The 576,716-nt window shown below is 40.5% G+C and overlaps 1 protein-coding gene, 2 long non-coding RNA genes and 1 pseudogene across 6 annotated transcripts; 2 read left to right on the plus strand and 2 right to left on the minus strand.

Moving 5' to 3' along the window:
• Positions 1-17,176: 17,176 nt before the first annotated feature.
• LOC132691837 (uncharacterized) lies at positions 17,177-185,404 on the minus strand. Of its 3 annotated transcripts, XR_013555069.2 has the most exons (5): positions 184,868-185,404; positions 182,926-183,053; positions 108,884-109,022; positions 52,705-52,819; positions 50,080-50,161 (listed from the first exon to the last, which is right to left on the minus strand). It is a non-coding gene; the product is annotated as an uncharacterized LOC132691837 (long non-coding RNA). The 3 variants fall into 3 exon arrangements; XR_013555070.2 differs by lacking the exons at positions 50,080-50,161; positions 52,705-52,819 and adding an exon at positions 17,177-18,470; XR_013555068.2 differs by lacking the exon at positions 50,080-50,161 and having other exon boundaries at positions 52,115-52,819.
• KCNU1 (potassium calcium-activated channel subfamily U member 1) lies at positions 173,996-322,504 on the plus strand. 2 transcript variants are annotated; one of them, XM_078445558.2, is made up of 27 exons: positions 173,996-174,194; positions 177,082-177,201; positions 194,990-195,051; positions 196,137-196,227; positions 198,021-198,132; positions 199,119-199,194; positions 200,390-200,465; positions 206,509-206,679; positions 207,794-207,885; positions 209,737-209,847; positions 212,201-212,306; positions 213,395-213,477; positions 214,803-214,872; positions 217,934-218,086; positions 222,644-222,756; positions 223,110-223,178; positions 226,708-226,797; positions 226,932-227,029; positions 251,477-251,591; positions 295,777-295,873; positions 299,342-299,566; positions 300,936-301,122; positions 305,702-305,773; positions 308,442-308,581; positions 317,296-317,487; positions 319,270-319,403; positions 321,885-322,504. In XM_078445558.2, the coding sequence occupies exons 1-27, from the start codon at positions 174,048-174,050 to the stop codon at positions 322,294-322,296; spliced, it is 3,414 nt and encodes a 1,137-aa protein (XP_078301684.2). In that variant the 5' UTR covers positions 173,996-174,047; the 3' UTR covers positions 322,297-322,504. The 2 variants fall into 2 exon arrangements, with proteins under 2 accessions (XP_078301684.2, XP_078301683.2); XM_078445557.2 differs by lacking the exons at positions 173,996-174,194; positions 177,082-177,201; positions 321,885-322,504 and adding an exon at positions 193,974-194,696 and having other exon boundaries at positions 319,270-321,820.
• A 5,580-nt stretch (positions 322,505-328,084) lies between these two features.
• On the plus strand, positions 328,085-340,280 carry LOC132692935 (exocyst complex component 3 pseudogene; annotated as a pseudogene).
• Positions 340,281-421,403: 81,123 nt separating this feature from the next.
• Positions 421,404-422,885, minus strand: LOC132693211 (uncharacterized). Its single transcript, XR_009616654.3, has 2 exons — positions 422,758-422,885; positions 421,404-421,632 (listed from the first exon to the last, which is right to left on the minus strand). It is a non-coding gene; the product is annotated as an uncharacterized LOC132693211 (long non-coding RNA).
• Between the last annotated feature and the right edge of the window lie 153,831 nt (positions 422,886-576,716).

The raw sequence follows: 576,716 nt of genomic DNA on the forward strand, positions 1-576,716 counted from the left end.
TTTTAACTGTGAAGAAACTCACATCCCTACAACTCATCTCATAATGGATTATGTGGTCCATGTTTCCTTCTTTTGTTTTTAATTTTTATTTGTTTTTATTTTGTTTTTAATGTTTATTTTTGAAAGACAGAGACAGAGTGAGAGCAGGGGAGAGGCAGAGAGGAGAGGGAGACACAGAATCCAAAGCAGGCTCCAGGCTCTAAGCAGTCAGCACAGAGCCTGACACAGGGCTCAAACTCACAAATCGTGAGATCATGACCTCAGCCGAAGTCAGACACTTAACCCACCGAGTTACCCAGGTGCCCCTCTGTTTCCTTCTTACATTTAGGGTAAGTGGAGTTGATTCCATACATACTTCAGTCTTCTATAACAGGAAGATGTGGGCGTCAGGGAGAATGTAAAAGACACTGGCACCATTGGTAAGATAGAGTCACTCATAGTTAAAGTGGTGATTTATGTAATATAAGCCAAGCTGTGGTAATAGTTATTGGATTTCTTAGCGCTAAAATATGAGTTTTTGGTGATTTCTCCCCAGAAGCAAGGTTAAACATATGTTTAAGAATCTTTTGCTGATATAAAGCTAGACTGTACTCAGTTGGCTAACAAAAAAGAGGAAGAAGAAGGAGGAGAACAGGGGAGGAAGAGAGGGATGATATGAAGAAGAAAATGAAGAGGAAGAAAGGCTTGCTTCCTTGAGGTGTGCTTACTCTTCAGGAAGTGCTATGGTGATTTAGTTATCTGCTACAATTCTAGCACATGGAGACACTGAATAGGACTTGGAAGATCCTACTTCCCCACGCCTGGGTCCAGAACCCATCCTTCATTATCTGAAACTTGAAAAAGGTGGGCAGAGGAGACCTTCCATGAACACCAAACTGAGGCCTCTGATGCCTGACTTTGAAGGCGCTGGCAATGACAGGGAGCCTCTTCCTGGTGTAGGAAGAAGTGGACACTGGACCATGGAATTAGAAAGCAAGGCTTTGAAATATCTCATTTCTATGCACACCAAAGAGACAAGCAAGGCAGGGAGAGAGCCATATTGTCTTAGAATGGGTTATCCACCAGCAGGGGAAAGGCAAGCAGTAGCATGAAAGTGATTTATGAAGAAGTGTTTCTAGGAAAAGTGGGTAGGGGAATGGAGGAGGGAGGCCAAGAGGAGAAGGAGGCAAAACAAGCAAGAAATATCCACCACAGTCTCACACTGAGCATAGCTCAATTTTGTGAGTCCTGGGGACATAGGTCATACTTCAGAATTGTCCTGATCAGGCCCCTGAGAGCTGAAGAAGTTACAGGGTCATTGATGACAGGCTACCTCATGGGAATAGGCACTGGGGCTCCATAGATGTGCTTGTGGGTTTTGACATCCTAGGGGAGCTCTGCAACAAAAAGACACAGATGCCTGCTACATTTGGGGGGGTGAAAGAAAGGGGCTTTCACCCAAAAAACATAAAGGGGCTTTGAGGGGTTACAGTCAAGAGCCTGGAGTGCCTCTGTTGGACATGCCCACACAGGATGCCCTTTCCCCAGAGTCTAAGGCAGGAAGGCCTCCTTTCTTTTTTGTTGGTTGAGTAACATGTTAAAGTCTGTGCTTTCAACCCCATGTCACTCTGTGAAAAATGATCCGTTTCCTAAGTTAAAAAACCAGGTATGTTTTCATTTCTTCTGAAAAACTTAATAGACGTAGGGAGAAGGCCAGGACTTTATCAGAGAAGGACCTGGAAAGGGTCCTTGGACTATGAGGTGAGGTCACCACTGTTTTCTGTGACTGCAGAGGGGCAGCTGTTGAGAGGCAATGCTGGCATCCAAGTCATTAAGCCTAAATGTCTTGTTTCTGTGCATACCCCATCAGTTAGCAAGGGACATCCTCTCACAGGACACAAAAGTCGATGCATCTGGTTGTAATGAAATGCATTCCTGAGACCAGATTTATATATCTTCCAGGCAGGGCTTTGTGTTTTTGTTTTTGTTTTTCTCTGTCCATACTGTTCCTCTTCTTTATTGTATCTTCTGTTTATTCCCCCACCCCGGCCCCCACCCGCCAAGTGTGGTGATACTGTCCCAAGCAGTAGTGTCTTTAATCAGGTTGGAAGGGCTGAAGGAAAAATAGGTAAGAATAATACCAAAATCAGGGATCTTTGTTCAGTAAATGTCTTTTTGCTCCTTAAAGCAGCCTCTCGTCTTGTGTCACCTGCACCTGAGAATTGAAACCTCAGTGGCTCAGCAGCCACTGAAAAGAGCAGGGAATGGCAGTTGGCATCACCAAGCTGGGAGCAGGTACCCATGAATCTGGTCCTACAGCATCAGGAGTATCTTGTACACTCTAACATTAGTAACAAGAGTACCAAGTCCACAGATTTGCAGAAGCTCTGAGCCTTTTGATGATTCTTCCATAAGATTCCATTTCTGATGTGAAATTCGTAGTAGATACCCTCAGGCAACTATGACAGAAAAGCCAGGAATCGTCTTATTGACACTAAAACCAAACAGTTTGGGTTACTTTATTTCAGTAACCAACAATCTTCAAATGAGGGAGAGAGTAGCATCCTCTATTGGAGGATAACACATGGTTGTTTCACAGTGTCTTACCCAGTGGTTATCCTGATGTGAAGAGCATATCATGGCTAGCAATGGCATTGACAGATCCCTAGGCCCTTCTGATCCAGTACAGTATCTGATTGTCACCAATCGATAAGGGCTTTTCAGACCCAGAAATAAAGCTTCTTTTTATTTATTTATTATTTTTTTTAACGTTTACTTATTTTTGAGACAGAGAGACAGAGCATGAACAGGGGAAGGTCAGAGAGAGGGAGACACAGAATCTGAAACAGGCTCCAGGCTCTGAGCTGTCAGCACAAAGCCCGACGCGGGGCTCGAACTCACGGACCGTGAGATCATGACCTGAGCTGAAGTTGGCCACTTAACCAACTGAGCCACCCAGGCGCCCCTAAAGCTTCTTAAAATCAACTTGTTGAAGTTCTTGTGCCCATCTTTGCGCATGAATACAAGTAGTTTCTAGTCATCATGGTAGGTGACTGAGATATATTTAAAGAACATTTTACCCGCACATAATTCACCTGAGTAACATTGAGCTTCTCCTTTTGATGAGACAGCTCTTCCCCTATTTTGATCTTGATGAGCTAGAACAGCTCTCAATATAGTGTTGAGCTAATTAAAAATATAGTGAATATAAATGAGCCCAATTATTTCCAGTTTCTGAGGCAGTAAAACATGAGGACACACAGAGGCCTTTAAAGAAGTGATAGTTTAGATGCAAAGGTACCTTATGGTTTTGTTATTCATTTTGGACCGAAATTCAGGAAAAGCAATGTAAAAGAGAGTTGACGGAGGACAATTATCATTACCTTGAGAGATGGTTAGAAGTTATAAATAACTAAAGAAATGATCGTTGTGTTGATTAATTTATTAGTCAGAGAAGCAATATTTTAATATAAATCTAGAAGAAGCTACCCTTTCAGTTAGAAGAAGCTTTAGCTTATTTGGAATTGAAGAAATTTTATTTCAAAAAAATCCCATTTTAAGAATACCATTCCTGGAGAAATAAAAATATACATCCAACAACAGACTTGCATATAAATATCCATAGCAGCTTTATTCAAAATGGCCCCACAATGTAAATAATCTAAATGCCCATCAACAGGTGAATGGATACATTGGCTATAACCATAAAATAGAATACTACTCAGCAATACAAAACAAATAAACTGATACAGCCAAGAGTACAAATGAATCTCAAAACAGTTCTGCTGTGCAACAGACACCAGACACAAAAGACTTCTGACTATATTAATCCAGATACAGTAAAACCTTGCTCTGCGAGTGTTCCACCAGATGAGCAAGCATTTCTAATAAATTTTAACTTGATAAATGAGCGACATCTTGCAATACAAGTAGTATGTGATGCTGAACGTCAGTCACATGATCAAAACTGAGCCAATGGTTCTTGAAATTCGCTTTGAGATACAAGTGATTTGGATTACAAACATGGATTCGGATTACAAGCATGGATTACAAGCATGCTTTTGGAACGAATTATGCTGCCACACCAAGGTTGTACTGTACCTGGTGTTCTAAAGAAGGGTGATCAAACCTAGAGAGACAGAAGCCCAGCAGAAGTTACTTAGAACCAAGTTAGTAGGGAGAATTACTGCAAAAGGGCATAAGGAAGCCCTAGGCAGGATGGAAATGTTCCACATCTTGATTGGGGCAGTGGCTACACAGCATATACTTTTATTGAAACTCATCAAACCACGCATTTAAAATGGTTCCATCTTTTCTTCTGTTTTGTAGTCAGACACATTATCCACTGTGCCATGAATAATGGCACAAAATTGGTCCGTTTTTTAAATATGTAAATTATACTTCAATAAAATTGATTTACAAAATCCTGAGCCCAACATAGGCAATCAGAAAGACACATCCATATTACAGTACTCTTGAATGAGGGTATGCCATGAGGAGTTTCCTCTGGGCAGATCACGCAGAATGTAAATAAGAACTTTTACTACTTAGTGTTAACATCAGACTGAATATTTCACGACCAATTTTCAGCTAGTTTATCATTTATAGACACTCTTCATTTAATATGTTCAATATGCCTTTATACAAATATCTATTTAGATACCAAATTTAAAATCTTTAACTTTAGCTCCTCTATATATTAACCTAGTCAGAGAATGGCTTTACCACATTGAACTTGCCATCTTAATTGGAGCTTCACAGAGCAAATCTGTTGTAAGGTTAACCCTTGAACAAAGGGTGCCAATCCCCTGCCCAGCTGAAAATCTGCATGTAACTTCTGACTTCCCTAAATCTAACTACTATAACCTACTGTTGACCAGAAGCCTTACCGACAACACAGTTGATTAACCCATATTTTGTATATGTATTATATACTGTATTCTTACAATAAAGTAAACTAAAGAAAAGAAAATGCTATCGAGAACATCATAAGGAAAAGAAAATACATTTACAGTACTATACTGTATTTATTGAAAAAAAAATCTGTGTACGAGCAGACCTGTGCAGTTCAAACTTGTATTTTTCAAGGATTAATTGCAAATAGACAAGGATATTTCATCAGAGAGATGACATTTAAATTTTTACTCAGTGCAAGTACAGGAAACAATCCCAGATGATTTGCAGCATTGTCTAAAGTTCACAAAAACCAGTCTTTAAAAAGACAGTCATGATTATAATTCACTTAAATATGTATGTGTCTGTTCTCATAACTTTAAACAGTGTGTAGAAATAATGATTATCTTTCTGACCCCAAAACACCCTTGGAAATTTAGGAAGTACAAAATAAAATGGCTTTTCATAAAATATAAATTTAACAGTTGTATTCCAATCTTATAGAAACATTAAATTGTTTTGTACCTTGCTGTGATAAAATTTGAGATTATATTACTAAATTTTAAACCAAAATTATCGCACCCATCTAATTTATCAAGGGATTGACCTTGATTAATAGGCATATTAGATAAACTAGTACCTTATAATAATTCATCATTTATTTACCATGTGCCAAAAGGGTATCAGAAGGTTTTATTAGTGCATTTTTATAACTTTTTGTTGAGAGCTATATTCATTTGCATTTCTTTGTTTCTTATCTAGTAATCTGCCATTGCCAGCACAGCTTGACTTTTTCTGAGCTGGTGGAGAAGTTTTTCTTAAAAGGCCTGTGCACTTAAGGCATTAAAAGTTCAATTTCTTCCTTCTCTCCTTTAAATTTAAAATATTCTAATTTGTTCATCTCCTCCAGAGTTAGACAAAGTCATGTCAGAGCTATGCTTACAAAATATTGCAAACTACATGTCTAAAGAGTCTTATCAAAGTCTTGGACAAACTGGGAAATTTTGGGTGTATTCTTTCTCTATGGGAAACAAGCCCTTTTGCCTGGGTTTGAGCCCCAGCTAGGAATATCTGGAGACCAAGGATTTTGGAGTTTATCCTCAGAAGGTATGACTTATGACTTATTTATTTATAACAATTTTTTAAAGTTTATTATTTATTTTGAGAGAGAGTGTGAGTGGGAGAGGAGCAGAGAGAGGGGGAGGGGGAGAGATTGAGAATCCCAAGCAGTCTCCATGAGCCAGTGCAGAGTGCCACGTGGGGATCAAACCCGCAAACCGCGAGATCATGATCTGGGCTAAAACCAAGAGTGGGACGCTTAACCAACTGAACCACCTTGGTGCTCCTCATGACACTTTGACAGGAAAAAGCCAGATTATACAGATGACCTGCAACTTCTCAGGAAATCCGATGTGCATTAATGAGAGCTCTGTGGGCACCAGATAGGCCATCTCAAGTTCATGTGCATCTACACTCCATCCCTGTTTCAGGTTCATCCACATAATTAATAGATAAGCCATGCCAGGTGCTCTGCTTTGCAAGCCATGCCATACTCTTTCAGTTTTTTGTTTTTTTAATATTTGCATATGCTTTCTCCCCTTTAATGGTAAATCTGTGTCTTGGGTAGCCACATACTGTAGAAATAAGACAGATTTCCATGATCAACAAATGTCCAAGCATGTCTCCCAAAATAGTCTGACTACAGATGGAAAGGGGCTAAAATTATAAACAGACCATTTATTATCACTCTCTTCCATCTGTAAAGAAGCTTTTCTGTTAGAGACACACAGAAGACTGAGGGCATTACTCAAAAAGCAAATACAATGGGGACTGTATGCAAGCGACCCCTCCAGGGAAGACAGACAAGCAACTTGAGGATTCTTTCTATGCTGCCCTACTCCATCTCCTCCCCAGGGAGAGGATCAATGGTATAACGTTTGACACTGGGCAATTTTCTCAACCACAAAGTTGAGGCTGGGCTCTTAAGAGTTGCTCCTTGGATCTATTGTGAGAAATGGGAAGGCGTGAGTCAGGGGAAATTTTATGAAATCCTACAGACGTACAACACAGTATCAATCCACTAGCTCTTAACACTGGTGCAGAGAAACCAGACGGTCATTAATTAGTGACAGCAATAATTCACGTCAGTCACGAACCAGAAATAGACCAGACAACCACACAGTTATGAATCAGAAATAATCGAGAAACAGTCTCAGCAAGCTTCTGCCATTTACTGTACATGGCAACTCATTCTGGGAGCCAAGAAGGGTGGGACCAACAAAGACACCTGTGAAATACATTTACTGAGCACTGCACGTTGGCCACTCCGGTAGCTAAAAGTCCTCACGTATAGAAGACTGTTAACACCGATCAAAACCAAAATCCTATCACTAAGTTTTGGTCACTGAGTAAGGTCCCCCCACTCCCACCCCATAATAAAGAAAAACACAAGGCAGTGCCCTTGCCTTCACAACAACCAGGTTCCCAGAATAAAGACAAAGCTGCATCTATTGTTGAGATCATCTTAATAAATAGAAAAATAGGATCTTTCCATTGCTCATGGCACATCTAGGACAGGGCTGTTAGGATGTAGTGCCATTCTGGCTCCAATATAACCAAGCATGATACGTTAGAGATATTTGTGATTGCTATTATCCTATGGGTTTCTATGACTATTGACCCATCGCAGAATGCAAGATCTTCAGAAACAGAAATCTCTTCCAGCCGTGTTATGGCACAGGCTTTTTGTCAACAGGGCTAGTTAGGCTGTTAAAGACAGTATGTCAGTTTCACTTTGTCGTGATTGTTTTGTTCTAGTAGTTTTGTTACACTGCTATCATTTACACTGCATTTAGGATGCTCCTAAAACTAGTAATAAAAAAAGTTATGTCTATAAATTTTCTCACCAATCAAGGAAACTGTTTATTTCCTTTCCAAGAAGGGAACAGGAAAAAAAGAATACTTCTTCCTTTTTGCTTCTCCCCTCTCTGTGATCCTCCTCAATGTGCTCTTGAACAGGAGGGTGTGCTGACAGGTGGGGCAGGTTGGTATGTTCTCCCACAATTCGTGATAACTATCCTGAGTTATATGGGTTATTTATTTTGTGTTTTTTTTTTTTTTTTTTTTTTTTTTTTTTTTTTTTTTATTTTTAGGTTTAAAACCTCCTGGTTCCTGGGCGATCTGTGCTAAAAGGGTTAATAGGCAGGGAAGGGAAAGCTAACACGGGACAGGCCATAAATGGCTACAGCTGTGTATAATTAACTGTAATACGGCAGAGTAAATGACTTTTATTGGCAACCATGTCGTAACTTCATTAAAAGTCATATTTACAGCCCTCTCATATGAAATGAGTCCTCCTGTATTCTGGAATTTAATGAGCGTTCATTTTTACCTTGTTCAATTATCTTCCAACCCTTCCATGTGCCACCTCCGCATCCCCCCCCCTCCGGCCCCAACTCTTCCTCCCCCTAGTGTAGGAAGTATGAAGCCAAAATACGATAGGAATCTAATTAGCACCTGGCAGAGGGCCCCTTTTCTAGGGAGTAACTCCCAAACCACAATCAAACTATTTCTCCTTGTTTTCAGTTACAAATAGGTAGCTTCCTTATACAAAAACATTAAATAACAATCATAAAAACATCCATTTGATTTGATGGAAAGCTTTTGAAGGTGAGGTCTCTAAAAAAGCGGTCATGTCTAAAGCAATCAGGAACAAAGTCCAAATCTGCACAGTGGATCGTGATTACAGAGAAGAAAAGGGATGCTAACAATTGGTTTTGGAACAAAACTTTGTTATCTGAAAGTACCTATCCTACTTTTTTTTTTCCTCCTTGAGTGGTGTATCTAATTAAATGTCTCTTTCTCCCCTACTGTCCCCTACTTTCCTTCTCTTCTCTCTACTCTTTTTATCTTCTTCACTCAAGTCCCAAAGGAAATATCTTGCCTGACCCATCAAGTGATCTAAAAACTCAATCTCATGATCTCAGGCTCAGCTTTTATTCTATTTCAAATGTCTCCTTGGAGTCTACAGATGTGTAGGGAAATTTTGAGGGTGGAAATATAATATCAAAAGTGGATTTTCTTTGTCGAAGTTCCAGTTGATACTCTCTGTGGTTCAAAGTGAGAATATAGGATCCCTATAAAGGGAGATTTTTATTTCTTATTTCTTTTTCCAGCTTTATTGAGTATAATTGACACTAACACTGTGCAAATTTAAGGTGTACAACATGGTGATTTGATACATTTATAAACTGAAAAATGATCACCATCAGAATATCAGCTACACATCTCTATCTTACCACATAGTTACTATCTCTTTTGTGCTGAGGACATTTAAGAACTTCTCTCCTAGCAACATTTAAAGGTATGATGCAGTAAGATTAGTTATAATCACCATGCTGTGCATTAGATCCCCAAACTTGTTAATCTTATAGCTGGGAGTCTGCACCTTTTGACCAACAGCTCCCCATTTTCTTCACAACCCAAACCCATGGTAACCACCATTCTACTCTCTGTTCCTCAGAGTTTGTCTTTTTTAGATCCCACACATAAGTGATATCATACACTGTATGACTTTCTCCATCTGACTTATTTCATTTAGCCTAATGTCCTCAAGGTCCATTCACGTTTTCCCAAATGCCAGAAATTCCTTCATTCTCGGGGCTGAAAAATATTCCATTGTCACTATGCTATCTATATATGGATATAAAGGACATCTTCTTTATCCATTCATGCCTTGATGGACACTTGAGCTATTTCGGTATCTTGGCTATCGTGAACAATGGGCAGATCTATATTTTAATCTTACGACTTACTAGCTACGTGACATTGGAAAATTTAGCTCAAACTTTCGGAAGATCATCTTCTGATAAATAGGATTAATTGCCATCATTTTAATGGGGTTATTAGTATTAAATTAAACAAAGTGTCTTAAAGAGAAGGCATTCAATCAGTATTTTCTCTACCCTTTCTTCCTCTGCCACCTCCCATTCCTTCCTTTCTCTCAAGGAGTTTATAATTTCCCTACACTCTCTCTTAGTTAAGTTAGATTGTGTGGCATTAATGTTTTGGGTTCTAGATTAACCGAGGGCTACTCCTGACAAAGGATGTATCTTGATCAACAAACCAGAATCTGCAAAATAGGTGTGTCTACCATAAAAGAATGTTATGAAAGGTAATGACACCAACCTCAGTTGGGAAGGCAGTGAGAAAAATGATAGCCATGGCCAGCACTGGACATGGGGTCACCTCACCTCGCAAGACCCCCGGTGGCCTTAACAGTCGGAGCAGGGGTGATGGAGAGAGGGAGTAGGGCCGAGGAACCATTCAAACACAGCCAGCATTTCCATTTGTGAACGTGAAATGCCCTTGGAAGCTGGCATCCTTTTAAACATAATGCCACCCTACCAGGGGAGACTTTCTGCTGCCAAGCATTCGTCTTTAGCAAATTCTGCAGCACACTTGTGCTGCTTTCCTCAGTCCTGCTGCTATATCTGATTTTAGGCTGACCCTATATAATTAGCACTTTGGGCCGGCAGTGTTGTTTAGGAACACTGTTTCCATCATTCATTGGGGGATTTAATAAAGCTTAGAAATACAGTGAGCAGGAGCACCATCTAATGCAATGTTTTCCTTTCTTCTTTCTTTTCCTTTCTTTCTTTTTTTTTTTTTAACTGAGGATCAAGACTCCTTATTGGGTTATAAAATCTTTTAGCTGGGCTGCAACCTGCATTTAAACATTTTTAAAGAATAGAACGGAGCAGCATAATATAGAAAATAAAGTATAATAGTGAGGGCAAGTGTAGGTTCATGAAATTTTATATCTATATATATATGTATGTATATATATAAATTATTATATATATATAAATTATATATGTAAACATAGTAGTAGAACATTTATATATATTATATATAAATATATATATTATATATTATATATTTATATATTGTGTGTATATATATATATATATATATATATATATATATACACACACACAGTGTGGGTATAATGCTGTAAAATATGGGCCAAAGCTGGACAATCACCAATAGAATAGTTAACCCCCAGACTGAACCAGCACCAGTCTTGGGTCAAGTTGCCCCATCCTGCCATGTTATTGCTTCATTGCCACCTGCTCTTCAAAGTGCTATTTATCTTCATTTTCCTCATCAACAAAATGAGCTCAGCAGCACAAGAGGAGAAATAAAATTTCAGGAAAGGAAACACAACAGGGGGAGGGGAGTCTATTCTAAAAGAAACAAGGAAATATATGTCTCATTGTTTCTCATCGGGGCTCCCACAGTTAATCAGCTCCAATCGCTTTCCATATAAAATAGCAATCATTTGACTTCTCAAATCCAAAAAAACCTCAAATACAAAAATTTGCATTTAGATGCAATGACCTCTAGTGTGTCCCTAACAAGATAATTAAGCACAAGCATGCAGGGTGGCATTTAATTGCTCTTTGCCAAGTGTTCCTGGACAATTCATTCCAAATGTTTTGAAATGAGGGGCCTCTGGAGAGGTCTACAGTGAATGTCACTAGATATATTCTGGTTCAATATCTAGTTCAAGTAAGGGGACCAGAAGTGGGCAATGCTGAGGAAAGGGGAAGATGTTAGGGAGAGTCCCAGGTGCCTTCTGGGAGGGATTATTACTTTGTTGGTTCCTCGCCCAGACATATGACTGGTTAAAATGATGCGCTCTTTCTGGTGTCTCTGATCTGCTCTCCAGCTTCTATTGTCCCCTATTCCAGAGGCTGAATTTTAGGTGTGAGGCAATTATATATGGTGTGCTCACTCTATTTATAAACAGACTCCTAGGGTGCTTGGGTGGCTCAGTCGGTTAAGCGTCCGACTTCGGCTCCGGTCATGACCATTCTTGGGTTTGAGCCCTGCGTCAGGCTCTATGCTAACAGCTGGAGCCTGGAACCTGCTTTGGATTCTGTGTCTCCCTCTCTCTCTGCCCCTCCCCTGCTCATGCTCTGTCTCTCTCTCTCTGTCAAAAATAAATAAACATTAAAATTTGTTTTTAATTTAAAAAATTAAAAAATAAAAACAGACTCCTGGAAAAGGAGGAGATCAGTAGGTGATGGCAGATTCCTACCGAACACTAGATTTTCGTATCTCCAATCTGCCACACGGTTGAAGCAGGCAAATAGAGCTCACGCAAAAACCATAGGATGCCCTTGCACATGTCCAAACAGATGGCTTGCCGGCAGAGGCATCTGTTCTAATTTCGGGCAGGGCAGTGGGGTGGGGGGCAAAGAGAATGCCCTCTAGATCCCGGACAGTTCCTGGAGACCTCTGTGTCTTTCCACTGGGAAGAGGTTACCTCCTTCAAACTTATGTGGGTCTCTTCTCTTCTTGACTTACTGACTTATTGGAAAAGGGAGAAAAATGTAGATAGAAAGTTTCTTTTTTTTTCCTTTTTTTTTTTCAGATAGGTAAAGAGAATAGGAAAAACACCACAGAGGAATCAAAGGGAGGAAGGAAGGAGAAAAAAGCAAGATCCAAAAATAGAAGCCCAGTTTAAATTGTGCCTGCTGCTCTCTTCTTTCTGCTCTGCGATATGACCGTTTTTTTTGTTCACAACTTTTTGAAAATTCCAGAGAGCAGCCAAATATTTGGATGTGAGAAGCACCGTAATTAACAAACGCATGACCGCTGCTACAGCCTACCAACGTGTCTTTTCTTCTCTTGTCAAAGAACAGAGAGAAATAATAAAATGGGAAGAAATCTCTCTGCTTCTCAAGCGGGCTCAACACAGTCCTGAGGCTATGTGTGGCCGAATTCCCTGCACCATCTCTCCCCCTTGGCTTTACGCTATGAAAACATTGTTAGTTCATCGGGCTTGCTCTTTCTGGACATTCCCGAAACCTCTAACTGAAGTTGACAGATGTCTGTTTCTCATAACCGAGACGGCTGCCTCTACCGCACTGACTACATTTTAACAAGTTATCTGAAAATACGAGTGCGTTGTCACTGTTGATGGAGGGAAGCTGAGTCAGGCCAGTAAAAGAAGCTTTTACTTACACGTGACATACGCTGGCCAGTAGCGGTTAAGTGTGTGGCCGGAGCGCTTGGTTAGCATCCCAGCTCTGCCGAGGAAGGCTGTGTGATTTTGTGCAAATGCCTCTCCACTAGCTTCATTTTTGACCCTGAACAGAAGAGAAAACAGTTGTACCTCTCTCACACGGCTGTTGGGAGGATGGAATGAGTTCATTCCTATAGCATATGCAGGGCAGCACAGGGCATATTTGTGAGAGCAAGCTTTGTACAACGAGGAGGAAGAGGAAGAGGAAGCAAGCAAAAGCTTTACCCCAAAGACACAGAGACAGTACACATTACAACATACAGGGGCCTTTGGACTCCACACTATTCATTTGCAAACACAATTTTCCTTGGAAAATTTCTTGGAGCCAAGAACCGGGAAGAACAATGTGATCATTAATTTTATGTGAGAACTCAGCTCAGCCACGGTGTCTGGTTTTTGGTCAAACTCCTGTCTCAATGTTGCTGTGAAGGTGTTTTTTAGATGTGATTAACATGCACATCAGCCAACTTTGAGGAAAGTAGATTACCCTCCATCATGTGGATGGGCCTCATCCAATCAGTTGAAGGTTTCAGGAGAAAAGACTAAAGTCCTCTGACAGAGAAGGAATTCTGCCACCAGACTGCCTTTGGGTTTGAGCAGCAACATCAGCTCTTTTCTGGGTCTCCAGCCTGCTGCCTGCCTGTGACTTTCAGAATTACAGCCCCTACAATTGCATGAGCTAGGTAACGAGTCTGCTGTGCTCACAGATTGCCAGAACGAAAGGAACCATACTGTTGGACCCACACCTGAAGAACCTCATCTGCACCTGGACCCATTTTGGATAATCAGATCCTGCACTTTGAGTCACTGCTACAATCAGATGAGACTTTGGGTATCTTGTTAGAGGGAGTAAGTTTGTTTTTCATGTGGCTGAATATATATCATTTATAGTCAGAGTGTTGGTTTGGACTGTGTTTTTAAAAGGCAACAAATTCTTTGATGCTCTTGCAGTTGGAATTGGGCATCTATTTCCTCTCTACTGGGGTCTTGTCAGGCTTGTGGCTGCTTGGACCACTAGAGTTAGGTGGGAGTGATACCATGTGACTGCCAAGACTAGGCCACAGGAGGGAATACCATTCTTGGAAAATGCACACCTGTCACCCTAAACTGCTACAGAATAAGTGCAACCACCCTGAGGTCACATGCTGGGAGAAAGCTAGGCTCCGTAGAGAGGCCACACTTCAGTTTGCCCGCTTGGCCCTCAGGACATCCTGGCCAATGTTATCAGGTGTGTGAATAAGGAAGCTTTCCTACGATTCCAGCCACAGAGTCATCTCCAGCCATCAAATATTCCCAGCCAAGTTCCTACGGGCTGCGGGACAGAGATAAGCAATTGACGATGTTGAACATTATTGGAGCCCAGAAAGCAGTGATGTTCGAGAAATCCTCCCACCCTTGGTATGCCAGGAAACACCCAGCCACAAAGGACCACTCTGCCCTCACGTTATCCAAGATAAGACCCTCTCGATCCTTCCTCACGACTCCTGTTAGACTCATGGATGACTGCTCCATATACTGCCTCTATAAAATCCCAGACCCCTTTCTTTTCTTTGTGAAAGCCCTCATTAATGAGCGTTTTTCCCCACTGCAAAAGCCTGAAAAAAATCCTATCTTTAGTTCAGGTGCATTTTGTCTTCAACCATCCTCACCGAGTGCTTTCCAAACACTTGACCCACACGATCTGTGAGCATAGCAATATTATTTTCAGTCTTGAAGTATTTTTTTTTCTGCAACAATAATAACCAGAATAGAACTTAGAATCATCTCTGTGCTTCAGAGTTAAAAATTTCACCAGGTTAATGTGGAAGTTAGTCTTTACTTATATTCTCACATGTACTTAGGAATGTTTTTAACCTGCAGAATCATGATTTTATTCAATGTTGGAAAAATTCTATCATATTTTAAATTATTGCTTCTGTTTGATTTGTCTTCTTTATCAGAAACACCAATTATATCTATGTTACATCGTTATTCTTTGTCTTCCATATATATCATTAGGATCCCACTTTTCAAAATGTTTATTTATTTAAAATGTTTGTTTACTTATTTATTTAAAAATTTTTGTTTTAGTTTATTTATTTTTTGAGAGACAGAGCAAGAAGAGGAGGGGCAGAAAGAGAGGGAGGGCAAGAATCTCAAGCAGGCTCTGCACTGTCAGTGCAGAGCCTGATGTGGGGCTCACGAACCATGAGATCATGACCTGAGTCAAAATCAAGAGTCGACACTTAATCAAGTGAGCCACCCAGGTGCCCCTAAAATGTTTATTTATTTTTGAGAGAAGAGTATGTTCATGAGCATGTGAAGGGGAAGGAGCAGAGAGAGAGGGAGACAGAGAATCCCAAACAGTTTCTGCACCCTCAGCACACTGCCTGACCTGGGGCTCGAACTTCCTAACTGTGACATCATGATCTGAGCTGAAATCCAGAGTCAGACCTTTAACTGACTAAGCCACCCATGCATACCTAGGATTCTGGTTTTTAAAAAAAAAATGTTAATGTTTAGTTATTTTTGAGGGGGGGAGAGACAGAGAGAGAGGGAGACAGAATCTGAAGCAATCTCCAGGCTCTCAGCTGTCAGCACAGAGTCTGACATGGGGCTTGAACTCATGAACCGTGAGATCATGACCTGAGCTGAAGTAGGATGCTTAACCGACTGAGCCACCCAGGCGCCCCCCCAGGATTACGTTTTTATCTCTTTTCTTTTCTAATAAATTCTGAAATATTTGCAAGTTTGCCCTCCATCACAGCGATTTAATTTGTTTTAATTTCTGATTCAATCATGTTCTTTAATGCTTCAGTGCTGACATTAAATTTGTGATTATAGCTTTAGATTCTTTTAAATTCTCTTTTTATTTTACTTTTTAAAAAAACTGTGTGCTTCTGAGCAAGCCTCAAATATTAATCTTTTGGGGTTTGTATTTTATCTGTAATTTCTTAATATATATAGCCCATATTTCTTTGAAATTTTTGAGTACAACGTGATATATTTTAAAATTTATTTTCTGCAGTGTCTTTAGAAAACATACCTATATATTCTTTATCTACAGTTTGAGCGCTTTGTTTTCCATTTTGTATGTTGCAGGTTTTTTACTGATTCCATCCTTTTATTTTTTTTTCTAATTTCCTAATCACTAAACAAGAAAACATATATCCATCCCTGGAGTGTTTTCCTCACTGTCTCTCTGGTTGCTGTTAGACTTCTCTCCTCTAATTGAGAGCTCTAGATTTCAAAGATTCATGCATGCCCTAACCAGGTGTTTTATTGTCTCTTCTTTAAAGTAAATTTGCTGACATAAGGCTGGATCATCTAATCTCAATATATAATATTTCCGTGTAATCCTGAGTTCAATCTTTTTTCTTCAGATTGTTTTTGCCCTTTAAAAAATATTGGCAGAGGGCGTAAATAACAGACTATAATTCACAGCATGCGTGCTTCTGGGGCATTCCCTAGTTCTGTCCTTTCTGTGGAAAGGACAATCTCCTCCCCAGTTTACATGTTGCTTGCGATTGTAATTTTCATGAGAAAATTTTCTACTCTAATGGCTTCACGAAAGGATCCTTAAGCCTGACTCTGTGAAATGCAGGCCTTTTTCATTCACTCATAGCTTGGTGGTTGACTCTGTTGGATGAGCTGATCCTTTTACACATTTATGTTCATATTTCACAACATTGATGTATGGTGTGCCTGTTCCTCGATAACACTGAAGTGTCTGTCTTTCATTGTATTATTTAGTAATGTGAGGGTTCCTGACATTAAATATGCAAAGTAGCTTGAGAGCCTTTAAATAGGGGCAAAGTAAAAATTGCTGATTATTTATTATTGCTATAAGGGAAGCCATTTAGGATTACTCTCCTGCTGCCCTCTGATTAATGCCCATCTCGGCAGCATTTTCCCCGTGCTTTTGTAAAGGTTAAGCTACTTCCCTGAAGTAAATCGACCTTCAGTCGATGTAGCCCTAAATAGGAGCACAGAATTCTGCACCACTTGGTCCCATGTGAGGGATAATGTTTACTTGATCTCCTCCCAACAAAATTGTTCCATTTTTACTTCCATTCCTCTATAGCCACAACCATTTGCAGCTTGAGTGTTCTTAAGCTGGTGTTTATGTGCTTACACAGAGAGCAATAAGGACCAAAAAAAAAAAAAAAAAGACAAAGAGATTGAACTCTACAAGTTTTATTTTTGATTCCAAACCAATGTCATGTTATCTCATGCCTTGCTTTTCAAAATGCGGTCCGTAAGCCAGTAGCACCTGCATTAGCTTCAAGCTTGTTAGAAATGCTTAATCTTGGACCCATCCAGAACTTCTGAATCAGAATCTGCATTTCTTTTAATATTTTTTTAATGTTTACTTATTTTTGAGAGACATAGGGAGATAGAGTGCGAATGGAGGAGGGGCAGAGAGAGAGGGAGACACAGAATCCGAAGCAGGCTCCAGGCTCTGAGCTGTCAGCACAGAGCCCGATGCGGGGCTTGAACTCACAAGCGGTGAGATCATGACCTGAGCCGAAGTTCAACGCTTAACTGACTGAGTCACCCAGGAGTCCCCAGAATCTTCATTTTCAATACAATCCCCAGGTGATTTATGTGAGCTTTGAGGTGTGAGGAACACTGTTTCTTTTCTTTCCTGCCTGACAAGTCCCAGAGAGGAACTCTGAATTCTCTGAACTGCCTCCGTTCTGTTGTCCACACATGATGGTGGGCTGGGTAGGTAGGTGTTCATTCTCACAAACATCTTTTTTTTTTAATTTATTTATTTTTAGAGAGAGAGAAAGTGTGTGTGTGGGTACAAGTGAGTGGGGAAGAGACAGAGAGAGAGGGTGAGTGAGACAATCCCAAGCAGGCTCCAGGCTCTTGGTGCAGAGCCCAATGCAGGGCTCGATCTCACAAACCACAAGATCATGACGTGAAGTGAAATCAAGAGTCCAAAGCTTAAACAAAGCTTAAGTCCAAAGCTTAAACTGAGCCACCCAGGCGCCACACCCCCAGCCATCTTTTCATCCTTGCTTTTATAAAAATTCTAGTTAATTATTGGCTATTACCAGAGAAACAGTCATTAGCTTCTGGGCCTCATTGACCAGGCTGCATTAGTGGCAATAAGCTTACATTCTGGAGAGAGGATCAGACAGGTCCAATAAGAAATTTAACATGCAATCGGTGCCTTTAATACTAAGTAGCTGGAAGTTTTGTTTCATCAACCCAGTAAAAACAGATAGAGCTCCCTGCTAAATTCTCTCAAAGTAAGGAGATTTCTCACCAGGTTTACTTGTTGGAGAAATACAATCCAGAACTTCAGACTATTCTGGTAGAGGAGGCAACTTCTCCGAACTCTAACTCAGATTTATTTCAGGGTAAATAGCAAGGCAAGTGAGTGTTTCCTGTACGTTTGTCTCAAGGAAGGATTGTCAGGGGGTTTTACTGCATTGGTTGAAGTGGGAAGCCTGTGAAGTTTCTCATTGGATTTTACTTCCTGAGAAGACATCAGGTCAGGTTACTTAATGGTCTGTGTTAAACAAAAAAAAAGAATAAAGGGAGTCACAAATTTGTAAAACAGATTTATGAAACACTACTTTTTTCTTATTAAAACATAACAATAATAGGACCTGGCATATTTCACTAACAGAATTTAACACAGATTGGATTTATTTTAAATCTGGTCACCCTCAATTTTTTAAAAATGTACCTATTATGTTATCTGACACGTATCCACCTCAAATCTTCATTCATTCATCAAGGCATTCAATTATTGTCTCTGTGCGCCAGACACGGTTTTAGAAGCTGTTTTCTTTCTTCTTTTCTCTGACTCTCTATTCTATTTTCCGTTCTTCATGCTCATTCACCCAAGGCCATTGGGTGAAAACCAATCCTTCCAAACTGATTTCACTCTATTGCCTCCCTCACTTAAGTCTGCCCTCAGCTGTCTGTTGCCAAGGAATGTGAAAGTCAGTGGAATAACAAGGTTTTCGCATTTTGGCTGACTTTTCACACGGTCCTTGGAAAGGAAAAGCCCCATGCTTTCTTTCTACTTAAGTCAGCTTTGTTTCCTGCCCCTGGCTAAACTCCACACTGAGTGATTTCAACTGCTAGAGGTTAATTTTCCTGTAATAGCCTCATTGTGATGGAGGGTTTTGGAAATTACAAAAATTAGATGCGCCACTAATTGGCCTGTCTGGTCTTGGAGCAGCTCCCTGGGTTATAACACAGTCAGAAGAGGCTGTATAGCAAGGCCAGATTTGATTCCCAAACCAACACTTACCAAGACAGTTAGATGTGAGGAATGAAAATTATTCCAAACAGAGCCACATTAAGTGTGTTATTCTCTTTCTTTTAATTGGAGGCAAAAGGTACTAGAGAGATTCATTCCATTCACTAGGACTTGGGGCAGTGTGTCAACAAATATTCCTGGACACCTGCTTTGCCCACTTGTGAGCTGAGCCAGCTCACAAGAGAAGGACACACTGCTCCCTAATCTTAAGGTGTTTAGCTTAGAGAGGGGAAACTATCAAATCACGTAGCCAAGTCGTGAGCTTTCAAATTTGCTCCAACAACAATTTAGATGTACAAAGAAAACGATCTTGATATTTTCTCTAATTCATTTGATTTTTCTTGTCACAAACCCTATCCCCCTGGGGAGTGGAGGCAAGTAAACCTCAGCCAGATAATAATAGTGCAATTGATTCTGACCGAAAATGTTTCCCCTTCAGAACCTTTGTTTTATGCAAAGTGCTCTTCCCCAACATAGCTGGCTGGCATAGGAGTGGTTTTGGATGATTCATTCAGTGTCTTCAGGCAACTGCTCATTCTTTAGACCTTACTCCCACCTCACTACTGCAAAATGGTATGTGGATGTGGGAGGCAGTTTAGTGCATTTTTATGGAGGTTTGGGAGGAGTCCTCTGATCCATTTGCTCTATTCTAGATCATCCAGCCCTGGATCCCCATGTGGGGTGGCCAGGTGGCTTCTGGTCTAGTCCCTCACTAGACCTCACCCCAGGAAGGGCAAATGGTTTTATCTGGCCTTCTGAGGGAGCAGGTGTTATTACCACCAGCCTCTGTCTTGAAGTCTTAGCCCTCCACTGTCTCTTTTCATGAACCAAGCTTTTTCCAGGCCACCTTTGCTCTCGACTTGGTTCATGGTCTGCTACATAGGAGCCCATCTATTAATATAAACTGAATGCCAGCCCTTCAGCTTGCTGCAAAATCCAATTTGGATATCAGAAGTTCAACTGAAACCCTTTCTCTTCGTTTGGCAGAATGGTAAGCAACACCGCTGAATTTGGATTTCTGAGCCATCACTTACTAGATTTGTGACCTTGGGTAAGTTCTGTAGGCTCTCTGTGCCTCAGTTTCTTCACCAGTAGAACTAATAATAGTACTATCTGCATCGTAGGGTTGTTGTGCAGAGGACAGGAGTTTGCACATGAAAGTCCTTAGAACAGTGACTGACACATAGTAAGCCATATACAAATGTTGACTATTATTATCTGAATTTCTCTTGGAACACTCCTAATGTATGTTTCTGGAAAGAAAGAAGGAAACTGTTGTGCGTTGGAAGGACAGGGAGTTGATGGGGAAGTCAGTTGATCAGGAAGTATAAGAAAATCGCTTAAATATATTTTCAAACTATCATCTCCTTATGATTTATATGAAAGATAAGGAAAAACAGTATATAATTAAGTACTAAAGTTTATTCTGTGTATTGTAGGCACGGCCAGTATTCAGATACATTAGAGATGAGACGAATTTTAGTCGTGTATTCAGGGAGTTTTTATGGAGGTCCAGCATGAGAATGATTTGGGTGAAAAGATGGGGATGCAGAGCCTGAAAAGTTTAAATGGAAGGATCTTTAGGCAACATGTGAAACCAGGTGGGCTTTGTTATTGTCTTCGGTGACTTCCTGATTTCATTCCTTGGGAATGATTTCACAAGAATAAGAGGGAATGAACTAACAATGTCTCCTCTCAGGGCAGTACGATTAGGTTGAGTCTGCATAAACTTGAGTATGTGGCAACTGACAGGCTAACTGGAATGTTGATTAAGAGCTACCAGTGATATTTCTTCTGTAATCTGATTCCGTGAAGATGAGGTTTATTCCAAGACCTTTCTTCTTCCATTTTAAAAGAAATAGGGGGACTGGCGTGCTCAGAGCAACTCCAAAACTCACCAGTCTGTGAAGGGAAAGGTTTTCTTTTTCCTTTGTTCTGTTACCTCATCTTTATCTTTCTCCCAGCCCAGATGCTGACCTTGAAGACGCTTTATGTTACCCTTGAGTTTCCCTCAGGCTTCTCTTTGCCTTACAATGGACTCAAGTCCAGAATGAATCTTAAGTGATTTGCTAAGAAGAAACGACTTACAGGAAGAATATTGTGCAGCCCCTTCCTGACCTTAAATCCTCTTAAACCGCCAAGAACAGGACTGTGGTGCATTGAGTCTAGGGCTAAACATTACTCTTGGCAAATAAAAAAATAACAACAACAACAACAAAACATGAGTGAATATCCTTTCTAAAATTAACCGAGGCCTCCTGACACTTGCTGTGGCTTCTTTTATTTGTGTTTGGAGGATGCCAAAGGAAAGGTAATTGAGGAGTGGGTTATAATTTAATCACCCAGCACAATCCTTTCTTCTATTTATAGCCATGTGAAAAATGTGAGCAAGCCCTTCAGTGATTCTGCTTTCATTATGGGAAAGCCCAAAAATCAGGAGCCCAACTTTCTACCTAGAGCTCCAACAATTCCACTGGGCTGTAGTGCATTAAGCTTGATAGTCTGTGTTTGGGTGCAAATGAGTGTTACTATCTATATGCTTGCCTTCCTGAGAATCTCTCTAAAAATCTTATTTTTAGGAGGAGAAAGAAATCCATGGAGTAACGAAGTCTATCAGCAGGAATTCTAATCTCATTTTAGAATTCTTTAGAATCTGTCATTGAAAAGGCAGACTCACCAAAATTCCATCAAGGGGGCTTGCCAAAATCCCAGCAAGTGTCCTGAGAACTGCCAGAGGAACACTAGTTATTAGACAGATTTTAATTTGTGCAAATCCATTAACAAAAATCTCTAATTAAAAAAAAAAATCAATAGATGCCTGTGACATTAACCAGCAAAATCTAATAGAGGACCATTAAAATTTTTTTCTATTCAATTAACTTGAACACAACATGATGGACTCAACAGATACTTTAATTAGATGCATATGAAAAGAAATTTTGCAAAATTAAACAGACTCTCTATTTGCAACTGATATGAGGAGAACTGCAGTAAAAGATTTGCTCAAATCCCTAATGACTGGTAATTTCCTTGAGAGGGACATGAATTCTTAGACAACATCCTTACAAATCAATCCTTCCCCAAGAGGCTGTCCTTTGTCAAGAAGTAGAGCACTGTGCTGCCTGTTTCTTTTTCTGTTCTTTTTTTCTGGGTGAGATATTCATGTGGAAAGCACAAAAGGTACGCTTCTGGGGACTGTTTACCAGAATCACTATTCCATGCTCCTCACAGTAAAAAAATAGCCCCAAATATATGGCCCTAATTTACAGGGTAAACACGTGTCCAAGATTGTCCTAGACTGTCTCAATTTATGCCTGTTGCCTTGGCATAGTTATTAATAGCACTCTTTTTTGCTCTAAATAGTGTCTTGGTTTGGGCTATAAATTATACAGTCATCCTACTAATCCATCAACCATCCCCACTATCTATTTCACACTACTAAGGTACCCTTCTCAACTCTTGTCAGAAATACAGGATTTCCCTGCTCAAAGCGGTTGAAATTTTGGAAGTTAAGAAGTACTCATTGTTGTCTACACAAGAGGCAAGCAAGCACATTCATCACCCCCCTCCATTAGTTGTCTTCTTTTTCCACCCCGCCTCCCACCCCCAACTTTACCCTCAACTATTTTACATTTAGGATTAGTGTTAACATCTTGTGAGATGAACTTGACATAATTCCCACCATAGCAGTTTTCAAATCCTAGATGATTCTATTCTTTTTAACTTCAAGCATTATCTTCCTCACCTAAACTAATTGATATATTACACATACGGTAAAACATTGGATTGTGAGTAACTTGCTCTGAGAGTATTCCACAAGATGAGCAAACATTTCTAATAATATTTAACTTGATAAATGAGCGATGTCTTGAAACACGAGTAGTATTTAACGCTGAAGGTCACACGACAACAACTGAGCCAATGGTTCTTCTCTCTCTCTTTCTTACTGCAGGATTGTGAGCGATAGTATTCCAGGCTCAGATGCTGTGTCTCAGCTATGGTGTTTGGCAGAAATCACTGATTTTTCAGAACATTGGAGGGTGCCCACAACTGGCACTAGTGTATTTTTTCTGACTTCAAAGCATCTGTGGACAATCCTTTGCTTTTCCATACAAGAGTAAGTTTACGAGTGCTTTTGCTTCATTCTAGGACAGGCTGCCTGCGATAGAGAGCTTTTCCTCTGCTACCTTATGGCCAGTTACATTAAATACAGACAAGAGTCTATTAATACTGTACTGTAGTCAACATCTGTTAGTGATAGTGAAAGTCATCTTACACAATAACCCTCCTCTCTCTTGTCTCCTTTCAAACCAGCCACGAAGGTTTTCAAAAGTAAGTGCAGGTTAATTTGTTTATTTTTCTTTATATTTAGTATTTTATTTATTATTTTGTATTATATTAAAGTATTGTAATCATTTTCCTATGAATATTTTGGGGTTGTGGAATGAATTCTCTGAGTTTCCATTATTTCTTATGAGGAAATTCGCTTTGATATACAAATGTTTTGGATTATAAGCATGTTTCCAGAACGAATTAGGCTCGCAAACCAAGGTTTTATTGTCCTTGGAATGGAAAGCTATACACAAAATGTTGGATTGTCCTTCTGTTAGCCAGTCTTCTCACTGACTCCCAATGATGCTTGCTTCCTGATGTTCACACTCTTGCGTGGGCTTGTACCAGGATTGGTTTTTGTGACCAGTAAATGATAGTTTGTGATTCTAAGATTAGCTAATAAAATTTTGCTATTTCCATTTTGTATGTCCTATTGCTGACCTTGTCTGTCTCTCAGATTACTTGCTTTGAGGACGACATGTTGTGAGCTATGTTATAAACAGCCATATCAAGAGGCCCACATGGCAAGGAGCTGAAATGTCTCATCAGCCACAGCAAGGAAGCAATACCTACCAACAGCCACATGAGCAAGCTGGGTCCAGTTGGGCCCTAAGATGACTGCAGTTTGGGTCAACAGTTTAACTGAAACTTAGTAAGAAACCCCCAAGATCGGACCTCCTAGATTCCTAACCCTCAGACACTGGGTGAGATAACAAATATCTATTGTTAAAAAGTGCCAAGTTTCAAGAGAATTTGTTATGTAGCAATAGCTAACGGATTCAGCGAAAACCCCTGCCTCCTGGGGAGATGGCATCAGGCAAGGTTAATACGGTGCCCAGAAAAGACAGTACTGGACTTGGGAACTAAAGGAGATTACATGGGCATAACCCATCCATCTGATAATTCAACAAATATTTCTTGATCACTTACAATGTGCCGGGTACTGTACTAGACCCTGCACCAGGTACTAAGGGCATGGGAATGTGCCAACGCTGTAGGAATGAGTACTTGCTTTCATGAGGTTTAGAGTCTAGTAAAATCTGAGGAAAAAAAAAAAACAACACAGAACAATTGCTAATCAGTTTCTGAATACATGACTGTCTGAAAGGACAAGTACGTGAAAGTGGATATAGGGCCAATAAGTGTCAAATGTACTGTGAACATTAAAACTCTTACTGCTACTATTTGATTTATACATGGCAAGTATATACCACTCAAAAATCAAATGGTTCACTTGGACAACAGATAAGAAAATTGGACCCTTGTTCATATATTTGGGAATTGATTTTCCCCAGTTTGGAGAGTAACCACAATAAAACTGCGATGTTTATTGCTAAGAAAACTTTCTAATAGAAGGATGTGTTTTAGTTAAATAGCGAACACACGATGATAAATTTACCTAGTATTAATTTACATGTGGGCTTCACTAAGAAGCAGAGTGAAAAGCAGGCAGTAAGGGAAACTAGCCCTGAAATTTGGGTATAGCTTTTTAATTTGATCTTTAAAAATAAGAGCCATGGCTATTTAATCTTAAACTCCAGGATCACCACTGGCTTCTCTAATGGTTTGAAAGAAGCAATTTACTGCCTCATATTTCTATTAATGCACATTTGAGGGAGATAATAATACTTAGATAGCTGTACAAGGAAGATTTCAAAAATAAATCTCAGTGTGGGATGCAACTTATGCCAGAGAGTTATCACCTCTCAGGAGGTAAGAGAGAAGAAGGATTTGCCTTTGCCTTTCCTGTGCTGTGTCATCAGGGCTGTGAGGAAATTCTTGGCTGTGATTGTGTGATCCGCATTCAGTGAGTCTCGGTTCTCCCTCTTTTCAGAGGCAGGTTGATTTTCTTGTGCGACAGGGCAGGACGTCCACCTGCGGTACCATGGATGTCTTTGCTCTGCACACTAATGACGAATCAGTGCCGACAAATCCAGAGTAATCACCATCCTTTTCATCTTCCCCGCTCTCCCCAAAGCTTCAACTAATAATAATAACCATTCTAAAGCTTTCTCATGGGAAACTCGGGCTTGACTGGAAGGGAAATCAATTGTTCTTAGGACAGCTATTATTGTAAGAATTAATCACCGCTATTTGCAATTACTGTACCGTACAATTATCACTAATATTTATGCCGCTTTGACTGCTGCTAGGGACCGCGTTGCCTTTGCCGGTATTAGTTCAGAACAGAGAGGCAGAGCGGAAAAATAAATGAAACCAAAGGCTGGCGATGACAGGTTGAAAGGATCCGATTCTCCCACTGTCAGGCCAGGATGTATTAAAGCTACTGCCTGCTCAAGTCACAACAGCAACCCACTCAGGGTTGCAAGTTTTCCTTTGAAAGAGAAGAAAGGAACTCAAATGGGTTTGAGAGGATACAAATTAGAATCATTCTCAGCCTTAAAAATCTATTTTCTGAGCCTTCATAATTCAGTTCTTCTGAAGCATATGATTCGTTGTCACAGAAAAAAAAAATTCTGAAATGAGCATCTTGCAATGCACCCATTGGACGCTTCGTGGTGACTCACCCTGTCTGTGCCAGTGAGAAACTTTTGGTTCAGCATGGAGGGGAATGTTTAAGATTTTAGGCATCTGGTTTCACTAAGCAATAAACAGATGACAAGCCTTTGTTTTCCTCATCTGTTTGTCCAACATCCATTTATAATTGAAAGATATTTCAAAATTGTTATGTTCTTATATTTTAAATAACTTCAGACTTGGAAAAAAAAAATTGACAAAACTGTATTAAAATATCTGTACCATCTTCACCCAGATTCTCCCAAATCACAGGGTATTATCCAAATTAGGAAATTCACATTGAAACAGTAGGATTATCTAATCTACAAAGCCGCAAATTTCATCAATGTTTCCATTAATGTCCTTTTTCCCCAATCCAGGATCAGATCCAGGATCCAAATTGTACGCAGTCTACCTAGTAATCTGGAACTAGCCTCATTGTTTTTTGGTTTTTTTTTCAAAGTAGTGTCTGATTATTTGTAAAATGTCTCTCAATTTGGGTTTCCTTGAGGTTGTTCTCAAGATTAAATTCAAGTTACACATTTTGGGGGCAGAAGTAGCACAGAAATGAAGTTGCATCCTTCATAGTGCATCCTATCAGAAGGCACGTGATATTATCAGTGAAGCCTTTTTTTTTTTTTTAATTAAGCTTTTCTTTTGAGATAAGTGTAGATTCACGTTGCAGTTGAAAAAAAAATAATACAGATAATCTCCATATACACTTTACTAGTTCATGCCCATGTTAACAGCTTCGAAAACCGTAGCTCAATATCACGACTAGGATATTGACGTTGACGGACAAGAAATAGAACATTTCCATCAACACGAGGATACCTCTTTTTGCCCTTTTGTAGTCACACACACTTCCTTCCTCCCTTATCCTCTTAATCTATGGCAGCCACTACTACGTTCTCTATTTTTATAACTTTGCCATTTCAAGAATGTTTTGTAAATGGTGTCATATATTATATAACCTTCGGGGACTGGCTTTCTTCCATTCAGTGTAGTTCTCTGAAGACTCGGCCAGGTTGTTGCACATGTCAATAGTTTGTTTCTTTTTACTGCTGAGTAGTACGTCCCAGCGTGGATGTACCGCAGTGTAACTATTCAATCGCAGTGTAACTATTCAATCGTTGAAGGACATTTAGGTTACTTCAGTTTGGGGCTATTAAGAATAAAGCTGCCATAAACATTTCTGTACAGGTTTTCATGTGACCATAAGTTTTCTGCGACGAATGCCCACAAGTGCAGTTGCTGGGTGATGTGGTAGTCAGATATTTAGTTGTTTTTTAAGAAACTGCCAAACTGTTTCCCAAAGTGGCCGTACCACTTTATATTTTGAACTTCCTTGTATGAGTGATCTAATTTTCCACATATTTACTAGCATTTGGTATTGTCACTATTTTTATTTTAACCATTCTGATAGGTGTAGGGATAACTGACTGTGGTTTTAATTTGCAGTTTGCTCGTGGCTAGTAGGGTCTAGTAACTTTTCTTATGCTTATTTGCCGTGAGTATATCCTCTTTGATGAAATGTGTGTTCATGTCTTTTGCCCATTTTCTAATAAGATTGTTTTGCAGTTATGTTTTGAAAGTTCTTTACATAGTCTAGATATTAGTCTGTTGCTGGTTATGTGGCATGCAAATGTGTTATCCCAGAACCTAATCTGTATTTGCATCCTCTTAACCGGATCTTCTACAGAGAAAAAAGGTTTTAATTTTGATGAAACTCCATTTATCCATTTTTTTCCTTTTACAGATCACGTTTTTTCTGTCAAATCTAAGACTTCTCTGCTCAGCCTTAGATCTTGAAGATTTTCTCATATTTTTTCCCAAAAGTTAAAACTTTTTTATTTTTTATTTTAAAACTGTTTTATTTTTTCACTCAAGTCCATAATCTATTTTGGGTTAATTTTTGTTTCAGGTGTAAGACTTAGATGAGGGTCATTCTTTTTTTGGAGGGTGGGAGTGCAGGAATGCCCACTTGCTTCCCTACCAGTTTGGCAAAGCTATTTTCATTTCTTTGAATTGCCTTTGCATCTTTGTTTAAAATTAAGCTAGGCGGTTTCCTTCAGGGCTGTTTCTGAGTTCTCTGCTTCATACCATTATTGTATGTGTCTCTCCTTTTTTTTTTCTTTTTAAGTTTATCTATTTTCTGAGAGAGAGAAAGAGTGAGCGGGGGCACACACACTGCGAATCGGTGTGGGGGGTGGGGGGCAGATAGAGGAGGGCCAGAGGATCCAAAGCAGGCTCTGTGCTCACGGCAGAGGGCCAGATGTGAGACCGGAAGTCAGGAACTGTGAGACCAGGACCCCAGCCAAAGTCGAATGCTTAACCAACTGAGCCACCCAGACACCCCCGTGTCTCTCCTTTTACCAGCACCCGAAGGCCTGATTCCTGTGGCTATATACACTGAGACTAAATCCTCCCTTTATTCCTTTTCAAGTTATTTCTTTCTATGCTGGTTCCTTAAACCTTCCATGCAAATTTCAGAATAATCTTATTTATAATATCTACTAAGTATCTTGCTGGTGTTTTGATAGGAACTATGGTAAACTTGTACATCAATCTAGGGAGAACTGACATCTTTACTAAATTGAGCCTTCTAATCCATGAACACAAGATGCCTCTCCATACTTAGATCTTTATTCCTTCCATGAGAGCACTTTGGTAGTTTCCAGCATGCAAGTTCTGTAGTCAATTTGTGAAATTCTCACTTATTTCATTTGCTTTTTGAGTTTACAAAAGGTACTATGGCTTTTGTTTTTTTTAATATTTATTTTTTTTTTTTTTGAGAAAGAGAGAGAGAGAGAGAGAGAGAGAGGGGCAGGGAGAGAGGGAGACACAGATCTGAAGCAGGCTCCAGGCTCTGAGCTCCGAGCTGTCAGCACAGAGCCCAAGGTGGCGCTTGAACTCTTGAACCGCAAGATCATGACCTGAGCAGAAGGTGGACACTTAACTAACTAAGCCACCCAAGCGCCCCAACAAATGGCAGTATGTTTTGAATTTCAATGCTCATGTCTTCATTACCGGCATGCAGACATACAACCCATGGAATAAACGTGCAAATGTATTTTGATATTGCTCAAGGTGTGTCTTCAGGAGAAACTCCTTAGAAGCAGGCTTATTGGGCCAAAAGGTGGGTGAACAGAGTTATGCTAAATGTGGCCAAATTCCTCCCCTGTAGGATAGCACTGGTTTATATTTTGCATTTCCACGATAGTGTATGAGAGGGGCTTATTCCCGAAAGCCCCACTAACAGAATACATTGCCAGCCTTGAAAAGGTTTTGCCAATCTGACAGATGATGAACTGCATTTCGGGATAGTTTTGATTTTGTGTTTCTATAATTATGAGTGAGGTGGTACATATATTTGTATACTTAAGGGCCATTGTTTAATATTATTGAGAATAGTCTGATCCTGTATTTTTTCATTTTTATATGAAGATTTTGGTCCCTTTTCTCTCAATTTTAAGGATTTTACATATTGTTAGGGTATCAGTGTATTTTGTGTGTTACAAATGCCTTCTCCTGATTTCCCAGTGGTCTTTTCACTTTGTGGTGCTTTTATTTATTTATTTATTTATTTATTTATTTAGAGCACGTGCATGAATGGGGGAGGGGCAGAAAGAGAAGGAGAGAGAGAATCCCAAGCGGGGCTTGATCCCATGAATCATGAGATCATGACTTGCCGAAATCAAGAGTCAGATGCTTAACCAATTGAACCACCCAGGCGCCCAGATTTTTTTTAAACATGCTTTTTAATCATATCATCAAATTTATAATATTTTCTTTGATTATCTTTGAATTTTAAGTCCTATTTAAAAAGCCTTTCCCCACACTGAGGTGAAAGAGTAATTTATCCATGTTTTCCTTCAGTACTTGATGGTCTTATTTTTCACACTGAGATCTCTGATCCTTTTAGTTTATTTTTGTGAACGGTATGAGGTACGGACCCAGTTTTATCTTTTTCCCAGTGGCTGCCCAGTGGTTTTATATTAAAAAGTGTATTGTTTTGCCAGTAATTTGAGATGCCAAGCCTGTCATATACCAAATTTCCACATGTACCAACATCTATTTGGGGACATTAAATCCACTGGTCTTCATACTCCAGTATCATACTATCAAACATCCATTTGCCAATACTCTGTGTCTCACTTCCTTGCTGAAGAATGTAAGCCCGTGGCCTACCTTCTGAAATATGGTAGGTTGCTGGGAAGGACATGGGTCCGTGGGTCTGTCCTATCGCACTTCCACTGGCTCGTGACTTTGTCTTCTTCACTTTCAAAGACACGGTTTCTAACAGTTATGAATTAGGATGACAACATATATTTCAGATGCTTTTAAGGATTAACTAAAGCAATGTATGTGAGACTTCACTGTTAACTCTTATTGTTATTAATATGCACAGTGCAGCATATATGATGGTATTTAAGAGGCCAGGTCCTGTAGTTAGGCAGAGATGGGGTCCATTCTCCTCCTGAGCATATGACTTTAAGCAAGGTAACTTAACCTTTCCGAGTCTTACATTTCACATTCTGAAATGCAGATAATAATTATAACCATATGATGAGGTTATAAGGATTTGTTCGGATACTATATGTAGAGCACTTAACAGTGTCTGACATACAGTTTTTATTTGATTAATATTAGAGATTTGCCTTTATTGATCTACAGATATTGCTAGCAACTTTTGAAGTTAGAGAATATTCCATTTCCAGAGATTCAAAGGGGTTTGCAGACGTTATTCTGTGTACACTTCACATTCAAGGAAGCATACGTTTCAGTGAAATTCAACATAGTTGGTAATCAGTTTCATGTAAAAATATGTAAATAAAGAATTTGCCTTCTAAGATGGCCTTAAAGAATTGCTTGCTTAGCACCCTGTAGACACACTGCCAGTCTCTGTTGCCCTGGCCATGTGTATTTTGTGGCATTCTCGCCTGGTCTAGAACACATATCAGATAGCTAGACTCAATTGTGGTAGCAAGCCTTCCACAGACAGCATTCCCCGGGGGAGATGCCACATGCCTTTCCTTTCAAAGATCTTTCTACTTTGGGTCAGTGTCCATTTCACATTTTGGATCACATAGCCAGGCCCTGAACTTTCTAGAGGCAAATTTATAGAAGTTCTTCATTATAGATGATTCATGCTTTCTACCACGTTCATATTGCTCTTTTCTGCAGAGGGTTAATTTTAAGGGAAATAAAACAAGCCCAAATGTTTCTATTTATTAATGAGCTTTTCAGCTCAATGTAAACCTTGTTATTATTGATTGCCCCTCAAAGACATTAATTTTTCATAGGCTTAATTCTGTATGGAGACTTCTCAATTATAGTATCTCTCCTTCTTTACATACTTGAGAGTTCTGACAGATTAAACATGTGTTTCCTGTCACTCCTTCATCTCTCCTAACCTTGTTTCCCCAGCCTTCTGCTTTGGCTAACCATAGGCAGTATTTGGGCATCTTTCCTCTTGACCCCATGAAACTTATCCTTTATTAATACCTCTTGGCATCCAACAACTTCAAGGTAATAGGAGAACAGGGATGGCATTAATAATTTAGAATTGAATAACTAACCAGAACAGAACAGGCCACTTTCCTTCACCTGCTCACCCTCTCTTGGCAGCATGGGGGAACTGTCTGTGCCAAGCAAAATGGGGCAAGGGAACTGACTGGAAAGGCAGAGATGGATCAACAAATCAGAGCAAGAAGGTCAGTTGGGTTTTCTGATCTCTGCTTTCTATGTTTCAGCCCCCGCCCCTCCCCCAAATGAAAGAATTCTTCCTAAAGCTATACATGAATAACAAGGGATCATAAAGATTATCTAGCTTTGTGCTTTCTTATTCAAATGACAAAACTGAGATTCGGAGAGATAAAGTAATTGATCCTAGGTCACACAGGGACCTAATGAATGGTTCAGGGCCCTTTCTAGCACAAAATAGAGTCGTTTTGGAAAGGCAATTTAAAGGAGGCATCAGATGTCCTGAAACTAAGATTTTCACGTGAGTTTATCCTAGTAGAATTTTCAAGTTTGACACTTAATCATACCAGAGAAAAGAAAATGTGTGAAGCCATTTATAAACATTTCTGCAAGATTCTCATTAACACTGTGATGGTTTTCTTCTGAACTCCTAGGCATGTATGACACATTTAACCTGCCTCCTGGATTTGCAGGATCCCTCAAGCTCACATTGTATTTCAACTTGTCCCCTTGTGCACTTGATTAATGACATACATCCATACCAATCTGCTGGGCGTTTTCATATATGAATTTAAACAATTAACTTACAATTTATTCTCAGAAGAATCTACCCAACTAGAATTAAGTCCATTGCTAATAGGAACTATAAGTTTTAAATCTTTCTAGCCCCATAGCACCTAGTTTATTGTTCATGCCTTAATAAATGCTCCATAAGTACATGTTAATCCATTGAGGAGTGGTCATTTTCATGAGTGTTTATGACTAGTCCACTTCTCACCCTGAATTACAGTGGATTTAGAAAAACAACTCTCTTGTGTGAGCAATTTTAAGTTCTGGAAACAAACGAACCCCTTCGTGCCCAAGGATCCTCCCGGGAAACCTTGCATCCCCTCCAGTATTAATTAATTATTTCCCGGTTTTAAAAAAATTCTTTCAGGTTTACACTTAGGCCTTTCAATCTCAAGGCACTTACAAACTTGTGTGTACAGTTGTAACTGTTATTTTAATACATTACTGAAAATGTTCATATCCTATTAGAGAAGGCAGCCAATGCAAGAAGAAAGTTGTGGAACAGGTTCATTCCGAGTGATGATCTGTGTTCTGATACTGTAGAAAATCCTATAATGCATTAAAATGTTTCCAATAAGGCCTAATGAATACATTACAGTGAAAAATAATTCAATCTGTCCCAATGATTGATTTGAATCACAAGATACAGACTGGCAGCTGAGTCACTTTTTTCTGTCTCCCAAATATTTTCCATGCAATGAAGATTAATCCCTTCTATTCTGTTGAAGAAATAATAGAGTCATAAAACATAACAGAACAAGAGGAAGTTGACAAAGTGTATGTTTGATTAATTGCCTTAATAGATTATAGGTGCTGACTGAAGTGTTTCTTATTTCTCAATACCCAATTTTCTATCTTGGAAGAAGTAATGCAAAATATATGTATTTACCAACCCCCAACTCTATGAACAAAAACTGAAACACAAAATGCATGTGCCAGAAGTACTCAAAGTGTGAAAAAGTCTACTATCTATTTAGAGTTTTAAGGTTATGACAGGCTGATTGGGTTGCCTTGGCAGCCAGGACAGGAGGACAGTTGATCAGAAGGCCTTTGGACTCTCTCTTCTCAAGTGATGTCTGGCTTCTCTCTGGCAAAATAGCAGGTTCAAATTTCTCAGAGCAAACACAAGAATCATCATCAGTGGTACCTGCCCCTGAATTTTCTTAGCCCTGGTCTCAACCCAGATGGGCTTTGTCATGGGACCCTGTGAGGTTCTCATGGGTAAGAAGATGGGACACACTCAAGAATTGGCTGCTAGCTGCATTCATTTGGTGGGGGCAATACCATTTAAAGTTATGACTTTCAGAACCTTTTCTCTTCTGTTCATGTTACAATCCTAAACTATGTGACTTTTCCTCTCTACCTGAAATTCATTCTTCTATTCATTTACATTTCTCATTTGTCTACCATGTGATAGGCCTTGTAATAGAACAATTAACATGAGATGCATGATAGTTGTTTCAGAGAATTTATAGCTTATTTACAGAAACAGACATTTAAATGTGTCATTTCAATAAACTGTGATGAGTATTATGATAGTGGGTACATAGGCGCTATGGGAACATATATCAGCGATGAGTGGACCTAACCTTCTCTAGAAGGTTAAGGAATATAGATCATTTGTAGATGGAGAAGTTTAAGCTAAAATATAAAAATTTAGAAGGAGCTAGCAAGGCAAAATGGTATCATTGGATGGTGGGTGGATGGTGTGGGAGCTGTCCTCTACTTTCTTCCTTATTCAAAAAACCTAATGTTGAAAGTTCCCATTTTAGTAATTCTGGAGTAGCTGGTATGAAACAAACCCTCCCACAGAGAGCAGTTGTAAGCTCTGGATAAAATATAAAAAAGCAGCTATTTAAAGTCACCTAGGAGAAGTAAGAAGATTCACTCCCGAACGAAGGAAATCTCACTGGGTAAGGTCCATGATGTTACAGATTTTCCCCTGAGGGCGCACATTGCTGGACAGTTAGATATCAAAAAGAACACATTGGTCTTTTTGGCTAGAGGTGGCTGAAAATCAAAGGGGAACAAAATCTCTCATGTATTCCCATGAGCCACAGAGAAGTTGCCCAATTCTGTTTATAAGAACTCCTTGAAAACTGGAGTGACCCTTGAACTGCACATGTGCAGGGAAGATGACAAGATGCCCAGAAGAAAGCAACAGATTTTCCAGGTGAAAAATATGAGCAAGAGATTTCAGCTGCTGAACGACACAGGAGATAAAAAGTTTGGAATCTGAGTCATATCAATTTAAGAAGTCTCCAAGAGATCTGTTCTGGTTGTAAATTTAAGCTTTTAGAGCCCTGGTTACTCTGAAGTTTAAGTCTGGAGCCTGGACTTTGCCTTCTCTGCCCTGGCTTTGGAGGAGAGAAGATATTTTTTTTTTGTATGTTACCAACCAGGCGCCCTAGCTTTCACCCTTAGTTTTCAATTGGCTATTGATTGCCCTCAGCTTTTTATTAGCTTTTTCCAGAGCTCAACTTACCCACCTGGTTCTATTGTCATTGTTTCATATTTCTCAAATTCTTGATAAATTATACCAGTTTTTACAGGGACTCTCTATGATCCCTGACCACCACCAAGGGGATCCTCCTTGCTACCTGGCGGCAAGTGACCCTGCTCAAAAATGTCATCTCATCGGCTGCTGTCCCTGACCACCCAGTAACAACTACCTCCATTGAGAAGTATATTCTCAGACAGCTTTAGCATGCAGGATGTTTGCAGATGCCCCTGTGATCACACTTACAAAAGAAAGGGACCAGAAGCTGGATTTGATAGAAGTTGAATATAATGCTTTAGCCAACCAGAAACTTTGAAACTGAAAAGGCTCTTCAGAATTGTTCCCCGCTAGGACAAGATGACCAGGTCTTTAAACACTATATGCAATACCATAGACAGTATATAGACCATGCCACGAAAGTCTGTAATTTGTATATTGCGGCTCCCTGCAGCCTAGGCAACTCCCAAAGGAGCTGACAGCTAAAGGCTGTCTGCTAACAGCACTCACAGAGGTGGAGTCAACAGGTGCCTTGACCAAAATGGATTTGGGGTGGTTTATCATAGTGTTCAACACAATCTATATCCATCTCCTTGGCCCCTGAAGTGATAAACTTAATGGTAAAAGCTGACATTCTAAAAATAGCAAGATGGAAATTTATATATATATATGTGTGTGTGTGTGTGTGTGTACACATATATGTGTATATATATATATATACACACACATGTATGTATATATACACATATATGTGTACACACACACACACACATATATATATATATATATATATATATATATATATATATATATATATATATATAAAGGCTGGTTCTTTGAACCCTAGAAACATCAGCTTAGGAAATCTTATTAGGATATTATACATCTCATCATCATGGCCATTGTTAGCTGGCTTTTTTGTTACTGGAAACTGAAAACAATTTAACAAATCAGGGAGAGAGAGAGAAGGGCAGGTATCAGGCTGAAGGCAGAGGAAGCATCTTGTGAAATAGCCAAGACTGTGAGGGAACACACATCTTTTGAAGAACTGACACAAGTCTAGTATGGGTGAAGTATATAGTGTGAGGATAGACAGAAAATAAATAAAGCCGAGGAAGTAAGTAGGGGTGAAAATCATGGATGCCTCTCAAACTTCACTGTGGAGTTAATTTTATCCCAAGGGCAAAGGAAAGCAATAGTGAGGTTTTAAGCCGGAGAGTGATATATAATAAGGTTGCGCTTTTGAAAGATCTCTCCAGCTCCACTAAGGAGTTTAGGTTGGAGAGGCCAAAGCAAGACACAGGGAGACATTTTAGGATGTGATTTCTCTAATCCTGGTGAAAGGGAGCTTGGAACATAGTGGTAGCAGTGTGGATGGAAAAGAAGTGGGCGGAACAAGACCATTTAAAGGTTGGAACCAATTACACTTGGTGACCAATTTGTTAAGGAAAACGTTGCAATTGGGATGATTTCTTTGATCCTGGCTTGGGCACACCTTCAGTTGTAGCCCAACAGACAGGTATAGGCATTGGGCTCCAGAGCCAGACAATGTGTTCCCTTCCCCATACGTACTTCTTTGCTGGGTGCCTTTTACCAATTTTCACCATTCTGTAGTTTTCACATCTGTCAAATGTGGTTAAGTGTCAACCTTAGAAGCTTGTGTGCAGAGTAAATGAATTCATAGAGGTAAAATACTTGTCCATAGTAGCTTCCCAATAAATAGTAGGCATTATTATTGGGGATCCCACTCTGGTTTCCCTATTCCTGCTTCTTGTTTGCTTTTTAAACCTTGCCAGTTTTGGTGTTTTCAGATCCCAATGCAATAACCCATTCTGTCACTTGTTTCTTTCATGATGACTTATTTTGGCATTCCTGATGCCCTGGACAGCCCCATTAGCTCCCTCACACCATGCCAGTGGGAGAGAAAATGTTATTGTAGGAAAAGAACTTCCTGATGGAAGCTGTTTTGATTTAAACTTGTGTTTATTGGGGCACCTGGGTGGCTCAGTCGGTTGAGTGTCCAACTTCAGCTCAGGTCATGCTCTCACAGTTTGTGGGTTCAAGCCCTATATCTGGCTCTGTGCTGACAGTGAGAAGCCTGGAGCCTGCTTTGGATTCTGTTCAAGCCCCTCCTCTGCTTGTTCTCTCTCTCTCTCTCTCTCTCTCTCTTTCTCAAAAATAAGTAAACATTAACCATTAAATGTCCCTTTCACTTTTTTGCTCTAACTAAAACTGACTTGCTCCACAACACCGTTTAACCTGCAGCATCTCAGGTGTACATTGCTTTTTTTCCCCCATAAGAGACATAACTTGAAGCCTAGGATTGGGGTAGGATTCCCCCCGTGTTTTCCATAGATGCTTCCAAACTACATTTCCTACTCTCTCCTTCAAAACTCATTATTGTATGTGTCATCAGAATTTGCCATTACTATTCTTTTCACTTTCATTGCCTGATCTCCTAGTGACTCCCCTTCCTTAATTTATAATTTCAACATATTGTTCACTGTCTCCTTATCAATGATACTTTCAGTATTAATTCTCAGAGACTTTAAAATATATGTAGATGGTCTCATGGTTCTGGACCCCACTAGTGTTAAATTCTATCCTACCCTTATATGTAAAATACCCACTCCTATAACAATCATCAGTGACTACATTCCACTAAAATCTTTGCTTAAAAGATAATCATGGGAAGGGGGGCGCCTGGGTGGTGCCCAAACAGTCGGATGAGTGTCTAACTCATGATTTCGGTTCAGGTCATGATCTCACGGTTTGTGAGTTTGAGCCCTGCATTGGGCTCTGCACTGACAGTGCAAAGCTCATGTGGGATTCTCTCTCTCTCCCTCTTTTTCTGCCCCGCCTCCACTTGTGCTCTCTATCTCTTTCACAATAAATAAATAAACTTAAAAAAAAATAAAGTTTAAAAAAATAAATAAAAATTAATCGTGTCCTATCCTTCAATTCACTTCCACTAGTCCTCCCACGCCAACAACTTTATGCTCTTGATGAGGTCTTCTGTCTATTGACCTTTCCCCATTTTAACTTTCCGATACTTTATCTTCTTCCTTTCTTCCTAACCCAGTCTAGAATTCACAGTCAGGAAAGCCCCTAACTCTCTAATCCTTCCTCCTGACACATTCTATTTCTCTCCACTCTACTTACTTCATAGCACTTCAACCTCATTTAAATCCAAACATGTGCTTCCTTCATATTTGCATATGGCCCACTGAATGCTGCCCAAGGGAAAAACAAAATGACAGACCATGATGACAGGACTTACTTCAAGTTTCTGACTACAGTTCTGAAACATCACTAACATTGCCTGCTCTCCTAGTTAGACTAATTGTCCACAGTCTCAGATGACTATTTTGTAGTATTCTCCCAAATCTCCCCCTCCCCCTCTATTACTTCACCATGGACTTGACAGAGAAATTAGAGTAGCTGAGAGTTATCTCATCTTTTCACCATTTCCACCAGAAACTATTTCAATGAAAGAAGTGCATGTACTAATATTTTAGACAACCAACTTCAATTGAGCTTTGGTTTCTATCCCCATCATGTCCTATAAAGGGCTTAATTTCGGGAACCACCCTCTTCTCCCCCATATCAATTTCTCCCTCTTTATTGGACTCCCAAATTCCCAAGTCTAACCTGACTACATCTCTACACAGTGCATAAAGAACCCAGTTGTTCAGGCCAAAAGTCTGGATTTCTTTCCTTTTACCATCCTTCATATCTAATTCATCAGCAAGTCCCAAGCCCCCAGGGTAGATTTCAAAATAGTCTGAATATGACTTTATTGCACCATTTCAATGACATGGTCTCAATGACCCTACTGTCTGTTGTCAGATCTTCCTGTCTCTTTTTTGCCTCACACAGTACATTTGCCACAATATGCTCAGGATAATCTTAATAACTTACTTTAAGTAAACTTAAGAATAACTTTGGTCATAGCCTCTGTGCTGACAGCTCAGAGCCTGGAGCCTGCTTCAGATTCTGTGTCTCCCTCTCTCTCTGCTCCTCCCCACTCATGCTCTATCTCTCAAAAATGAATAAATGTTAAAAAATTTTTAAAAAAAGGATAGCTTTGATTGTATCTCTTCACTACTACTAACCCTCCAATAGCTTCTGATTATAAAAAAAACAACAACAAGTAGCACAGAGCCGATGCGGGGCTTGAACCCACAAACTATGAGATCATGATCTGAGCTGAAGTCAGAAGGTTACCCGACTGAGCCACCCAGGCGCCCCTAAACCAATCTTTTTAGTATGGTCCATGAATCCATCCTTGTCCAGGTCTCTAATCCCATCTGTCTCCACTACCCCTTCACTAGTTAGTTAATTGCACTGACCTTCTTTTTGTTCCTCTAGTACACCATTCCAAGGTCTTTGCATTTGTGTTTTCCTTTGCTCATTATTCAGATTTCACATCTAATGTCACCTTGGTTAGAGGCCTCTCCCAGCCAACCTGGCTAAAACTACTCCCCGGCATCTATGCTGTACCTAATTATTATTGTTCCATTCTGTTGTTCATATGATTTCTTGGTTCTCAACATTCTTTTATTTGTATTTTCTCCCACCCCATCATAAGCAGAGCAGATACCTACATACATTTCTTAAGGCAGATTCTCTTTCTCTCTCTCTCTTCTTCACTGTTGAATCACTAACACCAAAATAATAGTTGAAATTATTACAATATTGAAATTATTACAATATTACAAGCAATAGTTGATCACACATTGCTTGTGATCGATAAACATTTGTTGAGTGACTGAATGATGACTGACTGATATTGAAGCCCCACTATTAAAAACCTGTACTATTCAGACCTTGGGTTCATAGTTGAGAAATTAGGAAGAGGGATTAATCTAAATTTGTTCTTTTGATAGAGGAAAAAAACAACTCTCCATATTTAAGAAGAGACAAAGAGAGTGAACAAGCTCCACAGAGGAAATACAAGATAGATGGAAGTCACAGAGATACAGAACAGAAACATTTGAGATTTTCCTGTAAATGTCGTTCTACCCAGCTTTTTTACTAACATTGTAAGAACTTTCTCACATAATTAAAGTTCTCTGTAAACATAATAGTCAATTGTTGAATAATATTCCATTTTCTATGGAAGGACCAAAATTACTTTAACCATTCTATTGTTTATCAACATTAACTTTTTCAAAAAAGGATTTCTTCTTTTATAGATAAACATGATTCTGCATTAGTCTTTCTGAACATTTCTGATTATTTCTTTAGCATGAACTCTTAGAAGGGGAAAAAGTACTTAAAAGGGATAAATATTTTTAATGTTACCAACATTTATTACTAAATAGCTTCCTAAGATGTTTGTGTAATTTATATTCAAATAGTCTATAACAGCAACCATTTCACAGTACCCACCAACATTAATAATATTTATTTTATTCTTTGTTCTTTTATAGGCAAAAAGGTTAATCTCAATATTTTCATTTGCATTTCTGTGATTACTAGAAAGTCATAAATATTTTAGGTATTTGCATTATTTCTTTTGCATTATGTACATTTGTATATTACACTTTCTCTTTTTGGTCTTAGTGATGTCCTCATCAATTTGCATGAAGTTTTTATGCAATAGGTTTTATATAATGGTTATAAATACATAACCATTTATCTGTTCTGTTTGTTTCAAATATCTATCGTATCTACAGGTTTTAAAATGTGTTACCTACTGTCAGCAACATTATAGGATCTAAAGGCAACAGTTAAATGTAAGGTAAAATAGAGAAGTACCTTCTTTCATCGAATACCTTGTACTAAAAATTGGCCCAGCACCTGGGTGGCTCAGTCAGTTGAGCATCCGGCTCTTGGTTTTTGGCTCAGGTTATGATTTCACAGTTTGTGAGATCGAGCCCCAAGTTGGGTTCTGAGCTGACAGTGCAGAGCCTGCTTGGGATTTTCTCTCTCTCTCTCTCTCTGCCCCTTCCCCACTCACACTCTCACACAGTCTCTCTCTCTCAAATAAATAAATAAACTTTAAAAAAAAATGGCCCAGGTTAAAGCAAACTAAGGTAGGAAAACTAAAGCAAAGTGAATTAAAGATTTGCCTGAATGGAGTTCAAGTGGGGCATAAAGGATTCAGGATTTTACAGGATCAAGAGGAAGTAACATTCAGTAAAGCCAGCTGCCCAGACTGAGTGTGCCAATTTTCCTAAAAAAGCAAGGTCAGTCATGGCTGAGAGACCAGGCAGAGAGTGTAAAGCAGCAATTTATCTTTTATGAATTAAGGATTAGATCATCTTTGATATTTTCAACACTTTCTTTTCAACCTGGAGCCTTTAACCTCACACATCTCTCCTCTGAAGCCATAAATATTAAGGATATCCAAAAAGATTTTTTTTTTCTAATATATGGAGAGAAGTTAGGGGAAAAGGGCAGATGCTAAAGGGAACAGAATTGAATTCCAAGGCTCTTGTGAAGCTGGGGCATTAAGAAAATATCCCCTTGAAAAGCATTTTGGTTGTAGGGAGAAAAGAGAGACAGATGTAAAGACAAAGTTAGCACTGAAACACTGCAAGAGTCAATCCAACACAGACGTGATTAGGTCTTAGCTTCCCCGGTGGGCAGACTAAATATGTTACTGGGAAAGGAAAGTCTTTAGAACCCCAACACCTGGGATGAGGAGAATCTATATTATCGTTACAAAAGCAGGCTTCTTTGGCACATGTGCAGCTTGTGATCTAGGCCAGCTGTGTGCCCCGAGAATTGGCACAGGCACAGGGACTTGTCTAGCGGGGACACCACATTTCCCAACCTGAGTTAAACACCTTGAAATGGCACCAACTGAGAATGCCATTAACGCCATTACCATGCCACTAAACTGTTTGCCCTTAATTTGATCTGAAATTTATCACATTTAACCTATTAAATCGTTTCCTGAAATATATTGCCACAGCAGGGTCTTTCTTTTCCCAAGCTCACTCGCACCTCAGAGCCAATTGTCATTCAGCAAAGGGAAGAAAAATACAGGCTTCCTTATCTGCAGTTTCTTATTTATTCAGATTTCCCTCAGGCTCTTCAACGTTACCTGAAAGAAGCTGCCTTGCTCTTAGTAATTCTGTTCTTCTAATATCATGGAAATTGGCTTTAGGATGCAGCCTATGAAAAGGCAAAAAGGAAACCCTGCTTTGGTTATCCCAAAGTTAAAGCAGCTCATGAAAAGGGAAGGTTTTTTATTTACATGAACATTTTTCTCTTCTCAAAGTCTATTTTTAAAAAGATCTGAAATCTTAGAGTTATTGCCATCCCGCTCCCCACATCCTTCCTCCTCCTGCTTGGCTTGTTCCTATCTCAGCCATCTCAGTGCCCACACTACGCATTTCAGCATCACAACAGGACTTGCAATGGACACTGGAGGCATCTGAAAATCATTCATTCACCCACTCATTTATTATCTTCCTCAACAAACTAATTAGAATCTTTGTTGTAAACCAGATGCTCGGAAAGTACAAAGGCTCATGCATTCATTCATGCTGTTCTAGGGAATGAAACCCACATAATTTTTCTTGTTTTATTTTTTGGAATTTTATATATTTTATAGGAATTTGTCAACTTCATCAGGATTTCAATTCATTCATTACTTACGATAATTCATAGCGTATTTAAAAATCTATATAGTTATGTCCTCCTTTAAAATGTTTATTCTGGGGGCGCCTGGGTGGCTCAGTCCATTAAGCATCCGACTTCAGCTCAGGTCATGATCTCACGATCTGTGAGTTGGGTCTGTGCTGATAGCTCAGAGCCCGGAGCCTGCTTCGGATTCTGTGTCTCCCTCTCTCTCTGCCCCTCCTCTGCTCGCACTCTGTCTCTGTGTCTCTCAAAAATAAATAACGTTAAAAATAATAAATAAAAAAAATGTTTATTCTGTAGCTACTTTGACCTTGTCATTCTCCATTGTGTTTGTGTTTATTTGCACTATTCTCTCTCTCTCTCCCTCTGGATGTTTTGTGGGGGGGGGGGGGGGGGAGATCACTCCTCACAAAAGTGTTTTAATAATCCTTTCCAGTTGGATTCAGTTTTCCATTTGTTAATTTCTTTACTATTCATTATTAGCTAAATTTCACTGAATCTTCTTTTATCTCTTGTTTTCTTGTTTCTTCTTGCCTCTTTGGGTTTGATTGCTTTCCCCTAACTTCCTGAATTGAGTACTCAGTTCATTTACCTTCACTTTTCTTCTTTCTGGGTAAATGTATTTATGGCTCTGGTTTCTCATTAAGCACTGCTTTAGATCTGTCTCACAAATTTGCCTTTTATTATCATTTATTATCAATGCTTCTTAATTTTCTCTATTATTTTCTTTTTATAAGTTTATTTATTTTGAGAAAGAGAGAGAGAGAGAGAGGGGCAGAGTGAGAGAGAATCTCAAGCAGGCTCCATGCTGTCAGCACAGAGCCCAGTGCGGGGCTCGATCTCTCAAACTGTGAGATTATGATTTGAGCTGAAATCAAGAGTGGGATACTTAACTGACTCAGCCACCCAGATGCCCCTTTAATATTTCCTTTTGAATCCAGAAGTCATTTAGCCATTATTCAGTTTCTGAGCATAGTGGATTTTACAAGAACAATACTTTCATATTATATTGATTCTTTGAAATTTATTGAGATTATCTTTGTGTCCTAATACAGGACAAATTTTTTTTTATTTAGTCAATGTTTGTGTGTGCTTAAAAAATACTGTTTCTCTTCACTGAGTGTAGACTATCATTAATATTTTTTAGTGTTCAAAATCTGCTTTTTCTGCCTCTTTAATCTGCTAATTTCTAAAAGAGGTGTTAAAATTCCCAGTAACTGCTACGTCTTTCTCTCAACATTCCTGCCAGTCGATGCTTGATACACTTAGAGACTACGTTGTTAGATGCATATATGTATATACAGCTGTTTTTTTATACTTTGAGTGAGTAAATAATGTTTTTGGACATGATGCTGCTTTTGCCTTAAATACTAATTAATCAGATCCTTTGACTATAAGCCCACATTTCTTTTGGTTCAATTTTGTTTAAGATGCCATTTCATATTCTTTCATTTTTAACCATTCTCTCCTTGAGTATGTGTCTGGTCAGCAGATTTTGTATTGTGTTGTTTTTAATTAAATCTCAGAGTCTGTTTTTTAATTGGTCGAATCCATTTACAATTACTCTATTTCTATAGCAGACTTTTGTTCTATAATATTTTTTTCTTATTTTCCACTAACTCTTCCTTTTTTTTCCATCATTTAATTTTTTCTTGGGTCAAATAAATAACAAATCCAGACTTAAGTAAGGACAGTCTATTTGAGAAGATTATTGCAATAAGGGGAGAACAATTACAGGAGGGAGAATTCTCAGATCATAAGATCTAGAGGTATCTTAAAGATTGGGTAGACAGGAATTTCTTTTGTAGCGGGAGTAAACAAGGCTACAAAGAATCAGGTATAAAGGAGTGGGCTAACAGTTGAGGAGGAAATGACTTTTCTTCAGGTCAGAAGAATCTTGAAAGGGGTGAGTAAGGAGGAGCCACAGGGCAATGCTGGATCAGGTTGAGGGTGAGTCAAAATTCAGGATCTGAGGGAAAGAGAGGTGGGAGTAAAACTTGGTCAAGTTATCAAGTATTTTACCCATATGGATCAGTGGTTACAAACAGTTTAATTAATCATCTCTGGGGACAGGGGGGTGGTGGGGGAAGGAATTTGGAGAGTGTGTTTTTGGCTTTGTCATAGGTAAAAAAAGCAGAGAATCTATTGTTTTATCTAAGAAAGGGTAGTTCTTTGCAATAAGGTTTCACTGGAACACAACAAAAGAGTGGGAGGATTTCTAAACCATCCCTATCTTCCTGGAGTATAAGTCTCATGTACCTGCTTTCAATTGAATATATCATTTTCTTTTGGAGATTGTGTTATATGGTGTCAGACATTTCCTTAATATATATTATTTTGTTAATTGAGCAAAATTTCACAATATTTGTATTTTGCCTCTTACAGGGTATTTTATCATACTCTCATGTTTCTTCTCAAAAGGTGTCTTTATAAACACTAGCATAAATAATTTTGTATGTCTTTCCCTATCATTAATATTATAGAATCTAAGATCACATGGCTAATTTCTTCTGTGTTCTTTTAGTGTCAATGTTTATCAAATGTAGTTCTAAATCAAAATATAGTCCATAATTATCCCTGTGGCTATCTCTTCTATACTAAAAAGTATAATTTTTGGCAAACAAAATAGAAATAAAAAGAAATCATGTGCTTCATAATTCTCCTTCAGGACAATATCTCTCTGTCTTTCATATATGAAGTGTTCAATAAATCTTTGTTTAATGAATAAACACAAAGAGTATGCCAAGTGGATATCCAGGTAGTTATATTTATCAAATATAACTACAATCTGATGGAGTTTTATGATATATACTTTAAAATTTTGTATTTCTTCTATCTTGATTTTATGTAAATGTAAATTTACATAAATTTATGTAATGTAAAAATATTCATACAATTATACACACACATGCACATACCTATACACATTTTTTTCATCCACCCAATGTTTCCTAATTTACTGTGTCACAAGGTTCATGGAATCCAGTATATTATACACTCACATAAACACATGTATATTTTTACACATAAGATATTTTTCCTTGGGTTACATCTGAATCTTTTTTTATTCAGTCATTCAATCATTCTTTTAACTAATATTTGTTTATTTCTTCCTATGTGCAAGGTGCGAGGATGGGAATACGGTTATAATTATATATTAGATGGTCAGAGAAGCTTTACTAAGGAGACATGAGTGAAGGCATATATGAAGATGAAAGCTCAAACCATCCATATAGCTGGGGGTAACAGTGTTTCATACAGAGAAGACAAAAGAGGCAAAAACCCTCCCAAAAGCTTGCCTGGCAGGCCAGTATATTGACCAATGATGATTTGGGGGAGAAATATCATTATAACAATGCACATTTGCATGCATCGACTATAATAATTCCTTTCTGATATCTATAACCAAGAGGTCATGGATCTTGAGACATGTTGAGAATGCCAATAAAAATACTATCCATATAGCAGAAAACCAGAAACAACTCAGTAGTCCCTGAAAGATAGATAAATTCTGCTATATTTACATGATGGAATGTTATATAGCAGTGAAAATGATTTAACTGTCTACATGGATAAATTTAGAAACACAACCGAATTTTAAAAAGTTCCTTAGAAGACTAGGTATGACATGGTTTTCTTTTTCTTTTTCTTTTTCTTTTTAATTTTTATTTGTTTTTGGTAGAGAGAGAGAGCACAAGTGGGTGGGGTGGGCAGAGAGAGGGAGAGAGAGGATCCCAAACAGGTTCTGTGTTGGGAGCAGAGAGCCCAAGGTGGGGCTTGAACTCACAAACCATGAGATCATGACCCGGGCCGAAGTCCAATGCTTAACTGACTGAGTCACCTAGGTGCCTGACACTTGTTTTCATATATTCAAAAACAGGCAGCACCCTCTATTAGGTTAAAAAGGTCAGGGAAATGAAAGGCAAGGAAATAATAAACACAAAATTTAACATTTGATCACCTCTGTTGGAGAAGGTAGGAGGCTGGGCTAGGAGTAGAGCACCAGTCAATGCTATGTTTGCTATGTACAGTGTTTTAATTCCTAATTTATTTTCTGTGTTTTGGCATGGTCACGTTTTAAAAGACAACAAAGAAGTAAATTGAAAAGAAGAAAGATACAGACACTTTCATATATTGTCGTTAGGTCTATGAATAGTTGAAGTCCATTTGGACAGGTCTATACCTGTCAAAATTTAAGGTGCTCATACCTTTTTACCCAACAAATACGTATGTGGGAATTCATGAGAAAAAGTCTGTATATGCGTGTATACATGATACATGATACATGATACATGATACATACATACATATGCAGTACATGAATACAAAGATGAGGGCACACTGATATTTATGCAGCATTATTTGTAACAACAAGACAATGGAAATAACCTAATTATCCATCAAAAAAGAAAAGGTTAACTGTATTATAACATATATTTCCTATGGGATGCTTTGCAATTGTTAAAAATATATTTCATATATATGCATAGAATTGCATAGAAAAGGAACTAGAAGATGAAGAACATAAGCCATCGATCTTATGTACCTCTGTGGTGGGAATTGGAAGGGAAGAAGGAAAAATTTAATTTGTCCTATATACTTGGTATAACAAAAAAACTCTGTTCTTATATTGATAGGGTGATTCTTAGAGCATTCTTTTCCTTGCCAAGAATATATCCATCAGTATATTAATTATTATTTGAAGAAAACACTTTTTAAACTGATTTGTATCCAAAATTATTCAGTTCCCCTTAATATCATATCTTCCTTGAAGTCATAATATTTAAATTGAAAAAGACATTAAAATCACACAGTTTATCAAGATCCATGATTCCTCTGAAAGACTCCTTAAAGGCAATGCTGTATTTTCTCTATCTTCATTTGGATAAGGTGATTCTGATGGGTTTACCCAGCACTGCCCAACCTTTCAGCATCTCTCTCCCGTTCTCTCTCTCTCTCTCTAAAGGCTTATTTATTTATTTTTGAGAGGGGGGAAGAAAGACAGGGAGAGAAAGAGAATCTCAAGCAGTTTCCTCACCGTCAGAGTGGAGCCTGCTGCAGGGCTCGAACTCCCGAAACCAGGAGATCATGACCTCAGTCAAAATCAAGAGCTGGATGCTTAACCGACTGAACCACCAGGAACCCCTTAGCAATCTTAACTTCCTCACTAGTTTCCTGGTATCCACACTGAAGCCAGAATCATCTGTCTACAAGAGCAATTCAAAGAGCATCCCTTCCCTACTAATAAACCAATGTATGTCATATAGAGACTTCCAGATTTATCTTCAAACTTCCTTTGCCTACCTGGATAACCATTACCACTGTCTCCTGTCATTATTTGCTGCACCGAATTATCTTTCTGTTCCTCAGATACGCCCTTCTTCTTGGTCTTTGTACATGCTTTGGCTGTTCTCCCTTCTATTTCCATCATGATATGATTAAAACCATTTGGGTTGTTGGATACATTGTAACTGAATTGAAACTCCATGTCTGTCAATTATTGGCCATAAGATCTCTCAAAAACTACTCAATATAACTGACCTTTAATTTCTTTATTTGTGAAATGAAAATAAAACTACCTAATTGGATGTCTGACAAGATCAAATCAATTAATGGATGTAAATCATTTGTTATTATGGCTATCCTAATGAGTATTCAATCAATATTTGTTTAATCAATTCAGATCACAGCAAGCAATTCCAGGTGTTTACTTCATCAGCATCTACCTATTTGCTGTTATTCCAAGCAATTCCATCTACCAATCAGTAACATACTATGTTATTCTTGTGTACTGTTGAGCTTTCCAAGCACATGACTTACACCAACATTATACATATATATTTTGTATCCTGTAATAGTTTCTAGGAGAGTGTTAGTAAGTAAGTAATTAACATCTAAGTAAGTGTTTATATAATGTCCCCTTTGTACAATGCTCACTGCATCCTATTTCCAAGCCATCATTCTTTAAAATCTTCGGTCTGGATAGCACTTCAGATAAACCATATTGTCCATTCTAATACATCCATGGATATCATAAAACTACTTTTTAACTTGCACTATTTTATTAAATGTCCACCTTGTAGAGAAGAAGGGAGACTAATTCTAATAAAATTTTACTCTGAGACATGTATCTTGGTGAGCAGTCATTAAAAAAACCACCACCACCACCACCACCACCAACAACAACAACAACAAAAACACCATTTCCCAAGTATTGGCTAACCAATTTCACACTGTTACCACACACAGCCATTTATCCATTCTGCAAGTAATTGCTGGCCCTGGGAATAGAGTGGTTGACAAGATAACCTTGATTACTAGGCCTCTCCAGATTCATAGCCTGGCATCGAAAATACACGTTGAACAATAATTACAATGAAGTACAGTCTGTGTTAGAAGAAAGTGTGTCTCAGGTCAATGGGAACACAGAGCAGGGGCATCCACCTAAAAGCATTTGGGAATTTAAGTCCCGATAGCCATTTCCCAAGAAGCTCCTCCAGAAAACCTGTTTATTGCAGTTAAGCTGTTCCAAATCCGGAAAAGAAAAGATGATTTTTTAAAAATCCCTTAATCGCTTGAAACACCATCTCTACCATTGAGTTCTTCCCTAGAGCTCCTGGTAATTATAGCACATATTCTCCCTCAACCTCCAATGAAAAAATCCTTTTGTGGACCATCACTGACTTATTGTTAGGCCGGGATTTTTTTTTTTTCTTTTAACAAATCAACCCAAACAAAAGACCTGCTACAGCTCAAATACTGGATAAGGAACATTTTGCCTGGTCCAAGCTGTTGTCAGTGGAGAGCCAAATCCATACCAAAAGAACAGGCAGTAGCACCACTGTGATACAAGTGATTAAAGCAGAGATGATAGTCATTGTTTAGAGACACTAGGGAATGGATTTATCTACAGAGGGGGAAGTTGAAAGAATGAGCGGTCCCTAATGTTCACAATCTCACAGTCTTGCAAATTCAGATACAAGATTATGTGTGTGTGTGTGTGTGTGTGTGTGTGTGTGTGTGTGTGTTTGAGAATCCAAAGGAGCAAAAGATTGTTAATTTAGGGGTAACAGAGAAAGCTTTATGGAAAAGGCAGTATTTGAATTATATTTAGAAGTACACGAGAAATGTCAGTGATGTCAGAAAGGAAGGTACAGAACGTGTTTAGATCTTCTAGGTCCATTATAGCTGGAACAGAGACTAATGAGGGCTTTTAACTGACATAAACCTCTGAAAAGAAACCCAACTACAAAGCCACCCATATAAGGGACAAGACCTTATGATTCTAATGCAGTGTTTATTCAAAACAATCTGACTCCCATTCCATACTTTACCTTCCAAAGAATATTCCTTTGGTTTGGAACTAAAAAATATTTATTTTGGAAGTAAAAAATACTTCTATGTTGAAATGACTTCTTAGTCAGATTGAAGAGTTGAAATCTATCCCTAAATTCATTCCCTACATGTGAACAGGTGTATTCCTCATATATGTGTCATTATGTGTTTTCATTCATCACTGGAGAAGACCTGATATACTATTATCCACAGTCCCTTTAGCAGCTTGGATGGAGCAGAACCAATGTGGCATATGACCAGAAGGGACAGATGTCCCTCATCTAAACCTACCTGTCAGTAACATTGTTGACATGGTTCTGGGTATAGTGCTGAGTTCAAGAGGACATCACAGATTTTTGCTCTTATTTCTTTCCTGGAAGCAGATACCAACCATAGCTTCTAGTTATTACTGGTATGTTCCCAATAATGTGTGCAGGCTTGCCTGGAAAACATTTTGTAAGTAGGGATATATTTCCTAGAGTAACTAAGATCTGTAGCGTTGTTTTACCAAACTTGAACCACTCTGGATAAAAGAGACTTCTGAAAATTTAAAGAGCCAAATTATCCGTGTACAAACACATGCTATCTTAACTCAATAATGCTTTAATAGCATATCCTAGAACAACTATGAAAAAAATGTTTAATTCTTTCACAACCTATTTGTAAATGCAAACCCAATGGTGGAACCCAGAGCGTAATTATCCTGCAGTATTGAAATCATCTGTAAGACACTGCAGAGTAATCCAGAGATTTGGACTCCTCCAAAAGGCAAATACAGCTTTGCTTTGGAATGAATGATAACTATAACCCATTTTAATTCACTCAAAATGTTTACTGAAGCACTATCAATAAGAATGCACTGAGAATACAGTGGCAAAAAGAGGCAGCAGAAATGTTTCTGTCCTCGTGAAACTTACATTCCAGTGGGAAGCTATTAGTAGCAAATGAAACAGGCCAATGAAGTGTAGACCAGATGATGATGAAAACTATGGAGAAACAGCAAAGAATGAGGATGGGAATGCAGAGGCAGTAGGGCTGGGTGGGGAGATGGCAATTGCCATTTCATGCAGGGCTGTCAGGCCAGGTGTTAATGATTAAATGACATGTGAGCAAAAAGCTGAAGGAACTGAGCGATGAGGCCAAATCATTGTCTATAGGGAGAGCATCACTGGCACAGGGGACAGAACAATCAAATCTTTCAAGGTGAGAACATGGTTGGCATGTTCAAGAAACATCAAGGAGAATACGGTGGCCAAAATTAGAATGAAAGGGGGGGATATTTGAAGGGGGTGAGCTGAGTGGTGACCCATTGTACAAATGTGGCTTTTACTCTGAGTGAGAAGGGGGAAAGCACAGAGGTCAGAGTAAAGGAGGGGTGTAATTTGAAAGGCCAACTCTGCTTACTGTGTTAAGAATAGACTATGGGTGAGGGTCAGCTCTTAAGAAGGGCAGAAGCAGGGAGACCAGTAAGATAGCTATTGCAATAGTCCAAGTGATAGATGATGGAACTAGGGAGGAAATAGTAAGAACTGGCCAGATTCAAATGTATATATTTTGATGACAAGGATTCACTGTAGACTGCATGTGATTTGTGATAAAAGAGAGGAGTCAAAAGATGGTTCTGTCTTAAGAATGGAGTTGCCGTTAGTGGAAATAAAGACTGGGGGAAGAGTATCTTTGGAGAAGGGGAAATCACAAACTTTGCTTTGAGACACGTCAAGTATGAGGTGCCTGTTAAACATCAAAATATATGCATTGGTAGCTAGGAGGAAAGAAATATTAAAGTTAAAAATCAAGTTCACGGCCAGAGATGGAACTTTGCACATTAGCAAAGGGAAGGCATTTAGTGCTCTGAGACAAGATAAGTCATCAGAAGAATGGTAGAGGAAAAGAAGAGAAGTGTGTCAGGGAGGAAAGGAAGAACTCACCAAGTTGAGGAAGAAGCCCCAAAGTACTTATGATTATGATATTAACTGTGCAATCATATAGTCTTTCTGTTTTAAGAACACATTGGTTATTTGCAGTTTGTTGTGTCCTGTGACTTTATGGATTGCACTTTTATGTAGACACTACTGATGTCAGTGACTCTGGCTGATTCAATACAGATCCTTAAGCACCTACTGTACACAATGTTTTCTTTTCTTTTCTTTTTTTCACCAAAGCATTCCTCCACTGGAACACAAAGTGGATTTTTTTCTAGGGCTTTTGGACAATGATAAGATAACGAATATAGGCAAAGTTTAATTCTCACAGCAAGTTCTTTAAATTTTTTTTTTACATTTATTTATTTCTGAGAGACAGAGAGAGACAGAGCACAAGTGGGGGAGGGGCAGAGAGAGAAGGAGACACAGAATCTGAAGCAGGCTCCAGGCTCCGAGCTGACAGCATAGAGCCCGGTGCGGGGCTCGAACTTACAAACTGTGAGGTGATGACGTGAGCCTAAGTTGGACGCTTAACCGACTGAGCTACCCAGGCGCCCCTCATAGCAAGTTCTTAAATGGCTCAATCTTTGCACTAGGTCAATGTGCAGTAGTTTGTAGACAAAAGTGACCACATCTCAAAAGGTGTAGCATGAAGGCCCAAATGATGGGATAAGGAGGAAGGCATGGATGAGTTAGTGAGGTGAAAAACCAAGATCCTGCCTCTCCAGTTCTTCAGCAATATGCTGTAGCAGGCTGATTTTTCTCTAGACTCTAGAAATGCTAATTCAATAAATTTACTTTTATTCATTATTGTAATTATAAATTCATGGCTGTAATTTTAAAGTCATCTTTTTTTCTACCCTCTGCTCCAGTGACATCTGAGTGCTATTGATTGTAAATGTCAAATTAAATTTCTAGGCATATTTTCCTTGTGTTGGGATCAATATATAACTTGAAGAGCTCTTTTGATGGGACATTGAAAGTTATTTCTCACCCATGTGACATTTTGGCTGTTTTCCCCCTGAATATTTCAGTTAGATATTGGCAGCTTTCACTTCCTGGATGTTCCAGGGAAATATGGTCTTGCTTTGTAGACCTGAATTTCCAAACTAGAGAGAGAGAGAGAGAGAGAGAGAGAGAGAGAGGTGAGATCTTGAATCATATGCATATTAATTTAACTTTGAATAAACCCAATACAAGAAAATCCAAATTTACAGAAGCTCATTAAGGTGTCCCTAACTCTGCTAATTATTTATTGATTTTTTACAAAAGTATTTGTAGTTTTTCAATTTTTAATAATTCAGTATAGGATTCCTTCAATAATTTAAAAATGTTTTACTTATAGCTTTTAAAGGATTCAAATTTTGCATGCAGAAAAGTCTTTTCAAGGAATCATAGTTTAAGAAATTTACAAAAATTGATTTGCTTAACCCATTACTTTCAAATTTCATATTCCATTTCAAATTTACTTTCACTTTTTCATTCATTCATTTACTCATTCAACCTGTAAATTGTACAACTATTATATAAAACAGTATGTAGGTTCTCAAAAAATTAAAAAATAGAACTACTATGTGATTCAACAATCCTGCTTCTGGATAAATACCCAAAGGAAAGGAAATCACTATCATGGAGAGATACCTGCACTCCCATGTTTATTGTAACATTATTCACATTAGCCAATATATGAAAACAACCTAAGTATCCATTGATAAATGAGTTAAACCCTGACATTTGAGACAACATGGATGAACCTGGAGGACCTTATGCGAAGTGAAATAAGCCTGAAACAGAAAGACTGATATTGCATCTCATTTATAGATGTGGAATTAAACAAAGTTGAATTCATAGCAACGGAGAGTAGAATAGTGGTTACCCATGGCTGGCATGTGGAGAAAAAGGGAAGATTAAAAAAGAAAAAAGAAAGAAAGTAGAATGGTGGTTGCTAGGGACTGGGGAAGGAGGTATTATTGGGGATTATTGTTTCATGGGTGCAGCGTTCAGTTTTCCAAAATGAAAAGATTTCTGGAGATGGATGGTGGAGTTGGTAGCAAAAACAACACGAATTTCCTTAGTACCACGGAACTACACACCTAAAGTGGTTAAGACAGTAAGTTATATGTTATGTGTATTTACCACAACAGAAAACAGTAATTTACCCATTAATTTAGCACAATAAAATTAATAGTTTGCATAACTATTACTGAGCATCTAAGACTTGAGTCAGGCAGACATGGGACTTGGGTCTATAGGAGAGAGCACCTCCCATCCCACCCCATCAGTAGGGCCAAAAGAGACTTTGGAGACAGTATTGTCTATGGTGGGCCTACACATGGTCTTCTGAATGCTATCTGATGTAGACTCTTCATTCACTTTCTCTATGAAATCCCCAATACAGTCAGAATTTCTTCCTTGGATGTTTGAGTGAATTTCTTTGGGGAAAACAAAAAAGGTGATAAGTTCTTTGTCCAAGGTTGGCATGCGCTAGAAACAGAGGCAGCCCGCACTTACACAGAAGCTGGAATAGCAGAGACAACTCACACTTTGGTTGTCCTCTATTAAAACACTCCTCACATGAGAGGGTGAATTATTATCCAAATCTATTCTGCTCCTGAATGGGAAGGTGTACTGTTTTACTTGTGGCTGCAGGTGACTGGCATGGTGTCTGGCCCTCACCCTTATCCCATAGGTAATTAATGAATCCTCCACAGACAGAATGATTGATTGTTGAATATTTCTGTACCCACCCCTCCCCCCCGCCCCCCCCACCAAGAAGTAGTAGGCATTCCTCGAGTTACAGCTGGTGCTGACATGAGACAGAATTGTGAGGAGGGCTCAGGCCCACATAAGCAGGCAACTTAGGCACTGAGGCTAAGTGAGGGGACCTGGCTCCTTCCACAGGAATTCTGGGGACCATTGCGTATGCTTACTCTGAGACTCAGGCAGAGATGAGCAACAAACCCAGAGGCTGATGAACTAAGATGATGGCAGCTACTGAGGATGGTAACTGGTATTTTTTGAAGTGGGAGGCGGGGAGAAGGAAGACAGTGCTTTTATTATGACATGGCTCCTCATCTTCTCTTCCCACCCACCATAATCTTCTCCTTTATCTCCTTTCACAGCACTTTGCGTTTGCTCCTCCAAATGCGTCACTGGACATGGGAGATATATTTGAGCCTATGCTTGTCAAAAATCAATGTGGAGGAAAAAATGGATTCTAATAATGGGCACTGGCTTATGTTCTCATAAAAAAATACAGATACAAATATAATGTTTAGTATGCTTTTCTTGAAAATGGGACATTACAGTTTTTAAAGATGTCGAATAATTTTAAACTAAATTCTCACAGCAGCCTCTTGAGGTAGAAAAAGGCAGAATAGTGCAACAAAAAGGAAACACATTTGAATTCAAAAGGGGCCCAAGGTATGTCCTAACTGATCACATGCCAATTGTAGGGCCTGAGGCCCTACACATCTGAATGTTTTTAAACCTCATTTTCATCATCTATAAAATGGAGATTAAAGTGATCTTTTCCTGGTAGAGTAAGAATTAAGTAAGAAATCTCTAAAACCCATAAAAATGTTTACTATATATCCATTAAAAAATATTTATGGGACATCTGTTGTGTGCCAAGCAGTGTTCTTAGCCCTAAGATACAATAGTGAATAATAAAACAAAAATCTTTGTGTTTGCTAGTTTTTTTATATTCTTGTATGTGTATAGGTAAATAAGCAAAATGTGTAGTATATAGTATGTAAGATGTGTAAGTACAATGGAGAAAAATAAAGCAAAGAATGCAGAGAAAGAAGGCTGAGGAAAGAGAGAGCTGTGATTTTAAATTGGGTGAAGGGCAGAGGACCTCGGAGAATGAACAGCTGGGACATGAGCCTGCCAGAAAAAGGAAAGGGAACAGCCAGAACAAAATCCTGGTAGGGAGAATTCGTGAGGCATATTTGAAATAGCAAGAAAGTGCATGAGTTTGGAATGGAGGAAGTGAGGGAGAGTGTAGGTGGAGATGTGTGTAGTACAACCAACATGGGACCTGACCTTGCAGGGCTTATGTGCAATTATCAGACCTTTAGCTTTATCTCTGGGAGGGGCGTATATTGGAGTAAAAGAGTCGAATGATGGGACATGTGGATTCATTCACGTTTCTTCATTTTGCTGGTTAAAGAACAGAGCTCCAGGGATGTTGAGAAATCTCTAAAGATTATGTATTTCATTCAACCTGGGATTAAAACCAAAACTTTCCAACCTTTCATTGAGAGGAAAGGAACAAGGTAAGATCCATTCATTGCATTCAAGTAGGTATTATAATGTTTCTGCAACCAAGATACTTCAGAATGGATATGTCAATGTCATGTTGGAGCCCACCTATGAGAATTATACTCTATTCTAGTGTGAAGAAAACAGCCCAAGGAGTTGCCTCTGTCCTCGATGAGTTCCTCTGAACTGGCAATCTAGCTGGCATGCCTCTGAAGCTGGCAATCTAGCCACTTACAGCACCTTACTTTCCTGCTCAATTCTGTATTATGGAAAGGGCAAGCTATTTCTCAGTACTTAAGGCCTACTTTCAAATAGTGGTAACTATAGTTTCTAACACTCTGCAAGGAAGGCATTTCTAAAGCAGCTACCAAAAATACATATTCATTTAGTTATTGAGAACGTAAAAGCAATGCCTTCCTTCTACCTGTGGGGAAAATCATTTTTCCAGCTGCAATTTGTTCATAAAAGAGCAATATTTGTGCCAAGGACTCAAGTGAAACAAATGCCCTTCTTGATGGGAAGTGTCCACACTAATTCGGAGCTGTAAAATAGGAATTTTAAATTCACCTTTCCGTGATTTGGCATTTGCAACTTCTACATAATTTAACTCATGTTGAGCTACATGAAAGGACTCAATGGATAGTGCTACATGGTAAAATACCAGACTGATGCTCAGAAATTTCCACTGTACCTTTCAAAGGCACTTATTTCTGGAGTGTGCTGTTAGGCAACCTATCATCGTTCTTTCTTCAAAATGTCACCCTTGTTCTGTCAGAGGCTCCTGTCTGCGTGTCTGACTAGCTTTGTAAATGTCTGACAGGAAATTGTCAGAAAAAGCTATAAAGGGAGATGCTTTTTGTCTCTAAGTGGAGAAGATGGTGATTTTGGGACAGGACAGATCAGCTGAACAAATGCTAGGTGAGTTCACCAGCTCTTTTGAAAGGGTATAAAGATAATGTCAGAGGGTTAAGCAATTTCCCAGTCCAACTACCTTCATGTAATTCTCTCAACACTACCTTCATCAAGTGACTCTAGATAAGCTTTCTAGAGCTTCTTGTGATTCTGACAGCTTGTTATCTCCTCAAGTGGTCAGGACTTCCCAATACTATAACTTCTACACAAATATTCATGAAAAATAAGAAACAGACCCCATGAATGATGCAGATTCCCAGAAAAAATACACTCGAATCTTTAATATGGAAAATGATCACATGGAATTTATTTTATAACCTTCAAGAAGGATCCAAGTTGGCAAATCCAATAGTATAGATGGAAGGTATCAAAAGCCCCTTCATGTTCTCAGTGTCTTTCTTCTCATTAACTCATGTGGAACATCTGAGCACTACTGTAGGGTCACAGCAGCATAGAATCTCACTCTGGGAGCAAGCGAGCGGGCCTGACCTCATTGTTCTAAGCGTCTGACACCTATATCTCCCTGCCGAGTGGTTACACATTCCACACAGAGCACAGTAGAGAAGTTCAACTCACACTGAAAAAAAAAAAAAGTTTCTTCACATTAATAAGAAACGATGCTTCAGGAAGGAACAAAAGGACTTCTGATTTTTAGTTCCAAATGTAAGAAGCTTGGAAATTACCACTCCATACTAACAAATAAGAAGTTGAATAGACCCAGAAACCAACAACTCTCCTTGATCCATCAGAAAAGGCGGGACACAAGGCAAACCACTGCCCCCAGATTGGAGAGACAGACAGGTGAATACAGGGAATCATAGCTTATTGGAGCAGAGATTCACTAGTTAAGCCACTGTGGGAACCAGTGCCAGGGTAGAAAAACCTGAACTGTAATTATAGAATTGCTGGAAGCTCATTGTGAACGCTGAGTGTCAACAACTGCAAAGGACCCAGTCATGGGGATGAGAGGGGTGGGGCTCACAGTATTGGGAGATTTACTTCCATACAGTGGATATCAGAGAAAAATTCCTTTAGGCTTCCTACATAGGGAAGAGGGAAAGAAACCATTTTGATATATGCCAGAGTGTTCTGTTTTTCTTAACAAGGTCCAACTTCAGGGAAACAAGTGACCAGAGCCAAACTGTGTTTTCAGAGCCTGAATGACCTGAAAAGGGAAATGATCAACACCAGGCTGCTCTAGCCTTCTATTTAGGAGAAAGGAAATACCCAAATTCAACTGACTCCAGCCATACTGTCCTACCAAAGGGAGGAAAAAACAACAAACAAAACAAAACAAAACAAACCTGAGAAACATTTGTGAAGTTCACAGTTCAGAGGCATAGACTCACTAAAAGATTGAGACCTAATCATAAGACTACAGAATGCTTCCTCTCCCCTGTACCTCAGTACCACATTACTAAAGGCCTACTTATCACATTTCCTTTTATCCACTACATCACATCCAGTGATCTAGGAAAATTATAAAGCATATAAAAAGGCAAAAACACAACTGGATGAGACAGAACAAGCATGAGAACCAAACATGGGAGTGATGTTGAAATTATCAGACTAGGAACTTGAAATAGCTATGATTAATATGCTAATGTATTAACAGATAATGGAGACAGCATACAAGAACAGATGTGTAATGCAAGTAGAGAGATCATAATAAAAAATCCTAAACATAAATGCTAGGGGTAGAAAAATGCCATAACAAAAATGAAGAATGCCTTTGATGGACTTATTGTTAAATTGCACAGAACTGAGGAAATAATTTCTAAGCTAGAGGATATATCAACAGAATCCTCAAAAACCAAAAAGCAAAGAGAACAAAGATTGATAGAACAGAACAGAACATTCAAGGACTGTGTGACACCTAAAAAAATCTAGCATATACATAAATGTAATATCAGAAGAAGAAGAAAGGAAGGAAGGAAGGAAGGAAGGAAGGAAGGAAGGAAGGAAAGAAGGAAGGAAGAGAAAGAAAAAAAGAAAGATAATATTTGAAAGTGTTTACTGATAATTACTCTAAATTAATGTCAGATACCAAACCACAGATCTAGGAAGCTCAGAGAACACCAAGTAGAATAAATGTCAAAAACCTATACATATCATTTTCAAAGTATAGAAAGTTAAAGCTAAAGAAAAAAAAAATCCTTAAAGAAGCCAGGGGGGAAAATATCTCTTACCTATAGAGGAATAAAAATAAGAATTAGTTCAAATCCTCCTTTGAAACCACACTAGCATGAAAAGAGTAGAGTGAAATATTTAAAATATTGAGAGGAAAAAACTCATCAAACTAGAATTCTGTATCCTGTGAAATTATTCTTTAAAAGTGAGGTATAAATAATGACTTCTCAGACAAACAAAATTTGAGAGAATTTGTTGCCAGTAGACCTGCCTTACAAACAATGGTAAGAGATGTTCTTTAAAGAGAGAGAAAATAATATAGGTCAGAAACCCAGATTTACATAAAGAAGGGAAAAGTATTGAAGAAGGCATTAGTAAAGATACAATAAAAATTTTCATGTTTCTTATTCTTAATTGATCTAAAGATAACAGTTTGTTCAAAATAATAATAGAAACAATGTATTCAATTGGGTATGCTTATGCATATATCATATATATGTGTGTGTATATATATACACACACACACACACACACACACACACACACACGTATGTAACCTTATGTATACTCATATACAAGTTAAATGAATGATAGCAGCAAGGATAGGAGGAAGGAGTAAAGATTATTTTTTATTATAAGATACACAATCCATGAAGTGGCATAGTGTTACTTGAAGGTGGACTCAGATTAGGTGTTTAAGTGTATATTGCATACTTTAGGGCAACCACTATTAACAGTTACAAAAAAAAGGAAGTGTAACCAATATGCTAAGAAAGGAGAGAAAATGCAATCATACCAAATGTTCAATTAAAAGGAAAAAAGTGGAAGACAAAATAGGAATAAAGGGCAACAAATAGAACAGAGTAACAAATTTGATAGATAATAATCCAGCTATAACAATAATCACCTTGAATGTCAATAGTTCTAAATGCACAAACTAAAAGACAGAGATTTTCATATTGGATCAACAAATTTGACTCAACTATATGTTGTTTATAGGAAACCCACTTTAAATATAAAGACATGGATTAAAAGTACATGGATAGATTCAGTTCGTTGGGCATCTGACTCTTGATCACAGCTCAGATCTTAATCTCAGGATCGTGAGTCAAGCCCTGATACAGAAATATATACCATGATAACACCAATCAAAAGAAAGCAGGAGGAGTTATATTAATTTCAGACAGGGCAGATGTAAAGGTAAGGGAAGTTATCAGGGATAAAGAAGGGCATTACATAAAGATAAAGGGGTCAGTTCTTACAGAGACATAACAATTCTTAACATATATGGCCCTAACAATAGAATATCAAACTACACAAAGCAAAAGTTGATGAACTGAAAGGAGATGAACCCATTATCAGAGTTGGAGACTACAGCACCCCTTTCACAGAAATAGATTCAGCAGGCAGAAAATCAGTAAGGAAATAGTTGAATTCAACAATATTAGTAATCAGTGGGATATTACTGACATCTATAGTCTACTTCATCCAACAACAGCAGAATCACATTTTTCTTAAGCCATATGAAACATTCACCAAGCTATATCATAGTCTGGGGCATAAAAGGCATCTTAATAAATTTAAAAGAATATAAATAATACAATGTCTGCTCTCAGACTACAATCAAATTAAACTAAAAATCACTATCAGAAAGACAGGTAGAAAATCTCAAAACAAGTGGATATTAAACAACACACTTCTAAATAACACATGGGTCAAACAAGAAATCTTAAGAGAAATTTAAAAATATTTTGAACCAAATGAAAATTAAAAAACAACTCATCTGCTACAAAAGTAGTGTTTAGAGGGAAATTTATAGCACTAAATGTATATATTAGAAAAGAAAACAAGATTTGGTTGTTTCCAACATAGGACACTAGATTAAAAAAAATTAAATCCAAAGTAAGCAGAAGAAAATAAATAAATAATTAGAGCAGAAATCAATGAAATTGAAAGCAGCAAATCAATAAAGAAAACCAATGAAGCCAAAAGCTGGTCTTTGAAATAATCAATAAAACTGTTACACCAATAGCCAGGCTAAATATGACAAAAAGGGAAAGGATAAAAATTACTAATGTCAGAAATGAAAGAGAGAACATCACTACAGATTCCATAGACATTAAAGATAAAAAGAAATATGAACAACTGCGTGTCCCCAAATTGAAACATAAATGAAACGTAAAAATTCCTTGAAAGACACAACCTGCTAAAAGTCACACAAGGAAAAATAAACAACGCTAATAGACCTATGGCTATTAAAGACATTGAATCAGTAATTTCTTCCAAACTACAAAGCACCAGACCTTGTGGATTCACTGGTGATTTCTATCAAACATTTAAGGGAGAAATTATACCACAATCTTTCAGAGGATAGAAGCAAAGGGAATATTATCTAACTCATTATATAAGGCCACCACTACTCTAATACTAATACCAGGCAAAGACATTACAAGGAAAGAAGACTACATGCTAATATCTCTCATGAACATGGATGCAAATCTCCTCAATAAAACAATAGCAAAGTCCAAAAGCGTAGAAAAATTATATACCACAATCAGGTGGGATTTATTCTAGGTACACAAGGCTGGTTCAACATTCAATAATCAGTTAATGCAATCCGTCAAATCAGCAGAAAAGTCACATCATTGTATCAGTAGATGCAGAGAAAAACATTTGGCAAAATCCAACACCCATTCATGATAAAAACTCTCAGCAAACAGGGAACAAAGGGGAACTACCTCAACTCAAAAAAAAAAAAATCTATAAAAAAACCTATAGCTAACATGATACTTAATGGTGAGAAATTTGAAAATTTCCCACTAAAGTCAAATACAAGACAAGGATTTCCCTCTCCCTAGTCCTTTTCAACAAAACTGTGGAAGCAATAAAAAGGTCAGTGGTTGCCAAGGCAGGAATGGGAGAAGGGGAGAGATGAAAAGGCAGAACATAGAGGATTTTTAAATAGTCTGTATAACATTATAATGATAGGTATATGTCATTATACTTGTCCAAACTCATAGAATGTACAACACTAGGAGTGAACCCTCATACAAACTATGGGCTCTGGATGATTATGATGTGTCAATGTAGGTTCACTCTTTGTAAAAAATGTACCATTCTGATGAATGATGTTGATAATGGAGGAAGTTATGCATGTGTTGAGATAGGGCGTATTGAGGAATCTGTACATCCCTTTAAGTTTTGTAAATATGAAACTTCTTTAAAAAAACAAAGTCTTAAAAAAAGAGAGAGGAGCACCTGGGTGGCTCAGATGGTTAAACCTCTGACTTCAGCTCTGGTCATGATCTTTCAGTCTGTGAGTTTGAGCCCCATGTTGGGATCTGAGCCTGAAGCCTGCTTAAGATTCTGTGTCTTCTTCTCTCTCTGTCCTTCCCTGACTCGTGCTCTGTCTCTCTGTCTCTCAAAAATGAACACATGTTAAAAAAAATTTTTTTTAAAAAGAGAGAGAATAGAAGCCTCTCCTTTCCTGTATTAGACAAATTGTAAGATGTTCCTTATGATTCCTGCCCCTGGTGTACATGCCTTGTATATCTCCCTCTCCTTGAGTGTCGGCAGAATATGTGAATGTGACAGGATTTTGATCCTGTGATTATGTCACCCTACATGACAGAACGAATTTTGAATATGTAATTAAAAATACAAATCGGGGTGCCTGGGTGGCTCAGTCATTGAGTATCTGACTCTTGATTTTGGCTCAGGTCATGATCTTGCAGTTCTTGGGATTGAGCCCCAGGTCAGGCTCCGTGCTGACTGTGTGGATCCTGCTTGGCATTCTCCCTCTCTCTCTCTCTGCCCCTCCCTTGCTCACATTCTCTGTCTCTCTATCAAAATAAATTTATATATATATATATATATTATATATATATATATATATATATATATCAGTTGACTTTGAATTAATGAAATGGAAATTATCTGGGTGAGCCTGACCCAAGCACATGACCCTTTTAAACCTGTGTCTAAAAGTCAGAATGAAATAGTCAGGGATTTGAAGCAAAGAGACATTCTCTGCTGACTTCATAGGAGAAAATGACTATGTTATGGAGAGGGCAACATGGCAGAGAACAGTGGGCAGCCTCTGGGAGCAGACAGCAACCCCCACTTTATAATCAGCAAATCCCTGGGACCTCAGTCCTATAACCACACAAAAAAATAATAATTCTACCAACAACCTAAATAAGTTTGGAAGAGAGCTCTAAGTGTAAGATGAGATCCCCGCCCCAGCTGACACCTTGATTTCACCTATGTGAGATGCTGAATCCAGCTAAGCCACACCTGGACTTCTGACTTACAGAAACCGAGACAATAAATGTTGTTTTAAGTCACGAATTTTGTGGTAATTTGTTATACAGCAATAGAAAACTAATACAGTTTTTCCTCCACATTGGAAGAGCAGTTAGTTCATGGACGTGGCCTCCACATTGCACAGCTAAAGGTACATAGTCTATTATACTGAACTAGTAGCTATTTGTGAAGTCATTATGCCTCCTGTAGGGGAAGAGTATGAGCACAAATGCTTGTTTTGTGAAGGCATAAGGAAGATGTAGATAGGACCCCTGATAATGAAAGGGAGGGGCACACGTGGCTCAAGTTTTTACACATTGGGGCCCCATTCCCAGATTGAGCTCACATGTATGCTCTGCCCAAAACATGACATGGGTGAGTGAACCAGGAGAGTAAACACTGCAAAAGGTACAATTAGTGTGCTCAAGAGGTGTACAGGATCAGAGAGTTAACCTCACAGGGACCTCCGGTTTTAGGACTTGACCAGTCATATTGACCAAGACGTTACTCATTCATCAGGCAGTCTTCATGTGAATGGCATCAATGTTCTGCCTGAGGGATACGATGTCAGTCCACCCTTCCGAGTGCCAGGTGTTGTTCTAGTCACTAGAACCAAGCTAAAATACAAGTAAATCAACAATTAAATAACATTACTCACTTTCAGCCTAAAATTTCTTGTGCTTCCTTTACCAATAAAGAGAACCTTCTTGAGTTGAATAAAACATCTGTCTCCATAACGGGGCACCCGGGTGGCTCAGTCAGTTAACTGCCCAAGTCTTGATTTCGACTAGGGTCATAATCTCACAGTTTGTGAGATCAAGCCTCATGTCGGACTCTGTGCTGATTACATGGGGCCTGCTTGGGATTCTCTCACTCTTTCTTTTCCCCTCTCCCCCTCTCAATAAATAAATAAACTTAAAAAAAAATCTGTCTCCATGAGCCTTTTATTCATCACTATTGAATATTGCTTTGCAGGCCCTCATCAACTGGATTTCCCTCTGATGAGGCTGTTAGTCCTTCATATGATCCTAGAACTGCACCACCCATGGTTGAATGTGCTATTGTAGTTGCCCTCAGTCAATGCAGGGAAATGCCCTCATGCGAGAGAAAGCCCTGAGAGAGAGACCAGGTACTTCATTTGGAAGGCATAGGACATGAAACACAAAGTAGCTGAGTTTCCATCCAGCAACTTTCATTAGTTGGGACTCCAACTGAAAACTGGATTCAGACTAGCAGGTGATGAACTATGTTAGGCAGTGAGAGTATTTTAGTTTGGTTCAGCCCAGAAATAGAGCCTGAAACAAGGATGCTGGTGCTGGTGTATTATTTTGGAGGTGATTCCATGAAGCTCAGGGGAAAAAAATGGGGAAGGTAACACAAGGTAATGGGATAAAGCCAACCAAGTGTTCTGTGGGAAACTGGGACTCAGTTCTGCAGGTATCCTCAGAAACCACATGGCGCATGTCTCAGAATTATATCTCCAGAAGACATGGAGGTAGGAGCCTTTATCTGCCATAGTTATTCATTCCTCATGTGTGGATGGTTGTCCCTAAGGGCATTAACCTGTGTGCCATTAAGCATGTTCCCATAATTCCAGAGAATACATGAGAAGAGTGGCCAGGTACTCCAGTTGGAAAGCCATTGTGTGCTGGGAACTGTTTCTCTCAGCTGCCAGTGACCACATATGGGAAGATATGGGCTAGAGGATCAACAGTGGCTGCTCCAGGTGGTAAAACAGGTATGTGAAGCCCAGACTTCACCTCTGCCATGCTGTGAGACTCTGGCAACATTTCTGAATTACTTTGAGTATTAATCTCTCAAACTCTATGATTCTGTGTATTCTGTACACCTTTTCTGTTTAAATTTTAAAAGAAGTGTTTAATAAGCTAATGCACATAGTGGACAACCCTAAACAGAGATCATTTAAACAAGCCAAAAGCATATGTGCTTTAAAATTTCTTAAAGCTTATATAAAACTAGAGTGGGGAGGGCAGGAAAGAGTTAAATTGAGAACTCCCAGCCTGCTACAGAAAGATTAGAGTGATCCTTTAAATTATTGTTTTATTTAGATATTTATTGTTATCTAAGGAAGATTCTAACACTCAACTTGAAAGGTTTTCTTTTGGACATAATTCAGGGAAATGTATAAAATCCTTGTAAGGGAGATGAAGTCATTCCTGGGTCTCATCAAATAATTGTGACTGGCATCTTTGCAGAACACAAGGTGAAGAGAGTAAGACTTGCCAAATTCCCACATTTTCATGGATCTAACAGTTAATTAAAACAGACTTAGCTACAGATTTAGAGACACAGTCAGTGAAGACTCCCTAACATAAATGACTAAATGTTGAAAAGTAGATGATTGTTTGAAATGCCCATATTAGCCTAGATAAAGTGCATGACTAAACGTGTCATAAGACTCCTAATTCTTCATATGAACCTGCTTTCTTAAGGGTCTCCTAACGAGGCAGAGATGCCCAGGAAGAAGCCTGAATCTTCTCAGTGAGTGGTTTCCTTTCCAGAAGGGACTGTCACGGCTTTAGGTGACCTGCCCAATTGCTCACTCCCTTGCTCCTCGGCCGAGTGACCACTGCACCATCAGACCCTGTCCAGCCCACACAAGGACCGCTCTAAGTGAAGCAGCACATGTGTGATCTGCAGGAGGTTCGGGGAGAAGTAAAGGGTGAGCAGCTATGAGTCACTGACCACAAGTGTCATCAAGGAATTGTAGTTCTTGACCAGTAACTTGTAGCACTTCCTTTGGAACTGGCCTTGAAGGGATACATGCAGGAGTGACTTGACATGCCCCAGCCAGATGCCTCCCTGCAAGTGGCATATTGGATCCTGGTAAGTTTGAAGAGGTCATTGTGAGAAAATGAAACAATGGAGGATACACAAAAATGGCAGCAATCTAGGCAGGAGGATGATGACCAAAAAATGAGAGTCCTGAAGAACAATTTCCCTACCCTCACCTTGTTCGGTGATGGAAGAAGGCAGGAGTTAACACCAGAAGACATTTTGTATTTAAATTACTGTTTTTAAATTACACATGGTTTATTCTATGCTTTAAATTCTGACATTATGAACCACTTTTATTACCTTTTTCAAGTGCCAAATTGAAAGACCTTATTCAGGTAGGGCTAAGAAGAACTTGGAAAATCTTGAATCTAAACTGACATAGAAGTCAAGATTCCAATGCCCAGGAAATATAGGCCGGATCAGTGTTGCCCCTAGAGCCCTGCTAGAGCATAGACATTCTGTGGGGGGCAGTCACATGGCAGACCCAGCCATTGTGACACTACAAACCAGTCAAGTATGTATGTAGTTAAGTAACTTCAGCCTTTGTGTACATCCAGGGCATCCCTCCCTGACTGGCCACTCATTCTCATTTTCCTTACCTTATTATCCTTCCCCATCTTCATGACCTCCCAATGTTGGAATATTATGGATACAGCCTTGAGATATCTTCTATTCTCTTTCTACACCACTAAGTAGGAGATGTTAGTCACCTAGTCAGTAAGATGTTTCCTAATTAGCCAATTTAAATTGATCCTCCCCAGCTCACATCCCCTTACTCTATTCCCTCATAGTATGTCTTACCATTTGACACACTATTGGGTCATTTCTGTTTGGCTTTTGCCTATTTATCTCTGCCCATTAGAATGTAAGTTGTATGAGAGCAGAGACTATTTTTGTTTACTGCTTTACCTTCCACTCTTGGAATATTTAAATAGATATTCAACAAATATTTGTTACATGAATGAATGAATGAATGAATGAATAATATAAGCTTGATGATTATAAAAGCATATCCTGGAAAACATACTCTAACTCAAAATCTTTGCGGTCTCAACCATCATTCCCTTTCAAGACTATCTTTTAGGTGGTGGTGCTCTGAGTATATTTTCTATCTCAGCTGGACACTGAGGTATAATTACTATCAAAAGTTTCTTTTGGTTTGATATATTGATTGGTATTCTGTTAAGTGCAAAAACTCTGCCCTATATTCACAACAGCTTCTTTAAGACTTCCAATATCCATTCCCAAGTCATGGCTTTCAAACGAGCAGAAGCTGGGGGCCAAGGATTTTACTAGGGGTGGAAGGTAGGGAAAGAAAAACAGAGGCCCTTTTCCTGGAATTACTGGTGTTCCTTCTGGTACAGGCTCATTTGGCTGACCTCAAGGGCACAGTGCAAAGCCAAATTTAAATTGCTTTTAGAAGGGCTAGCACTTCTTATTTCTGCCTTATACTCTAGCCGCTACCACTTTTAGTTTTATGCATTTTAATTAGCACTCTTTTTTTTTTTTTGCTTGTTTTATTCATGCATTTGTTTACTTACTTACTTTCTTCATATATTTTACTGGAACTTAAAAATGGTTCACGTAGAGGGAAAAATTTAAAAGCTAACAAATAGAAATTTTCTTTTTTTTAAATTTTTTTTAACGTTTTTATTTATTTTTGAGACAGAGAGAGACAGAGCATGAGCAGGGGAGGGGCAGAGAGAGAGGGAGACACAGAATCGGAAGCAGGCTCCAGGCTCTGAGCCATCAGCCCAGAGCCCTACGCGGGGCTCGAACTCAAGGACCATGAGATCGTGACCTGAGCCGAAGTTGGATGCTCAACCGACTGAGCCACCCAGGCGCCCCAAGAAAATTTCAAGTCAAATGGGCCCTCTGACATAAAAGATTGGTTTGATTTGGTTTGGTGCACTCAAGCCACCCTAATCACTATTAGGGGCTCTAGATCTCATCAATATGCCTACCTTGGTCAAGAGAAACTTTTATCATGTATCTTTTTTTTTTAATTTTTCTAGGGTGTGGGACCTAAAAAGGGCATGAATAAACTTTGTGCAACATTCTCCTTTCATGAATATGGCAGAATATAGTTTTTCACTGCACATCCCAATATTGATATCCACACATTGATTCAACAAATATGATTGAGCATTTGCAGTGTGTTCAACACTGTGATTAAGTGTTGGAGGTACAAAGGGAAATATGACCTTGGATGGGAAGAGCTCACACTGTATTGAAGGCTATTGCACTGCAGCATTTATTATATTATATTCAACCTAGTTGATGTCAAAATGTTATGGTTCCAGAGTCAGAGTGATATTGGGATCAACTACAGAGAGGAGGTAATATTTGAGCAAGATTTTATCAAGTAGGATTTCATTTAATAAGGGAAGTTTGCCTTTGTCTGTCTGCATCACTGTGTTGGAGAAGAGTGGGGGAAAAGAGTGGTCCTGGGGAGGACATCCCAGGCCAAAGAAGACCATGTGAAAAGAGAGAACATTTGGAGTGAGGACTGAAATTCCATCAAGATGCCAGAGCACAAGATAGGAGAAAAGGGTTAGCTGAGATTCAAAGCAATGCCTGTATTTCTGCATATCAGCAAGACGATTTGAATTCAAGAGTGTGGTGTGACTTTCCTGATAGTCAGAAGTAATTTGGGCCTCAACTTTCACCTAGCTCCTCTGAGATCTCTGAAAAAACTCAGGAACGACATGTAAATGTGGTGTTTCCAATTAAGTATAAACGGCACTGTCACGGCTATCAAGGAATGGGACTCACATCAGACTCTAATTATTAAGCAGGCATTGCTCTGTTACATATGGCCAAAGATGTGTCCTTTTCTTAGTACCCTCCACCCTCACCATTGGATATGTAATGGGAGAAACAGAAGCATAGAATTTTCCCTCTCTGTGTTGCCAATGCTTCAATACACCAGTAGAACAAAACAGATGAATCCATCTAAATCTATAGTTTTCCTTTCTACTTGTCCAAGAAAAGTGATTGTTTCTAGAAATTGACACTAGATCTGACATACACAAAATAAGATCTTCCTTGTACTATTATGTATGAATACAGTTGTAATCCTCTGGGTTAGTTTGGAAAGCTAAGTCAAATATTACAAGGGACCTTTAGATTGGGAACGGAGTCAGAAATGAGTACAACACAAACATATTAAAGTGAGGCAATTAAACGCAAACAAACACTATGGCACTTTCCTCCTAAGGAAATATAATTAGATTGCCAAGTAGATTGCTTTTGGATTATTTGGATTAAGTGTTGCATTCTTGAAAGCTTAGTGACTTCCTGGCATTTCATTTCCTTGGAAACCACAAGTTTCCACTGTTATAGGTTATGCACATTCTTTCATGTGCTTCAGGCATTTTCTACTGTGCTTTTGTTTCTAAGGCTGGAAATCATGGCATTCAAAAGGAGGACATCAACAAGGAGAGTGAGGATTAAGGTCAAAATGTTCTGGCTGATTTGGAAAGCTTCAGCAAACGGCATCATTATGGCAACCTCAAAATACACACAGGGAGCCCCACAGATCAAGCAGCACGAATAGTCATTCTTGCTTATAAAGTGACTTTGTGTGCTTAATAAGCTTTACAACCACACTAAACAGCCCTGCAATAGTTAACTCAAGACCTTTCTTTTGCTCTCATTTCTGCCGACTTTCTAGCCCAGGAGACCTTGAGAAATAACCTTTATTTACCATGTTGTTAGCTTCATACTGAGTTGAAAGTCACTTCCCAGGAGGAAACACTCCTGAGATTTTACCTGGGTCTTATTAATAAAGTTTTCCATTCGCAGAAAGAAACTCAGGCATCTAAATAAGGAACCATGCTGCATATACAATAAGAGATGAAAAGGAGAAGTTCAGGGAGATGCCAGTGGCAGACTTTTATTAGGAAAGAAAAAAAAGCGGCCATTGACTTCCTCACTGAACTAGCCAGACACACCAGCCTTGGGGCCTCAATTACAGTATGAGCTTGATCGAGTCAAGGATCACCTGTCAAATAATGGCCATACGGCTATAAACTGGGTGCAGACATTCTGACCTAACTGTTCTGATTTAAGCTGGAAGTGTTCTTTTAAAATTCTGAGTCTTCCTGGATTGATTTTTGTAGCTGGCCCGCCTGGGAGAGAAAACAGGCTCTCTTCTTAACAGAGAGTTGGTCCTTAGCAAAATTATGACATGGGGAAGTACAGCTTGCATTCTGTTTTCATTTCTCTCATAAGTTGGCCACCAGGCACAGGTATCCTTAGCTCTTTTTGAAAGGGCCAGGGAGGTCTGTCCAACCCAGACAGAGCCCTGAGATTTAAACTGGCTGGCTCACAATCCTGAGCCTCCAACACTAACTTCTGGTTCTGCATTCTGTTTCTTCAGGACTGTGTTCATTAAATGAACTTAATTGGTTTAATGGAATCACATTAATCGCTTTTAATGTGAATGTGTAAAATCTGGTGGCATACTGGCAGTTTTAGAAGATGTTTTCTGAAGCTTGCCTTAATGCTAACATGGAGTTTTCAGAATTGTGGCAAAACAATTTCATGGGGGAGATACGTGGAGTAAGAGGGCTTTGTTTTATTGCCTACCTCTAAGCACCAGAATGGTGAGTTGGAAGACGTCTGAGGATGGTACAGAACTATAGTCAAGAGAACAGACTCAAGCCAGGCTTTATGCCAGGGGTCAGCAAACTACCACTGCAAATAGACAGCTAGCAAGTATTTGAGGCTTTGCAGGCCATACGGTCTCTGTTGCAACTACCCAGCTCTGCTGCTGTAGTGGGAAAGCACCAGAGATAATACATAATAAGTGGAAGTGCCTGCATTCCAAGAAAATGATTTTTACAAAAATAGGAAGTGGTCCAAATTTGGCCCACAGCCTCTGCTTTCTACTAATCCAAGGAAGACACCAATCACCCATATGCCCCAGGTGAGAGATTTAACATCCAGACAACTTGGGAGAAAATAATAAAATCATTCCTTTTGCAAGAACAGACTCATGTGTGTGCATGTATATATATATATATATATATATATATATACACACATGTATATACACATATACATGTGTATATGCATATTTATACATGCATATATGGGACTGATAAAACTTTATTTACAAGACTCTTTAAATTACAATACTTTCTTCTGTGGTAGATGTACGCTGTCTTCTAGACCTATATGTTTCCCAGAATCTTTGTCTGTTTTTAGATTAGCATGGGTCACAAGTCACATTCTGCATGAATTTAGAAGGCACCCTTGATGCAACTACTTTTTTATACTCTCCGTGTTGGTGCAGCCCACACATGCTGCTGACAGGCCGGTTCACCTTACAGTGAGGCAGTGGCTGAGCCCTGAGCTCCTCTAGGTCCTGCCAGACAGCCTCCTTCAATGTCTCCAGATCCTGGCCAGGTTTACATGAAGCTCTGTGGAGAGGGACATCAGCTTCTTTCCGAGCAGTTCATCCACATCCGTGAAGTTGGTGGCCCGGTGGTGATGAGGGGAAGATGCAGGTTCCAGTTTGTCCTCATGGGTCACAGCTCACCTTCTGAACTCCTGTTCACTCTGTTTTCCCTGCTTTCCATCCATCTCTGTTTCCCAACTATCGGCCCTACAGAGGTCAGGCCCAGCCACAGAATTAGAGGTACCTGCTTCACGTGGACTCTTTATTAGCTCTCAGAATTGCACAAGGCCAAGCTTTTGTCATTCATCCCCTATTCTACATCAGGCAGAGTGATTCTGCTTTTCTGATGAGACCCTAAGTGATATATCATCCCAATCCTAGAAATTTCCTACCAAGAGAAAGGAAAGCCAAAAATTAATAGTGTTGTGTTTCAAAATCTCATAGTAATAGTGATACTCATTTCTCCTTTCTTCTCATGAAGGTCACACTATTCCATTCAACCCTGAGATTCTGTAAATGCTGTGTTCTATAATGATGCTGACCTGTTTGTTCACAGGAAACGGACTCTGATTTATGTCCTTCTCCTCCAGGACCAATGATACACATTAGTGAGGTGACTGGTAGAGGACCAGTGTAGCAGTTTCTTGCCCCAAAACTGAGCAAAGCCATCTGGCCCTTAAAGGAACTGAACCCACATCATTGACCTCAATTAGCAACATACTTTAACCAACTGCAGAAATAAAAGCTGTAATTAATCCAATTGTCCTCTCTCTGGTTATTCCCAATTGGAGTATTCTATCCATATTTACATCCTGAAACCCAAAAGTTCATGCTTCTGGGAAAACGACATTGGAAGGCATGATATCACAGCATCATCTTTATTACAACTTGAAGAATTGCCGGACATCATACTTTTAACTCTCTCATCATAGCCCTATCCCCAAACCCACACCAAGTTACATATGAAAAGGACTTCCAGAGAAGTGAAGTCACACACCTATTTAGTTAATGGGAATTCATTCACCTCTCATCCTGCACCCCACCCCCACCCCTACACTATGCTCCTGCTTGGCTCCTAAGAAAAGGAAAACTTCAGTTACATTTTGCTCATGTTCAATTAGTTAAGTTGTTGGTTTAGTTATAATTTTCAGTATAAAATATATTCAAGTCCCATTCCTCTGAGTCATTGGACCAGTTACATTGTGCTATATACTTTCTGCTGTACTTCAACTTTGACAACATTCAGAAGACAGAGGGAACTATCTTATTGTAAGTAATAATCCTTTCAAGTACCTAATTGTTTCTGCTGGTTACTGCAGTTTTTCTCTCTGACTCAGGGCATTGACTTTAGATGACTTTCAACAAGTATCCCACACATATGCTTCTTGATGGATCAGCTCATTTGTGTTTGTTTCCACTACCCTATAGACCAGCTCAGATGAAAACTAAACCTTAATGGATAAAGGTCATGGGAGAAAGATTGTTTGTTGTTCCTAAAGTTTCTTCTTCCATTTTAGCTCATGTAATCCTATATGTCTCTATTAAAACCAGCAGTGCTTTTAGTTGAGAACCAGTGGGAGACCCATTTATAGATGTAGACAAATGAGGACCAGTCTACAGAGTGTGTGCAATGATGGGGGTGATGTGTTAACTGCTGGGACTTCAGAAATGGATTTGTCACTGTGTGTGGCAGCCTAAAAATGTTCAGAAAAAAAGTCTGAACAGAGAAACTTATACTCAGCCAACGACAAAACAATATTTTAATAAGCAAGAATTAGGGAACTATAGTTTCATGCAACCTTATGGTGAAACCTGTCAAAGACTGACTTTTGTCCACTAAGACATGGATGCAGAGACGTCCTCTATTTTTACAGCTGTTTAAATTGGATTTTCTACTAGTTCTAATTGAACACATTTTATTTTATTATCTTTTTTGTACTTTATTTATTTCGAGAGAGAAAGAGTGTGAGTGGGGTAGGGGCAGAGTCTGCACTGTCAGCACAGAGCCTGATGAGGGCTGGAATTCACACACCATGAGATCATGACCTGAGCCCAGATCAAGAGTTGGACGCCCAACCAACTGCACCACCCAGGTGCCCCTCATTGAATACATTTTAATGATATGCTCCACAAGACTGAATACTTTAGGGTAATTGAGGAGCCACATTGTTTTCTTTTTCTCCATATCCAGAGGTACTGTAAACATTCCCAGTAGAATAGCATAACCTAAACGACAGAAGCATATGGGCTTACTTTAATTCACCTCCATTCTTCCTTAATGGACTCTGGAGCTTGGTTTTGACGAATAACATCTAATCTTATTTCTCTCCTAAGTATAACTAGCGAGATACCGTTTCACATATTTGAATATCTCTTCCAAAAGCCAAGGAAACTTTCTTACAAGAAACTGTAAGAAAGGTTTATCTCTAAATTATACTAGACTTTTATAAACTTAGACTTTTGCATATTCACATCAATATATGTTCAACATACAATCAGAATTTTTTTTAATGTTTATTTATTTTAGAGAGAATGAGAGAGGCAGAGTGTGAGCGGGGAAGGGGCAAAGAGAGAGAGGGAGACACAGAATCTGAAGCAAACTCCAGGCTCTAAGCTGTCAGCACAGACCCCAGTGTGGGGCGTGAACTCATGAACCATGAGATCATGACCTGAACCGAAGTTGGACATTTAACCAACTAAGCCACCCAGGCGCCCCTTCAGTCAGAAGTTTACTCTGCCATCCCCTATTTTACACCAAAGAAGTAAATGACTGCCCAGTTTATGAAGTAGTAAGAGGAAGATGTAGACTCCTGAATTCAAGCTTAACATAATTTCTATTATACCATATGGCCAAATTGCCAATAAAAATGTACTAAAGTGCCATCAAAAGATTAGTATGGATTCCAAGCCCGTGAAGTGTTGACACCCTGACCAACATAGTTCATCTTCCCTTGCAAGTGGTCCAGACAACAATATGTGTGAGAAATCTCCACTCTAACCTGTAAAAACAAAAGCCAGGGTGTGTACAAATGAACAACCAACATCCATATAGATATTGTTTAATGGACAAGAACAAATAGCCTGTGTTCTCATTAAAGAGCTTTTTGTGATGGCTCCAGAGTATGCTCGTAAATGTAATTTACTCTCTGGCTGTCAAGGCCTCCTGACTAATTGCTCCCTGGTCCCTTGATTGTTTTGAATAAGCAGTGTTGACTGGCTTAAAATATCAGGTGACTCAATTGAGTAGCAATATAGAATGCATGTTTTTCACAACAGTCTTATAAATCTGGATAGTACATCATTTCCATCAAAAAAACAAAATGGCACAGAGATGTGTCAGAAATAAACCCTTGCTGCCAGCCATGAGGAAAAAATAAGAGAAATCCTAAAATTCACACCCAGAATAAGCAGATGTTATATTCCCCAGATTTTGTGATTTCATTATGAATAAACCTTTCCATGATCTGTCAGATCATGTACCTCGTGAATGTCCTTGCCATACAGCATACCGTGGAGAGAGGATGATTAAGTTGGAGCCCGAGTTCCACCAAAGTGACATAGGATAAGCTACTCAGCCTCATTGTATGCTCAACTTATTTGTACAATGGTATTAATAATAGTTTCTACATCAGGTAGTTGTTTTATTTCTGAACAAGCGGTCATTCAGCCTATCCACAATCAGCTGTCAACACGGCGTCAGGCATACTGGTTTGCTGAGGTCACATAAAACATGGTCTCCATCTTGTAATGAAATGGAGGACAGGATAAAAAGATAAGGTAAGCACAGTAACAGAGGTACAGGCCAACTTCTTCAGAGACTAGCGGAAAAGTCACATTTGATCAAAGAGAATTGGAAATCTCTTCATAAAGAGGGAATGATTTGAGGTAAGACTTCCAAGATGGGTAAAATATTGGAGGTGTAGCAATACGGAAGTGGGGCTTAGGCACATTTTTTTGGCTGCATTGCAAAGTCTAGTTTGGTTGAAATAAAAGAGAGGAATAGTGAGAGATAACAATACAAAATCTAGGCTAAGATTACATTGAATTACCACTGTGAGGAATGTTGTCTTAATTCCGTAAGCAATGTAACGTGCAACTTAATGCGAGGTAGTCATGTGGTTGCAAGCTGGCTTTGAAAATACTAACTTAACCATGCTGGCACACGTATGAATTGGAAAGAAGAAACTGGTGGTAACAATAGGGAACTGCAGGGAATATTATTGTACTAATCTCCTGAAGACCACAGGGCAAAGTGCCTGCCCTCATGGAGCTTACATTTTAGTGGAGAAGACATGTAAAATTTAAATAAGCAAATGAATTAACAGTTAAACTGTCAGGTCATGACAAATGAGGCAAGGTAAGAAGACAGACTGTCATGAGAGTTATAGATAGTGATGGCAATGGACAAATACTGTGAAGAGGTGAGTTCTTAACAAAGACTAAAGTGAAAGCCTTTCAGGCAAAACACAGTTGCATTGTTGGAAGAACAAGGCAGCCAGCATGACTCAATGGAGTGGGCTGCACAGGAAGAAGTGGGAGATGATGAGGGAGAGGAAAGAGAAGCTTATGTCCTGTGAGGTTTTCAGGCCATGTGCAAATGTAATGAATGAAATAGACCCTAAGTGTGAGGTAGAGCATCACTGTAGGAAAGTATCACCAAAGCACTAATAGGGATTGTATGCAAACTGGTTTCAGGAAACTAAGTCTGGCCTTAATACTGAGCATAGGTTTGAGGAGGTAACACTGAATGAAAAGAGATCAACTGGTAGTATCTCAGGAGGAAGAGAATGAGAGCCGGGGTGCCGGTGCCTACCTGCAAAGGTACAGATGGATATGTCACTGAAAAGTCACTCTTTTTTCCACTGAAATTAGTAATTGACTTGCTTGAAGTAAAGAATCACAGTTACAAAGTGTTAGAGTTGAAAAGGTCTCTGAAATTTATACCGTCCAATGTATTCATTTTACAGAGAGACAAATTGTGGCTGAAATTAAGAAGGCATTTTTATTAAAAATACACAGTACTTTTACTTATCCCTTTTAATAAGAAAATCTTGGTGAAGTAAATGATTTTCTAGGATAATGTAACTTAAATATGGACTGAAGATCAAATATAGAAATATAAATGAAACAGTAAGAGGTAAAAATGTATGCCAAGTAATTACCTTCAAGAAAAGTTGCTAAATCCAAATGGTTTTATGGGTAATTACATCAAATTATTTTTTAAAAGATTTTATATGGGGGGACCTGGGTGGCTCAGTTGGTTAAGCGTCCCACTTCAGCTCAGGTCATGATCTTCTGGGTTTGTGAGTTCGAGTCCCATGTCAGGCTCTGCATTGACAGTGTGGAGTCTGCTTGGGCTTCTCTCTTTCTCCCTCTCTCTCTGCCCCTCCCTCGCCCATGCTCTCTCTGTCTATCAAAATACATAAATAAACTTAAACAAAAAATAAAACATTAAAAAAAAAAAAGAACATCTCAAAACCAAATAAGATTTACCCTAGTCATGTAAAAATAGTTCAACAACACGTATTCATTTAATTCAAAACAGTATTAAATCAGGCTTATAAAAACATGACATCATACAATAGACACCTATAAGATACTTGATAAAAGCAACACTATTTTGTACAATTTTTTAATTTTTTAACTTAATATAAACAGCATCCCCCCCAAAAAAAGATAGGAGTAAAAATTTACTTTTTTAACAGGATAAATATTATGTATCTCAAGCACTATCATGTAGCTCATGTTAACAGAAATATTTTTCATCTTTTATAATAACCTAGGAATAAGACAGGCACATTGACGATCATTATTGCTAATATGCTTTTTTCTTGAAGTTTTAACCCATATGATAATATAAGGACTAAGATGAACTTCAGGTATTAGATTCCAATCATTTATTATTGTAATGAAACAAAGTAATAATATAATAATAATAAACATGAAAAGCCAACATAATCTACTGAAAAACCATTAGAAACATCCAGAATTTAGTAAATCAGAATCCAGTAGGTATGCAAAAAAAAAAAAAAAAAAAAAAAAAGCAAACACACACACACACAACCTATTTCTTACATACCTACAAAGCCAATTAGAAAATATGGGGAAACAGGACACCTGGGTGGCTCAGTCAGTTAAGTGTCCAACTCTAGATTTCAGCTCAGGTCATGATCTCGTGGTTCATAAGTTCAAGCCCTACATTGGGCTCCTCACCGGCAGTATGGAGCCTGTTTGGGATTCTCTCTCTCTTTCTCTCTGTCCCTCCCCAGCTCACTCTCTCTCTCTCCTCTCTCTCTCTCTCTCTCTTTAAGAGTAAATAAACTTTAAAAAACAGCATTTAAAAAAAAAAAAGAAAAGATGGGGAAATGACCCTAGTCATAAAATTGACATAAGTTAGCAAATATGTTATAATAAATCTAGGAATAATTATAATAATTGTTCCCACTTATTTAATAGCTATTACTATATCAGGCAGTATGATAATTACCTTTACATATATTATCTCATTTAATACTCAATATTCTCTTGTGAGGTAGCCACTATTATTAATCCTGTTAAGAAAATTTATACTTCAGAAAAATTTAAGTGACTTCCTTAATAAGTAAACGTACAGAAGCTGAAGATAACTTTTTTTTAAAATTTTTTTAACGTTTATTTATTTTTGAGACAGAGAGAGACAGAGCATGAATGGGGGAGGGTCACAGAGAGGGAGACACAGAATCTGAAATAGGCTCCAGGCTCTGAGCTGTCAGCACAGAGCCTGATGCGGGGCTCGAACTCACGGGCCGCGAGATCATGACCTGAGCTGAAGTCGGCCGCTCAACCGACTGGGCCACCCAGGCGCCCCTGAAGACAACTTTAAAATGTTACTGAGTGGCCTAAAAGAAAGCCTGAATATATTGAGTGATATGTTATATCTCTGGATGGGAAGATTCAATTATCATACCATATCAGTTTTCCCAATATACATGTATATGTGTTAAATTCTAAAGTTTATTAAAAAATATAAGAAGGCATACCTCCAAACGTCTGCAGAAGGGAAAAATGAAGGTGCCTGAGGAGAAGTGTCAATCATGCATATTTGGATGTGTAATGTAAGTTACCGAAAGCTGCAAGACCGGATGGAATGGCTTAGGAAAATATTTACCATACATATTTATGTGAAAAAGCCAGATGCAGTATTTTCACTGAGGCACCATTTCTTGAGGTGACTCTGCAGCACAGCCTCATTCTCAACCTGTCTCTTCTGAGAGCTTCCACCCTGCTTCAAAGAGACCATGCCTTCCTACGGTATTTTTCCATCTCTTGGATTAAATAATTTCTGTAGGTGGGGTGCCCCAGAGTCTTAAAGTATTGTGAAATTTCCTGACTCAAAGTATTTTCCATAATCTTCATTGCAGGGGTATGTGTGTGCGTGTCCTGGATGTCCATTCAAGACTGAGGAGAGCCCTCTGTAGGCTACGCATTTGCCAGCCAGCCTCACGGAGAGACCAGTCTTGGTCCTTGTGTGACCATCTACTCTCTGGTCCCATGACTGGGCTGCATTTCCCAGACTACCCTGTTAGGTGTGGCCATGTGATGAAGTTGGAGCGAGTGAAATGTGAGAAGTAATGTCTGTTATCCGAGGCCTGGCCCATCAAAGGCTCCCTGCTCTTTCCATCTGCAATGGCTTGATATAAACACACGTGGAAGCCACTTACTCAAGACAGAAGGAGTCTGGGGTCCTAAATCTCTGCCTAGAAAGGAATTGCCCATGACTAGGAACACCTGAGTTGGACTTGAGGCCCATGAGAAATAACCTTCTATTGCCTTAAATCATTGAGGTTTGAGGGTTACCTCAAAGAGCTGGTAGTATTGCCCTGATACAGCTCTGTAATAATACAACATGATAAAGATTATACCTTCTCATACCAGAGCACCAATTTGCTACAGTAGCAGACTGAAAAATTCCCCCAGTTTAGATCATATATGAAGGTCAAAGAACATCCTACTCAGCATGTTCACCAGCACAGATTGCTAGAGAATTGATTCCTAACTCCTAGTGATCAGGTTACTAATGTTCGTAAGGACCACATCAGCTAGTTTCTACTTTGGTTTCTGAAGGATAGAGAGGGGATCCCGGGCTGCCTGGGTGACTCAGTCGGTTAAGTGTCCAACTCTTGATTTCGGCTCAGGTCATGATCTCACCGTTCGTAGGATCGAGCCTTGAGTCGGGTTCTGTGCTGAGAGCATGGAGCCTGCTTGAGTTGAGATTCTCTCTCTCTCTCTCTCTCTCTCTCTCTCTCTCTCTGCCCCTCCCCCACTCATGTTGTCTCTTAAAAAAAAAGAGGGGGGATCCCAATCTCCTTTAATGAGAGAGCAAGGATATTTGATAGCTGAACAAAAAGGATATAAAGGATATAGAACAAAAAGGATATAAAAAGAACATAACACCTGCAGGCTGGGTTCAAAGTGGTCCCAGGACCTCCTGCATGCACTTCCTATGCCCCTGCTACTAAGTCTCTTTGGGCCCAGATCTTTCTGTTTCTCACTGATTGCAGGCCAAGCTTCTTTTGGCATGGCCATGTGCACGGCTTGTTCCCAAATGAGGATATTTCGGTCATGACATTTTCAAGGTTTTTATGTTATAAAGTGTTTTTATGTGCATGGCATTGTAGTAAGTGTTTTGCATATATTACCATATTCAATACTCAAAACTAGTCTGTAATACAGTCCCGCTATTATATCTATCTTACAACTGAGGATAAGTTAAATTTACTGGTGGTCAGCTTCTCAACTGGGGAGAAAAAGAACAGAGTTAGGGAAAAAGGAAAAAAGGAAAAGTAGCATTTTCTTGGTTGGGCTAGAAAACATCCCAGTAAAAAAAAAAGCAGGGAAGATACTGAAGGGAAGGAAAGTTTTAACATTGATAAAGAAGGCCCACCTTATATCAGACTATGGGTTGCTTTATATCATCATTGTTACTGATTTTTAACTTTTTTTTAAAAATTTATTTATTTTTGAGACAGAGACAGAGCCTGAATGGGGGAGGGGCAGAGAGAGAGGGAGACACAGAATCGGAAGTAGGCTCCAGGCTCTGAGCCATCAGCCCAGAGCCTGATGCGGGGCTCAGACTCATGGACCAAGAGATCGTGACCTGAGCTGAAGTCGGACGCTTAACCCACTGAGCCACTCAGGCGCCCAGTGATTTTTAATCTTTAATGTGGTTTCATGGCCCACCTTCCTGATTATTAGGAATCCACTGACAGGAGAAAAGTCCTTTGTGTACCAAAATGAAAAGCCAACTTTTCTCAACCAATCAAAAAGCCTACAATTCATTTTATACCATGCGAATAATAGATGGGCATATTGAACACAGCAGCTGGCAAGTGTGTCCTCAGATGCGAGTGGAATTCACTCTTCAGGTACACAGCAGGACCCAAATTAAAGCGTCGGGCTACTAGCTTATATCTTGTGACCACAGATGCTCTCCACGCACAGAGGGATTGAGATGAGCCACCTTTCCCTAGCTTCATCTCTCTTTGACGTGCAGAAGAGATGAAATATAGGAGCACTACAGTCCCCAGTCTGCACCAGGGCTCCTCCCTGTCTCCACCCCATCCCACAGTTTACTTGTTGAAATTATACCTCTGCAGACCCAGTACTTCACCACCAGCCCCCCATACTTCCGGTCTTTTTCACTTTCTGGACTATATACTGGGTTAGCCTCCATATTTTCTGTTGTTGCAGACCTTGGGCTTCTGTTCAGAGTAGAGGAGAAACAAGGTACTTCATTAAAGTTCTTTAGGAAAGAAAGTTTGTTCTCCTTCAAATGTGTGTCAATATTTGCCACCAATCATCACCTCTTTTTGTCACCACAGACCTTCCAAACACCAGGAAATTATTACATACTACTATTACAGTATGTGTGTGTTAACTATATCTTTTTTTCCTCTCCTCTCCAAATTTTTATAAGAATTTCAAGGGAGTTGAGAACTGCAAAATCACCATCTCAAATAAGAAACATAATTATTTTGAAAGAGGACTTAAAATGTGTGATATTTTTCAACACAAATTGTTATTAGAGAATTTTAGACCCTTATCATAGTCCTTATTCTATGTTCTTGCCCCTTGATCTGAAGCCCTTAAATCCTACTTAAATAGGGAAATGATTCAGTATTGCTTAAAAACACACTTCTCTTGGCCCAAATAACCTGGCCTCCTATTAAAAGCTCTGTGAAAAACTCTAGACACTTGGGTCCTAATGGATAACTTCACATGAAATGACGGGGAGAATTCTCCTGAAAGACTCAGAAGCTCCCATTCAGGGATGGGGTGAATCAAGGTTAATTTACATTTCTGAACCTATTCTCTGCATTGTTGTAGGCTGACACAGTTGAGTTTCTAAGAGACAACCAAAATAATATAGTAAGGCACAACTGTAATGCTATTAAAAGCCAGGAATAGCCATGATTAATTACCACCAAAGCTGAAGGGAAAAAGGGAGGACTCCAGGACTCATTTAAATTATATCTATCATTGGGTTTAGAATAAATAAAATCCTTCCAAACCTGGTAAGAAAGAAAGATTGATAGAGTATAAATGGTGTTTGCTATTTAGAAAATTGATACAAGCTCTTAATCTGGAGAACATCTGAGATGTACTTGAGTCATTTGCCTTTGTTTTGTTTTATTTTAAAAAAGCAAACAAAACTGATTCTGTTCATGTGTTTTTGGCACATGCTATGCCAGAATAGATGGCAAAGGCTGTGAGCAACTTACGTGGTACACATGCACTGGACCTGTCTTTGATGATCATCAAAATCCCATAGAGACAGACTTGCATATAGTGTATGGGGTGAAAGACAGAATTGTGTAATTATGCAGTGCATTTGAGCAACGGACATAACCAGAGCAGACAGCTCCAACCCCAACTGAACACTTCAGCTTGAATGATCCATTCACCTATCTGGCACCTTGGATTAAGCAGGTGTTGCAAACTCATCTCTTATCATGAGATGGTAGAAACGACCCAAGAGATCAACTCTGAGTTTATTAGGGAAACGATCACATATATTTGTGGCAGCTTTTATTTCTCTAAAGTGAATTGAATCAAAGTGAGAGCCAGAGTATCCACAGATCTACACAGTCCAGCTATACGTACTACAGGCTGTCCCATGGGCTGCCCCACATGCCTCCCACTGAAGCCTTTTGACCTTGGGCTCAGGGAAGAATAACATCAATGAGCACCACTGCAGCAGTAGCTAATGACTGATGAAAGCTTTCTATTTATCACACGTGGTATTTTCATGTGTTATGTTATTTGACTTTCTGAGTTGTCAAAATGAACCCCCAAGGTCCCACAGCTAAGAATGGGTAGTTGAATTCAGTCTTAACTGACTTTAGGCAAGATTGCTGGGAGAAAAATAAATCTTTATTTTATAGAGCTATCTATAATATGGTAGTCACCAACAGTTCCTTAATCCAAAGTACAACATAAAAAGAAACAGAATTGATATTATTTATGACCAACCAATGGTTGGTCACTATCTCTCTCATCTGAGGCACCTCAAAATAAAGTTCATCATTAATGCATCCTCCCTCTTCCCAAGCCTTTCACCAAAAACTGAAATTCTCAATCAGTAGTTGCTAAGGAACTATCTTTAGGGTTTCACAATCTAGAATGAAATCATTCAGATAATCAATGAAATGAACATGAATACTTTTAGCATCATGGCTATGCATCAAGCATTATTTCATGGGGGAAGGTTCTTACACAGGACATTCAGGATGAGAGATATTTCTAAGGTGAAACAGGTGTGTATGCAGAGTAGAATAACATTTTACATACAGTTTGGTTTCTAAAGTCATCTCAGAAAACAAAAATCAAATACTCTGAAAATTACCTGCAAAAATTTCCTAGGAAAATGACATATTGGAAACTACTCCATCTCACACCAGCATTGGCTGAGACAGCTCTGTCTTCATTTGGGCACAGAGGAAAGGGCTTGCTCTGTGTGGGAATGTGTTGTCTAACAAGGGTACACCCTCTAAATACTAGAATGCCACTCAGTGTGGCTAAACAGTGCTTTTCCTGCTCCTAACCCTGAGGCAAATGCTTACTGGGTGGGTTATTTTAGGTCACTACTTAAAGTCTCCTATCTCCTCCTTGCTTTCTTCCACTCACACCCCTTGGCTTTCTATCTCCTCCCACCAAGTATATTTAATTGAATTCGTTAAAGTTAAAAGTGCATATGACAACCTGATTAAAAATGGGCCGAAGACCTTACCAGACACTTCACTAAAGAAGATATATGCGCGGCAAATGAAGATATGAGAAGATGTTCCATATCATATGCCATTAGGGAAATGAAAATTAAAACAATGAGATACCACTACACATCTGTGAGAGGGACTGAAATCCAAAACCCTGACACTGAATGCTGCTGAGAATATAGAGCCCAAGGAAGTCTCATTCATTGCTGGTGAGAATGTAAGATGATACAGCCATTTTGGAAGACAGTTTGGCAGTTTCTCACAAAACTAAACATACTCTTCCCACATGATCCAGCAGTTGCCACTCCATGGTATTTACCCAAAGGAGTTGAAAACTTCTGCCCATTTAAAAGGCTGCATGTGGATGTTCATAGCAGATTTATTCATAATTGCCAAAACTTATAAGCAACCAAGAGATGATCTTCAGTAGGTGAATGGATAAAGAAACTGTGGTACCTCCAGACAGTGGCACATCATTCGGCATGAGAAAGAAATGCACCATCAAGTCATGAAAAGACATGGAGGAACCTTAAATGTTTATTCCTACATGACAGAAGCCAATCTGTAAGGTCACATATTGTATGATTACAACCATATGACATTCTGGAAAAGGAAAAACTATGGAGACAGTAAATCAATCACTGTTTTGGGGGAGGGAAAGATGAATAGGTGGAGTACGGAACAATGACACTACTCTGTATTACACTACAATTATGGACACATGTTATCACACATTTATCCAAACCCACAGAATGTACACCAAGGGTGAACCCTAATGTAAATTATGGACTTGGGATGATAATAATGTATCAATGTAGGCTTATCATTTTTAATAAATGAACCACTCTAGCGAGGAATGTCAGCGATGGGAGAGGTTATGGATTATGCATAAGTGGGGACAAGGGGCATATAGGAGAAACCTCTGTATCTTCCTCTCAATTTTCCTGTGAACCTAAAACTTATCTTAAAAACTAAAAGTTATTTTTAAAAAGTACATATAAAGTAAGCTCACTTTACTTTGTTGACTCCTACCTATACAAGCATGAAACTAGCTGGTGAGTGCACTACAGCCTTGTTTTGATAAATGATAAGATTATATTGAAAAGGCTAGAAAATGGTCCTCTGCTGTGCCTCCTACAGTCTTTTTTAAATTAGAAAATAGCTTTACCATCTTACCATTTGTGCTGGAATTATTTAGAAATAATAATGATGATGAAGATATGATGAAAAATAATAAAGAGAAAAAGGAGGAGGAGGAGAGGGAGAAGGAAGGGTAAGGACAGAGGAAGAAGCAGAGGAGGAAGAGGGACAGGGAAAAGGGAAAGAGGAGCTAATATTCTAATATTTATGGAACCTTGATCACATGCCAGGCACTATGCTAATTGTTTTACTTGGATTGCTGGAGATCCTACGACAACCATATGAAGTTGGAACAGTTTCCATCACTTTCAATTTAAAAATAAGAACAGTGATGCTTAGTAACTTGCCTGAGCTAGTAAGTGATAGAGCCAGTATTCAAACCCAGACAGTCTGGCACTAAAGCCTGGGCTCTGAACAATCATCACAGCGTGTGTCTTAGTCACTTCCAATTTTATCCTCCCGAGTCTATCCTCACTCCTCTCACCACCTTAATTTATGTCAGTCATTAAATCGTGAACATTCTCCCTCCCAAAAACTCAGCTCCTCCTGCACATTCCCAATAGCACTGCTAGACTCAGCCTCTCACATGAGTTTTAACAATTGATACCTACCTACCTGGCTTCTTTCCTATTTCTAGTCTTCATCTCTGCAAACTATTCTTCCTAGTGCTGACAGAGTGATACTAGTAACCAGCCAATCCCTCTTTATTGTTCCCTGTATTAAACCAGCTCAGTCTCCATCACTGCAGAGATACAGTCAGGTTCTTTAATGTGGCCTATAGAATCTACTGTGATCTTGCTTCAGTCTACACTTTTAATCTCATCCTCTTCCAAATCCTCACACCTACTCCTCGCTTGGTTATATCAAATGACTCTTTTTGCTCCCTTAAGTCATTGTTTAGCCAGTTCCTTCTGCTTAGAGTATCTTCCCATCACCTGTGTTCAGCTCCTTCCCTTCCTAGAAAACTCTTACTCATATTTTAGATCTCAACTTGAATGGTCACCTCTATTGTGATGTTGTTCCTGGCTCTACTAGGTGAGGCAGACACTTCCTTTTCTATTCTCTTATAGCTGCTATGCCTTCCTCTGTGATAGAACTTAACCTCTTGTGTGATTATTGTCTGAGTGGAGGCCTATGAGCTCCAAAGAGCAGTCACTATGTAACATTCAGGGCCCCCTGCATCCCAGTCCCCACCTGTATTTGTAACCTTATCTTCACCACACATAACTGATGTGCCTGCTATATTATACTAACTCACATCCCCCATATGCCTCATGATTTATTGCTTCTGTGTGGTTAATTGGTTAAGCCATCCCTTCTATCTGGATAGATTCCCCCAAATCCTCACCTACCAACACAATGTTTATATTTTTGGGTGCAGCCCAAATATCACCACCTCCTCAAGATTTTCTCTACCCAGAAGTAGTCTCTTTTCTTTGGAACTGCCATAAAGCTCTCTGAACTTTGGCCTCATCTCTCTGGCCTTTTGTAATTTTCTACTTTGTATCAAGCTCCTCTGTGTCCATGTCTCAGTTCCCAGTTCTAAATCAGTCCCTTGAGTCTTTTATTAGAAATCATGTCTTAGTCATATTAGTTTAAAATTCATAGCCAATCTACTTCTCCTTATTTTCCTCCTGTCCTCAAGCCCAGCCAGGTATAATGAATGATTGAATACATATTAGTGACTAGCCATGTTGGTCATGCCATTCTCATCCTCATATTCCCCTTTTGCAAAGAAAGGATTAATGGCAGCAATGGTGGGCTAAGAAATGGTTAATATTAGAAAAGGAACTGAAGGGTGCCTTTTGGTGTATGCTTCTGGGTCTGGTTTACACCAACACTTAGTTCTGTCTGTTCTCAGTGTATGGAACTGAGAGTTGATAAAACCTTCACTGAAGAATAACAATGATCATAGCTAACATATGCTGTGTTTACTATGGTCTGTGCTGAGCATCTTGGATGAATTTGCTGATTCTTCATAGCAATCCAATAAAGTAATACCATTGCTAATTTCACACCTGAGAAAATCCAATTGTAGAGAGGTTATGCAACATATCTAAGATCACAGATCTGGGAGTAAAATCTATGTCTAACTCAAAGCTCAACCTCTTAACCAGCATACTCCTCTCTTTAGAAGCTTTTATGTCAGATATCAGAACCTAGCTACCTTACCGTAGTAGAAGAATGAGAGTGGTAATGTTCCTTTCTGTAGAGATTTATTTAAAACAAAGTTTCTTGGGGAATCTGGGTGGTTCAGTCGGTTGAGCTGCCAGTTTAGCTCAGGTCATGATCTCATGGTTCATGAGTTCGAGCCCCATGTCAGGCTCTGTGCTGCCAGCTCGGAGCCTGGAGCCTGCTTCAGATTCTGTGTCTCCCTTTCTCACTCTGCCCCCCTCCTCTTCTCAGGCTCTGTGTCTCTGCTTTTCAAAAATAAATAACGATTAAAAAATTTTAAAAAAAGTTTCTCAACCTTAGCACTATTGAGATTTTGGGCTGCATTAGTCTTTGTTGTGGGGGTCTGTCTTGTGTATATCAGAATATTTAGCAGTACTGTATTCTAGTCTCTATCCATTATGTGTCCACAACTTCTGTACCTTTCTCACACCCCCAGTTTTGGCAACCAAGAATGTTTCCAGATGTTATCAAACCACCCCTGGTGAGAATCATTTGATTTAAAGGAAAAGAATGGCCCCTTCCCCTTATTAGGATAGTATATCCCAATCACAATTTAGGAAAAATGCTAAATAAATGATATTGCAAGAGAAGGAATTTCAACTAGAACAATTAGTCTCAGCTGAGTGGCCATTAGGGGAGAATTTCCTGAGGTGTTTTTTTTAACATTCATTAACTGTCCATGCGAAGTGTATCAGAACCTTGGACAGCGGTTAGGGCAGCTGAGGCATAATTCTTTCAAGAGATAACTGAGGACCAGAGGCATGCCTAGGACATTTAGTCCACGTGGAGCCAATTTCCAACATTTCTACCCGAATGAAATCCAGTTAAAATGGTCATTGAAAGTATTCTTTCAGAGGAATAGCAAGAAAGAAACCCTTTGAAAGGAAATATGTGGAAAAGGAGAGAGGCCACCTCAAATTTGCCGTGGTAACAGGACCAGGTGTTTTCATGTATTGCTCAAGTGTGAATTCTAGTTTTTTAACAATTAGTGGTGGGGCGCTCCCTTCCAAACTCCCATCTGCCACCACTACAAGGAATGAAGGCATACCTCTCAGCCTTGGATAATTCTGCTACTGTACCCAATAAAATATTACAGGTCAGTAAAGCCTGAACAAAGGGTGAATTAACTGGATTAACTGAGGGACTTTGCACTTTTAAAAGGGACAAAAGCTGAAAAGCTAAGGAATTTCTTAAAGTTCTAATGTTAGAATCACAGCAGTGACTTTGGAATTCTTAGCTTGGAGTTGGATGTATTGAGGGCATTCTTCTTATCAGCACCTCAGATTTTACCTTGCAGCCATCACCCTAGTCTTCCTGCTCACCAGATGAGATTCCATAATTATAATGTAACTCCGAAGCTGACTTGATCAACAATACAAGGATACCATGAAAAGTACTATTTCTATGGCTCATTGTGAAGACTATATATAAGGAAAGGAATGAGGTATTCTCCTCATGTTAAGGACTTGGTCACATTTTTGAAGAATGTTGATTTTGAAACTTACTGTTGTAATGGGAATATTGGAAATGATATGGAAAAATCCTAGCTTCTCCCCTTACCAGCTTTGTGACTTGAGACATGTCACTCAATTTCTTTGAACCTCGGTTTTCTCCTCTATAAGATGAAGCTAATAATACCCATATTAAAGAGTTGCTGAAGGGCAATGTGATTTATTTTCTCCTTTTTTTTTCCTTTTGGGCTTTTCTGTGCTTACCAGGAAGTGTATAAACTGTTTAAGGATATTGCATATGATATTATTCCAGTACAAGGTGGTTTCTCTCCCTTTCTATTTATTCATGGCTGCATTCATTCACCCAGTACGTTGATTTTCTCAACAGCTACAGGCAGAAAGAAACCCTGAATACTCAGTCCTAGTCACTTTGTACAGCTCTTTCATGCATTCTGTGTTGTCCAAATATCTTATTTTCTATTATTTATGCTGCTGTCATTTCTATAAGACCCCACATAGGTTATACTTTGTCAAAACAGGGACACCTTTCAGATTTCATCTGCTGGCATGTTTTGGCATCCTCTGAGAAGCTGAGAAGCAATGTGCTGAGCTGTCCACAGAGGGCTGGGCAGTTCCCTCATCTTCATCATTCCATTCTCTGCCCTTGTCTCCCAAGGTTCCAGAAAGTAACAGTAAGGATAGATAGAACTGCCCAGAAAAATATGGTAAGAAAAGGAATTGCTTACCAAGATGATATTTTTGAGACCAAAGCACCATTTAAATGGTGTTTGGCTGAATTCAAACTTCACTAGCGTCTCTGTTATCTTAAAAATCTGTCATTTTGTTCTGTCCTAGGACATGTGCTGGCAACAAATGGTATTTCTCAGTAACTATTCAAGAGAAGGCTGTGGGAAAAAACTCCAGAACAAGGAGGCCAACAGTATCTTTCAATCCATATAATCTGTGAATTAGGGGTGATTTTAAACATGAGTTCCTTGGATCCATAGAATTCTTTAGGAATGCCTATGTGGGGCCACCTCAGAAAACCATGTAAAGAACCTCAGTTTGGGGCTCCTAGCCTTCCATACTTCCTTAAATCAGAGTAGCTCAGTGTTCATCTATTATAATTATTCATGAGATTTTTAAGAAAACAGCTTTATTGCTAAAAAGATATGAAACACATTTGAAGTGGTGACTTTGGAGCTTTGTGTGGAAGCCTCCAATCCCTCCCTAGACTGGATTTATTTGTGGTTCTTGAAAATCAGTGACTTAAATAGTTAGAAAAATGCAAATTATGTTTAGGGGAAAGAATGAAAGTGGTTAGAACCTGGAGGTTCCCTCAACTAGAAAATTTATGAAAACCAATTGCTTTCTGTATTTTTTTTCACAACACAGCTCAGAAACATGGTATTCCTCACTATCATCACTTCTCCCCTTCTCATTCGCAACTTAATCCAGTCTTACTTGACTTCCATCTTCATTGCACTACTAAAATCAAAGTCCACCTTATCATTAAATGAAACAAACATTTTAGTTCTTATCTCACTTGATATCTCATGGCAGCATTGGATATTGATGACCACTTCCCTCTTCTTGAAACCATGCTGATCCATTAGACTTCATGGTCCCAAATAGACCATGTGGCTGTCCTTCTGCCTCTTATCCATCTCCCTTAGGTATTCCTTCTTCTCTCATCCTGTCAATTCTGTCCTGGGTTCTCTTGCATCAGTATTCTGTCTTCTTTGCAGGAACTCATTCACTGCCATGATTTTAATTACACCCAATTGCTAATGACTCTAAAATATTTCTTCCAACCCTGAGCCATAGACCCACACATCTTCATTTTTATTTCTCACAGACACCTCAATTTCAAAGTGGCCAAAGTCTATTTCATCATCTTCCTTATAACCTAACCCTACATTTTTAGCAGAGTCCTCACTACCACCACCTGCATAGTTGCCTAAGCCAGAATCCTGAGCATCATTCTTGACTCCAGAATCCTCAACTGCCATTTCTCTCTCCTCCTCTCTCATGTTGAATTAATCATGGGGGCACCATTTTGGTTCCTAAGCATTTCTCATAGCTTTCTGCTTTCCTTCTTCTGCACCTCCAGTTCTTAGTATAGCCCACTCTCATCTGAATGGCAGCAATGACTTCCCAGTTGGTCTCCCAGCAGCCATTTGTGCCTTCTTTAATCCAGTCTCCATATTTTAGGAAAACCGATCTTTCTAAAACACAAAGTTAATTACACCTATGCTTTACCACCCTTTAATTGTTCCTCACTTTTCTTTGGTAAACTCAACCACTTTACATGGCTTATAAGAGAGTGTATAAGATTAATCCTTCTTAGCTTTAAAGCCTCATCCCTCAGTATTCTGTTGAATTCTGAATTTATACATTCTCCTTGTCCTATGGCCTTTTGATGTTTTACTCTAGGCTTTAGCTGGAATGGACTTCTCCTAGTTCTTTACTTATCTACTTTAACTACTTTAATATCTCATTGTACATGTTCCTGCAGGAAATGTTAACTAATTCCCCGAGCCTTGGTGAATTTCCCACTCATGTGTTTCCACAGCCATTCTTCCTTTCTGTATACGAGCATTTATCCCATTGCATTGCCCTTGTCTGTTTACCTTTTTTATCCCCCACCTAGACTGTAAGTTAGAAGAAGACAGAAATCTGTTATATCCCTAGCACTTAGCATTGTGCTTGACATTCAATAAATAATCCCCAATGAATGAACAAATGAATGGGCCCTAGAGAACAAAGAAGAATGTGTCTTAGTAATCTTAAGATAGGTGACATTTGAGGTATATAAAAAGAAGGAACTAAAAATAGGCAAACAGTGGGGAATTTGGTTCCAGCATAAAAGGGATCATTTAATATCATTTGAAGTATGAGCCTTGTAAATCATGTAAGACAAGATATGCAAAATTTAAAGAGTCTGGAATTGACCACATAAATGTGAAACCAGGCTACATTTTTTAACTGGACATCGGGGACTGATATGGAAGAAAAAAAATGTTAGAAAGGGAAAACTTAAAAGTAACGAAGACTCCCAAACATAAGCTCTAAGCCTTGAGTGGGGACAGTGCTCAATCAATAAATACTACACAAATACCTTAGACAAGTAAGGGCTATTCTAGGTCCTCAGCATTCAGAAATAGGCGAGCCATATTTCTTGATTCAATGAGTTCAAAACATTGAGAGAGAACCACAAACAATAACAACAATACAGCTAGGAATGAAGAAAATACTGGGGCTGCATACAAAAGGGGCCATGAACTCTATTTGCAGGGAGACTTCCAGATTACAAGTGTACTAAGCCATGAAGGACAGTTGTAAGCCATGAAGGACTAGGATTTAAACTGACAACGAAGAGAGGTAAGGGAACATTAGGAAATTCTGGGTGGGCAAAGCAGCAATCACAAGACAAGAATCGAGGGAAATCATGGCATGTTTAGGAATGGCAAACATACCCATGAAAATTGTCATAAAGTTCATGGACAGTGGTGGGAGATGATGAAGCTGAACAGCCAGTAAACCCAGACCTTGACTACCCATGCTAAGGTGACTAAAGGCATTGAGAAAACACCAACTTTTTAAAGGAAATTAGTAACAAGTCAGTTGTAACTTTTAGAAAATCCCTTTAACTGACTGGAAAGTAGACAGACTAGATGAGACAGTGCTTAGAGAAGGGCTAACGCCATAATCCAGATGTCCTTGGGTGACTTCAATCATAACTGGCTGACTCAAGGAAATGACAGAGTCTGTGTGGTGGGGTAGGAGGTGGCTGTGTGTGTAACAGGGGGATATGTGGAAAGATAGGAACTGAGATGCGATCTGCACTTTTCCAAATCCTGGTTTTTGTCATGAGTAGAGCCTTAGCAATCTTATTCTTCTGCACAGTTTGAAAAGGTCAAATTCCTGAATTAATTCCATGAGGTGAAGGGCAACTCTAAGAGATGATAATGAAGCATATTACAGGAAATTAAACAAGGTATTTCTTCATCTTTAAAATGACTTTGTGCTACCTAAGTAAATCCATCTGCCAGATTTCATCTTGTCTCTTTAGAGAACTTCCTAGATGCTAAGGCAGTATCTTTCCTCAACATATCATATATGAAATATTAAAATCCCAGGTAAATACAGAATGCCAAATCAATGCATTTGTTAAAACATCAATACAACAAGAACAGCTGGTTTGTTCCCTTCCCTGAAAAAAAGAAAAGTCTTCCTGAATGTTCCTGGCAGATCTGTCATCTCTTCTTCAAGCCAAGTGACAAGTGAGTTATACAATGGGGCTTCAAAGGGTTCTAACCATATTGCACAGCAGATGCTCTGAAACTATTATTCAGAGAGTCTGCCCAGGCCCCCTATTGCCCTCTGATTCCCTTGAAGCAATTTATGACCTACTCTCTCTTTGCATCAGTTACATTATGACTACATTAATCTAAAAGACGCATTAACCTCACCTCTACTTCAATTTCCCTGAATCCTCACCCCCCAATACACACACATACTTCACATTGTACCACCCATATATACACATTAGGCTTCCTTTATGGATTGGCTAAAGCAGGATTCTTTCAGAAATATATTAGTACCAAAATGACCCGTTTGATATATGCTGAACTTTTACCTAATTCACTAGTTCTGGTCCTTTCTGCTTTTGTTCCACCGTAAATCCTCCAACAGCTCTCATTCTGGAGGATAATGATCTTTCTTCTCATTTCCAGTTAATCTTATTTCTCAATCAATCTCACCTTAAAATTAACCCAGGTTATCACTTCATATGATGTTTGCCCTATGTGAAATTTCTATAGACTGTCCTTAGATCCACATTTTGGAGGTACTCAATAGTGTTCATTATAGTGCTACTTTCAGTGAAATCCTATCTTTGACATATTGAGACTACAAAATACTTTGCATTTATAGATCTTGCTGAATTCATGCCTATTACGTACACAGCAGCAAATCATGAAAATTAGAGTTGGGAAAGTCTTATTAGGACTGAAAGTCCATCCCCAGAGGCTATGTGAGAATGCTACTTACAATTCAACATTTATTAAGCTCCAAAATGCACTAGGTCCTTTACAGAGCAAAGAGCTGGACAGAGTCAGAGTCTAAGTTATTTACAATAACACACCATCACTGTGTCCATTTTTCTCTTTAAAGGACTCCAGAAATGACGCTTCTAATGTTTTCCACAAACGATGCTATGGCCTGATAGATTTTTCTGATGAGAAGTCTTCCTGGTATCTAGCCTATGTATTCATGTGAAGAGGAGTTTAATTCACCTTCCACCACTAATAATCAGAAGCAAAATAAACCTAAATAATATGAACACTGGGAGTAACTTCTTCCAGTGTTTCACTGAATTTCCTTTCTTATCTTCAAGCAGGAGAGAAGAAAACCAATTCTCAGTAAACGGTGCCTACAGATTTTATAAAAACTGAATAATTAAATAATGTCTCTATGTTCTTTCTCTTCTCCTTTAGCTTTCTCCCACTTTTGATAAAAATACATCCATACAGGAGCACGTGAGTGGCTCAGTTAGTTAAGCATTTGACTCTTGGTTTCAGCTCAGGTCATGATCTCATGGTTCATGAGTTCGAGCCCCACATTGGGCTCCGCACTGACAGTATGGAACATGTTTGGGATTCTCTCTCTCCCTTCTCTCTCTACCCCTACCCTACTTGTGCTCTCATGCTCTCGCTCTCTCTCTCTCTCTCTCTCTCTCTCTCAAAATAAATAAACTTTAAAAAATACATCTGTACATATACCTATCACTTAACACAATATCTTGACCACTGCTTGGTACATGGGAAGCATTCAATGAAACTTTTATTAAGTGGATGCATAATAAGAAAAATTTTTTTCAGTAACATGCAATTGTGGTATGCTTGACTCATCTTTGTATTGTTAGGCTAAAAGTGCTAGGGAAAAATATACTAGGAGTTTCAAGATTCACCATGCTTTTGAAAATCTGCCGGTGCAAATTACACAGCTCCTTAGTGTACCTCTAAAATATACAGATTCACACATGGGATTCTACTCCTGAAATCATTATTCCACTATATTCTAATTAACTGGGATGTAAATTTAAATAAGTAAATAAGTAAATAAATAAATAAACAAACAAATTCACAAATCAGAGTGTAAGTCAACTAACATTCATGCCAGGAATTTTGATTACCATTCAAAAGTTATTTTGACTAAAATAAACCAATGTCTACTAAGTGAGAAGTTTTAAAATAAAATAAAATCAGGACACTAGAGTAGTGGGAGCTATCAAGTGAACTAATCTTGGCTCTCTTTTTTTCACTGAGTTGATTGACCTGAGATGGTATAGATCTCAGATGCAGACTATTACTTAAATAAACACACAGCTGCTATAGAAACTATATAGCCAGTTGATGAACTGAATATATTACTACATCTTAGCACTATTTAGTACCAGGATCTATGTGTTCAATGCAAATTCCTCAGGCTGCAATTTATAACCCATTCTCTCACCTTGGCTCTGGAAAGACAGTGATAATTATATTTAACTCTAGAATGTTTCTTAAATCTCATGATATTTACCATATATTAAGTGAGACATTGATCTTCAATTTTCCTGCTAACGGGAAGATGACACTGTGCAGTATTTCCTTTTCCAAATGCTCTCCATGTATCACACCCTTTCTCCTATCTGCCTTACTTCATCCCCATCCCCAACCAAGCAAGGTACACATGGAGATATATCATTAACTTATTTGCCTAAAAATTGAAAAACAAACAAACAACTATTAGTCATAAGGGAAACGTGATATTCTGAAATCTATAGCCACTGGAGGTGAATAAACAAAGTGTGAAAATATTTGCAATAAAAAGTGCAAAGATCTTCATTATTTAGATTAAACAGTAAGAAATGGAAATAAACCTTAGCTGCATTCGAAGGCCGGCTTAGGTAGATAGCTATGGAAGAAACCTATAATAGCTCTGGTGTGCTGGTCAGAAACATGTGGTCTCAGATCTCCTATGAACTAACCATGCAAACTTCAGAAACAATGCACATGCCTTTTCTTGGTTTTAGTTCACTTACTTGTAAAATAAAAAGAAGGACCTAGATTATTCCCAGGTATTTTGCCGCTAACAAATTGCATGTTTTTTAAAAAATTTTTATTCCTTTTTAAAAGTTTTTTAATATTTATTTTTAAGAGAGAGACAGACAGAGAGCAAGCTGGGAAGGGGCAGAGAGAGAAGGAGACACAGAATCCAAAGCAGGCTCCAGGCTCTGAGCTGTCAGCACAGGGCCCAATGCAGGGCTTGAACCTACGAACCGTGAGGTCATGACCTGAGCCAAAGTTGGCCACTTAACCAACTGAGCCACCCAGGCATCCCTTTAATTTTTATTCTTTAAAAAATGTTCTACAGCTCTTGATATAATATAGAGGATATGATTTGACTCTTGGTTTCATAACTATGTACAATAAAAATTTAATATGACATTAAATATCCATATGAGGAATGGCATTCTTAATGAGCATTTGCAGTTAATCTTTGTCACTTTGTCACATCCCTGCCACGAAGGCATCACTACCTTCACTTTACAGATGAGGAAACAGAAGCTAAAAAAAATATAAAGAATTTACTTTGTCACATGGTGTAGTAAAGAGTGGAGCTGGAGTCAGAACCCAGGTCTAACTACAAAGCCCGAGTTCTTTACATCATACCAGAATGAATCTTCAGCAATGAGTTAGAGTTTTAGTTTATAACTAAAGTATTAGTTACTTACTAACTGGTAGTTATAAATTTATAACATTTATAATTTTCAATGTTTTATTCCAGAAGCCAATGAAACATAATAGTGGTACTTAATATATTTGAGCCTTTTCACTATACCAAACACTGCTCCAAGCAATGTATGTGGGTTATGTCATTTAAATTTAGTTGAATCCTGGGGTGCCTGGGTGGCTCAGTCGGTTAAGTTTCCAACTTCAGCTCACATCACGCTCTCCCAGTTGGTGAGTTCAAGCCCCACATTGGACTCTACTCTGACAGCTCAGAGCCTGGAGCCTGCTTGATTCTTTCTCTCTCTCTCTTTCTCTCTCTCTCTCTCTCTGCCCCTCCCTGCTCATGCTCTCTCTCTCTCTCTCTCTCTCTCTCAAGAATAAACATTAAAATTTTTTTCAAGTAAAAATAAATAAATAAATAAATAAATAAATAAATAAATAAATAAATTTAGTGCTATCCTAAGGGGGAACAGAGAAGTGGGCAAAGAGGTCAAATCCCATAGCAAGTGAGTATGAGTTCACATCTGAATACCTGTCCCAGGTTTGAGAGCTTGCCCCCCTCAAACTGAAGTTCTTTCTTAAGCAAATGGAGGAAGTGTTTACAAAGCTGAGTCACTGCAATTGTTACCTGAAGGAAAAACATTTACTGGTGTTGGTCTCATTATCAGTCCTATTTCCAGGCATATCCGAAAATAGAGTATTTGTTCAAATCACTGTTTTCTCATACTTCAAGTGCTCAAAAGCATTTTCAGGAACCATTGGTTACTGCTGCTCATCCCCCTGCTTGGCCACCTGTTGTAACTCCAGTCCTCATCTGTAATCTGTCCCCATTCCATATTTAACCTGTGAGGGGTATCTGATCCCTTTAAGATTTGTATAGATCTTGCAACAGTGAAGACTTCATTATTTTCAACAGCTGAGTATTTAATAAGTGACACATAAATTAGATATGTGTCAATATGTACTTCAATGTATGTTAACGTACACAAACCAAGAAGTAAGTGTATGGATAAAAAAGCAGAGACCCTTTTGGTTTTCTTTTCAAGTGCATCTGAACTAGATTTTCAATTTTTCACATGTCAAATTGTTGTAAAGTTTGGCATAGCAGAAAAATTGAATGTTTGGGAAAGACCAGTTTGCTTTTTAAGGAAAAGAGTCACTCCAAACCCTGCTGACATGTTACTCTTTGGTAAGACTTGCATTTATACTAAATATGCCTAACGTATCATCTTCAGTGGGTGGAATTCACAGTCTCCCGTGACCTGGAAACACTAAGTCGTTCATTTCCTCAGGAGAGTATGCATCTGGCTGTGACATGCTGAATAAATCCATCATATTTCTATCAGAAAGTAGTATTCCAATTTAGATTGCTTAACCCAAACAATCATATTGTGCCCACAGATAAAAACTGACATGAAAGAAAACAACTAACTATTGACTGAATTTAACAAAGGTTCCCTTTTACCATCTTCAAACAACGAGTTCGTTACATGGGCCCACTTTCCCAAGTCAGTCTGTATATGCCAAGAGGGTTGGGAAGTCCAAGAAGATTGTCACCTTACACAGTGAAGAGAACAAGTGGCACTTACCCCAATTTTACATCCTCCATTTAATAAATATTGGCAACTAATTTTGATTTTTCATCCTCCAAAATGGTGAGAATCTGGGAATATCTCAACAGCTCTGCAGAATGTGCTCCTTCTGTTTGGAATGCTCTTCCCCCAGGTATCTGCACAGCTCACTCCCTTTTATCCTTCAGACCTTTGCATAAACTTCATTTTATCTGTGAGGCTTACTCTAATTAGTTCATTTTAACCTACCACTGCAGTCCCTATCACTTTCTCAACTTCTGCTTCTCAATAGCACTATTATATTTGATTTTCTACACATCTTTTCTGTTTTTTAGTGTCTCCTCACACTAAAATGTAAATTCCAGAAGGGCAGAGAGTTTGTTTAGCTCACTGCTGTATCTGCAGTGCCTAGAAGAGTGCCTGGCTCATAGCAGGTGCTCAATAAATATTTATTTCTTTGATGAATAAGGGAATGATATCCCCCAAATATAGGTTTGCAACACTTCTGGTAGATCCTATAATGTCCCAGTTTTATATATAAATAGAGCTTCTCGGGGCACCTGGGTGACTCAGTTGGTTAAGCATCCAACTCAGGTCGTGATCTCATGTCCGTGAGAGAGCCGCACATCAGGCTCTGTGCTGAGCATGGAGCCTGCTTGGGATTCTCTCTCTCTCTCTCTCTCTCTCTCTCTCTCTCTCTCTCTCTGCTCCTCCTCTGCTTGTGCTCTCTCTTTCTCTCTCTCAAAAATACAGAAACATTATAAATAAATAAATAAATAAATAAACAAATAAATAAATAAATAAAATAGAGCTCCTTATCAGGGATACAGTCTACTAAAAGGCTTATTTTCTTTTCAAAACAATTAGAAAAATGTTGGTTGGAACATCCAGCATCTTTTTTTCAAAGACCTCAAAAGTCCAGGAACCTCATAAGTTGCAGTGATTTGTGTCCTAATCTTGATCTATCGCTGTCTCAGCAGGGTGACCTTGTCCAAATCACTTAGAATCTTGGAACCTCAGTTGTACAGGAATGAAAATTAAAGAACACAAAGTTAATGGTGATTGGTTTTGTTCCATATTCTCAAATCCCATGATTCTTAGGGTATATTCTTTCTTCATTTAATATTTCATGTGTATAGAGCATATACTTGTTAATTAAAAATCCAGACTAGGGGCGCCTGGGTGGCTCAGTCGGTTGAGCGTCCGACTTCAGCTCAGGTCACGATCTCGCGGTCCGGGATTTCGAGCCCCGCATCGGGCTCTGGGCTGATGGCTCGGAGCCTGGAGCCTACTTCCGATTCTGTGTCTCCCTCTCTCTCTGCCTCTCCCCCGTTCATGCTCTGTCTCTCTCTGTCTCAAAAATAAATAAACGTAAAAAAAAAATTTTTTTTTAAATCCAGACAAAATAGAACACTTGCTCAAAAGATATAGAAAATAAGGAATCAGGAAGATCTGTTATCTGGGCTTTCACATAAAAGTTTTTATATGGAATTTATGTGAAAGTTATTTAAAAAGTCAAATGTTTTAGCTCCTTTGTCATTACCTCTGCCATTGACAGCTCTGAATTTGTGAATTACACCCTACATAAGCACAGTTCCAAGTTTCTTTTCTTACCCAGATTACAAAGCCACTGAATTGTCTTTTCATCTTGGATGCTCCATTGAACATACTATACAATTTTTCAACACCATAATTTGATCTGAGAACATCTGCAAAAAATCTGGAATGCATTTTTCCCCTTCTCAGCACTTGACTTCAAGCCTCACATGTCAGACATTCTTCCACAGTTTCTGTGACATATTATTGGGCAAACCATCAGCAATACTTATATTTTGGAGAGTGCCAGTATGAACAGGAAATGAGCCAGGTTAACATCATCATTAACAGAATCTTAACTACCTGTTCAACCTATGGATAAATCTGTTCTTTTAGAAATAATAATCTTGTGGCATTTTCCTCACTGTTATTCTTCATTTGAAATGGTTTCTTAAGTACAATCAAGATTATTTCATTCACATATTTATTTTCTCAAATAATTGAAACTTCCAGGAAAGAACTGCAAGGCATTCCCTGGGGTCACTGTCTTAAAAGGTAAGGAAGTTCAACTAAACATTCACATTTTACCTCAATCATGCACACACAATAGCTAATGTTTCCTTTCTCTTATTGTATTCCTTCACTCTAGGCCTTATTCCCTCCTTTCCACAAAAATTCACCCGGAAATGCCACCACTTCCTTTGATTTCCCCTCCCTATTTTCCCCCTTCCTTTTATATTTGCCTTTGATCACTCCTTTATTTTCATCTTATTTTCTTGTGGATTTCTAGCTACCTGCTCCTTTTCTCTGCTCTTCCTATGTATCTTGGAAGATTTTATTTATTTTTGGTTCTGACAGATTAGGTGTGTTAAACAGCTGAAATTTACTTTCTCATGATTCTGGAGGCTGGAAATTCAAGATCAAGGTGTCTGTAGGGTTTCTTTGGGGGCCTCTCTCCTGGGCTTGAAGATGGCTGTCTTTCTCTGTCTCTTCACATGGTCTTCCTTCTGTGTGTGTCTGTGTCCTGATCTTTTATTCTTATAAGGATACCAGTTATATTGGACCAGGACTTATCCATGTGACCTCATTTTACCTTAATCACTATGTTCAAAGTCCTATCTTCAAATACGGTCACATGTCTTGGGTGTTAGGGGCTAGGATTTCAACATATGAATTTGAGGGAACACATCTCAGCCCATAACTGGTTCCTTCCTTCTCTTTTCTCTTTGATTATTCACCTACTATTTTTCTATGCTTTCCTATTTCATTTTTATGATTTATTTATTTACTCTGGTCTCTATTCATTAGACCGATCCCTTTTTCATGCCGCAGGGACAATCTTATCCCCACTGCTCTCCAGAGACACTCACCCCCAAGAATCCCAGCAACAAAAAAAACACTCTGGCTTTTTGTCTTGAGACCAAAGAAAGGAGTTTGAAGATAACATGTGGAAGCGGTCACATATGGCTCCTCCACTCCGAACCAGATGCTGGGAGATATCATTCAGCCAACATACTGCCACAGAGAGAAACGAGAAGGGGACAAAAAGGCCAAGCTGCCAGATTTCAAACTTTATATTTGTTTCTATGAAGGGTTAGAAGTATATTGTCAATTTTTTTTTCCTTTTAAACTTGCTGCTGACTCATCACACTTAATAACTGAGCAGAAATATATCAGTTGTTCTTTCACTTTCATCATCCTTAAAGAAGGAAAAGTAACTAATCTTATCATTATCCGCTCAAACACTACTCAGTGACTGTGCAGCCACAGAACTCCAGAGAAGCTCTCTGGAGGTATTCTTACTCAGAGGTGTGGTGGGAGCAACTTGCATTCCTGACTAGCCTTCTCCACTGTAGGAGTCTTAACTCCATTCTTTTGCTCCAAGTGTTTGTTGAATTGGAGCCTTTATTCTTTTCCCCAGTCTAGCATGTATAGGAGAGATGCTCCTGCCCTGGAGACATACCGTGCTGTGTTCAATCTGTTCTGAGTTTCCCAACAGGCAGAAAAAGCATATGCTTAGGGCACTCTGCAAGGCAGGATCATCAAAAAGATGTTTGAAAGAGTTTTATATTTAATAATGATATCTCTCCAGAAAAGCATTAAATGGGCCATCTTTGAGGGAAAAAATTCAATCTTAATGGACTTATATATTTGTATTTTACATCTTGGTATTAGTATTTCATAATTTTTAATTACATATCTCAGAAGAATGGGCACAAGATAAGATTCTTGGTACTATTCTTTCTAATTGTCTTAGTCCGACTCATTTTATATTTAAAGTACAATTAGAAATTAGAAGTTATTTATTGTAAGAAGTGTGAATATAACTAGCATTTTAACTACTCTTGAATAGAGTTAGTTTTCAAAAGGTATTAAGTTTAAGGCATTGAAAAAAGGCATGATTCAGAATATTCACTGGCTCTGGTCTTGCAGCATTTTTATTTCATTGTGGATCATCCATGTATTTTTCAAACTCCCTTAAGTTCTTATTTATTGATGTGTCTCTAAGTATTTAGTTCATGAGAACTGATCCAAAAAGAATTGCAAGGGTGCCTCATTGAGGATTAAAGCCACAGAGTGACAGCTCAATCCTTGGCCTACCTCCATCTGGAAGCTTCGGTTCCATGTAGACACCAGCACGTATCCTCTCCCCATTAGAGAGAATTTAAAGAAGTCTAGGTTAAGAGTGGAAAAAAAAAACATCCAATTAGCCTGTTTGCCCTCCTTGGTCTCAAGGTCCAGTAACTGAGTCACAGTACTGGTAAACTGCCAATCTCCCAGTCCCTCTGGGATCGTAGCCTTCCTCCAACTCATACCAAAGGACTTACTTTCAACAACTACACCACAATGTCTCTTCACAACAGAAGCTCATTCAACTTAAAGACAACACTGGGGAGGACTTATGGCAAACGTTAGCCCCATTTTTTGAGGTATCATCTACCAGTTTTTCAAGTGAGAAAATTAGTTCAGTGACTTGCTCCAAATCCCATCTGATTTGGCATATATTGTCATTATCTTAGCTCTACCCTTTCTCCCAAACAACACCCTCTTCCCTGCTTCCTGTTTCCTGCTTTCCACAAAAAATTTGACATCCAATTAAAGCAGTACATTTCAAATGAGATTTAGATACCCAGGAACTGTTTAAGAGCAAAAAGTAGAAAAAAAAAAAAAAAAGACACAAAGTATCTTGTTTAGACATTACAGCAGTTCATGCCCCTGTACTCCAATATAGACTCTATGCATCCTTCTGGATAAGAGTGACCTCTTGCCCCACTCTTGCCCTTATCATATCACTTACAAAAGGCCAAGGTTGAGAGTCAAATACTGACTCTTGTCTATGCAAATTGAACATGTCTTTTGTTCAACAATTTACAGTACGGTTTTCATGTTGAGAGCCACAAAGCTCAGAAAGTAAACACTAGAAAAATTTAAGAATCGGCATTGCATTTACTGGGATGCTGCTTTTGGTTTATCTAAATATTTTCCACTCAAATGAACTTTAAATGACTTGTATATAGTGTATGTCCTCATCTCTACAAGAACCACTTGAATAATGCTGTAATTAATATGCACCATCACACAAATAGGCCCTGTGAATATAAATACACTCTCCACACAGCGTACCTACATTTGTACTTATTCTCTAAAATAAACAGCAATTGATGCAACTGGAGTGATGTGTACAATCTGCAGCAGAGTACTGAGCATGCAGAATGTACTAAAAAAAATGCATTTGTGATGGAGCCAATATTAAGCGCACAGCAACATGACTGATGGGAGTTCTCTGTAGTAAAAGTCCACAGAGTGGGAAACATCTTGCTGTGTTATTATACAGGGCAACGTGTGAAAGCTAATATATAACAGTTGTAGAAGGAAATGATTTGAATGAGTCTCTATTCAAACCTCCAGAGGGCCATAACTGATTTTCAGTTTTAGTTTTAGTTTTAAATCAGAGCAAAGCAATAACAATTTAAATAATCTTTTAAGGCACGGGCTTCTTTTTGCTGCTGGATATGTCACTTTCTGGGGAAAGAGCTAAATGGTCAGAGTACCAGCATGCTGTCTTTCTTAGCAGAAAAGGAGGAAGAAGGAGGATTTATGAGTGGCCTTGGAGTCCAGTTTTCTGTAGGATGACACCTTTGGCAAATGAAGAGGGGGACTCATGCCTATCCTCACAGTGTGGTGGGGAATAGTGATAGGGAAACTGAGGCAATGTCCTCAAATATCTTCATTTTTGGGAAGTGCAATTGGAGATCCAGAAAAGCAGTGTGACTTACTTACGATCACACAAGTACCTTAATGGCAAAGCCAGGCCCTTAACCAAACCTCTGAATCCCCTGCCTCTGCATGCTTGGTATTTGGAGATGAGGCAGGAATTGAAGATTGTCAACTTAGTGTCAATTTATGAAGCTATAAAAGAATTCATATCTGAAAAATCTTTTTTTTTTCTCATACAGACACACCGACCTCCAGAACATGAGGCTGAAAGTGAGCACTGATATCCAAGAGGCGAGCCAATTACCATTAAGAAATCTGTTCTTTCTATGTGCTCCAAGAGCTGTTCGCACCCAGCTGCACAACCTCACAGGGCTTTAGTCAATGGTTACAGGTCACTCGTCTGCCACGGTGCTCTGGAAAGTCATAAGGCAGGGCAGAATTTCTGGGTCAGAAAGGATCTGAGAGGCCATCTATTCTAATGTCCCACAATTTCCAGAAATCTTCCCTGTCACGTTACTAATACTAGATGATGGTTCAGCCTTTGTTCTAGAACTCCCAGTGGCAGAAGCTTGCTATATTCTGAGGCCGTGTGACCCATCCCATTGTGCTATTTATCTGGAAATTGGTGACCAGGACTACAAAGTATGGTTGTATAAGCATTTTGAGATGTGTACAGCAATGTCCTGGTGAGCAAAACAGTAGCAATGCCAATCTAGTAGCCTTCTGTTCTAAAGTAATTGCAACTACCCGGATGGAGGAGGATTCTTTGTACAAAAACATCTGTCTCCCAAGCTGGGTGTCAGTGAAGCTGTCAGTGACTGGGAGGAGGAAGGGAGAAGGAAGTCCAACATTTTCCAGTTTACACAATCACTAGTGGTGGTCTTAGTGGCAATATGTATAATGCTTCTAGACATGAGGGGAGAACTGACAAGAAAAGGCCGTAAGAGAAGTGTGCTGATGTGGATACTGAAGCCCGGAAGTGATTTCTCCAGTGCGGTAAGAAGATAAACCAACTGTTCAGTCTTGTGCCACCAGTGAGCTTCTGCGCTCAACAAAAGTCAAAGTCTCCGGGACCTTTTAAAGATGAAGGGAAGCGGTACTTGGGGTCTTTGACTGCACAACCTCAAGGGTGAAAGTGAAGATTGTGCTGCTAAAAGTCCACTATCCTGAAAGTTCTCCTAATGTCAGACCAGTTCCTTGAGCATCCAGATCCAACCTAACTTTCAGGCTTCATTTCCTGCCATTTTGATATCTCCCTTAACTTAGTCACCACTCTTCACCAAAGTGACACCGTCTACATTCCAGCCACACTGTGCTCTTTGCCATTGCACAAACACCTGACTCTTTGGCCTACTATCCCTCCATGCTAAGCTCTTTCCTCTGATTTGTCTAGCCTCTCCCTGGAATTGCCTTGGCATGTTTCCATCCATAATCCTGGATCCAGCTCAGTAGTTATCCCCTTTGAGAACATGTCTTCCCCAAGCTGTTTCCATAACTCTTGGGTCTCAAAGATGGGTACTGTTTCTTATTTAATTTCAAATATCTCTGGGCCTTTGATATTTAGAGTGGAGAAATGAATATCTTGTTATATCCATTTCCAAATCAGGGCCATCTGAAACAGGCTTTCACTGGACTTTGCTTTTATGTGGCTATAACTTTCCTACACTATCTTCCACTAGTTTTATTCTCAAATTCTGGAGATTCCAAACCTGTGCATTCTTTAGATGTTTAGTTTCCTTATTGAAAATAGAAATGATGATGTAAATATCTCATCGGTTTAGAGGATTAAATGAGATAATGTATGTACAATGCTTAGCAAAGTGCCTGGTATATTAGCAGGGGCTCAATTATTATTGGTTTATATTCCATTCCCATGGTGCATCTACTTTTGGATCAGACTAAAGGAGGATTTACTAAATCGTAATGACTAACCTTCTAAAGCTAAGTTAGAAAACCACTGGCATTAACTAAAAAGAAAATAGATGTAAAATCTTAGAAGAACACGAGCTTTGCTTTAAATTGTGACCCACGTCTATCATAGCGGATGATTGTTCTATTGACGTTTTGGGGAACTCACTTTCAGGTCGAAACTTTCTGAATCCCACAAATGTTTTTCAAAGACTCAGGACTGTTAATTCGAACTAGAAATGAGATAATAGTGTGTGACTAAATACTTGCCTTACTCTTGGTCCATCTCCTTTTATGGCTTCTTGCATAAGTTAAGTCCCTGCATTATGGAGGAATCTCCCTAATGCATAGTCTAAATATTTCATATGGGATTTAAAATCTATAATCATTGCTCTGAGTTTAGTTGACATTGGAATCAGACTATCTCCCTCTTCCACATAAAATTCACTTTATTATAATTTTAGGTCATAGGTCATGATTTAAGCTTTTCCTTCATGAGACTAACTCATCTCTATTCCTTGCAGCCCCCAGCTGCATCATGTCTTTTAAATCCACTTGCTTTCATTTAAAATCACTCTAAAGCATATCAGAATGGGGCCCTGAATGTGTTTTTCTAGTTAATGAAAACCAGTATCACTGCCACATCCGTATATCTCAAAGAACACGTTTAATCTCATCCTGATCTGTCACAATTATTTGTCAGGCTGAGAGCTATTGATTATGAATGGTAATTACTTGCTTAAGGAATCCCTCTCCAGGTTCTGAATTTCAAATCACAGCACCTTTGGGCTTGCTGCAGAGGCTGTTCCTTGGACAGAGGAAAGAGGAGGTAACTGAAGTGGCGAGCCTTTCCTCTGGAGGCTGCTGAAGAGATTGATGAAATCACAGATAGTCTTTAACCAAATACCAAGCCTACCTGACAGAAACCACACAGCAATTCAAAGGGTCCAGGAGTAAGAGCAATGCATTTTAAACATACTCCCAGCCGTTGGTCTGTCAGTAACAAATTAGACTTGTCACTTTCTCCAAGCAGATTTAGTAAGGACGTTACCAATGTTAATGATCTGTGCTTGCCACTAGAGGAAGAAGCTGGAAGCAGAGTTTGGTAGCGCCAGGGGAAACCTTTCATTTTCCTTCCATTCTTTTCCTCTGGCTGCACGGAAGCAAGACAAGGGCCGCTTTTCCATAGTCGTCCTTCTCTCAAGTTTGGGAAGTGTCAGATGATATGAGAATTTCCTTTATATTCTACTCAACAGACAGGCCAACACTTACCCACTGTTTACTCCTATGTGTGAGTTCAATTTAGGACTGTCAGGGGAACGAACCTCCAAGAGGAGTGTGTGTGTGTAAATGGAGGGCTTGTTGTACAGGATGCGGGCTTTCTTAGGTTGTCCCTGGGGAGGTAATGTTTTAAGAACAGTGTGTTTAAAACAGGATCCAAACTCCCCTGGACCCGGCTTTACTGAATCCCATTTTCTAGAGGGAAGAACTTGAAACTAAAGTGCAAACAGGAGCCCAATGCTGTAATGATGAACTACCCACATGGAACATGTTCACCGTTAGAAAGAAAACTCCTTTCATTTATCCCCAATAATTAAGGATTTTTTCCTTTAATGCATAGACGCAATGCCAGTGATAAGTCCCCTTTACTTTCTTCAAGTGTATTTTTCAAAACTTATTCAGAAAAGCAAACAATAGTGAAAATGGGATGTCTCTCCAACCCAATTGTGGCCATTTACTTAGTAGTAGATATGTAGTAGATAATGGAAATCAATCCATCTAAAACTACCAAGTTCCAGTAATTATTTCAGGGACCTAAAGTTCAAAATTGAAAAAAAAAAAAAAAAGAAGAAAAAAAAACCTTAATGGTGATGGCTCAGGTTGAAACTGGTTGAAAATTAATTTCATCCAACACCCATAGAGGTTATTAGATATAAGACAGACTAAAATGTTGCATTACATTAAAGGAAAAAATGGGTTTCAGAGAAGACTGTAAGTCTGGCTATATTAAAAGTGGACGATTTATAAATCAAAGTCTCCTGAGTTTGTCAATAGTTTTGCATTTACTTTTGAGATCAAGCAACAGGTCACGTGACTCACAGGCCTAGGCCCAGAGACCCACAAATGAGTTAATAAAAACCATCATTAAGGGTGATTCAGGAGGGAAATGTATTTCATGTTCTTGATATTCTAAGATCTTTTTTTTTTTTTTTTCTTATGGCTGTGGGGGGAAAAAAGATCAATGACAGAGAGCATGGATCAAAGAGACAGACTTTGCTGTGTTCGTTTTCCTATAGACTTGACTGAGTCAGGTTTGCTTTCAAGCTGAGTTTGCAGCGGCTGGGTAACAGGAAAAACGCCCCAAAGAGAGGAAGCAAAACCGCAAAAGTCCAAACAGGCAGCTTGAAGGAAGGCTTTCAGAAACAGCTCTGGTTTACTCCCACCTCCCCCACCCCTTCTGTATTCCAAGCCAGCACCTGCCCCAGCACCAAAGCAGCAATCAAGCCGTGTGTGCGCTTCTTACCATAAGCTAACACCTTTCTTTGCCTTGATTCCTGGGCTTTGAAGTCTTTTACTGCACACGAACATACATCAGGTTGAATTTCTACAGGGCAAACTTCAGGTTTGTTTTTTTTTTTCCTGAGATTTTTCTCTTTTTTTCCCCTCTCTTGTCTTCTTGTTGCTTTTTTTATATACATTTCTTCAGCATGTACTTCACCCTCAATCCTATTTTCCTTTTTAGAGCTGTCGTCCCTGACTAGCCATTCTTAGTCAAGAGATGACTAAGTTCTGGGAGGCATCTCCCACTGGGAACTCTGCCTCCGTGCAAGCAGGTTTGAATTGCAGGTTGGCTGCATTTTTGATAAGTCTTGAACATAATGTACTATCAACCAGGGATGGAGGAAGCCAGTGGCATTTGGTCTGAGCCACTCAAGGAACATATTTTTCAGACATATTGGATTTTGCAAAGTCTGCATTGGATTTTGCCCCACAGGTGTACTACTTATTTATTCCTTTAATTTCCAGGCCTTTGTGGATTTAAGAGGGCCTGAATCCATAGGAGCAAATTACAATGAAGACTTTTACAGCTCTGCTTAAAACCCAAGATGCAAAGAAAATCTAAATGGATGTCAATTCTGAACTTAGCGACAAATGGTCTATTTCCAACATGCTGTACAACTGTGCTCAAAATCCAGGAGTAAGAAAAGGATAAAAATGAAGTAACACATACCAGTATATGTATTTGCCAGGTTTTGCCGTAGTAGCAGCAAACTCAGTATCTCGGTGGATAATAACACAAACATCTACTGCTTACTCACAGGTCTGTGAATTGGGTGTGGCTCTACTGGGCTCAGCTGGGCTTGGCTCCAGGCTACTATTTGTCTTGAAGTCTGCTCTGCTGGTCATATCCTGGGAACTTCAAGGAGAACTCAGGGAATAGCCACTATTTGGGATGTGCTGGTGACAGAAGACAGAAATTCAAGACAATGAGCAGAAACATAGAATTCCTCTTAAATGCTTCACTTGGAGCAGGTATAATATCACCCTGCTTGTATTTCATTGTCCCAAACAGGTCACATGATCAAGCCCAATGTCAATGGGACATAGGAAATATAGTATAATAATAATAAATAAATATTTGGTCTTTGTTCCTGGTTCCTGGCATAGATTTCCTCAAACTCTCAGAATCTACTATCTTTTATATGCTAATTGGATGACTCATGAGGAAGGGGAGCCCTACGTAGCTTCAAGATGGGTGATGGTCACATGAAAAGCCAACAATGAGAATGCAGAGTAGAACTTTTAGCCCTGTCCCCATGAGGGTAGAGGGACTTGCGACTGAATTCAATCACCAACATCCAGTAATTTAATCATGTGTTCCTATATGATGAAACCTCCACAAAAACTCCTATGATGGGGTTTAGAAAGCTTCTGGGTTGAAGAATGCATTGATGTGCAGTGAGGCACGAAGTTCTGTGTCTCCCCACTCCCACTTTGCCCAATGCCTCTCTTCCAGTTGGCTGTTTCTGAATTGTATCCTTATAAGAAACCAGCAACATAACTGAAGCACCTTCCTGAGTTCTATGACTCATTTTAGCAAACTATTAAAACTTGGGGTTGGGGGTGTTCAACCCCTGAGTTGGTACTCAGCAGGAAGAAGTGCGGGTAGCTTGGGGACCCCATTTTCAGCTGACATCTGAAATGGAGACAGTTTTGAAGGACAGAGCCTTTAACCTGTGGGCTCTACACTATTGATGGGTGGGTATTGTCAGAATTGAATTGTTGGCTACCCAGTCAGTGTTGAAGAATTGGAGACTTGGAATGGCATATTTGGTGTCAGAAAACACCACACAGAAGGATATTTTAATCACAGGGAAACAAGGCTGAGTACTTATGAGCAAATAATATAGTCCACCACAAGGTACTTTGGAACAGATTTAAATACATTACAAATACTTAGCACTATTGAAGGTCCTCAAATCCCAATTTCCCAGTCTACTCCCCACCTAAATGCAGCAAACAGTATCATCTCCATATTTCATAAAAACATCAACATCATTCAGCATTAGCCAGAGGAGATCCTTTGTTTCCCAGTGAACATTTCATATAACTTGAAATGATAAAAAATAAGAATTACGGGGACATGGTCTGGATCCCCAGGTAGGTTTCAAATACTTGAAGGAAAATATTCTATCACTATGCTATCACTATACTCCCTGTACTGACCTACACAAAATCTGACACATACACAGTGCCAGGTATGTTTTGCTCATTCATAACCTATAGTTCTTGGTGGAAGAACTTTTACTCTTATGTGTGGAGTTATAAAGGCATTTACTTAAGAGTGTTTAAAAGACTCTCCCCAAGAATGTCATATATTTGTTTTCTCAAACTCTATACAGATCCCTGGCTTGTCTTCAACTTAATTTACAGAGTCAAAAAAGAAAGACAAAAAAGGTAAAAAAATAAAGCTAGCATAGTCCTGGGTGCTTATCTTTCCTTAGTGCCTTTGATACTCATGACAGCTCTATAAGGGGGATATTACCACCCTTGTGTTCAGCCCTAGTTTTCCAGATGAGAAAACTGAGACTCAGAGACAAATGTACACAACTAGCATGTAGTAGAACCAACACTTGACCTTAGTTCTATGTAACAAAAGCTTTTCCTTCTACTCAATATTTTTCTATAGCAAAAGTCCCAGGCTCAACCTTGTTGAAGGAAAGACTAAGTAAGAAATGTTGTCATATATATTATGAAATCAATAAAATGTTACCTGAATTTGGAAAAGAAAGGGGGCAAAGTAAGACTATATTAACCTGGATAAAGGAGACTGATGGTAGAGATCTCGAACATAAGTTATTTTTTTATAACTAGGGTTTGTTTGTTCATTTCCCAGACCCCTCTATGTGTTTTATGCTCCACAAGTATACAATAAACAACCCCTTACAAGTGGGCAGAAGACCTGAAGAGACAATTCACCAAATAAGCACATGGAAACATACCCAATATCACTACTCATTAAGAAAATGCCAATTAAAACTATAGTGAGATATTATAACATACCCAACAAAATGGCTAAACTAAAAAAAAGAAAAAGAAAAAAGATTCAGACAATAACAAGTATTGAGAACAATGTAGAGTAACTGGAACTCTCATATACTGATACAAAATAAAATTCTATACCAAATCCCACAACCACTTCATAAAACAGTTTGGTGGTGTTCTAACGGTAAATAAACCATATGATCCAACTATTTGGCTACTAGATATTTTACCAAGAAAAATAAAAATATATGTGTACAAAAATACTTATACACAAATGTTCATAGCAGCCTGATTTGTAACAATCAAAAACTGGAAATGACCCAAAGATCCACGAAAAGACACATGCATAAATAAAGTGTGGTATATCCATACAATGGAGTACTACTCAGTGATAAAAATGATCTGTGGATACCCACAACAACATGGATGAATCTCAAGATATTTATGCTAAGTGAAATAAGCCAGACCATCTAAAAAATTATATAATTCATGTGAAATTCTAGAAAATGCAAACTGATTTATAGTGACAGAATGTAGATCAGTGGTTGGACAAGGATGGGAAGTAGGAGACATAAGAAGGAAGAATTAGAGCATGAGAAAACTTTTGGAGGTGATCAAAAAAATTTTTTAATTTTGATTGTGATGATGTGCTCATGGAGATATACATGTGTCATAACTTATTAAATTATAACTTTGTGGTATGTGCAATTTACTGTATGCCAATTATATCACAATAGAGCTTATTTTTTTAAAAAGTGCATCATATTGTAAAGGCATGTTGTAAAGAATAAATGATTTCAGACATGAAATCTCAGAACAGCATCTGACACATTGCAAGCACTCAATACACACTAAGATCTTACTATTATTGTTATCTATTAGGGATGCTACAGAATCATTGCTGGCATGAAGTATAATCTGAAAAGATCTACTTTCTACTTCCTGTGGCAATTGCCTTCGTATGTCACTGCTCAATCACAACAGAGTGGACAAAAATCTAGAGCAAAGATTTAAAACTAACTCTGACCAATGAACATTTTCTCATGTCTACATTTCACAATGTGAGAAGTATATTAGGAAAATAGAATCTGTTCTGTGTGAAGTCAAATTGTTACTACCAAGGAAGGCTCTTGATAAACTTTAATGAGACACAATAGTTTAGCATTACTGAGCTCAGAAGTTTAAATTCTCTCCCAACCATCTTCCCTTTCCACCTACCTTGAATTCTGAGTGAGATTCAAAAGTTCCTGAATGTTCTATTCTTTCTTAGGGAACTGAAAGTGAAGTTAGCCCAGCTCTAAGGTTTATCAGAATCCACATGTTTTAGTAATTGTTTCAATTTCCTAGGTATTATACAAGAGAAAAACTATCTTCTCTTCACTCCTTTACTTGTACACCATGGTGCTCTATTATCATTGCTAGGTGGTTCACCTTCATGGCGTACGGATGGCTGCTGAGACCCAGAGATCCTATAAAAGGAGGCCTCAGAAATATAACAATTTCAAGTTTCTCTTTAGGTTGGAGCCATGGTAAAAAAGGATGTGTGCTATGAGTACTGGGGACCGGCCAAGAAAGTCACAAGCAAAGTAGCCGCAGGCTGCGTCTTGGGTGGGAATGTACAAGTGACTGCATTTGAGAGTTAGGTCCTCACTGAATGATTTTTAAAAAAACAAGCAAACAAAGAAAAAACCCAAAAAAGAAAACAAAACAAAAACCTGGAAGAAAGTAAAACTCTACAAAGATTAGGCTTGAAGAATATATTGGTGCTATCAATATTTCTAAGCTTCTTAAATACACTACCTTGATAACTTTCATCTTCACTATTTAATAACAACATCATTGCTCTCAACTTTGTCCCAGCTACCTTATACATACTCTATCCATTTTATTGGTTAATAGGAGAGGGAAATAACATGAAATTCATGTCATCTTTGTCTTCTTCAAGTATGAATTTTACCACTTTTGCCACTTTTTTAAAGCAATGCTCTGTGTGGAAGTTTAAAGAAGGTTGAACTCAGGTTAGATCAAATGTGATCCTTGCCTTCATATCTCAGAATAAACAAATTGCAACTTCATTGAAGACAGGGAAACTATCTATCTCACCAATCCTATTCCCAGTACCTGGAACGTAGTGACCAATAGACCACACTGTTCTTAAAAGAGAAAACTTTTAAGAGACACAGATGAGTGATTTTTCCAAAGAACAAAAAGCTAGTAAGTCATAGAGCTTACTATTTTTATGTCAACATTTTACTGAAATTTAATAAGCATACAGAAATGCCCATGTGTCATAAGTACATAGCTATATAAATTATCACAAATCAAATACCTCTATGTAACTACCACCCAGATCAAAAAATAGAAAATTTTGTGCACCCCAGAATCCTTCCTCATGTTCCATCTCAGTTAAGTTCTTTTCCATAAATTAAGTACTATTCTAAGATCTAATATCATAGATTGGTTTAGCTTGCTTTTGAACTTCATTAAAATGGAATGATACAGCATGTTCTTTTTTTGTGACTGGCTTGGTCCACTCAACATGATGTTTGTGAAATTCATGCGTGTTGTCCATGTAATAGCTTGTTCACTCTGCTTGTTGTATTATATTATAAATATGCCACCATTTATTTATCGTTTTACTACTGATAGATGTTTAGGTTTTTTGCAGTTTGAATGTATTACAGATCATGCTACTATGAATACTCATAAATGTGTGTGTATCTACTGGGTATATACCTAGGTACGAACATGCTAGGTCCTGTGGTATGCATACAGTCAGCTTTAGGAGACGTTGCCAAACAGGTTCCTAAAATGATTGCCATACACCCCCACTGGCAGTATATGAGGGTTCTAGTTGTTCCACATTCTTGAAAACACTTGATAATTGCATTTTAGCAATTAGGGTGAGTGTGCTATGGTACTTCATTGTAGTTTTAATCTGCATTCCATGATGGCTAATGAAATTGAACACCTGTAGATATATTTATTCACCATATGGATTACCCTTTTGTGAACTTCCTCTTCAAGAGTGATGTCCATTTTTTCTCCAGTGAATTTGTTTTCTTATTGCTTTGCCAGGGATTTTTGTATATTCTGTATGTGAATTTTTTGATGGAATTCTGTACTGTGAATATCTCTCCCCACTCTGTGGCTTGCCTTTTTATTTTCAAATATATATTTGATAAATAAAAGTTCTTAATTTTAATAAGTTTCCTTTTAAAAATCAATTCTTTTACAATAAGTACTTTTTCTGTTTTATTTAAGAAGTTGTTGCCTACTCTAAGATCACGAAATCATCCTCCTGTTTTCCTCAAAAGGATTAATCATTTTATCTTTCACATTCAGATGCACAATTCATCTAAAATTGATTTTTGTGTATAGTGTGGAGTAGGGGTTAAGATGCATTTTCTCCATATGAAAATCCAATTAACCTTATACCATTTACTGAAAAAAAAAAAACCACCCTACTTTTCTACCATTTCTTTGCAGTGACAATTTTTTTTAATAAATCAAGTGTGTATGTATGTATAGGTCTCTTTTTGGACTCTTTAATTTATTCCAACATCTTGATGTCTTTCCTCACACTAATAATATAGTATTTTAATTATGTAGCTTCATGCTAAGTCTTAATATCTATTGGAGAAAGTCCTCTACCTTTTGTCTTTTAAAGTTTGTCTTGTCTCTTCTTAGACTTAGACTTGTGAAAATAAATTCTAGAATCAAATTCTCAGCTTCCAAAACAAAACAAAACAAAAATCCTTCTGGGATTTTGACTAAGACAGCTCTGAATTTAAATAATTAATTTGTCGGGAATTGACATTTTGAAATACTGAGTCTTCTAATTCATGGATATAATAATTCTTTCCATTAATTTGGGTCTTTTATAATTTATCTCAGCAAGTAGCATTCAGCATAGAATTTGTGTCTATATTTTACCAGATTTATTCCTAGATAATTGATATTATTTATACCACTACATGCAGTATTTTTAAATAAATCTCAAAGAAGATTTATTTTAGATGATTTATCGAATACAATTGATTTTGTATGTTGACCTTGAACCCTCATTAAATTATTACTTCTTTTTTGTTGTAATGAGCACCGGGTGTTGTATGGAAGTGTTGAATCACTATGTCATACACCTGAAAATAATATTGCATTGTATGTTAACTAACTGGAATTTAATAAAAATTAAAAAAAAATTATTACTTCTTTTAGTTTTCTATAGATTTATCTGTTTATCCTACTCACACACTAAGACCTTGTATGAATAATACCAATTTAATTAATCTTTCCAGATCCTTATGATTTCATCTTGTTTTCTGACCTTTGTGCATTGTTTAAGATTTTATTAAATATTGAATATAAGTGGGAATAGTATAAATCCTTATCTCATTCTCACTTTTAGTTGTTAGTAAGACATTGTTAAGTACATTATTGTTGGCTATTTTTTGATAAACACTGATCTTATAAGATTAAGAATGTTTGTTTCTATCACCAATTTCTTTTTATTATGAATGGCTATTATCAAATACTTCTTTTTATATCTCTTGAAATGAGTACATTATTTTTGTCTTTGTTGTATTTATGTAGTAAACTCTATTGAATGACATTTTTAATGTTAAATCAAACATGCAATCATAAAATAATTCCAATTAGTTTGTGTTATAAGAAAACATTCCTAGATATAGTTAAATACAGTTGGATAATATTTTATTTGAGATTTTGCATCTATGCTCATGATTTGCTATCTATAATTTTTTTTCTGTATTGCTCTTGGTACAATATTTTTGTACCAATATTTTGGTAATAAAATTATCCAGGTTTCATATGAACATTTCCTTTTTATTCAATTCTCTAAAAGAGTCAGTGAGAGTTTGGTGTTTTTTAAGCATTCTGTCCACTTCATCTAAATTTTTTAAATTGTCAGCATTACATTCTTAAAAGGATATTTTTTATTAAGTATTTAATTTTAATTCCAGTACAGTTAATATACAGTATCTTATTATTTTTTTAATATCTGTAGGTTCTGTCGTGATATCCCTCTTTCCAGTCCTGGTATTGGTAATATGTGCTTTTTCTCTTTCTTCTTGATCTGCCTTGCTCAGGCTTTAGTAATTCTATTAGTCTTTTTTTTTTTTTAAGATTTTTATTTTTAAGTAATCTCTACACCCAAAGTTGGGCTCAAACCCACAACCTGAGACCAAGAGTTGCACGCTCCACCAACTGAGCCAGCTTGGCACCCCACTATTAGTTTTTTTAAGAACCAACATTTTGTTTGCTGATTTTTGTCTTTTGTATATTTGTTTTCAATTTCACTCATTTCTACGTTTACTTTGATTCTTTCATTTTTTCTACTTCCTTTGGATTTATTACACTGTCCTTTTCCTAACATCTTGATTTTGATTCTCAGGTAATTGATTTTTAGTCTTTCTTTTACAAGATATATTTCCCACGAATTATGCTCTAAAAGTAATTTTCATACCTCAAGTATTAGTATGTTGTATTTTCCTTGTCACCCACACAGCAGAATTTAAATTTAAATCCAGAATCTTTTATTCTCACTTAGAATTCTTTAAAAAAGTATAAAGTATACTATTCTTTATTTCTTTGTCACCTATAAATAAGCAGTATTCAAACTTTTACATGAAAATATTCAGATACAAAAGTGAATAAAATCGCCATTTTCAGTTTGCATATTTTGTGCCAATAAATGGTCAAGCTTTTTCTTTTTTTATTTAGGTTTTTGTATTTAATATTCACAACAACCTTGGGAGGTATGCATTATTATCTCCTCTCTACAAATGAAGAGACATGCACAAAAATTGTTGAAGGGACTATGTCTATCCCACTTACATACAGTAGAAGCAGAATTTGAAAATAAACAGCATAGGGGCACCTGGGTGGCTCAGTAGGTTAAGCATCTGACTCTTGGTTTCGGCTCAAGTCATGATCTCATGGTGTCATGAGTTCGAGCCTCACATAGGGCTCCATGCTGCCAGTGTGGAGCCTGCTTGGGATTCTCTCTCTCTCTCTCTCTCTCTCTCTCTCCTTTTCACTCCCCCCCTCCCCAATTTGTGCTATCTCTCTCTCTCTCTCAAAGTAAATAAATAAGAAAAGAAAAGAAAAGAAAAGAAAAGAAAAGAAAAGAAAAGAAAGGAAAAGAAAAGAAAAAAGAAAAACAGGATAAATTTCTCTAGCTCTAAAGTCTGTGTTCTTTTCCTTTCATTCTCTCCCACTCCATGCTGCTTCTATCCATATGCATGTGTTGGAGGGACAGAATCTAAGAATCACAGAATGAGCAATGTGTCTTAGACCCTTACACTTTTCAGATAAGAAAACTAGATTCCAGAGATGCTGTGTGGCTCATCAAAAGCCATTCTGCTAGTAAATGGTTGAGCCAGAACCAAATCTAAGGTGTCCTATTTCTAAAACGCTTCCCAGTCCACCTGCCAGGAACACGCAGTAGTGCTACACTGTCAACAGTGCATACGTAACTACTCAGTTCACCTGGTTGCAAACCTTAAGAAGAAGTTATTTTGTCAGTATTACTATAAAAGAGTACAGAACACGGATATTATTCCCCATTAGTCCCTCAACAATATTTTAATACCTTCTACAAAAGTTTTCTTGCCTCTTATTGGTAGTCACTGAGGGGAGTTAATATGGAGAGTAAAGAATGAGAATTCCAAAGTTGTCAGCAAGGGCATTTCCAGGAAGTGCCAGAAACTGTAATTTAGGTTTAAACTTGACTTCAGGGAACAGAGTTCGGGTATGTGGATTCTATCAGGCTTGACTGATAAAACTCCACTTGTCAGTGTTTTCCATCTTTTGGCCTCTGGAACTTTTAGCAGCTTCCACCCCTGCCCACTGGGGATTCTATGAAGGGTACCCAAACCTTTCATATGGGGTCCCTGTGGACTGTCACAGGAAAGAGCAGATTGTAGCTGCATGATTTAACCTCTCTTCACTCTCCATACTCCTTGCCAGAGAGAATCTCTGTCACATCAGCCTTAGGCAGAGATGAGGCCAGTAAGAGAAACTATAAACTGTAAAACTCTATTCTGAGAAAACACATCATCCAATGAATGCCTTGTAGCTTTTGCCGAGAGACAATAAATGTTACTGCTCTACCGTAAGGAGAAATGAGAAATCCCATTCCCAAGGGAGAGAAAATACATCTCCACGTATGACAAGTAGTTAACATTATGGATAGCATCTGCCTGTACTCTTATCATGATGTAAATTTGTTTTCTATTCACTGGCTTGAATAGTAACAATAATATTGAAATATGAATGAAGCACCAGATACAAATTTTATTACAATTTCCATGGTAATCTGATTGGGGGTGGGGGGAAGTTTAGGAGTGAAAAAAAGCAGATAACAGTTAGTCAACTCTAGTATTTATAACCTATATTGTAAAGCCAATCTGTTTATTAATAATGAGCCAAATGCTTCTTGGAATGAATGATTTTTTTAAAGCTTTCCCAACATCATATAATCGAGGTTTACATAAAGTCCCTGAAGTGGTTTGAACTCACATGTTGACAAGATTGTTTATCATCCCTTTTGGATGAATCATAAAATGAAATTTTGGCTACAGGCTCATAAAACTATCTTATGCCCTTTTTTTCCCCCTAGAAGTAGACATACTGGTTGCGAGGTTCTGGATAAATCTACTTCAGATTTATCCTTGATATTAAGCTGCTCAGAGACAGGACTCATATTTCTTATGAATTCAGGATAGTACATAAGTCTAGGTGTGTTTGAAGGTGTGCATTGACAATACTGAATTGGGGTCTTTTAAGACATATGGGATGATAATGGAACTCCTACTTAAAGTAACTCTAGCATTTCAAGTGGACATAGGAAATTTTGTTAATTATCTTTTCATTCTTTATATCCATGGTTTCCTCGGGCTTATGGCCTGACTTTTAGAGAGCTGCTCAGTTTTACTGTAGGGCTAACTGCTTTTCAGAAATGAAGATATCTGTTTACTCACTGCTAAATTAGATGCTTATGAATCCTTACTTGAGAAAGGAAAGCATTAGACATGTGGCAGAAGCCTTAGAAGTGAGGTTACTGGATGAAAGCACATGAACATTTGCGTGTCGTGGTGAGGGATAAAATCAAATGTGGTATTTGATTCAATTATGGTGTGGTTAATAACAAAAACCATAATTTTAAGTAATATTCTTTCTAATATAACAAGTTAAACATAGGTGCTGGGAGGGCTACAAAAAATTAACAAAGTGAGAAAGTCAATGCATGTGCTGGAAAAATATATGTTTAAGTCTTGGCATTAAAAAGATCAGTTGTGAGGAAACGTGAGTGATGGTGGCATTGTGCTGCATGGAAAATAGGTAGAGATAAGGCTGTAACTCAGGTAAGGACAAAAAGAGTTGAGAGAGAGAGAGAGCGCAGATGTGCAAGCAAGCCAGCAAATGAGAGGTCTGACATCCTGTATTTATTACACTGTCTTGTAACCATCACCTCCAACACTATTTACCCCAATCTTCAACAAAAGATCACAAAACTTGAAAGAAGGTTTTTTTTAATGTTTATTTATTTACTTTGAGAGAGAGAGCAAGCAGGGGAGGAGCAGAGAGAGAGGGAGATTGAGAGTGAATCCTAAGCAAGCTCCATGCTGAGCTTGACACAGGGCTCGATCTCAAGAACCGTGAGATCATGACCTGAGCCGACATCAAGAGTCAGACGTTTAACTGATTTGAGCCACCCAGGCCACCCTGAAAGAAGTTTTGTTTTTGTTTTTTTTTTCTTTAATAAGATCATATAATTAACTGGGTTTTGTATTCAAGGAGTTGCCAAATTTTGTAAAGACTAAAGGCTAAAATCGTAGAACTCAAGAGCAGTGAGAAAGAAAGAGAAACAGAGACAGAGAGTGAGAGAGAGAGAAATAGAGAGACAGAAAACTGGGAAAAGCACAGAAATAATAAGTGGTCTTTAAAAGATGGTCAGTCCTGCTTTGGGAATTTGGGCCCAGTGTCACGGATCTTTGAGTGGTGGCAGGGCAGGGAGCAGCTAAACGTTTGGACCACAGTACAACAAAATTGTACAATTGTGTATGTGTATAAATATAGATATATGTGAATATATACACACACACGAGTGTATATATATATATACATATATACATATGAAGGTATTTACATATATATAAACTATATATTTATGTGAACATCTATGCGAAAAAATTATTTTTTGTGTGTGAAGGAATTATATTAAAGATTGATAATGGTTGTCTCTCTGGGGATGATGTTATATGAGATTTTCATTTCTATCTTTATCTATTTTTTTTATTTTTCCAAATTTTCTACAATTAATTTTATTTTAATACATACATTAACTATAACTTTTCTAATGAAGTCTGAAGTTACTAAGCATGTCTAGCTAACCTCTGTAAAGGAAAGAACATGAGCACGCTTTAATGACCTTTAAATCAAATAACACTCCCACTTGCATCATCCTAGTTGTTTAGAGATTCTATTGGTAATTTCTTTTTTTTTTTTAATTTTATTTAAATCCAAGTTATTTAACATATAGTTTAATACTGGTTTCAGGAGTAGAATTTAGTGGTTCATCACTTACATATGACACCCAGTGTTCATCCCAACAAATGCCCTCTTTAAAGCCCATCACCCATGTAACTCATTTCCCCATCCACCTCCCCTCCAGCAACCCTCAGTTTGTTCTGGGTATTTAAGAGTCTCTTATGGTTTGCCTCTCTCTCTGTTTTTATCTTATTTTTCCTTCCCTTCCCTTGTGTTCATCTGTTTTGTTTCTTAAATTCCACATGAGTGAAATCCTATGATACTTATCTTTCTCTAACTGACTTATTTTGCTTAGCATAATACACTCTAGTTCCATCCACGTTGTTGCAAATGGCAAGATTTCATTCTTTTTGATCAGAGTAATATTCCATTATATATATTCCAGAGTATATTCCTATATATATATATATATATATATATATATATATATATATATTTCTCACATCTTCTTTATCCATTTGATGTGATATATTGGTACTTTCTAATAAAAGTAACAATTTTTACTATTTAACTGCATTAGATTCAATTTTATTTAATGCCTCTGTTACTGTTATTTCTTGCATCTTGCTTTTTTCCTCAGCATTCACTTTTCCTCATGCATTATTTTTAAAACATCTTTCAGTAAATTATGAATGGTTAACTTTCTTAACCTTCGTCTATCTGCAAGTGTCTTTATATTCTCCCCTATTTTTTAATGATAGGTTAGGTGGGTATAGAATTCCATGTTGCCAAGTATATTCCCTTCAAGCTAGAAAGACATTATTTCATTGTCTTCTGCCATTATTACTGCTGAGAAATCTATGGTCAGTCTACTTTTTTGTTTCTAGATAGAAATCTGTCATTTCTGGGGTGCCTGGGTGGCATCTGACTCTTGATTTCTGCTCAGGTCACGATCTTGTGATTCTTGGGTTTGAGGCCAACTTGGGATTCTCTTTTCCCTCTCTCTCTGTCCCTCCCTTGCTCACTCTCTGTCTCTGTCTCTGTCTCTCTCTGTCTCAAAAATAAACTTAAAAAATAGTTTTAAAAATCTGCCATTTTCAGTATCAATTTATTTTCATTTCCACATTAAAAAAAATCAGATATATCACACATACTGAAAAGTGTTTTGTTTGTATACTGTTTAAGGAATAATTGCAAGGTGAAAACTATATCACTACTGTCTGGGGCGTGACTGGGCCATGCCATAAAATATCACCACCATCCTGGAAGCTTATGGTGTGCTCCTTCTCAACCACATCTCTTCTCTTTTCTCTAGATGTAACCAATATCTTTACATTTAGGATGGTCATGCACTGATTGTTTTTTAATTAAGATCAGTTTTATCCCTTACATGTACCTCTACACAATATAGCATGGTTTTTCCTGCTTACAAAAAATATGATTAAATGCTCCAAAACAGATGAAGACCCCTTCCATCTCCACTAAGGAGAGAGCCAATTTCCTCTCTTTTCATTCAGTTTTCTGGTAGCTTTTTAAAATGTCCTCTTTCTTGGTGGTGTGCAGTTTCACTGCAATGTACCTGCATATTATTTTTATTTATCCTTCTTATCATATAGAGTACAATTTCAATCTGAAACTCAAGTCGTATTTTAATATGGAAAGCCCTTACCCATTATGTCTTTGAACACGGTTTCTTGGAAAGCCCTTCCATCCTCAATATTAAAATCATCTTATATACATGTTGGTGTCTCAAAATCTATCAATGCCTCTTAATTACACACTCATATTTAAAAAAAAATCTCTGTCTCTGTGCTGTTCTTTGTAATTTAGTACTTAGTAGTGCCTTTCAATTCATTAGTTTTATACCTGTGCTCAGCTTAGAGTTTAAATATTTTTAAAACAATATTTATTTCAGTTATTACATTTCTTATTTCCAAGATTTCTAATGTTTTAAAAAATATCTTCTATCAGTTCTTGTTTCTGTATTTTTCTTTTTCTATTAATAGTTCCTGTACATTTATCTCCTTGATTATATGAACATTTTATGGAAGTTTTCAGAAAGTTTTATTAATTTAATCTCATGTAGAGAAAATTTAAGGAAGAGAATTTCTCCTTTTTTCTCTTCACTAACACCCACTCTCTAGTTGCCGTATTTGTTTGTACTCAGTCTCCACCAGACTCCCGGGTCAGAACGGAGTCTGATATTGGTGATCTGAAGATAGTACAGATCTACCTACTGAGCCCTACCTACTGAGATGAGTGTGTTGGTTCAGATTTGGTCTCAAACCTACATCCATGTCCCTTCATCCCTTCCCTAGAAATACAGCCCCACAGAAGCCACAGATTCCAGCAACTGCCAGCACTGGCAGTTTTCAGCTTCCTTTCACAAAGCAGTCGGGGAAAAGGGATACCACACCCCAGGCCTGGTTTCAGCTTATAACTTCATATTTTACCTATCACTCTTAAGTGGTTGGATCCACAGAGAAACTTATTTCTGAAAATCATGTGTTACTTTTACACCAAATAATAATATAATAATAGTATGAATTTGTTTTAAACACAACTGAATGTGAGATGCATTGGCCACTGTAGTGAAAGTTAATTTTAGGATAATCTAAGTACAGAAAGGTGATTTGATCTTAGGAGATAGACGACAATTTCAGAGTGGAGGTGTCCACAATGAAAACTGATTCCAATCTCTTCATTTTAAATATATATATTTTTAATTTATAATGTTTATTTATCTTTCAGAGAGAGAGACAGAGAATGAGTGGAGATGGGGGAGAGAGAGAGGGAGACACAGAATCTGAAGCAGGCTCCAGGTTCTGAGCTGTCAGCACAGAGCCCAACTCAGGGCTTAAACTCAACTGCAAGATCATGACCTGAGCTGAAGTTGGATGCTTAACCAACTGAGCCATCCAGGCACCCTGTCCAATCTCTTCATTTTAGAAAAGTAGAACTGAGACCCAGATAGGCTGTGTGTTGCTCCTCTAACATTTAGATCCCAAGCATGTAGGAAAGATGGGCAGGGTGATTTCATTCTTGCACCAAGGCAAAGTTTGAGGATAAGTTTTTAAGACGAGATGTTTTCCCCCTCAGAAATCCTATCCCGGGGCCAGGTGAACTTGTCTACATTAGGGAAGGCAGAAACAAAGAAATCAAATTGTTTCTAACCTACACAGTGACTCAAACAGCAAGGCTGAAGGAGCGAGGTCAATCAATACGTGTGTTATTGCATTTAGTCCTGGCTCGAACACTACCACAGACAAGCCTTCATTCTGATTTCTGCTCCTTGTAACTGCAAAAGTCTGCCCAGGTACCTTGTGCTGAATTCTTATTGGTAATAGTCTTCCCCCCTACTGGAAAGTGTCAGTATTCTGTGTATGAACAAGGCTATTCAGGTCTATAAATTGATTTCCAGGAGCCAAGTGAGAACACTCTTAAAGTGACAAAGTCAAATTAACTTAAAACACACACATTGAGAGAGTAAAGCAATGGGGCGGTGGGGGTGGGGAAACACATGAAGATCTTGCTAAATCCTCTGAGTTCCTGATCCACTTCCCTATAGAAAAAGCCACTGACAGTAACAGTAAACCTTCCAAAAGCACATATCACTTAATAAATTTAGATTTCCTTCCCCTTCCACTGCAGTAACAAAATGTAATATTAAAATCCTAATAATGCTTTCTGGTTCCCACATACCTTACATAACTTAATTCTCAATAAGACGATGGGAATTAGTTGTTGTAATGGATCTGGTGGTCTCCACTCAAATCTCCCTGCCAGGACTTATAACCCATCCAGCTGCTGCTGAGGGAATGTTAGCTCTGACTGCTCTTACCTGCCTTCCTCTAAAGGAATTGCCTTTGGCCTCAGGAACTGCCACACCTACGACTTCTGCCTCCTTCCAGGATGAGGACTACGGCCACCTCCAAAGAGCATTCATGTTATTAATCTGATAAATGTGTTCTTTGCCCTCTCTATCAGAAAAGAAGTTCCCAAGGAGTTCTTGCTCACCTGGGACTGGACAACAGAATGCATTCACAGGGGCACCTGGGTGGCTCAGTCGGTTGAATGTCTGACTTCAGTTCAGGTTATGATCTCAGGGTTCCTGAATTCAAGCCCCCAATCTGCCTTGCTGCTGTCAGCATAGAGCCTGCTTTGGATCCTCTGTCCCCCTCTCTCTCTGCCCCTCCCCAGCTCATGCTGTCTCCAAAATGAATAAACATTTATTTTTAAAAAATGCATTTACAGTCACATCTGCTATCTCTTCCACCCTCCAAGTGGTCCTGGACCATCTGGCCTTTTAACAAAATATTACATTGGTCCCTCCTATTTATAAAACACTAATGATCAAAGTGAACAAAAAATGGCAATTACATTGGAGACCTTGCTAAGTATGTGCTTGGTTGGAAGGAAGACAGACTCTGAGCACTCTCAAGCCCCACCATATTACTAACGTTATGAGGGGGTTGGTAGTCTGCGTGTGCTCAGATATCCTCTCCAAAGTAAAAGAGACACTGCATCTGGCACCTCCCATCACTAAGAAGTTAAAACTTTTTGTCTCTTGTAGTGCAGAAGTTTTTAATTTTTAAGTCCAATTTATCAATCTTGCAATTTTTTTCATGCATGGATTATCTATTGGGTGGCTTATTTAAAAGTCATCACCAAATCCAGATAGTCTAGATAGTCTCCAATGTTGTCTTTTAAAAAATTTTTTAAAACATTTATTTATTTTTGAAAGACAGAGAGAGACTAAGCATGAGCAGGGGAGGGGCAGAGAGAGAGAGAGGCACAGAATCCGAAGCAGGCTCCAGGCTCTGAGCTGTCAGCACAGAGCCCGATGAGGGGCTTGAACCCACGAACCGTGTGATCGTGACCTGAGCTGAAGTCGGACACTTAACTGACTGAGTCACCTAGGTGCCCCTCCAATGTTTTCTTTAAGAAGTTTTATAGGTTTTCATTTTCATTTTAGGCCCATGATCCATCTTGGGTTAATTCTGTGACAGTTGTAAATGTCTGGGTTTAGTTTCTTTTTTTGACAATGGTTCCATATCACTTGTTGAAAAGACTATTCTTTCTCCATTGAATTGCTGCTGTTCCTTTTTCAAGCATCACTTGATTACATTTTGTGGTCCTACTTGTAAGCTCTGTATTCTGTTCCATTGTTCAATGTATCTGCTCTTTTGCCAATACCATGGCGTCTTGATTACGGTAGCTTGACAATAAATCTTGAAATTGAAAAGTATGAGTGAGTCCTCCAACTTTGTTCTGCTGCTTCAATATTATATTGGCTATTCCTGCTGGTTTGCTTTCCATATAAATTTTAGAGACAGCTTGTTACTATCTACAAAATAATTTGCTGAGATTTTGATTGGAATTGGGTTGAACTTATAGATCATGTTGGGAAGGATTGATATCTTAAGTCTTCTAGTTCATTAACATGGAATATCTCTGCATGTGTTTAAAGCTTTTTTGATTTCTCTCACCAGAGTTTGTAGTTTCTCGCATACAAATTCTGTATAGGTTTTGTGAGGTTTATCTTGTTTCATTTTTCGAGTACTTCAATAAATGACATGTGTTTAATTTTAAATCCAAGGTGTTTATTGCTGGTGTATAGAAAAGCAATTGACCTTTGAATATTAATCTTGTATCCAGCAAAATTGTTATATTCAGTTATTAGTTTCAGGAGTTTTTTTGGTCAGTACTTTGGGATTTTCTACATAGACGATCATGTCATTTGTGAACAGACATTTTACTTCTAAAACTCTCCAGTGTCTATAACTTTTATTTCCTTTTCTGTCTTATTGCATTAAATAGGACTTCCAGATTGAATTATAAAAGGAGTTATAAGAGGAGACATCCTTGTCTTATTCCTGATCTTGGAGGGAAAGCTTCAAGTTTCTCAGCATTAAGTATGTTGTTAGCTGTAGGGTTTTTGTAGATGTTCTTTATCAAGTTGAGGAAATTCCCCTCTATTCCTAATGCTGAGAATTTTTAACACAAATGGGTGTTGAATTTTGCCAAATGCTTTTTCAATATCTATTGATATATCATGTGGTTTCTCTTCTTTTTCTTGTTCATGTGATGGATTATGTTACCTGATTTTTGAATGTTATACCAGCTTGGCATAACTGGATAAATCCCACTTGGTGTAGTGTATAGTTCGTTTTACACATTGTCAGATTTGTATTGCTAATATTTTGTTGAGCATTTTTGCATCTGTGCTCATGAGATATATTGGCCTGCAGTTTTCTTTTATTGCCTTTGAAACCTGGTTTTGGTATCAGGGTAATGCTGGCCTTACAGAATGAGTTAGAAGGTGTTCCCTCTGTTTCTATCCTCTGAAAGAGATTGTAAAGAATTGGTATAATTTCTTCCTTAAATGTTTGGTAGAATTTGCCAGTAAACTCATTTGGCTCTGTTGCTTTCTGCTTTGGAAGGTTATTAATTATTGATTCAATTTTGTTAAATTTAATAGGTGTAGGCCTATTCAGATTATCTATTTCTTGTGTGGGAGTTGGCAGATTGTGTCTGTTAAGGAATTGACCCATTTCAACTTAGTTTTCATATTTGTGGGCATTTAGTTATCCATAGTATTCCTTAACTATATTTTAAATATCTATGAGATCTGGTGTAGTGCTCATTTTTTTCATTTCTGATAGTAGTAATTTCTGTCTGTCTTTTTTTCTTTTTTTTTTTATTGGATCCACACCCAATGTGGGGGCTTAAACTCATGACCCTGAGATCAAGAGTTGCATGCTCTACTGACTAAGCCAGCCAGCTACCCCATCCTTTTTTTATGTAGTTAGCCTGGCTATAGGCATGTCAATTTCATAGATCTTTACAAAGGACCAGCTTTTGGTTTTGTCGATTTTTTCCTATTGATTTCCTGTTTTCAATTTCATTGATTTCTGCTTTCTCATTATTTCTTTCCTACTACTTACTTTGGATTCATATTAGTTTTTTTTGGTAATGTCCTCAGGTAGAAATTTAAGTTATTGATTTTAGATCTCTCTTTTCTAATATATGTATTCAATGACACAAATTTCCTTCTAAGGACTGCTTTTGCTGCATACCAAAAATTTTGAATAATTGTGCTCCATCTTCTTTAGTTCAAAATGTTTTGGAATTTCTCTTTAAATTTCCTTTTACTTCTGTGCTTTTTAGAAGTGTGTTGTTAAATTACTACATATTTTGGGGGATTTTCCACTTACTTTTAAACTGAGTATATTTAAAGTGGGTTTCTTGTGGATAACATACAGCTAGTTCTTTTTTTTTTTCGCATTCTGAAAATCTCTTTTACTTGATTCATTTAGACCATTCATATATAAATTGATTACTGATATAATTGTATTAATATCTTTCACAGTTGTAACTTTTCTATTTGTTACACTTGTTGTTTTCTTTTTCCTTATTTTTTTTTTCCTTCTCTGGTTTTAACTGAGCATTTTATGTTCTCTTAGCATATCAATTATAGTTCTTTTAAAAAAAATATTTAGTGGTTTCTCTTGCATTTGCAATATATATTTACAAATGAACCATGTTCACTTCCAAAAACATTATACGGCATCACGTGGTGCAAGTACCCAATAACGAAGTACTGTTAATTCTTCCCTCTCACCAGTTACTATATTGCTGTCATTTATTTCACTATCCATATGCTATAATCACTCAATAAATTGCTATTATTTTAGACAAAGTTGTCTTTTAGAGCAATTAAAATAGGAAAAATAAAAGATGTGTTTTACCTTCACTTAAGCCTTCCCTGATGCTCCTACTTTCTTTATATGAATTCAAGTTTCTGACCTATGTTATTTCTCTTCTACTGGAATTTCTTGTAACATTTCTTTCAGGACCAATCTGCTGGTCATGAATTCTTCGGTTTTTATTTGTGTGAATAAGTCTTTATTTCTCCTTCACATTCAAGAGTCATCTTGCTGAATATAAAATTCTAGATTTATGGCTTTCGTCTTTTAGCACTTGAAATATTTCACTTCACTCTCCTCACTTGCATGGTTTCAGACCAGAAGTTTGCTATGATTCTTATGTTGGTTCTTCAATAGATAAGGTTATTTTTTCTCTGACTTCTTTGATTATTTTTTTGTTTATTTTCTCATTGAATATCATATGCCTAGGTGTCATCTGGCTAGGCTGCTCTTTATCCTTGGTATAAGGTGTTCTCCTAGCTTTTGGGCTCTGTGGTTTGATATTTGTCATTAGCTCTGAAAATTCTATTATTATTTGAAGTATTTCTTCTGTCCCATTCTCACTTTCTTCTTGTATTCCAATAATGTGGAAGTTATATCTTTGATTTTTCCCAGCTCTTGGATGTTTTTTCTTTTTTTCATTTCTTTTCTCTTTGCAATACAGTTTGCTAAGTTTCTTTCGGCATAATCAGGCTCATTGATTCTCTTCTTGAATGTGTCTAGTTTACTGAGGTGCCCATCAAAGTCACTCTTCATTTCTGTTACTGTAGTTTTGATTTGCAGCATTTCCTTCAGATTTTTCTTAAGAGTTTCCCATTATCCATTTACATTATCCATCTATCTTTGCATGTTGTCTATTTTTTCCATTAGACCCTTTAACATACTATGATAGGTATTTTAAATTCCCTGTTTGATAATTTCAAAATATTAATCATATCTGAGTCTGGTTCTGATGCTTGTTTTCCCTCTTCACATTGTATGTTTGCCTTTCTTTTAGCATGCCTTTTAATTTTTGTTGAAAGCCTGATATGATGTATCAGATAATAGGAACTGAGGAACATGGGCCTTTTGTGTAGTGTTTTATGTTCATTTGGCCTGGTGGTCTCTGTTTCACATTTGCTATAGTTGTCCTTTCCAGAGGCTTCAGATTCCTCTAGTGACCTTGCTTTTGGTATAGTGGTAAATTGTGAACGAGGAAAATTGTTCTATAATCTATGGTTAAGTCTCAGTCTTTTAATGAGCCTGTGTCCCTGATCTGTGACCTTTACAAATGTTTCTTTCTATCTTCCCCCCCCCCCCCCCTCAATTCTGCCTATCTTATGTGAGACAGGAAGCCTAGAAAGGACTATAGTTGGATAGATTCCCTTCTTCCAGGTGACATAAGTCTCAGGTAGTATGTTAGAAGGTGGAAGAGGGACAGTAAAGCACCCTCCAGAAGAAGGCATTTTGAGACTGAAAAAAAAAATGAAGCAAGCCCATCCATACCATTTGCACAGTTTTATTCAGGGTAACTTACTAACAAGGGAGATCAGGTGGGCAGGCGAACCAGGGGTAAGCACCTATTCTCTGCCTCATTCTCTGCTAACTCTGGACCTTAATCTCCAACTTTTATAAAACAAGGGGCATGGTGGTGAGGTCACAGGGTAGTTATCTAAAGTGGGACCTTCTGTGAGCCAGTCATCTCTACTAGTTACTGAAAGAGGGCCTTCTGTGCATCACTTTAGGGCAGATCAGATCAAGCCTTCCTGCATTCTGGTCAGGGCATACATTAACCTCCACAGGGCCTGGAACTCACAGCCCTGAAAGAGATCATTGCACAGACATGAACAAGAATGCAGGGCCCAAGATGGAATGCGTGTGGTCATCCCTCCTGCAGTAGTTTTTATCCTAGAAAGTAGGCCTTTGGGAAAATAGCCAGAATATGTTTCAAAATGGGAACTTTTCTGCTCCCTCTACCAGAGCTATGAAAGTCTTTATTGGTTCTTCAGTGTGTGAATCTGCTGGGCGTCTGGAAGGCAAAACTTACTAAAATGTGGTGGTTCCCATAACACTGTGGCCTCCAGCAGCTTCTAATTTTCATGCTAGCCCATATTCAGCCTCCACCAATCTGTCCAAATTACCATTAAGCACTTTATTGCTCAAGTGACCACTATCCTACATGAGAAGGTTTTGACTGACTCTCTGGATTTTCCTGTGTCTCCAAATTTTGGTGTGGAGTTTCATCCTGAGACCTCAGCTCTGCCATAGGTTAAAACAAAAAAAAGTCATTAGTTTCAAGTTTGTTTAGTTTGTTGTTGTTGTTGTTGTTGTTGTTGTGAGGTTAGGAGTGATGACTTCTAGTTCCTTTTTTTAAGTTTATTTATTTTGAAAGAGACAGAGACAATGTGAGGGCGGGAGGGGCACAGAGAGAGGGAGAGAGAGAATCCTAAGCAGGCTCTGTGCTGCCAGCGGATGCAGGGCTCACGAAACTGTGAGATCATGACCAGAGCCGAAACCAAGAGGTGGACGCTTAACCAACTGAACCACCCAGGCACCCCGACTTCTAGCTCTTTATATGTCAGAGCTGAAACTAGAAGTCTCCCAGTCTCTTTTAAAAGTTAATGTCATACAAAAAAGAGGGAAGGACGCCTGTTCTAAAGGAAGAGATCATCAACATAAATACTATCAAATAAAATTTGTGTTATTTTATTGGATCCTTGTTTAGACAATATGTTTTTTTAATACCACACACTTTGGGTACAAATGGGAACATTTTAATATGAGCTTGATGCTAGATGCTATTTTGGTGCTCTACTGGTACTGTTAATTGTTATTTCAGAAACTATGCTTATTGTTTAAATGCATTTTGAAGAATTTAGGGAAAATGTCATGATACCTGCAATTGACTGTTAAAAACCTAGAACCAAATGAAATATAGCAAAATGTTAGCAAATGATTCAGTCTAGGTGATGGGCATAAGGATGCTCATAACATTATACTGCCCACTTTTCTAGATGATGAAGTTTTTTCATTCTAAAACTTTAAAATAAATTTAAAATGTAATAAAATGAATAAAATTTAAAGATAAATGTAAGATAAATATACCTTGCCATGTTAGTGAGTATAAAATTGTACATATGAGAGAACAAATAAAGTACAATGCAAGGCACATAGAAGGTGCTCAGCAAGTGCTATATAATATTATCCCCTGACTGGGATTTTCTATTCTAAAATAAGGATTTATTTGCTCATGTAGAATAAATAATTTGGTTTTGGAAATTTGTTTCACTTCACCTAACACTCATCTTTTTAGAGTAATGAAGGGTAAATCAATGGTGATTGTCAAACAAACCCTATTAGTATGAATGTAGCATATGTTGGTGCTATTGTAGCCTAATGATAAACGACCAATAAATGAGGTAGACACGTACAATACCATTCCAGATGTGAATTTCCTGACGTTTGGTAGGCATCCATTAGGTGACTAATGCTTACTGAAGGATTGGCAGGTCAGGACATTTCTTGAGTTCCTGTGCTTCTCAGAATGTTCCAGCCGGGGCACCTGGGTGGCTCAGTCGGTAAAGCGGCCGACGTCAGCTCAGGTCATGATCTCGCGGTCTGTGAGTTCGAGACCCGCGTTGGGCTCTGTGCTGACAGCTCAGAGCCTGGAGCCTGTTTCAGGTTCTGTGTCTCCCTCTCTCTCTGACCCTCCCCTGTTCATGCTTTGTCTCTGTCTCAAAAATAAATTAAAAAAAATAAAAAATAAAAAAAAAAAGAATGTTCCAGCCTACAAAGATATGCATTCACGAGGTGAACATGCACTTAACATATGAACAATTTACAAACATGAAGTTGTGTGTCTTGTTACCACCCCATTAGGATATTTGACAATTTGATATTCTATAAGCTACAAATTGCTTTTGAAATCAGTGGGAACCTAGGAACCATCTGGCAGAACTCTTCATTTCAAAGATGAGGAAACTAAAGCTCAAGGAAATCAGAAAGACTGCCCAGATTAGAAAAAACAAGACTTTCAGTTTTCAGCTCTATGTCCTGATATACACAACACATTTACAGAGGATGCCTTAAAAAAAAACATAAAAAAAAAAAACAAACAAAAAAAAAAACCAAAAAACCACAACTCTGGATGGGACTTCAACATACTTGGAAATTATTTTGTATTGTATTTTCAAGTGATTTTGGTCCCATCAAATATACATTTATTAATTGTTTACCATGTGACAAGCAATCAGAATATTAAGAAAAATGAACCATATTTCTTACTTCCAACAAGCTCACAATATAAGTGTGTAAATTAAATGAACAATAGTAAACAAGTCAACTGAGAACTCTGGAAACACAAATAGAGAGGAATGGATTATGCCAGAGTTGGCCATGTGAAGACAGTAGATGCTATAAAACAAATGGGTTTGATCTGGGTCACAAGGACAAGAAGTATGTGTTCATTGGATGAAGTAGGAGAGTCAAGGGACAACATGAGCAATGGCACAAAAATACAAAAGTGCTTGGAACCTTTAGAGAAAGTTAAAGCATGTGGTGCATTTTTGTGTGTGCAGCAGGAAAGTGGGATATCAGGAGATGACTTTACCAGCAATGGTCCTCAACTATGGCTGTGTATTAGAATTCCCACACAACTTTCAAAAAAAAATACTCATATCCAGGCTCCACTTCCAGACCAAATTATACCTGGAAATCTCAGGGTGGTTGCAGCATGGGCATTTTAAGAGTTCTCTCAGTGGTTTTTGTGTACAAGGTTGAATACCAGTGTATTTGGATCATATTTATCTGATCCAAGATCAGATCCTGAATATTTAATGAGTATTTATTTCTGAGCAGGTAGCCTTACTTTAAGACTTACTTTAAGACAGAAAACTTTATCTGATGACTCAAGAATCTAGCTTTTGCCAAAAGCTATTGTAGTTGTTAAAACACTTCCTAATTCTCTGTAGGAAAGTGAACATCAGGGGGCACCTAGGTGGCTTAGTCAGTTAAGCGTCCGCCTCTTGATTTTGGCTCAGGTCATGATCTCACAGTTGGTCGGGCTACTGCAGAGCCTGCTTGGGTTTCTCTCTCTCTCCCCCTCTCTCTGCCCTTCCCCACTCACATGCATTCTCATTCTCAAAATAAGTAAAGGTTTAAAAAAAAATAAGGGAAAAAAATAAAGTGAACGTCAGAATCAGGATAAGAAATTACTTAAAATTTAAACACACACACACTATTTCCCCAAATCTAGCTCCTACTCAAATATCTAATGACAACAGTAATAAAGAAAGCTCAATGTAGACCATTCTCAACTTCCCTGGATTTACCAAGTCTTCATACACAATCCTAATTTAGAAGTTCTCCAGCTTGCTTTAATTTGATCATTTCAATTTTTATTCATTTAAAAAATATTTATTGCATATCAATTTGTGCCAGGCACTGAGGCAAGTTCTGAAGACACAGCTGTGAATAAGCCAACCCATTTCTGCGCTCACAGAGCTCACAGAGGACTTCATTCTTTCAGTTCACTTCAGCACTTAATTTCATCCTCTAATTCTCAAGCAATACAAATAACTCACAAAAATGTGGGATTTGATTAAAATATGTAATTCTTTTACATCCCCCTTCCTATTTCCCCTCTTCCTTTCATCTTCTTGATTAATCTCTTAGAAAATGCCACTGTCACTAGGTGTCTATCCCTGTGCAAAAATCTCCAATAGATCCCCATGGCTTACTGTGGTGAGTTTGTGGTTGTTTTTTAATTTCCTCTTCCATCCCACCCCTTTTTGAGGATTGTTGTTGTGTCAGCTCTTGCTATTGAGATGAGTAGGGCACATTTCCAAGAACTATTAGGATAGATAATAAAATACAGTTTCCTTACACAAACTGCAGCCATGCCTGACCACACAGCCATTCAGCTTTATCAACCCCTGATACAGGAACATTAGTGCACTCAATGTTGTGTACAGAGTTTCTACATCACTGCCTCAAGTCTCTTTCTTCACCCTGCTCTCCCACCTAACAGGTCCCAGTGTTTTTGGCTTCTGCCATTCTCCATCAATTAAATTTTTTTTATTGAAATATTGCTCACATTATTTTCATCTTTATTTACCTCAACTAATCCATAGCTTCTTGAGGAATCAGGTCTGTATTTCATAAAAATGTGTGCATTATTGGTGCACTCAGTCAGTTAAGCATTTGACTCTTGGTTTTGGCTCAGGTCATGATCTTGTGATTTAGGGATTCAAGCCCCACGTTAGACTCTGCACTGGCAGCATAGAGCCTGCTTGGGATTCAATCGCTCTCCCTCTCTCTCTACCCCTCCTGCTGTCTCTCATGCTGTCTCTGTCTCTCTCAAAATAAATAAATAAAACTTAAAAAAAAAATGTTTACATTATTCAGGGCACCTGTAAGTTGTGGGCAGCATAGGATGAATGCAAGAGCTTTGGGTTTGGAATCTAACAGACCTTGAGTCAAATCCGGTTTAGAATCTGACAGATTTACAACTCTATGTCTACTAACTTTCCACTAAGGGAACATACCGCAGTGAAGAAATTCATGAGTTGTTTACCAGTTAGAAAAAGAAATCAAGGGCTTTTAAATGGTAGAAAAAAGGTATTAATAGAGGCTATGCTACTTAATCATTGAAGACTAGCATTATGTTAGAACAGAATGAATCCATGTGTCTGGCTCAATTAGTTGAAATAAGTCCTGTTGTGCATGGGTAAAAACAGTGTCTTCAGTTAGGTCCGATAGGGTCTAGAGTACTAAGATCATTCAGATTTCGTGTCTTCTATTTGCTTCAGCTGTTTAGAGTGATTTATGAAACATGATAGCGAATTTTGATATCTACTAGGAAAGTGCCACTTTAAGTGGAGAAGAAGAAGAAGCCAAGCTTACTGACACCTTGAACTTGGGAATCTAGCCTCCAGAACTGTGAGAAAATAAAGTTTTGTCATTTAAGCCACTCAGTTTGTGGTGGCTTTGTTATGGCGGCCAAACTAATACAGAATTTGGTACTGTGAAGTAGGGTACTGCTGCTGTAACAAGTGGTGGAAGTGGCTTGGAACTGAGTGATTAGGGTAGAGGCTGGAAGGGTTAGAAGAGCACGTTAGAAAAAGCTTAGACTGCCTTGAAAAGGCTGTTGGTAGAAATGTAAACATTAAAGGTACTTCTGGTAAGAAATAAGGAACATCTTACTGGAAACCAGAGGAAAGGTGATCCTTATTACAAAGTGGCAAAGAATTTGGCTTATTTGTGTCTTAATGTTTTGTGGAAAGCACAACTTGTAAGTGATGAATTTGTATATTTAGCTGAGGAGATTTCTAAGCAAAGTGTTGAAGGCATGACCTGGTTTCTCCTTGCGGTTTGTAGTAAGATACAAGAGAAAGGAGATAATTTTTTAAATTTTTTAAATGTTTATTTATTTTTGAGAGAGAGAGTGTGAATGGGGGTCAGGCAGAGAGAGAGGGAGACACAGAATCCAAAGCAGACTCCAGTCTCTGAGCTGTCCACACAGAACTCTACGCAGGGCTTGAACTCACAAATGTGAGATCATGACCTGACCCGAAGTTGGATGCTTAACCAAAGGAGCAACCCTAGAAGATAGATTTAGAGCCTAGAGCCCCTAGAAGATAAATCTCAAAGCTAAAAGGAACCAGAACTTGAGATTTAGAAAATTATCAGCCTAATCATTATGGTTTTAATTTGCATTTCCCTAGTGGACAATGATGTTGAATGTCTTTTCATGTGTTTATTTTTCATCAGTTTATCCTCTTAACTGAAATGAAATGTCTATTCATGTCCTTTGCCATGTTCTAATTGGATTTTGTTTGCTGTTTTCTTGTATTTTTTGTTTTATTGTTGCATTTTAAGAGTTATTATCTTAAATATTTGTTCTTTGTTAGACATATGGCTTACACATATTTTCATCTACTTGAAGGATCTTTCAAGAAGAAAATGAGTTTAATTTTGATGAAGTCCAATTTAATTTCTCCTTTTATGGATCATCGAGTCTATGGATCTTCAAGTCACTTTGTGTCAAGTTTATTTTTTCCTAGCCTTAAATCCTAAAGATTTTTCTCGTATACTTTCTTTTCTGAAAGTTTTATATTTTTCTGTTTTCTTTTTAGTCCATGATCCATTTTGAGTTAATGTTTGCATGAAGTGTCAGACTTTGGTTGAATTTCATTCCTGTGCCTATGGATGTCCACTTACTGCAATATTATTTGTATTAAATGGTTATCTTTTCTCCATTAAATCACCTTTGCCCCTTTGTGAAAAATCAGTTAGTCATATTTGGGGCTATTTCTTGGTTCACTTTGTGTTCTATTGATCCATGTGTTGGTCCCTATGCCAATCACATACTGACTGGATTAGTGTGACTATCTAATAAGTCTTAAAATCAGGTAGACTGAATCCTTTGACTTTACTCTTCATTTGAAAGCTTATTTTAGCTACACTCAAGTTATTTTGCATTTCCATACACAATTTAGAATAGTCTTACCTAAACATACAAAAATTTTTTCTGAGATTTTGGTAATAGTTGTATTAAACCTGCATATCGATTTAAAGAAGCTTGACATCTTTACTATGCTGAGTCTTCCAACACATAACACAGTATGTCTCTTTCTTTATTTAGATATTCTTTAATTTCTTTCATTAGCATTATGTAGTTTTCAGGATACAAGTCTCATACATGGTTTGCTAGAATTATACTAAAGTATTTAGTTGTTTAAGTGACTATAAATGGTATTTCATTTTTAATTCCAGTATCCATGTGTTTGCTACCAGTATATAGAAACACTATTTTTTATGCTTATCTTGTATCCTGCAATCTTCCTCAACTTAACCATGTGTAGATATCTTGTTATCTACACATAAAAGGCAGTTTATTTCTTCCTTTCTAATCTCTTGGTTTTTACTTCCTCTTCTTGCTTTATTATACTGGCTAGGACCTCCAATACCATATTTAATAAGAGTGGATATCCTTGGCTTGTTCCTGATCTTAGGGGGATCCTGTATCCCTGGAATAAATCCCACTTGGTCACAGGTATAATTCCTATTATAAACTGCTGGTATCTATTTGTTAATATTCAGTTAAAGATTTTGCTGTTTGTATTTATGACATATGTCGCTCTGTAGTTTTTATTTTTTTGTACTTGGGATCTGGTTTCTTCTGGTCAGATTAATCCTAGTTTCATAAAATAAAATGAGAAGTGTTTCTTTCTCTTCTATTTTCTGGAAATGGTTCTTTAATAGTTTGCCACAATTCTCCAATGAAACCATCTAGCCTAGAGGATATTTGGGGTGGAAGGGGTTGGGGGATTATTAAATAGTGAATTCAATGTGTTAATAGTTATAGGGCTATTAAAATTATCTGTTTCGTATTTGTAAGTTGTGGTAGTTTATGTTTTCTGAGGAATTAGTCCTTTTCATCTAATTTGTTAAATTCATGCATGTAAAATTATTTCTAATAGTTCTTTATTATCATTTGAATGTCTGCAAGTTCTCTAATGACATCCTGTTTCATTCTTGACATTAGAAATTTGTTTTGCTAGAATTTTGTCACTTTTATGAATATTTTCAAAGAGCCAGTTCTTTGTTTCATTGGTTTTATCTATTGCTCCTCTGTTTCAGTTCCATTTATTTTTGCTCTTATCACTATTATTTCTTTCCTTCTACTTGTTTTGGTTTATTTTGATTTTCATTTTCTAGATTCTTCAAGTGAATGCATAGATTATTGATTTGAGACTTCTCTTCTTTTCTAAAGCATTCATTTAATGCTATCACTCCCCTTCTCTGCACTGCTTTTGCTGTGTCACACATTTTTAATACGCATTTTCATTTTCATGCAGTTCACCATGTTTTGATTAATCTTCAGACTTGTATTCAGCCCATAGATTATTTAGAAGTGTGTTGTTTAGTTTCCAAATGTTTATAGATTTTTCTGTTATCTTTTTGTTATTGATTTCTACTTTAATTCAATTGTTAGAAAACACTCAATCTGAGGGTTTTTTTTCCTTTAACTTTGATGAGGTTGGATTTATGTTCCAAATATGGTTTATTTTCTATGACAGTGGATTACATCCCCTTCATTCATGGTATTGAGTTCTATATGTATGATGATTTTCTGTCTAATTGTTCTATTAATTATTGAGAGAAGGAGGTTGATTTCTTCAAATATATTTGTGGTTTTTATCCATGCTTGAAGTTCTATCAGCTTTTTAAAAATATACCTTATTTTTTAGAGCGGCTTTAGATTCACAGCAAAATTGAGTAAAAGTACAGAGATTTCCCATCTATCCCCTGTACACACAACATGTACAGCTTCCCCCATTAGCAACATTGTCCACCACAGCAGTGCATTTTTTATAGTCAATGAAACTGCATTTTATAGTCAATGATACTGCATTGACATATTATAGCCCAAAGTCCATAGTTTACATATAATTACATATAACATCAAACATTTTTAGTTGTACTTAGAAGAAATAGAGAAAAATATGTCTAATTTATCTTCCCAGAGTGGAAATCCCATGTAATATTTTTAGAACATAAAAATTCATGCAAAAATCCATGGAAACAAAATATAAAAAAAAATTTTAATGTATTTATTTATTTTGAGACAGATTGGGGGAGGTGCAGAAAGAGTGGGAGACAGAGTGAACCTTAAGCAGACTCCTCACTGTCAGTACAGAGCCCCAATGTGGGCTCAAACTCACAAACCGTGAGGGCATGACCTGAGGCAAAATCAAGAGTTGCCACTTAACCAAAGAGTCACCTCAAAACTTATAAATAAAGACAAGACTAGTATTACAGTATTCTTCTTATCTCAGGCTCCAATGTAGCCCCATTACAGCACTGTTATTGATCCTATCTATATTTAAAAACTTAGAATTTACTTTCATATAACAAAGAAAACAACAACCAGTGGCTTAAATCAGAAAAAAATTAACTTCTTTCTTGAATAGAGGAAGTCTTGAATCAGCAGCTCTAGGCTGGAAAAGAGCTACATGGCACTATTAGAAATTTGGACTCCTCCCTGTTTATTACAACATTTTCAGCTTATGGCTCCCTTTTCAAGGTCATCTTGCAGTTATGCATAACTGTGTTGAGGAAGAAGGAGGAAGAAAAGCACAGACAGACAGAAAGGCACAGAATTTTCCTGGTAAAGATTCACCCCTTTGCATTTCTAACTGGCAAAGAATGTTGAGAATATAGTCTTTTATTCTACATTGCAATGTGCTCAGCTAAAAGTCAAGGTTCTCTATCTAATGAAGAAGGCACCAGATGTTAGGGGAAGGATTAGCAATCTCTACCATACATTCAAGATCTTATTAGATCCCAAAGTCTGAAGGAGGCTGACCCAATCCCTATTTATTTCCTGATTCCATAAATATTAGAATAGCAATAATAATAAATAGCAATAATTTTCTTAGGAGGAAAACTGCAAAGTCAAATGCACCAAGTATACGTGCAAAAATTCTACGGTACTTGCATATTGAGAACTGTTGGAAAATACCAGCACTAACCAACAGATCCTTCCTTCCCACCCTCTTCATAAGGCTGACTTGGAAGTTCTCACTTATCATCCTGATCAATATGAATGGGTGATATTTTAGATCTAATTCACTGATACAAAGGGCATAGGCTTTATTTTCCCCCATGTCAGTCCCATCGCTCTGGATATCTAAGAGGGAAGTTCTCAACGGCAGTCAGGATACTATAGTTGATATCAATATATTTGCATTTCCTGAGCTTAAAGTCCCTCAGTTCTCACAGCTGACAGCTGTATAGAGGTGACTATAAAGTTTTCCAGGGAAGTTCATCAGTCCTGGAGCAGCATAGCTATTTGAAGAAGAGCCACATATTGTAAGAATTTTGAACAAGACCAATAGTTTTGTTCTGTTTTGTTTTTTGCGTCACCCAAAACAGTGCAATATCAGTATGGGAGCTCCAAGGGCTGAAAAGCAGCCACATTAAATTGTTAAATGAAAACTCATAAAGCCATAAATGTACAATAGAGGATTTTTTTGTTTCAAAGCCAGAAATAAATAAATAAATAAAACCACATTAAAACTATAAAGCACACATGGAGTAAAACATATCATTTTAGTTTTCCTTACATATATATATGTACACACACACAAATATATATACACATATATATATATATATACACACACACACAAATATACATATATATACATACATATATATACATATATGTGTATAATTTATAGATTTCATGTAACAAAGCTTCACTAAAGATAAATCAGAAAATATTTTAGTATACTTCAATTTGTGAGAGCAAGGGCAGAAAAAAAAAAAAGGAAATAAGAGTGGAAGAGACCCTGTCAATTGGAAAACACTATCCAGCTGTTAGGAATAGCATCCTGGTGTCTCCATAATGTAAGTGCTAAGCATGTGCTACTATCTCTCAGAGAGATGAAGATATTTCCCTGACATTGTACATTTGAAATGTGTGAGAGTGGGGGCTCAAACAGATCTAAACATTCTAACTGCAGAAAAACATGCTGCTGCCCATGTATGAGGACATAGAAGGCATGAAGAGAAGGAAAGCAAAAGCCACAACTTTTGCTGGTCAGTGCTAGAGACCAGCAGACAGTCAGATGTGAGGGCAGCTTAAGGGCCCCAAGTATTCATAAATCACTGATGTCAAGCTCTGCTATCCAGTAAGGATCTCAAACTTTCTTTCACCTCCTATCACTTTTTTTTTTTTTTTGGAAATGTGACATTCCTGTGTACTTACTATTCATAATTCTTCAATTCTGTTCTATGCTTAAGCTGCATTAAATACCCACAGTGGTGAATTAGGAGAAAATTGTCCACAGGATTAAACAAAAATGGCCATATCTATTTAACCTAAAGAGAAAATTAAATGAAGTTAAGGTCTCTTTCCTCTTCAAGGCTGATGCTTTCTCACCCTAATTTATGGGGAAGAAGGAAAAACCCATTCTGCACCCAACTCCACCCATAAAATGACTTACACCATACAGACATTGGAGGGGCCAATAATTGGCCAATTTGCCTTTGGAGAGTTTCCAACTCTCCCTCTCAGACCTGCTCACTTGTATTTACTAAGTGCTCTCAGTGTGTCAGTCACTTGTTCCAGGACACTCCTGAAATGGTATTGCATGCCCCTCCACTCTAATTTTCCCTTTATCTCTGTTTTATAATTCCCAAAATAGTTTTGTAATTCTTTAGCAACTCGTTAGTATTGAATATTCTTATGAGAGATGTCATATTTAACAAGAGAACCTGGGAAAGAAAATCTCTTAATCCAAAGTTAACACCTGCTGGTAAACAAAATATTGTGGAGAAAATAGGTAGACATGTAGGGACTTCCAGCCACTCCCCAGGGACTTCTGCCAAGATGAACCTACTTCCAAGGGCAAAATCAGGAGACACCTCACTATCAACAGCTTGCTGACAGTCCTTACAACTTGAAAGAAACACATGGAACATGGTCATAGTCTTTATTCTGAAGCTCTACTGGATTATCTGGATAATCCAAAGACCAAGGGACTAAAGATGAAAAAGGAGGTAATTTTCCAATGGGAAGAAGTGTCAACAGCTACAATCCTAGCCTCCTGGACTCCAGGAGATCTCTTTTGTGTTCCACATTGCCATTCAAGATGGCATAAGTAGTAAGAGAATTTATGTGGCATATCAGAAGCTTGAAGTAAAGTATAAAATGCAAAGTAAGGGCACCTGGGTGGCTCAGTCGGTTGAGTGTCCAAATGCAGATTTCAGCTCAGGTCATGATATCACAGTTCATGGGTTCGAGCACCTTGTTGGGCTCTGACAGTATAGAGCCTGCTTGGGATTCTCTCTCTCTTCTCTCTCTCTCTCTCTCTCTGCCACTTGCCACCCTTTCTCAAAATACATAAATAAACATTTTTCAAAAATAAATAAATAAACATTTTTCAAAAATAAATAAACTAGTAAAGCAAGTCTAAATTTTTCATGGAACTAGAAAAGACCCTGAATAGCCAAAGTAATATTGAAAAAGAAAAGCAAAGCTGAAGGCATCACAATTCTGGACTTTAAGCTGTAATTAAAAGGCTATAATCATCAAGACAGTATGGTACTGGAGCAAAATCAGACACATAGATCAATGGGACAGAATAGAGAACCCAGAATGGGACCCACAAATGTATGGCCAACTAATCTTCAACAAAGCAGGAGTATCCAATGGAGAAAAGACAATCACTTCAGCAAATGGTACTGGGAAAACTGGACAGTGACATGCTGAAGAATGAAATTGGAACATTTTATTATACCATACACAAAAATAAATTCAAAATGGATGAAATACCTAAATGTGTGACAGGAAACCATTAAAATTCTACAGAAGAAAATAGGTAGCAACCTCTTTGACCTTGGTCAGAGCAACTTCTTACTAGACATGTCTCAGGAGGCAAGAGAAACAAAAACAAAAATGAACAATTGGGACCTTATCAAGATAAATAGTTTCTGCACAGCAAAGGAAAACAATCAACAAAACTAAAAGGCAACAAACAGAATGGAAGAAGATATTTGCAAATGATATATCAGATAAAGGGTTAGTATCCAAAATGTATAAAGAACTTATCAAACTCAACACCCAAAAAACAAATAATCCAGTGAAGAAATGGGCAAAAGACATGAATAGACACTTTTCCAAAGAAGACATCCAGATGACCAACAGACACATGAAAAAATGCTCAACATCACTCATCATCAGGAAAAAGCAAATAAAATCCACAATGAGATACCACCTCACTTGTAAGAATGGCTAAAATTAATTCAGGAAACAATAGATGCTGGCAAGGATGTGGAGAAAGGGGAACACTTTTGCACTGTTGGTGGGAACACAAACTGGTGCAGCCACTCTGGAAAACAGTATGGAGGTTCCTCAAAAAGTTAAAAATAGAAGTACTCTATGAGCCAGCAATTGCACTACTAGGTATTTATCCAAAGGATACAAAAATGCTAATTTTAAGGGACACATGCACCCCAGTGTTTATAGCAGCACTATCAACAATAGCAAAGTATGGAAAGAGCCCAAATGTCTGTCGACTGATGAATGGATTAAGATGTGATATATGTAAACAACAGAATACTACTTGGTGCTCAAAAAGAATGCAATGTTACCATTTGCAACAACGTGGATGGAGGTGGAGTGTATTATGCTAAGCAAAATAAGTCAGTCAGAGAAAGACAAATATGATTTCACTTATAGGTGGAATTTAAGAAACACAGCAGATGAACAGCAGGGAAGGGAAGGAAAAATGAGATAAAACAGAGGGAGACAAACCATAAGAGACTCTTAAATACAAAGAACAACCGGAGGGTTGCTAGAAGGGAGGTAGGTGGGTGGGCTATATGGGTGATGGGCATTAAGGAGGGCACTAAGTTTTATATGTAAGTGATGAACCACTAGGTTCTACTCCTGAAACTAATACTATGCTGTATGTAAAGTAACTTGAATTTTAAAAAATAAATTTAAAAATAAATAAATAAATAAATAAATAGCAAAGCAATATATTCAGTTACAACACTGTAAGTAATCCAATTGAAGAAACAGTTCTTTCCTTTGTTTGCATTTACTCTCTAAGATGCCATCAGATATCTGTGACATGGTCATAAGATTTGGAACCAAGGAGATTAATTCACTAAAAGGGGGGAAAGGTATTTATCTTCAGAAATGTTAATAAAAATAGGTTGAAATGTTGAGTACCATTCTTTCAAATAAACTAACATTATAAATCTCTTTCAATGTGTCTTATCCTCTTTAAAATAATTCACCGGGAAAGAATGAGATCTCCTCATGCTTTGAATGGGTTTAATTCTCCTCATTTGTCTCCTGACTCTCAGCTGCAAAACAAAAGATATTAAAGACCAAGGTAGGAAGTGACGTTCTTACATAAAATGGTATTTTTGGTTTATTCAAAATGTTGCCCAATCTAGAAGACATCATAATCCCAGAACAGTTGCCAAATTAGGAAACAGTTCTGGGTTGTCCTGTCATTTGATATTTTCTCAACTTCTCTATTTTCCAGCCTTAGAATTCATTTGGGTTTTCATCAAATTTGAAGAATTATCAAGAAGGCAGGATTAAGAAACCTAGTGTAGGTAGATTGTCTGTTCCTCAGAATATGGGCAACCCCTACTAAAAGTTGATTCTCATAACTTTTTGGTGGGGAGGGGGTTGGGGGGAGACCAAATTGAATAATTTCTTTATTAAAAAAAAGTACTCAAGACTTTGAGATTGTACTGTCTCTGGCTGAATTATAAAGGCTTTTATAATGCAATGTCCTTTAATGTTGACAACATTAACAATTATTTTTACATCTTACTTAAATTTCCTGAATTTTTTTCTAACTTTATCAGATATAATTGCATGTAACTTTGTGTAAGCTTGAGGTGTAAAATGTGATTATTTGATACATGTATATATTACTAAATGTTTACCACAATAAGGTTATGTAACACATCCTTCACCTTGCATAATTACCATTTTCTTTTTGTTGTTATGGTGAAAACATTAAAGCTCTACTCTCAGGACAACATTAAAATACAGCACAGGGTTAGCTGCAGTTACCATGATGTACCTTAGATTCTGGGAACTTACTCATCCTATAAGTGAAAGTTCATACCCTTTGACCAACATCTCACCATTTCCTCTGTCCCCAGCCCCTGGCAACCACCATTCTACTATTGGTTTCTATGAGCTCGATATTATTAAATTCCACACATGAGATTATACAGCTGATATTAAGAGTTAGGAACCCCCATGCATAGCCAAAACAAACTCTTAGCTAAAAATACATATATTTGCACAGAAAAAGAGAATATTTACTAAAAGATATTCATTCGTCACTTAAAGTTTAAAGCATTAAATATAAAAAAAACTAAAATTCATGTTCCCTAAAATATGAAATAGATTTTAAAAAGCCAAAAATCCTACTGTATTGAATCATATAAGTCAGTGGAATAATCCAAAAGCAATTACTTTCTCAAATTAGAAACACTACTTTAGCAACATGGCCTCTGATTCAATATTTGGTGGGGATTCATGCCTATATGCATGAGTGCTGCTGAGCCAGTATGATCCAAGCACTTTAAAAACCTCTTATATTTTCAGATGTAGGCTGGCTGTGTGGACTCAAGTAGGAGCCATGAGAATTGCTCTGACAATTAGAAGTAGAAGAACAGAGAAAGTTTGATAAACTAAAGCGCAGAAAATTTTTATGATTCAAAATGATGACATATTTTAAGGTAGAAATCAATCATGTAGATTTCATTTCTAGATTTCTAAGAATAGATGCAGAAGAGGATGCCAGGTGTGGATGGAGGCCCCCTTCTTTCCACGGATTACCAAGCAAAGCAGCTTATTGAAAAGCAGCGGCCAACACAGAGACAGAGAAGAATAGTGTCCTATGGTTCACAAATATGTGTTCAGCAATAGGCACTCTAAGCTAACAAAAAAATGGCTGAAGATTTCTGGAGAAATCTCAGAATACTTCATGGCAAAACTAAGTCTGTGAAGGTTAATAAGAGATGTCACAAAAGAATCAAAAGCGAAGAATCTAGAATTCTGAAAATGCATCAACAGCCAAAGTCACTAAGATGTTATTGACTTCAGTGACTGAAAGGGAATTGACATTTGGGGAGCATCTCTGATGCAAGACAAGATACAAGATGCTTTAAACATTGTTTCTTTTAATTTTAATGGCCCTGTGAAGTAGGTATTATTAACCTTCGAGGCCACAAAGTTTATTAATAAGTTATAAAGTCAGGATTCAAATCCAAGCCAGTGAGATTCCAAATCCTAAGCATTCTCACTGCATTGCTCTACTTATGTGGAAAAAGCAGCACGCACTTGAAAGCTGGTAAAATTAAGTTAGGTAAATTACAGATGCATCCATGCTTTCATACATAATCCTGCTCATATAATTTACTTTACACACCTACTTGCAGAAGTCCAAAATATCATTCACAAAGTTATTTAGTATTGCATTATTTGTAATAGTAAATGTCTGGAAAAACACAAAATGTCTTCTGTTAAGGGAGTGATTGAATAAGACATGATGTATTTCTATGTGGAATTAGTATGCAGTAACATAAAAAGAATGCCAAAGACAATGAGAAAGAATGAAATATGGCCCTTTGTAGCAACATGGATGGAACTGGAGAGTGTTATGCTAAGTGAAATAAGCCATACAGAGAAAGACAGATACCATATGGTTTCACTCTTACGTGGATCCTGAGAAACTTAACAGAAACCCATGGGGGAGGGGAAGGAAAAAAAAAAAAAAGAGGTTAGAGTGGAAGAGAACCAAAGCATAAGAGACTCTTAAAAACTGAGAACAAACTGGGGGTTGATGGGGGGTGGGAGGGAGGGGAGGGTGGGTGATGGGTATTGAGGAGGGCACCTTTTGGGATGAGCACTGGGTGTTGTATGGAAACCAATTTGACAATAAACTTCATATATTGAAAAAAAAATAAAAATAAAAATAATAAAAATAAAAAATAAATAAAAGGCACAAAAAGAAAGAATGCCAAAGATAACTATATTGCTTACATGGGAAAATCTCTAGAAAAAACACCATTAATTAAAAATTAATTAATACAAATAAATATATTAATACATTAATTAATATAAATTAATATTAATTAATTATATACAGAGCACTGTATATAGCATGCTAACATTTGTGTGAGGAAGGAGAGGAAGTAATAATACACATATATACTATATTATTTATATGTAAATATAAATATATACACTTACAAAGATATTCATCAGAAGAAACAGTCAAAAACTAAAAAAAGAAATGGTTATATAGAAGTGGTAAAGGGATATGGGGCTCAGGGACAAAAATAGAAACTAAATTTATTCGATCTCGTAATTTACTTTTTAACTGTAAATCTGGGTGCTCAATATCACTAATCATTAGGAAACTGCAAATCAAAACCACAATGAGATATCACCTCATAACGGTTAGGATGGCTATTATTACATAAAATGACAATAGCTGGCAAAGATGCAGAGAGACTGGAATCCTTGAACACTGTTGATCAGAATGCAAAATAGTTCAACCTCTAAGAAAAACATGGAGGTTCCTCAAAAAATTATAAATGGAACTACCGTCTGATCTACCAATCCTACCTCCAACTATATAAGCAAAATAATTGAAATCAGGATTTCAAAAAGATATTGGCACTCTCATGTTCATTGCAGTATTATTCACAATAGTCAAGATATGGAAACAATTTAAGTGTCTATGGACAGATGAATAAAGAAAATGGAATATATGCATACAATAGAATATTCAACCTTCAAAAAGAAGTCAATCCTACTATATGCAACAACATGGATAAAGCCTGAAGACATTATGTGAAGTAAAATTAGCCAGATACAGATGGAAAAACACTGCATGATTTTACTTATATAATGTATCTAAAATAGAAACACAAAGGAAAATGGTGATTGCCAGGGGGTGGGGGGAGGTAAAATTGGAAGTTGTTATTCAATGGATATAAGATTTCAGTATACAAGATGAATAAATTGTAGAGATCTGCTTTATAAGAGTGTGCCTATAATTAACAATATGGCATTGTACACTTAAAAATTGGTTGAGAAGGCAGATCTCATGTTAAGTGCTCTTGCCACAATTAAAAAAAAACCCTGATAATCCTATTTTAAAAAATAAGTACAATAACAACCTTAAACTTTGTTCTGTAGTTTAATTTCAGTGTTAATATTTATTATTTTGATACTTGTGAACATTGTATTACACTACAAATAAATAATTATTTCAACATTATATGCGTGATTTCAATGTATGGAAAAAGAGACACAATCATACAAAGTTCATAAATAAGTAAATTTTCTGCTGTGTTGAAGAAAATTATGTAAACTCATGATTTTTAGAAAAATAGTGTATCCTTGAAAGGATATGCCATACAGCAAAAGCAACACTAAGAGGGAAATTTATAGCTTATATTTAAAAAGAACATGGGTTATAAATGAAGAATTTAACTTAAAGAACTAGAAAAAGAAGAAAAAACTAAGCTCAAAGCTTGCAGAAGGAAGAACGTAATTAAAGTGGAGATTAATAAAATAGAGAATTGAAAAATAGAGAAAAACAATGAAAACAAGATCCTTATTTTTTCAAAAAGATAACAAAATTAACCATCTTTAGCTGAATTCACTAAAAAGACTAGAGTAAATAAAATCAGAAATTAAAGTAGCTTACATTATTACTGACTTACAGAAATAAAAAGGTTTATAACCTAAAAGCAAATGTACAAATTCCTGTACACACACAATCTACTAAGACTGAATCATCAAGAAATGGGAAATCTGAACAGACCAGTAAGGAACAAAAATATTGAATCAAAACCTCCCAAAAAAGAAAAGTTCAGGACCAGATGGCTTCACTGGTGAATTCTACCAAACACTTAAAGAAGAATTGACACAACCTCAAACTCTTCTAAAAAATTGAAAGGGAGGTAACACTTCCTAATTCTTACTATGAGGTCCGCATTATCTGGATTTAAAAGCCAAAGACACTACAAGAAAAGAAAACTACATACTAATATTATCTATGAGTATGAATCCAAACATCTTCAAAAAAAATACTAGCAACCCAAATGCAACAGCATGTTAAAATGGTATACCATTGACCAATAGGGATTTATACCTGGAATGCATAGTTGGTTCAACATACACAAATCAATGTAAAATGCCACATTAACAGAAAAAAAAATCCCATATGATTATCTCACTTGATGCAGAAAAAGCATTTAAGAAATTCAACAACTTTTCATGATAAAAACTTTCAACAAATGAGAAATTGAAGGAAACTACCCTAATGGAATACAAGTCTTATATGAAAAACCGATAGCTAACATCATACTCAATGGTGAAAGTCTGCAATTTTTCCAAGACTGGAAATAAGACAAAAAAAAAAAAAAAAAAAAAAAAGCCTACTTCTACTAAATGTAGACCTGGAAGCCCTAGCCAGAGAAATTAGTCAAGAAAAGTAAAGAAAAGGCATCCAAATTGGGAAGGAAGAAATAAAATCATTTCAGTTCACAGATGCCATTATCTTACATGTAGGAAACATTAAGATTAAAACAAACACACACAGGGGCGCCTGGGTGGCTCAGTCGGTTGGGCGTCCGACTTCAGCTCAGGTCACGATCTCGCGGTCCACGAGTTCGAGCCCCGCGTCGGGCTCTGGGCTGATGGCTCAGAGCCTGGAGCCTGCTTCTGATTCTGTGTCTCCCTCTCTCTCTGCCCCTCCCCGTTCATGCTCTGTCTCTCTCTGTCTCAAAAAAAAAAAAAAAAAAAAAAAAAAAACGTTAAAAAAAAAAAAAAAAAAAAAAAAAAAACAAAAAACAAACACACACAAAACCAAACAACTGTTAGAACTAATAAACTAGCTCAGCAAAGTTGCAGGATACAAAATCAACATGCAAAAATCAACTGCATTTCTACATACTAAAAATGAACAATCTGAAAAGAAAAAACATTTTCAAGGGTATCCAAAATAATTGAAAACAGTGACTCAAACATGTAGTTATATATCCATGTTCATAGCAGCATTATGCACAACATCCAAAAGCTGAAAGCAATCCAAACATATGTTAAAGGATGAATAGATAAACAAAATATGGCATATACATGTGTATATATGTATATATTGTAGTATATATACATATATATTATATATAATACAGTACATATTATATATGGTATATATAATGGAATATTATTCAACCCTAAAAAGGAAGAAACTCTGGCACATTCTACAACATGGATGAGTCTAGATGACATTATACTAAGTGAAATAAACCCAGTCACAGAAGGATAAATATTGTAATTTCACATTTATGAGGTTTCTAGAGTAGCCAAATTCTAGGAGCATGGTTGCCAGGGGCTTGGGGAAAGGGGAAAGGGAGAGTTAGTGTTTAGTGGTAGGGAGTTTCTGTTTGGGAAGATGAAAACAAGTTCTAGTGATGGATGGTGGTGACGGCTGCATAACAACGTGAATGTACTTAATGCCACTTAACTGTATGCTTTAAAATGGTTAAAATAATCAATTTTATGTTATGTATATTTTACCACAATTTAACAAAATAGCTCATTGGTGATGCTGAGTACTTCATGTTGCATCATATTTGGAGTCACAAAATGACTAGTTGTTTCATTATTCATAATGATGATAATCAGATTTCTCCATTTTTCCCCTTACAGTTGGGAAATAATCCATGTGGTAGTATTTCTAACACCATCAACATTTAATATATGATGCATATATCTAGATATGTGTGCTCATGTGTATGCATGCATGTATATATATGATACAAATATAGCAAAATGTTTCCAATTGTTTGATTCAGGTGGTGGGCATATGGGGGAGTAACTGTACTGTTTTTCCCACTTTCATATATTTAAAATTGTTGGAATTAAATGCTGAAAATGCAAGAGGTTATCTAAATTGTATTAAACAATTAAAGAGGGCTTTGATAATCTCCACTACCAATAGCTTTCCATCCACGTTTTCCTAGTATACATGGATTTGACTGTTACAAGCTGGTAATGCTTGTACCTGTAATCTGTGATGAAGGTGATGTTTTTCTTCCCACTAGATTATAAGCAACTTGAATATAGCAACAGAATTTTTTGTTCTTTTTGTCACTCCCTTATAGTACCTATGCATACACATGACTCATGAAAATTGCAGGAGGGAGGTGACAGATTACAAAATATGCCACAGTTCTCTACTCTGTCCTTTATCCATCCCCCTTTGCAATGTGACTTTACAGGACTTCCCAGCGAGAGGCAGAACCTATCCCCTAATCCTTTGTATCTTTGCTGTACTTGCTTTGATCATAGAATGTGGTAGAAATGAAGGTGTACCAGTCCTGAGCCTACTACTCAAGAGGTCTTGCATACTTCATTGTCTTTCAGAACCCTTTCGACTGCCATGGAAACTGACATAGGCTAGCCTGCTGTGTATTAAAAGATACTTGCTCTACTGTCCTTAATATCTCAGCTAATAGACAGCCTTAGAAGGAAAGCCTTCTGGCTGACCAGAAGCTGACCACAGCTGCATTACTGAACCAAGCTGGGAGCAGAATTGCCAACCCACAGAACTGCAAGTTAGTGTTTGTAGTTTTAAGTCACTCTGTTTGAGATGGTGTTTTACATAGAGAAAGATAACTAATGCAAGGGACAAAGGGGAGAGATTTAGGAAAAGAAGAGGAAGAAGTGGTCAGGAAGGGAAAAACAAAAGGGCCTGAGCACATGAATAAGATTTTTCATGGAAGTCCTGAATGCTGTATTTTTTAATCAGGGCTGCTGTTGCACTGGTAGCATTCTGCAAAGTCACAAAAGTTATGTTGCATTTCTTCTATTTTATTAACCTTCAGATTTGAAATATCCACACAGATAAAAGAGGTAATTATATTTCAGGAGAAATGTCTTCACTTGCTATTAGTTCATATGCACAGAAGCAGCATCGATCTTCCAGCAACGGTAGCTACTTAGTCTTTTCTAGCACTTTTCTCTTTGATTAAGCCCATACCAGAACAGCGTGGCTTTCTTGTGCCTATTAGAATACTGGTGCTTTACTTTTTTAAGGCTGTTGACAATATCAACTGAGGTAATTTTTTTTTCAGAGAGATAATAATCAGGTTCCTGAAGCCACATGGATTCTGGACTCCAATCTGAAGCTCCTAATTTCTTCCTCTACCCTCACCATATACTTCCTCTGAGCATGTGTGTGTGTGTGTGTGTGTGTGTGTGTGTGTGTGTGTATTAGGAAATTAATGATGAACATTTTCCAGTGAAAAATACTGACAAAGACCAGAAAAAAAAACTTATCAGTGTCAAAACTTAGAAAAGAGATATTTATGTAACCCGCCATTGGAATGTGTTGATACTGTGCAAGAGCCTCAAAGAATATCTATGGACAGAGATTAAGAAAAAAGTAGAAGAGGTAAAATAAAAGAGATATCAAACCCAAGGATCACTAAATTGCTTGCCCCTCTGCTAAGCATTTTGAAAAACTTGAAGAAGGCTGGGAATGAAGAGGATGTGCAGGGCAGAGATGCTTATGTTATAAGAGAAAAGACTGGAGAGAAACAGAAGAAAAGTGGGATAGAGACATCTGGCCTGATTTTGCTTCTGACCTCATTTTGGCTTCAGCCACCTTTCTCTTAGATATTGATTTTTGCATTCAGTGGACTGTTCTGATAGATCAAAATAAAATTATTAATGCCAACAAATTTAATTATACTTATCAGTATTCCCCTGACCCATCAAGCAGCCAAGCTTGGGTAGTCAGTGAATGCACTTCCGTGGCCTTCCCCACCCCTCCTTCACTCCAAGGTAAAAAGGGCTGGAGGAGACCAATAGTTCTCAACACACATATACAGGAGAATTTCTCTAGATATTTTCATAAACAAGGTAGACATCTTTGAGGGTGGGGTCTGATAACCTGGATTCAGAAAACTCCCCCAGTTAATTTTCCTATGGCCATCCAGATTTTAGTTCATGACCAGATTTTTGGAAACTGCTGGACAAGATGAAATTAAAGTCAAGATTCTATGATAATTGTATTTGTAGAGCTTTTGGTAGAGTAAGTTAATTTCTGTAGAATTCATTAGGGCACTTCCATAAATATACCATTTGAATGAGGCCCCAAAGCAGAGAACACAAATACCAATACCTACAGAATGAAGTGAGCAAGTGGAAAGTGTAAAAAACTGGAGAAGAGTGCCCTCTCTAAAAGTCATAGCATATTACTGCCATTTAGGAAGGAGGGTGTAGTATGACTTTTCAAATACATCCAGAAATCCAGACATTTAAAAGTGAAATTTCCTGATTTTAAAGTGTTAACTCATTTTTTAAAACTTAAAAAAAATCCTTGGGCCCAACTGTATGTTTCTCTGGTCTTGAATATGACTGTCCTATAAGCTACCTTGAAGTATCTGCAGATGCTATGTTGCTTCTGTAAAATCCCATTCGGTCATAAACATTTGGAAGTATTCTAAGTGGCAAAAGACTTTAAGCACAACAAGGAAATTGCCCTAGACTGAATAGTGATAAATCTTTCTTTACCAAATATAATTTTTCACCTTGGTAAACATTAGTGTATTATGACCTCATCCTAAAGACAGCCTGATAGGGGGCTCAGCAACACCCCTCTCCCCACACATAGACCTAAACATGCACATACTTTTCCCTTTGAGAGTCTATTTGTATGACTTAAATACATGGGAGTTTGCTTCTCGCTGGAGGAGGGCACATTATACAGGGATACTGGGTGTAATAAGGTAATGGAGCAGTGACTACCACTCTCGGTGTCTCCTGAACCACAGTGTTTCAGCTCTTGCAGAGAATGGAATTAAAACCGTGGGATGAAACAATTCTTTGAGAGACCTTGGTGAGACTCTGAACCCAAAGAGTGCCCAAGTGAGAAAGTTTTTAACACAGAACCAGGGTGTGAGGTGAATTCTCTTTATTTCTCTTTATTTCTCTTCAGATTATCACATGGTTCCACTACCTGGAAGACTCAGAGAAAGTACAGCTTCATTTGGCACCTCTAAGATGTTGCAGCCCTTAGTGGGTTGGGGTCAGGGATTCAGCACCTTATGGAGAGCAGCAGTAGCAGTGACAAATGTCCTACTTTGAGTCACCTGGCAGCAGCTACCACCTATAAAGAGACCAGAGTCGATATAAGACAACTCATTCCTGCAGACCAGTGAAACCAGCCAGGAAACAACCAGAAAATTGAAACGATATACCTGCCACCATGGCCATCTGTTGCCCTATTGAATGCATTATTCACCCTAATGACATCTACTAGACTGAACTAAGCCAATATACCCATTCAGAGTCGATAGGTTCTTTTTGGTGAAAACTGGTTGCCTCCAGGAATTAGTGTTGACCGGACACAGTTACTCCCTCTTGCAGTGTCATTATTAGATATTATGGTTTTTTTTTCTAAAAAGCAAGCACCATACCTAATTCTGCCACAAGTACCAACATTTATTAGCAAGCAAAATCAAAACATGCACGTAACCAATCTTGCAAATTTGAAGTCCTCACTCCCCTTCTTTCCACTCTGCCTCTGTAGGTATGCCCCATGCATGAAAGGTTCGTCCTGCCATAGCAAATATTTGGATAGTGAAACCAGCTACATGTCTGGCTTGATTAGAGCAAAGAGTTGTCTATAAAGTGGGGAATTCAGAAATAAGTAGAGTTCTAGACTTAGGGAACTGCTGAAAAAATATTAGCCTGCTGGGATTGTCAGACTATTAATCATGCAATGGTAGATTTTTCTGTACAAATCTTTCTGTTTGACATATATTGACACTATTCATTTCTCCAGTGACATAATTTAATATTATTTATGTTAATTAAGAAAGTCTCTGATGCCAAACCAGACTATGATATGTGAAGCACTTTCTATAGTCCCCTCTGAAGACAGCGTGAATTGTGGAATAAGGTTTCACATTCTAACCAATCACCTGTGAAATATTCTGAAGTGTAAATTGCTGAGTAGCACACTTCACCTTATGTGACCACCCCTGAAGTATAGATTAATGTTAATTTAGACATGCATATACACCTCACCCTTCAAACTGAAGCACTTCAAATAAAATTTTAGAGTACTGTTTTTAGCCAAGTAATTCACTTTTCAGTAAACTCACTTTACAGTGAAAGAAACCAAGGCCATGTTACTATCCAATCCATCATCTAGGAGTGGCTAGCTCTGTAAAACTGCAGAATGGCTCAGTAAGATGCAATGTTCACCGATGCTATATAAAACAGACACAATGTTAACTAGGAGAAAACACCAAACAAGACAGGGGTGTTGTACATAGATTTGGTATTCACTCTATACCAGCAACCAACAATGGAGCTCTTCTTCCTGAGGGTACAGGTATGGGATTCAAGAGGTCAGAGTGAAAAGATCCTTTCTTAGTTTTGCACACATGACCCTCTCACAAAATTTCATCTTGAGAAGCAGCAAACCTATCCCCCCTTGATAATCAACATCAATTTCCTTGACCAATATTCCAATATCACAAACCTCCCTTCTTCCTGTTTAATCAGTTCCTGGAGAACCCCAAGATATCCAGGTGCATATTATAGCTTCAGATTTAATAGAACCACTGTTTAGCTGTTTAGTGGAAGCACTATTCTCCTGCAATACTAAAATCTTCAAACCGTGGGAGCCCAGGGTCTATCTTGGTACTGGACAACAGAAAGAGTGATATATAGCAGTAACAACACTTTTTTTCCTGACCATTATTTGAGCCTCCTTTCAATATTTGGGGAATTACTCACATTATGATCAAAGAGAGGCAGAGCCTACCACCCGTTTATAGAAGCTCAAGTATTTCCTTTTCAAGATCCTTTTGTAATTAGCACATGGGCATATGATCAAATAGCGAATAACAAGCATTCATTCTCGAACTTGAATACAGAACTGGTAGAGCAAAAAAGTAAGATCAGAGGAAATTTCTCTGAAAGTAGATGTGGGTGCATCCAGTTTCCAAAAGCACCAGCATCTGGAGTGCCAGCAATAGAGTTCATTCAAAGGCCAGGATCACTATGGCACCTGGAGTTCACATTAGTTTCCTACTACCATATAACAAATTACCACCATCTTTTTAGTTTATTTTCATGCAATTTTGTAGGTCAGAAGTGTGGGTGGTTGACTGATTTCTCCACTCTGAGGGTCATAAGGAAGGAATTGAGGTGGTGGCCCACTTGTGCTGTTATCTGGAGGCTCTGGGGAGAGTCTGGAATGGCTCTGCCACAGCACCCTGTTGATTTTGTATGTATCCACACAGGCCATGCCAGCAAAGGCTTAAACCACAGCTTATCTGAGCCTTGGCAGAATGCCTCCTAGAATAGACGAGGGTAGGAAGATTATAGGAAGCATCTCTAAGGCCATTTCCCACTGGACCTATCTCCCCTGAGAGGCGTTCATAACACAGTTGCTCAGCATCTTCCAGATTATGATGCGGTATGGGACTTTCTTTCCTTCCACCTTCTCCCCTCAAAAACAGAGTTGTAGGATATAAAACTGCTTATCTATACCCTAAAATTTGCTCCTCAGCAATGAGATATTCCACAATTCACATTATAGTCATCTGCTCCCTTTTGCTTAGACATTGTCTTTTTTGGTGTGTGGAAAAAAACACCATGGGAGAACAGATCCTTTGGCTAATCTTCCTTTTGCTGTTTATGCAGGTAATAAACTGCTATCCAAAAGAGGCTCACTGTATCTTTACCAGTTAAAACAGACTGGTCTTAATCTTGACCTTGCCTTGTCTTGGGTGTGCTTGAGGATCCACTTCCAAACTCATTCAGGTTGTTAGCTGAGTTCCTTGTAGTAGTAGGTTGAACTCCCCATGTTTTGGCTAGCTGTCATCAGCAACCTCTCTCAGCTCCTTAAGCTCACTTGTACCCATCATCATGTTGCTGCCTCCATCTTCAAACCAACAACGGTGCAGAGTCCCACTCATGGTTCAAATCTCCCTGACTTCTCCCCTGCCACTCTCTTCTGCATCCAGTCAAAAAAAAAAAAAAAAAGTTATTTTAGGATTCACATGAGGAAACTGGATCCACCTGGATAAAAATAGTAGACCATATCTTAGGGTCTAACACCTTAAATACATCAGCAAAGCCCCTCCTGCTATGTAGAGCAACATATTCACAGGCTCTGGGGGTTAGGATGTAGACATTCTAATGGCTCCATTTTGCCTGCCACAATTGGCAATAATGTCGGTATCCCAACAGATTAGATGTGTGGCACTGTTCTGACTCTTACTTTGGCTATGTGGTCCACAAGCTCCGTTATCCAGCACTCTCAGCTACTCAAGCTACTGTGAGGTCCTTATGTGTAAAGATACACATGATTTCCAGCACTGTTGACAAGTACTGCATGAAATTTCTTAGGGCCTAAAATTCTTTTACAAATAATCACAGCTTATAGACAGGCTTACAAATATCTTTCTTCATAACTCTTTAGCAGAAAAGATAGCTTTTACCTCCGTCTCCTTGTTGAGACAGCTCCATCTACGACTTGTGGCATCAATGTCTATAACTCTATGAACTATTTCCTATATTCCTGCATGCCCATTATAATAGAAAGCAATTGACAAAATATGTACCCAAAGACCAGTACTTTGCTTCTCATTCCCAATGAGAAACTCCCAGCCTGCTTGCCCTCCCCCAGTCCTATCCCCAGTCAAGACTATAAGATAAATATCATCCGTAGCTGCAGAGAAGAGTCTCTCCATATCATTTAGTTAATTTATTGGAAGTATGCTGGAACTAGTTGTTCCTCTTCCTCCCGGGGATCCTCAGAGGTAATCCCACGATTAATCCCAGGTAATCCCTGCTTACTTAAGGACCACCTCTACCATACTCTTGTCATTTTACTGCTACCTCCACATCCATTCCCCATACCTTCCTGCCCCTGCAAAGCCTCTACTCTGCAACTTCAATCCCCTCATTTAGGAACAGTAAATCCTCCGACTCTTCATGACTTTGCCTTTACGGAAAACTGACTCTCTGCAAAGAACTCCATTTTCTCTTTGGAGGCCTCTTGTCTCCCTCTTTCATTCCCACACCCTGCAGGGCCAGGAAGCAGTATGAGTGTTCTCCTCACTCGCACCATTGCTCCTTCCTCTTGCGATAGCCCAGCTCCTCGCATGCTTTGGCCATCAGGATATCCCAGAGGTGCCACTCTCCTTATTGCTGTCATCTACCCTCTCTCATTCCCATTCTGGAAGCCTCTACTCACATTCCACCTTCTTAGTAGAGCTTCCTATGACTGCCACATCAGAAGTCACCCTCCCTCCTCCCCATTTCTTCTCTAACTCCTCATCTTGCTCATTTCCTTCATAGAACTTGCATTGTGAGATGTTTTATTAATTTGTCATTCTATTCATTTAGTGCACGTTCCTCTTGCTAAAATAAGGGAGAGTCCTTGTCTATTTCACAGGTATATCCTCAGTACCTAGAATAGTATCTAACACTTCAAGTAAAAATGCCTATCTGAAATTGGGTTAAATAGCTATACATGTACCTCATAGTTATATGAAGTTCTACCTTCATATTTTACCTAAATAGCCAATTTTTCAGATACTATTCATGGAATAACAGGCTTCCTGTTCCCTAACATGCAGTGTTTTTTTCTATTATATATTATATATTTACCTAAGTTCTATTTCATGATTTCCACTCTGTCACTTGGATGTATACATATGCCTGTTTTGCCAATCTATTTTTAATCACTGTAATTTTATAAACGTTGTAATAACGGGATAGGGCAAATTATTAGTTTTCCCCTTTTAAACTCTTCATAGGAAGTCTTTTCCAGGTGAACGTTAGAGTTCAGACTATTAGGGTACTTTTGATGTTAAATAAAAGTGGAAAAAATCATTTTAAAAAACCCTAAATTTGATTACATAAAAATATAAATTTCTATACATGGGAAAACATCAGAAACAAATGTTGGAGAAGTATTTAAACAATATGTAGCAGTATTTGTGTAGGAGTCAGGCAGATGCTATGATCCTCATAACCTTGGGTCATACTATTCCCCTGGAGCCCTCTAGCCCCTACCTGCTGGCAGGCTGCCCAACTGCCACGGAATGCTTAGGAGAGGGAATAGATGTTCAAATCAGTCTCTTACTTGGAAGGATCTGGGAATTGGTCTGAAAGGGAGAACAGGAAGCTTGACGGCATTCAAATGACTGGTAAACTGGACAGAAAGCAGAGCATTAAGGAGTATGTGGGAAAGAAAGTGCCAGAACCTAAAGATCAGTGAGAAAACTGGGTCCAAGAAAAGTGTGAAGCTGGCCTACTCACTGCCTGCCATAGAAATACCTCCACTCTTGGATCACCGATGCTGTCTGAGGAGGAAAGGCCCAGCCTGTGATATAATTGACAAACTCAACTACTATCTAGTATGGGAAACCTTTTCCGAAGAGCTGGTTAAAAAACATAGAGAAACCTACCTGCTTGCCAACGAGAGAGAAGAACCTCCGTGTTGGTTAGGGAATGTGGGGAACAGCAGTGGGCTCTTTGTCAAGTACTCTGAGACATAAGGAGTAACCACCATGGAAACATACAAATGTCTGATCTTTATGTTAGTTCCTCCTCTTCCCCATCCAAGTCCCTAAAAAATAATGTGGCAAGAGAAGCCCCAGAAGTGCTTCATCAAGAAGGGTGAAGCTCTGAACATTAAGATTTATAGAATGGCAGAAATTTGCAATTGCTGGTAGGTGAGGCCAGGACATCTATGAGTTACAAAGGAAAGAGTGGAAAGGTTAATACTGTCTTTAATATAAAAGATATTCTTAACACTGAAGCAAAGAAAGGACTGCCTTTCCAATGGGGAAAAAAATGTCAATGGATAGCCACAGATAATTTCCTAGTGAATGGAGGAAACTGGAGTATGTCACCCCAACACATGCTTCTTTGACACAAAAATTTTAAGCTGAAGGCAATTAAGAAACAGTAAATGCAGAAAAAGCTCCCCTTTTCTAGTTAAAGGCAGGATATAAATTCTTCTTTCACTGGAGATAAACTCTTATCGGCCCAGAGAGGGCACCAGAGGAGTCTGCAAATAAACCTTAGTTAAACTAACCTTTATTTTCCAGTTACTTCTTCACCATATACTACCTATAGCACAAAACCCTTTGTCTTGTCAATTCTTCACATGTTTATTGTTTATAAAGCTTCCTGTTCTGGTCACTTCTTTGGGTCTTCATTTTTTGTATTGTGAAAGTTCCATGCACATGTAAAAATTCAATAAAATTTGTATGGTTTTCTCCTGTTCATCTGTCTCCACCAGTGTCATTTCCATACCCAGCTAGGGACACAAAGAGGGTGGAGAAAACCTTTTTTCTGCCCTACCTGAAGCATTATGACTTATGAGTGCACATGTACAAATACTCAATTTAAAAATGAAAGAAGAAGGGGCGCCCAGGTGGCTCAGTCGGTTGAGTGTCCGACTTCAGCTCAGGTCATGATCTCACAGTTCATGAGTTCGAGCCCCACATCAGGCTCTGTGCTGACAGCTTGGAGCCTGGAGCCTGCTTCAGATTCTGTGTCTCCCTCTCTCTGCCCCTCCCCTGCTCATGTTCTGTCTCTGTTTCTCAATAATAAATAAACGTTAATTTTTTTTTAAATGAAAGAAGAAATAAAAATTAAAATGATAAAAAAACACTAAACATTTGAAACATGTTCAACATGACAGTGTGGGTGAAAGAGAGAAGACCCAGGAAATCTAGCAGGAGTGAAACAATACAAGCTGTCCAAGAAGAGATTTGACGATTAATATCCAGCACTTAAAAATGCTCATATTCTTTGACATAGTCATTTCACTTTTAGGACTCAATCTAAGAAAATCACTAGAGAGGGAAGAAATATTTACAAAGACACTTACTGCAGCACTTTTATAATAAAAACATTGAAAACCTAAACAGAGAATGACGAAATAATTAAGATAATATAATATGTATTACACAGCCATTGAAACAATGTTTTAAAGTAATTTTAGGGACGTGACAATATTTAATGTCTAATGTACAATAGAAGGAGAAAATAGGATGCAAAATTGTATAGTATGATTACCCACAAGCCATAAAATCACTGAACTGTACCTCAGACATCACCCAGGCCCCAGCAATCATTTTATGGATGAAGAAATTAAGGTTCAAAGAAGAAAGTAAGGATGAGAGAGGATAAATGACTTCCCCCAAAGTCAGAGAGGGAGTTCAGAGCAGACAGGGACCGGAAGTTCTACCCCACTCCTCATTCATAGTTCACGGAATTTGTTCCCATCAAGTTCTTGACTCGAAGTTTTAGGGATTTCTAACCTCCACCATCATTGCCACACCTCTCTCTCATTGGCATTTCCCTTATCAGCCAGTTATGACTCAAAATCAGGCTGCCTTATCTCTAAATCCATATCTGACTGGAAAAAAGTGAATCCTTTTTTAGCCACTTTGCATTGTCTCTTCTCTAAATTATTCCGTTCTTATCTGTACCATATCATTAACGCTTTAGGAAATATGCATTCCTGAGGGAAATGCCCCAAAGCCATCTCAAATTCACAAGTTTGAAAATACTGCTATTACATAGCATTTCCTCCATAAAATGCCATAAAGTATAACTTAAAATTTTAAGTGACCCCCTTAGACAATTAATGATTCCATAAATTCAGTACTAAAGTATTTTATATAGCTATTAAAATAAATTCTGGTGGAAGCAATTGCCGAAGTAGTTTCACAGATTTGCTTACTCTTGTTTCTCCGAAGAGTACATCACAGTTCTGAGTTGAACTCACCATTTGACTCCTTAATATTATTTTCCGGCTGAGAAACATAAACTGTGGAGTCACTTAACTCTCACCCCAACCCTAGTTGTTGACTTTCTTTCAAGGTCATTTTTCAAAATATATGAATGTGGGGTTTCAGTTTAGTTTAGGTTTGTTTGTTTGTTTGTTTGTTTTTAATTCAATCACAGGCAGTAGTAAATAGATGGTGCTACGTAGAGAAATGAGTTAGTCAAGATTTAGATACTGGGAAGCCCGCTAAGTTCATCCACTAAGAGACTCGCCATCTTAGCCCATTCTAGAACATTAAGTTCAAATTTACGAGCGCTGTTAAGTTACTAATTACTACTACATGTTCCTAAATAATTGAAATTTAAAATGTTCTCCTTGAATGCCAAGAATCTACTCTATTTCTGTTTTCTTATGGGTTTTGATTCCCAGTAAGACACTTTATAGTCTATTTTTACTATCTTATGCCTAGCTTATTCCCCTTCCAATTAGTGTAGATAGATATTTTGCTTCTCTTCACCCCATTTCCAGCATAAAACAGTTGCTCTGACTTGCCCACTTGGCTGTGTGACATGAGCTCTGCAAACGAAGCTGGCTCAGATTGTTAATGGGACAAGAAAGGAAAGTCTAAAATCCATGTTCTTGGGACCCATGTTCTTAGATCTTACACAAACAAACCTTCGCTTTCCCACATTATCCCAAAGGGGATGCTTTTCTCTATATTATAAGAGATTAAAATACACCGTGATCTATCAAGTCTTCTCACCAATGAAAACAGAATGAGAAGCATGTCATTTAACATCATGAATGAAAGGGGGTAAATTTCATCTTTAATGTATACTGGAGGCATCAAGTCCCATGGTCCCTTGCAATAAAGTTCAGATGAACACTCTAATCGTCATGTTCTTCCTTCCTTCTGCAGGAAATACCAGTTCACCTCAGAACTATTCGACAGGCATGTCAAAACATAGTCTGGCTTTGTCATGCTGAAGACTGTGAAAGTGTCTACCTTGTGGTCCAGTGAGCCAGAAACCTAGACTGCTTACAGGTGACACCAAGCTGGGATGTGTCCATTGCTACTCATATACTTGGGGATTTGAACAAGTTAATTACTTTGATTTGAGTTTACTCTTTAATATTTTTCTGGTATAAATTTGCTTTGGTTAAAGGAATATTTTAAAGGTTGTTTTCAATGATTATAATAAAATTCAGAAACTGTAACTCTTCAAGTCTAGTAAATAAACTTCCACTTTATTTACCGATAAATACTATGCAGGCTTTACCACTGTTCCCATGTGGTAACCAAGTCCTCCCAATTTTACCTCTTAAATATACATCCGTCCATTCTTCTCTGACTGTACCAGCATTATTGAATATCACACTGCCATATTCTCTGACATGGACTTTGATGATCATTTTCTTTTTTCTTATATTTTTAAATATTTATTTATTTTGAGAGAGAGAGAGAGTATTCAGGGGAGGAGCAGAGAGAGAGAGAATCCTAAGCAGGTGGCACATTGTAAGCACAGACCCCGAGGAGGGGGTTAATCTCAAAAACCATGAGATCATGACCTGAGCCAAAACCAAGAGTCAGATGCTTAACTGAAATGAGTCACCCAGGCGCCCCTGATGATCATTTTCTATTCAGGTCCCCCATCAATTTCTTCAGAGTCTCTCACTGGTTTTTTGTATGTTTTCCTCCCCTGTACACCTATCTCCTCCACTAAACTCATGTTTTAAAATACGGACAGATTTTACCAGATGCTATGGAGGAAGCAAAAGAAGATATACAAATTTCAGCTGATTTTTTTTGATTTATCAAGATAAAATCAATATAGAAGAGGTTAATCCTTACTGCCAACCAATCAAGGAATTTGCACGTTAAAAACATATGTATGGAAGGGTTAATCTTATTCCAGCCACCGACACCAAACACTGGATGGCAAATGATGTATTATAGGTTCTAACTCCTTCCTGATGCATCTTGGAGCTATGGGGCTATTTCCCTGTTCTGCTCACATTCTCTGGAGTTGAGACCTTCCAGATGACCTGTGCCCACCTTCCACACTCCACTCCTTCCTGTCTTCTAGAGGACGGCAGCATCTTCAAACACCACAACCTCCTAATCCGACTTCTTAGGAGAACTTTCCTCTGTGTTGGCTGCAAAATGCTAATTAGGTGTGGTGACTGGCCTCGTCTCTCCAGTGTGCCCTGTCTTCTCTTCTCTCCATTCCCAGCTCCATTCTTTCCTCCTTAGTCTGAAGGTCTTCCCTTAGATACAATGTAATTTCCAAATTAGAGTGTTGGAGGTGATGGGGTAGTTACACAAGGCCATAAAAGATCCTTCATTAGCATCAAGTCCCCTTTGTAAGGAACCTTGAGGGCCTGAAGGAGGAAGGAGGTTTAACCTTTCTGCAGGGAAGAGCCTCAGATGCTGAAGATTTCACCGCCCAACAGAAAGGTGGCAGCTTGCAACAAACCAGTCTGCAGAGCAGTGTTGCTTAACGGTGATGTAGACGAGGAAAAGAATTTTCCACACTCCTGGGGTCTCTGGCTGGGTATGACAATTAAACTGATAAACACAGATGAACAAGAGAAAAGCATACACAATAAAAATTGAATTTTTTACATGTACAGGGGAGCCCTCACAAGAGAATGAAGGCCCAAAGAAGTGACCAGAGCAGGAATCTTTTATACCTTTTGAACAATGAAAAATACATGTGTGGAGAATTGACAAGATGAAGGAGTTTGGGCTAGAGGTAATAAACAGTGAACTACATGGTGAATTCCCTGTCTCTGGTGATAAGAATATCTTCTTTCCTCCAGATATGGGAAGATAGCTTTCACATAGGAGTTTTATGACCTGTTGCAGGGGAGAGAAGGGCAAGGGGCATGGGAGGTCAGAGTGACCTTCTTGCTTCTGTCATTTAAAAAAAAATTCCTAACAGTATTTAATATTTTGAGACAGCATGCCCTGAACCCCATCAGTGAGAACACAGATTCTGGAGTCTACTAGACTGCAGACTGGGCTTTGAATCAAAATCACCACTTGTTAGCTCAGAAAACTTGGACAAATTGCTGGATTTCTCTGGACCTCAAGTTTTTAATCTCTGCAGTTGTGATGATTTCGTAAGACAATCTACACAAAATGTTTAATAGGGAACCGTATGCTCAGTAAATGACAGCTATTATTATTGAGTGTTCAAAGTGCTATCCCACTGGAGGCTTAATACTTTAATTTACAAACTGCTTTCTTCATAGCAATCTTCACCCTCATGCAATCTATGAGGCAGACAGGGTAGATATATTATCTCCCAGGAGACTGGTGGATGTTTCTGTTTCTGTTTTTGTTTTTTTTTTTTTTTTTCCCCAGATGCAGTAAGTATCAAAATCAAGACTCAAAGCCATCCCTTGAGGGTCCAGGGCACTTGCCCCTGGCCACAAAAGACCTCTTGATTCTCCAGGGGAGGAGACACCATCTACAGAGGCCATGATTCCCTTGTGAATAATGTTTCTAAATAATGTGTAGTAGTGTGTTTCGGTTTTTTTAATTCCAGCTACTTGATTCAGCCAGGCAGTATTACAGCTAAGAAGTCCAGCTATTATGTGCTGTCGGTTTAATGATTCTAGAAGCAGGTGATTTCTATTAGAAGGCTAGTGATAGGGGCTCCTGGGTGGCTCAGTTGGTTGAGCGACTGACTTCAGCTCAGGTCATGATCTTGCAGTTTGTGAGTTTGAGCTCCGTGTTGGGCTCTGTGCTGATGGCTCAGAGCCTGGAGCCTGCCTCGGATTCTGTGTCTCCCTGTCTCTGCCTCTTCCCTGCTCATGCTCTGTCTCTGTCTCTCAAAAATGAATAAATGTAAAAAAAAAAAAAAAAAAAAAAAAAAAGATTAGAAGGCTAGTGATAGACTGACCATTAGGTAGAAATGCATGTTTTTCAAACTAGGAACTCTCAGCAAATAGGGAAGCAGAGCAGGCTTATCCCCAACACCATACCCAATAGGAAGGCTAGTGATGTGATGATCTGATGATCTGGTGTTGCCTGGCCAGGCTAGGGTACTAAACTCTGCACACCTCCACTACCTACTGTTGCCTTGTTCCAGAAGTAAGACACATATGGAATAGTAGGATGAGGGAGACTGACAACCAGTGTGTGACAGGGTCAGAAAGAAGAGTCTAGAAATCAAAAGGGCTCCCAGAAGCTAATTTTTCTGCTACAGAGGGGATCAGGAGGAACCCAAAAAGCCAAGTAAGAGGGTCCATCTTTCCTACAGAACCACTGCCTTTCTGGAAGAAATGAGTTCAATTGTTCCTATCTTTCTGTGCTTTGTTCTGCATCATAAAATTAAACGGGAAACATTTTTAAGATTCTCTTGCCAATTTCTTGATTTCTGTGGTGAACTCTGCCTCTGATTGAGATCATTCTTGTAAGGTGGTCTTTGCTACAAAAAAGCTCATGCTAAAGAAGATATTTTGAGTGGAGAAGTAATACCATTTATTATTTTTGTTCTTTTCCCAAACTGACTAATCCACGGATGATGCTTCAGGGCAAGGATTAACTTTTGCAAACACAAGTTACAGTTTTCCTGACATACAAAATCCAGGGAGTAAAGGCATCCTGAGTAACCTTTCCCAAACCATTAAGATTTATGTGCACAGTCCTAACTTCACTCCCTCCAACTTCACTGAGGTGAGCCAAGGTATTTGCAAACAAAGGACAGCCACAGGCTCTCCTTGATCTTGATGTTATCCAGGACTCCCTCCTTCCTCTTACTGTGAGCAGGAACTGCACAGGTGTAATTTTCCAAGGGTTTATTTGGATGTATCCCAGGGCTAAGAAGCCTAACTTTCCCTTTAAAACAAAAACAAAAACAAAAACAAAAACACTCTTCAGGGTAAAAGTTAGTTAATGTTGCTCCCTAGTGGCAAGATTTCCAAGGAGCAATCTTTGGTGAATAACTGCACTGACACTTGCAAGGCAAGGACCTGGCCCTTGACACCACTGATTACAGGCAAGTGTAAACGTAGAGAGGAGTGCTCTTACTCTCTCAACGATGGCTATTCCATGGAGTTTGACTTTCTCAACTAGCAAATAAATTCTTGCAGCCAAATTGCTACGCTTGCTCCTTTCACTATCTCTCTTGGCCAGAAAGGATTTGATCCTTATCTCTTTTATAGCACTTTTAGTTTTCACACCATCAGTTCAGTGCCTGTTAGAAGTGAGATTAAAAGATATTTTTAAATATTCAAGAGCTCCAAAGATTTTACCAAACAAGCTCACCACCAGTCTTTGATGACTACTCAACATCATAGGCTTATCATTTTTCTCCAAAATCCTATGTCTTTGCATGGGTTAAGGCAGCTCTATTTTCACAAACTAAAGAATAAATTCCTCTGCCCTGGTCTTAGTTTCCTCGTTTTTAAAAATAAATGAGGAGGACTTAGGGATAAACTGATTTAATGTTCAGTAATTCTTGTGCCTCAGTGCTCATCTACATAGTTTTTGCATATTATATTCCAAAGGGCCTTTACTTCAAGGACATCTTGAGAAAAGAAAGTAAATGTATTAACGCAACAGTTACTTTCACTCTCTATATCAAGGGCATTGCTTATGGAGGCAGTTTTTAGATAAATGCAATTAAAATCACAATACTGATGAAGAAAGTCAGAAATACCAATAAAGAGAGCAACATTATTCTTTCAGGGGAGAAATAATAGAGCTAGTGAATATGCAAAGTTGTGTCCTAGAAGATGGTAACCAGTTTCAGAGGACTTCATTTGCCTCGTGTATGTACCTTGTACCATTCGTTGGGATTTTCCTTAAAACATGTAGATTAAAATAAATTTGTCTTTACAAAGTAGTTTTGTATCTATAGAGTTTTAGTTTCTCTCCTGAGAATAACTGGAAAAATGCTGGGCTCTCCTCAAACCAAAGATGGAGCAGGAGGTCAGTCTGTTCTTTCGTCTCCTGCCAAAGCTTGCAAGGAGACAGTGGGGTTTGGAGATGAGTGTCTGGGCAAATGTGTCAATTCAATGGGAGCCGATTCAGAAGAGACAGCTTTCATCTCCTGTGCCCTTGGTGACAACTCCGTTTTTCAACCTAATCTTCAAGTTGGGTAAGACTGCCCAGAGACTCAAAGAAACACACATTTCTTTGAAACTATCATTTTGGAAACACACTCACCTGGCAACCAGCTGCCAGGACAATGCTTGATGACTCTCCTTAATCTTTTCAATGTTAGACTAATAATTCCAAATGGGAGCAGTAGAGAAGATGGGCAAAGGGATGACCTAGTGACCTCTGCATTGAATCCCTGGCCAGAATTGCTGGTTCGAGCTGCCAACGGTGAGCCTCCGCTTGTGTGTCTCTCACACCACTTTGCCTGGTGGGCATTAAGCATTCTGATGAAATCGCCAGCTTCATGTTCAGCTGGCCTGATTGCTGGAGAGACTGCATTATTCATTCTCACGGAAAGATTTTTTTAGTATTCTCGAGGATCCATAGAGATTATATTTTAAAAAATACAAAAACTCCAGAGTTACCAACAGTTTAATTTATCCCTTCTATTCTTTCCAAAGGGGCAGAGTAAGAAAGAGCCTGAACAGAAAATGGGTTTTTGGTGAGACTGTTTGGAAGCCCTGTATTTTATATGATTGGGTGTTCCTCTCTTCGTTCTCAAGTTTCTGTTTTTGTTTTCTCCTTTTTATTTCTCTTCCAGAAGGGTACTCCATTCTTCTTAAAAACAAAAACAAAAACAAAAACAAAAACAAAAAACAAAAAACCAAAAACAAACAAAACCTGGCTGCCTGCTAATTCCCTGTGAAATACTTCCATCTACTGGCCAAATGGAGAAGGCTCACGTCTTAAATTTTGGTTGTTAATACTTGTACCAGGATTGAAGACCACCCTCCAAACATTTTGTGCAGTAATTAGGAACCACAAATGAGAAAATTAAAAAGATTGAGGAAATTCTCCACTTTGCACTTAGAAATCCTCTAATATATTTGATATACATATGGGCTCACGTATGCAGTTTGCAAACACCAAGAATGAGGCATAACTGCAGTACCACAGAAAGCAAATTAGTGAGAAAAGGAATGGGAGGTTGGACAGGGAGAAGAAGAGCGGGTGTCTCTGGCAAACCAGTTAGCATATTTCTAGTCAGATCACACGGGGAAAGAGGCTCGGGGTGCAAAGATGGAATCAGAGACTGTGACCAACATAACCATATTCCCTCTACGGAGAAAAATAATTCTGTGAGACCTGAGAAGAAATCAAATTGAGTGAGTTCCAAGTTAATTTATCAGAGAGGACACCCCCTCAGTAAAAAGCCACTCAGAAATTCTTCCTTTTTGTTCATTTTTTTTAAAGACTCCATCTAGAGGATGCGGTTAGACACTTGGTATGTGGAAAAGAGTTTACAATCTAGTCGAGTCATAATCTAGGATTATAGAATCAAAAATTCATGTTTTGAAGCTGGTAACAATCTCGAATACCAGTAGTAGCCCCCTTGTTACACTAATGAGAAAATTAAGATGGGGAAGCATAAGAAGTTTGTCCAAAGGCTTAGGCTTTCAGTAGTAACCAACAAATCTGATGAAAAGAGAAAAACATAACTCAAGGTTTCTGTATGGATTTTCACTACGATTACATTGTTTATAATATCAGCCTCTCCAGAGCTGATAGTTTCTAAATACAAACCCACAGACTCACCAAAATAATGTAGATATTAGATTGAGTAAAAGTGCCTACCACAGTGGAACGTCTTGCTGTGGTCTGTCCACTTAGAATAAATAGGGGACAACAGAGTGAGTTAAAAAGAACAGTGAATTTTTTAAAGCGCGAGTCATGGATCTGAATCATATTCCCTTAAAAATAAGCCTTTTCTAAAAGTAGTTCATTGACTATCCCTCCTATTGCATGACACTTGAGGAGAGTTAAACCAAAAGTAAAAATGAAAACTTAAGAAGGTGAAAGGTAAAGAATCAGTGACTAAAAAGCTTCATGTAAACACCTTGAGAGACTGAGGCTATAATCTGTAAGTAACATTCCCCAAGCTATAGATACATTAAATGGACAAGAAGATGTTTACCCTAGAAACCTGATATATTTTCACTAGCATGTGAGTGTTCTGTGGAACTGAAACCATCTTCATCCCTGACTTGAGACTATGTTCTGCCATTGAGGCACCACCTGAGCCTAGTACTTCTTAACCACTATGTTTGACAGACAGGGAGGATGTTCATTGGGGTAGGAAATGAATCTCTGCTTGTAGAGACAGAAGGTATACAATTCACTGCGATGGGTGGATTTAGGCCCTTAAAAGATAACATTATAATATGATTATTACTTTGACAAGCATTACACACACACACACACACACACACACACACACACACTCATGAGTCTTGCTACTTACTTAAAAAATGAAGTTCTTACTGACGTTTGTCAAATCTGGCACATTTCTTGAAAGGTAAATTTTTTAATGTTTAATGTTTTTATTCAATCCCATTATAAATTTACAATTTTTCCAGAATATTTGAGTGCCCAGAGGTAAATTACAGAGAAGTATACAAAGTGAAGCTGTTTTTCTAATCAAATCACTGCTACGTTATAAAATTGATCTGAATGGGAAAAAAAAAAAAAAGTTCTTCAGTCATGTAGTCTTCATTTCTTAGACGGAGTTTCAAAGGCACAGCATGAATGGTCCCAAGAACAACCCAGAAGTACCAGCTGGAAATGCAAGGTAGCTTTGGAAAGTCCTCGCTCTCGTCTCCCACAGGCACGTGAGCACATGTTACCTCCTGGACCGGACGGACGCCCGCCAGCTTGTCTCCAGAAGCCAACACATCTCGCCTGCAGCAGAGTGTTCTCTGTAAGCCAGGGTGACCCCCTTATAACTGGGATTCAGTCACTTACCTTCCTTCTCTGAAACCCTTCAAATATTTCCTCTTGTTTTTGGGGTGTTTGTTTGTCTGTTTGTGTTTTCTAATCCTAAACTGGAACACAAGACAAGGCCTTGCATGATCTGGTTCCTTTCAAAGGCAGCTGGCCTTCTCTGGGGTCATTACTCTCCATCCAACCACCGCCTTCAGGATGCCGTCCTCCTTCCCACCCTGGCCCACGATGGTGCTGTGAGCACTGACGGGAGGGCCAGTGCTTGCTGCCAGCCTCTCCTGCCCCCCAGGGGATCGGGCTGAAGTAGCATGCATGTCACGCTTCAGACCTCAGTTTCACGCACAACGTGCTCACGGCAGCTCCTGGCCTCTCACCTAGATTAGGATCTTCTTTCCACCCCTTGTTTTTGTCCCCCACTTTTTCCAGTTGCTAATTATAAACATGTTCCTCAAGTTAATTGTAAACGCTTTGAGGGGATGAACTAGGTTTGTTTTGTTGACCATTGTGCTTTGACTGTGCTCAGCACATAGTACACACTCAACACACACACACACACACACACACACACACACACACACACGACAAACATTCTGGCTGACAGAGATAGCCAACATAGCAGTTATTTTTTTCGTTAAACTATCAAGTGCAAGGAGACTCCTTTCTCAGCTGTTATAAAAGGTAAAGTGGTTTCAAAGTTGTCCGTGTCTCTAGTTCTGAACGCTTAATTGCTACCAAGCTACAAATGGCAGCTTTTCCTTCATCGCACACTTCTACCACAATAACTCGGTAACTCAGAAAAGTTATCAAATTTGAACCTGTTACAAAGATATTAATGCTTTGAATGCCACTTGATCTAAATCATATGCCCTTTCCGCTACACATACACATACTATACCACTCGACACACATACACTGCTCACACAAGCACACACGTCACCATGCGCACAAACACACACATACACACACTCAGGGCGCACGTCCACACCCCCCGCACACCGTGTACCGTGCGTACATAAACGCACTGCAGGTGGCACACTGCCTTCATGAAACTAGTTTGTAATGAGAGGTGGGAAATATGCAGTAGAGAAATAACTTGGGTTAAGGTCCATGTAGAGTCAGCATTTCCTCCACTTAAATATTTTTAAGGATCTAGGATTTTACTCATTCAATCACCAGATGTTTATTAAGATCAAGTGACTTGCCAGGCATGTGGCATGTGCATTACTTGACACAATCTACTCAGTAATGAATAAATCAAGTATGATTCCTAAGATTGTGGAGTTTACTCTTAGGAGGGAAGACAGAAAATAAACCAGGTGACAGGAAAATACTGTAACTGTAAGAAGCGCTATGAGGGAAAGGGCCGTAAAGAATACTGACCGGCCCTCCTTTCTGTAGGATGGTCAGGAGAGTGTGATGAGACATTTACATGGAGACCTGTAAAGAGCAGCTGCTGGAGACACGGGTGTGTATTTTACGCAGAGGGAGCAGTGTGTTGGAAAGACCTGGAGAAAGAAAAGGCTCTGCACATTCTTGTAGCCAAGATGAGGCCGTGTGGACAGAGCACTCCGCAGATGAGAAAGTGCAAGTGTAGGGTGCGGGGGGACCAACTATCCCAATCTACCCAGGACCGAGGGTGCTCTCAGGGTGTTAGAATCTCAATACCGAAGCTGGGATAGTCCCAGGGAAACCAGATGACCCAGACACCCCAAGTTCAAGATAAATTTGGACAGACTGACTTTGAAACCATCTTCATATTTCTTGACTCCGCTGTGGAAACTAATATTACCATCACCATAACATAAAATTAGAGGGCCAAACTAGCTGGCTGTTTCATTGATATTGAATCTTTTTATTCTCACAGGACAATTTCTGGGAAAAGGGAAAAGATGTCTAGATAGCATCTTGGAAAGAACTGGTAATACTTTGACAACATTAAATAGAGAAAGTTAAGAAAATTTCATTGATGATGATAGCTTAACCCCTACTTAAGATGAATCAGACTAAGTAAATGAGCTCTAACTTGGAAACTGTGATCTTATTTTCCAAATACCTACAGGCGCCTGCACCCATGTGTGCATGTGATATAAACACATAATTTTTCCTTCCTTCCTTCCTCTCCTTCTTCCCTTCCTTCCTTCCTCTTTTCTTTATAATTAGTGCCATTCAGAAAAGAAACTGAAATAGTTAATGGTTATCCTTGCTTGTTTTGTGTTTTATGCCTTTCAAAATACGATAATACGACCTTGTTGAATCCCCATAGTAACTCCATCAAGTATGTTATTATGTTACTTTCAACATAAGACTGTGAAAAGTAAAGTGACTTGTTAGGCATCACACAGCAACTGAATTCAGGGCTCCCAACTCTTAGACCAGAGTCCTTCCTAATATTTCCCTAATGCTAGCTTCATGACTAGATTTTGTGAAAATTATAGCTCAGCCTAGAATAAGGAACTAGAACTGTGGCAGCAGTTCTAGGAAATGTTATAATTCTCTTCTAGAAATAGTCTTCCACACAGAGCAGAAGCGTGGCGAGCTCCAAAGGACAATAACATTTCTCCTGGGTCTCATCACCTTGTGTCATGCCATCTTCACAATAACTGGAGGTGGGGGGGACTAGGCCCCCCATCAGGCTGACATTTTGCCTGTCACTTGTGTGCACTGAAAGGCATGACATTTCCTACACCTTTGAAAACATCATAAAAAATAAAGGAAATAGTTCTCATTCTGAACTTTACCTCTGCTGGACCAAAGTGTTTGCTGACAGGGCAGGGATAAAAGCAAGAAAGGGGAGGGTTCCCTAAAGAAGAGATAAGGGGAACATTCCTGGGCTCAAATATTTAACAACTGACCAATGCTTGTACTGGTAAAATCACCTTCTACAATACCTGCACTATCGTGCCTTTCTTATTGACGAGCTAAACACAAGTCTTGAAGTATTCTCTCATCTGTCTGTCCAAGATCACTGAGAATGTGGCATCTGCTCCAGTGAAGAATCAATTCACTGACACACAGATTGCTGGATGCCATTTCACTCTAAGTTATTCTGAAGGTGTCTGCAACAAACCAAATATATAGCCCGTTGACCATAGCCATGAAGGCTATAATTTCCTCTAGGTCAGAGAGAAAGTCCGTAACAGAATCAGACCTAGAATTCTGGTCTTCTGAAGACCCATGTTGTGGACCCTGGTCTTCTCCTTCTGTTCATTCATTTGCATCCTCTGAGTCAGCACTGTGGTGGTTAGCTGACCCTTATTCCTGGGATCACTCATTGTTATTACCCCTGGCATTAGGACTCAGTAATACACTAAACTCTAACTTCTGGAATCATTACCATGTGATCGTGACATCACAGAAGCCCAACAGTTCCGTCTGCTGATTTTTCAAACCAAGCTGCAGAGTGGTAGAGTGGGGAAGACCTGAGAAAATGGCCTGCTCCATTGAGATCCAAGCAGCATTTATTCTCTCCTCCTTTGTGACCTTCTTCGTTGGACTCCTCATCTTATTCATATTCAGGCTAATCTGGAGGACCATTAAAAAATGGCAAAACATCAAGGGAACAGGAATTATCTTGGTCAGTTTCCTTATTTGGGATCGCACTGTAAGAAGATCTAGACAGGTCTGGCAAGTGATTGTGTTTAGAAAACAATTTAAGCTTCACTCAGCTTTCATGAGCTAGCAGGGCCAGCTCTAATTTGGTGCTGATCCTCCACTGGGGTGGAAAACAGGACAGCAGGTCACCATTCCAAAACCTGCAGGTACAGAGCTACGCCTCTCCTCCCACCACTCAGAGAAGCAAATGCTTTGAATGGCTGACGATGAATGGTAGCTCTGGAAACAGAGGTCGCTATTCTGAAAAAATGTCCACAAACAGTATGTCTATGTCACTATTCTGAATTTCAAAATGATGGTTGCGCTTGGTACTATGTATGAGGGAGGCAAAAATGAACATCAAGTCAAGCTTACTTTCACAAATCGTGCATTGTAGGATACAGATGCACTGACACAGGTAAACTGCCTTTCATAAACCATGTTAACCCAATACACTGAGTTCATACAGAAACCCATGCATACATGCACATGCCATACAGTCACAAATGCAGACACTTTTCACAAGCAAACAAGCTTTGCAAGGGTGGGTGGTGGTGAGCAACAGCTGGCAAATGACCATAATGAGAATAATGGTATCGTACCCAGATAAGACTTTGCTTAAGAGCTTGAAATAAAACTCTCCAATGCTAGATAATGGCTGTTCTATTACCAGCGGTCAAAGGCAAAGGGCTTTATTATGCCCTGTGTGATTTGTTTCCAATTTTTTCCCCAAACTTTGTTTTTCTGATATTGTAATTTCCATAATAGAACACATTTCACTTGTGCATTGTAATTGATACTGAAGAGTTGCTTAGAATATTTCTCTAAACGGCAGAGGCACCTCGGTGGCTCGGTCGTCCAACTGAGCATCCAACTTCAGCTCAGGTCATGATCTCACAGTTTGTGGGTTAGAGCCCTGCATTGGGCTCTGTGCTCACAGCTCACAGCCTGGAGTCTGCTTCAGATTCTGTGTCTCTCTCTATCTCTCAAAAATAAATAAACATTAAAAAAATTTCTCTTCATTGTAAACGTTGACATAAAATAACATTATTTGTAATAACTTGGTAACTTTCTAAGGTCATTGGCAATATCATAAAATGGAATTCAGGTTTCTTCATTTAAGATGTACCAATACTGAAGTCCAGACATTTTGTTGTTAAACAAGTTCCTTCTAATATTAATTATTTGTTCGTGCTTGCTTCGGCAGCACATATACTAATATTAATTATTTGTAAAGACTTTAAGCAGTGGCATAAAAAGTATGGAAAGAATTCTCAGGTGTACTTACTTCTTAACAAGACTGATAGAGTACACAAATGAGTAATGAGTGTGGTGAATCTGCCTTCCACCTTTTTTCTTTTCTCCCAATGCACAAATGAATTGGTAGATTCGTTAAATCTCCTTAGGCTTCTGCTCCAGGAAATATATCTTCTTCCCCTATTATATTTATTTTTGTGTGGTTACAAAATATGAGAACCCATTTGTCCTAAATATTTGCTGTATATTTCACTTCTTTTGGATGTAATTCATGTCTACCCTTCAGTCCAGAGGCGTCTTTTAATTTCTAATAGGAAGCAAATACAACAAAATGTAAAGAAGTAGGGTCCAAAGCAGCCAAAATACTATACTTTTATGGTTTTGAATCCTGAGGAGAGAATTTGATACAAGTTGAGTGACTTCTCAGCAACTTGTTATATTTAATTGAGAGTTTTTCTCTAAGCCTTTGGGAAAATGGCCTAATGCAAAAAATGTCACAACTGTCAAAGTTATCTTAAAAGTTATTTGGAGTCATAGTTTTCTCCTTAAATGTGCATTTTTAAAAGGCTTACTACATTCATAAATATGATTTTATTATATCTTAGGGTCAATTTGTTTTCCCACAGAAGGCTCTAATTTCATAACGAAATTCAAAGGAGTGTTCCATATTAATGTTATATTGAATACTTTTTTGAAAAAAAAATCAATTCTCAGACAACATCTCAGGAATGCACATGAGTCATACATATTAGAGGGCAAATCATTGATCAAGATATGGATTCTATCAAATAGTTATTTAATGAGACTTCTCTTCCTACCACTCAGAAATTATGAGTAGAAAAATTAAGCCATTTCAAAATCCTGGCTCCATATACAATGAGTTTTTCCAAAAGTCAGAGGGTCAGCATGGTGTGATCAATCCTAGCTCACTTCTATCTTTCTTGGTGGTAGCTTATCAACAGATATGGGGACCAGTTCAGACTCCGGCCTCTCCTCATCCCCTGCTTATGTTTCCTTATCAATAGATAGTGGATTTAATCACACTTACTTTGTCTACCTCATAGGGTTACTATCAATTTTAAATATAATAATTAAGGCATTTTATAAACATGAGGAAGGATTATATCAGCAGGATGTGATACCAGATAAGGAACTAAAAGCAACATAAAATTGCTGAAACTTTCCTTCTTTCTCAAAACAAAAATTAGGTACTTAAGTAATCACTAAAAATCAATTTATGATCTTTTTGTCTTTGTCCGCGTATCTTGATAGAAAAGGGTAAGACACGTCCCCACAGCATGAAGAAGCATGCTACTCTCAATCCTGACCACTACGATAATGTCAGCTTGAAGGGTCTAGGACTGAGTGTATGTGAGGAAGGCATGGTGAGGACTTCAGAATTCATCATTAAAAAGCGGTGCAAAAGATGAATCAAATGCAAACCCAGTAAAATTCATTTCATGAGATGCTGAACAAGCAACTTCAGCGTTCTCTGGGTTGGACAAGGTGGAACGATTTCCAGCTTATATCACAGCAGGAGGCTCCAACATACATAAAACAGATTACTTTCTCTGAGATTCAGCTCACTCTCAATTCTTTCCTCTTGTGTGTAGGAACTACTCTTGACAAAAAGCACCGGTAATAAACATTTGAAAAGTCTCCACTTTCATGGAATATTTCGGAATCGTATAGAAATGTTGCTTTCAGCACAGACCTTTGTGGGGCAAGTGCTGGTAAGTACATTTTCATGGTTAGCTTGCTAATGTACTTTAGCCATGAACATAATTGTCAGTATATATAATTCTATCGCCCAGGTAAGCATTTGGTGTTCCCTGGTGGCTTTATCTAAAATATCACTGCCTCCCCACAGCCATCTCCCTTTGTCTACCTTCTCTTCCATTAGTCTTTTAATCTGAATATAATTACTTGGCATTGTATTTCCTATTGATCATCAGGGGATATGCTAGAAGAGAAGCTTTATTAGCACAAAGGTTGCGTTCAGTTTGTTGCCTCGAATGTAGATGAATGTCTGGCATAAATATGATGTTTGGTGGGTCATCTGGCTTGAAATGTGTAACTGTTAGCCCCTCCTTTGATTGTAATAGCTTTTTTCTTCCTTATACAAACTAGTCTTTTTGCCTCATTATGATGGTATTTAGTGTTTTACTACCTGTCTTAACCTAGGTAATTCATACATGTTAAAACTTAATTCAGACATAATCTCATAGGGAAAATCTTACTTTATCTCCATAATAGGCTAAGAGTCCATCTCTAACCTTCTATATATTCATTGCACACTGCTATTAAAATTACCTGTACATATGCCTGTCTCTTCTAGTGTACTGTGAGCTCCTTGAGAGAACAGACTATGCCACGGAAATGCTTATATTCCATTGTCTGGAAACAGAAGACGCCCTATAAATGAATGAATTGATCTGAAATATTAGAAAATAGAATCTATAGTGTGAGGGTATGCTGCCATCAGATGGTGGTATGGTGGAGTAGATGTGAGCTAGAGATTATCCTCTGTTTTTTTTGTAATTGGTGAAAACAGTGCTCTTTTCTAGTTAATGTTCATTCAGATAGAATTATTTTTAAAATTTATTAGGAAGTACATAATTCTGATAAAATCTACAGGGAATGTGGAATCATCTGAACATTCCTTTTTCTTTCTTCTAGTTTTGCTCCCTTTTCTGAAATCCCTATCAGTATGACCTGTTAGAGAAGGATTCTTTCTGATTATATCAGTGATTTCTTAGCTAGGATCTCTTCAAATGCTCAAATCATGTGTGACATATGAGGATAATATTGGGAATAACATATTAAAGGTCTCTGGGGTGAGGGAGAAGAGAACCTATACCATCCACCATATACGCATTGCATATGGGGAATGGGTGAGTAAGGAATGATCGATCATTGATTACGTACCAATAAAAATTACTTCTTAAAATAATGGAAAAAAATTTTTTTCAATTTGTTATAGCTGATGACTAAGTAGTTGGAACAACAGAAGTAAAGGTTAGAGAAAGGTTAGATTAGAATAAACACTCTAGGCATTGATTATTGAAAGGCATAATAGAGACCCTCAGTAGGGGTGCCAAGCAAGTATTCTATGAAAGGCTAAGAAGAGAACAAAAGAGCCTGTAGATTTCCTTTCCATCCTTCCATTCTTCCTTTCTTTGTAATTCTCTTACTTACTTCTTTCAATAGATATTGTTTGCCAACTACACACAAGGCTGACATTCTAGATATGGTGAAAACACAGACAAGAGTTTTGCACTCCTGGGACTTAAATTCCGGTGGGGAATAGAGATGACAAATATGTGCATAAACAAATAAGATAAAATTAATATGGTGATGAATGGTATTGGGATTATGACTGATGTGTTTGAGAGTCTTGGTGGAAATGGAGTTATTAGATCGTATCAGATACAGTGATCAGAAAAGAAATCTCTTAAAAGGTTTTGAGAAATTCTCTGAGACATGAAGAATCAAAATATAAAGCAATTAAAGAGTGGAAGAAACAAGGTTATCGACAGAACGGTTTATGGAAATAAAAAGTTCAGCTTACTGCAAATACCACAGTGGGACGTGCATGCTAGAGGTCACGGAAGGCAGAGGAGAATGAGGTCAGAGAGGAGACAGGAGAACCAAGCAATGCTTTGTACTTCATAGTAAGGAACTAGGCTATTCAAATGGAATGATTTTACTCTAATGCAAAGGGAAGTCATTGAGGGTTTTTTGAGCATGTGGTTAACATGGTCTAATTATGTTTTAAAAATTCAAGAGGCACTAAAGTTTAAAAATAAAGGAATTATCAAAGGTATACCAGTCAAGTGACAATAGAAATCAGGAGTACATTTTAATATCAGATAAGTTTGAATTCAAAGCAAGAAAACAATAAATGAAGCCAAGTAACCTGTCTTAGTCTCCTATGATCACTATGAGAAAGTACCACACACTCAGTGGCTTAAACATCAGAAATTTTTGTCTCAAAATTCTGGTGGAGAAGTCTCAGGTCAAGGGTTGTTTGCATCTGAGGTTGTAAGAGAGAAGTGGCTCTATGCCTCACTCCTCGCTCTGCTGGTTGGTTAGCAATCCTTGGTGTTCCTTGGCTCATACATGCACCCACACCTTTGACCTTGTTTTCACATGGCATTCACATAATGTTTCCTCTATTCATGGCTGTGTCTAAATTTCCCTTTTCTAAGGACACCAGTCACAGTGATTGAGACTCCATCCTCATAACCTTATCTTATCTTGAATACATCTGCAAAGACCCCATTTCCAAACAAGGTCACTTTAGGCGGGACTGAGGGTTAGGACTTCAACATATCCTTTGTGGGGGCTGGGGGGGACACAATTCAACACACAACCTTCATAATGATAAATTAACAACCCTCAACCAAGATAGAACATCATGAATATCACCACACCAAAAATATGACTTTAAGATAATAAATAAATAAAAATTACAAGAAATAAAAAAGAAATATTAAAAACACATTGGTAGTAGGAGCTTTTAGTTCACCTTCCTCATATCAGGACTTCATAAATTGAAAAGAAATAATGTTAAAAAACAAAATTCAACCAAGTAAACTTGAAGATGTAGTTGATTTTATTAACCAATTCATGAATTGAGCAGCATCCCATGTAACAAGCAGAGGGATGCTCCGAGGAGTTGTACAAAATGGAAGATCTTCATAGGAAGGAGAGTGGGGCAAGGAAGTTATTAGTAAAAGAAAAGAAAAATTGTTTCAGGCAAGATCACCTTCCCTTAGGGGTTAGAGCAGGGGGTCTTATCATGCAGATTACCTCGCTAGTGCTGGTCAGGAAATTCCAGACTGGTTTAATATTCCATTCCCTGGAATGGCTAAAACTGCTACTGGGTTAGGTATTAACTCTTTACGGGTCTTAACATAAGTGACTCCATTTTGCACCTGTTTGTTTTTAACAATAATAAGCATAAAGAAGACCAAAGTAACTTAATTAATAACAGAAAGCTGATTGAAATGATTAAACTCCTTATGCTGAAAACAGAAATTAAACTTACAAGTGTCTATGAACTATTTATAAATATTCAGCATATTATCAGGCCACAAAAAAAAGCCAGAATTTTGAAACTTACAAAGTACAGACAGCCAACATTAACTGAATACAGCACAATAAATAAATAAGAAAATAACAACCCAGAAAAAAAGAAAGAAAAATGAAGATCTTACAGCTAATAATTGTTACATTTCCCTCTCTCAAAAGACGCTTAACTCTGAAAAGTCAAAATAACACTTGTGGTATATTTAGATCATAAAAATAATGAAAACACCACATACCCCTTGCACCTAGAGTATAAGATGGGAGTGGTTCTGAGTTAAATGCCTAACAATAAAAACTTGATAAATAAAAATAATTAAAATCAATGAATCATCAATCTCAACAAGTTAGAGAAAGAAAACACATTAAATCTACACAGAATAAATATAAAGAGTCAGAAATTAACGAGTTATAAAACAGCTGATTATTTGAAACAAACAATAAAAACGAGAAATCAATAGCTAGCCTCACCAAGGAGAAAAGGGGGGGGGGGGGGGAAGCACAAATATATAAGAAATAAGACATTAAGTGAGGAATAAGTACATTGATAAGAAGGAAACTGAACGCTATGTAGGCAATTAAATTTGAAAACTGGATGATTCCTTAGGACAATATAAATTACCAAAACTTATCACAAAAGAAAGAAACGTAAACATCAAATATCTGGAAGAAACACAGATGCTGTCAAAGACCTGCATCACCATCACCACCACCACCACCCTTCTTCCCTCCATCTATGGGAGACCTAGATGATCTTAAGGTCTAGTCAACCAGATCTTCAAGGATGGATATCCCTAATGCAAATTAAGCAGTTCCAGGACACAGAAAAGAAAGAAAGAAAACATTCAATTTTCTTTTTCAATGAAGGCACAGTGTCTGTATCAAAACCCCTAAAGATAACAAGTAGAAAAAAAAATCTACAGATTAATGTCCTTGATATTTAGAGGGAGGATACTTGGCCAACCACCCAGTGGAAGAACAAGAGGAAGGAGGAGGAAAAAGAGCAGAAGGTGAAAAAAAAAAAAAGAGGAAAAGAAAGGAAAAGAAAAAGAAGAAAAATGAGGAGAAAAATTCCAATAGTCAAAAGGAGAAAATATAGTATCTTCAAAACAGGACACCTTCTAGAAATCCCTCTGTAGATTAAAACATGGCAAAGTATTGATCAACACTGCAGCATCAAAGGGCTTGTTGTTTTAGTCATCACAAAGTTTTTATGTTTTTACAACTATCTTTTCTTCTGCATTAAGTTTTTTTTTAATTTTTTAATGTTTATTCATTTTTGAGAGAGAGAGAGAGACAAAGCGTGAGCTGAGAGGGGCAGAGAGAGAGGGAGACACAAAATCCCAAGCAGGCTCCGGGTTCTGAGCTGTCAGCACAGAGCCTGACGCAGGGCTCAAACTCACAGACTGTGAAATCATGACCTGAGCCGAGTCAGACGCCCAACCCATTGAGCCACCCAGGAATCCCTCTGTTAAGTTTTAAATATAGTCCTATCCCTAAACAAGCTGTTCCTTTTTGAGTGGAAGTGGGCAGGGGGGTTGTGGCTAATTGTGTAATTGACTGCTTCTTTGTTGCTTAGATGGCTAGAACAGATTAGAACTAAAAATGTGGCTTATCTTTAATAAGTGTGTCTATTTTTGACATCATTCTAGGCACCATTTTATGTGCACATTCTGTTATCCTGTTTTCCCTTGCTTCTATTTTTTCAGGCAATCTAGCACTTTATGTTTCTTTGTATTGTCTTAACTCCTTCCCAAAAATGTGTAATCTTTTCTGTGAATATGTAATCCCTTCTGTAAATGTGTAAATAAGCCCTTAACTAGATCAATAGTTGTCAATCTTAGTATACAGATGAGCAAAGTATATAAATGAGCAAAGAAAGCATCACCGTTTGTTTGGAAATGAGAAAAAAATATTTAAAAAATGATGCTGGAAAAACTGACTAAAAACTTATTTCCCTGGGTTTTGCTCATTTTCATAATGCAGTAATAGTTCTAGGGGAAAAGAAACATAAAAATACTAGATCTGTTTCTTCATACATTGTATCCATTGTTTATGTTACAAAAATAAAGTTTAAAAATCTTTCCCACCACCTTGAGATGAGTTGTTTCTTTATGTTTTATTTTGCATTTCATTATTTCATATTTTATATTTAATATACCGTCAAGCATCAGACACCTATTTTGTATGAGACTATAGTTTAGAGATCTTTATCATATGAATAGAGAAAAGACTGACAGGAAGTACCACACAATATTCACACTGATTATTTGTGCATGGTTACATTGTTTGCCTTTTTATGCACATGGCACATTATTCAAAAAATACCAAAGGATGCAGAAGTGAAAACTTAATTTCTTCCTTACCCCTATCTCCATCCACTGCTACGGGCTTCTTCCTTCAAACTTGAAGATTCTCAGTAACATTGTCAGATATATTTTCTTTGGGTGTTTCAGTGACTTAAAACAACTTTTCTCCTCCATAAGTTGTATCTCTAAAATTTAAATTTTGAAATAAAAGAAGCTGTTATTCTTGTGGCAAGTCCTTTGTGAAGACTAGTAAAATGAATAGAAGCCAGCTAAGGCAAAATGAGATGTGAATTCAGGTGTGTTGATCTCTTGTGTCTTTAAATTGGAATACAGCCTGAGCAAGTGGGATAGGAGTTTCCAACAGACTTCTAAAGGGCCAGCTTTGTTCTAGATCAATTCTCCCAATTCTCTTCTTTGGGTGCTAGTTCCTAAAATGGATTTACTTTAGGACTTCTCACAACAGTTCTCCTCTCCATCACTCTTTTAAAAGCCATTTTGCAAAACAGAAGTATTACCATTACCTCTTTTTGATAAATGAAGAATCTGATGCATAGAGAAATAAAAGGTAAAAATTATAAAATGGGAATGAGAAATACTATCTATGGGTAATTTCAATGAATAATTGTGTTAATATATGAGAATGAACTAACATATAATAATTACAAGACTCACTAGTTAATAATATACATGTATGCCTAGCGTATAATACATATATAGGTGGAACTATTAATATTTTTATAAACAATACTCAACACTTGTCTCTATAAACAAAAAAATGATTAAAATTGAGGTTGAACCCTTTCTCATTTTAGCAACAAGTAATACCTTTAATTAATTGAAAAAAAATCTACCTCATTTGGATAAACTTTCCATGCAGTATTTACCATAATTTGTAGTATAGTTACATTGTTTTCCTCAGGTGTGTCTAAACAATATAATTCAATGTGGAAGACAGTAAAAAACACATTTAGAGAAAGGTGTCAGAAAATTTAGATGCCCTTTTAGTTTCTTGCACCTATCTTGAGATTACAAACCTGTTCTAGGTGTTAAGCAGTAATTACTGAATCAATATAATATACATCATAAAGCATGATAATCCTAAACCCAGGTTTTTGCCAGTTGTCCTGGTGTACCTGCTTATAGGATCACTTTCATTCTTAAAAGTCTGCATACTTGGTATGATAAAAAATACAGTCTCTTTAGTTTTAAATGAAAAGTTTTGTGGTTTTTTTTTGAAGCCAGAGGTCATTTTCCAAGGAAAAGGAGCCAGTAGAAGGAATGAAAGTTTGAAGGTCTTCTTGACTGCTGTAAGGACCAAAGTCCACTTCTGGTTAGAAAGAACACTTTTCTTTTCTCTCTGTCCCTAATCCACACCATTCCTCTCCCATGACGGGCCATGTTCCTCTCCTTTGGTTTTATTTAGCTTTGCTGGGGACTTTTATATTTCATACACATTTGCATATATAATTAATATCTTTTTTATCCTTCTTAATTTCAATATCCCATTTTTCCCATTTGTTTAATTTCATTACCCCCCCCCCCCCCAGTCAGTTTTAATAAATGAGGATACTACCTAACAGGGTACCCTACCTGTTCAGGGTGAGAATTTTTTAATAAACCTTTTCTGCTCCCAAATCTGCGTCTTTTCCTATCAGCCAAAAGTCCACCTGAAGCTCAGGGAAGAGTTGACTGGATGGACTCTGAGTTTATTGGGAGAAATCCCCTCAACGACATGTTTCTCTTTTGCGAGACTTGAGTCAGGGAGAGCAAGTTCAAGCCCCAAAAGAAGGCTTAAGGAGCAATCAACACGCTGCTGCGCCTTGTGAACCTTGCCTTTAAAAGGAACATCCTCAAGCTGCAGGTTATTTCTCCACGTGGCAGAGGGCCCTGGGCTCTTCCTGGGGCCTCTACCCGCCCTCTACCAGCAGCGGTTTCAGGCCAGGGTGTGCCGCTGGCCTCCACCATCCCAGGTTGCTCATGCTTCCTTCTAATCACCTGCCTTGGTTGTGGAGAGCCGCCAGCAGCTGGCGCGACAGCTTCTCAGGCCCCCTTCCTCCGCTGAAGCTGCTTCTCCCAGCACGCCAGAACAGGAAGACGGGCCGCACTTGGGTCAGCTGCCCGCGCAGGGACCAGGTAGAAAAGGCCACCCTTGAGGATGGGGACCGCCCCCACAGGCTTGGGGATTTCCAGGATCTGGTGGAAGGCGGCCTAGGAGTTATGTTCAATGGTCAGCTGTCCCTCTGCAGAAGCAGCGCGGCACAGCTCAATCTGCTCTCTTTGCACAGCTCCATCGTTAGGGTTCTGGCCAGTACTTGTTTCCTCGTGTTCGTCAGTTTACTGGTCACTGGGTCTCCCAGCACAGAGTTTATTTTCGCTGTTGGGCCACTTTGATGAGCTGAGTCTTCCTGCGCTGGACTCATACCTCCTCCTCAGTCAGCTTTGCCTAAGGTTTGCGATAATATTCCCCGTCCATCAGGGAAGCCCGGTATTTGAAACCACTATGTCTGCGCGCACCTTCCGGAGCCCAGCCTGGAAGCTGCAGGACGGCACTGCGCATGCAGGCCCGGGATCCCACCGCGCTTGCGCAGCCTGCCACGCAGCACGCACGCGCTCTGGGCCGGCCCAGTCTTCTCCGGTTTTTTCGGTGGTATTTGTTTCACAAAAAATTTTCCGATGAGTTCTTTCTTAGCCATGTCTCATAGATTTTAGCAAGTAGCATTATGATTTTTATGAATGCCTAATTTGTCGTAAGTTGTTTGAAATTTTAATTTTGATTTCTTGTTTGAGTCATCATCCATTTAGAGGAATGCTGTATGTATAAGCTTTTATTTCCTCGGGATAGAGTGGCTATCTTTTCCACTTTGGTAAAATTTATGGTCCAAGAATACTACTGCCTTTATGATTTCTGGCTTATGAAATTTATGGGGAAATGCACTGTCGCCTAGTGCATGTTCAATTTTTATTACTACTTAATGGACTTTTGAAAGAATATGTATTATGTTTGATATAGAAGCACTATTAATTGTGTTATATGTGTTTTCCATACCCCTTAATTATTGCTGACTGAAAGGGACATGCCAAACATTTTTATTTATGATTTTGTAGTTTTATTGAATATCTTGTAGTTCTATCGAATATATTCATCTTGCATTTCTAACCCATTTTAAATTATATATTTTACATAATATCAATTAGTGCATAACATTATCTTTTAAGTCTTTGCTTTATTGTGCCTTTTATCTATATGAAATATTCATGGTTCTCACATTTAGTGTTTTGGGTTTTGTTTTGTTTTGTTTTTGGCTTGAATATTTTTGAATACTTTGCCTTCATTTTATTCATACTTGATTGGGATGTCTTTGCCCAGCTATCTGTCAGTCTTTTTCTCTAATTTCCTGTTAACTGTGTCTCTATAAATAACATGGAGCTGGATTTTTGTTCTCTTATTGATTTAAGAATCCATTTATTTGTTGATTTATCAGAGGAATTTAATTATTCTCCTTTATGGTAATTTGTTTTATTGGTCTTCATAATACTTAGAGATTGAATTTGCTACATAATAGAATATCTAAATATCAGTGGATTAAAAAAAACAAATGGTAGATAAGTTAGCAAAGAAAAGGAAAATGGGTGTTAGGCAGGTAAGAGCTCTGTCCCAGCCTTGGTTTCTTATCTTACTAGAGAGGCCAGAGATACCTCATGACTGAATTTTGAGAGACCTGGACTCAGACACTTGCTCCTCCACTTCCTATTGTGTAATCCTGGGCAAATTAATTTTTCTAAATTAGATTTCAGTCATACAATATGAATAACCTCCTTTAAAGTATTGTAGGGAGACGTATATGATAATAAATATAAACCATTCAGGGTATACTAAGCATTGACCATTGGCTGACATTTTTGTTTATTACATATTTTGTATAATTCCTTTTTTAATAGGATATCACGGACACACTAGGTTAAACCAAGTTCAGAACAGACTTCCCATTCTATATTTCCTCTGTGTATCTCCACATGTTTTTTATTTATATGAAATTTATTGTCAAATTGGTTTCCATACAACACCCAGTGCTCATCCCAACAGGTGCCCTCCTCAATGCCCATCACCCACTTTACCCTCCCTCCCACCCTCCATCAACCCTCAGTTTATTTTCAGTTTTTAAGATTCTCTTATGGTTTGCTCCTTCCCTCTCTGTAACTTTTTTTCCCCCTTCCCCTCCCCCATGGTCTTCTGTTAAGTTTCTCAGGATCCACATAAGAGTGAAAACATATGGTATCTGTCTTTCTCTGTATGGCTTATTTCACTTAGCATCACACTCTCCAGTTCCATCCATGTTGCTACAAAAGGCCATATTTCATTCTTTCTCATTGCCAAGTAGTATTCCATTGTGTTTATAAACCACAACTTCTTTATCCATTCATCAGTTGATGGACATTTAGGCTCTTTCCATAATTTGTCTCAACATGTTTTATGTCTGTATCCTCCATGTGCAGGAGATCTTTGTTTTTTTCCACCATACCACCTGTCCTTCCTTCCAGAAATTGTGAATGAATCGGAACATTCAGTTCCAGATTGCTGTTGTGGCTTTTTGTTTGCTTGTTTTTAGCACTATACGTCTGGTAAGATTTTTTTTTTAATATTTGCTTTAGAGCTAAAAATTAACTTTACCAGTTTCATTAGGTACTTTTTTTTTTAATGTAACATGTTTTATCTTTCTGAATGTTTTCTTTTTCTTGAGTGTTTCCCATTTTCATTTGCAAGGGAAAGTGTGGGTAGTATACTTTCATACCTTGAATGTCACACAGAAATAGTTTTTTCCTTGCTCTCGCGAGTGAACACCAGTTTTCTTGGGTGTAGGATTTTTGGCTTTCAGTCCTTTTTCCTAAAATTTCTATAAATGCTATTCCAGTATCTTCTAGCACTTAAGGCTGCCTGCTAGATACAAAGCTCAGGTCTCTCAGCTCCAAATCTACCCCGTGCCCTCTGCTTTGTGATGTGAGGCCAGGCCTCGGTTATTACATGTGTCCTTTGTCAGCTTGCTTGTGCTCATAGTTGAGCTCTGCCAACAAGGGTGTGAGAGGAGACAGAAAGCCTAGGGATGGATGTTTTGCATCTGTTTTTTCTCAGCCTCACTCAGGCAATAGCTTTTCACTCTGGTAGCAGTCCGTGGTTCTGGTTTCCAGTTTTTCCAACACTGCCAAAATCAGGCTCACATCATCTCCTCCTCAGAGGTGCCACCACCAGCCAGGCCAGCTAGGACCCCTCCTCCAAGGTCTGCAACTCAATTCCAAAGGGCACCTCTTTTAAGATCTAATGTTGATAATGCTGACCTCTTTTTCCTTTTTTGTTGGTAACTTTTTCAGTTAAGTTCTGTATTTTGAGATCATTGGCGAATCACATGCAGTTGAAAGAAATAAGATAGAGAGAGCCCAGTTACCCTTTACCCAATTTCCCCCAATGGTTGTATCTCACAAAACTACAGTGTAATGACAGCCAGGATATTGACATTGAGATAGGCAAGCTACAAAACATTTCCATAACAAAGATCCCTCATGTTTTTGGTTTTGTTTTTTGTTTTGTTTTGTTTAGTTTTGTTTTTACAGCCAGATCCACTTCCTTCCCATCTTAACACTCTTCAACCATGGCAACCAACAGTCTGTCTTATATTTGTTACTTTTGTGATTTTTTTTGTGTGAGTTGATTCATCCTTTTATTTTTTATTTTTATTTTATTTAAATTCAAGTCAGTTAGCACACAGTGATACAGTATAGTCTTGGCTTCAGGAATAGAACCCAGTGATTCATCTCTTATATATGATACCCAGTGCTCATCCCCAAAAGTGCCTTCCTTAATGCACATCACTCATTTAACCCCTTTTTGTTGATCTCCCAGACAACCCTCAGGGTGCAGCTTCTTTCAGTTACTACCTCCCTATAACTCCCATATTGTCCTTCTACCTTTCCCATCCTCCGGTGCTGTTTATTAGATTTTTAGAATCCCACTAGGAACACTAATTGTAATTTGACCAAGTTTAATTACATGTTCTGTATTAGTGTTTTCATAGGAGGTCATTTCATCTCTTTCCTCTGCTTGATTCTCCTATTTTCTTACATTTCCCACATAACTGGCATTTTCTATTGTCTGCTAATACTCATTCATGAAGATTTAGAGATTCAGTGTCCCTCGTTTACTGTGTTGGCTGTTACTTGTGTTCTCTAGGTACACAAAACTATCTACCAAGTAAATTGGCGGTTTTAAGCCCCACTGTGGAAATCAGTCTCAATTTACTGTGAGTTTTCCCACATAGACAAACATGGGAGATCATGCTGTGGCCAGCAATTCTGCAAACAAGGCTTTCTCTGGAACAGGTCTCACATTTTTCTCTGACTGCTTTCCCGGATGCTTCTGGAAAAAAAATAGTGTTGCCGCTGCTAGCCAAGAGATTCCCCAGCAGTGATGGTGTGGCTTCAGAGTCTCCTCCAGGCCTCTCTGGCTTTGTGGTTTCATCTTTAGTCTGTGGGCTCAAGTGGAGGGCTTTCTACCCCACAAACAACCAATGCTTCCAGATTTTGCCCCTCCAACCCAAGAAAAATTTACACATCCCCTCGGAAATCCCTCCTAATATCTGTCTGACTCGGTGAACAGTGTTCACAAGATGTTAGCTCCCAGTGCCTACTTTTGGTTGGGTATACATTTTCCTGTTTGTTATATATTATTTCTGGATAATATTTTTTAGGTTTGTGGCATGAGGTTGGTATTTTTCTTAGTTTCAATGAAACTAACATTTTCTCTTTTGGGGTGGGAGGGGGGTTAATTTCTGCAGTTTAGAGGATTGTAAACATACGGCCTGCCGTCATCTTTCTGGAAGCTTTGCAATATATGATTTATACTTGAAAAATCACTAAAGAGATTTAGTGAAAGAGAAAAAAATCATGCGTAAAGACAAGAAAAAGATTTCGTGGAAGCTATTAATCATTATCAGTACCTAATATCCACTCCCAACATCTTTCCTGAGCCTCAGAATACATTTCTAACTGCTGTTAAACCCACAGACTTAGTAATATCTCCATCAACACCTAATGTAAATGTTAAAATGGAGCTTATAGTCAATGGTGAGACCCCAAGGAAATAGATGCCAGTAACTCCCAGGTATTAAATAAGCTGCAATATTGTCACTTACAAAGCTGTTGGAAGAAAACCATCTGAAGCTCTTGGCTCTTACCCAATGACATGTAAATTATGGTAAGTTAGTTCTTTATATGTTTTGGATACTAACCCTTTATCAGATATGTCATCTGCAGATATTTTCGCCCGTTATGCAGGTTGCCTTTTAGTTTTGTTGATTGTGTCCTTCACTGTGCAGAAACTTTATTTTCATGAATTCTTAATAGTTTATTTTTGCTTTTGTTTTCCTTGTTTCAGGAGACATACATGGTAAGAAGTTGCTATGGTTGATGTCAAAGAGTTACTACCTGTGTTCTGTGCTAGGATTTTGATGGTTTCAAGTCTCACATTTAGGTCTTTAATCCATTTTTAATTTATTTTTGTATATGATGAAAGAAAGGGTTCTAGTTTCATTCCTTGGCATGTTGCCGTCCAGTTTTCCCAACATCATTTGTTGAAGAGACTCTTTTTCCGTTGGATATTTTTTCCTGCTTTGTAAGAGGTTAATTGGCCACACAGTTGTGGGTTCATTGCTGGGTTTTCTGTTCTGTTCCATTGATCTCTGTGTGTACTTTTGTGTCCGTACCATACTGTTTTGATCACTACAACTTTGTAATATAACTTGAAGTCTGGAATTGTGATGTATCCAGCTTTGCTTTTCTTTTCCAAGGTTTCTTTGGTTATTTGGGGGTCTTTTTTGGTTCCACACAAATTTGAGGATTGTTCATTTCTGCGAAAAATGCTGTTGCTCTTTTGATAGGGATTCCATTAAATGTGTAGATTTCTTTGGGTAGTATAGACATTTTAATAATATTTATTCTTCCAATCCATGAGCATGGAATATTTTTCCATTTCTTTGTGTTGTCTTTAATTTCTTTCATTAGTGTTTTATAGTTTTACTCAGTACAGGTCTTTCACCTCTGGTTAGGTTTATGCTTAGGTATTTTATTGTTTTGGGTGAAATTGAAATTATTATTGGTTCATTAATTTCTCTTTCTGCTGTTTCACTATTGGTGTATAGAAATGCAATAGATTTTTGTATGTTGATTTTGAATTCTGTGATTTCACTGAATTCATGTATGTATCAGTTTTGGCAGATTTTTGGTGGCATCTTTTGGGTTTTCTATATAGAATATCATGTTATCTATAAATAGTGAAAGTTTGACTTCTTTCTTGCCTATTTGGATGCCTTTTATTTCTTTTTGTTGTCTGATTGCTAGGACTTCCAGTACTATTTTAAATAACAGTGGTGAGAGTAGACATCTCTGTCTTATTCCTGACTGTAGAAGAAAAGCTTTCAGTTTTTCCCACTAAGGATGTTATTAACTGTGGGTTTTTCATATTTGGCCTTTATTGTGTTGAGGTATATTCCCTCTAAACCTAATTTGTTGAGGGTTGAATGGATGTTGTACTTTTTCAGATGCTTTTTCTGCATCTATTGAAATGATCATATGGTTCTTATCCCTTCTTTTATTAATGTGGTGAATCATGTTGATTGATTTGTAAATGTTGAACCACCCTTGCAACCCTGGAATAAATCCCTCTTGTTTTTAAATTTTTTTTACTGTTTATTTATTTTTGAGAGACAGAGAGAGATAGACCACAAGCTGGGGAGGGGCAGAGAGAGAGGGAGACACAGAATCCCAAGCAGGCTCCAGGCTCTGAGCTGTCACAGAGCCGGACGTGGGGCTTGAATTCATGAACCGTGAGATCGTGACCTGAGCTGGAGTCAGATGCTTAACCGACTGAGTCACCCAGGTGCCCCTGGAATAAATATCCTTTGATCATGGTAAATGATTTAAGGAATTTATAAAACTCAACACCTAAAAAGCAAATAATCCAATTAAAATGTGTAGAAGACATGAATAGACGTTTTTCCAAAGAAGACATCCAGATGACCGAGAGACACATTAAAAGATGCTCAACATCACTCATGATCAGGGAAATACAAATCAAAACTATAAAGAAATATCACCTCACACCTGTCAGAATGGCCAAAATCAACAACACAGGAAACAACAGGTGTTCGCAAGGGTGTGGAGAAAGGGGAACCCTCCTGCACTGTTGGTGGGAGTACAAACTGGAGCAGCCACTCTGGAAAACAATATGGAGTTTCCTCAGAAAGTTGAAAATAGAACTACCATATGATTTAGCAATTGCGCTACTAGGTATTTACCCAAAGAATACTAATTCAGAGGGATATATGCAACCTGATGTTTATAGCAGCATTATCTACGATAGTCAAATTATGGAAACAGCCCAAGTGCCCATTGACTGATGAATGGATAAAGAAGGTGTATTGTATATATATACAATGGAATACTTGTCAGCCATAAAAAAGACTGAAATCTTGCCATTTGAAACAACGTGGATGGAGCTAGAGGGTATTATGTTAAGCATAATCAGTCGGAGAAAGACACTGTGTGAATTCACTCGTGGAATTTAAGAAACAAAATAGATGAGCAAAGGAAAAAGGGAGTCAGACCAAAAAACAAAAAAATTTTTTAATAAAGTGTATTTATTTATCTTGAGAGAGCGCAAGAGAGTGAGCACAAATGGGGAGAGGGGCAAAGAGAGAGAAGAGAGGGAAACCCAATCAGGCTCCACACTGTCAGCATAGAGCCCAACACAGGGCTTAAGCTCACAAACTTTTGAGATCATGACCTGAGCCCAAATCAAGAGTCAGATGTTTAATCTATTGAGTCACCCAGGTGCCCCACAAACTTTTAACTATAGAGAACAAACTGATGTTTACCAGAGGGAGATAGGTAGGGACATGGGTAAAATAGGTGACGGGGATTAAGGAGGACACTTGTGATGAGCACCAGGTGATGTATGGAAGTGTTGAATCAAGATATTGTGCACTTGAAAACAATATAAAAACTTTAAAAAGTTAGGGTAAGTTGGAAATAGCAGAGGATTTTTGGAACAAGTTCTGTTGTAGCAGAGGTATGGGAGTGCTTCCCTCTCACATCAAGCCTAAGGAAAGGCTTAAGAGGAACCACTCAGAATTTTCAGTTTGCATCTCTGGGAACTCTGAGGACACAGAGGACTGACATCTGGTTCGTTTGTGGAGAGGCGCTGTTGTTGGGCTAGCTGCTCTATGGAGAAGTTGTCACACTGAAGATAGTTTGTCCTTTTACTATTTGTTGGGACAAAGAATGCTTGAGCTGTTCCACCTGCCAGATAGGGGTCACATGTGAGAGTCTTCTCTTGCCTGCTCAACTAGGCATCTGGAGGGGTAGGGGTTCCAGCAAAATAAAGGCATGTGAGATGTACTGAGAAAAGAATTGTGAGCAACCAGTTCAAGAACATGCTTCCACCCAATTTAAGGGAATCGCAAAGGGGACCCTTAGTGATTAAGTATTATCCAGACTGCAACCCTTTCTGCCCTTTCCCTTTGCATTTCTGATCCCCTTTATTTTCTTTAACTTTATTTTCTTAGCATGTAACTTCTAACATACCATGTAAGTTACAGATTAGTCATCTTTTTTTTTTTTAAATGTTTATTTCTGAGACAGAGACAGAGCATTAGTGGGGGAGGGGCAGAGAGAGGGAGACACAGAATCAGAAGCAGGCTCCAGGCTCCGAGCTGTCAGCACAGGGCCCGACATGGGGCTTGAACTCACAGACCACAAGATCATGACCTGAGCCGAAGTCGGAAGCTCAACCGACTGAGCCACCCAGGCGCCCCGTAGTCATCTTTGTATTTTCTAGATGCTAAGATCCAAAAAGGCAGGGATCTTTGTACATGTTGTTCACTGATAGTTCCCAATCACCAGAATGATATTTGGGTCATGATAGGTACTAAAAATATATATATATATATTTGCCTAATTTGAATATGAATTGAATTGGTATCTCCAAAGAGCAATGGAATAGCCCATGCAAGTAAATATTAAACACCTCCCCTTCCCAGACCCCCAGGGTGAGAGCATAGTGATCTAACAGCAGTCAAGTCCAGCGTTTCCTTCTCTGATCTCCCTTGTCTGTTCATTCTCTAACCTTGACCTACAATTCTGGAGAGGCTGGAGGTGGCTTAGTCAGTGTGCAACTAGAAACAAAAACTCAAAAAGGGTTAATAGGGAGGAGACTGACCTTTTTCCCAGTACAGGTAACCTGCCCAAGGAACACCTGAGCTGGAAGGGAGTAAAGCTTTAATTGTAACTAAAATTCAGTTTTACTATTAGTATTACTAATAATATACTGGACTGAACATAAAAAAAAAAGAATGGCTGGAAAACTGTAAATGACTGGAGGAATGTTTAGTTACCTAAAGTTGACCTGAAAAGTCATGGAGGCTGCAAAAGGTTTCATCCAAATGCCTTGAGGGTTTGGAATGGGAAAACTTCTGATAACATTCCACCAGCTCTGCTTCTTCCATAAACCAGGCACATTCGCATGTTAAACCCACTCATATTCTTTTCCTCATTTACAGCACATTCCCTCCTGTCAAAATCCTGACCATCCTTTTACATGGACATGTTGGGACTGTTTCTTCTCCAGTATCACAGACATTTCAAGTCCACAGTTTATGTCCAATAGCCCTCATTTCCAGCATGTAATAAAGTGCCTGACACATTTAAAGCACTTAATAAATGTTTGATGAGTGAAGAAATGAATAAACGATGGGACTTCTTGAGATCAGAAAGCTTTATGAGCGGTAGGAGGGACAAACTTTATTCTAAAGTATATAGGAATGAAAATTACATAAGTAAAATGAGTGAGTGTGTGTCATTTATTGAAGACCTAGTAAAGGTCCAATCAGTTTCTCTTGAGTGAAAGAATGAATGAATTAATTCATGCATGCATGCATGCTAACATAAATGAATGTGTGAAAAATGGCTGCATATATAGGCAAGGTTAAAAGAGTAAACACAATTTTGTTGGTTTATTTATTCATCTATATATCAATACAATTATTTGGTCCTTGTTTTTTTTTTTTTTTTTTTCCAGATGATCCTTGTATTTGTACTAAGCATTGGGTCTCTCATAATCTATTTCATCAACTCTTCTGAGTGAGTAAAATCCCCAGTCATCCTTGTCTTCTGTGTCATTAGGTTGCCAGCTAATTTGGAATTTTTTGCCGGGAATAATGTTTAATATGCTTTCAGGCATACACACATATAAACTCATTAAAAAAAGGGTGAGTATTCCCCCCATGAAGCACTAAATCTAGTTTCACCAGAAAATGCATGAGTTTCCCCTGTATCCTGTCATTGTGCATTGCTACGGGCTGTGGTGCTGTATACACATCTATTTTAGAGTCTCTGAGACTAGAAGCCTCCAGCTGTGGTCTCCACCCTTGGACCACTCCTGAGGGTGTTCTGTGTCTTTGGAATCCTTAAGTGTTGAAACAGAATCTTTATAGTTGTTTCAGGGTTTGTCATAGGTTTCAAACAACTTTGGATGGGTTTGAAGATGGAACATGCTAGATCTCACCTGGGATAAAGGAGCAAGTTATTGTCTGCTCTTCTCTGAAGCCATTCTCATCTTCTATACCCAAGTTAGAATGGTTTCTTGGACACAGCCTAATCTAATCTGAGCTCCACGCTGATCAGCTGGGAATTACACTGGATTTCTAGCTGAAGTAAAATTGGTATTATGGGGCCACAGAAGTCAGGCAATTTTGGAAATGCTAGGGAAACTAGTAGTCTTTGCTTTGTGAACTCCTTACCTTTTAGGAAATTTTCTTTACATTTGGGTTCATATCAGTCCATTTGACTTAGTGTAGGTCTGTATGAGAAGGGCACAGATGTCAAAATGTCCTGGCTGGGCAGATAGTTTTGCAAACCAAGAGGAGCCACATAATCTCTGTGCATCTGAATCCTCATCGATAAAACAGAAATAGAACCAATAAACTCTATGAAAGGACGAACAGGTAATTGTCCTGTTATTTTCAGCTCCACATGCAGTCCTGTGGTTTTGTTTGTGCATACCTTTCCTCCCAAGGGAAAAGTAATTTCCTTAAAATGTGAACGTAAGTGTCTTGCATTAACCATTCATGGTGAATAAATAGAACATTGCCTACTCTTTATTTGGTCTTCTATAGTAAAACTTTTAAAATGTACATCTGTATAAATGGTTCTTATTTCTTTTCCAGCCCTGTTGGAAGCTGTTCTTCATACCAAGACAAAACCATCCCTATTGATTTGACTTTCAATGTGTTCTTTAGTTTCTATTTTGGGTTGAGAGTAAGTATCTATGGAAAGTGGGAGGAAACAAATGAACACAACAGGTGCAACGTAAAGAGGTCTTTATGTGCCTTAGTTGTACAATCTGCCTCTGTTTTCAGGCTCTACAGCTAGAGGGTGTGTGCCCTAACCTGTCCAATGTATAAAGAGACATGAAAACTCTCCCTTGCACTTAACACTGTATCTAGGCCAAAAATTCTGGTGCAAATGAAAATGATTCCTTTGGATACCCTGTCACACTGTCCTCCTTATTGGCTTCCCAACCTACCACTGAGAAAGCTTTACTAATAATCACAAGCTAGGAAACCTGAGGAACAGCCTCTGAAATGTCATTTGCTCAACCGATTCCACTGATGGGACATGTGCCATATAATTGTATAAAATACTTTAATACCTTTGTTTCATTTTTGTTACACTCATCTATTAAATAGTACTATCATTCCATAGGCATTTATTGAGGATCCATCATAGGTCTAGATTTCAATGTATTTATCCATCACATGTTTACGAGAGACTATATATATATATGTGTGTGTGTGTGTATATATGTGTGTGTATGTATATATATACACACACACATATATCTGTATTTTTATGACCTTCCTTCAAAACTTAACTCTGACCACACTGACCATCAAAATCTTTTTATAGTAATTTATCCCTCTATATATGCTTGCTTTCTTAATCCAAATAGGGAAGCTCATAGACACAGGTCTTGGCCAGCCAAACTTCTAGAAAGTTGTACTTTTTCCATTAAGGGCCATTTTAAATCATGTATCTTTGTTCACAAGTAGGAGGCTTTAGAGGCATCTGGGTGGCTCAGTTGGTTAAGCATCTGACTTCAGCTCACGTCATGATCTTGCTGTTCATGAGTTCAAACCCTGCATCAGGCTCTGTGCTGACAGCTTTGGAGCCTGGAGCCTGCTTCAGATTCAGTGTCTCCCTCTCTCTCTGCCCATCCCCCACTCACACTCTGTCTCTGTCTCTCAAAAATGAATACATGTTAAAAAAAATTTTAGGAGCGCCTGGGTGGCTCAGTCGGTTAAGCGGCCGACTTCGGCTCAGGTCATGATCTCGCGGTCAGTGAGTTCAAGCCCCGCGTCAGGCTCTGTGCTGACAGCTCAGAGCCTGGAGCCTGTTTCAGATTCTGTGTCTCCCTCTCTCCGACCCTCCCCCATTCATGCTTTCTCTGTCTCAAAAATAAATAAACGTTAAAAAATTTTTTTTAAAAGAGGCATTATATAATTAGAAAGCTCTAAGAGCATCAGTAGGTTCAAAGTGTTTATTCTGATGTGTAAGTGTTAAGATCTGGTGAGTAAAATGGGTTCATGTTCATTTACTGAACACCCATTAAAGGAAGTTCTTTGTAAAAAAAAAAAAATTAGAGTTTATTTATTTATTTTGAGAGAGAGGGAGAGAGACTGAGAAGGAGAGGGGCAGAAAGAGGGAGAGTGAGAATCCCAGGCAGGCTCCATGCTGTCAGCTCAGAGCCAGATGCGGGCTATGAGATCATGACCTAAGCCGAAACCCAAGAGTCCTGCTTAACCGACTGAGCCACCCAGGTGCCCCTGAAGGTACAGTCTTTATGTAAATACATATTTATCTACATGTCTATACTAATATATATTCAAGTATATAGCTATCTGAGTACATATGCGTGTGTATGTATAGGTATGTAATAGATTGAGATCAAAGCGTCCGTTGAGTGAGATGAGTTAATAAAGCCACTGGTATGTTCATTTTTAAATTCTCGAGGGTAACAGAATATGGAGTCTTTTGTTTCCATTTCATAGTTTGTGGCAGCGGATGACAAGATCAAGTTTTGGTTGGAGATGAATTCAATTGTAGACATCTTTACCATTCCACCAACCTTTATTTCTTATTATTTGAAGAGTAACTGGCTAGGTAAGTGCATTGTGGGAATCAGGTGTAGTCTCTCAAAAATAAATAAATAAATTTAAGTCTTCCACTTTCACTCATAAGTATCCTTCATTTCCATTTTTTAAATGGCCTAAATGCCATTTAAAACCATTTTTCACCATGATTATATGATTTTGTAATATATTTTTAAAACCTGTTTTTTTTTTAAACCTCAGTACCTGGTAACATACCTGATGCACAGTAGGTGACACTGGTTATTTATTGTTTGTGGACTGATTCATCCACTGTCTGAGAGGCAAGGTCCAAACCCCCCGTCCCCCTGAGGCACCTATATGCTAGAATCCCACGTGGACTGGAAGAGATGAAAAGTCTCCACTGGTCTCTCAAAGCAATAAATCATCATATCCAGACAGGCTGTGACATGTTATATATCTATCTAACTGCTTACTTTGTCTTTATGGGCAGTGCATGGACATTAAGTGGCTTCTATCAGTTTTTATGGAATTTTATATTATTATTTATTACCTATCAAATATTCCTTGCTGTTGGAATTATCAAACTACGTAAAGTAAAATATCATGGGAAAGCTGAGGAACAGACCATAGAGATTCTATAATCAGGAGTTTAAGTGGTTAATAACTAATTTACTGTCTGTTCTAAAGAGGAATTCTATAGGGTGAAATGTGAGTAGTGCTTATTATATGCGAGGCCTGCTCCCACATGCTTTCTATGATTAGTTCAACAGCCCTATGGGCTAGGTACTTTTAATTCCCATTTTGTAGATGAGGAACTAGAGACATGAAGGGAATTGCTTTAGATTACAACAGCTGTTAAGTGTTAGGGCCAGGATCTGAACTAGAGCTCATGCCCTTAAACCCGTGGCCTTACATTGTATGTGAGCATCTCAGAGATAGAAAGAAGGTAAGTGGTCCCGATTGTGTTACAACCCTGACTACTTCCGGAAGTGACCCTCTTCTTTTGGCAGATTTGTCCTTTTGATTGCTTTGTAGGTTTAAGGTTCTTAAGAGCTTTGCGGCTGCTAGAGCTCCCTCAAATCTTGCAAATTCTCCAAGCCATCAGAACCAGGTAAATGCTAGCCCTGCCGTAAGTCCTGCTTGCTTGCTGATTTGGATTAGGAAATTAAAAATGTAAACTGAACCTTCAGTTCCTTTCCCATCGGAATTTCAGTGTAAACCCCATGAAATCCCTTAGCTCCTAAGATATTATTCATCCCCTTACTCCTGTTGTATTAATATCACATGCTGACTAGGAAGTTGACAATCATTTGAGTCTGTTTTGTAGAGCTACATTGTGTAAGTCCATTTAGACTTTAATTCTGCCTCCTCCCCCCCCCAAAAATTAAAATGAAAGCAATCCAAAGGTTTTGGTTCTATATACTTGCTATCATGAATCACGTCTCTTCTATCTAGGAATGTGAGACAGTTTTTCTGATCGTGAGGCACCCAGTAGCAGCAATGAAATCGCTTACAAAAATAGAGCTGCCTAAATGTCTCAAAAAAAAAATTGCAAACTACCTTTGAGCAGCAATACTTCTAAAGTGTTATTCAGTTTGATTTAATGTTACCCACTGAAAATCTTCATGCTTCTATGTTCTCCCCAGAAACATCAAATTTTATAGGCCAGGTGATTTCGCTGCTAGGCGTTCGTGCATCATGGAGCAGTTGGGATTAGAAAGGGCTGTTCTTGTGTAACAGGTAACCCTACCTGAAAACCACAGAGATTTCAGCTAAACTCTAGAACTTTACTTAGGACATAGGAGCTTGTCCAATCCTTTTCACTGAAAGAGCCTGGTATGAGTTTAGCGAGACATTTCTGTGATCTACTCAAAATTCCATTTTGCAGACCCATTCTCTGGATTCCCAGGACACTGCACTTTGTACTGTTACTTTAGACAATGTGGCAATCTATTAAATTTAGTTTAAGATGATACATATATATTTGTAAAAGCAATATAATATCAGGCTGGTGGATAGCATAGCAAAGTGTAAAATTTTTTGAACAAGCGTGTGTGACTGGGTATGTTCAGAACTGGGCATCTCAGACTCTAATGTGCATATGAATCAAACAGAGGATCCCTACAACAATGCAGATCTGTAGATCAGGGGTGGGGGCTGGGATCCTGCATTTCTAATAATGCTCCCAGGTAAGCGCACCATTGCTTCTGGCCCATGAACCACACTTAGAATAGTCGGATTTTAGAGGACTTGTGTTGTTCTGGAATCTGTCTGAACCCAAAAACTTTTTGTCTTTCTTCCTCTAGCAGTTCAGTGAAGTTTTCCAAACTGTTATCAATAGTCCTCAGTACCTGGTTCACTGCTGCAGGATTCATTCATCTGGTAAGCATTTTCTCAAACTCTCAAGTGTTTCTGGTCAGCATGAACATCTTTCCTTTAAAAAATGCAGGCAGACCTTCTGAACTCCTGTCTCTTTCACTGTAACCAGTGTGCAGTTTATCTTTTTACCTCCCCTTTCTTGGTCTTCTGCACTCCCATATTCTCCACAAATACGTGTTTCCTGCACTCAAGGTATCTATGTTCCTTCCTTCAACATTCAAAACTTGCTCTTAACAAAGGATCTAATAAGCTTACACTTCAAAATTATAAGCAGTAGGTGAACCTTATTGTTGTATCTTCATAGGAGTCTCAGCATTTAAAAAAAAAAGTCAAAGAAATGAAAGCAGTGAGAACTGTCACACTTATGAACTAGGAGAGCTGTGAGAGACAAATTGCTAGGTTACAAAGGGGAGCTTTAGGGCTTTCTCAGTTCTCCCGAAATCCATCTGCATATATAGCTGCCTCCTTTGCCTGTAGGAAAGGCTCATTTTTTTTTAAAGTTTTTAAAAATTTATTTATTTTTGAGAGAGAGAGAGAGAGAGACAGCTTGAGTGGGGGAGGGGCAGAGAGAGAAACAGAATCCCAAGTAGGCTCCAGGCTCTGAGCCATCAGCACAGAGCCTGATGCGGGCCTAGAACTCATGAGCTGTGAGATCATGACCTGAGCTGAAGTCGGATGCTTAACCGACTGAGCCACACAGTCATCCCAGGTGCCCTGAGGCTCCTTCTTATCTCACATAATCAGAGTTATAATAAATGGATTTCAACAATAAGGAACAAACTCTTGGACTTCATTGCTTGAGGACAGTTGAGGAGCAGTCATTGAAAATGCAGAAATTGAAATAGGATGTTGAAAGCAAAGGTCTTTGAGAAAAGGAAACAAAACAAAAAGCACAGCAGGAGTCTTTTTCACTTGAGTCCTCTCAAAATTAATTAAAGCATTAATGGCAAAACGGAAAAAGAATTTTAAAGTTACCATCTTCAGCTGATCAAGAAAAATGCCAAACACCAAATGTAAACCATGATCCGAGCCTTCAAAAAATCTGAAACCAGCCACATCCCTCCTCCATCCTCAAGCAGGAGAGAAATTTCCTTGAAAGAAGATCACAGTAGTACAAGTGGATCCCTGGCTCTAGAGGGTTGCACCTAGGTGCATGGGCCCGCCATGGGAGCAGCAATCATCAGTGTCTTTTTGGAGACCTGCTGGCCATCACAGAATGGTAGGCAAGAGTGCTCAAGGAGAAACTTTTTTGTCATCAATAGCAGTTCCCCATGAAGGGCTCTTAGGCTGAATGTGGCCTATAGACCTATTTTGTCTGACCTAATTATGTTTGTATTTTCTGTTCTAATTTTTTATTGCTTTCTAACTTTTACAGAGAGTTCACATAAAATCCCAGATTTCTGGATTCTTTGGGAAAATACAAAGTTTCTCAATCCAGTCTCTCAAGGCCACTACCAGTCCTAGTTGTAGACTTGATGCTCTCTGTTAACAGCATGTGCTCTTGAGTTGGACACAGCCAGGCTCACTTGAATCAAAGTCTGTTGCTTAACCCTTCTAAGCATGTGAACCTTGCTAGTCACCAAGGTGAGGAGACCTCCAGCAAGGATATATGCAGAGAAAGAAGAAGCAACCAGATGGCTTGTGACTTAAGGGGATCCACTGTGAGTCACCCCAATGTCTGGAATGTTGATAGCCTAGAAGAGCTATATCCCAGAGCGTAGAAAATGGCAGATTTGCTTGGGAGGATATTTGAAATGACAAACCAAAATAAAAACTATAATTGTCCCAACTCACCAGCTGCACATATAACTACTGGCCTTCACCTAAAAGTTGATACCCTCAGGGCACCTGGGTGGCTTACTCGGTTAAGCGTCCGACTTCGGCTTAGGTCATGATCTCATGGTTTGTGAGTTTGAGCCCCGCGTCGGGCTCTGTGCTGACAGCTCAGAGCCTGGAGCCTGCTTCAGATTCTGTGTCTCCCTCTCCCTCTACCCCTCCCCCACTCACACTCGGTCTCTCACTCCTCCAAAAATAAATAAACATTAAAGAAAAATTTTTTAAATTTGATACCCTCAAAAGGTGAGTGTTAACCAGAAGTAATCAAGAATTCTGCCAAAAATAACAAGGGGGTATAGTGGAGAAAATAGAGAAAAGAGAGAAAAGAAGAAAAGAGAGACATCAGCATAACAACAGTTACTTAATATAACACTTAAAAGAACAATAATTACAAGATAATTTGTCCAAGGAAACGGAGAAGAAAAAAAAATCCATATTTGAGAAAAAATGCAAATAAAAGGGTTTAAAAACTAAAAATACTAATTCAAACAAAATATATAAGGTTTTAAATAAAAGACTATTAAACAGTAGCAGGAGTTGGAAAACAGGCTGAATGATATCAGAGAAAAAGAAGAATGATATCAGAGGAAAAAGTATTACAGAGCTGAAAATGACATTAGAGGAAACCAAAATGTAATCAAAGGGGACACAAACATGCTCAGGAACATAGTGGACAGGATTGCAGCAATGTGACATGGAAAAGAACAAAGGCATTCCAGCAACGTCAACTGAACATACTCTAAAATTAGTGTTCCTAGAGCAAAGGACAAGACAGGTGACACCAGAAGAAGTCACCAAAATAAAGTCTTGAATCTGTGGGTTAAAAAAAAATTAATGTTTATTTTTGAGAGAGACAGAGACAGAGCATGAGTGGGGGAGGAACAGAGAGAGGGAGACAGAGCCCCCGAAGCAGGCTCCAGACTCCGAGCCCACAGCCGGACGCAGGGCTCAAACTCACAAACTGTGAGATATGACCTGAACTGAAATTGGATGCTTAACCAACAGAGCCACCCAGGCACCCCTTAAATCTGTGGGTTAAAGGGTATATCATGTCCCAGTGTTGCAGGATTCTTTAGCTCAATACCCAGGGAAACTTGTCTTGCCACTTCGAAGAATGAAGAGGAGAACACAGAATAAAATGAGCAGCAGGCAAAAGTTTTTATTAAAAAGTAAGAATAGTGGAAGCAAGGATTGTACAAAAGCTCTCTTTGAAGATAAGGGGCACATGAAAGTGAATGCCCCAGATGATAGGCAAGGGACTTTATTTTATAGGGTTTTGGCCCATTCCTTTTTCTTTGTTCCCTTTGTTTCTTTTTAGGTTCTTTTTTTTTTTATTGGTCTGATAACTATAAATGCAGACTTGTTTATTCCTGAGGGGAACCTGGGGCAGGAGTAGGTGGTGCTTGTTACATTTGTAAGGAAAACTTTGTGTCTGAGAGAGGTTTCCTCATGGTCAGGCCCCAGGAGAGATTTTTCCGAGGTAGTTTTTCTCATGGGTAGATGTTCCTAGCATTCTTTTCAAATATGTGGTTTGCTCGCTCCCAGGGACCTTCAAGCCCTAGCCTCTCCCTTTCTGCCTACTGAATCCTATCTTTCCCTATCATACCAGGAAAAATGACACAAATTATTTATTCCAACCATATTATGGAGCAGTTTACTGATTTTCAAGGATAAGGAGAGAATCCAAGCAGAACCAAGCAAAGTCTATAAAACGGGGAGAAATGAAACTCGCCTCCAACTTGTCAATGTCCATCGTTACCAGAAGGTGATAGAGTAGGGTCTGCAAAGTTGGTGTGAAAGTATAAGCTATCCTGTCATTTTAAATATTCAAGAGAAAATAGCACCCAGGAGTCCCTTTTAAAAGCATATCTCGAGGGGCGCCTGGGTGGCTCAGTTGATCAAGTGTCTGACTCTTGGTTTCAGCTCAGGCCATGATCTTGCAGTTCGTGTGATTGAGCCCCACGTTGGGCTCTGCGCTGGCAATGTGGAGCCTGCTTGGGATTCTCGCTCTCTACCCCCCTCTGCCCCTCTCCTGCTTGTATGTGCATGTGCTCTCTCTCAAAATAAAAATAAATAAACTTAAAAAATAAGTACCTTGATGGTAAAATCCAGCCATATAGGAGATGAATCAAAACTAGGAACTCAGGAATGAGGAAACCATGATATAAAGTAATGGTGGGGATTATTGAATGAATTAAAAACAGCGCTAAGGCATAGCCAAAGGCGTTATGGCTACAGACTAGGGCACACATGTACCATGTAAAGATAACATAACTTGTGTGAGTGATGGCAAGGTAAGAGGAGAGGGGGGATCCCCCTAGCGTCCTCCATAGCATTTCTTATCTGAAGTTGAACGATGTCAAGCTTGAAACATAAAATTTCAGTTCTGAAATATGAAGTTAAAAATAGATGATAACTCAGTATCTTAACATTGGTCCAAAATCCTTTACCTTAACTTTATCTTATCTCCCATCTGGGTCTCTGCTCACATGGTTTTGGAGGAAGAGCAGAGTGGACAAGGGAGCCAGCAGCAGGCCACCAACTCTTGGAGAGGGCTGGGAGGGAGGGAGGGAAGAGGTTTGAAACACTAAATACCCCCAAAGAGAGTGAGCTGAACCTTAAAAATGTTACTTAATTTATTGTGAGGGAGAATTCCAGGTTGCAATAAACTTAGTTTTAGTTTATACAACAGGTTGTACCAAGATACGATCTAATCCCTGTGCTATGATGCTGTTAACAGACACTATGGGGTTTCAGCTTAAAACTGTCTCAGGCAACTCTTTTAATCCTGAGGGAATATATATGACATAATCTGTGTGTTTTAAACTGGTTTTCTTAGAATGTACTAGTCTCAGACAACAGTGAAGACTCCAGAAGTTAGTGGAAGGAGATTAGTAGACTTTGCAACAAAACCCTCTGCCAGCTTTGGGAGTTAAGTGTACATGTATGATCCCTTTCTTATTTTGGAATAGGGTATTATAAGGAGTCCATACTCTTAACCTACTCCTCAAATTTAAGAAAAGGTCACTTTTAAAAAGTGGTCAAATACCTGAGCGAACTATGTTATTTCTAATTTCTATTTCAATTCTTTTTCTTTTTTTTTTTCAGAATTTTTTTTAACATTTATTTATTTTTGAGAAGAGAGAGACACAGCATGAGCAGGGGAGGAGAGAGAAAGAGGGAGGCACAGAATCTGAAACAGGCTCCAGGCTCTGAGCTGTCAGCACAGAGCCCGACATGGGGCTCGGACTCCCGGACTGTGAGGTCATGACCTGAGCCAAAGTCGGATGCTCAACCAACTGAGCCACCCAGGCGCCCCTCTATTTCAGTTCTTAACAACAAAACAAAAAAACCTACTTTTCCAGGCATCTCTAACATCTTAACATTTTTGCTCTAAATAGAAATGGAAAACATCCAAGAAATATGTAAGATATTTGGGAAAAAATGTCAAAAAATGGAAAAAGAAAGGAAAGTTGTATACATTATATAATTGTCATTTATAACATATAATAATATATGACATATCATATATTTATAAGTTTATATATACCACAAATACATAGTGCCATTGCCTAAGTTACTCATTTTAATATAAAAGGGTAATCTAATGAGTTTAATTTTCTTAAAATGTGAAGACTTAGGGAGAAATCAGAGGAAATATTCTTCAGAGTTTTTTTTTAATCATGGAAAAAAAATTTATTTTTTTTTGGCAGGGAGTGGCGGTGGGGAATAATGTGGAAAATTTGTTTGCTTTTTCTTAGACACTAGCCTTCATTCTCTTAAGCACATTGAAGTGAAGTGCTCATGTAAGTGCTTCCTTTTCAATAATAACCCTGAGCTACTGGTAAATAAGAATAAATAATAATTGCTCGATTTCAGAACCTGGCTTATCTGAGTCTCATGGCTCTAGAATGCAATGACTTGCCCAAATGAAAGGAAAGAGATACAGGCAGCCAGTACCCCTGGGGAGCTCTCCAAATGTGGGCCCAAGCTACATCCTCCCTCAGAGTTCAGCAGTAATCACAGTGAAGAAAACAAGACTTCACGATCTCTACACACACTTTGCAAACCCTTTAACACAGGCTAGGAATCATTAATACTTCATTTGGATTGAATTAAGTGAAACTAAGCCAATGTTTTTCCTATTCTTTATAAACATTCCGTTGGATTCCATTCAGAGACCTTTCCTGAATCTCCTCTTTTTGAACAGGTGGAAAATTCTGGTGATCCCTGGCTCAAAGGTAGAAATTCACAGAACATATCATATTTTGAATCTATTTACCTGGTCATGGCAACAACGTCAACTGTTGGCTTTGGAGATGTGGTAGCCAAGACATCCCTAGGACGGACCTTCATCATGTTTTTCACCCTGGGGAGTTTGGTGAAGAATATTTTTAATATCTTTGAATATAGCTACATTAACCCAACACATGTAGTTAATGGTGATAAATAAAGCAATACAGGTTTGAGAGTGAATGTTGCATTATTCAGAGCAAGTGTGAAATGATAATGGAAAGATACTTAGATCCCATGTTTTCCAAACTGCATCCTCTGGAGCACGTGCTTCAATTGCATGATTGCCAAAGATGAGGATGGCAGACAAAGGAGAGCAGACTTTATTTATGAGTCTGCATTGAATTGAGCAATCCTATATTCCTTTACCTCTTGCCCATCAGACTGAAGTCTTTCTTCCAATGAGGAAGGGCATTTGAGATTTGATTTGAATGAGCCAAATGAGTAACTCTCTCTGAACTAGCATTCTACTTCAGATATGTGAACATCTGTGCTTGGTTCAAGAGTGTATCATGGACAAAGGAAACCTCTTTTAGTTACTTTAACTTCAGCTCCTTAAAAACTGGTAACAGAGTTCTCCCCTCCACCTTTCTGATATTCCCCTGTCCATATTATTACATCCCCTCATTTCAGTCATTTCCTCTAAACCTCTCTCTGTCCCACATGTTTTATTTTTTTTCTAAGCCTCACATAGTATCACGTCAGAAGAGTCAGAAGTGCAGTTAGTTGTGACTAGAGGACAAAAGGGACAGGAAGTGTGCCTTACCACTTGTCTTTGCTTTCATAATTTGGAATGCTGCAAAGCATTTTATTTGATTTAAACCAAATCCAAAGGTCAAGGAAGAAAAACGGCCTGCCTTTTGAAATACAGTTCACAGATAAGAGAAAGTCTTATGCACCTTCTTTCTCTTTTATAATCTCAGAATTTTAGAATGTCCTTGAAAACAATGAGATCTGGGGGTGCCCGGGTGGCTCAGTCCATTAAGCATCCAACTTCAGCTCAGGTCATGACCTCACACAGTTCATGGGTTCGAGCCCCTCATTGGGCTCTATGCTGACAGCTCAGAGCCTGGAGCCTGCTTCAGATTCTGTGACTCCCTCTCTCCCTGCCCTGCTCGTGCACGCTCGCTCTCTCTCTCTCTCTCTCAAAAACAAACATTAAAAAAAATGAAATCTAAGATTTTATTTGCTGATCATTTTAGATCCTATTTGCGAACTATGTCCCTGAAATGGTGGAAATTTTTGCTAACAAGAGGAAATACACCAGTCCCTATGAGGTGGTCAAAGGGAAGAAGTAAGTAGCTTTCAAGCATAATTTCTGCAGTTTGAGAAATTCTACTAGTCACATATCTCTTTAAAAATGCCTGTTGCTTGGCCTAAAGTGAATATATTGGCAAGGTCCTTCATTTACTGAAGAGGGTTGTGCTAAAATAAATACCATAAGAAGATATTTGGTACTTGATAAAAACAACTATGTAGGGGGCGCCTGGGTGGCTCAGTCAGTTAAGCGTCCAACTTCAGCTCAGGTCACGATCTCACGGTCCGTGAGTTGGAGCCCCGCGTCGGGCTCTGGGCTGATGGCTCAGAGCCTGGAGCCTGCTTCCAATTCTGTGTCTCCCTCTCTCTCTGCCCCTCCCCCGATCATGCTCTCTTTCTGTCTCAAAAATAAATAAATGTTAAAAAAAATTAAAAAAAAAAAACAACTATGTAGATGCTGGTAAGAGCAGTAAAACAACTAAAATGACAGATAATATTATCATTCCCTATCAAATATTAAGTGTGGCAATATTTCTGCATCCCTCATCACTGTGCTTTTAACATCTATTACTGTTCTGTTCATTTTAATCATGTGGTTAACTTACGGCTAATTTCACATAATGGATCAAATTACAGCCGCAGTTCAAATTTAAAATAATTACTTCGACTCTGTGGTCTCAGCCAAAATTCCACTAACACCATATGGGGGCTCATTCACAGGCAGAGGTTTGCTGGAGTGAAGAGAAATTTCCACGTCTTCTACAACACTTCATAGATCACCTGTTTTGTCCATGTCACAGCCACCTGTTCTGGGAGGAAAATGGAGTTGAAGTTGTTTTTTATCATATTTCTCTGTGATGTGTTATTTCAGTATCCACTATGGTTTTCACATCCGAGAAGGAGGGAATGGATTGGAGATCTTAAATTGGAAGCAACTCTTTTTTAGTCTCTATTTGCTGTAGAGGAAAGAGATCCAGTGGAGATAAACTCCCTTGGAGTGGTCTCTTAGCACAATTGGATGAAAACCAAGATTGACTTAGGAGTCTGAAGAGGAAAGTAAAAAAAAATAAAAATAAAATAATAACAACAACAATAAAATGAGTGAAAAATAAATATTGAAAACATGGAAATGAACTAGATAAACCAAAGTCTTACGCAGTTCATCACAAGAAGGCAATGCGGGACACATGCCAAATTAGCCCAAAAGGTCTGGAAATCTTAAGGTTAGGTTAGGCTACATGTATGCTTTTAGTTTCCTTAAATGAGTAATGGAGGGAAAAATAGCTTATTTAAGTGCATTACCTAAGGAAGTTGATAGCTATTTTTCACAATAAAAGTTGAGATTTTTACACCTGTCCTTGAAGACTCTCCATTGGACTCACTTTTTAGTAGCTACTAGATAATTTTCAGTGCGGAAGATAAACCAAAATAATCCAGAATGTACTGCCACCTCTGCCATAGTATTGACTATGAGAAAATCAGTGAAGTATTTTGAGCCTCTTTTGTTCCTTTGAAAAAGACTAGATCAGCTAATCAGGAGTCAAGTGAAAGAAATCAAGTGAAGTAACACATGTGCAAGTCCATTATAAGTTATAATAACTATGAAAAATGTCACAATTACAATAGTTATTATTGTATTCCTGAAAACCTACGTGTTATTCAAATGTTTGGATTCATACCCAACATGGAATGAACTAGGGACCATAGAAATCTGATGTTTCTTTTCTCTATTGGAGATGCAGTCTTCAATGTTTCTATTTTAAAAATCTGGGTAATTCAAATACCAGATTGATTTAAAGCTAAATTTAAGCTAAATTTAGCTCTGCATCTTGACAGGAAGATACTTCTGTTTCTCAGATGATCCACCTCACATATTCTTGCCCCCTAGGTTCATCGTGGTCTGCGGGAACATTACGGTTGACAGTGTGACAGCTTTCCTACGGAATTTTCTCCGCCATAAGTCAGGGCAGATCAACATTGAGATTGTTTTTCTGGGAGAGTAAGTTTATCTGTACCATTCACGGGCTCTAAATTAATCCTTGAAATATGTGTGCATTTTTTTAATGGAAAAAAATTACCCTCGCAATATTCATAGGAAAATTAGGAAATAATAATAAGCAAAAGGAGAAGAAAAGGCAATCTTACGACCAGAGTTAACCTCAGAGAATATTTTGGAATATATCTTGCCTGGTGTTTATCTGTATATATACTAACGTTGTTAAAGAGATTTCCTATCATTTACTCTTATGTGACTGTGATTTTGTGCACAAGTCTGGCATTCTTTCTAATTGCTATTCTGTTAATTCTCAGAATTGGAAATGTGAGTTCAAATAGATGCAGAAAGGATTGTTTTTAATGATGTTTTTATTCTATGAAACTTACATTTCCACAAGTAGAGTCCAAGTCAACTATTTTGTGAACCCCCTAGAAAATGCATACTTAATATGAAAAGGTTTTTAAGTAGGCAAAATGATTTCTTATCGTTTTATTTTACAATTTTGGTTCCCAGTGAGATTGAACAATTTTTGTATGTTTTGACCATTTGATTTTCCTTTTTTGATGAATGAAGAAATTTGTCTTCATTTCTCATATCTGCTTTTCTATGAGGATGGTTATCTGCTGTTTTACTGACTTCTCAGCGGTCTTAATATATTTTGATATTAGCCTTTTTGTGTCATTTGTTGTAAATATTTTTCTCTCTTTGCCTGTGTGTGTGCACGCAGAAGCATTTGATTTACATGTACTATAACCCATCGACTCTTTCATTGTGGCATCTGGCTTTTCTGACACTCTTTGGCCTCTCTGTTCTAGAATTAAGCAAGTATTTCTCTAGCGTTTCTATGTTTCCATATTGAAATATTTTGTATTTAAGCTCCCTGGAATTCATTTTGTGTAAAGTGTAAGGAACTAACTTCTTTATTTTGTTCAAATGGTTTATCAGTTATCCACACACCACCAAATAAGTCAGGCAGATTGGAAAGGGCATTTTGATCTTGTACAGGATCATATACAGGATCACTTCCGCCACTTCCGCCTTCACACATTTTATAGTTCAGCGCTTTGTACCTTGTACATTGTGGCATGTCCAGTCCAATACAACTTTGGGCTCCCCTGTATGAGATGACCAACCAGCATTTTGAACTCCTTCATGCTGCTACATTGAGGGACAGCCAACAGTTCTATTTCAGTGTAATTGCCTGCCTGTCTTTTCAGTAATTTGTATGTTACTTGAATCCTTATTTTAAAAAATAGTCAAAAACCGGGCTAAAATTAGTGATAAGGGGCTAATAATTATAATCCAGTTGAGACAAAAAGGAAATCATTAGATGTATTTACTGTTGTATGGACTAATGTAGGTTATTATAGGTACTTGTCAAGAGAACGAATGAAATTTTTTAAAATTTATTTTAATGTTTATTTCTTTTTGGGAGAGAGAGAGACACCAAGAACGAGTGGGGGTGGGGCAGAGAGAGAGAGAGACAGAGTCTGAAGCAGGCTCCATGCTCTGAGCTGTCAGCACAGAGCCCGACGTGGGGCTCGAACCCGCCAACCAAGACATCATGACCTGAGCCGAAGGTGGATGCTCAACTGACTGAGCCACCCAGGTGCCCCTAAAACAGAAATGTGAGATTTTTTTAAATGGTGCAAAATGTTGGAAGCACTCATCTAGAATTTTTCCCATTACCTATAATTTTTGATGACTCTGCAATTCATATCCTCCACCAGACATTCTCTGTGGCTCCATATTCACACAACTAAATTGCTTACTGAATATCTCCATCCCAGAGCTTCAAAGGCCCCTCAGACGTAACATTTTAAAAAACAAACTCATGATCTTATATCTCTCTCTCCAGCTAACAAGGCAAATACATAAAAGAAGGAAAGAACACGGCACTTTCTGTCTCAGCAAATTGGACCTTATCAGTGCAGTTCCTAAAAACAGAAAGCAAGGCATTGTTTTTGCTGCTCCTCTCCCTTAAGCCTTACGTATACTTGCATCAATATCATCAATTTTGTCTCCTAAAGAAATACTAATTGTGTCTCTGCCACTCCATATCCTATTCAGTTAATATTTTGTATCTCCTTAAGTTCTGGAAAGACCACGTTATTGATTTGTGCCTTTTTCTCAGAAACTCTTCTCCTGCTGTTATATGACTGGTTTGTTCTTATTCTTCAGCACTCAGAAATAAGGCCAGATGTTAGTATCACCTAACCACATGGATTAGTAATAGAGGATGGATGTTTTCCTACAGGGGATTCGAAGTTCTGTTAAAGCCACTAAATAAATACCATGAACTCTAAACCAAAGTCAGTCATCATTTTACATCTTTGGTACTATATTCTTTGCCCAGGGTTCCTCCTTCCTTGGAATTAGAAACATTATTTAAGTGCTACATGGCCTATACGACTTTTGTTTCTGGATCGGCACTTAAGTGGGAGGATCTGAGGCGAGTTGCGGTAAGAACTAGTTGTTTTTCTTCTGATTATCCTAAGCTGCAACAATTAAGATGATAGGATGTATTTCTCTTTCAAAAGTATCAGTCCACATGCTTAAATTGGTGGAAATAAGACTTCCTCAACTTTAAAAACTGATCATAAAGGAAATGTAGCTATTGAATCTCCAAATCCTCCTTGATAAATGTCAAGTAGACAGCACTGTTTACCTACACTTAACATTTATTTGTTTCACTAAATCCTCTACTTATCTAGAGCAGTTTTATTTTAGCAGTCTAAGAAATCTGAAAAAGTTATGGATGGCAAAAGTGTGTTTAATCTTATCATTGAATAGAATCCTTACCAGACACAGATTTCCCAACTTTTTCTAAACACACTGATCCACTTTCTGATAAGAGAAACAGAAAGGAAAATAGCAGAAATCCCATTAAGGATGGATGAAAAATAATGAGCAAAGGCCAACAGTCTAGACAGCTTTCATTTAAGATCAAAGCAGGTTTCCTCCCATGTTTTAGATTTCATAGAATCACATAAACCAAGGGCTGTAGTTTTTTTTAAATCAGAGATCTCTAGAGTTAACATAAAGAATTGAAATAGAAAATGACAGACTCAGAATAATCTTCCTCTTTCCCGCAACTCACTATTGTAAGTGCCACTTCAATAATTTTCTATACCCTTAAGATTCAGAATCCACAAATACTGAATGACTGATTACTTTGGGTCAAGCATACTTCCAGTTCTTCCATTCTTTGCTGTCCTGAGAGGCAAATCAATGTATAGAAAGTTGCTTAAAAACTTCGTTTTGGATAATAGGAAAAATATAACTATGTACTTTGCCTGTTTTAAAGCAGTCTTGCATCTGTGTTGGAGACCCTATGCCCAGGTCTGTCCCCTACAGCACTTCCAGCCAATACAGCATCTACAGGACTCTGATCCTGCTGTAAGGACATCCTTATCACCACCCCTTCCCAAGGGTGTTCTCTCTCTTATGGAAAATTTTATGATAAAACCACAGGGAAACCCAGAGGGGGAACACTAGAGCATTTCCTATGTAATTAACAAGATGGCTACTGTCTAATCTTGAAGAATAGGTGGAATCTGCAGAAGCATGCCTGATTATAGCCAACCCTTTGTGCAGTGATTCGCATGCTGAAGACACTTCCAACATTATGAGGTAAGAAGCTGGCACTGTTTTATATGCTTCAAGATGATTTTATTTCTACCTCTTTTAAAATAAAGCCCAGTGGCCCAGTGCATGGGACCAAATAGGAGAAGATGTCATCTATTACAGCACTAGGTTCATTATATTCCAGGTTTCTGCCTATTTTTTCTTTCTTTCTTTTTTTTTTTTTTTTGCTTTTTTTTGCTCCCCAAAGCTGTGTGGATGCAAAAATAGAGTATCCTGAGTATCTTTGTGCTTTTCCATATACTTTCCTAAAGTTTCATATGGGTAAAAGTTATTTAAAATTTTTTTCTTACGTTTATCTTTTGAGAGACATAGAGAGATAGAGCACAAGTTGGGGAGGGGCAGAGAGAGAGGGAGACACAGAATCTGAAGTAGGTTCCAGGCTCCAAGCTGTCAGCACAGAGCCCAACACAGGGCTCGATCTCACAAACTGTGAGATCATGACCTGAGCTGAAGTCGGACGCTTAACCGACTGAGCCACCCAGGCACCCCAGGTAATAGGTATTTAAATTTAAAAAGCAAGCATACCAATAACTGATAGCTGTTCAGATAACACCATTAATAAATAACATCTTTAAACTTCCAAAAATAAAGATGCCATTTTCTGATTGGTGAATCCTATTAGTAGACTTTATTTATTGGAGTTTTTCTCCAGTAGTTCTGGTGAAATATTGTGTATCATTTGCTATAATGTGCTTGTGATTGTTGGCAAATATCTTCCAGATGACTAGAATTGGTATCACTGTCTTTAACTATGAGCTGTCTGTGAGCGGGAACTTGACTTGTGGTGATAGTTTCAAGCTATCATGGTGATGGCAATGGCATTGTGCCCAACCATATGAACTTATGGTCCCCAGAGCATAATAAACATACATAGCTAAAGGTGATTCTACAAACAGCAAGAGACAGTTGAGAACATATACTGTGCATAATACAGTATATATGAGTTGGACCTCAGTCTCTTAATATGTATAATGAGAACGTTGGGTAAGACAGTCTATGAGCTACTTCAAGCTATAGACAGAAATGCGATCACTGTTTTTTTTTTCTGTAATTAATGTATTTGAAGGCTAAAATACGTGAAACTGCTGATTTTCTCCTCAAGAACTGGTTTCAGAACACCACAGTCTCCTAGTACCAAGAGCCGACCCTTCCATAGATTACATTTACTAAGTCACTAAAACAATATCATCCTTTACTGTGTATGCAATTAAACAGAACATTATTAGAAGACAGCATAATCGTGCATTTTATATGTTGTTTTATTATTGCATACCGTACATCACTGATGAGCATATTTGTTGTTTATGTAGGGTTCTCTCCATCAAAAACTATAACCCTAATACCAGAGTCATCATACAGATACTTCAATCCCATAACAAGGTATGGTAACCATCTAGCCTACCTATCATCCCCTTTTAGTCTATGGAGTTGAATAACTTCCTTTGTCTAAATAATAAAACTTATTAATTTCTCACAGGTCTATACTCAAAGATTTTTTGCCAATTACAGGTGAAATATGGAGGTTCATTAAGATTTTTAATCACTTAAAAATGCAAATTCATAAAGAGGTATACTTTCATACTTTAGCAGCTGCTACCTGAGGGTCTAACTACTAATCCACCTAAATCTAGATGCTGATATCATTTCCTTTGGGACACTGACCTACCTCTCTTGGCACATCTATGACTACTTGGAGCCACTAAAAATGCAGTACCCTGATTAGACAATCACAGAGGTTTGAGAGACAACCAAAAGCTAGGACAGGGTTGAGCAAAAAGGTTCAACTCCTACACAAGGCCATTTCTTCAAAACTGAGAGAGGTGGCTATTTTACCTAGTGCAGAATTTCAAGGGGAATGAAGAAACAGAGGAATATATTCTAAATGAAAGAGTAAGATAAGACCTCAGAAAAAGACCTTGACGAAACAGAGGTGAATGACAGAGTTCAAAACAGTCATCAAGATGCTCACTAAGCTATGGGGAAGAATGGATGAAGAAAATGAGAACTTCAACAGAGATGGAGTATATAAGAAAGTAACCAAATAGAAATCACAAGCTGAGGGATTTAGTAACTGAACCAAAAAAAATACAATAGAGGGGTTCAGCAGCAAACTAGATGAATCAGAAGAATCAGCAAACAGGAAGACAGGGTAGTGGAACTCACCTAATCAGAGGAGCAGAAAGAAAAAAGAATGAAAATGAGTGGGGACAGCTTATGGGACAATATCCATTGGGTCAATGTTTGCATTATAGGCATCCCAGAAGGAGAAAAACAAAGAAAGGGGCAGAAAACTTATTTGAAGAAGCAGTCACTGAAAACTTCCCTAATCTGGAGAAGGAAACAGACATCTATATCTAGGAAGCCCAGATAATTTTAAATAAGATGAACCTAAAGAGATCCACACAAAAACTCATTATAATTAAAGTGTCAAAAGTTAAAGACAAGGAGAGAATCTTAAAGTTGGCAAGAGAAAAACAACTTGTAATGTCTAAGGGAACCACTGTAAGACTAGCAACAGATTTTTCAGCAGAAACTTCACAGACCAGAAGGGAATGGCCTGATAGATTGAAAGTATTGAAAGAAAAAAAAAGCCCTGCCAATCCAGAATAGTCTACCTGGCAATGTTGTCATGCAGAGAGTTTTTCACACAAGCAAAAGCTACAGGAGTTCATCATCACTAGGACAGTTTTATAAGAAATGATAAAAAAAACTTCTTCAAGCTGAAAGGAAAGGGCATCAATTAGTAACAGAAAAAGATAAGAAAGTATGAATCTCAATGGCAAAAGAAAATGTATAGTAAAATTCAGAATAATCTAATGTTGTAAATGTGGACTAATCACTTATGAATCTCATATGAAGGTTAAAAGACGAAAGTAGTAAAAATAACTGCAGTACTTAGTAAGGGATACACTAAGGGATCCCTTAGTAAGGGATATACCAAATGCTATAAATTGTGATATCAGAAACAAAATGGGGTGGGGGGGGGGGATAAAAATGTGGTTTTAGAATGTGATCAAACTTAAGTTGTTAGGACTTAAAATAGATTGTTATAAAAATGAGTTATGTGGCCTACTATGAAGTAGCCACAAAGGAAAAATATATGTAGATACACAACAAATAAAAAGAAAGGAATCTAAGACCTACAGAAAATCATCAAATCACAAAGGAAGAGAGCAAAAGAGGAAGAAAGGAACAGAGCATTGACAAAACTGCCAGAAAACAATTAACAATGACAATAGGTGCATACCTATCAATAATTACTTTAAATATAGATGGGCTAAATTCTCCATTTATAAATGATTTAAATTTTTTTTTAATGTTTATTTATTTTTGAGACAGAGAGAAACAAAGCATGAATGGGGGAGGGTCAGAGAGAGAGGGAGACACAGAATCCGAAGCAGGCTCCAGGCTCTGAGCTGTCAGCACAGAGCCTGACACAGGGCTCGAACTCACGGACTGTGAGATCATGACCTGAGCCAAAGTTGGACACTCAACCAACTGAGCTACCCAAGCGCCCCTCATTTATAATTATATATATAATTAATATATATAATTATTATATATTATATGTATTATATATAATTATTATATATATTAATTATATATAATAAAATATATAGTTTATATAATGGAATTTTGTTTAGCCATAAAAATGAAGGAAATTTTGCGCTTGCTACAGTATGGATGGGCCTTGAGGGAATTATGCTAAGTGAAAATAAGTCAGAGAAAGACATACCATATGATTTCATTTATATGTAAAACTTTAAAAATTAAAAAAAAAAAAAAAGCAACCCCCCCCCCCCCAAAAATCCATACAGATAGAACAGATTGGTGATTGTCAGAGGTAGGGATGGGGGTGGTGTTGAGGGTGGGCAAAATGGATGAAGGGGATAAAAAAGAACAAACTTCTGTTTATAAAACAAATAAGTCATGGGAATATAATGTACAGCATGGTGACTATAGTTAATAATACTCTATTGTAGATTTGAAAGTTATTAACAGTAGGTCTTAAAAGTTCTGATCACAAGAAAAAAATAATTGTAACTATTGGGGTGGTAGGTGGTAACTAGAATTATTGTGGTGGTCATTTCACAACGCACACATTGAATCATCTTGTACACCTGAAGCTAACACAATGTTATATGTCAGTTATATCTCAACGAAAACAAGGACAAAAATAAAAGTTGTAGGTTCAGGGTAGTATAAGAGGTCTAAGTCATTTGACCTGATTTCGCAACTCTCACTATTTCTATTTTAAAAAGTGGGAGCAGTAGACCACTAATAATTTTTAAAAGCTGAATTTGTTCTGATACCTTCTACTGACACAGGCACAACAAATTTTTTCAAGTAAAACAAATGCAAGAAAGCACATTCATTCTGAAAAAACTTTCTTGAATTGTATTTACTCATAATGTTTGACCTACTTTCTACTATGAAACAGGTTTTTCTGCCAAAGATTCCCAGCTGGAACTGGACTACTGGAGACAACATCATCTGCTTTGCCGAATTGAAGCTTGGATTCATGGCCCAAGGCTGTCTGGTGCCAGGTTTATGCACCTTTCTAACGACTCTATTTATTGAACAGAACAAAAAGGTAACCTTGTAAATTGTTGAATCTTGGCTTTTTTCCCATGTCCTCACATGGTTAGGATCAGAAATAGGAAAAAAAAAAATTGAAGAAGGCAAGAAAGCCCCAAGGAATCAGATTTGACTTCCATTTGAACGGCAAAGTATTGAGAGATCTAGACTGCAGTCCCAGACATTACACTGACCTTGAAGAAGTTATTTATCTTATTCTTGTCTAAGAATATTTATCTGCAAAATAGAAATAATATCTTTGCTTCCTACCTGCAGTCCAAGATGCTGGGAATATAAATGTAGAAGTACTTGGAGTTACTGAACATAGAAATATAAATAAGGGCACCTGGGCAGCTTGGGTGGTTAAGTATCTGACTCTTGATTTTGACTCAGATCATGATCTCACAGTTGGTGAGATTAAGCTCCATGTAGGGCTCTGCACTCATAACATGGGGCTTGGGATTTTGTCTCTCCCTCTCTCTATGCCCCTCTCATGCTCTCTCTCTCTCTCTCTCTCTGAAAATAAATAAACTTTAAAAAAAGGAATATAAATAAAGACTATATTATTAATGGAAAATCATCTATTTAAATATAAAGTAACTATGTAATAATTGATATAATAATAAATAATTATATTCATTGAACAAATAATAATACAAATAATAATTACAATCTAATTTTTCAGGTTATTTTGGGGACATTCCATGCAGTAATAATAATAGTCACCACTATGAATGCCTCCTATGTTACTGATTTTAAATACATTATATTTCTCCTTGATAATATTTTAAGATAGCATCCCAGTAATAGGTCAGTGAAGCTAACCTGATTTTATAGGAAGTTAGTGAGTAGCAGAGGTAGAATTGTCTGACCTAATTAATGTCTTACCACTATGCTTGATGCCTGTGGCTGTTAGGTATCTACTCACAATCTCCCACATCAGGTCCTTTGATACCTTTGAGTCAAAATAAGTGAAGGGACTATTAGGGTGCTATAGTACCAAGTATGGCCTTTGAAATGTCACTCCCATGAAATATTCCAAGAAAGGCTCTAACCCTCAGCTGGGCCTGGTATCCCATTGTCCAGAGGCTCTTCAGAGAGTCTGAGAGTGACATTTCCTCTTCATTTAATTATGAGTCCACACATGACTTCTTTTATACTCAGTTTCCCTCTTGGCCTTTTTTTTTTTTTTTTTTTTTTGCATTTTATTTCCTTTTGTAATAAATTCAAAAAACTTTTTGCATCTTTTCTGTTTTCATCCCTGGTACGATATAAAAACAAATAAACACCATGAAAGATGCTCTGGCCATCAGAACACTAACTGAAAAACAAAGGTTTCTTCTGTAATTCCTTCTGTGAATGTGAGGAGATATCATATATAGATAAATAGAAATGACCATCAGGCAGCAGGAAATGAGCCCTGGTGCTACTACAGTGAACCTGCATTAGCCTTATCTTAGTGGTCACTGTGTAAGGCTTCGAAAATCACTCGTGAGGAAATTGTCTCTGCCTGTGTTGTGTCCTTACAAAGTGCAAGATAACCACGATATCTGTTGTAATGACTCTGATACTAATCTCCAGGGCTAGAGAAAGTAAATGGAATGAGAACCCTCTATGAAGACTTCATCTCTTTCATGGAAATAGAGGAGGAAAAAATGCAAACCAACACTGTATTATGTTGTTCTTCTTGATGTGTAATCTGCATTTGTAACCTCCTCACTGAACATGGCCTGTCAACATTCATCATAAGAGGGCTTTTGGGATATAGGAATTGAGAGAGATTATTTGGAAGTGATGTCTAAAACCTACTTTCAGAAATCTTAAACTGGGCCCCAGATTTTGTAATTCTATACTCTGCTCTGGTTTATAGATTCCATAATAAACTGTTAAGTTAGGTTTAACAGCCAGGACTCCAGTGTCTTGTGTTCCATTTTTGTTGCATTGGACACTTACTTTCTCTGTCAGTTTCTGCATCAATAAAATGAGAGTTATGAAGGAAACAATCAACAAAACTAAAAAGCAGTCTATGGAATGGGAGAAGATACTTGCAAACAACATATCTGGTAAAGGGTTAGTATCCAAAATCTATAAATCTATAAAGAACTTATCAAACTCAATACCCAGAAAACAAATAATCTGGTTAAGAAATAGGCAGAAGAAATGAATAGATGTTTTCCCAAAGAAGACACCCAGATGGCTAACAGACCTATGAAAAGATGCTCAGCATCACTCATCATCAGGGAAATCCAAATCAAAACCATGATGAGATACCGCCTCACACCTGTCAGAATGGCTAAAATTAACAACTCAGGAAACAACAGATGTGGATGAGGATGTGAAGAAAGGGAAACCCTCTTATATGGTTGGTGGGAATGGAAACGGATGCAGTCACACTTGAAATTAATATGGAGGTTCCTCATAGAGCTAAAAACAGAACTACCCTATCACCCAGCAATTGCACTACCAGGTATACAGAAAGGATACAAAAATACAGATTCTAGGAGGTCAATACACCCGATGTTTATAACAGCCTTGTCAACAATAACCCAACTACAGAAAGAGACCAAGTGCCCACTGACTGATGAATGGATAAAGAAGATGTGGTGTATATTTACAATGGAATATTACTCAGCCATCAAAAAATTGAAATCTTGCCATTTGCAGTGACATGGATGGAGCTAGAGTGTATTATGCTAAGCAAAATAAGTCAGTTAGAGAAAGACAAATACCATTTGTCTTACCATTTCACTCATGTGAAATTTAGTAAACAACACAGATGAACATTTGGGGAGGGGAAAAAAAGAGAATGGGAGGAAAACCAGAAGAGACTTTTAATGATAGAGAACAAACTGAGGGTTGCTACAGGGGAGTTTTAGTGTGTGGGGGGAGTTAAATGAATGATGGGGATTGAGGAGGCACTTGTGATAAGAATGGGGTGTTATATGTAAGTGATGAACCACTGAATTCTCCTGAAACCATATATGACACTATATGTTAACTACCTAGAATTTAAATAAAAATTTGGAAAAAAAATAAAATAAAACCAAAAACTTTCTTTAGGCTTGAAAAATAAAGTAAAATAAAATAAGCTATTAATCTCATAATCTGATTTTTGTAAGTATTATGTTAATATCTGTAAAACTTCTGAGTACTCAGATTAAAAGACCTTGGATCAAGGGTATGTGTTTCACCTGTATTAATTATATGGTGAGAAATTATAGTCCAAAGAGCATTTCCAGTTGCTTCAAGGCACAGAGCGTTGCCTTAGGCTTAAATTTAAATTAGATCTACTCCAACTTACATACTTGAGCTCCCTGACTCCACTATCTAAATCCAAAATCCATCTTCTTGTTTCCCTTTCTGAACTTTAAAAAATGAGCACAGGAAGTCTTCTCCATCTTTATCATTTTTTTACCATTTTTCAAAAACTGAAACATTTGGCTTAGAAGTGCCAAGCCAGTTTTTTCAGTAATTGGAACTTAAATAGGGACCACCCAGTGAGAGGAGCCCTTCTCAATAGAAGAATTTAAGAGAGTGGAAAAAGGCAGGAGATTCAGCTGAATCTTGGAAAGGGAGTTGCAGGGGAGAGTGCCTGCCTGGACTGCCTGATAAAATTAGTCCTTTTTTGTAAGGCAGATTGTGTGTGTGTGTGTGTGTGTGTGTGTGTGTGTGTGTGTGTGTGTGTTTTATTTGTTTTGAAACTGCAAGATGGCCATCTGAGGAGTATTTTTGAACTGGCCTTAACTGTCCACAGCCACACTGTTTCAGAGCTTCCAGAACTTCCAGACATTGACCTGGGACTCTGGGGTATAAAGGGGCCTGTCCTGCCATGTCAGGGCAGTGTGCTGGAGATTCTTATGGCAGCAGATGGGGAGAATGATGGGGATGTACATAGAGCACAACAAAATTCCAAGTTCTTACACAAATACCAGGGATGAGTTACCCAGCAGCCCTCACCCTTCACAGGCTGTATTTAGCCTTTTTGAGAGATACCCTTCTCCCTTCCCATCTCCCTCTTCTCTAGAAACCTATTGCTGCCCTCAATTTTTATATTCCCATTTCCATTGATCAGGATGGCCACTTAAATTCATTTGAAGCTATGAAGACTTCTGATGCTGGGCAGAACCCATGCATATTTTTTTCTTTGTGGTATATGGCTAGTCAGTAGAAAACTAATATGTTAAAAAAAACAATCTTGAATAGCCATATCCATGGAGAGACAATTTAGATACCATATTATCCTTCTTATCTTACTGTTACTGACTCAAAAACTAGTCTATCTTGCTGAAATTATTAGAAAAATTCCAGTTTTCAACAAGGAGTCTTGAATGCCATCTGGGAAGAAATCAAGTCATGATGCTTTTACTTCATTCTGAACTCTCTAGTGTAAATAGTAAAGATGTATGTTAGAGTTTAAGTTCTTCCTTTCTTCAGTTAACCCCAGGACAAATCTCTTTTTTATGACTTAAGCACAACGAGCGCTGGTTTGCTGCCTAGCAGGATATACAACTTGAATTATAATATCCCATATTGCATGGCATTGTGCTTCATGTCACATGATTGTGTATTCCAGGTTTTTCCTAAACAGCCCTGGCAAAAACATTTCTTGAATGGCCTGAAGAACAAAATCCTGACTCAACGTCTCTCTGATGACTTTGCTGGAATGAGTTTTCCTGAAGTTTCCCAGTAAGTTAATAGAAATAACTTTCCTCATTCTTCTTGAAGTGACATTCTTTTGACAGTGCTCATTCGGGGCTCACTGTAGGCCAGGCTCCATGGTAGATGTTGAAGATGTGGGAATGAACATGCCTGAGTCTCTATAACCTAGAACTTTGCAGTCTGTGTGGGACAGTTTTGTGTCTGTCACAGTCATCATGTGGGCTGGGACTTACTTTAGAATGGATTCCACATTTGGGAGGGTCTTCCTCTGCTGAGGTACTAGTGTTTTCCCAGACACAGAGCACAAAGTGTTGGTCATGTTCTTGTGAATTAGCACCCTGCCACCCTCTTTCCTCACAATTACATGTCTTCCTTCCTAGGCTCTGCTTTGTGAAGATGGGACTCATGCTGATAGCCATCGAACACAAATCCTTGTTTCATGGTTGCTGGTACCAATGAGACTTTGAATCTCTTCAGTTTTTTTTTTTAAAGGAGAATCTTTATGATTAAGACTTTTACAAAAATACAGCCATAACTAAGGTTTTGCCATTTGTTGAGAGCCAGCCTGTTGGGCACCCAGTCTGCTGTGGTGCACTTAGTACTGTCTCTAGTGACTGGGGTTAGAATCTAATGATTGGGGTTAGAATGGTTATCCTGGTGGGTAAGCAGGTACTTTGCCTTTGTTGTTATGGCCCTCCCCAAGTTCTCATGAGCAGGAGAGAGAAGTGGTCTCCTTCTCATATGTGTTCCTTTTAATGTATTACCAGATCTTCTAAGTCTTGACCATCAAATAATACTAAGAGTTAAAATTATTTATGACAGAAGATGCTCCCACAAATTGTAGCCTTAGAAAGTGAGCTACAAAATATGGCAAAATAAGAATTTGGCCTACTGAACAAAGTATGCTATTGGTAGGGTGGATAAAAGAAAGAAGTAACATTATTAGATCAATGGAATTTCTTGAAAACCCATAATGGATAATATGAGAGGTAAGATAGTTTATCATGTAATGAAAAAGAAAATCCAGAACAAACAGAGAATCAGCTACAATGATACAGAGATAAAAGATACTAAAAAATAAGAAAAACTAGAGGATTAAGTGGGATGAGGAACAAGAAAGAATATTATATTGGCTTGTGTGTGTGTGTTTTTAGTGGAAAACTAAGTTGAATTAAATTGGAATCAACAGAATAAATTCTGATCCTGATTATGATTTGCTGGCCCCATGGCACTGGAGAAGTGTCCATCTTCTGTAAAATGAGGAAGTCATTCCAGCTCTAAAACTGTCATTACCAGGAGCCTTAGAATTACAGGGAAATATTAACAGTTCAATAAGTTTGAATGATAGCAGATGGACTACAGAGGGCTAATTTTTTATGAAACGTTGAAAAGAAAAATTGAAGTATAGAGGATTCAGAATGTAACTGTGCTAAAGAAGTGAGTAGGGTACTGTACGAAGGAAGTCACTAAAGAGAGAATAACAAATAGTATTGTCTGGCTGTCTATATTCTAATTAACAATCCTGCTATACTCAAGAAAGTCTCGAAATCTAATCCTTGGACAAATGGCTCTTCTTCCGGAAATAGGTCATGGTAAAAAAAGATGGGAGTCTTAGAACCATAACCCAGGCAGTTTGGGTTTGAGACTAGCTCAGAACCTGATCAAGTTTGAACGTTTTTGGCCTTCAACAATCTGGACTATGTAGTAGAATTATTTGCAAAACTTTCAAAGCATATAGATTCCAAAATCCCACTTCTTAACTCTATAAAATTAAAATCTCCAAGGGTGGAGCCAGAGAATTTTTAAAGTTCCTGATACAGTCACTTTATTCACTGGGATTTGGAAACTGCTGGACCAAATGGTCTTTGAGACCCTTTCGAACTTTAACATCCTCGATTTTGTTAAACTTTATTATTAGGATGGCTATGGGACAGACCAGAAACATGACCATTTATTATGTAGCTAATGTCCACATATATTCAAATGTCCTGGTGCTGTTTACTACCCAGCATGCAACTACCCTCATGAAAGAGGAACCTGCTCCAACTTAAATTTAATTTTGTTTTCTCACCGAAGAGTCAGGTGAATCAAAAGGATTAAATCCTGATATGGATAATAGCTGTCTTTACACCTTTACTAGTTTATGACCAACAGTGCTGTTGGCACTTTACTTACATAAACTCTTGAATCTTTACAACAATGGGTAGAATTCTTAGTCCCATTTTATAGAAGAGGAAGATGAGGCCCCGAAAAGTTAAATAATTTTCCCAAACTCACACCAGTCCCAAGTGGCAGAGCCAGAATCTGAACTCAGCCTGGCTCTGGGGACAGTGCTTCTGCTCACTATGCTGTGCTAACTCCACCACAGCCACAAAAGGAAGGAAAATAGGGTATCTCAATGGCTGGGGTTTTAGACTAGTATATAGGAAAAACTGGTGGGGGGGGGGGGAACCTATCTTTTCTCATCTTTTATTTTGTCTTCTCATTGATACACTTGAATAGACTTTAAAACTTGGAAAAGCCCTCGATAATCATCAGGATTTGTCTGAGAGGATAATTTGTCATCTGCTAAGAGATAGAGCTGGATCTGGCCCCAGTCAGATAATGTTCTAAGTTTGTTCCAGTAAGGAACATTCTCTGAGAGAGCAACTGGCCATGATTCATGGAGGGGGTATGGGAAAAGTTTGGAAAAATCTTCAACGGGAGTTCACCTCTTCTTTCAAATGTCACCACAGATATTATCATGACAGTATCTTCATAACTAATTATTTAATATGAGTTCAGAAGATGCCCCTTTAAAAATAGGAGATAAGAAGATACAACTAAGTTTATGCTTGCTGGCTGGTGAACATCAACCAGGGTTATTGGGGTAGGGGCACAAATCCATGTTCTTTTCCTTTCAAAGTTAAAATGGTTTGTTCTGCTCATTAATATCAGTCAGTGCATTTTTGAAAATGCCATCCAGTATCTCAGGTAACAAACCACCTCAATACAGCTATTCAGCATCTTTCTACTCTTGGCATAGGGTGGAAGAGGTTTTGTGGTGAAACCCCTTTTATTTTTGTAAGGCTCTTACATTTGCACGTTACTTTGGAGTGCCCTAACAACAGAATAAGCTTTCCAAAATTAAGACTTGACTTCTTTCCAATGTTAATATAAAAGGTTTGTGTTTTAAAGGTGGGAAGAAGTACTTTCATTGTGCACAAATGAAGTGATCAGAGTTTCAGGGTTATAAGACCTCACCGTGCTGGAGGTCTGAATTAAAGGAAATAAAAACGGGATATCTCAACAAATGGGGAGAAGTGTGAGGAATTCAAATAGTCATAATGTAGTACTGCATCAAGGAGTATCATGGATAAAATTTGTAAGATGTCATTTTCAAACACACAAACCATAAGAAAATAGAAAATCAAAGCATTCATGTAGCGGTAGAAGCTATTCAGGTGGTTCCTGCTCTCAAAAATCTTGCAATCAAGATAGAAAAAAAAGTGAAGTCAAAAGAAATACATAAGTTCAAAAATTACATAGGCAAACAAAAGGAGCCTTTGAATCCAGCTGGTTAACTAGACATCATTTACTTTTACAGGGCGAGTAGCCTAAGGATAAACACCACTAGCATGACCGTAAGACTTTCAACTGTGTGGCCGTGGCATTGGATAGCCTAAATTAGCAAGGCTTCATGCATCTTAGTTGGTTTGCCCATTTCAGATTCAGGACGCAGTCCAGCTCAGCTGGACTCAGCTCAGCTGCGTGCAACTCAGCAATCGCGTTGTGACGTGGCTCCCTTCTGGATATTTAGCAGCAATCAAAGAAATATAGTCAAATTCACTTTTTCTACTGTGTTTGGCTGTAGTTGCGGATGGGGTCCTATTAACTCTATAGCTTAGAGAATCCATTGGTTATGACAGAATGAAACACCAATTATTGCCACGGAAATTAAAGGGGGGAAATTACTGTGTTTTTATTTTCTGTTTCCAGTGGTCTGATGCTAAATCCATCTGCAGAAGTTAAACTGCGTAAGAACACATTAGGGTTCTTTATTGCTGAGTCTTCAAAGGAAGTCATAAGGTAATTTTTTTGTTACTTTAGGGGAGAAAGTCCTAAGGCAAATGCAACTTAACGGCAGACAGACTGAGCCAGTGCCACGCTTCCTTAGTGTTAAGCCTCACATAAGTCATTCTTCATTTACTTTCATTGTCCAGAGCCGCCTTTTACTGTGCCAAATGTCACGGTGATGTCTTCATTCCTGAGCTAATTGGAAAATGTAACTGCAAAACCAAGATCCAGCGACACTTCCCAGGTAACTGCACTTTATATCTGGTTGCCCTCAGCCCAGCTTCCAGGGGCATGGCCAAGGAAAGAGGAGAGGTTCCCCCCTCTTAAAAGATAATGCCCACTTGAATTTGGCCAAGAAGGGGCAGATATTTCCCCACTGGGCATACAAGACCTGAGAATCAGTCTTTTAGAGCTGGAAGAAATCTTACTAGTTATCTAGTTAGACTCCTTCACACACAGGCAAGTGAGTACCAAGAGATTCAGTAGCGTGCAAAGTCCCAGAGCTAACTGGAGGTGCTTCCCGACTTCAGTCTCAAAGTTCATTCAGCCTGTATCCGACTGCTTGGTTGGCCATAGGCCACCTCATGGCCACTCTTATAAAAATTATTGCCTTACATTTACTTGACAAAGAACATTGTATAAATTTAAGGTGTGCAACATATTGAGTTGATATATTTATATTGCAAAATGATTGCCATCGTAGCTTTAACACCTCTACTGTGCTACATTATTATCATTTCTTCCTTGGGAACAATACCATCCCTTGAGTATTCTGTTTCCTTAATGGATAATAGGGGGGTTAAAATTTACTCATTTTGACACAGTGATGAAGAAATGTAACTTTTTATTCTGTCTCTACATGAACCCAATAGCTTACCAACAACCTTTCCCACTTAATAGCAGGAAAAGAGAAATGAATCTCAAGCATTCATGGTAACTTCCTCCCTTGTGGCTTAAAACTTAGTCTCTTCCAGGTACAGTAAAATTCTATGAGTAAAATCCTTAGTGTTTCAGCAATTAAACTTAATTCAAAATTTGAATTTCCTATCAGGACTTTTCTTATCTCTAAGATTATCTTCCCCTTCTCCCCAGTATTCTATTTAAATGCAGGAGTAAATTTGCTTAACATCCTGGTTGTTCTTGTAGTGGATAGCAAGATACCCTTTCATACAAGTCCTTACCGGTTCCTGAGGTGCCTCATTCCCTTGATAAGTGTCAGCTTCTGTGACCTCTGCATCAATAACCAGTGTCAGCTCCTCCTGGCTTTGGGTCACCTTCTGTCATTTGTTACTAAAATCTATCATCCCTACTATAGCCTCAGGTCTTGAGGTCTGAAGCATCCCTTTTCCTGTATCCCTAGGCTTTTCATTCCATATGTTATTTTGATCCCTCAGCTGTTTGGGATTTTTCAGTCTCCTGGTATACATATGTCTGTCAGGAGGTGGGAGCCCTTTCAGGCCTTCTCTCTGCTTAAACACACGTGCTGGCTCGTCTCCTCCTCAGTAACCACCTTGCACTGTTCCTAAACCCTCCTCCAAGGACACAACACCAATGAAAATGAAACATATGAACACCATATGAAACACCATATGAAAATGGAAACACATTTCTCATTTTCCCCTTTGCACACCACAAAACTATCATGTTTCCCTTGTCTAGCCCCTGCTCACCAACCTGAGACACAAGCTCTGTGTGTTGGGGATGGGAGGGAAGGGACTGGGTCCCATCTGAGAGATCCGGTCTCTTATCATTTTTTATAATAGCTTTATTGAGATATAATTTAAATACCATCAAGCAAATACTTTTAAAGTGTACAACGATTCAGTGGTTCTTAGTACGTAAGCAGATTTGTGCAACTATCAATACAAATTTAGAACATTTTCTGTACCTCTCAAAGAAACTCCACACCCAATAGCAGTTACTCATCCCATCTGCCCACACTCCTCACAGGCTCTAGTCTACTTTCTGTGTCTTAGGTTTACCTGTTTGGGCCATTTCATGAAAAGGGAATCAGACAGCATGTGGCCTTGTGTGTTGGGCACCTTTCACTTAGCCATGCTGTGGCATGTGTAAGTACCTCATTTCTCTTTATGGCTGAACAGTATCACATTGGATGGGTATATTTCATTTTGTTCATTCATTCATCTGTAGCTGGGCATTTGAATTGTTTCTACCTTTTGGATATTGCAGATAATGTTGCTATGAATATTGGTGCACAGATACCTGTTTGAGTTCCTGCTTGCAATTTTTTGAGTATATATCCATGAGTAGGATTGCTAAATCAAATATTAATTCTGTGTTTCATTTTGTGAAGAACCCCCATATTGTTTTCCATAGTGGCTACATCATTTCACATTTGCACAAGCAGGACACAAGAACTCCAATTTCTCCACATCCTTTTTTTAAAAATGATTTTCCCTTTAAAAAAAAAAAAAGGATAGCCATCCTAATGGGTTTAAATTGGTATCTTATTGTGGTTTTAACTTGAATTTTCCTAATGGCTAATGAGGTCGAGCATCTTTTTATGAGGATCTTACTGGCCATTTGTATATCTTTGAAAAAATGTCTATTCAAATCCTTTAACCATTTTTATATAAGGGTATTATCTTCCTAATATTGAGATGTATATGATCTTTGTATATTCTAAATACATGAAATGTATATTCTGCCAGTATTTTCACCAATTTTGTGGTTTGTCTTTTTATTTCATCATATAATTCCTACATTTTGATGAAGTCCAATGAAGTAGTTTTTCTTCTGTTGCTTGTGTTTTTGTGGAATATCTAACCTGAGGTCATAAAGATTTACTCTGATATTTTCTTCTAAGAATTTTGTATTTTTAGCTCTTATATGTAGGGTGGTGATCTCTTTTGAGTTGATTTTTGTGTTTGATGTAAGAAAAAGATCCAACTTCATTTTTTTCACTGTGGATATTCAGTTGGCCCAGCACCATTTTCTCAAAACATTTCCACATTGAACTGTTTTGGGTACCCTTGTCAAAAAACAATGGATTGCAAAAGTGTGAGTTTATTTCTGGGTCTCAATTTTATTTCATTGCTCTGTACATTTAGCTCTACAATGACTTGACTACTGTAGTTTTATATTAAGTTTTAAAATTGAGAAATATGAGTCTTCCAAGTCTGTTATTTTTTTTCAGTATTGTTTTGATTATTCTGGGTCCCTGTATTTCTTTATGAAAATTCAGATAAACATTTCAATTCCTACAAAGAAGCCACCTGGGATTTTGACTGACATTGTGTTGAATATGTAGGTCAATTTTGGAAATATTGCTATCTTAATAGTAACTCTTTGACTCATGAACATGTGATGTCTTTGTATCTACTTGTATCTTTAATTTCCTTCAACAATTTTCTATAATTTTCAGATAACAGGTTTTAGACTACTTTTGTTCAATTGATTCCTAAGTGTTTTATTCTTTTTAGTGCTATTATAAATGAAATTGTTTTCTTGATTTTGTTTGCAGATGATTCATTGTTACTGTATAGAAATACAATTGAATTTTGTGTATTGATCTTATATTCTGCAACCTTGCTGAACTTGTTTTTTTAGCTGTAATACTTTTTTTGATGGCCTTTTCTTTCTTTTTCTTGCCTAATTGTCCTGGAATAATCTCCAGGACAATGTTGAATAGAAGTAATAAGAGCTTATATCCCTGTTTTGTTCCTGACCTTAGGGAGAAAGCATTAAGTATGATGTTAACTGTAAGTTTTTCATAGATGCTCATTATCTGGCTGAGGATATTCTTTTCTATACCTAAATTCCTCAGGGTTTTTTTGTTTGTTTGTTTGTTTCTTTTCTTGATTTATAGTGGTTTTGATCTTTGTCAAATGCTTTTTCCTTTTGGAGATAAACTTGTGGTTTTTGTCTTTTATTCTGCTGGTAGAATATATTACATTAATTGATTTTATATATTAAGCCAACGTCCTAATTGGTCATACTGTAAAACCCTTTCCATATCTGCTGGATTTGATTTGCTAGCATTTTGTTGAGGAATTTTACATCTGTATTCAATACAGATGTTGGATGGTAGTTTTCCTTTCTTTGGGGGAGTGATGTCTTTGTCTGATTTTGGTGTCATTGTAAATTTGGCCCCAAAGAATATGTTGGGAAGCATTCCTTTTCTTTGATATTTTGGAGGCATTTGTGAAGGATTAGTGTGAATTCTTTTTTAAACATTTCATGCAATTTTACCAGTAAAGCCTAACTTCATTTTTTTATTATTAGTTCAATCTCTTTACTTACAGATCTATTCAGATTTTCTGTTTCTTCTTGAGACAGTTTTGATGGTTTTGTCCTTCTAGGAATTCATTCATTTAATCAGTTATCAAATTTGTTGACAGGCAAAGTATTGTATACATATATATTCCCTTATAATCCTTTTCATGTTTGTCATGTCAGTAGTAACATCACCCCATTAATTGATGATTTTTGTTATTTGAGTATTTCTTCATTTTTGAGGCCAGTCTTGCCAAAAATGCTTGTCAATTTTGTTTGGGTTTTTTAATTTATTTTTTCTACTATTTTTCTTTTATTTAAATGATGTATAATTGTTATTATTTACTTCTTTCAACTTGATGTGGGTTAATTTTCTTTTCTCAATGTCTTAACATGAAAGGTTAGATTACTACATTGATTTTCGATCTTTTTTTCTTTTTTAATAAGTAAAGGAATTAACATCAATAAAATTCTCTCTAAGCACTCTTCAGGGACATGTTGTATTTGTGATGTTTTGTGTTTTCATTTTCATTCATCTAAAAGTATTTTATAATTTCACTTGTGATTTTTTGGGAGGGAGGACCCACTGGTTATTTAGGCATGTGTTGTTTTTATTTTCACATATTTGTGAATTTCTATAATTACTTTATTACTGATTTTTCATTTCATTTCATTGTAGTTTAAGAGAATACTTTGTATGATTTAAATCTTTTTAAATTTTTTGATACTTATTTTATGGACTAGTATATGGTCTATCCTGAACAATATTCAATGTATACTTGGAAAGGCCATGTATTTTTCTGTTGTTGGGTGGAATGTTCCATAGATATTTGTCAGGTCTAGTTGATTTATAGAATTTTTAAAGTTTTCCATTTCCTTGCTAATAGAACAATTGATAGTTGTCCTATCTATTATTGAAAGTGGGCTATTAGTGTTCCAGTTATTGTTGTTGAATTGTCTATTTCCCCATTTAAATATGTTAGATTTTGCATCATGTATTTTGGATTTCTATGGTTATGTGCCTCTGAATCTGTTATATCTTCATGGTAGATTAACCATTTTATCATTATAAAATGTCTTTGTTTTTAGTAATATTTTTGAATTACTATTTTTGTATTATGTATTAAGTTCTATTTTGTGTGAAATTAGTATAACCACTCTAGCCCTCTTTTGATTACCATTGTCATAAAATATATTTTTTCATCCTTTTTCTCTCAATCTGTTAATGTCTTTGAATCTGAAGTATATATCTTGCATGCAGCATAGAGTTGATCATGTCTTTTTTTTTTTTTTCCATTTGCCAGTCCCTCCTTCTTTATTGCAGAGTTTAATCCTTTCACATTTAATGCAGTTACTGATAAGTTAGTATTTACATCTGACATTTTATGTTTTTTCATGTTATATCTTTTTTCTTTTTTTAATACTTTCTTTAAAATTTACATTTTAATTGGTTAACATACAGTGCAATATTGGTTTCAGGAGTAGAATTCAGTGATTCATCACCTACGTACAACACTCAGTGCTCATCACAAGTGCCCTCCTTAGTACCCATCACCCATCTAGCTCATCTCCTACCTACTTCCCTCCATCAACCCACAGTTTGTTCTCTATCATTAAGAATCTCTTGTGGTTTGTTTCCCTGACTTCTTTCCCTCCCTTCCCATATGTTCATCTGTTTTGTTTACTAAATTTCGCAAAGGAGTGAAGTAATATGGTATTTGTCTTTCTCTGACTGATTTGCTTCACTTAGCATAATACACTAGCTCCATCCATGTCATTGCAAATGGCAAGATTTCATTATTTTTGATGGATGAGTGATATTACCATTGTATGAATATGTGTGTGTGTGTGTGTGTGTGTGTGTGTGTGTGTGTGTGTGTACACTCCAGTTTTGTACACCCATTAGCGGACATTTGGGTTCTCTGCATAGTTTGGCCATTTTTGATACTGCTACTATAACATTGGAGTGCGTGTACTCCTTCAAATCTGTATTTTTGGGACCTCTGGGTAATATATGGTAGTGAAATTGCTGCAATGTAGGGTAGTTCCATTTTTAAATTTTTGAGCAATCTCCATACTGTTCTCCAGAGTGGCTGCACCAGTTTGCATTCCCAGCAACAGTGCAAGCAGGTTTCCTTTTCTCTGCATCCTCATCAAAACCTGTTGTTTCCTGTGTTGTTAATTTTAGCCACTATTACAGGTATGAGGTGATATCTCAATGTGGCTTTGATTTGGATTTCCCTGATGATGAATTATGTTGAGCATCTTTTCATATGTCTGTTAGCCATGTGAATATCTTCTTTGGAAAAGTGTCCGTTTGTATCTTCCACCCATTTCTTAAGTGGGTTATTTGTTTTGGGGTGTTGAATTTGATAAATTACTTACAGATTTTGAATCCCAACCCTTTGTTAGATATGTTGTTTACAAATATCTTTTCCCATTCTGTAGGCTGCCTTTTAGTTTTGTTCATTGTTTCCCTCACTGTGTAGAAGCTTATTAACTTGATGAAGTCCCAGTAGTTCACGTTTGCTTTTGTTTCCCTTACCTTCAGCAACATGTCTAGTAAGAAGTTGGTCTGGCTGAGGTCAAAGAGGTTGCTGCCTGTGTTCTCCTGTAGGATTTTGATGGCTTGCTGTCTCACATTTAAGTCTTTTATCCATTTTGAATTTATTTTTGTGTATGGTGTAAGAAAGTGGTCTAGTTTCATTCTTCTGCATGTTGCCATCTAGTTTTCACAACACTGTTTCTTAAAGAGACTGTCTTTTTTACATTGAATGTTCTTTCCTACTTTGTCAAAGATTAGTTGACCATATAGTTGTGGATCCATTTCTGGGTTTTCTATTCTGTTCCATTATACTATTTGTCTGTTTTGTGCCAGTACCATACAGTCTTGATGACTACAGCTTTGTAATGTAGCTTGAAATCCAGAACCGTGATGCCTCCAGTTTTGTTTTTCTTTTTCAGGATTGCTTTGGCTATTCAGGGTCTTTTGTGGTTACATACAAACTAGGATTGTTTGTTCTAGCTCTGAAAAAAAATGCTGGTGTTACTGTGATAGGGATTGCTTTAAATGTGGAGATTGATTTTGGTTGTATAGACATTTTAACAATGCTGTTTTTCCAATCCATGAGCATGGGATGCTTTTCCATTTCTTTGTGTCCTCTTCAATTTCTTTCATAAGTGTTCTATAGTTTCCAGAGTATAGATCTTTTACCTCTTTAGTTAGGTTTCTTTCTAGGTATCTTACTATTTTTGGTGCAATTGCAAATGTAAATGATTCCTTGATTTCTTTTTTTGCTGCTTCACTATTGGTGTATAGACATGCAACAGATTCCTGAATTGATTTCATATCCTGTGACTTTGCTGAATTCATGTATTATTTCTAGCAGTTTTTTTGCTGAAGTCTTTCAGGTTTTCTACATAGTATATTAATGTCATCTGCAAATAGTAAAAGTTTGACTTCTTCCTTTCCTATTTGGATGCCATTTATTTCTTTTTGTTGTCTTATGGCTGAGGCTGACTTCCAGTGCTAGTGCTAGGTTAAATAGTAAGGTTAGGTGACATCCTTGTCTTATTCCTGACTGTAGGGGAAAGGCTCTCAGTTTTTCCCCGTAGAGGACAATATTAGTTTTGGGTCTTTCGTATGTGGCCTGTTGAGGTATGTTCCATCTGTTCCCACTTTGTTGAGGGTTTTTATCAAGAATGGATGCTATATTATGTCAAATGCTTTTTCTGCATCTATTGAAATGATCATATGGTTCTTATCCTTTCTTTTGTTAATGTGGTTCATCACTTTGACTGTTTATGGATATTGAACCAGCCCTTCAACCTAGGAATAAACCTCACTTGATCACAGTGAATAACTCTTGTAATGTACTGTTGATTTTGATTTGCTAGTATCTTATTGAGAATTTTTGTATCCATTATCATCAGGGATGATGGCCTCTAATTCACCTTTTTAGTGTAGTCTTTGTCTGGTTTTGGAACCAAGGTAATGTTGGCTTTGTAGAATGACTTTGGAAGTTTTCCTTCTATTTCTATATTTCAGAGCAGTTTGAGAAGAATAGGCATTAATTTTTCTTTTTGTTCAAATTTTCTATTTCTTCCTGTTTCAGTTTTAGTAGTTTGTGAATTTCTAGGAATTTGTCCATTTCTTCCAGATTGCCCAGTTTGTTTACATATAATTTTTTGTAGTATTCTCTTATAATTGTTTATATTTCTGTGGTGTTGGTTGTGACCTCTCTTTCAGTCATGATTTTATGTATTTGGGTCTTTTTTCTTTTTGATAAATCTGGCTAGGGAATTATCAATTTTGCTTATTCTTTCAAAGAAGCTACTCTAAGTTTTGTTGATCTGTTCTACTGGTTTTCGGTTTGTTTCTGTATCGTTTATTTCTGCACTAACCTTATTATTCCCTTCTTCTGTTGGCTTTAGGCTTTATTTGCTTTCTTGCAATAAGCCTGGATTGCAATATACTTCCCTCTTAGGACTACTTTTTCTTCATCTCAAAAGTTTTGGACTGTTATGTTTTCATTTTCATTGACTTGCATGTATTTTTTTTTAATTTCTTCTTTAATTTCCTGGTTGACCCATTTATTCTTCAGTAGTATATTCTTTAACTTCCATGTATATGAGGGATTTCCAAATTTTTTCTTGTGGTTGACTTCAAGTTTTGATCTGAAAATATGCATGGTATGATCTTGATATTTTTGTACCTGTTCCGGCCTGATTTGTGACCCAGTATGTGATGTATTCTGGGGAATGTTCCACGTGTGCTTGAAAAGAATGTATATTCTGCTTCTCTGAAATGTTCTAAATATATCTGTTAAGTCCATCTGGTCCAGTGTATCATTCAAAGCCATTGTTTCCTTGTTGATTTTCTGCTTAGGTAATCTGTCCATTGTTGTAAGTGGTGTGTTAAAGTCCCTTATTATTTTTGTACTATTATCAATGAGTTTCTTTATGCTTAATTTATCTATTTATATAATCCAGCTTTCTTAAGAAATCCAGCTTTCTTTTGATGTCCATTAGTATGATAGATGGTTCTCCATCCCCTCACTTTCAAGCTGCAGGTGTCTTTAGGTCTAAAATTAGTCTCTGGTAGGCAGCATTATAAATGGATCTTGCTTTTTTGTCCATTCTGATACTCTACGTGTTTTGATTAAAACATTTAGTCCATTTACATTCAGAGTAATGATTGACCAGTATGAATTTAACACTATTGTGTTAAATGTAGAGTTGGTATTTCTGATGATGCTGTCTGGTCCTTTCTAGCCTTTGTTGCTTTTGGTCTTTTTTTTCCTCCACTCAAAGGGTCCCCCTTAAAATTTCTTATAGGACTGATTTAGTGGTCACAAACTCATTTAATGTTTATCTGGGAAACTCTTTATCTCTTCTTCTATTCTGAATGACAGCCTTGCTGGATAGAGTATTCTTGGCTGCTAGAGTATTCTTTTCCCATTCAGCACGTTGAATATATCTTGCTAGTCTTTTCTGGTCCTCCAAGTTTCTATGAACAGATCTTCTGTGTACCTAATCTGTCTTCCCTTAAAGGTTAAGGACTTTTTTTCCCTTGCTTCTTTCAGGACTCTTTCCTTGTCTGTGTATTTTGTGAATTTGAGTATGATATGTCTTGGTGATGGCTGGCTTTTATTGAATTAATGGGAGTTCTCTGTGCTTCTTGGAGTTTGATGTCTGTGTCCTTCCCCAGATTAGGGAACTTTTCAGCTATAATTTGCTCACATAATCCTTCTACCCCTTTTTCTCTCTCTTCATCTTCTGGGAGTCATATGATAAGAATGTTATTATGCCTTAAGGTGTTGCTGAGTTCCCTAAATCTACCTTAATGATCTCTGACCTTTGTTTCCTTCATCTTTTCAGCCTCATTATTTTATAATTTTGTCTTCTGTATCCTTAATTCACTCCTCTGCCTCATCCATCCTCATTTTAATGGTCTCTATTTGGGTTTGCATCTCAGTTATAGCATTTTAAATTTTGGCCTGACTAGATTTTATTTCTTTTATCTCTGAAGAAAGGGATTCTCTGGTATCTTCTATGCCCTTTTCAAGCCCAGATAATATCCTTATAATCACTGTTTTAAATTCTAGTTCAGACATTTTACTTACACCTACTTTGATGAAGTCCCTGGCCATCATTTCTTCCTGTTCTTTCTTTTGAGGTGAATTCCTCCATCTTGTCATTTTGGAGGAAGAAACAACAACAACAACAACAATAACAATAATTGAATGAAGTAAAAATTTAAAAATTAAAAAAAAACAAATAAAGGAAACTAGATCCTAAGTGTGTTTTGGTCTACTTGTTAAGAGAAGCTTGATAGAACAAAAAGAAAAGATAAAAGAATAGGAAAAAAAAAATTTTAAATAATAAAATTTTAAAAAGTAACATAAAAGATTTTGCTCTTTCTGTATCCAAAAAAAAAAAAAAAAGAAAAATAACAACAAAAGCAAAACAGAAGCAACAACAACAAAAACCAACAAACATATGAACCATCAAACAAACAAAACCCAAATAAAACTAGATCCTATTTCCCCTAAAGCTGAAACTTTGCAGCAGTCTATGATCAGAAGACTAAGCTCATGAAAGGGATTTGTGTTGGTCTTCTGGGGGAGTGACCTTCTGTTCCTAGTCTCAGGTAGACTTGCCCTAGAGGAGATGTGCCTGGCAGGCACAGGGAGCAAGGTTTCGTGTAATGGCTCCATTCTCCACTTGGTGGCACTGTTCAGTTCACTGAGGTCGATCAGTGTTGGTGGGCTACTGGTGAAAATGTCTTCGCCCAATTCTCTAGTCTCTGGAGTGGGAAGTTCACGCCCTCACAGCCAAGAGGTCAATTACACCCCTCCTGTGTCTCCCATTTCCATCAGCTCTGTGCCTTCTTCCAGTCTGTGTCTGAGCTGTCGGCCTACCAGGGGGCACTTCCCTTCAGAGTTTTTTCTTAGGTGTGGCTGTGGTTCAAACCCAACACTTCAGAGACCCCCCTCCTCCACCCCCAACAGTTCAGTCCTGGAGTGATCCTCTGGGGAAGGTTTTCACATATGGTGGCTGGTACCAGTTTGTCCTAGGAAATCCATGTAAGGGCAGGGGCTCAGAGTTTATGGTAAATCACAATGCACTGCCATCAGCAGGGCATACTCTCCTCAGCTGGCATCTTTGTTTCTGTATGGGTGAAAACGGCAGCTTAATGGAGCTAGGTCTTTTGCTCATGGAAAGGCATATCACCTCTACCAAATACACTTCAAGCAGGGGAAGTTTTTCTCCTTGTGTGATCCAAGGGATCCTCAGATTGTACTGCCCACTCCCAGGGCTCTGCCCTGCTTCCTTAAGGAAGCACCACCAGGAGATGAGCTTGGAAACTTCAGACTCTGTGCTCTGCCATTCATAAAAATCTGGTGGTATTGAAATCCTCTTGTTTTCCCCCCATCAGTGGTTTTGGGGTACAGTTTTCTTGTGCAATCTCCTGTGCATGTTTTCACTCTTTTTCTCTAGCTACTTTCAGGGGGTGTGCTTTCTTGTGCAAACCCAATGCTCTGCTTTCTCTCCCCCTCTGTCTTTCTCCTTTCCACAAAAAGGGCTTCCTCCCCTCTGTGGCACTGTGGTTCTTCTCTCCCGCAGTTCACCTCTCCACACCACAAACCTGCTGCTTTCCCTCCCTTGAATTATGCAGATTGTTCTGTTAATCCTCATATCGATTTCCTAGGTGTTGAAAATGATTTGACATTCATCTAGCTGTCTTCAAGGAGGAGACAAGTCCTGGGTCCTCTTACTACTCTGCCATCTTAACTCCTCCTTTCTCATACCTGTTTTGTTTCTTAAGTCATTTACTACTTCCTTCTATTGTGTTAGATATTTTCTAGTCCACCATTTTAATTCTCTTGCCATTTATTTACATATATATTTCTTTTTCATTATTTTCTTGGTAGTTGGCCTGGGGTTTGCTGTTAACATAACAATGTATAGTAATCCTGTTTGGATTAATGCCAAATTAATTTCTGTAGTATACAAAAACTATGTTTTTATATGTAATTCTATTTCTTCCCTTTAGGTTATCATTACAAATTATATCTTTATATATGTGTACCCATCAGCATAGCCTAGCAGTTGTTGCTTTGTATATTCATCTTTTGTTTAGGTTTATTTATTTTTGAGAGAGAGAAAGAGAGAGATCACAAGTGGGGGCAGAGAGAGAGAGGGAGACACAATCCTAAGCAGGCTCCAGGCTCTGAGCTGTCATAACAGAGCCAGACATGGGGCTTGAACTCACAAACTGAGAGATCATGACCTGAGCTGAAGTCGTATGCTTAACTGACTGAGCCACCCAGGTGTCCCTGTATATTCATCTTTTAAATCAGAAATAAAAGCGGTTACAAACAAACAAAAACCCCTCTGTTTTATTTTATATTACTTATGTAAATATACCTTTACCAGTGCTCTTCATTTCTTCATGAAGATTTGAATTACTGCCTGGTGTGCCTTTTATTTCAAATCCAAGGACTCTTATTAATATTTCATATAGGGCTTGTCTAGAAGCAATGAACTCTCTAAGTTTTTGTTAGTCTTAAAATATCTTAATTTATCTTTCATTTGTGAAGGATAATTTTATCAGATATAGAATTGTTTCTTGTTTTTTGTTTTGCTTTTTTTTTTCATTCAGGACTTCAAATATGTCATCCTACTGCTTTCTGGCCTCCATTGTTTCTCATGGGAAATTAGCTGTCAATATTATTGAGAATCCTCTGTACATGATGAGTCACTTCTTGCCTCTTTGAAGATTCTCTCCATTTCTTTGGGTTTCAATAGTTTATGAGGTGTCTAGGTGTAGATCTTTTGGAATTTATACTGCATAGAATTTTGTGAGCTGCTTAGTTGTGTAGACTAATGTTTTACATGTAATTTGAGAAGTTTTTGAACATGATTTATTTAAGAATTCTTTCCACCCTTTCTCTCCTCTGCATCTGCACCTCCCATTAGGTAGGTGTTAGTACATTTATATGACATCTCAGAGGCTCTCTTAGGCTCTATTTTTCTTTATTTTCCTTTTCTTCTGTCACTCAGACTGGGTAATCTCCCTTGACCTATATTTGAGTTGCCTGATTCTTTCTTCAGCATGCTCAAACTTGATCTCAAATTACACTGTCTTTTCTTTATTTCAGTTATACTTTTCAACTCCAGGATTTCTATTTTTTAATAACTCTTAAATTTTTATTGATATTCTCTGTTTTATGTTGTTATGTATTTCTTTAGCTGTAATTTTTATTTCTTTAGCTGTAATTTCCCTTAATTCTCTGAACATACATAAAATAGCTTTTGATAGATTTAAAGTTGTTGACTAATAAATGCAAGTCCTGGATTCCCCAGGGACAGTATCTATTGATAGCCTTTCATCCTGTATGTAGATAGTACTTTGCTGTTTCTTTCCATGTCTCATAACTTTTATCAAAAAGTAGACATTGAAAATACTATAATGTGGTAATTATGGAAATCCGATTTCACCCACCTCCTTCCCCAGTGTTTTTTGTTGTTACTGCTTATTATAGTTGTCATTGTTTGTTCAGTGACTTTTATGAACTAATCCTATAATGTCTGCATCTTTATCATTTGTGGCCACTGAATTCTCTACTGTGTTAGTTGAACAACCATGTAAAATTGGACAGAGAGCTTGTTTAATACCTGCAACCAATAAGTCTCCCAGTATTTGTCAAGGCATTCCATGTTTTTGCTGAGGCATGCCCTCAATATTCAGCTAGGCAGTTGACAGCTCTGCTTCAGCTTTCGCCTCCTGCTTACACAGAACATCAAGTCAGTTATAGGTGAGTGCCTAGGGCCTTCTCAGCATGTATACTTCTGTACACAGTCCTGAAGTCCTGAGCATGTGTGTTGTTGTTTACATTACTATTCCAGAGTTTTTCAAAGTCCGTATGGACAACTCAGTCCTCAGTTTCCCCTTTAAACTTCTTGTAGTCTGTTGTTTGCCCTATCTTTTATCCATTGCCTTAAGCAGCTGTGATATTAAAATGTGTCATACAGCTCACTGAGTAGAGGATTTTAGAACTAGGTAAGTTTAAATAAGGTTGAAAATATAAGCCATTCAAGTAGGATCATCCAGGGAACCACCACACAGGTCTAATAAGGACTCTTCTTTGGAAATAAGGCTTTGAAAGAAATGCGGTTCTACTCTGCTCCCTCTGGCACCAGGAATATGGGACATTACTTTTTAAGGACACTGATTAGCTAGAGAGTTGGGGATGGGACTAATATAAGTTAAAACACCACAAATATTTCTAGTTTTACTGAGATTTATTTTTCTTGATTGAATGGTTTTTGGGTCACTGCTGGTTAGTTTTCAGAATTCTGAAAAAAATTTATCCTGACCATTTTTGTCAGTTTATTTTTTGTTTTTATGGAGAGGCAAACTTTCCAAAGTCTTTACCATTTGGGGCCGGGGGTGTCTCATTTTCATTTTTGAAAGATAGTTTTACTGGGTATAAAATTTTTGGTTGACCGTTTATTTCAACACGGTGAATATGTCATCCCACTTCCTTTTAGCCTTCATTCTTTCTGATGAGAAGTCATCTGTTAATCCCATTGGATTTCATTTGTAAATCAAGTTTTGTTTATTCCTTGCTGCTTTCAAGAGTTTCTTCTTATATTTGACTTTCAGCATTGTTACTGTGATATGTTTGTGTCTGGATATCTTTGTTTATCATATTTGGAATTCATTGATATCTTCAGATGTATAATGTAATAGACTAAGTAATGGCCACCAAAGATATCCATACCCTAATCCCTGGAAACTGTGAGTGTGATTTTCATATGGCAAAAGAAACTGCAGAAATTTGCAGATTATATTAAGGATCTTGAGATGGGCAGATTAGCCTGCATTATCTATGTGTAGTCTAATTATAATTATAAGGGTGCCTATGGAAGGGAGGCAGAAGAAGGAGATTTAACTACATACACAAGAGAAAAGGGCTTGTGGTAAAAACAGATGTAAGCTGATTCAGAGAGAGAAATTGTTGTGCCACTGTCTTTGAAGCTGGAGGAAGGGGCCACAAGGCAAGGAATACAGAGAGCCTCAAGAAACTGGAAAAGGCAAGGAAATGGATTCTCCCCTAGAATTTCTGAAAGGAATTTAATGCCTTGATTTTAGTCCAGGGAAAATTACTTCAGATTCTAAACTCCAGAACTGTAAGAGAATAAAGGAATGCTTTTTTAAGCCACCAAATTTGTGGCAATTTGTTACAGCATTCATGGGAAAATAATACTGGCATACCCCTTTTTATTGTGCTTCACTTTAGTGCACTTTGCAGGTTTTGCATTTTTCACAAATTGAAGTTTTGTGGCAACCCTGCATCCAGCAAGTGTGTTGGCACTATTTTTTCCAACAACATTTGCTCACTTCATGTTTTTGTGTGACATTTTGGTAATTCCTGCAATATTGCAAACTTTATTGTGTATGTATATATATATATTTTTTATTATTTTATGTATATAAATATATATATATATATATATATATATATATATATATATATAGTGATCTGTGATCAGTGATATTTGATGTTACTATTGTAATTGTTTTGGGGTGCCATGGACCGTGCCCATTTAACACATATAACTTAATTGATACTGTGCGTGTTCTGATTGCTCCACTGATGAGTACTCCATTCCTTCTCCTTTGGCCTCCTTATTCCCTGACACACAATATTGAAATTGAGCAAGTTAATAACCCTATAATAGCTTCTATATGTTCAAGTGAAAGGACAAGTCAGTTGATGCAGGAAAGTTCATTGTTTTATTTTAAGAAATTGCCACAGACACCCCAGCCTTCAGCAGCCACCACTCTGATCAGTCAACAACCATCAGCGTCAAAGCAAAACGCTTCACCAGCAAAAACGTTGTGACTCATTGTAAGCTCCAATGATGTTTAGCATTATTTAGCAATAAAGTATTTTTTTAATTAAAGTATGTACATTGTTTAGACATAATACTATTGCACACTTAGACTATTGTTTAGCATAGACATAACTTATACGTGCACTAGGAAAACAAAAAATTCATCTGACATGCTTTATTGTGATATCTGTTTATCACAGTAGTCTGGAACCAAACCCACAATACATCTGAGGTGTGCCCATACTTGTAGGTTAGTATTTTTCATCAAATTTGGGAAGATTTTATTCATTATTTATTTGAGTCTTTTTTTCTGCTTCTTCATCTCTCTCTCCTCCCTCTTATTGGTCCTGTCTTTACATGTATATGTTACATATAATGTGAATCCACATTTTTCTGGAACTGTTTATTTTTCTTCATTATTCTCTCTCTCTGCCTGTCTCAATCTATCTGTCTCCCTCTCTCTCCCTCTTGCTTTTACTCTTTTGGAAAGCAGTCTCTATCAATCTGTCGTTTTATTTGCTAATTTTTTTCTTCTGGCAGTTGAAATCTATTGTTGGGCCCTGTGTTCATTTCCATTCGCTACTGTAACCAATTACCACAATTTAGTGGCTTAGTTATAAATTAACATTTGTCATATGTTATGGGGTCTGGCAGCATGGCTGTGTTTCTTTATGGAAGTTCTAAGGAAGAATGAATGGCCTTGCTTACTCAGGTTGGAGAGGCTGCCAGCACTCCTGGGCTCATGGCCCCCTTCTGTCTTCAAAGCCAGCAATGTCTGGTCAGGTCTTTCTCATGTCGCATCGCTCAGATTCTGCTTCCATCATTACCATTACCTTTTTTGACTCTGAATCTTCTGCCTCCCTGTTCCATATTTAAGGAACTTCTGTGGTTACAATGGACCCACCTGGATAATCCAGGAAAATCTTTCAAGGTGAGCTGATTGGCACCTTTAATTCCATTTGCAACCTTGAATCCCTCTTGCCATATTGAGCATATTCACAGGTTCTGGGGATTAGGACATGGACATCTTTGAGGGAAGGTGTATTTTGTGCCTATCATAAGCTCCTTGATGTATCTCCTAGGCCTGTCATACCGAAGTCTGAAGCTGAGGTATCATCAGGGACACACTCCCTCCGAAAGCTCTCAGGGAGAATCATCCTTGCCTCTCCCAGCTTCTAGAGGCTGCTGGTGACCCCTTGCCTGTGGTAGCATCACTCCAGTTGGACTCCATGTTCACATGGCCCTTTTTCCTGTGTCTCTCTTCCATGTCCGTGTGTTCTCTTCTTGTTTTAAGGACACCAGTTTTGGACTTAGAACTCACCCAAAATCCAGGACGATTTCACTTTGAGATTCTTAACTAATTACATCTGCAAAGATTTAAGGTCACTATAGCAGGCAGCTTGGATGGCCATAACAAAATACCACAGACTGAGTGGCGTAAACAGTAGGAATTTATTTTCTCACAGTTCTGGAGGCTGGAGGTCCAAGATCAAGGTGCTAGCCAGCTCAGTTCCTGGAGAGATGTCTCTTCCTGACAGGTAGCTGGCCACCTTCTCACTGTGTCCTCACATGGCAGAGAGTGAGCTCTGGTCTCTCTTCCTCTTTTTATAAGGATACTAATCCTATCGTATCAGGGCCCTCATTTAGCGTAATTACTTCCGTAAAGTCTCCATCTCCACATATACTCACAATGGGAGTTAGGGCTTCAACATGTGATTTGGGAAGGACACAATTCAGTCCACTGCAGTCACATTCTGAGCTTCCCAGTGGACATGAATTTGAGGGGACACTATTCAGTCCATTAACCCTTCTAGTGAATAATTAACTTCAATTAGCGTACTTGTCAACTATAGAATTGCCATTGTTTCCTTTTTGTAAAAAATTGTTTATTGTTATTGTCTCTTTGAAGAGACATTGTCATCATGCTTTCCTTCTTGAATCATCATTTTTTAAAGTTCTTTGAACATATTTATAACAGCTGCTCTGAAGAGTTTGTCTACTGAGTCTGACATCTGTGTATGTGTGTGTGTGTGTGTGTGTGTGTGCATGTGTGCACGCACGTTTGTTTTAATAATGTTCACTACTTACGTTGTTTCACTGAGGAACAGATCTGTGGAGCTGCTCATGTTACCATTCCATGTGCAGAACTAAAGGCTCCATCTTAACCTTGGCTTTATTTTCTCTGAATCTTTCAATTTCCGCATGAAAATCTAACACCATTTTGGGCATAAAAAGAAGCTATTCCTATGTGATTTCCTGAAATCCCTGTTGTCTGTAGGGTTGCCACTGAATGCTTAAGTCTGAAGATTGCTAATTAAATAGACTTCAAAGCCCTATTTTGGATTCAGAAGCTAAACACTGACTCTTACTGTGTCCTATAAACGATGAATCTTTCCAGAGGCAAGGGATGAGGCTGAATAAATAGGAGAAATAATCCTGTTAAAGAAAGGAGTGAAGAAAGAGAAAAAAACAATATGTTTAAAGCATCCTTTCACTACACATGTCTTTAGAATATATGAAAATCTAGCAGGGTTTCATGTAGTAGATGTGTTCCTGTAAACACAGTGTACAAACTTTTGCAAGCACAGTGTATACACTCCTGTGCACACACTTCTGTCAGTCATTTTGCAAAACAAAACTGTTTTATAAAAATTAGTAATCACCACTCTATTTAGCCAGCTTTTATGTGTGGTTTTATTATATATATTTTTTTTTTAATTTTTTTTTTAACATTTATTTATTTTTTTGAGACAGAGAGAGACAGAGCATGAACGGGGGAGGGTCAGAGAGAGGGCGACACAGAATCCGAAACAGGCCCCAGGCTCCGAGCTGTCAGCACAGAGCCCGACGCGGGGCTCGAACTCACGGACCGCGAGATTGTGACCTGAGCCGAAGTCGGCCGCTTAACCGACTGAGCCACCCAGGCGCCCCTATTATATATTTTTTAAAACAGGAAGTTGCTCTAGTATAAAGAGGGAAAGATTTTTGCCTAAATAGAAAGGCTTGGCGATCATATTTGTAGATATGCCAAATTTTACCCACTTCTGTAACATGCATTTAATAGTATCTAGGGAGTAAATTAGTAAGACTTATACTCTAATGTTTGAGCTTTTCTGTAGTTATCACAATTCTCAGAATATTTGATTTTTCTCATAATAGGATCATTTCTTCTTCTTGCCCAGCACTAATCCTCAGTCACCACTCCTGCCATGCCTATTCCCTGTGTCCAGGAGAACTTTATCAAATTATCTGGTACACAGATGCTCGAATAGTAGGCAGCTGTTCTTGACTTTGTTTGCCAGACGATGGCAGCAGAGTACCAGGAAATGCTCATGGATCTGGAGGCTAGGGAGTAGGCTTGTGTGGGGAATTTGAATCCAGAGAGAGCTCTCAAGGAAATGTGCAGAAGAGGACATCACCGTAGAAGGGGGCTCTTTGGCCTCATAGAAAAGTCATGATAGTATGTGGAGATTCTCCCAGCGAATTAACCTTCAAAAAGGGCTTAGGAATTTAGCAGTAGATGACAAAATAGAAAAATTTTCTGACTTTGGATTAGTACAAATTTCAGGTTGAATATTTCATGTTTCAGAGCCAGATGAAGAGTATCCCCAGTCCACTCTTTTCTAATAACTATCTCTTTCTTGAGCTAATTGAGTTTTCTCAGTCCCACCAATTTCTTCCTCCTACTATGCTAATTGAGAGTTCAGAAGACCTGAATGCCAACGACCACTGATTAGCTGTGATTTAGGGAAGACGTGCTACCTTTTGGAGTCTCTGTGTTATTTCCAAGCCAGGCGGTTCTTGTCATCCCTGTGGCCATTTTCAATTCTGATGTTCCATGATTTATAATCCCTCTTTCCTTTGATCATTTCCGCTTTTTTTTTAAATTTTTTTTTAACGTTTATTTATTTTTGAGACAGAGAGAGACAGAGCATGAATGGGGGAGGGGCAGAGAGAGAGGAAGACACAGAATCGGAAGCAGGCTCCAGGCTCTGAGCCATCAGCCCAGAGCCCGACGCGGGGCTCGAACTCATGGACCGTGAGATCATGACCTGAGCTGAAGTCGGACGCTTAACCGACTGAGCCACCCAGGCGCCCCCACTTCCGCTTTTTAAAACTGGAACCACACCAGAGATTCTCCACTTAAATTCATAAGCTTAACGTTTTAGAGAGGCAGCCCAGTGTGAAGAACATGGATTCTGCATTGGCCACCTCTTAGCTGTGTGACTTTAAGCAAATTATTTAAGCTCTCATTGTGCTTCAGATTACTATAAAATGCTGATGACAATATTACATCTCTCAGAAGACTAAATGAGAATATTAACACATAAAGCATATACAAATGGAGTATATTAACATAAAAAGCATTAAGACCAGTACCTGGAAAATAGTAAGTATATGTATGTTAATTATCATATTACCCGTGGGAATATAAACTCAAAAAGAATCTGATTATTTCTTTTCTCATCAATGAAATGCAGATGAAATAAGAATTAGCAGAGAAGTCCTAGCAGATTATACTTACTTTAACCCATTCCCTGATGTTTTGGGGTTCAGAGCAGGAAGACCAGTAGGGCTAGCCTTCAGATCAGGAGGACTTGTCTTTCTGTTTTTCTGCTTACTATAGTTAGGTAAATTATTGGGCAGGAACTTCTCCAGCCCTAACTATACAGTTCACTGCCTGCTATTTTACCACTGAAACCTCTGAAGCCTCCAGTCTTAGAGTAGGTGTCCTCTACCAGGGTAAGGAGGAGCTTTCACAGATCTTTGTTTGCAGTGGGGTGGAGGAAATGAGCAGTATGAAAATGGCCCTGAGGAAAGTTGTTTCCAGATTTCCCTAATCTCTACTGCAGAGCACTGTTTTAGAGTCCTCATTAAAGTGTTAATTTTTGCAGTGGAGTCACACCTAAAGAAGAAGGGAATCACTAAATGGAGATTGGAGAGAGGATGTGAAAGAAGTCAGGGACAGGAAGCAATGATATGAAATGGTTTGGATCCATGGTCCAAACTTGAATGTACCCTACTTCACAGTTCTCTTTAGATTTGGCCCTGGGTCACTTTTTTCATAAACATCCAAGACTAAATGACCTTGTTAAGACAGGAGTCACCCCAGACAGTGTTTCCAAGGGAGGAGAATTGCAAACCCAGAAGGTTGAGATAGAAATCCCCTAATGAATCTATCAGCTGGTCTCCCTGGCTTGGCTTACCTAGCGATTCTGAAATCCGGTCAAAGCTCTCCTCCTGCACCAGTGGCCTTAGGTAGGCAAGAGAATAAAAGGGGTTCTTAGGTGACTCTTCTTCTCTAAAGCAGGGTCAGGGACCACATGCCCACTGAATTTCAGTAAAAAGGAAAGCAACTTGATAATAAGCCTAGCAAGGTCATGTACAAATATCTTGTATTCCTATATTTGTGACAGTTGTTATTCTAATACTGTAGTTGAAAGTGGGGCTCTGTTTCTCCAGCCTTTGGTGTCTATCTCCACCTCAGCTGTGTCCCTCTTTATTTCTTATCCCAGTGATTACCATAGCTTCTGGGCTGGTTTCCCTGGATCTAGCCTCTTTTTATGCCAATCTATGCCATCTTTCATGGCTATAATAATTTTCTTGGAAAAAACTTCTGATCATGAATGGATATATAAAGAAAAAAATAAACAGATGGATGAATGCTATCCCTCCTTTTGCAAGACTAAGGCATTGGCATGTTCTGTTGTCCTGCTTCTTCTTTATCTCCTAAGAGTAGTGGTTCCTATCCAGCATACATGATACCACTCTTTAGGCGTGTCACAATGGTGGCCAAATATTAAATTTTGTAAATAATTGCAACAATTTAGCTTTTTAGGAAATTGTGGCAGATACATAATTATCCAAATAATATAGGAATTATTTTTGCTTATTTGGGTGATGATAAGATTTCTTGGATGAGATAGAAAGGGTTAGAGTTACTGCTATCCATATATGAGGTATGTCTTCACATGCAGTCCTATCATGTAAACCAAAAAAGAAAATGTTTGCCCGTGGCTTTCAAGGGTATCACTTCTTGAAGAAGAGAGAAATGTAATCAAAATGTTGGCCTTTTACAGGGACTTTTTTTTTAAAATAATTTACATATATTAGATACCATGTCCTTTTTTGAGGTCTGATGCTTTATCCACAAACCTTCTCTGGAATATCTGTAGGGAGGTCATAGGAGATCATGAAGGGACATTAACAGTCTAGCTAGAGTGTTAAGGCAAAAATCCATTCCGTTCTTTTCTTGCCTAAAATATGAAAAAATTCTTGCACATTGTCATCTGTAGATAGATAAAAATATATATTAAAATGATCAGACTGCCTTAGAATGTAATCAGAGAAACTTCAGTTGCTTATCAACTGCCTTGAGATAGAGGACTTTGGCTTCCGATTTCTATGGTATTCTTTGCTTTTTCCTCAGTCGTTTGAAGCAGCATAGAAACTGGGGGCAGGGGCAATAATAGATGTTGCACATTCTTACCTGCCCTGTCTGCAACCTGGTAGAGAGAACACTTCTAGACATTTTGTGATGGTCATTAGGATTACGGAATTCGAGTTGGAAGGGACCAGGACCAGGAGAGGTCACGTGTGCCAGTTAACCTTTCACTTTCAGGCAGGCAGCCCAAGGCCAGAGGTGTCGCCAGCCACCATACAGGCTTCTCTTTCAGACCCCCACATGCACATACTTCCAGAACTGGGAAAGTTTCCAAAATTATACAGATATTTAATGTGTTTTCAGAAGAGATTTTGTTAAAAATAACGCAAGGGAAGATTCAAAGTTTTAGCAAAAATTTCAAGGGGTTCATACATAGCACTTACCTCACCCACTTATCCCCTCCCACCGTTTTTTAATACCTGGCAAATGTTGGCTGCCAAGTTAGGCTTTGAGAAAGCAGAGACTTCCTGAATGTTCCAGCATTTCTAAGCCAGTTTGGGCATGTTGCCTTTTGCATTCCATAGTTCAGCTTCTATCACCTGTACTCAGTGGGTAGCCTTTAAAGATTGACAGTTGACACACCAATCCTCACTCAGAATTTTCGTCAGATGTTCTGTCCCTGAGCCATTCCCCCCAGGGCAAAAGGTAACCAGGAAATAAGGAAACACCAGTGAACCTGAAAACCCCCATCAACCCACCCTAGGTAAGTGAAGGCATCTGGGGATTACAGGTAGGGAGCAGTCTCATTTTAAACTTGACTCTTAGAACACCTGTGTGATGCAGTTACTGCTGATTGAAGCTGACAAATCCCATATCCAAAGGCGGTGTCTCTTCTTCCAGAAGTGTGTTTTCACTCAATTGATATTTTCCATGGATTAGAATGGGTCAGAAAGAATTACATCAAAAGAAGAGGGATACCAAGATGTTTTTGTGGCTCTTTCTGTCGGCCATTGTCCCAAACCAGGTGATATGTGGGTTTAAAGGTTTGCTCTAATTGAACTCCTCATTTTGAGTAGTCTGAGTACGCAGATAATTCTTAAATTGACACAGGAGAAAAAGGTTGTGTTTCTTTTCTCCACTTGGGTAAGCAAGGAGGAAGAGTAACAGTGATAACTACTCTTTGACTTTGTCCATCTCCTTGATAACTTCTTCTCAGACAGTTCCCAATCTCTGATCACCCAGCAGTCTGGTTCAGGCAAGCAGATAATGCAGGGTCCTTGAAGAGTGAAAGAGAAGCATGTAACTTCCAGGCATCCTTTAGAATGATATTTCTTATCACAATACTAAGTGCCAATTCTGATTGACCAATAATGATGTCCTAGCCCAGTGTGTTGAAAGAATTCCTAAGTCGAATCTGGGTTCTGGAATAAAAATGGCATCACTGGAGAAGTAATGGTCCATATGTCAGTTTTTTTTTTCCATCTCAGAGCAGCTGCAAATAGCTCATTTCATTATTAAATTTCAAGCTTTCTTGCATTTATCTTCACAGTCACCCTTTGAAGTCCCAGTATCCTTCCCATTTTGCAGGTGAGAAAGTGATTTCCCTTTGTATTATTTCCAGATTGGAAATTCACAAATATTTTGAGCCCTCGCCCATGCAAGATCAAGATTCTTCAAAAGCTGAAATTAATCATAAAGGAATCCTTCCTTGAAGGAAAAGTAAAGCAAAGGAGGCAGTATCTGAGGAGAATAAATTATAGCCTGTGCAGTATCTGCAGAAGGGAAAAGGGACTTGCATAGTGATCCTTTCTTGGAGTCCCATAGTGGCTGTAGACCCTGTCTGTAACAGGAAGCTCCCTGGGATGCTACACTTGGGTGAGCTAGAGTGATGTCTTAGAAAGGTAGAGCAGCAACTCAATAGGTGCTTATTTTAGGCATCCATATGGTATTGAAATCCTCACAATCATTTTCTACCCACTCTCTAACCATGCAGAAGGAAATTGAAGAGATTTCTATAATCCATCCTCTTAGAATTAGTCTGTGGCTAAGGATCTCTACCCTCTCCCTAGTCGGGGGCCCACTGTCTCAGGCAGTAGCAGTGGTTCAAAAATGCCTTGCAGAAAGACAGACTGGCTCATTAAGATTGCTGCGCTCTTGCAGGGACAACACTTCTGGTAAAGAGATGCAGCATGAGGGAATTCTCTGATTCTACACAGAGTGATGATTTGCCATTCGGACAGGCAAACCTGATGAGCAACGTGAGCTTCGCCACCAGGTAAGAGCCTCAGAGAACCGATTCCCTCTCGTTTTCCGAAGATCCTTGGGCAATACCAATGTGATGTAAACCAGAATATTGGTTTTATCAGCCCTGATAGTGGCCAGTGGAATTGTTCCCCACCTACATGAATTCATCTCTGCTTCTCCCAATATCATTAAGCTAAACAAATATACCTCCTTGCAACATCGCTCAGAGAAATTTATACTTGTGACAACCAAAGGTCATTGCCCAGTGTTCTCTCAGATCAGGTACCCTAGACAGGTGGACTGGGGTGAAATTTCAATTATTCCCAATTTCTAGTATTAATCCATCCCCTATTTCCAACAAACTGATGATGAGGTTGCTTTTGTTTTTGGATCGGCAAAATAGGGTCAAGAAATTCTTTCTCCCCCTCTCTTTTTCCCTGCAGTTCTTTAGTGCATTAAAATCTTGATTAACAAGAATGCAGGGTTGGCAGTGGAGGGTGATCTGTTCAGTTGATTTTAAATAGAGGGTTGATGGAGCACCTGGGTGGCTCAGTCAGTTAAGCGTCCAACTTTAGTTCAGGTCATGATCTCGCAGTCTGTGAGTTTAGGCCCAATGTTGGGCTCTGTGCTGGCAGCTCAGAGCCGGGAGCTTGCTGCGGATTCTGTGTCTCCCTCTCTTTCTGCCCCTCCCCTGCTTGCACTCTGTCTCTCTCCCTGTCTTATAAAGAAATAAATTTTTTTAAATAGAAGGTTAATCTAAAAGTTCTTGCTTCAAAGTTCATTGTGAATAGTTTTGTAATATGTTGGCAACATTTCAATTTAGTACCTATACTATACTAGGAAAAATTTTTAATGATTGAGAATTGTGATTATCTGCAGGTAGATACTGTATTAACAGTAGAGTGTGGTCAATATGTACTGGCATTACATAATGTGGGTGTGGGGTAGGGTTAGGGTTAAGTTCAAAGGCTGTCTAGTTATCTCAGTTTTGCTATATTAAATGAGTATGATAGTCATAAACACTTCGTGTTTTGTAACAATTGAATGAGATTAGTTATTTAAAGCTCTTTGATTCTTGGCTGACAGCAAGTACTCATCAGATATTCCTTATTGTGATTATCAAGTGCTATACCTGGGAAGGTGCACAAAATTGGGCTGCATATGTAGTAAGTGTATAACCTATCAAGGATGTAGATTTTTAAATAAAATCCTTGATCTTGTTATTTTAAATAACTCACCTCCTTTTTTTATATATATATATTTTTAATGTTTATTTATTTTTGAGACAGAGAGATACAGAGCATGAACGGGGGAGGGTCAGAGAGAGAGGGAGACACAGAATCTGAAGCAGGCTCCAGGCTCTGAGCTGTCAGCACAGAGCCCGATGCGGGGCTCCAACTCACAGACCCTGAGATCATGACCTGAGCCGAAGTTGGACGCTTAACCGACTGAGCCACCCAGGTGCCCCACTCACCTCCTTCTTTTAATATATGAAGAACCGTGCTTCTGTTTAACTGGGGATTCTGGAGAGCTGGGTCTGGTTAACAGAGGTTTTCACCCTACCACTCCCACAGGTGAGGCAGGTGTCACCGTCTGAGCCACCAAAGGTGCCACCTCTTCGTGTGCGCATTTTCCACATTTTCCAAGAGGAATATAACAGGCCTAGGAATTATAGCTTCTGCCCTTCCTTGCCTTCTATTTCAGTATTTTAGGAAACTGAGATAATCTGTGGGAAAGGATTAAGAACTTTGTGTGGAGGAAAGTGCTATGGAATTTCGGGAATTCACACTCTTAATGACAACAAAACAGCTATTCACTATAATTGAGGTTTTCAGGTTTCTTTTTTAAATGGTTGGTAAATAGGGATTTATTAAGTGCCTCTATGTGCTAAGTAGGCACTCTGCTTGATGTGTTTGGAGATACAGAAATGATGTTTCAACCCCCATGCAATCTAGTTGGGTAAACAAGTTGAATTTATGTAACATAAATCAGAGTTCAAATAAAGCAGTACTCCTTGAAGTGCTACATAGATAATTCGGGCAGGAGGGCAAAGGAAGAAGAGGTCAGTGAGGAGTGGATGGATTGTTCCAGAAAGTTTCCTGTGGCAGGTGGGATTTGGAAAAGTAGGAGAGAATGGGCATCTCAACTTGTGTGAAGGTCATGACATGGGCAAGGCATGGGGGAAACCCGGAGCCTTCCATGTGCCAGCTAGCCTGACCAGAGGTGAGAATGTGTGCTAGCATGTTGTATGAAAGAACATCTCAAATTTCTCAAGAATACTTTCTTGGCTATTGGTGTTGTGCATCTGTGTATTTGTGTATACGTGATGATTATGGTTTTTTTAATGTTTATTTATTTTTGAGAGAGAGAGGGAAACAGAGTACGAGGGCACAGAGAGAGGGAGACACAGAATCCAAAGCAGGCTCTAGGCTCTGAGCTGTCAGCACAGATCCCAACGTGGGGCTCAAACTCACGAATCAAAAGATCATGACCTGAGCCGAAGTCAGTCGCTTAACCAACTGAGCCACCCAGGCACCCCATGTTCTGTTTATGTTAATGCGCAATTGTTACAAAAACATAATTCACATTTAAAAACTGCTTTTGAGACTTTAAAGACAACATTGAGGATAACACATGAAGTGCTTCAGCCATGCTTATGTGCTTATTTATCCTTTTCCACATCTTCTGTGATAATAGAGGATTGGCAAGTAATGGGTACAAAAAGCCATAGAAAATCCTTAAATGTAAATGTAGGCATTCAGTTTCACAGACTTTTCCTCATTATTCTTTAGTCAGTTACAAAAAAATCACTTATTGGTATGTTTTCCATTGTCTTAAATACCTGCACTGTCTATGGTAAATAAGGAAGTTGTTCAAAGCAGACGTCTAAAAGGAGAATTGGTCTAGATGGCATGGTCCATTCATAGATTGGGCCTTTCAGCCCTATATCTGGCCAGGAAATCCCTGAATATGCTTTAAAAGCTCCTAAAGAAGGTCAGAGATCATGAAAGTTAGCCAGCCAGATCATCTCTTAAAGATGATCCTTAATTCATCTGCACCTCTTAATTGAAAAGCAAGATATGTTCACATGAGCTACATATTTTAATTTTTTTTTAACGTTTATTTATTTTTGAGACAGAGAGAGACAGAGCATGAACGGGGGAGGGTCAGAGAGAGGGAGACACAGAATCTGAAACAGGCTCCAGGCTCCGAGCTGTCAGCACAGAGCCTGACGCGGGGCTCGAACCCACGGACCGCGAGATCATGACCTGAGCCGAAGTGGACTGCCCAACCAACTGAGCCACCCAGGCGCCCCGAGCTACATATTTTAAAAAAAATAATCAGAGTCCTGCTGGTTAGACAGTGATATATACTTCTATATACGTAAGTGCCATTTGTGGGTACATTTCTGTGATATTTCATCAATGGAGTTGGTTAGCTCAGTTGATTTAAGTACAGTGTTAATAGGATCAATGACAGATCCTGCTCCCACTTAGTACTATAAAATAGGGTGTGTTTTTGTTTTGTTTTAGTTTTTTCTTTTTCTTCTTTTTTTTTTTTTTTTTTTTTTTTCAGGGCAAAGATAACTCCAGCTATTAAATTGATAAACATACTTTCTGTGTAACAACAAGTAGTAAAATAAATTTGATGGCTTAATAGAGTTAAGTAGTTATGATTGGGGGAAAAATGTAAAATGTGTGGTGTGTGCTATTTGTGATCCATTTTTGATGTGTTAATAGTATTACATTCACATACCCCAAACAGCATAACATTATTGATAGTTTTGCTGACAATGGCTTGGTGCTTTTAAAGATGTAATCTTCAGCCCACCGGTGGGTTTTCCAGTAAGTTGAGAAACTACCATCTTCTATTCTTAGTACTGAAGCAGTACAGACAGCCCTAACTTATACAAAAGTTATAGTCCAATATTTCATTGTGTCCCTGGGGTCTTTCTCTTCCCATAGAATAAGCAATGTTATAAATAGCAGTTAGGTTCTCAGATGAGCACACAAAAGTCTATTTAATAGATGGTAGTTAAATGTGTATTTGTTGAGTAAGTAAACAAACACTACCTCTATTCACTTCTGTTCTGTGTCGTTAAATCAAGGGATTCATGTAACATGAGAGAGTGAAGATGAATATTTCCTCTTTCTTTCCATGGTGATCCAGTGAGACTTACGCAAAAGTTTATGATAAATAAAAATACATTTCAACTGCTCCTGGATCCCCTTTGCCCTCACTTCCAATTTCTTTATTGGCTACCCTATTTTGGGTGAGCTTGAGAGAGTTCTACCCATTTTACTGTTCCATAGTTATTTACTGAGTTATTTACTCTACCTCTCCTATCAAAATTCACTTCTTCAGTAAAACTGATTTGATGAGGTATTACAAAGAGAAGATTCAGATACAATTATTTCATATCATGTTGTGACTGACCAGTAACACAATAACCACACTAAGTCATTCAGTATTTTTAAAAATAGGTGTTTATAAACTCAAGTACATATTGACAGATACCTAATGAAATGAACAAGAAGAAGCAGAAATTTCTAGGCAGTTTATGATAGACCTGGGTCAGGATAAGAAACCATTTCCTATAAAAAAGATTTGTTTTCTTCGGGTATATTAGCCCTTCCCTAGAAATCCTCCCTCTGGGTCTGCTTTAATTCAACTGCTACAGACTATATTGAAATCTAGATATTGAACTTTCCTGTATAATTTCCCTTCCCACTATATCTTTGTGAAACTTGTGACTAAGATCATATGTAAATATGGTATCAACTTCATCTTCATACTCTCCATGTGCTTTTAGAGGACTGGAGACCATGCATGTCATTTTTTCTCTCTTTCTTAATATCCAACCCAGTCTTATCTCTTTAAAGGTCAAGCGTGTCACAGATATCGGTCATGAGCATTGTCCATATATCAGGCATGAACCCTGGATCACCATCCTCTTTAGCTTTTATGCTCAGTTTCCTCATCTGCAAAATAGAGATACTATTAGGACCTAAATAATTGGGATAAAACATGCTGAGTTCTTACGGAGAGCCTAAATTGAGCAAGTGTAAAATGGGTCATGTTGTTGTTCTGCTCCCCCATCCTCCTCTGCCACTATTTCCCTGACTCTTAGGTTTTCATGCTTTGCAACCAATTCCTTTCACATTCAGGGAGAGAGGGTGTGAAGTTCCAGACCTTCCACAATTTCATTCACTGTGTACCACCCACCATCCATAGCCCATCAGCTCAACAGAGTGTATCATCAGGATTTTCAGTGAAGACCTGTACTATGGGAACTTCCTCTGGTACAGTCACTTTACCGTGTCCATATCTGCCCATACCTCACTGTTCCCCCTCTGGAACACTTTTTTCCGTGGCAATTCCAGCTCTCTCTTTGGCCGTTTCTCAGCTCCTTCAAGAATAGTTGATTTCATGGCAGTCTTTAGTTTCTGAGCAAATTACAGAGCATCCAGAAGGACTGCCATTATATCATCTGCCAGGCCAGAAGCTTGTTAGTATCAGAGGCACATCATCCATACGGACATAGGGAAATCCATTTAACTGGGAGAAATTGTTTATCTTCGGCACACTCACTCCCAGCCCTTGTATAAATTATTCTCAGGGATGACTCCTGAGACATTTGCCCATCTGATCACTCACTTCCAGATACTATGCACCCTCACCCTACCCTCCGACACAGAATTAGGCAAGGAAGCTGGATCCTTCCTTCCGTTTTATTCTCAGTTCTACACACCTAATTGAATTCTGTGCCCCGGATTCTCCAGGCAAGAGAAGCACCATCCTGTAGCCTCAGTGATGACTGAACTCCTACCGAGGACCAGTTTTCAGGGTCTTTCCAGAGTCAGAATATTGGATATAAATCACCACACATGGTTCTTCTGTCTCCACATCCTGAGATTTCTATAGAAACTAAGCATATAAGATTGTCTGAACAGGAACTTTTTTTTTTTAAGTGATAGGATATCTTTCTTTCTTTCTTTCTTTCTTTCTTTCTTTCTTTCTTTCTTTCGAGAAAGAGAGAGCACACAAGTGGGGAAGGGGCAGAGAGAGAGAGAGAGAGAGAGAGAGAGAGAGAATCTCAAGCAGGCTCTGCTCCACCAGTGCCAAGCCAGATACGGGGCTTGAACTCACAAACTGTGAGATCATAACCTGAGCTGAAGTTGGAAGCCTAGCCGACTAAGCCACCCAGGCGCCCGGAGTGGGTACTTTTCTTTCTTCATTCCATATTAAGCTTTTGAAATGACTTTCCCTCTAGATAATCAGAGACTTCTTTATTTGAATAAAATGGAGTCCATAACTAGTAAATCAAAAGTGTTCTTTGATTATTTCATTCCTATATGCATATTGAGTTTGCCTTTACTATAGGATTTCAAATCATGTTCTAGAAATCCACATGTGCTTAATACTGTATAAGCCAGCATTTGATCTACCTTTCTCTGAGTCCAGATAGCACTTACGTTTGCATTCTTGGAGATTCTAGAACCTCTGAAGTTGCCTTCCTCATTGCAACTGATGGCATTTGAGTATGTCGGAACCCCTAGCAGGGGCGTGTGTCAGTCGTGAATACAATACGTATCTTCATCGAGTCTCAGTAGAAAATACAAGGAAAATGGTAATACAAATGCATCATGCATGATTAGGGGTATAGATAGGTATGGGGATAGGGATAAAGATAGACATACACCTACACAGGTAGAAATGATATTTTTAAGCACAATGGGCCTGAATTCCAAAGATAAATGAAAGAGTTAGGGTGCTAGTAAATAGAAGAATAAGAATTTGGAAAGAACTTCTAGTTCTTACCTTGTACCTATAGCCAAAAATTGGATTTCTGAGAATCAAAGTGCTACAACTCTAGCAAAAATACTATAAAAGTGTATATATATATATATATATATATATATATATATATATATATATGTAAGTATATGTATATGTATATATGTGTGTATATATATGCATATATACATGTGTATATATATGTACATATATGTATGTGTATGTATATATATATATATGAGTAATTCATTAGGTATTCATTAAATAAATGAACTATTCAGATTATCAAACAATATTTTGTTGCTATTATTTAAAAATAGGGTTGCGTGGGTGGCTCAGTCAGTTAAGCATACACCTCTTGATTTCAGCTCAGGTCATGATCTCTCGGTTTGTGAAACTGAGCCCTGTGTTGGGCTCTGCACTGACAGCACATAACCTGCTTGGGGTTCTCACCCTCTCTCTCTCTGCCCCTCCCCTGCTCATTCTCTCTCTCTTTCTGTCTCTCAAAATAAATAAACATTGTAAAAATGTCAGCGGAATACCATGGAAAATTCAGCATATTCCTTCCATTATTCCTGTCTTCTTTGCCCTATATGACTAGCTTAGGAGGCTGTAATAAAGGAGGGACAAAGGCCTTTTTTCAACCTTTCTGTTACCTGTAGACAGGTCTTAAGAAAAATGAAGTCAAATTCTTCTAGGACTTGAGGGTATGGAACTTTCCATCAATGTAGCTGGGTAGGAAGATAAGGAAGCAGCTTTGTTAATATGCAAATAAAAATTACAGTGGACAGCTGATCATTTATGGAGTGTATATATTTATTTGCATTAAGTAGTTTTTACATGTTTTCATTCTTGTCATTTATAATCTCTTAAAAGACAGAGATGAGACCTTGTTTGTTTAAGGGCGTATATAAAAGACCAACCCAACAACACAAGGTGAAGATTATGGGAAGCTTAGTTTTCTGTATAAAACTCTATTCAAAGACTAGAGACGTGACTTACATAGTTTCTAGGAAAAATTGTCACAGACTTTTTAAAAAAATTTTTAATGTTTATTTTTGAGAAAGAGAGAACATGAGTGGGGAAGGGGCAGAGAGAGAGGGAGACACAGAATCCAAAGCAGGCTCCAGGCTCTGAGCTGTCAGCACAGAGCCCATCATGGGGTTTGAACCCACAAATCACTAGATCACGACCTGAGCCGAAGTCAGACGCTCAATGACTGAGCCACCCAGGCTCCCTGGTTACAGACTTTTTATTCAGGATTCTTTGCTCTCTGCTTGACACTCACCACCATCCTTTTCTGGGATTTGTATTTCCCAGGTACTTACTATCCCCATCAACATCTGCTATTTGAACCAAACATCACTTTCAAAAAAATATTAGCCCTTCCAGAGGTAGATTTTTTTTTTCCATCAGGGATCAGGGATTTCAGCTAAGAAAATCTCCCTAACTAGGGAATTTCAGGCATCAACCAGAAGGGGACATATGTTTTTAGGTGACCTTCAATAAGGGCCTTTCAGGTATATCTAAAATCACGCATCAAAGCCTATTGTGTGCTATGGCATTTTAGTTTTTAGGTTGCAGCAGGAGTGATAAAGCAGGAGTCCACCAGACCCGTGGGTAAGGTGGGCATGCCAGAAGTGGACTGTCAAGAATGAGACTTCAGCTCTGTGATTTCCTACGCTCTGTGATCATGAGCAAGGCACTTACTGAACTGTGGCTCAGACCCCTCTTCTGTCAAACAGGTGGCACCGACCTCACAGAGCTGATGAGAAGACTAAGTGTAAGATTCTTGGCCAGGTTCCTAGGCAAGAGTAAAACACTCAATAAATGTTAGCAATTATCAGGACACAGGAGACATGACTGTCCCACAGAATAATTGAACCCACATACTGGAGACTCACCTCAAAGCAGCTTTCTGCTAAAAACTTATTAGCATTCTTCATTTGTGTTACCACCAGTTGTATGAGTAGGAAAGACAGAGGAGTTAGAGATAAATGTCATTTCAATTTAAATCTGAGGGGTGATAAAGCTGCTGCAGAACTCACCTTTAGTAACAGAGGAAGCCCCAGTCCCTGTCTCCCCATGAAGCAATATGGTCTTTGCCTAGGTGGAACAATTACTTTTTTTAACCCTTTCCCCAAAGACCTAAGACTATAAGAGTTCCAGCCTATGTTAGTCCCGTGCTGGGCTCCTAAAGACCACGGTGGCTTAGACAGTGAAAGTCAAGGGCGGGGCCATGATTGTCCTCAACTCCGCAAGTGTCAAAGATGTTTACCTAACACATCGTTGACTTTAATGCAGTTATTTATAACTTTTCACCCAAACTTGCCAACAACAGTTTCATTTTGAGTCTGTAACAGTCCCCAAATAATTGGAAAATCTTTCTTGTCAAGAGAGGATTGAAAAAAGGCATCTTTACCAAACTCCTCCTCTCCCTACACTGAGACCCACTTCCCTTTCCCTCCCCGCATCCTGTTCTGTTCAGCTAATTGACAACTATGGCAAAGCAAACACGAGGCAGGCAAAACTTCAGGGTTGCTGGGTAGCCGTAGGCCTCAGCAGCTGTCTTCAGCACATGCGCAGCTCTCAGGACAATAAAATACTGTTCATTGCTTCTACCCCACAACCAATTAGGTCAGCTGTAAATATTGGAATTGCTTGGTAAACATGCTGGAAGATTGTGCTGACTTGTTAATATAAGTGAAAATGTAATTAGATTTATAACACTTTTTTTCTAAACCATAATTTACAACAACAACAGAAGAAAAAAAAATTCCCTTGCAACCTGCTGAAATGCCATTATTAAAATGCATATGAAAAGTCAATTATGCCAGAGGGAGGTATTTAAGAGAAGTGAGTTTCCATACCCTGGGATTACACCGTGGGGATTGCATATTTCTTATTTATTTTTTTTCCCTGAGATCTTTGCTGCTGCCAAGTGAAAAGGAACAGATATTTTACTTATTTCACTCTGAAATATCGCTGCAGATAATGCTAAAACGTAAACTAAATAACTTGGCTCCTTGAAAACCCACTCCGTTCTCAAAGCCCCGAGAAAAGCCGAGTAGCCACCATTCTTGTTTTTATTTATAAGCCCATCTGTCTTTAAGCAATAGTCGTATTGCTTAAAACATGTGGAAATCACATACTTTTTTTCCCCCTAAATGTTATTCTGTTTTATGTTCTAAATGAATAGATTATTATACATACTTCTGTGGAGAACCCTTTAGTAAAGACAAGAAACAACCCCTTATGTTTATTGTAAAACCCAGAGTTTCCTCCACTCCCAGGATCATGTTGGGAACACAGCTCCGCCCTCAGACGAGATGGCATAGGGTGCTAGGCTGGCCCTTGACAGGCTGGGCGGCTGGGCCTTCTCTGCCTCAGGAGCCTCTGTCCATCAGGCAAGGCTTAGCCCTCGCCTGGAGGCTGTTTTCAACCCATACAGGCTGCTGCCTCTCTGCTTTCTGGTTTCCTCATAATGAAGTGTAGGTATTATTTTATCTCATCTGTGTTTAAGGTACCAGTGGGGAAAAGCTGGTTAAAAAAAATCATAAAGCAATTTATAAGTATGAGAGAAGCTGCCATTTTCAGTCTCAAACTTCCAGTAAAATGTTCAGTTTAGATAATGGAAGAAATTTTTAATACATATTTTTTAGAATTGCTTGTGCCTACATTGTGGATAAACTACTCTTTGGGGGAAGATTCTGGGGTTGGCTATATGAGAATCAATCAATAAAGTAAATCACATATGTCTGTGCATATATATATACATATGATTTACTTTATACATTTATACTTCATACACACCTATGTATACATACATTACATGTGTACATATTTACAGGAAGATCTAGAGAAGCCAGAAATGGGGAGTGGCAGATGTTACAGACTTTGATTTAGGGTAGCATCTCAAACCATAGGTATGTCTTAGTAACTGAGAACAATGTAGATGGTCTAACAACATAAAAATGTTCACGGTCTTTATTGATTGATTGATATGATTATTATGTTTAAGACTTTTATATTTGCATTTACCACAGGTAAGAACACATTAATATTTCCAGTGTTTAAAATAATATTTCATGAAAAGCATTTTCATACTGATTAGCTAGATTTGCTGCCAGTGAAATAGTCTGTGATATTTTACAGTCAGCCAAGCCTAGTGCCTGGCTTTCCACTGTTTGTAGGGTAGGTCCAAATATTCTTGGGCCTTTCTAAATTAAATGTCCCTGATTTCAGTTTTTGCTCACCATGTAGGTATTGAGCTGCCAGGACGGTGGGTGATATGTTTCCTTTTTTTCTCACTTTGTTTCTGTTTTAATCCTTGAGAAATCCATTTTGTGGATCAACACCAGAAACCAGTTTTAAGATACTTAGAGATGGCTCAGAGGGAGAAGATAACTGGGAAGGATTTGTAGAGTCAGGTCAAGTATCTGCTTGGCCTATGAGTTCAGTCTTCCAGGAACAACTCTCAGCACCCACACCCCACCCCAAGCCATTGATTTTCATCTGCATCCCTTAAGCTCACCCAGGAACAAACTCTGAGGTAGGGAAAAAAAAAATCAATGAACCCAATGGCAAAAGTTTCTGACCTCTTTATATGGATTCTAGCTGTCTTTTTTTTTTTTAAACAGTTAATTTATAGGAGGGAAAGGTGAACATATTATTCAACAAAACAGGCAAAAACCATCTTAGGTGAGTTTACATTCATCTGTTTTTCAAAGTCACGGGCCTATGTCAGGTGGCTCTAAATCTTAAAGGTTATTTGGGACCAGGAGGAAGAGCACATGAGAAACGTTTTTACAATCCACATAAGTAGATTATCTCTGTCATCCCTGATTATATTCCTCCTTCCAGAGGGACTTTCATAGCCTACCTGCCCACTTGGAACATTTCCCTTGTTAGGACACTAGAAGTAAAGGAACACCTTTCCTAACCCATCAGTCTCTCACTCTTTAGCCAGATATTCTCAGGTCCACCTCCAGATCTGGGCATCTGTCACCAGCTCTTTTTCCTTCTTGTACTCGCCCTTTACTCTTCCTCATCTTACTGTTTTAACCACTGGATCTCATCGTAATGTTTTTCTAAGCCTGGAAATAACAGAAGATGAGAGAAGAGATAAAAACAGTGATTCCCAGGAGTGTGGCTGTATGTATGTGGGCACAGAATGAAATTTTCAGGGGATGGGAGGCTCTTCAAACTGTATCCCAACCCGTGACTCTCATACCACCCCTGGCTGGCTTGTTTTCACTCTGAGAATCACAGTGTACAAGGCAAGACATCATTGACGGGAGCACTGAAGTTGAAAAGAAGTAATAAGAATTGGAGAAGGAGTAAAAGTAACAATTCTGGAACCAATTTCACTGTACCAAATGGGCAAACAATTCTAAAATTAATACTTTCCCCAAGTGCCTGATTTATAACCTGCGTCTATTCACTGCACTCAGGAACACACTCTAAGGTAGGCAAAAACAAAGGCAAAACAAACAGTAAAACCAACAGTAAACCGATCTAGATCTATCAGTAGCCAACGTCTGGGCTGGCAACCCTGGTGAGAGGTAAGAGGAACAGGTCAGGAAGTTGGGAGATAGGTTTCTGTCCTGGAGTCAATCATTTGTCTCATTTTCTGTTTAACTCCTAAAAATATTTTAAGTCTCTCCACCCTTTCCATCTCCAATCCTCATCCCAGCCCAAGCCACCATCTTCTTTCCCTGGACCACTGGTGAAAATGTTGGTTCACCCTGTCTCCTTCCATTTCCCTTGTCCTTCCTCATCCATTCCTCTATTGCACTTAGAATGAGGTATCAAACATGAAAATTTTGCAGTACTGTTTCCTTTCAGTGGTTTGTCAATACCTTTAGGAATGAGATCAGAATCCTTAATAATACCCTTCATCCTAAGGTCCCTGCCTCTCAGAAAACTCCTTTGGGCTCAAACAGTATTATATTTTCCCACTTCTCCAAATATGCACCATTCTCCTTTTCCTGCTGTGGACCTGTGCATATTCCTAGAATGTGATTCCCTTCTCATATTTGTCTGATAAAATCTCACTCTGTTCTAAGGGCACTCCAAAACTCAAGTCAAAATACTCTGGATTACCAAGCTACAAAGGGCTTTGTATTTGATTCATATCCAATAAAAATGTGGCTTCCCATTACAAGGAATGAAGTCCTTTCAAACCAAAGTGTGTCTCTCATGTGGTCTTTTATAAAGCTGAATCAGTGAAAAATAAACATTGTAATTAGTGTCCAATCACTTGCAAATAACAGAAATTATTTTAAACTAAAGAAAGACAAAAAGAATACCTAATAAGGAATCACAGAACAGCAAAACTATAAGGGAGAAAGCACTGCATGTTTTCCATTGAGACTGGAGCCAATAAGTTGGAACCTGTGTGCCCTGCGCCAGTGCTGTCCAGCTGCACCCCCAATGGGTAGTGGGCTTCATTCTCTGCACAGAAGCCTTCTGTATCCCTGTTCTGCAGAATCTGGCTACTCCTGTCCTCAAGCCGCATCCCAGTTCTGATATTATAAACTAGGTCACAAGATTCCCAGTATCCCAGTTTCTGATGATAGGAAGAGAGGGTGTGATTTGCTCAGCTCAAATTAGGTTTCCTGACTTGCCCAATCATGTCCAGGAAGTAGAGTCATCAGGAACAAACATGGCCACTTGTGGGGGATGAGGCAGTTCTCAAAGAAGTAGGGAAGTGCAGATAATGGGATCTACTCCCATTATCTACTCCATATAAACATAGGAACCATAATCATCGTAAGTAAACACATTTAACCAATATCATGTCAATAGACGATCTATAATAGACATAGATATAGATATAAATATGTATAATTCCGTGCCCCTACAGGGTACACGGTGTCATGGTGAACACTTGTGATGCCCATTAAACAATAAAAAAAAAAAAAATCTATCCCCAAGGAGCATATGTGTGATATGCAAGGGAAAAGGATGTATCAGTCCATTGTAGAATGGATCAAATAAATGGATACACTTTGTATTTCCATCTACTATTTGGTGAGTGCTTTTGAGGTGCATTATACTTTTATGGACTCATTAATTAGCAGAAGTTATTGCGCTAGAGATCAGAAAATGAGTGAAATTAATAAGGAAGGCTTCCTGCAGGAAGCAGATCTTGAGCTGCATTTGAAATGCCAAATGCTTTAACAGCTGGCGTACTGTGATCTGCATGAATAACAAATAATTAATGCAAAACGAAGCAAACCTGATTGAAGGAAAACACAGGTTGGCTTTCCCCTCATGTGAAATTTACCTGGCAACTAGTGAACCATCGGGACTTTGCTCAAGTCACTTTCTCAAGTATTCTGGACGGCCTGCCTAGAATGGGTCCTGCAAAGATCGGTTTATGGCTTGGATATTTGTTACATTTTAATAAGGCTTGGAAACTTAGATGTTATCCACTGCAGCTGCCAATCAAGTACCTGCGTAAAAAGCAAGACAAACATAACAATAAATGCTAAGCACTCCAGTGTTCAGCAACTCTGGCAGGATGCACGGCAGGCTTTATGAATGTGTGAGAGTGAATATACAGAAGCTTGGGGAAAAGGTCATTGGTATTTTTGGAGCAATAAATCAAGTATGGAAAGATTTGCATGTTGGCTGTATAACATACAGGACTGGATTAGAGGGAGAGAATACTTTGAAGTAATATTTCTCTGCTGACTTGTTTTATTAGCTTCCTTTAAACATGTTACATTATTGCTTATAGAATTTCATTTACTCGGATTGGCAGCTTGATAAATACGTCTATTGGCGATGATTTGGATTGCTCTGGGCATTAATATTATTAAAACCTGTCACAAGGAAATGTCTGAAAGATGACTTACTGTAAAGATTACAGCATGAAATAAATCATCCAGTGGTATTTGTTACCATTTATGGCCTCTTGGAGCTGAGTCAATCCCTTTTTATGTTGCATTATTTTTCAAGTTTTTATAGCCTTACATTATATATTGCTGTCAGAAATGAACAGATGGGGTGTCGAACATGAGCTTTCTGAATAATTCCCACCCTCCAGTTATTTGTATGAAGGACAAGTGCAAAACTGTGCGTTCTCGAGCAAAAAGGGGAGAGAAAGAGGTGGAGAAGCTGCTGTTGAGGAAAAGGGATCCCTTTTGTCAGATTGTGCAGGCCAATTCCACCAGCTGGTTGGAATCCCTGACTGGCAGTCACCCTGTTTGGGTTTCAAGCAAGAGATGAGGTGGCCGTATTTGGCTCCAGCAAGCCAACAAATGCCATTTTCAAATGCATTTTCTCAGAGTGCCTCTCGCTGAGACACTTCCATGTTTGGAGGTGAATGTGTCATACTCTTACCCTAAAAAGCTGAGAAACTTGAAACACACACACAAACACACAGAACAAGAAGACGCATTGGAAGGATTTACTGTTCTTTGAGCGAGTGACAAATATGCGAGCATCCTGTGGGGTGCACAAAGGATTCAAAGGATTCCGTGCAGTCTGAATTGTTCAGCAGGGCCCTTGGAACTCATATAAAAGAGATGAAAGTCTCCCCAAGGGGGTTTTCGGCCGCTGATGGAGGATGCAGGAACAGAGGTCTCGAAGGCCTTGGACACCGTGAGGCAAGGTGTGCCCTTGGGAGTTTTTAGCTGTCCCTCTCTGATGGGACCAGGCAGCTGCCTAATTGTCACATGAGCCCCTCTGCAGAGTCCTGAGGCCTTGCCACCCTTGGAGACAAGAGAAAAAAACAACCCGCTAAAAAGCCAAGCAGTGGGGGGAAGTACGTGTTAATTTTTCTCACTTCCCTACTTACCACCACATCAGTTCTGTCAAGTACCGGCATGTTGTAGAGGAGCATGTAATAGACACGGAGTCCAGGTGTTGGGAATCCAAGTTGTTGCTTAACGTCTTAGCTTAAGACACTCACAGCTTAACTGTGAGTGAGTCGCCTAATTTCTCATCATCATAAAAAGTGGATGAGAATATTTTTACTATTTACCTCATGGTGTTGCTGTGAAGTCAAATCATACAACACACACCCACCCCCCCCCCACACACACACACAATTGATTGGCTCCAACACCTGTCAGCAAGACCCTTACCTTCTCTCTGATAAAGCTCTACATTTTCCTGAGTTTGTCAGTCATGCTCACTCATCTCTCCATCCCCAGATCCCTTAATGTCAGATCTCCCTCCATTCTCTCTTAAAATTTACAGTAGGTGACTTGTAGACACCTAATGTGAGCTTCGGCAGCCCCTTCCCCAAGACCAGACCCATTCTCTCATGTGGTACCACTGGCCCTCTTGTCCCCCATCTCTTCCTCTTTGTCACCTTCCCAAGGACCTTCCACCTTTGCTTATTTGTCACATTTGTGTGAAGATGCCATCTGGATACATCCGTGTCATTGTTGCCATTTGCCTTGCGTACCCAAAACCACCAGGGGCTGAGGGAGGAACTGCTTCAGGTCAAAGTTCACAGCTTTGCTGCCTTTCACTTGAGATCTCAGAAAGTTTTCTGCCCCTAACCCAAGGAGAGAGTACCAAAGGGTAAATTTCAAATAGCTACTGAGTTTATAAAGGCAGTCAGTTATGCAGAGTTGAATTTATGTACTCCTGTTAGAAATGAGCCTCTCTCCTTCCCTCCCACTACCCCTCTCTCTTCCTCACCCACAGTCTCTATTTTCCCCTTTGTCTCCACAAAGGAACATTTGCATAAGCCCCATCCCCAGTCCAGCTGATTGGCAATGCTGAAGGCCCTACAATCTAACTGATATGTAAATGTGTAACTCTTGAATCTTAGATCTGTCTCTGAAGTGTGCTTTTCTTTTTTTCTTCTTTTTTCATCTCCCACCTTCCCTTCTTTCCTTTTCCTATTCCTCCCTTCTTTTCTTTTTCTTTTACCTTTTAAATTTTATTTACTTTTGCTTTCCCAGACATGTGTCGATTGAATCATCAAAGTTCTCAGGCTCTTCTGAGTAAGCATCTTGATATCTCTGTTTCTATATAGTAATAGACTGTCTCAGATGAGACTATGATTCACCAAACTAAACCACCAGTAGATGACCTTTTACATACTCTGGAAACTTAGTATGGACCTGCCTTCAGTGTTCTTTCACCCAGTCCCGTGATGAGAAAACTGATGCTCACCAATTTCCCCATCAGTCTGTGTCCTCCCGCACTTTAGAGAAAAGAAGCATGACACTAAGCTCAAACCTGACTCTCTTGTTCACTGGCAACCACACGATGTCTCTAGGCTAAGTCCCCTGTCTGCAAATTAGAAAGGAGGTAGACATGGTCATCTAAAGGTCCTTTAAGCTTTAAGTTATCACTTGCTCCTGGTCCAGCTCCCATATCTTGAAACATCCTCATAGTAACTGATTTCTCCTTGTGGTATTTTGCCTTTTGTAGAGAGAAAGGATTCCCCTGATGATACTTATTAAATCTCTTTCTTTGACCAACTCCAAGATAATACCTCATGCAGAGTTTACAAATCCTTCTTTGTTTTGGCTCCCATTTTAAAAAGTTCTTATAAATCCACTAAAACTATTAAATATTAAGCCATTTTCTAAACTATTTCAAAGATTGTGTGTGTGTGTGTGTGTGTGTGTGTGTGTGTGTGTGTATTGTGTTGTATTGGATGTGGGGTCAGGAACAGAGACAGTATGACCCAGAGTGACCTGACATAATAAAGTTTCATAGTAATGTCTAATTACTGCTACTCACCTCTTTATTATTAATTCCACAATTCCGGCACATAAAATAACTTAATCATTTTCAGAATTTGCATGACTAATGGAGTGAGTTCTGATAGAATAAGGATAAGTTTCATAATTAGGTTTTGCCTGGAACTTGTGCAAACCAGTCTATTTATAATTTGGTCAGCTCCTGATTTTTAATGAGGGCACTGAGAGTGACTGAAGCCTCTGGCAGCATTCACTTCATATTTTAATTACCCACAGTAATTCTGACAATTACACACATGTCATAAATCACACCATAATGACCCATGAAGAAAGTATATTTAATTACTGAAGAGGGAGTTCTCAGATTAAACAGGTAGATGGGATGTGCTAAGATATGAACCATATTTGAAAACTGAGCTGGTTCTGTGACCTGGAAGAACCAGCCTCTGAAACTTGCATTATGGAGAAGAAGGAAAGCCATTGCCAAATTTCCAGTTTTAGCTCCAACATGTAAAGAGCTTGGAAGTCATCACTCCTGTCCTTACAACAGGAAAACTAAAACTATTCAAACTGAAAATTAAAGACTTTTCTTCACCCATCCGAGAGCTGAGGTTTACAGGACAAACCATCACCCTGAAATCTGGAGAGTCACGGCAGAGATACACCTACCTGGGGAGAGACCCAATGGACCCAGACACTGGTGTGAGCTTAAATGGTAATTTTGATGAATTGACAGATGTTGAGTGTGGATTAGGTGAAGAGTGAGAAACTCCTGGGGGCTGCACATTTATAGGAACATCCACACTTTTGGGGGTTTTACCTTCAGGAACTCTACCAAATTCTCACAGTAAAGAGCCAGAAAAAAACACTTCCACAACTCCGACAGCAGAAAGGGAAGAGTAACTGTAGTGAAATACACCCCCGGGGTTCACCATAACACAGGCTTACTCCCTAGGGGAAAAGGTTTTACCAGTGCCTGCCTCAGGTCAGGGAATGGCATTTCTCCCACTTGAGCCCTGCATAGCCTTCTTTCTCACGTGTGGGGAGCAGGGTGGAGCTAAGATACACTTGTGAAGATCACAGGACTACTAAAAACAGATTTAATCACAAAATTATGTAATCTTCCCCTCTCCTGTACATTACTACCACACCAACAGGTCTCAGCTATAATGACAGTGGATTATAGTTGAAAATGTTGCAAAGGGCAGACTATGCAAGAAACAGGTCTTAGAGAAACCCAAAGACAGATGAGACAAAAGCAAGGACGCTAGAGAGGAATTTGAAGCCTCTGGGAACTTCAGCCACAGAGAGTATTAAACATAGTGCAACTGCTAGCCAGATTAACATAAAGCCTCACACTCACATCTATTTACTTTAGTTGTTACTACTTAATACATCATATCCCATTATAAAAACAAAGCAAAACAAAAAGCATGCTAAACGGCAAGAAATAACACTATTTAAAGAGACAAAGCAAGAATTAGAACAAAACTCAGATGTAATTATCAGACAGGAGATTTAAAATGAGTATGATTATGGGGCTCAGTCAGCTAAGCATCGGACTTTTGACATTGGCGCGGGTCATGATCTCACAAGCCATGACATCGAGCCCTGCATTGGGCTCTGTGCTGATAGCAAAGAGCCTGCTTGCAATTCTCTCTCTCTTCCTCTCTCTCTGCCCACCCCCCTTCAAAATAAATAAGTAAACATTAAAAAAAAAATAAAATGAGTATGATTAGGAGTGTCTGAGTGGCTCAGTTAGTTAAGCGTCCAACTCTTGATTTTGGCTTAGGTCATGATCTCAGAATCTGTGAGTTCCAGCTCAGTTGCTAGCATGGAGCCTGCTTGGGATTCTCTGTCTCCCCCTCTCTCTCTCTGCCCCGCCTCCACTCACTCTCTCTCTCTCAAAATAAATAAATAAACTTAAAAAAAAACTAAACAAAAATAAATACAATGAGTATGATTAATATGTTAAGGGCTCTAATGAAAAGAGTAAGCAACATAGAAGAACAAATGAGTAATATAAGCAGAGGGATGGAAATTCTAAGAATCAAAAGGAAATGCTAGAAATTAAAAACACTATAACAGAAATTTTGAAAAAGATGCCTTGATGGGCTCACTAGTAGACTGGGCAAAGCAGAAGAGAGAATGAGTGAGCTTAAAGATATGTCATCAGAAATTTCCCCAAGTGATATGTAAGAAAAAGGAAAGAAGAATGAAGAATCAGAGAAATACTGAAGAAATATGACACAATTTGAAATTGTGTAGCACATCCATTTTTGAATAAAAAGGGAGAAGGGAGCAGAAGAAATATTTGAAGTAATACTGGCTGAGAAATTTCCAAAATTAATGACACCAAATCACAGATCCAGAAAGTTCAGAGAACACCAAATATGATAAATATGAAAATATCTACAATTATGCATATCATACTCAAACCGCTAAAAAACAAAAACGAAAACAAAGTGAAACTTGTGAAGGAAAGCAGAGGGGAAAAAACAGACTATTTGTGGAGGAACAAGGATAAGAATTACAGTGGTCTTTTTGTCAGAAACTATGGTAAGAAAGAGAGTGAAGTGAAATATTTAAAGTATTGGTAGGGAAAAGCCCATCAACCTAAAATTTTATATGCAGTGAAATTTTCCTTCAGAAGTAAAGAGAAAAATACTTTTTTGGATGGACAGAAACATAGGGAATTCATCACCAGAAGGCCTGCCTTCTAAGAAGAATCAAAAGAAGGTAAGAAAGTAAGAAGGTCTTTTCAGGAAGAAGGAAAATGATATAGGTCAGAAACTCAGATCTACATTAAAGAGCATTAGAGAAGGAATGAATGAAGGTAAAATAAAATACTTCATTTTTGTTTTCAGTTTCTCGTTTAAAGTACTGATAGTAAAATTGTATCAGTGTTAATGGCGTATACATACATGAAATGAATAAAAGCAATGTCATAAGAGAGGGGATGGAAGAATCAGGAATACTCTGTCATAAGCTACCAGCACAAAGCATTATAGTGTTATCTGAAGATGGGCTTAGATTAGTCAACAATGTATATTGCAAATTTAAAGGCAATTTAAAATTTTTTTTAATTTGTTTTGTCTCTCAAAACAGATGAACGTAAGGGAAGGGAAACAAAAATACTATAAAAACAGGGAGGGGGAAAAAACAGAAAAGACTCATAAATACGGAGAACAAACTGAGAGTGGCTGGAGGGGTTGTGGGAGGGAGGATGGGCTAAATGGGTAAGGGGCATTAAGGAATCTACTCCTGAAATCATTGTTTCACTATATGCTAACTAATTAGAATGTAAATTTTAAAAAATAAAAATAAATAAAAAATAAATTAAAAAAAAACTTTAATTAAAAAAAAAGAAGTACAAGCAATATCCTAAAGGAGGAGTTAACATGAATTAATATAAAATGCCCAGTTGAAACCAGAGAAGACAGAAAAAAAAAGGTATGAGAGAAGAATAAATGCAACAAATAGCAACAATTACAAACATGGTAGATAATCCAACTATATCAGTGATCACTTTAAATTTTAATTTTTAAAACTTTTCTAAATTAAGTTTATTTGTTTTGAGAGAGGGAGAGAGAGGGTGAGCAGTTGAGGGGCAGAGAGAGAATCCCAAGCAGGCTCTGCACGGTCAGCACGGAGCTGGATGAGGGGCTCGAATTCAAGAACTGTGGGATCATGACCTGAGCGGAAAACAAGAGTTGGATGCCTAACCAGGCACCCCTCGGTTATCACTTTTAATAAGAATGGTATAAATAAAACAAGTAAAAGACATATCTCAGTGTGAATAAGGAAACAGAACCTAAATGTATGCTAACTATAAGAAACTCAGTTTAAATATAAATATTTGGACCAGTTAAAAATGAAAAGATGGAGAAAGATAACCCATGCTAATACTAATGAAAAAGAAAGCTTGAATTTTATCAAAGAAGATTCAGAACAAGGAGAATGGATAAAGAGGGACATTACTTAATGATAAAGAGGTCAATCCTTCAAGAAGATATAATGATCCTAAATGTGTATGTACCTAAAAACAGATCATCAGAATACATGGAATAAAAAATTGATAGAACTGAAAGAGGAAATAAACAAATCCACTCTTAAAGTTGGAGATTTAATGACCCCTTTTTCAGTAATTGATCAAGTTAGCAGAAAATCAGTAAGAATATAGTTGCTCTAAACAGGATTATCAATCAACTTGATCTAATTGACATTTGTAGGATACTTCAACAATAGCAATATGCACATTCTTAAGTATACAAAATAAACTACATTCTTCAGGGCCATCCAACATTCTGGGCCAATACATTAAGAAATTTAAAGGAATCATAATCATACAAAATCTGTTTTCAGAACTCAATGGAATTAAATTGGAAATCAACTACAGAAAGAGCTAGAAACCGCCCCCCCCCCATATGTGGAAATAAACAAATTTTAAATAACATATAGGTCAAAGAATAAGTCTAAAGGAAATGTTAAAATGTTTTCAAGAAAAATGAAAATACAAATTCTCAAAATTAGTGACATGAAAAAAGGCAGTGCCTAAAGGGAATTTTATGACACTGAATGAATTATGTTTAGAAAAGAGAGAACTAAAGTTAATAATCTAAGCTTCTACCTTAAAAAAATTAACTAAACAGAAGAAAAGTAATAATGAAATTAGAGGATAGGTCAATTAAAATTAAAACAAAAAACCAAAATGGAATCAACAAAACCCAAAGGTAGTTCTTTGAAAATACCAGTACAATTTATAAACTTCTAGCCAGACTAAATGAAAAGGGGGCATTAACTACTGATTCCATGAACATTAAAAGGATAATTTAGAAATTCTATTAAATCTCTGCAGAGAATTTGATTTAGATGATATGGAACAATTCCTTGAAAGACACAAAGTACTAGGGCATCTGGGTGGCTCAGTAGGTTGTGTCTGACTTTGGCTTAGGTCATGATCTCATGGTTCTTGAGTTCAAGCCCTGCACTGGATTCTGTGCTGACAACTCAGAGCCCCGAGCCTGCTTCAGATTCTGTCTCCCTCTCTCTTTGCTCCTCCCCTGCTCATACTCTGCACTTCTCTCTCTCTCTGTCTCTCTCAAAAATAAATAAGCATTATTTTTTTTTTTAAAAGAAGGATACAAAGTACCCAAACTCACACAAAACTCTTTGAATAGACCTATCTGTATAAATAAATATAGCCGATGATTAATAGCCCCCAGAAGTTTTTACTGGTGAATTCTACCAAGCATTTAAGTAATGATAATAATTCTCCACAATCTCTTTCACAAAATAGAAATAAACTGTATACTTCCTAACTCAGGACCAACATTATCCTAACCAGATATAGATATTATAAGAAAGGAAAACTATAGGCCAGTATCTCATAGGAACATGTGCAAAAATCCACAACAAAATAAAGGCAATTGAAATGTAATAATATGTAAAAAGAATTTTTATTATGACCATTTAGGATTTATTCCAAATGTAAGGCTGGTTGAACATTGAAAAATCAATCAATGTAATTGTCTATATAGCAGACCAAAGAAGAAAAATCATATAATCATTTCAATCAATGCATAAAAAGCATTTGGCCCAATAATAACATTCACTCATGATTGAAAAGGAAAAACTCCGCAAACTAGGTGAAGAGAGGCTAGCTTCCTCCACTTGATAAAGAATATCTATGAAAAGCATATGGATAACATCGTATTTAATGACCAGAAACTGGATGCTTTCCCCTTAAGGTCATATACAAGGCAAGGATATACCCTCTTATCATTCCTACTTACCAACATACTGGATGTTCTAGCAAGTGAAATAAGGCAAAAAAAGGGAAAATAAAAGTTACACAAATTGAAAAGAAAGAAGTAAAATTATCTTTCTTCTCAGATGACTATCTCTGTAAAAATCCCAGAGATTCTACAAAAATATACTTGCAACTATTATGTGAGTATAGCAAAGTCTTATAAGACTAATATACAAAAACCAATTGTTTTCTCATATCCAAGCCACAAACAACTGGAATTTGAAATTTTAAAAATACGATTTACAATAGCATCAAAAGAAAATTACATATCTCACAACATATGTATAGGATCTACATACAAAAAAATAAAACTCTGATGAAAGAAATTGAAGAAGAGCTAAATAATGCAGAATGATTCCATATTCATAAATTGGAACACTCGGTATTCTTAAGATGTCAGTTCCTTCCAATTTGATCTATAGCTGCAACACAATTCCAATCAAAATTCCAGTGAGCTGTTTTGTAGATATTTACAAAATGATTCTAAAATTCATTTGGAAAGGAAAAGGTCTGCAATAACCAACACAGTATTGAAGAAGAACAAGGTTGGAGGACTCATGCTTCCCAATTGCAAGGCTTACTAGACAGCTACATTAACCAAGACATCATGGTACTGGTAAAAGAATATACATGTTAATCAATATAACACATAAACTCAAAAATAGGTCCACACAAATGTGATAAATTGATGTTTGATAAAGGAGCAAAGGCAATTAAATGGAAAAAGGATGGTGTTCTCAACAAGTGGAAATGGAACCATTCAATGTCCACATGCAAAAACCAAAACCAAACAAACCTAGATGTACACGTAAATTATACCTTTAACAAAAATTGGATCAAAATGTATATCTAAATGTAAAATGCAAAACTATATATCTTCTAGAAGAAAACATAAGAGAATGGCTAGGGGGAGTCGGGTTTGTAGATGAGTTTTTAGATAAAACACCAAAAGTACAATCTAGGAAAGGAAATAGTATAAGGTCAATAAATTGGAATTGATTAAACTCAAAAGCTTCTGTTCTTTGAAAGACACTGTTAAGAAAATGAAAAGATAAGCCACAGGAAATATTTGCAAGCCACGTATTTTGTATAGGACTTGTGTCCAAAATAAACAAAAAAACTCAATAAGAAAAACAACCTAATTAAAAATGGGCAAATAGCTCAAAAGTCACCTCAATAAAAAAAAAGGATATACAGCTGGAAAATAAACATATGAAAAGATGCTCAAGTCATTTGTCATTATAGAATAAAACATTGATGAGATACCATCATATAACTTTTCATTTGACTAAAATTCAACAAAACCAACAAAACCAATTCCTCCAACTGTGTAACAACAGGAACTCTCATTCATTGTTTTGGTAATGTAAAATGGCAGTCACTTGGGAAGAGAGCTTGGAGATTTCTTACAAAACTAAACATAGTCTTACCATACAATCCACTAATTGTGCTCTTAAGTATTTACCCAACTTCTTTGAAAATGTATATACACATGAAAACCTGCATGTGAATGTTATAGCCACTTATTCATAAACATCAAAAAGTACAAGCAATGAAGATACCTTTTAATAGGGGAATGGATAACAAACTATGCTGTTCAAAGAATGGAATTTTATTCCATAATTAAAAAATATAAACTATCAAGACACAGAAAGACAACAAAGAATCTTAAATGATTATTGCTAAGAAAAAGAAGTCAGTCTGAAAAGGCTACATATCTTATGATTCAAATTATATGAAATTCTGGAAAAGGCAAAACTGTGATAGTAAAACCAAAAGCCATTACCTACCCATTTAACTCAGGCTACATGGTTGCCTATAAACAAGATAAAATTTGTTTAAAACAAAATACGTTTTGAAACATAGCATGGTATTTCTTCTCTCATGAAATCATTATGCTGCAGAAACGCTTTTTTTTTTTTCAAAGAATTTCCAATACTTTTGCCTTTGTGAATGCTGATATCAGTGTTTAAGTGGGAGAAACTGGCAATATTTGCTTGCTTTCAAGGCCTCTCATAGGTTGGTATTCTTATCATATTGGTTATTTGCCATTCAATGGAGTCTGTTTTTCAGTTTGATCGGCTTTAATTCGGCCTTCTAGGAAAGGATGTATGCCAACCAAATGGTCATATGTTACTTTACAATACTCAAGGTACATAAATACTCAAGTTGGCATGGCCAGTCTATCTCTCCTTATTCACAGAACAACAGTGGGATCTTGATCAAGTTACCTAGCTTCCTAAAATTCCTCATTTGAAAATAAGGTTATTGCAGGATTAGCAATAATCAACGTGAATCGCCTAGCACAGTGCCTTCCAAATAGTGCTTACTCAATATGTGGTACCTATTATAAAACAGAGTATAATCTGAAATTTGTTTGAAAAACGTGAAATTTTAGCAGAATGAGTTAGTTGAATGATTCTTAGGCTAATCACAGCCGGTTGCATCTACATGTCAGGACCAGAGCTTCCTTTCCAACCTATTGCCAAATGAGTTTGAGCCCAAGAGGGAAGGAAACATTTCCTATGGGAAGAGTTTAGATAAGTGATTGGCTCCAGCTGCTCTTCATTTCCTAGGCTAAAGGGACTTTATTTAGAGAATATTTCTTTAGAAATGGTATTTATTAAATCCATTTACTAAATTATAATCTTATTCAACCTGCTATCTTGAACATTTTCCCCTGGAATCTGGGGGTATTAGATAATCTCTTGGGTTTTTTTTTTCCTCTAATACATCCAATGGTATTCATCATGTGTGTATTTTATTACTTTAAATTTTACCTGTTAGTTTATGGTTTGGTGAGGGTGCCCATCTCACTGTAATCACCATGTACCTACAAATAGATTGGAATTTCCCTAACATCATGGAAAGTGAAAGCTATAAGGAAGTTGAATTCTATTTTGAGTTTAAATTCCTTAGTTGTAGGAGAGATGCTGGACTTATAACTCTTGAACCAATAAAATGTGGCAACACAACTGGCCAAGTTTGGAGATACAGTCAATGCCTGTCATCATTCAGTCTCTAAACACTAAGTCAACAAATATTTACTGGAAATTTAATAGATGCCCCCAGTAATTTTAATGTGGAAGACACTATGCTGAGTGCCTGGACACACATGTGATCTCTGTTCTCATGGAACTCAATCGAACATGTAAGGCCTTGGAGTGGAAATTTGAACAGTGTTTCATCTTCTATAAATGTCAACATTATATGAGATATTCATCACAAGATTTTCCAACCTCCATGAGTCAGAAGTCTCAGAATGAATCATTCTGGATAACTTTGCCTAGAAATTACTTATCATTTAATAACTTTACATGGAAATAACCCTAGAAACATAGGATTTGTGATTTTTTATGGAATTCCTGATTCTTTGTGGAAGAATGTGTTGACTATAACTGAACTTTTTCTAGGCTATTCAATTATCATTATGACTGTAGTCATCATATGTATTATGGCACACAGTACAGTTACAGTTTATTGAATTGGCGGAGAATTTGGCCCTCTAAGAAAATAAATAGAATACTATAGTAGTACTATAATACACTTAAAAATTAATGAAGAGTACAAAATAAATAAAATACTTTTTCCTTCTTGTGGCTACTTTGTATTTTTATTGAAACCGTTATTGAGATATAATTCACATACTTTAATCTCCACCCTTTAAACTGTATAACTCAGTGGTTTTAGTCACAGAGTTGTCAACTATCATAAATATCTAAATTCAGAACAGGTTCATCATTCTCAAGGGAAACTTCATAACCATTAGCAGTCACTTCCCATATACCCCTTATACCCTCTGGTAATCACTAATCTACTTTCTACTTTTCTGGATTTTCCTATTATAAATATTTCATAAAAATTGAATGATACAATATATGGCCTTTTGTATCTGGCTTCTTTTACTTAGCATAATGTTTTCAAGGTTTTTAGCATGTCAATCCTTCATTCTTTTTAGCACTGAATAATATTCCAATGTATCAGCCCACTATATTTTGTTTATCTATTTATCCATTGATAAATATTTGGGCTGTTTATTTCCTTGGCTCTTATGAGTAGCTGCAATGAACATTTGTGTCTAAGTTTTATATAAACACATATTTTCAATTCTGTTGGATATAGACTTAAAAGTATAGGATATAGCAATGCCTGAGAGTTTCAGTTTCTCTAACATTTGTTATTACGTGTCTTTCTTATTATAGCCATTCTAGTGGGTGTAAAGTATCTCATTGTTTTGATTTGAATATCTTGATGGCTAATGATTTTGAGCATCTTTTCATCTGCTTAGTGGTCATTTGCATGTTTTCTTTGTAGAAATGGTTATTCAAGCCTTTTTATCCATTTTTTGCCCAGATTGTCCTTTTGTTGTTGAATTGTAAAAGTTACTTATATGTTCCTGCTAAAGTTCCTTGTCAGATATATTATTTGCGTATATTTTCTCACATTTCATGAGTTGTCTTTTCACTTTCTTCACGGACTCCTTTGAACCACAAAGATTTCCAATTTAATGACATCCAACTTGTCTGTATTTTCTTTTATTGCCTGTGCTCTTTGGTATTATGTCTAAGAAACTATTGCCTAATCCAAGGCTTTGAAGATTTACACCTGTGTTCTTCTAAGAGTTTAAGCTTTTAGCTTTTACATTTAAGTCTTTGATCCAGTTTGAGTTAATTTTTGTATAAGGTATAAGAGAAGGACCTGGCTTTATTCTTCTACATGTGGATATCCATTTGTACCAGTAGTATTTATTGAGAATACTATTCTTTTCCCCCATTGAATTATGCTTGTTCTCTTTTTGAAAATGAATTGGCCACTAATGAAAGGGTTCATATCTGTATTATTAATTCTATTCCATTGATCTATATGTCTGTCCTTATGCCACTAACATAATGTCTTGATTAATATAATTTGCAGTGAGTTGTGAAATCAGGAAGTGTGATTCCCTTTGTTTTTTGTCTAGATTGCTTTGGTTATTCTAAGTTCCTCAATTTCCGTATGAATTTTAGTACCAGCTTGTCAAGTTATCCTAAAAAAAAATACAGCTAGATTTTTTTTAAGTTTTCTTTTTTATTTTATTTTATTTTATTTTATTTGAGAGAGAGAGAGAGAGAGAGAGAGCTCACACAACCAGGAGAGGGGCAGAGGGAGAGTGAGAGAAAGAATCTTAAGCAGGCTCCATGCCCAGAGCCCAATACAGGGCTTGATCTCACAACCAAGAGATCATGACCTGAGCCAAAATTAAGAGTCAGATGCTTAACTGACTGAGCCACCTAGCCACCCCTACACCTAGAATTTTGACACAAACTGAGTTAAAACTTCAGATCAATTTGAAGAGAATTGCCGTTTTTTGTTTTTTGTTTTTTAATTTTTTTTTTTAACGTTTATTTATTTTTGAGACAGAGACAGAGCATGAACGGGGGAGGGTCAGAGAGAGAGGGAGACACAGAATCTGAAACAGGCTCCAGGCTCTGAGTGGTCACACAGAGCCCGACGCGGGGCTCGAACTCACAGACTGTGAGATCGTGACCTGATCTGAAGTCGGCCGCTTAACCGACTGAGCCACCCAGGCGCCCCAAGAGAATTGCCGTTTTAATAATACTTAGTCTTTCAATCCATGAGCATGAGATGTCTTTCTATTTCTTTAGATCTTCTTTAATATCTTTCAACAAAATTTTTCAGTGTTCATTGTACAAATCCTGGATGTCTTTTATTAAATTTATTCCTGAATATTTAAATTTTTTGATGCTGTTGTAAATGGAATTGTTTTCTTAATTTATTATCAGATTGTTGATTGCTAGTGTATAGAAATACAATGTATCTTTGTTTATTGATATGTATCCTGAAAACTTGCTGAAGTTGGTAGTTTTAATAGATTTTTGTGTGTGTATTCCTTAGGATTTTACATATAAATGTAAGATTGTGTCATATGCAGATAGAGTTACTTTTACTTCTGTTTCTCTTATCTAGATGTCTTTCCTTTCTTCCTTCTTTTTCTTTTTCTTTTCTTTCCTTTTCTTTCTTTCTTTCTTTTCTTTCTCTTTCTTTCTTTCTTTCTTTCTCCCTTTCTTCCTTCCTTTCTTTCTCCCTTTCTTCCTTCCTTTCTTTCTCTCTTTCTCTCTTTCTCTCTTTCTTTCTTTCTCTCTTTCTTTCTTTCCCTGATTGCCCTACCTAGAACCTCCAGTACAATGTTGAAAAGAAACAGTGGGGTTTGTTGGGGCACCTGGGTAGCTCAGTCGGTTGAGAATCTGGCTTCGGCTCAGGTCATGATCTCACAGTTTGTGAGTGTGAGCCCTGCTGTGCTGACAGCTCAGAGCCTGAAGCCTCCTTCTGATTCTGTGTCTCCCTCTCTCTCTGCCCTCCCCCTCTCGCATTCTGTCTCTTTCTCTCAAAAATAAATAAATGTTTAAAAAATTAAAAAAAAAAAAAGAAACGGTGGGAGTTGGCAACTTTTGTCTTGTGCCAATCATACTGTTGTTGTTTTCTTTTTTCCTGGCATTCAAGATTCTTTCTTTGTCTTTGGTCTTCAAAGTTTGATTATAATGTAGCTATTATCCTACTTGGAGTATGATGAGATTTTTAGACATATAGTTTAAGGTTTTCATTTAATTTGGGAAGTGTTTGGTCATTATTCATTCAAATATTCTCTTTGCCCCTTTCTCTCCACTCTTTCTGAGGTTCTCATGTGTAAGTTGTTTTCTAGTTTTCTGAATCTCTGTTCATATTTCTTCATTTCCCCCCTATTCTTTATATTAAATAGTCTCCATTGACCTATATTCAAGTTTGTTGATTTATTTGTACCAGTTCAAATCTCTTGTTGAGCCCCTCTAGTATAAATATTTCCCTCCCCCCAAAAACAAATAATCCAATTAAAAATGGGCAGAAGACACAAACAGACATTTCTCCAAAGAAGACATACAGATGTCTAACAGACACACAAAAGGATGCTATACATTACTCATCATCATCAGGGAGATGCAAATCAAAACCATAATGAGATACTACTTCATACCTGTGAGATTGGTGAAAATCAAAAACATGAGGAACAACAAATGTTGGTGAAGATATGGGAAAAAAAGGAACCTTCATGCACTGGTGGTGGAAATGCAAACTGGTATAGCCACTGTGGAAAACAGTATGGAGTTTCCTCAAAAATGAAAAATAGAACTACCATTTGATCCAGTAATTACACAATGGGATATTTACCCAAAAACTATGAAAACACTAATTGAAGGGGAAATATGCACCCCTATGTTTATTGCAGAATTATTTATAATAGCTAAACTATGGAAGCAGCTCAAGTGTCTATCAATGGATGAGTAGATGAAGAAGATATGGTATATACACAATGGAATGTTACTCAGCCATAAAAAAGAATGAAATCTTTCCATTTGCAAGGACATAGATAGATCTGAAAGGTGTAACGCTAAGTGAAATAATCAGAGAAAGACAAGTACCATACAATTTCATTCATATGTGGAACTTAACAAACAAAACAAACGAAAAAGGGAAAAAAAGAGATAAACCAAAAAACAAACTTAACTATAGAGAACCAACTAGTGGTTACCAGAGGGGAAGTAGGTGCGGGAATGGGTTAAATAGGTGATGGGGATTGAGAGTACACTTACCATGATGAGCACTGAGTAACATATAGAATTGTTGAATCACTATGTTGTATACCTAAAACTACTATAACACTGTATGCTAACTATACTGGAATTAAAATTAAAAAAAAAACTTAAAAATATATTTTCAGTTATTATACTTTTCAACTCCAGAATTTCCATTTGGTTCTTATTTTCTATCTCTTTATTGATATTCTGTATTTGGTGAACATTGTTCTCATAATTTTCTTTAGTTCTTTAGACATGGTTTCCTCATTTTTTAAATTGTATTTATGATAGCTGTTTTAAAATCCTTGCGTAGTAAGTCCTGGGTCTTGGGCTTCCGCAGGGACAGTTTCTATTGACTGCTTTTTTGCTACTTTTTTTGCTATGTATGGGCCATACGTCATTGATATTGGTGTCTCATAATATCTTGTTAAAAACCACATGTTCTTAATAATAGAAAGCAGCAACTCTAGAAATTATTTCCCCCCTCACCCTAGAGTTTGCTGTTGTTCATGTTCCTGTTGTTTGTCACAAAACTTTTCTGAAATAATTTTTTAAAGTCTGTATTCTCTGTGGTATGTTGACACTGAAGACTTTACACACTCACTTTCTGGTTAGCTAATGATTGCACTGAGATTCCCTTAAATGCCTCGAACCAATAAATCTCTCCACCTTTGCCAAGGGGCTCTGTGTGCAGTTGGGGAGTGCCTTCAACACCCTAGCAGTTTACATCTCTGTGTAGACTCTCCAGGGCAGCCACAAATAAGAGATCAGGGATGTCTCAAGTCTCTTGGGCATCATGTGCACAGTCCTGTACATGCATGTGCTTCCTTTTAGATTCCTAGAATGAATAAATCAAAGCTTGTCGAGCTCCCATGGACTCCCCCTTCTCCACTTTTGCCATTTAAGGAATTTTTGGCTCTCCTTTTGTTTGTTACACTGTTATCTCTTCTTCAATATCTGCAATTTAAAGCAACTGCTACTCCCCAGTTTTGGAAAATTCTTCAGGAGTACTAGCTATTCCCACTGAGGAAAATCCGAATCAGGTCATATGAAGGCAGACCTTTATTTGTGGGTGGGTATCTCCAGGAAGCTTCCATAAAACTCAATGACATTTTATATGGGACTTTTGGGGAACCCAAGATCTGTCCTTCCCCCTCCAGTGGCTGCTAGACTGCTGATTTTGTGGATACTGAGATTGTGAGGCTGTTGGATTCTAAAGCTACGTCAGAGCTGGGAAGAGGGTAATGAGATTAAGGCAAGTTAAATGCACAAATTCACTGGGTTTTTTGTTTGTTTTGTTTGTGTTTTGTTTTGTTTTTTTGTTTGTTTGTTTTTTACCAAGACTCTGCCATTTTCCTTTAACTAAACACTCCTTAATTACTTGAAGCCTCTGGTTAATTTTCAGAATTCTGAAAAAAGTTGACTTTGGAAGTTTCTGTCCATATCTCTTGCTTTTATGAAAGAATAGATTTTTGGAGGTCCTTACAGCCATTCTAGAAGTACTTCACCATGGCTACTTTTTCTAGTTTTTCATCTTCATATTAAAATTGCCATGATCCTTTAAACTGATATAAACCATCTCTTTGCAGAAACTACTCTCTTCAACAATAATTTATCATTTCTAATCTACAAATTAAAAAACCCAAACATTTTAGAATTATAGATAAGCATGCACAAATTTAACATTAACAAACGCCATAGGGACTTTGTGATATCCTTGATCTGTGCAAAAGTTATTTTTAAATGATGCCAGGATGTGTTCTAGCTCAGGGGTCAGAAAATTATGGCCTGAGGGCCAAATCCAGCCTACCACTTATTTTAGTATGGCTTGAAATGGCAGGACAGTGTGTTTAATTTTCAGTGACAGTATAGCTGTGCTAAAAGAATGCAATATATGTTGATATTATCAGATTAGGTACTTATTACAGTATTCCTTATTACAGCAAAGCACTGGTTTAAAAAATTAGAAAATTTAAAAAGACTGTTTAATCACAGTAAATTTGCACCCAAAGTTTGTTTATGAGTAGCTTATTTGGTAACCAAGCAAGAGAAGTCATTTATTGATGGTAAGTCAATTAAATTGTTTTTGCAACAGCCAGCAAGGGTGTCCAGAGAAAATATAATGGTGTAATACTATTAGCCCTTCAGCAGAAACAGTTGCTTGAAGAGTTTACATTGGGAGCAATAACAATAGTTAATTAAAAAATAAGCCAAAAGATTTTGAGTGGTTTCCTTTGGCTCTTTGTGAGTCAACAAATGTTACTGATACTGTCCAGTTGTTCGTTATTAAGGGAGCCAATGCTGAATTTGAAGTAACTGAAAAATTAGCCTCTGTGAATAGTCTGCATGGCACAACTACCTGTGAAAATATCTTCAAAAAAGTTGAGAAAACACTAAGCCAGTACAATCTGAAGTGGAACCCACTAAGATGTATTACAACTGATAATGGTAAAAAATACGTGTAGAACAGAAAAAGAAAATCCTACTTAGAAAAATTTACAAAGCTTGTGAGTGCAAGGTGTGTAAACACTGTGGTTATTCATTATAATACCCATAGCAGGTGTTTTATGGGAAATACATGAATTTATCATATTTGTTTGGCCAAGAGTGTCAATGGTGAATTTCATTTGCTCTCATGGACACTATTATTAGTGCTGTGAATTTTTCTCAGAAATATAAACTCAGTATTTGATTTGCCCTACCACAAAGCAGTTCAAGAGCTTAGCATTGAAAAGATTTAATGTGATTTTTTGAGCTGTGGGTCAAAACAAATTTTTCTGGAGAACTGCCCTCAAGCACTATCATAGAACATTAAGTGGCTTCAAGACTTAGCATTCACTGTAGATTTTATAATGTTTCTTAATGAAACCAGCATCAAATTAAAAGACAAAACAAAGCTTATATGCAAAACTTATTCTGTCTAAAGTCTTTACAATTATCATTCTTTGAATCACAAATAATCCCATACTTCTTTCTATACTTTCCATCATGTCAGAAGTTACAAGAAGTGAGATCATTATCTCCACACACATTTGGAGTGGGCATATTTTCTGATCTCAGTTCCAGGAATGTTTTTTTGGTTTTGGTTTTGGTTTTGTGTTTTGTGTTGTTTGTTTGTTTGTTGTTGTTGTTGTTGTTGTTTTACCTTGATGCAAGTGCAAAGGAAATTTCTACGTTTTTAAGTTTATTTAACTATGCAGTTGAGGCATCGCCACCTAAACTTCCATTGTAAGTGATTGATCTGCCATATAATGACCTGCCAAAAGACAAATATTGAAAGAAGAGTTTAATATAATTCTGTAAATGCCTTCTAAGTGATGCATATGCTCAATTAGAATCATATGCTCATGGGGTACGATCAGTATTTGGTAGTACCTATCTGTGTAAACAGACATTTTCAAAGATTATATATGTTAAACCTTATTAGGGTCAGCATTAACATAAGAACATTTGCAATTAATTTTGATGACAGAGAACACTAACTATGAATGTCAATTAAGGAAGATCCCTTTAAAAATTTCTTTGTTTTGATTAGTAGATCCGTAATACAAAACTGTATTTAGTAGTAGTAGTAGTAGTAGCAATAGTAGTAGTATATTTTGAATACTATCAATGAGAGATTGTGAAAATTTAATTTCTCTCTTATATAGCTACCTGCAAAATACCACTTTTGCTTCTTGGCCTGCGATATTTCACATACTATCTCCCCAGCCACTTCACAGAAAAAAATTTGTCAATCCTTTTCTAGATAGATAGTTGACCAGTATTTTATTAGATGTCTGGAAATAATAGGTAAAGATTAATTTTAGGATAATTTCACAAAGGCAATAATTCTCATCCCAAACTTTTACTAAAAGTTTTGAAGTTAAAAGGGTATTGAAGAGCTTGGAAAAGTAGAGAGGCAAATAAGGAGTACCCACATAAAGAGCAATTTGACTCTACAATTATATAATCTCAATTTTCCACTGAAACAAACAAAATAATATGATGATGATGAAAATTTAAGAGATTATTTTGTTTCAGTAGAGTCAAATTGCTCTTTATGTGGGTACTCCTTATTTGCCTCTCTACTTTTCCAAGCTCTTCAATACCCTTTTAACTTCAAAACTTTTAGTAAAAGTTTGGGATGAGAATTATTGCCTTTGTGAAATTATCCTAAAATTAATCTTTACCTATTATTTCCAGACATCTAATTGAGGAGAGCACCTTTTAGGATGAGCACTGGGTGTTGTATGGAAACCAATTTGACAATAAACTTCATATATTGAAAATAATAATAATAATGATGATGATAATTTAAAAGATTAAAGAATCAAAGAGTAGAATAAAATAACCATTAAGACACCCGAAACCTGGTGTGGTTACTGTTAGACTTTTCCCAGCATCCTGAGTGAGAGAGAATAGGCTCCTTTCACATGCTCTAATGATTGAGATGGGGAGAAGATTTCACAGAGCATATAATTTCTTTTTTCTTTCACAGAGTGATGAGAGCTCAGATATAACTTGGAACCTATTTCCATGGAGATTTTGAGGTGGAGGAGAAAGAGATGATAGGAAGGCAGTTGCATTCTTTCAAAATAGTCAAGAAACTACTCATCAGGAAGGCAGATATCATTTACATTTATATTAACTGTCTATGTAATTGTATACAGATGCCAATTTATTCTAATGTATAAAAGCCAGAGTTTCTTAGCTGAAGCCTTTGACAGTGCACTATTTGGGGTCTTCCACTTGGTCTGCATGGGCAGCAAAGAGGGATAGGCATGCACTTCTGCCTGTTGGGTGACTAGTGTTGGACCATCGGGTGTTCTTGTCCCTAGTGTGAGATAGGGCAAGAAAGATACAAGGCAAAACTCACTTACCAACATGCACAGGTTCCATGGCACGGGGGACATTTAGGTGAGACATACAAAGGAATTTTATTGCCAAAATGTGTATATATGTGCGTATGTTTGGTGGTGATTTTTAAATTACAGCAAAGTTTCCAGAAAGTTTATAGGATCATTCTCTCCTCTCCTCTCCTCTCCTCTCCTCTCCTGTCTTCTCTTCTCTTCTCTTCTCTTCTCTTCTCTTCTCTTCTCTCTCTCTCTCTCCCCCTCCCCCCTTCTTCCCTCCCTCCTTCTCTCCCTCCTCTAAAAGGCTGGAACTAAGTAAAGAATATTGCAAAGTTCCTTCTGGAGCTTAAGCAGTAGAGGTAAGAGGTGGAGCATCCAGATGGTTTCTTGATGCAACAGGCCTTGGCTTCAGGAAATCCAGATGTGAATGTTACCTTTATAGTCACATATAAGAAAAGTTAAGGACTTGATGTGCTGCAGAAACTTAATTTCAAATTAGAGGTGAACAGAACAAGAGGAACATTCTACTTCTTTCCTCCTTCGTTCTCATTCATCTTTAACTTAAAGAGCTAAAACATAGGGAACCTCTAAGGAGAGTGCTTGTGACCCTCCTGCCTTGTTAAGGCCATATCACTCTGCAGATCCCCTTCTATGTCCCCCATGTGAGGGAATAAAAAAACCTGACTCTACCTTTCATCCCTAATAACAGCCCCGCTTTAATCACTTCTTCTTGTTAAAGAACACTAACCACAGCCCCACAGCCTTTTCCCTCTCCCACCCCCCAGAGGCTCCTACTTCTAACTTTTCACCTTTAATCAAGGCACACCACTTAAAAAAAATAGCCTTCATGTAGTCCATTGAGCAGAAGGAGGGCCCCATGTCATGAGTGATCCCAAGTGGCCTCCACCGCCATTATCTCCATTGCTTCTTGACAGGTCACTGGTGCTAAGTAAAATGTTACAACACTCAGGATGCCTTTATTCAACAGCCTTCCCTCCAGTGATGGCTTCCAGATGGGAGGAAATTTTAAAAGCCTGTGACCCTCAACACATCATTAGGTCCTTTCAGTGTTTCCAAAAACCTGTAGTCCCCAGCACACTAATAATCTCTCCTTGTTGACATTCAGCAACAAGAATGTCAGAGAAACTAAGGAATGTAGATAAGGAGACTTCACAAATAACTTCCTATTTAAAAAAGAAAATCCAGTAGCATTCATGTAACCTGCAATTATTTTTGTTTCCTCTGCACAGCTTGTATCTTTCAATGTGATAGCCCTCCCTCACCTCACACACACACACACACACACACCAGTAATATTTTGATGGATGCTATTTTTTCCTGTCCTAATTTCTTCAGTGGCGGGGGGAGGCTGTTATTATTATTGATAATTGCCCAGACCAAGCTTCTCACCCAATGCATGAGGAAATAATTTTTGTCATGCTAATCTCTGACCCAGGCTCAATCCCATAAAACCTCAGAAACTATAAATACAATGAAAAATTTGCTAGTTTGCAGATATTTCAAATTCCTACTTCCTACCTCCATATCCCACCAAAAAGGCAAAAGTCTTTTGCCTGAAATTCTCATTTGCTTCAATAATGTGTGTCAGGATCAAAAGTATCAGTAACTGACTTGATCTTTCCGTTGCTAGTCCACAGAGCAGAGAAGATTGTATCCCAAACTCTGGAAAATAGTTTTCATTTAGGTCAACCTCTGTGTTTAGAATGTCACTTGATATTTAGAAGGTGTTGGGGGGATAGAAAAGAGCACCCTAAAAGTATAGCCTCATGCTGAAAAGATGGGCTGTGGAGACTGTTCTCCTGAGATGTGAGGTTTGCTCTGAGCCCCAGGCTCCTCTACCCGCAGCACAAACTCCAGCCTTTATTAAAGGTACCTACTGCTTTGGGTCATGCCTCATTTGTGCTCAAATTGTAGGAAATCCCAAATGCAATATCCATAAAATATAAAGGGATTTAAATGAGGGTCTGTCTGGGGAGTGGGTGAGGAAGAGGGAAACTGTCTTTTTTTATCTTTCTCCTTGATCATCTGTCTGGTAACAATTTAAATTCTGAGGTGCCTACATGTATATTTTCACAGAAAATGCTCTGCAGAAAGCTGTCAGTTTATACCCATCAGAAATAAAGCAAAGCTTAACAGAGAGATGCTCAAGTGAAAGCTCAGATGTGGGTTTATCTACTAGAAGCACCATCTTATTATTGTCTTCACCTGGTCTGGGACCACTCTGACTTGTGTCTAATTTCTAAGCAAGATGGTGGGAAAAAACCGGCTTTGTGGAGATTTTAAATTGTAAACATTGAAATCAGAGGCCATAGATTTGATAGACTCCATCTGTAAAGCAGCATTTAAAGGCAAACTGAACACTCTATTCACAGCTGATTTGGTTTACATTAGAACACAGTCTACAGATTATGTAGACTGAAATAAGATTACACTGAATACAATGATGCCCTGAATTTTATCATGTCTCCTTTTTAAAATGCCATTCACAGATTTTTTTAAAACAAATCATACCTACAATCTTTACTATTAAAGTTTATAATACCACCATGATTTCTTATGCAAAGAATCAAGAGACAGGAACCAGAGGCAGGAAGTTGGAAGATAGAATTCACTGGAACCTACTTGTCTTAAAACATATGGGGCTCTGACCACCCAACTGTCTTTCCTTCCACTGAACATCAACCAAATCCGCCTACAAGCAAAGAGGCAGGTTTTCTGGGCATAGTGTTTCAAGTGTTTTATTCTCCCTTCCCTTTTCCTCCCTCCCTGGGAGCTTTTTCCCATTCTGGTAGTGGAGGGTCCAGTTTTAGTGCTGAAAGTCTCCTGTACTGGGAACCTCCAGTTCTGAACACACAGCAGCAGCCACTCCCGTCCTTTCCTAGGGTTTTCCACAAGGCAGAAGAGGGCATGATGATTTAGAGATAACCACCAGCCTGCTGCCAACATATGGATTATCCCCTGAGATTTCATGGCAGGTTTTCTTGCATTCTGCCTTGTGGTAACAGAGTCTCAGCAAGGATATCTGGTCAAGCTGGTCATTAAGGTGCAGAACCAGGTGCACACTTTGCCTTTCTCATGAAAAAGGAAGTGATCACCGAGGCCTTTCTAACAAGGACAGGGCTTGTGCTCTCCTCCTTCCTGAGATTCTTACCTGGTTTCTTGGTCCCAAAAGTGTCTGAGAACTCACGGGAACCCTCTCCATTTGCTCATCTATAGGTTCCTAGGGGAATGGATTGTAAAAAAATAACCCATGTTTTTAAACCTTAAGTTTCCCTCAAGGTAAAAAACAATGCCTTATTATGAATAAGTGGCAACAAGGTGAAACCCAGAAAAATGAAATCATAACATGGCCATAAAGGGTCATATTTGAAAATTTGACTATACACCTGTGTAGTATGTGTAAATGTGTGCAAGACAGAGAGAGAAAGAGACAGGAACAGGATAGAGTGGGAAGCACTGGTTATATAACTTGGCCCTCACATTCCCAAATTTTAGGTGATTGTCCTTTTCCTAGAACATGAAAGGTGGTAGTCAGAATTGACAAGCAATTAGTATTTTCAGATTAAGTGTAAACTGAATCACCTTGTCACTATACACGAAGTCATCAGAGAGAAGACAGCTGTAGCCTTCAAGATACAAAGTCCTTAGTAGTACCAAAGGGATCCTGGGACAGAAGATATTCCCTCCATTTTTGGTGGGAACTTGATCACTACCTTCAAGGTACAGTTTCAGTAGAGTTTTCCAAAGACTGAACCAAGAAGGACACTGAAACTCTTGGGCACACTGACACATTCCTCCCCACTCCTTCCCAACGCTCAGCCAAGGGGCTTGTCCTTTCTATGCTAAGCCTTTAAAACTTGTTACTTTAATTTAACTCAAGTCTTGAGCAAAAAATACATTGTTCTGCAACCAGGCCAGAAAACTCTCCTAAGAATTTACAAGCCACCTATGGAGTTTTAAAAGGGCTTCAGATAGAATGGTTACATGCCAGGGTTTCCTAACACATCCAAAAATGTGGCCTGCAAAAGAGTGAGAGAGAAAAAAGAAATGTTGGTGCCTTTTAAACTTTATAATAGATACCAATGAACAGTGGAGGATATCATCCACTAGTAGATCATCTTCAAGAACAATCTAAGTCAAGTCTGTAACTTTGAGGAAATAATGACAGCAGACTTAGAGTCTTGGAAACTGTATTTCCTGACCTGACACTGACGCCTACCCCACCTTAACAGAGGATTTCCTACATGGCTTGATCTCTCTCTTCCATCAGATGTCACCATTGGAAACTGAAGGCACATGGTCCTTCGCTTCTATTTTCCTTTAAGTGATAGGATTCATGTAGGATAAGTTGCTATGCACATGGAAGAATAAAAATACTCTTCGGAATGGTTCCAGGGAGCAGAGAGGAAAGAGCCTGCCTTCCTTAGCTGGGACGTGTTCACGCTTGTACTCAAAAGATAATTGGCTTCGTGCATATGAAAGCAGCTCCGAGGAAGGCAGTCATCAGCAAGGAAAGCTAGAGCCTTCATCCCCATGCTCTCTGGACATCCACCAGTGGACTGGCTACAAAAGCTGTTCTCACCCAACACACTAGACCTGTCAGCCTCTGAATATGGAAATCAGAGACCTGACTCTGAGAGGAATTCAGAATTTGATGCTTCCTGGATGCTCCCAGGTGGAAGTGTCCTACTTTGCTTGCACAAAGAGAAGCCCATCTTGTGACCAGTGAACTACCCTGCCTTCATCCTAAACATGTCCGCTGAGGGCCCTCTCAGGGAACTCCTACCATATTTCTTGCCAGTTTCTCCTATACAGAAAGGTCCTTCACCCTGGAAACTTCTACCTCTGGTTAGGGTGTGGCTTTTCCTTTTTGCCCTGAATGACCAGGATGGTGTTCTGTGGCACCTCTTGCCTCCAATAGCATCAGCCTTTATGTTCTAATCTTCATTTCCTAGTTATAAGACTGCTAGTGCTGCACATTCCCATAGGTGATTTATTATTCTCTTTAGGAAGGTATATTTCTGCAAGGATCATGTCATTTGCAAGGCATACGACAGAAGGGAGCTTTAGTTAAGAGATGGTGAAATAAGTTGCATCAGGTTTTGCTTGGCAAGGACACCAGATGGATGCCTTTATGATGAAGTGGGGCTCCTCCAGCCTTTTCTTTTATGCAGGTCTCCAACAGGTGTTTCCTCTAAGGCATATCTGTTTTCCATAACATCAGAATGAAGAAAGATGTTGTCTGTGACAGCTTGTGTACATAGATCATGCTTTTATTATGATAGAAAAGTGTACAGCGATTGATTTGGTATCCCGAGTCAAGCTAAAATGTGCTGGGGAGATTATTCTCCTTTTGCCTAAAAGACCAGGAGTCCTCGTTATGGCGATGGAGGAAGGGGCAGGAAGAGGGAGAAGGAGGGGAAAAGTGAAAAGGCTGAAGAAAGTGACCAGAAGGAAAACAGTAGCAGTTTTTGCACACTTGAATGAAGAGAGCGGAGAGCAGGAAGACACCTCCCTGAAGGTAACCTGGGTATATTATATCAGTATCTGAGGGATGGTGTCTAGGAATCTATCTACACGTGGAGAGAAAAGTAGGTTGTATGAATGAGTGCCATAGCCAGTTCTCCAGATCCTGATAAAAATCAAAAACAGACTCATCTTAGGTATGAACCCTGGTGAGTTTCTTTAACAAGCCTGGCATAAAGCCATCACCACGGTTCTATCTAGTACCATTAAGAGAGCCTGTATGGCTCTTAGAATTAGGAGTTAGAGCTCACGAGTTATGGAATTTGTACACAAATTCTAAGAGCCGTATTTAAACCACCAAAAGCCATGTTAATTTGAAAGAACAAGATAACCCATTTTGGTTAAACTGACCTTGAGGCTTGCGTTGCAACATTCTCTGGCTAGGTAAATGACTAGAATCCACCAGGTTTATAGGGAGTCTTAAATGGTGACGAAGATAAAGGATTGCACCTCAGTCTTGGCCAATCTCACTGGCAATAAGCTCTTAATTTCCAAACCCTTCTCCCATGGCAGCTTCTCTGTCTGGGTCTTCTGACACTTCTAAGCTGACAATCTTAAGTTTAAGTAAGTTCCTTTGTCTGAAAAATTATGACTTAAGATAGCAATTTAGAAACTGACTTGGTTAAAGACATCAAAATTGCTTGATAATTATCTTACAGTCTGAGCCTTTGGGCCAGGTGTTGAATAACAAGCTGTATTAATTCACAGAAAGAAAAAAAAACCTTCACTTGCAGCACAGAGTGCAATATGTTGTATTTCTCCCAGGATGTTTGATAAAATCTCACAGGAGAGTACTCTCATAATGTACTCATTACTGGGGCCGAACCTATCATGTGACATTGTACAGTATGTCCCAAAAGGTGTTTCAAGAGATAGTGACAGGAATTTTTAAATTGGTAAATGAATATATCAAATAAGTAAATGGTAAACGTGTGTGTGGTCTAACAAGTGTGTGAAACACTGGATTATATAAACTTTCAAGGATTTCTTTTTTGCGAGACTTTTCTGAACCTTTCATACGCTAAGGCACAGTGTGAATCTCAAAGAGAGGGCATCTTTCTCAAAGGTTATTTGACTGCAGAAAGCATTTCCTCAGGACTTCTCCAGTTACTACAATTCCGTGCAACATGTCTTTTAGAAAAGGCATTTCTGTCAGAAGAAGATGCATTTATGCTATGGTAACAACCACGAAATCTTAGTGGCTTAGCACCACAAAGGTGTATTTCTTTTTCCCGTGACACATCCAACACAGGTCAGTGAGGCTAGGGCCCTCTGCTCCACTTGGGTGTTCATATTGTCAGGCTGGCTGGTCATCACTTAAGCAGGTTACGAGAGAGCCTGAAGAATCACACAGGAGTGTGTCACTACCTGAGCCATCACTTCTCACATTTCATTGGTCAGAACTGGTCATGTGACTCCACAGCTGCCCATATACTAAGGAAGGAAAGGGAAATTGGGTATTCTGAGCACCAGTAATGTCAACCTTAGCAGTATATTGAAACACCAGCTTTACTGTTTGTTAGCACTTTGACTTTTATCCATAAAACAAGGAGTGGTCTTTAAAGTGTCTGGCAGAGACTACAATGATCATTAAGTATTTCAGTTACTCCCTATGCTCTGTTAAAGCTAGCAGGAGCCATCTGACTAGGTTTGGCCACTGGAATGTAAGCAAAAATGATGGCTTGTCACTTTGGGCCAATGAAATTAAAAGCCCGGTCTTGGGGTGCCTGCGTAGGTCAGTGGGTTAAGCGTCCAACTTTGGCTCAGGTGAGCCATCTCATGGCTTGTGAGTTCAAGCCCTGAATCGGGCTCTGTGCTGACAGCCCAGAGCCTGAAGCCTGCTTCAGATTCTGTGTCTGCCTCTCTCTCTCTGCCCCTCCCTGGCACATGCCCTGTCTCTCTCTCCTTCCAAAATAAATAAAACGTTAAAAAAATTTTTTAAAGCCCAGTCTTGATTCTCCAGTTCTTTTCCCTTGCCTTAACAACTGAGAAGGATGTGAGTTCCAGGTGTGTGAACCTAAGATGGTATAGCCTCTGTGCCCTTAAAGGTTGGGATGGCTGCATGGACTACAGGCACCTGCTTGCCTGAGGAAAATACATGGTGTGAGTGAGAACCCGGGTTATGTTCAGCCCCTGGAATTTTGAGGTTATTTCTGCAGACTAAGCCTTGATTCTCCTGACTCAGATAGTCTCTTTCAACTCCGAACTTTCTGTGCTTCCAGAAGGGTTTCCTCTCTTCTCTACTGAGCAAATATTCATTCCTTTGGATGCGAGGAGATTTTTCCAAAGATCATCTAACGCTTTCAGTGGTTGAGCATATCCATGACAAGCATTGTGCCCAACTCCAGTGTGGGGTGATCACGTGGAGGGCTTTGCCAAGACTTAAACCAAGATTAGAGCAGAGTTTAGTCAAATGCAGGCCAGGGATGGAAGCTGTAAAGAATGCAAAACACATGGAGTAAGTGAGGATGTTTCAACAGGGCCTCATATTCAACAGGGCCTCATACACAAAGATATAGAAAAGAGAGGGGAGGAAAACAGGCCAAGGAAAGAGACAGCATTCATGACTCAATCTCACAGCCTTTTAAATTCTATATTCAGGTGCCCAAAACACCTCCCATGATTTCTTCATCACTGCAGTAGCAAAATTAAGAGCAAAAATAACTACCTTTAAGGCAGTATAATGTAAGGTAAAAGGAGAGACTGATAGGTCTGTTAAATACACACACACAACAGGCTTAGTATGTCTTCAGCTGTGATACACTCATTGGTGTCCTTCAGACATGAATCTTTATTCGGGACTCTCACAGACTGAAGGTCACTTTCCTTGTGTTGTTTGCACTTTGAGTGCAAGGTTCTAATGAGTCTGACATCTTGGCTTTGTTACATTAGTGCCCCAAACGTTCTCAGCTAACTCTCCATTCTCCCTACTTAGGACTTTTCTGTATGAACCAGAACCGGGTTGTGACCAGCTTGATGAGAGCGGCATGTTTCACTGGTGCAGAGCAATTGCTTTGGACAGAGTGATTCTGGTAGGTGATCTTGCACCAAATCTCAAATAAAATAAAGCTAGTCATCTAGGGAAAGTAAGTCCTTACACTAGTTATAAGCGCCTGCCATTTCTCTTTGTACACTGTGAATTTCAAAGGAAGGACACATTCCTCTCCACCCATATGAATGGTATGCAGGGTAACAGATGTAGCATTTGACAAAGACGATGTGGGTAATATGCTGGGATTTGAAGCAATCAGATCAGATTGTTCAACTACTTTTTCCCTCCTTTCAGGGTTTAGCTGAGTCAGTTATTTAGAATAATGTTCTCCTGACACTTTGCTGTTTTGCTAGTAAATCTAATTAATTTCAGTGCACCAGGGAAACCATTTACAAGAACTCTGAAGCCTTTCTTTTTTAAAAAGTAAATAAACATTATCCTAATTATTGGTTTTAAAGTTTGGATTTTCTATAGTGGTTTTTCTTAAAGCCGGCTGTACTTAAGCGTAATACATTAGGCAAGAGTGTATCTCCCAGATGCATAACCTGGATGAATCCTAATAGATATTAGAATCCTGTCCCTGCCTCTGTTTTCTCAAGGAAATGAACTAACTCAATTTACTGAAATGCCAGCAACTAAGATGTAAAAAGTCTGTATCCTAATCCAGGCTCTGACACCTGCTTTCTGGATCCTCATCTATTCTCATTTTCCAGAGTTAGCATAATCTCAGTGGTTTACTTGCAAGCAGTTGTTGGTAAATATAACTGATAAAAGTGATTATATGTTGTATGAACCCTATATCATTTTTTCAACTATGACTAATTGATAATTATATCTTTTTCTTGCTTTCCAAAAGTAGTTCAGTTCACTTTTCTTCTGTTAGACACACACACACACACAGAGAGAGAGAGAGAGAGAGAGAGAGAGAGAGAGCTCTTGTGGCTTGGTACCAGTGTCCTGACAGAATATGTTCCAATTTTTGTAAAAGCCTGATCAGTCATTTGATCAGAAGCACAAAATTGTCAGAACTGTCATATCAACTAGAACACTATTAGGATTGCGGCTGAAATTCACCATTTCAGCAATGATGTCTTATTCTAAACTAAGCAAAATAAACTCCGTTGAGTAGGAAGATAAACATGTTTTCAGTGGGAGGGAAATCATTAGAAAGGTTGAGAAGTTGGTTGCAGATGGAGGTATCCAAGAGACCAAGAAATAGAAATGGCAGATGTTTTATCATACCTATTTCTTAAGCACAGAGACAGGTTGCCATGATAGATAGCTCCTTTCTGACGCTTGATGTAGAATATAGTTCAGAACACCAACTAAGTCTTTTGATAAGTTTAAAAGGGCTTCTAGTTTAAGAAATTCTAAGGTTTGAAACTTGTGACCATAGAGGAGAAATGTCCATACTGCAGAATTCAAGGGGTCTTCGAATTTGGTTTGGTTTGTGGAAGGGTCAAGTGGAAGTGGTTGGCTTAAGTTACTTTGAACAAATAGTGCACCCTCCACTTCCTCCCAAAGCTGCCATCTTTCTCAATTGGGAGACAGTTTTGTGCCACAGTTTGTTGGAGAAATTGCCTCTGTAGCTGTGCCCATTAATGCACTCTGCCATGCATCTTGTTTCTAATTGTTTAGTTCTACTCAGAAGAGCGATAGTTGGACTTCAGGCATATTACATTAAATACCGTTAGAGGCTTCATTATTCAAGTTACAACTAATCGGATTAGCGAGAGACAATTATTTAATAGATTTGGTTAAGATTCACATCACTCTCTAGGAAGGCTCTCCAGACAAGTAGCTTTATTTCCCCTCACAGGGCAATTCCCTCTGAAAAGAGAGTATATCCTCATATATGCTAATTTGACAAACTAATTGTGGAGATGTCAGATGTTACTTATTTATCTGGTTAGATTTTATCAGCCCGTGTTTCACAGAAGCTTGTCATTTAACCCAGCTAAGGACGGACGTGAGGGAGGATGATGTATCCATTTGAAGTATTCTGAGTCTTCATGAGCAGACGAATGTAGAACACACTCATACATGAAATGCTTTTAAATGCATTTAACTTGTTCTCTACCACCTTCCAAGAGTCCTCCTTTGAAACTCTAGGAATTCGATAAGATTCAGAGTTGATTAATAGGTATTGAACAACAGCTAATTAGTTGAGCATTACATTTTCAATATGGTATTTAATTTCTACAACAGAATTCACTCTTATTATTTTTTTTTTAAATTTTTTTTTTCAACGTTTTTTATTTATTTTTGGGACAGAGAGAGACAGAGCATGAACGGGGGAGGGGCAGAGAGAGAGGGAGACACAGAATCGGAAACAGGCTCCAGGCTCCGAGCCATCAGCCCAGAGCCTGACGCGGGGCTCGAACTCACAGACCGCGAGATCGTGACCTGGCTGAAGTCGGACGCTCAACCGACTGCGCCACCCAGGCGCCCCTCACTCTTATTTTTAAACCATTGAAACTTACAGAAATTGAGGGTGACAGGGTGAAACTAGTTTGTTCGTAGTCATACAAAAGAATACAGAATCAGGTCTTCCTCCAGATCCACTGCTCCTTCCAGCCCATCCCAGTGTCACTAGAGAGGACCTTGACTCATTCCCTGGAAGAAATCAGACAAAGGCTCAACATGAGTTTCCTACAGGAATATCATCTCTCTCTTTTTTTTAAAGTGACATTTATCATTCTTAAAAGTCTCTGTGAATGTGGGAGAAACCTAACCTAAATATTTTTCATGTACATTATTATTTTCAACTTAGAGATATTAAAGAAACGTTAACAACTGGTGCTGTTGATGATAGTGTGGGACATGTATAAATGCTTGATCTCAGATGGAATTTTTGTGACCTTTTTATTTCTTTTGTGCACTTTGCATAGGAATTTCTTCAACTTTGCAAAGCATCTGTTGAATCAGTTTGGTGTATTAGGTGGAACCATATAAAATGACCAATATTCAACCATTTTTGGCCCGTGAAAAGGCAATTTCACATGTTCCAAACTAATGGATATTTTCGTATATACAAAAATCCACTGAAAACTGAAGAATTTTGTACAACCTGACGTGATCTTCAGGGCTCACTAGAAAACATAAATTTAGCAAAGGAACTTGTAATGTTTTAGCTTTCCATCGAATCTCACTATAGCACATACAAGGCCAAAAACATGTAATGACAATAAAAGATGTGTTCCCCATTTGGTTCTATGATGTCACACCTCAAGGAATGACACTTATTTGAGTTTTAATTGATGTACTCCAGGCTAATAAAAGACTTTAAACAGTGGAGTCAGAAGGAACTCCACAAAAAGATAAAAAGTAGAATTGCCCCAAGGCAGATAAATTCCATTTTTATGAGCAATTTGCAGAATTACATTATCCTTGTGGAAGTACTCCTGTGGATGTACCTAGAAGTATTGGTATGAGGGGAAGGAGCCCTCTTTGAGAGACTCTCAGCTTGTTTCTAAAACTGACCAGACTCTGGCCTGCTTATGCTTAGAAACGAATGGACAAGTCAAAACATGAGTTTCGGAACCATGTGGTAGCATGTGTCTTTGGAGATGCCCACTCCACGCTGATGGGGCTTCGGAATTTTGTAATACCCTTGAGAGCTAGCAGCTATACCCGGCAGGAGCTGAAGGACATTGTATTCATCGGATCTTTGGATTACCTGAAGAGAGAATGGGTGTTTCTCCGGAATTTTCCCCAGATATACATTCTTCCTGTAAGTGTCACATAGAGTGAATATTTGTATTCACTAATGGTACTAGCATTAATAATAACAAAATAATAGCTTGTAGTTATATAGTGCTTACTGCTATCAAAAACTATTCTAAGCATCTTACGTAAAGTAACTCATTTAATCCTCAAAGTAATCCTATGGGGTAGATTGTGAAAGTGTTGAACTTTGGGCACAGAGAGAGTAAGTAAGCTGTCCAAGTTTACACCACTGGTAAGTAGCAGAACTAAGACCTAAATCTAGACATTTTGGCTCCTGGGTTTATGCTCAGGATCCACTGCATGTTATGTTTTATGTTTATTATTATGTTTTATGGTTTTTATATAACAGTTTCTCTGCATTTCTGAATCTGATTCTGACTTAATAGCTAAAGCTAATAGCTAAGCCTTTGTGTTCCAACTTTCTCGTCTTTTCTGGAGACACATCTAATCTGGAACACAATGCCACACAGTCCTTGATAGATGTATGAAAAGGAAGAATTCGGTTTACATTTATGAGAAATGGATCGGTTCTGCATATATGACATTGTGGTTGTAATTGTATTTGCTCTGAACCTTTATAGGTCTGTATGCCATTGTATCCCTCTCTTTCCCTGGATTAAAAAAAAAATATGGCAGTGTGAAATGCACCAAAGCATGTAATATTTTTCATGAAATGATGCTGGCAACGTGTAATATTTTTCAAATTTCAAAAATGGTTCCGTCAAGGAACAAATTTCATTTCCCTTTAAAAAAGGCACCACAAAGTTCTCTGCACTGCACCCTTTTATTAGGCCAGAGAAAGGAAGACAGGAAGAGAACCGGAAATCTCCAGATCCAGCTAGTGTTAGGAATTACCAGTATTCTAGTCTAAGCTTCCTGAGGGCGGGATCAGATCTATCCCTGTGTCTCCACCAAATTGGGAAAGAAGTAACCACCACTATGCTAGTTAACCCAGAGAGTAACAGGAAAGGTCAGCTACAAACAAAATTGTGGGGATGCAAAATTTGCCTTTAGATCCATAACTTCTCCTTTCTCTGAATGTTTCCTGTTATCCCTACTGTTATCCCTAATTTGCTTCTCCCACTTGAGTCATCTGAATGGATGTGGGCTCTTCTGTCTCCACCCTCCTTTGGCTCATCCAGACTTGCTCTCAAGAAAGGGCCTGTGAAATTTAGTCACACTAAGATATTAATGATCAATGAAGCTAAATGTGTTCAAATATCAGGTAGCTGAGTCTTGAAACCAAGTCAATGGAGGCTAGAGAGGCTTTGGCTGAAAAATTGGCATCACCCACAAAGAGCCATTACCCTGAGCCATGATATAAATTCCCTCCATCTGAGAAGTCCCTCCTCTACTGGGTTTTCTCTCATTAGGGATCTGCACTCTTTCCTGAAGACCTCCGCGCAGCCAACATAGAGGAATGTTCCATGTGCGCTGTTCTATCCTCCTCATCCAAGGCTTTGAGCAGCCCAGCTTTGGTAGACACAGAGACCATCATGGCTACCCTCAACATCGGATCACTGCGGGTTAGCTGCGCTCCCAATATGCCTGAAGAACCATGTAAGAACAACTCCCTGACAGGAGGAGGCTAGAGAGAATGGAACAAGGAAAGAGAATTAACTCCTCTCTGAAGTATTTTGATAATGGGGAGGAGGAGACATTGGGCCAGATAGCCTTGAAGTTCCCTTCCAACTCTGAGAATTCTATAATGGAAGTAGCAGACAGTTCAGTCCTTGGGGATCCTAAGTCAAATGAAAACTATGTCTGTATTCTAAATGGAATGCATGTAACACTATTTTCCAATTTTAAAAAAAATCACTGAATTTTAGTGCTGTTTTTGTTGCTGTTATTAAATATTAGTTAAGATAGAAATTGGCATATTATTATAATTAATAACATTTAGTAGTAGTAGCAGTAGTAGTATCAATCCTCATTGGATCTTAGAGTTGTTTCCATACTCTTCCTAGTTTCATGTTTGAGAGAATGAAGTATAACTCTCTCTTACTCTTTGAAGATGCTTTTAATATATGAATTGTACAAGATTATCTCTAAGGTCCCTTTCAACTTCTACAGACTAAAAATGTTGTATTGCAGCTTCAGATTGGAAAGAGATGGTGAGAAGCAGGATCTGTTCAGGATGGGGATCAAGTCTCTTCCTCCTTTGTATTCCTCTTAGTTCCTAGTACAACTATGGTCACTTAGATGCTTACCACATACACACTGAATTGCAACAAATAAGCCAGTAAGATGGACTCTTGAGCCCTTATATTATTTGACTGTACCCAAGTGTTCAAGGTAAATTCCCACTAAATATTGTGGTTTTCCTTCTCCTCCCAAATGGGAAAAGGCTTACTATTAATTTGTTTCCAAAACTGAGTACTAGACACTCAACCTAATATGAAAGTACTATTTCTGAAGAATTTTCTGTATCTAAAACAGATTTTCAACTCAACAAATAAAAGTAAATCATGGTTGGGGTTCCCTGAATCTAGCCATTTCCCTTGGGAATGTTGATCCTCTGTATCAGGATCAGGAACTTAGTCCTTTAGCCACATAGCTGTTGACCACTTTGCATGGAACTTGGAACAGTCAGACATCAACGGCATTGCAAGGCTTTCATGATTATTGTTTTGGATAAAAATGTTCATGAATCAAATTAGGAAACCAAAAGAACTCTCTCTGACTCCTAGGTGCTGTTGCTAGGTGAGAACATAAAAGGGTCTTGGGACAGAGGAATAAATGAGCAATCTAGCCTAATCTCTGGTAGGTGAACTGAGCCAGCTACCTGAGACACCCTCACTAAGCAATGAAAGCCCACTCAGCACCCAGAGTTTCAGGGTGTTTTGCAAAGCAGCCTAATAACAAAGCACTTTATGAATATCAAAGTGCCATGGAAATCCAGACTGAGGCTGTATGAACCATATCTCTGCTGAGCAAATCAAAAAATGCTGTTGTGCTCTGCACATAAAACCTTAGCTTAGCAATTAGGCTCACTCAGATTTACACACGATTTGTGTGTGATATATGTGTGAGTGGTGTGTGTGTGTGTACCCACCATGCTTATAACTTTCTATAATTGGACAAAGAAGAAGTATTCACTTTAAAGGCAAAGTCATCAGTATACAAATGAAAATGCCCACTTAAGCCTGGGATAAACTGACATTGGCCATTGAGTTAATCATCTCGGTGACTTGTCCTTCCTATCATTACTTTCACTTCATCTCACATCTTATATAGGCTAGAAAGAGAGAAACCTATGGATTTAATTCCACTTTCCTTTATTTCTAGTGATTTTTATCCCTTTGCTTATTCATTAATTCAACAAAACAATATTGATTTGGTATGATGTGCCATGTACTCTGTTACAGGCTAGAAGGATGCCCTCAAAGGAGAAAGATTAATTGGTAGAAGGAGGTAAAAGAGAGAAGGAAAAAGTTTTGGAAAGGAGGCAGAGAAAATGAAGACATATCAAAGTATTTCAATTGTTATGAAGTATGAGTACATGCTTTCCCCAAAGATAAAAGGAAAGGTTTAGAGAAAAATGTATTGTGGGAGCCTTGCAAGGTTTCTTTTAGGGATATCATCATACCCAACTGTGTGACCAGGAAATGGAGACCTAGACAGGCTCTACTGCGCCACCTAACGAAGGTCATTGAGTCTGCTTATCTGCTGGCTATAACATCAGTAAAGTCACGTTATGAGCACCCAAGAATAGTAAAGGATCATTACTCAGATTTTTCATCAATTACTCTGGCATTATAGAAATCTACTCGGAGTTTATATAGAGAAATTCTGAAGCCTTGAAGAAGCCTGTTTGGCTCTCTTAACCATTCTTCCCATTTCATGTGAATACCATTCTTGTACCATCACTAAGAGATAGAGATGAGAATATACACTTCCAAGAACTGACAGTATAAAGGACTATGAAATTCTGCCAGGAGTCAGAAAACATCTTGCATGCTGAGCACCAACATAAGACTAGCCAATGGGCAGTTTGCTCTCCTTTCCTCTAGGACAGGGGTTATCAACCAGGGGCAGTTCCCCTCTCCCCTGCCACCCTTCCACCCAGAGGTCATCCGACAATGCCTAGAGACAGTTTTGGTTGTCCCAACTTGATGGGATACTATTGGCATCTAGTGAGTAGAGGTCAGAGATGCTGGTAGACATCCTATAATGCACAGGGCAGCCCCGCATGATTTAAAATAATAATAACAACAAAACCTTTTTGGCCCCAAATGTCAATAGTACCAATCAGAAACCTTGCCCTAGCATATCTGGTGAGATTCTTGTGGGATAAGCAGACTTTTCCACATCTTCGCAGTCATGATAAACTTATATGTGAAGGCCATCTAAGACTACCAAGGCTATTCCATACAGTGATTCACCAAGGGATGTTGGGAGTTGGGGACAGCAGAGTGAGGACTTTCTTAAGGATCAGTAAGAACGCCAGGCCTCCTGGACATTTCTGTGGGAAACTTTAGGTTTTCCAGTGACGTTCTAATTATTGCCCTGTCACATCACAGGGAGAGCAGGTTGGCAAACCTAGGTATTGAACTAAATAATCTGTGGCATAATCTAAACATATAATGGTAATTAAGTCTGACAACTTAATATGCTACTGAAATTTAAATGTACAGTAGTAATCTACAATTAAGCAATCTTTTATAATAGCACCCTGCCAGATTGGAAGATTTCAGGTATAATACTATGTACTATTACATAGCAAAAATATTGACAATTAGTGAAATATATCCAGGCTATGATCTGACACATACTCAAATTAACCATTGCTCTACAAGACAAGAGGGAGTTAAGGCAGAAATTCAGTTGCTGTCCTTCAGCTGGTGTCCAAATCAGTTATTTCAACTGATAAGCATGTGTATGCACCTAGTAAGAACATTTGAGATCGAAGCCTCTGACTATATATACTTAATTCACAGATTTGATAGGACTGTGGTAAAATCCTGATTGCTCTATAGTTTCCACTGCTCACAGCAGCCAGAGGGATCTTTTATAAATATTTAACATATAATGTCAGTTCCCTACTTTACACCCTATAATGGTGACCCATGACAATTATAGGAAAATCACACAGGGTTTTGGAGGCCAATTGGGAGTTTGAATTTTCTCCTACTTCATCTTATTTATACTGACTCTTTCCTGCTTTGTATCCCTTATCCCATTCCCTCTGCCCATTCCCCTTCCATATCCCTCAGGACTCCATTCAAACATCCAAGAGACCTCTCTTCAAACCCTATCAAAGCATCACTTCTGATGAGATCATTGTGCGTGTGTTTCTTTTTTAAGTGGACCCCAGCTTCCCATCTCTCTCTTCCCTTTTCATCCTTTACATTTTTTTAGTGTGGCTCGGAGACCGAAACCCTGGTGTTCATCTGGGTTTTGAACCTTCCTGTTGTTCCCTGCAAGGTAGCACTGTGTTTCAGGCTGGTGCCATGCATTGCTGTGTTTTGGAGTCGAGGCCCACAGAGGAAGTGAGTCGAGGCTCACCTCCTAACACAGGAGGGAAATCTGTCTGTAAACTGAAAGCAAAGCTCAGAGGCCCCAAGTCACATCCTGCCCATCTTTAAGGAAGTCCCAAGGGATTTAGGATTGAGTCAAGCCAACCAGAGATGGGAGGCAGCCAGTTCTGCTAAAGAAGAAAGAAAACATGAGCATTGCCTCATGGGCACCCGGGTACCCAGAGAATATCACAAAGAAGCCAAGAGCACTAGGAGCCAGAAACTAGTGGTAGTATCTCCAGAAGCACTGGTGGGGAAGCACCACCATTTATTCATGGTTCCCTAAAAGTTCTGCAAGCAAATGGTTGTGGATTGAAGCACAGCCTGTCTGAGCCATTACCCAGCACTACCACTCCATGCAGAATAATCATATTTTACTTTGTCATCAATAAGCAACGACTAGGAGAGCTTCACTTTTTTGTAGTTCATTTGAAATGCCATTTAAAACACACACCACTTCTCAAAAGGAAATGCTGAGGAGGCCCCAATTTTCTTTCCCTTAACTTTGTTAAGATAAAGCATCAAGTAACATGGCATGCATTTACATCCTTGCCAAGTCTTAAAAGCCACTTTGTTTGCATTTATCAATCTCTTTTCTTTGTTGTGTGTGTTCACAAAAGGGACTTCAGAGTGTTTCACCAGATTTCCTGAGAAACTAAAATTCCGAAGAATCCCCATCCTCACTGAACTGAGTAAGTTGTGTTTCAAGGATAAAATTCAAGGGAGAAATCTTTGTGATCTAAGAATCCACAGTCAAAGGACAGAAGAATCAGAATGGGGCCCAGACAAACATTAAGTGTTTGGACATTACATTGGGCTTTTACACAGCTGGTGACATCATCAAGCAGAGCCTGTTGTATCTGGGTGTCAGGGTGCAGGAATAGCATCTGCCTTCTCCTTCTGTTCAGTGACCAGGAGGAGATCAGCCACTGGCTCAGTCTGTTTGGAGGAAATCTTTTGTGGGAGGGACCGTGGATTTGAAGACTTCTAGGAAGGATCTCCCAATACTCACTTACCTACCCATCATGGGACTTTAAATCAGGCATCTTCCTTTCCTGTAGTGACACCGGGGCCAGGATACCAGGGTGATGCAAATGAGGCACTTGGGGTACAGATTTTAAGGATGTGTCCACTCCTGGGGTTCTTAAATTTTGTGTCCCAGGTACCTCCCTTGGGTCATCTGAATCCTGGCTCTGAGTGATGCTCTTCTAAAATGAAAATACTTCATGCAGAAACACCAGAATAAGCTGTTATCTCTCACCAACACCATATGTAAAATGCACATACATGAGACGTTCCTGGATGTGAGGAGCTCTGAGGGTGGGAAGAGTAGGGAAGGCAGCGAAGGTACCTGTGCATTTGGGGATACGTTTTTAAGACAACAGGGGACACACTGGGATTTAATAATAGCAATAATTGATGATGAAAGGGGAAGATACGAAAGAGGGGCATGGTGTCTTTAGCACAGATTAGAACCTGAAGCTGTCAACTGCAGTTTTTACTTATATTTTATTTTTCTACCCTTTTGAACCATCTTTAACCCAAGGCGTAGATACACTAAGGACATTGATTAGAAGACTGTGATGTAAGTTGGAGTGGTTAGGAGAGGACCAGCAAGGTTTTCCCTGGCCCCAAAGTACATCTGGTCACCATCCAGGGACTTACAGCTTTGTTGAACTAAAGACTTTCTGGCATCAGGTAGCCCTTGTCAAATTAGTATAACAAATCACCTGTCAGCTCCCTCAGTTTTTTGTTCTTTGGCTGGCTGGAAAAGGTCAAAATGACATGAGAGCTGCAGGCCTGACTGTCAGCACTTTGGTACAGAATGTCCAGTGGCATACAGGAAAATGGCTAAGAAAGCAGAGGCCAGTAGTTTAAGAAGACACAGCGAGATTTGGACAAGGGCTCCTGGAGTATGTGTGTGTGTCGAGGGTTAGAATGCAAGGAGAAAAAAGTGTATGTGCATAAGAAAGGTGGGTAGATATTAGTCAGACATTGCTCATCTTTTATAAAACCATGGAGTGATTTGAAGAATTAAGGAATAATCCAGTCTTAGTTAGGAATGTATTCTGCATTGTATGCCCAGGAAGTTTGGTTTGATCTGTAATCTGACTGTCAAGAACTGTGAAGGATGTAAGTAAGACCTTATGTTACTTGCAAACCATTAAGTTGACCTGCCTCAGTTTCATGGATACTGGAAGAAGACACAAGACCCCTGGGACAGAGATAAAGAACAGTTTGTTACTCAAAGCAGTGGCAATAGCCAGAGTACCATCAATTTTGTGCTGCTTGCCCAAAGCCTCATTCCCACAGGGTGACATGACAAGGGCCAAATAATACCTGTACGAACAATGGATTGCTTTGTAGGAGAGAAACCATGGGCTTTGGGAACCAGAATCTTTTATAACAGGCAGTAAGCTTGATTCCCTTTGCTCTGGTGGGAGATATTATCTCTGTCATCCAAAGCTATTTGGTCTTCAAACATTTTTGAAACAATAATCTTGGAACAACGGCAATCAGGGCTTCTGTTTGTACTCCCAACAATGACCAGTTGCATTTCCTTCAGAGGCTTCCTACAAGGATCTGAGTTGCAGCTGGGGCAAGTATAGACATGCTAGTAGATAATTTGGCCACTTCTACAGGGGCCCCAGTTAGGAGGATTCTCTAAGCCCTATTACTCAAAGTATAGTCCATGAATCAGCAGCTGGAAACTAGAAGCTTGTTGGACACCTAGAATCCCGTTCTTACCCCCAGACTTAGTGAATCATAATCTGTGTTATAACAAGATCCCCAGGTGATTCATACACACATTAAATTTTGAGTGTTACTGCTTTAGCTTATCCTGGACCCAGATAACTCTAAAGACCCAAGTGAATACCAAGGTATCTATGATGTAGTGTTATGAAAAATGCCTTTAATTGGGGTGATCATATGTTCCCATTTATGCCTGTTGTCCCAGTGCAGTTATTGAGAGTGCCCCTTTTTACTTCCAAAAGTGTCCTGCTTTGAAAGGTAAATTATATAAAGGTGACATTGGAGGCATTTGTTTGGAGGAACTGGGTCAAGGATATACCCTTGATGATGAAGGTACCCAAGACGGATACATGTCTTTAGGGGAGGAAGATGCTTGGAAAGAAAAAAAAAATTTATATCTATATCTATATCTATATCTATATCTATATCTATATCTATATCTAATCTAGATTAGATATACTAAAGTAAGGGCAGATCCCACATTGGCCCCAGAGTAGACATCAGATCCTTTGATCAGTGGTCACCCCTTGGCCTGCTTTGTATGGCAGTCTCATATTCTTAAGCTTGTCTGCCTGCCTTTCTTTTTTTTCCTTCTTTGCTTTGCAGAAAATCCTTCCAATATCCACTATATTGAACAGCTGAGTGGACTGGATGAATCATTCTCAGGAACAAACCTGCATCTCAGCACATCCTTTTCCACTGGCACCGTCTTTTCTGGCAGCTTCTTGGATTCCCTCCTGGCCACAGTAAGTGCAGCTGAGCTGAACCTGTGAACCAAGCCCCTTGCAGAGGGTAGAAAGGATGGTTAGGGCTTAGAGAAATGATGAGAATTCCTCACAATTCTGAGTTCTCTTGGAATTTCACAAAAAATCTTGTTCAGATACATTATTTCATCTTTTTTCACAACTACCTGGCAACAGGAGCCAAATGTTCACATTTTCAAAATTACAAATGTCTTCTGGCCCTTAGAACGAGATCACTTGGTACCAGGAAGAATGAGCACCTAAAGAGGAGGGTACCTACCTTTGAGCTTCAAGTGCATCTTGGCAGACCAAGCTGTGGTGTCAGAACTTATGAGAGACTCCTTTCTCCTCTTTCTAAAATATCTTCAACAGCTTATGCAGGACTCAGCCATAAAGGGACAGGGGGACTAGGAAAAAAAGCTTTGGCCTTTGGCGATATGAGTTTTGTTCAGAGCTATGTTGACTCTCCCTCCATGTCACCCCTCTCCTGGGGTGCTTTGTTTTGTTTTGTTTTGTTAATGTTTGTTTATTTTTGAGAGAGAGACAGTGGGAGAGGGGCAGGAAGAGAGAGGGAGAGAGAGAATCCCAAGCAGCCCCATGCTGCCAGTGCAGAGCCCGATGCAGGGCTCAGACCCACAAACCGTGAGAACAGGACGTGAGGAGAAATCAGGAGTTGGATGTTTAAAGGACTGAGCCACCCGGGTGCCCCCTGGGCGCCTGACTATGTGGTTGGTCTTCAGCTCTCAATACTTCTTTAGCTTCTGAGCATGTCCCTTGCCTCCACTCCAGCATTTCCATAAGTAGAATTAAATGCACTGTGAGAAAACCTACTCTATGAAGGGCACACTGTTCTAGGTGCCAGGGGTACAACAGTGATGAAACAGACAGAAGTCTGTGTGCCCACGTAGAGCTTAGGGTAGTGGAGGAGATTAACGTAAACATGATAGTTGCGCCTGGGTGGCTCAGTCACTTAAGTGTCCAACTCTTGGTTTCGGCTCAGGTCGTGATCTCACGGTTCATGAGTTTCAGCCCCACATCGAGCTCTGTGTTGACAGTGCAGAGCCTGCTTGGGATTCTGTCTCTCTCCCTCTCTCTCTGCTCCTCCGCCACTTGTGCTCTCTCAAAATAAGTAAATAAAACTTAAAACAAAACAAAACCAAACACGAACCTGAAAAATAAGGGCCATATGTGACATGTCAGATATGAGGGCTAAGGCAATGTGAGATAAGAAATGTGAGGGTTAGGAAAGGAGTTGCAAGTCTCAATGGCGCGGCCAGAGAAGGAAGGCAGCACTGAAGTCGAGGCATGCAAGGCCAGCTCTGGGGAAGAAGGGAGTTGGTGTCATTCTGATCTTGGGAGAAGAAACACTGCAGGCAGAGAGGAGAAGGGAAAAGGCAGTGAGGTGCAAGTGCTCTTATGTTCAGGGAGTTGGACTAAAACACAAAATCTGTACGTCACCCTTTGTGAACAACTGCAAGAACCCCTCCACAGGAAACCTGGCTGCCTCACAGACTCCTCCCCAGAGTTTCCAAGGGAAGGGCTGCAGAGCAGCTGAATACCAGTGTATAGACGGACAGGGCTCTGGAGCCAGTTTGATAGGCTTGCAGCCTTCTGTAATTCCGTGTGGAAAGGGCATCATTCCTGAATTGTACAGGTGCCTCAAAGGCACAGATTGCATTTTTTAGGGGAGTGTGGCTGGGCCATAGGCACTGCCCTCATGGCAGCAGGGGATTATGTTGCCTTGGCCTCTGCTTCCCTAAGCCTTGTGGGGAGGGGGTGTCATAAATCCCATCCGGTTCTCAGAGAGAGAAAACGATGTCGGTGATAGCTTAACATTAAACAAGTTGATAGACTATGAATTTCCCAAAGGGTTAGGCAGCATTCAGCCTTGACTGAGCCAGGAGCCCAGTCAGGTGACCTTGCTGGGAAGATGGCTCTGTCAGAGAAAGGGTTTTATCACTGTCTGTCATTGATATGTCAGTTCCCTTGCCGGTAATTAATGACTTGAAGTGTCAGGCAGGAGGTGACTTTGGATGAACTGGACCGTCTGCAGGATACATTTTCAATGGGGTTAAGGTCCCAGGTCTCTTCAGAGATCCCTAGATGACAGGCACCTTTGTGCCTTAAATTCAACTGGAGCCTTAATTAAACTCCACTGGCCCACAGCAGCAGGAACAAAGTCACAGACTCTGCTTAGAACTGGTGGGAAGAATGGGATAGGCAGAGAAGGGCTAAGAGAATAGAAATAAAAACAAATGAACATACAATGTAAGCCAGCATAGGAAACACAAACTTGGTCATGAGAGCCAGCAGCTGGGCCTCTTACCACTTACCACAGGACCTGTGACCTCACTGAGAAGTACCACCTCCTCCCAGGCTACCTTCAGGTGTTGCACCATTGGGCTTCTCAGTGGGAAAGGACAAGTTCATCCTCCTGGAAAAGGAAATAAGCTATGTAAGAACTCAGGAGTCTTTTCTGAGGCCCTACAGTGAAGTCTGTGGAAGAGAGAAAAAGCCACACAACTGAGTCACATGAGGTCACAAGCCACACTGGACCCTCACTTTGTCTGCAAGGACAGGGGTGTCTGAGTGGCTCAGTTGGTTAAGCATCCCACTTCGGCTCAGGACATGATGTCACAGTTCGTGGGTTCAAGCCCTGCGTCGGGCTCTGTGCTGACAGCTCAGAGCCTGGAGCCTGCTTCAGATTCTCTGTCTCCCTCTCTCTCTGTCCCTCCCCTGCTTGCACTCTGTCTCTCTTTCTCTCTCTCAAAACTAAATAAAAATTAAAAAATAAAATTAAAAAGACTAGCACTTGGTCAACAGAACATAGGGTGAGCATAGCAATGGAGCTTTTATGTCAAAGGGGCTGGCTTGGATCTTGACCCTCTGCGTATCTACCTAGTGACCTTCCGCCCCAGCTCTTGAATCCTTAATGATGTACAACACAACAAAATGAACACACTTTAATACTATTTAGAGCTCCAACCCCAAATCTCTGGCCACGAGAAGCTGAACTAGACCTTTGAAAATAATCAGGTAACTGCCCACCCTTGTTTCCTTTGCCCTGACGTCTGGTGCTGCTGGGTCCACCTGGCTTTCTAAGGGTGGGGGTGACTTCCCATTGTCTAGCCACATAGAAAGAAAGAGGCCACAGGTCAGACCTGAGCCTCCAATTCTATCGTCTCCACTCTTCTGAGTACCATTTGATGTTGGCTGGCCTCCTGACCTGACCCTTGGTCTTGCGGAAATGAGAGCAGTGGCCTCTGAATATGTTCGTCACCACTCTGCTTTATTCTCCATTCTTATCAGAGCATCTTCTTACTCAGAGGCTGGGGAGAAAGGCAAAGATCTTGGTCTCCCCTTAAAGTTAGGATGGCAGTTGCAAGCTCCGTCCGTGGTTATCACTCCCTGTAAGCCATCCCCATGGCAGGCGCCACTAATGGTCAGTTTCTTTGCCTGCACATCACACCTGCGGCTCTTTCTCAGCACAGACCTCATGGCAACTTCTTCGAATAAGTTCTGTTGTTAGGGTAATATTAGGAATCAGGGCAATAACTGTGATAGGAATAATAATAACATCTCTGAAGCACTTACTTTGGGTCAAGGTCTTTGCTAAGCGCATTACCTGCAATACCATGTTTAATTCTTCTTTCAACCCAATTAGGAGAATATAATTATGAGCCTCATTTTACAGATAAAGAGTCTGAGGCTTAGAGGGATACATAAAGTGCCAAAGTCACAGCACTTACAGATGACAAGCTGGTTTTCAAACCCTACTTTCTGTGATTCCAGAGTCAGACCTTGCTGTCAAAGTCCTGTCCTTCCAGAAATCTTTGTGATTATGAGTAGCCTTCCAGTGCATTGACTTTCAAGTTTTGCCAAAAGGGATCTGCCTTCCAGCGTGCTCAGGAGCTGCTGAGCATATAAGCAGCGGGGGGGTCCCCCTGGGCACACTCACCCCATCAGGGCACCCCCACACACCTGTACCCCTCCCCCCAGTCAGAACAACTCAGCTTTCATCTGCACTGTGTGTGATGCTCTGCCGCCAATTTGATTCGAAGGAGGATTTCTGTTGTTAAGAAGATCTGGAAGGTCACTCCTAGAAGTTAGAATATGGGACCCATAGAGAGAGGCATGAAACGGAAGGAACAGAATCCCATCTGCTGTTCTGAGACAAGATATCCAGTTTCCGGTCCTGAGTCCTGTGTGAGGGACAGGGGTCCACCACCCCACCCCATTTAGCATGTGCCTTTTGCCTCATAATGCCCCTTCCCAAGAAACACCTTCCAAGCGGTTCTTTGGACCTGCCGCCCAGCTCAGGGCACCAAGAGATCTGTTTCCTGCTGCTGCATGGTCAGAGGTCACAAGTCAGAGCTTGTTCCCCTGATGCCCATACTACCCAGAAGGGCAAAGGGGAAAACAGATGCATTCAGAACAGATTCCCCTCAGGACACGCCGCACCCATGTCTGAAACAAGATTAGATCACCAGTCTGGACTTCTCCACCTTTTCCTCTGCCCTCCCTTAATAAACACAAAGGAATGAAGGTGTGGGTCCCAAGGATGGAACAAAGCCTGAATAACGTGCTGTGAAGTCGTCACTGCTTAAACTGAAGTTTTGTTTTGGATTTCATGTCCTTTTTCATTCTATCCCCTGATACACCGGTGATTTTTTTCTTTCCAATGTAAAATAATAGTGTTTCCTTCCAAATCGGACACAGCTGACACTACGGCTTCAAGTAGCCTCTGGTATACTACTGTAAACTGCCCCAGATGGGAAAACAGTCCGGTGAAACATAATTCATATTCACATTTAATCCTCTCTCAGCTCAATACTGTAAAAAAAATAACGAATGTGGAGGGGCACCTGGGTAGCTCAGTCAGTTGAGTGTCCGACTTTTGGTTTCTGCTCAGGTCATGACCTCACAGTTCATGAGTTCAAGCCCCACATCAGGCTCTGCGCTGACAGTGCGGAAGCCTGCTTGGGATTGTCTCTCTCCCTCTCTCTCTCTCTCTGCCCCTCACCCCTGCACGTGCACACTCATGCTCTTTCTCTCTCTTTCTCCCCGCCCCCCTCAAAATAAATAAATAAACTTTAAAAAAATATATGGAGAGACACTCAGATCCATAAGCAGGACTCCTGTATGGCTTTATAACAATTGGACTTCAGAACTGGACATGAACGTAGGCAGCAATTTCCTTACTTGTAAGAAAATTGTGGCTCACAGAAGGTATGTGACTCCCTTAAGGTCCCTCTGCTGGTTACTCGCAGTTTTCCTACCATGTAGCCTCATTTTCAATTAGAAATATTTGATAAGAATGGTTGGTCTTAAAGCCTTTGGAGATGGATTTTCAGAATAAAAAGCAGCAAGTATCTAGGGTGTTACTATCTATGTTATTAAGAAATGTTGTAGGTTATGAGAGAGACCTCAAGCTTCATTGTAGCTAAAAGTGAAAACACTTTGTGCCTCAACATTTTCTAACGCTGGAAGTCCAAATTCTACTAAATCTGATTATATCAGAAGCACTATCCAAGTTTAAAATATGTGAAGCACATTTCAACTTTCATATTTTCTTGAGAAAGAAAAAAAAGAAAGGAAGAAGGAAGAGTGGGAGTGAGGGGGGTGGGGAAGAGGCCAATAGGAGAGAACCCAGGATAATAAGAATACTAGATGAGCTCTCAGAATAAGGGTGACATGTAAATCCCATTATTTTCCCCAACATAGAATTGCAATCCTTTTGAAGTCAAAACTGAAGAAATGACATATTCAACAGCTAAGCCTCTCTCTGTTAAATATGCAAAGCACATGTTTCCCGAGAGCCCTTGACACCAGAACAGCCCTAGAATTTAGACCTTTGCTTTCATCAGTGGAGAATTATTCTAACAGCATTATGTTTGATCAGTGTACACTACGGCCAGTTGTTCTTAAACGGATTGTGGCTCAACCTGGATTTACGTCCCCTGTTCACCCCTGGATTTCCGTGAGCCAATTCTGGAAGCTCCCTTCTAGGTGGTAGCAACATGGAACAAAGAAGAAATGTAAGGAGAAGACCGTCAGTCAGGGGATCCCCTCAGTCAGGACATTTGAAGTCATCTTTTAGTCTGAAAACTACTTTAGAACTTATTTTCCTTTTATTCTCTCTTAAATCATATAGCTTGTATTATTTCCTTGGCCCTCTTGTCCCAATGACCTCTACGTTTTGCTAGAAATATTTGTTTATTTGTTAAAAATCAACAGCCAATTGCAGTCAATATTCGTACAGCTTTGAACACCTGCTTTGTTCAATGCACCCCCGAGAACATGAATGTTAAGGAGACAAAGTCCGTCCTCGGAAAGAGCACATCATTTAAGTAAATGTTGCCCAGAGTGATCTGAGCACCAACCAGTGGCAGAACCACTAGAGGTGGCCTTTAAATTTCTGATTCCCACTCCTGTCCATAAATTCTGATCCAGTAAATCTTGGATTCCAGAAACCCACACTCATGAATATCCTTCCAGGTGATCCAGATACATGAGAACCAATGTTGAAGAGAACAGAACTTAATGTGTGCAGTAGATCTATTTCATCCCACAAACAATATTCAAAGGTGGTATTATCATGTCAACTGTAAAGGTTTTGAAACTGGTTTCTGAGAAGGAGCACATGAATTTTCCAAAAGTATTCAGCTAGAACATACCAGTCCAAGATTCAAAGTCAAGTATGTTTCAGAAAAACTACCAACCTTATAATACAGAAAGATGAAATGAAGCAAAAGCCAGTGGCTGTGGGATCACAAAGAAAGGAAAACTTCATTCTGATGAAGAGATCCCCAAGTTGAGCGATCAGATGTTCTAAAGCAAAGGCATGAAGGAGTAAATATGTAGCTTCAACAACAGATAGACTATTGAGCACTGGAGGGCACCATTCACAGAGGAGATGAGCTTGGTTTTACAGCAAGGGTTATGACACTGAAAGTTTTAGGAGGTGGATGGCATGATTTGATTTGTGTTCAAGAGAATTTCTCTGGAAACAGTTCGAACAAGGATTCCAAGTGAGAAGAAAAACAAGACGGGAAGACAGGTAAACAGGTTGCTATCATAATTCAGTCTGCAGAAGATGAGTCCTTGAATCTGAGAGTAGAGAAAGTGAATGGCAACATTTCTAAGACAGTAACAATTGAGTTCATTACTATTATTTTTTTTAAGTTCTTATTTGCTTATTTGGGGGTGGGGGTCAGGAGGGGCAGAGAAGAAAGAGAATCCCAAGCAAGTAAGATCATGACCTGAGCTAAAATCACAAGTCGGATGCTTTAACCAACTGAGCCACCGGGTGCCCCATTGTTTTTAATAAAAAAAATTACTAGCTTTTCTATAGGTACTATGTAAACCTTTGAATTATCATGTCTACTGGAGTAAAAGCCTAATTTCGATAAAACAAAAAGCATAACACTTAAAACTCTATGTATTCAGATTTGAGAAAATCTGATGGGTAATGTATTCCAGTGCTCTTTACGTGTATGCCAATGGCCAGTTTACACTGAATATGGTAGGAATCCTTTGGAAAAGAAGTTTAAGAAAATAGCTAGGGCCAGGGGCTCCCTGGGTGGCTCAGTCAGTTAAGCGTTTGCGAAACTCTTGGTTTCGGCTCAGGTCATGATCTCACGGTTCGTGAGTTCGAGCCCTGCATCGGGCTCTGTGCTGTGTCAGCATGGAACCTGCTTGGAAGTCTCTCTGCCTCTTTCTCTGTCCCTACCCCACGTGTGCTCTCCCTCTCTCTGTCTCTGTCTCTCTCTCTCTCTCTCCCCCAAAATAGGTAAACTTAAAAACAAATTAAAAATAATAAAATAGCTAGAGTTATTCGGACTCCAGGTGGTTTCAAAATAAGCAGTTGTCCCACATGTCTTCCTTTGGTTTTATTTTGATGCCAGAGATTCCAAAAATTCCATCCATTTATTCAACCCTTACAATTTTGTGTTCTAGCTCCACACAAGAACTGTGGGAGATCTAAATATCAGTAAGGCCCAAGGCAATACCTGTCCTCAAGTGGGTCACAATCAAAAGGAATATAAGTAGATTCACATCCAGAAGATTCAATTATAGATGACAGTAATCATGTCAGTAGTCCCTAGGGAGGAATCTATGGAAGTCTCATTAAATACATAGTTTTAAATGTCTGTTGATGATTATTAGGGTATCTGTGGCCTGACATACTCCTCTGCTATTTTTGGAAGACATCCTTGGTGTCAGTATCATTTCCCATTTTGTTCTTCTGCTACAGTGTAAGCCCTGAGGGAGCAAGAACTGGGTCACTCTGCACCTGGCCTAACCCAGTGCCCTACCTGAACTGCCAGTTTTTAGTTGATTTTAATAATGGTAATGAGGGACACCTGGGTGACTCAGTCCGTTAAGCGTCCAACTTCGGCTCAGGTCATGATCTCGCGGTTCATGACTTTGAGCCCCGAGTCGGGCTCTGTGCCGACAGCTCGGAGCCTAGAGCCTGTTTCGGATTCTGTGTCTCCCTCTCTCTCTGCCCCTCCCCCACTCATGCTCTGTCTTTCCCTCTCTCAAAAATAAGATAAAAAATAAAAATAAAAATAATGATAATGAGAGACCCTGTTTTGTGTCATTTGATCCATTTCAAACAGTGATACCCCCCCTAAATTTCCAAGGCTATACACGTCCACAGTTTCTATGCTGGTTCTTCTGACTTTGCACGTGGCTTTGTCATTGCTTTCCAGGCCTTCTACAATTATCACGTCCTGGAATTACTTCAGATGCTGGTGACAGGAGGGATAAGTTCCCAGCTGGAACAATTTTTGGATAAGAGTTTCTGTGGGCTGATCCACAGCTGCACTTCGGTTGTGTCTGGAAGAGCGCGGTGTAAGCTGGGGCTTCTGTCCTTAAACCAAACCATTCTGTCCAACATTGAAGTGAGTCTACTCCTACCTTAATAAAGGTTCCCCCTTCCTTACCATTCTGGGTTTCTGAAAATGACTCAGGCTATTTGGGTTCCTAGATAGCCTATAGCATAAAAATAATAATGAGCAATAATACAACCTTATACTCATACTTTATAATTTGCAGTGCATTTTCATGTGCTATCTTTATTTTTTACAACAATTGCAAAAGGTATATAAGGCAGTCGTTTTCATGCCCATCTTCCAGATAAAAAATCCAAGTCTGCAGGAAGCATCTGAGAGGTCTAATAACTTTGTACCTTAGCAAGGGTATTAATAATAACTCTAATAGTTAATATTTACTGAACATTTTCTCTGTGCCTGTCTGCTTTGTTTTTCTTGTTATTGTTGTTTATTTAATCTGTCCAAGGATTTACATGGTAGGTATTAATAACAATACCTACCTTGCATTGAACAGATCAAGAAGCTGAGACCCAGAGAAACAAGGACTTACCTGAGATCACATTTTGTCCCACTGGAAAAGCAGGGTTCCCTCCAAGGCAGTCTGACCCAGGGTCTGCCCACTCTTCCTATGTCTGAGCTGATAAAGAAATCTGATCATGCCAGCTGAAATCAGGCAGAAGGATTCTGTGTTTGAGTCTAAGACTCTGATTGGGCTAAGTAGTGGGAAATGCTTGAATTTTCCTAGCCCACTGAGCTGGTGAGCAGTAGATTATGGCAAGGGGAAAAGCTAATGAAGGAAGATTCCAGGGAGGCATCTGGGTATTTGTTGATCAGATTGGGGTCTAGCCTGGGAATGAGTAATCAACTTATCAGTGCCTTTTGGTTTAGCTTTAACTGACATTACATTGAGCTCCCCACCAGTTAGCAGGGGCAGGAATTTATAAGGAAATATTTTTCGTTTTTTCAGAGGACATCAGTAGAAAGAGAAACCCCTTCACAAGAAGCAATTTCTTCTAGGTGTCTATACTTGATATGTCTTAATAGATACTGCCAAAAAGGGAAAGCCCATGCTCTGTACATCTGAATTCCAGGTGCAAACAACATTGCCAAGTTCCCTTAGCATAGTCTGGTCCTTGGCATTTCTGTGGTCTTGGGTTCCTCACCTGGGAATGACTTACGAGTGACTATCAGCCCAGGATAACTGCCGCCAGCAACTGCCTGTTACTATCAGAGCTGACAGTGGACTGGTCAACACTCCTGTCCTTCCTTTCTCCACTTATATCTTGTCCTCATTTTGTTCTTTACCCCATAGCATCACATAATGAAACGAACTGTTCTCAAGTGACTTCACTGAATCCCCTTGCTGTTACTTTGACCATGTTGTCTCATGATGCCCTTGTTGGGTATAGCCTGAGAACAGTGTCAGGAGGAAGGCTCGGGACTGTGTGCTATTTGGGGAGTAGGATAAGAAAAACACCCTCTTGAGGTCACTTTACATCCCAACCCATTATATAGCTTGAAAACTGAATTTCCCAACCTGTTACTCATTGTTACTTCTTACTGGTTACCAAAACAGCGGTAGTAATAAAAACTAGCATAGCAACATGCTCCACCACACCCACGAGGGGCTCTGGAAGGCCACAGTGATAAAAACAATCACTGGGATTAGAGGCTCAAAACTATTCATAAACCTAATTTCCTACTTGACAATGCCACCATAAAAGATATTAGGAAATGGCTTTTGGGTCTTCCAAACTTTTACTGCAAAGAAAGATAATAACTTTCCAGTAAGTGCTTGTTATTGCTTAATTAAAGTGCCAACAGACACATGTTTTTCTCTTTTCTCCCCAGCCAAGAAAGACATTTGGGCAAGTGTTCTGTGGCTCATTAGATAATTTTGGAATCCTGTGCCTTGGCTTATACCGCATGATAGATGAAGAGGAGAACAACCCGGAAGAAAAAAGGGGAGTATGCTACCTTGGAAAGTGGTACCCATCTATCCAAGCATAGGAGCCAAAGCTACTTTATTTTATGTGAAAGAAAAGTCCAGAGCTGAGGGTCCATGCTTACAAAGAAGGGTCCAGGGGGAGTAGAGAGTGATGTAGGAATAAGGAAGCATGGGTCTGAATAACATGAATGAACTGATGATTGGGATACAATTACTACTGACTATGTAAGGAGAATGGTGTCTGTGTCCCTAGTGACAGCTAAAATGTAGACCCAGATTTTAAATCAGGGTTCTTTTGTAACTTACCCCTCATCCATCTCTATGCAACTTTTTAAAGCTAAAAGCCACTGGAAAGATTTACTTGTTTTCTGCTGGGCTCTTTGGGTAAATGTTTATGGACTGCCTCATTTCTAGCCCATTTGGCTTGGTATGTGTAAATTGTGGGAGTGTTATGTTCATATTTCAGTTAAAACTAAGATCCACTTGATAGCAGCATAGGAGAACATAAAGGAAATGTATGTGGAAGGCAGAAGGGGAAAAGAGAGGGTACAGTCTACCGACAATTCAATAATGTAGGTCCAAACTAAGATTCTCACAGTGGGAATGGACAGGATTCAGTCCATTTTAATTTCTCCAAGGAGAAATTAAAAACAATAGAGTGGAAGAAGATAGAACCTTGCTCTCGTTCATAGGGAGAAAGAAACCAACTTCCTCAAAGTGGAGTAGTCTTGAATGGAAAGAAAACTTTCTGCTCATCAGAGAAAGGAAGGAAAAGAATGGGTGCCAAGGCAAACATTGCCATACCATGTGCTTAAACGAATTTGTATGTAACACCAGGATCTCTCAGTGAAGCATAGCCATGGCCGTTGCTGAGAGAAAAGATGGAGGAAGTATTACAGGGAGTTGGAAAAGAGGTAAAAGTGTAGGTTAGCTACTGAGAGTAATAGAAGAACTTGGTTGTAGGTTTGTAGAAGCAATACCCAACTCGAAAATGAAAGGACAAAGGATTGAAAGTCCTGATGACGTTAAACAGTGGATGTACTTAGAGTGCAAGAATGAACGGGGACAGAATGATGGGAAGTGACAGCCAGAGAGTGATTTCTGGAAGCATGATATTTGAGAGGTGGGACATGTCAAGAAATGATGACTTCCAGTATGTGCTCAGGAAAGTGGTTTGGAGATAAGATTCTTGGGTAGTGGAAAGGCGCCTAGCTCTTGGAGTTGTAAGCCACATAAACATTGCAGGCACATGAAATGATAGTGGTCCTAGAGCTTGAAAGAAAAAGTATCCCAAGTGCAAGAGACCTATATAAACATGGAGGTCTATAGATGATACTGATGAATCAAGAGGGATGGTGATCTGGCTATAGAGTATTCATCACAAAGATGGTGGGGAGCAGTGATGTTCTGGAAGCAGCACTGGGAAGCATGAATGATGCTGGTTTCTCTCTTTCTCTGCCTGAACTCCATGCCCTTGCTCCAATACTTCTGGAAAACCCATGGAACATGGTAATAGGGAAAATGTGCAGCCCCTCTTTGAGAGGACATTCTGGAAGGAAATATTTCTGTTTCAAAGGGAATATGTGGCTATAGTAGATCTTATTTAAACTATTATAGATATCACAGGGAACTCAGTCGGAAAGGTAAAAAGGGGAAGATTGTTCAGTGAAAGGAGGTCAGAGGTGCACTGAGATGGGCGTTGAGGAAATACGAGGTGACTATTTGGGGCAGTGGTGAGGAAATACAGGATGAAAGACATGAAAAGTTATTCTGCCTTATTCTGCCTCAGTATTCTGACATGAATGCTCGTGTAGTAATTCATTTAACTCACATTTATTGAGGATTTGCTATGTAGCTGCTACTGTGCTAAGGCATCCTGCTGCCCTGTAAACAGGACCAGGCTGTGGGTGTTCTTTAAGACTCACTGACATTCACTATTTGCTTACTAGTCAAAATTTCCAATAAAACTGGTTTATTTTTTTTTTTTCCATTGGCCACACTACATTCTGTGTGAAAGATGGTGGTGTAAGTATTAGGGTAGGCCTAAGCCAGAATAGAAATAGCTGGAATGTATGTAATCTGCTTTTGATAAAGCTTGGCCAAGTGCTCACTATTGTGCCAACTGAGTTCATTAGTGTAGTGGATATTAAAAACAGGGAAACTTGGAGTCCAAAAGTCAATTAGAGATCAATCAGTCCACACCTCCATCCTATCCCTCTCCCATTAAAGAGGTGAAAAAAGCAAGGCCCAAAGAAGGGAGATGCCATGCCTAACAAAGGTCCGAGACACTTGGTTTCAGAGGCAGAAGTGAATGTTAGTCTCCTGATTCCTAGTCTGAGGCTTCAGTTATACTGTGCCAGGGGTATTCACTATTACTCAGAAACCAATGAGGCAAAGCAGAACAAAAACATTTCCTCCTCTGGCCCAGCAGAAAGACTTCCTTGTTTTGGCCATCACCCGTAGCCATGCCATCCTGGCTGCAGAGAGGCTCAGGAGTCATCTTTGGCTTTTCTTACAGGTTTGTGATTACCCGGCCACCCAATAACTTTAAGCTACTGCCCTCGGATCTTGTGTTTTGTGCCATCCCTTATGGCACTTCTTGTTACAAAATGGATGGTACTTCATCTCAGAGTCCGTATGAAATAATAAACATGGTGCCACTGGCATCAGAGACAGTTACAGAAATAAATGATTCTCCTATGGTTGACCCAGTTAACCAGACTACAAAACCACCTTTGACTACATCACTTCATCATTTGCAGCCAAAAACCATTTCCATTAGTGGTTCTAAGCAAACCGTCGTAGCTCACAGCAGTAAAATGCCACCCCAGCCACATTTAGGTGAAACTGAAACCGTGAAAGAAAATGAGAAAGGAAAAATGAAGGAAACCACAGAGGAGAATGCCCCTGCCTCTTCAAAATCAAACTAGGCCTGTTGATATTCTCCACAAGCCTTTAGCTTGCTACTTGTAAAGCATCTCCAGAGATGGTGACTTTGGACAGGAAAATAAAAATGGAAAGATGCCTTTTTTGTGCCCATTGCTTCGTGGTTGATGAGCAAGCCCACACGGGGGAGAGGCAAAAGTCTGATCCAATCCCACTGGGTCTGGAGTGATAAATAAAGAAATACATGACGAATGCTGTGTAAGAAAATTTCCTTTCTCTGTGTCCCTCGAACAGAAAATATGTTAGAATGAGCTGTGTTAAAGAGGCCCTTCAGGACTTGGGTTCCTCCAGTCAGGGGATAAAAAGTGAGCAAGATAAAAACAATGACGACCTAGACACAGGAGACAAGAAATAAAAGAGCCCTCAAATGAAGAATCTTACATTCTTTTTCCTCAAGCAGGCCAATAGCAAACCAGTATATTTTCTCCTTCTCTTTATTCCTCATGCTTTTTCTTTCTTCATCTCTGTCCATAGGAGGTGAGAAAAATCAGATGGGGAGACACCAGTTTGAATCAGAAACCAGTTTGTGTGTAACTAGGACCTAGGTATATGCCTGGCACAGGAATGAATATTAGCATATCCTGAGATAGGGTGCCAAGGTGAAATCACGCAGATAGAAATACATGACCTTCCACATTCTCTAATCTGAGAATAAAGACATCATTGCATAAAAAGCATACAAAACTTCCCCATGTTCCAAAATGAACCATTTACTCCCAATTGGTGGTCTCGTAACGATGACCTTTGTATGTAACACCTTCTTGTGTTCCAGATACAACACAGGTAAAAGAGAAGAGGAAAGAAAATAATAAACTGTATTTCTGATATATTATTTTAAATGATGTTTGTGATATCCTTGACATTCTTAACCCCTTTGCTAATTTGGTATTAGTACCTCCACTTTACAAAGGAAGCAGCTATGGCACAAGTAGGGTTGCTAGATCAAAGAAAAGATACCCAGTTAAATTTGAACTTTCAGATAACAAGTAAATTTTTAGTATGAGTGCATCCAAATTATTATACTTTGCTAGCAAGTGATCAAATCACCATTTGAACCTAATTGACTTGACTCCAGCACTTGCAGACATTCTGCATCCAAGCACACAAATCAAAGAAATGAAACAAACCAAAAAGAAAGAACATTCATCCACAGGAAATAAAATTTTATATTAGTTAAACTTAGTTTGTAATAAAATTAACTCAGTCTATGTGGGGGAAAAAAGGAGTAATTGTAAGGAAAGTTGTCAGAGACCAAGGAGATTCTTTTTCTTTTCTTTTCTTTTCTTTTCTTTTCTTTTCTTTTCTTTTCTTTTCTTTTCTTTTTTCTTTTCTTTTCTTTTCTTTTTTCTTGTTTAAGCTTACCTGAGTCATCTTTACCTTCACTTTTTACAGACTGGCTTTTTTTGTTGCCTTTCATTACACGTGGCAAAGTATATTTTCTTGCAATTCCACATTTATAGATAAGAGTTGTAGGTGCATCAGAGATTTAACTGGCCTGTCTCTGTCTCTCAAATCCTAATTTCTGAAAGACAGTATGTAGTGGGTTCAGCTTTGGCCACTCAACCACAGCTATCAATGGCTGAGCAGCAGGGCATCTCCAATGAAGGACTTTTCTCAGGGATGAAAGGGAAAATGGTTCATGGTCTGGGAAGACACTGCACCAAACATCTACTGCAAAGGCAGGATCATTCCTTCTCCCCATTCTCTGCGGGATCTTTTACACATAGATTTGGTAGGAAAAAATATTGCTGAGAAAGAAAAGTATAGATTAGTGCTTTCATATTTAAAATCCACAAATCTGCTCTACACATTATCAACCAATCTGTTCAGCATCTGAATCTCACTTCTCCAGAGTCAAAGCTGATCCCACAAATGAGCTCGTTTCCAACACAGCAGAGAATTTAGAATGAGAAACTCTTTATTTTTTAGTATTTTAGGGGAACAATTACCAGAAATATGGCTAAATAAACATTGAGGTATATGCACTACAGCCAACATTTGAGTGTTGTTACTGCCAGTCTTGATAAATAAAATTGTCAGAATACCCCTAGACTCCTGTGCAAAGTGATTCCATAGCTCTAGAGCAAAACCTTTTACTTATAAATGGCAACATTTATTTAATACAAATCATGACACTAGATCCTCTAGCAATATAGTAGATTCTTAATTGATAATGATTATTCAGACCTTTATTTCACTGAAGTATGGTTGACACACAATATTACAATACAGGTGTATATCATAGTAGTTCAACAACTCTAAATACTATACTATGCTCACCCACAAATGTGGCTTCCATGTGTCACCACACAACACTACCACAATACCGTTGTCTATATTCCCTATGCTGTACCTCTTATCCTCATGACTTACTCATTTTATAACTGGAAGCCTGTACCTTCCACTCACTTTCACCCCTTTTTCCTCCCTCTCCCTTATGGCAACCACCAATTTGTTCTCTGTATTTATGGGTTGTTTCTACTTGGTTCATTTGTTTTGTTTTTTCAGATTCCAATATAAGTGAAATCATACAGTATTTGTCTTTGACTTATTTTCACTTAGCATAATACTCTCTAGGTCCATCCGTCTTGTCACAAATGGCAAGATCTCATTCTTTTTTTTGTGGCTGAGTAATATTCCAGTGTGTGTGTGCATGTGTGTGTGTGTGTGTGTGTGTGTGTGTGCATGTTTGTACACATATATAACATACCTTCTTTATTCATTCATCTATTGATGGTCACCTAGGTTGTTTTCACATCTTGGCTATTTAAAAAGTGCTGCAATAAATATAAGGGTACATATACCTTTTTGAATTAGTGTTATGGTTTTCTTTGGGTAAATATCCAGTAGTGGAATTACTGGATGATAGAGTATTTCTATTTTTAATGTGTTGAGGAACCTCTATACTATTTTCCATAGTGGCTTCACTGATTTCCATTCCTACCAACAGTGGAAGAGGGTTCCTTTTTCTCCACATCTTTACTAACACTTGTTACTTCTTTTTCAAAATAATAATTCTCACTGGTGTGAGGAGATATCTCATTGTGGTTTTTATTTGCATTTCCTTGATGATTACTGATGTTGAGCATCTTTTTGTGTGTCGGCCATCTGTATGTTTTTGTGAAAATGCCTATTCAGGTCCTCTGCCCAGTTTTTAGTTGGATTATTTTGGGTTTGGGGGGGATGAGCTGCGTAGCTTGTATATTTTGAATATTAGCCCTTTTTATCAGATATGTCATTTGCAAATATTCTATGCAGTAGGTTGCCTTTTTGTTTTGTTGATGATTTCCTTCACTGTGCCTAAAATTTTTATTTTGATGTAGTCTTAATAGTTTACTTTTGTTTTTGTTTTCCTTGCCTGAGGAGACATATCTAGAAAGATGTTATGACCAGTATCAAAGAAATTGCCTGTGTTTTCTTCTAGGAGCTTTATGGTTTCATGTCTCACATTTGGTCTTTAGTTCATTTTGAATTTATTTTTGTGTATGGTAAAATAAAGTGTTTCAGTTTCATTCTTTTGCATGTAGGTGTCCAGTTTTCCCACCATCATTTATTGAAGGGACTTTTTGCCCCATAAATGAGAAGCTCTTTACCAATTCTAAAAAATTGTAAAAATGATGTGTTGTCATTATATTTTATCATAGATTGACCACATAAGTGTGGGTTTATTTCTGGGCTCTCTATTTTGTTCCTTTGATCCATTTGTCTATTTTTTGCCAGTACCATGCTGTTTTGATATTGTAGCTTTGTAGTATATGTTGAAATCTGGGATGGTGATACCTTCAGTTTTGTTCTTCTTTCTCAAGATTGCTTTGGCTATTCAGGGTCTTTTGTGGTTCCATACAAATTTTAGTGTTTGTTCTACTTCTGTGAAAAAATGCTATTGGTACTTTGATAGGGATTGCATTAAATCTGGAGATTACTTTGGGTAGTACAGACATTTTAACAATATTAATTCTTGGGGCGCCTGGGTGGCTCAGTCGGTTAAGCATCCAACTTCAGCCCGGGTCATGATCTCACAGTGAGTTCGAGCCCCGCCTCGGGCTCTGTGCTGACAGCTCAGAGCCTGGAGCCTGCTTCGGATTCTGTGTATCCCTCTCTTTCTGCCCCTCCCCTACTCATGGTCTGTCTCTCTCTGTCTCAGAAATAAATAAACATTAAAAAAAATTTTTTAATAAAATAAAAAAAGACAGTATTAATTCTTTCAATCCATGAGCATGGACTATCTTTCCATTTGTATCATCTTCACTTTATTTAGTCAATCTTTTCTAGTGTCTAGAATATAGGTCTTTCACTTCCTTAATGATTATTCAATTATTACTTATAGAAGAACTGATACAAAGACAAGAGAAAATATGCAAGGAACTTAATAGTTCATAAACAATATGTATGTAGGCCAGTAGTTGCTAAGATTTTTTGAAGCTTTGACTCTTTTGAAAATTGAATGAAAGGTACAGGCTTCTTCCTCAGAAAATTAATATGTGTGTATATTCCACAAAATTCATCATATAAGTGGGAGGGAGGTCATGGATCACCCTATAGCCTATTAATCCATTGTCTTTCTAAATCCCTGATCTGGGCCTTCTATAACCACTGGAGTGGTGACCAGAAAGAAAATAGGGCAGGGGAGTCAGGAGACAGGAATACTTGTTTCAGGTATCTAATTAAACACTTATGATCTTGGACAAGTGCTTAAACTTTTCTCAGCTACTTTCCCAGCTCATTTTATTTTTTTATAAAAGCAGAAAGTTAAACTACAGGATGCTGAACATTACTTCCATACTCTTTCATTGAACACATATATCCATTCACTGTCTACTGTGTATCAGGTACTGTGCTAGATGCTGAGGATAGAGCAAGACAAAGTTGCTTTCCCCATGGAGCATACACTCTATTTAGAGGCAGAAAATAAATAAGTAAATGGGCAAGATAACTATGTATTGTGTCAAATACTGGGAAGGAACTAAGCATATTGATGTGATTGAGAATATGATGATCCAGGACCACTGAAAGGTGGGAAGAATCCTGTGGAAACACTGTTTTAGGAGAGAGAACTTGGCATGTACAAGAAAAGAAAGCAAGCCAGTATGGTTACAGGATAAGGAACGAGCCACAGGAAGAGTTACATGATATGATACTGGGAGAATGGGTGGGACCTGATTAAGAAAGATTCTTAGACCATGAAAAACAGATTACATCTTATTCTAACATGTTATTCTATCAATGAGAAGCTCTTTAACAATTTTAAAACACTGTAAAAATGATGTGTCATCATTTATATTTTGAAAGCTCACTCTGGGCACTTATGGTTTCAACAGTATGACTAACTGAATTCAAGTGGATTTTCTTCCTGCTACAAATTCTCAGAAATGCTAGGTAAATTACAACACAAGAATTTTTAAACATATAGCAGTTTTTAAAGGAAGTAAAAGCGGGGCACCTGGGTGGCTCAGTCAGTTAAGTGGCCGGCTTCGGCTCAGGTCATGATCTCACGGCTTGTGAATTCGATCCCAGTGACGGCTTGTGAGTTTGAGCCCAGTGTCGGGCTCTGTACTGACAGCTCAGAACCTGGAGAATGCTTCAGATTCTGTGTCTCCCTCTCTCTCTGCGCCCCACCACCCACCCACGCTCCTTCTCTCAAAAATAAACAAACATTAAAAAAGTTTTTTTTTTTTAAGAAGTAGAAGCTTCCAGCCAGAAGCAAGAAGGAGGTCATAGTCAGAAAGAGTGTCTGTGAGAGATAGAAGACTCATCCATAGGACTATTTCGTCAATGGCTGTGACTGTAATGCCACGTGGAGCCAGGAAATACAGACAAGAACTGAGACCTAAGGTAACCATCACCAGGGAAAGCTCAGCTTATCTGTGTAAGAGGCCATCAACAGGCTCCTCATACTGACCCAAGAAAGGAACAAGAAAATTTATCTCTGCTTAGGGATGTTGGTGCGAAAAACACCTATCATGAGAAATGGAAGCCCCAAGCTCACATTATATGTAAATGTAGTATCCCCATTTATATGCCATGTGGCAGGAATTTAAAACTGAGAAAGGAATGGGAAAAAGAATCTGATTCCAGGCAAGCAACTTCTTGAGATAACTGGTAGAAAGAAATGAATAATGCTTTGCAGGAAAGAATTTTAAAACTCCATTGGTGTTTGGGGGGGGGGGGGGGGGAGGTGGTCATGAATTCAAAACTTTCTAAAAACTGACAATATGCCCACAATAAAAAATTAGAAATAAAATGAGAAATTATCCTCATAAATCAGAATCAGCAGACAAATCAAACAAGAGAGTTAGCATGACCCCAGACTTTGGATATTAGAACAATCTGAAAAAGGCCATACACTTAAAATGATGAAAAAGGTTAAAAAGATATAATTATAAATCATGATGAAAGAAAAGGATACTATGGGGAAAAAATGAGCAGGCAGGGTTGAAAAAGAATCAGAACTTCTAGACATGTTGATTACATTAAAATTCAGTATGTGACTTAAGCAATGTTACATATAGATAAATCTGAATCATTTGCATAAAATGTAAAATAAAGATATAACAAATGGAAAATATGAAAGAGAAGTTAGGGAACATGGAGGAGAGAATGAGAAAGGCTAATATATAAAGAACTCAATTTCCAGACAGGGAGATAATGGGGAAGATGCAAAAAAAAAAAAAAGTCACAAAATTTTTAGAATTGATACAATACAAGAATCCTGAGATATCAGAAGTCCAGTGAGTCATGAGCAAGAAGTCTATATGTAAAATGAGTCTACATATAGACATAGCTATACTTAGACAGAAAAGCAGATTCCCTATAAAGGGATTTCCCTTGAGAAATTGAAGGGGGAAAAAAAAAGGTTATGGACCAGTAACATCAAAATGCTGAGAAAAAAAATAGCAAAAGTGAATTTATAACCTTATACACATATGCGTATAGATAAATACACATAGTGTAATAGATAAAAATTACCTAAAAATTCATGACATAACTTGCTCAATTTAGCAAATTAAACAAATAACAGTAAACTAATAAAAATCTAAAGAGATTTCACATCATCTTTGGCACTTCCCAGTGGACTTGTCTGGAACAGGAAAGCAGAACACCAGTTCACAGTCTGCTAATTTCATCTTGAGAAACAGCAAAAAATGCCCTCTATCAAGTGGACTGTTAGCCTTAAAGAAATACCAGAGCGACATTTGCACAGAACTGAGGAGTAGGGCAGTTAGGTTTAAGATGACGCTGGAGGAGAATATGCAAAGATCTCTCTAAGATTTGCTCTCCAAAATGTGGTCCCCAAACCAGCAACACCTACATTACCCGAAAGTAGGCTCTGTCCCAGACCTCCTGGATCAGAGTCTGCATTTTAATAAGATCCATAAGTGACCCATACATTACAGTTTGGATTAATATATATGTATATGTACTATGTAATATATGTCTGTAATATATGTTACATACCCACACATACACACATATACATGTATATATACACACACACATAGATTACATGTATTTTATATGTGTACATAATAGTATATCTAATATATATTAAATATCCTCATATTCACATACGTACAATTCACATACAAACATACATATGCAGACATATGTAACTATACCCACATCCACATATTTCTGGAAGATAAAAAGATTGGAGATTTGGTTTTAATGAAAGCTGCCTCCTTCAACATTTAGCTCTTTGGCATATTAGCTTCTATTTAAGACCCATAGTACATTCCAAACACCTACAATGAACTATAAAATCCTCAAGCTGAGTACCTTCAAACTGTAAAGGAGTCAATGGAGGTTGGAGTTCAGTGAAGTTGGTGCATAGTTTCCTGGAGGGACAGTAGCCTACAGCTCAAAGCCATGAGTTGTTTCTTGCAGGCCAAGAGACAAAAGAGCCCAACCTCTGTAAGTAATCCTCAGTTTCTCGATTGGCATGCTTAGAGAGACATGGAAAGTGAGGAGGAGGAGGGGGGACAGTAAGAAGAAGGAGGCTTCCAGGGATGGGAGGGAGAAAGAGAAAAGGCCCCTAATGCTAATTAGGTTTGAAAGAATACAGGATGAGTCTAGCCACTGCGTGCTGAGAAGAAAGCTACCTGAGCAGCTGATGGTAAGTTCAGACTAAACTAACTACAAGTCCCCTGGGGACGTCACAAGGTAAACCTGATCGTCTCTGTCATTTACAATCATTATCAGGCAGGCTGCTTCTGTAATTTTACTGGGGAGCCAATTAACAGATCCCTGCAGCTAGGGGGAAATGTCCCAGCCCTCCTCTTGTTTTTGAAAAGGAAAAAAAGCAGCTTTTGTGTGGCTGTCTCCTGACTGTTTCTTGTAAAAGCAGGAGAGAGGGCAACTTCAGACAAAGCAGTGACTCCTCAGGTCAGGTGGATGGTTGAAGTCAGCCTGTTCTCTGCCTTAATTTACTCTTTTCTGTAGCAACCTAAATCAGCCTCCAGATAGCCCAGCGAGCCTTGTTTCTTTCTTTCTGAGGTATGGAAATGCTGTCCATCTTTCACTCTTTCTTGCCTTCAAGAAAATATCTTAGCAGCATTTCATCTTTCAGGAAAGCAGGGAAAGGCTGGCTAATGGTACTGAGAAGAAGGCAGTAAAGAAAGGCCATTCTTATCTTCAATTTATTATTCAACCCCATCTTTCCCCTGATACATCCTTTTTCTTGTCCTCTTGTCACAGGCAGTCTTTTTTAACTAGCTGTCTACATTCGCTACTTTATTTCCACATCTCTGTTTCCCTACTTAAGCCACCCCAACCTAGCTGTCATCTCCATTATTTACTAAAAATACTCTTTCAAGATCACTAATTACACGTAAGTCACTCAATATAGAGAATTAGAACAGTTAATCACACTTTTCTCCCTCCATCCTGAAACTGTCTTCCCTTGACTTTCGTGTAAGACAATCTTCTAATTTTCCTTTTGCTTTTTTGAATATGCATTCTCATGGTACCTCCAGCTTGCCTTTTATACAACATAATTAGGTATTAGCATTACTCAAAGCTTGATTATGGACCTCCTTCTTTTTTTACTCGCGGGAATCACTAAGCAATCCAGATAATTAAAGAAAATTGGAGAGCATATACTGATCAGTATACTGATCTACTGAAAAAAAAAAAAATTTCCAGATTATTTTTTCAGAGAAATTGAGAATTCTGCTGGGGAGGGGAAAATTGGCATTCAAGGCCTGGCAAGAGGATGGGCCTAGAAAAACAACCTTTGCTTTCAGCTGACGTTCTTGAAAGGTCCTACTTTGGGATTACTTCAAACTAGAAATAGAATAGTTCTCATAAAGCCTGAAGTCAGATTCAGTGCCTCTCCTTCCCTGATTACATCAAGGTGATCAATCCCTATTGTAACTACCTGTAAGTAAAAAATAAATAAACCCTCTCTGCTGGAAGTTAGTATTATTCAGAGTTTCTACACAGTATCTAGCACTCTATAAAAATGATTATAGTCAGTCTTATCTCTGCCTTAATTTATGCTTTTTTCTAGCAACCCAAATTAGCCTCCAGATAGGCTCCCGAGCCTTGCTTCCTTCTAGTTGCTGAAATATGGCAACACTGATAGTCTCTTTTATTCCTTTTCTACCTTCAAGAAATAAATAATAATCTAAATTATTACCATGAATGACAATACAGAGACTCAAATGACCAAAAACCCAAAGGAAAGAAACAGGTAATGGAGACAAAATACAGATGATCTAGATAGAATAGAGAAGACATACTTTAAAGTAACTGTGATGAATATGTCCAAGAAATTGGGTGACACTTAGATGGGGTCCAAGAAAATGGGTGATGCTTCTTCCTCGCTGGGGGCAGTGAGGATGGGTAACTCTAGTGTGACAGGTACAGGGATTTCACCTGGTTTATAACCACCAATGAGACAGATCAGGAAGCTATTGAAGCAGTCCAAAGGGATGCTGGGATGCTTCAGTGCCCAGAACCAGCTGGACAAAGTGGAGCAAGATAGCAGAAAAGAGGCCCAGAAAAAGGCCTCCACAGAGGCCAGATGGAAGGACACTATCTATTTGTGGTTGGATGGGGTGCTGTACAGGCCTGAACCAGCTCCACAAGGCATGGAACGATGTCAAACACATCCAGAAGTCCTTTGCCAATGTCAGCAAAGACTGAAGACAGAGCCTCAGTGCCACTCAAGGACATGAAGTATTCAGAGACCCTCAAGAACATCTCAGGCCCCCAGATTGTGAGGGAGACCCATGATCTCATTGAACAAGGGGCTTTTCTTCAAGCCTCCCAGAAGCTGATCGACCTGGAGTGCTCACTCTCAAGAACGGTTGACATTCAAGCAGTCCCACATGGACAGTGGGAACATGCACAACATGACCTTCACCCATGGCTACTTTGGGAGCATGCAGGGGCTCTCAGATGAGCTGGTCAGGCAGATGTTGATGGTGCTGCAGAATTTGCTGGTCATCATCTCCTGTGACCCCACTTGCTAGTCTCAGTCGTCAGGATTATCAAAAGGAAGAAAAATTGACCAATGTGTATCTGACCAAAAAAGGCAAACTAGCTTTATATCTCCCTAGGGGCCCAAGAATTGCAAGGAGAAATTGGAAACTTGGATGGAAACTTGACTGCTAGAATTGAGGACACACAGGAAGACCCCAGGGAGTCCAAAAAGATGTGGTTCATCTGCCATCTGGAAATCATAAGGAAGTATGTCCTGGATGACCCATCATTGCCACAAACCTAATGGTTGAGTGTTTCCCTCCCCAGTGTGAGATTTTCGGAAGCCATCTGAACATGTACAACCAGACCCTGAGAACATGGATGCAGGAGCTCAAGTCAGAAGACCTAGAAGCAAATGAGAGCAAGAGCCTTGTTGACATGGGTCTCAAATACCTACACAAGCACAGAGGTGATGGAGAATATGGAGCTGGCCCCGAAGTAGATGTCAATGCCCTGGAACCTTTACTTTCTCCAAACGTGGTCTCTGAGCTGCTCCACAGGTACATGTCAACTCTCACTTCAGACATTATTACCTGGCTGCAAAAAGCACTAGAAACAAACAAGAAGACTACATAAAAGAGACTGATCCTGAAGCTGACCAAAGTGGGTACCACCAGGTGCTTCGAGATGTTTGAACAGATTCTTTTTTTTTTTTTTTTTAATATATGAAATTTATTGTCAAATTGGTTTCCATACAACACCCAGTGCTCATCCCAAAAGGTGCCCTCCTCAATACCCATCCCCCACCCTCCCCTCCCTCCCACCCCCCATCAACCCTCAGTTTGTTCTCAGTTTTTAACAGTCTCTTATGCTTTGGATCTCTCCGACTCTAACCTCTTTTTTTTTTTTTTCCTTCCCCTCCCCCATGGGTTTCTGTTAAGTTTCTCAGGATCCACATAAGAGTGAAACCATATGGTATCTGTCTTTCTCTGTATGGCTTATTTCACTTAGCATCACACTCTCCAGTTCCATCCACGTTGCTACAAAAGGCCATATTTCATTTTTTCTCATTGCCACATAGTATTCCATTGTGTATATAAACCACAATTTCTTTATCCATTCATCAGTTGATGGACATTTAGGCTCTTTCCATAATTTGGCTATTGTAGAGAGTGCTGCTATAAACATTGGGGTACAAGTGCCCCTATGCATCAGTACTCCTGTATCCCTTGGATAAATTCCTAGCAGTGCTATTGCTGGGTCATAGGGTAGGTCTATTTTTAATTTTCTGAGGAACCTCCACACTGCTTTCCAGAGCGGCTGCACCAATTTGCATTCCCACCAACAGTGCAAGAGGGTTCCCGTTTTTCCACATCCTCTCCAGCATCTATAGTCTCCTGATTTGTTCATTTTGGCCACTCTGACTGGCGTGAGGTGATATCTGAGTGTGGTTTTGATTTGTATTTCCCTGATGAGGAGCGACATTGAACATCTTTTCATGTGCCTGTTGGCCATCCGGATGTCTTCTTTAGAGAAGTGTCTATTCATGTTTTCTGCCCATTTCTTCACTGGGTTATTTGTTTTTTGGGTGTGGAGTTTGGTGAGCTCTTTATAGATTTTGAATACTAGCCCTTTGTCCGATATGTCATTTGCAAATATCTTTTCCCATTTCGTTGGTTGCCTTTTAGTTTTGTTGGTTGTTTCCTTTGCTGTGCAGAAGCTTTTTATCTTCATAAGGTCCTAGTAATTCACTTTTGCTTTTAATTCCCTTGCCTTTGGGGATGTGCCGAGTAAGAGATTGCTACGGCTGAGGTCAGAGAGGTCTTTTCCTGCTTTCTCCTCTAAGGTTTTGATGGTTTCCTGTCTCACATTCAGGTCCTTTATCCATTTTGAGTTTATTTTTGTGAATGGTGTGAGAAAGTGGTCTAGTTTCAACCTTCTGCATGTTGCTGTCCAGTTCTCCCAGCACCATTTGTTAAAGAGACTGTCTTTTTTCCATTGGATGTTCTTTCCTGCTTTGTCAAAGATGAGTTGGCCATACGTTTGTGGGTCTAGTTCTGGGGTTTCTATTCTATTCCATTGGTCTATGTGTCTGTTTTTGTGCCAATACCATGCTGTCTTGATGATGACAGCTTTGTAGTAGAGGCTAAAGTCTGGGATTGTGATGCCTCCTGCTTTGGTCTTCTTCTTCAAAATTACTTTGGCTATTCGGGGCCTTTTGTGGTTCCATATGAATTTTAGGATTGCTTGTTCTAGTTTCGAGAAGAATGCTGGTGCAATTTTGATTGGGATTGCATTGAATGTGTAGATAGCTTTGGGTAGTATTGACATTTTGACAATATTTATTCTTCCAATCCATGAGCAGGGAATGTCTTTCCATTTCTTTATATCTTCTTCAATTTCCTTCATAAGCTTTCTATAGTTTTCAGCATACAGATCTTTTACATCTTTGGTTAGATTTATTCCTAGGTATTTTATGCTTCTTGGTGTAGTTGTGAATGGGATCAGTTTCTTTATTTGTCTTTCTGTTGCTTCATTGTTAGTGTATAAGAATGCAACTGATTTCTGTACACTGATTTTGTATCCTGCAACTTTGCTGAATTCATGTATCAGTTCTAGCAGACTTTTGGTGGAGTCTATCGGATTTTCCATGTATAATATCATGTCATCTGCAAAAAGTGAAAGCTTGACTTCATCTTTGCCAATTTTGATGCCTTTGATTTCCTTTTGTTGTCTGATTGCTGATGCTAGAACTTCCAGCACTATGTTAAACAACAGCGGTGAGAGTGGGCATCCCTGTCGTGTTCCTGATCTCAGGGAAAAAGCTCTCAGTTTTTCCCTGTTGAGGATGATGTTAGCTGTGGGCTTTTCATAAATGGCTTTTATGATCTTTAAGTATGTTCCTTCTATCCCGACTTTCTCAAGGGTTTTTATTAAGAAAGGGTGCTGGATTTTGTCAAAGGCCTTTTCTGCATCGATTGACAGGATCATATGGTTCTTCTCTTTTTTTTTGTTAATGTGATGTATCACGTTGATTGATTTGCGAATGTTGAACCAGCCCTGCATCCCAGGAATGAATCCCACTTGATCATGGTGAATAATTCTTTTTATATGCTGTTGAATTCGATTTGCTAGTATCTTATTGAGAATTTTTGCATCCATATTCATCAGGGATATTGGCCTGTAGTTCTCTTTTTTTACTGGGTCTCTGTCTGGTTTAGGAATCAAAGTAATACTGGCTTCATAGAATGAGTCTGGAAGTTTTCCTTCCCTTTCTATTTCTTGGAATAGCTTGAGAAGGATAGGTATTATCTCTGCTTTAAATGTCTGGTAGAACTCCCCTGGGAAGCCATCTGGTCCTGGACTCTTATTTGTTGGGAGATTTTTGATAACCGATTCAATTTCTTCGCTGATTATGGGTCTGTTCAAGCTTTCTATTTCCTCCTGATTGAGTTTTGGAAGAGTGTGGGTGTTTAGGAATTTGTCCATTTCTTCCAGGTTGTCCAATTTGTTGGTATATAATTTTTCATAGTATTCCCTGATAATTGTTTGTATCTCTGAGGGATTGGTTGTAATAATTCCATTTTCATTCATGATTTTATCTATTTGGGTCATCTCCCTTTTCTTTTTGAGAAGCCTGGCTAGAGGTTTGTCAATTTTGTTTATTTTTTCAAAAAACCAACTCTTGGTTTCGTTGATCTGCTCTACCGTTTTTTTAGATTCTATATTGTTTATTTCTGCTCTGATCTTTATTATTTCTCTTCTTCTGCTGGGTTTAGGCTGCCTTTGCTGTTCTGCTTCTATTTCCTTTAGGTGTGCTGTTAGATTTTGTATTTGGGATTTTTCTTGTTTCTTGAGATAGGCCTGGATTGCAATGTATTTTCCTCTCAGGACTGCCTTCGCTGCGTCCCAAAGCGTTTGGATTGTTGTATTTTCATTTTCGTTTGTTTCCATATATGTTTTAATTTCTTCTCTAATTGCCTGGTTGACCCACTCATTCGTTAGTAGGGTGTTCTTTAACCTCCATGCTTTTGGAGGTTTTCCAGACTTTTTCCTGTGGTTGATTTCAAGCTTCATAGCATTGTGGTCTGAAAGTATGCATGGTATAATTTCAATTCTTGTAAACTTATGAAGGGCTGTTTTGTGACCCAGTATATGATCTATCTTGGAGAATGTTCCATGTGCACTCGAGAAGAAGGTATATTCTGTTGCTTTGGGATGCAGAGTTCTAAATATATCTGTCAAGTCTATCTGATCCAATGTATCCTTCAGGGCCCTTGTTTCTTTATTGACCGTGTGTCTAGATGATCTATCCATTTCTGTAAGTGGGGTGTTAAAGTCCCCTGCAATTACCACATTCTTATCAATAAGGTTGCTTATGTTTATGAGTAATTGTTTTATATATTTGGGGGCTCCTGTATTCGGCGCATAGACATTTATAATTGTTAGCTCTTCCTGATGGATAGACCCTGTAGTTATTATATAATGCCCTTCTTCATCTCTTGTTACAGACTTTAATTTAAAGTCTAGTTTGTCTGATATAAGTATGGCTACTCCAGCTTTCTTTTGGCTTCCAGTAGCATGATAAATAGTTCTCCATCCCCTCACTCTCAATCTAAAGGTGTCCTCAGATCTAAAATGAGTCTCTTGTAGACAGCAAATAGATGGGTCTTGTTTTTTTATCCATTCTGATACCCTATGTTTTTTGGTTGGCGCATTTAATCCATTTACGTTCAGTGTTATTATAGAAAGATACGGGTTTAGAGTCATTGTGATGTCTGTATGTTTTATGCTTGTAGTGATGTCTCTGGTACTTTGTCTCACACGATCCCCCTTAGGATCTCTTGTAGGGCTGGTTTAATGGTGACAAATTCCTTCAGTTTTTGTTTGTTTGGGAAGACCTTTATCTCTCCTTCTATTCTAAATGACAGACTTGCTGGATAAAGGATTCTCGGCTGCATATTTTTCCTGTTTAGCACACTGAAGATATCGTGCCAAGCCTTTCTGGCCTGCCAAGTTTCAAAAGAGAGATCAGTCACGAGTCTTATAGGTCTCCCTTTATATGTGAGGGCACGTTTATCCCTTGCTGCTTTCAGAATTTTCTCTTTATCCTTGTATTTTGCCAGTTTCACTATGATATTTCGTGCAGAAGATCGATTCAAGTTACGTCTGAAGGGAGTTCTCTGTGCCTCTTGGATTTCAATGCCTTTTTCCTTCCCCAGTTCAGGGAAGTTCTCAGCTATAATTTCTTCAAGTACCCCTTCAGCACCTTTCCCTCTCTCTTCCTCCTCTGGGATACCAATTATGCGTATATTATTTCTTTTTAGTGTATCACTTAGTTCTGTAATTTTCCCCTCATCTCCTGGATTTTTTTTATCTGTCTTTCTCTCAGCTTCCTCTTTTTCCATAACTTTATCTTCTAGTTCACCTATTCTCTCCTCTGCCTCTTCAATCCGAGCTGTCGTCGTTTCCATTTTGTTTTGCATTTCGTTTAAAGTGCTTTTCAGCTCCTCGTGACTGTTCCTTAGTCCCTTGATCTCTGTAGCAAGAGATTCTCTGCTGTCCTCTATACTGTTTTCAAGCCTAGCAATTAATTTTATGACTATTATTCTAAATTCACTTTCTGTTATATTATTTAAATCCTTTTTGATCAGCTCATTAGCTGTTGTTATTTCCTGGAGATTCTTCTGAGGGGAATTCTTCCGTTTGGTCATTTTGGATAGTCCCTGGAGTGGTGAGGACCTGCAGGGCACTTCCCCTGTGCTGTGGTGTATAACTGGAGTTGGTGGGCGGGGCCGCAGTCTGACCTGATGTCTGTCTCCAGCCCACCACTGGGGCCACAGTCAGACTGGTGTGTGCCTTCTCTTCCCCTCTCCTAGGGGTGGGATTCCCTGTGGTTTGGCGTGGCCCGTCTGGGCTACTTGCACACTGGCAGGCTTGTGGTGCTGGGGATCTGGCGTATTAGCTGGGGTGGGTAGGCGAGGTGCACGGGGGCAGGAGGGGCAGGCTTAGCTCGCTTCTCCTTAGGTGATCCACTTCAGCAGGGGCCCTGTGGCAGTGAGGGAGTCAGATCCGCTGCCGGAGGTTTGGCTCCGCAGGAGCACAGAGTTGGGTGTTTGCACAGAGCGAGCAAGTTCCCTGGCAGGAACTGGTTCTCTTTGGGATTTTGGCTGGGGGATGGGCGGGGGAGATGGCGCTGGCGAGCGCCTTTGTTCCCCACCAAACTGAGCTCTGTCGTCCGGGGGCTCAGCAGCTCTCCCTCCCTTTGTCCTGCAGCCTTCCCGCTTTCTGAGCAGAGCTGTTAACTTATGACCTCCCAGACGCTAAGTCGCGCTTGCTGTCGGAACACAGTCCATCAGGCCCCTCCACTTTTGCCAGCCAGACTCGGGGGCTCTGCTTGGCCGGTGAGCCGCCCCTCTGCCCCGGCTCCCTCCCGTTAGTCTGTGGAGCGCGCACCGCCTCGCCGCCCTTCCTACCCTCTTCCGTGGGCCTCTCGTCTGTGCTTGGCTCCGGAGACTCCGTTCTGCTAATCCTCTGGCGGCTTTCTGGGTTATTTATGCAGGTGTAGGTGGAATCTAAGTCATCAGCAGGACGCGCGGTGAGCCCAGCGTCCTCCTACGCCGCCATTTTCCCCTAAGTCCTGAGCAGATTCTTGAAGTTGCTGCTCAGATAAGTGAAGACTTGAAAATAAAAGTTTGTTACACAAACTAGTCTGTGCCTTTAGCAAATGGATTCATTTTTAAGTAAATCCAAAGATGAAGTTCAGTTGTATCGAGAATGGCCAAGAAGTCAGCAGTGCCCACATTATGTTCAGTTTATGAGAGCCATGAACAACTACTGTCAGAGCTTTAATTTATAGTTGGTTTTAAAAGGAAGTATTTCAAAGAATGAAGTGCAAGAGGGCAGATCTCTGAGCCAACCAAACATGGGTGGAATTCAGACACCGTTGCAAAGGAGGGCTGCAGGAGCCTGCTTCGGGAGGTCTTCCTGGATTTAGAACAACCTCTCAGTGAACTGATGGGAAAAAAGTGGCTGTTAGGTTCAAACACTGGAATATCATCTGTCTCACTGTGGAAGAATATCTCAATGATTTTTCCAAAAATTAAAAGCCATGTAAAAAGAGGAGGATGACAAGTGGGATCCCCGTGGGCCATCATGCCGAAGCGCATCACATTCTGGAGCATCAGGGAGCATAGGGAGGGTGCCAAGAGGGTGGTCAGGGAGGCTGGGCAGTTCCACTTCCTGTTTGGGAACGTGGCTTCTGGATTTGGTAAAGATACAGGTGAGTACGGTGACACCATCATAGCCACTGCAGAAGTTACTAAGCTCACTGACCCTTCTCTGCTTCATCTGGATGTCTTGACTGGTTAGCAACACCCAGATTTCACAGATGACCAGGTCAGCATGCTGCTGGTAGTGAGGGGACACTGGCCTGGCAGGACATGAAGCAGACCATCTCAAGACCCTGGAACAGAATCCGATGCAGGTGAATCCAAACCACATGCCCATCTTCGAGGAAATCACAGTTGCTGGTAGAACATGACAAAGCTTTTCAAGTAACCTTTGGTTTTTAGCTTTATGTACATTGTTTGCACTCATCATCCCCACCCTCAGAAATATATTAAAGCAAAAGTGACTCTCCAGGGGTCACATTAGATGTTTTAGTCCCTTGTACCTGTCTCTGGTAAGCATATTTGTGAAGTGCCCAGGGACATGGTTTCTTGAAGAACAAGTACTCTTCTGTTCTTCAAGCATTCTCATTTTTGTTGTAAACATCTTTATGAGGCAAGATTCTGATGTGAAATGCCTTGTGGTTGATTGTTTATCACAGTGGTGAAAATATATGTGGAGGGGAAAGAGCCCCTGCCTGCATTCACCTCTTGGCCTTTGCTCATTTTTTCATGTAAGACTTCTAAAAACTCTGCTGCTTAATAAAAGAGTCTGAAGTCATTCAGAGAAATGAAAAAGACAAGGAAAGAAAAGCCAGCCATGTATATGTGCTGATAAGAAACAATCCCCAAATAATGTCAAAATTGGTATTAAACTGTATCTATAATCTTTTATATTAACTTCTACCATTTACTATTATTATATTATGATATTTTTATGTCAATGAATATTATTGGAAAACAAAGAATATTTGAATTTCTATAAAAATGTTTACACACACACACACACACACAGGAAAAATTGGGTGACAAGATGGAGAAAGTTACCAGAAAATGATGATCCGTCAAAAATTATTTAAGAAGTATATGAAGTAAAATTGTATGTAAAAGATGGGTTTAACAGATGTTTGAGTAAAGAAGAAGGTAAAATTAGTGACCTGGAAAATCAGTTAGTAGAGAGTTAGGAGGTACTGATGAAATTGGCTACAAAGTCCCCCATTGGGTTAAGTGGGAATATAACATATATCACCACCCCTACCTTGTTCCAGTCTTTTATTGTGGTATTAGTTTCTACAGTTCACTAAGGGATGAGGTATTATTCTTAGTTTACTATCTTGGTAATGAGGGGAATTTCCAGAGGTTTCCATTTAGTGCTTTCTGCCTTAATGACACTCACCTCCATGGGTCTAGAGTGCCAATGTGTGGATCTTGCCTATTCTCAAGTTTGTCTGTTCCAACCATGTATAAAGGAACTGTGGGGAGAGAAAAGCACAGGTTGAATCAAGTTACTAACTAGGCCTGTTGAGAGTTGGGCTCAAGTTAAGAATCCATTACCTGATCATAGTAAGCCTCCACTATGGGCCACAATGGCATTTTTGGTAGGCCTGAGTATTTCCTTTTTCCCAGAATATAGTCACCCTAGTAAATAGCCTCTTCATGTCCAGAATTAAAGTTTAACTAAAAAAAAAGTGAAACAAGCTTCCATATAAATGGAGATATTTAGAGATTTTAAGAATAACTTCTTTCCCAACTTTATTGAGATATATTTGATATATAAAATTGTATGAGTTTAAAGTATATGTGCGCATATATATACATATATATATTGATGTACATATGTATTGCAACATGATTACCATAATAAGGTTAATTAACACATGCATCACCTTACAGAGTTACCTTCTTTTTTGTGTGTGGGAATATTTAAGACTTACTCTCTCATGCTCTCTCAGCAACTTTCACCTGTATGTTACGCTATGTTTAACTAGAGTCACCATAGTGTACATTAGATCCCCAGAACTTACTTATTCTGGAAGTTTGTACCCTGTGACCACAATCACCCATTTCCCCCATCCCATAGCCCCTGGCAACCACCAATTCACTCCTTGTTTTTATGATTTCTTTTTTAAGTTTCTGCATAATAGTGAGGTCGTCCAGTGTTTGTCTTTGCTGAACTTATTTCACTTAGCATAATGCCCTCATATATGTTGTTACAAATGGCAGGATTTCCTTCTTTCTTATGACCAAATAAGATTCCATTGTATATGTGTACCACATTTTACTTATCCACTCATCTGTCGATGGGCATTTAGGTTGTTTCCATGTCTTGGCTCTCATAAAATGATGCAACAAACAAGGGGAAGTGCAAATATCTCTCCACTAATCCCTAATCACTAATAAGATAGTGATTTCATTTCCTTTGGCTATATATCCAGAATTGGGATTGCTGAATCATATGGCATTCTATGTTTAAATAGAATTTATCTATTTTGGGGAACCTCCAAACTGTTTTCCATAGTGGCTTCACTAATCTACATCCTTTTATGGTTCCATACAAATGCTAGGATTGTTTCTTCTACTTCTGTAAAAAATGCCATTGGAATTCTGATAAGGACCTTTAGATGGCATGGAAATTTTAACAGTATTAATTATTTCTATTCATGAATATGGAATATCTTCTCATTTATTCATGTCTTCTGCAATTTCTTTCATCAATGTCTTATAGTTTTCAGTCCATTTTTTGAGGCTATTGTAAGTGGGATTGTTTTCTTCATTTCTCGTTCAGATGTTAAATTGTTGGTGTAAAGAAATGCAGCTGATTTTTTCCATGTTGATTTTATAACCTGCGATTTTACTGCACTTATTAGCTCTAATAGTTTTTTAGTGGAGTCTTTAGGGATTTTTATATATCAGGTCATGTTGTCTACATACAGGGTCAGTTTTATTTCTTCTTTTTCTTATTTGGATGCCTTTTATTTCTTTGGTTTGCCCATTTGATATAGCTAGGACTTCCAGTACTATGTTGAATAGGAGTGGTGAGAATAGGCTCTCTTGTCTTTTCCTGATCTCAAGAAAAGATTTCAACCTTTCACACTGTTTTGTAGCCTTCAGCCTACAGATCTTTCATCTCTTAGGTTAGACTTATTCCAAGGTATTTTACTGTTTCTGATGCTATCATTAATTAGTTTGTTTTCTTAACTTCCTGTTCAGACTGTTCATTGTTAGTGTATAGAAATGCAACTGACTTTCACATGTTGATTTTGTATCCCACAACTTTACTGATTTTATTATTAGTTCCAACAGGCTTCTCTACATGTCAGATCATTTCATCTGCAAACAAAGATAACTTTATTTCTAATTTGGATGTCTTTTCTTTCTTTTACCTGTCTAGTTGTTCTGGTTAGCACTTCCAGTACTATGTTGAATAGAAAGTGAGAATGAGCATCTTTGCCTTTTCCTGAGCTTTCCTGAAAACTTTCAGTTTTTCACCATAGAGTATGATGTATGCTATGGACCTTGCATATATAGCTTTCATTACAGTTAGGTAATTTTCTTCTATTCCTTGTTCGTTCTGACAGTTTTTATCATGAAAGGATGTTGAATTTTGTCAAATGCTTTTTCTGCATCTATTGAAATGATCATGTGGTTTTAATCTTTTATTCTGTTAATGTGGTATATCACATTAATTGATTTGTGTATGTTAAACCATTCTTGTATCCCAAGATAAATCCACTTAGTCATGGTGTATGATGCTTTTAATGTGCTGCTGAATTTGGTTTGCTAGTATTTCATTGAGGATTTTTTCATCCATGTTCACTGGAGATGTTGGTCTAAAGTTTTCTTTTCTTGCAGTGTCTTTAAGTCTGCCTTTGGTATCAAGGTAATACTGGCCCCAAAAAACAAGTTTGGAAGTGTTCTGTCCTCTTCAGTTCTTTGGAAGAGATTGAGAAGTATTGACACTAATTCTTTTTTCTTTCTTTTGCCTTTCGTTTTTGTTTGTTTGTTTGTTTTTGTTGTTGTTGTTATTGTTTTGGAGTTGTTTTGTTTGTTTTGTTTTGTTTTTGTCATTTTGGTTTTTAGGGTTTTCTGGGCGGTTTTTGTAGTTGTTGTTGTTCGTTTTTTGTTTCTTCGTTGTTGCTGGTAGAATTTATCAGTGAAGCCATCTGGCCCTGCACTTTTCTTTGTTGGAATTTTTTTGATTACTAATTAAATCTCCCCACCAGTTTTAGGTCTGTTCACATTTTCTATTTCTTTGACTTAGTCTTAGTTGTATGTTTCTAGGAATTTATCTATTTTATCTAGGTTATCTGTACCACATCATCTTGCATTTCAAAATGTTCTTCCATAATCATTTTTCTTGTTCTAGATGTATACCTTAAGAAATTCTTTTAGCAAGTGTATGGTGATAAGCTCTCAAAGTTTTTTATGTCTCTTTAAATATCTATATCTCATCTTCATTATGGAAAAAACTTTCTTAGGTGTAAAATTCTTTGTTGAAAGTTATTTTCTCTAAATACTTTGAAGTTATTATTCCATTGTCTTCTGGCTTACACTGTTATTTTTAAGGAGTGTGATGTAATTCCAAATATCTGCTCTTGACGTCTTTCTTAAGACCTTTTATTTGTCTTTGTTTATTCTATTATGGCCCCAGATATGAATTGCTTTTTATTTATTTTGCCTGGAATGCATTGTTCTAGTGAGATTTTTGTTTATAATAGGAAATTTATAGCCATTGTTTCTTTAGATATTACCCTTCTTCCCTGTTATTATCTATTTCTGGCCCTTACACTAAGACATGGCTTCTATATATTATAATGTGTCTTTCATTTTGTTCATTCTATGCAGTACCCTGAGTAGTTCTTTGACTGTATTTTTCACTTTACTAATTGTCTCTTCACCTATTAATAGCCTCTATTTAATTCTTCTACTCAGACTTTTAAAAAGCCAGCTATTAATGTTTGATTTCTACACATTATAGTTGTTTTCTTTTTCAATTCTGTGCATTTAATTTTGATAGTATCCTTTTTACTGTGCATATTTGTGGTTGTATCCTTTAATTTTAGGTTAACATTTTATACATACAATGCCTGACAATGTTTTGTCAATGTTTTAGTCCTTAGAAATCTAATTTTTGTTTTTTGTTTCTTCTGACTTTCATCATCACCTGAATTCTCTGGTCTTGCTGATATTTCATTCAAGCTTATTATTGATCTTAGTCTGTGGAATCATTTGGATCTAATTGTGAAACTTTCTTCGAGAAAGAATTTGTTTCTAACATTTCCAGTATTTAGAAAGCACCACTGACTGGAATCACTTCAATCCTATCAACCACTCTTCTCTCCCAACACACACACACATACACACACACACACACACACACACACACACACACACACAACAATTAGTGCATAATTCCAAGCTCAGCTTTCTACCTCCTGATAGCACCTTTGTAACAGTCATCTATTTAGGTCAATTGCATCCATGCAGGATGTCCAGTATTTGGTCTCAACAACCTGCTGCATTCCTGAATGTAACATACAGATTTTTATTTGTATGTTTGTGTCTCTGTTTTAAGGTGTGGTCTGTGGAGAACTCCTCTATCTCTTATGCAGCCAGCAATGCCTCAACGCATAGTTCCTATGCAAGGTGTATTGGTTTTTGCAGTGAAAGGGCCCTTCAGGAACACCTATCAACTGTAATGACAGAAGCAAGAGTTCTAGTTTATTTTGGCTAAAAAGCAAATGAGTTGTTTTCATGAGTAGCTCTGATAGACTCTGGCCAAAAGCAGTGCTATGGAGGGGTCAGGTGAAAGTATGACACAGGGATGGTGTGGGTTGAGGCCAGTGAATTCAGTTATCTGTGAATTTCAAAACTATCTGGCATTATGAGGAGTGACAGTTTGAGAGACTAGGAAAGAAAAAAACACTCTTGGCATCTACATGGACCTTCTTATAGAAGGCTTTTGTAGCACAGATAGTGGCTTAGTGACTTCGCTAGTCAGATTGAATACTGACTTTGTAAAGGGAGCACATACAGCTTATGCCATAAAGTTGTTTATTTGCATCTATAACTCTGTACATATATAATTCTCACATTGCTGTGTGTTCCAGGTTATTGGTCTCTCCACCATGACTTGAGTGGAATTGATATTGGAGGAGCAAACTAGTGCCTTTGCAGCTAGGAAGAGGCTAAGTTCATGGCACCCTATATCTGGCTGTCTTCCACCACAGCAAGAACTGTTCTGTTATTTTGAATTTTTGTTGTCCTGGCTTCTTGGCCTTGCCATAAGTTTCACTTCAATTGTAAAGCTAGAAAACACATGCCCAATAAGCCCTGGAGTTTCCTGAAGGGACCAGAGGCTTGATCTGGGGCAAAAGAAGAAACTCTGACTCCTAACGGGGCCTGTGTAGTTAGAGATTTGATGTAAAAGTCTCCACTGAGAGACATTCAGAAAGTAACATACACTGAAACAGACTTGTCTCTACAAAATTATCAATACTTAGTATTGCTACTGGCATTTGAAATCATGGATCTAAGCAGTAATGTTATCTAAAAAATGTAGATTACAGACACCAAAAATCATATCAGATGTTGTCTACATAGAGGGAGCAGGGCCCTTGATCACAGACATTGCTAGTGGTTACATCATTATTATATTTTGAATAGGTCTAGAAGGCTGGGTCACTTGGTATGGTGGAAGGGGAATGGGGTTACTTAAGGTAATGACTGTTTACCAACCACCATGGAAGTATTGTACCAAACAGTATCGCCAGACAAGTACATACTAGCCACATATCAGATCTGGTTCTAAGAAATCTAAGGTACTTGCCATTCATTTAGAACAAAACTTTCCAATCTGTTAAACACTAGACCAGTTCTTTTTTTTTTTTTTTTTTTTTTGAGAGGCTTCTCTAGAAGTCTCTATCACTTTCCAGATGACATATGGGATATTTATTTCATCATGTGGCTGAGATTTTTGAGAGTCCTCATAATTTTTTCCGTCAAAGTAATTACTAGTTGTTTGACTTATTTCCTTACTCCCAGTCATTTCTTCAACTCATTCCAGTTGGCCTTCCTGCCAGATGACACCCTAGAAACGATTCTTCTCAAGGTCCCAAGTGACCTGCATGTTATTCAGTAGAGGGGCTAACTTCCTGTTTCATTTCATAAGATCTCTCAGCATCATTTTACATAGATTATCATTGTCTTCTGAAAACCCCTTCTTCACTTTTATGACACCTCACTCCCTGGGCTTTCTGCCTTTTCCACTGGTCACTCCTTCCAGTCATATTGAATAGGTCCCATTATCTACTCCTTCGTGTAGGAAAGTTCCAGCGCTCAAACCTAAGCTGCTTCATCTTCCCTATGTTTATTACCTTCTTTAGTAACCTCATTCAAGTCTCTAACTTTAAAGATCTTGATAACTTTAAAATTTGTATCTTCAACCCGTTTGTATGTCTTGAGTCCCATGCATCTATTAATTTCAACACCAGGATGTCTGATAGTATGTGAATTTTAATATGATCAAGAGAAAACTACTGATTCTACCATTCCCTTGGCCCCAGTCCTTTCTTTTTCCATGGGACTGCAACTCAGTTCACTCCACCCACATGTACCCAGTTGCTCAGGCCAAATGAGGAAGGCCTTATCCTCACCTCTCCTTTCCTCCAATCTATATCCAATCCATCAGCAAGTTCTGTCACTTCTACCTCTAAAACATGTCTTGGTTTCATCTACTTGTTGCCCCCCTGTTGCCACCACCTAGGTCCTCACTTCACAGTGTTTCCTGGCCTCCTAAGAGATCTTATTTTAAGTAAATTTGTTTTAAGTGAGATCTTTTTAAAAGACTCATTGCCCCATTCACTGCTTTGTTTTCAACACTTAGACTAGCGGTTCATACACATTAGGTGCTGAATGGATATTAGATGGAGAAATTAATAATAAACATGAGATTTCATACCAAAGGAATAACTTTCCCTAGCTTTACAGAAATCTCACTTCATTCACAAATAAATTTATAATTTGTTGTTGGAACATATGTCCTGAAGTTTGATGCCACTAAAGGCATGAGCAAAAGCAGTTCAGAAGAATAGAGACTCATTGTTTTGTTGTTGCCAAAGATGTTCTGGGTCTGGGCATCTGCACACATGGGCTTCTAACCTGAGACTCAGAGGAAGTCTTCGTAACTCGGTGCTTGAAGTTCATACCCCAAGAAGTCTGGAAAGAATTGTTTTTTTAAAAATGTTCTTCTGGGGGCGCCTGGGTGGCTCAGTCAGTTAAACGTCCCACTTCAGCTCAGGCCATGATCACACAGCTGGTGAGTTGGAGCCCCACGTCGGGCTCTGCACTGACAGCTCAGAGCCTGGAACCTGTGTCAGATTCTGTGTCCCCCTCTCTCTCTGCCCCTCCCCCGCTCATGCTCTGTCTCTCTCTGTCTCTCTCTCTCTCTCAAAAATAAACATTATAAATAAATAAATAAATAAATAAATAAATAAATGTTTTCAAGAAGTGTGTCCTTTTGTAATCCATACATTTAGAGTAGATTACTAAAAGCTCTACAGTTAAGAGAACCTACCGCTTTCTTAAGTCACTCCAGCATTTCCCAGATGCCCTTCTCACTGCATTCTCATCTTATTCTTGCCTCTTAATAACCCACCAAACAAAATAACCTCATAAACCCTCGTTAGGCAAACGTTGTCTTCCTCCTGGAGTGAAAGAAAGTCTGAGCACCAGTTATGTGTGAAATGCAGGATGAAGAAAATCTGGTTTTAAAGGTAGAGAGGCCAGTCTCCAGGTCTGGCTCTGCTGATTTGTCTGGTATGAATTTGGAGAAGTGGCCTAACTTCTCAGAACATTTTTTGACCCAAGAGAGGTTGCTAATAATGACTCCCTGACAAGGTGCTTGTGAAGTATAGGCATATTCTCTCTGGGACGGTGTCCATAGGTAAAGTGCAGGCCCCGTGCCTGGAGGTGGTTGGTATTTGGAGGCTGCTTTGTTCTGGATCTTCCCTCAAGGGCTCTATTTTGCTGTCTGTCAATCAACTGTTACTCGAGCCCAGTAGCAGAACATGCCCCCTCCCAGGATTCAGACAACGTGAGGACAGTAAGAACTGGAGGAATCCTGAGAAAGTTGTAAAAAGGCTCACTCGTTAAATGAAACGTGGCTGAGCGGAGTAAGTCACACCGGAGATAATTAACATTTCAGAATGAATTAATAGACGGAGGTGGATGGTTTTTCTTCATCATTTACCTACTAGATAAATCTGGCCACATCTTTCATTAGTTTGCTGTACTTTGCCAGGGAGACACTCTTGGATTTGCAGGATAGTGCACAGACGTGTGCTGCACAGACACGTGCTGCAATGCCAAAGGAGTAGAAAGCAAGCAGGGATGGGGGTCAAGGGGAGGAGTCGTGAGTTTGGGGAAAGCAGAGATTTGATTCTGAAGAGCAAACCGTTACTGGGTCAGGGCGGCTTTTGCATAATTCTATTATCGCCAGGGAGAGGAGAAATAATCATATTAGGTGTGTGCGATACTGCTCAGCGTGGCTTGTCTTACCTTACTTTTGAAGTCAGACAGGTTTAAATGCTTTGTGTGAGTTGTTCAGAAGGCACCCAATCTAAAAGGCAGGTGCTGCCAGAGCAGAGCAGGGAAGTTTTTGATGTTGACAACGACATACATTCTTGTGCAGAAAGGAGTAATCCATTCGGTCACGGTTACAAAAAAGTTCCATGTGTGCTGCTTTGGGGAACAGAGGCAGTGCCATCTGGGAAGGTGGCTTTCAGGCAGGCCAGCTGCAGGGCGTCAGCATGTGGTGAGCCAGTCCATGAGCAAGGGCATCCCTTTATCCAGTCCCCCCGTCCTCCATGTCGAGAAGTGGGCATTCCCATGAGCAGCTGCATGGCGTTGCTGTGGGCATCAGCTCCACCTCACCTTCTGTTTATGGAGTCTGGGCATCTCGTCAGTTTGCATTTGGTTTCTGCATGCCATTGCTCCTCTCTGAGGTCCAGCACAGTCTGTAGCAAGGTGAGGCTTGTCAGAGGCCTCCCCCACAATGGGCCAGACATGGGCAGGGAAGCATTTTCACTTGCTCCCCACCATAGAGTGTGGGAAGGAAACAAGAGCTGTGGTCTTGTGAAATGTAGTGGTGAACATTTCTTCCCAGCTCCAGGGATGTTCGTAGCTTGAAACCGGCCATAGTGGGAGTACTTGCACCATGGAAATCATCAAACTCTGCAAATAGGGGTTTTTGTTTTTACCGTTTGAGGGCTGGTTGGTAAACACTTGCCAGCACAATGCTGGATGAGGTACAAGGAGCAGAACGTGGGAGCCTGGATTTCAAAGTCCTTAATTACCCCTCTATCCCCTATCATAGAGCCTTGCTCAAATGTCTCAGCCGAACCTCTCCTGTATAGTTTGACAACTGCTTCCGGCAGTGGCCAGCCACAGAAGGTTTTGTGTGTGTTTTTATTTTCAATCATATTTGTATCTTAGAAAGGTAACCCTGACTACAGTGTGTTGGGTAGACTGAAAGGGTATAAAATCAGAGATAACATCTTTTGCAGAGGCAAAAGAATCCGATGGTAATCTAATTGCCTTTGTCCATATAAAAGATGATGAGACCTGAACTAAGGCAGGAGCAGTGAATAGGAGAAGCGAGGACAGATATAATGAATAAATCGTAGAGAAACGGAGTCGGCAGGACTTATCGATCGATTGGGTGTCGGGATGAGAAAAAGAAGAGTAGACGACAACATCCAGGTTGCACACGATCTCACCATTCACTAAGACAGACTTTGGTGGAAAACCGAAGACTTATGTTTAGAACCAGCAGAGATGCCTGGGAGGCAGGTAGAGGGGGCCGAAGCTCAGAGGAGCAGAGTTGACCAGAATGCGTTTTGACAGTCAGCAGATGGTGTCAGGTGACAGGGGTGATCAGGGGCCATTTAGGGATAGTATGAAGTGAGAAGAGGCCCAAGGATTAACAAATGGGAAACACAACATTTAAGGTACACACAGTGAAGTAAGAGTCAACAGAGGACAGGAGAGGGATTGGTCAGTGGAGTAGTGGAGAGAGGACAGAAGCAAAGAAGGAAAAGAGAGAACTGGATAGTCATTAATGTGAAATTTGGGGTCAAGATAAAGAAATATGACATCAGATGAAGAATGCATCAGGTTTAGCTGGGAAGATTGTTAGAGCCTTTTGCCACAACAGCGTCTGGGCATGCAGGGACAGAGGAAGCCAGACCGCAGGTGTTTGAAGAACAAGGGAGAAGAGGATGGAAATAATAGAAAACAAGCGAAGAAGCAAGCATTCTGGGCTTGGGAGGTAAGAAAGGGCAAGGAGATGCAGGATCAAGGGAGGACTTTATTTTTAAGATAGACAACAGACTTGATCATAATTTTACACTATGCAGAAGGGACCAGTTGAGATGAAGTCACCGATCTGGGAAGGAGGAAGGGAGTCCCAGATGCAGGAAGGTCCCAGCTGAGACAGGAGGGTCGGGCAAGAGCACAGGTGGAGGGAAGGACCTTAATGAGAGAAATAACATCTCTTCCTGCAAGACCAGGAGGATGGGTTCAAGAATAAATGCAAACATAGCTTTCCGATTGCTGGAACTTGAGGGGGCTTGTACCTAATATTCTGTTTTCTCTTGTTCGGAATAAGCACTGTGCGGAATGGGGGATTTTAAGCATACATTACACTTTAATGCTTTAATACAGAGGTATAATTACATTCCAGAGTTTTTGTTTGTTTTTGGTGCAGTTTGTGCCTCCAGAGCATCTGCACTCTGGCAGACATAATAGCACATCTCACACCACGTCACTGTTGCTCATTTGATCACCTGCCTTTCCATGTTGCAATAAACCTAGACGGGAGGAGGAACAGTACTTGTAGCCTAGCAGAGTGCCTGAAGTATAATGGGTTATTAACAAATATTTGTTCACGGGTGAATGAGTAAATGAGTACTTATCGGCATTAGCCCAATATTCTCAACTGAACTGTAAACTCCGCTGGGTCATAAATTTGGGCGGGCCTCAGCATTTTCAGTATACAGGAGCTGCACAATCAGGATGAATTGAAATGAACTGGGCTGCTTCAAAACCAAAGTGTCGATGTGAAAGTGAGTGAAGAAGGTCATTCCAAGGGAGAAGCTCGCAATGAAATAACGGAGGAGGAATGGAATGCAAACCTAACTAAACCTATAGAAGAAAGTATCACTTCCTCCTCCTAACAGCTTCCAGTTATTCGCTTTTTTCCAGTTCTAGGGGAAGTATCCTTTGAGCATCCCAGTGTGTAATGTCTTCTATTTCTTGAGGGGATCAGTGGGTCATACAGGATTACCATGATCTCTCACCCATCCTGTTCTCTGGCTTCTTGGACCTAAATCCCCATAGTCTAGAAACTGACGCCCAGAGAAGGTAACCAATTAGTGTCAGATATGTCCCTGAGTTGTGGTTTTTCTGGTTCTAAAGCTGTGCTCCCCTGCACTGATGGAGAGAAACCCTTCAGACAGGCAGTAAGAGGCAACTCCTTTCCGCGCTGCTCGGAGGTGTCCCGTAGCAAATGATTGTGGCAGGGAAATGTCTTAATATAGCGTGGTGTTTAGCATAATTGATGTTCAGATGCACTGTTGGTAGAAACAAGCCCAGTTAATTGGTCTCTCAACCTACATTAGCTCTTGCATTGCAGCCAATTAGGCGGGGGCCAGAGGGCCCTTTGCTTGGCCATTAGAGCCCTCCAGGCCGAGGCTGGGAAGGTGCTGGCAGTTGGGCGGCAGAGACGGTATAAATGACCGTGATGAACTGTGTGTACATCTGCACCACAGCCGGAGCCATCTGTCTGCTTAGGAATGCAAGACCTTAACAACCAATCTTAAAGGTGAAAAAGAAGGAAGATAGCATCCAGGAGAGGAAAACCGGGGCTCTCCCAAGGGGTGCGTGCCAGAAGACTCTCTGAAGCGCATAGACTGAAGGGTATAAACCTAATACTACTCCTACAGCAATATTCCTAATGAGCTAAATGCCCGTCTCCGTTCTCAGAGCCTGTGTTGTTGGAAATAGCCTGGATGCATTTCAAGGAGACACTGGAGGACTGCCGCTCAAAGTGAGGTTTGCAGACCAGCGGCATCACTGCCATTCGGTCGGGTGTTAGGGATGCAGATCGAGGGCCCGCTCCCGACCGGCTGGACTGAAATCTGTATTGTAACAAGATGCCCAGGTGTTCTGTAGGCCCGTTAAAGTCTGAGAAGCTGTAGGCCAGGGGTCAGCCAACACGTTTTATTGGAACACAGGGCGTCCATTCATTTGCCTCTTGATTATTCTGCTTTCACCCAACGACAAGGTCGAGTGGTTGCAACAGAGACCTAATGTCCCGCAAGCCTAAAGCATTTACCCTCCGGCTCTTTACGGAAAGAGCCGGCAGACCCCTGCTCTAGGCAGGAATCTCTGTAACCAGCCCATGTGGCTAACATGCCTGTCAGCCCTTGGAGGGCAAGTTAGTACCAGATATTAATTTGCTGTTTAAATACTGTGGTGGACGTTATAGGCAGACGGAGCGATATATGTTAGATGACATTGATCTCAATTCTGGGAGCTTAGGAGTTTTCTAAGTTTACACAGACACTTCAGCAAAAGTTGGCAAAAACTTTAAACTTTCTGCTACCTTGACGGAGTCAGATGGCTCTTTCACTCCCTCACTCACCCAGAGAATAAAGGAAGAAAATGATAATCTGGTACTTGTAATAAAACAGTCACCACATTTCTCTGTTGCATCCTTGATAGCATATTCATTGTGACTGGAAGTATTAACTTTTTTCCAAATACACCAAGATGTAGCTTTGCCTTTATGCCAGTGTTTGGGGATCATTTTATACCCAACGAATTACCCAAAGAGACAGCATTCTCCCCGTCTTGATTTTCACCAGGGCAAAATGTTAAAACAGGTGTGACTGCTCTGCTTTATATATAGCAAAAGGATTGCTGAAAATGTGCATTCCTTAGTGCATGCCATAAAAGAGCTTATGCAAAGACCCACAGAGGACTTCAGTGACTAATGGGGAGGAAGAGGCCTGCTAAGCCAACATTACTGGAATTGCCAAGGTATTTTGATAGGAGATCCTGGCCAGGAGCTTCTAGACTTGCACTTGCAAGAGTATTAAAGAAGCACCTCATTGTGTGTTTTAAACCCTTGGGGTTTTCCCGAACTTGTGCTTTCCAAGTCTGTCCCCGTCTCTGTCCCTGTCTCTGTCTCTCTCCTACACACGCACGCGTGCGCACACATCCCGATAAATGCTGGGCTGCAGCCCCAGACTCCAGACGCATGCATCCATCATAATTGCAGCACTGCCAGCAGTCATGTAACTGCTTAAAGACCTCAACAGCCTTCTGGCACTTAAAGGGGAAAAAAAAAAAAAAAAAAAACCCATCTAATTAATCACAGGTGAAACAGCTTGGACTGTCTCCAAAAGCCCCAGAATTTACTGCCAAGCTTTGATGCTAATTTTCTTTCTAAGTAACCCCCTAAAGAAATTTACGATTAGGTAATTAAAGTAATGAATAAAGAGATACTTAGGTGGAGAGAAAGGAGGAGAGGGAAAAGTCTATTATTTCCATCCTGCAATAAACGCATCTGGGCATGCATCATTTGTGAACCCCAGCGTAAAGGTCCCCGAGTGGCTTTCTCCTGAAGAATATTTTGAAAATCAATATTTGAAAGACCAAAATGAGGCGTATAAATGAATTTGGGTCAGGTCACTCTTGCTAGGGCCCGTAAGATAGAGAAGGGAAGGAGGAAGGAGGAGGGCTGCCTTTCTCCCAGATACTCTTGACTCTTTTTAATGCCACAGCTTATACCCTACGGGGAGGTTGGTGATGCTTTCTCCCTGTGAGCCAATTGGCTATAGCATCACTGGGTTGGATTTAGGGATCTCACTGTCCTCATGTCCCCCATGCCTCCGCTGGGACAGATCTGGATTTCTGGGTTTAATTGGTTGGAAAGAAATTGCTCCAATCTTTTGTTCAGCAAGTATTCAGAGGAGGGCTTTGGATTTTATCACCCCAGCCCTGATCCTTTCGTCTGTCTCTGACACTCAATATTGGAACACCCCAGGAATGGGAGTTTTAGTTAATTGGCTACTTAGGTTTCGGAATTAAACAGAAATACTCCTTATTGAAACGATGAATTAAACAAGTTTCTGCTAAACTCCAAAGTGCCTAAAGCTTCAATCCTTGGTGTAAAACCTTGCTATCAACTATTTTTCTGTGTTAATAAATATAGTGTAATAAGCATAATGCTTCTTTAAATAATTCAGGATCTTGAATTTTTGATTGAAAAACTCTATGCTCTGATTTATGTCTACCTTCAAGATAGTTTATAAGCTTCTTGCAAGCAAAGATCTAAGGAGACCCCCATTTTGTCTCCTCCCCAAGTCTAGGAAAGAGTGAGTACTAATTGTACCATAGGTTTATATAAAGAAGGTATTGGGGCGCCCGGGGTGGCTCAATCGGTTAAGTGACCGACTCTAAGGTCATGATCTCCCAGTTCATGGGTCTGAGCCCCGCATTGGAGCCTCCATGGGATTCTCTCTCATTCCCTTTCTCTCTGCCCCTCCCCCACTCACTCTTTCTCTCAAAATAAACTAAACAAAAAAAAAAAAAAAAAAAAAAAAAAAGGAAAAGAAAAGGTATAGGAGATTGTACTGAGTAAATACTGACTCAAAGATACACCCTGGAAATTTAGTTCTTGTTTTTTTAACGAAGTTACCATATGAATTTATTTGTTTATTTTTTCCCCTCCTGAAAGGGGAACGCTGAAAATAATGGAATCTGAAGTTTGATTTGAAAGTGAGGTTAGAGATTTTATGGTCTTAAGCTTCACTTCAGAGCTGAGAGGACTGAGGCTCAGAGAGGTGACTTGGTTTGGCAAAGATGCACAGCCACCTCGTGGGTGGGTGTTTGTAATTACGGACTCAGACTCAGAAGCAGGATATATTTGCATTTGTAAACTGCTCTGCTACTTTCCAACCGTGGACCAGGAGGAACGGCTTGCTTTCTGGGCTTCCTTTTCTGACCTACAAAATGAAAACAGTAACATTCTTGAGTTACAATAAGGAGTAAATGAGCTGTTAATATAAGTAAGATGCTTAACATCATGCAAACACTAGAAACTACTTAGCTCTTCTTCGATTGATTGATTGATTGATTTTAATTGTTACATATTTAATTGCAATTTTATTTTTATCGAATGGATTACTTTTCATTATTCACAACGCCTTGCTGCCTTCCAAGGGAGGTAGAGTCATGGTCTAAGGTGGCTCTTTGTTGTCTCAAGGCTAGATGGGGGTGTATGTTTCTGTTTCGGGGGAACTGGACCACAGCTCAGTTGCTTTGTGTAAGAAAGAGCCACACATTTGAGAGCCCTCCAGTTCAGAGCGCCATCTTCTTCCCAGCCAATAAGTTCTGAGCTTCATTCCTAATGGAGGAGTGGGAGATCTCTCCCCCCCGAGAAAGCACTTTCAGGACATGAGTGAACCAGAGAAGAGAGGTGGAGGGCAGGACTGGAGATTATCCTGGGATTTGGGTTTCTTCCTGGTCCTCCTGATTCAGCCAAGGATCGAAGGTCACCATCTACTCACACGCCCATCTCCCTGTTGTGTCCCCCAAGCCCTCAGAGGCCCAGGGCCCCATTTTCCTCTGAGCATCTACCTACAAGGCCAGGGAAGTGGGGGAATCCCGCCAAATGGGAATTAAAAATGACAAAACAGCTGATTAGATCTGAGGTGACAAGAATGAGAAATAAAAGCCATTAGAGCCCATTTGCAACGTGCCCTCCTAGAGTCAAGTTTCAAGGTGTTCCTCGGAAGATTATTAATGGCATGACAGTGTTTTCCGTGCAGGGATCTGATACGTGAAATAACACCAATGTACGCACATCGCATTCTAGATGGTAAGAGGGGCCTGCCCTCATTTATTTAGTTGCACAGATTTGAAGAGACACCGTAATTTGGCTGTCAGGACCAGGGCTAGTGTAAGCCCCCAGTGCTTGGAGACACAGATTTCCACAGCAAATGGCTTTCTTCTATAGCAGGGCTGGGCAAACTATGGCCCATGGGCTAAACCTGGTCGGCTGCCTAATTTTTTTAAGGGCAATGAGCAAGGAATGGTTTTTACAGTTTAAAATGGTTTTAAAATATCTAAAGAAGAATACATTATGACCTATGGAAACTTTATGAAGTTCAACTGCGAGTGTCCATAAGTGAAGGGTATTTTGGAATATAGTCACACTCATTCAATCTACGCATAATCTATGGTTGCTTTTGGGCTGTAATGGCAGAGCTGAGTAGTTGTGACACAGACTCTGTGGCCTGGAAGCCTAAATTAGTTACTGTCTAGGCCTTTCTAGAAAAGTTTTCCAACCCTTATTCTATAGGATTTCTTGGCCAAACTCCTTTACTTTGGAAACACAAAAAGAGTCATCACTTAGCAAAATACTATAAATGTTTTCTTTAGAAGAATATAGCTTCACTTTCTGAATGTTCATTTATTTATTTTGAGAGAGAGAGAGAGAGCGCAAGGAAGGGGCAGAGAGAAGGGGGAGAGAGATAGATTCCCAAGCAGGCTCCACACTGTCAGGGTAGAGCCTGACTTGGGGCTCCATCTCACGAACCATGAGATCATGACCTGAGCTGAAACCAAGAATCAGACACTTAACCAACTGTGCCCCTACAAAACTAGGTGCCCCTATAAAGCTTCGCTTTAGAGTCACAGCATGGAAATCAGTTTATCCACCCCTCCCAGAAACAACCACCCAACCCTGAGAGCAAGAAGTTTCAGGTTCCTTTAAAAGTTGCTGGGGTTGGGGCGTCTGGGTGGCGCAGTCGGTTAAGCGTCCGACTTCAGCCGGGTCACGATCTCGCGGTCCGTGAGTTCGAGCCCCGCGTCAGGCTCTGGGCTGATGGCTCGGAGCCTGGAGCCTGTTTCCGATTCTGTGTCTCCCTCTCTCTCTGCCCCTCCCCCGTTCATGTTCTGTCTCTCTCTGTCCCAAAAATAAATTAAAAAACGTTGAAAAAAAAATTAAAAAAAAAAAAGTTGCTGGGGTTGAGGCTCACCAGGCCTGTGGCCATTCAGACACACAGGAAGGCAGCAGTCCCAAAAGGCAATGGAGACATCCTTCAGAAGTCCTCTCCAAGCTGTTGATCAGGAATTTCCTGTAACTGGAGCCCTCCCTTGTTTTACTTTCATTTGTCGAAGGTAAGTGGGGGCCCAGAGAAGACGTAAATCCTAACAAGCTGTGCGTCCATCTTCGGGTCGTCATGCTTTCCTATCTCATTCCTATGCCTGGACTCTTTTGCAAGGGCATTTCTCTCCTCAAAAACAATGACGGCCCTCAAATGGCACCACCAAGGCACTTGTCATCCTACGGTCTCAGAGAGCTTACAAAATCTTTTCCCAGTCAGTTTTCATTAGTGAGAGCAAACGTGGTGATCCTGAGGTGGAGAAAGACATTGCTGTTGTTTGGAGGACAGAACGGATGAAGATCGACAGTGAAGAGCATGAGCAACACCAGCCCCTGCGCCTCCGACACCACATCTCCACAGGGTCAGTCCCGAAGCCCTTCCGTCAAAGACATGTTCGGCAGAGCTGGCAGCTGCCAGTGACCAGTGAGCTGATCGTCCGAGAAGACAGATGTGTTTAGTGTTCCTAAATACTACAGGGGAAAAGATAGGACATGTCAAAAAGGAGGGGCACACAAAACAAAGGGGACTTGCGAGGGCACACTGCCTGGGCAACTTAATGGATTGGGATTGGAACTGAGTGAAAAATGGGGGTTAAATTGCACTCAGAGAGGGGAATTGATGGAACTTTTGTGGTGAGAAAATCCTGAAAAACTGAGTTATTTAATACCTTCATGATCGTGAATTGGTGGCAGACCCCATCCCCTGACTTCCTAAAGGAATGCTCCTTCAAGAAAATAAAGAATAGACAAAGGACCTTTAGCCAGTGCCTCAGTTGCTTGAGGTGAGAAGTTTTGTACTTTATGATTGTTGAAACATAAAGTGCTTCCGAGGTAGCCCTGTCTTTGGTGAACTGGAGGGAGGAAAAAGAGAGGGATTTTGAAGGCTGCTCTTTTATCAGGAGAGACAAAATTTGGACAATCTCACCCTCAGACTAAGGGAACCACGACAGCTTTGGTTGTTAAGGCTCCTCTGCAGGATAAACAGTCTTTAGATTGAATTGTGGAAGGCAGGCCAAGTGCCACCCAAGAGGACCCTGCACCTAATGCAGGAGCTGGATCATCAAAATTACTTTTCTTCCTCTTTAGTTTTTAGAAATGCTTGCCTGTAGATCATCCCAGTAATTTTTCTTCTTCTTTCCATAGTGCAGCATCTCTTCTCGATGGATGCTGAAGTTTCTTTCCATCAAATCTAGAAGGACAAAAAAAAACACCCAACTTGTTTTGAACGGTGACCTCATAAAAGTAGATGGGAGAGAAAGTGTGGGATTAATTTAAATGACTTCAAAGCATCTTTTGTGTTTTCTCTCGATTTCCATCTTTTTAAAATGCATCCCTCAGTGATAAGCAGGTGCTGTCACATCCAACTGGATAGGAATTGTGAGACACTCAAATTAATGGTCTTGCAAAAAAAGTAGGTCATATAGGAAGCTGGCAGAAATGGCATCTGAAAGCAGGAACCGTGACATAATGTACCCAACTCACGAATAATATCACAGTTGCCTCAGAGCATCACAGGGAGACAGAGGCCCTCTGAGCAGGGGCTTCACTGTAAATAGTGCTCCCCATGTCTCCCTCTGGGGGTTGCCAATAGATAACCTACTGGAGGCTGGAATGTCACCTGAGGAGGTCCCTGCCTCAGGTGCTCTGTACAGTTCTGCAGATGCCGTCAAGTTCCCGTCCTCTGAATAATGCTGAGGATCCTTCATGTCAGTGGGTTATGTCCAGAGCTTCAAGGCAAGTTTCCTAATAATTGAGACCCCTGCCGGTTCTTCCACCTGGTCATCCGGCCAATAGAAGGGCAGCTGCACCAGAGGCTTGGTAGTAGGCATGCCGTTCTGCTTATTGCCCTCCAAATGGCCAGAATGAATCTTCCAAGAGGCACAAGACCATCTCTAGCCCAGAAAATATCAACAGATGCATCAAGGTGAGAACAATTGCTCTACTTAGGCATTAATGTATACTTCTGTATATGGAAGGCAGCTACCCTTCCTCATGGAGCCATGAATGTGTACATGTTGTATAGGGTAGCTACCCTTCAGGAGAAAAAAAAAAAAAAACAACAAACCAACCACTAATTGGCAGTGTGCAATTGTTATAATTAAAAGCCTCTTTGACTAGAACAAAGTTTATTCCTGTTGAAACTCAGAAGAGGAAAAGGTGGCTGCGAGTTTCACCCGAGAAATGTCAGCAGGTTCCAACTCGCCTTCCTTCTCTGTTCTATTCTGACAGTCTCGGGAAGCCTGAAACCCCTTTGACACTCACCACAATGATGACAGATCCTCCCTGAAGACTCTACAGCCGCAAACAAACGCATTGTTCTCCTTGTCAACCCACTATTGAAAGGTGATGCACAGCCGAGCTGCGATTGGCCTCATTTGTTAGTGTTAGCAAGTGTGAGGCTGAAGCTCATTACCCTGAGAAAAGCGAAAGCCAAGAACAAGTTCCTGAAATCAGGCTGCAGGATCAGGGACCTGTCAGCAAGCCTGGAGTATGAATGTGCCACCCTGGCTAGTGACTGAGGCCTGCTTGTCCCTCCCCGCACTCCTTCCCACTCCCACCTTCAACAGCCCGTCTCCAGAAAGTGCCATGGCAGGGGTGTTTTTGATCCAGAACATGGATATTCAGCTTTTCAGCCCAGTTTTCTTTTTCATCGTATATCCTGCCTCCCCACGGAGCAAGGAGACCCAGTAACTGTAACTTTCAGGAGCACTTTGGACCTGTGGCCTTCTCAGGAGTCATCCTGGTCCCTTTGCGGCAAAGTCTTACCCATGTCAGCATCACACACACGATGGCATTCTATAGTGTGCACTGGCAGTCACTCTTTATTAGACTTTGACCCCCTTGAAGACCGGGGCTTTGAGGATGGGTGTGGGCCAGTGGGGAGCCTGGGCTTTGGCCTGGATTCTACCAAATGCTCAAGGTCAACTCCTGAGCCTTTCCAAGACTCAGTGTCCCCACCTACACAATGAGGGAAAGAAGTGGGGAATTTTCTGAACTGAACTGTGTCCTCTCCTAAACTTCTATGTTGAATTTCTAACCCCATTATTTCAGAATGTGATTATATGTAGAGATAGGGTCTTCAAAAAGGAAGTAAGATTAAATGAGGTCATTAGTTTAGTGTCCTTATAAGAATAGGAGATTAGGACACAGACATGCACAGAGGGAAACAGGGGGAAATTTATGTAAGATACAAGGAGGAGAAGAAGGCCATGTACAAGTCAAGGAGAGAGGCTTTAGAGTAAACCAAGCCTAAGTCCGTTTCTGCTGCTGTATATATAAAAAAAATGTCATGAGCTGGGTGGATTCTAAACAACAGAAATTTATTTCTTGTACTATTGGAGGCTGGAAATCCAAGATTAGGGTGGCAACATGGTGCCCTCTTCTGGGCAGCAGACTTCTGGTGTCCTCATGTGGTGGAAAGGATAAGGATTTCTCTGGGACCTTTTCTAAGAGCACTAATCCCGATCACGAGGGCTCCACCCTCCTGGCTTAACACCTCCCAAAGGCCCCACTTCCTAATACATCACCTTAGGGGTTAGGGTTTCAACATATGAGTTTTGGAGGGCAGAGGAGACACAAACATTCAGACTATACTACATCTTGATCTTGGAATTCTAGCCTCCAGAATTTTAAGAAAATAACTTTCTACTGTTTAAGCAACCCAAATTGTGGTACTTTATATGGCAGCTGAGATAATTGTGATCTATAAGAAATATTTTTTCAGATGACCAAAACGTATTTCTGATATATATTTGTTGTTCATCCACAGTTCCTGGCTCACAGCTCCTGAACCCTTGGAATTTCCTAAAAAATAAGGACAATGGAAGCATTTTTTAATATAATATCTGGTGTCTTTTTCTCAGATTCTGAAATCTTCAGAGCCATAAAGGTGAAATTGATGTCTTGTTATTCATAACAGACCCTTTCCACCGCAACTGGGTTTATGTTAATGAGATGATTTGGGGAAAGTACCTATTGGGGGCTGGTTGCCAGGGGAAGCAACCATGAATAGAGAGGGTTGGAACTTTCAGTCCTACCTCCTGACTTCAGTGAATTGGAGAAGGGCTGGAGATTAAGTTCAATCACCAATAGTCAACGATTTTTAATCAAGTATGTCTGTGTAACGAAGCTCCCAGAAGGAAGTGGTTCAGAGAGTTTCCGGGCTGGGAAACCAGAATATTTCCATGTGCCACCATGCCAGACCCCAAGCTCCACAAGGACAGAAGCTCTTTGTCCAGGACCTTGCTCTATGTGTCTCTTCATCTGGCTGTTGATTTGTATCCTTTAATATCCTTTGTAATAGACCAGTAATCTAGTGAGTGAGTGGGTTTTCTGAGTTTTGTGAGCTGCTCTAGCAAATTAACTGAACCCAAGGAGGGGGTCACAGGAACCTCTGATTTATAGCCAGTCGGTCAGAAGCACAGATAACAACCTGGGCTTGCAACTGCCATCTGACGTGGGGGCAGTCTTGTGAGCATCTGATGCCGGCTCTAGGTAGATAGTGTCAGAATTGAGTTAAATGTAGGACACACAACTGGTGTCCTGAGTACAGCTTGGTTGTGTGTGTGGAGAACCTGCCCTCCACAAGCTGGAATTGAGTCCAGAACCCAAAATAGCAGCCCCTAGCAAACTAATACAAGGAGGTCTGAGCTAGAGTTCTTTTAGCCCCTTTGAGAAGGTGCTGAAAGCTAAAGACTCTCTGGGAAAATGTGAAATATACAGAAATTTATAAACCATTCAGGGCCTCAGTGACCTACCTATGGGTTCTCACTGTCCTGAGGCCTTCTGGAAGCTTAGTTGATTACTTGATTTTTCATGAGGCAGAAACAGAAAGGCAATAAAATCTCAGATGATAGTGAGACATTTCTGTGGAAATGCCTTTAGGAAAAGTTAAAATCTGAAAATAAAGGAAGCCACGTTCCCTGAAAGTAACTTCAGTCCCTTAACTTAGGAGAAAAAAAATTAATCTTTGTGTTTTTTTTATCTTTGCAAACATCAGAATACTCCCCCCCCTTAGAGCATTCTCCTTACTTTTCCAGTTTTGCTTGAAAACACAAATAAATGAGGCAATCTTAATATGCTATGATATTCAGGAAAATTTCCCTTTTCTACCCAGATCTAAAGGATGAAAACATTCAACCATCTTACTTTAAAGGAAAATGGTGTGTGGTGGGCAAGTAAGGGAGTGATTCAGTTTCCAGCTCTAAAATGTTTAGCCCTTTAGGGGTGCCTGGGTGGCTCAGTCGGTTAAGCATCTGACTTCAGCTCAGGTCATGATCTCCCGGTTTGTGAGTCTGAGCCCCGCATCGGGCTCTATGCTGACAGCTCAGAGCCTGGAGCCTGCTTTGGATTCTGTGTCTCCCTCTCTCTCTGCCCCTCCCATGCTCATGCTCTGTCTCTCTCTGTTCCTCAATAATAAATAAACGTTTAAAAAAATTAAAAAATAAAATAAAATAAAATGTTTACCCTCTCCATCACAGAACCTTCATGAACGACTAAGCGCTCAGACTTTAGCTAGAAAATTCCTATACTTGGCATGTTTATCCTTCTTCTTCCCAACCTGGTCTCCCACCCCATGGTCCACAACTTATCACCACTAGGACTGAATATTTCTGGTTCTAAGATTCCCTCCACTCTCTTTTTTGTACCCACCTCCATTTCCCTATTCTGTAAAATCAGCAGGTTGATAAGACCTCTATGGTCCCTTCCAACTGGGAAAAAAAAAAAAAAAAGCTATGATTTTATGATTCTCTGAATCCCAGTGCTGTGGTAGCTCTAATTTCGGGCTTGTCTTTAATTCTTTGCTTTGCTTCACAGAGCAGGAGAATAGCTTATGTAGCAAAATGCATCCCAGAGAGGAGGGCCCCAGAGACCAGGAACAGGGTGAAGGCAGGCGGGGCTAACATGGAGCACAGCAGCCTGACCCTGTGTAGGAGGAGGGAGGGGCCTTGAATGAGGGTTGTAGAAAACCTTGCTTGGCAATTTGGCTGTGCTGATAATTACAGGGCAGGGAAGTTGGGAGTGAAGGGACAGTGATGGACATTTGGATTAAGAGAGCTGTTCCAGGGGTAACTTGGCTCTGTTGGAGAATTGGGAGAGCTGGCAGAGAGCCAAGGATAAACCTTGAACAGAGTTTTAGGAGATAATCCACATGTCCTGTGCACATTGCTTTTTTTTTTTTTTTTTTTTTTTTTTTTTTTTTTTTTAATAGTGGAAGGGAGTTTTTCTTGACATAAAATGGAAGGTCACTGGCTTACTCTTGCACTTAATGTAACAGGTCTCAGATGCTCCTATCAGACAGAACCCAGGATAAGTAATGCATAACTAAAGAACTTCTGTAAGAATTAAATTAGATAAAATGGGCAAATGCAATTTGGAAGTTGTCATGTGTTAATCCAGTGAGGCAGGTGTGTCACAGAAAAGCACTGGTTCTGTAAACAAAACAAAACAAAACAAAACAAAAAGATCTAAGATTTAGCTTTGCACTTGGCATATAGTGAGACCTTGTAACCCAACCTCACACTTGAAAGGTGAATGGAGGTTGTAACTGTAATAACAATTACAGGATGAATTGGTAATAATAAAAATAAATCTCCTGTCAAAAAGGAACTACATTCTCCAGCAACTTCAGCTTTCTTCTTGACTCTGAAGAATTTTCTCCCATAAGTTCCCTTTCCATGATGGACTTGGCTGGGTCAGTGTTCCGTTCACACTAGCTACAAATGGCACTTTCAGATGTCAGAGTTCTGAACCAAACTCTACTGCATCCTTTAAAATTGTCCAGTGAAGAGTCACTCACTCTGGTTCATTTACCATTTTTTTTTAGGGTCTCTAGAGGGCGTCAGAAAAGTTTTGAAAGAAACTGGGCAGTCTTTTATGAGACTACCACAAAAATGATTTCCATTGTAGCATTGGTTTAAATATTATATTTATAAAAAAAGAGGTTAGAGTGGGAGAGAGCCAAAGCATAAGAGACTGTTAAAAACTGAGAACAAACTGAGGGTTGATGGGGGGTGGGAGGGAGGGGAGGGTGGTTGATGGGTATTGAGGAGGGCACTTTTTGGGATGAACACTGGGTGTTGTATGGAAACCAATTTGACAATAAATTTCATATATTAAAAAAAAATAAAAAATAAAAGTAAATAAATAAATAAATAAATAAATATTATATTTGTAAGTGTTATGGCCGTACAACATACAATACATGTTGTAGAGACACAATGGGTATCTCTGGCGATGGAATTATGGGTGATTTTTGGCACTATATATATATATATATATATATATATATATATACACACACACATATATATGTAAATAAATATGTATATGTAATTTTTTTGTAAGTGTTCTTCAATGAGCATGTATTTTTCTTTTGAATTATATTAAAAAAACATTACAATTGGGGACGCCTGGGTGGCTCAGTTGGTTAGGTGTCCGATATCAGCTCAGGTCTGATCTCACCATTAGTGAGTTCGAGCCCCATGTCAGGCTCTGTGCTGACAGCTCAGAGCCTGGAGCCTGCTTCAGATTCTGTGTCTCCCCCTGTCTCTGACCCTTCCCCACTCACACTCTGTCTCTCTCTCTCTCTCTCTGTCTCAAAAATAAACTTAAAAAAAATATTAAAAACAAAAAAAATTGTCCCTAGCTGTGGTTGAGTTAGGCCCATATCTTGTCCAAGGATAGGCTCTTCTCTCCATTACAATTATGTCTCTTTTTTAACTCAAAGGCTTCAGTGGCCCTTTAACCCAAAGGAGAGTCTTTTCCTGAGGTGTCCATTTCCTTAAAGATATCTGGGAAATGCCAGTTGAGAGAGCCACTCACTTCTTCCAGAACCCGTAATAGTTTTGTATTTCCCCTTCCTTTACAGATCTTTAGCCAAAGAGTAAGGGCCTATTTTATATCAATGTAAAATCAGGCACAAAATCAGAAGTGCTTGGAGTACAGATAAAGTAGAACCGCCTCAGGGTTGGGTGTTGCTGGGTTAATATTATGAAGAGAGAGAAGGCAAGGGCATTAAGGGTGCATACAAGAAAGTAATTGCAGTGATGGACCCTGGAATCTAAGCTGGTAACAGTAAAATGAGTTTACTGTGGGTCGTGGGCTCTAAAGAATTAGTGAAGGGGCGCTTGGTTGGCTCAGTCTGTTGAGTGTCCGACTTTGGCTCAGATCATGATCTCACAGTCCCTGAGTTCGAGTCCCCCGTCAGGCTCTGTGCTGACATCTTGGAGCCTGGAGCCTGCTTCGGATTCTGTGTCTGCCTCTCTCTCTGCCCCTCCCCCGCTCATGCTTCTGTCTCTCTCTCTCTGTCAAAAATAAATAAATATTAAAAAAAAAAAGAATTAGTGAAAAGAGCACTGGGCTCAGTAAATTGGCAATCCTCATTAACCCAAAGACTTGTTGGAATTAAGTTGCTTAGAAGAAACAAGCAGAAGTGGAAGGAAGTGGTGATCAAAGGGTGGGAGGCTGGATGCCAAGATTGGGGGATAGTACTATCCTTGATCATGATAAAGACTAAGCCATGACCAAGGGAGTGTGTGGCTGAAAGGGAGTAGAGATGCCTCCATATTGAGGAGGATGATAAGGAACCGAGAGGCCAGGGTTCTAGATGGATATTCATACCTTAAAGTTGAAGTGACCAAGAATGAAAACAAAAGCAGTGGGGGAGGGGAGCCCCCCCTGGTGGGGGAGGGGCAGGGAGGAAGCAGTGCTAAATCTTCAGAAATGAAAATGGAAACTCCAGAGCACAGTCTGTAACTGAAGGGCAGATGGTGTGTGCTTCCAAGGGCAGGTAAAAACAAATGCCTGCAAGTTGCAAAGTGGGGAAGGTGGCTCGTAGTCAAGCCCAAGGCTCTGCTGGGAGGAAAAAAGCAGCCCCCACTTAAGAGCACCGTGCCCTGTGGGCAGCCAGTCTTCAGCTAGCACAGGAAATTGAAGAAATCAGAGAAGAATATGAACACATACCAGTTTCCTAATGGCAAGCACACTAGGAAAGGATTTTTTTTCCTTTTTTTTCCCCTTTCAGTTTCTTTTTTATTTATAAATAAATTTATTTATTTAAATTCAAGTGAGTAGGATTTGAAGGGATTGAGAAGGGTGAAAGCCTGAGGTGTGTTGGAGGGTAAACTGAGGCATATGAAACATTTTAAGAGTTTATTTGAGCAAAAATCATTTTGAATCGGATAAGGCAAAGTGGAAATGGTGGGAAGTGCTCTAAAGATAGGAACTAGGGGAAAGATTTTATAATGAAGATGTGGAAGCAAAGCAAGGAAATGATCTGATTTGGTTACAGCTTAAGCATTTGCCTTATTTGGAAAAGTCTGGTTGGCTGTTTGTGACTGGCAGCCCTTAGGTTTTGATTTCTTAATCTTGAGGCATTTCAGGCTTAGGCGTTGATTTACTCTTGTGGGCTCTTAAGGCACAAAAGCCATCTCAGTCTAATGGCTTCCTTGTTTAATTAAACAGGTGGGTTAGTTAATGTACAGAACCAGAGCCCTATGGGATGAGAGTATTGGCGTCCAGGGAGGCTTAGAACTTTTCTGAAGAATGATCTACAGAGGAACGTTGAACAGAACCCCTGGTCCCTTGTAATCAGCTGAGTAAATCTTCCTTGGTGTTGATCTCTCCAGAAGCCTGAAGGGAAGAGATGGGACCATGTCAAGGGGTGACAGATGAGTAGGAGAATAATGCGTGTGGCACTCTCTCTCGATCACTTCTATGGATTGTTTCAAAGTCTGGGTGAAGGTCATGAGGAAGACTGGTGTTCTTTGGAAGGGACCTGCCATGATGTAAGGGCAAAGTGTTTTTGTCTTCCCCATTAAGAAAAAAAATTAAGAAGACTCAACCACAAGAAGCCCGCTCGCATGCTCACATGCCCATGGAAACAAATCGAAAAACCTACAGCTGATTGAGGAAGCTTGCCTACTGCCTAATCTCTTAACCTTCCCACAGCAGGCAGGCCAGGGAGGTGGGGGGAGGAGGACTAAAAGCCCCACATCCCAGGCAGCTAATGGCTTTTCCTTTTATGCCATGCTTTTCTAGTGATTTTATTTATTCTTTGGGTTAAGAAAAGAGTGAGAACTGGAAAAAGGAAGAGGTCTGCAACAATGCCCAGGCCAGCTGCAAGGGGAAATGGGACCCCTGTTAGCAGAAGAGGTACATCCATGTCCAATCTTCCTGAAAGCCAGCCCTGTTTTCTGTTGCCTTGTGGCAGACACATGAGTGATTTATTGCTTCTAACGTCTCTTAGTTTGTAATAAAGTTTTCAGCAGCTCTTTTTAGTTGCTGCAACCCCTGCCCCTGCACACACACACACATACACACACACACATACACACACAGACTTCACTTTGTTCTTTTTTCACAATGTCAACTCATAAAGCTTTCATCAAGTCAACCAGGTGGAAAACTCCCCTCGCTGAAAGAAGCATTCACTCAGGGTGGTGGAGGCGAGCTATTGGGCAGAAGAGGGGAGTGGTTGACAAGGTGGGGGAAAGAAGAAAGTGTGCTTCTAGGAAGTTTTAGGTGAGGGGAAGTGAGTATAAGCTGCCCTGGGGTGTGCCTTCACAATGAAAGTTCTCTTCTTTGCATGCCCCGCCCGTAAACATTCACAGAAGCTGACACATCGGTCACGACAACAATGGGGGATAAAATTCATAATATGCATATTGAAAGAAATAGAACTTTGGACCCAATACCCAATGCTGATATGAAGACTTAAGCAAAGTCAATAAGCCCCCCTGGGCTACAGGCCAGCATCTTGTGAGGAGGTTGGTTTCTGCTTCCTTCTGGCCCCACTCACCCCCTGGTTCCCATCTCCAGCTCTGCTACACTCTGCCATGGTCATGCCAGTCACTGGGCCCTCTCTGGCCCCTCAGGGCCTTTTCAGCCCACTCAGTGTCAGCCATTAAGTACCATACAGCCATATGGGAAGGAAAAGTGTTGCTAGAATTATAAAGAATTTGGAGAATGAAAGGCCTGGAGCGATGAAGAAAACAAGGAAAGGCAGAGTAAGATTTATGATGTCATTGTGGCTTAGGAGTTGGGGAAAGGTTGAGTATGGCCAGACCCCATATTTCCTGGTTCTCCTCACAAGAGGTTAATTTGACGGACACTCCCTGAATTCCTAGGATCCAGATGAAAGCCCCATGATAAATTGAGGATTTCCAGGGATCCTGTGAAACACCTGGATGTTAACCTCGTTCTTGCAGAGATCAGACAGGGAAGACGTCATGACGTCTCTGAATTCTGGTATTTTCCCCCCTTACTTATGATAATTGATGAGAACAGACTACCTATTGGATGTAGCAAATTGACTTTGTCCCAGAGCCATGTTGTAAACCGGAGAACAAGAAGCGGTGAAGTAGGAATCGGAGAGAATACCAAGAGAGACACACAACTGCATCCATACTCTTAGCAGCTGTGTTCGCCCTTCCCTTTCAGCTCTGATACCCAAAATCTGAGTTTCCAAAAAGTAACGTGCTGATACAGACGAATAATGGTACTACCTCAACGACATTTCCTCTTTTCTTTTGGTTTTAGGCATTTTGAATACAGCATATGGTTATTTTTACTTATTTTGATTTGGTATTTATCCTGCTTGGAGTTCATGGAGTTTCCTGATCTTTAAAGTTATGTCTTTCACCAAACTGGGCAAATTTTCGACCATTATTTCTTCACATATATTTTTTTTCTGCTCCGTTATCTCTCTTCTCCTTCTCCTCTCTCTTCTCTTCTTCTTCTAAGAAGGTGAGACCTCTTAATGCTGCATTGGTTCACACATCACTAAGTTTCTGCTAGGGGAGGGTTGTTTTGTTTTGTTTTCACTGTCTTATTCAGATTGGATATTGTCTACAGCTCTTTTTGTTTGTTCATTTATTTATTTTGAGAGAGGGGGGATGGAGGGGAAAAGAGAGAGGGAGAGAGAGAATCTCTCTCACACTGTCAGCGTGGAGCCCGGGGCAGGGCTTGAACCCATGAACTGTGAGATCATGACTTGAACCAAAATCAAGTCAGATGCTTAACCAACTGAGGCACTCAGGCTCCCCTATTGCTCTATCTTTAATAGACACCATCTCCAATTTGTTAAGTCTCGCCAGTGGATTTTTTTCCTTCTAAAAAATAGGTATTATGTTGCGACTGACATATACAAATAATATATGCCATAAATAGCATTGAAGTACTAATGCACACAAACAAAATGAACATCCTGGACTGACCACCCATGTTAAGAATTAGAACATTATTAAGACTGTTGCTTCCATCTGTATCTTCCCTTCTTTCCCATACTCCCAGCATCCCTGCCCTAGAGGCAGCCATTGTCCTCCATTATGTGTTGATGGCTATCTAACATTATTTTCACTACATCTTTATCACATATATGTTCTCCAAACAGCATATTGTTTGCTCCTGCTTGTTTTTGAGCTTTATAAAAATGGTTGCAAATTGTAGGTCATCTCTGATTTTAATTTTTCCGCTCAATATTTTAAGATTTATCCATTGTCTTTTTCGCAGCTCTCGTTTATTCATATCTGTGGATATAATACTCTATTGTAGGACAAGAAGTCAAATGATTGTGATGGATATTTGACCATCTCTAATTATGTAGTTTTTCGGGGGAGCTATTATAATTTTTTGAAGTGTAATTGACAAACAATGTTACATTAGCTTCAGATGTACAGCATAGTGATTCAACAACTCTATATACTATATGCTGTGCTCACCGCAAGTGTAGCTACCATCTGTCACCATACAACACTCTAAGAATTTATTTTCAGGGGTGAGCCCTGGGTGGCTCAGTCGGTTGAGCGTCCGACTTTGGCTCAGGTCATGATCTCACGGTTTGTGAGTTCGAGCCCCGCGTCGGGCTCTATGCTGACAGCTCAGAGCCTGGAGCCTGTTTTGGATTCTGTGTCTCCCTCTCTCTCTGCTCCTCCCCTGCTCGTGCTCTCTCTCTCTCTCTCTCTCAAAAATAAAATAAAATATTTAAAAAAAAAATTAAAGAATTTATTTTCAACATCAATAAATAAAATTTATTGAGAATGTATTGCTCTTTTGGCCCTATACTCGTCATCTGCCTTCAGGGAGGATATAGTCCATTTGGACAAATAAGTCTTAACCATAACAGATAAACCACAGTATGCAACAATATAAATAAATATTGACCAAGTGATATGATCACAAATCCTGAGCAGGATGTGGTCCTACCAGACTGACAGTTTAGAAAGTCTTCCTAGGAGTAAACATTGAGCTGATCTTGATGGAAGAAGAAAGAAAGAAGTAGATAAAAAATGAGAGAATTTGTGGGTAGGGAAATAAATATGTGAACAAAAATAACAGTTTGATGAAGGGACAATACGTAGCCCAGTTAAGCTAACCCAGAGAGTTCAAGTAGACCAGATGGTAGACCAGGACTCCAAAGCAAAGTTATGTGGATTCTAATTTCTTATGAGCAATGGAACTAAAATCCATTATTTGGGTTACATGGTGAGCTCAGGACGACATGTAATGGAAATAACCTGTGGTTCTACTTTTGGCTGTGTTCTGACATGACAATTGTAAAATATAGGGAGTAGCCTTTGGTTGAGGGTGGGTCTCTACCTGAGTCAAGTAGACTTTCTGAATGTCAAGTTATCAGTGTAAGAGGCAGATTTAGCAAGCAAAAGGGGGGGGGGCACCTGGGTGGTTCACTCTGTTGGGCGCCTGACCCTTGATTTTGGCTCAGGTCATGATTTCAGCTCAGGTCGTGATGTCACAGTTTGTGAGATCAAGACCCCCATCGGGCTGTGTGCTGACAGCGTGGCAACCTGCTGAGGATTCTCTCTCCCTCTCTCTGCCTCTTCCCTGATATCTCTCTCTCTTTCTCTCAAAATAAATAAATAAGTAAATATTTTTTTAAAAAATCTAAAAAAATCAAAAATAAAAAGAAAGCAAACCGGAACCTGTCTGAAACTACTGAGAAAGGAAATTTCCTTCCCCTGTCCTTCATTCTCTTCAGTCTCTACTTGTATTGTATTTCCAGAAGGTAGGAAAATGATGATCCCTCCCACAAAGGACAGGTTGAAAATGAGATAGGGAGACAATCAGAGCATAAGCTCCATAAGATCAAAGATTTGTACATCCATGAGCTTTAGCAGCCAAGGACTTCACACCGTGTCTGGCAACTGGTGGACACTGAACAAGTATGGGCAAGTGTATGAAGACAGACAAGCTAGACCATACGAGGTAATTGCACGTTATTTTTTATGCTACATTCCCCCCTCCTCTTTTATTTGGTTGTTTAAAAATATTTTAGCCTATGAGTTTAGGCTTAAGCATTAATTAAAAGTGAGTAGTGGTGGTGGCAGTAGAAATTAGTGATAAATCCTTAAGGAGAAAACACATCTCCAGAGGCACAAATGTTATCAACATGGAGTCTCTGGGTCTTGCTCACATTAAGGAAGCTGAAAAAAATTCCTTAATCAGTAATTCAAAATGTTTTTTAGTTTATATTTACACCAACCCTGTGAACGTGGTATAATTATTTGCACATGAAAAATGAGGAGAAAGAGATCCAAGGAGGTTAAATACCTCATCCAAAGACACAAAGCTAGGAGCTAAAAGCCAGCATTTAAAACTAGATACCTCTAGGGGGACCTGGGCGGCTCAGTTGGTTGACTGTCCAACTTTGGCTCAGGTCATCATCTTGCAGTTCCTGGGTTTGAACCCCACATTGGGCTCTGTGCTGACAACTCTGAGCCTGGAGCCTGCTTCAGATACTGTGTCTCCCTCTCTCTCTGCCCTGCCCCTGCTTGCACTCTGTCTCTCTGTCTCTCTCTGTCTCTGTCTCTCTCTCAAAAACAAACATAAAATAAAATAAAATAAAATAAAATAAAATAAAATAAAAACCAGATATCTCTCAACTAGCCTACCAGTTAGAACTAAAGATTTGGGCTCACAATCTTGGCACAGTGTCACATCAATGAAGGAATTTCCAAATGAAGGGAAATTCACCCTAAAAAGGGATGGAGAGAGAGGAATGGGCTAATGACAAAGTTCCACAATGGGGTTGGCTTAGGTGGGGTTAAGGATGAGACGAATAATATCAAAATGTCTTTTTCTTCTTGACACAATCCACAATAAAAAAAAAGTGAAAGAGTAGCATCTGACTAAACAAGTAAAATTTAGACCAAATCTTCTGGAAACATCTCAATTACCAGAGCTTACTACAGGCAAAACTAAGACAAAAAAGAGATCCTCAACTGTTATGATAATAAAATTACCAGATCCATTCTCTTGGAAATTCTGCATTTCCTATTATTTCTTTCTCCTCTTCCCCAGTACTCCAAATTAAAATTAAGTTAAGGCTAAAACTGTTTAGAAAGTCACCAGAATTCATCTCTTTTTGATTTATCTGACTGAAATTGATTGACTGAATTTGGCCCTAGTTCTCTCTCTCTCTTTTTTTTAATGTTCATTTATTTATTTTTGACAGAGAGAAAGCATGTGAGCGGGTAGAGGGGTAGAGAGAGGCAGAGAGAATCCCAAGCAGGCTCCTTGCTGTCTGCCCAGAGCCCCTGAGGAGCTCTAACCCATGAACCGTGAGATCATGACCTGAACCAAAACCAAGAGTTGGATGCTTAACTGACTGAGCCACTCAGGTGCCCTTGGTTCTAATTCTGTCTTATTTAATGAACTCATTTAACAAAATTTATTGAAGACATACTATCTCCCAAGCATTTTTTATAGGCATGCAAGACATAAGACACAATCCTTACCCCCAAGGAGCTTATAGTACAGTTACGTCATCTCAAAAAAAGTTACTAAAATGTCCTCAGCCTTGATTTGTTCATCTGTTAGTCAAAACAACTGTCATCCTTTTTTGAGAAACTAAATATTCCCGTATGTGTCAAGGCAACCTGTGCTGCATTGCAGAATGAAAAGTAACCTATGAGGAAATTATTTTTACTTTTATCCACTGCTTCATTTAACAGTCAATAAGCTAAACCCAAACTGTATGGATGAATTAGACAATTTTCTGCCAAATGCTCTGCATTCCTGTGAGACAACTAGCAAAGTAATATGAAATCACCTCCTCTTTTTTAAGGACTGGGGAAGCAGAAGTACAAGAAGGGGCATTGTTTTGCACATTCATATTTGTCTATAAGTAACAGGGACCCAGAAAAGAGTAATTCCAATAAGGTAGAGGTGTATTTCTCTGTCACGTATGAGAAGCTGGAGGTAGGTTAAGTCCAAGACCCATACCATAGTTCCAAAGTTGTTTGGATGGGACCAAGTTCTTTCCTACTTACAGTTCCTCCAAAACCCCGGATATAGTCTTTGTCCACTTGGTCCAAGAGAGTTGCCATATTTCTAGCCATCACATTCATTTCCAAGTAGCAGGATAGACAAAGAGAGTTGGAAAAGCATGCTCTCTTCCACATGATCCATCTACTTGCTGACCTTTGGTCAAAACTGAGATGACAATTCTTAGCTGCAAAGGATATCAGGAAATGTCGTCTTTAGTCAGGGAACAGTGTCTCTAGCTAAAGGTCAAATTTACTGTGAGAAATTATGGAAGATAGAGGGAAAGATTAAAACAAATATTTGGAAGGCAACTAACAGTCTCCACCACAGGCAATATCAGAAAGTCCATTGATAAATATTCATTGATACCTTCAGGCAGGCTTCCTTTCCTGAGAGTTACGATCTTCTACTGCCTAGGATAACCCCAGTTCCCAGCCAGTGGTTTTCCAACTTTAGCAGGCATCTGAATCACCTGGAGGACTTATTAAGACACAGGCTGCTGAGACCCAGCCCCAGAGTTTCTTATTCAGTAAGTCTGATGTGGGGCCAGATAATTTGCATTGGTGATGCTGATGCTGCTGGTCTGGAAACCAGACTTGGGAATTACCACTCTAGGCAAATGTACAAGCAGAAACAAATAGGAAAAGGGGGAAAGCAAGAGATAATGAGTATTAATAAGGAGCGAGCAATTGAAAGGAGAACTGATAAATAATAATAACAGCAAGCCATGAAGATGGGAATATGTCAGCACCTCTAACTCATCTACTGAGCCTCAGAAGGGTTCCACTGTTCCAGGACATTTGAGCACATAACATATCCCGGATGTTGTTGCTCAAGAGATCTTCGGTGTGACTGCCCTGACCTGTTCAACCTGCCTATTTTAGCAGAGGCCACACTTTATTGCTCCAAATTGTTGAAATCTGATTTCTTCCTCACTTCTGACACATCATCTTCAGCTCCATTGGAATTGCTGCCCTATGACCTTCCTGGGATATTTAAGTCAAGTCTTGCCTGGAAGGGTAGAAGGCGAACACCAAAATAGCCATAATCGGATTCCCCCTCCCACAATCTCAGGAATCAGTCACTGGGGAGCTCCTACTTTCCTTATCATCTCTCCAGAGCCCCCTGATAATGACCTTGTCCATTTGAGGGGGTCCCAGAAATACTGAGACAGAAACTTGTAGCCACTGATCAGGAAGGACAATGACATTCTCTGGTTGGGTGGGGAACCCTACTTCATCACCGGAGACTTGTTTTTCTATTTGTTTTGCATATTTTCTTCCCCAGAACGTAATTTCACTTATGGCTACATACACATACATCTGATGAGACTTTACCTCATACATGCTATTTACAGGCTGTAGTTCCTTGTATATCCTCTCTCCTCTAGCCAGTGCGGGCACCTGAAGCCTCAGCATAGTGGCTGTTGATAGGCAATCTGTAAGTGGTGAATGGTGGACCCTGAGCCTGAGGTTTTTCCACACGCAGTTTGTCCATGGGGCTTTGAGATTCTCTGCTGGCTGCGCCATCAGAAGCTCCAGGCCTTATCTCCACGTGTGAGCATCACCAGTTTGTGGTCTCATTCACCCCCTCCCTCATCTGAGAAAAGATCGTGCTCAACACCCTGGGCACACAATTTCTGAAGAGTGCCAGATCCTAATGCAGGCCTTTGGCTGGGACAGACAAAGAAAGGCCGAATGTATATTCCCAAATATTTTCTGTGCAAGAGTAGCAGGTGCCTGCGAACTACCAAAGGGATCCCAAAGCCAGTAGCAGTAATCTTAGGATTGGTCCTGACTCATCAGGTCACTGAGAAGTTGGTTTACACTGTTGCTCTCGTGCGTGTGTGTGTTGCAAATAGAGTATAGAGTTATGTTCACCATCTCTATTCCCTCTCTGACTGATCTTGCTATGAATCATCAGCTCCCTCGGGGCCATCACATTGAAAAACCCCTAGAAATGATTTATTGAGAGATCTTTGAGTGAGGTATAGGAAATCAGAAAAGTATTAATACTTGAAAAAATGTTGCTTCTTCCTTATTCTTTGCCGTTACTCAATTTGGCATTAGAAACCTGAAGCTGAGCCAGAAAGCAAAAACATATGAGGTTTTAAAGTCACCCATACCTCAGGTGCCGGGCTGTCTATGGAAAATAAAATTGATCTGTTGTAAAGACTTGATGGGGCCTAGGAAGATAGTTCCCTGGGCTCTGTTCATCTGCCCTAATCAGCTGCATTTTTTTTTTCAGTCTCATTTAACTTTTCTTGCCACAGGGATAAAATGAGTGAGAACAATAAAAAGCAAAGGCGTGATGAAGGGGTAGAAGAAATTAAGGGGCTCCTGAGTGAATAGGTAATTTGATTCACTGTTTACATTGCTGGTGGAGATATTTAAACAGTTGACCTGAGGATGACCCTTTAAATTGAGATTTCAGAGAAAATTTTAAAACCAAATAAACTTTGGAGCAATGAAGACTATTTTCTAGACACTGAACTCATCCAGGTGGTCAGATTAAGAAGAGTTGAGCAAGGGTCATTACTGGAGAGGGATCTGAAAAGACAGTTTTTCTTTTACCTGCTCAAAAGCTGTTTCTTAGGAAGCATCAAAAATTTATCTCAACCTATTATGTGCAAAGCATTATGGTGGGCAATTAAAATATAGCTGGGAGACAGTAGAGAGCACACAGAAAGATATTATACCTTTGTATGTTCCAGGCACACACGATTATAACGTAAGATGTTGGAGGGGGGAGAAATGAACACAAGATGTGGGGTTCAAGAAAGATTTCACCTAGTAAGCGAGACTCTGTTAGGGTCTTGTGTGACATGTGAAATGTGGAGACATAGAAGGGAGGCAGTTGTTAGTCAAGGGAAAGGAAAAGGCATTGAGTTTCAGTTAAGAGAAGAGAGAAGGCGCTAGAGATTATTGTGTTAATAGCTGATTAGCAAAGCAATGAGCAGGGACTCCTGGGTGGATCAGTCTGTTAAGTGTCAGGCTCTTGATTTCAGCTCAGGTCATGACCTCAAGGTTCGTGAGTTTGAGCCCTGTGTCAGGCTCTGGGCTGACAGCATGGATCCTGCTTGGGATTCTCTCTGTCCCTCTCTCTGCCCCTCTCTCTGCCCCTCCACTGCTCTCTCTCTCTCTCTTTCTCAAAAATAAATAAATAAATAAATAAATAAATAAATAAACAAACATTAGAAAAAATAGGGGCACCTGGGTGGCTCAGTCAGTTAAGCATTGGGTTCTTGACTTTGGCTCAGGTCATAACCTCAAGGTTCGTGAGTCTGAGCCCCACATTGGGCTCCATGCTGACTGTGCGAAGCCTGCCTGAGATTCTCTCTCTCTCCCTCTCTCTCTTTCCCTCCACCACACATGCTATCTTTCTCTCTCAAAATAAATAAATAAACTTTAAAAAAGAGTAATGAGCAAAATCCCATGGAGAATTTTTGGCAAAGATGGTAACGTAAATGAAGGTTCACAAAACCTCCTCCCGTATACTGCCCCCCAAAAACAAAAAGAAGCAAAGTAGAGAAAAATACTTTATTACTGCTACACCAAAGAAATGATCCCTACTTTATATTATGAAGCCCTGAGAAATATGTGTTAGATACAATCTGGTCCAAATTGCAATAAATCATCAGAGGCTGACAACCCACCCCCTTGGGTGTTGACAAGATCTCTCTTGCCAAGAGATCTATGAAGTGTTGTGGGAAGATGAGGAGATTCTATATAATAATTTTTTATTTTATTTTTTAAATGTTTATTTAATTTGGGAGAGAAAGACAGCATGAGCAGGGGAGGGAAAGAGAGTGGGGAGAGAGAGAATCCCAAGCAATCTCCATGTTGCTAGCACAGAGCCTGAAACGGGGCTTGAACTCACAACCCAGAAGATCATGACCTGAGCCAAAATCAAGAGTTGGATGTTTAACCAACTGAGACACCCAGGCGCCCCTATAATAATTTTGTAAAGTCTCAAACCCCCAATTTATTAAAACGAAGATTGAACTGGCCATAGGCAAAAAACTAAACACACAGATTTTCTTTTCTGACTGAGGTCAAATGTACCCTATAAACCCAACAGTTAGGTTACAAGATTGCACAATCATACCAGATGTTTTTCTCTCTAACATGACTTTGTAGGCTGACTCTGCAACCCAGACAAGCCTTCTAATATGGATAAATACAGTTTGAAGCAAAAACAACCCTGGGACGGTTATTCAGATACTACAGTCCGAATTTACACACCAAGCTCTTTAGCTGCCCATGGTTTGATTTCCTCACCCATGGACTCCTGAACAGCTAAACCTATCATTTCAAGCCAACACACAGGACCCCAGATTAAATATAAAGGGAAGGTTAAAATGGTGTGCTAGTACACTGAAAATGGAAACAAGAGAAACTCACTTTAGTTGGGCAAATAGCAAGGCCAGAAATTTCTCACATTAAAAAATGTTGACCAGTAAAACGAATCAAACTAGCAAACACAAGACCCATGTAAAAATCCCGCGGTGGTAAATGCACACCCCAGAAATGAAAATGAAATTAATAAGAAACTGTAAGAAAAAGACAGACTGCATCACACTTTCAAGGAAAAGGAAAATAAACTATGTAACAAATTAAAAGGGAGATGATTAGTAGATTAGTAGATGATTAGTAGATTCAGTTTTTTAAAGAGAGTGTTATTAGAAATAATAAAAGGTATGGGGCACCTGGGTGGCTCAGTTGGTTGAGCGTCCGACTTCGGCTCAGGTCACGATCTCGTGGTCCGTGAGTTCGAGCCCCGAGTCGGGCTCTGGGCTGATGGCTCAGAGCCTGGAGCCTGCTTCCGATTCTGTGTCTCCCTCTCTCTCTGACCCTCCCCCGTTCATGCTGTGTCTCTCTCTGTCTCAAAAATAAACTTAAAAAAAAAAAAAAGAAATAATAAAAGGTAATATGATAATGCCATTGCATTTAAATAGCATAAGATCCAGGAAAGGTAGGAATTAATAATACAGCAATGGAACCAAGGATATGGAGGGTAGGCCTGCAAAACAAAACAAAACAAAACAAAAACAAAAACACCTAAACTATAGAGGAAAATCACAAAACACTATAAAACAGAAATATATGTGGAGAATAGACAGAAAATAATCATGCAAGTGACAAGTGGACTTGAAGAGGTCAACAGAAGAAATGGGACAATCAAAGACATAACAGAAGAAAACATCCCTGGAGTTTATGAAGATTTCAATCTACAGACTGAAAGAATTTACCGTAATTTATTGAAATTTTCACTAAGCTTCAAGACATGTGCTAAAGAATCTTTCGCATTTCAAAAATAAAGGAAAAAAAAAGCTACAAGGAATGAGGCAAAAATAACTTACAAAGGAAAACAATCAGACTGACCTCAAAGCCAAACCTCAAAAACAAAATATTCCAGAAGGAAACGGTACAATATCTGTAGAGTTTTAAAGCGGTGGGAGAATGGAAACCAAGAATTTTTATATGCAGCCAATTTTCTATTCATGGGTGTTGACAACAGAAAGAAAAACCCAAAGACTGAAGCATAGCACTTCCTGAGAAACCTTCCTGAGGAAAGAGTCTAACCAATTAAGAGACTAATCAAAATAAAGAGGTCATGAATAAAGAATATTTGGGAAAAGCTAATGCTGGACATCTAATGTATGGAAACACTAGTTGGGCTCAAGTAATTTTGCCAGATATATTGAAGGAGAAGACTGGGTATCTAATTCTTCATAAGAGAAAATAATAACTGAAATATAATTTAATAATTTAATGTAGCAATAATAATTTTGCTAAGAGAACCACACAGGAATATAATGACAAAACCCAGACAGCAAAGTCTAAAAGGTTGAATTTCTGCACCTTTAATAGGGAAAATATCAATGTTATTCACTGTCTCAATTCCATTAGAAGTTTGGGCACATTAGTTAAACACATCAAATATTCACAACCAGAAGAAAGAGCATACAGTCCTTAAAAAAAAAAAAAAAAGACCCAACAAGGATCATGAATATATAGCAAAAGATACACAAGCAAATGCAAATCATGGGGAACGGTAAATATATTTTTTAATAGGCAGGAAGGAAGGAATAGCACAACATAGAAAAGAGAAGAGAAGAGAGCAGAAACATAAGATAACAGAATAATATCAAACATATATTTTATAAACCTAAATGTAAACTGATAATTTACCTATTCAAAGAAAAATTCCCAGATTGGGGTTAAAAAAAGACATAACTTCAGTCTACAAAACACATGCTGAGAAAACAGGTATTTATTAAGGCTGAAACCAAATGATGTGCAAATACATCACAGATAAGTGAAAAGTGAAACAAAACCATATACAACTAAAACAGGAGGAACCAGAGGTTCAAGAGTTACATCTTGGAAAGCGGAATTCAAAATTCAAGGATTAGGGGCACCTGGGTGGCTTTGGCGGTTAAGCGTCTGACTCTTGACTTTGGCTCAGGCCATGATCTCATGGTTCGGTTTGCAAGACTGAGCCCCATATTGGGCTCTGCGCTGAGAGTGGAGCCTGCTTGGAATTCTCTCTCTCCCCCTCTGTCTGACCCTTCTCTGCTCACATGCATCCATGTGCTCTCTCTCTCAAAATAAATAGACATTTAAAAAAAAACCCACAAAATCCAAGGATTAAATAGGACAGAGAGATTCCTATTTTAACGATGAAGACATGACACACTGTGTGTGTATCAATCTTCTATATGCATAAAATAAACTATATAAAATAAAAATTTGTTTAAAAGGCAAGGAAAATTTTACTGAACCTCAATGGGAATGAGAACTTTAAATACTGTTTCAAGTCAAATATGAAAAACTAATGTTCTCCGGAGAATATACCTATTCTGAATGATATAATCAATAGAGTTATGTGTATCATTTCAAGTTCTATATATCAAACTCCATATCTGATAAAAATATATATACTTGTTATGTGTAAACACTCCATTTTTAAAAAAGCTGATTATATAAAATGTGAAGAAAATTCTAATTAAATGCCAAAGAACTCCACATCCTCTTTGACCACAAGGCTCCAAGAAGAGAAATAACACAGGTACAAATAATTCACAAACTGAAATATTTTAACTCTAATAAACACGTCAGGTCAAATAGAATGTCAATATCTTAATTAAAACATTAAATAACAATAAAGGAAACTTTCGCATTTAAACTTACTGAACAGCCACAAAATTGTACTCAGAGAAAGATTTATATATATAGCCTTAAACAACACCATTACTTAACAAAAGCTGATATAAATAATTAGTATTTAATTCAAAAAGTTGTAAGAATAAGTAGGAAAATCTCAAGAAAATATATAAATTAAAAGCTCAGTGAATTAGGGTTTTATAAGATCTATACAGCAAAGCAGATGAATCTACTAACTTGTCTATCAAGAAATTAAAAAAGAAAAGACAAATATACAATACTGGACAAAATAAAGGAGGTATATTCACAGATTTAATGGAAATTGGAAGACGTTTTGAAAAATGATACGACACTAGTAAAATTTAAGAATGGATGAAAATAAAGATTTTATTGAGAAATGTAAATTACACAAATTAGTTCAAGAAAGTAAGAACATTTAAATTGATTAATAACCCCTGGGGGAAAAAATCAAGAGTATTGCAAAAATGAAAATAATACACACACGCCCTCAAAAAAAGACAGAGCTCAGACAGTTCCAAATGTGATTCATAGGAGCTCAGTAGTTTTTGAATGAAAATAACTAATTCTGAAAAAAAAAAAAAAAAAAATGAGGATTCTTTCTAATGTTTTCCCGAGGCTGTAGCACTGGGAATAGCCTGGACTCATGGCCAGCTAAATCAGAAATAAATTTTAAAACCTTTATTTTTCTAGGCAGTATCAGGAGCCAAGAGAAGGTGGACAGTTAAATAAAACATCAGTTCACACCTATTAAAAGCAGTAGAGGCAGGTTCCGTGCCAAATTGGCTTGGAGAAATAGTGTGGCAGGTATGCTTTTAATGAAGATCATTTCTCCACCTTCCTGTTTTAATTTGATTTCCCTGGCAGAGTTGTGCTTCTCTGGCTTGGAGGAAATCTGCTTAACTACCACCATCTCACTCGGGAGCCAGACAGAACTGGATTCCTTCAACACTAGTGCAGTTTGGCTTTTTTCTTCCACAGGGATAACAGCGTTGCCTCTACCAAAGCCCTGGAGAGCATCCAGCAGGAAAGGAGAGGCTGCCCCATTTGGCTAAGACAGGCCACACGATGTCAGTGGCAGAGACTTTGCCCACTTTGAGCTAAATTATGAACTATGTCCCCTTCCCAGATTTGCAGTGGCTACATAAGACTCTCTTTGTAAAGCGCTCGGAAACTACCAAGTGCCCCTTGTGCCAGGGGAACAGCTAAGGTCTGTAGCCTCTTTAGAGAAAGCTGGGCTGCCTGCATCCTTAGCCTCTGGGGCTCTCGTAGGCAACCACCCTTTCCTTATAGATTACATGAAAATTTCACATCCATTTCATTGCTTTCCAAATAGATTTAAACTGCATATCAGCCTGCAGACTGTCCCACAAGGCTTTAATCCAGGCAGACAAGTGTTTGCTGAGCATGTCTGTATTTGTTTTCCTATTGCTGCTGTAGCAAATTGCCACACACTTAATGACTTAAAACAACACACATTTTTTATCTTATACTTCAGGAAGTCAGAAGTCCAAAATGGACCCTATGGGCTGAAATTAAGGTGTCAACAGAGCTGCATTCCTTCTGGAGGTCTAGAAAATCTGTTTCCTTGCCTTTCCCAGTTTCTTGAGGCACCTATATCCCTGGTTCCTGGCCTTTTCTTCCATCTTTAAAGCTCGTTACTTCCATTGCCCCATCTTGTCTCCTGACTTCATCCCTTTGCCTCCCTCTTAGAATGACCCGTGCGATTACTTGGAGCCAACACAGATAAGCTAGGATAATCTCGCCATCTCTACCATAATCTTTACCATAATCTTTATCATAATCTTTACCATAATCATAATCCACAAAGACCATCTGTCATGTAAGGCTCTAGGGAAGAGGACCGGGACACCAGTGGCGGTCACCCTTCTGTCTGCTTCAGTGTCCTGAGTGGGTAGCCCCCTTGGCCAGTATGATTCAACCAGGCAAACGCTGCCACGAGGTTGTCTGTGATTAAGATCTAGTGAAAGACCAAGAGGTGTAGCAAATGCTAAGACGTCAGGGGAGGGAGAGAACACCTTGTGTGGAAGCGCTGAGATGAGCAATCACAAAAGAAGAGCCAGCAAACTGAACTGGATCTGGAAGGATGGGGGAGAAGTTGGCTTCCTTGGGTCCCAGATGGAGCTTGATGAGAAGTCATCAGTTAAAAACATGAAATACCAGCACTTCCATTGCACTCCTTGAAGAGGCATCCCCAGACATACAAACACCAAGTAAATGGCTCTTGAGGGAGAAGGGAGTCAGAGTTGGTCTTTGGAGCCACCCCCTTCACTCCCATCTACACCCCTCATTAACACCTCCGAGAAATAGTTCTTTATCCCTCAGAATTCACTGGAGGAAGCTGGGTCAGGGCATGCCCAAACAGAGCCTCTACTCCTCCTGGAAGAAGCCTCATCAATGCCTCTATTCCACAGGAAGGAGATGTGCTCTAGTTTCCTCAGCTGGGACTCAGAATCCCTTTCTCGCTGAAACAGTGTTTATAATGAATGTAAGATACGATTGGAAAGGACTTGAGTGGAAAGGCCTTCAGAAAGCATCCAGTCCCACCTCCCTCAAAAAGCCAGCCGGTGGTGCAAGACTGGATGTTCCCATCTATGCCAAAGTGTGTGAAACCTCTGTTCTGCCCTCATTTTCGCGGACTTTTTAAAGTATACATAATTTTTAGTTTAGTTCAAGGCCATTTGAACTCTACCATTCATTCAACAAATATTTATCAGGTCAAGCACACTCCCAGTCATAGGTTTAAGAGGACACGGCCAGGAGGAATGTGTTTCTCCCACTAGTAAATGCAGGCAAACCAAGCTTGTCCCTTAGCAAGCTGCCCCCCACACAGTCTCACTGATGTGCAGTGACGCTGCTCCTCCTAAGCTCTAACTGAGATCGCCAATTCCCTGCAAGGTCATCATCTGACACATTAATTCTATATCCCATGAAATCTTCCTCCAGATTTGCCTATCAACACCTACATCGATTCACTCTTGGATCCTGGATCACCCCTTCTAAGTTTTTTTATATCAAAGCTCAGAGTTCAGAATGCGAGTGGACAAAAAAGACCAAAGGACACCTGGACCACGGCCGCCTTGCTGTCAAGGACCAGCACGCCTTGAGACCAGAACAATGCTGCTGCGTATACAGAAGAGAAAAAGCCAAGCATGATCTCATGCTTAGAGCATGTTTCCATGGTCTCATGGAGCTCATAGTACAGTTTAAGAGCTACAAATCAAATAATAATGCAAATGAACACATATAGTAATTCCACATTTTCATCAGTGTTATGAAGAAAGCATGTGGTATGAGGTAGAATAGGCAGGCGGCATGGTTTTTATTGGAGTATCTGAATTGGCGGCATTGTAAGCTGAGGAATGAGTGTTGGTTAGAGGCTGGCCAAAAACCTACTGGGGTGGGATGGGGGGAAGAGGAACTCGCCTGGCAGAAGGAGTTGGTGCATATGTGAGGATCGTGTGGTAGGAAAGGGCTTGGGTGTTTAAAGACTTGAACAAGGACCAGCGTGACCCCTAGTAATGCATCTGCCAACCCTCTCATACTTCCTTCCAAAGGGGAATTCATTTATGTTTCTCAGCCCCACATGAAAGGTCTGTTCTCTGCAGAGTTCCAAATAAACAGACGGCTTGTATAAACCATAAGGGTTCCTTTCTCATAATCTGCTTTCCTGGTTCACAAGCTCTACGGTCTCATGTGAACTTGCCGTCAGAGGTAAAAGGCTCTTATCCTTTACATGAAAGACGGAAAACCAGCCGGAGTCTTAGCCCAGATCAGAGCTTCCCCCCACTGTGCTAGGCAACGAAACACCAGCCCTCACTTAGATGGGGTTTTGCATCACTCTACCCCTTCGTTGTCTGAAAGGTAGGGACCGGGGAACAGAGCACATGGGGAGAGCTGGTTCAAAGACAGAGTAAGCCACGGCCAGGATAGGAGAGCCTCTAGGAGAGGAAGAAGAGAAGAAGGGGACAAGAAAGCTATACCGGCTATGTGTAAGCCCCTTTACACCTGTTTACCTCATTAAATCCCAGACAGTTTGCATTTCCACATTGATCCTTGTTTTACAGATCCAAGGGCCTAACGGTAAGAGTGAATGGGTAACTTATTTAAGCTCTCGGTTCATAAATTGTTGTGATTTTGAACCCAGGCCTGTTTCCAAAATTCTCACTCTTTCCATTACATTAGATACAGTGGATCCCGTCCACACTAAGTCACCATGCCCAAATCGGATTCGTTTCTGCTCCCTGGTAGTTCCTGACATGGTTGCTCTCTTCAGGTGGGGATAGCATATCAGGATAGATGCTTCTAGGCTTTGGTAGGCTTGTGTATCAGGAAGCTATCAGGATGACATGTCCAGGGAAAATTGTCCAAGTTAATGTGGGGTTTGGCTGCTGAATAGCCAGGGACTTTAACCCTTAAAAGCAAGAGATGGAAGTTGTCAGGCAGAGATCAAACTCACTGGCTGAGCAGGGAAGTTTCATTTCCCACAGGAACCAGGATCTGGTCATTCTGTTGACACACAGTGATGGTTAGGGGGTTATAGCCCCATGCTCGGCAAGCTTCTCGGGTAAGGTTCAACTGCGGACACTGTTTAGCCCTTCACTCTGGTGGACAAGATGCTCCCAGGGAAACACCAGGTCTGGCTTTCACTGCTTCAGAGGAAGGGATTTGTTCTATCCAGCCACTGGGCAGGGCCACACAGATAGTGACTCCAACTGTGAGCAACATCTGTATCTAGAATCAGTCATGTCTTTGTCTTTCCTCCTGCATAGGGCTCTATTTTCTAATCCAGGTACCGCTGCTCAGATATTGTGAGAAATACCTCCCTCAGCAAAGAGCTGAAGAGATTCACACAACAGAAGTACCTGTCCGGGTATGTGGGACCAGGGCAAACTGAGAGCTGCACTGAGCCGCATTCATGGGCGACATTCTGAAATGTCTGAGAAGTCCTCAAGTCTCCCCAGAAGGTGAAGGCCATTTCACATGAGTTCTCTTTGTCTTCATCCTCCCAGTTTGAAGAAAATACCTATCCTATCAAGGCACTTTGATCATACTTCAGAACTTTCTGTGATGGTGGAAATACCTGTGGTGTCAAATATGGCAGCCGCTTAACTACATATGGTGGTTGAACACTGTAAATATAACTAGTATGACTGAGGAAATGCCTTTTAAATTTTACTTTACTTTAATTAATTGAAATGTAAATGCAAATAACCATATATGGTGAATGGCCACTGCACTGCACAGCACAGTTCTAGATATTCAAGCGGAATAAGAACAGCAGCCATGATTATTCATTATCTGTTCCCAGTGCTATCACAGTGTCTGGTGCATATTTTGCACTAAATAAATATTTCCCGTTTGGCTGAATGAAGAGAGGAAAAAAGGAATATTAATTAAATGATCCTACTGTGCTAACATGGAAAGAGGGCAACAATTCCTTGTTTGGATTGTCTTTACCTCTCACTGGTTGTGTGAATTTTGGCAAGCTATCATTTAAAATGGCATCATCCAGGTACCTGGGTGGCTCAGTCGGTTAAGCATCCGAGTCTTGATTTTGGCTCAGGTCATGATTTCGTGGTTCGTGAGATTGAGCCCCGCACTGGGCTCTGTGCTGGGATTCTCTCTTTCTCCCTTTTTCTCTGCCCCTCTCCCGCTCACTCCATCTCTCTCTCAAAATCAATAAACTTTAAAAAGTAAATGCGTAAAAATGGCATCCTTGTAATAATTGCTGACAAGTATTAAATGCTCACTTTGTGTCATCCTTTCTGAGCATTAGTTTGTTTGGCGAAATAAGCCTATTTTTCCTTGAGGAAACTGAAACGAATGAGATCCAGTCAATTGTTTCAGATGAAGGTCATGACCAATCACCAGGCATAAAGTCAATTACGTCGACTCCACCAGGTCTATATGCATTACAGCATATATATACATTTACACACATGTATTTATGTATACTCATATATACATACACATGTATATGTTTTAAGTATATATACGGTATATATATATATATATATATATATATATATATATATGTATGTGTGTATGCATATCCAATAGTGTTTGAAAGCCACTAGATTAAGTAACTTTATCAAGGCTATTCAGCTGGTTAATGGTGATTTGGGATTTTCACGAGGCTATCTGACTCCAAGTCTCCTACGTTAACTGATACACTCTACAACTTACTCTGGTTTTATACGAAATGTGTTTACATTTTAAACTGACTTATATACGCATAAATCCTAAGAACCTCACCTGTCCATTAGGTATGGAATATGTATGTGCGTGTGTCCACACACATACACTTGCTTTGAGTAATGCCTAATACCTTTTAGACTTAGTCTATTGTCTCTGGCTGTGCACCAGGGAAAAGTGACCCTAATTTAAATATCTTTAAATCATCCTAAAGGATTCCATTCTGGCCGAGACTGCTAGGGCTCACCAATATACGTATTTCTCTTTTTCCCGCTGGGTACATCACTGGGCTATGTTTCCCATTTGCTTTAAAGTGAGATGAGGCCATGTACTTGAGTTCTGGCCTGTGGGGTGCAGGTAGAAGTGATGTCCCTCATCCCTAGGATGGACCTCTAAATCGTCCCATATAGTCTTCTAGACTCTCTCCTTCGCTCATCAGCAGGCTGGATGCATAGAATAAACTGGAGGATTCTGAGGTCTGAGGGTGTGGCAGAGCCACGGGATGGAAGCAGTCATAGCCCCTGCCTTCTTTCCCCACCCTGCATCAGACTGTGACACGAGAAAGAAATAGTCCTTTGTTCTGTATGCCTGACTGACATACCACTTTAGTTGGTGAGATGCACAAAAGAAAACAAATCTTGGGTGTGTCCTTTTGCCATGTCCACTGTCATGCTGAGTAAAGGAGGGGTATGGCACCAACTATGAGCTCCTGGGGCCAGCATGGGTAAGAGGTCTATATCCCTTGGCTTGTCTCAATTCTTTGGGCATCAGAAGAGAAGGAGGATGGGCATTCAGTCATCTTAATAACATGAACTTCAACCTGCATAGTGCTTTGTAATTTCATAAAGGGCCTTTTCCACACATGATTTTATGTGGTTAAATTGGAGAAGGATGAGAATCCCTATTCTACTGAAGAAAAAGCTGAAGTTCAAATATAGTCATATTCACCTGCAGTTTCACGCACACTTTAAGAGCAAGGATTCATATCCTTGCCTGCAGACTCCAAATCTAATGACCGACTGAGGAAAAAGTGGATAGGAGGCATCAGGCATCCCAAGGCCAAAGTGGAGGTTGGTCTATATGAAGCAAGCCCAAGCTCCTGTCTGCTTGCTAGAAGGAAGACACACATCATATGTGGTGTTTTCAAAGCATTCTTACATCTGTCATTTGAGTCTCACCATAACCCTGTGGGGCAAGCAAGGCTGACATCAGTAACCCCATTTTCCAGATGGGTCACCTAAGGTCCAGAAAGAGACAGCAACTTTATCACGTATATAACTCACTGGTGAGAGAATTAAGATTAGAACCCAGGTCTCTTGATGCTGGGTGTAAATTGTTGTTGCTGGATTGTGCTTCTCCTCAATCCCTGATCTTAGAGAACTTCTTGCCTACCTTGAGAATTCTTCACTGGCCAAGGTTTTATTTTCTAAGACCTGATAGCTCTGCATGAACTAGACATTTGTTACACGTTGTGTCTAATGCATTTTAGTTCAGGGGAAATCATTGGCTTTAAGGAAGATAAAAGTGGTCTTTAATATATTTGTTGCTTCTTTTCCTAATCTTTCTTGATGTTCCTCCTCTGGGACCAAGGATATTTTGGGTTAGTACTGCAGTATTTCGTATTGTCTGGATGGTGTTGCCATGGAAAATGGCCATTTCTCTTGCAGGGCAAAGGATGGGATGGATCAGTGAAGGGGAGATACAGTATATCACAGCCCTATGGGTGTGGGACCATAGGCTCTGATTTTGCATTTTGGAATGCAACATCTGATTGACAAGAAAGAAAAACAAACAGATGAAGAGACTGAGGGTGGCCACCACTGTCAGGCACACATGTGCTCCATTGCCCCCTGGAGCAGTAGATCGTAAATCACTCAACAATGGGGCTCAAGAAGGAGCAGACGTGCCACGCTGCAAGGATTGATGGCGGGAGGTGGGGATAATGCAAGAAGCAGAGATGGTGTGGTAGGCTGAATGGTGGCCCCCAGAGCCGAAGAATATTACCTAATATGGCAAAAGATGTGATTACACTTAGGATCTTTAGAGGAGAAGCATTTCCTGTTTGTTTTTTTTTTTTGGCGGGGGGGGGGGAGGGTCGGGGAGGGGAGTGGACCCTAAATGTAATCACGGGTATCCTCCTAGGTGAGAGGCAGAGGAGGTTTTGAGACAGATGCACAGAGGAGAGGTGAACGAAGATGGAACAAAGAGAGATTCAGCACAAGCCAAGAACTGCCACCAGCCACCGGAAGCTGGAAGAGGCAAGGAAAGGCTCCCCCCTAGAGACTCTGGAGGAAGTATGACCGTGCTGACACCTTGGTTTCAGACTCTTGGCCTCCAGAACTGTGAGGGGATAGATTTCTCTGGCTTTAAGATGCCAAGCTTGTAGTGTTTTTTATAGCAGCTCTAGGAAAGTCATACAGATGGGTGAGATTAGCATGTGAGTCAAGTACCAAAAGTCTGCAGAGAGGGAGACTCTGGAGGATCTAACCCTTGCCCAAATCCAGAATGTGTAGATCATGAGAACATCCGATATGCAACACCAAATACCTTCAGATTTACACTAGTTGACTCAGAAAGCAATTCCAAATTGAGTTCTCCTGGGACACTAGAATGAAAGCAAAGCATGGGAACTAAAATTCTGGGGTACTTTGGAAGCAGAGGATTATAACCATGATGGGACTATGATCTCTACACCTCCCTCGAAGGCACACCCCTTTGATATCTTCTCCTGCAGCCAGGGGAGAAATCTAGGGATTTGGGGGAACTCAGACTAATGAAAAATGATTGTGAAATGTCATTCAGAGTTGTGTGTGTCTGTGTGCCTGTGCATGCGTGCACGTGTGCATTCCCTTTGCAGAAGCGGGTGGCCGAGGCAGTATCTGGAACAGGGACAGGGTGAACCCCTCCAGAGTCTATGGAGGGAGGGGGTGTCTACCCACAAAGGTCAATCCAGTGGGACAATCCATAGCATTGGTCCTTCCACTTTCTCTCCCCAGAAAACAACATAAAAAGGGCGGTTACACAGATTACCTAAAAAGCAAAGTATTTATTAAAACCCGTCACATCACCCCTTGCCCTTTGGGAAGTGTAGTGAAAAAGGACTAAGTTTTGTAATCAGACAAATTAAGTCCCAGCTCCAGTACTTTTCTGTGTTACTTAATCTCTCTGAGCCCAACCTTTCTCTTCTATAAGAATGGCCTGTGTCTACTTACACAGTTTCAGAACTAAGTAAATGATGTATATATTTCATTTCATATACACACTCAATCAACGTTAGAGCTCCTGGAAAGCAATATTAGCTTCAGCATCACGTGGAACCCAAGTAATATCTGAGATGGCCTTCTGTAAATGACCTTGCTCTCCTTAATCAACAGCGATTACCTCCTTCAAACCTCTTGCTCCTTGTTCCAAATCTAAACTGATCCTTTCACCTCCTAAACCAGACCTCATAGAACAGATTTTCTTACTGCCAAGAAAACTCAGATTTAAAACTGGACTTTCTATTTTTCTCATTTGATGTCTTCATTAAATTTTACATTTGCAGGGACCCACTAATCATTTATAGCCATTTTCCTTTATTACCTGGGGCTGCCACAGGGCAGTGGAAACCTCCTGTTCAGGGACTAGCAGCCAATGAAGGGAAGAAAAAGCAAGAGAACTCAGAGCCCAGAATTTCACCCCATGACTGCTCCCAGCGGCCCCCTCCCAGTCCTCTCACTGCCAAGGGAACAGGCAAAGGCCTCAGACCTCAGCTCTCTGCCACAGAGACAAAAACACAAACAAAATCGCCAGCCTTTGCCTACTGTCCCTTTCCATTTTGTCAGGTCAGTGAAAAGCAAAGCCAGCGAAAACAATTTTTTCTTTTAATTTTAATATTGTCAATTGCAATAAACTCAACGAAGTTTTACTAGCAAACTGTTTTCTGTTTGTTCAGGGGAATTAAGCTGTAGTCTTCGAATCCTGCTGTAACTAGATATTTGGTTCTGGAAAAAGACTGCAACCTCTCCCTGAGCTAATGAATTCTTCTGGCTGCTATAGATCTGGAGCCCAGGCTGAGCTTGTGGGGCTATTTGATTCATTTATAGCTAGTGACTCAATGCGATATGTACACAAAAGGGGAAATACTTTCTGTGGCATTGGAAGCACTTAATGGCAGCAGATAAAATGGTCACAGCCAGTTTGTTGACTGTCTCCCTTCCTTAAACAGTGGCCCAGTTATATCTTTGCATAAACATGCAGCAGAGACTTGAAAACAGAAGAAAGAAAGAAAGAAAGAAAGAAAGAAAGAAAGAAAGAAAGAAAGAAAGAAAGAAGAAAGTGGGGTGCCTGGGCGACTCAGTCGGTTAAGTGTCTGACTCTGGATTTCAGCTCAAGTCATGATTTCAAGGTTCATGGGATAGAGCCCCACGTGAGGCCCTGCGCTGAAACTGTGGATCCTGCTTGGAATTCTCTCTCTCTACCTCTCTTTGACCCTCCCCACCTCTCCCTCTTTCTCTCAAAATAAGTAAAGTTAAAAAAAAAAAAAAAAAGCCATGCAGCAGAGACTTAAGTGTTATGTAAGCAGTTGAGATGAATAAAACTTGATTAAGTTGGGGCTGAGCGCTGGGTGACTCTGGACAGCTGAGTATCATGTGGAAAGTAGCCAAACCCCAAGGAAGGGACTTCTTTTCTCCAAGGGGAGCCCCTGACCTGAGAGTGCTTTCTGGGCTGGCAGCCATCTTGGTCTGGCAGCCATTGGTGAGTGTCCTGTTCACACCTGGGTCAGAATGACAGCAAAACCACAACCACTGCTCTCAACATTTGTCATTTTTCAGGTTGGGACAAAGAAGGAAGTATAGCAGAATCTGAACTCAAACCACAAAGCCACAAGCTTAGTAAATATCTGAAACATGAGAAAGAATAGTAGGAACATGTGGGCTGGTTAAGACTTCATAGATCGTCTCTAATCTATTCATCTAATTCATAGATGAATTTCTGACCTTGCTTCCAGGTTAGAGAGTCTCAAAGCTGTCATCTGAGATGAATATGTTGATAAACTGTCCTATACAACTGGCAGGTTATGATTAGATTTTTGCTGGTTTCTTCCACTCTGCTCTCACTATTGCCAGTTCTGGTTCAGAACCCACTGGAGGGCTCTCTGTCCCCACAGCCCCCAGGCACCCTTTTCTGAAGGGTCTTCAATAGCCGTTCTCTCTGCCAGGACATCGTTCTGCTGAATAATTCCTATTCATTCCAGCCTCAGGGGTTTCCCTCTCTCAGTCCTTGTCCTGCCCAAGTCTGAGCGAGATTCTCTTCCATCAGCAGGACCTCGATATGCTCAGTTTTCTGCTTACTTGTCAGTACACCCCTGACTCTAGTCTGAGTTTCATCAAGGGCACCACATCTACCTCATCTGTCTCTATAGCTCTGGTACCTCCCAAGACTTACGGCACATGCCTGGTAAATACTTGCAGTCTGAGTGGAAAATGGGCAAACTGTGTCTATAAGTAGATACGTGTTTGAGCCCAGTGGTAGGGAGAGGGCATAGGGAGGAAGAGAAAGACTCCAAATCCAAACTGCTGACGGTTTTCTTTCCTGAGCACAGGCCATTTCTCCCCTTGTCAGGAGGCATTTGAACACTTGATAATAAAAACGAAAGCAACTCTCTGGTTGTTGTAACTATCCTCAAAAAAATGAGACTTGGTCAGTATGCCTTCAATCCCTCTAACTTCTAAAACACTTAGGTGTCCCGAACACATCTGTCTGGGCTCAGGGTATCCCTTGCAATATACCACTGTACCTCCCTCTATGCTGGGTCATTTCATCTGTCCAGTTAGCTTGATTCGCTCATTAGGCTCAGCTCCTGAGTTTTGGACCTGGGCTCTATTCTTTGGCTCAGGCTGAACATGCAAGATTTTCCCTTCATCAGGCTAATGAAGTAAGAGTCTTATGTCATCATTAGTGCTGGTGTTAATCCAAGCAGAACTAATATTGGTGTTGTTCCAAGTAGAATTAACCAAGCCCAGCCCCCAACAAGCCAGATGTTAGTCAAGCATTTCTTACTGGCATTAATGAATAACTCCCTTGGGCTTCAAAAACAGCTGAGTCCACCAAATGAACTTCAGGGACCCAGAAGCAAGCTGCCTGCCTAATGGAGACTTGTCCCAGGAGGATACTAAGGACTTAGAAGTTCTGGGCTAAAAGCAAGAGAGAGTTCTCTTTTCTTGGTAGCAAATGACCATACCACTCCTAGCTGTCCAAAGATCAAAGAGAGGGCCATATGAGACAGCCCCAGAGGCTTTGTAGGCAGTGTTTCTTTGCGGATTGCTCTCTTCTTCTGTGCCTATCCCCAAAAGGGATGCACGTTTGTGTTGATTTCTCCACTGGACTGTGAAAGCAAGGTCTGTATCTTTTCACCTCCACATCCCTGGTACCAGGTAGAGAGATCAGCTAACTGCTGTATGGAAATAAATTATGGTAGCATGTCTTCCTGAGATGGTTTGCCTCAATGCCCAAGTCCACTTGGCTTTTCTCTTACTCACCCTCAAGTAAAACATATCAGCTCTAGACTTGCCATTTGTACTTGATGACTGCTGTCACAGGAATGTGATAATAAGAATAGAAACCATTTCTAGGAAGAGCCAAACACTGCTAAGAAATTTGTATGCATTTTTCAACAACCCGCGAAAGCAGTATATCAGGATTTTAAAATACGTGACCGAAGCTTGGTATCTGGGGAGGGTGCAGGGAGAGGGGTGATTGGTTAAATGATTGGCTTAAGGTCATAGGCCTAGTCCAGAGAAGGTTAAGGATGGCTGGTGACATATCTACCTTTCCACTAGCTGTTGGGTGACCTGTTCAGCAGCATGTTACCCGTCTATGCCACCAAGAAAATAACAGGGCAGACGTCTGTAGTTTTTCCTCCCCAAGCCATAAAATCTCTATAGTAAGAGAATTTGTAAATGAGAGGCTTAAAATATTATGAGAAAAATAGAAGGGACAAGGAAGATAATGGAGGCCTTTTTTAAGACTATTTTTAGATTTGCTAAAATAACAAAGACAATAGACTAAAGAAACTATCAAAAAAATTTTGCAGATGTTTAATTATTATGATTGGCTACTTTACAGTTGATTTCCATTTACTCTACCATTCCCTCCACCCCCAACTACCCCAAGCTGGAATATTTTCAGGTTCTCTGTTTCAGTGGGATGCATATAAATGTCTTCTAATTAGTCACAGATAATACAGATATCAACAGGATTTTTCTCTCTGTGGCTCCTCCTCTATCCAGATGGTCAAGGTCCCATCTATTATGACTCAGATATTGACTCCCTCACCATTGACCTAGAGATGCAGAGGAACTTGGACTCTTGCACTGGAAAAAGTCAGGCTTTATCAGTCCACCCCCTTGCTCCCCAGTGGGGCTTTATTCCATCCTTGCTAACTTCACACATGAGCACGAGAGGGACACCCTGACCTACTCCCGCCCATCCTATCCTCTCTCCCGAGTCTCAGACCCCGCCTTCCTCGGAGGACAAGAATGTGCTCCAAAGGCCAGGTTTAGTTCAGCTACACTTTCTTTCCGTCTCTTAAAGCAGCAGTTTAGAAATCCCTATGCCTATTCTTTTGCTGATTCTTCTGCTTTATGCCCTTTGTGCCCAGCCTTCAGTTTCCTCTCTTTCTAATTATCCTTGTCAAGAGTGCCTAAAACTTTCTGTATACTTAAATATTCAGCTGGAGGAAGAATATAGATAACAAATCTATTGAAGTAGGCTTTCCCTAAGGGACATTTGAGGTTGGGGACACAATCTATGCTACATACAGATTCTTTCCTTGGGTCAATGCCCAGTCCAACTGTGCAAACCCGTTTCTGAGAGTCAGACGATGGCCATAGTAATAGATCCTTTTTTCAAACACCCTGTGCTCCAAGCACTGTACTAGACCGGGCACTTTCCATGGAATATATCTAATTTAATGACTCTCCAAAGAAAATATGATCACCTCTATGTTACCAGTGAAGAAACTCAGGCCCTTCAGTGTTAACTGATTGGCTTTAAAGTTAAGTAGTTGGAGATGAGTTCACTGTTCTTCCCTTTAAGGAATGCTAGGGATGTTCCTTGAGCATCTACTACGCACCAGCATTTTAATGATGTGATTTACATATATTTTCACATTTAATCTTTGCAACTCAAAAAACTAATTATAATTATCCTTACTTTACTGATAAGCACATTGAACATTGGACGGCTAAAAAGTGGCAGGGCTGACATTAGAACCCAGGACTGTCAGACAACAAAGCCAACAAATGGGGTGGTGTAGATGTTCTAAATCCTCATGACAAAAACATAAACTCTTCATCCCAAAAGAATTCTTTGTCACCGGTATTGCACTCAGCTTGGTAGTTGACATCAACTTCTTGACTGGCCAACTCTTGGTCTAATGCCTGTTAATGCAGGCACCAGATGTCTCCGACCAGCCTGCTCATTGGAGTCAGGAGTACATGACCCCTCCTTAGAGTGGAAGGCTGCTGTTACGATACAATTACTCATGTTAGATCTTTATCCTCACCTAAGCCCTCTCTTTAAGACTAAATCGAACCACAACATGTCTACCTTGTAGCATCTTTGCCCTCTGTTTCCATGCCATCTGTATATTCTTAGGGGGTATAAATGACCCTCTCACCTCTCCATGATCCTCCAGGGTCAAGGCCTAGAGCTGACAACTCCTTGGAGATTCTGGCAAATGCACAGCAAATGAGCAGAAACCCATACACCTCCTTCCAGGAAAGGAGGAAGGCTCAGGAAGAGGAAGAGCAGCTGATGGTTGGGCTGGAGGTTGACGCTGGGCCCATTTGAGCTTCAGGCTGTGTCCCGTCCATGGTTCCTGAACCAGGGGACAGGGCTTTGCTGCCCTGCCAAGGAGGGTGGCCTGGGCTGCGGCCACCCCATGTGTGGGACCGTCCAGGAAAAGGTATGATGTGCCTGCATGGCAGGCATAGATAAAGAGAACAACACAAGGACTGGAAGTTTTTTGAGTTATTAATCTAAAGCAAATGATGCATTTTAGCTGTTGGATTCAAAAGCAGATGTCTTTGGAAGTAGCCAAGTATGAGGCATTCAAGAGCGTAGCATTGGGAATGAGGGTTATAAATATGCATTGCAGTGATCGCACTTAACAATACTATATCCTATACATGCGACTTGCTAAGACAGTAAATCTTCAATGTTCTCACTACAAAAACGAAATGGTAATTTTGTCACGTGATGGAGGTATAGATCTAGCACGATGGAGGTAATCACTTGGCAATACATGAGCACCTCAAGTCAACACATTGTACACTTTATTTTTTACCTTACGTATTTTTTTAGGTAGGCTTCATGCCCAGCACAGAGCCCATGGCGGGGCTTGAACTCACGACCCTGAGATCAAGACCTGAGCTCAGATCGAGAGTCAAATAACTGACTGAGCCACCCAGGCGCCCCTGTACACTTTAAACTTACACAGTGTTCTATGTCAGTTATAGCCCGATAAAGCTGGGAAAATTAATTAGTTTTTAATTAATTACTTAATTACTATGCATTGCTGTAACCTCTTAGTTATATCTTTTATTCCCCTCCCTCCTGTGTCCTACTCGAGGTCACAGGAATGACACCTGGAGTGTGAGAAACGTGTGCGGTGGAATTGGTGATCCCCCGCCCATCTCCACACTCATGCACATCCTCACGCCTGTGAAAGTGTAATCCACAGGTCCACCCAGTGGTTTAATCAAGGCAATTAGGGGAATTAGTTGCACTCGTTATCCAGCACTACCTGTGTGCTGGACGGCAGCGCCACCAATATTTTGCTGAAGTCCCAATTCGGGGCACTTCCCTAGTTTTGGAAATAAATGAAACTTTCTCCACACATACGGGTAAAATCCCATTCCAAGCACGCCAGTATATTTTCCATTTCCATCTTTTCTCGGCAGGAATGCAAACATTCATCTCGATAAAATGATGAACACCTGCCGAATGCAACTGCAAAGCCCCAGAGATCCAGGGTCTGCCCAGACCTCAGGGACACCCACCGCAAGCGCACCCATGTGCACCGCCCACACGGCAGCGGCCACCGTCCCCTCATCCGGCGATCCCTGGACTCACATGCCCTCGGCTCCCGCCCTTGTCTTTACAGACTGTCAAACCGCCAGCCTCCTCTGATCCCTGCCCTCCTTTTCCTCCAAATTAAATTTCAACTTTTTGTAAACCTCTGTGAAAATGACAAGCCAGTGCCAGGGCTGTCTTTTAATACACAAAAGCATAAATAATGCCATCCATCAGGTCTGTCACTCAGAAAGATAGATTGCTAGTTGTCCAGACCCCCGAATGACACCAAAGCCAAAGTTAGAAAGTGTCTCTTTTCTTTTCTGTAGTCAGTCTCTCTCACTCACATGCTCTCTTGCTCACTCTCTTTTTTATTTGCTGGACTGCTTGATTCTGATTAATGGTCCTGTCAGGGTGGGATTCCACTTGCTCGGATAATGAGTCAAGAATGTATTCCCTGTCACAGGCGCAGCAGATGTCAGGGGCAGAAGGGCTCAGGGATGCCAGAAACAATATACAGTTTCTTCCTAGTCCCCTGACAGGCCAATATGCTGCACAAGGTCTAATTTATGTAGACAAAATGCAGGCGGGGCTGCAGCCACCGGAAAACTGCCCCCGAAAGCCCGGGCTTCAGTGCAGTTCACAAGCCGGCCCTGCTCGACGGCCCGGCGGGCGGCAGCGGGCTGCAAATGAACACCGCACATCCAATAGCGCTGCCTCCCAAGGCCTGACCGCGCCGAGAGGCCCAGGACCCCCTCTGACTTCATTAAACCGCACTTTATATCATTATGGGAAGAAATCAAACAGGGCAGAGGGCTTCTGTTCCCTGTAACGGCTTGATTAGGTTATTCGCTGCTGGGCTTGGGCATTACCAGACCGGAGCTGCCGAAGGGTGCTGAGCCGAGTCAGCTCGCAGAGCCGCTCCATCCAGACACCCTCTTGGCTTCCATGGGGCTAATTTGATCTCAGAAGTCTCTGTCCCAACAGAGACGGCCAGGCTGCCGTCATTCCGCGGGCACTCCAGGAAACGAGAGCTGTTCCTTGGCCAGAGGGAGACGGAGACGCTTGGTCTCAGCCCAAAGGTGGACACCCTTGCTACAATCAACCTGTCCAGATAGATTTCACGCATACTTCCTTCTTGAGAAAAGTCTCTAGGGCTCTTTCTGGAGGTGTAACATTAAATCAATGTATATTGCCCTTGGAAATTAAAAAATGACCACACTCCTCTGACAAACAACTCAAGCAGTTAAACGTTAAGGACACGACTGGAATTCAATAGATCAAAATCAGGCAGGGGGACTGTCACATCACCAAGCCTGAGAAGATAAAACTCATGTCCACCAACCTCCATTTTCATCTTAACGGGGTTGCAAACATCCTCCAGTAAATCAAACCAACAATTCCAAAGAGTTGCTAAGACTCCATGAAGTAAATAAGTATTGAGCTTTGCATGGCTTCTACACTTGATTTCTGGGGGGCTAATGGACTCTTCCGATTGGGTCTCTGGTTTCAGGTGCTAGGTTGTGGGCCTTGCTGGTTAAACGGAAACAGGCAACAAGACTGAATTTAACCCAAATGTTATATGTTCACTTGATGTTCTTTTTTCTAATGGTGTTTTTCTTCCTATTTTACTAACATGCCTCGGTCCTTCTCAAAGATTTTTTTTTTTTAATTCAAAAAGGATATCACCATTATGGTAGTCAATGTGATGGGACAGAAAGAGTGTGGATTCCAGGGATGGACAAGTCGGTGTCTGAGCAAGGTTCTACCTCATGCAAGGTTCCAGGCTGTGAGCAAATTGTACAAGCTCTCTGCATCTCGTTCCTTTTAACTCTAAAATGTGGCTGATGTCATCTACCTGGTGGCATTTGAGGTCATGCGCACACAGAGCAGAATATAGAGTAGGCCTTGTATAAGCATTTTCTGAAAACCAGGTGGCCAGTAAATGGTAGCAATTATTATTATATATTTTGTCCCACTGCCTCACATGGTACCATGCAAAAGCTATTACTATGCAGATATGATACCTTTCTCACTATTTAGTGGGGGAAAAAAGGAAAATAGAATGGGGCCCCTGTGGTCATTGCCCACTTCAGCGAAGTTCAGATACACCAATCTTGAGTGGATCAGTACCAGTCTCACCCCCGTTCATACCCTCCAGAGCCCATCCTGGTTCCAAACACATTTCCCGACATCTGCCTCTTGGCCTGCAAATGTAACCCTGTTCCTTCCAAAGCCTGAGTGCTGATCGGGTCTCTCTTAATTCCATCCACCCGAGTTCCACCCCTAGAGACCACTTGGGATTTTCACACGAGATAGCAATGGGAAAAGAAGGCAAGAGAAAAATTCTGAAGTATTTTGCTTCCACTAAAATGAAGACATGTACTGTTGAAAGGGAAGAAAAGCCAAGCTGCAAAAGAGTATGTAGAGTAAAACCCAATGTATGTTAAATACGTCTGCATTTATTTACATTTATTTAATTTCTGGAAGGATGCATAAGAGACTTAACCATACTTACCTCTGGGTAGTAGGTGGGAGGTCAAACTTTTGATCACGACTGTGTGTTGCTTTTATATTAAGAACCAAATTCAAAACAAAGAAAAAGAAGTGGGAAGGCCAAATTAAGGAAACCTACTTTCTGATCTCCCTCAACTTAACACACTGACCTCTCTCTAATGGTCCAGACTTTACTAGAGAACCATCAGGCCAAAGCAAATATCGCAATATAAGTGAGTCCCACTTTGTGAAAATCCAGTGTTAAAAAATCCAAACATCAGGCAGTGCTCCAGCAGGAAGACACAACAGCAAAGAACCTGGCTTTGAAGTGGCCATGAGGGCAGGTCACGTGGCGGGAAACGCAGCTGACAGCGGACACGGGCAGCCTTGACTAACAGATCTACGTGCTGAGGACCCGCCAAGGAGAGGTCGCAAAAGAGTGGTGAGCGCGGAATGTTTTATAATCATTAGAGAATTTTCATGTTGCAGGTGACTCTTTCAATGGTAAGCTCCGGCAATCTGTTTGCAGGTTTGGAACCATCGCTAAGGAGCTGGAGCAGAGCTGGGAAATTAACATTTACGGGGATTAGAGGCCATCTTACCAAATGGTGAACAAGCAGATGGGTAGGGTGGTGGAAAGTGGCTGCCTCCTCCAAAAAAATAAGCCAAAAGAAGTCATTTCCAGGCGATGTGTAAGAAACCTGGTGTGTAAGATTAGCTACATTTGCACCAGCTCGACCTTCAAAACATGCTGGTTTTGATTTATCCGAGTGCAGGTCATTCATTACAGAAGAAAAAATCCCAGAGCTGAGGCATGAAGGAAGGTCACCAGAAAGAGGCCAGGGTGAGCACACTGGAAACCAAACTGAGAAGAATAGTGGAATGGAAAATTAATTTTAGATCCCAGTTACTGAACTGTTTCCAAAGGCCTGCCTGTTCCGGGGTACCCAAAAGTGTGGAATGGAACCGGCCCTAGCTGGTTCTGTGTGCCTTTCTAGGGCCTTGCTCACGGGACCGGGAAACAGAGGGCCAGTCAGACCAGCGTTGGAAATAGTAATGTCATTGGCTGCGAAGGGTTAGGAGTTGCAGAGATGAAGGGCATTTCTGCTATTAAGCCATTGGCCTCCAGGAATTTCCTCAAATGTCCCTATACAGCCCTGATGAGGGGGAAGAGCTGGAGTTGATAACTGGTTTGTCTCTGGCCCCACGCGCATGGCATGCCCTGCCTTGGTGTCAACACTCCAGTGTTCCCACTTACCTGAGGCTCTCAGTTTTCCCTTCCACCTCAGTAAGTCACCCAGGCTGCCTTCTAGGACAACTCGGATCCAACCTTCTCTGCCTTTCATATTGTTTAGATGCCCCAAACCCTTTCTTTGGAAGCACACTGAGATGTCAAATATAAAGCCATGCCAGGAGCCTTCCTTGGCTGTCCTTGGGGACATTCTTTCTGGCGACACTCTGTGCAAGGGATGGTTCTTGACGTCTCTCTGGTCAAGAAAGCAGCATCATCTTTGACAGGTGCCATAGTGCCCAATGGGATGTGTACACTGGATGATACTGGTATTTGGTGACGGTAGTGGTTGGAGAGTAGTAATTAACCCAAATCTACACATTACTGTCATAGTTATCTCCCCAAACCCAAAACACATGGGTCCCTGATGACTGTTTAAGCAGGTCTCCTTCATGGAAGAGGCTGGTGATGAACCCAATTTGCTTCTCATCTCTTCAGGGAAGCTTCTCTAGTTAGAGTAGTTCCCTCCCAACTCCCTGTCACTACCTGTATTTAATTTCCTTCATCACGTGCATCTGAAAGTCTGAGATTTTTCAAAAGCAGAATCTGAGGCAAGGACTTGGGTTGGTGGGTCATTTATCTGGTAGCTGATCCCAGGAGGCAGGGATAGGGAAGGGAGCAAAGAAGAAAGCCAATATGAACATATATTATCATAGTCTGTGGTGTAGGCAAAGGATGCCTGATTCCAATCACACTCCCAAGAAGACAAGGCTTCAGAACACAGCCCGACACTGTCCACCTTAAAGGTTGGGAGCCTGCAGTATTTACCCACCAATTCCTAGTACTCCCTGTTAGTCGAGTGTTGTCCCTGGAAGCATGAATTGTCCCTCACTACTGCCTGATGCTGGCCAAGGATATCTGGAGAGGCATCTGAGAAAACCCTGAGGCAGAATGCAGGAGACACGGGAGGCTAGAAGTGGGACACTGGAAGCTCCTGGAAAATCTGAGCTCACATAGGAGTGTCCACCAAGGGTACAGGCTGCAACCAGAGGTGGGCCAAAGGGATTGGGCATGGACACTCGAGGCATCTCTTATGACACTTGCTATAAAATTCTGTTATGTATGAGATGTTTACTCATTCAGGGTCTCTCTCATGGAGGGAGCAGATATCTCTCCACGAGAGCAGAGACCTCCAAGTGTCCATAACAAAGCTTTGGGAGAACTAGAAACTGGCACTGCCCCACCCCCACACAGGTTACAACTTCTCAGGCATAAGAGTCAGCCACAGGAGCTCATCTGAAATGTAGGTGGCATTTAAACCATCCCGCTCTGCCTTGTTTTGTAATGATAACTCATATTAACTGAGAGTGAATGGTCCACCCTCAACTTATAACACTGTTGCCTAAAAAAAAAAAAAAAAAAAAAAATTGAACTCTTTTCCCGACCACAGAGTAGAGACCATGGGATGGTTTTGTGGTCAGGGTAAAAGTTGGATTTCATCTCCCACAAAAGCAAAGCCCGTATATTCTCTACTTTTGTTTATGGCTTTTCCTTGAAATTTTTTAAACCTAAAAAGTGGGCAAGGGCTGCAGATAGTGTCCTGGTATCTGAAAGACACAGGAAATAGTTGCTAAGCTTGGAGCATCACTATGGCTGCCCTTGACGCACCCAGGTTTCTTGACCTCACAGACCTATGTGTATACACATAACCTCACAAAGAAATCACCAGGGGTCAGCATGTTTGCTTATATACCGTGAGTTGAAATTCAAGTCACACATTCAGGCAGAAATCTGGGTCCATACTCTGACCCAAAATGATCATACGATGTCTAGAACCAAACCTTTTAGATACATTTATTTGAAAACACATGAAAGGCTATTTTTAGTTTTGTGAAAGACTTCTGGGTTATCAATACCCACCTCAGCCTGATTTTAAAAGATGCTCACTAATAAAAAAAAAAAGGCAGCTCAGTTTATAGTTGTGTAATGAATTCTGATCTTCCCAGAAAAAGCAAAAAGGGTATTAGGGACTGTTATGGGTTGAATTGTGTCCCTCAGAAAGATATTATGAATCCCTATCCCCAGTACTTCAGAATGTGACCTTATTTGGAACTAGGGTCATTGAAGATATAATTAGTGAAGATGATGTCATACTAGAATGGGGGGGGCCTTAATTCAATATGACTGGGACACCTACAAGAAAGGAGAACACCACATGAAAATATAGAGACATACAGGAAGAAGGTGGTCAATGACAACTGAGGCAAAGGTTGGAATGATACATTTACAAGTCAAGGATTGCAACGGATTGCCAAGAACTGCCAGAAGCTAAGAATATGGAAGGAAAGATGCTCCCATTAAAGCCACCAGAGAGAGCATAGCCCTACCAACACCTTGATTTCAGACTTCTAGCCTCTAGAACTACTGCTGTTGTTTTCAGCCATGTGGTTTGTGATACTTTGTTAGAGTGCTAGGATATGAATACAGGAAGCAAACTAGACTGACAGCTTAGGAAGTAGATCCCATTAGAGCTCCAGAAGTGTGAACATCACCACCACCCCCAACCCCCACCTAGCCATGGCATGTACTGAGCCCTGCTACAGTGAGCAAAGAGGATCTTCTGGGAAATTCTGTTCAGTGGCCATTTTGGCTACATCAATAGTCGGCTTGTAGCTGAAGAGTGTGGTTCTTTGGATATGAAGTAGGATTCCTAAGGAACTGGGAAATGCAGCCCTCCATTATCCTGAGGTTGTGTAAATCACTGGGGAAAATGAAATGTGTATTAGATGTCATTGGAACTTGGAGTAAGGAGGAAGAGAGGGGGCGTAGGAGGTGGAGGGCCAGAGCAAGGGAGAAGAGAGGAGAGAGAGAAGGGGAGGAAGAAGAACAGTACAAGACAAGATTTCCAAAAAGACAGAAACAAGACTTTCAGCTTTCTGCTTCATCTTCAACCTCCAGTTTGCCCCCAGATATGCATTTTGGAAATTATTAACTTTCTCCCTTCCCTCGACCCAGCTCTCATTCAGAACCTCGCACTCTCTCATCTCGATTACTGCTTTAACTTTTTACCAGCCCCTTAACTCACCTCTACATGGTTACCAGAGCAAGCATGGGACTCTCTGCTCACAACCCTTCCCCAGCTTCCTATTACTTACCTATAGAATCAAGATGGAACTCCTTAACGTAGTACCCCAGGACCTCCAAAATCATACCTTCAATCCACACTCCCTGTACAATCTTGTACCCACATGGAGAGTATCTTTGACTCCAGGCCAATTAAATTATACACGTTGATTTTTCAGAAGTGTCTGCTTTTTCTCCTGCTTGAAATGTCCTTCCTCCTTTTTACCTTATGAGCTTCTACTCATTCTTTTAGATCCAGCACAGATATCACCTCCTTTATAAAGATTTCCGTTGTCCCCTCCCCCAGCAGTGGCAGAATGAATTTTGCCCTCTCCTGTATTCCCACAGAACTTAAGAGATGACATCTGCCACAATAAATTGTAGTTATCTGGCTATGGAATGGTTTGCCCCATCAATCTGTATGTTCCAAGAGCACCTTATTCAACTACAGTATCCCAAGGCCTGGCATCATGTCTGAAATGTGGAAAGTTCTCAGTAAAAATGAAGGATGCGTGAATGAGAATGGCATACTTCAAACACCATGCTTCACCCCCATAGCCCCCCAAAACTGGTCAAATGTCCTCCATCTGGCATCATTTCCCAACCCATAAGAGAGATTCACCAAAATTTCAGATATCACTACCTTCCCCTCCCCTGCATCTCAGCACAGGGCTCTCATCAACTTCAAGGTTGGCTTCAGTCTAGGAAAATAAATAGGCCTCCCCTTAGATACAATAGAGCCAGCTAATTTATATGAGAAGTCGACTCCAGGCCCCCTGCCTCCTGGACTGAGCAGAAAGAACAAAATGAAGAGTTCCACCATGAGTTACTGCGCTCAGCCCGGCCTCTCTCTAACATCAGGGCCTTCTGCTCCTGTGACAGAGGTTTATGTTCTAAGTCATTAAGTTTTCCTGCCAAAACACCACGTGTTTCTTTTTGAAGGCCCTTGTTCCCGCTCAGAACTTTCTTAATCAGAAACAGTGACTAGCCGTTAAACTCCAAATAAAGGAAATAAAATTAAATGTCCCAATTGCTTTGTGCTGATTTGGCCTTTGGTTTCATTTTATTAGTTTCTTTATAAGCCTTAGGCTTATGGGGGAACTCCCCAATGCCCAAATCCCAATTCTGTTGTGGAGGGAGAGAGGTGTAATGCCAGTGTGACATTTGAGTTACAGCTTCTCTAAACCACACGCAAACCTTGATGAATAGAAATGTAAAGTGCCAATGCTGAAAACTAGCCTTGCTGGCCTGTGGTTGGAAGGCTGCTGTGGACCCTTGCCTGTGTAAGCATTAGGACATTTCCAGAGCCAGAGAGACAATGGTTCAGGAGGAAAGAAGAGGGTTCTGCCAACTTATGCCTCTTAGATTGGATTCCTGCTGCCTTTCCTATTTATGAAAGGCCACTGCAGTTGGCACCCTTGGTTCAATAATGGAAACACCTGGAATGTAGCCATCCGGGGACATTCTGGAGAAAAGTCCAGAAAAGAGGGAGCAAGGTCCAGAGAAGAAAAAAAAAAAAAAAACTGTAAGAATTAAGGGAACTGTGTAGAGATATTGGGAATCATTGTTAGAACCAGAGAACGCCTATTTCATTGCCTGCATTGGACAAATAAAGAGTGAGGCCTCAAGAAACCCGGACTCCCAAAAGGGGATAAAAGTTGTTCCATGTCATGTTCACTCTACTGGATGAAAGAAAGCGTAGAGGAACAGGGCGTGTCAAAGTCTAAAACTTAGCACAGTTCCTGGCACAAAGTAGGCAATAAATACTTGATAAAATAATATGAAATAATAGTTCACGCAGAGGATGAAATAACCTAATATTTGCATTGTCCCTCAGGCAACTTCCCACAAGTAAAGTCTGGATTTACTAAACTTATTTTGAAATTGCTCCAAACTTACAGAAGTTGCAGGACTATACAAAGGATCTCCATATACCCCTCATCCAGTGTCATCAGTTTTTTAATGTTTGCCACATTGCGTTCTCTATCTATCCACCTATGTACACACACAGATTATTTGTTCTGAAACATTTGGAGGAGATTTCTTTGGGCCTGTTTCCCCTGATTACTTCAATGTGTGTTTCCTAAGAACAAGGACATTCCCTTAGAGTTATCAAATCCAGGAAACTTCACATTCACACTATACTTTAATCCATGCTTCATTTTCAAATGTCAACATTGTCTTCTTAATGTCCTTTATGTCATTTTTCCCACACAAGACCCAATCCAGGACCACGGCTTGCATTTAATTGTCATGCCTCTTTAGTCCACGCTAATCTGCATAGCACCTCAACCTTTCTTTGTCCTTCATGAAATTGACATGGTTGAAAAGTACCACCATTTGGATGGAGCACCGCATGGGAAATGTGTTCTCCTCAGGGTATCACATCTGGAGGCACACGAAGACTGTCCCTTATTGATAATGTTAATTTTGTGGTGCCTGGTTGGCTCAGTCGGTTAAGCATCCAATTTGGCTCAGGTCATGAACTCACGGTTTGTGAGGTCAAGCCCCGCATTGGACTCTCTGCTATCAGCTCAGAGCCCACTTCAGATCCTTTGTCCCCCTCTCTCTGCCCCTCCCCCAAGGGCGCTCATGCTCTCTCTCTCTCAAACAAATAAACGTTTAAAAAAGAAAAAAAGATAATGTTAATTTTGATAAGTGGCTTCTCCGTTGTAGAGTTACTAGTTTTCCTTTTGAAATTAATCAGTAATTTGCAAGAAGTACTTTCAGAACATGTAAATATTCTATTCTCCATCAATTCCTGCAATGAGTTTAGCAACAAGTAATTGTTTGCCTTTTACTCATTGGGTTATAATCCATTGCTGACATTATTAGGTTTGGTGCTCAAGTTATCCCAGATTTGTCCAAAGGAACCTGTTCAATCTCTCTTTTATCCTTTTGGCATGTGCCCCCCCTCCCCAATCTTTTTTTAACTTGAGCTCTTTTTAAATTTTTGGCAATACAGGATGTTCTAAGATCCTTTGTGTCTTTTCTGCCTTGTCCCCGAAATCAGCCTTTATCCAGGCGTCCCTGGTCCCTTTGAATGAGGAGTGGTATTTAAAAATCAAGACCTAGACGTCAGGTATGGTCAATGCTATTGCGATGTCATTGGTTTAAGGTCCTATCAACAGAGAGAGCAGATAATACATATTTTTGAAATTATCTGCTTATGTTCCAATCCAAACCAATTATTTGTGAATATTTCTTGCCTTTTCCTATTTTTTTCTTAAGTTTATTTATTTATTTTGAGAGAGAGAGAGAGAGAGAGAGAGAGAGAGCACACACCACGGGAGGGGCAGAGAGAGCGGGGAGAGAGAATCCCAAGCAGGCTTTGCACTGTCAGCACAGGGCCCGAGGCAGGGCTTGATCCCATGAACCATGAGATCATGACATGAACCAAAACCAGAGAGTCAGACACCTAAGTTATTGAGTCACCCAGGCACCCCTACATGTTTTTCTTTAGATGAAGATATATATAGTCAAACTACATATAGTTGGAACTGTGTTCGAAAGTTACTTACATGAGCTTTTATCCCTACCTTTGGTGTGGTTATATTATTCCAGTGAAATAAAGGAGGGTTTATTTATTTATTTTTCCAAACAGTTTTAGGGCTTTATCCCCATCCTCATTGGCTTACTTTTTTTTTTTTTCATTTATACAAAAATAATATTATCCCCCAAATCAAAACTATATGAAAAGGTATACCCCCAAAAGTGTTAACCCCTCCCCTACCTTGTTTTCCCCCACTTCTACCTCAGGTAGGGAAGCAACTTCATTCGTCTCTGGTTTATACTTTCTGAATATTCTTTTTCCAAACTAAACTGGCAAAATGTAAACTACTTAAAAATAAAAATAAAAACCAGATATGTATATATTTTCTTATGTCTCCTTCCTTAACACAAAACAATGTATAATATACACATTCTTTTTGTACTTTCTTTTTCCACTTAATATATTTAAGTTGATTTCATATTAAATCATAGAAATCTTTCCAATTCTTTTTACAGCTCCTTAGTCCTCCCATGAGTGCATATAGCACTTTGTTCAACCAATTTTCTATATTTGGGCACTTGGGTTATTTCTGACATTTTGCAGTTGCAAACAATGCTGCCGTGATTAACCTCATGCATATGTTTTTTGTATCATTGGAAATATATCTTTAGGATAAATTGTTAGGTCAAAGGGTAAGTATATATGTAGTTTTCTTGATAATCTTAGAGAGGTTACACTATCTCAGTACTCACCAACAATATGTGTGAGTTTGGTTTTTCCCACAGTCCTACCAATAAAGTGTGCCTGATGGCTGAGAAAATGTCCATATTTCACTACAGTCTTGGGAGTGAGGTTGAACATCTTTTCCTATGTTTGGTCTGTGCATGTGTACACATGCTTGCATTAATTGTCTTTTCAATCTTTTTTTGAATTTTTTTAATGTTTATTTTTGAGAGACAGAGAGACAGAGCACAAGAGGGGAAGGAACAGAGAGAGGGAGACACAGAATCCGAAGCAGGCTCCAGGTTCTGAGCTGTCAGCACAGAGCCCAACGTGGGGCTTGAACTCACAAGCCATGAGATCATGACCTGAGCTGAAGTCAGTGGCTTAACCAACTGAGCCACCCAGGCACCCCATGAATTGTCTTTTCAAGTCTTCATCTCTTTTACAGGATTTAAATTTTTTTTAAGTTTATTTATTTTGAGAGGGAGAGGGAAAGAGAGGGAGAAAGAGAGAGAGAGAGAGAGAAAGAGAGAGAGTTAGGGAGGGGCAGAGAAAGAGAGGGACAGAAAGAATCCTAAGCAGGCTCTGTGCTATCAGCACAGACCCCGACATGGGACTCGTTCCCACAAGTCATGAGATCATGACCTGAGGTGAAATCAAGAGTCAGACACTCAACTGACTGAATCAGTCAGGCACCTCTTTCATAGGATTTTTGATCTTTTTTCCCCTCAGTTTTAAGAGTTGTTGGTATATTAATCCATTATTTGTTATACATTTCCAGCACTTTCTGCCAGTTTGCATTTGTCTTTTGACTTTGTTCATGGTGTTTTTTTGTCATGCATTTTTTTAAAATATAGGCAAACATATAAAATTTTTTGTGCATCTTGATTTTGAATTATAGTTACAAAGCAGTTTCCTATACCCAAATGGAAGTAAAATCCATCCATTAAGAAATCCTTATATAATTTCATTTTTATGTTTACGTCTCTAATCCATTTGAAGTTTTTGTAATGTATGGCATGAGAAATGGAATAATTTTATCTTTGTCTAAATGACTATCCAGTTATCCCTAATATTTGTTAAAAAGTCCATATTAGCTTCAATGATTTGATATGCCACCTGATCATATACTAAATTTCCAGATGTCCTTGGGATTTATTTTTTTACTTTGAATTCCATTCCATTTCTCTTTATATCACTTGCTAGTACTGCCCCACGTTAACTACAGAGACTTTGTAGTCTCTCTTCATATCTGGAGGGCTAGTTCTCCTCATGGATCTCCCATCTGTTGTTTTTTAGATATTCTTGCATGCTTATTTTCTGTAAGAATGTTAGGAACAACTTGAATGACGCCAGAGAAACAGGGTATTGATATTTTTATTGGGAGAACTATTATCTTGGTGTTGAAATAGTCTATCCAAAATCAAGGGATCCTTTCCATTTGCTTAAGTTGAGAAGTCTGTGTGTGTGTGTGTGTGTGTGTGTGTGTGTGTGTGTCAAAATTTTTTCCTCTTGTGTTTCATACCTTTAACTTTAAAATAAAACCACACAAAACAAACGTAAAGCTCAGGGAATTACAAAGCAATCAGCCTTGTTAGCAGGTCAAGAAATAGAACTCTGCCACCCTAAAAGCCCCTCCACTTTCTCCACCAGTCACAGTTCCATCCCTCTCTCCAAACATAGAAATATCCAGAATTTTATAAGAATCGTGCTCTTGCTTTTCTTTATATTTCAACCTTAGACACTAAGGTTTAATCTTGATGAAAAAAATTTTGATGTGGCTTCAGGCTCATTTAATCTGCAGATTTCTCCTCTATTCCTTTCTTTTCTGTGCACTTCATCTGGCTGAAGTTCCCGGACTATCAGGCCTATAAAGTTGTCATAGTCTGGCGTGTTCCCAATTGCAAACTCAAGATGCAGGATTATGTTCCTTCTGGAAATTTGCATTTCCTAAAAATTCTAAGCTGAACCCAGAGGATGGATTAGACTCAGGTTTGATCCCCTTGGCAAGAGTATAGGTGGTATTGCATTATTTTATCAGAGAACAGAGAATGCAGAGCATTTAATCTTTTTGATATTAGCATCCCCTGACGCTCAACGCCTCCAGTCTTTTTGTCAGTCCTTTTGATTGTGTGAAACTCATTCTTTAATATATTCTTCAGAATATATAGATGTGGATTTTATACCTTTTATAAGAATCAGAAGTCAGCTCTGCTCCCTTCTCTTTCCCTTTACCCTCTTCTCCTGTAATACCAAGGAGATGGCTTTAACAAACTTGATGGCAGGGAATGAACACTACCTATAACACCTCTTAGCAGAGGAAAGAGTTCCATAGCCAATGTCCCCAGAGAGCAGGTATCCTCACTTAATGAGTTCTAGATATAAAGGAAGCCTAGGGACTTGGAGCAGGTAAATAGTTCTGTTTGCTTATTTGTTTTAATTTATTAACATTTATTGAAATACAGAAGAATGCTTGACTCTGAGCAGAGAATCAGCCCTAGGTTTATTGCTCCAAAGTGTATTACAGAGCTGAAAGTTTCCCCAGGTGCTCCAAAGGAGGTGCTCCATACACCTCCTTGACCCAGAAAAGATCTTATCTAATGGTGACTTCTCTAAGGTCATAGTCAGAACTAGAACCCAGTCCCCTATTGCCTAGCTCATCCTAATGTATAAGAGTTCTATCTTTGTTGTCATATCTTCCTCGCTTCCCTCCTTCCTCACCAAGCGTATAAAACTAGACTACACAAGGTCTTGTGGGAAGTGGTATCAGGGCAGCCTTTTATTTTATTTAATTTTTTATTTTTTTAAATCTTTTATTTATTTTTGACAGAGAGACAGAGACAGAGACAGAGACAGAGCATGAGCAGGGGAGGGGCAGAGAGAGGGAGACACAGAATCCGAAGCAGGCTCCAGGCTCTGAGCTGTTAGCACAGAGCCCGACGCGGGGCTCCAACTCACGAACTGTGAGATCATGACCTGAGCCGAAGTCAGACATTTATCCAACCGACCCACCCAGGCGCCCCAAAGGGCAGCCTTTTAAATAGGAGTTTTCGTTACTCATTAATTTTTTTTTAATTAGACACCTACTATGTATGAGGCACCTTGCCTAGCTATGGTTATAGAGTAATAAACACACAGAGTCCAGCCTTCATGGGGTTTACTATAACCCACCGAGGGAGAAGAACAATATGTAAGTGGTTACCTAAATAAACATGGACAGTGAAATAAAGTATCTCTGATGGGTGGGTCATTTATACTCTTCATGGAAGATGCAATGGCTCATGGGAAAAAGCAGGCACCTTCCTCTACCTGAATGTCATTCCTTGATTTCTTTAACGAACTCTTATTAAGCATGTTCTTATGCACAAATCATACTGTGCTAGGTTCTAAGGATATACGAAGTTGAAATGGTATGGTCCTTGTCCTAATAAGACTTGCAGACTGGTAGAAGAAATACATAAATATAGAGATAACGAGATAGAGTAACTACAAAGCAAAGAAGAAGGACTGAAGCCTGGCTGAGGTTGGGAATGACCAGCTTCAGGATTCCAGATTAATGCTGCAGAGACAAGGAGATCTTTTAAATTCAATTCCAGTAGCATCATTGGTAAACAATTAATAAAACAAAACAAAAAACCATTAAGCTGTAGGGGCAACAAATGGTCCAGTGGGAAATCTCATCTCAGCAGATGATAACAGAGAATTCAGGTACTACATGTTAGTTCAGTTTTGTTAGATAGAATAAGGATCTTTTACCCCATCGTCCAAGAAAAAGCTGACTGAATAGAGATGAGGCAAAGCACTATGTTCTGATCCAACAAGCCGTTTCTCATACAGGGATGGATACAAACTGGCCGGTGCTAGTCTACAAGCTCTCTTTCCTTCTCTATCTTTGGGTTCAGACTGGCATTTGAAAAATATTGTACTGAATATTGAAAAGGACTGCAGTTACCTAAAAACAGCAAGAATGGATGCAGATAACTTGAGAGACAAAGTTTCCACCTCCACAAGCTTGCCTTTCCCCAAGTCGTTCATCTTTCCAACACTACCAGAAATCCCTTTGCCCCCCTCCCTGTTCTTCCTGGAGGGCCTCCCCAACGAGGTCTGCTCCTGGGTCATGGTGAGTATGAGCCCTCTCTTTCCTTCCACCACATGGGTCGCTGAACCAACACCTCCAGGAAGTATTAGACTGAACTTGCCAGCACCAACACACCAGCCATCGCAACAGCAATCAGAGTCTCTATGAGCCCCACTGACCAGGGTGTTGGTGGTAGAACTGAGGAAACACAATGAATTAAAAGGAAGCTGTTCTCCTTTCATCCTTCCCCACCTACATCTACCACCCCGGCACCCCCTATCCTTACTTGGAAGGCATGGTAGCTAAGGAAGAATAAAAAAGTGAAATTAACAACTTAAAGAGGAAGTTCTATTCACTAAGTGGTGTGTTAGATGTTTCCTATGTGTAGTTTCATGTAATTTTCAAATAAATAAGGTCAACCTTTTACTTCTATTTTATAGATGAAGGAATGGAGGCTTGAAGAGTTCAAGTGAGGGTCTGATTTGGATGAGTACAAATCTGGCAATTAGGCAGTACGTGCTCTTTCAATGGCCTTGGGCTGCCCATAGAAAACATACTCGGGGTTGTTTTCTATGGTCATTATTCTTTTGAAAACCTAACACAAACCAGCAGGGCTCACTGAAAACTCATTGTCTAGCCCGGGTACCATTAGATCCAGGTGAAGTTTCCTGAAGCTTGAAAGCCAGAACTCCTCTTCACTGCCAAAAGATGTATCTGAGAACGACAGAGAAATCAGCTTTGGCTGAGCCCAGCCCAGGCTCCCAGGGCTCCCTGCCTGCATGTCCGAGTGTGAGTGAGCGCCTAGGTGGAGCATATGACTAATGTAAGCCAGAATAGCATAAAGAGCAGCCCCATCTCTGCTTGTGTGCAAATCAGAAATGCCAGAGAATTTTTCCATAGTCTTCTATAATGTTCATTACAAAAGAGTCCCCAGATGGCAGATGGCTATTAGCTCACCGTGACCTATATAAATGTCAAACATAAAACTATTGCCCCAGCAAAAATCTCAAAATAAATAACAACAGGAGGGATGAGATTCTGTTGTCATCAGTATTTACAGTTTTGTGCATTTGGGCTCTTCTGTTCTCAAGCCAGCACAAAAATGCTTTCATCCCGCTGGGGAATTCAATTAGCCAGAGCAATACAGGGAGTAGAGTCCCGCAAGAATAACACATGAGGAATGGGCTACCCTAAAAAGGCAAGCCAGTGGCTGGGAAGAGTGCAATGGCTTTGGGGCATTGCTTAGCACACATTTTAAAGGCTTGGTCTCTGGATCTTTATCTTCAGGACCAGGCTTACAAAGACAAAAGGAAGGTTGTCTTCCCCAGCTTCACACTCGGATAGCCCAGAGAAGGGGCATGCTTTACCATCAAAGAGAAGATTCCAGATCTTCAGAAATATAGAATAAGTTATTTTTATATGGGACTTACAGGATCAACTTCTTCCTTATTTGAAATTCACAGGTTCTCTGCCTGCCAACTGCCAAACCTACAGAGAACTGCTCTCCACCACTATGTGTGGATGTGTGTGTGTGTGTGTGTGTGTATACACACAACTTATATATATATATATATATATATATATATATATATATATGTATATATCTTTATATATATGTGTGTGTATATATATATATATATTCATTTTTTTACATATCAGTGTTTCTAACACAACACAATTTAAATCTGGTTCTCCAGATGAACAACTGGAAAAATTCTCAGTCAATCTGTTCAGTGAACTAAAATCAGCCTGCATTGCCTTGTTGGCTTCGTGGTATAACGATTATGTTTGGATTTTTTTCCTCCTGCATTTCTGATGATCTAGATGGTTCTAGAAGCTAAGCAGTTAATCTGAAAAACAAAAGCAAGCCAACAAACAAACAAACAAAGTAATCCTTTGTGCTTGGGCAAAGGATTCACCAGGAAGAGACTGGATAAGCAGTGTGATCTACCAGTTCAAAGAGAGGGTGACCATATAATTTACTTTCCAGACTGAAACAATTCTGAGAGTGAAAGGCAGTGTTATTAATAATTTTACCAAGGCAATAGCCATAAAGCAGGGGTGTTCAGGGCAAACCAAGACGTAAGGTCACCTTATTCCAAGATGATTTATAAACACCACAAAAAAAGCTTATTTAAACAGTGCATGTATCTGCAGAATAAAAAGTGTTCATTATAAGAAATAACCAAGACAAAAAGGCAGCAGTGTGTAGTAGGAAGAACTTTGTAATTTGACAGCACTTTGTTTTAGAACTGGCTTTTTTTTTTTTCTTAACTAGCTATGTGACCTTAAGCCGCTAATTTCTCATTTGGAAAGTGAGAATAAAATACCTTGAAAAGCTGTTGTCAGAATTAAACGAGATAAAAAATGTGAAGCGTTTGGATAGAAATAGCGCATAATAATTTTTATTCCTCATTCTTAGGAACATGCAGATCCTGCTTCAAATCTGTTTCATCCCATTATTCCTTGGTTTTAAATCAGCAACTATTAAAAATGCACTTGAAAACTCATGTCCAGCAAAGCTTGTTCTAACAATTGACAGCTGGCAGGTTGCAGCCTGGCTACACATATATTTCTGTGAGTCCTATTGTGAAATAGAAATCTTTGATCCAAATGCCTTTGTTTTTACTTTTAAAAACATGTGTGATTATACAAAGAACACCCCAAGCCTTGGTGTCAAGCCAAGGGTTAGACTGGAAGGAGAGATCTCCATTCCTAAAGAAACCTCCCTCTTGGGGAGCCTGGGTGGCTCAGTCGGTTGTGCATCCAACTTCGGCTCACGTCATGATCTCATGGTTCGTGGGTTTGAGCCCCCTGTTGGGCTCTGTGCTGACAGCTCAGAGCCTGGAGCCTGCCTCAGATTCTGTCTCCCTCTCTCTCTCTGTCCCTCTCCCGCTCACACTCTGTCTCTCTCTCCCAAAAATAAATAAACATTAAAAAAAATTAACGAAACCTCCCTCCCAGTTCAGGGAAAATTATCCAGTGTGCAGATTATGACCCATGAATGTCATGATTCAGCTCTTAACATGGGATAATTTCTGGCAGCCTGGGACTGAGCAGTATCCCACATACATATTGTATATGAAGTAGAAAGTATGTTTTTATAGCAAAAAGTCAATTTATATTAGTTTATTTAAGTTCAAAAGAACTCCACAAATGGCCAACGAATCTTAAACAGTGAATGGCCCATCTTCCATGTCAACACAGTGCCTCCTACTAGCTCCCATTTTCCCAGCTCAAAGAACTTGCTGATGGAACATTTATGTGCAAACCTCTCATAAAAGCAAACCTTGCAGTTGATCCATGGGGGTCATATTCCATACTCGCCCTCGGTGGAACATCTAGGGGAAATTTTGGCCCTGAGCATTTTGTTGCTCAAGTTAGGCTCACACTCTGAACACTACTCACATTCTGAAGTGAGTTGTGAAGTTAAAACTCACTTATTTATTATTCAGTAAGTGCTTATAAAACACTTGTTGCATGCCAGCATCAAAGTAGGTCCTGAGGAGACAAGATAAAACCGGCTCAGTCTAGACATTCAAGTTGCTTAACAACTTAGGGGACAAAGCAACAATCGATTGCAATGCATCAAGCAGTCGCTTTGATGGGGTTATGAACAAACTAAACTTAAGCATAGAAGAAGAAGCATCCAAATAGACCAAGGAAATATTTCAAAGGAAGAGTTTGAAAAGACCTAGGGACCAAGGAAATGTTTCAAAGGAAGAGTTTGAAATCCCAACACTTGAGCTGGGATTTAAAGGTTGACTTTGCAAAGGTCTACAAAGAGTAAAGAAAGATCTAGAAAGAGGAAACAGCTCATGCAAAGGCTCCAGCCTAGAGAGAAGGTGGTGGGCCCTGGGCACAGCAGGCATCACCACAGCTCGTGCAGCATGGCGCATTTCACAACAAGGCTGGGCATGCGGTGGGGACCCGGTCAGGAGGAACTCTCTAGGCTTTGCAGAGGCATGTACGAGTTTATCTTCCAGACCCCCAGTTTTTAAATAGTGTTCTGGATCTGCACTGCATAACACAGTCTGTAGTAGAGAACTTGTCTTATATCTAACCATGTCTCCCCCTTCTTCTCCTAGTTAAGCCACCACCATCCCTCACCTGATGTTTGGGAATACCTTTCTCTATGATCTTTCCGATTCTGCCTTGACCTCCCCAGAGCCTACCATCAATATAACTGTTTGACTTTCAAAACCTAAATTGCATTATGTGGATCTTCTGCTGAAAATTCTCAGGAGGCTCCCCACGTCACTCAGAGGACAGGTTGATCCAACTCAACAGGTATGGCCTACCACACCTGATGTGACCTCGCCTGCTACCCACTATACCTCTCTGATCTCATGCCTAACCCCGTCCCCTCACCCACTCATCTGCAGCCACACTGGTCTCGGGGGCTCTGGACTTTAGCACCCCATTTCCCAGGCATGGAGGGCTTTTTACTAACACATTCAGGACCCTCTGTGTCACCTCCTTCAGATCTCTGACCAAATATCAAGCTGTTAGAGAAGCCATCCTTGGCTACCCTGTTTGATGAGACAAACTGACATCCACTTCAGCTTTTCCTAATCTGTTACCATGTGTAAGTTTTCCTATTACCCTCTGACATATCACATACATGTTTTTTCATTTGTTTCTCGCCTATCTCCTCATTTGCTACCATAGCTAGAATGTGAGCCGGGGACTTAGGTTTCCCTTTGCTCACTGGTTTATGCCCAGTGCCTGGAAGGGAGCTGACACATAGTTAGCACTCAGTAAATAAGCACTGACCAATCAGGGAACAAAGCCCATTAAGGGAAGAAGGAGAAGGTCAAACATAAAACGTTAGTGCTTTCTCTTGCTTTTACCAGTCATACTTTCTAGGGCTTAGCATTAGTTTTAAATGCATATAGGACGCCTCTGCTTAAAAAACATTTTAAGGTGGGGCACTTAGGAGTCTCAGGAGGTTGAACATCTGACGTTGGCCCAGGTCATGATCTCGCAGTTTGTGAGTTCGAGCCCCGCGTTGGGCTCTGTGCTGATGGCTCGGAGCCTGGAGTCTGCTTCGAATTCTGTGTCTCCCTGTCTCTCTGCTCCTCCCCTGTCCTCTCTCTCTCTCTCAAAATAAACATTAATTTTTTTTTAATTTAAGGAAACCCCTGTGACAGCCCTGATGCATTCAGTGTGGTCTGATCAGTCTTGATGTTGAAAATATCACAATGTGCAGATTCGATGGAGGTCCTCTAGCTCAGCGGTAGGAGGGTCTGAGAGAAGCAGTGAGGAGAAGGGAAGGGACATGACAGGGAGAGATTTGTGAGGAAGGACCCTGGGGCTTAGATGTGAGCAGGTAAAGGGAGGGCTCTAAGAACTCCCAGTTACTGCTCCAACAGTCATATGAAAGGTGACAGCAACAAAAGCGACAGGGTGAGGAGGGTAGATGGGGACAGCCTGGAGCGTGTTCAGGGTGAAGGCTCCAGAGGACATCTAGGGGACAATGAGCATCTAGATACTTGGACATAGATTCTAATGCTCAAGAAGCCATCTACATTTAGGATGTCGATGAAAGCATAACCTTGAGCAGAGCTACTCAAGGAAAGTGTGTATTTAGAGGCGAGAACAAAAGACATGAGTAGACACAGGAATCCCAGCCAGCATGGAACCAGAGCCTGGCAGACCTCAGGGGTTTTTTAAGTTTATTTCTTATTTTGAGAGAGAGAGAGAGAATGCAAGTGGGGAAGGGTCAGATAGAGAGGGAGAGAGAGAGAAACCCGAGCAGACAGTGCACTGTCAATGCAGAGCCCGATGTGGGGCTCAAACTCATGAATCCTGAAATCATGACCTGAGCTGAAGTCACAGGTTTAGCCAGCTGAGCCACCCAGGCACCCCAGACCTCAATTTTTGTCCTGACTCTGCAATTCAGGGACTGTGCCACTTTATCCAACTTACAAAACCATTCACAGTCCCTCTTTCTGCTCTGCTCAACAGTGCTGATAATAATAATAATAATACCTACCTCATAGAGCAGCTGTGAAATTTCAACGGGAGACAAGGTGCGATGCGTAGAACATAGGGAGCATTTAATAGACACTGCTACAAATATTATTATCTGTTATAATTATATCAGATAAAGTGAAGTCAAAGAGGTAGATACTTAATAGGAAGAACACACTTCCTATTGTTTGAAGTGTTTGTTTGAAGAACAAACTTCAGGAAGAAAGGAGTTTCAGGAAAGGAGTGAGGGAGGGGTCAACAGCGTGAAATACGACTGACAAAACAAGCAAAATGTTCAGTAATGCTCACCAGTTTGGGCAACTGAGATTTTCGGTGGCTCCAGCCAAAGCAGTACGTAGGGAGAGGTGAGCATCAAAGCCAGAAGGGTTGAGTGGAACAAGGACAGAGGATGAAAGACAGCGAAAATAAACCTGGTTTTAAATTGGGTTTCCACCTCTCTGTAGCTGTGCAATCTTGGAGAAGTTACTTAACCTCCCTGTGCCTCATGCCCTTACCTATAAAGTGAAGAATCAGGCGCTTTTGACACTCTGGCCAATGATAGGTGAGTAAACTGAGTGTTCCCTCTCTTCCGTTGTCTCTTCTCTCTTCCCAGATAGTAACAACGCACATAGGACCAGACATTGTGTTCGCTGCTGCCTCACACGCTTCGGCACAGAGATGCATCCGTTGTGTAAAAGGCAGGTGCACTTGAAGGGAACGTCAAGTAACTTAATTGTGATTGGCATGTGATATCCAGGTAATTACGGAAATCATCATATCCCATCAATGTTCTACTTTTCCCTGTCCTTAGAGCAGCGTTCCTCACCCAACAACTGCTCTGGCTGTGACCACATGTAATCGTGCAGGGACTGGATAATGCCACTCATCAGTGGGGCTACCTGTGGGCTCACAGCCTTCACTGAAATTTAACTCCTGTTGACTTCAAAGGACCCTGTTACAAGTTTGGCCATAAACCGCTGGGTTGCCCTAATGAGGAAGTATTTACAAGGTTTCTGGGTCCTGCTATTAAATGACCAGTCTGCTGGTTTTCTTGCTTAAATGACCTCATTTTCTTAGAGCCACAAAAAGGCTCAGCGGCCGCCTTTTCCTTCTTCAGTATCCTGCTCCAGGGAACTGAAAGCAGGAGAGCACGAGGCTGTATTTCCGCAACTCCAGAACAGAATCTCAGAGTATCCGTCTCCTCCCCAGACTCCTTTTGGAGACGCGGAATCTCCTTGTTCTTCTGCTGGTCAGGACAGAGTTAACGTGGCCCCGAAGAGACAGAATCGAGGCTTTCCCCTCTCGTTATTCTGGCGTGCCTACTCTTTGCTTGGATGTCTATTTGCGCGCTCATAAATTCTGAACTCAGGAGGACAAGCCCAGCCAAAGTCTACATGTGCCGGATACCGTAATGTAAACTGCATATGTTGCGAGAGGCTGTTAAATGGAACCAGCGAATGAAAACATGGCCAGTTCGATGTTTGGGCTCCTGGATTTCCTCTCCTCTGTAAACCAGGGCCTCACCCCTCAATTCTAACTTTCTGACATGCCCATAAATAAAAGGACTTTGGGCTACCAATGAGATGCCCAGACACAGCCTCAATCCCAGAGTTAAAGCTCAGTACTGCTCAAGAGCACAAATGGCCAAGCCTGCAGCCCCTCTCCACCTGGTCCGTGAGCAGACGGTCCGCACCACAAACAGCACTGCAAAAATGGCTGTAGTTCTGGGCTTCGCACAGCCCTCCCCACCGTCTTCTCTCCTCCAGCTCTGCCCTCATTCGAATGGGAAAGTGGTCCAGCCGATGGGTAGACTGGTTCAGCACACGTGAATCCAATACACGGGATCAGCATAATAACAATCTGAGCCCCCGTTCAGCTAGAGAAATTCAACTAAGTCGCTCCAGTCCTCCTGTCTCCCACCTGCCTGGGGTTGTGGGCAAATTGGAGGCTGGTAAGCCATGCCAATGCATCCAGGCAGACTTGTGGACTTTGATGTCCTCTGAGCGTCCACTGAAGTGTGAATCTCCCCTTCCTGGTCCTCCGCTACCGGTCTACGCAAGGTGATACATCTCTATCTCCATATGGCCCCTTCTGTTTCCGCCCCATTCTCTTAGCTGCATTTCTGCTATGATATCTGTGATCTCTTCTGCTATTTCCAGGCCCTGCTGGGTTCTCAGACTTTCTGTAGAAATTACCTTTATAGACTTGTGCTGCCTCTTCATACTTCCACCCAGGAAGCAGGGTTCAGGTGCTCTGTGACCCGCTTGTTTCTATACTCTCGTTCCTTCCCCTTGGAGCCCAGTGTTCAGTTCTGCTGTTACTGCAAAACGCTGCTCTATAGATCAGTACAAGTTTTGCTTAAGACAGAAGGAAAAATCACACTCCTGGAGGCCAAATGTAGATGTCTCTTAGAGCAGGTAGTCTGTGTCTGTGACACGCTATCCCAGGAACCATCGTTTCTTGTGGCATGCTCTCTTTTGCAACACAGAGTCTGAAACTGACTCTGCTTTATGTACCTGAGGCAGAGAAGACTGAGATCTGCCTCATGCTCTGAGCGCTGGGTTTTCCATGGTTAGTTTTCACTGTTTAGGGACAGGCAAACTTGAAAGGTTGCATTCGCTGGGCATGCCACAAAATACAAAAAAGAAACAAAGAGAAATATAATGATAATGATAATTTTAAATACTTTATTCAATATGCATATAGATCTTAACTTATTAATATTTTGTTAGAGAAATGAGTCGCTGCAGGTCAGACAGCCAGTGGACGTGAACGTATACACAAAGAGAAGAGAATAGGAACAAATCTGGGTTCAGAATGCTGGTGGTCCATTAGGACGAATTCTAGAATCATGTTCCGCAGCACTAGGAAGCCAGCATGGTTCCTCCAGGGCTTCACGAAGCACAGCTCCAGAGAGGCAGTATCTGCCACGAACCCGAAGTCCAAACACAGGTGATACCTGGCTGTCCCATGATCAGTTTAGCATAAAAAACTAAGTCACTCTCTGTTCTCTCCTCTATGAAGACTGCCTAACTCAGCTCATCCCTAAATGTTAAGTAATTCAGTGATCAGGACCTCGGTATAATGGGGATCGTAGCATTAAAAGAAAGTACAACTAGTTCCTTGCAAAAAGATATGGGAAAATGTTTCAATACGAAAAGGAAAATAAAAATCACTCAACCTCAGGGATATCCACTCCTAACGTTACGGGGTGTGCACTTCCAATTTCATGTGGGGATATATGTATTTATTGGTTTCCAGGTGTATTTAACAAGACTGGAACCATATGGTTTGGTTCCCTGCTTCGCATGCTAGCGTGCTGCATAGTCTTCAATAAATGATTTTTCATGTATGCTCAGCATACCGCACCTTTATTAAAAAAAATTCCAAACATTCAGGTTGCTTACACTGTTTAACTCTTATAAACTGTACTATAATAACATTATGATAATCACCTTTGTGCACAGCTTTCTTTATCTCCATTTGAAAAATATCAAAAAGTGGAAAAGCTTGAACGCTCTTAAGTAGCTCGGTGTATATTGCCCAACTGGGCCTCTAAAACAACATACCAATATTCTATCATCCAGCCCTTTTACAAACACTGGTTTTGTGATCTTTCACCCCTACATAAATGAACATAACGCATAACAGTTTTAAAATTATTTGATTACTAGTTAGATGTAGTAGGCTGTGTGATGAGCCCCCAATATACCAGGCTTTGATCCCTGGGGCATGTAAACGTACCTTATTTGGAAGACGGATCATCACAGGTGGAACTTAAGAAGAGGATCTTGAGATGGAGAAAGTATACTGGGTTATTGCGTGGCCCTTAAGTGCCATCACAAGCGTTCTCGTAAAAGAGGGAGAGGAAGTTCAGACACACGGAAGAGGGGCATTGTGACCACAGAACCAGACCCTTTAGTGATACAACCCCACACTGAAACTGCTGGCAGCCTTAGAAGCTGGAAGAAGGAGGGAATGGGCTGTCCCCTAGAGCCTCCAGAGGGAGCGCAGCCTTGATGTTGGCCCAATGAAACCAATTTCAACTCTCTAGACTCTAAAACTGTGAGAAATAATTTTTTGTTGTTTGAAGCAATCAAGTGTGTGGTGATTTGTTACAACACCTACAGCAAACGAATATACCAGGTTCTTACTATCATCCATATTTATTGACCACTGTATTTCCTCCCGTATTGCAAATGCCTATATATTGTTTCTTGCCCATTTTCTACGATGGAATTTAATTTCTTTTCTTCTGGATTTTCCAAGTACATTCATAGCTTTGTTTTCATATGTTTGTGTTTCTACATTTATACCTTTGTCTTTATACGTGGTGTGAGTTCCCCAATTTATCATAAAGCTTTTAACTTGGTTAATAGGGGTTTTTTTTGGTAAATATGGGTTTTAATTATTTGATGTTTTAAAATCTATCAGTAAGTTTCTTCATGCTTTCTTCTTTTGCTGTTATGTGATATCAGATAGGTGCCTATCAACACTCCCGTCTAGGTCATCAGTGGTTGCGTCTTTTACATTTAGCTTTTTAATCCCTCTAAAACTTTCTTTGACAAGTGATACGAGGCAGGTATCTAGCTGTTTTCTCCCATAGTTAGCCAATTGCCCCAGTGCCATTTATTCGATAATTATCTTTAGTCACTGATTTAAAGTACTAACTTTATCATTTGATTCGTTGCACACCGTGGTCCACTCCAGGGTCTTTTATTCTTATTCCATTATCATCTCCGCTTCATGACAGCAGCTGCATAAAATCTTCTAAAATCTAGAAAAGCAAGTCTCTACGTGTATTATCCTTCTTCAAACATTTCAAAACCTTCCAGATGAACTTTCTGATTACTGTCAAGTTAAAAAAAAAATCCATTTAGAATTTTGATTAGAATTACATGAAACTTATCGACTGATCTCAAAACCCAAGCAATTGAGTTCCACGTGCACATTTTCAATGTTGCTATTTTTAAATAGGAACACGGGGCATCCAGATCCTGGTAGGGTGATACACCTAGATGTAAATAGAGGAAACTATTCTTAGACACTGGATCCCATAAAAATGTTTAGGCAATATTTTCATGCATTGCTTTTAGTACCTGGTGAACGCTCTCAAGAAACTTTGCTTCTGTTGTTTTTTCTGTCTTGTGCGCTCCCTGCTACGAATATGCTGTTTCCCAGATCATGTCTTTTCACACTTCTCTCGACGCTTTCAATTATTGTTTTTCCCTTTGCGTGCTGGGAGAGTTTGTAGGATTTGCCTTCATTTTTCAGAGACTCGGTTTGTTGGCCGTATCCATTCAGCTGTTCTAAGCTTGCCTTTTAACATTGTCACTTGATTGTTCATGGTTTCGTAGTGTTACCTATGATATTTCTCAAACTGCAGAAGTGTAATATCTACTTGAGTATTATAAAGAGCATACTTTGGAAATGCCCAACAGCTTCTCCTTTTATTGCAGCCATTTGAGCTTTATAGGAGGAATTTTGCTCTGATTCCACCAAATAGTTTCTTTTTAAGCTGCAGAATATTTCTGTGTTAGTGGTTTTTCTCCATCTGGACATTTTAAAATGGGATGTATATGCTTGTTGAGCATTGAAGAGATTGAGGTGTTGACCAACACCATTGACGTGGTTTCCATTATAGAGTTCCTGGTTCTTTGACAACAAACAAACAGAACTTTTGGACCTTGAAAAGAAAAGAGATAGGCATAGATTTACATTGGTTTGACTTTACCAGTGCAGGGATTTGCCAGCATTAGAGAAATATGGAGGTGCTGGGCTGGAGGTAACTTCCACGTGACCTGGCCTTCTTGTTGGTGCATTTGTCTAGGTGTAGTGACACAGTCAGAAATGGTTGGACGTGATTCTCCATTCCCTTTGTTTACGCCAGGATTAACAACTGCCACCAGCCACCTGCTCGGTGCAGCCTCTGGAACCCAAAAGGTGCCAAGGACAAACTGATGGGATGCAGATGGCCTACATGGCCCCCCACACCGCATGTCCATTCTCAAACCACTGCTCCAAACTATGGTGGGTGGAAGGTTGAAGGGATTTGTTTGGATCTCTTTGGTTAATTCCCCAACTGTTCTTTATTATATGCAGGAAAATGCAGATCTTGTCCGACAGATATGATAGATTTCTATCTCCATTGTATCCAGGAAAATGTCCTCCATGTTTCTGAAGTTTGTCTTGCATTCTTCCCTGGCTTCTAGTCAGAATAACCCCATTAATATCTGTAGGTAATTTTTGAGGACTCTGGAGGCAAGAGGTTACATGTATGTGTTTAAATTGTTATCCTCCTTAAAAGTTTGGAAACACATTTTAGAAGTTGGAAAGCACGGGGGCACCTGGGTGTTCAGTCGGTTAAACATCCAACTTCGACTCAAGTTTATGACCTCGTGTTCTATGAGTTCAAGTCCCAGGTCAGGCTCTGTGCTGACAGCTCAGAGCCTGGAGCCTGCCTTGGATTCTATGTCTCCCTGTCTCTCTCTGCCCCTCCCACACTCGTGTTCTGTCTCTGTCTCTCTTTCAAAAATAAACATTAAAAAATTAAAAAAAAAGAAATTAGAAAGCACTGATATCCTATTTCTGCCAGTGTTGACACCCTTCTAACAGTCACTCAGGGTTGAAATTACTGTAGTCACGATGACTCCTTCCTATTCCTCCCTATCTCGAAGCAGCCTTCAAGTGTTTGAAATACTACTTGCAGATCAACCTTTCTTTTCCAGTTCCACTGTGACTGATGCTGGCCCTTTTCTCGAATGGAACCTCATGGTCCAGTTCACCCCCATCCCAATCTATCCCACATGTCCCTAAGGTTAAATCTCTTAAAACATCTGAAAACACCAGTGACTCCCACTTTGAATTGAATAAAATTAAAATGCTTTTAGGTTTCTGATGATCAGATTTCTTCACATATATAAACAACCTGATTTCACTCACTCCCCGACACGAATCATTCTCACCTCCTGGCATATCAGGGACACACGATGCTTGATTGTAATTCCAAGCTGCCACCCATGCTCTGTGGCCACTAGCTTACAGTGAGACTGTAAGGACCTGGAAGTAGGTAGGGGTCATGGGACCCCCAGCATCTAGCATAATACCTGGGTCATCATATTAAACAAGTGCTTATCGAAGCATACTGATTTCTATCTTTTAAATTTTTTCTAGTCCAGCAAAACACCATCATCTGTGACATCTGCTACAAATACGCAAGGTTTATCCATTGATCCAAGTTCCTGCTCTTTGTAATTATTTTTTAAGTTTTTCTTTGGGACATAATGTAGATCGATATTTCATAAATGTTTTATTGATGATGAAAATAAAGAATATTCTCTGCAGGATATGAAGATCAATATATACACATTTACACATATAGCTTTATTAATGATATTATTCAGGACTTACATAACTCTATTTTTTTTCTATTTCATCTACAAAAGATGTCAAGATACATGTTATAGACTTCTACCACCATTGCAAATCTGTTAATTTATCCCTTACTTTCTGAAACCCTTTTCTTTGTCTATCTCAACGGTATCTATGCCAATCAGCTTTCAGTCAGATAAGCAGAAAACCCGTGAGTTATAGGATAACAGATTTATTACAGCAGTTAGACATTGCACAATTATAGGAGGGGCTGGGGAGTGCATGTCTGACAGGGGATTTGGAGGATCAAAGAAGTCAATAACAAGCTACTTTGAGAAACTTCATATGCTCAGCCATAAAAGCGAGGCCGTGGAGGGAAGAAATCTGGAGAAGACATCTGTAGGTCACAGTCCAGTGTCTGCCTATGGACCAGTCAGAAAGAAGTTAGACATGGAAGAACTGGAACTCTCTGGCCCCTCTGAGTCTGTCAGCACAATTAAGCCACCAGAGCCTTCTACTCCCAAATCTCTTGGGAGTACCTCCTTTGGCCACATCTAATTGGGAAGGAGATTCTAGGAAATCTCAACAACGTTGATGTTAAAACCATATAGTGCAGTTCAAGCCTCTTCAATGTGGCATCCGTACGCAAGTCTTTCAACGACACTTACCTTCTAAGTAAAGACAATATGGAAGTCATACTTCACCTAATATGATGCAAATATATCTCCCATAGAATCTTCCCAGAAGAAGACACCAAAGTTCTTACTTTGTGACGTTCCATCCATTTTAGGGTGATGGGTGTGTGTGTGTGCGTGTGTGTGTGTTTATATCTATATAAAATGATCCAAGAAGGAAGTAAGGAAAAAGTGATTCTATTTTATACAACTGGTTATGTCATCATTGCTAGTCTTTTTAACTCCTTTTTTCTCTATTCACTTCACATTCTCTTTCCCTCAGCTAATTACGCATCCTTGCCCAGCCTCAAGTCTTGACTTCTGACCCATCTGATCATTAACAGCCCTGTATATTAAACAATTGCTATTGGTTATCTGTCACTACCAAATTTTGGTGGTGGTATGAGTTTCTAAAAAATATTATTCTATACCTTAATCAATATTTTAGTAAGGGGTATTTTAGTAAGAGGCTCCACGCAGAGCCTTAAGCCAAATGCTACTTTGAATCAGAACTGATATTTACTTATGCAGACAAATATAACCAAAACCAAACCAGACTGAAAATATTTATTTAAATCTGTCTCCCAACAACTTTTCTTGGCTTGGGAAACACTGAAATGTTCCCCCAAAGAGCTTAGGTTCAGTAGAAGTCATGTGCAGAATAAAGCAGTGATTTCAGGGGAGTGGAATCTATTGTAATCCGTGGAAGTGCAAAGCTGAAATAGTGGGGTCTGTGGGAAAACATCGCAGAAGGACAGGCATTGTAGCTGCATCTTTGAAAGTGAGGAGATTCCCAGACAGACATGTTGGGGAAAAGCAATCAAGCACAAAGCAGCAAATGCACAGGTAAGAAAAAGTAAAATATCAGGTTGAAGCATCAGCCTTGATGATGTGAAATTAAAGGTATACCAGATGCCAGTTAAGGGGTAGAAGAGGGTATAGAAATGGAGAGAATGGGGAGAGTAAATATCACAAACATGGGGAGTCAAGAGAATTGTCCTTACAAACACAGTATGAAGGTTTGAGCCTGATGTTTCAAGTCACAGATGAGACAGAAGAAGAAACTTGAAATTCTTACTTAACTGTATTGGGAGAGGGCGGGGGAGGTATGAGCTGTGCCAATCTCTAGAAAGATGGGGAGTCAGTGGACTATATGTCACAATGATAAAGAAAATAGAGATATGATCATATTATTGATATAGTTGGCAATAACACGAAAGATGAAAGGCATGGCTGAAATTAGGTTGACCAAAACATGCATGATCTAAACCAAGACACTTGTGAGAGTAGAAGCAGATGCTATTAAGAACTGTGCTAGGAAGTGAGACATAAACCCCGACAGAACGGGCAGACTGGGAAGGGTCACCAGATAGGGAAGGAAGCGGTTGCTTGACCTTTCTGTACCATATGAGTTTTTTCTAACTATGTGCATACCTTTGCTTGAAAAAAAAAACTGCCTCATTACTTTGCCTTTGGACTTTTTTATATGCCCAAATGATACACCTCTCTTGCTATCTGTCCAGTGTGGTTCTACGCTCCCAGAGAAGCAGATTCACGTCTGACTCACAAGAGCAGGGCTCATGATTGAAGTTGGCTCACTTGTTGAATTAGCAGATAGACCTCTTCCTTCTGAGTTCCTTATTTGGTTTTCACATTTTACTGTATATTTTTCTTCAGTCACAATTGTCTAATAGGGATTGGCCCTAAGGATGGGAAACAAGCGATCCCCCAAACAATTCTGACCATCACACGAAAGGAAGTTCGCTTTCCTGTTGTCCAAAGCACGAGGACATAGGCTGTCACCTTTCCTCTGCCCGAGAACTTCACTCAGGGAGTTGTCCTATATTTGTCTTACAGATGAGGAAGATGAAGTTCAGAGAGAGGTCTAGCACTTCTCAGGAGTCACACAGATTTTGCATGGGCGAGTTAAGCCCGGATCTCAGGAATTTTAATTACCACCCCTGATCTCAGCCCATTGCCAACATTGCCTTGCTAACGAATCATTTGTCTGTCTCCCACTGAAGAGCTCTGGCAAGAGAATTTCTGCCTGCCGACAACAAACTCTGCCTGTTCCCCTTTTCTTTTCTCCTCTAGCGCTGGCTCCTTCTCATTCTCCACTGCCAGTTTCCTATGATTGAAATTTGAAAGCATGTAACTGTTAATCTAGGAGTGATTAAAGAGTTTCATTTCTCGGAAGAGTCGGTACTCATCATCAGCTGTGATGAATGAGCCCCTAACATCCCCTGATCCCATTATATTGTGATTAATTGTGCCAGTTTAAGTCAATAATTCATTTGTTAAAAATAGGCCTGCAAAGTATCATTTGTCTCAGGGGAGATATCAGAATAAAAAAAATTCATTTGATACTTCTCATTAAATTAGTGTTGGAAGTTACATTGAAGAGCCCTGTTCATCAAATACTTATTGCAGGCTTATTTGATAAGAAGTTGTATTTGTCTAAAATTATGTCTGCTGTCATAATGGTCTCCATTTTCCCTGTGTTAATGAAGGAATAAAAAGTCTAAATACGTGCATGACTGGAGAAAAGGACGGGGCTTGGACCTGTGAGATTAGAGTAATTCCTAAACGGTCTGGTTTTCACCGCATTAAAATTAAAACAAAGAAAGAGAGAAATTGAGTAGCGTCCCTTTTCCTGGGCTTAGAGACTGTCCCTGGAGGTGCCAAACTGGCTCCCTCAGAGATGGATCTTCCCCATTGTCCTTTATCTGGAAATTATTATAAATGTTACACTCAGACTCGTTGGGCCATCAAGACATTTTCAGCTGTAAGCGATTCTAAAAGAAGACAGAAGCGAAGAACAGCTTCACTGCAAATGATAATGGCCACCATCCAGTGAGATACAGGCGTAATACCTCAGTATTTCCAAAGCAACATCTTAGTAACGGTGGAAAGACTCCCCACATGCTCCTGAAACATTTGGGTAAAAGAAGGGAGACAAGGACTTGCAAGAAGCTTAGATAGATGCCTAGATAGATGCCTTAGAAGACCAGGCTGTTTCTTGGCAACTTGGGGAATTGGGGCTGGGCAGAGGCAAAGGAGGACCGCAGCGGGGTATCTGACCCAATGCTGCAAAGCATTGAGAGTATGAGACCAAGTACCCGGTACATATGGGAGACTTACTATTTGATGGAGGCAAAGGAAAAGACATAGTAAAACACAGAAGGGAGAGAGGAGGCAACATATAGTTGGGGAAAGGGAGGGAACAAAGGGACAGAGAAAACAGAACTGCCGGTAGGGGGCACTGTGCCTTATGGCAGCAGCTCCCTATGGCCAGCCCTAAGACCACTTGCCTAAGCATAGCATGTGAGGAGTTCTTGAATGTCGCCATCTTGGGCTCTGAACCGAATCTACCTCTCTTCCTCAAACTCTTCTTCTTAAATTTGAGATAGGTACCCAAAAGAATGCATTTTTTAAATGCCCCTCAGGTGACTCCGCAGTGCAATCACATTTGTGGTGGCAAGGGGAATGTTTGCATGACTGAAAACATATCTAGAGCTGTGTGCATGGGCGGTGCAGGCCAGCTGGTGCTGAAATGTGACCCACGCCACTTTGGAGGACCGATAAACGAGTCCTTGTGAAGACAGCAAAATGCTCTACAAACACAAGGGGTTATCTAGCCATTGTGTCAAGTTAGAGGAAGATGCAATTTTAGAGAAGAAATTACAGAAACCCTTTCTTCTGTAGGGGAGGTGCTGGTTACTCTTGGCCTCTCTGGACAGTTCCGATTACGCAAAAATAGTACTAGTCTAATCAGTAAGCCAAATCAAAACCAGAAAAGTTTTGGTGGTATTCTCTTTGCTGCTACCGAAGAGAATGGGGATCCTGAAATGGAGAACAAGGGAAAAAAGGAAATGGGAGAAAATTCTAGAGCCATGGTGCAAAGTGGCCCCAATCGCTGGCAGTGGTAGATGGCCGAAGGACCAAGGTATTTTCTGAAAACATTTGTATGGCAAGAAGGCTGGCAAGCATGGTTTCAGATTGTATGTTATTTTGTGCTACACTGTAGTGCCCTCCATTTCACCCCAGACATTACTAAGTCTATTACACGCAATCGCATCGGGCTAGTGTTGTTTGATGAATAAAGAAGGAAAGGTATGTCCGCAGATGGGGGAAAGTGCTGCGAACAAGGGACAACAGCTGGGGGATGTTAAAGAGAAAGTAGAAACTGGGACAAAGATGATAACACAAATAAGCCTTACCTTGTATTTCCCTTTAATCCTAGAACCTTCTGGATTCTTTAAAAATATTTGAGAGAGGGTGGCAGCCAATCCATAAGGAGGTTTCTGTTATGATTCAAGAAAAGCATTTTACTTCTTTTACTCAAAGATTTTTTTTTTCAATTGGAGACGGCAGTGGGATCAGGATATTATCTGAGACCTAGAATCTCTCTTGCTATGTCTCACCTCTTTCCAAGGCCTTTCGGTAGCCACCTCGTCTTCCCTTATAATTTGCTCAAAAGCTCTTCTTTTCTTGATCCTAAGAAGGCACGTAAAAAAAAAAAAAAAAAAAAAAAAAGCAATACACCAATCCAATATTCCCGTTTAAAGGTTACCATTTATACTTAACCACATTTCATCCGTTTTTAATACTTGATGGAGGTGAGGAGCATTGCCAGTGTTTATACCTCCCTTTCCTCAATTTAAGCCCCAGGCACGGAATTATTAATGCATGAATTAACAATGCAATTTTCACCACCCAGAATGGAGAAAAGGTGCTCTAATTCCCAATGAGCTTCAGAAATGCTGTGGACCTAACTTATTCTAAATATTCCTTGAGACAAGCCTGTAATTCCAGAAGTTCCCTTGTGTGTTCATCAAATTTGGGCAAAACCTAATCCTAACCCCAGGCATCTTGAAATGAGAAAAAGTGCTCCCAAATGTTTGCACGAAGAGGAACTTCAAAAATCATCTGGTGAAAGCCCTTTTATTTTTGAGACATGGAATTCGAAGCTCATCGATGTGAATTTGACTGAGGTTATATGTTTCTTTGGTGTCACATCTGAAATCAGAATACATCAATCTCATTCATTCATTGATAAATGTTTGTTAAGGAAATTTCACGTGCCAGACTCTGAACTCCGATTTAAAAAAAAAAAAGAAAGAAAGAAACGATACAGTCCTTTGGCTCAAGATGCTTATAGATGCTCAGTTGCTTACAGAGAAGAGAAAAATATGCAAATAATTACATTTTCAGAAGCATAATTTTCAACAATATGAGGTTCAAGAATTTAATATGCCAAGGGAGGATGAGGAAGGGGGAAAGGTGAGAACATTGTGACTTTTGGATCACCATGGTCAGGACTCCTGACTCTTAAATCACAATAAAAATGGCATGTTTTGGAAACCAACAGTCGTGATGGCAGCTTACTCATATTCCAAACCTCTTTTGGGTGTCTGTGTTAGTAATTTGGAAATGTACAGTAATGTGGAAACATAAACTTCTCACCACATCCAGAAAACCATCCCGGTGGCATGTCAATGGCATCATGACTCCCCTCAACGTGATAAAGAGCATTGGCAATAGTTTCATTCCCAAGGCCACGAAGGTGTCATTTTGACCTCAGTCTCAGAGCAATGAGTTCAAAGAAAACAATGGGTCAGCGGGGTCCTAAGCTCAGAACTTCTGTCGGTGGGTAAAGGTGTAATGAGAGAATAGGAACTCAAAAAGCAACCGCGAAAAAGCCATGCAGGTTACGATTACCCTGAAAACACCACTAAGATGGAGAAGAATATATATCCTAAAACAGGGAGGGAAATTAGAAACCCAGCCATGCTCCTACAGAGCAAGTCCGCAAACCCAGGTATTTGCATCTCTCTCTGAATCCTGGAGTCTGCTGGCACATAATTGACATCACAATGGTTCTGTGGTACCTGGAAGATATTGCACACCTCCTAAATTAAACTACCTGGGATGTGCCCAGGCAGGCACTCTTCTGCACAGTAGCCTCATTGTCTGGAGAGAATCTACCTGCATATTGACAGAAGCCTCTTCTCCTTCCCCGGCGTCCCCTCAAAAAACTCATAATGCAGCAAATCTCGGGCCAGAAATCTATTAGTGCCCAAGAGGGGTTACAGGAAAGAGCTTTTTTTTTGTTAATGTAAAGGCAACTTCCATCTCTCAGTAGTGGGACAGTAGAAATACATTGCTGTAAAGTCATGGGAAGGCATGAGTGGTCACTTACCCAATGTGAGAAGGCAAAAAAAAAAAAACCTTGATTTTGGCTATCTGGTCAACTATCTGAAGGCATTCAGCCAAACGACCCTAGTTTCTTGCTCCTGTGCCAGAGCAGAGATGGTCCGAGGTTTCTAGATGTTTCTTGAGGTTATAGATTGCATTAGCTGGTAGGTCATGTTCAACAAACTTCATGTCCAAAGGAATGTTGGGATAATAATCGTCATGTTTGAAATAAGAAGTAGGTGTGGGGATAAGTGAGCCAGTTGTTTTCTCTCCTAAAAACAATCTTTCCCCGAATGGTAAAGATTTGGAGAAACAGTAGAAAATGTGTGCTACAGAATGTATATTTTGTTATGTTTGCAGACAGTTGTGCATTGCTCCTTTAAAATCTATGATAGAAGAATTTACAATGATAATTTCAAAAGAATTAAAGGTGAACTCTGCACATTTCACATGGGTATCTTCTAGGAGATCTGAGAGACTTGACTACTGCTCCAGAGACAGTCTATCTCTTGGACAGAAGACAGAGGAATGTTCTCTCAAGTGGATATCAAGTCTGTTTTCATTAGGGAAAAGTACACACGTGTTAAAGTGCCTGAAGGGTTTCTTTTTGTTCATGGCCTTGGATCAGGATGCAGGGTGTCCTGCTTTCCTTAAATATCTATCCTTTCTCTGTCATTTTACCAAGGAAATAGAAGCCAAGAGGACAGATCTGACCTCAAAGGTGGCATAGGCAGAGCTAGAACAACAATCCAGGCCCCTAGAACCTAGTCCAAAGGTTTCATTTCACACAGTGATGCATTTAGGGGCATGACTGGGTGGGTAGTCAGCTCCACGTTCAACTACATTGCTGAAAAGCTTAACAAAGAGGGAGATAAACAATATAGAAAAATGTTGATAGTAGTATTCCATACATGGTTTAATTTAGGGCAAATGTTTTGTAGTCTTATAGAACCTTTACAGAATCAACTGTTACATGGGAAGGACAGGGCGTCGGGAGGTAGGGTTATAAGTGCATATGTGTGTGCACATGCCAGGGTGGCTGGGAAACAATAGACAGAATTGGAGGCAGACCAAGGTCACAAAAGAGGTCTTTCCCCCTAGATTCTGATTTCCTCAGCTTCCCAAAGACCCTTGGAGCCAGAAAGAAGGTCTGCACCTTTGCTGTGTGTTTAGTTTCCACTGAGCTATTTTACTGCTTCCTGTTTTCTCACCCTCTATTTATTCAGGTTGGGTCCATGTTTGGGAGACGAGGGTGGGAGGAAATTCAGAGCCACATTCTGGGGTCTCAGTGCCTCCCCTGAGACTTCCAGGCTGGGCTGGACATCTTCCTGTTTGCCTGGCTTTCCAACAATGCTGTTGAGGAGGGAGATAGCTACAGATCCAAACGTGTCCCTGCACACACGCTCATCAAGCGCTCATGCTTCTTTGTGTTGAGATGAGGCTTACACGGTGCCTTTAACAAAGGTGGCACAAGGCGGGGGGGGAGGGGAGGATTTTAAAAGCTAGCATAGAAAGAATGCTCCACTGATATGTCTTGACCACAGACAAAGGATGATCTGTACATGAGCCTGCCCTCACGTTTTCCACTTGTACACAGGATGCTTCTAGCTCTCCGTGACCATTGAGTACACTGTCTTTTCTGCCTCTAGGAAAATAACCAGTGTACCTTCTTGTAGCCAAGGCATTTGGAAAGAAACATGTCAGTAGTGAGTACTTTTCATGTGCCGAGGTTTGTCCTTAACACTTCATATATATCACTTCATTTTGTTCTCATAGAAATTCTATGAGATATTAACTCCATTGAGGCTCAGAGTCCATGCTTGAATCCATATGTGTTTGTGCATTCTGTACCCATAAAATGTCATCCATTCAGTATGAGTGACACAAGACAGTGTGATTGAGTGAGAGAGTCCAGCATCCCCACATACCAGAGAGGTGACCTAAAGCAAGTCACTTGCTCTCTATGTCAATTTCCTCCTCAAATAATAAGGAAGAATAACAATGGCCAGTACCTACCTCATGGGATAGCTTTAAGAACCACATGGAATATTTTATTTTATTTTATTTTATTTTATTTTATTTAACATTTATCTATTTGAGAGAGAGACACGCACACACAGAGCATGAGGGGGGAGGGGTAGAGAGAGAGGGAGACACAGAATCCGAAGCAGGCTCCAGGCTCCAAGCCATCAACACAGAGCCTGAAGCAGGGCTTGAACCCAGGAACCATGAGATCATGACCTGAGCCGAAGTCAGATGCTCAACTGACTGAGCCACCCAGGTGTCCCCAGATGGAATATTTATTTATTTATTTATTTATTTATTTACTTTTAATGTTTATTTCTTTTTGACAGAGACAGAGACAGAGCACGAGTGCAGGAGGGGCAGAGAGAGAGAGGGACACACAGAATCCCAGGCAGGCTTCAAGCTCTGAGCTGTCAGCACAGAGCCCGATGCGGGGCTCAAACTCCTGAACTGTGATATCATGACCTGAGCCGAAGTCAGACGTTTAACCGACTGAGCCACCCAGGAGCCCTCCAAATGGAATATTTTTTTTTAATTTTTTTTTAACGTTTATTTATTTTTGAGACAGAGAGAGACAGAGCATGAACAGGGGAGGGGCAGAGAGAGAGGGAGACACAGAATCTGAAACAGGCTCCAGGCTCTGAGCTGTCAGCACAAAGCCCGACGCGGGGCTTGAACTCACAGACCGTGAGATCATGACCTGAGCCGAAGTCGGACGCTCAAACGACCAAGCCACCCAGGCGCCCCCAAATGGAATATTTTAAATGAAAACGTTCAGTGACCCAAAAAACATTAAGCAAATATTAATTATTAGGAGAAAGGCTTTTGGTTTTGTTTAATAGATGTGAGGATATTAGAAACATGTGAGCTACATATAGTTATATTTTTTCAAATCCATATGACAGAATGAAAGACTAACATTGTCCCAATATGAATTCAAATAGATTCGAGGTGATCTTTTACAACCAGCCTCGCGTGGACTCCTGGTTTCTTCACATCAGAATTCTTAGCCCAGTAATATCTAATGTCCCTTTTATAGCCAGTATTCAGATGACTCCATTTATTATTCTGAAGTGAAATTCACAAATAATATAACCTACACATACATATGTTTTAAAATATATATATATATAATTTAAAAAATCATATAATGCCCTACTTGTAATATATAAATAGTTAATATATAAATATTCAATATGTAAACACTCAAACATAACTACCTTAGAAGACATGTAGTATTTAGAAGCCAGCTCTTTTTTAATGTTTATTTACTTATTATGAGAGAGAGGGAGAAAGAATCCTAGGCAGTCTCCATGCTCAGCGAGGAGTCCAACACAGGGCTTGATCTCAGGACCATGAGATCATGATCTGAGCTGAAATCAAGAGACAGAAGCTTAACCAACTGACACCCACGGGCCCCTGGAATCCTGCTCTTTTACTTGAAATCAACAGCGATATACCAGCCACAAATGATACTGATACATTTTGTTGTGATTCAAACAATGTAACGGCATTGCTTTAGTGATGTACTTTCTAAAAACATGAACAGTTTTTGATGAAGTTCCAGATAAAATAAAGTATTTTTTTTTATTTACATAATGGATGCTCTGTATGTACTGGAAATTTTAGTGAGTTTTAAAAGAGTGCAAAAACTGTTCTGGTGTTTGTACATAATATAGATTTAGGCTGAGATGATTCTAAACAGGTCTTTCGCCCAACCATATGTCCAGTGGGACGTTTGAAAATTACACATGAAACAAGTTAATTCTTTGATGTGTGGGGTTGTCCTGTGCTTTGCAGGATGTTGGCTGCCTTGGCCCCATCCATTAAATCCTCATTATTAGGATGATCAAATACACTCTTGTGAGTTCCCAGCTCCCTCAGGACTGGCAGCCCCCGCCCCCTATCTTCCCCAGTCATGTTGAAACCACTGTTTCATGAGCTTCTTTGAGCTGCGGGTGTTCACCATTCTGCCTGTGCACAGCTTCTCTCCCCAGACTATCCAGCATCTCTCTCCTTTGTTCTTTCCACCTCTGCCTCTTATAATCTGATGCTGCAACTTGACTAAACGTATCTTTCTCTTTACCTAACTTCTTTACTCTAGCCTGGCAAACTGGGCTCTCTGAACTACTTTGCTCTCAACCCAGAGCCCTGGGAGTGTTCCTAGAGGAATCCGCAAGGCATAGAACTAACTCGTCAAACTAGAAAGTGACAGACAAGTCATTTCGTTCAACCTTTATTTTATAGGTAATCAAACTGCAGCTTATATGTGTGCCCTGACTTGCCTGAGGTCCCACACCTAGTGCATGGTAGATTTAGGACGAGAGCCCGAGTCCCTCTCACTATCCCTATACCATGCTCAGTCTTTATTGATTAACAAAGAAACCAAGAAACAGACACGTGCTAAGCTCATAAGGGACATAGGGTACTCTATTAGAAATGTCTCAGACTTCCGAGTTTAAGGTATGATAGGAGACATAAGAAATGACATGGAAAACAAGGATTCAGCTTAACAAAGCATATGTTTTGCATTCCAGTTTTGTCCAAGACATGTTTCAGGAGATACAAAAAGCAGCAGCAGCTTCAGCCTACCACTTCCTGTTGAGCACATGGTCTGGTAAAGAGATAAGACCCCGTTGTAATACAAGGCAGGATGAAAAATGGACCACACAGAGAGGTACAAAGGCTTTAAGAAAGGGGAAGACTTCATGACTGCGTTTGAGACAGGTCTGTAAGGAATGCTGGGACTTGGCCACGTGGCAGAGAAGTGAGCTCATGGAGAAATTCACAAAGACCCAGTGGGGGGAAAAAAGCCCAAGGAATGCTTTGGAACAAGCAGTTGCATTTGGAACACAGGGGATTTCTAGAGGAGTTAAACTGAGCAAGGTCTCTTGGGGCCGACATTGGGAATTTCTTGAAAATCAAGCTCAAATCCCGCTCTTACATCTGTGGGCAACGGGTGCATTATATTTTAATCGTCAGTTTATTCGACTGCCCTACCAAACCCTCCTTGCTCTCCAAAATGGGCTGCTGGGGCTCATCTATAGCCCTGCTTCTCCTTTTCTTTTGTCCTAAATCCCTAGACCACATTTTCCAGTCCTACACAGTCCTGTCATTGAAATGTGGTAGCTGTAACGTGCACCACCTCCGGGCCTCCAAGTCTTCTTGTGCGTTCCATATGTACTCCTTTGCATGTTGACCAAATGAAAAGGATCCAGGGAAGGTCTCCAGAGCTGTAGAAGATGATGAAGCCACCAGATGGAAGGGCTGGGCATCAAAAGTCTGTGTGAAACAGAGCACACCCTCCCTGCTGCCCCAAATCTGCACTGAGCTGTGATTCTATTGTGATGGGCCACTGAGATTTTGGAGTCGTACATTATAGCAGGTAGCTATTAACTCTATGTAAACAACACTGTCTGATTTTATCTCCCTATCTGCAGGGCCTTGTGCAAAGTAGGAACTCAATAGGTTTTGATTTTTTATAAATCTTTTTATGTTTATTACTTATTTTGAGAGAGAGTGTGTGTGAACTTGAGCAGGGAAGGGGCAGAGGGAGGGGGAGAGAAAGAGAATCCCCAGCAGGTTCTGCATTGTCAGCATGGAGCCCGATGTGGAGCTCGAAGTCATGGACCATAAGATCATGACCTGAGCCGAAATCAAGAGTCACACACAGATGCCTGAATCACCCAGGCACCGCTCAAGAAATTTTAGAAACGAATAAATGGCTGGATAATTTATTGAATGAAGGAATGAGCCATGAACATAGTTGACTTTAGAAAACAACACAAGAACAACAGTATAAAGGTAGAATGTATCAGAATAAAGAGAATCTGGAAGTGAAGAGATTACTTAGTCCAAGAAGATGGACTGAATCAAGTGAGAGGCAGTGGAAGTGTGAAGACATAAAAGCCATCCTAAAGACACACTCTAAGGACAATGGCAGCTTATTGGATGTGATGGTTACGGTGAACTCTCAGCATCGACTCCAAAGTTTCAAGTCTGTGGGAAAAGGAGAAGAGTGGTCCTATGGACAGAAATAGAGAAGTTAGAAAGATAGCTGTTGGTGGAGTGGGAGATATATAGGATGGGATATGATAACACGAATGATAGCTCAACTCAGAGGAGAATTGAATACATGAATGTTGTGCCCAGCAGGGAGCTGGAGACGTGCACTGGGATCCTCAGCACACAGTCACTTTCACAGAGGGGAAGTGCAGACCCTCTTGCCTGTGAGAAGAATCAGGAGCAAGATGGTGGATAAAACAACAAAGAAAAAGCAGAGGTGGTTGGTGGAGAGGCAAGGCTTGGAAGGATCTCAGGTAGGAGAACTTAGTTTTCTCAGGTGACTGAGGAAAGGAGAACCCACTGAGGGTGAAGGAGGCTGAGAGGGGGAGGCCTGAGAGGAGGGAGGCCATGAGATGTAGAAGGCAGAATGAAATAGGAAGCCAACGAGAAATGAATGGTGGGCAAGATCTGGAGGAGATTTCAATGTGGCTCTAGTAAAATGAGGGGTTAAGACAGGTAAAGCAGGGAGGAAGGTATGGTCTCAGAAAATTTAAGAGATGAAGATCTAAGTAGTGGAGGAACTCTCAGTAATGAAGAAGAAGAAGGAGGAAGGGGGAGGAGGGGGAAGAGGGAGAATAGGGGGAGGAGGGGGAAGAGGGGGAATAGAGGGAGGAGGGGGAAGAGGGGGAATAGAGGGAGGAGGGGGAGAAGGGGGAGTAGGGGGAGGAGGAGAATGGCTAAGATTATGACATCAAAGTACCAGATAGCATGCTAAATAGTGTCTATGTGTTGTCACATAAAATATTTGCAACATCCCAGGAGCACCTGGGTGGCTCAGTTGGTTGATCATCCTACTCTTGACTTTGGCTCAGGTTGTGATCTCACAGTTGTGTGATCAAGCCCTGCATCAGGATCTGTGCAGGGTGTGGAGCCTACTTGAGATTCTTTCTCTACATCTCCCTCTGCCCCTCCCCCACTCCTTCCTTTTCTCTCTGTTTCTCTCTCTCTCTCAAAAAAAAAAAAAAAAAAAAAAAGAATTTTACAACATCCCAGTGAGTAGGGTATTTATTACTAGCCCACTTTACATGTGAATAAGTTAAGGAACACGACGGATAAACCATTTGCTCAGAGGCACGCAATGACTGGCCTAGAATTCAAACTTCGTTTCATTAGCTCCAGAGAAGTTAATGCCGATCTGCCCAAGGTGATCATTCGCGTCACCCAAGTGAGCCACTCTGTGGAAGCAAGACAGAACTCCCTGAGGATACGGAACTTGATCTGTGCCTGAGTGCGGAGTCGGGAGAATGATCAGTTTTTATGTCGGAGTTCCTTGAACTTTAGCAAGGGAAGGAAGTCTGTGAGCCAAGTGCTAGGGTCACTAAGGCAAGCAAGAAAGTGTTATAAACACTGGTATGTGAATTTCAGCTTGGCAAGCTTATTGATAAATGTGACAAAACGATGGTGGGCAGAAGTCTCTGGAAGATGGTGAGTGCCATCCCCACCGTTTGTTCAGTGAAGGCAAAGGACTAAGAGAAAGATACGTTGGAGAGGATTAGAAGAGAAATGGTATCTTCAGAGAAGAGGTTGCCAAATCCAGAGATGGAAGGATGTACAAAGAATTATATGGAGAGGCCTGTGAGGTCTTTGTTTTTTGTTTTGTTTTGTTTTTGTTTTTGCTTTTAAGTTGTTTGTTTATTTGTTTTTAAATATAAAGCTCCCCAAGGGATAGGGTGAACTGCTTGAAATCAGATAAATACAAGAGTTTAGGGCCTCTCTGGATAGAGATGAAAATAAGGGCTAAGGTGGAGAGATGATGAAATTTGGGACTGAAGACTCTAAGGGCCAGACTCTGGGAAGAAGAGATTGGGTAGGGACTGGATGCAACAATGGAAGAGGGGAGGCAATTAGGCAGAAATCAATCACTGTAGGAACGGTTGATTTCACAGGATGACCACTAGGGGGAGCTCCAGCCTCTTCCTCACCTAACAGTAAAGAAGTTAGGAGCACAGGTTCAAATTCTGAATCCATATGGCAGATGTGTGACTTATAAGCCACTATTCTTTCTCTTAAATGTAGGTAATGAGATGGAGATAATGATAGTCGTTCATAGGATAGTTGTGAGAATTAAATGAGATAGTACATGTAATGCATTTTACACAGTAGGCCCTGAGGATGTGTGATCAGTGCAGTCCGAGTGGAGGGAATTTTTCTGGGCATCAGAAACAAGACTATAGTCACTATGGGGCAATGGCGCCAAGGGCTCTGGTGTTCAATATGGCAAGAGAAACTGTTAGCAGTTGTCGACTCTTCCCTTTAGGGCATGCTCTTTAAGGACTGCCATTCTCTCCAGCATGGCCATGTGGCTCATGTGGTGAAACAAGCGAAGCTCTATTAAGCTTGAGATGAAGCCATTGACAGGAAGTCTTTTCAGGTCTTCAGATGAAACCTCCTCTGTCTTTGGAGGCATGTTCGGCCTTCCCCCGCCTCTTCTACACGGCTGAGAGATGAGATGTCAGGGGTGGGGTGAAAATCTGGGGGCAGGGCCAGCGAGGCTTAACAGCCTTCTTATACCAAAAAGATGGCCCATGGCTCATGCATGGTCCGGTTCAGCAGTCCCAGAGCACAGCAGGCATGCACACCTGGAAGCAGGCTGTGAAGACACTCCGGTTACACCAAAGAGAGGAGGAGAAAAGCCACTTCCACTGTTTCCATTTCTAAGCCTACCTCTCAGCACACTTTTCTCTCAGGCTCTGAGGGGGCTGCATCCACACGCTTTGGTTTGGCATCAACAAATCCAACAAGGACTGGAGAAGCAGCAGGAAACTTCCTTGAAGTAACTACTTATAGCAACAGTCCCTTTGTGAGGGTCCTGGGCCCCCTCATTATCATTTTATTACAGTTCTCTCCTCTGCTCCCTGAGGACTTTCTCTGGAATAAACACAAGACCCGTTACTTTAGAAATAAAATGTGTTTTTCATTAAACCCTATTCTGGCCCCTCCAGTCCCAACAAAGCATTTCCTTCCTGGTCTAATTGGTTTCAAGTTATCAATGATACGGTTTCTCCACAAGGAGGTAAGACACCCCTGTGTCCTTCTAAAAGCCCCCCTACCACCAGTAGTGAATGAAACTTCCCTTTGGGGAGGTATAAGGAAGATGCAAGAGGAAGGCTTGTTCAGAATGTGGAGAGGAAGCTTCCATTATCTTTGTAGGACTCTTGGTCCAAATTGCTTCCTCTTGACCCCATTCCCCTCCCCAGCCAGGTACTCCCCCAATCCTATTAGCCAAGGGATATGGGGGCTATGGAAAGACCCCATACATCCAAGGCTATGAAAAACATGGCCTGTTAGTCTGCCCAAACCAGAGGCATCTAGAATTTGTTTCAAGAGCAAACTTACTGGGGTTCTCAACAGAGAAAATCCAAATGGATATACGACAAAGCAGGCCAGCCTCCATCTCACTCCTGTCCAGCAAGAAGAGAGCCATGATTGACATAGTTCTCATGCAGCCAAAGCCCTGCCTGCCCTTGAGCAGCGGTCCTCAACCCTGCTGCACATTACAATCACCTAAGGAACTCTTCCAGCTTCTGATGCCAGGTCCCACACCAGAAACTGGGATTGGTATGCAATGGGGTCCAGTCACTGACATCTTTTAAAGCTCCCCCCGGGGATTCCAATGTGCAGCCTGAGTTGAGACCCACTTCTCTAGAGCTGTGCTGTTCAATACGGTAGCTGTTAGCCACATACCCACCTGTGACTCCTTCAAGTTCAATTCATTAAAATCAAATAAAATTAAAAATCAGTTCCCAGGTCACCCTAGCCACATTCAAGTGCTAATGGCTAGTGGCTTCTCTATAGGAGAACGCAGACACAGAACATTTCCATCACCATAGAAAGCTCTATTGAACAAAGCTTTCCTAAAGTGTCAAAACATCACAGGTCAAAACCTTCTGGTTCTTCTACTGACCCATGAAGATTGCTTGTGCCTACTGTCTCACCCTCCCCCTGAGCTACAAACCTCATGGCAAAGTTCAGCTGTCTGGGCCTCCTTTGCCACGAGCCCTTCTTTGCTCCTTATAGTGATAAGAATTCCGACCTATGGGACAGGAGCTTTCCACCTATCACCACCCAGGAAACAGGATACACAGAGACTCCCTGACCTGCCCCAAGCCACACCATTAGCAAATGGCAGAGTCAGGATTTTCAACCAATTGGTTTTTATCAAAACTCAAGCTCGCTTACTCAGCTCAACCGCTCCACCCCTGGGACAACTAACCACATCAGAGCTTTCTCCTCCAAAAGGAAAGTCCCTAAAGTGTTCTCTGCTGACCACAGAGTTTCCTCATTGTCAAGTCTCCCCGACCTCAGCTCATTCTGACCCCTTATCTACTGCCGCCTTCCAGATCAGTATCTCAAAAAGTTTACATGGACTCACTGCGGTAAGCTTGCTTCACAATGGCCAAGGGACAAAGGAAAGGGTCATCCTCTGCTTTAAGAGGTGTTTTTGAGTGGCAGGCAAGACTTGTGGGCGGGCACCTTCGGATCAACAACACTGTAAGAACCTTACAAGCAATATTCCTTACAGGAATACAAAAAAAGGAACCAGCTTATGCCGTGGGAGGAGAGCTCGGGCAGCTTTGAGATAGGAGCTTCCAGGAGAAAGGACACAGGTTTGGGGTGCCAGGGCTGTCCAACCGACCACCTGAATCATATTAGTTTACTTTGCATCTTTAGTATCTGGCGGAAAGACAACTGAGCTCTGTTTGTTTGCTATCCACTTAATTTAAACTTAAAAATGTGTGCAAGCAAGAGTAAGTTATCTCTCACTCAGGCAAGTGAGTTCTCTCTCACATAGACATGCACGAATGAGTGTGCATGTGTGTGTGTGCGTGTGTGAAGGATTGAGAAAGGAGGAAACAGGAGTTAAGAATATTTCTAAACACAACAAACATCTACATTTTCATTATTGCCAATTACGCCCTTGCACACCATCAAAAAAAAGTTACAAGAAGATATTTAAGAGGTAGATCTGGTGTAAACTGATCCTAGTCCAGAACAAAATTAACTCACATCGTAATGGGCTCAGACGACTGAGGAATACGTATGGATTTTGTCCAATATTCTCCATGTTGTCATATTTACTTTCTTAACTTAAATGTATTTATTTCCACCTGAAGTAACTACTCTCTTCTTTTATTCGGTTCCCCTTCCTGGCTTGGTGTTGCTCAGACTATGAGTCCTGGGCCAGTAAATCTTCCAGTGGCCATAAGATAGGGTGGTTAGCTTTTGTGCATCACGGATTCGGGCCTCAGGCTGGCGAGAACTTCTGCCTCTGGACACAAAACTCTACTCCTCACACAGAAGCCCATCAATTATGCATGATATTTTCCTGTCTTAATGTCAAAATTATAATCTATATTACTATTTTATAATTTGAGGCCTTTTATCTTACTAATGCTGTTACCCAGTCCATGTTTTGGTGGTGGTTATTTACCCTAATGGACCCACCTAGCCACAATCATGATATAAATAGATAAATGCACTTTGTGAATTTCCTCAGTCCTGCAAAAGACAGGACACCAAACAGGAACAACTATTTGATAGAGAGACACTGTATTTACTTAGGCCCCACGCCAGGGTCTTTTTAAAAGCATAAATCAGAGTGTAAATACCAAGTTTAAGGCTCATTTTGCTATTGGTGTGATTACCCGCAACCCCACCTTTGTCGAGGAAAGGCTTCAATCACGAGGGTCAGCATGTGGTGAAGCTACACACAGCTTTTCTTTTGACTGAGATCTCTCTTTCCGAGATCATCTAGAAAGAAATGAGGGGGCCCACTCTTCAACCGGGGTTCACCCATAAATCCAGCACCCTATTTCAGGGGTGAGTTGGTAGGTAAGTACCAGCTACATTCCCCATCCGGCAGCTTCCTGCCTCCTTTTTCTTCATCGCTGCTGCCTCAGACTTCTCCTTAATCCTGTAAAAGCAGAAAACTCTGCCACCTGCTGTGAGTCGCGAAAATGCCCAGAGTCCATTGCCACTTCCAACCCAATGGAGTGCGCGGGATAAGGGTGCCTTTTAGACCACATGTGCGACTGGCCAAACCCGGAGACGTTTCTTGGTGCCTTATCTGCAGGGACGGGGCTATCGTGGGTCAGAACGACATGAGGGCTGTGGCTGAGCTTATTTGGGGTTGATTCCTGATTATAATGCCAGCTGCCCAGGGGACAAACGATTCACATACAGATGATCTGATCTGATTTTTAAGAAGTGGTCTGATTAGTTCGCTTGTTTTAACAACCCAACCAGATTGACTAAGTGGCAATGCATCGATTTTGTGGCGCTGCTCGAATCAATCTGAATAAAACTATTTAGTGCTACATATAAACACAGCTGAATTCAGACAAGTGGGATGAGATCTTTCCTTTAAGCTCTTGAGTCATAGAAAATAAAACTCCCTCAATGGGGTCGTCACTGAGGAGATTATGTATATCAGCCTAAATGGACTCTGGTTTTAGTTCTGTCCCCTTGATGCCCTAACTTCCGGAACAGAGTTCTACTTCTTTCCTTATTTCATTCAACAGGATCCCCCCCCCCTTTTTTTTTTGCATACAAGGAGCTCCCAACATGGTATTTGTGATTGTGATAAAGACAGCGGGCCAAAGGCACATGCACATACCATCAAAAAGTTTCTTTCCATCTGATTATGAAATCCCTGACCTCTGACCCAGGGGTCAAAGTAGATTGATTATTAGCCAAAATAAAATTGATCCAACAGGATTTATGCTGAATGGGGATTCCAAGGGATTCTTGGCTAGCGCTGTTTGACGAACAACTACTTCCTAGCCTCATTCATAGTCATTCTGCTTTCTAGCTGACAAAAGAGAGACCCAGGGGAGGTTTAGGATGATTTGGGGCTTTTCCCTTGACGATCCCCTATGGAAATGTCCAGTTCTATGTTTCACTACTCCTCAGCACTCCTTAGACTTCGCCCAAACCAAGAGTTGATTATAACGCTCACCGTCAGGGTTTACCAGGGTATTTCTAATGACTTTTCTTTTTCCTTGCATCTTCGCCTCCCTCTTTCCTCATCTGTAAAAGTGAGAACAGTTGAACTGGGGCATCTTTTGTCTCTCTTCCAGCACAGCATTGTGTGATTTTAATAATATCTTCTGCTGGTATTTCCACAGCCCATTAACATCTTGTAAAGCAATTTTGTATCTATAATCTCTGTTGCTTCTTCTCTGTTGTGCCAGAAAAACATAGCCATCAAGTTCCTTCAGAAGTGTCACCCTGTCCAGGGCTCCTGGGAGGCTCAGTTGGTTAGGTGTCCGACTTCGGCCTAGGTCATGATCTCAATGTTCCTGAGTTCAAGCCCCTTGTCAGGCTCTGTGCTGCCAGCTCAGAGCCTGGAGCCTGTTTCGGATTCTGCATCTCCCTCTCTCTCTGCTCTTCCCCCACTCACGTTCTGTCTCTCTCTCTCTCTCTCTCAAAAATAAATAAATAAATGAATAAATAAATAAAAAAGAAAAAAAGAAATGCTGCCCTCTTAGATCAGATACCCTGAGTCCATCAGCCTTAATATGCTCATGAATTAAGTGAATATGGTTGCTGCCATGCTGACCATTGGATATTCATTCAGCCAATTGTAGATTCCCTGTGCATGATAATGCCCTGTTTGTGTAAGAGTTAACACCACCTGTCAGCATTCAATGTGGAAAAGACTGTGGCATGAGACAATGGGCTTTAACCGTCTTGTGTTGAAAGAGAGAACTTTCCTTCTTCACAGTTCAGCTTTTATCAAGGCCTTAAAATGCAGCCAGAGCATTAAAGGGAAAGGGAAAAAAAAAAACCTTGGAAGGTTTTTTGTACTTTTTGTAAAAAAAAAAAAGAATTCTCTCTCTCTCTCTCTTTTTTTTTTTTTACCATTACCAAAATCTCCTCCAAACACACAGACCCTACAGTATCCCTATTAAATTATATAGAGCGAGTCCAGCCCTTGACTGTCAGCGGGGCCCATCAGTCCTAATTTATCGCCCCAGGAAACACAGTACAATTATGGTAATAAATAATAATAGGATTCAGTACATGACAACATGAATGATGGAGCCTCTCAGAATTCATTTACATTGCTTTGTGTTGCAATCATCATGCCTCTAATGTAATGCCAAGCAAATGAGCCCCTTTGAATATTGTGCAATCTATTGCAAGTCAACTGGCACAAAACTCACTCTATAAATCATGTTCAAACACATGCCTGTAATGACAGGTAAATCAACAATGAAGTAATTGCATTTAATGTATTGAAATACTGGACAAAAAACAGTGACCTCAAAGTGACTTTTTGTAAAAGGTATGATATAGTTGCAACAGAGAGTGAGGTCCTTCTTAAGAGGCACTTCGTGCTTAGAGGCACTTCGTGCTTAGATGCACACGCCAGCAGTGACAATGCCGGTCCCTGCACAGACCTCGGTTTACCACCATCTCCCTGCAGGAATCATGGGACCGGGCTGCCAGAGGCTTCAAGAGGATGTTCATGAGGCTGAACATCAGAGTCGCAGGAGAGGGTGGAAATCAGCCTCTGGCCTACCAACCGCTCCTCTGCCTGAGATGTCAGCAGACTCGGATTTCTGCAGCTGACCCGAAAGACAGGCCGCTGTGGAGGAAAGAGCCCTGGGCCAGGAGGCAGAAGGGCCGTGGCCCTAACCCCGGCTCCGGGATGAACTAAATTGCTGTATGACTCTAGCCAAGTCACTTGGCCTCTCAGCCCTTTTTCTGTAAAACAAAGTAGTAGTGGGCCTGTCGTTTCCAAAATTCACTGCGATTCTAATATTCGAGGAAGGGCTGATTCTAATTAGAGCTCTTCGCTTTTAAGCAGGCAGAAAAGGTCTCCCCCCACGCACCCCCGCTCCAGAGTGTCGAAGGCACTGGTTTGAACCAGCATGCATCTCTTCATCATTTCTGTTGGTTGGGCCAAGTGTGTGTGCTTCTAATTTCTGTGAAGCTCGGGCCTGCCCCTTTCTGGGCAGGCAGACAAGTCTGAAAATAGGGCCCCAGGGGCCATGTGGATGGATAACAGACAACATCGAAATGACAACCTTCCCCACATTCCTCATTGCCTCCACCCCAGCTCCCCTCTTCCCAGGGAAAACGTCAAGAAGGGATGGAAGCAGAGCCCCTGCGAAGCCAAAGGCCACTTAAGGAACTTTCCTGCTCTCATGAAAAATTCGCTCTTGGCTCCGTGGCCTTCCCCAGCGGACATACACTCTTTATTCTTAGCCCTCAGTCTCTGACTGTTGTCAAAGTAGATCTCACGGACCCCATAATCTTCAGATGTAGAGAAGTGGCGAGGTATGGAGGAAATCACACTAGATTCGGAGTAAGAAGATCTGGCTCTAAGTCCTGGCTCGAGAGTTTATCGGACACGTGACTTTGTGCAAATCCCTAGCTCTCCGAGCTCCGATTGCTTCATCTGTAGCAAAGGGATAATAATAATATTTGTGTGCCCGCGGTGAGGTTGTGGTGAGGACGTCATAACACAGATGGGAAAAGCCTTTGCTAGTCACAAAGCGTGATGCAAAAATGTCATTTCTGTGACGAGCCGGGATAAAAGAAGTCTGAGTCTACCGTGCCGAGTTCTGCACTCAGTGCTCCTCGTCACAAAATCACCTTGTTTATCTGTGTGTTATTGTTGTCTGACTCTCCTCCTGATGGAGTGAGGCTCAAGGGAAGAGGGCCTTTGAGGGTCTCGTCCTTATTTTGTGCATATTCCCAGTGCTGAGAACAATGCTAACAACTATTTGTTAAACGGATGAATGAGTGAAAGCTACTTTTTCTCTCCTATGGGGGGATCACAATGTAACACTGATCGTGAAGGTATCTTGAGAACAAACTTTTTTGATATTGCCCTTCCCCAAACCTATAAGCACAGCCTCTTGCTTTGTTCTCTTTTCCTGCTAAGCTGTTGCAGTTTGAGTGGAAGCTGGTTTCTTTAGCAATGGCTCTACTGGAAGGATGGTAATGGGAAAGGCTGTGAAGCCCACTGAGATGCCTTTTAAGGCCAAAGCTGCCACAGTTTCCCAGGCAACAACAATCCAGGAAAAGACAGCCCATGTCAAAGCAGGAAGGGATCTGGGAAGCTGGAAAAAGCCACAAACATGTCCACATTAGAGGGACGTGGGGCGTCATGGTTAAGACAAGCATCATAAGCCTTTGAGTGAAAGCTAACAGGTTTCTCTTCTAAGCATCCCTTGTCCATAGGCCCTATCCACCCTCTCCTGGATGCCAGTCTGTCACAGAACCGCAAAAGCTTGCTCAGATTTTGCCTGCTTTCTCCTTCCTAAACCAGGCCCTGACTGTCTTGATAGCTCCCATATGATATACCCTGATTAGCAAGGCAGCAAGCAGCAGGCAGAACAAAAAAGCCATTAACCAGGGCGCCTGGGCGGGAAGGCAAAACTAGGGGCTGTGCAAGGGGAGAGAAAGAAACAGAAAAACTCTAATTTTAGAAGATTGTTACCAGTTGTAGGATGTTAAAAGTGTTCCCCAAAGATGGGAACATGAGGGATGGAGGGACGCAGCTTTTCCACCTGACCTGATGATTAACGGGCCAGAGGTTTGGATCCCTGATGGCAAATACTTACTGCGTTGCTCTTGGGGTTTCTCAACACTGGGCTGGATTCAAATTGTTCACTGTTCCTGGAAGCAGGGCAAGTATTTGGCAGCAATGGGGAGCAACAGCTCAAAGACTATGCCCCCCACCTCTGGGACTCAAAGGTCCCTTCAGGAAAAAAGGCCAGCAGCCAAGGGAGTCCAGGGTTAAGGAGGAGGGAGATGACAAGGTTAAGGAGGAGGGACACAGCAGCCTGTGTCACAAGATCACCTCAGGCTAAGAAAACAGTGGAGTCCTTTTCACCGAACACATTGTGAACTTTCTTCATGACTCGGACTCATCAGTATGAATCATTCATAAATACCCTGAAACGGCCGCCATTAAAAGATGGCTCCATCCCCATTCAGCTTCCCCAAAGTCTGTGTTCTTTTTCCTTTTTTCCACTCCCAGCTCCTGCCCCAGCCTTCCTCCACCCCATCATCCCATTCCTCTCCAGAACTCAGGGACAGGAAAGAAATTCCTGCCACTTGGCATTTTATTAGGCAGTTCCCAAGAGCCAGTGAGCTGCAGCCTTGGCCATGAAATGGCTCAGCCAGCTTGATTAATGACTGGGGGTCAACAACCATCACCTCTCCCACTGACTCCCCAAAGTGCACACGCAGCCCAGCTGGAAATGAAGAAGAGAGAAAGGGACACCAGAGAGCCCTGGAGGAACACAAGTCCCAGGGACAAAGCCAGACGAGCAAAACCAGCCTTCCCTGAGAAACCACATCTACCCCTGACAGGAAGGGCCTCAACCAGCTTTCCTCATTTTTCTTTCAGAGAGTGAGCAGGCAGATAAACAAGGAAGAAGGGAAACGTTTTAATCCAGAACTTTCCACACGTTGCTAGAAAAAGTGATAGGATCACAAGAGGACTCCTCTTCTTGAGGCATACCTATATCAAATATGCAGACTGGGACAGGAACTGCCCTGAATTCTCTCTTACTTCACCACCATTGGTGCTTGGTAAGGAGGAATCAGGACCCATGGTGGCCTAGAAGCCATAAGGCCCTGGGTGAGTACCATAAAACATTTGCCCTGGAAGTTGACAAGTGAAAATCTGTAAACCAAGAGGAATGAAAGCAAGCAACTTGCTAACTTAACTGACCATAAAAAGCCTGAGCTGACTCCTGACAAATATTTCCCAAAGTGTGTTTTAGAGAAATTGTAAATTTTGAAATGCTGTGCCAAAAAAGTTAGCGTATTAAAGAGAGACATTTTGCTTCAAAGAAACAAACCCTGTTTTAGGGCGCCTTGGTGGCTCAGTAGGTTAAGCATCCAACTTCAACTCAGGTCACGATCTCACGGTTCGTGGGTTCAAATCCCACATCAGGCTCTGTGCTGACAGCTCAGAGCCTAGAACCTGCTTCTGTTTCTGTGTCTCCCTCTCTCTCTGCCCCTCCCCTGCTTGTGCTCTTTCTCTCTCTCAAAAATAAAATAAACATTAAAAAATAAAGGAAACAGAAAAAAGAAACCTGTTTCCTTGAGCCTAATCCAACATTTTCTAAACTTTTTTAATCAAGGGTATCTCCTTCCCCCCATGTCTTCCCCTCCCACACCTTTTGCATAAAATATCATTAACATACTGTAGAACTTATATTATCCCACAGAAGAACAAACTTGGAGATGTGCTGGTGAAGGGGATTACATTTGGGTCCCAGAATTTAATTATGCTACCAGTCAGTTCCGAAACTGAACCACTCTTGTAAGTCCTCTGGGTCTGCTTCCTAATCTCTGAAATGGTGGTGGTAAGGAGGGTGATATTGGGCAAGATAAGCCCTACACGTCCTTCTAATTCAAAATTTGGGGGATTACCTGAGGCCAGGAGACTTGTACCTGATGCTTTCCTGCCCCAGCTAGAGGTAAAGAAAGGAAGACCAAAGAGCAGAGGATTCACTAAGTAAATGAACTTACCCAGGGCCTCAGGAGGCACTATTTTGAGCCTGGCCATTGCCAAGGTAACGTCATCCTGTTGCGGAACTAAACTGACCAAGTAAGTCTCTTATTTTTTAAAATCAACTTTGCGGCGCCTGGGTGGCTCAGTCGGTTAAGCGTCTGACTTCAGCTCAGGTCACGATCTCGCCGTCCGTGAGTTCGAGCCCCGCGTCAGGCTCTGGGCTGATGGCTCAGAGCCTGGAGCCTGCTTCTAATTCTGTGTCTCCCTCTCTCTCTGCCCCTCCCCCGTTCATGCTCTGTCTCTCTCTGTCCCAAAAATAAATAAACGTCAAAAAAAAAAAAAATTAAAAAAAAAAAAGAAAAGAAATGCATCACTCCCCATGATGAGGTCAACAAAACATCTAACTCCCTTATTGAATACCCTCCCTCCTCCCCTATTTCCCAATACTGAAATAACCCACAGATGCACCCGACAGGGGAGATGTTACCTGGCTTTACACGGAGCTCAGAAAGAGCCTCTCCTTTCAAATCACATGAGACTCTGAAGCTTTTCCTTTTGTTTTGTCAATACTGATTAACCTTTCCTTCCCTTCTCTTCCCTTCCCTTCCCTTCTTCTTCCTTCCTACCACCAGCCCCCTGCCACCCACAGGCCTCTGCCCCCCACAGGCCCTCTCTGCTGCAGGCCAGCAGCCTGGCTAAGTGTCTGGGTCATCACCAGCAAGTGCTCTGTGCTCTTTTTAAAAACATGCACACATGTTCTGCCTCTTATTTCCTGAGTGGTCCCCCCACACCTGGAGTGATCAGAGTCCAGAAGAGTCAGGCCAGGAAATTGAGTTCTTCTCCACTCCTGGCTGGGTCGGTGAGACACTGGGGGATGCGTGTCCTCTGCAGGAGAGACCAGGGCCTGCCAAGGATTCACGAGACCCTAGAGCAGGCAAAGAAGGGGGAGGGGAGAAGCCCCGCAGAATGATCGGATGGGAAGCTGGGCAACTTGTGACTTCACCTCGAATTTTTCCTTGTCTTCTACCAAGCAAAAGAAAACCAAAACTCACTCTCCCTCCTGCATACACATACACAAAGGGAAAAATTTTTTAAAAAGAGGGGGAAGAAAAAAAAAGCCTGGAAGCATTTTTGAAGGCAAAAGGGCTGTTTATTGCTGCCAAAGTGCTGATTTTTTTTTTTTTCTGCCTCTGGCAACTATATGAGAATTGGAGACTTGAGTGGAGAAGAAATCCATTCACTTGTCATCACATAAAACCTCTGTGTTCCACAGAGGAAATGGCAAAATCTCACCCTTAACTGGATCTGTGAATTCTTACTGGGGGTTGGGGGGGGGGGTGCGGTGTGCAAAGAGTAGAGAAGGTCAAGTTGCCCTGTGTCCTGGGACACTTGGTGACCTCACTCTGCCACGTGACCAAACGACGGATCCTCCGAGGCCTCATGTCAGCAGGAGACAAAGGCGGAGAGAAAGAGGAAAGAGTCAGGACGGGACAACCACGAGGCCCCACCTAGCCAAGATGGCGCCATTCCATCCTGCATCACCCAGAGGGTTCCACTGAAACTCGTTCTAAACAACTAGAGCCTTCCCCCTGGAGCATATCCCATAGCCTTTTTAATAATGACTGGAACAATTTTGCTTGTTATTAAGCTTAGCACATTCTGTATTCAGACACTGTGCTAAGCACAGGGTTCATTTCTTCCTGCTCGCCTTTCCTGCATGCGAGTTTTATACTGCCCCTCTACCCCCTGCCCTACCAGACTCATCCCCTTCAACAGAGACCAGGACAAGGGCAGAGGGAGACTACACGTCATCCAGTCCAACCCCTCCTGCTTATCAGGTCAGATATCCATACTGACCCTTGACAAGAGACTCTTCCAGTTCTTTCCACAAGTTCTCTTTCGTCCACTCTATCTTCCAGTTTGATGGTAAAGTCCAAGTGCCACAGCTACCCCGTGCCTAAGAATCCCTGTATCAAGTTCCCTCGAATGTCGAAGTGCTGAGGTCAAGATCCAGAAAACTGGAAACCAGAGGAAACTAGGTTGCTAGGATGCTGGGATTGTTTATTATGCTCTCAGCCTTAATTAGGTGTAAGTAACATCTTGTCAGTGTTGTGCCACATATGCTAAAGCTGTCGGGGCAATTTTACCGAGTCTGACAGTTTAAATCAGAAACAAGAGAGTCGACATGTCAATGATGGGGCTGGACATGATGGATATATTAAGAGGAGTCTGGAAAATTCTGGACTTCATTATATCGACTCCACTTCTCAAAAGTTTCTGTCCAAAGAATCACAGCCTCATTGGAAAACTTCCTCTGGGATCCGATTACACCCAATTATAGGGCCTCCCACAGCCACCTGGATACAGGAGGATTTCTACAAGCGGATTCATTGGCGGGGTGATGAGGGAAGATGAGAGCAGGGAAATTGCTGATTTTGGTATAATTTCTACAAATAGATCTATTGAGATTTAAGAGGTGCAATAACTTGACATTTTTGGTAAGCTAAAAACTGCTTAAAAATTGGTTTGCAGGTTGTTTCTTTTTCCATCTTGGCCCCAGGCTGTTTTTGAAATGAAAAGAATGGGATCAAGTGTTAAAAACCGAGGCGGAATTGAAGGCAATAATAAAACTTTAAAGATGACAAAGAGGAAAGTGATAATCTTTGGAAAGTGTTGGAGGCGCACTTGACTTAGGATGGCAAGTTTCTCAGGGGGAAGAAATGAGGCCACAGAGGAGGAACATTTTGCTAAGGAGACTGGCCCATTAGCAGGTTGGTCTGAACGCAGGGCTCTCCTGCCCAGTCCCCAAGGGGCCGCTCCCTGGAGGTAAGTGCAGCCGAAACCCCACGTACAGACACATCACGAACTGCCACGGGCCTGTCATTTTAAGTGGAGGAGAATGTTTGCTCCCTCGGCCAAAAAGAAAGGAGGTGCAGCAACCAGGGGCGTACCTGAGCCTGCTGACCCGGCACCACGTTCCTGGCAAATCAAGTATCTAAACAACAAGGCTGGGCTCAGGCTCATGGCCTATCTGCAGGGTGTAGGGCTCAGATCCAAAACTACAGCCTCGAGAGTGCCTTTACGAAAGACGACCTCCCCACCATGGCCCCTTTTAAGGGGAAGATGAGCTGTCAATCAACAGCATGTGCTTACCTTGCTGAACTACAGGATTTTAAACCGCAGACCTGCTGTAAAGACTCTCGTCTACGCAGTACTGTGAGTGGAAGACTCACAAGAAGGAAAATCTCCATGGATTTCAACAGATTGAGAACTTCCAGCTTCTCAATGGGCCTTCTATCTAGCCATCTGGGCTGAGGGTCCACGTGCACTTTTTGTGACCTCGGGCAGAATCCACGTGTCCTCACAATGTGGATGTTGCTCTGGAAGTTTACCGCTGTTGCCTGAGTTTTGAAGCAACAAATAAACTTCAGTGAAATGGCTTAGAGACAGACAGTGGGGAGGGAAAAGTACTCGTAGATTACTTAGTAAGGAAATAATCATGTCTTTAGGTTTGTTTTGTTTTGTTTTATGAAAAAAAAAAAAGCACGCTACAGTCAGCTGAAAGGCTACGGGTCATTTTTCTTGTTTTTTTTTTTTTTTTTTTTTTTTTTTCTTTCTCAGTGTGTTAATGCTAATTGTTTTTCCCTCTGTCTCATACTGAATTGGATTGAAAACCTCTTTCCCAAATCAATTTGGAGGCAATGAATCATCAGCCCTGGTGACTAAACTGCTCTTTTATCAACCCAGCAGGTGTATAACAATCTTTCTCCAAATGGCCTTCCCTCCTGTGCCTCTTACAATCCCAGTGAAAGAAATCAGAAATATATGAGAGCTCAGAGTGTCTCATTCTGGATTCCCTGTCCCAATTTCCCTTTTAGAGAAAACGTGAGGTTCCCATGGCCATGGAAACTCACATTTCAGGTTCTGTAGGAGCGCTATAAACCAAGATTATGTCCTATTAAAATTCCCCAGTACTTTTCTGGTCTCCATCACTTGGGCAAAGCATAATGATTTCACCCAGAACAACATGATTTTTCTGTTGTCTAACTCAAGAAATACCCACTGAGCTCAAAATCCATGTCATGGCCCATGCTAGATTCTGGGGAGAATGTAAACTGATATAATAGCTAACATCGATGGAGCGTTTTCTTTGTCCTCAGCACTGTTCTAAGTGCCGTACAACCCACTTGATCCTTGTATCAAGAGGTAAGTACTATTATGATCGTGTCCATTTAATAGATGAGAAAACTAAGGCATAGAGAAATTGAGTAACTTGCTCGAAGTTTTACAGCTTTAGGTAGAGGAGAGGGTTCTACCCAGGCAGGGTGGCTCCAGAGTCTATACTCTTGGCCACAAAGCTATCCCACTCTGCCCTGTCTCCAACAGAGGCACACAGTCCCTGCTGTCAAAGGAATCACACTGTCTGGATGTTATCTAATCATGTAATAGAGCAGGTATCTAAATATAAATGAATCCTGCTGTAAAATATCCAGGCATAAAAAAGCTCATCAGACATTTGTTGAAGCCACATCTCAGCCAGGTCAGGTCTGCGCTGGTTAATATATGAAACATTAAGCTCCCGGAACCCCCATCACCTTCTTCTCAGGAAAGTTGCCATTAGCGAACTATCACCTGCTCAGGAGCTGCCATGGTTTGGATTATGTGGATTTCTGTTCTGGCTCCAAACAACAAGACCAGAAAGCACATCTGTATTTGTTTCCTAGGGCTCCCGTAATAAAGTACCACACACTGCATGGCTTACAACAAGAGAAATCGACTGTCTCATAGTTATGAAGGCCAGAAATCTAAAGTCAAAGGGTCTATCTATCTATCTATCTTACACACACATATGCATACGTATATATCTTCTACCTCATTCCAATTAGGATCTGTGGTGATTGCGTTTATGAACATAGGTCCTTGCAAGTAAATTACAAATCTGTGGTATGTCCCTTTGGTATCATAAATAATAACAGTAATACCCTTTATTCAGCGTTTAACATGTGCAAGACACTTTGTTAAGGACATGTATTATCTGCTTTAGTCTTTGCAACAATCTGGACAGGAAGGAATTATTATGTCCCTTTTACAGATGAATAAACTAAGGCTCAGAGAGTTCAAGTAACTTGCCCTGCATGACATAGCTAGTATGTGGAAGGTCTGAAGAGATTGAAACCCATGGGGCTACCGTAGAACTAATCACCTTGTAGTCCCTGTGCCTTAACCAATGTGGTCTCGTGGAAACCTAGAGCTAAAGGGGACGCTTCGGATTATTTGATCCGGCAGCTTCATTTTGTTTATGGGAACACTGAGTCACTGAGGGGTGAATCGTGGGGTTCGATGGTTCAGTTGTTGGCAGAGCTGGAAATGGAGTCCTGGTCATCCACTTTCAAAGCTAATGCTTTTCTACTTCAATTCCAGCCCTTCTGTGCTGTATCAAGATGAAATTTCTTCAAGTGTTTCCCACACTTCCCTCCTCTGTTTCCTGCACTGGAACAGCGTTTTCCTATTTTTAGATTATGCTGGTCATTTCAATTAAAATCAGAGCGAGCGAGAGGGAGTTAGACACCTATGCCAAGGGTCGCATTCTCTCCAGAAAATTTGAGCAAGATTTTCAGAAGAGTTGAAACAAAAATCATCATGGTTCGTAAAGGGTTCACGAGGAGCTCACCTAAAAACCTAAGTCATCAGAGCATATATGTCTCAAGCATTCAAGATATTCGAAGGTTTCCTGGGCTTTCTTTCTATTGCCATCTCCCAGTTTCCATGCAGCATTCAGCTTTAACTGGGTACTCATTTGATATTTTTGACTGACAAAAGCAATTAAAAGCATAATACGGGTTCCTCGCAAACCTTGTTATTATTGTGAAGGTGTTTCACATCTGTAAGGCAGTTTGAACAATCCTTTTGATTAGTCATTCATGTAACTATTTGAATAAACATTTCAAAGCAAGTCAAAATAATCACAGAGGATAATAGCACTTATGGCATTGCTTAGAGAAATTGTGGCCACAGTGTGTCTTTCCTTTCTTTTCTTTTCTTTTTTTTTTTTGAACGGAGTAAATAATTGTAACTCCCTTGCCTACTTTTTAGTTTCAAAATGCAAAATAACTTGATGTGTTTCCTCTGGGCAATGATGCTTTCTAGTTGGCTATAATAGGAAGGTTGAACACAACGCCTTTAACGTATGTGGCTTCACCAAGAGAAGGTCAAATTTCTGCAACAGCAGAGATGAAAAGCCGCGATTTCCAAGGATCTCTTGTTCACTAACGCGAAACCCATGGAACGTGGGAGAAAGCCAAATGGGCATATAGATGCTTGGGCACTGCACACCACATGGTCTCCTGGGCAGTCATCCCTAGTCACTCCTACTTTCTCCTGAATATTTTTATCAGTAACCATCATCAGTGATCTCATACCTTACCACAAGGTCTATTAACTAACCTGTTTGACCTCCCCAGAGTATTTGACACGAACTCTTTCTCTCTTGCCTTCCTTGACGCCAGCCCTCCCAAGTTTCTCCCTGACCCTGGACTTCTATTTTCTACCTGTACGTCTTCCTTGGCGTGCCCACATGCACTGATGAACCCCAAGCCAGTCCTTGGGTCCCATTTTCACATTCCTGGGTCACCTTGGAAGCCAGCAACTGCTAAATATCCACAAACCCTACCTGACAGACCCCCCAGGTCCCTCTCACCTGCCTGAGACCCTCCCTACTGCCATCAGGCTGCTTTCCACACCGTCTCCACCACGGCCCTGCTCCACTGGGAATCTGAGGCCTCAGTCCACTTCTGACGATGTCTCCAGCGTCTTCTTCGTCTTCAGAAGAGAATTCAAAATCCTTGGAATGTTGTTCAATCCTTCACCATCTAGCCCTTGTTCACCATCCCAGCCCTGTCTCATCACCACTCCCTCCACAAATGCTCCCTCCACCAATGTTCCCATGAACCTGCCTGCAGGTTCGTGACCACATCAGGCCTTCCTGGTCTCTTTGACCGTTTGTGTGATCTTCAGCCTGTTTGATTCCTGCCTCCCTGCTCCCCACACCACCTTGCTAAGGTCTGCTGGCTCTTCGAAGACGACGTTCAAATACCACCTTCCGGGGAATCTTCCCTGACCAGCCTCCGCTCCAATCCAGGCTTCACGGTCTTTAACACCTGCAGCTTCTGGTACATATTTCTGCTTGTTCTGTTTGCTCTTATCAGAACACATGGCTAGCTCACATTGTACTTATTTCTCTACCACTGTGCGTGCACACACACACACACACACACACACCCCACAGGGCACAGCACATGGCACATACCTACTAAGTATCTGAGGAACAAATGATGTGTACAGTCACTCTGTAAGTTGTGAACCAGCCACTCGAACCCAAATAATTCCAAACCTATGATTTTTTTTTTATTACAAAATGTATCACTAGACAAAAATGGAGATACAATATGCGCCAGCAGACCGACCTCAGTAGAAATTTTATACACATAATAATGGGAGGCTCAGGAGTTTCTACCATTAACAATTTTATTGACATTTTCTATGGCTTCATCTCACAAGTGACAAGTTCTTTCAAGAGACACAGTTTTTTAAACCTATTTCCCCCTGTACACAGTACAAAATTCCCTTTCAAGGCCAACTGCTTTCTTCTTGCCAGTGGGTTTATGAAGGTTGGGACTTGCTGAGGGAAGTGTGAATAAGGACGCGGAGGCTAAGGATCCTAAGATTTCTTCCACACCCCCCGCGTCCCCTGCTTTATTTCCGTCGCTGGTACTAAGTGTTGAAAGACCAACGAAATCAGAAGGCATCTTTAGGAGGCAGTAATAGGTGGCATAAACCTCTTTTCCTGCGTGACACCCGCCATCTTTTGCTTGCCTGTTGATTGACTTCCAGGCTAGAGGAGGAAAAAACGTTGTTTCCTAATCTAGGCTGGTTGCCTTGGCACTATCCTCTGAATCTGCAGGGTAATAGGACATAAAAGCACAAATACTGGATGATTTGACCCATCCACGGAATTAAGAAGATGTTATTCATGTCTGTGCTTAAACGTTAGTCAAGAACAGTTTCATAATTATTGAAAAACCTTAGATTCCATAATACTTCCCATTCCAATGAATGATTTTTTTTTTTTTTCTTACCTGCTTGTAGGTAGATGTGTCTCACCTAGGCCTGGCTTATATCTTTCTTAAAGAAGGAAAATACATTTTGGAGTGAGCGACCAACTAAATGTTCTCCTATCTCACATTTTAACCACAGCAACAACAAAAATAATCATCATTGCAAGTATCTCTATAGCCTTGACCATGTTCCTTTCTACCCCCTTTCCTCCCTGCCCCATCAACAAGCCAGGAGATAACACATTAAAGAAAAAAGACAAAGTTGTCTAAGAAATCCTTTCTTTGAACCTAGAAATAAAGATATGATTTGAGCTTGGAATTACAATCAAACATAAAGGAGAGATAAAAAAAATTATTTGGTGCGAATAATATGGCAGGTCTCTCAAAAAGAATTTTGTTTACATTTTCTCATTTAATCTCCAAAATAACCCTACAGGATAGTCGTTACCCTCCGTGTTTACAGATATGGGAACAAATTCTAATCAAGAAGAAAACAGACTTTAACCCAGCTTTGATTTCTGAAGTCGAAAATGTTCCCAGGGGTGTCTGGGTGGCTCAGTCGGTTGAGCATCCGACTTCGGCTCAGGTCATGACCTCACCTTCCGTGGGTTCAAGCCCCGCATCAGGCTCTGTGCTGACAGCTCAGAGTCTGGAGCCTGATTCAGATTCTGGGTCTCCCTCTCTCTCTGCCCCTCCCCCATTTGTGCTCTGTCTCTCTCTCAGAAATAAAAATAAAAGCATAAAAAAATATATATTTAAAATGTTCCCATACACCATGCTACCTCCAAAAATAAAAGTAATTTTTAAATGGTACTCATCAAAGAATAATTATGTTTTGATAAATTTGCTTTATTTGGAGAAAAGCCCTAAAATATGAACACATAAGATTGGGGATTTTTCTATTGGACTCAACCAAGACTGAGTGGAGAAATTTCCAGAGCTACCCTTGCTCTACACTGAAATACTGACGTATTTTGAGTTACTTCTTTATAAATAGTGACGACACTCCGCCCTGATTTTTCCTGGTCTTCCACCCCTGGGCCGGGTGCACCAAGGGCAGACACTGAATGCAGGAAAGAGGACAGAGGACCAACTTTTGCAAGTTGCCCTTCGCTTATTAACAGCTTTTTCTAAACAACTGCGGTGGCCAAAAGGAGCAACTTAACAGGATTCAAACAGCGACGTAATAGGATTCAAAATTGTAATGGGTGCCCATGAATATTTGCACTAAAATCTGCTGAAGACCAAAACAAAACGAGACTGTCTTTGTGTGATGTATCACTAGGCTAGGCAGTGAACCCAAAGCTTGTCCACACTGCCTCCAAACAGCAGAGGGCACTAAATGGCATGAAGATTAGCCAAAGGAAGAAGGAAATAGTATTTAGGGTCTGTACTCGGTAGTTCTGATGTTAACAACTGCTGTTCAAGTTACATTTACTTCCCTGAAAAAGAAGTAATATCATAGTTTAATTCTCAACATCCCCTACACAACAAAGAACACTTGAAATATGAGACCAAAAATGCTTTAGGGTTTGACATAATTAAATATGCAGCCATTTGTTCTGAGTAATACATTTTATTCCCTGTAGTAAGAGCCGCTGTAAAAGAAGAGAAATACTAAAGGCATTTTCATGGCTCGGTGATTTACACAGCCCCCCACCTTCAGTCCAATCCAGAAATTCTATCGTGGAGCTGTTTACCACGAAGGAAAAAAGGAGCGAGTTAGCACCTGTGTTGAAATTTGGAAGGTAGGAACACTTGATAAGAAAGAAAATGTGAAAGAAAATTACATCATAGTTTTGTAAGCTGTTCTATTAAATTTCTCCAGGAAAAAAAAAAATTTCTCGGAGACTGGCTGTGATTCAGTTCAGCTATTTCCTGATACGCTTCTGGGTTTAGTTTATGTAATAACACCCCATTTCCACAGCGTGCCTTTTGTTTAAAGACCTCAGAGCGCTTTTAAATGCATCATCTCCGTCCTTCCAATATTTTCCATGAAGTGGGCGGGCGGCTGCAGGTGGGCTCATATCTCTTTCCTAGATGAGCCTAGATCAGCCCCACGCTTCTGCATTTTTAAACCTACGTTGTCCCCCAGATAAACCCAAAGGTATTAAATCCCCAGGGATCCCCACGCTTCCCAGACAGGAACATCCACGAAAACCAGATACAAAGGAGAATAAGTTTCCATTCATTCAGGAAGATATATCCAGCACCCAGTGTGTGCCACACACTGTTTTAGGCACTGGGCGGGGACAAAAGGGAAACAAACAAAAAATCCCTGCTCTTTTGGAGCGAACATTCTCCTGGAGAGATAGACAATATGCATAGAAAGTAAGGTAATTACATGGTAGGCCAGAAGGTGATAATTGCTATGGAAGGAAATAGAACAAAGTAAGGAAAATGGAGAAGGAAGGTGATTTGGAGGGGGAGGAGTCATCTCTGGCTTCCCCAAGAAGGTGACATCTGAGCAGAGAAGCCACAGCAAATAAAAGAGGCAGCCTCATCAAAAAGAGGGAGATTTATGAGACTGAGCAGTGAGCTAGGAGGAGACTTGGGGCAGAACTTGCCAGGCAGGAAGAATACTCTTGGAAGAGCAGTGGGATGAGACTCACCTGGCGTGTCTGAGGAGAAAGGGGCGGGGGGGGGGGGGGGGGGGGGAGGCGGTGTGGCTGGAGGGGAACAAGCAAAGGAGAGAGAAGTAGGACATGAGGTCAGAGAGGCACCAGGGGTGCCTCTTAACATACTTTGCTCCCTGCCCTGAATCTGGAGGGAGAATAGCAGGATCTCTCTAAAAAGTCAGCCCTTCTAGGGGCAGCTGGGTGGCTCAGTCGGTTGGACATCCGACTTCGGCTCAGGTCATGATCTCGCAGTTTGCGAGTTCGAGCCCCGCATCGGGCTCTGTGTTGACAGCTCAGAGCTTGGAGCCTGCTTTGGATTCTGTGTGTCCCTCTCTCTCTGCCCCTCCCCCGCTTGTGCTCTGTCTCTCTCTGTCTCTCAAAAATGAATAAATGTTAAAAATTTTTTTTTAAAAAGTCAGTCCTTCTAAACTCACAGCCCCAGTGATCATTTGAAACGCCCGGGTGCCTGGGTGGCTTGGTCAGTTGAGCCCGTCTTCGGCTCAGGTCATGAGCTCACAGTTCGTGAGTTCAAGCCTCATGCGGGCTCTCTGCTGTCAGCGCAGAGCCTGCTTCAGATTCTCTGTCCCCCTCTCTCTTTGCCCCTCTCCCACTGTCTCTCTCAAAAAGTAAATAAATACATAAAAGTGAGGCACAAGGGGTAGGGCAGGCAGGCCTCAGAGGCCACATGAGGACTTCAGCTTCCAGGCCAGGGAAATAAAGAAACATGGGAGGCTTTGGGCATACCACCTAGAAGAATGTGTGGTGCTTTACTTTTGGTGCTTGTCCATTGCAAAACAAGACAGTTTTGTTTTGATTTTCAAAATATAAAACTATAGTAAAATATCGAATACATCTTTTTTTTTTTTTTTTTTCAGATTTGTCTCTGAACCAGTTTCCCAGGGCTGCACCAAGTGCCACAGACTGGTTTGCTTAAAACAATAGAACTTTTTCTACAACAGGAATTTGTTGTCTCACAATTCTTGAGGCTCAAAGCCCCAAATCAAGGTGTCAGCAGGGCCTCGATGGTTCTAAACCGCATAGGGGTGTCCTTCTTGGCTCCCCCTTGGTTTCCGGGGGTCTGCTGGTACTCCCCGAGGTTCCTCAGCCTGGAGATGCAGCCACCAGTCAGTGCCTCTGTCATCACATGGCACTGTCCCTGTGTTACTCTCTCTTCTTCTTGTAAGGACACTGGTCATAACTGTGTTAGGGTCCCACCTGACTTAAGTGTGACCCCATCTTAGCATAACTATATTTGCAATGACCCGATTTCTCAATTAAGATCACGTTTTGAGGCACTGGAGCTTAGGACTTCAACATTTAGAAGGGGACACTCTCTAAATGAGAGGACTACCCTCTCCCCCTAACAATTCCGAGTCTGACCCGTGGGTTGCCCACCTGCCTACTGAGGATCAGGTCCTGATCCGGTGAATGAAAACATAGTTAGTGAGCGTCCACAGTGGAAAACTAGTGCTGAGAATCGCAGCAAAGGATTAGGGATAGTACCAAGCACCTGATCGCAAGAAACTTACCCTTCCAGCGTGGACTGCTGAGGAAGTCCAGTTGTGTTTCTCTTCTAGATTGGTACCTTGCTCTGTGTGTGTGTGTGTGTGTGTGTGTGTTTATGTTTGTATATGTGGCTGTGAGGGGATGTATATGTATGTCTGTGTGTGACTCAATGGGCATAACCATGTGCATCTTGATAAGTCTGGGTGTCAGTATATGTGACCAAGTACATGTGATTGAATGCATCCCCATGGGTATAGGTTTGTATATGTGTGTCTGTGTCTGTCAGTTTATATGAACGTGTTTACAGTAAAGGCACAAGGCCCCAGTTGAAATCCTAGATGCTGAATTAAGCAAACTGAAATACAAACAGTTATGGATTAGCTGGGCCCATCAACTCCAAAGAGCTGCTTCAACTTTCCAGAACCCAGGGGTAGTTACATTCACTTGCCACGGAGAAGAGAGCAACCCACTTACTTTGCCCCCTCTCTTGAATCTGGAGGGAAAACAGCAGGACCTCTCTAAAAAGTCACTCCTTCTAAACTCACAGCCCCAGTGATCATTTGAAACAATATGGTAGCAGGAAAAATAAATGGCTTGGGCAGATGTTTCCAGCTTTCCAGAAGAACCCAGAAACTTCCCCATCAAGGCTAGCTAATAGGAAAAGGAAAGAGAAGGATGACTGGCCTGGGTTAATCGAAGCTCTCGTGAAACAAAATGATAATTTTTGAGAAGGTATTTGAGAAAGGGAGAAGTACTATATAAAAGTGGGATATTTTTGAATGTTGGACACCATATCCTCAGGGAGGTAGCTTAGTAAGGGAAGAATACAGAGCAGTGCTCCAAGATTGATGTGGGAAGATGATATTCTTTTCATCATAGCACCTGCCAGAGTGCAGGAGGCCAGGTGGCCTGGGTGGCCTGTGCCAGCACCCTTAGCCTCATGTTTGGTATCATGGAGAGTTCCTCCTACCAACTTTAAGTTGTAACTGGAAGAGCCAGAGCACCCTCTTAGATCTGTGGAGCCAACAAGGAGTTTATGGGCGTGATGGAAAGTCAACCCCACAAGAACATTAACTGACACTTACAGTGAACTATGTAGTAGGCATAGTTCACAAAACTCATATGATCTGCATGACAATTTATGAGGTCAAGTGATTGGTATTCCCCTTTACAGATGAAGAAACCAACATTGAGAAAGATTAAGTAACTAGCTCAAGGTCAACAGCTAATCAGTCACAAAGAAACCATTAACCATTTCCATCCTCCAGAGGTTGGCTTTATTGTAAGTTCTCTTCATTAGCTTGAATACTAGACCGGGTTACCATTCTTCATTCCTGGCAGCTAGAGAGCGTTAAGTCTTTGCTTTAAAAAATGTTCAGCTCTAGGGGCACCTGGGTGGCTCAGTCGGTTAAACGTCCGACTCTTGGTTTGGGCTCAGGTCATGATCTCGAGGTTTGTGAATTTGAGCCCTGCCTCGGGCTCAGATCCTGCTTGGGATTCTCTCTCTCTCTCTCTCTCTCTCCCTCTCTCTCTCCCTGTCTCTCTACCCCTCCTCTGCTCATGTTATCTCTGTCTCTCTCAAAAATAAATAAACAAAATTTTAAAAAATTTTTAATAAAAAAATGTTCAGCTCTAGATAGTTGCTGTGCATCTGGGTTAGGTTGGGTTGGAAACAACCCAAAGTTACCCAACCCAAGCACACCCTAATATCAGAGCTGGAGAGCTTAGAGATGAGGTATGTCCTCTGAGGCAGAGCTGAGAAGATTAGCAGCTGGTTCTCGGGAATTCGACAGGTAGGCCATCAGTTTACCATCAGTTTAGTGATACCCCACGAATCATTTAACCCTCCTGGCCTAACTTTCCTTATGGGAACACTGAGGAGTTTGGGATAGACTGCATTCTGACTACCCTCTCGGATTCTATTGTCGTATTTTAAGAAGATATGTCATTAAAAAAATATATCCAGGGGTGAGGACCCAGGATTCTCACAGTGCTTTGTAAACAAAACACAGTCAACAGTTGTCAGGCATTATGATAATTTTATGGTACTTATAAACCATAGCCAGGAAGCACTTACAAATTTAACAGAAGCAGCATCAAAGCCCTGCTTGGGTAAATCTTACCGCAGTCTTTGGTAATAAAGAATTCTATTTCCCTGGGGGAGTAAAGGAACAAGCCAGCAATGCTAACTCCCATGGCCTCAGCGCATGCCCATGTTGCGGCCATTAAGAAAGGATCCATAGGCCCTGCCAGTGGCTAAAGGGGGCTGCGTGTCCCTCCCTTTCTCCTTCCTGCTGATCTCAGGACCACTTCTTTCCCCCCAGGCCACTTGGGTTCAGCCTACAGTTTCCTGTTTAGGCTCCTGAGCCTATGATCTCAGAGTACAGAAACAGACAGACATGAGGCCACGTGAGGATTCCAGCCTCGACAGGAAGGCGTAAACAGGGGCTCTTCTGCGTCTTTTTCCCAAACTGCCATTCCCTCAGATCTTGTGAACACTACCGGAAAAAAAGAAAAAGAAGCCACAGCAAATAAAAGAGGCAGCCTCATCAAAAAGAGGGAGATTTATGAGACTGGCGCCTGCAGAGGCTCTCCCTCCTCTTTCTGTGGAACCATCAATATTCCCTGGGCTGTGCCCTGGAACATCCAGAGCTGAACTCTGTGTTCTGAGGAGCTCCTGTCACTGCTCTGCCTTTTCCCAGACTCCCTCCCCAGCCTGTCTTCCCAGACCCCTCCTCTCCTAGCTGTTGTTTACAAGGAGCTACCCCTCTCTGTAAATTAAGCCCTCAGCAGTCTCCCACACTTAGAGGCCATGTGTTGAGCCCCATGAGCCGACTTGTGGCATTTATTAGCGCAAGAAGGAAAGTGCTTGCCTCATCAGAGAGAGCAGCTGGAGACGAGCACTTTTCAAAGGCATGTAACTGACCTCTAGCTCAGCTGCTGGATGCCTGGGTATTGCAGACTCAGATGATTCTCTCCCTCTCTTCATCTCCCTCTCTCTCTCTCTCTCCCTCTCTCCCTTCTTCCCTCCCTCCAGCCTCCACCCACTCTTTTCAGTGGAGTCCTGACCTTGTGCGGCCCGAATCCCGCCCCCCCCCCACCCATCCATCTCCCTACATTGTGTCTCTCCGGTGAACTCAGGCTGGGAGATTAATTGCCGCTATCACCCCTAATCCATCACACTTCCCAAAGATTGTTTTGACATCTAGTTAATTTTTGGCTGATGATTTATCAAATTCTTATTACCGTGCTCTGAAGGGGCTCATTTATTGTGTTGATTCATGGTAATGATAAAGGGGAAGCATTTTGAATTTTAACTACATTTCCCTCATGCTTCTTCTACCCAGTGTAGTTAAAAAAAGGGGGCGGGGGGGAGAGGAGGGGAGCCAACTGTAGCCAGGAAACTCTTAAACAATTCAAAATGTGAAAGAAAAGGCAAAGAGGAGAAAATTCCTCCATTATGTGAGCAAAAGCCAAAAGTCCAAAAAAGGCTACATATGAGTGTGTGTGTGTGTGTGTGTGTGTGTGTGTGTGTGCATAGATGTAGATGTAGATATACTACATATAAAGCCTTTTTGGCATCTGGGTCTGAACTACCTTTGGAGAAAGCTTGCACCCCAAAGGCTCTTAAACATTTATTGCCCTGTAATATTACCTAAATGTCTACTACCATTTTATTCAAAGAGAACTTAATGGTAAATTATTTCAGTCATGTACCAGTAGAAATGTAAAAGGAGTGTCTTTGCCAGGCCAGATGGCCATCCACCTTTTAAAAGTGCAGAGAGGTTTTCCTCTGCCACTCAGGTCACTCCCCAGACCTCACAAAGGCCTCATTTGCCACTCAGCTTTATTTTATAAATCCAGATGGTAGGAAGGAGTCCAGTGCCGATGTCCACCCTCTTCTCGGCATGAGAAGAGCTTGGGTCTCTGGGATTGAGCCGAGAGGTGACAGAGGGCCCCAAGCGAAAGGTACTCAGCTATAGTCATGGGGGTGGCTGTAGGGGACACAATTAATCTAGACAGAGAGACTAGGGAAGGCCCTGCGACCACCCTCCTGCAGGACAGACTCTAGGCCATGTGCTTGCAAAAATAGGAACAAGATTTCTGACCAAAGAAAAGGGAAACATGTGAGAGAAGTAAAAACTGGAATAACCCTTTGCATCAGGAGTCTCCAACAAGAAGGACCCAGCTTATGGATGTGCTCACATCACCCTTTCTGCACATCCCTCCCACGATGTGCCCTGAGTCCCTGCCCGGCCTGCCTTCCTTCTGGAAGTGTTGCAAAACCCCGGTCATCACTGTAGGAAGTCAGGATCACCCCCAAAACCTTTAACCCAAGCGTAGACATTGCTGGCCTGTGCAGAGGCATGAAGGAGTTGTACGGGTAAAAAAAAAAGATTTGATGTTTAAGACAGCGAGGAGAGAAGCAAATATTAAACTACCCTCCCTCCACCCTTACAAATAAATTGGGCGGTTTTCTTTCATTCTCCACTTTTTGAAAAACTGGGTAAAATCATTTGTCTTTTGAAAGGAGTAAAAGTCATAAAGAAAAGAATCCAGGCCTAGAAATAGATTTAATTGCGTATCCATTATATATACATTTACATGTATGTATAAACATACATATATATGTGAGGAAATGATGGACATTATTTCAATTTTTAAAGTAGTTACTACTTTTTTGTCTCATTTTAATTTACATTTTACCAATTTCACATTCTTTTCTTAACATTTTTCATTTTACCTTACTTTACTAATATATTAACTTATAGTTGCTTAAATTTTTCTTCTAACACTTAAAAAACCTGTTTTGCTTGTATCTCTCACTTAACTTTGTATTGTGTGTGTTCACATCTTCTCTATGTTTCTTGATCAGTCTGGCTAGAGATTCATCTACCTTATTAACCTTTTCCTGTCTCAGTAATGCCCCCCGCCCATCCAATTACATACTCATTCTGGAATCTTCTGCACCATCCTGGTCTCATCTGAGACCTCACAAGGGTCCATCTTGTACAATGCATCTGACTTACCACCGCCCTTTACTGCCCTAGACATGCCTTCCCTGGACCTTTGTCACCCCCTTCCATAGGATCCGACCTCATGGGATCTGTCACCCCACTTTACACCCTTCTTACCACCCTGTGGCCACCCTGACCTCCTTGCCACTCTTCCTACAAGCCAGCAAATCCCTCTCTCAGAGCCCTTGCCACTGAATCACTTCACCCAGATAATAAAATTGGTGTTTAGTATTTAAAATTTTGTTTTAATGTTTATTTATTTGAGAGAGACAGAGACAGAGAGAGAGAGAGAGAGAGAGACAGAGCATGAGTGGGGGAGGGGCAGAGAGAGAGGGAGACACAGAATCTGAAACAGGCTCCAGGCTCCCAGCTGTCAGCACAGAGCCCAACGCGGGGTTCGAACTCACGGACTGCGAGATCATGACCTGAGCCGAAGTCGGACTCTCAACCGACTGAGCCACTCGGACGCCCGTGTGTTTAGTATTTGAAATCTTCTCAAATTCCATAGCACACCCCATCTTCTGTCTCAGTAAACTACTTCAGCTCCTACTTCACAATGAAATTAGAAGTCAATATAGTCATGATACAACACAGAGTAGGAGAGGGAAAACCTTAAAGGGTGCCACAGTTGGGTGTGGAAGAGGGACAGCAAGGTTGTGGTCCATGCTCAGGATGGGCACCGCTGGGGGGCAGGAGGGTGGGCACACCAAGTGCTGCCACCCTTTGTCTTTAAGAATCTCTTGATCTGGTAGCCTTACCAATGGTTGACCCTGGCTTTCATGACACGTCTTTCAAAAACACTTTATCTTTTAAAAGGCAGCAACCACATATGGAGACTGTGCTGTAGGAGCAACTGCTCTGTCCCCCTTCCCCAGATAAGACCACTGCTCAGCCACCCCCACCCCCAACACACACACACACACACACACACACACACACACACACACACACACAGCTTCCCTCCATCACATCTGACATAAAGCATATCCCACCCGGGCATAGAATTTCCTCACTTCTCTTTCCCTGAGGAAGTTCACCTCTGGGCTCCCCACTGTCGCCCCCAACACCTCTCCCCACAGGCCTTTTCTCTCATCAGCATTAAGCAAGGTCAAGCTGGATGCAGCATAGACATAAAAAATAGCTCCTCGGGCCCCATAGCTTCCCCACTCTCTGCCCATGCCCTATTCACAGCCAAGATTCTCCAAAGAGGTATCTCACTGGTTGTCTGTGCTCCCTCACCTCGGTCTCACTCCTCCATCTACCCCGATCAGGCTTCCCCTCCCACTCCATCTAACCAGCTCCTGCCCAAACCCTGACCACCTTCACCTTCCTGTCTTCTTGGCAGCATTTGGCATGATCAACCCTGCCCTCTTGCCTGACACGCACACCCTCAACCTGGCCTCCTTTTCTCAGAGGCCAACAGTAGCATCTTTCAGAGTTCACTGCTCTTACCCCCTAAATGTTTCTCCTCCCCTGGATTCCATGACTGCACTCTCTCGATTTTCTTCTTACCTCTCAGACTTGTTCATAGTCTCCTCTTCCTCAGCCTGCCTTCAGCATCCCTTAAATATAAATGTTCCTCCAAGCTCTGGGATCAGCCTTCTTCTTTGTAAAATCTCCCTGGGTGACCCCATCCTGGCTCCAGTAGTCATTATACATTGATGTCTTCCAGAGAGAGAGAGAGAGAGAGAGAAGGGGGGGGCGGGGAGAGAGAGCGACAGAGAGAGATTGAGAGACAGATGAAAGAGAAAGAGCTCTTCTTCGGATCTTTCTTCCAAATTGCAACCTCTTTCCAGGTAGAGGGCCAATAGGTACTTCAAACTCAACATATCAACATCTTCCTTCCACCAACAACCCAAGCCTGGTCCTTCTGATTCTGCCTCAGTGAGCAACACCACCATTCTACCCAGTGGCCCAAACTGAGCTGGGAACCCCTTCTTGGTTCCTTATTTTCCCTTTCCTCCCCTTCCCCTGCCACCCACCATTGGTGACTTTAGTATTTCTGAAATAAATGAGTTCCTTTCAATCTCCACTGCTTTTGCCTCTCCGGTTTTGTTTCACCTCTCCGGTCTTTATGACTGCAACAGCCTTTGTCCACTTTTGGCTTTTGGGTTATACTTTTATTATTTATTTATTTATTTATTTATCTTTTTTTTTTTTTAAGTGGGCTCCATGCCCAATGTGGGGCTCAAACTCATGATGCTGAGGTCAAGAGTCACATGCTCTACTGACTAAGCCAGGCAGACACTTCTGGCTTATACTTTTAAAATTCATTCTTGGGGCGCCTGGATGGCTCAGTCGGTTAAGCGTCCAACTTTGGCTCAGGTCATGATCTCGCAGTTCGTGGGTTCGAGCCCCGCATCGGGCTCTGTGCTGACAGCTCAGAGCCTGGAGCCTACCTCAGATTCTGTGTCTTCCTCTCTCTCTGCCCCTCCCCTGCTCATTCTCTGTCTCTCAAAAATAAAATAACGTTTAAAAAAATGTTTTAAAATTCATTCTCTACATATGCCCATGTTGATTTTTTAAATATTTTTTTTTCTGATTATAGTCACACGTACCTATTGCAGAAAATGTTAAAACCACAGAAAGACACTGAGGTAAAAACTAAAATGGCCCATAATTCGGCTTTCTAGAGGCAATCACTGTTACTATTTCACAACATATGTGCATGTGTCTATACATATATGCATGTGTGTGTTGCACACTTTAAAATAAAATTGAGTTCCTATATTACACAAATTTTGATACTACTATTCTCCACTAAATAATATATATATAAAACTTTTGCATGTTAAGTATTTTTTTCTTTTGCCAATTTCATAGGTAAGACAAAATATCATTATTTTAATTTGCATTTCCTTGGTGACAGCTTAATTTAAACATAACTTCATATGCGTGTTAGTTTTTTGAATATTCTTTCCTTAATGATTGATTCATTAAGACATTCTTAGACATTCTGCTTCTGAGGTTTATTTACTATTGATTCATTTTGCAGAAAAGTTAATATGGATATTATGTGTGTCTCAAATATTTTCTAAGAATTATAAACTTCCTTTTAATTTTATATACTGCATTTTAGAAAATTCCTAAATTTAATGTAATGATATCTGGCAACCTTTTCCCTTGGAGTCTTTCCCTTGCTTTAATGCTTTACCATCACTCTTTCATGTGCCCTACATTTCTATTGAAGTTTTGATTGTAATCACATTAGGGTTATAAATTAATATTCTTTCTATCAACTGAGGAACATGACATGCATCCGTACTAATTAAAGTCATCTTTCAAGTCTTTCAGTAACACTGTGACATTTTCTTCATGTAAATTTTCCGTTTGATTATTTCCCTGAAATCGAATGTGCTCCTGATGCTATAGGAGTGTGAGTTTTCTTAAAATATTTGCTGATAGGTTATTAGTGTAGAGTAAACCTAGGAATGCTTGTATATTTATTTTGTAACTAGCCATCTTATTAAATACTCTAATGCTAACAGTTTTCCAAATCCTTCTTAAAAATTTTCCCAGTTATCAAGAATATAATCTATATATTACATCATTTTTCTTCTCCTTTCCAACATATAAGCTTCAGGTGTTCTTGTCCTATTTCGGGGACTCTCAGAATACTCTTAAATGATAATGCTGGGAGCCAGTATGTTTCATTGGCTTAGACTTATATGAGACGGTCTATAATGTTTTACTATTTAAATATAATTATGGCTTTTTATTTAGTATACCTGTCATTCATCATGTTAAAGTACTTCATACATCAAGTTTAGTACGAATTGTGTTTGTAATTAATCAGGAATGAAAATTAAATTAAATGAAATTAAATTCTAAAATCTTTTAGGGCATCCTAAATATTTAAAATAGATTAATGCCAAAGTATCTTTGTATCTCTAAAATAATCCTTTCTTAGACATCCATAATCATCCTTCAGCATTCTGTTGGATACAATTTGCTAATATTTGAAGGATTTTTGAACTTCTACTCCAAAATAAGATTGACCTATAGCTTTTATATCTAATGCATTCATTGCCATGTTGGGTTCAACACTATGACCAGTTGAGAAGATTTCCATCTTATCCTGTGCTCTGAAATGGACTTAAATAGCATAAGAAGTATTTCCTCCTTGGGTATTTTCTTACAAAATATTTTGGGGAGGTAATTTCTTTTATTATTTTTTCAAATGTATCCATACTTATTGGTTGATTTCTAAATGGTCTGTATTTGTAGATTCTATTTGTTTTTCATTTAATTCTAAACAAAAGTTGTTTTTCTTTTTTCGTCTAATGTCCAGGTGATTTATTATTTGTGTATATACTTTTATTAGAATTTTTTATTTTTGCATCATGATTAGACAGTGGGGCCTGTAAAATTTCTAGTCTTTGAAATTTATTGAAGATTTCTTTGTAGCCAGAGGTAGGATTAATTCTCATAAACACAGCATGGATGTTTCAAAAGAAGATGTGTTTCTATTTAGAGAGTACATGATTCTGTATATATTAAGAGATACGATATATGTTTCATTAGACCCAATGTCATTATTTACTCAAATTTTGTTGAACTTACATGCTGGATTGTAGACAACACCCTTGAGTGTACCTGGCACATCTATGTGTTTTTCTTATTTAAAAAAAAATTGTATTGGTCATTTTCACAGGATTCCAGGAGGCAAAAATTAGACCTCCAGAAGTACAACTCCATTTTATCCAGAAGTTCCCAGATAAATTTTTCCAAAATGCAAATATCATAACAGATTTTTGTCTAAATATGTTTTTTTAAATATTCCATTTCCACTCCCCACTCCCCATCCCTTCCCCTGTCATCCTGGGGATAAAACACAGACTCCTGAAAATGACCAATAAAACCCTTCAAGTTCCGCATCCTGCCGGCCTCTCCCTCTTGCTTTCTTGCCCCTCCTCGTAGATTGATCAGTTCATCCATCATGGTGAACCTGTTGGCTTTTCTCTCTTCTTTGTTTCAGGGCTTTTATACCTGCTATTCACAAAGCTCAGAACATATTCCCCACCCTCTGTGTTTACTTACTTGGATTCAACGTATCCTTTAGGACTCCACTTAAATCTGCTTCCCACCCTGGGCCTGAAATGAAGCTTCTAGAACTCCCTCTGTATTCCAACTTGCCCCTTGTTGCTCTGGTTCCTATGTCTTGTGATTGCGTCTTTTTCTAATTAGGCTGTGCCCAAAGACTGGGTGAATCGTTCAGTGCCTAGTGTAGTGCCTGTCACGAAATCCATACTCCACAGAACTGTGGACAGAGTCAGGGCTACTAAATGAGTTCTGGTCTCACTGTTTGTGAGTCTGTCTTATCACCAAGGACTTGGCAGAACTGAGCTTTCAAGTGGAATGTTTTGTAAAAATAATTGTAACTGACATTTTTGAGTACGTACTACGTTTCAGGCACCAAACATAGGTGCCATTATTCAGTGCTGGCTTTGTGGGTGTGTGACCAGTGCAGATGCACAGGACACCAGGCTCAGTAGGGGTCCCCATGTTTATACTGCTCTGTGGTCAACACCTTGAAATTTGTGTCTTATGAGTATGTACTGGTGGTTGTTGGAGCCTTAGCTCACGCATGGTCAACACCTCCTTCTGTTCCCACACCTCTCCAGAATGGGGAGGGGTCTCAGCCACCTGTTCCCCCACTTACCCAGCAAATGCTGCCATCCTGGGTGGAATCCTGGGAACAGGCAGGGTTGGGGTCAAGTACCTGAACCCTGCATGCCAAGTCATGGGGCAGGGCACTGAGCACCTGTGAGGGTTTATGTCGATCCATGAGACTCTCTGTTGTCTTAGGGACAACAACATTAAATGTCTAATGAAAAACACTATGACAGGTTGATAGACAAAGGAGGGAAAAGAAGGGGCTTTTTTTCCTTGTTTTTTTTTTTTTTTTTCAAAAAGGGCCTTGCATTTTCATTTTGCACAGGGGCTCTATGAATTATGTAGCCAGCCATGCTGTTATTTTTCTTATTTCAAGGATAAGGAAATCAGAGCCACTGAGAGTCTTACATGGTGATTCTGTGAAAATGAGAAAGACATCTTCTCTGGGCAGACAAATTATAACACACCATGTGAGGCACAAAATATACAATCATCTGTCTGTAATGACCCTGAGGAAATTGGGGATAAAACCTATGCAAGGTAACAGGGTTCCAGGAGAGTGCATCAATATTCACACCCATACATTCTGGCCTCAGGATCTGTGCTCCCAGATAATATGCTAGTTCCCCAATTTTGCCTGATGAAAAAAAAATATTTATCTAAGGTATCTTTGAAGATTCAAATTTCAAGGCTTTCCCAAATACTCTGGAAATCAGAATGTCTAGAAGAGAGGTCTGGAAAGCAAACTATATTTTAAGCAAGTACCACAGGTGTTTCTTACCATCTCAGAAGCCAGAGGAAATACTCTGACACTATACAAATTCTATAGCAACTGAGTCTTTAATTTGCGAAGGACACAACAAAAAAGTAAACAGCAGATCCTGACTGACAGCAATGTGATAGAGAAAAAATCCCAGCCAGAGGCAACATTATGTTCAAATTGACAACAAGTTTTGTGATTGTTGCTGTTGTTTTCAATGTACTCTATATTTACTTTATTTTTGACAAAAATCCCATCCTTATATCCATAACACAGTAATTTTGACCCAAATGGAAAGGAATTAGAAAAGGATGAGAGAGCTTCTCCTTCTGTCCATAATTGAGTTTTTGGTATGAAATTGGTCCTATCACCATTAAATACTAGAAAACTGGACAAAGTAAGTGAAATAACTATTTTCAGGAAAGTAAGACAGGTAGTGGTGGACTACGAATCCTAACATTTGAGATGAACCATGCTCTGATCCTGACAGTTTTCACGGAGGCATTTATCAGACCCTGACCAAGCGAACTAAACAGAACAAGCAGAATGTGTCCTGAGGAGACCAAGACTGGAGTTCAGAGAGGCTGAGGCAGCTTGCGTTTACGAGGAGGCATTCCAAGAAATTACAGAGAAATCAACATACGGGAACCAAGGAGTCTTTGGCTGATTCCAAATTGCACACATGTGATGTGAGTATTGTAAAAGGCAAGGCAAAGAATAGCTACTTGCAAAATAAAACCTGAACAACTACCAAAGGTCACAAAGAGGAGACTTTTGAGTTATAAACAACCAGAATAGAAGAAGCTTCATTGAACACCCAGATAATTCATTTAAGATGTCAAAAGACCATTGCTTACAGGTAGGATTACATTAGCCTTAGTATAAAGCCTGCTTTAGACATACCATAAAAGATACAGATGATGATAGATATAGATATAGATTAGATATAGATATAGATGACATAGATATAGATATAGATATAGATATAGATATAGATATGGATATAGATAGATATAAATAATATAAGCAAGTTTCAAAAGGAGCAAAATGATCTACAAGTAAAATTAACTGCTTGTTAAAACAAAACTCAGCATTCATTAAAAGAAAACACACTCAGGCATTAAACAGTGCAATAATTACTCTGTCCAGCACCTGATCAAAATTACTGACAATTAAGAAAGAAAAGTGACCCATTTTAATGAGAAAAATTAATTCACAGAATGTTACAAATCAACAGAAGCATACCTAGAAATACAGAGAGGATGAAATTAAGAGACAATTGCTTGAAAACAACTATTAGAAGTGTGTTTAAGGATTTAAAGGAAAACATGGACACAATGAGGAATTAAATGGAGACTGTAAATGATCCCAATGGATATTCCAATGTCAAAAGTACTATATCTGAAATTTAGAATTCACTGGAATTTAACTTGATTAGGTAAAGAATAAAAGATAAATACATCTAAAGACATAGCAATAAAGACTATCAAAACTGAAGCATTTAGAAAAAAAAAAAACACTCAAAAAATGTTATTAGAACTTCAATGTCTTTGAAAAGATACCAAGTGGCCTGTGTATGTGTGATTGGATTTCCAGAAGAGATGGGAGAAGGAAGCAAAAAAAAATATTTATAGAAATAACTAAATGATTTCTTCATTTTATGAAGAAGGAAAGCTAACAGATCAAAGTTTCTGAAGAAATCCCAAGAGAATATACACAAAGAAAGCCATCCCACAGTACGTCATTAAAAATGCTGGAAAGTGTTTAAGAGAAAATTCTTTAAAAGAACCAAACAACTAAGAAGGAAGAAAAGATGAGAATACCAACAGATTTATAATAAGATATTTGATAAGGACAAACAACACCAAAAACAAAATAAATTAACAAACAAACAAATCTTGTCAATCTAGAAATCTCGGTTCAATGAAAATATACTTTAAAAATGAAGGTAAAAATTATAGACTAAGAAAAACTAACTCCTTAACAGAAGAATTACACTACAAAAAATATTAAAGGTAATCCTGTATATTGAAGGAAAATAATTCCAGGTGGAAATTCATATTTAACACAAAAGAATACAATCTTCTAGAAATGGTAAATACGTGGGTGGATATGAAAGACATTTCCTCATTGCATATTTTTCAAAGATAATTGTTGAAAATTATAAAAATAACAACACTGTGGTATTTATAGCATACAGAGAGGTAAAATATATGACAAAAATAAGACAAAGAATGGGTAATATGGGAATATGCTGTTTTTGGTAACAGCTTTATTGAGATATAATTTACATAACATACAATTCACCTATATGAAGTGCACAATTCAATCCTTTTTAGTATATGCATACGGCTGTGCAAACTGCACCACAATCAATTTTTAAACATTTTCATTACCTCAAAAAGAAACGTACTTTGCAGTTACCCTCTTCCCCTCACCCAGCCCTAAGCAACCACTAATCTACTTTCTGCCCCCATGGATCTCCCTATTGTGGACTTTCACATGAGTGAAATCAGATAGTATGTTGCCTGTTTTGAGCAGTCTCGTTTCCTTAGAACAATGTTTTTGGGATTCATTCACGATGTAGCATGTATCAGTACTTCATTTATCTTTATCACCGAATATTCCATCGTCTAGATAGACCGCAGTTCGCTTATCCGTTCATCAGTCGACGGAAATTTGGCGTGCTCTGCTAAGAACGTTTCGTCTGTCTTACGCAAACGTATGTTTTCAATTCTTGTAGCTCTATAAGCATTGACACAACATATGCTAATTCTATGTTTGACCTTTTGGGGAACTGCCAGATTATTTTCCAAAGTAATTGTACCGTTTTACTTTCCTGCCAGGAACATATGACAGTTCCAAAGACTCCCTAACCTCATGAAATCTTGTTATTGTCTGTCTTCTTGATTTTAGCCATCTGATAGGTGTGAAGTGGTGTCTCAATGTAGTTTTGATTTGACTTTCTCTGATGGCTAATGACGTTGAACACCTTTTAATGTACTTAACAGTCATTTTTTAAGTTTTAAGGAATGCCTAGTCAGATCATTTGCCCATTTTTTAACTGAATTATTTCTCTTTTTATTATTGAGTAGTAAGCGTTCTTTTGGAGGTATATTTTTTTGATATCTTGGCATTGTACACGAAAGGGTATGGTGCTATTTGAAAATAAAATGAGATAAGTTAAAGATGCATATTGCAAACTACAGAGTAAACATAAAACGAAGCTGTATAGCTAGTAAGCCAATAAAAGAACCATCAAACATAATCAATTAGCTCAAAAGAAAGCATAAAAAGGGTAAACAATCAACAAAGTACATATGGAACAAACAGAAGGAAAAAGGAAGATGGCAGACTTCAACAACTTTGAACTTAAATTCAACTTTAAGGAGCACCTGGGTGGCTGGGTTGGTTAAGCGTCCGACTTGGATTCAGGTCTGGATCTCGCAGTTTGTGGGTTTGAGTCCTGAGCTGGGCTCCGTGCTGATTGCTCAGAGCCTGGAGCCTGCTTCAGATTCTGTGTCTCCCTCTCTTTCTGCCCCTCCCCCACATGCACTCTGTCTCTTTCTCTCAAAAATAAAAAACATTATAAAAATTTAAATAAATAAAACAAGATAATTAAGTCAACTTTTATGTTGATAAATATATTAAATGGAAAAGTTCTAAACGTTGCAATTGAGAGCTAAAGACTGATGGAATGCATAAAAACGATGCAAGAGTTAAATAGATATTGTCTAAAAGAACCATAATTTAGAAATAAAGCATTGGATAGACTAAAAGAAAAATGATTGAAAAGAATATTTAAACACTGACCACAGTAATACTGAAATGTATAAAAGTAGTCTCCAGGGAAAAAGAACATTCCCAGAGATCAAGCTAAAAGAGCAATTTCATAAAGGTGAGATAATAATAATCCTAAACTTGTATGCCCTGATAACAGAGCTTCAAAATGTATAAAGAAAAAACTGACAGAACTGCAAAGAAAAATAGACAAATCTATAATTATCATTGGATGGTCAATAATTCTCTATCACTAACCAGAAGAACTAGTAGAAAGAAGGGCTAAAAGACTTAAACTATACTATCAATCAACTTTCTAGAACATTCCACCTAACGATAACAGAATAAACATTCTTTTCAAGAGCACAAGAAAGTTTCATCCAGGTAGACCCTTTGGTAGGCCACACAAACATCTCAGAAAATATAAAAGTGCTGAAATCCTATGGAGCATTCTCTGACCATAAGGGAGATAATTAAAAATCAGTAACAGGTACAACCGGAAATGCACGAATACTTGAAAATCAAAGGACACACATTAAAAAATAGATGAAATAAAAAATTGCAAGGACTATTGGAAATATTTTAATTGAATTCAATTGAATGAAAATGCATTCTCACAGCACAGGTATTGATATTAGTAACAGAGGATGCTTACTTCTGACATGCAAAGAGGTTGTAAGTCATAATTCCCTTCCCTATAACAAGAAAGAACTGGAAAAACTGCAAATGAATGACTTTTCTTGGACCCATCAGAGAACTGAGGTTGCAGGGCAAAGTGCCACCCCCAAATTTAGAGTGACAGGAGAATTCAGAGACTCACAGCTGAGATCTACTTACCTTGAGCAGAAGCCACTGGAGCCATTAACTAGTAGAAACACTTACACAGTAATTTTGACAAATTGTTGGAAACTGAGTGTAGACTAGCATAAATACCAATTCTTAGGGGCTACGGTCTTAGGCCCCCACACTTTTGTGGCTTTTTACCTCCTTGAATTCCTCCAGGTTCTCATAGTCACGTGGCTCTGCTTGGAAAAGAGGACCAATAATCACTGTGAAATCTTTTGGGGAGGCATCCAGAACAAAGACTCTGCCCCAGGTGGAAAGACCTTGCCACAGCTTATCCCCCCTGGAGGAAGGATGCTCCTTTTACTTCAGGCTGATTCTTAGCAGATTAGCATAAAACCTCACGCTAACTGCCTGTTTACCTCAGTCCCTATTACCTGATACAGTATGTTCCATTTTCTGAAATTTTTTAAGTTCATTTATTTATTTTGAGAGAGACAGAGACAGCATGAGTGGGAGAGGGGCAGAAAGCGAGGGAGAGAGAGAGAGAGAGAGAGAGAGAGAGAGAGAGAGAATCCCAAGCAGGCTCCACACTGTCAGCACAGAGCCCCTGCGTGGGGCTCAAAACCACGAGACAGTGAGATCATGACCTGAGCCAAAATCAAGATTTGGGTGCTTAACCGACTGAGCCGCCCAGGTACCCATTTTCAACCCATCATGTTCCATTTTCAACCCCAAATTCAAAGCATGCTAACAGCAAGAAAAAACACAGTCTGAAGAAACAAAGTAAATGTCAGAACCCCACTCAGCTATAATTGAATTAGGATTGACAACAAGGAATTTAAAATAACTATGATTACTATGTTAAGGGTGAATGAAAACAAACAAACAAACGTTTAGTAGACAACATGCGAGAATAGATGGGTAATGTAAGCATAGAAATGGAAACTCCAAAGGAAAAATCCAAAGGAAATGCTAGAAATCAAAAACACTGTAACAGATATGAAAAAATCCCTTGGAGGGTTTATTGACAAGACATGGCTAAGGCACGATTCAGTGGGCTTGATCAATGATAACCTCACAAACCGAAATGCAAAGAGAAAACAAAGAGGGAAAAACCAGAAATCCAGAAACTGTGGGACAATTTCAAAAGGTATAATATATGCATAATTGGAACATGAGAGGAAGTGAAACAGAGTAGAATATTTGAAGTAATAATGTCTGGGAACTTTCCAAGATTAAAGACAGACACCAAAGCAAAGACTAAAACAAAGCACAGAGAACACAAAGCAGGATACATACAAAACAAAACAAAACAAAACAAAACAAAACAAAACCCCACCCAGGCAGATTACATTCAAATTCCAGAAAACCAAAGACAAAGAGAGAAATCTTGAAAGATGCCAGATGGAAGCAAACATCTTATGTATAGAAGGATAAAGTACAAATTTCAGTAGACTTCTTTTCAGAAAGCATGCAAGCAAGAAGACAGTAGAGTGAAGTATTTTAACTGTTTGGGAAGAAAACTCTAGAATTCTTTGTCTAATAGAAATATACTTTAAAAATGAAGCAGAAATAAAGAATTTCTCAGACAAATAAAAAATGAGGGGGGCACCTGGGTGGCTCCATTGGTTAAGTATCTGACTCTTGATCCCAGCTCCGGTCATAATCTCCTGGTTCATGGGATTGACCCCTTCATTGGGCTCTGAGCTGACAGCTGGGAGCCTGCTTGGGATTCTCTCTCTCCCTTTCTCTCTGCCCCTTCCCCACTTGTACACACAATTTCTCTCTCTCAAAATAAATAAATTCATTAAAAACAAAACAAAACAAAACAAACCTGAGGGAATTCATCACAAGCAGACTTGCCCTGTAAGAAATGTAAAGAAGTTCTTCAGGGAGGAGGAAAATGATATAGGTCAGAAACTTGGATGTACATAGTCCATTCAGGCTGTGTAACAAAATACCGCAGACTGGGTGCCTTATAGACAACAGAGATTTATTGCTCACAGTTCTGGAGGCTGGAAGGCTAGGATCAGGATGCCAGCATCATGGGCTCTGGATATTGGACAAATGGTGTTGCAACAATTGGATATCCGTGTGCAAAATAAGTGAATGAATGAATGAATGAATGAATGAATGAATAAAGGAACCTGTATGAATGAATGAATAAATAAAGGAACCTGTACAGACACCCAAATCTTCACAAAAACAAACTTGAATGAATTATAGATTTAAATATAGAATGAAAGGGGCTCCTGGGTGGCCCAGTCAGTTAAGCATCTGCCTCTTGATTTTGGCCCAGGTCATGATCTTAGGTCATAAGATCAAGCCCCCACATCAGGCTCCATGCTGAGTGTGGAGCCTACTTGGGATTCTCTCTCTCTCTCTCTCTCTCTCTCTCTCTCTCTTTCTGTCCCTCTCCACTGCTCATATTCAACTAATTAATTAATCAATTAGTGTTTAACTTAATTTTACTAAAAATTAAAAATTTCTCAGGGTTCCTGGCTGGCTCAGTCAGTTAAGCATCCAATGCTTGATTTTGGCTCATGTCATGATCTCACAGTTATAGGATCAAGCCTGGTGTTGAGCTCTGTGCTGAGCATGGACCCTGCTTGGAATTCTCTCTCTCCCCCTCTCTGCCTACACTCCCCTCAAAAGTAAATAAGTTAACGTTTTTAAAAATTTTTTAATTTCTCTATGAAATATATGGAGTAAAGTTACTCAGTTAAGAAACTACACAGTTAAGAAAATCATAAACAAGCCATAGAATGAGAAAAACTATTTGCAAAACACTTATCAGATAACAGATTTTTCTTCAAAATAGGCAAAAACACATAAAACTGAGCAATACGGAAAAGAATTAAAAATGGGCAAAAGATCTGAGCAGACAACTCACCAAAGAAATATACATATGGAAATTAAGCATATAAAAAGAAGTTCCACATTATTTGTCATCAAGGAATTGCTAATGAAAACAATAATGTGATGCCATTGCATACTAATTGGAATGGCTAAAATGGATCAAATAAAACTGATAAATACCAAATGCTGATGATACTGAGGAACAATAAGGACCTCATTAACTGCTGGTGGGAATGCAAAATGGGACAGCCACTTTGGAAGACTCTTTGGAAGTTTCTCACAAAAGTAAACATACTCAGGGCACCTGGGTGGCTCAGTGGGTTAAGCATCCAACTCTTGATTTCGGCTCAGGTCATGATCTCACTGTTCATGAGTTCGAAGCCCCTCATTGGGCTTTGCACTGATGGTGCAGGGCCTGCTTAGGATTCTGCCTTGCTTTCTGTGTCCCTCCCCTGCTTGCTCTCTATCTCTCTCAAAGTAAATAAAAATAAATAAAAATAAACTTAAAAAAAAAACCATACTCTTACCATATGATCTAGCAATCGTGCACCTAGGTATTTACTCAAGTGATTTGAAAACTTATGTCCATACAAAATCTGCACACAGAAGTTCATAATGCATAAACAAACTGGAAAAATTCACAAATGGAGTATTGTTCGGTGATAAAAAGAAAAGAGCTATCAAACCATGAAAAGACGTGGAGTAGTCTTAAATGCATGTTGCTAAGTGAACGTATCGGTCTGAAAAAGCTACATACTGCCTGGTTCAGTGATGTGATACTCTAGAAAAGCCAAATCTATAGCAATGATAAAAATATGAGTTGTTGCTGGGGTTTCTGGCGAGGGGAGTGTTGAGTAGTTTTCACTCACAAGGGAGTTTTCAGGGTAACAACATGATTCTACATGATACTTTAATCACGGATACATGGCACTATGCAATTTTCAAAACCCAGAGAACTTCACAGCACAAAGAGGGAACCTTGTAAACTTAAAAAATAATAATAATAAATTAGGAAGTCAGAGGATCCCAGGATGAAATGCAGACTGTGACAAGACAACACAACTGTATTGCAAATATGTGTAACAATCTTGATTGAAGGGATAGTGGGAAGGGCACTGACATAAGTAACTTTGGAAATGTGTGAAGTTTGTAAAACCAAAGGCAAAAGGAGGTGTACATAAGTGCTTACTCTAGTTATAAAGTTTTCCCTTGGAGACATGGGTTAAAATTCTGATACTGCTTATCCATGTAGAGTGAAACTGGACAAGTAAGTAAATGGGTGGCAGATGGAGGGATTTAGGTCTCTCATTGCTGTTGTTGGAGTCTTCAGATAAGCAAGGAAAGGAGGCTAGATCAACCCATGTCAAAATGGATTAGAGTTGGAGACATCAGTATGAACTCATGTTTAGCTTAATATCGATACAGATGGTTACATAGGGAAATATTTATATTTATGTGTGTATGTAATGGCTTGATGAGTATCTCCCCTAATCCTGAAAATGCGACCTTATTTGGAAATAGGGGCTTTGCAGACATAATTCACTAAGGATCTCATGATGAAATCATCCTGGATTTAGGATGAGTCCTAAATCCAGTGGCTGGTGTTTTTATAAGGAGAGAGGGCACAGAGAACAAGAGAAGGCAATGTGAAGACAGAGGCAGAGATTGAAATTGTGCTTCCACAAGCCGTAGGGTAGCCAAAGGCACCAGAAGCTGGAAGATACCAGGAAGAATGCTTCCCTACAGCCTTCAGGGGCAGGGTGACCCCACTGACACCTTAATTTTGGACTTCAAGCTTCCAGACCTATGAGAGAATAGATTTCTGTTGTTTTAAGCCACACATTTCGTGGTATTTTGTTATGACAACTCTTGGAAACTAATATAGTGTGTATATGCAAGTGTTAGTATATACACATATATATCCTTGCTCTGTCAGCGCGAGGTGGTGGTGGGGTGGCTAGATGCAACAGCATGCTAACAGCAACAAACACACGAATGCTTAGGTCTTGGTTCCTAATACCGTTCCCCAATAAAAAGAAGCAGAACTCCTGCAGGAATGGCTCATTCTAGGACAAGGATGAAAAATTTATAAGATGAGCCTAAAGCATCTTGCAGTGCCAGAAATTAAAGAAGTACTCAAAAATCTAAAAACCAAAGCAAACCAAACAAACAAAAAAACCCAACACATCGATGGAGGGAAAGGGACACTGGATCCAAATGAAGTAGCTCCCAATGGTCAGTGATGGAACAATTTGACAAACAAACAAGTAATTACCAGATTATAACGCAAGGTATAAAATAAATATCTCTGAGCCCATACTGATATAAAGAAAGGACTGATTGAGTGAATAAATGAATAAATGAATAGATAAATAAATAAATAAATAAATAAATAAATAAATAAATAAATGGAGGGAAAGAGAGAAATCTCCCTATTGGAGAATTCCAAATATTTATGCAGACAGTCTGTCTTCAAGGAGGTGGGACCTAGTTCCCTATCCTTAAGTGTGGGCTGTGCACAGAATGAAAACGGGGGAAAGAGTGACATCACAGTGGAGAAAGCTGGCAAACCCTACCTCAGCCAGGTGATCAAGATCAGTATCAGCAGTGGTAAGCCATGCTGATGGTAGGGACCCTTGGTGTAATGTGCTGAAGATGACCCTTCACCTCTGTGGTCTTCCTTCCAATAACACATAATTCCAGTCTAACCCCAAGGAAAACATCAGACAAATCCAAGTTGAGACAAGGTCTACAAAATACTTGACTGGCGTGCTTCAAAACTCTCAAGGTCATCAAAAACAAGGAAAGTCTGAGAAACTCACAGACAAGAGGAGCCTTAAGGAGACACAATGGCTAAATATGAAACGGTATCTTGGATGGGGTCCTGGAAGAAAGAAAAAGGGCATTAGGAAAAAATTAAGAACTCTGAATAAAGTATAGACTTAACTCATTAATTTTAACAAATGTATCATACTAATGTGAGATGTTAAAAATAAAGGAAACTGGGTACGGGATATATGGAGGAATCTATGCACTATCTTTACAATTTTTCTTCAAATTGCAAGCTGTTCTAAAATTTAAAGATTTATCTAAAAAATAAGTTATAAAAACATGCACTGTGCATCTATAGCAGCGTTCAGAGGAAAATGTGTAGCTTTAAATGCCCATATTTAAAATTTTTTTAACATTTATTCATTTTTGAGCAAAAGAGAGAAAGACAGAGTGCAAGTGGGGGAGGGGCAGAGAGTGAGGGGGAGACACAGAATCTGGAGCAGGCTCTAGGCTCTGCACTGTCAGCACAGAGCCCGATGCTGGGCTTGAACTCACAAACTGGGAGATCATGACTGAGCCAAAGTTGGACACTCAACCAACTGAGCCACCCAGGCACCCCTAAATGCCCATATATTTAAAAGTTTAAGATCAATGTAGCTGGAAAAAAAAGAGCCTATTAAACACACAGTATGTAGAATAAAGAAAAAAGAAATAAGAAAGAATAGGATAGGAAATATTAGAGAAAAATCAATGAAACCAAAATGTGTTTCCTTGAAAGAGCAATAAAATTGTACACTAATCAATAAACAAAAGAAAATATAAATTCTAAATGTAAACAATGAAAGCTACTATCCTCTTAAGAGATAATAAGGGAATAAACAAAGAATTTTATGAAAGAGTGCCAGTCTAGACTCCAGTAAGTGGGAAAATTACTTGAAAGTTACAAATTACCAGAATGGAGGCAAGAAGAGATAGGAATTTGAAATAGCAGTATATCTAATAAAGAAATTGACCTAATAACTAAAAATCTTCTTAAAAAAACTCTCAGATGACTTCATCAGTGAATTCTACCAAGTAGAGTCTAGGGAATAAATGATAGAATATCATTTAATATATAATATCTCCCAGAAAATAGGAAGTAACACTTCCCAACGCATTTTAAGAGATCAGCATTACCCTGATAATAAAATCAAGAACAGTAAAATCAGAAAAGAATACTACTAATTTTCTTCATGAATATAGACACAAAATTTTTTAACAAAATATTAGTAAACCTAATTCAGCAATATAGAGAAATATAATGCAGGATAACAAAGTAGCTTCATACCAAGAATACAAAGTTTTCTCAACATTCAGAAATCAGTGTGATTCATCACATTAAAAGAATAAAGATGAAAAATCGTAAAATTATCTTGATAAATACCGGAAAAATATTTGACAGAATTCAACACGCATTTATGTTAAAAGCCTCTAAGGAAAGTGGAAATTGAAAGAAACTTCCACAATACAATAAAGGATGTCTATAAACAACTTGTGGCTAAAGTCACTTGAACATTGATCATTCCTTGGTGAAGAAAAAAATGTTGGGGCACCTGGGTGGCTCAACCCATTAAGCATCTGATTTCATCTAAGGTCATGATCTTACCTCACGGCTCATGAGTTCGAGCCCCACATCAGGCTCTCTGCTGTCAACACAGGGCCTGCTTCGGATCTTCTGTCTCCCCCTCTCTCTCTGCCCCTCCCCTGCTTGTTCTCTCTCTCTCAAAATAAATAAACTTAAAAAAAATAGACAAAAATGTTAAACATGGTAATTTTCTTAATTAAGAAAAGAGACAGGCAACGAAGTTGATTTTGAAACTATTACCGATTAGCTGGCTGACATTAAAGCCAGAAAAATGAAATTACAATAAATTCCAGTTTGGGTATAAATAAAATTTTAAAACAGAAAGTAAGTTGGTTAGTTTTAAAAAATCTTTGAGTTTTTCAATATTTCCATTACTTTAGTGCTCTGGGGGGAAAAAAAACAAGAGTTAAAAAATGTGTTAGAAGAGATCATTGCTTCAGGTGATTCATTCTCTGGCACAGGTTCTTTTTTGGGTGTTTTCTTGCCCACATGCCCTGACCAGCCCTCAGGTGACTATTTAAGGAGCCCTTGCACTGCACCTCTCTCTGTGCCCCTCTATTCTCTCCCTCAGCTTCCTTGGCCTCTCTGGACCCCGCTTTGTGTCTTCAACTCAGGAGACCACTGAGCTCTGCCTGGGTTCCCCCTCCTTGCTGAACAGCCTGGAAATGGTCTCCTGGGATAATGGGATAATGATAGGACGCCCCTCCTTCACTCCCTGTCTCTCGCGGATCACCCTCCTTCCTTTCCTGATGCTCAGCACCCCGAGGCCTGCTCTGGCATCCATTCCAGGTGATTTCTCACCTGCTTCAGGTGTGAGGGTAAGCCCAGTCCTTGTTACTCCACAACCTTACTCTTGATATAATCAAATTTACTAAGATTTTGCTGAGTAATAGGTGCCTTTTGACTAAGAAATATATTTCCACCTAAAGAGCCTAAATGTCCATCAACTGATGAATGGATAAAGAAGCTGTGGTTTATATATACAGCGGAATACTACTTGGCAATGAGAAAGAAGGAAATCTGGCCTTTTGTAGCAATGTGGATGGAACTGGAGGGTATTATGCTAAATGAAAGAAGTCATACAGAGAAAGACAGATGCCATGTTTTCACTCTTATATGGATCCTGAGAAACTTAACAGAAGACCATGGGGGAGGGGAAGGGGAAAAAAAAGTTAGAGAGGGAGGGAGGCAAACGATAAGAGACTCTTAAAAACTGAGAATAAACTGAGGGTTGATGGGGGGTGGGAGGGAGGGGTAAGTGGGTGATGGGCATTGAGGAGGGCACCTGTTGGGATGAGCACTGGGTATTGTATGGAAACCAATCTGACAATAAATTTCATATTTTAAAAAAGAGAAAGAAATATATTTCCATCTAAGTCATTTCATTTATCTCACTTATTCTACCAGGAATTTCTATGTCTGGTGTGAAATAGATTGTTGTTTTTTTTTTTTTCTTTTGAGCGAGAGAAAGAGAGCACAAGCTCAAGTGAGAGAACAGGGGAGGGGCAGAGGGAGTGGGAGGGAGAGAATTTTAAGCAGGCTCGATGCTCCGTGTGGAGCCCGATGCAGGCCTTGACCTCACGACTGTGAGATCACTACCTGAGTCAAAATCAAGAGTCGGATGCTTACCCGACTGAGCTACCCCCGTGCCCCTGATGAAAGTAGATGTCTAATTTTGCAAGCAGGTTTTAGATTAAATACAACTGGATACCATTCTAGTTCTGCCTCTAGTTCTGCCACGTGACCCTGGGAAAAGTGTTTCCTTTCTCTAAGCCTCAGTGTTCCCGCCTGTAGAAAGGGCATAGGAGTAACACTCATGTCATGACGTTCTTATTTACATAAAGTGCTAGTGCTATCTGTCATCCCCTGAGCACAGTGCATGCTTCAAGCAGATGCTCAGAAGTGCGCTCAGGAGTGATGCTCTCTTTTCTACCCTCCTCCTAACAACATGAGTTATTTTCTGTGACTTATTTCTTATATGATCATTTGTTTAATGTTTGTCTTCTTAATACACTGTGAGATCCATTTTGTTTGGTTTTCTGATCCATCTTCAGAACAAAGAGCCCAGCCCACTGTAAGTCTCTCTATAAATATTTGTTGACGAGCTGGATGAGTACTTCCTCTTCCCACCCCCTAGCACTCATCTGTGTCAGCTAATGGATGCCTTGTTAATTCATGATTACTAAATACAGTCTTAGGTGTAGGACTGACATAATTTTATGCACAATTTCTGGAGGAATCAGCAAGGGCCAAAGTTATAAAGAAACTTCCAAAGTCCCTGACACAGAAAATACCCTAATACCACAGCTACTCTCTCACATGCACCACCCGTGGTATCTGAATGATCAAACACCATCTGTCCCCCGGGGATCCCTTCCCGATTCTAGAACTCAACAGAGTAGCAAGTCAAGTTACCTTGGCTAAGGTCTTCATGGGACTGAGTGTCGTAGCCATGTCTTTTAGGGAGACAGTTGTGTGTTTATTGCATCAGGGCGGCAGTGGGAAAAGTATAAAAGAAATATAAACTGGTTAACACTTCCCCTCATTCCACAGAGGCAGGATTATAGGAGTGCCCGAGCCCTCACTACCACATGGAAACCAGTCAATCCCAAATAAGGAGTAACTCAGAAATCAAGGAGAACATGGGGGATGATGGTAAATGTTTCTTTCATAGTTAAATATCAGCTACGAAGCTGGATTGGACTTCTGCCTATCTCTCAACACTAAACCAGAGAAAGAAATTTTTGAAAAAAGAGCGAGAGAGAAAGGCAAAACACCACCAACAGCGCTACTTTGGGCTTGGACTGGCTGTAGCATGAGTCATTAGTTTTCCCGAGGAATGATCAAGAGTGTCATTAGGATGCATTAAGCATCATCTAACGGGGCATGGGGAGTGCAGGGGGAGGACAGGCTCTCTCTGCTATTGCATAATCGATGCAGATTACTCCAACTTGCTCACCGAACAGCCTCAGCCCATTAGCGCCAGACCTGTCTCTCACATTCAGTGCTTCACCTCCTTCCTCACTCAGTTCCTTCCTCTGGGGATGGAGACCTATTCTCAGAGTGGAGAGGGAGCCCCAGGCTTCCCAGGGCAACCGCATCGTATTCCTGGGCGCTTCTGACTTAGGGACGATTGGGGGCGGGGGGAGGCAAAAGAGCACTGAAGGACCTTTCTAGCACTTATTTTACCAGCAAATTATTGGGGACCTGGATGTCAGGCTTGGCTTTCGCATCCGGCCGCCCCTTTCTTTCATCCTCCTGTTTAAATCCCGCCCCACAGCGCCCCCTGCCGTCCTCAAGCTGCCTAGTCCCTGCCACCCCTCAGCTCAGGCCCCTTGGCTCCCCCTCTCTCCCCCATCTCCCTATCTCATTTTCTGTCCCTTTAAATGAGGTCACCCTGACGGAATGAAGGACACGAGGCTCAGAAGAGGTCAGACATTAGCACTGCTCTAACTGCACTACTGCTGGAACTGGGCACACCCATCCATCACCGGCTCCACTACTCCATTAGGCCTCCCATGAAATATGCCCTCCTCTGAATCGCAGAGCCATACATCTCCCGGTCTAGACACCTTCCTGTTGTGTGAAGATCAATGCCGCTCGGTCATGCATCATGTGTCATCCAGTAGCCCTCACTCTAATAACCGTGTCTATTCTCTGGTCTGCAGTATAAATTATGGCACTGAGAAAGTACTATATTATTCAGCAACCTTGGTCACTAATGGATTATTGGGTTTATTGGTTGATAATGTGAGCTCCCTTTCTTTCTTGCTTGCTTCCCCCCCCCCCCTCCTTTTCCCATTTTTGGCTGAATCTCACTTTTACGTATTTCTTTCTATTTTTATGTTATTTGGCTCAGCTTTGAGTGATGGCTGTTTTCCACCTCTGTCAACATACTCCTGGATGAAACCCCTAAAATGACGGTCCTCTAAGAGAAGCCCAATTAGAAGGAATTCTCTATGGTCACCTATTAAATAATGGACCGCGTCCAGTGGCAATCGTCTAGGCTTCTATCTCCTGAGGTTTCGGTTAAGGTGTCTTTTTACTGAAGGGCAGTTTTTGAGATTCAAGTTCAGGATGGGCACGCAGGCTGGGGCTCAGTGTCACAGGCCTTGTCCCCCCTGTGTTTCTACACCTTTGATTACTTTCATCTGCTACTGCCAGGTGCTGACAGTTACTACCATAACACTGGCTCTCAGTGTTTCCTCCTTGGATAACGGGTAAGGGAGGCAGAGCTCAAGTAGACAGAAAGGAGGAAAACCCAATTCTAGCAAAAAATTCTGAACGCAAAAGTTGACCATCTGAGACATATTAGCTCAAGGTAAAGAGCTGGTTTTCAACTCTCCAGCTTTTTGAGGGCATTAAAACTCTATGTTAAAAAGTGGTAACATTTCATGAAAGAAGTTTTCACTCGAGAGCTGTCCACAGATAGGCTTGGCTTCCCAGAAAAAGAAAGAATTCCTTGTCACCAGAATTCGAGCAGAGGGCGGCCATATGCCAAGCATAGCATGAGCAGGACACTCACACATCTGAGGACAGGGTAGAGGAGATGGTGCTTCAAATCTCATCCAGATTTTGGGTTTGGTATTTGTATGGAAAGTGGCATTATTTTGATAAATAACTAAGGAGAAATCATCTTAAGTCATAATAAATACTGGGGAGATTAGGTCAACCATAGAGATCGTGAAGACCTCCTTTTGGCACATTACTTCATCTCTGGGCTACGGGAAGTCTACCTGGGAAATACTTGTCCTATCGCCAGTTTCCTTCATCTTCTGCTTGCTTGGGCTTGTGAACATGCCCACCAATTCTGAGTTAAGACTTGCGTGGCCTTCCCTCAAAACTTGAATGACCTGGCCGTATTTCCCAGGCTCACCTGAAGCCCGAGTCCCCTTGACAAACCCTTTTTCTGACCTCAGAGCTTTTTCTAGCCCTTTCAGTCCCCACCCCCCTCACCCTCCCCCCGCTGGGGTCTGAGGAGCCCAGGAACGGAGAGCTAGCTAAGGGCTCCACACCACGTCAGGGCCTGAGACCCTAGACGTGTTTGATTTTTATGTTGCTGGCCTTGTGTTTTTTGTTTGTTTGTTTGTTTGTTGTTTTTAGTACGCTTTTTTTTAAGAGCAGTTTTAGATTCACAGAAAATTTGAGCGGAAAGTACAGAGACTTCCCATTTACCTCCTTCCTCCCCCCCCACCCCTCTTTCCCCTATTATTAACTTCTTGTATTAGTTTGGTGCATCTGTCATGATTAATGAGCCAATATTGATACATTATTATTAAGCAGAGTGGATAGTTTACATTAGGTTTCACTCTGTGTTGTACATTCTATGGGTTTTGACAAATATATCAACTGACCATTACAGTGTAGCACATAATACCAAGAAGCACCATTTCTGGGTCATGTGGTAAGAGTCTGTTTAGTTTTGGAAGAAACCAACAAACTATCTCCCAAAGTGGCTGTTCATTTGCACTGCCACCAGCAGTGAACGAGGGTTCCCTTTGCTCCACATCCTTGCCAGCATTTGGTGTTATCACTGCTTTGGATTTTAGCCATTCTACTAGGTGTGCCGTGAGATCACATTGTCATTTTTAATTTGCAGTTTCCTAATGATGTATGATGCTGAGTGTGTTCTCATGGGCTTCCTTGTCATGGTTGTTTGTCTTTTTACGATCATGATCCACGTTACTACCCTTCTGATCAGGCCCAGGTCTTACCTTGGGGAAGCTAGCACATGAAGCTGAGAGAGGATGTTGGTGGGAGAGGGGCAGGGAGAGGACAAGGAAGAATGCACGGGTACCTAACACAGGCAGGACAACTCGATATGCCTTTTATTTAGTGTTCCTTTTTCAGTGTCACAACAACGCTGCTGGGGAGATAGTGCTATCCTCTTCTTATAAATCAGGAATCTTGGGGCGCCTGGGTGGTTCAATCGGTGAAGCGCCTGACCCTTGTTTTTGGATCAGGTCACGATCTCACGGTCCGTGAGTTCCAGCCCTGCACTGGGTTCTGTGCTAACGACGTGGAGTCCGCTTGGGATTCTCTCTTTCTCCCCCTCTCTCTCTGCCCTTCCCCTCTTGCTCTCTCTGTCTCTGTCTCTGTCTCTCTCGCTCTCAAAATAAATAAACTTAAAAAAATAATAATAAGTAAGTAATCTTAAGTTCAAGTTGAGTAGTTTACCTGAATTACAGTGTCTAAGTACTAAGGCTGGCCTTTGGACTCACGTTTATCTTTCTAGGCCCATCTGCCCTCCCCTATAAGCTGTGCTGCCCCAGCACATCTGTCCTCGCGTCCTTGCTTCCCCTCACACCCCCTTCAGGGTGCCGCAGGTGCCAGTGAGAAGGTGGCAGACGCAGACGGATGGTACAGAACCCGCAATGTGGGGCACACAGGGCCGGCAGATTCCCGCGCTGGAAGGGGGAAGGGAAGCCATTCAACCTGTAGCTTCTCTATCCCATCTCTGAGCAATTAGCCCCTAGAGCCTGGTCCAAAGGGCTCCGGGCTAGGGTGAAGGGGTAAGCTGGAAAAGAGCATTTTCCCCATGCTTTGCCCCACGCTCCTCCCCCAAGAAAGCCAGTGCTCAGGTAGAGTCCATGCTGCTGCCTTGCGTGGCCCAGCCCTCCAGGAACATGATGCCAGCCCACCCCCAATCAGCCCTGAAGTCACAGGGGCAAAATACCATTGCCCAAAGAAGAATCAACAGGGGCTGTCTTTGGTCGCCCAGGCACCCTCCTCAGCTGGAAAAGGAATGGTTTGGAAATACCCCAAAAGACTCCTGAAAGAGGAAGGCAGCCTGCCAGACTGGCCTGGGAACCAACCACAGCACCCAGTGCTCCCCAGGGAAGACCGTCTCCCCATTCGTTCCTGCTGCCTCATGGAGCCTGGCACTGATTTGTTGTTTTTGCTGACACTGTGTTTCCTTAATTAGAAGATGTCAGAGTTCCTCAGTCTGCAGCTTGGAGTTGGGATTTCCTAAAGAAGGACAGGTAGGCCTACCTGGTGGGAGGACCTCAGGGTGAGGGGAGGAAGAGAGGGGCCCTGAGGCGACACGTCCTAGGGGCCCACTCAGGCATCCCAGAGGTCTGATCGTGGTCCTCAGGCCTTTCCGTGCCTCGGCTTCCCCTCCTATAAAAGTCAGGAAACCAGCCCCACCTAAGTCCGCCTCCGGCTCTCCCACCAGAACCACACGTGTCACACTGCTTGCACTTCTCAGAGGTGACAAACAATGTCAGTGGAAACTACTTCCTACAGGGGAGCAATTTCTGTTTACATATGTGATGCCCACCCCCTGCTGAAATACCGGCCGCCCTGTGGCCTGGCTGGATTATCAGGAGAATGTCACAAGGTATGGTTTCCACCCTCTGCCAAGGCAACAGATTTGCCGCCTGCTCTGAGGACAAATCCTTTACCACAGGTAAGCCCTGGCATGGGTTCTTGGAGGGAAAGAAAAAAAAAAAAAAAGGAGGGGGTGGCTGGCCCTAAATCAGAGCCTGAGAAGCAGCGTTAAGCAATTAAAGCAAAACAACCTGGTTACAAGCTATGGAGTGATGGGTCAACACGAAACCTCTATATTCTCCTTAATCTCCGCCCCTGAAGGAAGCAAATGAACAGAATCATGTTCCAGTAGAAGCATAGGAGAAATCGATGACAAAGTGTCCCTGCTACACTTAAGCCACAAAACAAACTAGGCATCTAGTCCTGAAACAGCGCTGCTGGAGGAGGTCCGGGAAAAACCAGGGCCAGAGAGTGACGCTCCCTTTCACACACCCGTGCCACCTGCTTCTAAGGGGGCCAGAGCTGTAGCTCCCCCTCGCAGAGCCCCGAGATGACTACAAGGAGAAAAGAGGTGTAGCTGTCGGGGCTCTGTCGCAGGATTCCTCAGCAGCTGTCTGCTCCGGCAGACGGAAGCAGACAGGATGGACAATGGGCTGGCAGGAGCTGTGGGCTGCACCCCTTCCTCTGAGACATACCTCACCCCACCTCTCCTGCCCCCTTGCGAGGCACGGTTTGAGGGTCCTTTAGTCCCACCTGCCGCCGGGTGCATCTGTCTTGCCTCCTCACCACCCATCTCCCAACACCGCCCTTCACGTGCATCAACGACTGGGGGGCAGAAACCAAGCAGGCCTTGGAAGAAGACAGATGAAGCTTTAGGGAACCAAGGGCCTGACCAGACAATGTGGGTTCCTCAGTACATTCTACACTACTCAGGAATGAGCTAGACTCATGGAATTAGGAGCATGTGGTAGAAAGGAGCTGGACCTGGGGAGAATGAACAGTAACTCTGGGTGGGGGCAGGGTGGGTAAGTGAGGGGATGAAGGGATGAAATCCACTTGGAGGGTGTATGTTTTTTATTAATGTCTCCAAAGGAAGGGAGCAAATTCATCTACGGAACGAGCCTCTTCACCTTCAACCTGACAGGTTGTACTTGACCATGTGGTCCACCCAGCTCGCCTTGGCCCACAATGTGGCCTACATGACACACGTGAGGTATTGACTGCAGCGCTAGGAAGGAAGAAAAATGAGCCACCTCCACTCCTCCCGCCTCCACCCAGAGCACAGTTTTTTCAGGCCCGCACGCAGTCAGTTCACATCTACACCAGAAAGCCAGGGGCAAACTATTCACTGAGCACTCTGGGTTCAAAACCCTGGTTCTAAACATTCCCAGCTTCGTTCCAGATCACATTTTCCCTTTAATTGAACTTTCTCAGGGCGACTGGGTGGCTCAGTCGGTTCAGCATCCGACTTCAGCTCAGCTCATGATCGCGCGGTTTGTGGGTTCGAGCCCCGCGTGGGGCTCTGTGCTGACAGCTCGGAGCCGGGAGCCTGCTTCGGATTCTGTGTCTCCCTCTCTCTCTGCCCCTCCCCTGCTCGTGCTCTGTCTCTCTCTCTCTCTCCCACTCTGAAAAATAAATAAACATTTAAAAATATTAATTGAACTCTCTCTCCTACAAATTCCCACACTAAAAGGTGCTATTTCTGCCATGTGTCTCAGAGAAAAAGAGTCAGGCCACTGGATGGACAAAAGTGTGTGTTGGGTTCATATCTCCCGCGGACTTCATGTTGTCCCCTTTGCCAGGTTACCGTCAATACCCCAGGACTAAATAAATAATAGAAGTAAATAATATTTGGGTAAGTCCTAAGCCTAAAATAGTAAATGCATGCACACACACACACACACACACACACACACACACACAAAACCTCTTCTTCCAGAAGAGAACATAATAATAAAGACAGGTATTTCAAGAAAACTATCCTGGCAACCTTGCAGCCTTAGGTTATAAAATGAATCAGGAATGTAAACTGGAGGTGTGATTGCCTCTGAGAGGTATGTTGTACAACCAAACACTTAGTCTTGTCATCCATTCCTGTCCCCGAGTTAGACAGACTCATGGTGCTCTGGAAAGCATGGAATTCTGGAAGCTCTGGCCAAGGCTGGCCTGGATTCCAATCCCAGATCTTATCATTACTAATTGTGTTCCCTTGGGCAAAAACCTCGAAGACCTTCAGCTTCCACAATTGTGAAACAAGGATAGCAATGTCTACAATTAAGCTATAATGCTAAATAGATGGTTGTTGTGGGGATAATAATGTTAATTATCACTATCATCATTAATAGCATCATTGTCTGCTATGACACTCTTTCAAACGAGAGACAAGGAGCCTCGCGATTGAGATTTTAAAGAAATGGCACAGAAAATAGAATCTCTTCTCAGAGCTTGGACTTGCCTCCGTTCAGTCCCAGCTCTCGGAAATAAACCCCAGGATGGGAGGAATGAGAGCCCCATAAAGAATGTTAATAAACAGAACTACAATTGCAAAATTCACACAAATTAGACCAAAAAATGCAAAAAGACATAGAAATACAGAGGATCTCCCTTAGTCAATGCTGCCAAAAATGCTATTATGTATTCACCCAACTGGAGTTCCTTCTAACAAACTGCCACTGAGCATATGGCTACCTTGGGCATTTTTTCATTATCCCAGAGTGTGTCTGCAGTCCCATGTCGGTAAACTCCATCTGTATCTCTGTCAATGGAAGAAATTTCCATCAGGAAATATCAGCAGGAATCAGGGGAAAGACCTTTCCAATTTACTGAGATCGAAGGAAGTGACTGCAGGGTTCCCCCTCTCCCGCCTCCTCTTTTCCCCAACCCCAGCCAAAAAATGTCTTGTTTTCCTTCCCAAAGATTATCCCATCACCCTCCACTGCCTGCTCAGGGGGAGTCTCTGGATGGTCCCCAGGCACGTGGTGCTCCACATGATGGACAAGCTGTATTCTGGGTCACCGAGGCCCTTCCACTCCCACGTGACCGGAATAAAGGGCAGAGCAGGTAAAAACGGACCCCTCCGCCTCGTGGAAAGTGACCCAAGGGAACGCACGAGAAATTGCTCTGCATGTGTAGTTGTTGCAGCCGGTGTCATTTTAACCTCTTCATTCTGCATAGCACCCATTGGGGACAAAATTGGAGCAGGTCTGAACATCAAAGGCAGCAATGGCTATGCCTCTGCGGGCAGGGCAGGCACGCTTGCTTGGGGGGTGGGCTCCTGGGCCAGGCAGGTGGGGCGAGAGAGATAACAGGAATGCCATCTTGAGCTCACTCCTGTGTGCCGCTCAGTCTGCCCACTGATATGTCGGCTGCATTGTTGAATGGTGTGACCCTTGCGCCCATGCTGCTTCCTCTAATATTCTAACTATAGACTTAAACAACCAACATGTCAACCGACCAGCTCAAAGTCAAGTATTGAATAGACGCTACTTTTAGAAAATAGACTCGGAATGCAGAACTGCCTCCCTCCCGGCTCCCCTCACTCTCTATACACCGAACAGGCGGAGAGTGGGGACAGAGGCCAAATGGATTGTATATCGACATTTCCGGAGATGGTTTCTCTGTATACACATATGTCAATTTATATGATGTATTTATTTTAAAATTTACTTACAGGCGGATTTGTATGAAGGATCTACTTAAGACCCCAATTAACCATGTCAGCATTACAGCTTTCCATCTACCTGAGAAAAATGCTGCGGAAAAACTCTCACCATTTTAACAACCCCATTAATAACACAGGCCTCATTTGGGTAGTATTTGCGAAGAGAGTCTCATTGATTAAAGGCCCTCCAACCAATTATCTTTGGACTTCATAGAACCCATGAGTAAGTGAAAACTGATTGCAATTCTCTCTGAGCCAATACAACGGAAAGAAGACACTTGGAGTTGGCTTTTGCAAGCTTATCTCTTTGAAAAATATGGAGCCCGGAGACAAAGTGACCTAGTCAGTGACAGTGCGCATTTATGTATCACATTGGTAAGTTCCCAGCGACAAACGATGTCACAGGGGTCAGCCCCCACCTTGGGCGGCGTCTAGCCTATGGATGGGGGTGGAAGGCAGGAAGAACATCAAACCAAACCACAGTGAAGACACAGCTTCTGCTATCAGCTCAGCCTGCACAGAGGCACAGACTGGAACACTGACTCAAAGCAGAACCTATCTTTTTTCCCCACTCCCTCCGCCATTTTGGCTGAATAACGTGAAACCGGTCTACCTACCTAGCTACCCATCTATGTACCTGCCCTATCTATAAGATGATAGATATAAATGCATTTCATTTTTATTTGTTCAAATCCTGCTCCCTTTATGAGGTCTGGCTGTCCTGTTTTGGAAATAACTTCACCTTCCTCTGAACAACCCCAGTACCCTCTGTCTGCAGCCTTTGATACATGAATTTATCTTTCTATCTTATGTTACATTCGCTGATATTCATGTCTTACTTCCGTCGGTAGAATATACCATTTCTTGAGGATAAAGATCTGTATTCCTTCTCTCTGTCTCACTCTCTCTCCACAGCACCTAATTTTGTTTATCTAGAAGGTGCCCAATAAATGGTGAATGAATGATGGATGAATAAATAACTTAGACTACATAAATACAAGGTTTCACTTATAATATGGAAAAACCCATGTTCCATTCATTCAGGTAAGATGTGCGGTCTGATAGAGAGAGGTTGGCCGGGGCGTGCGTGGAAAAACAAGTATCAGGAGCTCAGAGAGAAGAAACTGCAAAATTCCAAGCTCTCTTCTATCTGCAGATTCCCCTTCTCCTGAAATTACTTCTTGCCACAATGATATAAGGCTCACCCTGCTCACTGGGATACACAATCCATCTTCAGAAGCCCGTAGTCACAGGAAACAGGGGAGAGGAGGAAAAACAATTCCCAAGTACATTTCACCGTTGGTTTTGATCCCCGGCCAAGGCCTTCCACCTGCAGAGATCTCCCAACTATCACATTCCTACTGCTCTGGCCGATAACGAAGATAATTGTTTCATCCACTTTGTCAAAGCTGAAATGAAAAGAGGGCAAAGCAAAATGATGCCGTCGTAAATCACGGGGCTGAGACAGGAAAAGAGGGACAAGATAGCGACTTCATTAAGGGTTATGTATTGTGCCATTAAGTTGGCGGGGGGTCACCTTTCATGTCACACTGGCCTCCGTGATGCATTGCCAGCTCTTCTTTCCAATAAAATTAAACGGAGATGTAAAACTGATTAGGGCCATGTTTGCTTCAGCCCGTGGCAAAGGGAATGGTACAGGGAATAATTGATATAAGATTGCAACTGATGCATAATGGCAGCAATTTCTCTTCCTGGTCATTTCATTGCTGACCTTGCCCATTAAAATAAGCCCAGCTGCCTCAGAGAAAGAGATGCTTCATTTCCCATCACCCTACAACCCTACGGCAGCCCCGGTCCCCCTGACCACTGGCCCTCACCAAAACAACAGAACTAGAAATTCTGTGAGCTAGAGTTTGGGGGAGGGGGGCAGGTAGCTGGTTTACACGGTTATGCATCATGGAGCCTCGATGCCAATGTTAACACTTGTCTGAAGTCCTTGACTTCCCAACGGGCTGCAGGCAATTCTCCACCAGCTTTTAGACACCGCCATGCTGAAAACCAGATTGTTGGCCTGCTCGGTCTGAGCCTCAGACTCACAACACCAGGACTCCTCTGTGTGTTCTCTGTCACTGCTGAGATACTGAAGCTGCTATAGACTTAAGATGGACTGACTTTATCTTCGCAATCCCAAATTCTGTGTTATGAATGCTTTATGAACTCAACAATGTAGACAACCTCCATGGGACCGAACTCTACCCATCGGTCAGTCAACAAACCATTATTGGGGTCCATTAGGCACCAGGCACTGTGCTATAAACACTGAGAAAAGGGTGGTGAGCCAGGCAGCCATGCTCCTGCCTTCACAGGGCTCACAGTCAGGTGGTACTTTCGAATGGACTAATGGCAATAGTTCCCCTTGGGTTGAATGTTTACCGTGAGGCAAGCGTGTTCTGTGTAATTTACATATATTAACTCACGAGATCTTCGTAACAACAAGAGAACAGTTTTTACTTTATCTTCATTTTACAGATGAAGAAACAAGGGAATACAGAGGCTACATACTATGCCCTGGGGCACATGGGGGCATAAGTACTGGAAGCAGGATTTCAGATGCTGTGAGCTGAAGCCAGGATCGAAGCCGGAAGGAAAATACCTTCTTACTATTTCCCGTTTTTTCTCTAGCCTCGCCCCACCCCTACCAAGTCGCTGGTATGTTTTATTCAGCCTTGAGAAGAAAGAATATGTCTTTATCAAATGGAACTCCCTGCTCGGTTTCTGTGATCCTACAGATTAGGACTGCCAATGAAACAATGCCATTTCTATCCCAGTTAATAAGCATTTTATATCTAGGATCCTATAGGGTTTTCTTTCTATTTATTTCACTTGATGGCTGAAGTTGGGATGTTGTGGCACATATAGGAAAATGGGCAATGCTTATCTCTCCAGCACTCAAGCTGTATATCCAAACCTACTGTTGGGATCAAGATGATGGCAAGTAGTAGAGAAAAAAATACTGGCAAAAGGGGCCTCAGGAAACAGCTTCAGCCATGGCTGTGATCTTCCCGGCGTTACTGGCTGCCTCCATAGTCTCAGCCTAGCAGAAGGGGAGGAGACAGCAGGATTCTATGATTCTCTCGCCATTGTCTTGAGCCAACGAAACACACATGAAAAACACACAATGTTTTTGTCTTGAGGCAATGAAAAACACACATAGCAATGAAACACACATGTCAATATGACTTCATTTTCATATTCACTAATACACATATGACCTCATTGTCCCAGCAACCTCCCCAAGCAGGGGAGCGAGATCTCTTTTTCCCAGACTCATTTACCAGGCTTTTGCAACCTTGATCTCTCTGTTTATCTGTCTGTCTGTCTTTGCTGCACCACTTCCTCAACTCTGATGGGGTCCAGGAATTGCAGCAACTCTGAGTGGGAAGACTGAAAGTGACAAACAACAGACCCTCTGCCAAAAAAAAGTGATTAGACCAGAAATGGACTAAGTTAAACCAGACTAGTTCCACCTACCACATCTAACCATGACCCTACACCTCAGGAAGGAGGCAAAGGCTTTGTATAAAGGAAGACGGCGACGGTGCACATTCCCCACTTGATGACTCAGGCAATGTGGAATGAGAGACCCCAGCCACCCACCCACAAACAACAGATGAAAAACACACGCTAAGCAAGTAGAGGCCTGTCATTTCACTCCTCCTCTTCCTCTCCTGCCCACCCCCTCCGTCTCCTGTGCTGAACCCCAGGTCCCTTTGCCGGACAGCCCAGTGGTCAACTTTGTCAATGTCGGTGAGGAAAGCAAGACGTGACGCCTGCCGCAATGGGACACCACTGGATGTGAACTTCCCTGTGGCTCCGGTTTCTCCACACCCGGAGACAGCGAGAGGAAAACCTTTTCTTCGCCTCAGCCACTTCAGTAAATAATTTTTCATTTACACGGCACATCATAGCTTACACAGCCCTGCAGTCATTAAGGATGGATGATCCCTGTGACACTTTCACGAGGTGAGTGCCGTGATTCCCACTTTCCAAACGAGAAAACCCAGGCTCAGGAGGTACCCGAGGCCGTTCGGCACTTAGGTCACAGAGCTGCCCTGGAGGGATGAAGAGAATTCCCATTACCCTAGGGGAGAAAAAGCAAATTTGCCGAAATGCAGTTTGTGCGGTAGCAATCATGTGACACCAGCTTCCCCGACCCTGTAACTGGCCAAGGAGACAGGCGCGAGCCTCTACCTCTCACCCCCGCCCCACACCTGCCTTCAATGTTCTCAGGAAGCTGGGACCTGGCTGTCCTTCTTTCTGTGCAGGCTGGCAGGACCCACCTGAGGCAGCCCCCGACGGCAATGCCCACGGCCAGAAGCTGCTGGGGGCCAATGGCTTCCACTACTCCCTTAGAAGAAATAAGATGAGTGGGAGACACCAATTGTTAATATCCTCATTAAGGAAATAGTAATTATCCTTACCTTGAATCAGGTCCTGCACAAAGCAGGTGGGGACTGGGCTCACGGACTCACTTTTCTTGGAGCAGTGGTGCCAAAGGATGGCGGCCAGGCTTCCCCTGTCTCTCTACTCCAGTCCAATTGATACATGTGTGAACAAAGGGTGGCCTCGTGGCAAAAAAGACAAAAACAAAAACAAAACAACAACAAAACAACAACAACAACAAACAGTTTAAGGAAGAAAATAGTAAGAAAATGCCTAAAATTGGAGAATTCATCTGAACAAAACAGATGGGAGTTTCATGACAAGCAATGCCTTAAAGGAAAACAAACTTTTATTATTCAGTCAACAAACACAAGCTTTTACTCCTAGCAATGTTCTAGGCTGGAGGGAATGGAAAGGTGACTGAGATGCTCCTCTTGTCCTGAAAGAGTCCTACTCAGTGTCCCTTGACACCTGCCGGGAGAGAGTTACTGTACCTCCGTCGTGAGCAGACGCCTGCCCCGTGCCTCCTTGTGAGAGCTGGGGCCAGAAAGAATGTGGAGAAACAACTGGAATCTTCACAAGGCCTTTCTCACCAGTATTCCCTGAGCCAACATGGTGCCCAATCCTGGGCCTTCTCCGGGGCCTTGTTTAATTTGCCTAAAATGATCGTGATCCATGAGGCCAGAGTCGTACCTGAAACCAGGCGTTGCATTATCCAGCTGTGTGCTGTCCACAGGCCACCTCTCCTCCCCAGCCCTCAGTTTCCCCTCAGGGCTGGACCTCGATCAAGGGTTTCAGGTTACATTCCGAATTGCCCTAAGATTCTGTTGAGGCACAGCAACACCCACCACGGCTTGTGAGCAGGCTGAGGGGTGGCCTCCGAACCTCCCAGACACTCACTCTGTTCGTCACCCTGGCTAGAGTGTGGCTTGCATTTGGAGAAAGGGATTTTTTTTTTTTTTTTTTTTTTTTTTTGGGTAACACTGAAACAACTTTTGAAAACCACTGAGGAGGTTATCTGAGGTACTTTCCAGCACCTAGCTTTTGTGACATGATTATTTTCTGTGATTAAATGTTGACATATAGGATTCACTCTAACGGCCAGTCAGATCTCTCCAAACTTCCCTTACCTTCTTCCTGGGAGTGTCCTTCAAGGAAAATAGCAGAGGCAAGCCTTTCAGCCTCCCGGGCCATGTAATTAACCACTATTTACCCATTTGGCAAATATTTACTAAGTAACTACTATGTGCCCCTGCACCAAGCCCGGTGCCAGCTATTGAGTTAGCTTCCTCCCAGGAATTGGGTGATGAGGAAACTCCCCACGGCCTGGACTTCAGGTCAGACTGACCCAGGCTCCAGCTCTGGCTCATTATCGCTGTAACCACAGGAGGTGGCTCAACTCTTTCCGAACCTTAGTGTCTTTAAAAATAACGTTGTGACATTATTGCTAAAAGTACAGCATGGAGTGTGTGAAAACACTTAACACATAGTAAGTGCTCACAGAATGTCAATGATTAGTGCTTTTATTGAGTTGAATGGCTCATTGTCTCTCACCTGACACCAAAGTTACCCTCCCCTCCATCCTTTCCTTCTACCAGAGGGATCTTGCTTCATCCCCTGATTTCCTATTCATGCTTTAAGGCAAAATTCAAATGCCATCTTCCCTGTGAAGATTTTCTTAATTCTCAGAAGCAGAAGGAAGTTTCCATATCCCAGTGCATACTTCTATTTTCCCAAGGTAGCCCTTAATGCCTTGTATTCATTCATTATTCAACAAATATTTGTCCAGTGACAACCAGGTGCCAACCCTGTCCTTACATGCACTCAATTGCTTGCTTGCAAATCCCTCCACACCCAGAGAATTGGGGAGAGCAGGATCCCTAAAGCATTTAGCGTCCCAAGGGGTTCATCCAAGGTGCTTACTATGAGGTTTCTCAAAGAATGGCTAACAGGTGAATCTGTAGCTATGCTTAGATCTCAGATCGACCGGATTGGAGGTCCAAGAGCCTTCTTCAAAACGTGGGCTGAGAATCCACAAAGAGAGGCTGGCGGAATCGTGGGTTGACTCTCACAATCTGTCTGCTGTATCACCCCAGCCCTCGGCTCTGTGCTCTCTACTACCTATATCTGCCGTTAGAAACCAAGGCAAAAATAAGGGAAAAGCAGAAAAGAGAAAAGAAGACACGGCTGTATTGTAAAAGTTAATAAAATGTTTAAAGTCGAAAATTCAACGACTGCTAGAGGCCCATGGAGACTTAGAGAACCCTGGGAAAACATCACATACACACACTTGGGCCCTGTGGCCACCTCAGCCGCTTGGATCAGGCCCATGGACAAGCCCTCAGGAGAGGCTGCGGCTCCAGACTTTTTCCAAGAGGATATTAGCAAGGATTTATGTTTCTGCTCAAGCCCCTCTCACCTTGTAGCATTTGGAAAAGACGTCAGAGGAGCCAGCCCAGGCCACAAGGGAATAGCAGCAAAAGTGGGGAAGGAACAAAGAGAGCTCACTGACAGGCGACAGGCCTTCTCCCAGGAGGGCTTCCTCCTCTCATGCTCCTCTGCCATTTATGGCAGAGCCAAGGAACAAAAGAAACGCGAATGGATTAAATGGCTGAAGTGTTAAAATCGCAGAATCACATCATCAGCTTGTGGCCTTGTCCAGAAGTTGGTGCTTATAGGCAGAGACATAGGGAGAGCATCCAGCGGGATCATGAGGCTGGTGCAGGCCCCAGGTCAAAGGTCAGCTCTTTCCGAGGGCTACGGTCCACAGGGAAGTATGCACACACGTTGCTGGTGGTCGTGGGTGTCCACAGTCCTGTAGACCCGTGCAGCCAGACTACTGTTCCAGGTTTGCTAGGTTTCCAGAGTCCTTCTTAGCTGAATGACACCTGGTGGTGAGTTAGGGAGAGCCAAAAAGGGGAAGAGGGATAAACCCAACGTTCCCAAGGTGGCTTGAAGCTGAGCAAACCCGGAACCCCCAGAGCAGCTCCCCTTTGCCCAAGAGAGATGTCTTAGAAGAGCAGCCATCGAGTGTGACATTGGAGAGCCGTTCTGAGTGTGCAGAGGAGTGGGTGCAAAGAGCTCTGTACCCATGCTTTCTAAGGGGAAGCGCTGCTCAGCAGAAGATTCTTGCCAAATCCTTCAAATCAGGGATGGCATCCGTACTTCTCATCCAGCCAGAGCCAGTGCTACACAGGGACTTGAATGAATGAATGAATGAATGAGTGAATGAGTGGGTAGATGCATGAAATCAGAGTGAAAGATGTTCTGGTAAAAAGCATGAGGGCAGGGGTGTTTGGGTGGCTCAGTCAGTTAAGCAGCCAACTCTGGCTCGAGTCACGATGTCACAGTTCATGAGTTCGAGCCCCTGGTTGGGCTCTGTGCTGACAGCTCGGAGCCTGGAGCCTGCTTCGGATTCTGTGTCTCCCTCTCTCTCTGCCCCTCCCCGACTCATGCTCTGTCTCTCTCTCTCAAAACTAAATAAACATAAAAAAAATTAAAAAAAAAAAAACAAAACATGACTGCTGAGTAGGGAATGGAGAAAATGGGAGGTAGAAGGAGCCAGAGGAGCTGGATCCCCTGAGCTGAAATGGTACATTTACAGTCACTTACTGATTTGCAAGACCCCTGGGCGCTCAAGAGACCTAAGACAGGCCTGTCTTCAGGGAGCATCAGACCCGCAGCAGAGGGACAACACGTATACAAATCATGGTGAACAGAAACAGCGGTCACAGCACAGATAAAACGCTAGCAAGGGGACCCCAGTAAAGGAACAGCTCGGGACAGAATGTAGGCATCAGCAGGAAATCTCCCCCAGTTGTGAGGGCTTTTTGATTTCAGGCTCCAGCAGCAGGGCAAGGAGGTGCAATGAAGATCAGCCATCCCCGTGGCCCCGGCAAGAAGCCTTCTTCCCCTCAGGCTGCAGGAGGGGAGCTGGAACCTGCCGTTTCCCCCATCAGTCCGCCTCTCCCTGGGCTCCCCTCGCCCGTCTGTCGACTCAGAGAGAGCCGGGCAGGGATAGTAGAGGGATTTTTCTTAATGTCTTTCTATAGATGAGTTAATGTAAAGGCTTTCCAACATAAGCATGTTTTTCTGTTCCTTCTCTCTGACCTTGGCATTTTCTTTCTCCATTCCAGGCTCAGTGCTGTCCTGTGGCCAGGTTTGCCTCTCATTTGTCAATGTTATTATTGAATTTTCAAATGCCAGTAGTACACATAAATCAATGGCTTTCTTCTCCCTACTGGCATCTCCCTGCCACATGTGGTCATTCATTTTTTTAATAAGTCCTCCTCTCCTTTCACCCATTTATAAAAATGCATCTTGTTCCCTCACCACCGTCCATCACTCGGGGAGCCTGGCTATTTGTTGCCCCTGAGTGCTTATTCATCAACGTTTTCAAAAGCAAAATCACTCTTCGCCTCCTGCTCTTATTGTGCCATCAATCTTGACCAGGAGATCAATAAACTTCGCTTCTGCAATTTCCACCCCCCCCCCCCAACTTTCCTGAGCTGACTCTCTCCAAAGTGCAGTCTTTTTATTTACATTTTTAACTGATCATCAGCAGAGGGGGGACGGTGGTGTCAGGGAGGCGAAGGGCTTTCATTTGCTCCCGAGGCAGCAATAACCATCCATGCATCGGTCATTTAACACGGTAACCCAGCGAAATTGATACTCGACTCTTCCCTGCCCGGGGTCCACCCGCATAAATCATAACCTGGGGAAACAAACAAAAGCCCTGCCTGAGCAGTGTGTCTTGTAGGCAGGCGACAGGGGACTAGGTGGAGGGAGTCACCCGCCCCAGCCTCACTGGAGGAGAGGCACACTGGTTTCCAGGAATTTCTTAGCATCATTTTATACGTGTTAAGGGACAATTAAAATGGAAGGATCTAAAGGGGTGAGAAAAGGGCAGAAAGCTGAATTTAAAATGGGCAGACGTATCAGACCAGGCTGACGAAGGGGCCTTGACTTGACTGGCCCATTGAATTTCCTCTAAGTTTGTAGACTCACCAAGCTCCTCGGGCTCCTGCCCGCTCTGTTCACGCTTGTATGGAAATAACGATCCTCAAATTTGAGGGCCGCATGGGGGCAAGGGAGCTGTTTGGGAAGTCAGAGGCTATTTTTGACCCCACTCTAAAAAGACTTCCTCAAGTCTTAATTAAAACAGGTAAGGGGCGGGGGGGTGCGCCTGGGTCACTCAGTAGGTTAAGCGTCGGACTCTTGGTTTCAGCTCATGATCTCACATGATCATGATCTCACGATCTTGAGCCTTCTACTGGGCTCTACGCTGACAACGTGGAGCCTGCCTGGGATTCTCTCTCTCTCTGCCCCTTCCCCATTCACACTGTCTCTGTCTCTCTCAAAATAAATAACTAAACTTAAAAAAAATTTTTTTAACACACGTAAGATAAGGATTACACAACCCAATATTCAATGAAGACTCAAGCATGGTGTCCATCCTGCGTTGGTTTTCCCACTGCTGTTTCAACTATCAGTCTGCCCTGGGGCTTCTGGGGAATGTGGCTAGTGGGCCTCATCAGGAAGCTTGCAAGGTAACCACTGAGATCTATACGGTGTTCACAGGGCCCTTCCTCCTGCACCTAGTTTCTGGGCCTAATGAGGAATAGCACGGGCTAAAGGAAGTTGGAGAAGAGAATTTCTACTCTTCATGTCTGCTCTGATTCAGTGCTTTCCACACACTATCACGTGAATCCTGAAAACAGCTTGCCAGGTAAGTTTTGTGTCCATCTTTCAAGGACAGGACAGGTCAATGGCTATTACTTAGCTACTGGCCCAAGCCGTGAAATTTGAATACAGATCTGTGACTTCAAACCCAGGCCTTTGCAGTACCTAATACTAACCGAGTCCCCAGGGGTCATCTGACTCTCCAAGGGACGACCTCAACGGGGCACTTTGGGGACCACCTGCGTGTGATCACAGGGCTGGTTCGCAGAAAGTGCAGGGTCCCTGAGGACAGCAGTCCCTGGGGCCCAGCATCTAGGACCCAGCAGGGCTACCGGAGAGAGCAATTTATCGGATGCCAGACGTCGAACCCCACGCTGAGGTGGGGTGGGCATTGTTCTTGGGGAAGCCCTTCCCCTTTCTGAGCCTTAGCCTCAGCCTCAGCCTCAGGAAGAGGACTTGATAACGCCTCACATCTCTTCGAGATGAGAAATTTCTGTAATTCTTTCAGTGCTTTCCCTGGGATCCTCCGGGCCAGCCAGCAGCCTGCGATACACGGTGCCGACCAGAATGTGGTACCGCTAGAAACCAAGTCCTAACTCTTCTGCTCCGCGGGATCCAAGGGGCCTAGTGATCAGATTTTGTAACGGGCACTTGACAAGTGAGTGCTGACTTCTTCCTTCAGTCTCCTCAGCTATAATAGGGGAACAATAAGTTTGGTGAAGGCCCTGATTTGGGGGCTTTAGATTTGTGAATTCGGGGTTGTTGTTGTTATTGTTGTTTAATTTCTGGGAGCAGTAAAATTTTAAAATAAAAATCTGCAACAGATAAAATCCTCTGCACCTCATGTCACATTGTCAACTTCCTATTTGGCGACATCTAAACCCTGAAATGACTACCATAGGCTTTTACCCTGATGTCACAAGGAAAGGACCTTTTAACTCCCCAAAGTTTAAAAAGAATATAATTCACTGTGGACAGGCTCCAGTACCACAGATTACTCTGTGGAACCACCGAAACAGCCTATCCACCTACCAAAAAAGACATATTGTCCCTGAGGAGAAAGACTGGGTAGTAGTGATTACACTACCCACTGATGAGCCCCATCTATGCAGTGTGGACAGCTTGGTAATTGAATACATGTGCATTGACCAGTGTTCCTTTTTTTATTGTTATGTGCCTAAATTTCCATCCCTTCGATGAGAGTATGCATTCCGTAAGTAGTGGGGTCCTTTCGTACCTTGGGTTTTCCCTCCCCAAGTGGAATTAGTCTGGCTACTTGGGCTGTGCCTATCTGAGATCTGAGGGTGAGCTCATTCCCATGGCTGAACTGAGACAGATGGTAAGAGCGAGCTGAGGTGGAAGTAAGTGATGGGCTCTTGGGGTCACGTCCATGGAACCAATGGGATGTACGGGGCAGCCAGATCCAGAGCTCTGGGCACAGCCCCTGGAAGCTTGCTCAGCCACTTCCTGGTCACCCTGGAGCCCACAGCTGCAGAACGTCTAGACACAGCTGGGGGGGTGGGGAGGGGTAAGGTGGGGGGGGTTGGCGGCGCTGAGGGCCCTGGAGAAAATAGAGGTTCTGACCAGAGAATTCTAGAAACACCACCGCCTGTCCCTTGCTCACCTCGTGAGGGTGACGTAACAATAAACAAGGCTTTCAAACAATTAATGCAGGCTCCAAAATGGCTGACCTTAGCGAACACAGTGGAAGATGCTGGCTCATCAGCTCTGTGGTGTTCTAAGTTAAGCCCAGAAAAGGCACTATACAAATACACAACTTTGCCTGAACGCTCTCCAAGCCGTCAATCTCAGGGCTGCTCCAGGGCCGGGCACCAGGCTTATGTAACTTCAACTGTTTTGCTAATAGGCCAGAAATAAACAATGAGTGGCTGGTCATTTTTAAAAGCCAGCTCCCCTGCAAGGGGAAGGGAGGCGAAGCCAAGGGGCTGAGGGAGGAAGTGCCTGCCAAGTTAATAAATACAACCCCAAATCTCCAACATTTTGTGGTTTGACACTTAATTGATTAACTAATTTGAGGCAACAAGATTTAGTGTTCCTGCAGATTAGTGTCGAAGGGGTAATTATAGCGAAAGCTCCCCTCTCTGAAGAGCGTGGCGGCGGCAACTCCACACGGGCCAAACCTGCATTAAAGCCCACATATTGCAGCCGATAGACACAAAAGGTTTTTTGGAACACGTCCCTCTTCGGCTCTGCGTGCTGGGATTGCTCTGGAAAGGTCATTTGGCGCCTTATCAGCATAGACAAAATCCCCTGCCTGTAATGTATGTGTTTATTCTCAAATTAAATATATTAATGTATTATTTGTTCTTAAAATGTCATGGAATAGATAGCGAGCTTAGCCCTCCTGGCAGACCTTTGAAGCTTAAAGAGTAATGTAATAATAGTACATTAATCCATAGGCCGTTCAGTCATCTCCCGGCGGAGGTCCCAGGCGCTGGTACATACGCTCCACAACACGGGATTTGCTGCCCGTGATTGTTAAGAGTCTGTTTCTTGAACAAGGGGAGGCTTCGTGGAGGGGGCTCTGCGGAAGCCGGAAAGGCACGGCCCCTGCATTACTTAGGGGGAGTAGTCAGTCCTACCTTGGACTTGTAAACCGGCAGTGGCCTCCATACCCCGGGGGTTACAAAGAATTTCAGGGAAATTGGAGAGTAAGCGTTCAGGAAAGGGAACTCTATTTTTCTGTCCATCGCCTCTGGCCAAGTCTTCCTAGGAAATGGTTTCCGGGCATGTCTGAATGTGCCCCCCGCCCCTAGCTCAGGGAGAGCCCCAGGAGTGGTAAATGCAACCACAGTTGCTGCAAGCACACACAGTGCGTAGGTGGGGACTTGAGGCAATGGGTGCTGCCAGCTGCCCGTTGACGGGTGTGGGGGGAAGGAGGGTGGAGGAGACTTCTAAACCCACCCACACCCACATGTGCTCCAGCAAACAAACAAACAAACATACGAGAAAGAAGTTCGGCTTAAGTACTGCTGAAGCGATTTCACTTACATCCTTAGCCCACTCTGGTCTACTTAGTTCTGGCATTCGTGGCCCCAGGCCTACTGGACATTGGACTTGATTCTGGTTTCATCCCAGCTCCCGCCTAATCCAAGCCTGGTATCTCTCTTTATGTATCTGCCTCCAGCCCTGACCTTGGCCTCTTGGCTTGTTTTTTCATGAGTGCTCCTGGCTAAATACTGCTCTTCCTTCCTTCTCTAGTTTAACTATCAGCCGTATCCACAGTATAGTTGTGTTCCTTAGATGGGGCTCCCTGAAAAGTGACTCTGAGATGCATGTACTTATAGGCTGTGGTCTCTGGATGTCTCCAGAGACAAGGAGGTCAGGAAGGCATGATTGGATAGAGGGAAAAACTGATCCACAGTTAAGGTCTCAACCAGTCCTGGAGCTCTGGATCTTGGACGACCCTTGAGAATTGTGCCAAACTGAGGCAAAGAAACCAGGCCTTTCTATTGCTGCACTAGTGAGTCATTAGTTACCCCCCGCCCTGGAGAAGGCGTGACTTTGGGCCAAGCAGTTCCTTGCTGCCCAGGGTAATTCTCAGGGACTACGCACCCACCGCTGTGAGCTGTCAGCAGCTGTGCTCCAGCAGCTGAGGGATGGATGCATTGGGCCTGAGGGAGGGCACTTCCTGGGAGAAGCTTCTCGGCATTCGCTACATGTGGTGATCCGTTGGGTCTCTCTGGACTATGCTTTCACCCTTTCTTGAGAAATTCACCTCCTTTCTATGCTAACCAACGGGTCCAGCCTTCTGCTGCCCTCTAGTGGCTACACATCCAACTACCCCGACCCAAATGGCCCAGTGTGGGTCCCCATTGACCACTGTGTCCTGCGAGTTGGTGAGCGCCAAGCTCTTCTCGCAAGAAAGTTGGCACTAGCAAGACACTGAAATGTTACTGGCACCAAATAAAAAGTGTCATTTTACACTTTTTTGTCCTTCTACTCTGTCTGCCACTAGGCCTTCACTTGCTTCACTCTGGAGGGCTTTGTGGGCTTTAAGCAGCTTCTGATTAAAATAAAAATACCCCTAAGACTCTTGGCAACATCTTCCATTATTAAATCACTCTTTGGTAGTATTCATTGAAAGCAAGGTCTCTCAGGGAATAGAATGTGAGATACAAGGGAAGGATGAAATATAGACATTCACCATCTCGGTATTGCCAAGAGCTGCCCAAGCCCACGGGATGACATTCCTTGCTTTGTGAGCTATGGGAATACAGTTCCTCAGGATAGAAGGAGTGCGAGGTTTGGAGTTCCTGGATCTTGCCTCCCAAGTCCTGACTCTGCCGTTCACTATGTAGTATTGACTGAATCACTTATCTAGGATCAGTTTCTGCATCTGCAAAATATGATCATGCCAACCCAACAAGTTGTTTGCAAGAGATTAAATTAGATACACATGTCACAGGACTTTGCAAAGCATTGTGTCATTGCTAGTTTCTGCCAGAGACCAATTTTATGAGGTTTTCTGATGCACCCCACAAGGTTCCACGTTCATTGAATACTACAGATCCAAAACCATTATTCTAGTCGCTCTCCTCCAGTGAGGAGAAAAAAAAAAAATGATTTTTTGACAGCAGTGATTAAAATGCCTGAAGAACAAACAGTTATGAAGATAACTGAGTAGAAAGATACAAACTTTACAATGAGCCTTACCATATCTTTGTATATTCACAAAGTTACTTCCTGGTACAGAGGCAAGAGGGAGTGATTTGGGGACCGGTGGGGTGTTCTACCGGATTCCGGCAAGTAAGTCAGCTGGAGCTGGAACCAGTGCACTCACATCAGAGAGGCTCGCTCTCCTCGGCATTTGCTTCCGAAATGGAAGGCCAACGGCACTTTTACTCTTTTTAATGCAGGAGAGATTCTAGAACACAACTGAATCATCAGACTACTGAGACATATTGAGAGAATGTTTTCAATCAATAATGGATTTCAAACAAGTGAAGTCAGTGATCAAATTAGGTGCTAAGAACTGGGTGTCTGGAGGCAGAGTCATTATTGAGACTTCCTAAGGAAAAACCAAAGCCACAGTGGCATTATCTCTCTCTGACAGAGTCAAGACACTAAGGACATATGGTAACCCCCATACATCATCTTCGTAAGAAATTTTGTAAATTAATTTCTAAACTACCTCTCGAGTTTTTGAATGCATGTATAAACTTATATGTCCGCACATACATGTACACTACCTCACATATATCATATATATGCTGAATACTTAACTGATAGCAACATACGTTAGGAGTGCAGGCAAGAATCAGGGAGCGGGTAGAAAAATACCTCAGTGAAACTAAAATACATATCACAGAATCAAGCTTTTAATGGGACTACATGGTGTCTTACTTGGTCTAGATATTAGAAAGTTGGAGGGAAAATACAGTGAAAAGCAAACAAGAAACTGACAAATATGTGTGTACATGTACACGCGCATGCGTGTATGTGACAGAAAGGAAGAGAGAGAGAGAGACCCCAGAGTGCTACTTTTACTGAAGAAATGAAGAAATAGCTTACAGCTAGAACTGAGGTGCACATCTTGTACAGAAATGAATGAAAGACTAAATGCTGAAAGCCGTCTGCCCCAAAGTCCACTCTATGGTCATTGAGGTTCTTAGAATTCCCCAGGATAAGCAGTCACAGAGGTGGAGCAGACCCAGGAAATGGCATTATTCGTTGAGAGATAAGAAGCCATTTTTGTTGATTTCACAGATCATGGAGTCAGACTACTTGGGTTTGCCTTCCTAGGCATCGTCTACATTTCAGTTTTCTTTCACAGCCAATGGGAAGTTATGTGGGCACGTGTCAAGTATCTTGAGACAATGGTGAAAGGCACTATCTTAATGGATTATCTCCTTTCTAATGTTGAGAGCATGGGGACCACCTGGAACACCAGAGTTTCCATCTGCATGGCAATAAGCAAAGCTGATTGTTGTAAAAGGTTCTGGGGGACATCCGCCCATGTTTCCCCTCGTCACCTCCACAGCTGTGGGGACTCCAGGGGGCTGGACTGAACTCCAGCGGGTGCGGGCCAACTGGAAAGTGGGCCTTATTAAAAACCAGAGAACAGAGCAGCATTATAAGAGGGGAAAAAAATGATAATGTTTTCTTTTTCCCTTTAGCAGGCCTTTCTGAACCTGGAGTCTGCATAATAATAGAGACTCCAGGGTAATCTAAACCAAGGGCGATCATCCAAGTCACCTTGCCAGCCAAGCTTGAAAAAGAGCTGTCCAGAAATAGCAAGATGGCAGCGCCATAGCTGGCAGTGAGCAAGTCTGCGTGATGGCCCAGGGTGGGAGAGGAGTCCTTCCCTCCATAACCCTTGTTCGTGGAACCATAAAGGTCACAGAGAAAACAGGATCCTTTCCTCCTGTTCCTGTAATGGTATTAGCAACGACTCTTTCTTACTCAATCGCACTCCCAAAGGATTTTCAATAAACTTTTTATGTGCCATAACTGTTACATTAAATAAAGCTGAAAGTATTGAGTAAACCGACTGTAAATCACTTTAGATGCCTTGGAATTACATTAAGTGTGAGAATTATGGATCTTTTGCTGCTTGCAGAAACAGAGAAACGACAGAGCCAGGGAGTTTTATGCTGCCAGCCTTTTGAAGATTTTTTTAATTATTTCTTTATGCGCCACGACAGCCATCTCTCGTAAATGACTTGTTCAGGGGAAAAGTGGGAGTGAGGAGGAACAGGGGGACAAGTTGGGGGTGCAAGGAACACAGAGAGAGCCCTGGCTCTTCTCTTCTTTTGGTCACTACAGGCTTCCACTTTTCTTTCTTTCTTTTTTTTTTTCGATTTTTCAGGTTTGTACATTTTTAATTAAATGGAGACAGACGTGGTCCAAACAGATTTTGCAGGGTGCATGTGCGCGGTTGCGAACATGTTCTTTTCCTGGATTTCCAAGGCCTTTTCCATTCAAGTCTCACGGCTGTTATTCTTATGAAGTTAAAACCCCTGCTTTTATGGCATTCGTGTTCAACAGTCTTCCCAAGGCCCCTACAGGGTCAGATCTGTGTTTTAAAAGGACTTGTCAGACTCATGAAAGCAGAGGAAGTTTGGAGAGCTTGTTGATAAAAACAGAAACCTCTCACACTGATATTCCCCAGCACCCCTTTTGATGTCAAAGCAGGTTTGGTTTTGTTTGGAAAAAACTGTTAAGGCTGCTGTCCAACTGGCCTGAGTGGTTTCTCCCAATGACCAGCTCCAGCGACAAGATTATAATCCAGGGCTTGTGACATCAAGGACTATTGCTGTAGTAATCAACGTGGTGTCGGGAACTTAGAGGCAACTTCCTGTCAGGAAGCGCAGAGGCTAAAAGAAGTCATCGTACCTCCAGGCCAGAAGTAGGTGTGGCTGATGAATCATTCATGGAAATTCACACAAAGACTAGAGGAGGGGTGTACAGAGAAGTCTGAATTTACACTCCCAGATTTAACAGTATGAAGCATTAGAAGCCAGAGGATGACAGAACACGAGGCTAACCTACAACTAATTATCTCACCTGGACTGCTAAAGACCATGTTAATATCGTGTAACCTGTTACTTAAAAAATTAACAGATAAAAACCTCTGCTTCAGCCAGTTAATTGATAGGCACTTATTAGGAATGAGGATGATACTCCCACGATCCGGTCTTATAATCTGTCAGCGGGACAAGATAGCCACACATTCGGTAATGGAGAACAGCTGGAAAGGCTACATTGGAGGTGAGGAGTGGGGATCCTAAGTCATCACGGTGGTAGGAAATTTGGAGAGGGAGACCAGAGAGGGAGCAGAAGTACTTGTAGGTGATGCCGAGTCTGCGCTCAAAGGATGGACTGTAGTGCAGTTGGGGGAAGAGCGTTCTGGGCAGCGGAGGAATCCTGTGCACGACCACAGGACGGTGTGAGACACAGCCAGGGGAAGGAATGGGGCCAATATGGTGGAGCCGGTTGAGGGTGTGCCTGGGGCAGGTCCCATAAGCCTAAATGAATGGGGCTTCCTACAGCAGAAACAATCTTCTATCACAACCTCGCCACTGACCATGGCACCATTTGCTCTAGCTTCAGGAGTGGCATCTGGCCCCAGAGGGAGGGTAAGGTGAAAGCCAAGGGTGCATGTGGGACAAGCTGAGAGGGAACGCAGTGCTAGGAGGTTGGAGAGCAAGGAGGTGAACAGAGGGGGTGACATTGCCCTCCAGGGTGTGCTCCACAGCCCATATCCCCCTGGAGGCTGTGCAGTGACACCCCAGTTAGGTCATGAAGAGTCATGTGCCTGGGAACCCCAAGACGTGGGGTTTGACTTTGACCTTGACACTGGTTGATTATGTGACTTTGAGCAAATTATTTCACCTCCCCTAGGCCCTCATCTAGGCACTGGATGATTTGGAAAGTCATTTCCAACACTGAATCCCCCCCGCCCCCCGCCCCCGGATGGCTACGGCCACTCTGCCTTGCTCTGTCCTTAAATAACAGGCCAGAGAGAGGATAGCAGAGCCCTCGTCTTCGGCTCTGTGAGCAAAGGCCACACTGAGGCCTACTAGCAAAATCCATCCATACTGAATCAGGGAAAGTGCTTCCTCATTGTGGTTTCTCCACTGCTCATCAGCTGGGCATGTGAGCTGCTTAATCCCCCAGAGCCTTGACTTCTACTCCTGTGAAATGGAGATGCGGACAATGGATGGAAGTGTGAGATGCGTGAGGATAGTCATCTCCAGTGGAGCACACAGTTTACTCACCTCCAGGGGCAGCGAGGGGTTGGGTGCAGGGAGGGCACTTACCGTAACTGGCTCTGAGGGGCCACAAAGCCTCCTCGCAGCTTCTGTCTATCCCCAGACGGTGCTCTCAAACCTGCCGAATTCTGAGCTACAAGGTAACTGTTAGCAACTTCATCACAAAGCGCACATGGATATGTTCACATTTCTAGGAACAAACGAATGAGTGAATACGAGCAAATTGATGATGGCTCCTTAAATGCGGTGGATTTGAGTCCGATACCCAATGCTGTCCACGCCCAGCACCCATAATTTCTCTTTAGGTGTGGAGACAACATATGTGAAAACTGGACACATACTTATTGGGGCTGACTCTGGGCCAGGCACTGAATTGGCTTTGGGGACAAAAGGGTGACAGTAACAGCGTGGGGTTACATTGAATCTGGAGTGATGGCTCCTGGATCATTTTAACACATTCATATACAACCATCACAGAGGATAACGAGGATAGCTGGAGGACAAGCCCAGGGAGGTGGGAGGGTGGTGACAGGGTGGCAGGACAGTGCAGCACAGGTAGTCAAGGAAAACCCCCGGGCAGGAGGCCACATCCAAGCTGAGATCTCAGTGATGAGCAGATAACATACCCAACAATCTAGTTGATATTTAGGTCCTCATCTCCCTTTCTAGGAAAGCATCCCAAATATTTGTTTTAGTTCTGTCGACTCTGTATATGAATAACATATTTCACATCCGGCTCTTACTTTAAATACGTTACGTAATAATTATAAGAAACAAAAACTATTTTTTTTCCCAGAGGAAGCATCTCTCTGGGCATCTCCACTTGCCCACAGGAGCACCCCCAAACCCCTCAGCTGTCTTAGAGAAGCAGTGGGAGGGGGAGAGCCAAGCCCTAACCCCCCAACAGGCAGTAAGCCTGGGCAAAACACCACACTTCGCTGAGCCACATTCTGATGAGGAAATCGTTAGCAGAAAAAACTCCCAATGGGAGCCTCTTCTGTTTTGCTGATCTTGTAAATCGTCTGCATTCAACGTGTCACAGGCATGTCTTACAATCCACAAGATAATGCCCAGATTTTGTAGTGCAAAAGCGTATTAACCTTTGTGTACTCTAGCAGGGTTCCCACAAAGAATGTCTGGTAAAAACTGCAGGGCTCATGGTAATTGCTTGCCATGTGGGTAAATGATCCAGTGCTGTGTGAAGATAAGGAGAAACTGCTGTAGGCAAATCACCTGGGTTTTATTATGCTCGCCCTAAAAAATAATTAGCATGGCCTATGAAATCATACTGTGAGGGGTTGCTGGTGCTTTTTCTTTCATTCGTTCGTTCTTTTTTTCGTTTTTCTTTTTTACAGAGGGAAACTATAACCTACCCAGCTTCTCTCCTTACAAGGCGATTTGGAGTGTGTGTGTACGTGTGTGTATGGGTGTGGGTGGGGAGGGGGTTCTGATAGTCAAAAAGAAATGAAAATGCTGAGGTTAAAGGAAACACCACGTCCAAAGTAACAAGGAGGACTTGGTATGGATATCCTGCGCCAACAGCTGTCCCACTCACCCGTTCCAAGCCAGGGCAAAGCCGTCCCCTCAACAGGCATGGGCTCTAGGCTGGGGATGCTTGGCCCCGCCCCCCTCCACTACCATTTGCCAGCAATGGCTCACATGAGTGAGGGCATTCTTCCCAACACTCCAGTCAGTTTTCCACTGACCAGAGCAGGGTCACCAGAGCTTCGGCAGGAGTCCTGAGGGTCCTGTGGGGAGCCTGTCACACTTCAGTCCCCTTGGGCTGGCCAGGGCCAGGAAGCCACCTGACAGGTCAGCATCCGGGCGCACTTCTTTTTGGAAGTAGGCACTGGAGAGTTAGAAAATATTTTTAATTAGTTCTTTTTCCAATCCAAAAAGGGGACATAATATGCATATTCTAAAGCATGAGCATAAGCTTTTAGAAGTTGATTTGTTCATTTTGAGAGAGAGACAGAGAGCAAGCTGGGGAAGGGCAGAGAGAGAGAATCCCAAGCAGGCTCTGCACTGTCAGCACAAAGCCCAACGTGGGGCTGGAACCCACAGACTGTGAGCTCATGACTGGAGCTGAAACCAGGAGATGGACGCTCAACGGACTGAGCCACCCAGGAACCCCTAATTTTTTTTTTAAGTAGGCTTCATGCCCAGCGTGGATCCCAACTCTCTCAATATCAGGCCTGAACTCACGACCCTGAGCTCAAGACCTGAGCTAAGATCTAGAGTCAGACGTTTGACTGAGCCACTCAGGTGCCCCTAAACATAATTTTTAATTAAGTAGAAATAACTTTTCTCCAAGATTCTACCCTTACAGAAACATTTTCCTTTTTAGGCACATAGATAGATTATCCCTGCAGGTCAGCAGGTTTGAGTTCAAAAACGTGATAAGTAAAAGTCATGTTTTGATTGTTCCCTAAAATGTCTGGACACAAAAATCTCAGGAGGAGAGAGTTGGCAAAGTAGCACAGAGTGTCCCGTCCTGCTGATTTTGCAGGGAAGGAAGGAAGCTGAACTTGGTTTCTAGCACAGCAGGAGTGTGAGGCAAGGGAGGTCTGTCAGTGCTCCTTGGGGTGGCCACAGGCCGGAACAGCATATTGTCCAAAACAATACCCAGAGCTGGCCAACTTCGAGTCCCTTAACACCCCTTGGCCTCAGATTCCTCACATGCCATGTGGCATAGTGATGTTTGACATTTTTATAGAGCACAGGAACTTGCAAAGTGTCTCCCCCACACTTTCCCCCACCTCTATTCCCTCTACTTGTTGCTTTCAAGCACCCCAGGAGATGATGTCAGTCAGCTCGGCTGCCATCACAAAATACCACAGATTGGCCCATGTCAACAACAGAAGTGCACTTTCTCCAGTTCTGGAAGCCAGAAGCCCAAGATCAAGGTGCCAGCCAGTCCTGGTGAGGGCTCCCTTCCTGGCTTGTAGACAACCACCTTTCTCCATGTCCTCATGTGGCCTTTCCACTGAGCATGCACAGAGAGAGCAAAAGATCTCTTCTCATTCTTCTTGAAAATCCACCAGCTTTATCACGTTAGGGTCCCCCTCTGCCACCTTAATGACCTCACTTAACCTTAATTACCCCCTAAAAGCTCTATAGCCAAATACAGTCACACTGGGAGCTATCCCTCTAACATAGGAATTGGGCGGGGAGAGGGGAGACAGAATTCAGTTTATAGCAGAGATTAATGTTCCTACTATTATCCCATTTTTCAAGATAAAGCCAAGTTCAGAATGGTTACCTGACTCACCAGAGATCAGCCAGCAAGAAGCTGGTGAAGCAGGGCCCGTGCTCAGCTCACTATACCACCGTGCTTTGTTCTAGCTCAACAATCACATGATCCTGAGTGGCCTCCAATGGTAAAAATTTGGCCACTTTGTCCTTTGGGCCAACGCAAAGCAGCCCCAGGTTACCTCTGTTCCAGCCCCAGGACAGCAAGGTGACAGGGCAGCTCAGTACTCCCCTCTCTCACAGCTGACCCCCTGTAGAGGCCCCCCCTCCTCACCTCCTCCCAGTGGGTGACCTGAGCTCCAGAGTTTGTCTTTATGGCTTCGAGCCTTCCCTCCATAACCCAGTGAGAGCATCTCTTCATGGCCGGGCTGATAATTTATTTAGTTTTGCTAAGTGTTCCCTTACAGGGAAAGGGAAAGGGGGAGGGGTGAAAAGGAAGATGAGTCGCTGTCTTTGAAAAGCCGACTCATAAATGTTCAGGTACGTTCCTTTTTCTGTCGGCTAAGCAGCTTTCCCAGCCAAAAAAATAATCACACTGCAAGCATCTACCAGGTCTTAAGAGAGCAGACGTATTTTATCTCTCCTTGGTGACGGCTCTGAGCAGCTAATGCTCTTGCATTTTAAGCTTGAATGGATTTTTGTCCAAGGCAGCTATAGTTTGTTGCTCCTCCTGTAAAGGTCTTTGTAGCCTTAGAAAACAATCTTTCAAGTAAGGTGAAGTCTTCTTCTGTCTCAGACACTTCACTGGGTGTGGAAGATACTATTATCTGGCTACCCAGAAGACATTCTCAAGAATCTGCTCCTTTGCCCTTGCCCAGCTTCCCCTGCAGACAGGGGTAGCCCCACGTCTCAGTTCTGACCAAAGGTGATGTCTGCTGGGCCATTATAGGAAAAGCAGAACTGTCTTAAAAAAGAGAACCTTATGAGGAGAAAGCCTGTTGCCTGATTTTGAGTATGGTTGGAATGCTTGGATGGCGGCAGCCATCTTGCAACTATAAGGAACCAAACACAAAAACGAAAAGCCATATTCTCAGCATGGCAGAGTAGAAAGAAAGAGCCTGGGTTTTTTGTTTTTGTTTTTTAATGACAAACTTACACTGCTGAATTAACTATGAGGCAGCTGTCTTTGGATCTCCCTGTTAAGTAAACAATAAATGTGTTTGTGTCATAAAGCCACTGTTAAATGGGATTCTGGTTACTAGAAGCCAAAAGTATTCCTAACTAATACGCTAGAGCACAGAATTGGTAACTGATGTCAGGGAGAGTTCACCTCAATAAAAAAAAAAAAAAAAAAAGAATTGATTCTTTTCGTGAGGAATCTAATGCCAGTTAGTGCCTGTAAGGGAAGCAGACAGCTCCTTACCCCTGGATCAAGACAAGGCAGCAGAACTCATCCTCTCTGGTCCATTTTGTGATGACATCAATAAAACTCTTGAACTGAATGGTTCTTTGGGATGACATCATCAGCTCACCTTGATGGGTTTTAGAAGGAAATTCCCGATGACCTTCATCATCATGTCTATTATAGGGCTGTTGCTGAGGATGTTATATCACAGCATCTTCTGTGTTGATGGTCTCGTATAATTCCTTTTCTGGTCTTAGTAATAGGAACGGTTGCTCCTCTGCCCAGCTGAAGAATATGGTTTATTGGGTCTCCAGTCATCAGGCCACCCTCACTGCTCTTCTGTTGGGCTATAGCTTAAACCCTGTAAGAGGAAATTCAATCTAAATTATTCTTCCAGGAGCCAGCTTTGGTTAAATGTGGGTGACACAGGTCTCTCAAGGCTGAACTGAGAACCTTCAACACATTTCAGTACCGAGGTGGCTGTAAGGAACATCTTCGGTGATGGTGACATTTTGAGTTAAAGTGGCAGGGTGCCAACAAGGAAGGAGACTGATTGCGCACGTCTCTTTGGGGAAGCAGGCAAGGGAAAGGCTTTCAGTGACAGAACACATGGAGATCCTCATTGTGCTCAGAAAGCACTGGGTGCTAGGAATGTGACCAGATGCTAGACAAGCGGACACCAGAGCACGTTCTGAGACTGGGTCTAGTAACTCCTCTTGCTGGGTTGGGCTCCAAAGTTGTCAGTTACCTGTGGCTCATTTGAATAACAGTAATGCTTTATTTGTCACCAGTATTTTCTTTGCGTTTGCTTTAGGTTCACCATAGGGCACATGGAAGAATTAGGGCCCCTCTGAGCTTTAGAACTGGGAGAACGCACTCACTTGACAGATGAGGAAACCGAAACCCAAGATAGGGAGGTGACTAAAATAGGGTGGCAGAGAGTCCACGTCCCTGACTCCCAGTCCAGTGTTCCTTCCACTGATGGGCTGGGCTGAAAAGTCTCACTGGAAACAAATTCATGAAGAGGGGGTGTTCTGAACACTTTCTCCACTCACCTCTCCAAGCCAGAGGCTATAGGCAGTGAAGGGTGCTCCCCCTTTATGGAGTGAAAGGCCTTCCTCTTCCCATTCTTCCCTACTCCCTAATGTCCTGTTTTTCAGCAATCCAGACTCTGTTAATGTCAAAAACGCTTCTCCCGTGTTGTCCCTGTTTTGTCCCATTGCTTTCTCGATGCATTATACGAAGGACATGGTGGGGGCACCTGGGTGGCTCAGTCATTAAGCTTCTGACTCTTGATTTTGGCTCAAGTCATGACGTTATGGTTGGTGAGATTGAGCCCCATGTGGGGTTCTGGACTGACAGCATGGAGCCTGCTTGGAATTCTCTCTCTCTCTCTCTCTCTCTCTCTCTCTCTCAAAATAAATAACTAAACTTCAAAAAATAAATAAATAAAGGTCAAGGAGACTGATAAGAATCACAAGATATCATATCCAAAAGACTACATTCCTGGTAGGGATAGGAAGGTTTCTTGATGACAGGAGAGAAAGTTTTTGCAGATATGACAAGCACTCTGTGCTCGCGGAACAAGGAAATGTTGCTGGAAGCAGTTTACCCAGAGACAAAGTTTTCATGCAATCAGTAATCCTCATGATAATCACTATAATAAGAGCAATATGCTTCCTTATAACTTCCTTATTAAATATTAACAAAAGGATCACTGAATAAGTCATCTGAATCAGGTCCGGGCTTCGTGGCCTCTCTCCTGCCGTATACAGCCTCTCCTCCTCCCAAATCCGCTGTCACGAGCAAGGGCACCAACATTCCCTCAGCTGCACATGCCATAAGCCTGGGGGTCATTGTGTTTCTGCCTTCTTCCTTCATTCCTTTCCCAATTTTGTTCCCGAAATGCCCTCCCTTCTCTTCTTCCAGTACCACCAGCCTACTTCAGGTGTTGATCAACTCCTATCTTGAGCCATTTCAGGGTCTTCTCCTGGTCTCCTGCTTTTGGGGATGTCTCCTTTTTCCTCCTCTGCTTGAAAGTCCTCGAGGGGCTTGCCATCCTCACGGTGAGACCAGCGATTCTCAAAATTCTCCACTAGGATGCCCCAAAGCCAGAGGGGTGTATACGAGTTGTCCCAGACAGAGGTGCACCCCATTTTTAGGAGCATACCATAAATCTTAGACTGGCATTTTACAATGGTACTTAAAAACTCCACCTTTCTTTCCAGACAGCATGGGTCTGCTTCTGGTACAAAGTATGACCATGAAGATAGTATAGGACCTATTGCTATGAGAGGGGCTTTAGGATTAACACCAAGGCAAGTATAATGAATAAATATCAAGTGAATAAAGATATCCCTACAACACCTTCTCCTAACAAAAGATACACAGAAGAAAAAAGTTGCAATCAGCACAGTGAATTAAATGTAAGAGAAGACCGTCCATCAAAGGCCACACAAAAATGCCACCAGCTACAGTGTCAACATGGACTTGCAGAGAAATTTATGGTTGGTCACAGAATGTTATGTCCCATACTCTCAACCAGCGTTAGAAACACATTTCCAGGGGCCGAGCCTGAATAGCTCAGTCGGTTAAGCGTCCGACTCTTGACTTTGGCTCAAGTCATGATCTCACGGTTCAGGAGGTCAATTCCCATATCGGGCTCTCTGCTGTCAGCACAGAGCCTGACTGCTTCAGATCTTCTGTCCCCCTTTCCCTCTACCCCTCCCCCACTCTCACATTCTCTCTCTCTCTCTCTCTCTCTCTCTCTCAAAAATAAATAAACATTTAAAAAAAACAGAAACACATTCTCTAAGAAGGTAGAGATGGGCTTAAATAGACTTGACTCTGTGGGCCAGTTTCAGAATGCAGGCACTGCACGGAAGAGAATGGCAAGGAACATCTCCAACCGCACAGGCCCCACCTGCAGACCTATTCTCTTCTTCTTTCCTACCAGCTCTTGTTCTTATTCCTTCCTCTACCTGTTTCTCCAATGCAACAGGAGAAAAAGCTCTGCTTGCCTGAGTGGCAGTCTAAAAGGAGCAGAAATGAAAGAGTTCTGGGCTAGATGGACACTGGGTCACATTCGTTCTGGACACGTTACTAAAAAAAAAGAGCCAGAAATAGCATCTGAACCTCCAGTTCCGCCAGAGAAACTGGTAGAGAAGAAAAAAGAACTTTCGGGGAAACTGACCCACCCTGGGAGACATCATGGTAAGAAGCGACCACTCAACTAGACCCTGGGTTTCGGCAAATGGATCCTCAGCTTCTACTGTAAAATAACAGCGAAGGCTCATGTGGCACTCGTTACATGCTATAACTTCTTCTGTGAGGTTCACACCTGCTAGAACAGTTAATCTGCCTAAAACCTTTTGAGGTTTTAAGGTTTTAAGAAACCCTGTTTCTTTATTATCCCTATTTTATAAATTGGGCGACTGAGGCACACGGATTTTTTTAAATAACTTACCCATGACCTCACAGTCAGTGGTGGATTCAAGATTCAAAGCCAAACTGTGCGGCTCCAGAATCTCTCCTCTTAACCAGTAGATAAATCTGTCTCTGAAAACGAGAAGCTTACATAGGGCCAAGTATACTCCATCAACCATATGTACTGGTAAACATTAAAAATAAATAAATAAATAAAACTACCGGAGAATAGAAAAATCATAGACCAGAGAGACCTGGAGGTTATTCTTAAAACTAATTACACAGTATAAACATAGTGGTTGTGAATTTGGTTTCAAGTGTTAATCAAATATACACAAACTGTTATTGACACAGATTTATATGACTAACAAATTAACAAACATGGGAAAGTGGGAAGGGGCAAGGGAAATAGAGCGCTGCATGCCTATTTTACTAGAAGAAGTCAGAAGCTATTTTTAGCTTCGATGAGTTTATTTGTGGACTCGACAAGTTTAAATGTGTACTTGATTACACTAACAACAACCAATATCCAAGACTCTTAACAAAATAACAATCAGTGTACAGAATCTGGAAAAGCAAGCTACACACAAAAAGCTTGCATAACCACAGAATCACAGAGAGCTATATAAAGAGAAAGTAGACAATTTTGCAATATTAGTTGCCCAGAGAATTTTGCAAACAGTCAAAAGTAGAATCTTCTATCTACAGTAATCTGTCTTAAAGGTTATCCCATGGGGGCTCCTGGGTGGCTCAGTCAATTGAGCGTCCACCTCTTGGTTTCGGCTCAGGTCATGATCTCATGGTTTGTGGGTTACAGCCCCATGTTGGGCTCTGCTGACAGGGCGAAGCCTGCCTTGGATTCTCTCTCTCCCTCTCCCTGCCCCTCCCCCTCCGACTCACACTCTTTCTCTCTCTCTCAAAATACATAAAAAACATTTTTAAAAAATCTTTTAAAGGTTATCCTATGAAAACTCCCCAAATTAGCTTCTTAAGAATTACACTACACGTGTATGCTCTGCTCCCCATTCAGTTGGACTGTTTGGTTCTCACTGCACAGATTTGCCCCATACCCAGGGCTCTCCGGGCGGGCAAGTTAGGAATGACCCATCCCTTCTGTTCTTCTGCTTTCTGCAGAATGAGTTCCCCCATCAAGTGCAAGCAGCTCTGGAGGTGAGGACCCTTGTAAAGCGGATTACAGCCAAGACATCTTGTTATTGACTCCCTCCTCTGATTCTAGGTATTATTGAGGGTTCCAGGGAATTTGGGAGAAGCGAAAGTAAACACCATGATCTGACTTCCCTTAAGCACACCTCCCACTTTTCATTTCTGAAATCAAGCTCCACGGCAAATCTAGTCAGTATCAGGAAGTGATTTTGGCTTCCAGGGAGAGAGGCCTCCAAATTACTAAAATAACAAAAACATGTTTATATAGCAGAAGAACACAAACAAAGAAATTAGCAAAGCAGCACAGATCAAAAAGCACAAAACTAGATAATAGAGTAAGGCGATACTATCGTAGAGAAATGATAGAAAAACAGCACAAACCCGAGGAGTATAATACTAGATAATAGAATGCGGAAACGCTCTTGATTACAAAAATGAGAAGTTACTCAGTTGGAGGAAAAAGAGTCTCAAGTCGATTTGAGTGACAAAATCTACTTAATTTGACATCTCTCAGTGCGTTCTTTGAGATTACAAAGACTCTCGCCTTCAGATATACAGGGTCTTTTCCAAATACACACGGCAACTTGAAGGGATGAGAAGTTGCCTGTTGTACGCCAGTTACTCTGGATCTGTGCGTTTCCAGATTTCAGGGAAAAACAGTCTAGCAACTGCGAGATCAAGAGACACAATTTACAATACACAATGAATTAATAAACAGTCAGGAAATTGTGTCGCTCAAGTGAAAAAGCATCAAACCATGCAAATTAAAGCAACAACCACAACAACGAAAATCTGCTAGAAATACCAGCAGAGATGATGAGAAATCCAATGCTGATGTGAGCTGCACACATAGACATTGTCCTAGGGTGGAGACAGAGGATACAACATAAATAAGGACCAAAAGGATTTTTCATAAGTAAAATTGCTAGACATCATACCAATTTTCTTGAAAAACTGATTCTAAAGTGCATCTGAAACAAACCCTCTAAAATAGCTAAGAATTTTGTAGAAGAGCAATGAGAAGAAGCAAGCACTACAAATGTTAAAACAAATCCTAGAGCTACAGTCATCTAAAGAGTGTGGAATCAATGGAAAAAAGTCAAAGAAACGTTTGTGAAATAAAGAAATGGCACCCCAAATACCATATTTATTTCCTTATTTTAAATTTACTTACAATTAAAAGTCATAAACATATCCATTTAGTGTAACAATTAACAGATTGATTTGATATTTAATAAAAATGTACAATATATAAGCATACATATTCATGGTATAAAACACTAGCAGCTGCATTTTAATATTTAAAAAAAATTTTTTTAATGTTTATTATTTTTGAGACAAAGGGAGGGTCAGAGAGAGGGAGACACAGAATCTGAAGCAGGCTCCAGGCTCTGAGCTGTCAGCACAGAGCCTGACGTGGGGCTCGAATTCATAGGCTGTGAGATCATGACCTGAGCTGAAGTCAGTTGCTTAACTGACTGAGCCACCCAGGCGCCCCTGAATTTTAATATTTAATCAATTCAACAGAAATTAATAAAAGGTAATAAAGGAAGTGGTAGAGAATACAACGAATGGTAATGGAGAAAAATAATTAAGTCGGTCACGGAAAATAGCAAATTAAAGTCCCATTTCACATTAAGTGCCTGATGCACAGTTAGGACACGATAAATACTTGTTAGAAGAAGAAAGGAATAGATGAATGAATAATATATTAAGTTCTAGATGGATTAAATACTTGACAAACAAACCATCATATACCACAAGAAATCGCAGACATACATTGTACCCATCTCGAGTTGGGAAAGGCTTTCCTAAATGTAGGCATGATGGTGGAGGTGACCAAGGAAACATTGCACAGGGGGAATTCCTTAATACTTTCAGATGTCTCTCTGAACAGCCACCTAGCTTGGAAAATCGTCACACAAATATGGCATACAAAAGATCAGCATCCTTCATATGGAAAAGTCTCTTAGAAATCAGAAAGAGGAAGACAAATACTCCAGTAGAAGATGAACAAGAACAGAAAGACAAGTGGCCAACACACATACGAAGAAATGTTCGACCTCACTGATGACCCAAGACATGAAGAATTAAATAAACACACAAGAATAATCCAATTCTTAAACATTCTGCCATCAAGACCACTCTCCTCATAAAAATGTATATACACACAAAATTTAGCATAAAATTTTAGGATTTTCTCAGACCTCTGGATGCCATGCAAAGATCCATGGGAACCTAGATTCAGAAGTTCTATAATTTCATGATAATGAATGAATAATAAGGTTGAAGTAGGATGGATATTTTATATACTGCTTGGGTTCATATGTCCATATTTTAAAAAAGTGTTTGGCAATATGCATTAAAGATGTCAAAATACTTATAACCTATTCTTGGTATAAGTATTTTTAAGAAAATCTCTTAAGAAGGGGCTCCTGGGTGGCTTAGTCGGTTCAGTGTCTGACTCTTGATTGCAGCTTAGATCATGATCTCACAGTCATAAGATTCAGCCCCACATTGGGCTCTGTGATGACAGCACAGAGCCTGCATGGGATTCTCTCTCCCCCTCTCTCCCTGTCCCTCCCCTGCTCTCTCTCTCTCTCCCAAAATAAATAAAAAAACATTTTATATATATATATATTTTTTAACGTTTATTTATTTTTGAGACAGAGAGAGACAGAGCATGAATGGGGGAGGGTCAGAGAGAGAGGGAGACACAGAATCTGAAACAGGCTCCAGGCTCTGAGCTGTCCGCACAGAGCCCGATGCAGGGCATGAACTCACAGACTGTGAGATCATGACCTGAGCTGAAGTCAGACACTCAACCGACTGAGCCACCCAGGCGCCCCTAAAATAACATTTTATTTTATTTATTTATTTTTTTTTTTATTTATTTTTGGGACAGAGAGAGACAGAGCATGAACGGGGGAGGGGCAGAGAGAGAGGGAGACACAGAATCGGAAACAGGCTCCAGGCTCTGAGCCATCAGCCCAGAGCCTGACGCGGGGCTCGAACTCACGGACCGCGAGATCGTGACCTGGCTGAAGTCGGACGCTTAACCGACTGCGCCACCCAGGCGCCCCTAAAATAACATTTTAAAAAAAGAAAGTCTCTTAAGGAAATCAGGTAAGAGCACAGTGATATATATGCAAGGATGTTCATCATGACATTATTTATATTAGCATAGCATTTAAATTTAGCTGCTTAAATTCTCCAAATAAGGAACTGTTTAAATAAATTATGTTATATGCTTGAGATAGATTATTATTCCACTGTTATAATGTTTTTCAAGAATATTTAATGAGGGGCACCTGGGTGGCTCAGTTGGTTAAGCGTCTGACTCTTGATTTCAGCTCAGGTCATGATCTTACAATTATAAGATTCAGACCTGCATTGGGCTCTGTGATGACAGCACAGAGCCTGCATGGGATTCTCTCTTTCTCTGCCACTCCCTGCTTGTGCACTCTGTCTCTGTCTCTCTCTCTCTCTCTCAAAATAAATAAACATTAAAACAAAAAAAGTGGGGTGCCAGGTGGCTCAGTCGTTTAAGCGTTCAGCTTCGGTTCAGGACATGATCTCGTAGTTCATGAGTTGAGCTTCACATTGGGCTCTGTGCTGAGAACTCAGAGCCTGGAGCCTGCTTCAGATTCTGTGTGTCCCTCTCTCTCTCTGCCCCTCCACCACTCTTCTCTCTCTCTCTCTCAAAAATAAATAAACATGAAAAAAAATTAAAAAAAAAAAAAGCTTTGGAGAGCCCAGGTGGTTCAGTCAGTTAAACGTCTGACTTCAGTTTAGGTCATGATCTTGCAGTTTGTGGATTCGAGCTATGCTGTCAGCACAGAGCCTCCTCCAGATCCTCTGTCTCCCTCTGTCTGCCCTCCCCCATTTGTCCTTTCTGACTCTCTCAAAATAAATTTAAAAAAAAAAGAATATTTAATGACATGGGATAAGAAAAAGAACGTAATTTGAAAAAGATAATGTTGTATATCTGAATATACATGATATAAGAATAACCACATTGGGTGCCTGGGTGACTCAGTCAGTTGGGCATCTGACCTGATTTCTGCTCAGGTCATGATCCCAAGGTCATGGTATTGAGCCCCAGGTCAGGCTCCTTACTGGGCATGGAGCCTGCTTAAGATTCTCTCTCTCTCCCTCTGCCCCAGTCCCCTACTCATGCTCTGTCTCTCTCTAAAAATAATAAAAGAAAGAATAACCACATTATATATACATACATCAGGAAAGCTACAAGGAAATAACGTAGAAGGTTAATAATTATTATTTCTGTGTGATGAAGTTATGACAGTATTTTTCATCACTCTTTTCTACAATGAAATATATTTTATTTTCAAAACTCCCCCCCCCAATTGCTTTTTAATACCAAAAAAAAAAAAATGGCTAAGGAAGTTTGGTTTCGATAAAAAAAATTAAAAAAAAATCTAGAACCAGAAACTCGAACTATAGAACCATGGCTTTAGCAAGTCCTAGTAAAAGTGAACCAACCTCTCAAGTCTTTCTTCAGGAAGACATTTCATAAAAATGTTCAGCTCTCAGGGCTCTGAGGCACCACACCATGTCGGTCAGTTACAAATGATGGTCTACTTACATCCAGGGCAAGAATGACTGCCTATTCCCTCTGAGACAACCTAACATGGACTTCTTTTGTGATTTGCCCTTTTGTGGTAAAAAGACATCCCTCTCCAAGTTTTCTTGGATTCATATCTGAGCGAATTCACATAAAGCAATCAGTAAGTCAACATTTTTGAGGCCTCTACCAAGTACTATACTAGTCACTTAGGAACCCTCAGAGAAAGAGCGTGTATCTGGCCTCCGGGGTTTAAAACATCACGGGAAGCCAAACCAGGTTGGAATCTTTGGTGACACAAAATACGGTAACTACATTCTCAGGCTTTGGAATGAACATGCCCAGATTGGAATCTGTTTCATCACTGCCGATTATACAAAGGCGGACAATTGGCTGAAATTCTCTAAGCCTCGGGCATATGAGGTCAAAACAGTGCTGACCTCATTGGGCTGTAGGTACCATGAATGTGAGATAATGTGCCTGAAGAAGGCATGCACATGTGTTTACTTCGTCTTCTTGATCCTATCTGAGCTCCCTAATTTCAACCGAAGGTGTTGAAACATACCCCCTACTTTTGGGGTCCAGTTGTTGTCCAACTGGTGTCATTGACTTAGGTCTTGTATTGGTGGAGCTAACATTCATTGAGTACCTGCTTTTTACCACACACTGTGCTATAATTTTACAACGGTCATGCAGATAGACCATGTTGCACGGTACTTCTTATATACCCAGAGTAATTACAGTTGCTGATAACATAGCAACTCACAAATCTCAGTGGCTTCAATTTAATATTTGAATTTATTTTTCATTTGCATTACAGTCCAATGAGGAATTCAGCGGAAAGCCTTCCATGTGGCTATTTGGGGACCCAGGGCCATCTAATTTGTGCCACCGTCTTGTAGGCTCCCCAAAGTCCTCCATGGGGACCTCTGTATTCAGCCAGCCAACAACTGGTGAAATAAAGCAAGAGGGCCAGAAACGGAGGAAAAGGTGTACATTTTCATGCGCATTCTGCTGGCCAGAACCTGGTCACGTGGACTCTCCCTGCCTTTGGGGAAGGCTGGGTACTGTGGTCCCACTGTGAGTCCAGAAAGAAGAAAAGCATTAGGGTTATTCTGGCCAATCTCTGCCACACCTCTCAACCCACTAAGCAACAATCTCTGTTCCAGATATCGTGGCCTGGCTTCAAAACAGCTGTGTGTTTTCTTAGGCTCCTAGTAAGATGTTTTTTTCTTGCAACTCTTATTTGAGCAATAAATATTTCTCTTTTGTATACTTAATCATACAAGTTTTCCTTTGTGTGCAAAAGGTATAAAGTTTTATTGTAAGGCATGGTGTAGAGAGAATAGAGGCAATGATGCCAGGGCAACATTCCTGCATTTTAAAAGGAACATAGGTGCTAAAAGAAAGCAGAAATAATTTGGGAGGACCAGACCCAGAATTAGAGACTTCCTGGCTCCACAGGAAGTAATGGGTTTGGAGAGGGTGGGACAAGATGGCATAAAGCACCAATGGAACTCTAGGAGTAAGGCTCAAGGAGAGTCACATCCACTGTGGACTGTCTAATTAATTTCTTATTCCAATCTTTCTTGGGTCCTCCTCGAATTGTTGAGGTTGACAGCCGAAAGAAAATTTACATTTCCCAAACTCCCTTACCTTTAGGGTTCCAGATGTGACTTAGGTTTTGTGCGAGCAAGTGCACTCTCATATGACGAGGGAAGTGAGATAGGGCAAGAGAACACAATGTGGCCTCAGAGTCAGACCCTGAGAACTTGGGCTGCGTGGCGAGCCTCCCAGCAGAGGCCACCACGTTGTCGGAGACAGCTGTGAGCGTAGAATGTTAAGTAGCACCAGTACCAGACCCAGAACAGTCCCTCTGCCACCCATGTTCCTTCCACTGCTCTGTATTATTCTCAATTGTTAAAAGCAAACAGTTTTTAAATCTCAGGTTATTGATGAATGGGCCTCATTTGGCTTTTGAAAGTCACTATCGTTTTGTATATGAACTAGACTGTCAGAAGAAAGTTCCGCAAAGTTTTGACCCCAGTCCTCAAGCTTGATCCCTGGCTCTCAAGCCCAAGTTGCTGTAAAACATTTATTGGCATAATCAATACACCCATGGGATGGGAGAGAGGGCAGGCGCTTGTTGTCGGCAATTTGAAGAAAGAACTTCTGGAGGGATAGGACCTCTGACCTAGCAGTTTAGGAGCAGAAGAGGAGGATATAACAGATTAGAAGCAGAGCCAATTAGCGTGGTTTGGGAGAGTGCTGAAAACATCAAACGTATATCCATAAACCATAAAACTGTAAGGCTCTCAAGATGTTAATTAGCTCTTTCTGTTAGTGAGCGATATGTGGGGGAAAACAAGTCTTCCTGGGTCAATTGGGATTGGGAAACCCTGGGTCAGACAAAATAAAACAGAGTTCCAGTACCGTAGATCTTGAACAAATTGGGTATACTGATAATATTCAAGAGGTAAATGACACAGTATTTTCCTATCAGATCATCTCTTGGGGCTGCTAGACCACACGGGTCTCCATGGTGTCCAGGCAGGGCCATGCCCCCAGCTTCTGCAGATGAGTAAGGAAAAACCCAGAGATTTTGCCCTGCTTGTACCAGCGAAGCAGAAATGATAAAGATCTCAGGCTCCCCCCTGGGAAATACAAGCCAAGAAAACCTGGATAAATACTTAACCGCTTTCAGAGAAATCACAATCCAGTCTGGGCCCCCCACTGAGTAGGTCTGCACCAATTCAGGACTTGAAATGCTTTGAGCAGTCCACTCTGCCTTTCTTTCAAGCAAATCGCTGTTACTTCAGTCAGGTATAGTCATCACAGTAAGTTCAGCTAATTAGCCACACAACTAATTTACCCCATGCATTTTTTAAGATCTGCTTAATTTTTCTCTCTTTCGTTAGAGAGAGAAAAAAAATAGAACCCAGTTACACAGCACCGTTGTGTCTGTTATAATTAAAAGGTAAATTGACGTGCAAGTATTATGATATGATACTGCAATTTTGAATCTGTGAATTTTTGCTATCCAATAAAAGGTACATAGTCATCGTGAGCCCACATTGTCTGTCAGCTCTTGAATGATAGTTCCTGTTCTGTGGCAATGTATGCCTTCTATGAATGCCAGATTTTCCTATCCTGAAGTTGAATCTTACGTGTGTAATTTGTTCTACAGACTCTGTTGTTTGGTCTGGTTGTCCAATCTACCAAACTCATTACCACATCCCCTCAGAAGGCTCTATAGATGAAAACAAACAGATAAAAACCTACTTCCGTCTAAGAATGGAGAGCCGCAGTGAAAGGGAGAAATGCAATTGATTTCTGGGTTTTCCTCCCACAGGACATGAGAGGTGTGCAGGGGTGGTTTGTAAATATCCATCAAAGGTCTTGAGCCCCATTCCACAATGTCTAGAAGATTTCTGGAACTGGACGTTCTTCTCTGCTCAGATTTCCTGGAAGCCTTTGTTCTGGGGGGTCAGGAGAGAAAGACGTGTAAATTCTGCATATTCCGAAAAGCAAGACCCACTTGCATGTTGAATTATGTGGGTGCTATCAGCTCACCCAAGAGCACGCACATAATTCAACATTCAAACGGTGAGCTGAATCCTGCTGGCCCTCACCTCTCTGAAGACCGATCGAGGCTAGAAAATTGTCAACTGCACTTCCAGGCCACGTGGTGGCAAGAGAACATTTGGAAGTGATTCGTCAACAACACTCAGCTGAAAGAGGATTTCTAGAGTCGGTGAAATCCCACAGGTGTATCTATGCACTGAAGTCTCTCACAGGGGCCATGCCGGGAGCCACAGAGGCTAGGGAAGGCGAGGGGGAGTGAGACATCACCCTGGTCTTGAGGCACTTGCAATCTAGTTGAGGGAACGGGGCTCAGCATAAGGAGTAATGGGACCTCAACACAGACTGTGTAAAAGCAAACGCTCAGGATTGTGGAACAGACCAATGCTAGCAGGGAAGAAGGAGCAGTCCAGGGGCGTGAGGTATGAAGGAGCTTTCTGGAGGGCAGAGCTTGGCAGAAATGAGGAGTAACGGTGTTCCAGTGAGCACTAGCTGGTAGGCAAGGAAGAGCAGGAGGTAATCCTACTCTACCACAGACTGGTAGACCTCCATAATCCCCGCTAGATGCACAAATGCCACAAGATACCCTGTCAACCCACAAGTGGGCAGCTCAAGCCATATTTGCAAAGGCTGAAATAAAGGAGGGCGTTCTCCATATTCCTTAGGAAAAAAGTTTATGGATCCTCTGTAAAATACAGGTGGAATGAAGGGCGCCTGGGGTGCTCAGTCAACTTTAGCTCAGGTCATGATCTCATGGTTTGCGGGCTTGAGCCCCTCATCAGGCTCTGTGCTGACAGCTCAGAGCCTGGAGCCTGTTTCCAATTCTGTGTCTCCTTCTCTCTCTGCCCCTCCCCTGCTCACACTCTGTCTCTCTCAAAAATGAATAAATGTTAAAAAAAAAAAATACAGGTGGAATGAGATGCCAATCAATCCAGTGGTCTCTGCTTCTAGTGATTTCTATAGCACCGTTTTACCTGGATCATAACCCCTTAGGGAAGGGATTCCCAGTGAACAGGCAGAACCCCCTGCTCAGATGGAAAGACAGGACTTCTGGGACGAGCAGGTGAAGACGATCCCAGGAAATTCCCTCCCATCTGACAATATGCCAGCAACAGAGGGCCAACCAGGCTCTGCTGGCCATGACTGATAATTGAGTTTGTGACTGAGTGCATGAGCCAGTGAACAAACAAATCAACGCAAAATGGCTGCATCCTCCCCTGAGAGTGAGGGCATTTGCAGAACGCTGCCTCACCACAGCGGCCAGACACGTGGGCTAGAATTTGGTCAGAGAAGTGAGCCTCCCCACGTGATCTTCTTCCAGAATCTTCTTCCTCTCATCCCTCCTTCATTCAAACTCATTTTTAAGGGAGCAAACCTAAAGAACACCACATAATCTAAAGCTTCCAAATGTGGTATCAGCGGCCACACTCAGACCAAGTTCTTCTTGAAGTTTATTTGCTTCCTTTGGTCTCTTAATGGCTGCTCTCCCCTTTGAAAGGAGTAGGTGGAAAACACCTCAGGATGGTGGGGCGGGGTTCTGACTTTCAGCTGGTGTGAGGGAAGCAACAGATTGCTGAGCCTCCTGAGTGGGGTGGCCAAGGAAAGGAGTGAGGATAGAAACTTAGGAAGGCCTCGAGTCTTTTCTCAGCCTCCTGTCTCTCTCTTTCTCTCCCCCTCCCATAGCCAGGCCATGCAGCAGCGGTCACGGTCACCAGGGGAGGAACCCAGCTCAGCAATCCCACAAGACATGGCAGGCAGATGGCCGGGCTCCCCTGTCCCTGTGTCTTCAGGCAGGCACCAGGCCAGCCCACACCCCATCTTGCCTCCCCCTCCTGTCAGAAAAGAGACAGTGAAAAGAATCTGGGAGAGATTCTCCCAGAATGAGGATGAGGTAAGATGGGGTGCTCCGAGCCCGAGGAGGCACCCGGACCTTAAGTGTAAACTAACCAGAGAGAAATAAAAACAGGTCCTCAGCCCTAAGTTGGGTACTTTAACTTCTGTGCCCCGGCCACCTGCTCCTGCGTGGTTTCCTCTCAGCCCAGCCAGCTGCCCCTGAGACGATGTTCCCCTTGGATGAGGGCCCCAGCTGCGGGAGTCAGGCACAAAAGAGCTGGGAGGGCCCTCAGAGGCCATCGTCAGTGGGTGATCTGGGCCCTGGGTTCGTGAGGGTCTCAGGAGCTTCCGAGACAGGAGACGGCAGTCCCCTGAGTGTGCCACGTTCCCACCAGACATCTCTACTTTATTTGTCTTAATTTGGGAACTCCTAAGATTTATAGTTTTGAGCTTCCTGCTGCTTAAACAAAACAGAAAACATTTCAAAAGCGCTGTGCCTCGGGGCGCCTGGGTGGCTCAGTCGGTTAAGCGGCCGACCTCGGCTCAGGTCATGATCTCGCGGTCCGTGAGTTCGAGTCCCGCGTCGGGCTCTGTGCTGACAGCTCAGAGCCTGGAGCCTGTTTCAGATTCTGTGTCTCCCTCTGTCTGACCCTCCCCCGTTCATGCTTTGTCTCTCTCTGTCTCAAAAATAAATAAATGTTAAAAAAATAAAAAATAAATAAAGCACTGTGCCTCTAGCCCAACTATTTGTATGTGTGGATAAAGTTTCAGACAGACCAAGCGTCCTGGCCACAGTCAACCAGCCAGTGTGGGCCAGCTGGCCAGTCACGCGGGGCCATCTCTGGAGAGAATCGTAAAGGACGGTGGCCCAGGAAACGCAGAGAGCAGCAGAGAGCCAGGCTAGTGGCTTCTGGACCCCTCTGAGCTTGCACCCGGCCTACGCTCTCAGAGCCCTCCCCCTACTTTCTTTGTGCACACAGTGAGCAAACTCATATTTTCCAGCTCTTGAGTCAGGGGGGAGCCCTGCAGCTTCTGTATAAAAGCAAATCCAAACATGGGGCACCTGGGTGGTGTAGTGGGTTAAGCATCTGTCTCTTGATCTCTGCTCCAGTCATGATCTCATGGCTTGTGGGATCGAGCCCGCATCGAGCTCTGCACTGATTGGGATTCTGCTTGGGATTCTCTATTACCCTCGCTCTCTGCCCCTCCCCCACTCATGCTCAATCTCTCTCTCTCTCTCTCTCAAAAATAAATAAATACACTTTAAAAAAACTTAAACAAACAAACAAAAAACACAAGCAGACAATCACTGTGGACACGGTGCTAAATGTTCATGGAAAGTTTTAAGAGAAATGGTAACTACTTGCTTTACCAGGAACTCAGCTGCTGGAAGCCCCAGTGAGATGAGTTCCAATGAGTTCCAATGAGTTCCAAGGCACATTACTTTCTCTTACTGAAGCACAACTTTCTATCCATTTCCTTCTTCTTATGTATATAGTAGAATAAAAAAAAGGGGGGGGGGGAGGAGGGCAAGGAGAAATGGGGGTGGGGGGAGAAGGGAAAAGAAAACACTTAGACTTGTAATGGAGGCTCATTTTGGTAAAGTACCCCAGTGTCCCCGTGGGCCCAGAGAATTAAATGCTGTCACTCAGGTCTGAAAGCAGAGTCGTCCAGTTTGCAGACACCTGTCATAATTAAACTAATGGCTCTGAAAATGTGCCTTGATATTAAATCTATCTTCCACTGAGGAGCAGGGCTGATTAAACCACCGTTTGACAGTTAATGATGAACCTCTTGCTTGCTGAGCTCTGTGACTGGAACTGGCCAGTTTAGGCTGGCCTCTCTCCCCTCCCTCCTTCTCCCTCCGCTCAACACCCACACAGATCCTGTGCCCTTTCCACCCTCTCTCCTACAGATCTCCGTCCCCTCTGCCCCTTCACCTCTCACCACCTTCACCGCTAGTGAGAGAACTGGTCTTCTCAGCAGGGAAGGATCACCTTCTAAGTCAACACCAACTCATCAACACCAACTCATTCCTGGTCATCAGGAATCATCGCTGGCCCGGCAAATTGATGCTGGTGGGAGCAGCAGTGGGTAAAGCCCCTGGCCAGCCTCTCTGGATCTTCTCTGGAAGACTGCATTTCCAATCCCGTCTTGGGAGAGATTAAACTCTGCCCTGTTGTGAAGCCGAAGAAATTCCGAAGTTACAAGACCGCTGAGTTGACTATGTTCCCTCCAATCAGGTTCTGTGGCTGATGCACAGACAGACTGGTCTGCAAATAGCGTTGTCCTTTGGGACAGCGACATACTCTCAACCGATTATCGGAAAGTCTAAAGATGCTCGCCATTTACACACAGCTACTTGCTCAGTGAGGTGCCGTTGGCACCAGACCCCTCAGAGGGAGAAGTCAGGTGACGGCAGATCAAAGATGTTCTGCCCTCTGGGCTGCACCTTCTCCAACATGGAGGGGTCATGAATTTGCCTTGAAGGGCTCTTGTGCACCCGATAGTCCAGAATTTTGCCCCCAGAGGAGGCTGACATTATTTCCTGATTAGGTATCTTTCATATTCTAGGTTATTTACCATCCCCAGAGGGCACTCAGTGTATAGCCTTCCTCCTCTCAGCACACGTGGAGATTCAAAGAGCCACTGACTGACCTCAGGATTTCCTTATATGACTCCACACCTGAATGACCAAATAGAAATTAGCAAGATAAATCTGTGGAAAGACAAGACACTCTTATCTCCCAGCCTTCTCCCGTCGTGACATTCAAGATCCCTCGACATTCAAGTTGGGCTCCTTCGTCCCGGTCTCTTCCACACTGCCATCAAAATCTATGTTTATCTTCTTTTTTTTTTAAGTTTATTTATTCATTTTGAGAGAGACAGAGACAGCACAAGTCTGGGAGAGGCAGAGAGAGAGAGAGAGAGAGAGGATCTCAAGCAGGCTCCACACTGTCAGCGCAAAACCCAGTGCAGGGCTTGAACTCGAGAACCATGAGATCATGACCTGGGTGGAGACCAAGAGTTGAATGCTGAACTGACTGAGCCATGTAGGTATCCTATCCATGTTTACCTTTTAACATCCTCCCTCCTCAAGCTAAGGGCGTCTCTGCTTGGGGCTCTGCAAGTGTTTGCTACGTCTCAGGGGCCCCATGAGATCCCAAGGGTGACAGGAGGAATATTGAGGAAGGCATCTAGTTCCAACCCCTTCAGGCCACTCTGTTCAAAGGAGTAGCAAGCCTACTAAGCATCGGTTTCTGCCTAAGCCGGCAGCAACTATGATCTCAGTAATTACGGCAAGTTGTAAGCCCCCCCAATTATCTGTGCATTGCGCATTAATCTCTGTTGATGGCTTGCTTAATTGTCTGATTGACTGATTTATAGTGTTTTATTCTTTTCAGAGCACTCTCACACATTTCCTTTGATTCTTACAACACCCCTGTCAGCTAAGTACTTCCCCATTTTACAAATGAATAAAATGGCTTCTCCAAAGTGACAGGATGAGTGGGTGATAGACCTGGGGCTGGAACACACGTTGGCCAACCCCCTATGGAGGGCCACTTCTCAGATCACTGAAACTTCAAGTGAAGATTGAGCTGGGTTCCAAGTTCTTTATTAGGAGTGTATGTTAACAAAGTATTTCCTTGGACAGCCACTGATCTCTGCAAGGCAATTTTCCTTTCACACATGCTGCCATCACAGATCTGCATGTCAGAGACATCTTTTTTTCCCAACTTGTTTCTATGTGAATTTGATTTTGGGGCTCTTTTAAATTCCTGTAGAGTTTGGGGGGTATTACTGGGGGTTTTATTTTCTTCTTCCTTACATTTTTCAACACAATTTTCTGCTTCTATAAAAATTCATGATGGTTGTAGTAGATGCCAATTAAATAGATTAGTCAGAGAGAGAGAGAGAAAGAATGGGGGGGGGGAGAGAGAGAGAGAGAGAGAGAGAGAGAGATTGATTCAGAAACAGAAAAAATTAGGTCAAAGAGAATCAGAGAGAGGAGAGATTGAATGCCACAAAGATAGACAAGGATGAAAACATTAGGAAGAAAGCTCTGTCTCTTTTCCCCCAAACACCCTGAGGTCAGACTCCATCCTCTGGGCGTGTGAGCATGCATGCTCACACACACATGCACACACACACACACACACACAAGGCTGTCACATTTTAGAACCCCATTAAGAAAGTGACACCCAGCTGAAGGAGTCCCCCGTCCAGTGACCCAGGCTGACACTCCTGTATGACCCCTCCCCTCCAAGGGCCAATCCTCTCTCTTAAGTGACAGAGGCCTTGTCTCTCACACAGAAGTGGGGCCTCTAATTGTGCCCAGCAGCGGTGCCACAGACGCCCGGGCAGCCTCCAGTCTCCCACTATCATTAGCTTTCCTCCCGGGCTCCGAAGCCTTCCGCTGCCACAACAGTAATTACCAAGAGATTAGGCAGGCATTAAGCACTCCTTAATTTGACACATTGCAATGATCTCCATTCAGCCTTTCTGCTCGAATAACTCTCAACAAATATTTCGGAGGCTACCAAAATAAACAGAAGCACAGTGTTTGCACAGCTGAGGCCCCCAGTCCTGCTTCTCTAATGCCATCAATTCCAGGTAGGGGTGGGGTGGGGGCGGGGAGGGGAAGGGTGGCTGCAGGCGGGGTTGGGGACGGTGGCACCACCTGCAGGGCCCGCAGACAGCCTGAGAACCCAAGTCAAGTCCATACAGTGGGAAGATATCAGTAAAACACTAACATATGGCATGCTACTGTTGATGGCGATTTAATAGGGCCCATTATTTAAGCAAGTAGTTATACAAGAACCTAGTAAAGAGACATCAGTATTCATATAAAAACCACCACATTAGGAAAAAATAATAATTACAGCGAATGGGAGTTATGTTGTTGTTTGCTGGGGTTTTTTGGTGGGTTATTAGCTCAGACATTATTCATTAAGTAATGCAATGGGAAAACCACTGTTAATATGACAATAAATCCCACGGGGGCCCATCACAGGCAACACAGGATCGTTTGGTTAATTACAATGCATTAGAAGTTCAATATTCCCTTTCATGTATTTATTTCATTTCCACACTCCCACCTCGATATTCATGCATAGACCCCTCTCTCAACTAACCCGAATCAGGGGTAGCTGGAGAGGCAGAGGAGAATGACCCATGTCTTCAAAGGCACAGCATTTGGGAACTCTCTATGCAAGATACAAGAGACAGAAACTAGAAATCCATGAAAAAGACAGATAAACTTTCAAAAAAAAAAATGAGCAAAAGTCTGAATGGCCAGGAATTGAGTCGCCGATATAAATATTTATGGGAGGGGATTGGGCTGGTTAACAATATTACTCCATAAGAAATAAAGCCCAAGGAACAAAGAAGGAAATCACTGGATCTTCCTTCACAGAAGACAGGAAAGGCTATTCTGGAGTCAGAGATTGAAATCAAAGTAATTTTAGTTGGGCATCTTCCACCCCTGAGAGATACGCCTCCAACCACACAGCTTTTACAAGCAGTGGCCTTGTTTCTGAGCTCATCCAGAGGTCCCGGTGAGCATCTGGGCCCAGGAGGCCCCCATGGCTGGGGTTGCCTACAATGCCAGTAATTTACTTGCTATAAAAAGAGAGTTGTGAGTCAGGGTGACCTAAGGTCTTCCTTCCTCACTGGATAGACCTCAGCCTTAAACTTCTTTACAGATGAAGAGGGGAGTTATCAGGGTAGATAGGGCCAACGGCTCCATTTGTAACCGTAAGGAGTCATCTCAGCTCTTACACGTGCCTCTTGTCCAGTGCTCTCTCATCCAGGGATGATGTTATTGACCACTCAACTACTGCCACAGTGTGAAGAGTAACACGATAGATCAAGGATTGGCAAACCATAGCCTGCAGACCAAATCCAGTTCATAGTTTTGGGGTTGTTTTTTTTTTAATCACGTTTTATCGGGATGCAGCCATGCCCATTGTCCTATCTGTGATTGGCTTGCACTCCAACAACAGTTTAGTAGCTGCAACAGAGACCGTATGGCCCATAACGCCCAAGATATGTACTATCTTGTCTTTTACAGAAAAGGTCTGCTGATCTATAGATGGATGCGTGAATGAATTAATGAATGAAAAAATGAACAAATACCAGATGGGGATGGATTCAGAACCAGGGGAAAGATTTTACCAAATAGTGTTGGATGGCATCTGAAAGTTTCAAAGGCAGATCGTAGGGCTTTGTTCTCAGTCCTGTCCTTTTTAGTACATTTCCAGTGACTTCTACCAAGACGGAGATGGGAAGTTTACCAGATTTTCAAATGAAGGGAAGATAAGACAGATAATAAGTATATTGAATGACAGATCCAATATTCAAAACAATCTTGACAGGCTGGAACAAAGGACTGAGTCTAATTAAATGAAACATTAAGGGACACATGTAAGGTCCTGAGATTGAGCCCAAAATACTGACTTCTCAAATGTAGAATAGGGCAAAAGTGGGAGGGAAAAAAATGTGCAGCAAGCATGGAAATGACTTTGGAGTTTGACAGACACATCACCTCCATAGTGATTAAGGCTGCCTCCAAAATAAAGATTATTCTCGAGCTAAGATGGTTGTTACACAGAACAGGGAAGATAAACGTTCCATCCTACTCTGGGTCCTCAGGCCATGCCAGAAGTATCTATTCCTGCACCAATACTGATAATAAAATTGTTTAAAATTGCTGAGTATTTACCTCATGTGCAATAGCATGTTTAACTTAGTGTCTTTTTAAATGTTGCATGTTTTAAGTTTGTACTAGGAATGCAACTCTTGTTGTCCTAATTTCATAGATGAGGAAATGTAGAAACGTCAGGTCACGTGGCTGGCCATGGAGAGACCAAGAATCAAATCTAGATGATGAAGGCCTAGAGCCCAAACTCTCAACCACCAGTGCATTACCCCATGGCCCCACTCTGCAGTTGCATTGTGGGTGGTCTTTGGAGCACAGACGTGCCTCCGGAGGTGAGCTACCCATGTGGGCAGGAAAGCTGAGAACTTTTGATATCCAGAAAGGTCAAAGGAGGTGAGCGGTTAGCTTGGAGGAAGCTTGGGTCATCCTTCAGGAGAATGAAAAGGCCCTGTTGAGTTTCACTCGTAGCCCCTCCCTTCCACAGAGCCTGTACCTTCCAGCTTATTCACACACATCCACATACCATTGCTAGTGTGGCTGGTCCATGCATCGGGGCAGGAGAACTGCTTTCTAAACCACATCAACTTTTTTGGAATTCACACCGTGAGAGTTTATTCCTCCTGTAGTTCAGAACCACTGTGAGGTGGTGGTGGAGCCCCTAACACATGGAGCTCTTCAGAGGCCCAGGTGACTTTTTTTCTGCAGCTTTACTTTTCTGTTCAGAACCAACATGTCCAAGTCCTTGGAGCTTTCTGCATTCCATACAGTGGAAGAGAGGCTCATATGAAGGAGGTTATTAGGGGCAGGCCTGAAAGTCGACTCATCACTTCTACTCACATCCTATTGGCCAGTCCACAACCACTGGATTGCTGGAAGAATGGACCAGCTACACATGCCCCCAAAGACGAAGAGGGTATGGATATTGCCTAGCACAAGCCTCTCTCTTACTGTCAGAGCTCCAGGGTATTAATTGGCCCCAACTAGCACCAATACCTACCCATCAAGTCCTAATCATTGGTACCTACCATGTAGAAGGCACTCTGTTGTGTCCTCCAGGGACATAATGACCAATGAGTTATATATAGTCTTTCCTTTCAGTGATCTAGCAAAGATATGCAAAACAATCACAATATTCAGCAGGGTGAATTAAATGTTCTAGAAGATATATCCACAGAGTAGGAGTACAAAAGGCATTCTGATGAGAGGAATCAAGAAAGGGCAGAGTCTCAGCTAATGAATAGGAGTTTAACAGGCAAAAAGACAAGGAGAAGAGCTAGTCAAGGCGAGAAAATAGCAGGAAGGAAGGCACAAAGGCATGAGTGTGGTTGGCATGTTCAGGGCCCAGCAACTGGTTTACTGAGACCTTATCACAGGGTGTCTGAGTCTCGGGATGGGACATAAAGTTAGGGCAAACCATGCTGAATCGTGAATGCCATGGTGGAGAACTTTGACCTTATTCTGAATGCCATAAGAATGGAAGAGAGTGACATAATCCAACTCTGCAGGTGTGAGGCAGTCAGATGGCAAGTTGAAAGACTGAAGGACAAGAAGATGGTGAGTGTAGAAATTGTTCTGACGGACGGTGGTAATGGTCCAGCCTAGGGCAGTGAACATCAGTCTTTGTCCTTGTCTGGCCCCTTTATGGCTTTCCAATATGTAATCAGATCATCTGCAGTCAGTGGAATCCTTCGCTTCCAGTTGGTTTGGAAGACAATGTGTCAATATATCCACGTGTTCAAAACCAGCATTCAAACCATGGCTTACTAACTCTGAAACAGTGCCTCCATAGACCATTCATAGGCAGCTTCCACTAGGCCCTCACCTGGGAATAATTTCTCCTCAAAAATCTGCTTCTCTGCCACTTCTACTCATTATTTCTGGTCCCACTCATTGCCTCTCAATTGTCCCAGCGGGGTTCATAAAAGCCACTTCTACTCTGTGTCCAAGGATAGAAGTGTTAGCAGCAACTTTTAAAATCCCTTGGGTAGCTGGGATTTTCCATGATCTTCTTCTGTCTAGAGACTGCACATATCTAGGACTTTTCTACTCTCCCCCCCCACCGCCCCACGCCCTGCCATATCTCAAAGGCCCAGATGTCCAGAAAAGAGGTTCACATTAAATTTCCAGCCAGGCAGCTGGACTCCACTCCATGCTCTGCTCCTGGCAGCTCCCGGTCCTTTAGAGTGGAGCTCAGGCAGCGGTGAAGCCCAACACAGAGCCCTTGCCTTAGTCTCCCCAGGCACATCCCAAACTCCATTCCAATCTTATCCCCAACATATGAATCTGCCCTCAACCTCCAGGGCTTAGCAGAGACCTTGGCTGGTCCAGCTATCACCCTGCTCTGCCTTTGTTTTAGACTCTTGGCCCTGTAAGAGGATGTGTCAACAAGCTGTTACCACTTTCTCTTATGGGCAAGTAAGTAGAAGGGAGAGAGAAAATGGACAGAGCTTGGTCACAGTTTGAATGAGCTTGGTGCTGGGGGTAATAGTGCTGCATGGGGAGGCAGATGAGTCAAAGATTTTTGTTGAAAGAGTAGAAAATAGTGATCCAGAGGCAATTCTAGGGAAAAAAATAAAATAACTACTTTTTGAGAACCAGAGTGATCACAATACATAAGCAGTGTGTTACTCCTTGGAAATGAATTATATTGTTCAGGGAGATAATAAGGGAAAGAAAATCGGGCCAGACCTTCTGCACGACAGGAGACGAGACAGGGCTGCAGAAAGAGCAGGGAATTCCAGCACACCCGGATCCCAGCTCTGTGTCCTGGAGCAAATTACTTAAGTTCTCAAAGCTTTAATTTTCCCATCTGTAAAATGGGAATGGGGGTAGGGGGATGGCTTCGTGAGGAGTTACTGCCAGGATAAGAGATGAAGAATGCTAAGTGCCAAGTTAGTATCTCTAGAATATGGACGGAGCTACAGAAAACCCAACTAGGAGCAAGTAGGAGAAGCTCCGGGAAAATGGATCTCAGCCCTGGAGACAGAGACCTTTCCGACTACTGCAGCCGGAATGCCGTATAAAGACCTGCAGTGGTTCTTGGGGTGGCAGGTTCCATGCCACGGAAGGTGTCCAACCAACTGCGGGGTAGCCGCATTCAGCGGATGTCGGCATAGGAGCTCCTACAGTGAATAGAAAATTGGAGCAGATGAATTCTAAAATCCCAAATCCCTCCACCCTGAAAGCCTGTGAGTGTTGATTTTGCCTTTGTTCGGGGAGAGCAAAGGATCCCAAACCCTCTCAGACAGACACGCTGCCAGCGAGGCTCTAACCAAAGGCCTAAATGCCATGGTCAAGGCCTCCCATTGTTGAATCCTCTGTCCACCCCTTGCTTACATTCAGTTCCATCATCCTATGGTTCTTCTTATGCGGGTGAGGGGGAGGACAAATCACTCAGGGTTTATTTCGCCAGGCTCTGTAAGTGGGAAGTCTTGATATAAGCAAGCCCCGTGGGCTGCCAGAAAAGCCTCTGCCCTTAAATAGTAATGAGATCTATCGGTCTCCTTAACAAATGCATCTTCCCTGAGCGCTAAGTAAACTGTCTCCATTTACAGTGTCAATATCAACGCGGGGCCCTCCCTGCCTCTCAAGCAGCCTGAACGGATTGCAATTGGCTGCCATTCCTGATTCCTGTGCTCAGTGAGAGCTGTCAATGGGCATGTCAATACGATACCAGGACTATTGATCAGCATAGGCATTTAGGGGTCACTGGTCGATGAGAACTCTTGCCAAGAGATGTAGAAAATGATAGCTTTCAGATAAAGGCAGCAAAGTAAGTTTCCCGAAGGAGAAATAATATAGCTCAATTTCCCCTGTCCTGCTGCTTGTCAATTTCCCTTGGTTTTCTTGAGGGGGGAAGGCACAAGGAGGGAGAGACAAGGAGGGAGAGAAGTGGAGAAAGCAAGTGAGCAACTCAAGTGCTTGACTGAAAACATCTCAGAGAATAGAAAACCAACAGCCAATAAAACCACACGGCATCCCTGAGGCCACTATCTGCATCAAAAGAACAAAGGGAAAGACAGAAAGGGGCAGTGTTGCTGAAAGAGGTGAGCTCAGAGGACAAAAACCAAGATGATGTGCATTCTTTAGAAACGAATTTTGATGGGATCACAAAAACCACTTCGATAGCTGTTTGCTGGCCTCGCCCGTTAAGTGTTCAATTGGAGTGGGCCAATTTTTCATCAAGTTATTTGCTGTCCCAGATTGATCTACACTCTGAGTGGAGGGAGAAGGAAGATCCCCTTTGAAGCAAGGCGACTTGTAATAGCTCATCACGGAAATAAAATGTGTTAAAGTAACATTTTATGTGGGGGTGAAGGGAGGTGGCAAGAGAGGCTGATTATCAATTTTCGCATTCTGTGCCCCCAGAATTTTCACATTATGAAAGGATCGTCCATTTTGTCAGTTTCAACAGTGAGTTGCCTTAATGCAATTAAATTACTCAATTTACCGATAATTGATTGCATGGGAATATCCAGTGCTCAGGAGCACAAAACTTTTTTAACTGTTTTCTGGTTTATTGAGTCCTAGGTTTCATAGATAATTCTGGACACAGAAACATTTCCTTCAGGGAAATAATAAACAAACTGATAAAAATCAACTTAAAGGCCAGTTATCTATGGTCAGAGCCCTGTTATAAAGTCTTCCAACTTTTTAAATGGAATACACCCCCCACACACAAGGATAACTAACATGCCACATACTGGCTTCCATTTTTTCCCCATCCTTTCCTTTCTGAATCTAGCTCTTTTGTGACCTTATACACTACCTCTTTGGGAATGGTTCATTCCCTTAATTCAAAGCCACATCTCAGCTTGCCTCTGAGACAGTGAAATTCATCTCAAGCCCTGCCCGTCAGACCTTGTACTTTAATTAAACCCTGAAAGTTGCTTAAGGCGATAATTCAGCGTCTGACATCTGAAACTTTTAGGAGATGTTTATATGAACAACAAGATGGAGATGTATTTCAGGGAGGCTTAGCAGGGCCACGTTTAATCCCTCATGACTGTATTCTTCACTGTGTGTCAAAGTTCATCCATCCATCACTGTGGAAGATATTTATTGCCAGGTGAGAGCTGATGGTGGCTTAAAAGTAAGGCAGAGGGACGGCTGCTTGAGCACATGTATTTCATTCTGCTTGGTTCTGACTAATGCTAAAAGGACAAAAAGAAAAAAAAAAGGAACAAAAGACCAAAAGTTCGGCAACTTCACAAAGGGAGCAAATGAGGTCACAACCAACAGGACATGCAAACGAAATTTTGAAAGGAGGGAAGTAGAGAGAACAATGATAGCTTAAATAACAGACCAGAGACAGCTAACATCAACACGGGCAGCGAGAACGAAGCCTCAAGAACCAGCCAGTTCACAACATAACCACAAAAGCCTCAGCAGTTAGAAGCACCAAATACATCCGAAGCAGGGGTGCAGGACAGGACTAAACATATCAGTGTTGGTTAACACTGTTTACAAGAAGCAGTCAGGCTCATAGATGACTTATTCTACCCACGTCACCAGGTGGCTCCTTTGCTACCCAAGGAGTCTGAAAGGTTACTCTATAGCAGTGGTTCTCCTTTCTGTGTGACCCTGGGACCAGCAGCAGCAGCATCGCCTAAGAACTTGTTAAAAATGCAAATTATTGGACCCCATCTCACACCTACTCAATGAGAAGCTCTGGGACGGTGCTCAGAAATATATGTGTTTTTTTATTAAATGTTTTTATTATGTTTATTTATTTTTAAGAGAGAGAGAGAGAGAGAGAGAGAGAGAGAGAGAGACCCAATGGGGGAGGGGCAAAGAGAGGGAGACAGATACTATCAAGCAGGTTCCTCAATGTCAGTGCAGAGCCTGATGCGGGTCTCAAACTCATGAACCATGAGTTCGTGACCTGAGCCAAAATCAAGGGTCAGGCACTTAACTGACGGAGCCACCCAAGCGCCCCAGTCATCTACATTTCAGTAAGTACTCTAGATGATTCTGATACAGGCTGAAGTCTGAGAACTACTGTTCTATGTAGAGACTGAGCCAGACAGGGTCTGACATCAAGGACAACAGCAGTAGCTGAAAATAGTAGTTAACTACTGAAGGCTTAGGTGAAGTTGACATACAGAACATTGAACCCTCAACACACATCTCAGCTCCCAAAAACTTGTCAGCCAAGCTGCTACATCCTAGGCAGGATATTTACGTATTCTTCCTTGGTAAACGATGGGCCAAAGAGAAAATATCTGCAGTTGGTAACGTTAACAGTGGGGGGAATCCCAGATGAAATGGCTGAGTCACAGCCCAATCAGCTTATTGAAAACCACCCCAGCCCGTAAGCTTCATTCAGGCTTCCCATGGGGACGTCTTCCCATCAACCTTCCCCTTAGATGATAAACAGACATTCAGTGATTACCAGACGTGCGAGGAGATCCTCAAACATGAAAGAAGGTCCAACACTAAAACAAGCAAACAAAACAGAAATAAGAAACTTGGAAGTAACGTACACAATGTAGGAAGTAGGGAAGAGGAGAAAATAAGAAGGAAATAGAAGACAAAGATTCCTGGGCTCCAGCCCCAGGAGGTCTGTCAGCAGGATGATGTCAGGACAGAGCCAAAGTACTCTGGGGGTGAGAAGCGAGGAAAGTAGGTACACACAGCAGCTTTCCTTGGACATTTACTCTCCACTCCAGCATGCTTTATTCTAAAAATTTAAAGGAAAAATGCTGAACAGAGAAGCTACAATATGGGGGTTGGGAGCACTGATCTCCTGAACAATAAAAAATCTACATATGACATTTGACTCCCCCCAAATTTAACTATTTTTTAATGTTTTTATTTATTTTTGAGACACAGAGAGACAGAGCATGAGCGAGGGAGGGGCAGAGAGAGAGGGAGATGCAGAATCTGAAGCAGGCTCCAGGCTCTGAGCTGTCAGCCCAGAGCCTGACACAGGGCTCAAACTCATGGACCGTGAGATTATGACCTGAGCTGAAGTCGGACACTTAACCAACTGAGTCATCCAGGCGCCCCCCACATTTAACTGTTAATAGCTTACTGTTAGCCAGAGGTTGTACTGATAGTCACTTAACACATATTTTGTATATGTATTATATACTGTATTCTTAAAGCCTAAAGTAAGCGAGAGAAAAGAAATGTTATTAAGAAAATCACAAAGGATTAATATCTAAAATACTTAAAAACTGATCCAACTCAATATCCAAAAAACAAATAATTCAATTGAAAAGTGGGCAGGAGACATGAACAGACATTTCTCCAAAGAAGACATCCAGATGGCCAGCAGACACATGAAAAGATGCTCAACATCACCCATTATTAGGGAAATGCAAATCAAAGCTACAGTGAGAGAGGCACCTGGGTGGCTCAGTTGGTTAAGCATCTAACTTCAGCTCAGGTCACAGTTTGTGAGTTTGAGCCCCCTGTCGAGCTGTCAGCTCGGAGCCTGGAGCCTGCCTCAGATACTGTGTCTCCCTCTCCTTCTGCCCCTCCCCTGCTCATGTTCTGTCTCTATTTCTCTCAAAAATTAATAAACATTAAAAAATTTTTTTTAAAAAAACTGCAATGAGATATCACCTCACATTTGTCAGAATGGCTAAAATCAAAAACAAGGAATAACAAGTGTTGGTGAAGGAACACCCTTGCACTGTTGCTGGGAATGCAAACTGATGCAGCCATTGTAGAAAACGGTATGGAGGTTCCTCAAAAAATTAAAAATAGAACCACCCTACAATCGAGGCATTGCACAACTGGGTATTTACTCAACACAAAAACACTAATTTAAAGGGTTACATGCACCCCTATGTTTATAGCAACATTATTTACAATAGTCAAACTATGGAAGCAGTTCATGTGTCCACCAATAGATAAATGGATAAAGATGAAAGATGTGGTGTGTCAGAGAAAGACAGAGAAGCCAGTCAGAGAAAGACAAATACCATATGATCTCACTCATATGTGAAATTTAAGAGACAAAGCAAATGAGCAAAGGAAAAGAAAGAGTCAAACCAAGAAACAGACTCTTAACCACATAGAACAAACCAATGGTTACCAGAGGGGAGGTAGGTACGATGGGGGAAATAAGGGGTAGGGATTAAAGAGTACACTTAATACGATGAAAAATAAAATAAAATAATGATTAGTGATAAAAAATAAAATCACAAGAAAGAGAAAATACATTTACAGTACCATACTGTATTAATTTTTAAAAATATGTGTATCAGTTCAAACCCACGTTGTTCAAGGGTCAACTGCACTGAAGGATATAAGAGAAACTATAAGCATTGTGAAACAAGAACAAGGAATCATAAAAAAAGAACCACGTAGAAATATTGTATATGAAAATATGATAGTAGAAATAAAGGATCAATGACATGGCATAATGTCTATGATGGATACATCTGAAAAATGAATCAAGGAGTTGAGAGGCCTAAGGGAAGAAATTTTCCAGAAAGTAGCAAGAGATGGAAACAAATTTTTAAGCAAACAAATACATCTTAAGGAAGTATTAATAACTGCAGAAAGGAGTGGAGGAGAGTACAGAAAGAAAAAAAGTTTGAAGCAGTATTGAAAATATGAACCAAATTAAAAATTCTGAAAGTGCCAAGTATTGCTGAGAAGAGAGAGGAACAGGGGCTCACGTCTGCTGCTGATGGGACATAAACTGGTACAACCATTTTGGAAAACACATTGGCATCAGACATGCTAAAGTAAAGTTAAACACACATAATAATTTACATCCTAGCAATTCCACCACTAGACATATCTTCGAAAAATTCTCAAACACATGTGCCAGGAAGTATGTAAAATAACGTTTATGGCAGCATTCTCACAGGAAAAACCTGGGGAGAAAACAAATGTTCACCATGAGCATAATGAATAAATTGTGGCATTTTCATACAATGGAATACAGAAAAGTGAAAAGGAATGAACTATAGCCTGAATTATTAGCATCTGTAGATCTCAAACACATAATAACCAACATAAGTATATAATTTAAAGAAAATGATACAGCATTATTCCATTTATATCAAAGTAAAAGTCATGAAAAGCTAAATAATATGTTGTTGAGGAATACATGTTTAGGTGGTAAAAAAAAAAAACTATAAAAATGAATAATTAGAACAAAATTGAGGATGCTAGTCATTTCTAGGTGGTAGAGAGGAGAGGTAATGGGGAAATGCATTCAGGGTGCTTCTGGGTAGTTGGTGATGTTCTTGATTTCGTGATCCTGTAGTGAGTACCTGGGTGGGTTTTTAAAACTGGATTCAAACTCTACATAAATGTTTTCCATAAACTCATATGCTATGTCTTACAATAAAAAGTAAAACAAATCATTAAGATACATCTTCCAAGGGCGCCTGGGTGGCTCAGTCAGTTGAGTGTCCGACTTTGGCTCAGGTCATGATCTCGCGGTCAGGGAGTTCGAACCCCACGTCAGGCTCTGTACTGACAGCTCAGAGCCTGGAGCCTGCTTTGGATTCTGTGTCTCCCTCTCTCTCTCTGCTCCTCCCCAACTCATGCTCTGTTCTGTCTCTTAAAAATGAATAAACGTTAAAAAAACTTTTTTATTAAAAAGATACATCTTCCAGAACTGAAGAAAGATAAGACACTGAACTGACAGCAGGAAAGGGGTGGGGCATTATAGCAGAGCAAACAAAAAATACAAAACAAGATTTAATGAATTGTAATATAATCGTCATTACTGTAAATAGAAAACGGTCAATCTCATGGACTGAACTGTGTTGTCTCAAGATGCATATGCTGAAGCTCTCAGCCTTACTACCTCAGAATGTGACTCTATTTGGGGGTAGAGCCTTTAAAGAGGTGATTAAGTTAAAATGAAGCAGTTAAGGCGGGGCCCTAATGCAATCTGACTGTTGTCCTTATAAAAAGAGGAGAGGCCTCTACCAGGGAGGCCCAGGCACAGAAGAAAGGCCATGTGAGGAGGCAGCCATCTGCAAGGCAAGCAGAAGGGCCTCAGAAGAAACCAGACCTGCCAGCACCTTGGTCTTGGACTTCCAGCCTCCCGAGCTGTGAGAAAATAAATGTCTGCTGTTTAAAAGCCACCAAGTGCATGGTATTTGGTTACAGCAGCTGGAGAAAGTCACTCATCAGAAGAAAATTTTTCAGATTTGATGTTCAAAATGGCCCCATAATGCCATATCTATAAGAAACATGTTTAGAACAACAATAACAACCACCACCACCAAAACCGGAAAGGTTGAAAATGTATAAACTGACAAAAAAAAATACCTCAAAGGCATTAACAAAAGTAAATCTGGGTTAGCTCTGTTAATATTAGGCAAAATAGAATTTAAAGCTAAAGCAAAAACCAACAAACAAACAGAAAGACAAAAAAAAAAAAAAAAAAAAAAAAACCCTAAGACCTAAGAAAGGTGTCACATGCTGGGGAAGGTACTATTCAGCAAAAAGATATGGACATTTTAAACATGAACACACTTAACAATACAGTCTCAAAACATTAAAAGCAACAACTGACATTATAGGCAATGGAGACAAATCAACAATAATGAACCCGGACCACTTTCTGACACCACACACAAAAATAAACTAAATGATTACCAAATAATCATTGAATAGGTACCATGAATGAAATAAATATTAGAGCTAAGTAAAAATGAAAACACAGGTCAAAATTTATGGTACAGAACTAATAGCATTTAAAAGACAATTTCTAAGTTTAAATACAATTATTAGAAATCAAGAGAGATCAAAAACAAATAAAGCTAAGGATTCAACATAAGATACTAGAAAGAAGGACCAGATGAAGCCCAAAGAAACAAGGGAGGAAATAGTAAAAATAAGTATATTAATCATGAGCCAGTCAGAAAAACAAAAACAGTAATTTGGACAAGCAATGTTTAATAGAAATAATTATTAACTATTAGCAAGGAATTACCTACTATGGTGGGGATAAAAAGAGAACTCTAAAGAATGCCCAAAGTCTGAGCGAGAGTACCCAAGGAACAAAAGGAATGGAAGGAGGTCCTTCTTCAAGGCTGGAATTCAGACATCATTTGAGAAAGGGTGGTGGCAGGACCACTGGATACCAGAGAAGTTCTCTGGACTTCCTTGGACCAGAGTGTGTCCCCATTTGGCAGGCCAAAGTTGGCAGGCATGGAATCGTAGGCCTGTATTAGCAAACAGGAAGCCCCCAACAGGAGGGGCCAAAGAGCTGAGGTTGGCTGGCAGAAAACTGGCCAATGGGGTGACAATGAAACTTGCAAAGAAGCTGCCCCTGGGGGTGCTGCTAAACCACCTCTAGTTTGCCTGTGTCTTAGGAAGGCATCTAAAACGCTCACTACTTTCCTGCTTATCATCCACACACTATAATCCCATCAATGAAGTGTGATGTTTTGTGGAACGTCAGGACAGGCCAGATCTCTGCTGACTATATAATGGCAGAGGACACGAGAACTGACACGGCACTGAGGCAGCACCGTGCAGATACACTGTTGGCACTGCAGGGTACAAGCAAACTGCTATTGATGGTCCTTTCAAATTGGTACGGAGAAAAAAGTGTTAGCCACATCAGTAACTACGCATCCAACGCCAGGAATTCCACTGATTTGTTCTCGTAGTGGTACAACACGGACAGCAGTCACATTCGGAATTACCACCTGATTCTGTTTTTTATAGTTCACAGTCATTTTCCAATATCCATCCAATGTCTGCAACAGGCCAAACGGGGTAAGTTCAATGGGCGTATGATAGGTTATCACTACTCCTTCTTCTGTCAGTGCTTCGATGAAGGCATCAAGCTCTGAAATTTCCCCATAGATGTAATATTGCTTCTGATTTATTACCTTGGTATGGAGGAGAAGTTTCAAGCGTTTCTATTTAGCCTTTCCTTTCATAATGGCTCATATCTCATGGATGCAAGAGTCGATGTGGGGGATATACCAGTTTCCAAGTACATACAGTATGGTTATACATTCAAAATCTGGAGAAATAACCCAGAAAGTGTCTGCAGAAGCACCACCAAAACTTGCTGGGACTGAGCTCCACTGTGTGCCCTGCACAACACTCAGAAGAAATACATACCGGAGCCGGGAAGAGAAGCCCCTTCTTCCTGCGATGTCCTCTAGCGCCCTCTACTGATAAAGCTTAACCTTGTAGCAGCTGATGAGGAAGAATGTTCCAGAATTGCAAGCAGGGCAATCAAAGGTAGATTTGGAGCTAAGAGGCCATAAAGTTGAAGTGCCAAATGAGAAAAGTACTAAACGAAATCGAGAAAATTAACAAACCAAAATATTGCTGTTTGAAAGATTAGTAGATAGAGACCTCTTAAGCAAGATTAATTAAGGCAAAAGAGAGAAGATATATTGAAAAGAATATGTTCTGAGAATAGAGAGGTCTTATACATTTTAACTATAGCAGCAGAGATTCAAAAATTTAACTGAAGTGTTGAGCCTAAACTCAAAGAAATTTCCTAGAAAACAGAACAACAGTGACCAACCCCCAGCCCAAAAAAACAAAAAACAAAAAACAAACAAACAAAAAAAACAACCAGAGATGTGGAAAATGGCTGAGGGGAGGTTATAAATTATTCCTAGCTCTGTTTGGGCTCCAGAAATTGTTCTGCCCACTCCTTTCTCGTGCTTCTCCTCTGCATCGCATAGTTTCTTTCCACACATGTGCAGAGCAGTACTCAGCCAGACATCTCTAATGGCTCACACCAGAACTTTCCTCCAGGGCATTTCCTATGCTTTTCAGGAGGGATGGCCTGTGGCCAGTGATGAACTCTAAGGGGAATAAGTGCCCAGTCTTTCCTGCCTCTGCGTGAAACAACCTCTTTGATGCAATTTATGCTCCGGAGCTCCCCGTGCAATTAGTGTGAGGCTAGATCTCAGCCTATCTTCTTCCCTTGTGTTGTTTTGGGTTTTTTCCTTCCCTTATTCCCTAGGAGGTTTTGCTTGAGGGCACTCCCTCAGTAAATCACTTGGACCAGAATTCCTGTCTCTACCTCTGCATCGGGAAAATCCAACCTAAGGCAAAAGGGAGATGATAAAAGCCACACAACAGGGAAATGAATCCCTGTGTAGAATAGATTAGAGTAGGGAGTTAAGAAAAGTCAGTTATGGGGTGCCTGGGTGGCTCAGTCGGTTGAGCTTCTGACTTTGGCTCAGGTCATGATCTCACAGTTTGTGAGTTCGAGCCCCATGTCACGCTCTTTGCTGACAGCTCAGAGCCTGGAGCCTGTTTTGGATTCTGTGTCTCCCTCTCTCTCTCTCTGCTCCTCCCCTGCTCACACTGTGTCTCTCTCTCAAAAATAAATAAAGCTTATAAATAAATAAATAAATAAATAAACATTAAAAAAAAGAAAAAGAAAAGTCAGTTAGAAGCTAAGTTTTAGGGAAGAGATGAGAGGTAAGAAGGGGCTGAAACTGAGGAAAAGCAAAGAAGATAAAAAGGGAGAGGCAGACAAGTGATTCTCCCTGGACAGACTCCTCAGTGGTGATGCAACGTGGCAGATGAGAGGAAGGAAGAAGAGAAATAGAATGACAGCATCTCAGTCTGGGTGGTTAAGAGGATGGCAGCCTCACCCACATACAAACATCAGGTAACCAGAGAATAATCCTATTGGGAGTAAGCATCCCCATGTAGAACTGTCACACAAGACTTAACATCTGTGCAACACTCTGCAGTTTACAGAGCTCTCAAACACATCATCCCCTTTTCTCAAAAGGTCTCTGTGAGATGGAGTGGGAGGTATTCCCAATTCTTTACCCTTTCCTTCTTTCTTGCGACCTTGAAGTGCTTCCAGTGGAGAAGGGGGAGAATACATCCTCATGCCCATTAACTTAGAGCTTGGCCATGTGACTTATTTTGGCCAATGTAATGCAAGGAAACATGACGCGAGCAGAACCTTTCTATATGCTCCTGTAATTCAGCTTGGTTCTCATATTGTTGCCTTCAGAAGAACATGCCCCAGGGAGCTGCTGATCCAAGGAGAATTAGAAGACATGTAGAACATGACTCAAATCCAACCCACAGCTTAGAGCCACATGCAGCTGATGCTGTCCAATTCCAGCAGAACACATAGTTACAGACCCGTAAATGAGAAATAAACGCTTGTAGTTGGAAGCCACTGCATTTTAGGAATGTTTGTTAGGCAGCACTGTTGCAACAATAACTAACACAGTTAGGTAAATAGGTATTCTTCAGATGCCCATTGAGCAGATGAAACAACTGAGATTACAAGAGAGGTTAAGAATGTGTCCAAGTTCACCTCTCAAGGGAGTGTGTTAACTATTTCTTAACTACCTACTCAACAGAAAGGCTCTGTACATGGTGACACATTTCACAGCTTAGAAGCCCAGCATTCAAAAGAAGAGTTGTTAAATGCTTTAAAAAAAAAATAAAGTACTGAGTCTGCTAATAACCTAAGAAATGCATGTTTTCATATGTGCTGCCTATTAAGTCTGTTCATATCGTATCAGCAAACATCATGTCGTCTTGGAGAGGTTCCTAGTTTTTCCTGTGAAATGTTTTTCAACGCCTGAGTGAATCAAAATGAATGTAAATGAGGTTTATTAAGTCAACCCCACATGGTGCTGTATTGTCAGCATTTGTAGGGCTGTGACAGGTTAGTTATTGCAGTTTGAAGGAAATGTCACCAACACAGCAGTCTGCAGAATTAACTTTTATATATATATATATATATATATACATATATATATATATATATATAACATCTCAGGATTTTCCACCCTTTTGAGAATAGTCTCCTCAGAAGGTGACAGGGGGCTGAGAGAGGCTAAGGTTTGCTCATTCTTTTTCATCAAGAATCACTCTCTGGCTATATGATTCCTGAGGCCAAGGGTCAGGGGCTACAGGTAACCACCCAGGCTTCCAAGAGCTGCTGTTAATGGACTGTGGAAAGGAAACAAAATGAGGGTGATTGGAGTTGACAAGGAGTGACAGGAGCCGGTGGCAGCAGCACCAGGTGCCCTCTGCACCCAGAATAAGTGTCAGACTGGTTTGGGGGATGGGTTGGGAGAAGAAGCAAGAAAAGAAAGAAGGCAAATGAAGTCCCGGATGCTGAGCTGTCAAACAACAGGCTTTATTAACTCCAAGGAGGCTGAGGATCCAGCAGTGATGATATCACCCCCTTCATGAGTACGTTTCTTGCACTCAACCAAGAGCCAGCCTTAGGTATAGGCCAGACAGGTAGTCAGTCACTCGAGTCAGGTGACTCGATTTGAGAAGAGTCCTCCAAATGATTGTGCTCACTATTCCTGACTTTGGGTTAACTATTCCTTCATTTCCAAGAGCCTTCTCCTTTATAGGAGGCCTCCTCTTACATGGAAGCACCTCACAGGAAAGATATAATTCATCTATCAACACCTTGGTAAAAATAGTCTTTAACAGAAACCTCAAATCCCTCATTTCGGGGACACTTGTCACTTAGAATGTGAATGGAGTCGTCCAGGGGAAGGAAAAGGTACTGAAGGAAAACAGGCAACTCAACCAAAAATATATGCTCTGACTTCTCAGTTTTCTAAACTAACACCTGTGTTTAACACTTGTGTTTAAACCTTGTGCCCCTGCTGTACAATCCATCGCAGCTGGGAATTACACAGAGCCCTTCTCTCAGCAACATGCAGAACGGCCACTCTCCTTCCTCCACCCTTCTTTATATACAGCGTAATAACCACCGAGTTTGGGGGAATCTTCTCATTTAACTCCTTTCTTTTGCTGTAGGGAAACAAAATGTCAGAAAAAGAATGGGGGGGATTCCTACTCTCACCTAGCTGAGCAGAACATCAACAAGTCTTCTTTTCAAAAATTCTATCTTCCAAAAAACCACCCTACACAGTGTTGTTTGTATAGGCTCCTGAGTCCAAGGCCTAAATTTACCTTGAGCACCGCTAAAATCAGAAGCATTCACTAAGTTATATGGATGGGTGACATGTGGTTGTGTGCTTTTCTGTGCCAAGTGATTTTAAAAGATTCATCCATTTGGCAAACATTTGTTGACTGCCTATTGTCCCTGACCTCTGGGACTTCATACTCTAAGAAGCCCACATTGGGCAAAAAAAATCCTTGAAGGTTTAAATATAAATAACATCACAGAAGTGGAAGGAACAAGCAGTCACATTCAGGACTCATTTTATTATGTAGGGAGTGAAGGTAACATGGAGGACCTCGCTGGACACGGCAGAGTTGGAGAGGAATCACCCTTCTCCCCAACGGCCCATTTTTGCATTTCTAAGTTCTCTAGGAACGTCCCATATTCCATCATTATATATAACAAACCAAACAAGCACTTCAGAACTCTGGAAGGCCAAGAGTCTATAAAGCTGTCAGTTCTTGAAGTTCACTGGAGTTGACAGAATATGAACAGCCCCTGCACCAAAGAGAGAATCAGAGTGCGTGTTTCTGCAAGGACTGAATTCGGGCCAAGCAGCATGCATATTCAGGGACTTGGAATGATTGCACTCAAGGACAGAGTTTCTCCCTCTAGGGATGGGATTCCAGATAAAATGCCCAGCAAGCAGGATGTCCTTGGGGACTAAACTCAAGGGGGACCCTGAGGCTACACGCAGATTTGGACTCTTCTGAAAGTCCAAAAGAAGGTCCACTTTCTGGGAAAGAAAGTTAATGAGAAAAAGGGGATCATGCCAAGGGCTGAGAGGCATCAGACATAAGCAGCCACTAGAGGAGGAATCAGTAGCGGAGTCCAAGAGAAGCAGGGTGATCCAGGAGAGTTTCCTATAGTGAAGCCAAGGAAACCACAGATGGTGCGGAAAAACCTCACTTAAGCCATTCGTTTCAACTCCTTCCCCACCAAACATGTTTAGCAGCTTTCCTAATGGTGGAAAATGATTGATTTGAATTTCACTCCTCTTTCAACAAAGACAGCCGTGTTGTGGAAAAAGCCATGAACCTGGGTCAGAAACCTCAGGGCTGAACTCTGCCATGACTATGTGTCAGAGCCCTGCTGTATGACCTGGAGGAAGTATCCTAATACATAGGGGTCAAGTTTCTCTCATTTAAAATCACAAGTTGCTCTGTTTTGATGAAGTGATGGATATAGAAGCATATGTAAAGTACTATATAAACCACATGATTTAATTTATTATTATTCTTAAAGAACTGACAAATGTGGACACAAAAAACAAAAAGACTGGTGTGCATAGTCTTGGACGCCGTAAGTTTCCCATGCAACACTTGAGGGGCTAATTTGTCACTCACTACCAAAAACACCTCTTTGCTAGTATTTACTATAAATTCTCTGCCTATGTAGTGTATTTAACCCATTAGTGACATTTGAAAGGCATGATGTCATGGATGAAATGGAACTGCATAGATGGAAAGACCATCAGAACAGCAGGGACTTTGGAACTGCCATTTGACCTACTCCTACCTCCTTCTCCAGCTCTGCCTTTGCCTTGAAAACCAGCTGCCTCCCGACTACCAGAGGTAGTTTGGAGACCGGGTTAGAGCTCCTCAAAAAGTCCCATCCCCAGAGCACTGTCATTACTTCATCTGTCAGCTTCTTGAAAAAGCCCCATAATTATTTACCCTAATTCAGGACTCACTTTGAAGAAAACCTCTATTCCCAGAGTGTTTTCAAAATCATCATCTTCAGCAGCAGCAACAGTTTAAAATTGCAGCTGTTTCAGGATATAATAGCAGACGGTGCAAACAGGAACCTGATTAAAAAAATTAAAACAAACAAACAAAAACTTAAAAAGAAGATCTAGGGGATGAGATGTCCAAAGAGTTATTTGTAAAGCTCTGACATATTCCGAAAATCTAGAAGGCCATGAGCATATGCAGGGCTATGCATATACCTGGGAAAGACAAGAGAGGGCTGCAGACCTCCCCCTCTGGTGTCCTTGAGGCTCTGCACAAGGAGAAAGTTACAGCTAAGACAGAGTTGTAAGCTTCCTGAACATGCATACCTCAAAGCACACAAAGCCACTCAACTTATTAATTCAAGGTACTTCAGGAAATATGTGACCAACATTAGCCAACCACTAAGATAATCTTACAAAGATTTCAGTGACTACACACTACAGGGAATACATGTTTCAGAGAATTTGTCTAGGTAAGTTATTAAGCGAACAAACAGCAATAACTACAAAAACAAAAACAACATAAAAAAATCAACAACAGGGGCAACTGGGTGGTTCAGTCGGTTAAGCGTCCAACTTCAGCTCAGGTCGTGATCTCGCGGTCCATGAGTTCAAGCCCTGCGTCGGGCTCTGTGCTGACAGCTCAGAGCCTGGAGGCTGTTTCAGATTCTGTGTCTCCCTCTCTCCGACCCTCCCCCGTTCATGCTCTGTTTCTCTCTGTCTCAAAAATAAATAAACGTTAAAAAAAAAAAATCACCAACAAAAATAAACTCTCATGGAGGGCGATCTAATTTCCAGAACTGTCACATTATATTATCTAAAATGCCCAGTTTGTAAGAAAAATATATAAAATTATAAGACATTCAAAGAAAACAGGAAAGCATGACCTCCAGATAGGTAAAAAAGCAGTCATGAGAAACTCCACTAGTGCGGGAGGTGGGGAGGACACTCAGATGTTGGACTTAGCAGACAAATATTTTGAATTAGTCCTTATACATATACTCAAAAGACTAAACGAAACCATCTAAAGAATTAAAGTTTGACAACAATGCCTCATGAAATAAAGAATACAAAAAAGGCATAAAAAAAGGAGAAGAAGAAAGAAGGAGGAGAAAGAAAGAAAGAAAGAAAGAAAGAAAGAAAGAAATTCTATAATAACTGAAATGAAAAATTCACCAAAACTCAACAGCAGATCTAAACTGACAGAAAAGGGACACAACAAACTTAAAGATAGGTGAAATGAAATTATCCAATCTGAGAAATAGAAAAAAGAATGGGGGAAAAATGAACAGTGCCTCCAAGCCCTGTGAGACACAGCAAAGAACACCAATATGCACATAATGGGAATCTCAGGAGGAGAGAAGAGAAAGAAGGGACAAAAAACAAACAGTCTTATGTAATAATTAAGCTGAATACTTCATAAATCTGATGAAAAACAAAATACACATTCAAGAATCTCGATGAACTCCAAATAGTATAAACTCAAAGAGATCCACATATAGACACATCATAGTCAAACTGCTGTTAGCCAAAGGCAAAAAGAGAATCAGGAGAGCACCAAGGGAAAAATGACTCATCAAATATGAAAGATCCTCAATAATATTAACCATTGACTCCTCACTGTAAATCATGGACGCCAAAAGGCAACATATTTAAAATGTTGAAGGAAAGAGCTGTCAATCAAGAATTCTATTTCCAGCAAAACTATTATTCAAAAACAATGGAGAAATTAAGACATCCATAGATTAAAAACTGAGAAAATCAGTTACTAGCATACAAGTGCTACAGAAAATACTAAAGGGACTCCTTCAGGCTACAATGAAGGACACTAGATCATAACTTTAGTCCCATGAAGAAATAAATAGCACTGGTAAAGGTAGCTACATGAGAAAAAATGAAAGACAGTATAAATGCATCTTTTGTAATATTTTACTTTTCCAATCTAATTTAAAAGACAACTAACCACATAAAGCAATAGTTACAACACTGTGTGGATGGGTCTGATAAGGTATAAAGATTAAATTTGTATGACAAAAATAGCACAAAATAGGAGACAAGGAGTGGATCCATATTGAAGCAAAGTTTCTGTATAATATTGAAAGTAAGTTTGTATTAACTCAAACCAGTTTATTGGAAGTTTGATGCTAATTGTAATCCCTAGAACAACCACAAAAAAAAAAAAAAATCCAAAAAATATAGTAAATAAGATAACAAAGAAACTAAATAGTATGCTAGACAATAACTAGAAGGAGTCCTAGAGGAACAAAGGCATGAGGTATATGGTAAACAATAGCAAAATGGCAGTTGTAAGTCGTACTTCATCAGTGATGACATTAAATTAATGAAGCAATAAAAAAGAGAAAGTAGCAAAATGGATTTAAGATAAGCCCTAATAAGTACAAAAGGATTGAAATCATACAAATATATTCTCTGACCACAATGGAATCAAATTAGAAATCAACAACAAAAGAAAATTTGGGAAATTCAAAGTTAAGTGGAAATTAAACAACACATTTGTAAATAATTAATGGGTTAAAAAATAAATCACAAAGGAAATTAGAGAATACTTTGAAATTGAGGTGCTTCAGTCGGTTGAGCACCGGACTTGGTCTCAGGTCATGATCTTGTGGTTCATTAGTTAGAGCCCTGCATTGGGCTTGTTGCTCTCAGCACAGAGCCTGCTTTGGATCTTCTGTCCCCCTCTTTCTCTGCCCCTCGCCCTCTCATTCTCTCTCTCTCTCTCTCTCTCTCTCTCAAAAATAAACATTAAAAAAAAAAGACAGTACTTTGAAATAAATAAAAGCAGAAACAAAAACACACCAAACTTTATCAAATGCTGCTAAAGCAATGTTTAGATGATGTTTCTTACTTGTAAATACCTATTATTTTTAAAAAAGAAAGACTAAAAACCTAACCTCCAACTTAGCAAATTAAAAAAGAAGAAAAAATTAAAGACACACAAATAGAAGATAGAAAAAATTTAAGAGTAGATTAGAAATAAGTAAAATAGAGAATAGAAAACAATTTAGAAAGTTAGGAAACCGAGAATTGATTCTTTGAAAAAAATTACCAAAATCAACAAACTTCTCAATAAACCAATTAAAAAAAACAAACAAACAGATGCTAGGGGTGTCTGAGTAGCTCAGTCAGTTAAGCATCAGACCCTTGATTTGAGTTCAGGTCATGATCTCAAGGTTCATGGGATCGAGCCCCACATTGGGCTCCATGCTGACAGCATGGAGCCTCCTTGGGAGTCTCTCTCTCTCTCTCTGTCCCTAAAAAAATAAATAGATAAATAAACTTTATTTATAAAGTTTTAAATAAAAAATAAACTTTAAATAATAAATAAATTAAATAAATTAATAAACTTAAAAAAATTTAATTAAAAAAAAACAGATGCTAGAATTAGCAAAAAATCATGAATAAAAGAGGGGACATTAATACTGACTTGACAAAAATAAAAGGAGTATAAGGGAATACTATTTAGATTATTTAGATGGAATGAACAAATTCCTATAATAACACAAGCTACTGAAACTAACTCAATGAAAAAAATAGAAAATCTGAGTATATCTATAAGAAGTAATTGAATTAATAGTTATGAAACTTCTCACGAAGAAAATCCGAGACATTGACACCTTCACTGATGAATTCTACCAAATATTTAAAGAATTGATATTGATTCTTTTTTTTAAATATTTATTTATTTTGGGGGGAGTGCAAGTGGAGGAGGGGCAGAGGGAGAGGAGCCAGAGTATCCAAAGCAGGCTCTGCGCTGACAGCAGTGAGCCCTATGTGAGGCTCAAACCCACGAACCATGATATCATGTCCCAAGCTGAAGTCAGACACTCAACCAACTGAGCCACCCAGGTACCCTAAAGAATTGATATCAATTCTTTACAAATTCGTCCTGCAAACAGAACAGAATACTTTCCAACTCATTTTTAAGAGACCCATATTACCCTGCTACCAAAACCGAAGACCATGAGAAAATTATCGGCCAGTATTCCCTATGAATACAGATACAAAAATCCTCAATAAAATCCAGCAACATAATAAGGATTATACACCATAGCCCGAGCCATCTATTTCAGAAATTAAAGGTTGGTTTAACATCTGAAAATTAATCAATGTAATGTACCATATTAATACAATAAAAAACAAAACCACATGATCATCACAATAGACACAGAAAAAGCATTTGACAAAATCCAACACTATTTCATAATAAAAATATATATCTATGCACAAAACTAGGGCTAACAGGAAACTTTCTCAACCCAATTAAGAGGCACCTACAAAAAACCACAGCTACTACAGCACTTAATGGAAAAAGACTGAATACTTTCCCCCTAAAAACAGAAACAAGATAAGCATTTTGCCACTTCTACTCAACATTGTACTGGAGGTCTCAGCCAGGGCAATTAGCAAGAAAGTGAAATAAAAGTAATTCAGATTGGAAAGGAAGAAATAAAATTATTTCTAATGCAGATGACACGATCTTACATAGAGAAGATTCCATAGAATTCAATGAAAAAATTTTAGAAGTAATAGATAAATTCAGTAAGGTCACAAAAACAAGATTACATATAAAAATCATATTTCTATGCACTAACAATGCACAACATGAGGACAAAATTAAGAAAACGATTTTATCTGTAGTAGCAGCAAAAAGAATAAAATGTCTAGGAATGAATTTAACAGAGCTTCAAGACTTGTATACTAAAAACTACAAAACACTTCTTAAGTAAGTTAAAGGTCTAAATAAATGGAAAGGCATTCCATTCACAGTTTGGAAGGCTAATATTGTTAAAACGGCATTATTCTCCAAATTGATCTACAGTTTCAGTGGAATCTCTCTGAAAACTCTCAGCTTGCCTTTGGGCAGAAATTGACAGGCTGATCCTAAAATTCACATGAAATTCCAAGAGACATACAATAGCCAAAACAATCTTTAAAAGGAAGAATAAAGTTGCAGGACTGGAGCTTCTTGATTTCAAAACTTTACTACCTACAAAACTAAACTAATCAAGATAATGTGGTACTAGCCTAAGGACTGACATATACAGATAAATGGAATGGAATTGAGATAAGCCCTTACTTTTATGGTCAACTGATTTTCAACAAGGGTGCCGTGATATTTCAATGGAGAAAGAGTAGTGTTTTCAACTGTCCTATTTGATGTCAGGACAACTGGATGTGCACATCCAGTTGAAAGGAATTGGAACCCTACCCCACATGATATAAAAAATTAACTCAAAATGGATTATACACTTTATTGTAAGAGCCGAAACTATGAAACTTAGAAAACATAGGAATAAATCTCTTCATGACCTTGATTTAGGCACCGGTGTCTTAGATATGACACCAAAATACAAGCATTGAAAAAAAAATGTGTGCGTGTGCTACAAATGATACCAATAAGTAAGTAAAAAGAACTCACAGGGCAAAATATTCACAATTCATGCATCTGATAAGAGACTTGTATCCCCTGACCACCTGAAATTAAAAAGACAAAAAAAATCCAGTTTTAAAATGAGTAAAGCATTTGAATAAGCATCCATCAAAAGAATATAAACAAATGGTCAATGAGCATACAAAAAGATACTCAACACCATTAGTCATTAGGGAGATGCATCTTAAAAACACAATGAGATTACCCCTCACACCACTAGGATGGCTATAAATAAAAGTCAGATAAGGGTGCCTGGGTGGCTCAGTCAGTCAAGCATCCAACTCTTGATTTCAGCTCATTATGATCTCACAGTTCATGGGATCGAGCCCCGTATTGAGTCTTGTGTAGACAGTGTGGAGCCTGTTTGGGATTCTCTCTCTGCCCCTTCCCCTACTCACACACACACGTGTGTTGCCGCTCTCTCTCTTTCTCTCTCTCAAAATAAATAAATAAGCATTTAAAAGAGACAGCAAATCTGGGTCCCAAAGGGATTTACTAAGGTGTGATATTTTCTTTCTATAAAAAAGAATTTCAGCTTTACAGAATTATTCTCAACAAGGTAGTGTTCTTGACCTTTGCATACTTGTGTGCCGTTGAACAGCCATTAGGGTGGCCTCCTCCAGCCCAGCCCTTTAGCTCACAGATGACTGCTTCTGACTGACTGTTCTGGATTTCTTTCTATGATATGACAAGAGCCCCATGTTGATCAGTCCAACATCTTGATCTAGAACTTTTCCCAAACTCAAATTGGGATCTAGAGAGGGCCCAGGGGTAGGTAAGAAAGGCATGGGGTGGGGGGGAAGGGCTGTGATGTGGGTGTTCCAGAATATAAATGTATACATAACACAAGGTCCTGGGTAAGGTGAACTGGATGTGAGGGCTGGCTGAGAAGAGACCAGTCAGGAACTCTAACAGGTACAAGAGAGTGGTAATGAACTTGGAGGAGAATAGTCAGAAGGGAAAGAAGGACCCCCACTGGCAGCTATCAGGTGTGTAACAAGAGAAGAACACTCAGCAGTGAATTCCAAATTGCCTCATATTCTAATTTCACTAAGGAAAATGTCTTTCTCAAGCATCATTTTCCAGAATGAATGATCCGTTTGTAAAGCAGATAATCAATTCCCATTCTGGTTTGTTTTTAATCTGTTAGGGTTACTTAAAGAAGGTCTTACTTGTGGTTAAGAGAGGACCGTATTGCCTGCATTTCTGAAGGAAGAAATCAAAGCATTGAGTGTTGGGTTCTCTCAGTTTCCATAGGACAAATAGGCAGGGCACCTGCCTGCAGGAGAAACTCGGCTTTCCAAGGCCACAAGTTGCCGTGTCGGAGCTGTGTGTGTCCTGTGGAAGCTGACGTCTCAGAAAATCAGGCTGGGGACTGGTCTGTCTCCCTTGGGACAAAGGCAGTAAGAGTAATAGAGAAAGAGACTTCACTACTCAGAGCCCTGACATAGAAATGGACTTAAGAGGGGGCGCCTGGGTGGCTCAGTCAGCTAAGCATTTGACTCTTGGTTTAGGCTCAGGTCATGATCTCACGGTTTTTGAGTTTGAGTGCCACGTCACCTCTGCAAGGACAGCATGAAGCCTGTTTAGGATTTCCTCTCTCCCTTTTTCACTGCCCCTCTTCTCTCTCTGTCTCTCTCTCTGTCTCTCTCTCTCTGTCTCAAAATAAATAAATAAACTTAAAAAATATATATGTCTGGTCCAAAATGAGATCTGTTCTGAGAGTAAAATAAACATTAGATTAAAAAAGAAGGAAGGAAGGAAGGAAGGAAGGAAGGAAGGAAGGAAGGAAGGAGGGAAGGAAGGAAGGGACCTAGGAGGTTATCAGGTTCAACCCCTCACTTTGCGGATGAAAAACTCAGCCCAGAGAGGATAAGTGACGTGTCTGGGATGGTCCAGCCGGATGGTGGCATATTTGGAGCACACAGCCTAGATTCTCTCCCTGCAGATGCACGGCCCCGGGCAGGCCAGCCTGTCACTGACAGACACATGGGCATCCTTGCACCTGCCCTGGTGTGCCTCACACTCAAATCAGAAAACCTTCTGCTGCAACCCTGATGAGGAAATTAAATTAGCTACTAATTGGTTAATTGGCAGCAAGCTCTGTAAGGCAGTGAGGAACAAATTAAGTCGGAGCGAGAAGCATGCATTTGTTTGATCTGATCATCTTCATTATCACCTCTGCGGCCCCACCAGCCATGCTGCGCGCCTCTCCCCTAGGAAAGCTCTTAGAAGGATCCTATAACCTTTTGGCTGCCAGATTAATTGTTCCTTTCTCTTCCCTTCTCTCTCCTGCTGCCACTACGCTCTCTTCTGAGTCCCTGTAACCCAGCATTTCCCAAGTCGCACCCTGCAGAACTCCAGTGTTGGCAACGTGCTGATAAACGCTTAATGTCTGGCTCCCTGGGGGGAAAGGGTCTTGATTTGTAACATTTAGCAATTTCCATGGTGTAAATACTCCTACTGTGGGCCAATTTCAAGGCACCAATATGACATCTACTGGCTTGAAAAATTCCTGAAAACTCAACCATCGGTTCTTGCAAGCTGGTGCAAGCAGACTCCGACACAACACTGATAAGCGTCTGCACAGGTTAACAGGCCCATAGCAAGGGCCCCTCAGTCAAGTAAATAAGTCGGCGATTCTGCATATCCTGCAGGCTCTGAGAAGTTCTGCAGGAAGGAAAGGTAGTTAGTTTAACTGAGCACTTGCCAAACATATTTGACCGGAGAACCCGTGTTTCCCAAAGCACATATGAAAAACTCCTGTAATACTAAGGATTCAGCAACTTGAAAACACTATTATCATACCGTTATTGTGTTTCTGGGTGCGGCACCAGGCTAAGTCTTTGCAATAAAACATTTAAGATACGGATCTTGCCCTTGAAGTAACCAAACCAAGGTAGCAAATTATCTAGTGTTAGGTGACCTTACTGACCACGAGTTCCATAAGATTTCAGAAAACGAACTCCATCATCAGGCCAGGCTTCAAACAAAGGGTTTCAACAAAGAGCTTTTCAGGCGGGAAGAGCCTCTTTGGCAACCAGGAAGAGAGGTGAATGCCTATTGTGTGTTCAGAGATACGCAAGAGACTAATGTGACTAGAGAGGAGCAAAGGTGAGGTGGGAAGGATGGGTAGAGGTCTGACTGGGAAAGAAGGCTGAAAGGTCAGGAGGGGGAGTTTGGCGGCCAGGCCAGGACATGGCATGGTGGTGAAGCAGAGGGCATATAAGTTTGGGACGACACAATTTCCTGAGACCTTAGAGTCATTCCATTTCTTGTTATTTGCCAGGTAGAAAGAGGTGGTCGTTGTTGATTTGAAGCTTGTAGAATGCCAGAGAAGCCTGCTTAGCTCTCTCAGTGGGGGAGGTGATTCTATCTTGACAAGGATACGTGTCCATATGGGGTGGTTACCTTCTACCAGCCCTATGTGTGGGGCACTTTGCTGGAATGCACATGGGATCCCCTCTGTCCCTCAAGGGTCTCCATCCACCCATCCATTCATTCACTCATCCATCCATCCATCCTTCCATCCATCCATCCATGTGAATGTGTATCTAGGGCAGAATGTTTAATATTGAACAAACATTTATTGAGCCCTTACTTTGTGCCAGGTGCTGCTAAGTACTGGAAGGTTTCTTTAAGTTTCGAATAGATGGTGACTGGTCCAGGAAACAGGAGGCTACGCAAGACAGCACGGTCATGATTAGTGTTGATGGTTCCCAAATCACCAGTGTAGTGCTTGGCCCCAACCCTACGTCCATCACAGTGTCTTCTGGGCTTCGGGTGAGCCATGCCAAGTGTGTACTTTCTGGGGTATCTTATGATCTCTAACTTCAGCACTGTCCCCAAAGGAGTCCTGATAAAGCTGCAAGGGGATGAACTTCATCTTAGTGCCCCCAGCCTGCTCCTCTGTACCCTTTTCCACCCCTCAGTAGGTAACCTGAACACATATTGCTCACACTTTCCACGTGCCCCCTTTCCAAGAAAAATCTCTCCAGAAAAAAAAATGTGAAACTTATTTTTCTGAAGTTGCAAATAAGTGGTAACAGCTTAAAGTAGTACCTTTCCAGAGTTATTTATACCTTTGCATCTTGGGGAAAAAAAAAAAAAAAAGCCTTACAGCTAAAGGATCCAAATACTTTGGGAATTTCAGGCAGCCCAGAAGACATGAGCAGTAGTGATTTCAGAGCCAGAGTGTCATGTCGGTGCCCTTGAGCACCGCAGAAATGGCCACCTGGTCCCTCTGTGTGTAAAGCTGGCCTTGATCTCCGCCTTCCAGGGCCTTCCATCATCCCACGAAGCTCCAGACTCCCTCTCCTTGTGCTACCAGATGAAAAGAGCGTGAGGCCAGGGCCTCTAAGTAGTCTGAGGATATAGAAAAGAGCAGCCAGAACCTTCCACAAGAGAGGAAGCAAACGTCCTGAGTTTGACCAGCAGGCCCAAGGTCTAATCTCAGCTACACCACTTTCCAGGTGCCTGCCTTCTCGGTTCAGCTTCTGACCTTTAAGGCAGGACTTAAAACACCCTCCTTGTAGGATGGTTGCAGGGCACTGCCCACCTGTGGCCATGACGGGTAACTCCCAATGATGGCGGTGATCAAGGCGGAAGTACCCAAGCCCCCATCTTTACAGGGAAACTCAGAACACCAGAGGCGACCTTTCTAAACCCCACAATCTTCCCTGTGGATGATCTCAGTTGCAGGCTATTATTTCTCTCTGGCAACACACCCAAGCTGCCGACCCACATGATATAACTCTGTAAGACACCAAAATGTAGGTGAGGGCCATGCTCCTCTCTAGAGGAAGCTGGACCAGTGGTTGATCGGTGCTGACAGCAGATGCGGGGGAGACATTTTTGCCAACCATCCAATATCCATGGTCCTCTGGTAATTCAAATTACTTTCCAAATGTCACTGCATCTGTCTGCGCCTGACAGCTCTTCAAACTGGGGCCCCTTCTCTGAGCCCGAAGACCTGGACATATTCCTGAAGGGACTTTTGATCTTCATTTCTTTCCAGATGGGAGGGTCCTTTGTCAGACAAAGTCCAGACTCATGAAACCTGCAGACACAAAACCTAGTGACAGGTAGTCTGGCAGGTGATGGCAGTAACACATCCAGTGCAGGGACCTGGCTAGTTGGATAAGACACATGACATTCCTGAAAATGAACAGTCAGGGGAAAACACTTATACTGCTCTTCAAACCCACTACAGCATCACCCCCACTTATCTTGAAGTCTGACTTCTAGTAACGTCCAACGTGTGCCAGCAGAGAAATCCTGGGCACCTAAAATAACCACCACACCGGCTCACATCAAATTCATGGACTGTATTGCTTAGAAGGACCAAAGCACTCTTTCAAAGCCTCTTCACTCTTGCTTAACATAAAAGTCTAACAATCTCAGATATTTGGTTTTCCGGGCCCTGCAAACTGGATGTAGCATATATAAGATGGGCTGGGGAAGAAGGAGGGAGGCACTGCAGACAGCTCCATAACAGCAATGAGAATTGGCAGGTGACAGCTTGGTGGCAGAGCAAACGGACAAAGCTAAAAGTGAGCACGAACGCGTGTGTGTTGGATGGTTATAGAAATCAGGCGGGGCCATCAAGAAAGGGTTAAACTCTCTTGTGTTTCTCCAAAGGTAAGAAGGTGTGGAAACCTTGGAGAAAGCCTTCCATCCAGAATACCTAAAGTAAATTACATTGGGGGCTTCGAAAGAACAAGCTTGGGAATTCAGGAAAATTCACTTAAGTGGAACGCAGTCCTCCCGTGACAGTGCAAGATAAATGAGGCGGTATTGTACCTGCAAAGGCTACCGTGACTGGGCTGGGGAAAGAAAACAGCCTCCTGGAACCTTTCCAGCAGCTCATAATGTTCTGAAATCCCCCGTCTTCCCAACACCAGCCTCGCTGTCGGAACCGCTATGTGTGCTCTGTGGCGTGAGGTAGACCCCCTCTCCCATGATGCCCACCTGGGGCACGGCGTGGGCCAGACGGCTTGAGAAGGAGAGATCTTGCCACACACATGGCTTCTGCCTCTCCTTGCCTTCTCTTCTGCTGTCCTTCCCACCTCCCACCTCCCACTTTTCAGGGCACGCAGAGCCCGGATGTGGATGTAGCTGACAGCTATCACCTATCAACAGAGCTTCAGCTTTCATTCATGAGATAAGCATCTGTCCAAATTCTGAGAGGTTCAACCAAATGCCTATTTGCGCCCTGTTCGCACCACCCCCCCTACACATTCAGCCTCCAATAAAAGCTCCAGATGCCCAGTGCCTCTCCCCTCCTCCAAACCCTGCCACCTGAGGATCAGTTCCAGTTGATCTGGGTGGCTGGGGGGTGGGAGGGGGGAGAGGCATTAGCATTTTTCAAGGGCTCCCCCCACTCCCTGCCCCATGATTCAAATGTGCAGCCAGAGCAGAGGACCACTGACTTACTCTGGAACAAAAACCAGCATAGATGCCATCGGGGAGCTCCAAGAAGGGCTGAGGCTGAGGCTGACTTTGCTGAGCTAAATAAAGCCCAAAGGCTGTCTTTAATGTTCAGTCACCGAGAAGAGGGTTAAGAAGGAAAGGAACGTGGGCCTGGTCTCCCGCGGGGCTGGTCTCAGAACCACAGTGACCCGTGCAGGAAAGGGAATGAGAGCACTGAGAGGCAGGGACTTACCTGCGAGGAGAACAGAAGACTCTGGAGGTTTGGGAGGGGGAGGAGGCTCGGACCGTCCACCAAGAAGCACTAAGAGCAGCTGAGTTCGTAAGCATGAGCACACAGGGAAGCCGTGTCGCAGGCAGCTTAAGTGGAGGCTGTGCACGTGTGACACTGCCACGCATCAGCGGGGTGATCTAGCCTGCAGCAGCCCCGGGGCCCTTTGTGGGCTTGCTGTTCCCCCCGGGGCAGGGGAAGGGGGGAGTGTGAACCACCCCTGTAAGGTTTCCCTTCTCCATTACCCGGGTCGCCTGGCCAGCCCCTCAGATGCGAGGGAGATGGTGGGATGCTCTCAGGGGCTCCCTCTCCTGGCCCTGGCCTGCTGGATGGCCACTAGTCTAGTGTATTAGCCTCACCAGAACCAGCCGCCTCTTACTGGACAGGGACTCGGGGGGCCAAAAGCTACCCTTTCCTCTCATGCATCAGAAAGCTGTGCTTGCATTCTGGCTGTCACTGAAGACCCTTGTGCTCACCCTACCTGTCCTAGCAGGTGGGTAAGAAGTCTGGGAGCGCTGGGGCACCTGGGTGCCCCAGTTGGTTAAGCGTCTGACTCTTGGTTTCGGCTCAGGTCACAATCTCAGCGTGGTGGGTTCCGTCCCTCTCTGAGCTGTCCGTGTGGAGCCTGCTTGGGATTCTTCTCTCTGTCCCCGCCCGCACGCTCCCCCCCCACCCCCCGCCACCACCCTTGCTCCCTCTGTCTCTTTCCAAATAAATAGATAAACTTAAAAATTTTTTAAATTAAAAAAAAAAAAAATCCAGAAGTGCTGTCTCAGCCCTGGTCAGTGTCTTGATTTACTTAAACCCCTGCCTAGTACCAATAAATGATAGAGGGTAGCTTAGAAAAAACCCCACATCGTTCCACAAAATAAAATACGTTTAAAATAAGAGAACTGAGGCATATATACATATATATGGAATGCAACACACCAGTGAGAGGCCACTAATTTGGCTCCGCATTTTCTAGTCCCCAACACAAAAGAAAATGGGATCATTTACACAATTCAGAGTTCATAACATAAAATCTAAACAGTTGTTCAAGATAAACATAACAGTTCCTGGAACTGAAACCAAACAGAAATGCCTCCCCTAGGCCCACGTGGAAAGGGTCCCGTGATTTAGTGAATAACATCCTCAAAGCAGCCTTTCTGTAAACATGGCAGTGAGCTTCACAGGTCTGTTTTTTAAAATATCCCTCAGTGCAGGTTGATGTCACAAAGCCAGATTGTGATCCAATTAAAATAACAATAATTTACAGGAGACCAGTACAAATGTCCAGAGTACCATCCGGCTTCATGGAAAAGTCGATTTTTGAGAGACCCGAAGAATGGGTAGACTGGATTATCTCCATTCCATGTGTAAGAAAATTGGGGCTCAAAATATTGTCCAGATGACTCCTATGTCAGAGTCTCCCATCTATTAAGCAAAAGAGCAAGAAGTCAAACAAAGGATTTTATTTGCATTTTTGGTTTTTCACCAAGCCTAGCTGTTTTCATCTCGACAATACAACTGGGCGGGGCCTAGTAAGACTGGAAGTCCCCACTAAGGGTTGCTACAAGGTAAGGGGAAGCCCAAAAGTTTACAGGCCCCTCCTGGCGTCCCAAGGCTCAGCTCTCCCTTCAGGTATGTGATACGTTGCCGTGCCCCCTGCCCAGCCCGGAATGGCCACCCCACTGCCCCCAGCTCCGACCTCAGCTGCATCCCGCACCCCCACTTTTGTTGCCCCTATGGGCCCAGGAGCTTCAAACGTGTAATGGACTCGGGTGTGGGAGGGGAGCTGCAGGAGGGAATCTGTCGGGGGAAGAGGAAGAAAGAGAAGAAAAACGGCCCCCTCTGAAAGCTTTCCAATCACTCCAGCCACCACCATCTCGAATTCTTTTCTTAAAGTATAAAATCATTCTTCCACTGATCTCACTCGTGGTCAGAGCTCAGTACAGGCCCATCCGTCACGGGGCTGATTTGGTTCAGCAGGTGTTGGCTGGGCAATCGCTCATTTCAGGCTAATCTGCTCGCGGCTGTCAGGGGTTATGGAGTATTTATTGAGTTTGTGTCAGGTCCGGATGACCAATAGCCAACAGCCGGTGGATGCGCACTGACATTGATGATATTGCTGAATTAAGCGAGGTGATGTATACTCAACTTGCTTAGAGCCAGGAATGGACCCTGGGATCATTTCATAACCCGATGCAGACGATCCCTGGGCTTTCCTTTTCAAAGAAAACATCACACACATGGCGTTTCTATTTAAAGAAAAAAAAATACATGGTCCTCAACAAACGTGGTCATGTCTGTATTGAAATGAACAAGAGCATTGCCTGGGGAGACAGGAGGGAACAAATGAGACCCAGACGTTTGGCAAACGGCCTCCCGTGCACTGCCAAGACCCGTTGGATTCACATTCATATGTTGGGCCTCACCAGAAAGAGACATTAATTGGTTGACCTGGTCTCGGGATTATGGATCTAAATCCAGTCAGAACCTACCTTTGGTGGCAACAAGATGTCACAGAGGAGAGCACTGGTCCTGGAATCCGACAGGAAGCAGTCAGGACAGTGACGATATCTGTGAAGTCGTCCAAGATGCCGTCCGTGCTGATACCTGGAGATGACTTCTTATACCTGTTCTCTCTCTCCTTTTCTTCTTCTAGAACCAGGCCTCTCCCCCAACCTCAGCCAACTCCAAAGCAGATGATGAAACTTCCCACTGCGGCGCCTGAGTGGATAGTGCTGGAGGGGTTATCACAAAACTCACAGAAGCACCACATTGAAATGAGCAGAATTGGGCCTAAGGGCTCTGGGTTAGCCTTCCTCCAAAAAGAGCTTAAACAATCCCATTGTCAGTCCTGTGGACTGGCCTTAAGGTCAAGTCTCTAACCCCATCACAGCAAACGAGCGCGGATGAGGGCTGGGCACGGTGAACGGGACCAGACGGGATACGCTGGCGTTCTAGGGTCTGCAGCTGTGTGCCATTAAGTAGGTCCCCTGCACTGTCCAAGTCTCAGAGTCTCGTTCTGGAAAACGCCCACATGGGAGTACTTGATCTCCAGTCCCAATGTCCATGATTTCGTGACTACTCGGGAAGAGTTTACTCTCTTACCCCACCGTTTCTTCCCTTCGGAGAAGCACTGGTCTCCAGTGACTGGAAGGTGGCATCCGCCTCTTGGAGGATAAATCAGCAGGGGGAGCCTCTCTGAAGGGACAAAACATAGAGGGAATTGTACTCCGGGTGTTCTGCTTTCTGACCTAAGAAGAGCTTTCGTTGTCGAACGCCTACTCAGGGTCAAGTACCAGGAGAATGATTTCCCCATTTTACAAACAGAGAAACGGAGGCTTCAGGGACAAAGCGAGCCAAGGAGGCCACACTTCTGAGAGGAGATACAGCCCAGATGTCACTCTTGAGCAACCATCTTGGTTGGCCATGCCCCACCCACTGTACTACCCAGCCCTAGAGAGGAGGATCACACAGAAGCCATCAGTGAGTCCCAAACTGAACGCTAGAGCTACGACTCCCTCCATCCCCAGGCTTTTTTGAGAACTGCTGAGAAGCATAATGGCGTGTTTTACACTTCCCCTCCCTCTCCAACACCCCTCCCCTGCCCGTCTGCCCCTCGCCACAGGGAAAGGAGAGAACTGAACACAGGCAGGAAAGGAGGAAAAAAAGGACAGGGCCCAGATAACCATCCCCAAATAATCAATGACTGCCTCTACAAATACATCACATGCGCATTAATCTATCACGTATCAAGAGGAACGACGGGTGCGTAGTGCATAGACACACACGCGTGCCCCTACATTGTTAGGTGCTCTTGGCAAGCGGGTGACTAGCTCTGTGATGCTTCCCGGTGATGGAAATTGAATTTAGGTTACAGAACATCATCTGGCCCAATTGCCACTGAATTATTCCACACAAAATATCAAAGTTAATTTTTGGGCCTGTCAGCCCGGTTGATGAGTTGGGCGGCTGTCAGCCCGGCTGCTCCTGCCTTCGGTGCCAGAGAGGAGTCTGAAAGTCACGCAATCCAAACAGCGACCTTGGCGGGGGACGGGGGTTAGATTACCAGGATG

The sequence above is a fragment of the Panthera onca genome, chromosome B1 (genome assembly GCF_046562875.1).
Source record: "Panthera onca isolate mPanOnc1 chromosome B1, mPanOnc1 haplotype 2, whole genome shotgun sequence".
NCBI classification, from domain to species: Eukaryota; Metazoa; Chordata; class Mammalia; order Carnivora; family Felidae; genus Panthera; species Panthera onca.

Bases quoted from the DNA above. Each gene is read 5' to 3' on its own strand.
- KCNU1 (XM_078445558.2), top strand. From the start codon at position 174,048: ATGGCCTGCTCCATTGAGATCCAAGCAGCATTTATTCTCTCCTCCTTT. The intron at 199,195-200,389 runs GTAAATGCTAGC...TTCTTCCTCTAG, and splicing joins CTCCAAGCCATCAGAACCAG to CAGTTCAGTGAAGTTTTCCA. The intron at 218,087-222,643 runs GTAACCTTGTAA...TGTGTATTCCAG, and splicing joins TTATTGAACAGAACAAAAAG to GTTTTTCCTAAACAGCCCTG.